The sequence below is a fragment of the Staurois parvus genome, unplaced genomic scaffold (assembly GCF_062004578.1).
Source record: "Staurois parvus isolate SC_StPar_1 unplaced genomic scaffold, SC_StPar_1.0 ptg000014l, whole genome shotgun sequence".
Taxonomy (NCBI): domain Eukaryota; kingdom Metazoa; phylum Chordata; class Amphibia; order Anura; family Ranidae; genus Staurois; species Staurois parvus.
Genome location: NW_028317810.1, coordinates 6,258,727 through 6,835,442, shown reverse-complemented (window position 1 = coordinate 6,835,442; position 576,716 = coordinate 6,258,727). Strand labels below are relative to the sequence as shown.

At 40.4% G+C, this 576,716-nt stretch overlaps 1 protein-coding gene and 1 pseudogene across 3 annotated transcripts; one reads left to right on the top strand and one right to left on the bottom strand.

Annotated features, from left to right (window-relative positions):
• Positions 1–114,737: 114,737 nt before the first annotated feature.
• On the bottom strand, positions 114,738–520,242 carry WSCD2 (WSC domain sialate O sulfotransferase 2). 3 transcript variants are annotated; one of them, XM_089677027.1, is made up of 10 exons: positions 519,678–520,242; positions 439,892–439,945; positions 326,825–327,798; positions 250,785–250,899; positions 228,473–228,657; positions 209,630–209,751; positions 194,486–194,660; positions 190,890–191,054; positions 184,092–184,292; positions 114,738–118,256 (listed from the first exon to the last, which is right to left on the bottom strand). In XM_089677027.1, the coding sequence occupies exons 3-10, from the start codon at positions 327,204–327,206 to the stop codon at positions 117,904–117,906; spliced, it is 1,698 nt and encodes a 565-aa protein (XP_089533153.1). In that variant the 5' UTR covers positions 327,207–327,798; positions 439,892–439,945; positions 519,678–520,242; the 3' UTR covers positions 114,738–117,903. The 3 variants fall into 3 exon arrangements, with proteins under 3 accessions (XP_089533153.1, XP_089533161.1, XP_089533170.1); XM_089677035.1 differs by lacking the exon at positions 519,678–520,242 and adding an exon at positions 519,076–519,123; XM_089677044.1 differs by lacking the exon at positions 439,892–439,945.
• Positions 251,802–251,980, top strand: LOC149473508 (U2 spliceosomal RNA; annotated as a pseudogene).
• Positions 520,243–576,716: the final 56,474 nt, after the last annotated feature.

Genomic DNA, 576,716 nt, shown 5'->3' with positions numbered 1-576,716 from the left:
CAGCAGCTATGGGAGGCCCGTAATCTGCCAGCACCCTATGTCAAAAAATTCAACACACCAGCAGTGTGTGAGGAGACCTGAAAGTGGCACATGGCAGAGTGTGGCGATGGAGACAGCAGCAATGGGAGGCCGTACAGGGACCCATGACAGACTCTGGACCTGGCAGCAGCATGAGGAGGCGGTACAGGGGCCCATGGCAGATTAAGGCCTGGCAGCAGCAATGGGATGCCTGTAATCTGCCAGCACCCTATGACAAAATGGAACCCTGGGCTGGGGCAGGCAGAACCGCCGTATCTTTATCACGGTTTTCCCAGGCCACCGAATGGCGACGCTGCATATGCTGACGCAACGCTGTAGTCCCAACATGGGCCCCCTGGCCACGCTTGACTTTCTGGCCACATAGTCGACATACGGCTACGTTTACTTCCTCGGGCGGATTGACGAAAAATTGCCACACCGCCGAGTAGGAAACTTTGCCCCCGCTACTCCTCACTGGCTGACTGCTACTTCCTCCGTGCACACCGGCACCACTACTGGCCGTGGTGGTAGGCTGCAGTGGAGCTGGTGCTCTACTCCGTGGCCGTTTGCCTCCACTGACACTGCTGCGACCCTGCTGCCTCCTGGCAGCAGCAATGGGAGACCGTACAGAGACCCATGACACACTCTGGACCTGGCAGCAGCATGAAGAGGCGGTACAGGGGCCCATGGCAGATTACGGGCCTGGCAGCAGCAATGGGAGGCCCGTAATCTGCCAGCACCCTAGGACAAAAAATGGAACACACCAGCAGTGTGAGGAGACCTGAAAGTGGCACATAGCAGAGTGTGGCGATGGAGACAGCAGCAATGGGAGGCCGTACAGGGACCCATGACAGACTCTGGACCTGGCAGCAGCATGAGGAGGCGGTATATAGGGGCCCATGGCAGATTAGGGGCCTGGCAGCAGCTATGGGAGGCCCGTAATCTGCCAGCACCCTATGTCAAAAAATTCAACACACCAGCAGTGTGTGAGGAGACCTGAAAGTGGCACATGGCAGAGTGTGGCGATGGAGACAGCAGCAATGGGAGGCCGTACAGGGACCCATGACAGACTCTGGACCTGGCAGCAGCATGAGGAGGTGGTATATAGGGGCCCATGGCAGATTAGGGGCCTGGCAGCAGCTATGGGAGGCCCGTAATCTGCCAGCACCCTATGTCAAAAAATTCAACACACCAGCAGTGTGTGAGGAGACCTGAAACTGGCACATGGCAGAGTGTGGCGATGGAGACAGCAGCAATGGGAGGCCGTACAGGGACCCATGACAGACTCTTTACCTGGCAGCAGCATGAGGAGGCGGTATATAGGGGCCCATGGCAGATTAGGGGCCTGGCAGCAGCTATGGGAGGCCCGTAATCTGCCAGCACCCTATGTCAAAAAATTCAACACACCAGCAGTGTGTGAGGAGACCTGAAAGTGGCACATGGCAGAGTGTGGCGATGGAGACAGCAGCAATGGGAGGCCGTACAGGGACCCATGACAGACTCTGGACCTGGCAGCAGCATGAGGAGGCGGTATATAGGGGCCCATGGCAGATTAGGGGCCTGGCAGCAGCTATGGGAGGCCTGTAATCTGCCAGCACCCTATGTCAAAAAATTCAACACACCAGCAGTGTGTGAGGAGACCTGAAAGTGGCACATGGCAGAGTGTGGCGATGGAGACAGCAGCAATGGGAGGCCGTACAGGGACCCATGACAGACTCTGGACCTGGCAGCAGCATGAGGAGGCGGTATATAGGGGCCCATGGCAGATTAGGGGCCTGGCAGCAGCTATGGGAGGCCCGTAATCTGCCAGCACCTATGTCAAAAAATTCAACACACCAGCAGTGTGAGGAGACCTGAAAGTGGCACATGGCAGAGTGTGGCGATGGAGACAGCAGCAATGGGAGGCCGTACAGGGACCCATGAGAGACTCTGGACTTGGCAGCAGCATGAGGAGGCGGTATAGGGGCCCATGGCAGATTAGGGGCCTGGCAGCAGCAATGGGAGGCCCGTAATCTGCCAGCACCCTATGACAAAAAATGGAACACACCAGCAGTGTGAGGAGACCTGAAAGTGGCACATGTTTGGGGCATGATTCATGGCGGATTTAGTCAGTTGTGTCAGGAACTGGTGGTTTGAAATCCAGACTAATCCACGCCTGATTCATTTTCACAAACGTGAGTCTCTCCACACTTTGGGTGGACAGTCGTGTCCTCCGCGGAGTTGCAATACCTCCTGCCGCACTAAACACGCGCTCTGATGCCACGCTACTGGCCGGGCATGACAGCCTTTCAAGGGCAAATTCAGCTAGTTGGGGCCAAAGGTCAAGTTTCGTTGCCCAGTAGTCAAGGGGATTGTCTACCTCGGTTGGCAGGGTGCTGTCCAAGTAGGCCTAAGCCTGTTGTTTGAGGTCCTGCTCCAGGTCCACCTGATGCTGCTGCTGCTGCGGCTGGTTATTAGTTTCTTCACTGCGCTGGTGAAGAAAGCTACTCATCATCGACTGCAGACTGAGGCAGCTGCTGCTGGTGGAGCTGCCACTGCTCCTACCACCCCACCCCTCCCCTGCTGCCATGGCAGCGGAACGCGAGCGCACAGGGCCCACAGTGTCTGAGGATGGACGTTGGCGCACAAAGGCAGAGACCAGCTGACTACATAGGTGGTTTTTATAGTACGTTATTTTGGCCTCCCTCTCAGCAGGTGTGAAAAAGGCCACCATTTTGGAACGGTAGCGAGGGTCCAACAAGGTGGACAGCCAAAAGTCATCCCTCTGTCTGATGGTTATTATTCAGCTGTCGGTACGCAAGCAAGCGAGCATGCTATGGGCCATTTGTGCCAAGGAATGCGAGGGACTCCTGCCTCCATCTCCACAGCATACTGCCACGGTGCGTCTGGGTCCTCTGTCTCCTCTTCCTCCTCCTCTACCAGATGCTCCTGCTCCTCCACTCCTGTCCGCTGAGTGGAAAAACCACCCATTTCACTCAATAATTCCTGAGCACCAATGTCCTCCTCTACCTCCTCCTCTTCTTCCTGTCCTGCCCCCACAGGGGTCATGTGGCGTTGAGATCTGTGCGCCACGTCTACCGCACCCTGACCAGCCATTATTAACAGCATTTGTTCCAGGACGTGCAACAGAGGAATGACGTCGTTCATCCCATAGTCCTGCCGACTCACGAATAGCGTGGCCTCCTCAAAGGGCCTGAGCAAGCGCAGGTGTCACGCATGAGCTGCCAATGGCTGACATCTAAGTTACACAGGGGAGTACCTTTATCCGCTTTTAACATCAGGAAATCTGTGATGGCCTTTTGCTGTTCGTAAAGGCGGTCTAACATATGTAGGGTTGAATTCCACCTTGTTGCAACGTCACAGCATGAGGATTCGGTACGGGGGCCCATGGCAGATTACGGGCCTGGCAGCAGCAATGGGAGGCCCGTAATCTGCCAGCACCCTATGTCAAAAAATTCAACACACCAGCAGTGTGTGAGGAGACCTGAAAGTGGCACATGGCAGAGTGTGGCGATGGAGACAGCAGCAATGGGAGGCCGTACAGGGACCCATGACAGACTCTGGACTTTACAGCAGCATGAGGAGGCGGTACAGGGGCCCATGGCAGATTAGGGGCCTGGCAGCAGCTATGGGAGGCCCGTAATCTGCCAGCACACTATGTCAAAAAATTCAACACACTAGCAGTGTGAGGAGACCTGAAAGTGGCACATGGCATGAGAGACTGTGGACCTGGCAGCAGCATGAGGAGGCGGTATAGGGGCCCATGGCAGATTAGGGGCCTGGCAGCAGCTATGGGAGGCCCGTAATCTGCCAGCACCCTATGTCAAAAAATTTAACACACCAGCAGTGTGTGAGGAGACCTGAAAGTGGCACATGGCAGAGTGTGGCGATGGAGACAGCAGCAATGGGAGGCCGTACAGGGACCCATGACAGACTCTGGACCTGGCAGCAGCATGAGGAGGCGGTACAGGGGCCCATGGCAGATTAAGGCCTGGCAGCAGCAATGGGATGCCCGTAATCTGCCAGCACCCTATGACAAAATGGAACCCTGGGCTGGGGCAGGCAGAACCGCCGTATCTTTATCACGGTTTTCCCAGGCCACCGAATGGCGACGCTGCATATGCTGACGCAACGCTGTAGTCCCAACATGGGCCCCCTGGCCACGCTTGACTTTCTGGCCACATAGTCGACATACGGCTACGTTTACTTCCTCGGGCGGATTGACGAAAAATTGCCACACCGCCGAGTAGGAAACTTTGCCCCCGCTACTCCTCACTGGCTGACTGCTACTTCCTCCGTGCACACCGGCACCACTACTGGCCGTGGTGGTAGGCTGCAGTGGAGCTGGTGCTCTACTCCGTGGCCGTTTGCCTCCACTGACATTGCTGCGACCCTGCTGCCTCCTGGCAGCAGCAATGGGAGGCCGTACAGAGACCCATGACACACTCTGGACCTGGCAGCAGCATGAAGAGGCGGTACAGGGGCCCATGGCAGATTACGGGCCTGGCAGCAGCAATAAGAGGCCCGTAATCTGCCAGCACCCTATGACAAAAAATGGAACACACCAGCAGTGTGAGGAGACCTGAAAGTGGCACATAGCAGAGTGTGGCGATGGAGACAGCAGCAATGGGAGGCCGTACAGGGACCCATGACAGACTCTGGACCTGGCAGCAGCATGAGGAGGCGGTACGGGGGCCCATGGCAGATTAAGGGCCTGGCAGCAGCAATGGGAGGCCCGTAATCTGCCAGCACCCTATGACAAAATGGAACACACCAGCAGTGTGAGGAGACCTGAAAGTGGCACATGGCAGAGTGTGGCGATGGAGACAGCAGCAATGGGAGGCCGTACAGGGACCCATGACAGACTCTGGACTTGGCAGCAGCATGAGGAGGCGGTATAGGGGCCCATGGCAGATTAGGGGCCTGGCAGCAGCTATGGGAGGCCCGTAATCTGCCAGCACCCTATGTCAAAAAATTCAACACACCAGCAGTGTGAGGAGACCTTAAAGTGGCACATGGCATGAGAGACTGTGGACCTGGCAGCAGCATGAGGAGGCGGTACAGGGGCCCATGGCAGATTAGGGGCCTGGCAGCAGCTATGGGAGGCCCGTAATCTGCCAGCACCCTATGACAAAATGGAACACACCAGCAGTGTGAGGAGACCTGAAAGTGGCACATGGCAGAGTGTGGCGATGGAGACAGCAGCAATGGGAGGCCGTACAGGGACCCATGAGAGACTCTGGACCTGGCAGCAGCATGATGAGGCGGTACTGGGGCCCATGGCAGATTAGGGGCCTGGCAGCAGCAATGGGAGGCCCGTAATCTGCCAGCACCCTATGACAAAAAATGGAACACACCAGCAGTGTGTGAGGAGACCTGAAAGTGGCACATGTTTGGGGCATGATTCATGGCGGATTTAGTCAGTTGTGTCAGGAACTGGTGGTTTGAAATCCAGACTAATCCACGCCTGATTCATTTTCACAAACGTGAGTCTCTCCACACTTTGGGTGGACAGTCGTGTCCTCCGCGGAGTTACAATACCTCCTGCCGCACTAAACACGCGCTCCGATGCCACGCTACTGGCCGGGCATGACAGCCTTTCAAGGGCAAATTCAGTTAGTTGGGGCCAAAGGTCAAGTTTCGTTGCCCAGTAGTCAAGGGGATTGTCTACCTCGGTTGGCAGGGTGCTGTCCAAGTAGGCCTAAGCCTGTTGTTTGAGGTCCTGCTCCAGGTCCACCTGATGCTGCTGCTGCTGCGGCTGGTTATTAGTTTCTTCACTGCGCTGGTGAAGAAAGCTACTCATCATCGACTGCAGACTGAGGCAGCCGCTGCTGGTGGAGCTGCCACTGCTCCTACCACCCCACCCCTCCTTTGCTGCCATGGCAGCGGAACGCGAGCGCACAGGGCCCACAGTGTCTGAGGATGGACGTTGGCGCACAAAAGCAGAGACCAACTGACTACATAGGTGGTTTTTATAGTACGTTATTTTGGCCTCCCTCTCAGCAGGTGTGAAAAAGGCCACCATTTTTGAACAGTAGCGAGGGTCCAACAAGGTGGACAGCCAAAAGTCATCCCTCTGTCTGATGGTTATTATTCGGCTGTCGCTACGCAAGCAACCGAGCATGCTATGGGCCATTTGTGCCAAGGAATGCGAGGGACTCCCTGCCTCCATCTCCACAGCATACTGCCACGGTGCATCTGGGTCCTCTGTCTCCTCCTCCTCCTCCTCTACCAGATGCTCCTGCTCCTCCACTCCTGTCCGCTGAGTGGAAAAACCACCCATTTCACTCAATAATTCCTGAGCACAAATGTCCTCCTCTACCTCCTCCTCTTCTTCCTGTCCTGCCCCCACAGGGGTCATGTGGCGTTGAGATCTGTGCGCCACGTCTACCGCACCCTGACCAGCCATTGTTAACAGCATTTGTTCCAGGACGTGCAACAGAGGAATGACGTCGTTCATCCCATAGTCCTGCCGACTCACGAATAGCGTAGCCTCCTCAAAGGGCCTGAGCAAGCGGCAGGTGTCACGCATGAGCTGCCAATGGCTGACATCGAAGTTACACAGGGGAGTACCTTTATCCGCTTGTAACATCAGGAAATCGGTGATGGGCTTTCGCTGTTCGTAAAGGCGGTCTACCATGTGTAGGGTTGAATTCCACCTTGTTGCAACGTCGCAGATCAGGCGATGCTGTGGAATTCCGTTCTGCCGCTGCAGCTCAAGGAGGGTGTGCTTTGCGGTGTAGGAATGGCTGAAATGCATGCAAAGTTTACGTGACATTTTAAGGATGTCTTGCAGTGGGATGGTGGAATTTAGGAACCGCTTGACAACGAGATTGAACACGTGAGCCATGCATGGCGCATGGCACAACCTTACTTGACGCAGAGCAGACACCATGTTCTTTCCGCTGTCGGTCAACATGGTTCCGATTTTCAGTTTGCGCGGAGACAGCCATCTGTCGATTTCTCTGTTCATTACACTGAGAAGTTCCTCCCCTGTGTGACTACGTTCGCCTGGACCTGGCAGCAGCATGAGGAGGCGGTATAGGGGCCCATGGCAGATTAGGGGCCTGGCAGCAGCTATAGGAGGCCCGTAATCTGCCAGCACCCTATGTCAAAAAATTCAACACACCAGCAGTGTGTGAGGAGACCTGAAAGTGGCACATGGCAGAGTGTGGCGATGGAGACAGCAGCAATGGGAGGCCGTACAGGGACCCATGACAGACTCTGGACTTGGCAGCAGCATGAGGAGGTGGTATAGATGCCCATGGCAGATTAGGGGCCTGACAGCAGCTATGGGAGGCCCGTAATCTGCCAGCACACTATGTCAAAAAATTCAACACACCAGCAGTGTGTGAGGAGACCTGAAAGTGGCACATGGCAGAGTGTGGCGATGGAGACAGCAGCAATGGGAGGCCGTACAGGGACCCATGAGAGACTCTGGACTTGGCAGCAGCATGAGGAGGTGGTATATAGGGGCCCATGGCAGATTAGGGGCCTGGCAGCAGCTATGGGAGGCCCGTAATCTGCCAGCACCCTATGTCAAAAAATTCAACACACCAGCAGTGTGAGGAGACCTGAAAGTGGCACATGGCATGAGAGACTGTGGACCTGGCAGCAGCATGAGGAGGCGGTACAGGGGCCCATGGCAGATTAGGGGCCTGGCAGCAGCTATGGGAGGCCCGTAATCTGCCAGCACCCTATGTCAAAAAATTCAACACACCAGCAGTGTGTGAGGAGACCTGAAAGTGGCACATGGCAGAGTGTGGCGATGGAGACAGCAGCAATGGGAGGCCGTACAGGGACCCATGAGAGACTCTGGACCTGGCAGCAGCATGATGAGGCGGTACTGGGGCCCATGGCAGATTAGGGGCCTGGCAGCAGCAATGGGAGGCCCGTAATCTGCCAGCACCCTATGACAAAAAATGGAACACACCAGCAGTGTGTGAGGAGACCTGAAAGTGGCACATGTTTGGGGCATGATTCATGGCGGATTTAGTCAGTTGTGTCAGGAACTGGTGGTTTGAAATCCAGACTAATCCACGCCTGATTCATTTTCACAAACGTGAGTCTCTCCACACTTTGGGTGGACAGTCGTGTCCTCCGCGGAGTTACAATACCTCCTGCCGCACTAAACACGCGCTCCGATGCCACGCTACTGGCCGGGCATGACAGCCTTTCAAGGGCAAATTCAGCTAGTTGGGGCCAAAGGTCAAGTTTCGTTGCCCAGTAGTCAAGGGGATTGTCTACCTCGGTTGGCAGGGTGCTGTCCAAGTAGGCCCAAACCTGTTGTTTGAGGTCCTGCTCCAGGTCCACCTGATGCTGCTGTTGCTGCTGCGGCTGGTTAGTAGTTTCCTCACTGCGCTGGTGAAGAAAGCTACTCATCATCGACTGCAGACTGAGGCAGCCGCTGCTGGTGGAGCTGCCACTGCTCCTACCACTCCACCCCTCCTTTGCTGCCATGGCAGCGGAACGCGAGCGCACAGGGCCCACAGTGTCTGAGGATGGACGTTGGCGCACAAAGGCAGAGACCAACTGACTACATAGGTGGTTTTTATAGTATGTTATTTTGGCCTCCCTCTCAGCAGGTGTGAAAAAGGCCACCATTTTTGAACGGTAGCGAGGGTCCAACAAGGTGGACAGCCAAAAGTCATCCCTCTGTCTGATGGTTATTATTCGGCTGTCGCTACGCAAGCAACCGAGCATGCTATGGGCCATTTGTGCCAAGGAATGCGAGGGACTCCCTGCCTCCATCTCCACAGCATACTGCCACGGTGCATCTGGGTCCTCTGTCTCCTCCTCCTCCTCCTCTACCAGAAGCTCCTGCTCCTCCACTCCTGTCCGCTGAGTGGAAAAACCACCCATTTCACTCAATAATTCCTGAGCACAAATGTCCTCCTCTACCTCCTCCTCTTCTTCCTGTCCTGCCCCCACAGGGGTCATGTGGCGTTGAGATCTGTGCGCCACGTCTACCGCACCCTGACCAGCCATTGTTAACAGCATTTGTTCCAGGACGTGCAACAGAGGAATGACGTCGTTCATCCCATAGTCCTGCCGACTCACGAATAGCGTGGCCTCCTCAAAGGGCCTGAGCAAGCGGCAGGTGTCACGCATGAGCTGCCAATGGCTGACATCGAAGTTACACAGGGGAGTACCTTTATCCGCTTGTAACATCAGGAAATCGGTGATGGGCTTTCGCTGTTCGTAAAGGCGGTCTACCATGTGTAGGGTTGAATTCCACCTTGTTGCAATGTCGCAGATCAGGCGATGCTGTGGAATTCCGTTCTGCCGCTGCAGCTCAAGGAGGGTGTGCTTTGCGGTGTAGGAATGGCTGAAATGCATGCAAAGTTTACGTGACATTTTAAGGATGTCTTGCAGTGGGATGGTGGATTTTAGGAACCGCTTGACAACCAGATTGAACACGTGAGCCATGCATGGCGCATGGCACAACCTTACTTGACGCAGAGCAGACACCATGTTCTTTCCGTTGTCGGTCAACATGGTTCCGATTTTCAGTTTGCGCGGAGACAGCCATCTGTCGATTTCTCTGTTCATTACACTGAGAAGTTCCTCCCCTGTGTGACTACGTTCGCCTGGACCTGGCAGCAGCATGAGGAGGCGGTATAGGGGCCCATGGCAGATTAGGGGCCTGGCAGCAGCTATGGGAGGCCCGTAATCTGCCAGCACCCTATGTCAAAAAATTCAACACACCAGCAGTGTGTGAGGAGACCTGAAAGTGGCACATGGCAGAGTGTGGCGATGGAGACAGCAGCAATGGGAGGCCGTACAGGGACCCATGACAGACTCTGGACTTGGCAGCAGCATGAGGAGGTGGTATAGGGGCCCATGGCAGATTAGGGGCCTGACAGCAGCTATGGGAGGCCCGTAATCTGCCAGCACCCTATGTCAAAAAATTCAACACACCAGCAGTGTGTGAGGAGACCTGAAAGTGGCACATGGCAGAGTGTGGCGATGGAGACAGCAGCAATGGGAGGCCGTACAGGGACCCATGACAGACTCTGGACTTGGCAGCAGCATGAGGAGGTGGTATAGGGGCCCATGGCAGATTAGGGGCCTGACAGCAGCTATGGGAGGCCCGTAATCTGCCAGCACCCTATGTCAAAAAATTCAACACACCAGCAGTGTGTGAGGAGACCTGAAAGTGGCACATGGCAGAGTGTGGCGATGGAGACAGCAGCAATGGGAGGCCGTACAGGGACCCATGACAGACTCTGGACTTGGCAGCAGCATGAGGAGGCGGTATAGGGGCCCATGGCAGATTAGGGGCCTGGCAGCAGCTATGGGAGGCCCGTAATCTGCCAGCACCCTATGTCAAAAAATTCAACACACCAGCAGTGTGTGAGGAGACCTGAAAGTGGCACATGGCAGAGTGTGGCGATGGAGACAGCAGCAATGGGAGGCCGTACAGGGACCCATGAGAGACTCTGGACTTGGCAGCAGCATGAGGAGGTGGTATATAGGGGCCCATGGCAGATTAGGGGCCTGGCAGCAGCTATGGGAGGCCCGTAATCTGCCAGCACCCTATGTCAAAAAATTCAACACACCAGCAGTGTGAGGAGACCTGAAAGTGGCACATGGCATGAGAGACTGTGGACCTGGCAGCAGCATGAGGAGGCGGTACAGGGGCCCATGGCAGATTAGGGGCCTGGCAGCAGCTATGGGAGGCCCGTAATCTGCCAGCACCCTATGTCAAAAAATTCAACACACCAGCAGTGTGAGGAGACCTGAAAGTGGCACATGGCATGAGAGACTGTGGACCTGGCAGCAGCATGAGGAGGCGGTACAGGGGCCCATGGCAGATTAGGGGCCTGGCAGCAGCTATGGGAGGCCCGTAATCTGCCAGCACCCTATGTCAAAAAATTCAACACACCAGCAGTGTGAAGAGACCTGAATGTGGCACATGGCAGAGTGTGGCGATGGAGACAGCAGCAATGGGAGGCCGTACAGGGACCCATGACAGACTCTGGACTTGGCAGCAGCATGAGGAGGCGGTATAGGGGCCCATGGCAGATTAGGGGCCTGGCAGCAGCTATGGGAGGCCCGTAATCTGCCAGCACCCTATGTCAAAAAATTCAACACACCAGCAGTGTGTGAGGAGACCTGAAAGTGGCACATGGCAGAGTGTGGCGATGGAGACAGCAGCAATGGGAGGCCGTACAGGGACCCATGAGAGACTCTGGACCTGGCAGCAGCATGATGAGGCGGTACTGGGGCCCATGGCAGATTAGGGGCCTGGCAGCAGCAATGGGAGGCCCGTAATCTGCCAGCACCCTATGACAAAAAATGGAACACACCAGCAGTGTGTGAGGAGACCTGAAAGTGGCACATGTTTGGGGCATGATTCATGGCGGATTTAGTCAGTTGTGTCAGGAACTGGTGGTTTGAAATCCAGACTAATCCACGCCTGATTCATTTTCACAAACGTGAGTCTCTCCACACTTTGGGTGGACAGTCGTGTCCTCCGCGGAGTTACAATACCTCCTGCCGCACTAAACACGCGCTCCGATGCCACGCTACTGGCCGGGCATGACAGCCTTTCAAGGGCAAATTCAGCTAGTTGGGGCCAAAGGTCAAGTTTCGTTGCCCAGTAGTCAAGGGGATTGTCTACCTCGGTTGGCAGGGTGCTGTCCAAGTAGGCCCAAACCTGTTGTTTGAGGTCCTGCTCCAGGTCCACCTGATGCTGCTGTTGCTGCTGCGGCTGGTTAGTAGTTTCCTCACTGCGCTGGTGAAGAAAGCTACTCATCATCGACTGCAGACTGAGGCAGCCGCTGCTGGTGGAGCTGCCACTGCTCCTACCACTCCACCCCTCCCCTGCTGCCATGGCAGCGGAACGCGAGCGCACAGGGCCCACAGTGTCTGAGGATGGACGTTGGCGCACAAAGGCAGAGACCAACTGACTACATAGGTGGTTTTTATAGTATGTTATTTTGGCCTCCCTCTCAGCAGGTGTGAAAAAGGCCACCATTTTTGAACGGTAGCGAGGGTCCAACAAGGTGGACAGCCAAAAGTCATCCCTCTGTCTGATGGTTATTATTCGGCTGTCGCTACGCAAGCAACCGAGCATGCTATGGGCCATTTGTGCCAAGGAATGCGAGGGACTCCCTGCCTCCATCTCCACAGCATACTGCCACGGTGCATCTGGGTCCTCTGTCTCCTCCTCCTCCTCCTCTACCAGAAGCTCCTGCTCCTCCACTCCTGTCCGCTGAGTGGAAAAACCACCCATTTCACTCAATAATTCCTGAGCACAAATGTCCTCCTCTACCTCCTCCTCTTCTTCCTGTCCTGCCCCCACAGGGGTCATGTGGCGTTGAGATCTGTGCGCCACGTCTACCGCACCCTGACCAGCCATTGTTAACAGCATTTGTTCCAGGACGTGCAACAGAGGAATGACGTCGTTCATCCCATAGTCCTGCCGACTCACGAATAGCGTGGCCTCCTCAAAGGGCCTGAGCAAGCGGCAGGTGTCACGCATGAGCTGCCAATGGCTGACATCGAAGTTACACAGGGGAGTACCTTTATCCGCTTGTAACATCAGGAAATCGGTGATGGGCTTTCGCTGTTCGTAAAGGCGGTCTACCATGTGTAGGGTTGAATTCCACCTTGTTGCAACGTCGCAGATCAGGCGATGCTGTGGAATTCCGTTCTGCCGCTGCAGCTCAAGGAGGGTGTGCTTTGCGGTGTAGGAATGGCTGAAATGCATGCAAAGTTTACGTGACATTTTAAGGATGTCTTGCAGTGGGATGGTGGATTTTAGGAACCGCTTGACAACCAGATTGAACACGTGAGCCATGCATGGCGCATGGCACAACCTTACTTGACGCAGAGCAGACACCATGTTCTTTCCGTTGTCGGTCAACATGGTTCCGATTTTCAGTTTGCGCGGAGACAGCCATCTGTCGATTTCTCTGTTCATTACACTGAGAAGTTCCTCCCCTGTGTGACTACGTTCGCCTGGACCTGGCAGCAGCATGAGGAGGCGGTATAGGGGCCCATGGCAGATTAGGGGCCTGGCAGCAGCTATGGGAGGCCCGTAATCTGCCAGCACCCTATGTCAAAAAATTCAACACACCAGCAGTGTGTGAGGAGACCTGAAAGTGGCACATGGCAGAGTGTGGCGATGGAGACAGCAGCAATGGGAGGCCGTACAGGGACCCATGACAGACTCTGGACCTGGCAACAGCATGAGGAGGCGGTATATAGGGGCCCATGGCAGATTAGGGGCCTGGCAGCAGCTATGGGAGGCCCGTAATCTGCCAGCACCCTATGACAAAAAATGGAACACACCAGCAGTGTGTGAGGAGACCTGAAAGTGGCACATGGCAGAGTGTGGCGATGGAGACAACCCACCGACTGTTTTGCTCGCTGCCAAGCTGCCACCCTCTTCTCCTGATGATGCGGAAGCAATAGCCTGATGACGACGAGGCTGCCAAGTGCGATCAGCCTCATCATCATCAATTAGGGTCTCCGCCTCACTACTAGCCCCCTCGGCTGCGTGTGGGTCAGGAGACAGACCTGTCTCTAGACCGGCTACCGAGCCACTCTCCTCGCCACTACTTCTTCGCCTGGCTGCTGAAGAGGCGGATGTCTCCCCCCGTTCCTGACCGCCCTCTGTTAGCTCTTCCTCACTGTACTGGATGACACCGGGAGCACTAGCCTCTGGCTGCGAATAGTGCTGCCTCGACCCCTTCCTCTGCTGCCACGTCTGCTCGCTCCTAAAACATTGCCTCCTCTGCCACTCCTCTGCATGTTGTCTGACATACTCTTTAATTAAACGATTCTGTGTCCCTGAGTAACAATTCTGTGTCCCTGAGTAACGTTTCTGTGGCCCTAAGTAACATTTCTGTGGCCCTAAGTAACATTTCTGTGGCCCTCAGTAACAATTCTGTGTCCCTCAGTAACAATTCTGTGTCCCTCAGTAACAATTCTGTGTCTGTCCCTGAGTAACAATTCTGTGTCCCTGAGTAACGTTTCTGTGGCCCTAAGTAACATTTATGTGGCCCTCAGTAACAATTCTGTCTGTCCCTGAGTAACAATTCTGTGTCTGTCCCTGAGTAACAATTCTGTGTCCCTCAGTAACAATTCTGTGTCCCTCAGTAAAAATTCTGTGTCCCTCAGTAACAATTCTTTGTCCCTCAGTAACAATTCTGTGTCCCTCAGTAACAATTCTGTGTCCCTCAGTAACAATTCTGTGTCCCTCAGTAACAATTTTGTGTCCCTTGAGTAACAATTCTGTGTCTGTCCCTGAGTAAGAATTCTGTGTCTGTCCCTGAGTAACGTTTCTGTGGCCCTAAGTAACGGTTCTGTGGCCCTCAGTAACAATTCTGTGTCCCTGAGTAACAATTCTGTGTCTGTCCCTGAGTAACAATTCTGTGGCCCTAAGTAACGGTTCTGTGGCCCTCAGTAACAATTCTGTGTCCCTCAGTAACAATTCTGTGTCTGTCCCTGAGTAACAATTCTGTGGCCCTAAGTAACGGTTCTGTGGCCCTCAGTAACAATTCTGTGTCCCTGAGTAACGTTTCTGTGGCACTAAGTAACGGTTCTGTGGCCCTCAGTAACAATTCTGTGTCCCTGAGTAACAATTCTGTGGCCCTAAGTAACAGTTCTGTGGCCCTCAGTAACAATTATGTGTCCCTCAGTAACAATTCTGTGTCTGTCCCTGAGTAACAATTCTGTGTCTGTCCCTGAGTAACAATTCTGTGTCCCCGAGTAACGTTTCTGTGGCCCTAAGTAACATTTCTGTGGCCCTCAGTAACAATTCTGTCTGTCCCTGAGTAACAATTCTGTGTCTGTCCCTGAGTAACAATTCTGTGTCCCTCAGTAACAATTCTGTGTCCCTCAGTAAAAATTCTGTGTCCCTCAGTAACAATTCTGTGTCCCTCAGTAACAATTCTGTGTCCCTCAGTAACAATTCTGTGTCCCTCAGTAACAATTCTGTGTCTGTCCCTGAGTAACAATTCTGTGGCCCTAAGTAACGGTTCTGTGGCCCTCAGTAACAATTCTGTGTCCCTGAGTAACGTTTCTGTGGCCCTAAGTAACGGTTCTGTGGCCCTCAGTAACAATTCTGTGTCCCTCAGTAACAATTCTGTGTCCCTCAGTAACAATTCTGTGTCCCTCAGTAACAATTCTGTGTCTGTCCCTGAGTAACAATTCTGTGTCTGTCCCTGAGTAACAATTCTGTGTCCCTGAGTAATGTTTCTGTGGCCCTAAGTAACATTTCTGTGGCCCTCAGTAACAATTCTGTCTGTCCCTGAGTAACAATTCTGTGTCAGTCCCTGAGTAACAATTCTGTGTCCCTCAATAACAATTCTGTGTCCCTCAGTAAAAATTCTGTGTCCCTCAGTAACAATTCTGTGTCCCTGAGTAACAATTCTGTGTCCCTCAGTAACAATTCTGTGTCCCTCAGTAACAATTCTGTGTCCCTGAGTAAGAATTCTGTGTCTGTCCCTGAGTAAGAATTCTGTGTCTGTCCCTGAGTAACGTTTCTGTGGCCCTAGGTAACGGTTCTGTGGCCCTCAGTAACAATTCTGTGTCCCTGAGTAACAATTCTGTGTCTGTCCCTGAGTAACAATTCTGTGGCCCTAAGTAACGGTTCTGTGGTCCTCAGTAACAATTCTGTGTCCCTGAGTAACAATTCTGTGGCCCTAAGTAACGGTTCTGTGGCCCTCAGTAACAATTCTGTGTCCCTGAGTAACAATTCTGTGTCTGTCCCTGATTAACAATTCTGTGGCCCTAAGTAACGGTTCTGTGGCCCTCAGTAACAATTCTGTGTCCCTGAGTAACGTTTTTGTGGCCCTAAGTAACGGTTCTGTGGCCCTCAGTAACAATTCTGTGTCCCTGAGTAACAATTCTGTGTCTGTCCCTGAGTAACAATTCTGTGGCCCTAAGTAACGGTTCTGTGGCCCTCAGTAACAATTCTGTGTCCCTCAGTAACAATTCTGTGTCTGTCCCTGAGTAACAATTCTGTGGCCCTAAGTAACGGTTCTGTGGCCCTCAGTAACAATTCTGTGTCCCTGAGTAACGTTTCTGTGGCCCTAAGTAACGGTTCTGTGGCCCTCAGTAACAATTCTGTGTCCCTGAGTAACAATTCTGTGGCCCTAAGTAACAGTTCTGTGGCCCTCAGTAACAATTCTGTGTCCCTCAGTAACAATTCTGTGTCTGTCCCTGAGTAACAATTCTGTGGCCCTAACTAACGTTTCTGTGGCCCTAAGTAACAGTTCTGTGGCCCTCAGTAACAATTCTGTGTCCCTGAGTAACGTTTCTGTGGCCCTAAGTAACAATTCTGTGGCCCTCAGTAACAATTCTGTGTCTGTCCCTGAGTAACAATTCTGTGGCCCTAAGTAACGGTTCTGTGGCCCTCAGTAACAATTCTGTGTCCCTGAGTAACAATTCTGTGGCCCTAAGTAACAGTTCTGTGGCCCTCAGTAACAATTCTGTGTCCCTCAGTAACAATTCTGTGTCTGTCCCTGAGTAACAATTCTGTGGCCCTAACTAACGTTTCTGTGGCCCTAAGTAACAGTTCTGTGGCCCTCAGTAACAATTCTGTGTCCCTGAGTAACGTTTCTGTGGCCCTAAGTAACAATTCTGTGGCCCTCAGTAACAATTCTGTGTCTGTCCCTGAGTAACAATTCTGTGGCCCTAACTAACGTTTCTGTGGCCCTAAGTAACAGTTCTGTGGCCCTCAGTAACAATTCTGTGGCCCTGAGTAACGTTTCTGTGGCCCTAAGTAACAATTCTGTGGCCCTCAGTAACAATTCTGTCTGTCCCTGAGTAACAATTCTGTGGCCCTAACTAGCGTTTCTGTGGCCCTAAGTAACGATTCTGTGTCCCTGAGTAATGTTTCTCTGTCCCTAAGTAACGTTTCTCTGTCCCTAAGTAACGTTTCTCTGTCCCCAAGTAACGTTTCTGTGGCCCTAACTCTGTCCCTAATACAGAGCGGTCTGCCTCTCTTGAATGACTGGAGGCAAATGAAGAATTCTAAAATGGCCGCCATTTATAGCTCGACCATTACACAGTGCTGGCTGGCTGGCTGCTGATTGGCTAATGCGATCACATGTCATTAAGGAATGCATTATGGGTCAGCGCGCCTTGTCTGCGCGCCTTCCCAGACATCCTCGCTCCGTCGCCGCACATGTCCGCCGCCATTTTAGGAAAAATTTCGATTAATTTTCCAATATTCGAAATGAATTCCACTTCGCCTACTTCGATTCGCTCATCTCTAGTGGTGGCTACTGCAGGCATTCTTAGAGTCTGCAGGGATCGGCCAGGAATATGAATACTTACATTGGTCCCAGTTAAACCAATGTAACTATACAAAAAAAATGCTTGGAATTCCAGAGAGGTCTATGAGAAAGGGACAACAGAGCTGATATTTATAGTAGTCATGCAACAGAGCTGCTATTCATGGTAAATAGTCATATTCTGTAGCTTCAGTCCAGTCACAAATCAAGACAGCCTCCAATATTTAATTCCCTTGAAGAGAATCTAAACTATAAGAGCCGTACTGAAAAAAGGAAAACAGAGGACAAAAAGTAGTCATCAGTAATGCCTGTGGGCTCCCTAAAGCTGATATTTTCCCCAATGTTGAATTACCATGGCTTTTTCTACACTGTCCCTGTGTGAAGGCTGCCATCCTGGTAAAGGACAAAGACTTTGCTTCTTCATATCATAACTCTCCCCAGATGACTATTTAAGAAGCGTCAGGAGAGAAGGAGGAAACACAGATACACTGAATGAAGCAGTGGAAGGAATGATAAGGGACCATATCCAAGAATTTCCTGATGAAAATGTCATTAGTAATAACCAATACATATTTATGAAGGTCCATGCTTGCTAGACCAACCTTTTAACATTCTATGAGGTGGTAAGCTGTAATTTGATTAGAGTAAGGCCTGTGGACAGGCCCAAACTGGCCATAGGATACACCAGGCATTTGCCCAGTGGGCTGGGGCTGTCAGGACACATATACATGAATATTATGAGGGGGTGGGACCATGGGTGCAACGCAAAACAGATGTGGCAGCTCAGCTGCCTTTCGTCTTGAGCCTGCGCTGCTCCTCAGGGGGGCCGGAGCTAGTGGTCAGCTTACCTGTGGCCTTTCCATGACTGTGAAGAGGGAGGAGCTGGAGGAGACCCCCATCGCCTGATGCTGGATAGGTGTCAATGTGTGCTTCCACCAGAGACACCCCAGGGAGCTTGCCCGGATCGAAAAAAAAGTGAGTGCCAGCTTGCCACTGCCAGTGAGTGAACGTTTACTGTTTGAACAAACTAAGACAATTTGTGTAGACTCAGTTTAACTCTGATAATTTTTTCTAACAGTAAATGTTCATCATGAGATATGAGATGTTTGGCATGAGATATGAGAAGATGTTTGGGTGTCTACCTCCGTGTCTGTCATTTTACTTTCTGATATGTTGTCCTCTGTCTGTTCAGTATCACTCACTTTGTGAGAGAGAGAGACAGTTCTTGCCAAGATGCCTCTATCCCTCTCACAATGTGAGTGAACTTAATGGACCCAACATGGTGTCCTGCATTTAGGCTCGGTTCACACTGCCATGATGTGGCACATAGCATGTGATTCGCACAGGAATCCCACCGCATTCCTGTGCAAATCAGATGTGATTTTTACAGCAGTGGGATTTGAGCCTATTCATTTTATATGGCTCAAATTGCACAGCATCTGTACCAAAATGGTGCAGGAAACATGTTCATATCTATGCAATCCGATTCTGCAAATCACACTGTGTTTGTGAACCAATCTCTAACGTAACATACGCACCCATAGTGGTTCACATGAATGGAGTGCGATTTTGATGTGGTGCCGGAAATGCACAGAAATTCCGCACCACATCAATGGGAAGCGGGCCTCTGTTGTGGGGGTGGACTGGGCTGTCTCTTTGCTGGATTGGTATGTCTCTTTGCTGGATTGGGCTGTCTCTTTGCTGGATTGGGCTGTCTCTTTGCTAAACTGGAATGTCTCTTTGCTGGATTGGGCTGTCCCTTTTGCTGGATTTGGCTGTCTCTTTGCAAGACTGGGCTGTCTCTCAATATATAGGAGGCACTGGGATTAGAGAGAAGGGGGGGGGGGCATGTAGCACTGCGATAGAGGGCTGCGATTGCTAGGTTCAGTGTAATGTAAGAGGGCACTGTGATATAAAGGGAAGTGCACTGTAAAGGGGTACTGAAATCAATACAGCATGCCATGACAGGCTGCATCAAGCAAGGCCAACAGACTATTAGCATGCATTAAAAAGAGTATCTACTCAAGAGATAAAACTATATTTCTACCACTTTACAAAACTCTGGTTCGGTCACATCTTGAATATGCCACACAGTTCTGGTCATCAGTCCTTAGAAAGGATGTCCTTGAACTGGAAAAAAGTCCAAAGAAGGGCAACAAAGCTAATGGGGGCTGGTAGCCCTCAGCTATTAGTAACAACTACAAACAATAACGTATTCTCTCTGGAGAAGACACTTAAAGTGTTACTAAACCCAGAACCCTGTATTCACTATATCTGGTCTCCAACAGTACACAGAACATGGAAATGCAATTATTTTAGTAAATTTAAACTGCTCAATACCTTTTCTTATGAGCAGTTAGAACAGTCTTGTGACTTCTACCAGTATTCAGCAGAACACTGGTTAAAGCTTGTAGGAGGCTTTATCTCTAGGAGGATGCAGAACCCCTGATCTCTCTGAACCCCTGTCTGGGCAGTGCTGATTGGCCCTGTGCTGATCACATGCACCCTCCAAAGAAAAAAAAATAAACCTCTCTAGCAATACACACCAAATTGAGCATGTGCAGTGTCTCCACACGATATGTCTTATCAGGAGATACGAGGGAGACACTGGAAGAAGGGGAGGATCAGACCAATCAAGTATAACAGTATGGTATAACAAGCATGCTTTACTGCATATACAGACTGATTTTACTGTTGTGGGTTTAGTAACATTTTAAGATGAGATATATTTGCAATATACAAATTTCCAAAAGGTGACCCTAGCATTAGGAGGAAACTTTTTAACCTTAGGTCTCCTAAAAAGATACTTGGCCACACAATGAGATTGGATGAGAAATGGTTAATTCTCAAATGTAAGTGTAAGGGGTTCTTTACTGTTAGGATGATAAGAATGTGAATCTCCCCTTCAAGGTTGGTGGTGGTAGCAAGGAGTGTAGGTAAGTTCAAAAAACTTTTATATGTGTTTCTTAGCAAATACAAAGTGCAGGGATATGGAACTTGGTTGTGACACACACGCACACACACGCACACACACATTCTCAGGTTGAACTGGATGGACGGTGTCTTTATTTAACCTTTCTCTTATTACATAACTATGTAAGCAGATCCAGGAGGATCCTTGCACTGAAGGCCCCCAAGTAAAGGCTCCCCATCAAGAAAAACAATGATAAGTAGCACAGTACTGACATCACTAAATTTCATTCTAAATCAGGTGGCACCAGGAGTCAGAGGTAAATGTTTCAGGTAAATTTAAAGGCAAAAGGTAAAATTTTCTCTTTAGGCACAATTTACATTTGTATATTTTACCTATAAGATAGCAAATATTCTTATGCAGAGTTTCTTTCCTGCCAGTAATTTTTCCTTTGAACACTAATATTCTACTTTAAGTACTATATGGGGACTATTAAGTGTAGATTGGATTATTTCATTTTAAATACTTTGAAATGTGGTTCATTTTCCTTTCTTTGTGAATTTAGTTACTTGTGTACTGATGCTTTCAGTTTAATTTTACTGGAAAAAGCTTAGAATAATGAAGCTAATCAGGGGCCATTTGTTTGCCAAAAGAACGGGTCAAGCTTTCTTCACCTTCAGGAGCCATTGAATACCATTGCAACCTTTAAAATCACCAACATTCCAATCACTCCAAAAGACATGCTGGTAGGTTAATGTCTAAATTGGCCGTAGTATGTGTATGTATGAATGTGAGTTAGGGACCTTAGACTGTACGTCCCTTGAGGGTTAGGGACTGATGTGAATGCACAATATATATGTAAAAGTGCTGCATAAATTGACGGCGCTATATAAATATCTGAAATAAATAAATAATAAATTACATTGACCATCGCTTTGCCTTTCCCATTGATTCTAATGCATTTCACTAAAATGTCCCAATTTTTCGCTGAAATTTTGGTGATGTGGAAGCTCTCAATTTCCCTCAGATTTACTGATAGCAAAGAGCTGTCCAATGTAAAAAAGGTGCTGAGAAAACCTACAGTAATATAAAACATTCCCCTTAGCCTGATTGACTAAGGCCTTGTGTACACAGGCATTAGTACACAGAAGTTTTTATGTCAGAATTGGTTTTAGTCAATGAGAAAGAAAAAAGAAGCTCAAAAATGGTCAAAATCAGGTAAAATTAATCCCAAATGCAAACTAATTGCACACGAAAGCATGCTACTTATGCCCATCTGCAAAATTGTTAAGGTGTAAGTATATTCATAGGAACAAAAATAATATTAAAAAGCATACCTTTTCTTACCCATGATTGCATGTTTCAGTTTTAAAGTTCACGTTACAGGATTTGACTTTATGTGATAAATTTGTAAATCAGGAACCATATTTCGCAAATGCAAATACAAAAATGCAGCTTATCAGTAAACATCATTTTATATGGTGCCTTGGCAATGCAGTGGTTAAAATCAGAGCCTCCATGATAATTTAGCAGGGGATAGATGTACCATGCTCATTCATGACAAATTTATTATTTGGATGTGTGTTCACATCTGACAGCTTTTTGTCAGGTATTAAAAGCAACCAAATTTAATTTGCAATTTTGCTTCATGAATCATAAGTACGAATAATAGATGAGCTGCTTCATACTATATTTCATGCGGTGACCTGTCATGTTACCTGATGAGCCCATGGAAGTCCCAGCTATATCTGATAATACTGCTCTAGTCAGAAGAGACTGAATGCAGAATCCTTTAGACAAGACACCTGCATTTACTCTGGAATGAATTTATTAGTGTTATCATCTTTGTGACGACCATATAAATTAATAATGAATAGGACACTTCAAATGCAAAACCACTGCTGTCCATTTTCTTGTTTAAATGGAGCACAAAGAAACCACACACATTAATTCTTAATGGTTGTGAACAGTGATTATGGAGGTTATAAAGTTTTCATAAGTAAATTAGATTTAGGAAATGATTGGCATAATATAAAGATGCAGAAAAGGAACTGTGGGAATGCAAGAGCACAGTTAATAAGTTAATTTGTGAAAAAGAACTAGACAGCGCTATATAATGTTGTCAATCTCTCTGAATGCATGATGTCAGGTGCATAAGCATTTTCTAATCAATCTGTTCCTCACAAAGGAAACACTAATTTTTATACTGCTACCTGCCATACTTCACCATACCCGGTGTTGAAGTGCTATGAACCTAAAATGCCAGGTGCATTGGCATTTTCTGTGCAAATAATTATGTACTAACATAAAATAAAGTGCCACTACATATATGATCAATAGTGCATACATGACATACTCATAAAGTGACAATTGCAAAAATATGTACCTCAAACATAAAATGTAAGTGCATATATAATGTCAATCTTTTCAATTGTGCGTATCATAAAGAAATAATTACAATATAATAAAACCCAACTATCTTAAATAAATTAAATCAATGTGCAAAGCCCAAAATTCATGAACCTTCTTTCTTTTAGTGCACAACCCCCATGTATCATAAAAGTTTCCAAAAATAACGTAAATCAATTTTATTCATCTGTGGTGAATCCTTTCTGACGCACCTTAAGTCATCACCAAAATATGTATTTGTCACCAAAAAGTAATCTCCCCAATAGGACACAGAGGGCAAAAAACTGACTCTTCCATTACTCTGTGCAAAATGAAAAAAATAAAAAGGTTTTGACTTTAGTTACTTTCATATTTATGTTTACCTCCGCACATACACTAATATCCCGAAAACATATAAGTATATGTCGTACAAAATTTAAAAGAGGTGGTCACAATGAAGCTTTCTCTTCTACATAAAAGGTCTGTATAAAAAAGCTCACAAACTGAAAAAATTGACAGCGCTTCATTTAGTAGACAAAACACTGCAGAGAACACAAGGGAGTGGATCATAAGGACTTCAAGTAGTAAGTAACTCACACAGTCTTTCCGTACAGATAGGAGCATATCCTGACGGATCAATCAAAGTCTTCATTATATTGTACATAGTTTATTAAACACCTATTATGAGGAATATCATTATGAAGCGATTACTATGCAAAAGTGCAAACAAAGCAGAAGTGGAGGGGCATACCACAGTGGACCTCAGGCATTGTTAGTACTTCTGATGATGAGGCAACATATACTGTATCCATAGGTGTGCGCAGCCTATTGCATTAGGGTCTGCACCCCAAAACCCAAACACACATGCGTGTGTGTGTGTGTATATATGCATCGGCACATTGATCTCCCCTCCAGAAGCACTTCTCTTATGGCAGGGCTGGTCAAAAGGAGATCTTTCCCATCTTCCTGCTGGCACACAGAGTTGCAATAATGTAAATATGCATTTTTGATTAGGGTGTTCACAGGCACATCCGGCACACCCTGTGCGCATGACTGTGACAGTATCTGTTGCACACAGGTTAGAAGACATGATTTCATCACATACCGCCAACGTTAGAGCTCCTCTCACTCATCTTTAGGCTAGGGATACACAAACAGTTACATCATTTTACTACTGAGAGGTTTAACCACTTGAGCTCCTGAGGATTTACCCCCCTTAATGACCAGGCCTTTTTTTGCTGTTTGGCGCTGCACTAATTCAAATGATAATTGCGCGGCCATGCAATGCTGTACCCAAACGAAATTTACGTCCCTTTTTTCACACAAATAGAGCTTTCTTTTGATGGTATTTTATCATCTGTGCGCTTTTTATTTTTTGCGCTATAAACTTAAAAAACAACGAAAATTTTGAAAAAAAATTATATTTTCTACTTTCAGCTTTTTAAAATATATAGTAAACTCAAAGTTAGTCATAAATTTATGCCAAAATGTATTCTGCTACATGTTTTTGGTAAAAAAAATCCCAATAAGTGTATATTGATTGCTTTGTGTGAAAGTTATAGCGTCTACAAACTATGGTATAGATACTGTAATTTATGCCTTTTTTTGCTATACAGCACTGCACTAACTCAAATGATAATTGCGCGGTCATGCAATGCTGTACCCAAACAAAATTTATGTCCTTTTTTTCACACAAATAGAGATTTCTTTTGGTGGTATTTTATCACCTGTGCGCTTTTTTTTTTTGCGCTATAAACAAAAAAAACACAAAAATTTTGAAAAAAAACAATATTTTCTACTTTCAGCTATAAAAAATATATCGTAAACTCAAAGTTAGTCATAAATTTAAGCCAAAATGTATTCTGCTACATGTTTTTGGTAAAAAAAATCCCGTGCATTAGCGGGCAAAGTGGCGCTATATGGGAGGAGCGCTAACACTATCGGAAGTCACCAGTGACACTAATACAGTGATCAGTAAAAATCTGTTCACTGTAATCAATGACACTGGTGGCAGGGCAGTAAAGGGGTTAACTGGGGGTGGGTGGGGGGCGATCCAGGGGTTAAATGGAATTACTGGTGTACTGGCGGGCAAACTGTCACTATCTGGGAGGGGCGCTAACACTATTGGAAGTCGCCAGCGACACTGATACAGTGATCAGTAAAAATCTGTTCACTGATCAATGACACTGGTGACAGGGCAGTGAAGGGCTTAACTCGGGGGGGGGGGGCGATCAAGGGGTTAGACGGGATTACTGGTGTATTAGCGGGAAATCTGGCGCTATCTGGGAGGGGCGCTAACACTATCGGAAGTCGCCAGCGACACTGATACAGTGATCAGTAAAAATCTGTTCACTGATCAATGACACTGGTGACAGGGCAGTGGAGGGGTTAAACTGGGGGGGGGGGGCGATCAAGGGGTTAGACGGGATTACTGGTGTATTAGCGGGAAATCTGGCGCTATCTGGGAGGGGCGCTAACACTATCGGAAGTTGCCAGTGACACTGATACAGTGATCAGTAAAAATCGGTTCACTGATCAGTGACACTGGTGACAAGGCAGTGAAGGGGTTAACTGGGGTGGGGCGATCAAGGGGTTAAACGGGATTACTGGTGTACTGGCGGGCAATCTGGCGCTATCTGGGAGGGGCGCTAACACTATCGGAAGTCGCCAGCGACACTGATACAGTGATCAGTAAAAATCGGTTCACTGATCAGTGACACTGGTGACAGGGCAGTGAAGGGGTTAACTGGGGTGGGGCGATCAAGGGGTTAAACGGGATTACTGGTGTACTGGCGGGCAATCTGGCGCTATCTGGGAGGGGCGCTAACACTATCGGAAGTCGCCAGCGACACTGATACAGTGATCAGTAAAAATCGGTTCACTGATCAGTGACACTGGTGACAGGGCAGTGAAGGGGTTAACTGGGGGGGGGATTTGGGGTTAAACGGGATTACTGGTGTACTGGCGGGCAAACTGGTGCTATCTTGGAGGGGCGCTAACACTATCGGAAGTCGCCAGCGACACTGATACAGTGATCAGTAAAAGTCGATTCACTGATCAGTGACACTGGTGACAGGGCAGTGAAGGGGTTAACTGGGGGGGGGGGCGATCAAGGGGTTAAACGGGATTACTGGTGTACTGGCGGGCAATCTGGCGCTATCTGGGAGGGGCGCTAACACTATCGGAAGTTGCCAGCGACACTGATACAGTGATCAGTAAAAATTGATTCACTGATCAGTGACACTGGTGACAGGGCAGTGAAGGGGTTAACTGGGGGGGGCGATCAGGGGGTTAAATGTGTCCTAGGTGTGTTCTAACTGTGGGTATGTGCTGTTTTACTCACTGTTTGGATGTCTTCTTCTCTGTCTGGAACGGAATGTGTCCAGGCAGAGAAGAATGACATCATATCCTGTCCTGTGTAAATGTCAACACAGGACAGGATAGGACAGGGACCGATCATCTGATTTTAGTCAGACATCACTGGCTGAAATCGAATGATTGATCCCTCCGGGATCGAATGGTGTCACCCGCGGGTCGGCGGGAGCATGCGCACTCGCCCCCTGCCAGCGAGAACGTCGGGAGCGCGGAACCCGTTTTAAAACGTGGTTTTGCGCCCCAGTGCCGCCCTGCACACGTATATATACAGTGGCAGGGCGGCAAGTGGTTAACTACTTGCTGACAATCATTTCAGCAACATCACATTGATTTTGAACCTGTTCACATCTGTGCAGTGTGTTTTAGATGTAATGCATTTTAGGCATTTTGGGATTTAAAAAAAGTACATATTGCCCGCATACAGATGATCTTCAAATAATGTCCAATTGTTTTATTCAAGATGATCACATCACAGCAGAAGAATGCAACATTTCAGGGCTGCTCAGGCCCCATTCAACAGGCAGTGCTGCCTAGTATCCCTACTTTCCATAGCACGTGCAGCCTTTGTATGCAGGCTTTTTCTTTGGATAATGGTCCAGTGGCCTGGCAATGGCGACCCTGTGCATTGCAGCTAATCGGGCTCATCTGGCAGATGTGACCGATCAGGTGATGTGCTTTTTCAGGGAGATACAGTATGTTACAGGGCACCCACCCCAAAGGATCACTTTATGCTTAGCACCCTTTTTACTACAGACAATATTGGTGAATATAACCTTAGAAGGCAGGGGTATATTATGCCTACTGTTTATGCTTTAAAGTGGTTCTAAAGGTTGAAGGTTTGAAGGTTCTTGGCTCCTATTGCTGTCAATTACAGCCAGTGAGGAGGGAGATGGGGATGGGGCGGAGCCGAGGTCTGGGTGTCCTATAGACACAGCAAACACAAATGCTCCTGTGCTTGGGGATGGACTCGATGCTACAACCACATTAAGAATGTCCTGGAACATGCACACCTTGCTGCCCTCAAATGGACCGGGGGAATCCAAATATACTGAATGGGGAAAGAACAAAAAGAGGGTGCACAGGCCTAGTGCATTACCATAAAAAATGTTTAATAAAAAATAATAAAGTAGGTGTTGTACTCACAAACGACAATATAGTCAAGGCACATCATAAAAGAACAGCTGGATCAACACCGCGCTGAGTAACAGTCCGCAATAGGGAGTTTAGACATCCAAAAGGCTGACGCGTTTCGAGGACTTGCCTCTTCCTCAGAGCCACAATAGACACACAGAGGGAACTTGGGAGCAAGTGTGATGGATTTGGTAAAATGCCTATTTCGTTTCCTATTGAATATATATGTATATATATATATATATATATATATATATATATATACACTTTTCTTTATACACATCTTTATACATATTTACTTTTATACTTTAATACTATCTCTTTCTTCATATTTATAAATGTTTAGCATGAATATATATGTTGTGTGAATATTTTCCGCCTGCTGGGCTTTGTGGTACTTCAAGAAATCCTTGCTTAAGAAATGTTTGCTCACACGCACCGACCCCTCCCACCGTGTGATTTGGAAGACAAAAGGAATGTTTTTCTTTCTATAGATAAGACCTGGAAGAAGATCACACCTATACCATGACGGAGATTGTTTTCCTGTAAAGTGACCAATCAAAGACTAATATAATGTTTATGCTGTTGTCACATGACTCTCGCATCATTCTGCATATATAAGCTCACTTTCTCATTATAATAAACTAGAAGTGTTCATAGACTGAACTTGTGTGTCAGCGTGAGTCTCTTCCAGTGTGCGCACATTCCAAACCAGCATCATAAATTAGGACAGGAACAGATAAGCACTGGACAATTTAGTCCTCAACTAAATCACAAGCACTGGGGAGGGGTCTGGAGCGCTGGCGGGGGACCTGAGAAGAGGAGGATCAGGATTGCTGTGTGCAAAACCATTGCACAGAGAAGGTAAGTATGACATGTTTATTATTTTTAAAACAAAATATTAGAATCACTTTAATTACTCTTAGCGGAATTTATATTGTTGTAGGACATCAGAGGTTAGAGGGTGACCTTTTTCACTGCTTATCTAATTGGTGGATGTTACTTTAAATATACTTGCACTACTGTTTTCACTTTTCACATGCCTGATAAGGGGGTCCTGCTATTCCCTGAAACATTACATTCTTCCTTTGCAATGTGATCAACTTGAATAAAACATTTAGATGTTATTTGAAGATCCCTGGTGCATAGGCAATATGTACTTTTTTCCACAATTTTACTAGTTTCCATCTTGTAGTTGCTGCAGCACCCACTTACCTCCTAGCTCACCACAGGAACATGTGTGATAGGAATATTACTTGTGTTTTAGGTGTGTTACCATTTAACCCTATATAACACGCATTTTGATAAAAGCACATCAATGAAGTGGCAAGTGGGACTTAAACACGCTACACCTGAAATGCTCATAAAATGCACAGGTGTGAACGGGACCTTTAATATGCTGTAAATTAGCTAACAATTGGTCCCCAGTGACATCCTAGTTTAGATGTCAAATTCTACCCAGAACATACATTACTCAACCTCAAATTGCAGCATGCCATATTCAGCCTCTCCACACCAATTCTTGGCTTACTTATTGGCTGTACTTACTGTCAGATGTTATCAACTCAACCTGCATGGGTTAACAGGACCAGTAGTCTCCTTCATAAAACCTTGATAAAAACTGTTGTGTGGCCCTTAAGATTCTTCTCTCAGCTGTAGCACAGTAAGGTTTTCTGATGTAATTTGAGGTGCACCAAAGGCAACACTACTATAGATTGTTAGTATTTCAATGTCTGTGTTCTGCTCCACTTTTATGTAATTGTTATTTGATTTTCTATGTCATATTGAACGGCATGAGATTTTTATTGTTCTGTAGTATGCTGACATCTACTGGAGATTTTGGACCACCATACCTTTTTTACTTATGCAGATTGGTATTTCCCTCTGTCCCCCCCTCTTGTTTGATCTTAGCTAGTTTAGTCCTAGCTAGACCCTCCCTGTGTCCTCCATGTTCCCTCGGTCAGTAATGGCACTTTGCGAAGTCAACAGCTTATGGAAAGGCATTGTCTTCTAACACTTCAAAAAGTGGAGCAACATTGACTGTACTGTAACTAGCTGAACTATGCTAGATTCATCCTTTGAATCTTATTGAAGAGTTAGGCTTCCTGTGGGAAAAAGTGAATATACTATCTGGACAGGCTGGGATAAAGAGGGATGTCAATACATAAGGCACTGCTTGAAACAGAACAATTTGTGAACAAGTTTATGAATAGTAATGATAAGGACACCTGCCTTTTCTTTAGTCACATTATTTGTCATATTGTTCTATAAGAATTAACCAAAGTGGATAAAAATGGATTTAGGGGGCTATTTATCAATTTTTCAACCAAGAGTCACACAAATTTAATTGGCTTTTTATGTTTAATTCATTTTGAAACATTGTGTATTAAAAAATGGACTTTATATTCATTTTCAAATGTTTGTGAATTTGGGCAAAACATTGGTGAATAGACCCCTACTGTTAGTCAGATCTTTATTTTATCAAAGGATCAGCCCATCTCAAAACTTACACATTCTTACATTTCTATTTGCAAAATCTTTGTGCTTCAGGTCTTTACAAAGCTGCTGTGACTAATTTTAATTTTTTTTTACAATAAAGAGAATACATCAGGTTCTGGATCAAGCAAAGGTGGATGGAAATCCCCAAACTCCCAGGTGGATCGAATCAAAATTAAAGAGTTACGTCAAAGAGTTTTCCTTTTTGGTGTATTCAAGAGAAAACTCCAGAAACAAAAATTTGCAATTAGTAGGTTAAGTGAACAATGTGTATATTTTTGTTTTTAAATGCACTGTTTTGGGGAAAAAAATATTGTCCTATTGTTGTCAAGCTAATGTTTTCAAATGACAGCTTATGAAATTACCCTAAATCAGAACCCAAGACATACTATTGTGGTTCAGTTATTTCTTCATTTTGCTGTCATCTGCAAAAAAGATCGGTTCTTTTAAACTCATATTGCTCACTACTTTTCCTTGGTTCGAAGAATAAATATAACTTCTTACTAATTTATTTTACAGTGCAAGTGCCTTAAGTGTCATGTCCACTGCTACCTTCAATAAGGTTGAAAAATGGATTTGGACTGAAAATCAAAGTTACAATTGTGTTATACTGTATATGTGAATAGGCCAGATAAAGTGCTGGTCACTTAAATGGTGAAACCTAGCAATAACTATGAAAATAGCATGAAGACTAAAATTAATATAGCAATAAGAAAATAAATACTTTTTTTTTTTTTGTAAAAGCAAATATATGAATAACAAGCATACAAATGTGTTGGTCTCAACTGCTGGCTGGACCATTTTCAGACAATTAAACTACTTATAATTGTATTTCTATTGTATAAGCAAGCAAACCTATGACATCAGACTGCCACCCACATAATCAGTAAGAATCATGAAACAATCACACTGAGTGGTATTTTGCCTTGACCCATTCTATAGCTCTAAAAACTGGTTGAGAGTAGTTGACATTGAGTAAATCCTTGCTTTACTCAGTGGAAGTCTATTTCTAATGGTTTAACAATGTATTAATAAGTGTTTAATAATGTTTTAATATGTGTCCAAGTATATAATATGTTCTGGTGTTAAGAAACAAATATTCATAACTCCCAATCCTATATTGTGTAGGGCTGTCCTGCATTTTCACCTTAGTCCCACTGTGTCATGTTAAGAGCTTTTCTCCCACATCACCCTACATGTTGTCTAATGACAACCCCTTCATCTATCAAATTTTTCCTGCATTACACTCCTTTAAGAATTCTCCCTCTTTGACAAGTTCAAACGTTGGAAGGTATAAATATTTGATTAGTTGTAAGTAATACTGTTAATTTATTTTTTGGTTTATTTAATGTGAAAAGTTTGTTCAAGTTAGAACAAACTGCTACTTTACAGAAATCACAAGAGGGAAGACAATAGCTCAGTGTCACCATTATAAAAATATATATATAAAAAAATGGGGCAGACTCGATAGACCACTTGGGCTTTATTCTGCTGTCACTCTTCTATGTCTTTATGGAGGAAAGAAAGCAAAGGGTATACATGATTGAAGCTTTCAAATACATCCAGGGCAGGGGTGGACTGACCATTTGGAAACTCGGGAGCTGCCCGAGGGCCCGGGGTCAGTAGGGGGCCCCATGAGATGCCCCTGGTACCTTTTTCATAGGATTTTTTGAGTTTGGGCAAGGACACAGGAGCCCCATGATCTCCTATTGCCCGGGGTCCCCATGAGTTGTCAGTCCGCCCCTGATCCAGGGGGTGGATAAGGTTCAGGAGGGCAATATGTTCAATATGAAGCAAAGATCAGAAAGTTCAAAATTAATCTTAGAAAGTATTATTTTAAAAAAAGAGTAGTTGATGCTTGGAATAGACTTCCAGCAGTGGTAGTGAGTAAGACAACAGTAAGTGGTTTCAAACATGCTTGGGACAAACATAGATTCATACTCAGACAAAAAAGTAAAAACAAAACCAAAAACAAAATAAAACAAAAATATATAGATAAATGTAAAATAAAATGGAGCAGACTCGATGGACCACTTAGTCTTTTATCTGCAGTCATTTTCTTTGTTTCTATTTTTCTATGGTGACACTCTACCAGCTGTAGAATCATAGGCACAGCTTACAAAGAAAGCTGTTTCCTTGCTTGCCGAAACTTCAAAAACATGATTACCAGTGATATTATAGGAGAAGGGGAGTGGACTCAGCAATTCTGATGCTGGCGATTTGAATGACCAGTGTGACATGTGCCTCAAAATTAAAGGAAATTTCCCAGAAGGAATGCCTTATTGATCAAGTTTCATGAAAGCTAGTATGTCTGTTGCTCCTATTAATGAATACAAATAAAAAAGCATGTCTCAGTGCAAAACTGAAGTGATAAGCAATTAAAGGGTGATCAATTTTTTGTGCACAGAATACTTTTGCTGTCTTTATGTGTCGTAGCTTCCTCATAGAGCCAAACTGCCCTCATCTACTCGTTGGTTTATATAAGGCTGCACTAGGAGAAGTTAACCCCCAGTGTGCCAAATGCAAAACAAGGGTGTATCACTCCAATCTAAGATGTTTCAACTCCAGTATAGTAAATTAATTAATTAAAGATCAACATTTATCCAAATTGCAACTTCTTATATCCAAACTCCAATATAAAATTAATACAGATTGAGCTCAAAATCAGTTCTTAATTTACAATAGATGTAGAATGTAACTTGATTGGAATATTCTTACAAATTGATGGCTATAGTTGCACAAACTCAGAAAGTTTCATGTGGTATCAGTTGGTATCACACACTCGTGCGCCCCACCTGATATTTGGCAAACATCGAAGCGATAATCTAAATCGGACACATGAAGATTCCTGATGTTTCATTGTCTTGCATGTGTAACTTATGGACCAACTGCAGCCTGTAAGGGTGAAACCGCAAGTGTTTGTGTAAGATCTTGCTTACCATGCTTTGAAGGATGTGAAACTTGACTTCTTGGGGCAGAACAAAAAGGCTTCTCTGGCGCGATCAACTAATTGCTTGTAGACCTATGGGCAGCATGAATGTCCCTTTCTCTGATCACAGATGCAGCCTTTTCCAATTAAATTGTTGTACCACTTCAAAATGGATTTGTTAGTAGGCAGATCCACATTAAATTTGCATTTGAAAGCATGCTGCACAGTCACAACACTGTTTGTTTTAGTAAATTCCAACACGCACCAGCTGTGTTGCTGTGGGGTGAGCACCATGTTGGATTTCATGTGGAGGACTTTCTTTGGGACTGCTTTTCTTTTTATTCTACATGTATTTTTTCTGTGTCGTGGTTGTCAATTTAGGTTATTTACAATGTATTACATATTTATTTAATTTGAATCACTACAGGTATGGAGATGGGCAGCACTACCTAATGTCTATGTATTTTGGTTAGAATTTCCAACACTGGTTTGGTATGTTTGATTGTTAAAGGGGCAGCAGCACTATGTTTGTAATACTCATATTTTCAATTCCTTTTTTTCTTCACAATTTTTTTTTTAGATACTTTTAGCTTTGTGGCACGGCGGTAGCGTGGTTTCCACTGATAAAAATAGAGGTGCAAGAGTGAATTATACTTCTAGGAACATTCCATTCTCACGCTGCCTTTTTTGGGCACCCACAAAAAAACATTTTCTACCCCCACATTTGAATCTTTTTATGGAGTTAGTTTTGTCTTTAAAAAAAGATATAGATAGATAGATAGATAGATAGATAGATAGATAGACTATTTATTAGTTGTATAAAAGATAGGTATCTACTTTAAAAAAAACTAGGTTCCAGGGTAATTTATGTTTTTAAAAGAGCCTTGGATCCAATGTATTCACAAAGATATTGTAGCATACAGAAGGAACAATAACATTTTCCAAACAGTGAGATATTGCTCTGTGTTTGTCAATGGATCAGTTAAACTGGACTTTATTTTATTAAGGTTTATTGGTGACTGGCAGAAAAGAATGTAATAACGGTATGAGTACATGTGCAGCTTCCTGGTATTAAATATTATTTCTTTCCACTTCAGTAATTCATATATCATACAGTATAGATAACATAGTGCAGGGAGAGTATAGTTTTTGCCTTTATAACATAAAACTGATCTCTATGTCATTATTAGATGACACATTTAGCTGACACAACACACTATATACAGTTGTGACCAAAATTATTCAACCCCCACTGAAATTGAGTGTTTTGGCCAGTTTGACATTGCTTTTGATCATTCAGTCATCTTGCTTACATTTACATTAAAGAGGCACTTGTAGGTCAGACAAATATAACATAACAGTTATAATGAAATAACCACAAATGTCTTTTCTGTGCTCACAGCATTATCAGTTTTATTCAACCCCCAAGTGACATTCAATCTTAGTACTTAGTACAGCATCCTTTTACAGTTATAACAGCTTTTAAACGTGAAGCATAGCTTGACACAAGTGTCTTGCAGCGATCTACGGGTATCTTCGCCCATTCTTCATGGGCAAAGGCCTCCAGTTCAGTCACATTCTTAGGCTTGCGCACTGCAACTGCTTTCTTTAAGTCCCACCAGAGGTTCTCAATCGGATTTAAGTCTGGTGACTGCGATGGCCACTCCAAAATGTTCCAGCCTTTCCTCTGCAACCATGCTCTAGTGGACTTGGAGGTATGCTTGGGATCATTGTCCTGTTGAAAGGTCCAACGTCTCCCAAGCCTCAGGTGTGTGACGGACTGCATCACGTTTCCATCCAATATCTCCTGGTACTGAAGAGAATTCATGGTACCTTGCACACGCTGAAGCTTCCCTGTACCTGCAGAAGCAAAACAGCCCCAAAGCATGATTGACCCTCCACCATGCTTCACAGTAGGCAAGGTGTTCTTTTCATCATAGGCCTTGTTCTTCCTCCTCCAAACATAGCGTTGATCCATGGGCCCAAACAGTTCTAATTTTGTTTCATCAGTCCACAGAACACTATCCCACAACTTTTGTGGTTTGTCCACATGGCTTTTGGCATACTGCAGTCGACTCTTCTTATTCTTTGGAGACAGCAAGGGGGTACGCCTGGGAGTTCTGGCACGGAGGCCTTCATTACGCAGTGTGCGTCTTATTGTCTGGGCTGAAACTTCTGTACCCACATCTGACAAATCTTTTCTCAGTTCCTCAGCAGTCACACGGGGACTTCTCTCCACTCTACGCTTCAGGTAGCGCACAGCAGTCGAAGTCAGCATCTTCTTTCTGCCACGACCAGGTAGCGTTTCAACAGTGCCCTTTGCCTTGAATTTGCGAATGATGCTTCCTAAGGTGTCTCTTGGTATGTTTAACATCTTTGCAATCTTCTTATAGCCATTGCCCTTCCTGTGAAGAGAAATCACCTCTTCTCTTGTCTTCCTGGACCATTCTCTTGCCTTCACCATGTTTGTAACCACACCAGTAAATGTCTAGAAGGATCTGAGTATCACAGTCATTTTAAAGCTGCCTAATTGGTGCTTATTATGCTTGATTGCTGCTCGGTGACATCCACAGGTGTTTTCAATACCTGATGGAAAGCACCTGTATGAACCTCTGTTCTTCAGAGTGGTAGTCTTTAAGGGGTTGAATAATTGTGGCAATGAAGAAACCACATAAGAACCATTTACTACTGTATTACATAAACAATTGATGTCATTTTAGTTGCATTTGGGTAGTTACAACGTCCTTGTAGGATTTGATTCTGAATACAATTCCAAATGTACACTATAGTCCCTAAACCCCTTTACAGCATTGGGGGTTGAATAATTTTGGTCACAACTGTAGTTAGGTTTTTTGATCCCACAGGTCAAATTGATTTAGACTCCATCTAAAAATTGTAAAATACGTACCGTGGGATGAGAATAATTCCCGGTGACAGCAAATACAGCTGCCACAATAACCTCTAACAAAGGTTGATGTTAAGGCATAATGCTTTGCAGTAAATACCTTTGAAATGAAAACCAAAGCCAAAAAAAGAACAATAGCATCACAATCAATCATAAACTATCAATTACCACTTTTCACCAATATAATAAAAATGTGCCCAGCATACGATATGTATAAAATTAAATATTCCACACAATTGTCATTTTAAGCATTGTGGGCGAGTTAAAAAGCACTCTCAAGTTAGTTACAAATTCAACACCTATCCCTCTGCAAATGTTATATGCGAGCTCCATAACAATATGGGGGGCATTTCCTGTTGGCAGTCATCCTGCCACTTTTTGACAGTATGGCTCCTTTAAAATAGCCTGTGATTAATTCAGATTAATTCAGAAAAGCTTTGGGGCAGTTTTATAAAACTTTTTGGCACATGCTCCAGATTCAAGTACTTTTTTCATTACAGGCAATTTCAAAATCTGTCAGCTACGACAGTGTCAAAAATTATCACCAGTTCGCAGATAAGCAAAGTGGCGGTAAATACGACCAACTTTGAGTTGGCCTACAGAGAGATGCCAGTGCTCAGAGTGGGCTATTTTGTGCTGGGAAGCAGTCATGAATATGACTGCTTCCAGCACTGGGTTCTTTGGTTGCTATGAAGTCAGCAGAAGACAGCACCATAGCAACCAATGATTTATTCCCTGCCCCATTCAACTGCTGGCCGGGAAATCTTCAATCTGTTGCATTGGCAAAAGCCCTATTTGGACAATGATGTCTGCAGGTTTCCCTACCCCTTTGCTTAGTTTAAACTGTCAACATGAGAACCTCTCAAACAGAAACTGAATGGGGTTGAGGATGAGTCACAATTTGCTATTATGTGTCAGCTGTAGAGCTGACAGTATGCTAACTAGCAAAGGACTGTCCATGCACTGGGGGCTAAGTGCAGCTGCTTGTGAAAGTGAACAGTCTTTATTGGCTTCTCAAAAAAATCAAACAAAAGCATTATTCCTCAGCAAAAGCAAAGGCAAACAGTCCATAAACCTGGCATAGTTACAACAACATAATGGTTCACTGTCAGAATATCTGTCCAACAATTGTGTTTAGGGTTACCTTCCTGCTTCTTTCCAAGCCTCCCCTGCAGACGGGTTAACCTTTTTTGATATCAAGGCCCTTGTGATCAGGGTTTGAGACTCTTTCCTATCCAAAGTCCTTCCTAGCCTCTGCATTCTGGGTCCCAAATGGGGACTTACCAATCCAAAGAGCACTGTAAATCAATCCTCTCCTCTCTGACTGGACTACCCTGAAACCTGAAGTACTTAAAAATGTGTTCCCATTGTCATTTCCCAAATAGTGGGGACACACATGTCCAAGATCAATCCCTGCATCCTGTACATAACTGATATTGAATTACCATAATAATAAAAACTGGGAGGTGTTTGGTTATCATTTCTAAAGCTAGATAAGTGTACATCAACTGCAGCTCCTTGCTATAAAACTGTAGAGAAGGTAGAGACTACTCTCCAGACACATATTGGTTATTTTAAGGCTCATCTATCTCCTGTATCTGACTTTCAGGCAGTCAAGTGTAGTTAGATAGTCTGGGGTGTGCAATAAAAAAAATGTCCCCACGTCTCCAAGTTTTGTGATATAGACAGATCCCCTCCTCACTCTGCACTTATTTTATATGACCATCCTAGAGAGCTACTGTGCCGGGGATTACAGGAGGCTTATAGCAAGACCAATGCGGTTCCTGATGTGGTATTAGTATGGGTATCTAAAGTAGAATTGTAATATTTCAAACCCCTCTATGTCCACAATGTATATTCACCATATATATACCCTTATCTAAAAGTTTTCTGTTTTTGAGCCCAATGATGTCCTGGGCCCTTCCTTTTGTCCTCTGGAGGTGGTGGTTCTTATTGCTTTACTGAGTGGTGCTCACATAATGATGTGTGAGTGCCGTATTTCCTTGAACTCAGGCTACATGATGATGCCGCACCAGATGGTTGGTCCATGGCCGCCTGGGCTCAGAAAGAGTGGGTTGAATGGTGCTGGCTTCCATTCAATGTGGAGGACTATGGCATGGCCTTTTGTATCTTCATAAACTGTTTTGTAGATGTATATTGCATTATTTTTGTAATTGGCCTTGGGAAATAACATAAAATGAAGGTTTCTCTGTTGTAAACAGAAGTGTTGGCAGAAATAAAACAAAACATAATACACAAACTGTTCAGCAGTGGAGGAAAGAAGGGCCTGAAGCCTTGGTAAATATGCTGGAACTTGAACTTTGCAAAGATAAGCTAGTCAAACAATTGTGTTTCATAAACCTCACTGTGTCTGCTTTGTTTGCGTCAAATACAAATAGCATCTGGACGTTCACAGAAAAGCAATAGTATAGAAAACATTTTATCATGTGGAATAATGTAACTGTATGGAAAGCAACAGTGGGCAGATTTTCAACTTGTCTATATATCGTATATCATTGTAGGCAGATGGAAATAATATATTGTTTTATTAGACATTTAATCTATCTTTCAGCAGATGAAAATAAATCAGAAGAAAAAAAAAATCTACAGGCAACTCATTCCCACATGTCATCTTATTAGAGGGAAGGAACTCAGCACCCCAATGTCTCAAAAACTGACATTTCAAGACAAGAAAAAAAGACATCTATGTAGCTGTTTATTTTATTTCCATGGCAATCTAGAACTGACAAAAAAGATTTGACAATAGGACAGTTTATAATGACCATATATTTAAAACTGAACTCTCACAGATATGCAAGATGCAGATTAATGCAGATTTGAAATCTTTAATTCTTTATTAAATGTATTTCTAAATCCAAGCAGTGTAAGTAAATTAACTTTACCTGATAAAGACCTTTTGCTGTCTCTGTAAAGCAGGGCTGGAGAGTGAAAGAAAGAAGCTGTACAAGGAACCAATCAGTTTATGGCAGGGCTTGACAAATTTGCTTTGAATCTAGGAGCCAGCTAAATAAACTATGAGCATACAATCACAGCAAAACTGCACTACGTTTTAGGGGCCATTGACAATATTGGCACTTGAACCTGCGTTTTGCGATCATAGCAATTCTGCTGTGATCACAAAACGCCCAGATGTGAATGGAGCTGCTCTGGTTCACACATATGCGATTCTGGAAGTGACCTAACATGCATTGTGTTTTGAGTGCCATTATGAAAAGGATCCTGTGCAAGTTTGTAGCTGTGCGCTCCAGACTCGCACGTGATAGAGTAGAGTGGCATGTGGCAAGTGTTCACATAGGATTGCTATTGACAGGCGTTTTTGCATTGAAGCCAATAAGAGGCATTTTTCCATTGAAGTGCATGGGAGGTATTTTCGCATTGAAGTGTATGGGAGGCATTTTCCCATTGAAGTCTATGGAGGCACGATTTGCCATTGAAGTCTATGGGGTGCAATTTGCCATTGATGTTTATGGGTGTGATTTCCTATTGAAGTCAACGAGAGCGAGTGTAGAACCCAGGCTCCTGGATGCAATTTCTAGTCACCATGATGACCTGGTGCTTGGAATTTGTCAAACCCTGCTTTATGTGCTGATAAGGAACATGATGTTAGGAAGAGAAAGAGTGATAGGCTAATCAATGAGCTTCTTCTCTTTTCTCTGTTCATTCACAGGCTGATGCAGGTCCAGGACAACCTGGAATGAGAGTAAGTGGGTTGAATGATGCTGACTATGAAACTGAGGGCATCTAGTGGCAAAAAAGTACTGGGTGGGGGAAGCTCTGAATTTAAGGTGAATATTGCCGTAAAGCTGGCTTTGTTTTTTTAGTTTAAAAGACCATTCATTACATTATTTTTAACCAGAATTATGATGTAAAGAAAAAAAATCGGACAAAAGCATAGAAGTGCATGACATCTAATTGAACACAAATTGTGTTTTCTTTCATTTTTCATTTCCTTGCCACCTTTGAACACTTAAAGCTGAACTCTGGGAAAGTGAGAAGTTCTCCACCATTGCAGTGGAGCTGCATCTGCACTGCAAGGGTTAACTGTTTGTTTATATCTAGGGGGACAGTGCTTTTACTTAAGCATGGTATACAGGTTCAGTTTTTTATTTCCTTCAACCAGATCCCCGCATCAACACAAACAATGTGTGATGCATGGATCTCTCTTGCTAAGCTGTTGCATTCAGATAGGGGGGGACTCCCCGCTCCCCATCAGAATACACAGATCAGCACTGCAGTCGTTGGCTGAAAGTGCTGACTGAATGCTTGTATTCCTACATGACTGTTTGACAGAAGCTGATCATTAGACTGGCTTCTGTTGAACAGTTAGCAGTACACACAAATTGAAAGTCGGCTGTTTCCTGCTGAACCAGCTGATTTTCAGTCTGTGTATACCCAGATTTACCTGAACCTCCATGCTAGCACTGCTAAACTGGTCCCTGGAACTTTTTCTCCCTTGTGCTCTGGTGATCTAAAGTCCTCTGGCATCATCAAGACTGATAGCGTTGCATTGACTGTCAGGATGCAGAGGAAGAGTCCACAGCCAGAAAGTATATATGTTTATAAAATGCAAACATTAGTCTGCTTATGTTCATACGGAGATTTTAAATTACAGAACATTAACATTGATATATCTCAAAACAGCCTTTGCAGTAGGGAGAGACACTTCTGTGTTTGGGTATGAGCTGAACGTACATGGGTTATATTTATATATATATATATATATATATATATATATATATATATATATATATATACAGTGGAGCAAAAAAGTATTTAGTCAGCCATCAATTGTGCAAGTTCTCCCACTTAAAAAGATGAGAGAGGCATGTAATTGACATCATAGATAGACCTCAACTATGAGAGACGAAATGAGAAAAAAAATCCAGACAATCACATTGGCTGATTTGGAAAGAATTTATTTGCAAATTATGGTGGAAAATAAGTATTTGGTCAATATCAAAAGTTCATCTCAATACTTTGTTAAATATCCTTTGTTGGCAATGACAGAGGTCAAACATTAAACGTTTCCTGTAAGTCTTCACAAGGTTGGCTCACACTGTTGCTGGTATGTTGGCCCATTCCTCCATGCCGATCTCCTCTAGAGCAGTGATGTTTTGGGGCTGTCGCTGGGCAACACGGACTTTCAACTCCCTCCAAAGGTTTTCTATGGGGTTGAGATCTGGAGACTGGCTAGGCCACTCCAGGACCTTGAAATGCTTCTTACGAAGCCACTCCTTCGTTGCCCGGGCGGTATGTTTGGGATCATTGTCATGTTGGAAGACCCAGCCATGTTTCATCTTCAATGCCCTTGCTGATGGAAGGAGGTTTGCACTCAAAATCTCACGATACATGGCCCCATTCATTCTGTCCTGTACATGGATCAGTCATCCTGGTCCCTTTGTGGAGAAACAGCCCCAAAGCATGATGTTGCCACCCCCATGCTTCACAGTAGGTATGGTGTTCTTTGGATGCAACTCAGCATTCTCTCTCCTCCAAACACGACGAGTTGTGTTTCTACCAAACAGTTCTATTTTGGTTTCATCTGACCATATGACATTCTCCCAATCCTCTTCTGGATCATCCAAATGCTCTTATTTTCTGTAGCAACATGAGGAGAAATTGAAGGTTTGGTTGGTTGAATTTCGAAATCAATGGTGGCACGATCGGAATTCAAAATGCAAAAAATTTTCAATTTTTTAAAGAAAATTTGTTCGGAATTCGACCCATGTATGGCCTGCATTAGTCCAATGCAAACTGATAAAGTTATGGATGTGAGCTGGACTCTTGTTCAATCACTTCTGGGCCTTTCGCCTCACCTTACAGATGATTATGCATGCATGTTATAATGCTGTCCATCTTTAAATAATGTGCATATATCAGTTGATTCTCATTAAATGTAAAAAAAAACTTTTCACAATATAGCAAAATACAATTATCACGAAAAACACATGGCAAATGTTGTTCAAAACAACTGTACTGAAACACATGCCATCAGGGGAGGACTGACCATTTGGAAACTTGGGCACTGCCCGAGGGCCCGGGGTCAGTAGGGGGCCCCATGAGATGCCCCTGGTACCTTTTTCATAGGATTTTTTGAGTTTGGGCAAGGACACAGGGGCCCCATGATCCCCTATTGCCCGGGGTCCCCATGAGTTGTCAGTCCGCCCCTGCATGCCATGTACATAAACCCCTGGAACTCATGTATGTATGTATGTACTGTATTCATAATAGGGGAGAGAAGCTTGCAAATAGCCCTTTACATGTTTGAATTATTTCCTGACATTACATACAAATATAAAAAAATGTATCAGATTGATTTACAGCATACCTCAAGATCAAACATTAAAATTTAGGATAAAGTGACTTTGAGAGCAGAAAATGCTCACTCTGGCCTAGCCAAACACCCATTCAAGGTAGCTTGCAAAGTTATGAGCTGTGAAGCAGAGAAGCCATAAAAGTTTAATTACTTATCAATATGGATCTATGCTGTGCAGAATCAGCACAGAGAAATGTGGTTTATGGCAAAATATATATAGTATGACTTTTTATATTTCCCTAAAATTAAAAATAATATTTGAGCATTTATATGTGTTACACTGAAATGATTGCTTAGAGCAAGAACATTTCTGTGCGGTCCTTGTATGACATCGTGTTTTAAATTATATAACTAGAAATAATATGAAAAAGCAGGTTCTTGTCTTCAAAGCAAGTGCTGTTTAATCAGATGCTTAATTTTAAAGGAGAACTACGATAAGGGTTCAAATTAACAGTAAATTTACATAATCTTTGATAATGTGAACTTACGGTTTCTTTTAGTTTGATTGTAAGCTTTTAGCCTGTACAAATGCTGACTTTAATGCTTTTTTTTTTGCTGCTGTCCTACCAGTTGCTTATGTAATCTAGTGGGCTGAGTTATAAATAGAAAAAATGTTTGAATGTCTTAACATTTGTTCAAATGTAACTAATAATTCTTGTAATGTTTGTGTAGCCAGGTGCTGGCACAAGAATTCCTCTGATAAAAGTAAAATAAAAACAAACTTTTTATAGTTGTCATTATGGGACAACAAGTTCCAGCATGTTCGGAAGCTATGCACCAGTGACTTTCCATGCCAACTCTGGATTGGCTAAACTGAGATCGGAAGGATAAGAAGTTGATAAGAAAAGGATTGTGTGATATGTAGCTTCACTGAGGACAAGCAGCACTGCATCCTATCAATAAGGAAACTACAATCCCCAGGGAGCCAGGTGGACAAGGAGGAAAAGTGGAGGAAAGTTCAGAGGGCTGCTTGGAGAGATTTGGGGCACTTGGTTCCAGACCAGGGAAGGAAGCATACATCGAGGGAGAGTTTTAAGTGCTCAGGCACCTACCCACCAGTGCTGCCTACTTATCTACATCCACAGTCATACAGAGTGGGTTCTCTGTGAGAGTGATTTTATTTTTAATATCTTTTAAGATATCTGGGGTCTAAACAGATCTGTAACGTCTCTTTTTTGAGACACAGAAAGGAACTGAAGACATATTCTTTCTCTGCAACCTCAGCTGCACTGTAGATGACTGAACAGAGGTCTTTGTACAAAGACTCTTATTCATTCACAAACTGAAGCATAGTAAACATTGTGACTATGCTTCAGTGATGAATGAACACAGGAGCTGTGTTCATTCAGTAAAAAAGGGGGCTGGTAAACATATGTTTACCAGCACGCCCCATTCTCCATCCTGACAGCCCAACAGAAACTGCAGCCATCTGGAGGGGGAGGATCAGTGAGGTGGATTCCAGAATGTGGGGTGGGGGATTTAGAGCAGTGGGGGGATCTATCTGAACAGTTAAATTCCCCTTGGCTCCCCTGCAGCAACCAAAGTTGCTGGGAGGGCAGAGGAGGGAAGCCAGCAGCTGCAGTAGCACAGGTCTGGTGCAATGCTTTGCCCAATCACAGCACATGATGACATCACAAGGGGGTGGGGCCCTTCAAGTCTGGCATGAATTTAAAAGCAGCATTAAACCCAAGTCCAAAAATATAATATGTTGCATCTTACCAATCATTAAATGTGGTAGCTGTATTAGTTGTCCTTTTTTTAGTCCTTTCCCTTCTGCTTTCATCTGGCCAATAACACACCTTCTGTGTTAGAGTGCCCCCACTCTGGATGAAGGAGAACAGGGGCACCTTTGGACAACAGCATTGTTAATCTGGGGGAAGGGGAGTGTTAAGATGCACTAATAGACATAGATACACTAGCAAATTAAGGCTGAATGCTAGCTATCACTTTACAAGCAGTTATAAACAGCTTGTTCTGTTGAAAAATAATAGACTTACTGGCTGGATCACAAGATGAAAATAAAGGGAAGAAAGCCTAAAAATGAAAACTAATGCAGCCACCACATCTAAGAATTGGTAAGCTGCAACATAATAAATGGTTGATTTTGGATTTATTAATACTGCGGGGAGAACCTTATGCAAAAGGTGAGGTTTCCCCCAAAATTCATACCAGACTCTTATCGGAGCATGCAGCCTGGGTGGCCAGGAAAGGGGGTGGATAAGTGTGTGCCCCCCACCAAGCCATACCAAGCACATGACCTAAATATGGGGGAGCTACTTTGCCAGTCCCATGATGTACACTCTTCGTATATCACATCCAGCAATGCAGGTTTAAGTGAATCATGAAGAAAGATGCCAGCCAACTCACTGAAAGAAAAATAATGAACAATAAAATTCATATATCACCATTTTATTCTCCAGGGTCTCTGTTTTTGGAAAATAAATATAGGGGGGGGTCATTAAAGCAGTAATTTCACTTTTCTGGAATTAAGGCCCCTTTAATATGGCCTGTACCTAATTCATTAAAGCCTTGCACCAATTTCAGTACAGGTACCTACACATATGCTAGATTCAAGCAGTTTTTACTACAGCCACTTTAAAAGTCTGTTACTTAAGCTGTGAGAGATTTATTGCCAGTTCCCAGATAAGAAAACTGGCTGGAATTAAGACCAAATCAGAGCTGGCGTAGAGAGGAAGAAGGGTGTTGTGTGTTCATTACTTTACTAACGTTTTATATTTACTACATTGAGGCAACCAATAATGCAAGTCACTCTGAAGTGACAGTGAGAGGAGCTTGATAGTGAACTGTGAAAAACTAATTTCCTATCAGGTCTGCTTTGCCTGTGATTAATAGCAGATAGCAGTGGGTGGATCCATAGCCACTATTCAGTTCAATAGTGGCTTTGGATTTCATCCACTACCATTTACTGTCAATTAAAGGCAAAGCCAAAATGATGGTGAACTGGTCTCTAGGTTTACCATTAGGCTCCCCTGACCGGACAACTCAAATTCATGGCCGCTGCGCCTGTTGGGTAGGTGGATCCTGATGGGACCTCTGAGACTAGTGCCCCATGAGGTCCACCTTGCCTGTGACAGAAACGGCAGTGGGTGGATTTCAAAGCCACTCTCAGACTGAATAACAGATATAGATCTGCCCACTTCAATCTGCTGTCAATAAAAAACTAAAGCAAACCTGATGGAGAACTAGTCTGTCAGTTCCCCATCAGGCTATGCCCACCTCTAGTTTAAAGCTCCTCGGTCATGTGCCTGTCAGTGTTACAGCGCAGAGGAAGAAGCAGGAGGGAGAACTGTCCAGATTCATGTACTTGTCTCTGTCACTTTCGATTCTGTACCATGACTAAATTCTAAAGGCTGATAACTGAATTCCCCAGATAATGTTTTGGGAGTTGTAACAGAACTGACCCCAGACTGCACTTGGGTACTTCGGTTAGAATACCGCTTCCCCGTCTGAACACCGACAACAGACACCACAGCTGACCAAACAAGACTAGTCGACACCAGTCTTGAAGTAAACCAGAGTAGACTACTTCAACACAGATACAAGATATATACACTCAAGGGACAGTCCCCCCTCTCTGCATAATGACACAGGGCAGGGGGACATTTAGTAACAAGAGACACACAGGTATTCAAACGTCACACCAGCAGACAGACCCATCAGGAGGGAGGGCTGCTGGAGACACCCCCACTAAGGTAATACACATAAACACATGCATCCCATAATAGTTTGCTCCCAAGCAAGACAAACAATAGAACAATGGGATGCACCAAACAATCCACAACCACCACCCCACCTATCTCATACACATGTCTGCATAATATTAGGACAGATCACCTTGTACCCCTAAGAGGCACAGGGTGACTTACACATAAGAGGGATATGGGGAGCTGAGACAGGGGTCTCCCCACCTTTCCAAAGTGAGCTGGGTTCCATGGGCCCCCCACCCAAAGTGACTCCTGTCACAGGTGTGTTAACTATTCTGATCTAAAATGTGCAAATTAACATGTGTACAAAAAAAAAAACACAAAAAAATGCAAAAACAGCTCTGGCAGCTAAAGGGTTAATGGTTCCCTGTGCTAAAGAATCTAAAATTGATAAAAGTTTTGATGGGAACCTGTTTCCCTGCATATTGTAAACACGCATCAGGACTCCATGAGCTGAAGGTTCTTCACCGCTGTTCCGAATGTTAACATTTGTTTTTTTAGGAGGACATAAGAGAATGATTTTCCTAGTGGTCAATCAAATGAGATTGTCATCAAAGGCTACGGGATGCATCCATGACAACACAAGAGTAGCAGCTCACTGTCACTGACTGGTTTCATTTCCACACAATGCATCCAAAACTGAAACACTTTGTTTTGAAATTTGTGCCCGGTATCTGACCATTATAAACATACCTCCATTGCGTATCGGGCTGGTGTACACCCAAGAACAGCATGCTGGAATGGCAGGTGGATAGTGCCACGATAATTAAATAAAAGAGTTTGTTGCCTGCAAAATGAACAGCATTTACTGACATTCATTCAGTTTGTCATACAATAATGGTGGCTCCTTTTGTAAAAGATTAAGTTGTGCTGGCAACATATTGTTTACTTTAATGACTAGTCACTAAATACTGAATAACAGTACAAGAATAACATGCAGATCCATTAGATACCTAGGCAGCCTAAAAGCCAATACAAAGCAACATCAGCAAGCAAGAACTCTGTTCATTGTGAGAAAGGAAAGCTTTGTGCAGTACTAATTAACCTGTAGTGAAATCCTCTGTCTATATTTTTGCATTTCTGGAAATAGTCTAATGATACCAATAAGATGTATTTTAGTTGCTTAACCCCTTCACGTCTAAGAGTAAAACAAATCTTAATGCCTAAGCACAATTTTGCGACTTTGACATGTGTTAGTAAAACCGTACATATCATCACACATTGTACATCCAGATGAATTATACCTTGTTTTTTTCAGGATAAATTGGACTTTCATTTGGTGGTAAATGGTAATGGATATCTCCGGATTTTTTTTTATTATAAAAAAAACTGGCCCAAAATAGTAAAAAAAAAATATTTTTTTTTTTTATTTAGCTGTGTGTTTCTTGTTACTACCATAACCTACCACCAAAGAACAAGACGATCGCAGAAATACCATATATGTGTATGTTATTTGTTGTTTGTACCCGCAGTACAGTCCAGAAACAATAATGCGCATTTTGTTTTTTGGGGGTTTTTTTTACCTAAAACACACTGACACCAATTAGAAAAAAAAAAAAAAATAAATAAAAAATAAATGTGTATATATATATATATATATATATATATATATATATATATATATCCTGATCTTTGACCATGGCCTTTGACCTTGAACTAGATCAAACCTTGATCTAGGTATTTTTTCTTTTCTTTTTTTATATTTATTTATCTTTTTTAAAGTTTTTTTTCTCTATGCAAGGAGAGAGAGATACAATGTATCTCTGTTCTCCATTCAGAGAGAAAAAAAGCCAAGGGGGTGGGCTGTACAGTGACTGATCACTGTGATAGCCAATCAGAGGCTACCACAGCAATCATGTGACCTGGAATCGATCATGTGACCTGGAATCGGGATCGTTAGAGCGGGTCCCGGGGCTCTCAGTGACACCCAAGTCTTTGTGCTAGGAGTGAGCTGTGTGGCGAGCTCCCAGCACAAAGACAGGTACGCAAATATGCGGCCCCATGGAAAAGAGCCCAGTTCTGTGAGGCCGCATATTTGTGTTACGTCGGCATGAAGGGTTTAAAGTGGAACTGCACTGCATCTGAGCACCACAAACCAAAAACGCTATTTAATTCATTTTTAACATTCAAAGCATACTCCCCAACCATCCATCCATGTCTCCATGCTTTATTTTGCTGAGAAATAATTTTGAACCCCCCGGCATTTCAGGCTGTGGCCATTTTGAGTAAGGGCAGATGATTCATGTATCGTTTACTTCCTGGAATCCATTTACCCATAGCTCAGGCATTGGCTGAGCTGAGAACCATCCCTCCCTACTGAAGTCCTGAAGACTGCTGGGATGTATGAGATCATTTGCCTAGGCACTGAAACTAGGAAGTAACTGAAAAAATGCATAAAAAACAAGTAAATATGATATACTTTCATATCTATTTACTAATGCTAGCAGCATAAGGTCTGAAAATAGTCAGTGTTGAGTGAAGTTCTGCTTTAAGGTTTATGTGAAACCCATACCTTATTTACAAGTTTTTGGATAGAGTAGGGAATTGTCAAACACCCGCTGGAGTTTTTTGCCTTCTGCATCCCCTCTGGGAGAATTACCTTCATTTTCTCACAACAGAAATAGGAGGAGATCTCTCCAAAATAAGGGAAATCCCTCTTAGACAGGTTTCACAACACATTTTCTCTCTCTATGATTGTTCGGAGGACAACTCAATTTTTTGGACTTTCCCTCCCTTTAAGACCCAATGACACTGGAGAACATAGAGAGGAAGAATCCTCCCAGGAGTGTAGATAAGGTGGGGGGAGGGCGAATAGGTGGGTCCATCCACTGCCCCTAGAACATCCACAGCGCAGCTAGCAGTTAGTGCTGTCAACTGACCTGAAGCAGGGTAAAGGACTATACTGAGAAAACAAAAATATGTATTGAGAGGGCACAGCAGTACCTGGGAAGAAAGTTGAACTGGGAAGGAGGAGCTGTACTGGGGGGGGGGGGGAAATCTGTTCTCAGGGGAGCTGTTCTAGGGGGAGAGCTATACTGGGGGAGTGTATTGAAGAGGAGAGGGGAGGAGGAATCTGTTCTCAGGGGAGCTGTCCTAGGGGGAGAGCTATACTGGGGGAGTGTACTGAAGAGGAGCTATTGGGAAGAGCTGTACTGGAAAACTGGAGAGGGGAAAGCTATAATGGGGGGGGTGTACTGGGGGAGAGATGTACTGAATCTGTACTAGTAGGAAGAGAGCTCTGTACTGGGGATGGGTTGGCTTTGGGATAGAGTTAACTTTTGTTGTACTCTGTCTCCCCTTAGGGGGCAGGGTCACATGACGTCATCATGCCCAGAAGTCTGTGTTCGACCATCTTTAACATCAATACAGAGACATTAAACCTTAATAGGGTAATGTAATTTTAAAGAGGCTATTTTTAAACAGGCACATTTATCTAGTGCACTTTATGTTTATAATGCACCCTGCTTGTAAGTAGATTTTATTCTTTCTGGCTAATAAATCACAGAGTGTTTCATACTGTACCATGAGAGTCTCTCCTTTTTATTTTCCCTGCTGAATGTGCTTGGAAGATTTCTGGGAGTTATTACGCAGGTTGCTGGGAAAGTGTTCTTTGACCTTACCTTTGTGTGGGTCAATACTTGAGCTAAGCGGTAACAGGGAGAAATGGTGGCAATAATTATAATTTTGGACTTACTTAGTAATGCACATTTTTTGCACTATTAAGGGGAGATTTAATAAAAGCCTTCAGACACTTTTTAGACACACCTCGTACAGTATATATGTGAGACAAATGTATCTGGAGAGTGAGCCTGGAATCTGGTGTGTGTGGGAATTGCACTTTGGTGAAGAGTGAAGATTGAAGTCACAGGATTTATTACATTTACTTGTATACAGGGTGTTGTAAGAAAGTGACTTTTCTTTAGAAGGACTATCAAAATTATATTTGTCATGTATTTTTTTTTCACTATTTGTTGAATAATGTGAAATTAATATTGTGCAGCCTTGCACATGCTTGTGTATCTGCTATAAGAACTTGTTTATTGAAAAGGTGACAGCATTGGAGATTCACTCACATCATCCTATGTGAGTAGAATCTGGTCTTTATTTTTAATTTTTAGGTTGGTTTATTATTTTAGTATTTGGGGTAGCACTTTGTGGCATGGGAAGGGTTGCCAATTATTTTTGCAATGTACTTGAACTGCCTACATTTCAATAAGAACTGGAAAAATAGTGATGTTCTACTTTTGACCAATAGCATATATGGAAATCAGTAAATTAAGAAAAGGCCTACCCTGAGGCAGTTTCATCCTTCTTAAAGATACAGCGACACACCAGGAGCCAGCACTCTCTCAAGGCAGCTAAAAGGCCCCCACACCAGTCTGTACCAAATCTAAATGTTAAAACAGTTAAATGAGGTGGTTTTTTTTGTTTTGTTCTACCCATGTGCACCTCCTATTTGCTAGTTATACATTAAAATGATTGTAAACCCTCACCTTGTAAACAACCCATACAGTTTAAAATAGAAATTAAAGGCAAAATATTTGCAGATAGATACAGTATAAAAAAAATAATAAATGCTTTTTCCCCCTTTTTTATAAATGATCACATTCCCTTTGTTCTCAGCTGCATAAGAGTTGGAGGAAAAGAAACAGCAGCACACAGATGAAAGGCTGTCCGGGATGGGGGAGGTATGTCAGGACAAGTCTAATCATTGGAAGACATCAGGCTGAGTTCCCAGCACAGCTAGAAAACTGACCACAGTGTGATCTCATGCCTAGTTTTCTGTATTCACATCATTGTGTTCAATAGGGAGCCATCGACAGGGCATTCACTGCGATTGCACCCTTTCTGTATTTTTATCAATAAACAAGTGTCTCATGTTTGTTAAAAGTAAAGATTTTCCATCTACCACTGCACTTTCACTTTGGGTTCCAGAAGAACACACCAGTGAAGGCCTCCTTTCTCTCTTTGATACACATATGCCTGTAAGTTTATTTATTGTGTTTGTTAAAGTCACGTATATATCTAGATTGCATTTAAATGTATTTAATGTGATTTGTAGATAACTGTTTGCAAGAAATGTGTACATTGAATGCATTTGTGAGAGACATATAAACAAGCATATTGTAACTTCAGTTTTTGTAACTTCAGTTTTTGTAATTGTATTGCAGTTTTTCAGAACTATTCACAGAAGTAAATTCAGTTTTGGAATGAAACACAACACTGCTTCTGTCAGTTTTGTTAGCTAGCTGTCGGCTAACCGTTAGTAGGACAGCATACCTAGTGTGATTAGTTTTTAATAGGAAAGCAGAGGTACTGAAGGGAACACCAGGGACTTCAAAGAAAGCAATACAAAGAGAACATGATACTTTTTCATAGAAGTACATGGTACAGTAGGCACATATCAGGAATATGAAATGCTGGGTTTACATACACCTTAATCAGGTTGTCTTAAAATGTGTAGTCAGGGGTTACTTTATCCTCTTTAAAGTGTTGCCTCTTTAAAATCCCTCATGGAAAGAGAATGAGCTAATTTCCTCCTGGCAGGATCATATACTGTATATACCCTGGTTTGAGCTTAGTTCTGGGCAGTCCAGCCTGCATAGTGGGAAGAGAGAAATGCATTTATAGACTTTCCTTTCTTCACTACCCCAGAGATGGGCAAACCTTTCATTGGGCAAACTAAGGTACACCACTATCTGAGGGAAAACTGTAACTGACTGGCTGAGAACTGATCAATAAAATGAAGGAGATGCGATTAATGGACCTATTTTAAGAACTGTGGCAATAAACTTGAGTTGGATCGAGCCTATGGCTGCTTCTTGTGTCTGAAGTGGAACCTTAGTAATCTTACTTTTGGAAAGTGAGATGGCACACTTCTAAATCATTCTAGACTTTGCATTTCATGAAGTACCCACTTGGTGAAGAGGGAACCTGGGGTACCTAACTGTATGCAAATCTGGTTGGATGAGGGGATTATGGTGGAATTGGAAGCCTGTCCACCTTAAGTCATTGAGCCCAGTAAAGTAAGTGCCCCCAGTCAGAGTGGCATGTTTACCAAGGAAGACCAGTGGTATAGTGAGAGTGTGAATGTGGTGAATAATATATTGCACCTTGTCTGAGGCTCACCATACATACAGAGTAAAGATGCAAAGATGGAGAAGAACACTGAGGGGGCCATGGTTTGACAATGTGGCCTGAGAAGGCATTGAATGTACAAGCCCCATTTCTGTTGGACGGGTTCCCAACGGAGAGGGAGGCAGGGACTCTGTCCCATGGCTGGGAATTGCCCACAAGTGGCTTTGAACAAACAAGGAAAGTTTGCTTATCTTTTGAGGCTGTTATCCCTCAATCCAAAATACTTCAGTAAAGTGTAAAAAAGTGAACAGATATTCTTACGTTACACCCAGCTTCAGCACACAGAGCTAGGTAAACGTAATGTCACCATCCTTGCAGTGACATCCCAAGAAATGCTGAGTAACCCAAATCTCACAAAACAATGCTTCAACATGACACTGAAGCATCATCTTAATTAGATTTGGTAAGAGATAGCTTGGGGTAATCCCCTGTAGTGTTGAAGCAGAGGCAAGATAAGTATGTTTACCATTTTTTTCTGCAGTGTTTGGACATGGGGAAAGCCTTGAGAAAATAATCAGATCTTGCTTTGGAGTGAAACACCTGCTTTAATTTTATGATCAATGTGTTATAAAAGAACTGAGTGAATGGAGTTCAGGACCCAGTTTGGCTGAAAAAGGGGATGCTGACTCTAAATAATAACTAACCACTTCAAGAGGTCCTGATACTGTGGCCTGTGATCTTCATTCCTTTATCAATGAACTTTGGGTCAATGAGAGCCTGTGAGTGGAAGAGGGCCCAAATGGATAGAGCAGGAGGGAGCAGAGAAAAGCTTTATCAAGCAGCTGTGGAGTGAATTTCTGTGGCTTTCTAAGTGCTCCTCTGAAGTGGCTTCTACTGGTAACAGTTTATCTGTGTTTATGTATTCATCTCTCCTTACAATCAAGTCTATAAAACAGCTACATATAACAAGTAAGAATAATTCTGCAAAAGGAAAAGCTTTCAGAATTAATGTCCAGATTATGTGTGTTTAGCATATTATGAGCATAAGATTTGGGCTTTGTTGCAGCTTCGGTGGCAGTCATATTCTGCACCAACGGGCTGTTTTTAAGAAATCTAAAAGCAGAATGATGCCAGATGGATGCCTAGTGGTAAGGTACAATTTTCTTTTTATTATTCCTTCTTGATTCATGCCTTTTTCTTAACTATCTTTTTTTTGTATTTGCATTCTTTTCTTTTTCCTATATTGCTGTTTTTATATTTGTAGCAAGTAACTGTGTGCCTGTTTTTTTTTTTTAGAAATTATAGATATGGTGTATACTTGGTTAGTCTCTGAACTGGAACAAGCATTTGTGTACTGAGTGTCAGGACCAACTCAATAAGCACCCAGATCAGTGATGCAGTAAACAACAGAACAAAGATAAATATAAGAGTATAGACCTTCAAAACAAGTCATTCATAGCAGATCTCATATGGGATTTTGAGTACTTTGTTTATTATTCATTTCTTCTTTGTCTGCTTGCTTAAGGAGTGATTAAAGTTACCCATCTCCACAACTACTAATTATAACAGCTTTAAGGTTTTACATAGTAATATAATGTGACTACAAAGTGTAAAGAAGTCTGAAATGCTGAAATCGTACTAGCTATTTATCACTAAATATCTGCTTACATGTGGAGAGAACTTATTTATTAGCAGCAATTTGGCAGACAGAACCTTCTGTAGCATAATTCGCCAAACTGTCTTAGAAAACCTTTCACCAAGCGTACTTCCAATTCACCGCAAAACAACTCTAAACTACAGCTAAGGGATCAGTAAGTAAATTGTTGGCAGGTGTTAGTGCCCCTTTATTTGCTAGCTGTGGGTTTGGTCTAGTGAGTTGGAGTGTGGAAGCAGAGCACCCCTGATCTGCAAGATGTAGTGCTGGTGGTGGAACAGAGAGAGGGCTCTTTGAAGAGTTGAAATGCCAAGAAGGTGAGTGGGGAACACATTGGAGACAGATGTAGAAACCTTGCTACCCCTGACCTTCATCTATGAGGTCCTGTGCCTTGGTTTGGGGCCAAATGAGGAGCACCCCATGTGCGTGGAAGGAAAATCCAAGTGCGAACCAAGTGTGAAAGAGACTGTAGCATCTGGGAAGATAGCTGCAAAGGTATTGTGACTGTAATCAAGTTTTCTTCAGACTACTTTCAGGAAGTGATGTAATGGAGGTATAGTGATCTGTGCTGGAGATTTCTGTTAGGATGTCATGTTATTGACTCTTGTCATGCAAGGAATATGTACTAGTAAATGTGCCTTAGTAGTGCAGTAAAGAGATAAAATGCAACTGGACTCGACATTCCTTTATTGGCCAGTAGACGTATGACACAATATAGCAGAATATCTCCTAAAACAACAGGTAGGTGACTATCCCATCCAAGCAGAAGAAGGGCTGGTCTGGATGTGGCAGGAACTGCCATCCAATGAAAGAACCTTACAAACCTACTGCACTGGACTATGCTAGTAGATAAAATAGCAACCTTGCCATGGGCTGGCTAGATTTAGTGTATGTGTTGCTGTAATCAGCTGAACTGCAATTTATTTGTTGGGTCTGATCAAGTTCATTCCAAAAGCTGGTGGCTGGTTTCTCCTGCCTGCCTCTAGAATAACGTTTGAGAAACAAAACAGGAAAGTAAAGAAAAGAGAGACTGGACTATGAATATTTGTCTGACCTCAGCCAATCCCTGGGAGGGAGGCCCAGAAGGTATGGTGGGGAGAAGATAAATGTTTGGTAGCATCTGATCAGAGCTCTCTCCTGGGCCTCTCCCCCCTTCCACAGGGGTAGCCTGCATGTGATACAGAAGAGGTACTGCTGAGAGGCCTCAGCATGTGTTATGGCTGAAGGCTTGAAGGCAGTTGGACTTAAAGAAACTTGCTGGAAGACACTAGCTTTGGAAGCTGGACTGGAGAGGGAACCCTTTCACTGAAAAGTGTTTCAGGAGCTGGTTAGGAGCTGTCTCTGGACATTATGAGTAGAACCTTTTGCTTAAAGCTCCAGGTGTGCAAGTACTTTGAGGGATGGGAGGCGGTTGTTGCACGGCCTGTAATTGCTCATATAAAGTCTACTCCCAGCATTAATTATTAAAACAGGACGTTAAGAATCTGCAAGACTTGCATTATGAGTATCCTTCACCCTCATTCACCCCTTCTCCCCTTTATTAATCCTTGATAGAAATCAAGTAAAAGTAAATAAATAAATGCAAAAAAGTAAACAAAAAAATTAAATTATAATAAAATATATATTTTTTTCATTTCCGTAACCCCCTTGTCCCACACACATGCTCAAACACATGCCCAGCACACATGTATGTAAACCACAGTCACACAACAGGTATGACATATCGCTGCGAACATTGGAGTGAGAATAATAATTCTAGCACAGGAGCTCCTGGATAACTCTAAACTGATGGAGAAATCTGGGTACCATAATTTTTTGTGATATCACTGGCACACGCAATTTTAAGACCTGGCATGTTTGGTATCTACTTATTCAACACAACAATTATCTTTTATATTTGACCAAAATGGGTATTATATTGTGTGGGTTTGCACTATAATTAATTTTATTATATTTTTTTCTGAAATTTGAGTTTAATAAACAGTTGCACACATATCACGTGACATAAAATTTAGCAAATATCATCTTTTTATTCTACAGGGCCTCTGCTTTCAGAAAATATATTGTGTTTTGGGGTTTAAGTAATGTTATTGGCAAAAATGATAATTTTTACATTTGTGCAAAAAAATTTAAAAAGATTTCTCTAGAGTTGAACAGGTTAAAGACGAATTCCAGGTATATAACAGTGGTAGAAAAAAAAAACACTACTATATATGATGCTTGGCTCCCTGCAAATGGGCTAAAGGTTTGGTAGTTGGATGAATGCCTAACATTTTCTGGTTCCTACTTTATATTTTCTTCTATCTTCATTGTCATTGCTTATGGTACATCTCAAAGCATGATTTTTTTACCCTTCAACATTCTATTGTAAACATTGGCAATCGGGATTACTCCTGATCACCTAAAACACCCCATTGTTGTTGCTAGGTATTATCACATGGTGTGCATCTCCCCTGACTTTGCTATCTAACATGTCCTATTTTACATGCCAGAGTCTTTTTGCATGCATTTCACTCAGAATGTACTCTGGACAAATACATTGAACTGAACTTTTTTGCTTTAGAGATTGCCCTCTAATGATATCCATGCTCTAAGCTTGTAAACTGTACTTCTGTATCATATTCAGAGATGTAATAAAAATGTTGAGAAAGGAAATATTGCCCCTAATAATATAACAAAAAAGGCAGCAAGGAGTTTGATTCTCTATAAAGTTGGGATTCAGAATTAGTTTCCTAACGGATTCCTCTCTATGACAGTTTTCCCTATTCTCTCCCTGCAACAGCTTCTGTTACGCTGACACTATGGCCACGCCATGCCCACATTTTTTATTGAGGGGAGTGGCATATAATAAAGCTCCCATTATTGCCCCTTCTGTGCCCGCTGAATCAAACTTTGGAGGCCATTGCAATGTCCTAACATTACAATGAACTGTTGCATTTGTTGCAATTGTTAGTGGGTCTGTGAACTCTAATTTCCTCAAAACCAGTATTGTTCTCAAAATTTATCCCTAGTTGACACTCCCACAAGTAGCACCTGTGGGGGACATAGGCGGCAGATTTAGGTGAGTATAAAATACGCTTCAGAAAGTATTTATTGTAATGTACAGCGCTGAGCGAACTATTGGCGCTTTATAAATACTGTATAATAATAAATAATAACTGGTGATTGAGTGGGAGGAGAGTAGGAGGGAATGACATCAATCTAATGCTACTGTATGAACACCTTCTTGACTTACTTCATTTGCTGCAAAATTCTTTAAATGTATTTAAAAGCCGCTGCCTGTTTACCATTCACTGAAAAATGGAATACATACTGTAACTATGAGCTATATGTTCCAAAACCAATGTCTTACTACCGAAATCCCTATAAATATTTTTTATGCCACCAGATCTGAGCCCAAAAAGATGCAACTAAGTAATACTTCCTCGGCCCCTGCAACCCCTAACTCACACACATTGGAGTATAATAGTGAGGTGGCCAAGCACAGAATCATATAATATTAGGCTGTATTAATGCTCATAAACATGGTTAGGGTCTGTGTCATTTAGCTTTTTTATATGTCAAATGGGTTTTGCACTCCCATACCAGTCTATTGGAAAGCAAAACTAACTTAAAGCAGGTCAGGTGCAGGTCAGAAGGAGGTCAACTGCAAGTAAAATGCACCTGTCAATGAATTCTGAATGATGTCAGAGGCAATCTAATGCCATTGACACTAGGCTAAAGCCTGTCAACACTGACCCTTAACATCCTCATCGTTTTAAATGCAAGGAATGACAGAAAGCTGATGTTAATGTAAACCTGCATTTTGCCCATGTAGTAACAACAGGTTTGCTTTAATGCCCTCTCCTACCTGCCTTAGCATGACATACCAACCTTTCCTTCACTACCCCGATGCTCCAATCAACCACTGGGAGTGAAGAAAATACGCAAATCTTTCAGGTATTGAGGTAAATGTGACTTGATGTGACAAGATTTGTGCTTGGTGATTGGCCCAGTGCTGTTATATGGGGGCTGGGAGAGAGTGGACAAGGGAGCAAAAGGAAAGGTGTTTATGAGCTGCTAGGGAGGGGGAAATTCAAGTAATTTTTGACCTCTTTGACCTACATAGGCAAAACACAGATTCACATTAAATAGTAAATTGAGTGGATTTTCTAACTTGAAATCAATGGTAATGGTATTTGAATAGGATGAGCAGCTTACTGTTTTGACTTGCTGTCTGGCATTGTTCTTTATCTACTTTTCTACCACAGTATGTTTTTGAATGGTGCAGTGATGGCCATTTATTTCTCCAGTACTGGTTATGAAAAGCATTGGTGAAAACACACATGGGTATCTATAGTGTGTGTTAATGACTGTGAACCGATATAATAATAAGAATAATTAGACAAATTGGATCACAGACACAATGTACTGAGCCAAATTGAGTGGCTCTGTACTGTGTGACACACTTTGTATTGAAGATCCCTCCCCTTCCACTTACGGAGAGAAGGTAGTGATTGTCAATGATGTTTTAAGAATGAATGGATGAGCAGAAACAGTGGATTAATGGTGAGGAATTTTCATTTTCAATCCTCTTATTCCCTTCTCTCTGATCTCCATCCTGTCTTTGTATGTGACCTGTAGGTTAACCTTTCAAATCCCTTATCCTGCACTTTAACCCCCTCATCTATATCCTCCCACTGTTTGTGACCAGTACATTTACTGCTTCACCTTCTTTATCCGTCTGTGGATGACCTATACAATAAAGCAGGACTTTTTTTTCTCAGGGAATAGGTGCAAACACTCAGACATGTTTTATACAGTAAGTAAAGGAACCAGGAGTGTGTTTAAAAAAATATTTGTTTTTTTGTAAAAAAATATTAAAAAAAAAAAAACTCTGTGCTTATTAAATATCACCAAAAGAAAGCCCAACCAGCTTTAAAAATGAATACGTACTTAAATATTAAAATTACATTGGGTACAGTGTGCATGACCAAGTAATTGTTAGTCAAACTATCACAAGACTGAAAACAAAATGGCCTGATGATTAAGGGGTGTTACATACTGGTACTCAGGTCATTAAAAATAATGACACATTCTCAAATAGGTGAAAATGACTTAAAGAATATGTTTACTTTTTTACAAAAAATAATAAATGCAAATTTTTCTGTGGGTAAAAAAAATGTCATTTATTATTTTTTCTTTCTGGAGCCTCTAAAGCATTGCACCAGCAATCAGTAGGTCGCTGGTGCCGTGCAGGTCTCCTGCAGACCTGTCAGTATATCTGCTTGTTTGAACGGGACGTACGGGCAAACATATGACAGAAAGAATCAATTAACTACCACAGCGCTTCACAGTGCTGCGGTAGTTCATTGAGAAGTACAAGCTGACAGCTGCAAAGGCTGTTGGAACTTGTAGTTCATTCATTCACAGAACTCTGTGAATGAATGCCACGGCCAGGCGGGGGGTGGAGTCCCACATTGCTGCGTTTCTTTAAAATTTTAACAGCTAGTGGTGAGAAGTTCCCCCACCAGCTGTCGCAACGGGGATCAGGGATGAGCGGGGGCCAGTCCATTTGTAACATGTTACATGTTACATGGGTGCAACATGCAACATGTTACGAAAGGTGAACTTATCCTTTAAATATTGTTCAGAGTCCCTGTTATTTTTTTGTTCCTTCTAACACCTGCTATAGAAAAGTGAGTTGTTAATCAGTGATCTAGGCCAGTATATACAGCATTAAAACTGAGCAGCACTATACAACTAGCACAGAAACGAGAACAAAAATGTTGTACATGATTTTAAAGCATATGAATTGTAATCCAAACTGCTGTCCAGGGATTAAACCACTGATGTAAAAAAAGTAATTGACCTTAATTTGATGGTGCACTTTTTCAGTATGCAATCAATTAGAACATGCATACATAAATTGCACTGCTAAAGTCTCTGTCTGCACTAAAGGTTTCAGCAGGTAGTAGAAATTACCAGTCTGCAAAACACATAATCAGAGGGGATCTCTTCTGTGCCGAAAAAATGTGACAGATGCATCCAGCATTTAAGCATATGGTCCATTCCCTTGAGAGCTACAAGTAAATTGAAAGAAGTGTACTGTGGTGAACATACACATTATCCTCCTGGGGTGTAGAGTGGCACATATTTACTAAGCAGTCTTCTTATTTTATTCTAATAGTATGCAAAACTCATACCCTTACTAAACGGACTAAAAACATACAGATTTTTTTTTTAAAAATGGGCTGTAATCTAAGGATTAGCAATGAAAGATTGATATGATTTTCTCAGGAAAATTATAAAGGAAAACATAAAGTTGTGATGATGCTCAAAAAATAATGCTTCATGTGATGTATGTGGATAATTAGGTGGTGTGGTTTTGCTTTCTGTATCTCAAAGTAAAAAGCAAATTTTAAATTTTTTCTAATTTTCTGATTGACTGTTCACATCGGGGAGCTGTCAGCTGGGCCTCTCAACCTGATTTTGAATAATAGAGCTAGGTAAGCAAGTACAATGGATTAATCAGCAGTACTTTAAAGGGAACAGGATTTATATTATGCTAGCTTAACTGCTTGTGCACTGCCCTATAGCAGAAATTCTGCCACAGGGTGATATGGGTGTGATAAATCACGTATATATGTGTGATTTTGCAGTTCGGGGTAGGGGGCCCTACTCTCCCCACCATTCGCGGTCTCAGCTGTCAATCACCGGGTCCCGGCAGGAGATTACCCGCTGGCACCCGGCAATCTCCAAGTATTACTGACGGGGCAGAGACCTGTGTTTAAACAATACAGATCTCTCCCCTATCAGCTAATGCACACTGCTTTGTATGGCTCTGCATAGCAGAGCCATACAAAGCAGCGTGCTTACAGTGAAACACACACACAGCCCACATAGTAAAACAGCACATAGAACACAGTTAACCCTTTGATCACCCTACATGTTAACCCCTTACAGCCCAGTGTCATTAGTACAGTGTTAGTGCATTTTATTAGTCAGTGACACCAAGTCCGTTCTCCCCCAGTGTCAGAATGCCTGCCGCAGTCCCGCTATAAGTCGCTGATTGCCACCATTACTAGTAAAAAAAAAATTCCAGTAAGTATATATACTGCCATTTGTAGACACTATAACTTTCACATAAACCAAATAATTTATACATATTGGTATTTTTTTTAGCAAAGTCATGTAGCAGAATACATTTTGGCCTACATTTACGACGAAATTAGATTTTTTTTATTTTTTCACTCGATATGTTTAAGAGCAAAAAGTCAAAATTATAGTTTGTTTTTCTTTTAATTGTCAGAATATTTTTGTTTATAGCACAAAAGATAGAAAACCACACAGGTGATAAAATACCACTGTAAACAATCTCTATTTGTGGGAAAAAAGGATGTAAATTTCATTTGGGTGCAGTGTTGCATGACCATGCAGTTCTCAGTTAAAGTAATGTACCACGGTGCATATTCTATAGAGTACCCCAAGGTCTCCTGTGATGTGTGATGTGGTATCTCAGAATGCTGTGGGCTACTAGGTGCATCAGTCTCACCTAGACAAGAATCCTGAAGTGTGTGAGAGAGGAAGGGGTTAAAAGTGGCATGATGAAAGTTGGATGGAAATGGTGAAGGTTCACTTTAAAGTAGAAGTATGGAAAAAAGTAAAAATGACATCAATTATGCAGTCTGTTGCTAGCATTAAAGTCCCACTTCTGCATAATCTTCTAGTTTTAATGCCTGTTTATCCTGCCAGTGGATTGCTTGATTTTCTACTTCATCTAACAATATGACACTGGGCATTTGTTGTGCCTGTTTGTGCACCAAGCAGTCATTGGACAATTTTACAGCCACAGTTTACTAAGCCAATCCAAGTGGCTCTGTAGCATGTGACACATTTTGTTTGCATTGGAGATTCATCCCCTTTCCCTTACAACTGAGGAAGGAGAGAAGGTAGTAATTATCAATGATGTTTTAGGAATGAATGGATGAGCAGAAGCAGCTGATTAATGGTGAGGAATTTTCACCTTTAGCCCTGTCACTCCCTCCTCTCCTGTACATCTAATCTCAGCCTGTCTCTGTATGCGAACTGTATGTTAACCCTTCAACTACCTTATCCTGCACATTTGCACATTACCCCCCTCATCTTCATTTTCCCACTGTTTGTGACCAGTACATTAACCAAGTCACCTTCTTCCTCCCTCTGTGTATGACCATGCAATGTAGCATCCTCCAGTTTAGGTAAATTTAGCTTCTTTTCTCTGTAATCATTGGAGCAGTTGATGATTTCTTTTGGCTGTTCTGGATTTCACAGGCTGCAGGTTGGATTTCTTTCCCCTGCCTTCTATAAAGTTATGGAACATAGGAGTGGAGCAAAGCAAATAGGCAGCATGAATATATATTGTGCTGCAGCCAATCCCTGGGGAGGTGTGCCCAGAGGGTTGCTGAGGAGCACATAAATAGTTTGGGCTTTGAAGGGATTCCACCTGTTTAGGTGGGGTTGGCTAAACCCTATCCCAGCTGTTCTGCTGTTGGGTGGGGAGGGTGAAAGTTCACTTTAAAGTATGAACTATGGGCAAAAGCAAAAATGGCATAAATAATGCAGTCTGTTGCTAAGATTAAATCCCCTCTTTGGGACAATCTTTTAATACCGGTATATTCTGCCAGTGGATTTCTTGATTTCCTACTTCCTGTAACACTATGACAACACTGCTTGTTCTACAGTGAAGTCACTGCAGCATTTCCACCCTTTAGACAGGCTAGTTTTAGATGGACATTTAATTTTAGATGGATTTCAATTAAGCTGCAAACAAGGTAAAGCTCTAGTGAACCCTTTTTTACAGTTAAATCACCATTTGTTTTTTGTAACACAGCTTTATACCAAATATTGTAAGCACCTCCATCACCATAATAATTTGCCCTTATTGTCACTTTTTCAGGACAGTTTGACCTGCATTCACTGTAATTAGTATAACCAATGTCAAGAGACTACCATCCCTTTCCCTGTGGCTTGGCACACAAATCATCATTGCAAATGTCAAAATAATATGTCTTCTCAGCAAGCCACTTAACTAGTCTACAGCTCTACTCATCCTCCTGTTAGCTAAGGATGAGCTAAGGCTCATCTCTACTTTTAAGCTCTCTACCATGAAACGACATGTGGTTTAGATCTGGATAGCATGAGGCATGCCGGCTCTGGCAGAGCAAGTGCTGGTGCATGGGCATCTGGTCTGTGATCTACGGAGCTATTTGTGATAATGCCTGCATGCTGGCACCTGGAGTGCATTTATTGTTATTCATGCAATCCTTTTATATGGAATAAACATACTACACTATGAAAGCTCTTTTGCTTATGGCTTTTAACTTATGATGCTGAGGAGTTGATACATACAGGTATTTAAGAAGGTGTTTAAGAATATGGGATCCATCGCTCCAGGATTTTGGGTTTTGTCCAGAATGCGTTTAAGCTGCTTGGTAGTTTTAAGTGTTTGGTGAGTGAGCAGTTCACTTACACATGGTGGATCACTACTGAGTTGCTTCTTAACATGGTGATTGGGATATTTTTGACTAATGGATATTTGAATGATTTTTTTTATATTGTGGTATATTGACATATGTGATAAGTGGCCTTTGTTTGAGTAGTTTATTCATCATGGAGTACATTTACTAAAGGCAAATATACTGATCACTTTGTAAGGAAATGTTCCCTCAGCTTGCTAAATAAAGTGACAATATGCTGATTTTCATTATCCAATCACGGAAGCAAAATTTTTTTTTCCTTGCTTGTGGTTGGGTATTCACACCTGGGAGAGCACCTACTGGTCAAAAAAATGAATTTTATGTTTCTTCTTTTTTTTAGTTAGCAACAATACTCAAATGCTTGAAGCTGGAAAGCATTTGGAAGTTGTCATCAATAGGAATATGTATATCTGACATATCTGGACCTTTTACAGTGAACATGTAGACTGTGTTCTCCTGATTGATCATTAATCCCATTCTTGCAGCAGATTTTTCATAGCACCTTTCAAGCCAACATTAGTGCAGGAAATTGGTTCTACATCATTAGCATAGACATGGGAGCTGCACTGTTTAATAATATTATTCTTGATGCCTGGATCTCTGAATCTCATACAACTTATCCAGCAAGTATGACCTTTGTGTTATCCATTTCTGCAAACTTAAAGGAGGAGGAAATATTCACAGTTTTAGAGCCCAGAATTTGTCAATATCCTCATATTCAGTGGAACATTAAACACAATTGCCCATGTTTTGCATTTTATGTAAATCTTTATTCTGATTTCAATCCTTTGCAGCATCAATAGGATTTTTCAGCCAGTCTGCTATATATACATAGCAAAGCACAACATTTTTACTGTGTATTGGCTTCTCAAAGACAAACTGCGCTGCTCACAAATTGTTCTTACCTTTTGGTAACTTATTTAGAGTGTACTATGAAGAAATGTTATACATGTGGACAGATTTGGCTTGATAAAAAGGATAGCCTTGGAACATGGGTAGATCTCATCTTCCTGATGCCATATGTTCCCCCATGCTATTACATGTTAAACATGTTATGATTGATCATTTTTATCAACACACGTATAAGTATTTCTCTGTACAGTATATTTTTGCCTTCTTCCTTCAAGAACTGATGCTGCTTACCTTAGTTATATGTCATTGAGTTGATTGACTAAAGGAATGTTCCCTTAGCTTAGTGAATGAGATGAAGCTCCACTGACTTCAATCATCCAATCAGTTGCAAAAAAAGATCCTTTTTTAAATAAACAAAAAAACAGAAGGTGCCACTATCTAAGTGGATCTGTTTATTAAAAATGGTTTAAAAATGATTAAAAATTCACTCACAAGAGTAGAAGAAAAACAGGCTCCTCATCAGTCTTAAGTCACTAGCAGTACTTGATGGAAAGCTGCCAAATGCTGGCAGATGGAACCAGGAAGCAATTGTGTTATGCAGGAAACATCCAGCTGAGCAAGGATCCAAGGCTTAGACAGTGTCCACCAGCAAGAGCCGTAATTACGCTGGAGCGCAAGTCAGTGGCGGGACCGGAATCAGAAGTGATGTCAGACGTGATGACGTCAGTATGATGTGGGTTGTAATATGTTTCGGAGCTCTACAACACTCCTTTGTCCAACCAAAAGCTTATGGTTTGACAAAGCATTTGGCCACTTTCCATCGAGTCTTGCTAGTGACTAAAGACTGATGATGAGTCTGTCTTTCTTTTACGCTTGTGAGTGAATTTTTTACATTTTTTTAAACTATTTTTAATAAACTGATACACTTAGATGGTGCTGCCTTCTATTTTTTTTTGTTTATTGTAGTACAGAGAGATCATCCAATACTCTGCTGGTAGAGCTGCAGCCATCATACAAGTGAGTCTCCCTAATTGGACTAATTTACCTTGGGACTTTATTATTCTTCCTTTTTTTTCACCATTTAGTTTGTTTTTTCAATTTTTTATTATATACCCCTTGCCCCTTACCTGTACTTCATTGAATATTCTTTGAATTTTGGATTTTCATCGCATTCACTAAGCTAATTGAAAATTGCCATGCAAAGTGAAAATTCACTTTCCAAAGTTGACTTGCTTTACTCTTTTTAGTAAATCATCCCCCACATATCTAGTAAGTTTTTTTTGTGTTTTTTTTTTCCAAGAGGCATACTGCACAAACCTTTTTTCGTTCTGTTAAATGTGTATCTCTGATTCCTTGTATAACATGTATAAATTGTATGTTGTGCAATGTTTATAAATAGGTGGCACTTTCAACTTTCTGAGGGAGGGCAGCTTACAAATTTTACTATCATGTTGTTATTGGAGACCACATGAATTGGAGGCATTGCACAAGGGGAAGTGAAGGAGACTGGAAGCGTTATTGCATTAATTTTAGGAGAAGCAGGAGAAAGAGGTAATGTTGAAAATATACCATGGGGATAAGGCAGATTCTTTGTCCCTGGTCACAAACAATCTCACCCATGGCTACATAAATGAATAAAGTATAGCTGCAAATCTCTTTCTTCTATTTTAATAGAACCAGCTGAGCTGTGTCTCATTAGTGAGACTTCCCTTCACGTCCTGTCCTACAGTTTCAACGGGAAATAAGAGAATATTGCAAGAGAGAAGATATCTTCAATATGAGTGATTTCCCCTCTTACAAAGTTGTCACAGAAACAGGAGTGTTTCCAGAATGTGAGTTCTTCCATACTTCACTCATAATATATTTCCTTAGTAAGTCTTTAGTATAGGAGATTTCCATTAAACTGTTAAAATGGAAATCCCCTTTAAACTTATAAATGCTCTATAATTGATCAATTTAAATAAATCGTGGTTTTCAAAATCTCCAACACTGTAGGCTAGATTGTTTTAGTAAACACTTAAAGCACAAAATATCCTTAGGACATTGCTTGTGCAGATAGCATTATGCTGAAAGGTTTATCATTTCAAAAACCACAAAATTATGTTTTTTTTTCAAAATAACCATTTAATTTAAAAGACAGAGGTGCTGTCCTCATTTTGTTCTTACTTTTTCTCTCTGCAGCACAGTAGGTAGAAAGCTGAAAGACTGCTGTGGTTTATTTATAGGAATTCTTCCCACACCTTATGTAACCTCCAGTTTTACTGAAGGTTAAAATGTCTCAACAAAAGAATAATAAAAATTGGAGTGTTTGAAGTAGTTTAAAGTCTGTGGTATCACTAATAACAAAGAGGTTAATCCAACCAGAGCCCTGGGACCTGCAGCATGATGCTCTGCAGTGTATTCCAGATCCCTTATGGCCAGGATAGTTTAATAAAATGGTCTGAGATTTTCTCAGCAGATAGAAAAAGTAAAAAGGAAGCAAGGCAAAATGTGGTATATGGAACAGAATGATTAAAATCCCAATGACCTTTTGGAGACCAACGTGAGTAAAATGACATTGCCATGAGTCACTACAGAGGAAGGAAAAGACAATGTTAGAAGCCCTGGTTGAATAAAAAATAAATACCAATACATTTACATGGATAACATAAAACATATTGAAGCACATGATAGAAATAGTGTGATGGTGCCACATACTTAAAAGGCATGTGCTGTTTAGGCTGTTGGCTTGTCATGCATAAATGAACTTAAATACAGTTACAAAAAGCGTTTCATATTATATGAAGAAGAAGTTGGTAACATCTACAGTTGTACTGGATGTTAAAGTCACACTTTGTCCATTCAAGGCAAAGTAACGGTGTCTGTGCAAACCCAAGCCACTTTATTCTCATCTCTCCAGCCAGCCTCACAGCTCCAGCTCTTTGTTTTGTTGCATCTGCTGTCACAATACTCAGCATCCACTGGTGTCAGATCTCAGAGGGAACAATGATGTCACACTCTCTGTCATGCACATCTAAACCTAAATGAAGCCATAGAAATGTTGTTTCATGTCCAAAAATGTCCGACATTACTATGATGCAGTGATATGATGCCGAAGATATTGGAATACCTTTTTTAGTAATATGACATCTCTTATGGCTATAAACAAATGTGAGAAGATCTGATGAGATATAGTTGTAAGGGCAATACCCCAATACCTCTCTGGATTATGAAGCTTATCTTTGTCATGGACTAAATCACAAGTGACTACACAGATAGGAACAACTTTATACTACTTGGGATACATTTAATGTATTAATGATTTTACTAAAATTGTAGATGGTTGGCCATTTTGTGTCCCTGCATGTGGTCTCTCCCTGTTGGGTTCCCTGATGCCTCCCCATTGTTCGGAATGTCATAGTCAGTTCACCGTCCATGTGTTGTTTTAGGAAATATATGTGAATGGAATCCACTATGTAATGTACATTTGTCCTAAAATACAGTCCTGAAGAAGAATACCATCCGTGAAACGCATAGACTTACTAGGACATGATTGGCAATTATGTATTTTAAGATGTGTTTGACGATTTTATGAAAATCTTTTGTAATAAACATTAGTTTTTATACTATATTTTATTTGTTGTACATCCCTTGCTGTCATCCCTGAACTCCTTTTTTTGTTTCCTTTTGACTATGATGGTCTCACATACTTAAAGGGCATGTGCTGTACACACAAGTATCAGCTGGTATCGGCCGGTTCAACAAAAACCGGCTGACATTTGGCTTGTGTGCACGCCAGCATGTTCGACAGAAGCTGGACAAACGACCACCTTCTGTTGAACGAGCATGCTAGAAAACCAGCATCTGATCGGCATTTGATCAGTGTTGGCAGCCAATGGCTGCGAGCGCTGACCTGTGTCTTCTGGCAGGGGGGTAGTAAGAATCCTATAGCTCAGCGAGGAGATTGCTGTACTAACATCAGATAGTTAGTACAGCAAACTCTTCCTAAGTGCTTCAGTTTTTTTGTTCATTCAGCCCGCTGGGATGAATGAAAAAAAAACTGATAGTGTGTAGTAGGCATTAGGCTGTTGGCTTCTCATGCACAACTAAACATAATTACAGTTACAAAAATGATGTGTTATGGTATATGAAGGATAAGCTGGTAACATCCACAATTATATGTTAAAGACGCACTACCATCTTGCCCACTTAAGGCAAAGTGATAGTGACTGTGCAAACTCAAGCCACTTTATCCTCATCTCGCCAGCATCCACTGGTGTCGGATCTCTCTTAAACCTAAATGAAGTATAAAAATGATGTTCCATGTCACATGATACATGGTCACATGGTACCTCATACTGACCATACCTAGTTATTCTGCAGTGGGCATTTTAGCTCTGGGTTCGGGTACTAAGTATTTTAGCTCTGGGTTTGGGCCAATGGGTTCAACCCTAACTCTAACTGTTTGAGGTTTGCCCAATGGGTGAAATAAATGGCCCATCTTGGCCTGTTTACCCACTTGGATAACCATCTGGCGCAGGAGAGGTGGTTGTGGGTATAATAGTCACAAAAGTCATAGGAAGATGGAGGAAGTTCAGCTGTAAGGATGTATAGGGACTTCTCCACAAAGACAAGGGTTTTTTTTTTTGTGGAGGGGGTATGGGACTTTCGGTGGGGGTGGGAGATAATGCAGCTTAGGTAGTTCCGGGTTAGAGGGGAGGGGGGGGGTTGCTTTAAAAAGCTGCAAGGTATGGCACCATCATGAGGCAGCACCCTCTACAGTTAAAACGGGACTCTGTAATAAGAAAATAGAAGAGAGAGGTGTGCCAGACTAAGTGTAGTATTAAAGTCACAGTTTATTGCACACAAATATAAAAAAACTCACAAGAGGTAGAGATGTATCAGGCATCAATAATGTATCGGAAGGACGTCATCCGAGCAAGATCTCATGAGCAGGATGGCTGGGGTTCAAGGGGCCACGGCTACCACCAGTAGCCGTGGCCCCTGGAACCCCAGCCATCCTGCTCATGAGATCTCGCCAGATGACGTCCTTCCGATATATATTATTGATGCCTGATATATCTCTACCTCTTGTGAGTTTATTATATATTTGTGTGCAATAAACTGTGACTTTAATACTTTACTTAGTCTGGCGCACCTCTCTCTCCTCTAAAAAATGGAACAAAAATCCAGATAATAGGAATTTTGTTATATTCCATAATGTCATTTTATGTCTTTATGGCCCTACATTCTCAATATATAACAATATGACATTTTATTACAAAATCAATAAAAATATCAAGTTGTTGACATCAGCTCAAATGTTATGCACACACAATCACAAAGTTATTACCTTGCAACCTTTACGCACTATTCCCCCCTTTCCATTAATTTCTACTGATGTGAATGTGAGGGCAGGGTAAAGGCTCTATCTAAGTGTTTCTTGGATCAAAGTCTATTTCATCAGGAGGTGTATCTACAAATTACACAATAACATAAATTGTTAGATATCCAATAGACCTGTTGGTACCATAATGGCATGCTCATCAACAATGCAAAACGTTCATATACATATTCATATGGAATTATTTACAATTCTGAATTTAAAATACATATTTTTTATTGTGGGAAGAGAATTTGACCGGTAGGGCCACAGAGGATCAACTAGGTAGCGCCTAGTACGATCGGCTACATCTGAGACAAAGAAAACCATTGCCTGTAGAAGATAAAAATAATTTAGTTCCTGTAGCACTACCTGTTAGGAGTTGCTGAGGTTTTCTATTGGAGAGCTAGCCAGCATCTCCCAGTGTACCTCTTCAGACCCCAAATATTCCTTATTCTGCCTGAAGGAAATCACTGGACAAGGGACCCAGTCCTGCCACTTTAAAAGAAAGATAATTCCGGCAGGTTTGCTAATCTGGTTTCCCACCAGAGTGCTCCTTCCCCTATCTGGCCCAGTGGGTGTAGGTCTACTCATGTGTCCCTTTCCTGTGTTGCTATTGATTCAGTGGCTGCTACCAGGCCTTCTAGCTGGACCACTTCTCTGCTGCTCAGGTGATCCTCTCTCACTCTGTAGGTGAGACCCTCTCCCATCTGGGCCCCCTCCCAAGCTCCTGCACTCCAGCCTACTTCTGCATCTTCCACATGAACTCTCCTGCTGCTGAGCAGGCTCAGCTACTCTAAAAGGTTATCCTGGCCCCTTGCCAAGCCTCCTGCTGGGGATTGACCAGGATCCCCTAAGAGTGCAAACCAGCCACTCCTTAGATCCACCCACTACATCTAGACCATTCTCCAAAGCTCTAGAGCAAGCAGAGATTCCAAAGGGGATGGCCTGCAGAGCCTCTCAGCTCTGACCCAAATTTAACCTCCCTCTGACTGTTGCACCTGCGCTGCTGCTCAGCCCATTTAACAACTGAAGCTAGAGCTCCCCCTAGTTAACAAGGAGGGTGTTACACTCATAATGCATCTTTTTTTATAATACATCAATATACTATATATGTTAGGAAATATTAGGATATAACCATGCACCTTACTCACTTGAGAGCTGTTTTTAAGAGTTGTTACTGCCAGATGTCCCTTATTTTGATCACCCCTCAGTGGGTAGGTGAAGGCACTGAGTGTGTGAATGCCTAATGTTATAATAAAACTGCATGTTATTGATATTACTGTAAATTGCCTGTATATTTACATTGCTGAGACTATGGACACACATATCTAGTGACAGTTACAGATATTGCACTTATCTGGTAACAAATATATATACAGTATATATATTGGGAGATTATGTCTTGAAGATACAGTTGTGTTCAAAATAATAGCAGTCAGACTTCACTAACCTGATCAATCACTGTTTTTGGTAGAAATGATATTTCTACATGGCAAATAATTTACTAGCAGGTGTAGTAGAGAAATAGAAATCCAACAGACCCAACAGTCATGACATGCATGCTGCTGGTTCTGTATAATTGAATTACTAATTAAACTGGGCATGTTCAAAATTTTAGCAGTGTGGAGTTCTATTAGTGAGGTCATTCATTCTTTGAAAAACAGGTGGCAATTATTGCCCTTATTTAAGGAAGGAAGGCAGCAAATGTTGTACATCCTGGTCACAGTGCATTTCTCTGTAAAATTCTGAGAAAAATGGGTCGTTCCAGACATTGTTCAGAAGAACAGCGTACCTTGATTAAAAAGTTGATTGGAGAGGGGAAAACATAAAAAGAAGTACAGAATATGATAGGCTGCTCAGCTAAAATGATCGCAAATGCTTTAAAATGGCAACCAAAACCTGAAAGATGTGGAAGAAACCGAAAAACTACCATTAGAATGGATAGAAGAATAGCCAAAATGGCAAGGACTCAGCCAACAATCAGCTCCAGGAAAATCAAAGAAGGTCTAAAGTTAGTCTAAACAGTGAGTGCTGTTACAATTAGAAGACACCTATGTGAAGCTAAGCTATCCGCAAGAAGCCCCCGCAAAGTTCCACTGTTGAAAACGTGCTGAAGAGGTTACAATTTGCCAAAGAGCACATTGACTGGCCTAAAGAGAAATGGCACAACATTGGTGGACTGATGAAAGTAAGATTGTTCTTTTTGGTTCTAGTGGCCGGAGACAGTTTGTCAGACGACCCCCAAACACTGAATTCAAGCCACAGTACACTGTGAAGACAGTGAAGCATGGTTGCGCAAGCATCATGATATGGGGATGTTTCTCATACTACGGTGTTGGGCCTATTTATCACATGCCAGGGATCATGGATCAGTTTGAATACATCAGAATACTTGAAGAGGTCATGCTGCCTTATGCTGAAGAGGAAATGCTCTTGAAATGGGTGTTCCAAAAAGACAACGACCCCAAACACACCAGTAAACGTGCAACATCTTGGTTCCAGACCAACAAGATTGACGTTATGGAGTGGCCAGCCCAATCCCCGGATCTTAATCCAATAGAAAACTTGTGGGGTGACATAAAAAAATGCAGTTTCTGAGGCAAAACAAAGAAATAGAGAAGAACTGTGGAATGTAGTCCAATCATCCTGGGCTGGAATACCTGTTCACAGGTGCCAGAAGTTGGTTGACTCCATGCAACACAGATGTACAGCAGTTCTCAGAAACAGTGCTTATACAACAAAATATTCAATAAGTGATTCAAAGGAAAGCATGATCTTCAAACATTTTTCAGTTTATATAGTGAATGTTTGAGTTTGTAAAGAAGAATACAAACATTGCTATTTTTTTTAACAGTCTAATATTCGCTTTTCTTCAATTTTTTTAGAGGTCCAACACACATTTGATATATTTTTCCTCATGTTTTGATTTGGAATAGAATGTGTAGTGTTCCCAATGCATTTGTGTGTATGGAAATAAAAGCTATTAGAAGGATTTTGAGCTTTATTCACTTTTTTCAACACACTTCTATTGTTTTGAACACAACTGTAGCTTGGACAATGGTCTTAATATATATATATATATATTATATATATATATATATATATATATATATATATATATATATATATATATATATATATATATATATATATATAGTGGGGTTAGCTCAGGTGGGGGATCTCCTTCCCTGGGAAAAAGGTAGACCGCACAGCAGGCTTTCGTCAAAATCTGACTGGTTGTCAGTTTTTATTTAAAAGGTTTGCAAAAGTATCAAAACAAAACATCAAAATAAACCCTTGCCATCCAGGCACTAACTAAACAGAAGACGTTTCCTCTCTCAGAGGTGAAGGGCTTCTCCCTGTCACCCAAAACAAAACAAAAGCAAACCTTTTCTTGTAGGTATAGTACACACACAGCTCTCTCAGAATACCTCTCTGAGTCCCAGGCCACGAGCAACTCCTTGCTCCAGCCCTGCCCATTTTATATCACCTGTTGGTGGTCATCAGTGGAGCCCAAACTCTGGTCCGGACCCGCCTGCTTAACTGTGGCCCCAAAAACCCGGAGTGGACTCAAACTAAACTGTCAGGTATGAGCTAATGCGAGGTGACACATAGCGTCCCTCTATCACCTCGCCGTTCATCCTGTTACATATCCCCCCCCTCTGCTCAAGCCCCTGCGGCTGAGCAACTGTCCCAACCAGGCAATGGACCCGGGAAAGGGCATCTACATTACTTTGCAGTTTCCCCGCTCTGTGTTCCACTGTGAATTTGAACACTTGTAGCGCGAGAAACCACCTTGTCACTCGACTGGTTTTCTCCTTATTATCACACATCCATTTGAGCGGGGCATGATCAGTAACCAACTTGAACGGTCTTCCTAACAGGTAATATTTCACGGCCTCCAAGGCCCATTTGATGGCCAAACATTCCTTCTCCACAATGGCATAGTTTCTCTCATGTTTGTTGAGCTTTCTACTTAAGACCACAGGGTGCTCCTCCCCTTCTCTGATTTGGGACAGGACAGCACCTAGTCCCACATCAGAGGCATCAGTCTGTACCACAAACTCTGTTGTGAAATCTGGGGTCACAAGCACAGGTTGAGCACAGAGAGCTTGTTTCAGCCTTTGAAATGCGGTCTCCGCCTCAGGATTTCACTTAATCATGACCGACCCCCTACCTTTTGTCAGATCTGTCAGTGGGGCTGCAATGGTGGCAAAATTGGGGATAAACCGTCTGTAGTATCCCGTGATTCCAAGAAATACCCGGACTTGCTTTTTATTTACAGGTTGGGGCCACTTTTGAATTGCCTCAATTTTATTGATCTGAGGCCTAATGAGACCTCGACCAATGATGTAGCCAAGATATTTGGCCTCCTCTAAGCCTATGGCACACTTTCTGGGGTTGGCGGTAAGACCTGCTTCCCGCATCGAATCTACGACCGCTTGAGATTCCCAGTCTGGACTGTGGATGACGACATCGTCCAAATAGGCAGCTGCATATTGGGGATGTGGTCTCAACGTCTTGTCCATCATCCTGTGGAATGATGCAGGAGCCCCATGCAAACCAAACGGCATCCGCTTATACTGAAAGGACCCCACGGGGGTGGAGAATGCCGTCTTTTCTTTTGCAGCTTCCGTTAAAGGAATCTGCCAATAGCCTTTGGTCAGATCTAAGGTGGTTATGTACCGAGCCGTTCCCAACCTGTCAATGAGCTCATCCACCCGAGGCATCAGGTACGCATCAAACTTAGACACACTGTTCAGTTTCCTGAAATCATTACAGAAACGAATTGTTCCATCTGGTTTTGGGACCAACACTATGGGACTCGACCACTCACTGTGAGATTCCTCAATCACTCCCAACTCTAACATGTCCTTTATTTCCTTTGCCACCGCTTCCCGCCTGGCATCAGGTATTCTATAGGGCTTGACATTTACGCGGACCCCGGGCTGGGTAACTATGTCATGCTGTATGACCGTCGTCAGTCCAGGTAGGTGAGAGAAGAAATCTCCATTTTTCCTCACAAACTCCTTAACATCATTTTGTTGGGCTACTGACAAGGTTTCCATTATAGGTACCTGAGGGACCACGGGAACCACGTCCTTTTGGGGGCTTGATACTGCCAACAAACTTTCCCTGTCTTTCCAAGGTTTTAAGAGATTAACATGATAGATTTGTTCGGGTTTCCTTTTCCCTGGCTGGTAAACTTTATAATTTACTTCCCCCACTTTCTCTCTAATTTCAAAGGGACCTTGCCACTTTGCGAGGAATTTACTTTCCACGGTGGGGACTAGCACCAGCACTCTATCCCCAGGGTTGAAGGTACGGATCCTGGCACCCCGGTTATAAACCCTTCTCTGGACCTCCTGGGCTTGCTCCATGTGTTCCCGAACAAGTGGCATGACAGCTGCGATTCTATCCTGCATCTGTGAGATATGCTCGATGACACTTCTATAGGGCGTGGACTCTGTCTCCCAGGTTTCTTTTGCAACATCTAGCAATCCCTTGGGATGTCTACCATACAGTAATTGAAAAGGTGAATATCCGGTAGATGCCTGAGGTACTTCCCGTATAGCAAACATGAGATATGGTAGCAAAAAATCCCAATTTCTCCCATCTTTGTCCACCACCTTTTTTAACATATTCTTAAGGGTCTTGTTAAACCTTTCCACAAGCCCATCGGTTTGGGGGTGGTAGACCGAGGTACGGAGATGGGAGATTTTGAACAATTTGCATAACTCTTTCACAACTCTAGACATAAATGGCGTGCCCTGATCCGTTAATATCTCCTTTGGAATACCTACACGACTAAACACCCGGACAAGCTCTTTGGCGATATTTTTAGCTGAGGTATTACGCAAGGGGATGGCTTCAGGATACCGGGTGGCATAGTCAAGTACCACCAGTATGTGCTGATGGCCCCGGGCAGACTTTACTACTGGACCCACGAGGTCCATTCCCACTCTTTCAAACGGTACTTCAATTATGGGTAGAGGTACTAGCGGACTGCGAAAATGGGGTGAGGGCGCAGAATATTGACATTCCGGGCATGACTCACAATGCGCTTTGACATCTCCATGTAAGCCTGGCCAAAAGAATCTCTGGGTTATTCTCTCCTTTGTTTTCTCTACACCCAGGTGTCCACCCATTAGATGCCCATGGGCTAAATCCAGTACCATCCAGTGAAAGGGTTTGGGGACCACTAACTGTTCTACCACCTCCTCCCCTTGCTTTACCACTTGGTATAGCAAGTTATTGTTGAGAGCCATGTAGGGAAAAGACACCCCTACATCATTTTCAACTGGTTCCCCATCAACCATTTTAATATTTTCTCTGGCTCTATTAAGAGTGGAATCTTTCAGCTGTTCTGTACAGAAATCCTCCTTTCTGACCTCCAGGTCAGGCACCACATTCTGTCCACTCCCACTAGAACCCGAGATTATTTCTTGTTCCGTATCCTCAATGTCTGGGGTTGGATCCAACTCCTCCTGCTCCCCAGCCATTACAGAGAAAGGGAAAAGGTCTAAACCTTCCTTGGACACACCAACAGTTTCCCCTTCCACCTTGCCGTCAAAGGGGTCAGGAGTGAGTTCAGAAGTTTCCAGTGTTTCCCCAGCAGGGGGAGGGCGGTCCTCCTGACTCCCCTCCTTATCCCATAACTTCCAGAAATGGGGAAAATCTCTCCCCAATATGGCTTCATGAAGCAGGGAGGGCACCACTCCCACTGACTGTGTCACAGGGCCCCAGGGAGTATCAATCTTCACTATATCAGTCTGGTAATTACGTGTATCACCATGAATACAAATAACCCCGATCGTGCTAGGGTGTAACCTTGCAGGGTTTACCAAATCACTCTTAACTAAGGTCACAACACTACCCGAGTCTAGCAGAGCAGTTACTGGCTTTTCATCAATTGCAATCACACACATTTGTTTTTCCATGCGTTTCTGACATGCTGCAGTACATACCACCTGTGCAAAAAGAGACATGCGTTTTCCTACATAAGCATTTTCACATTGCATAGGTTCATAATTTAAAGGACAGTTTGCAGCAATATGACCTAACGCATGACACCGATAACATTTGATATGTTCAGTACCTAAACCTCTAAACGGCTTTGGGGACCTTCCTGACCTATTTGGCCAGTCTCTAGGTCCTAAGCCTACAGTCTCATTATCTGACACAATAGTCTTATCATTTTTTTTCTGAGCCTTTGGCCCATGGAACAGTCTTACCGGATCTTCCGGATAGTTTTCCACCCCTAGTGACATTGGGGTATGGCCCAGGTGAATGAAAAAAGTCCTCAGCGGCTGCATATCTCTCCACCAGGTCCACCAGCTCGTTTGCAGATTTAGGGTCTCCACGGCCGACCCACTTCCTCAAAGTGGCAGGGAGTGCATGTAAATATTGGTCCATGACCACACGCTCCACAATCTGAGGGCCTGACAATACCTCTGGCTGGAGCCACTTTTTGGAGAGATGTATCAAATCGAACATCTGAGATCTGGGTGGTTTGTCAGCCCTGTAATGCCACTGATGCACCCGCTGAGCCCGGACTGCAATGGTGACGCCCAGGCGTGCAAGGACCTCAGCCTTCAGTTTCTCATAGTCCTGGGCATCCCCTGGTTCCAGGTCATAATAGGCTTTTTGGGATTCACCTGTCAAAAATGGTGCAAGCAGTCCTGCCCATTGCTCCTTTTTCCATCCTTCCTGAACAGCAACCCTTTCAAAGGTTGTGAGGTAGGCCTCCACATCATCCGCAGGTGTCATTTTCTGCAAAACATAACTGGCCCGCGCCATTTTCTGCTCCCCTGGCAGCGGATCTGCAGATTCCTTCTTTAATTCTAACAGGTGTTGGGCCACCTGCTTAAGGAGCTCTCGGTCTGCTTGTTGGGCTTCATGTTGTGCCTGTTGGGCTTCATGTTGTGCCTGTTGGGCTTCATGTTGTGCCTGTTGGGCCTCCGCAAACTGGCGATTTGTCTCCCGTTGTACTGCATTGGCCTGCAGTAAGGCTCTTGTTATTTCCTCCATCTTCCCACTTGCTCAGGAAGTTGCCCGCCAAATCCACTATATGTGGGGTTAGCTCAGGTGGGGGATCTCCTTCCCTGGGAAAAAGGTAGACCGCACAGCAGGCTTTCGTCAAAATCTGACTGGTTGTCAGTTTTCATTTAAAAGGTTTGCAAAAGTATCAAAATAAACAAAACATCAAAATAAACCCTTGCCATCCAGGCACTAACTAAACAGAAGACGTTTCCTCTCTCAGAGGTGAAGGGCTTCTCCCTGTCACCCAAAACAAAACAAAAGCAAACCTTTTCTTGTAGGTATAGTACACACACAGCTCTCTCAGAATACCTCTCTGAGTCCCAGGCCACAAGCGACTCCTTGCTCCAGCCCTGCCCTTTTTATATCACCTGTTGGTGGTCATCAGTGGAGCCCAAACTCTGGTCTGGACCCACCTGCTTAACTGTGGCCCCGAAAACCCGGCGTGGACTCCACCTAAACTGTCAGGTATGAGCATATGTGAGGTGACACATAGCATCCCTCTATCACCTCGCCGTTCATCCTATCACAATATATATATATGTATTTGTCTTCTGTGATTTACTAGAACTGTGGGCATTTGCATGGTCTTTCACAGAAATACTGGTTTGCTCCGAATGTCCAGCAGTAACAATGCCTGACAACAACTGAGTAAGATACATGACTGTATCCTTGTATCTCCTAATATATATAATGTATATTATTGTATTATACATAGATACATTAGGGTGTAAATTATTTAATATTTTGCACTTTATTGGTCAGTACTGAATCAGGCATACCCTGTTGCACCTACAGTGGGGATCGAAAGTTTGGGCACCCCAGCTAAAAATTTGTATTAATGTGCATAAAGAAGCCAAGGAAAGATGGAAAAATCTCCAAAAGGCATCAATTTACAGATTAGACATTCTTATAATATGTCAACAAAAGTTAGATTTGATTTCCATCATTTACACTTTCAAAATAACAGAAAACAAAAAAATGGCGTCTGCAAAAGTTTGGGCACCCTGCAGAATTTATAGCATGCACTGCCCCCTTTGCCAAGCTGAGACCTGCCAGTGTCATGGATTGTTCTCAATCATCGTCTGGGAAGACCAGGTGATAACAATCTCAAAGGTTTTAAATGCCCAGACTCATCTGACCTTGCCCCAACAATCAGCACCATGGGTTCTTCTAAGCAGTTGTCTAGAAAACTGAAACTGAAAATAGTTGACGCTCACAAAGCTGGAGAAGGCTATAAGAAGATAGCAAAGCGTTTTCAGATGTCAATATCCTCTGTCCGGAATTTAATTAAGAAATGGCAGTCATCAGGAACAGTGGAAGTTAAAGCAAGATCTGGAAGACCAAGAAAAATATCAGACAGAACAGCTCACAGGATTGTGAGAAAAACAATTCAAAACCCACGTTTGACGGCACGATCCCTCCAGAAAGATCTGGCAGACACTGGAGTTGTGGTACACTATTCCACTATAAAGAGATACTTGTACAAATATGGTCTTCATGGAAGAGTCATCAGAAGAAAACCTCTTCTACGTCCTCACCACAAAAATCATCGTTTGAACTTTGCAAATGAACATATAGACAAGCCTGATGCATTTTGGAAACAAGTTCTGTGGACCGATGAGGTTAAAATGGAACTTTTTGGCCTGAATGAGCAAAGGTACGTTTGGAGAAGAAGGGGCACAGAATTTAATGAAAAGAACCTCTTTCCAACTGTTAAGCATGGGGTTGGATCAATCATGCTTTGGGGTTGTGTTGCAGCCAGTGGCACAGGGAACATCTCACGAGTAGAAAGGAAAAATGGATTCAATAAAATTTCAGCAAATTTTGGATGGTAATTTGATGCCATCTGTGAAAAAGCTGAAGTTAAAGAGAGGATGGCTTCTACAAATGGATAATGATCCTAAACACACCTCGAAATCCACGGGGGATTACATCAAGAGGCGTAAACTGAAAGTTTTGCCATGGCTTTCACAATCTCCTGACCTCAACATAATTGAAAATCTATGGATAGACCTTAAAAGAGCCGTGCGTGACAGACAGCCCAGAAATCTCAAAGAACTGGAAGACTTTTGTAAGGAAGAATGGGCAAAGATACCTCAAACAAGAATTGAAAGACTCTTGGCTGGCTACAAAAAGCGTTTACAAGCTGTGATACTTGCCAAAGGGGGCAGTACAAGATATTAACTCTGCAGGGTGCCCAAACTTTTGCAGACGCCATTTTTTTGTTTTTTGTTATTTTGAAAGTGTAAATGATGGAAATAAAATCTAACTTTTGTTGACATATTATAAGAATGTCTAATCTGTAATTTGATGCCTTTTGGAGATTTTTCCATCTTTCCTTGGCTTCTTTATGCACAATAATACATATTTTTAGCTGGGGTGCCCAAACTTTCGATCCCCACTGTATATTGTATATACAATCCATCATAAGCCCATGTCAATATCTTGGTGAGTATAAGAATATAGGAACAGACTCACATCTAGCAGTTGAATTTGTATTACAGGCAACGCTTTTTTTACTGTCATTTTGCAATAGTGTAGGTGGCAGGGGCGGACTGACAACTCATGGGACCCCCGGGCAATAGGGGATCATGGGGCCCCTGTGTCCTTGCCCAAACTTAAAAAAGCCTATGAAAGAGGTACCAGGGGCATCTCATGGGGCCCCCTACTGACCCCGGGCCCTCGGGCAGTGCCCGAGTTTCCAAATGGTCAGTCCACCCCTGGTAGGTGGTGATTTTAAGTGATCCCACTCCCCTCCTACGATTGGACACTGATGAACTTCGTTATGGCATAACGGACTCTCCCCATCCTGACTGAAACCTCCCTCCTCCCCGACCCAACCAGCACTCTGCTTACCCTAGTGCCACCTGCACTCCTCCTCCACGTTTGCCTCTCCTCCATTCCCAAACTTGCCACCCTCTACCCCCCTACTCCCCCAAAACAGCTCTACATTGCACCTTCACTTCTTCCTTCTCCCCTTTATGGCTCTCACCACCTCCTCCTGATACTCCACTCCCCCGCCGACCCACACGCTACCACCAACAGACCCACACGCACCTGCGCATCCCGTTCCCATGGCACCTTCCTCACCCTTCTCCTAACCGCCGGAGACATCTCCCCGAACCCTGGCCCCCAACCTCCCCACTCCGACTCTCGGCAGCCCCCTGCTCCTGCCAGCCTCCGCAACCCCTTCAACCTCATATCTGTACCCCTCCTCCCCGCATCCACCCCTCCTCTCTCGGTTGCATGCACTCCTTAACGCCGCTCGGTTTGCAACAAGCTCTCCGCCATCCACGACCTCTTTGTCTCCCACTCCCTCAACCTCCTAGCTGTCACTGAAACCTGGATCCAAGCCACTGACTCCACCTCCCCTGCAGCACTCTCCTATGGAGGCCTCGTCTGGACCCACTCACCCAGACCGAGCGGACGCAGAGGCGGTGGGGTCGGTATGCTCCTGCCTCCACTGAGCACCTTCCAGGTCCTCCCTAACCCCCCCTCCCTATCCTTCTCCTCCTTCGAGGCCCACTGCATCCGGCTCTTCTCTACCACCCCCCTGAGGATTGCGGTAATCTATCACACTCCTGGTTCCGCATCCCTCTTCCTAGACGACTTTGCCGCCTGGCTCCCCTTCTTCCTCTTCTCTGAGCTGCCGACCATCATCCTCGGAGATTTCAACATCCCCATCAACGCCAACAGCCTGGCTACTTCCCAACTCCTCCTCCTAACCTCCTCCTTCGCGCTCACACAGCACACACAGTCCTCCACCCACACCAATGGAAACACCCTGGACCTCGTTTTCTCCCACCTCTGCACCCCCCACGACTTCACTAACACCCCCTTCCCCCTCTCTGACCACCACCTTCTCACATTCTCCATCTCCTCCTCCCTTAACTCCCCCCCCCAAAGCATCTAACCATCACCCACAACCTCCGCAATCTGAACCCGACCCATCTCCACCCGGCAGCTGACCGTCTGTATGACAGTATCCTCCCTCTGTCATGCCCTGACCTGGCCACTACTGTGTACAACGACTCACTGTTGGCTGCCCTCGACTCCCTGGCACCCCTAAACATGCGTCACACCAGATCCCGACCTCTTCAACCCTGGCAAAATGACCATACGAAATGTCTCAAACGACGCAGTTGCGCGCTGGAGCGCTTATGGCGCAAAACCAGATCCCCTCGCACATTCTCCCTCTACAAAGCTGCCTTCCTCACCTACACCACCTCCCCCCACACCGCCAAGCAAGCCTATTTCGTAACCCTTATCAACACCCTCTCCACCTGTCCTCGCCGGCTCTTCTCCACTTTCAAATCTCTGCTCTCTCCCCACTCCAGTACCTCACTCACCGCCCACGAGATTGCCAATCATTTCCAAAACAAGATTGATGCAATCCGTAAGGACATTGTCAACTCACATTCTACCTTTCCACCCAGCTCTCTGCCCTCCATCAACCCCTCAACCCCTCAACCCTCCCCTCCTCCGACCTCATAGCCGCACTACCCCCCATTATGCCTAACGCCCCTTGCACTATCACCTCCCCAACGCTCCGCTCCTTCAGCCCAGCTACCCCTGAGAAGGTCTCTAAGGTCTTCACTGAAGCCTGCCTCACCACCTGCCCCCTGGACCCTATCCCCTCACAGCTCCTCCAGTCACCCCCCTCCTCATCATTCGCTCCCTCACCCACATCTTCAATCTCTCCCTCTCCACTTGCACTTTCTTCTCCCCTCTAAAGCACGCGCACATCACCCCCATACTCAAAAAACCCTCCCTTGACCCCACTGACCCGAACAACCTTAGACCTATCTCCCTGCTACCATTCACTTCCAAGCTCCTTGAGCGCCTGGCCTACAATCGCATAAGCGCACACCTCACTGATAACCTCCTTGATCCTCTACAGACTGGCTTCCATCCCCTACACTCCACCGAAGCCGCCCTACTTAAAATCACCAACAACCTGCTAACCGCCAAAGCGAATGGCCATTACTCTGTCCTCCTGCTCCTTGACCTCTCCGCAGCCTTCGACACTGTCGACCACCCTCTCCTCCTTACTAAACTGCACTCCCTTGGCATCAGGGACGCTGCTCTCTCCTGGTTCTCCTCCTACCTATCCCAACGCTCCTTCAGCGTTACCTATAACACTGCCACCTCCCCCTCTCTCCTTCTCTCTGTAGGGGTCCCCCAAGGCTCTGTCCTCGGACCCCTCCTCTTCTCCATCTACATCTCCTCCCTTGGCAAACTAATACACCCCCACGGCTTCAATTACCACCTCTATGCCGACGACACACAAATTTACCTCTCCACCCCCCACCTCACCCCCTAACTCTCCGCCCGCATCGCCCACCTCCTGAACGACATATCAGACTGGATTCGCTCCATTTCCTCAAATTAAACCTGTCCAAAACCGAGCTCCTGGTCTTCCCCCCCCATCCTCTCCATCACTACTAACAACGCCACCATCACTCCCACCCCACATGCCAAAGTCCTGGGTGTTACCCTGGATTCGAACCTTTCCTTCCTACCTCACGTCCCTTCACTGGCTCCCGATTGCCCAGCGTATCAAATTCAAACTGCTAACTCTGACCTACAAAGCCATTCACAACGCCGCCCCAAACTACCTAACCGACCTGATACCCAAATACCACCCTACCCGTGCCCTTCGCTCCTCACAGGACCTCCTACTCTCTAGCTCTCTGGTCTCGTCCCACGCCCGATTGCAGGATTTCTCCAGGACTTCCCCCATCCTCAGGAACTCCCTACCCCAATTCATCCGACTTTCACCTACCCTCCTCACCTTCAGGCGCACCCTGAAAACCCACCTCTTCAGGGAAGCCTACCCCACCCTCACCTAACAACTGACCTCCTCCACTTCTCCCCCCACTCCATCCCCCACAGCCATTTCCTCCTGTACCACTTTCCCCTCCCTCCTAGATTGTAAGCTCGAAAGAGCAGGGCCCTCGAACCTCTCGTATATTGTTTTATTACTGTATTGTCTCATGTTTTGTCCCCCTTGCTATTTTACAACGCTGAGCAAACCCTTTGGCGCTATATAAATACTGTATAATAATAATAAAAAAATAATAATAATAAAAAAAAAATCCCTGTTTGATCCACTGTGGGCCTGCCTGCCTCTTCCCCTTGGAAGCTGCACAGCAGATCATACATATGGTTTAAATTTGGAATTGTAAATAATAACAAATCATGTGCATTAACCGCTTCAGCCTTTCCTGACCAGGCCATTTTTCTTCTATTTGGCACTGCGCTATTTCAAATGGTAATTGTGCGGTCATGCAACTCTGTACCCAAACAAAATTTATGTTCTTTTTTTTCACATAAACACAGCTTTCTTTTGGTGGTATGTGATCACCACTGGGTTTTTTTTTGTGAAACAAAAGAAAAAAGACCAATAATTAAAAAAGGCCAAAATGTATCCTGCTACATGCCGTTGGTAAAAACAAAATCCCAATATGTGTAATTAAATGGTTTGTGTGAAAGTTATAACGTCTACGAACTATGGTGTGTATATTGGAATTTACACAGCTATTACTTTCTGACTACCTATCACATTTCTAAGGTGCTAAAATTCCAGGACAGTTCAAAAAAACCCCAAATGACTCCTTTTTGGAAAGTAAACACACCAAGGAATTTTCTGAGAGGCATGTTGAGTCTATGGAAGATTTTATTTTTTTCCACAAATTTTGGGAAAATGACAAATATATATATAATTTTTTTACAAACAGTTGCCATTTAAATGATATATTGCTCACACATGCCATGAGTATATATGGAATAACACCCCAAAACACATTCTGGTACTTTTCCTGAGTATGGTTATACAACATGTGAGAGACTTTTTGGCAGCCAAGTCACATACAGGCCCCGAAATCCAATGACCACTTTCAGGCTTTCAAAGGACATACTTCCTTATGTCACTTCCTCACTACTTATCATGTTCAGAGGCTCTAAAATACCCCCACCCCAAGTAATTTGATAAGAGGCATGGTGAGTATTTTGCATATATACTTTTTTGTCACAAGGTTTTGAAAAAGAAAAGAAAAAATACATTTTAATTTTCTTTCTCCATTTTCCAAAAACGTATGGCAACAAACGAGATCTGCAAAATAATCACAATGCCCCTTAGCAAATACCTTGGAGTGTCTATTTTACAAAAAGGGGTCATTTGGGGGGGGGGGGGGGTGCTTCCACTATCCTGGCATTTCAGGGCCAAAATTGTAAGCTTATGCCACACATCACCCACTCTTCTAACCACTTGCAGACCAAGCCTTTTCTGACACTTTTTGTTTACATGAAAGAAACTGTTTTTATTTTTTTGCTAGAAAATTACTTTCCCAAACATTATTATATATATATATATTTTTAAAGCAGAAGCCCTAGAGAATAAAACAGTGGGTACTGCAATTTTTCATGTCACACAGTATTTATGCAGTGATTTTTCAAATGCTAATTGTTTGGTGTCATATTTCACATGAATGTCATATTGACTGTCATATGCCTTTAAGTGTTTTCTATATTTTGTCTCTGCTCCTCCTTTTCCTTTGATTTAGTTAATGCTGTATAGATAGCCCACCCTTTTTCCCAGAAATGCAGTGCAGCTCTAGCCTCATGTTATGAAGCAGGACACATGATCTTTTGACCTATCAGATGTTCATTATTGTAAGATTCTCTCAGTTTATGGAATAAACTTCACAAGATCTACAAGATATCATCTCAATTGAGGCACTGACTGTGGTATCCAACTGAGATTGGAGTTATCGTTATCTCATCACAACTATAAGTTACAGAGATCACACTTTCAATGCTTAGATTGGACAGACAGAACATTTGGAAAAAATACACTTTTTTTAAATTTTACTGCACAAAAGCACAATATATTGCCCTATTGTTTGATAGAAGCATTGTAAGGCAGTGGGAGGGTGTCCCTTCCCAATGCTTGTAAAAGCAATCCAGCAGCTAATTAGCTGCTAGGATTGCTTTTACATGAAAGCCGACCACCAGTTGACAAAAACGATACCAGGATGATCCCGGTAGCTGAAAGCATCATCCTGGTATCACTCAAAGTCCAGTGATGTACCAGTACGTCGCTAGTCCTTCTTGGGCATATATGTAACAGCAGAGAACATGGGCATATCAGGTCTATGTCCCAATATGACCGCAATTCATTCATTCATGTTTTTTGTAATGCCCATGTTGAGGGTTAGGCCCCAAAAAGTTTTAAATTCAGAAACTGTTATTAGTTTCCTACAGATCTTGTGGAGGGGCTAAACACTAGTGCTGGCAGGGAACGGGGATGATCCTGCATTTTTGGGGACACTGCATTTTTGGGAACACTATACTAAGAGGGCACTAGTATAGTTCTGTTCGTGATCAATATATTGCTCTGTACAAACACTATAATAATGGCGGTGATCGACTGCTTATAGCATGAGTATGATAGTTTGCAGGCAATCTAATGCTAGCTGACCCTGGCTGGGAGGGGCACTAACTTACCCTGACACTATCTGATGTCACTGGTGGCAATAATACACTAATCAGTGAGAAATTTTATATACTGACACTGTAATAATGGTACTGGCTAGGTGACAGGGGTGATCAAAGGGTTAATAGGGACAATCAAAGGGTTAAATGTGGTAATCTAACGTGTGTATGTAAAATGCAGTGCTTTTACTCACAGTGTGGCGTTCTCTCTTCTGTCCTTGGATTAACAGCAGCAGGGGGCACAAACATGCACGCTCACACCCTGGAAATAGAAAGCTATGTAAGGGTATGTTGCTTTGCCCAGAGATGCTGCTCACCCGCACATTGTGGGTGGTCGGCAAGTAGTTACAATTTATATTGTTTTTTTAAATACTCAAATTTTTTATTTTATTTTTAACATTATTTTTAACTAATTTTAACTATTAAAAAAAAAATACTTCCATCAGAGTAGTTCAGTGTTACCATGGTAACATTGTACTACTCTGGGGGTCATCAGGAATTTTTTTTTCTTTACATATTGCAATTCAGGTGCAATACAGATCACTGCATCTGCAATGCGATGCTTGCTTTGAACTGTCATGAATGGGTTAAGTTCATGACAGTTCACAATACTCGTTATCTGTGATTGTCTACAGCTAATAACATGGTACAGGGTGCTGTGATTGGCCCATGTACCACGTGAGAGCTATGGGTCAATCACAGCTCACCAGGAATGGAAGCAAAGCTGTTATGAATCAGATTGATTCATAACAGCTTTGCTAACATTATGATAATAGCTATCACATGATCACCGGGTCCTGATTACCAGGATCTGTGTTCTGTTGGAGGGCGGAGAGCACTGCACACTCAAACGGGCGTGCAGTGCCCCTGTGTTAGTACAGCCAGAGCAATGTACCAATACGTCACACTGTCTGTCCATGCTGCCTGCCTACAGTAAACATACTGTGGGCAGTTGGCAAGTGGTTAAGTACTTAAATTGTTGATGAGCATGGCATTAAGATACCAGCATGTCCATTGGATATTTAATCATTTTTGTTGATATATAGTTTGCAGATACACCTCTGCAGCCACTGATAAAATGGATTTGACATATGTGAACATAAAATGTATTCTACAATTGAAAATCAGTTGAATTACTGCAAAGGGAGGGAGGATAGTTGATGAAGGCTGTGATGTGGTTGTGTGTACATAGCATATGAGCTGATGTCAACAGTTTATAGAAGATGTTTCATTGACATTGTAATAAGAAGTCCATTGGATACGCATACCTTTATGTCGTGTCACACAAACATACAATTACAGTATGGAATACCACTACCGTATATGGAGTCACTGTATGAGCCTGAACCTGACCTAGTTTAAGACTTTGAGTGAGATTCAGACTGGAAAAGCAGCATGATGATAGAAGGGGAAAGCAGAGTGATAGAGAGATCTGTCTGCTATTTTTGCTTCATTGTTTCGTCACAGGCTGAAGCAAAAGGATCCATGACAACCTAAGCTCATAGGAAGTGAATTGAATAATGCTGTCTCTCCTTTGACCTGGAAGACTGAGGCTATATACAGTAGTGGTAGAAAAGAAGTGCTGCGGGGGACAGCTCCTAATTGTAGGTGAGTATTACAGCAAAGGCTTCTTTTAACTGGTTGCCTGTCACCCTATAGTAGAAGTATTTATATTGGCCATTAGCAGAGACTGCTGAAGGGGAGATACCATGATGAGAGGATGGTCTCCTATATGACCAAAAGCGCATCTGACCACCTTAATTGGGGTCAAAAGATCTGGTGAGTGAGCAATCTGTATTTATTACTCCTGTTGGCACGCGGTGAAGATTTCAGTCACAATCTTTTTTCCTTGTCTGGTTTGGGTCATAATTGACCTGACATTTGTATGAAAACATAAGTTTTGCACATTGTGATGTTTATGTACAGTTGGAAGTGTATACACAGGGACTTTTAGAATAATAGCTTCTTACCAATTTTTTTTTTTTTTTATTTAAATATTTATTAAATTTTTCATGTTAATACAAAAACCCAAAAAGGTAAATAATTCTCATACAAATAGACATTTATAACATTTCTACCTTTCCCTTGCTAAAAACTCTTTTCTTTCCCATCCCACTACCCCCCCTTCCCGCCCCTCATCCTTCCTCCTCCCCCTCTGCAGACTCTAGCCCATTCTAATCTCTTGACGCTTATTAATTTTTTGCTAACATCCTAGTTCATATTTTCCTATATTTCTCTTTCAATCCTGCTCTTTCCCACTTTTCCCATCTCCTAAAATAAACTCTCATCCTATCTTCCTGCATATGGTATGATCTTTCCATTCTACCTATCTGGTTTACTCTATTAATCCAGTCTTCCTCCTTCGGTACCTCAGCTTTCCGCCAAAACTTGGGTATCAACCCTTTCGCCGCATTCAAGTAGTACCAAATACCTGAATCTTTATATTTATTTACAGATGTCTCCACATTGTGTAGGAGGCACGTCGTTGGGTCTAACCCTATGTCAATTTCAGTTATTTCTTCAATCAGTTTGACTATTATCTTCCAAAAAGCCTGGATTTTCGGACATTCCCACCATATGTGAAACACCGTGCCTATCTCTCCACATCCTCTCCAACACATATTTGAGTTTTCCCCATTCATCTTGTGCTCTACACTCGGTGTAATGTGCCATCGTGTCACACACTTATAATTGACCTCAACCTCTCTCATACTAACATTATCGTGTATCAATCTAAACATCTTTCTCTGTCTATCTTCATCAAACCCAACTCCCATATCTCTTTCCCATTTTGTAATAAAAATTAACTTTGTGTTTGTGTCTAATTCTGTGAGTATTCTATACACTTTTGAAATACTGTGCTTCCCATCCCTTCGTGTCTCTAACAACCTTTCAAACATATTCCACTCCTGTTTTATTCTCAGGGGTTTCGGTAGATTTCCAATAAAACATTTCAATTGATGATATTTCCACTCATCTATTCTAATAAAAATATCTCCCTTCTTCTCTATTAAATCTTTTAGTGGTCTCAATTCCCCCTCCACCAAAACATCTCTCAGTTGGGTATCCTCCTTTCTAAACCATCTCCCTGATATCTTATTCTTTCCCGGGGGAAAGTACTCAGTATTTGTGAGAGGCATTAATATAGAATTAAATTCCCATTTCATGTTTTTGTGTAAATTGTCCCATACCCTAAAGACATTTAAAGTGTAGACACTTGTGCTTTCTTTAATTCCCCTGAACTGTGGTGGAACCCATATCATCTGACTCAATCTAATACCACTAAGATCATTTTCAATTGTTACCCAACTTTTCCCCTTATGGTTAAATGTCCAGTCATATATTCTTGCTAAAACCACTGCTTTATAGTATCTCTTGACATCTGGTAGACCCAATCCCCCTTTCTCTTTAGTCCTACTCAATGTTTCATATGCTATTCTAGGTTTTTTATTCTTCCATATGTATCTTGTTAACATTTTTTTCATTATCTTAAAGAAGGCTTCTGGAATTTTAATTGGTACCATTTGAAATCTATACAGTATTTTAGGCATAATTACCATTTTGACTAGGTTTATACATCCTATCCAGGATGGATTTCCTCCTTCTAGTCTTTTTAAATCTTCCCTGATCTCATTTATCAAAGAGATGTAGTTTAATCTACACAAATACTTAGATGAGGCAGTGAGTTTTATTCCTAGGTATTTTATCTCTTTTTCTCTCCATGTAAAGGGGAATTCTTTTTGTAGTTTTTCTTTTTCATTCTTTGATATATTAATATTCAGGATCTCTGTTTTCGTTGGATTTATTTTTAAATTTGATAGTTCACCGTACTCCTTCAGAATATTCATTATATTTGGGAGAGTTATTCGGGGATTCCCCACATAGAACAATAAGTCGTCCGCAAAGGCCGCTACTCTATGTTCTATGGATTCTATCTGAATTCCCTTTACCGATCCACTATTTCTTATTATTGACAACAGAGGTTCGAGTGACAATACATATAGCAGAGGGGACAGTGGACAGCCCTGTCTTGTACCATTAGACATTCCAATGGGTTCTGATCTCTCCCCATTTACCGTGATGATTGCAGTAGGCTCCCTATATAATTTACTTATCCACTCTCGCATTTTATCACCTATTCCCAGCACTTTTAAGTTGTCCATCATAAAGCCCCAGTCCACTCTATCAAATGCCTTCTCCGCATCAATTGACAAGAGCACCACCGGGGCTTTCCCTTTTCTACTTTTCTGAATAAGCATCAGGGTTCTCAAGCCGTTATCTCTACCTTCTCTCCCCGGTACAAAGCCCACCTGGTCTCCATGGATCCATTCAGGCATCAGATCCCTCAACCTGTTTGCTAACACCTTTGCATACAGTTTAGTGTCAGTGTTCAATAATGAGATAGGTCTATAGCTGGAGCACTGAGATGGATCTTTTCCCTCCTTGTGAATAAGTACTACATGGGCCTGCAGGGATTCTTTCCTCATTTCCATCCCACCTCCCAGAGCATTCATATATTTCTCCAGCTTGGGTAACAGTACTTCACTAAATTTCTTATAGTACTTAACTGTATAGCCATCCGGGCCTGGGCTTCCCCCCCCCCCTGTGCTTTTTAATGCTATTTTAATTTCTTTCTGGGAAATTTCTGCGTCTAGGGAGTTCAACTGTGCTTCACTTAGTTTTGGTAATCCCGCATTTTTTAAGTATGTCATCTTTTTTCCATTAATTCCCTCTTGAGCTTCTTTTAGGGGGCCTTGGGGACTAATATTATATAACTTTTTGTAATACTCCGTAAACACTTTAATAATCTCTTTATTTGAGTGGACCAACTCCTCCTTTGAACTTTTTATCTTTTCTATATAGTTCCTATTTTTCTTTTTATTCAAAGCTCTCATTAGATATCTTCCTGGTCTGTCTCCGCATCTATATCTCTCGTTCAAAACCCTATTGTATACTCTTCTCTTCTCCTCATCCATCAACCTCTCTAGCTCATCTTTTTTATCCAGCAACTTCTGTCTCGTATCTTTTGTTATTTTCTTCTTATGGATCTGCTCCAAGTCCAATATTTCTTTTAAGAGCCCACTGACCCTCTCTCTTCTTTCCTTTTTCTTCCTTGCTCCTGCCTCAATCAAGATTCCTCTTATGAATACCTTGTGGCTTTCCGGGACTGTAGCTATCGATACTTCCTCTGTTTCGTTCTCTTTAAAGTATACCTTAATCTCTTTCTCGATTTTCTGAACTACATCCTTATCCAGAAGAAGAACCTCATTTAACCTCCACCCTAATCCTCCAGTCCACCTTCTTCCCCATCCCATTTTCATTACGACCGGAGCATGATCCGAGAACGTCCTTGTCTCTATGTCAATTTTAACCAGATGATCTATAAATTGATGGTCTATTAAGATGTAATCTAATCTCGAGTATATCTCATGTGCATTAGAGAAGAAGGTATAGTCTCTGTCTTTCATATGCGTTATTCTCCAAGTGTCCACTAGTTGATATTCATGCATCACTTTTTTCAAAGCTCTCAGAGACCTACTCCCCTCTCTTTGCACAGAAGAGGTATTATCCTTTTGTGGGTCCATACAGAAATTTAGGTCTCCTGCTACTATCAAGCGCCCCTTTTTAAATTCCATTAATTTTCCCAACAGACCCTTCATATACATCTCCGGGTTTTTATTAGGGCAGTATATATTGGCTAAAGTACACTCAATCCCCTGAAGTCTACCTTTTAGGAATAAAAACCTCCCCTCCAGGTCGGTTCTTCTATCCTCTAGCTCAAATCTCATATTCTTTGCAAAACCTATTGCAACCCCTTTTGCTCTTTTAATTGGAGAATCTGCATAATACCATGTTGGGTAGTGTTTGGATTTCAATTTCACGTTTGCCTCTATCTTAAAGTGCGTCTCCTGTAAAAATACCACTGACGTAGCCCTATGATGTAACTCATTAAACAACCTAAATCTCTTCCCTGGACAACTCAGCCGTTTACATTATAGGTTATAAACTGTATTTCTTCCATTTTTCCCAGTTAACTCCATCTCTCTTCCAAATTGCCTCTTCCTCTTTATCCCTTCTGTCATGCAGAGTGTTGACCCAATACCTCCTCCCCTCCCTCACTCCAACCCGACTCCCATCCCCCCTCCCCTCCACCCCACCCCCCTCCATCCTCTCCCCCACCCCTCCCTCCCATCCCCCCATTAGGCCTACTAGTTGCCTTCTAATCATTTGTGGACCTAGTGCCACGTTTGATTTTTAACCCTGGGGTTGAACTCTGACCCTGTACGGTTCACCTTCCCCCCAAAGTTCCCTTATCTATCCATTCTCTATTTCTCTTTTTACCTTGCTGCCATTCCTCTTTTCCCCCAGTATATATCCCTCCTTCTTCCTCCCCCCAACCTGGAATCTCTATTCTCTGGATGTTAAGTTTATCAAAAAAGTTTCTCAGTTCCTCAGGAAATCTTAAGTATGCGGTAACTCCATTCTTCCATCCGATTAAACACATCGAGCTACTCCATCTATATTGTATATTCTGTTTTTTCATCTGTTCTAATAGTGGTTTCAATGATCTCTTTCTCCTCAATGTCTCAGCTGTCAGGTCTGCAAAAACTTGTATATTTTTCCCTTCATATTTAATGCTGGTTCTTCCTTTTATCTTCTTCCATATTTCTTCTCTCTCTCCATTTTTATGGAATTGTACAACTACATCTCTCGGTCTCTCTTCCACCTGCTCTCGTTGGAGCCTTCCTATTCTGTATACATTATCCAGTTCACATGTCTCTGTACTAGATTTATCCATAATGGAGTTTAAAATTTTATGTACTGTCCCTTTTAAATCTTCTCCTTGTACAGGTTCCGGGACTCCTTTTATTCTGAGGTTATTTTTTCTATGCATGTTACCTTGAGTCTCCAGCTTATGCCACAGCTTATTTTGTGCTTTCCTTATCTCCATTAACTGATTTCTCAATTCAGGGATAGCTTGTTCGTATTTTTAAATTTTTGCTTCTGTTTCTTCTACTCTTGATAGTAAATGTCCTAAATCATTCCGGATGATTCCCATCTCTTGTTTAATAGATTTTTTCCAAATTTCTAAACATTTCTGCCATCTCCTTTTTATTTGGGATTTGTAGTTCTCCTTCATTTTCTCTCAGCTCTGTTCCCTCTAGTGTTAATTGACTATTATTATGCATTTCCACAGATGACCTGACGCTCCTATCCATACTATTTTCCAATATACTTCCTTCACATATCCCCTGAGATCTTTCTGGGGTCACATTACCCTGGGATATAAATTTTCTTATCGTTCCAGATTTGGGGTGCTTGGGACCGCTCCCTTTACTATTTTTACTCTTCATATTTTTTGTAGGTCCTGTCTCTCTCCTTTCAGCCTTTAGGGCATATGCTGTAATACGTCCTTTTGAAGAAGGTCCATTTCTTCTGCCCCTTTGGGAATCCCCCCTATTTATTCCTCTCCTGCTTCCATACTTTACAGTCCATATACAAATTTAATATGTAATTCAGCCACTCTCACTCACCCTTCTCCGACTGCTTTTCCAGGAAGGCTGCCTTTCAAGCTCATTGTCCTCTATTCAGGGGTCCCTTCAGGCATTATTTCCTCTTTTGGGGGATTCCTCCGGGTTCCTCTCTTTATCCTTTGCGCCCCTCCTCCACAGGTGGCCAGCAGAACAGGACTCCCCTTCGTTGGGACGGTGTTTCCCCAGTTCTTTAAAACGCCGTCCACCTTACAGCGCTGCTGCTCTCCCAAAGCTGGGTCCTCGTGGCCTGTCAGTGAGAGAGCCGGCGTCTCCCTCTGACTAGGAGAGACAACCGGCTTCTCTTCCTCCCAGTACTCCCTTGCGGGAGGTCACGTGACCGCCTCGCGTCCCCTGGTCTCCCAGCAGCCCGCTGCATCCGACGAGGGGTTTAGTTCGTCCCACTGCCACGGTCCCCGAAAGCTCCGTCCTCTCCACTCTTCAGGTGGGACCCCCTCTCAAAGGTAGGGTTAAGCTGGGCTCCTCTGCAGCATGTTTCTCAGGAACGATGGGGTGAGGGTGGCTATCCCACGGAGAGCGTTCACATCGCTCTCTCCCCTGCCGCCATGGTCTGGTTTGGGTCATAATTGACCTGACATTTGTAAGAAAACATAAGTTTTGCACATTGTGATGTTTATGTACAGTTGGAAGTGTATACACAGGGACTTTTAGAATAATAGCTTCTTACCAATTGCACAATTATTTCACTCAACTATATGATTGTTTATAGTGCCTACCTACTCTAACATAAATTTACTGGGGATGTCAGTGGCAGCTAGTCAGTTGCCGTAGAGTGTCAGAATGCCCGCCGCAGTCCTGCTATAGGTCTCTGATTGCAGCCATTACTAGTATAGAACAAAAACAAAAAAAATTCCAGTATATATACCACCATTTGTAAATGCTATAACTTTCATGTAAACCAATGAATTTACATGTGGTGGGATTTTTTTTAGCAAAGAAATGTAGCAGAATACATTTTGGGCTAAATTTATCAAGAAATTAGATTTTTCACATTTTTTTATTAAATATGTTTTATAGCAAAAAGTCAAAAATATTGTGTTTTTTCTTTTCAAAATTGTTTTTTTTGTTTATAGCGCACAAAATAAAAAACACAGAGGTGATCAAATACCACCGAAAGAAAGCTCTATTTGCAGGAAAAAAGGACATAAATTTAATTTATGTATAGTGTTGCATGACCGCGCAATTGTCAGTTAAAGTAATGCAGCACCATATCGCAAAAAATGGCCTGGTCAGGAAGGGGGGTAAATCCTCTGGAGGGCATATTATTCTTTTTTTGTTTTTATTCAAGCTGTGCTTTACCATAATTATCTGAATAACATGTACATTATATCCCTATAAATATCATATTAGGTAATCAGCTATGATTCTGCAAATTAAAATACCTTTTTATGTGAATGCTTTTGAAAGCAAACTTTATTTTAATTTTTTAACAATATATTTGGAAAGAAAGCAAAATATTCAACAAGCATTGCCAGTGTTCCTTTAAAAAAAATCAATAAATCCTTGCTCCATAAACAGCTTTACTTTAGTGCATTAGTCAATGTATAGAACATATGGATATAAAAATTTGTAAAGCAGTCATCATGAAGCTTCTGCTTCTTTCCCAATCCTAGTTCGTGGGATCACAGTATTTATCAGACCTTACAAAAAAATACCACTTTATTTTTGCTAATTGTGTTAAATTTTCTTTGCTTTATGATATATATATATATATATATATATGTATATATATATATATTACATCTGTGTACTCATTCCTTCAAAAATTAAAAGCTTACAAGAAATCATTCACTATATAAAACAGGTTGTTTACAATTTATGGCTTTAGCTTTTACGTCTGGCGAATCTGCAGCTTTCTGTTGATTGCACTGACTGTATCCAAGGACTGATCAAGTGGAAATGAATCAATACCATAATTCAAGCTGTGGAAAGTGCTCTGAAGATCTCTACAACTTCTCAGAAAATCATGTTTAAGAAATAAAGTAAACATTGCAGAATATGTAATCAAAATAAATTAATAATGCAAAGCATACTTGTTAAACGATTATCAGATGGTTTCTTTTTTTTAAGATTCAACATTTTTAAGCAAGAAAGTGTTTTAAATTGTATTTTCATGTACATATCTGAACCATTAGCAAAAAAAAAAAAAAAATATATATATATATATATATATATATATATATAAATATACACACACAATTGTGCTCAAAAGTTTGCATACCCTGGCAGAAAGTGTGACATTTTGGCATTGATATTGAAAATATGACTGATCATGACAAAAAATGCTCTTTTATTGAAGGATTATGATCATATGAAGCCATTTATTATCAAATAGTTGTTTGGCTCCTTTTTAAATCATAATGATAACAGAAATCATCCAAATGGCCATGATCAAAAGTTTACATACCCTGGAATGTTTGGCCTTGGTACAGACACACAAGGCGACACACGGGTTGAAATGCCAATTAGAGGTTAATGTCGCACATCTGTGGCTTTTTAAATTGCATTTAGTGTCAGTGTATAAATAGTCAATGAGTTTGTTAGCTCTTACGTGGAAGCACTGAATAGGCTAGATACTGAGCCATGGGGATCAGAAAAGAACTGTCAAAAGTCCTGCGTAACAAGGTAATTGAGCTTTATAAAGATGGAAAAGGACAAAAAAAATGTCTAAAGTCCTGAATATGCCAATCAGTACTGTTAAATCACCTATTAAGAAGTGGAAAGTTTAGGGATCTCTTGATACCAAGCCAAGATCAGGTAGACCAAGAAAAATTGCAGCCATGACTGCCAGAAGAATTGTTCGGGATACAAAGGGAAACCCATAGGTAACCGCAAGAAAAATACAGGCTGCTCTAGAAAAAGACAACATGGTTGTTTTGAAGGAGCACAATATGATGACACTTGAACAAAAATGAGCTGCATGGTCGAGGTGCCAGAAAGAAGCCTTTACTGCATCAATGACACAAAAAGGCCTGGTTAGGCATGTCAAGGTGTTGTCAGGCATATTATAACTGAGATTTTTTTGTGACATTGGTGCGGTAAAAGCTTATTCTGGCACCTCGACCAAACAGCTCATTTTTGTTCAAGTATCACCGTATTGTACTCCATAAAAACAACCACACCATCTTTTTCCAGAGCAGCCTGTTTTTCTTTTGAGGTTGTCTGTGGGTTTTTCTTTGAATCCCGGACAATTCTTCTGTCAGTTATGGCTGCAATCTTTCTTGGTCTACCTTGGCTTGGTATCATGAGATCCCTGAACTTTCCACTTCCTAATAGGTGATTTAACAGTACTGATTGGCATATTCAAGGCTTTGGACATCTTTATATGTCCTTTTCCATCTTTATAAAGTTCCATTACCTTGTTACACAGGACTTTTGACAGCTCTTTTCTGATTCCCATGGCTCAGTATCTAGCCTAGTCAGTGCTTCCACGTAAGAGCTAACAAACTAATTGACTATTTATACACTGACACTAATTGCATTTAAAAAGCCACATATGTGGAATATTAACCTCTAATTGGCATTTTAACCCATGTATGTCACCTTGTGTGTCTGTACGAAGGCCAAACATTCCAGGGTATGTAAACTTTTGATCATGGCCATTTGGGTGATTTCTGTTATCATTATGATTTAAAAAGGAGCCAAACAACTAATTGATAATAAATGGCTTCATATGATCATCATCTTTCAATAAAAGAGCATTTTTTGTCATGATCAGTCATATTTTCAATATCAATGCCAAAATTTCACAATTTCTGCCAGGGTATGTAAACTTTTGAGCACAACTATATATATATATATATATATATATATATATATATATATACACACACACACAATGAGCAAATAGAAGCATATCAAGAAAACCTTCTTTAAAAGTTTCTTTTGAAAAATGTAGTTAGTATATTAGTAAAGTGCATAACTGTAAGGTGTTGCTACATGCCAACAGGGGTCAATTTCAATGACTTGTATTGTAAATAATCAGAAAATTGCAATGGTGAAGAGAACATCTATTCAGTGTTGTGGTACATTAAAAAAACAAATGTTTTGCTGGTTTCATCCTCTTTAATCAGGCAGAAATTAACAACACACCAGTAAGGATAACAAACAACAGGATAACAAAGAAGTAAATCACAAAAGATAAGTTAGTCATAAGATACAAGTAAAGTAAATGTAATTGTAAGTTTTAAGTTGATATCTAAGTGTTAATATGTGCAAAAAGTTGATTTACTAAAGGGAATCCATATTTAGTTTTCAAGTTTAATTACACTTATCTCAATGAATAAGGTGAAGCACGGTACAACATTCCCAATTATGGAAAATATGAAAAAAATAAGATGTTTGCTCAGATATGTTTGGATGGATAAAGTCAGCACAGCATCACCTCATTCCTTAAACTAAGTAAAAATTAATTTGCTATACTTCTTTAGTAAATCAACCCTAATGTATTAGTTTAAGTCCAAGTACAACATCTTAACCCTTTCCTGATGCATATACTGTATGTGGCCAAATGGAAGTGGGTCTTTATCCATGAGACCACATAAATGCACTACTTTGTTTTTGCTAAGAGAAAGCTGCACAGTGCGTTCTCAGCACAAAGACCAAGCTCTCACCAAGAGTTCCAGGTCCCATACTAAAGACTGGGAACTGGGAGGCCTAGTTCCCGATCACCTGATTGCTATGATAGCCTCTGATTGGCTATCATAGTGATCAGTCACTGTATAGCCTGCCCCTGTGTTGTTTTCTCCTCTTGAATGAAGAAAATGATACATTGTATCTTTTTCTCCATGCTAGAGAGGAAAAGTGTAAACAAAGAACAGTGTGTATAAACCCCCCTTCCCCCCAAAAAAAAAAACAAAGAATGAAAAAAATAGCTGAATTATGGTTTGATCTAGGTCAGTGTCAGGATTGGAGTGAGGGTCAAGGATAGAATCAAAGGTCAAAATCAGAGACAGGGTATTTTAGGTAGGATTGAACTTTTTTTTTTAAATTCAGTATTATTGTCAATGTGTTTTCAATAAAAAAGCAAAATGCACACAATTGCTTCTGGGCCCTACTATGGGTGTAAACAACAAAAGGAAACGTAAAATTTATTTTGAGTTATTCTTTGGTGGTAGGTTATGGTAATAGCAAGAAGTACATAGCTACAGTATATTACATTTTTTTTTTTTACTGTTTTGCGCCGGTTACTTTGATAAGAAATAAAAGAAGAAATCAGGAGATATCCATTACCATTTACTACCTCAGTTTGTCCTAAAATTCACCTGGATGCACTAAGCAGTTGCTATGATATGTACATTGTCACTAACACATGTCAAAGTTGCAAAATTGTGTTCAGGAGTTAGGATTTGTTTAACCCTCATGAAGGGTTTAAAATAAATAAAAGACACTTAAATACAAAAACATGATGCATAAGAATAGCTTATGCCCAGTGACTAGAGACTGAATATTTAAGGTCAATCTGTTTAGGCGATATAGTCATTGCTGGGCCTCATGATTCATGAAGGACTTTGGTTTTGAAAAGATTGTCCCTTTTTCTTACAAGACTGTGGGGATTAAAAGAGGTTTAAGGGCACAGTGTTGTGGTGTGAGCAGGGCATATAGAGAACAATTGATTCTGTTATGACCTTGCAGAACACGTGCAGAAAAACTGACAGCTCTGCACCATGATGTGACCGAGCCCTTACTCTTCCGAACCCAAAGCCTGTGCTCCCCCACAATTTATCTTGTTTGAAAAATAAATCACATAAAAAATATTTTTAACAAACCAAAACCCCTTAACTCCACCCATCAATTCCGCGAAGATATCTGCGATCTAGGAGGAAGAGTGGACCATGTGGAAACTAAAATGGAAGAATTCACATCATCATTCAATGCTTTACTGGATTCACTTAACGACAAAGGAGACAATAAAGCCTGGATAAAAGCAAAACTAGCAGACCTGGAGGACACAACACGCCATAAATACCTAAAAATCCAGGGAATTCCTGAATCCTTCCTTCCAGACCAACTGTCCACCTATATTAAAGATCTCCTGTTTTCTCTCTTCCCTTCCTCCTACTGAATTACTTGTGGATAGGATTCACCACCTTCCTAAACCAAAACCCCTTAGAAAACTAAAACTTATTCCAAAGCTGTAGCTAATTTCCCTTTATCTAAGAAAAAGCTATTCAGCCTATTAGCATCTATCCAGAATGATAAAATCAGTTTTTGGTTGCCTTAATTTTTTCATAAAACAGAGCAAAGGTTAACGTGTAAAGTACACTAACTAATGGTAAGCAATAAGATTTTACTTACTCGTTTGCAAGGAGATTGTACAGTCAGATCATGATGTGTGGTGAGCTTACTACATGAATTTAGATTGATTGATTAATTGATTGAGTGATTTATAGATTGATATGATCTACTTTTGCATATTGTTTCTTTCTTAATTACATTTATCTATATGTCTAGGTTATACTTTTCCATTGTTATCTTCTGCTTCCTTTTTCTCAAGTAGTCATCTATTTAGTTTTTTTGTTTTTATGCAAAGTTTTTTTTTATTGCTATTCTTACTGCAAGTATACACTTCATGTTTTAGGCCTCATGCACTCCGGAGTATTAAAATATTCTTAGCTGGGGGGAGGGGCCTAAATATGGCACCATGAGCTAGTGAGGCAGAGGAGCTCCAGATGCCGGCAGTGGAGATGCTGCCAGAACGATACGTGGATACTGTACTGACATCCCTCTGACATCCCACGATCATCCCATCTGGGTTTTCCTCTTACCTGGCGCTGGGTGGATGGGTGCGGAGAGGAGAGGACTGGCTCTCTTTCCACGGCAAAGCAGCAGTTGGAAGGAGGAAGGGTGGACGATGACAGGTACCCACGTGGTGATGGATGCCGGGGACACCTGCCGGCAGTGGAGGGAACAGGATGCTGGGGCTTTCTGCATTGGAGAGAAGCTGTAGAGCTCTCCAGGTTAAGAATATACAGAGTGCCTGTGTGGATGACATTCCTGGAGGAGTAGCTCTGCACAGCACAGCCCAGTACCTTGATCTCTAGAGGAGTAGCCCTGCACAGTTGTGCACAGAACAGCCCAGCACCTTGATCCTGGAGGAGTAGCTCTGCACAGTACTGCACTGCACAGCCCAGCACTTTGATCCTGGAGGAGTAGCTCTGCGCAGCACTGCACGGCACAGCCCAGCACCTTGATCCTGGAGGAGTAGCTCTGCGCAGCATTGCACGGCACAGCCCAGCACTTTGATCCTGGAGGAGTAGCTCTGCGCAGCACTGCACGGCACAGCCCAGCACTTTGATCCTGGAGGAGTAGCTCTGCGCAGCATTGCACGGCACAGCCCAGCACCTTGATCCTGGAGGAGTAGCTCTGCGCAGCACTGCAAGGCACAGCCCAGCACCTTGATCCTGGAGGAGTAGCTCTGCACAGTACTGCATGACACAGCCCAGCACCTTGATCCTGGAGGAGTAGCTCTGCGCAGTACTGCACGGCACAGCCCAGCACCTTGATCCTGGAGTAGCTCTGCACAGTACTGCACGGCAAAGCCCAGCACCTTGATCCTGGAGTAGCTCTGCACAGTACTGCATGGCACAGCCCAGCACCTTGATCCTGGAGGAGTAGCTCTGCACAGTACTGCATGACACAGCCCAGCACCTTGATCCCTGGAGCTCCTGGAGGGATCAGCGATAGAACCCTAATAGAAGATAAATCCTGGAGGGACTCTGAAGGGACTACAGGTGGACTTTTATCCTATGAGTTGTGACCCAGAGATACCTGCCAATACAGGATTTCGGGACTTGTTGAATTGAATGACCTCCCGCCCAGGCCACCTCACAGGGAACCAGAGAGCTGTGATTGGAGGGACATCGTGAGTTGCCGTGGACAACAGCTAAATATATATATATATATATATATATATATATATATATATATGTTGTTTTATCACTTTTACAGGAGATTTAACATCTGTGAAAGGGGTCTGAGCGGGTGGAGGAAGAAGGCACTGGGTGGTCTCAGAAGGGCAAGGAAAGTGCACCTAAAGGAAGGTGATAATACCACATGTCTGCACAAATGTATCCAGAACTGTATATATGATAATGACCAACTAGGAGGAGGGTTCTTATACAGGAGTGATATTTCCTTTTTTTCTTCGTGTTTGATTGGTGAATCCAGCACACGCGGAAAGTTAAATTAACATGAGTAGCAGAACTAACAAGGGAGGAGGAGTAAAGACCCCGCCGTCAAAGGCAAATATGAGTACAATTAAGAAATATATGCCAATACAAGAAAAAAGTCCTGAGATACAAGGACCTGAGGATCAAAAGGAAAGAAATAAAAAGTTGGATGAGGAGTAATCTAGATTGTCATTTGGAATTCGGGAGGGAAATATGCAGAATGAATCCATAAACAATGAAAGTATGTTAGAACAAAATGTGGCAGACCAACAGGAAACATTATCTCAAATGCCTACTAAAAACGAGATGGCAGGAATGTTCACAAAACCGGAATGCTACATAAAAAATGAAATGGCAGTGATTCATAAAGACCTAGGTTGAACAAGAATTGAAGAAATAGAAGGGAAAATGGAGGCCCAGTCTGAGCAGATTGTTAAATTGGAAATGCACATAGATGAGATGAAAAAGGAACAGAGGAGAGTGTCATATAAATTAGAGGACCAAGAAAATAGAGAAATGAGAAATAACCTGAGGATCCAGGGCCTACCAGAGGATACATTAGAAGAAGACTTGCAGGAAAAAATGAAGAATGTATTTAACCTCCTGTTAGGTAGATCAGACACAGATCCTCTAAAAATTGAGAGATTGCACAGAATTAGAAGTCAACCAGGAATCATGTCAGAATTTCCAAGATAAGAGATTGTCCATTTGCATAACTATGAGGAAAGAGAAAGAATATGGAAAAAATTGTGTGAGACTCCTGAAATAAAATTTGGACAAATGAACTTTGCGGATAAAGATTTTTGCGGATATTGCTTCTGAGACTCTATCTAGAAGTAAGAGTACTGAAATCGTTATTAGATCAGATGAGAGAAAAAGGAGTCAGATATAACAGGGGTTCCCGGCATGTCTGATCGGATGGAAAGATGGGAAGTCAGCAAGACTGAGGTTCCCAGAGACTTTAAGAGACTTCAGTGAAAAATTACAGCTGCAGAGTGTTGATACAGTGGAGTGGTCAGAGGGATCCAAGGAGAGGATGGAGTTAAAGAAGTGAGAAATGGCAGCAGGTTAATAGGAGATGAAGGTAGTTGGAGGTGGGTGAGGGGGATGGGTGAAGAGAGGAGAGGGAGAACGGAGAGGGAGCTTAATTAGTGGTTTTCTACTTCTCTTCCCCCCTTTTTTTCTCCTTTCTCTCTCTTGCCCCATTCCCATTTACTTTCTCATTCGCCCCTTGTTTGTTTTAGAAGAAGTGTGAGTAAGATATCATAGTAATGGCGGGGCGTACGGAGCCCTCTTAGGTCTTTATATAGAGGAAGATAAAGGGAAGCCCTCATGTTGAGAACAGGGGACCAAGAACGGTGTGCATGTTCACAGTCATACCCCAAAATAGGAATCGCTAGTGGGGGGGTTCCACATCAGATTCTAGAACTATATATATGCCAGGAGGTTTTTATGGATGGGGTGGGGAGGGAGGGGGAGGGTAATATAGCGTAAGGTTGTTGTCCATGAGTCGAATAGTCTTTGTTTCCCTACCTGTAAATGGAATTGTAAATAGGAAGAGAAATAGTTATCAGATATGAATTTGATTAATATTATGACTTATAATGTGAAAGGTTTAAACTCTCTGACTAAAAGGCACAAGATACTTAGGGAAGTACATCGACATTCTATAGAGGTGGTTTTCGTCCAAGAGACATATCTTTCTTATGATAAAAAACGTGAAGCTATATTCGAGGTACCATCCAACCTGGTATTACACAGATTCACCAATAAAGAAGGCCAAAGGAGTTGCAATAGGATTCGCTAAAAATCTAAATTTTGAGGTTGAGTGAAAATTGGTGGACCCAGAGGGTCAGTATTTAGGTTCAAGAGGGAAAATGCAGGGACAAAAATATACATTGGTAAACATTTATTGCCCAAATAAAAATCCAGAGGATTGCCTCCGAAAATTGTTGGAAAAAACGAAGGAATTTAAGGTAGGCAGTCTGATCATGACAGGAGACTTTAATTGCTGTTTGGATCCTTGGATCGATGCATCTTTGGGTGCGCAGAGGGAGGGAGGAAAAAACTAAGAAGGTTGAAAAGGGGGTTCCATCAAAATCAACTAATAGACACTTGGAAAGTAAAACATGCCAGAGAAAGTGATTATACCTTCTTCTCCTCTACGCACAGATCATATTCATGATTGGACTATGTATTAATAGAGCACAGACAGCTGGAATCCTTTGTTAAATTTAATATTGAGGTTATGACTATATCGGATCATGCCTCTGTCACGGTGAGACTGCGAATGGGAAAGGAAGGAAATAAGAGGGCTATGTGGAGATTAAATGAGAGACTTATACAAGATCCGGATATAGAGGAAACGTTAAAGGAAGAATTAGAGCAATTTTTTTCTCTGAATGAAACAGAGGAATTATTGGTGTTGACTATATGGGAAGCACATAAGGCCTATATGAGGGGAATTTTGATTGCGGCAGGATCAAAAAGAAAGAGAGATCGAGAGAGGAAATTAAAAGAGGTTACTGAAGAATTACATAAATTAGAACAGGTACATAAAAAAAGCAGGATGCAGATTTGTGTAGGAAGATTACCCTTAAAAGAGAACGATTAGAATAGGAAACAAGGAACATTTTCAACAGAGTATCAAAAGAGATAACAGTGGGGGAACAGACCAGGGAAATTTATGATGAAGAGACTGGAGGAAAAGAAATCAAAAAATTATATAGAAAAAATGTAATTAAAATTGGTAAAAATACCACCACTGGTATTACTGATAAGTTTAAAAGGTTTTATAGTAGGCTGTACGAGGTTAACCCTACAAATTCAAAAGTAGCAGAGGAAGAGAAGAGGAGGAGAAGGCAAGAATTTTTAATGGAAGCAGATTTACCAAAAATTGCAGAAAATAAATTAATATGTTTAGAACTAGTTTTTTCCCAGGACGAAATCAGGTTGGCACTGAAGAGTACGGTGGGAGGAAAGAGCCCTGGCCCTGATGGTTTTACGGTGAGGTATTATAAAAAATTCAAAGAGTTATTGGTCCCTAAACTTTGTAGATAAATGAACATGCCAGGAGAGGGTACGGAAATGAGAGAAGAGTCATTGCATGCACATATAACAATTATTCTTAAAGAAGGGAAAGATAGTTCAATGTGCTAGTTATAGACCCATATCATTACTAAACACTGATACTAAACTGTTCTCAAAAGTATTAGCTACCAGACTGAAATAATTTATGCCGGAATGGATACATTTAGATCAGATAGGATTTATCCCAGGAAGAGAAGGAAAAAATAACGGTTTAAGAACCCTGCTCCTTCTGCAAAGTGCAAAAAGAGGCAGGCAGCCGATAACTATTCTGTCGATAGACGCAGAAAAAGCCTTCGATAGGTAGATTGGGGATTTCATGATAAATACATCGGAGGCAGTGAGAATAGGGGAAAAAATGTTGAAGTGGATAAAAGAGCTCTATAATGGCCCGTCAGCAGCTGTGAAGATTAATGGGTCCCTGCCTTGGACCTTTAGATTGTATAGGGGAACCAGGCAGGGTTGTCCACTATCCCCATTACTATTTGTGCTATCCCTGGAACCGCTTCTGGCGTTGGTTAGAAAGAATATAGATATTACAGGAATTAAGATAGGAGGGGTGAAACATAAGGTAGCAGAGTACGAGAATGATATGCTGTTTTACATCATGAATCCTAGACTAACACTGCCTAATTTAATGGGGCTATTAAAACATTATAGAGAGTTATCAAATCAAAATCAAAATCTGAGATCTTAAATATTAGTGTGTTCAAGGCAGAGAGGATGAATTTACAAGAAGACTCTCCATTTACTTGGAGGGAAAGGGAATTAGGTTATTTGGGAATAAAGTTAACTCCCAAAATAAAGGACCTATACCAAGTCAACTATATCCCATTGATAAATTAAATGAAAGATGAGTTGAGAAGACTCTCAGGGGAGTGGGCCTCATGGATTGGATGTATTAATCTGGTGAAGATGGTAATAGTCCCAAAAATTATGTATAAGTTTCAAATGTTTCCAATAAATCTACCCGGATCCTTCTTTAGGATAATAAGAAAATTGATATTGGAGGTTTATATAGGCTAATAAGAAGCCAAGAATTGGGTATGAAACCTTATGCCGTAACAAAGAGAAAGGAGGATTAAATGTGCCAAATATGAGGAAGTATTATATGTCGGTGTTATTATCACGGGTGGTTGACATGACACATAACTCACGAGAGAAAAGTTGGGTTAAAATGGAAGGTAAATTAAGTAATACACAATTAGAGAGGATCATTTGGATCCCATGTAAGTTTCGGGGTTTTGATGCAAATGGTAATACACTGACACGGGAGGTGTTGAGAATTTGAGATGGTTTGCCCAAGTCTATGGGGTGGAAGTATAACTCACTACTGTTGCCATTGGTGAACACAGATTTCTTTCCCCCAGGGAGAGGTAATGTTTCGGGAAATGGTTTAAAGATAGAAATGCACATTTGGGAGATATAGTGGATAGAGAGAAGTTATGCACTTTTTTATGAATTAAGGAGTAAAAAGGATTTATTTTTAGCGTTAGATGAATTGAGATATTGTCAATTAGGACATTTTTTCTCAATGCTCCCCAACCATTGAGGATGGCGAAGGATATGCTTCCTTTTGAAAAAATGTTGAGCTTTAAGATAGCATGTATACATATAAACTTTAGGATTTATAAGATCCTAAGTGACTTGACGGGAGCTGAACCTCCATTGTTCATGGATAAATGGGAAAGAGAATTGGGTACAAAAATAGATGTGTGGTGAATGTGAACACAGTTGAAATGTTTGTCTAGATGGCACTGTACACCGAGTGTGGCACACAGACAATGAGGAGAAATATCACCATTGTGTTGGAGGGGATGTGGGGAAGTAGGGACAATGGCTCACATATGGTGGGATTGCCCAAAAATACAGGTGTTTTGGCAAGAAATAATCCAATATATAAAGGAGATCTGGGAGATATTTATTCAGAAAGACCAGTGGGTGTGTCTTTTTTTATAAGACTGAGATGTCAGTGAAGCAATATAAAAATAGTATATTATACCATCTGATTATTGCGGCAAAGGGCTTGATTCCTAAGTTTTGGCAGGCCCAGGACCCTCCAACAATGAAGGATTGGATAGATAAAATTTACTATATTAATAGGATGGAGGAAATACGCCATATAGGAGGAAGATAACATCAAAGAATTTAGAAAAGAATGGAGTAGATGGTATGAATGTAAAACATTTGAAAAATATCTAAAAACTGAGGGGGGCCCTGGTAGTAGAGGTAGAGAATTAAGAAAATAAGTTCATAGATATGATAGATAAACAGGAAGGGAAAAGTGATGGTAAGATTCAATTGGACAGGGATATGGGTAGGAGAGGGTTTAGGGGGGATGGGAACTGGGGTTTAATGTGGATATGCATAATGTGATAAAAGATATATGGTTGTTTTATGTATTATATAAAATAAAATTCAAAAAAAGATATAATAAAAAAAATTATTAGCTATGCTGGATCTTGCTACCAGCTTTCAGAAAACACAAGCTTAAAAATGCTTGTTTTGACATGTAATTAAAGGCATTATGTGCATTTACAGGCATATGGCAAGTGTATGAGCATGAACTCATTCTACCAATAATTTATTCTAGCCACTGGAAATAACTGATGTGCATTTGCGTGTGTGTAAATTTTCCCACTAAGCTCCTCTCTGAGCACAGGTTTTGGACATTTTTTTTGTCCCTAAATACTTCTCCAAAATACATATCTAAACTTTACAATGCGCATGGACACTTTGGCTGAAATGGAGCTGCATTCAGAGGCATAAAAATGCCTTTGAAATCAGCGCTTTTACTCTCATCTGCATGAGGCCATAGCGTAAAAATGCCAGCTGAAAAGTCTCATGTAAAAGCTGCATGAAGATAACAATCAATATTACTTTTTTGTATTAAAAAATCTATGTCTGACAATGTATCCTGTGTAAGACGATCTCACATATTGGGGTAGATTTACTTGAAGTGGAGCTAAACCCATCGATTTAACAGTTTAAAAAAACTGTTACATTCCCAACACGTGCCAGAAATTCTAACTGTTACATTTGCTTGCACTCAACCAAACTGTCAAACCTTCAAAGCTGGTGTCATAACTGATCACATATGCAGCATCATGGCAGTTGAAGATCAAACAGAGGCTAAGATGGCAGCTTCCTTAGCTGAAAATGATAGGAGGGTTTAGATCCACCTTATGTTAAATAGGCGGTTCAATTTCCAAGGAAATCTTTCCTTGGCATAGTGAATGGGATGAAGCTCTGCAGTTTTCCATCATCCAATTGTGCTTTTAGTAAATCCCACTGCACAATGTACAAAAAAACTTGGAAAGTGCAGCTGTCTTCTTTTTTTCATTTGTTTTTCCTTCCTTTTTTTTAAGTTTGTTTTACCAATTTTACAGAACATGTCCAGTTGAATGTGGCTAACTTTTAAAAATTGGCACATGTTGGTTATCTCTATGAAACCGTTTTCATGAAAATGCTTTTAGATTTGATCTGCATCTTTGTGACTTTATACACTCATTAACAAGCTTACACAACTAGACACAAAACCTTAAAGCTGACCTGTAGCCATCATAATACAGCTAGATTTCTATATATGAAGGCCAGCTACATTGTAAAATGCATTTATTATCTTTAAATTCCAAAGCTTTATATTTAAAATCATGTTCAGTTTTGAACTATTGACAGCAAATGCAAATCAGCAGGGAAAAAGTTATGGCCACTGTGTGCAAAGGTACCTGAAGTTAGGAAAGTGCAGGATTGGCAAGGTCCCACCTCTTATCCACAGCAGCAGATCATGTAGAGGATAACATTCAAAGGGTGGAGAATGTTTCCAAAATCCCTCCCCCAGGTAGTTCCTGTATTACTACAGTGCAGCCAGACAGATTGGCAAGAGAATTCTTTAACATAAATTAAAGCCAATAAAAGCTAAACCAAAAAGCAAGTGGATAGTTTTTTCCTTGACAAGCTTCTTCACTTCCTTTTATTTTCAGGACAAGCTTTCGGGCCTACTTCCTTTTTCTAAGGTTCAAGTAATACTGTTATGTAAAAGTTTTAGCAAAATGTTAAGGCACTAAATACCACTGCATATGCTCTGACAAAGAAAACAGAAATAAACATCTAAGCGTTTAGAATCCTTCCATAGGAAAGCTTACAGCAACAAAACCATCAGTACAAGAATAAATGCTGCCTTATAAACCAAAAGAGAAAATCTCTTATATTACCAAGAAGAAAAACCACATAGCTGTGTACCTCTAGTAACCACATACAATCCAGTACTAGACTAAATAATAAAGATTTAAAGATTTTAAAAGAGTTGAAACTACAGAGGATGAAACACTGAAAAGTATTCCAACAATCCACAATGTTGGCCTCTGAGCAACCACCCATCCTAAGATCAGGGGAGGACTGACCATTTGGAGACTCGGGCACTGCCCGAGGGCCCGGGGTCAGTAGGGGGCCCCATGAGATGCCCCTGGTACCTTTTTCATAGGCTTTTTTGAGTTTGGGCAAGGACACAGGGGCCCCATGATCCCCTATTGCCCAGGGGCCCCATGACTTGACAGTCCGCCCCTGCCTAAGAAATAAATTAATCAGCAGGGAACTTCATTTTTATTACAGGGATGCAAATATTGGAACTAAACCTTGCAAGATCAACTGCTGCAGACTGTGCCACATCAACCCAGTATAAAGTGTCACACGCTTAAAATGGACATTCAGTATTACAGGATCATACAGCTGTACCTCCAATAATGTTGTGCACCTTATTCAATGAAAAAAATACAAAAATGGTTGTTACATTGGAGACACAGGACAGAAATGACAGAAAAGAAAGAATCTTCATAAACACACCATAAAAGAACATAAGGAAACAAATCACTGCACACCTGTGGGACATCATTTCTTAACCAGACCACTGCATAGAAAACATGAATGTTTTGGTTTTTAAAGAGAATTTTCAAAATACTCAGGGAAGTAAAACATTTGAACAATAAATTATAATACTATGTGACACAAAAAATATAGCTTAGTTTTCTAGATCACAATTCAACAATTGTATCACCATTCTTACCTCTCTCTCTTTCCTCTCCCCCTTAAAGTAGAACCTTAGGCAAAACTTTTTTTTTTCATTTTGGATAGAGTAAGGGAGGGTTAAAATCTCGACAGATTTTTTTTCGCCATCTGTGTCCGATTGTGGAGATTTCAATTTACTTCCTGTCCCATAGCCGGAGGAATTCCCTGCAAATAAAGGAATCTCTTGGGGACCCCAGGTCACCAGAACTAGTGTCCCCATTGGAAGATTTCCCCTCTATTGCATTTTTGAGGACAACCCAAAATTTGGGCTTCCCTTTTACTTTCACTTTAATTGTAAACAGAACAAATAGAGAGGACTCTCCAGTCCTAAAGTTTTCCTTTAGTTATACTTTAATTCCCCGGCCCCCTCTTTACTCAATATTTGACCAACTCTCTTCATTTTATCAGCTTTGTCTGATTGTGTCACTTTTTTTCTCTCAGAGATTGTTGTCTTGCAGATTTGACTTCCTAACATTTTTCTGAAACTCTTATATATGTACTGCTTGCACCTTAGAAGAAGAGGGTAGGACCCGAAAGCTTGTCTTGAAAATGTAACTGCTAGTGCAATTAAAACAAGTATGGTGCAGATTTCACTTATTCATTTTCTATGACTATTTCATCTTGTCCGTACAAAAGGTTTATGCTGACTAGGCCTACATTATTGCTATGTTCATGTCTCTGACCTCCATTACGTTTGCCCCTGTGTAGGCTGTTGGCTCAACCTCATATGCACTGAGGTTTTTTTCCTTTTGGTATGTCTGATCCTTGTTTGTTTCTCAATACAAAAATTGAACAAGAAAAGTATGCACAGTTCTCGACTGTGTTTTGGCAAATGCATTATTAGTGCTACAATCACCTTTGTCACTGCCTTTTCTGAAATCAGTAAAAGAAGAGAGAGAGTAGCCCTGAAAATTCTCTCATTTGCTGTATTGTAATATTCACTTGACACAGTTATGCAATCATAATAATACGTTCTCAATAGAGTTATACTCCATTTAAGTTGTTACTCTGTATTAGTTATGTCCTCTTCCCTCTATGTTCTTAAAAATAAGAAACCAAAGCAAAAATGTGCCATTTCTCAAACAGAAACACATGGCAGAAAATGACACACTATACGCTGAACACTATATTGTAGGTTCGGAAGAGTGGAGTATTGATCTGTTGATCATGTCCCTTTATATTATGATGTGCTAAGCTTCCTCAAACATTCTATATCTGCTTCCTAAATGGTACACAGAAACAGAAACAGCAAAAGAAGAAAGGTTTGAGTTCATGATCATTACTGTCTTTCATTGTGTATATCCAAACAATATTTTTCCTAAAGTGAAGGTATAGCAGTTTAATAGAAGTTTTCTTAATTTACTATGGATCAGGAGTAGGGAAAAATGAACCAATACTTTTTCTTGTTTTTTAGGCAAATGTAATTGCATATGGACGTTATTTATTGTTCAATCCAGTCACCAAAGGCAGCAGAAGGTCTTTTTTGACCTTATTCAGTATCTCCTTTGCTCTTTGTTGTAAAAGAAAAAACCCACACACCAATGAATGAGTCAGAGCAGTGACACCTTTATCCAAGATTGCAAAACAGATTCCGTGCCAGAAAAGAGGTCTTTATTTGTTCTAAACTCTCTTTTGCCCATGTAAAAGAAATACATTATTACCTACACCACCGCTTGTTCCTCAAATCTTTCCATTCCTGTGAATGCATGGTTCCATGCGATATGCTGTGGTTCCTCTGCTGGCCATTACATCACTGCAGGACACAATAGTGACATAGGAGCAAGCAGACTGAATCACAGCATGAGGTGGAGAACCAGGCATCTGACGCACCCAAAAGTTTTGGGTCTAAAGATTTTGCCAGGGGGCATAGCTCTGCAAGAGAACAGAGATCTAAGGAATGGATGGCAAGATATTACTAGTGCTCTTTTTTACAATCAGGTTTTTGTTCAAATTTTCTAAAGCATTAAAGAGTTACTTTAATATGTTGTAAAGGTCCAAAATAACATATAATCTCCCTATAAACGGGAAATGATATATATATGCACTATATACATACTATATTGCCAAAAGCAATGGGAAACTCCTCCAAATCATTGGCTTCAGGTGTTTCAATCACCTCCATCGCCACAGGTGTATAAAATCAAGCACCTAGGCATACAAACTGCGTCTACAAACATTTGTGAAAGAATGGGTTGCTCTCATGAACTCAGTGAATTCAAACATGGTACTGTGATAGTCTGCCACCTGTGCAATAAGTCAATCGATTACCAAAAAGGACGAGTGTCTGGCTGTTCTAATTGACTGCACACCAGTGCACAAAGCAAGGTCAATAAAGACATGTATGAGCAAGTTTGGGGTGGAGGAACTTGACTGGCCTGCACATTGCCCTGACCTCAACCCGATTAGAGCGACTTTGGGATGAATTAGAGAGGAGACTGCGAGCCAGGCCTTCTCGTTTGACATCAGTGCGTGACCTCACAAATGCGCTTCTGGAAGAATGGTCAAACAGTCCTATAGACACACTCCTAAACCTTGTGGACAGCCTTCCCAGAAGAGTTGAAGCTGTTATATCTGCAAAGGGTGGGCAAACTCAATATTGAACCCAATGGACTTAAACTGGGAAGCCATTAAAGTTCATATTTGTGTAAAGGTAGGTGTCCCAATACTTATGGAAATATAGTGTGTATGTATATATATATATATATATATATATATATAAGGTCCAATTTGTACAGTTTGTATTAAAAATATTCACAATTTCATATATACAGCTTCTGCTTCCTTCTGTATTGAGTCTGAGATATCATGTGCTTACTATTAAATGCTATTTGCCTTTTAGATGAAAAGGCTTGAAAATGCACCTGGTAATGCTCTTTTGGAAGCACATAACATTCCACTTACAGTATCACTTCCCCTTAAATATTTTTCTTTCTGATAAACGGTCTTGCAATTCTTTTAGGAGTTTATAACTTTGTAATTTTGTTTGATAAATGTGCTAAATAATTAAATTACATTTTTATTTGTATTGACATGTTACTTCAGCTCAGCAATAGGTCTGAAGCAATGTGAAAATACAAAACCCAAATGCAACTGTCCCATATTATGTAGATGAATCTCAAGGCAGTGGTTTAAAAGAGTTATTATGTCAATAGAAAGAGCATTGACTTATGTATTCAATAGTGAGTCTAAATTGTAAGTCGTAAGTTACTGGTTAATAAGCTGAAAGCAATTCTATAAGGTAGTCTTTTAAAAGTTTTATGCCTATAGTATCTGAATGTGTAGATCCTTAGAGGGAAATGTGCAACATATTTTGGCAATTACGTACTTTATCTTCATGGAACCAGAATCGATTTTTTTAGCTTTTGAACGTGTAATATTTTCAACCCTCAAGTCTACTCAATGAGAAATACAAACATGAGGCTGTCAAGGCTTGTTTTTTTGGCTCATGGAATAATTTTAATCAGCCCCATGCACTGTAAGGCGTGCTTAGCTGATAAAGCCCCTCCGCCCCTTCTCTCCTCCTGAAGACTCCTGGGATGCATGACATCATTTTAGCCTAGGCTAAAAACCAGGAAGCAATTGAAGAAATGTTAACAAAAAAAGTTTAAACTGAGTAAATAAAATATACTAAGGCAAGTGGCAAAAGAATTAAAAATAGTTATGTTGATTGAGAGAGTTTATTTCTGCATGAAGTGGTGGACTGGTCAAGTTTAATGATCCATGTTTTATTAAATCAATGTGCCTGCCCTGAGACTGAGGTAAGCCTTTAAAAGATATGCCTTCTGAGCTGTACTTCAAACATAAACAACAAGCATCCACTCTGGCTGTGTCTTTAAAAAACTGAATTTATCAGTATACAAGATAATAGTTTACAATGAAAGATGTGTTTAAAATTTTGTAGCTGGAAACTTGTCCCATAACTACTATAACAGAGCATTTATGCAGAGAGTTGTTCAAGGTGGAACATGATGATCATCATCTAAATAACTGAGTCAACAATTAATAAGTGCAATATGTAGCCAAAATAATCCTTGGTACAAAGTGTAGAAGACCAAGGATGTTTTTCTTTGGACCATTCATAACCCTTCTAAAAGAAGGAAAAAATGCAGCATAATTCAGGTTTAATCATCATTATAATTAACGCAGAACTACAATCTCTGAATCAACATGATATTTTATTATATTTACTTGTTTTAAACATTTTTTTAATTTCTTCAGTTGCTTCCTGGTTTCTGGCCTAGGCCAAAATGATGCCATAGATCCCAGGAGTCTCCATTTTTTCTTTCATCTGGAGAAGGGACTTTCTCAGCTAAGCACATCCTCCTGCCTGCATGCCTGAGCTAAGGGCAGATGGATTCCATGAAGTAAATGCTACATAAATCATTTACTCTTACTTAAGATGGTTGTAGCTAGAAATGCTAGAGGGTGTTTTTCAAAGTTATTTTTCAACAAAATAAAGCATGGTGACAAGAATGGATGAGTTTACATTGAAAATTAAACACAAATTAAATAGTGTTTTCAGTTTGTGGTGCTCAGATACAGTTTAGTTCCACTAATTTTACTATTATTACAATTTTATTATGCCTGTTTGTTCCCAGGAATAAGAGTGTTATATTATCTTTCCTTCTTCCATGTTATCTGCTTTAAAAATACAAAATACTACAATTCTGTAGTAAAATAGAAAATAAACAATACTAACAATAATAGGAAGACTGAATGGAATTGCAAGAATAGTTTAAAGCTGAATTTTATACATATATAAAACATGCAATTTAATTCAGTTTTGAATAATTTTATGATAACTACATATGTTTACATGCAAGTAGCGTAGGGGTTGATTTACTAAAACTGGAGAGTGCAAAAGCTGGTGCATCTCTGCATAGAAACCAATCAACGTCTAGGTTTTTTTTTGTCAAAGCTTAATTGAACAAGTTAGAATTTGATTGCCTACCATGCACAGTCACTCCAGATTTTGCACTCTCCAGTTTTAGAAAATCAATCCAGAGTGTCTGGATTTTAATGCACTCTTCTACAACGAAACCCACACTGGAAAACAGAGAGTCAGTAGTCTCAGACAAATAGAACTCCTTTTCTTTTCACTGTGCTGTCAATCTAACACTATCATCATGCTTACAAGAGGGGTGAGCATGGAGATGCTGATTGTTGGCCATTTATCAAGCTGGGATGGTACCTTGCATAACTACTGTGTAGTCTGCTGGCATTGTCATGACCTAGCTGTGCTGTCTTGCACAACTCTCTGGATCTCAAGATTAGCAGAATTTTTTTTAAAATATTTGACAAGAAAACAGTTCATAAATATGTATTTCATCTCTGTATTTCAATGTTTGGAGTTCATTCTTAAAATGAGGGTTAAAAAGGATAAACAAAGTATTTAGTAAAAAACATATTTTCTTTCACTCAGTAATTCTGCTTTTTATTACTGAATAAAAACATCCATGAGTACATACCAAAAAAGCAAACAGTAGGTTGTTTTGAGTGGAAAGACCCTTGATTAGTTGGGCAGTAGTACTGAATATAAAATAATTCTACAATCCCCCAGTATCTACAGTATGGTGTGAGAAAAGCATGATTCATAGACACTGTAAAAGTAAAATGAATAAAATGCTGGTTCTATATTTTAATAGTAAAGATATTTAAGCTCTTGTACTAATGCTTTGCAAAATTTAAAGTGCTCTTGGTTCTTAAAAAATAGTTATAACTAACTTTTCTTTTTCAAAATGCAAAAAAAAAAAAGAATAGTTTTCACAAAACAAAAGAATGCAAAAAAGACAATTGCAAACCAATTATCCACAAGATGGCTGTTGAATAGGTGTTTTACTGGGTAAGGTTAGAGAAATGGCTTCAGAGCAGCCAATACGACTTAACTTTTTGTGGGATAAAGATATTGAATTGTATTGCAGATCTAAACAATTCAGTGTGTGAATTTGACATTCACATAAATAAAAACTGTTTGAAGCATTTCCAATCGCATGTATATTACAATTTTTTAACCTTTATAGACTATTACCTTATTTCTAGATGTGTTCTTTTTTACTTTACACACAGTACAAAATATTTTTCCTTAGTTTATTACTACATAGATATGTATTTGTAATCATATATTTATCTGTTTTATAAATTTCACCGGTCGAAAACAATCTTAATCATTTAGTGCTTTTTTCAGTGGCATTAAGTATAGTGCAAATATCTGTAATACAACTTTGTAAAGTGTACATTAGCTGTGCATATCCGTTTCTCAATGCGTTGATGCTCTAAAAACATTTGAAGTCATATTGTTTCTTCTTTATCATTCTTCATCATATGCAGTAAGATCTGTTTTTGACTGTATGGTATTGTATAGGTTCATAAATTAACCACACAAAGATTAGCAGTGCAATCGGATTATAACCAAAAAGGATTATATCTTAAAGCTGAACTCCGGGATAGGCAAATATTGTGCAAATATAAGAGACATGTGTATTCTTACTTGAATCTTGGTGTGTTTTGTGTATCTTCTCCAGATCTGTTCAGTAATTTGGTGTGAAACTTTACATCAGTGCATGAGCTTTCTATAATTAAAAAAGAATTCCAGGCATGGTATGGTTTTGCATAGTTACATAGGTCCAGCTTGGACCAATATAACTATAAATTATATACATAGGGACCCTGGAAGCGTCACTACTCCAGTAACCTTCACTTGTTTCCAGATCCCACGCAGAGAAGCTGGTCTGATGTATTGTGAATACAGGTGATTGGGAGCTTGCCATTCAATGCTTTGCAATTTCTGAATGAATTCCACTTTCTCTGATTGGTTGAGGTGAAGAGTGTGACGTCACCACCTTGCCTCTCCGCCTTGACCAATCAGAGAAAGCCAATTGTTTACTAGTTGTAATAGAGAGTATTTTGTACAACTGTACAATCATGGCATGAGCTACAACCTAAATAAATAATTTTTCAACACATTCCGTTTTTTTGGTATTTTAAAGTAATATATTGCAGTTGTAATGTAATTGTATTGCACGAGATTCACACAACTTTTACTCAGGATTCACATATTTTACCAATTAAAGCTAATAAGAAAAATGTGTGAATCTTTGATGAATCTTTGGTGTGTGAGTCTTTATATTAAATTTATAAATAGACCCCTGAGGGCCTGTTGACACCACTGCCTGGTAGTATGTGTGTTGCTGCAGTGTGGTGCCATTCATTACGAATAGCACTTCAATTCCCCTTGTCAATGGATGTGTGCTACAGCCCACAACTATGCATTGTAGAATGTTGCATTACAGAAAATAGTATACACATTGTTTTTGGTGTATTAAAGTGTCCATTCCAATGAACTGGCAGCTTTAAACACAACACAGGTTATGCGGGTGCTAACACAGTGCAGCAATGTGAACGGGCCCTAAGTGTTCCTGCAAAATAGACCATGAGCCCTGCGGAAAAAGTGTTATAAGGCTCGTGTTTCCCCATACAGACTTGTATATTATGTTGCGTGATACTGCCTATTAAAAAGCAATTTAACTAGACAAGGGAATATTTTACCTGCATAGGGTAAATATATGCACAGGAGGGCATTCTAGCACAGCTGGACCCATTCTTTGATCCAATCCAAGTAAATTTAAGGATTAGCTATAATCAGCTGTAATACTATATAAAAGGCTAACTTTATATTGTAACAGGTTGGGGAAACCACATTAAAAAAATAATGATTTTACTTTCAATATTACCCTATACAAATATTATTCAACCATAAAAAAAAAACAAAACCATGATATCTTCTCTTTCCATGCTCTTTCTGTTGGATATCCAAGGTGTGTGTGTGTGTATATATATATATATATATATATATATATTTTTTTTTTTTTTCAGCATCACAAACAGAAAACCTGCAAATAAATCTAAATCTTGCTGTATATAACCTTGGTAAATGTAAAGTCTGCACTGACATATATTGTGTTGTGTCTGCAAAATATTTGATCTTGGTTGCCATGTAAACGGCTGCTGACTCTAGTCCCGGAAGAGACCCTTTAAAGAGCTTGTTAAAGATGATGTTCAGGCTTCAGCACACATTGGTCATACACACAGACCAAGCTGCTGACTGTCTCAGTCCTGCTCATGCATATTGTATGCTTTAAAATCTCTTGCGCATGGGCTTTGATTTATAGGCACTAATAAATCATGACTTTTTTTTATTCCACTGTAAGATCATTTTTCTCTGTGACAATGTGTAAAGCTCAAGCTGCTTCCAATGACAGCAGAAATTGCCAGTTGATAAGCAAAATCTGTGCTTACATTATAATTTACCTGCTGGAATTTCAAATTGCAGCAATGAACACAACTGCTGAAACCATAGGGAAATCTGCATTGAAATGAGTTTATCCATGTTAATCTAATTGGACATAAATATAACTTTCATCTGGCCAAATCTGTGAAGCGCTGTAATCATTGTTTCATGCACATAAATTCATTAAGTTAGTAGCAGCAGGAAGTCTTCAAAGCCACCCACTGGGTGGAAGTAGCTATCAACCCGGAACTGAGGTCCCAGAGACATTCACAGCTGATCAGTGTCATCATCTTGGATAGTAGTCTTCTGGAACACCAGTGAGATTTCGGAGTTTCAGGGTGGCATCCACTGTCCTAATATAGTTGCTGATCATTTTTCTCATGTCTTCAGTGTATGGGTCATATTCCAACTTTCTCAGACCAGAGCGCTTGAAGTTTCCATCCTTCTGGCCTTCCACACACAAAAGTCTGTCAGCTAATACAGGGAGGCCAAGCAAGTTAATCATCCTCTTTAGCTGAAAGAAGAGATCTTGTTTGAGGTCTTCAAAATGTACAACCAGTACATTTTTTCCATACTTAAGCCAGTCTAAGGTATGTGTTGCCCACCATGGTGCATAGTTGTTTACAAATTCTGGCCATTCTGAAAAAGCAACAAATATTCATGTCAATAAAATACAGTATATTTCAATAATATATTTAAGAAATACTACAAAAATTAGGAAAACATCAAATACTGCAATCCTGTTGACCCCTTTTTATTTCATTTCGATGCTGTTAGCGTTTTCCAGCAAACTTTCACTAGAAACAGTATTGCTTGATACAGTTTCACAAATGTGAATATATATGCCTGTAGTAATAGCAAAAAATAATATATTTTTTCATTCACATTGTTACATTCTGCTTGACAACATCAGTACTCATCCAGCAAATCCAGTACAAAACTCCTCCCCATTGCATCAGAGGCTCTCTGGTATCATGTCTTACCATTAGTGCTGTCCCAAATGATCTTATGCAAATACTAACTTTTTATTGATGTCAGTGACACTAATTTACTAAAAGGAAAATATGTTCACTTTACAAGGGAACAGTTCATCCTTCTGATCCCTCTCCTCTCTCTTCCTTTCACATATTTTCATCATTACTTACACTGCAGCACATCTGATTGGTCTCTCTAGTGCTGCCCACCTTTTTACAATCATGCTGTCCAGGAGTTACAAGAGATCCATGACATTTGAAATACTTACCTTTGTTGCATTTAAAAATGCATTTAATTGTTCTTTAATGAATATTTAACTCATTTACTTGGTATAAATCTGCCTTGAGTTCAGCATGAAGCTGGATCATTAAACAGGTATAAGAACTTGCATCATTATTATTATTATACAGGATTTATATAGCACCAACAGTTTCATCAGCGCTGTACAATATAATGGGAGACAATACAGCAACAATACAGTTCAATACAAGAGGGATAGAAAGGCCCTGCTCCTTGGAGCCTACAGTCTAAGAGGGAGGGGCTAGTGGTACAAAAAGTAATAGCTGTGGGGGATGAACTGCTATGAGGAATAGAAGATTCCGTTATTAGCTGAAGGCGGATAGGCTTCCCTGAATAGATTTTCAGAGATCACCTAAAAGTGGGCAGAGTAGGCTATAGTCTGATAGATTGGGGTAGAGTGTTCCAGAGGATGGGGGAGGCTCTGGAGAAGTCCTGGAGATGAGCATGGGAGGAGGAGAAAAGAGAGCTAGAGAGCAGGAGGTCGTGCGGGCAGCAGAGAGGACGATTTGGATGAGACAAGATTGATGATTTAATTTGGGGCAGAGTTACAAATGGCTTTATATATTATTGTTAATGTTTTTAATTTTATTCGTTGGCCAATGGGAAGTCAGTGGAGGGATTGGCAGGGAGGGATGGCAAATATGGAATGGTTAGTAAGGTGGATGAGTCTGGCAACAGCATTCATGATAGACTGAAGAGGGGATAGCCTGCGATTAGGTAGGCTAATGACGAGGGAGTTACAATAGTCAAGGCGAGAGATAACAAGGGAGTGAATAAGTTGCTTAGTAGTTTCAGAGGTTAAGAACAGGCGTATCTTGGAGATGTTGCGGAGGTGAAGTCTACAAGATTAGGACAGCAATTGGATTTCGGGCTGAAAGGACAGATGGGAGTCTAGGATTACACATAATACTCTGGCATGAGGGGAGGGACTGATGGTTGTATTATTGATCTTGATGCAGAAGTCAGAGGAGGGGGCACGGGCTGAAGGGAATAGTATGAGCTTCGTTTTGGAAAGATTTAGTTTGAAGATGTGGAGTGACATCCATGCTGATATGTCACTTAGTAGGCTAGTAATGCGAGAGGAGACTGAAGGGGTGAGGAGTAGAAAGATAGATTTGTGTGTCATCAGCATAGAGATGGTACTTAAAGCCATGGGAGTTTAGCAAGTGACCAAGGGAAGAGGTGTAGATGGAGAAGAGAAGGGGTCCAAAGACAGAACCTTGAGGGACCCCTACAGAAAGAGGAAGTGGAGAGGTGGATATAGAGTTATAGGTAATGCTGAAGGAGCACTGCGATAGGTAGGAGGAGGAGAACCAGGAGAGAGCAGAGTCTCGGAGGCTGAGAGAGCTGAGTTTTTTTGAGGAGGAAGGGATGGTCAACAATATCAAAAATCACAGAGAGGTCAAGTAGTAAGATTACGGAGTAGTGGCCATTAGATTTAGCAGTTAGTAAATCATTAGTTTAGTAGGGCAATTTCAGTGGAGTGTAGTGAGCGAATGCCAGACTGTAAAGGGTCAAGAAGGTTGTTGGCAGTGAAGTAGGAGCTCAAGCGATTGTAGACTAAGCGTCTAAGAGTTTAGAGGTAAACTGGAGCAGGGAGATGGGTCTTAATTTGTTCAGGTTGGTGGGGTCCAGCGAGGACTTTTTATGTATGGGAGTGATTTGTGCATGCTTTAGAGGGGTGGGAAAGGCACCATTAGAGAGGGAGAGACTGAAGATGTGAGTGAGGGAGCATAGGACAGAAGAAGAGGGTGACCATAGTAGTTGAAAGGGGACAGGATCCAGGGGGCAGGTGGTGAGACGGGCTTCTGAGAAAACTTTAGTGACCTCTTCAGTAGTAGCAAAGTCAAAAGAGGAAAGTATTGAGGGAGGTTTAGTACAAGGTATGCTAAGTGGGATAGATGTCCGTGTAGCAGAGATACCCCTACGAATTGCATTAATCTTGTTTTTGAAATGATTCTCTTAAGCAGTGAGTGAGTTACTGGGTGGAGGTGGAGAAAGTAGAGAGTTAAAAGTAGAGAAGAGACGATGAGGACTGGATGACAAGGTATTAATAACAGTGACAAAGTAGGCTTGTTTGGCAGCATGGAGGGAGGAATTGCATGTTAAGAAAGCAGATTTATATAGGGTGAATGCTTGCGAAGATTTGGTTTTGCGCCACAATCGCTCCAGTGCACGACTATGTCACCTAAGATTTCTGGTGTCATCAGTCTGCCACGGTTGTAATGGTCGGGGCCTGATACTTTGTGTAGTTAGAGGAGCAAGTAAGTCTAGTGTGGATTAAAGTGAACTGTTGTAGACAGCAGTGGCCAGGTCAGGGCAGGACAGGGGAGAGATTCTGTCATAGAGGCAGTCAGTTGCAGAGTGGAAAAGAGAAGGGTTAAAGTTGTGAAGGTTTCTGCGGGTAATTGTTTGCTGCTTGGAGGGATAAGTGTTTCAAGACGAGGACACTGTGAAGGTGATGAGAGTGTGATCAGAGAGAGGAAATGGTGTGTTTATGAGGTTGTAGGGCGTGCAAAGATGGGAGAAAACAAGATCTAATGTATTCTCATCAGAGTGAGTGGAGGACTGTATCCATTGTGTTAAGGCAAAAGATGAGGTTTTGTTGAAAAGTTGGGATGTAGCTGGGTTGTTCACATTAACGGGGATTTTAAAATCTCCAAGAATGATAGTGGGTATTGCAGAGGCGAGAAAGTAAGGTAGCCAAGCAGAGAAGTCATCAAGAAAGAACGACACCGGTCCAGGAGGCCGATAGATCACTGCAATCCTCAGAAATGGGAGAAAACAGCCGAATGCAGTGATTGTCGAAAGAAGAGAAGGATAGAGAGCATTCTGTTACTGGCAGTGACGCCACCTAATCTGGTAACATAGGGATGCTCAGACTTCCAGTTTTAATTAATATATTATAGTCAGACTAAATCCCATGCCCTCACCCACTTTGAATAATTTGAAAACATTCCTGTAATGGCTTCATTAATTATAAAGATGATGTCAGACCAGAAAATTACAAAAGACATAATGGTTTAGCGTTGAAAAGTGTCACAAAAGTTTCCCATTATGTTCTTAGCTCCTGCATGAGTTTGACTATTTTATTAAGTAAGGAAACTGATCCATTGGGTTCAGACACTTCCAGCACTACATTGCTCAATGCTAGAAATGCAGCCTTTGTAGTTCAAGAGAAAAAAAGTTAGAGGACATTAGCAGCAGACAATGTGAGTCAGCGTCTGTAATTTGTGAAATGCCTGATTAATGTTTCTGTTCTCTGCAGAGAATAAGTCAATTGGGAGATTTAGCCAAATGGAAGTTTGTAGCATGCTCATTTATTAGGGTCATTAGGTGGGACAGGGTAAAGCTGCTTCTCTGTGCTAGAAAATATTTAACTCCAAATACAAAAGCATTGCTAGGCACAGCACATACTTAGTTAATGTCAGCATTTAAAGGGAAAGTTCATAAAAAACTGATAGTATAGTTTTTGTCACATTCTAAGAAGGCTATATCAGTGATATATCTATTTTTTTGTTACAAGATATGCACACTTGCTAACAGGAGGAAGTATCATGAGTATAAAATGTTACCATCACGTGACAACATATTCTATAGTTCATTAAAGACGTATTAAAAGGACTTCATGAAGGTTTGTATGAAGTATTTGGATTCTGGTTACCCAGGCCAAAGATACAGTGTTTTTCAGATACCTCCCTACATGAGACTGCATACACATGAACACAAGATTGAATTCAACTGCTAGACTACAGTTTTAAAGAACAAAAATAGAATGTGACCTGATGCACCAAGTGATGTATTTTTAGCTGATTTGTAAGTATTAGGGTCCCTCTGGTGATCATTGTTATTTATATATTACAAGATTTTATACATTACAAGATACCACTAGATTGTTATATACTTGATGTTTTACCTTGCAGATATTATATATGCATCTACTCCTGAAGAAGTGAACTAAGAGTCAAAAAACAAGTCGAGTTTTTGGATGTAATTTTAATGTAATTATATATCGACATCTGGACTGCAGTGCTGGAGCGAGGAACAGGTAAGGTCCTGCAGGAGAGAACAGCTGAGCGGCCGGCCCAATATTCTGACATGGTGGAGGCAGAAATACCGGACCGGCCGCTTTACATCCGCTCCATAAGACGCATTGACATTTTCCCCCCTTTTTTTGGGGGAAAAAAGTGCGTCTTATGGAGCGAAAAATACGGTAGTTATTCGTTGGTCGAGTGTGTTGTGCCTCATTTAAAGTCCCAGGACAAATAAATTGGTTGTATGGATACAGTTTTAGAAGACTTAAATCAATGCAACAGTTTTATAAAATGTAGATTTTACTAAACTGTGTGCTAGTCACTCAAAAAGCATTAATTTCAGCTTTCATTAACTGCCACTGCTGAACAAAAATATCAGTTGTTTCAGCCTAGTCAAAGATATGTTATGTAAAGATGCCTGAATACAAAGCCCATTCACACTTTTGTGTTTTGATGTAATGAAAAGCATGCCTTTCAAATAAAAATCCAATGTGGTGCTATATCAGTTGGTGCTTGTTAAGGAGGCCCCTTGAAATAAATGTTTGTTTAAAGTACATGTGAAAATGAATGCACTAAAGTGCACTGTAATCATGTAATCCTGAAGGCATGACTGTGAAAAATCCCTTTCCAATGGCAGCTCAACATAGCACACACTCACCTAATCCTTTTTTTATAAATGTTATACTATGTGAAAGGACATAGTGGTAACACCCCAAGGATGTGCGCAAAGAGATCTTAATTCTGGAGACCTTAACAAATATTAGAAGTCAACAGATACTTAACCCACCACTCTCCACCTATTACTGTAATACCTCTCTTTGCATGGATCATCTCTAAAACGTTATAGTTGTACAACTTGTAATGTAACGTTAGACAGTATTCATCATGTCCCCAACATTTTTTAAATTACAATTATTGATCTTACCCATGATCAATCTGTGTCCACTTTTTTTAGTTGATTTCTATTTGCTGTAAGCCTATTCTTTTTTTGGCAGAGATGTGTTACTGTGCTAATGTATTAAGGGAATTTTCCAAACCAATTTTACTCACATAGGATTTGAACTTTGGTTGTATTGCTTCAGTTCACTTTTTCATGATCATCTTGATATTTGTAATGGTAAAAACATTAGAGTCAAGTGGCATGCCAATAACAAGCGAGTAAATCAGTTGAAGAATATGCTATTGGTACAGGTATGGTATTAAGATTGTCAGAATCATGTGAAAGGTAAAGAGCTAAGCTTTTCAAGAGATGGCATTCCTTTAAAAGCATGTTACAATGGACAGCTGTAAAGGACCTTTGCTTTTTCAGCTGGTCCTTTTCAAGTGAAGGTTCCTTCTACATACCTGCTCATGCCATCTGCTGATTTAAATCAACTACTGCACATGTCACTTATTACCAGTTTTACATTTCCCACAGCATGCTGTGCCAGTGCCTGTACAAAGGTTGCTCCCGTGAGGCCTCCAGTATGCTAAACTATATGCCTGTTTTTTTTACTATAATTCTATATTGGGTTTACAAAGGAAGAAAAGCAATGGTAGAAGAAATAAAACAGTGACTATTGGGTAGGGAGTTCAAAATAGTTCAAAAATAGTTCACAAAAGTGTATCCGTAGCACTACCCATATCTGGAGATTGCAGATACATTACCATCTTGTTTAACACTTTACTGTTACTGTACTAATTGGTACACTTGAGAATAACAGATGAATGCTCGTCCATTTTTTTTGCATTTTATTCTCATAGCGAAAATTAAGAGGTTACTAAAGTTATGAAAATTCTCATACGAAAGGATACAACTTCAGAAGTGATATAATGTATTGTATTGTATTGTAATGTATTCTTTTGTTTCTGAGCACGCACGGTCTTGGTCTGATTTTTTTTGGATGAATACTGTACTGATTAAATGAAAATTATTTGTTCTGTCATCATACAGATAATTTTGCATGAACTGTCGTAATGGGCTCTTGAAAGCTGTGTACTAACACTCAGATTGTCAGACGATGGCTCCAAATATTTTTAGGGGGGCAGTGCCACCCTCTGGAAAAAGGGACCTGGTGAGCAGGGGCGGACTGACCCATGAAAGGCCCCAGACTTGAGAGGAGAGAGAAATTGGCAGAGACCGAGAGAGCACGGAGAGGAGGAGGACACTTCTAGGACCAGTGTGAGAACTAATGGCAGGGGTAGGCATCGGTTCATCAGATGGAGACCAAAAGCTCTAAAGCTCAATTTGTGTGAAAAAAATGGTAAAAATGTTATATGGGTACAGTGTTGCATGACCGTGCAATTGTCATTCAAAGTGCGACATCACTGAAAGCTGAAAATTGGCCTGGGCAGGAAGGGGGTAAAAGTGCCCAGTAGGCAAGTGGTTAAAGTAAATTGTTGTGCTAAAATTTACATTATTTATATACAGTATTTTCTCATTTGCATGCGTTGGCAGTTACTAGTTTGCTGATGCAGGTATACAGGAACCTCAAGCTGCCTGTACTTCATATCTACAGCAGTTTGACTCCCCCCCCCCTTACCTACTAGTACCAGAGACTATTTATGTATGACTCCTCCCAGAGACTATTTATCTATGATCAAAGTTTAAAATCATATATTGATTTCCACACTGTAGTTCAATTATTTCTAGCTTACGCCTATTAATCTGAAGAATCTTGAAGTTTGTAAATTTACTTTTTGAAGCTCCCCATATATTTACTTTCTGTGACATGTATTCACTCTGCCCTGTGAGTAGGCACTGCTGTGTCACACATTTCACAGAGCCTGCCTTCTGACCTACAGAGGTGCTGAGAGGAGGAGTTTCAGAAGGCAGAGTCAGTACAGGAATCACTGCTTGCAGGCCAGGAAGCAAGGTACCATGGGATATGTAGTCCTTAGAAATAGAAAGTAAACAGCAAACGAGAAGCAGTAAAGCATGCAGGGAATCCAGAAAGTTGTGGAAATAGATTCCCAGCCAACAGCAGCAGACAGGCAGCACTCACAACATAAAAAGGATTTTTTCAAGTAAGCTTATATTGGATTGTCAAAAATAACTCATGGTTGTATTGGTATTACATTGCCGATGTTATAAAATAAAAGTGTATGTGGTCACACTATGACTTCTATTACCATCATTTCTTTTAAGGGTAAAGCAGAACTGTAGACAGACAAAAAAAAATCAAATAACTGCTGAAATTCTTCATACTGTATTAAAGTAGAAGGAAAGGCAAAACAACCTTTTTGTTTTAAATGTTGCCTCTCCATTGCTCCTAAGTTTTCTGCATATAATTTGTATGAAATCTTAATGAAAATACCTTTTTTTAATCTGTTTCCCAGCAGTCAAGTGACCTCAAAGCTTTAGTGTGTCTGTCTTTGCTGAATCCTCACAGCAGCAACCTCATCTCACCACCATCCATTGCTTTAAGGCATTGTTGGAACAGAAAGAGTTCATGCCTACCAGCCGTGCAGACACATACACATGATGGAGCTTCATTGTCATGTGAATATTTGGAAGAAGATTAGACATTTACATTAAGATTTCTCACAAACTGTATGCATAAGAGCAGTATAAGAGTAGTGGGGAGGCAACATTGAAAACGTGGGTTATTTTACCCTTCTACTTTAAAGTAAACCAAATGCACTTACTAATAATGATGGACTGCATGTTCGAGTCGAACATAAGTTCGACTCGAACATGGACCGTTCATGTGTTTGGTGAACACACGAACGGGACGGGCATTCAGAGGAATGTTTGCCCGCTGCACCCCAGAATTCACTACTCCCTGACAGTTCATTGTGATTGGCTAAAGCATTGCACCTCAGGTCAGGTGCAATGCTTTGGCCAATCACAGGGCATGATGATGTCACAAGGGGGCAGGGGTGATCCTGCCCCCTTGTGATGTCATCACCCTATTTAAGAACTTTCATTGTGGCGCAGCAGTCAGATGGTGGGAGCCAGTGTCGAGGGCAGAGTGGATTTTTTTTTCTTTTTTGGGTCGGCGGTGGTGGAGGACATCATGATTGACGTTGGATCTACTTCAGGGAGCATTTTTTTAATTTTTATTTATAACAAAGGACTTGTCAAAGACTGTCTCCTGTCTTTTTTTACACTACACTTTTTTTTGTGAATGGGTAGTGGTACCATCTTCCGCATACTCATTCACATGGGGGTGTGGGATCTGGGGGCCCCCTTGTTAAAGGGGGTTTCCAGATTCCGATAAACCCCAGAGCACAGACCCATGACCCCCTGCCCAAAAAGCACCCCCCCCATGTTGAGGGCATGTGGACTGGTATGGTTCGGGGGGGGGGGCGCTCGCTCATCCCCCTCTTTCCTGACCTGCTGGGCTGCATGCTCAAATAAGGGTCTAGTGTGGATATTGGGGGGATCCCCACACCATTTTTTTTATATTTTGGAGTGGGGGGTTCCCCTCAAAATCAATATCAGACCCAAAGAGATTGGTGTGGATGGGAGGGGGGACCCCATGCCATTTAAAAAAAAATGTTTTAATTGTCGGGCAATGCCGAACAATTCTTTTGACATTCAGCTTTCCCCACTGACAGCTGAAACATAAATGAATGTTTCACTACTAAAATACCGCATGACTTAATAATATAACTCATGCAGTATTTTAGCAATGGAATGGTATCTTACCGCATACTCAGATAAGGTAAGATACCACTCAGTAAATTGTCCCTGTGTCAGATGTCTTGCAAATTCACACCTGAAATCAGCATGTCCCCCAACTTTGAAATCGTGCAACTTCACTGTAAGTCGCACGATTTCAAAGTCAAGCTTGATGTGGCCGGGGTGTTAGAGGCAAGAAAACCCTTCTGGTTTGTGTTTTTGATTGGAGCTTTCTGGCAGAAAAAAATGTTAAACTCTCCTAAACTTGCCTAAACTGTGTACAAAACAGTTCTATATAAGCTTTTTTTTTCTGCTAAGGGAACTGATGGTTTTTATAAGCCCAGTGTGCAGGGAGCCTTATTGTTTTATTTACTTTATCTTTAATAAATTATCTTTAATAAATCACATTATTTACACTATACTTGTACCTGGTGTTCTCTGTACAAGGCCACACATTTCTGGTCACGCCTGTTTCATAGGATAGCAGCATCCTTGACAAGATCCCCTGACACAAAGAGATTTATTTACTAAAGCTGGAGAGTGCAAAATATTTAGGTAAACTTTTTGTTGTATAACTGTGTGAAATACAATGTAGGAGACCTTTTAGTTTATTTTTTCTCAAAGTCGAAAACTGAAGAGCAATTGGCTATTTTAAAGCAGGAACTAGATCACCTTGCTGAAAGAAAACTACACTGTCTTTTGGATGATAAATTATTTTTTATCATAGATGTCATGTGTATTTTACATTTTGCCACTTAAAGAGTTAAGACATTTGAAGGCATTTTCTCAACACATTTAATGCAATGGGAGATAAAAAGGAGCTCATTTGTATCCTGTTTGACAAACATGTTGAAAGGCAATGGTTTTGTACAAATCTTTTTGGCTTTCAGCTGCTATTAATCTCTGCCTGTTCCATTCCATGCAGGTATTCATCAATCAATATTGTGGGTGTCCTCTGCTTTCCATAGCTCTCATATACATAATCCCTTTGCTTTCTTTAGCAGCTTGTTAAAAGAATCAATTTCCCTCAAGGGCACATATGGTGCTGCCGTTTCAACATCACAAACCATTTTCGCTGTTGACACATTGCAGCCTGTAAATGTTTTTCTTTTAGACGCAGCCTTGAATTGGTAACATTGTTTTTAAGAATACCTACATGTTTTAAAATGGGTTCCTATAATGAGACTTAGTTATGACTTTGCATTTGAATTGGTTATTACCTATGCAAAAACAATGTTGTTTAGGCAGTGCCTTGCTCTCGTTTTAAGCCATACATAAAAGTTGTAGGAATACTTTATTTTTTAAACAATGTTAAGCTATGTAAAATCGTGAGTTCAAGGCAAGTTCATGCATATTTAATTAAATAGTGCTGCATCTTAATTGCTTGTGTCCCAAATGACTTGCAATAGATATGAATTCTTTAGTGACAATAATAGGTCCTGCAAAATAAATAATGCAACATTGTTAGGGACTTCTCATCTTGGCTTCATCTTGGCTTCATCAAGAAGACAACACAACTATTCAACCAAAACCTTTTAAATATAAAATATTAAACAATATTGATCAATAAAACCCATCATGGTACCTAGAAGTTAAGAAACTGGATAAGTCATGACAAAAAACAGGTCCAGATGGCCAACTATGCCATCTTTTACTCATTTCATTCACATTTATGCAACAGGGAGTTGATGTCTGTCTGCAGATGGCCGCCATTTTGTTGAAGCCTACTAGAGCCTGACAAGCCAATCCTTTCTGTCTTGCATTAGTCTATTCACATGGTGACCCAATTGACACAGGTATTTGAGCAGTACTATTATAATTGTTTTGGGCTTAAAATAATAATATATTGCCAATTATGAGTCCTTATATGTGGTGGTTCATTTGTTTTCTTTTTTCCAACCTTTTGTTCCCTTATGGGATGTACGAGCAAGCAGATACACTGACAGTCGGAACAATTCACAAACTACAAGGTGTTCTGAAACTGTACAAGGAGAGAAGAGTGGCAATTAAATTTATCTTTGCTTCCTCGTAAGAGAGTCACAGTTCTCAAAGTTGCAGCGCCAAAAGTATAAGGAAAGCTGTATTATCTGCATGAATGAATTTGGGCAGTGGTCATGCAAGTGTGAAACACCTCATGTAAGTAAAATGTCTGACACAAAAATACAAAAAATATTTTGTTGTAAGAATACACCTTAGATTTGTCCAAATTATTGAAACTCTGAAATGCTGAGAAAAATAAACCTTCATAGACCACCACCAATGAAGTTTTAAATCTGAGCAACATTGTCTCAGACAAGCATGGGTTCACAAGTCATGCATACAGTATATGCCGTAACTAACTGCTAAGGAATTTCTAAAGCCAATATGGGAAATGTTAATGCTGAGCGTTATCAAAAAATGTTATAATGGTCCTCACTAACCCGTTAGTGTCATTGCCCAATTTATGCACAATTATTGAATGACTTTGCTACAGTATCAGGTAAATTTTACCATATCAGTAGTTATGCCTATTAATGTTACTGATGCCCTGAGTGCATCTCTCCACAATTCTTTTCCATTTTGTTGTGCCACTGACCAGATCCCATACTTGGGTATCTACCTCACTCCCAACTTTTCAAAACTATTTGCCGTTAATTACCCACCATGCGTGTCTCGCCTCGCTACTCTTTTGAAAGTTTGGCATGGATATCCCATCTCATTCTTGGGCACAGTCACTGCAGTAAAAATGAACATCTTGCCTAAATTACTTTACTTATTTAGGGCACTACCTATCCTAGTCTCGAAGGCAATGTTAGATCTCGTTGAACGAATGATTAATAATTTTATTTGGTGTAATAAACTCCCTCGTTTTACCTCATCGGCCCTATACCGATCGCAACAGGCGGGAGGCTTTGGACTCCCCAATTTCTGGTTTTACTACCTGTTGGCCCGTTTTGCACAGATATCTCAATGGTCAACTATTAATTCCCAGGGGCCTTGGATCAGATTTGAATCCCAGTCTATTCGTCCATACTATCTTCCAGGCATATTATGGTCAAAAACGCCCCCCCCCCCCGTTTATTATTGATCTATAATTCCATTGTTGCCCAATTGCTAATGCTTTGGTCCAGATTTAAATTTAAATTAAATCTTGTCTCCTCTATCTCCCCAGGTTCATCATTTTTTGGTGACCCAAACTTTATTACAGCATTCTCATTCCCACAGGCATTTCGTTGGTGGTATGATAGATCCCTCATCAGGTTATCTGTCTTTCAAAGAAAAGGATCTTATATCACTTTTGAGATGCTTCGTATACTTTTTGACACCCCGCTTCGAGAATATTATCATTATCGACAGATATTTTTTCTTCTCACATTTTGGTCTGATACCTTCATCCCCGATCTCACTTTTCAAACGTATTACCCGTGACTCTGCCAGGGGTAGGCTTCTCATTTTGGATTTGTATCACCAATTTCTGGTTGCTGCCTTCCCATCTTCCCCCTTTATAGACAGAAGTGGGAGTAGGACGGTGGTGTCACCTTTTCTGATGAGGATTGGGAGTCCATGGTGGATAACATATGTAAGAGCTCTAGATCTCTTTCTGTCTGGGAAACTGCCCTCAAAATATTAACCAGATTGTATTATACCACATCTAGATTACATATCATGTTTCCAGGGATGTTCCATCTTTGCCTCCGGGGCTGCTGCCTTAGTGCATATATTTTGGGACTGCCCAGGCCTCTCACTGGTATGGCGCAAGTTCTCGGATGCGGCCTCCGCTGTGGCAGAGGCCCCAGTGCATCTGTCTATGCAGTCTTGCCTACTAGGAGCCCATATCCCAGGAGTTCGGACTGAGATTATGAGGCTTATCCATATCATCTGTATATCCACCCTATGGGCTATAGCCCTACATTGGAAATCCCTCTCAGTACCATTGGCCACAGTTCTACATAGAGTTGATGCAGTGATGCTCATGGAGAGAATTCATTACACATTATTGGATAAGATGCACTTATTTGACAGAAAATGGGAAGTCTGGGGAACTCACAGGCATTTACTATCTGACTAATGTCCACTCATATTTTGGTTGATTGAGTCATTTTCTTGGTAGCTATATAGCTTTACATACCCTTCTACCTACACTGCTCATGTACTTAATTTATTTTCTCTTTCTTTAATTTTTACTTTGCATGGTTGTACCATTTGAAATATGCATTACAGACGTGCCTTGTTCCTGTTGTGTGTCTTACTTGATGTTGTACTGCCATTTTATAGTATATTTCTTGAAAAAAAACAAAATAAAAACGTTTGTAAACAAAATAAAATGTTATCATGGGCACTAATAAGATTGTGAAAGGTATGACTTTGATCAAAGCTGGATTGTTACTTGCTGCCTTCTTAGACCAACTTTCATGTTCTAAACTCCTCATACCCACATCATCTAGCTAACCTTAGTATCACATTCACAAGATCTAATACCACTTTGCCCACTACATGTCACTAAACCTAGACCTGAAGATTTGAAAAAAAAAGGGCAAACTGTACATATAAATTACACTGTGCCTCTGGTAACCCAGACAACTTGGGCAGAGATCTATGTTGGCTATACAGAAATCCAAATCTAACTGTAAATAGACTACTTTGGAGTTCAACACAGAAGATACAGTACTGTCCAGTAACAAAATAATTTATTGAATCAGAAATATACGAGAAATAATTTAGCATGAGAAAGTCTAGGGCACTCAAGTTGCATTAAAGTTGTGTAGTAAACTTTTTGAAAGTCACTGTGACTGGAGTCACACTGATTGGAATGGCTACAATTAAAATAAATGAGTTTTCAATTGTCCTGGGACTTTATGCGTTGCAAGTCTCATGCAAAGTCACAGGAGTGTGATTTGGGGCTTAAAGGACAGCTGATATGTTTAATATGAAATGTGTCATCTATTCCTATTCTTTACATGTGCTCTTCTGTACCGCCTCCCTTTCTCTTTACTGTATATACCTTGTAATTAAATGTTTATTTTATTTATTTATTTCAGGTACTTATATAGCGCTGTCAATTTATGTAGCGCTTTGCATATACATTATACATTCACATCGCTCCCTAGCCCTCAAGGGGCATAAAATCTAAGGTCCCTAACTTACATTCATACACACATACTAGGGCCAATTTAGACAGGAGCCAATTCACCTACCAGCATGTCTTTGGAGTGTGGGAGGAAACCGGAGCACCCGGAGGAAACCCACACAGGCACAGGGAGAACATGCAAACTCCAGGCAGGTGGTGCCGTGGTTGGGATTTGAACCAACGACCCTAGCACTGCCAGGCGAAAGCGCTAACCATTTAGCCACTGTGCTGCCCTATGTTTAACTTTTAAGTTTCTGATCTGTGTGCTGTCCTTTGCTTTCGTCTTCTATATGTTGATTGTTACTAAGTAGTAATAGTTTTTCTTCTGAAGGCCTTTTAAAAAAATCCAGTAGTTTCCTGTAGATCACTGTATCAATGAATACAATAGTTTTTTGATTTATAAGCCCAGCAAGGGTATTATTTGAACAAATTTTATGGCTGAAAAGTAAAAACAAAAAATCTAATGGTTAAAATTTGTTCTACTGCTGTAATGTGTCAACAGGTTTTCAGTTCAAGATATTCATGTTCTGCAACACAAGAGACATTTCAAAATATGTTTCCAAGTGATCCTTCACAACTCTCAATCACCTAAGCAACTCATCTTGGCTACAGCCTAGCACTGAAGAAATCCAACAATTCCAGTTACATCCGAGGACAGCAAAACAACTATTTCCCTGTAGCAGCCATTTCAAAATGATCCTCTGCCAAGGCTAGGAACACATCCTATATGACTGATAGTCTCGTCGACAGCAAAAGCACATTTTATTCATCTAATGCAGGATGAAAGTCAAGACCAAACTCATGCAGCAAATATATTAGTATTAGTTGGCAAGGCTAATGTCTGATGGGCTGTTTAATAAATCTCTACTCAAAAAGTTCACCCTGCTATTGATAAAACACAGTCTGGACAGCCCAAAACTTTTAAAGCAGAAATCCATGTTGAATTAAAAAGATCAATTGCTTAACACTTAGTACAACAGAAAAATGCAGATTTAACTGCAATATTCATCTTAAATGCCCCTTGGAAAAGTCTTCATGGCCAGCATCACTCAACCCACTTCCTGTCAGTCCGGGCTGTCATTAGCACCACCCCCAGGGGGTGTTTTATCATGTCAGCTTTTGCCAACAGTACAGTTATGCAAAAAGCAGTATTGATAGCATAACATCAATCTCTTGTCAATCTCTTCATTCAGGACCACTAATGGTGGAAGAATACCCCAGAATGTCTCATGACAAACCAGGAGTCACCTCAAAAAAACATGTGTAGCGCAGATTCAGTGATTGGTCCCTCTGTTAAACCAAGAGTATTTTCGATTAGGTGCGTTAAATCACACTCATTCCTCAGACAGTGATCTAGCAAATTATGTTCTCTTTTTGTAGGTTTATATGTTTTGTAGACCTGGGATGGGGATTGGGAAAAAAGGCTTTGGGATGCCCAGAACTAAAGAACTTGAATGAGGACACTCTTGAATTAGTTGACCGAAGTAAAGCAGAGTATCCTCTATAAAAGGGCAGCTGGGTCTGGAACAGTCCCTCTATCCAGAAGGGGTACACAAGCAACAGTCTTTCTCTTTTAGGATTCTCTGAGGTCCACTGTGATCCAGGCAGACTGAAGGGCTTCTTCAATTCAGCTGACTCTGACACAAGGTATCCCAGGAAGATCCTCTCTAGGTGTTGCCTTGGTGTTCCTGCAACTTTGGGGGTCACTCTTGTGCTAATTGGTGAGCTAGAATCATCCAGAACGTCTTAAGGTATTTTCTAAGCCTTGGAACATTTAACAGCACTTCCAGGCTGTGTCAATCTGCAGAGGTGAAGGACCCTGCTACTCTCTGCTCTAGCTCTTATATACCTCTCTCCACCCCCTGCTGGTCACTTTTCCCAACCAGGGATTGGCTGAGGCTATATGCAGAGCCAGCTCAGACTGTACCCTCTCCATTCACTATGTTCCAGAGAAGAGATTTCTTGAAAGACAGGGGGAGACAGGTGCGCCTGCAGCTGCAGAACCCAGAGTAGGCAAAACACAATCACAGCTCCACTACTACAGCACAGCAACTACTAAATTTGCATCACTTCTAGCACTTAACTAGGAGGATGCAACAAATGTTTTCTGGGAATTTTAAGGTAGAGGTGCAGGAGGTTGTGGGAGGAGTTTGAGCTAGAGATGGGCTTTAAAGTTGAATTCAATGTAAACTATATATATATATATATATATATATATATATATATATATATATATGCAATACACATATCATTTCTTCTAAATGTTTTATCTACCAAATTATTTGTATTTTTGTTCTCCTTCACTTGTGATCCACACATCTCTGCCACAATACAAAACCAGGAAATTGACTCTGCTACTTCCTAGTTCAGCTTTACAACGTCCTGTGTCATCTGCCTGCTTGCTCTACAAAGAATCAGCAGTAGAGTGATACTAATTAATTGTCTAATAAGTAGGATGGGAGTGAAGAGAATACACAGGCAAGCAGGAAAGAGGGTTGTCAACTGCCTTGCGTGCAGTGATGCAAATGTGTGTAAATCAGAACACTGGGATGTGGAATGCTAGTATTGGGTATACTTTAAAATACTATAATGGTACACATTTTTGGTACAATTATCAATATACAGATATGGAAGCTTACAGGGTATGTATAACAGTCACAGAATGGGAAGGGAGGAGTGGGAAGGAGAAGATGATCAGATAACAAGCATGAGGTTGATAGACTGGATGGGGAGGGAATAGCTGTCGTGTATGGCCCACCAGTACCAGAACCATCTTGTATGCCTGGAAGCCACAAGTGTGAGTGGTTAAAACACAGAAAGAGAAAGTGTGAGAAGCCCACCAGGTAACAAATATGAGGATGTGGAACTAGATGTGGAGGGCAGAACCATCCCATATGTCTCAACAATAGCAGGTCCACATTACTAATGGGTAAAGAGGTTAAAATGATATGTACAAGACTTTATGGTTTCTCATTAGACAGTTGTCCAGTCTTCATAGAACATTTTCTTTAGTAAAAAATCTACATTACCCATTGACAGAATTTGAAATTTGTATATAGTCCACCACCATCCCATACGGTTTCCTTAGTGTATACTCTTTGTGGTTTTCCCCTTTTTCTTTCCAGACTCAGTTGGAATCAGATTGTAATACACATTTCTCTAATGAAGACTGGCTCAAGGTATTCTATCTTACTCATTCACTCTCTATGACTTGTAAAGCACAGGATCACTACAAAATAGGATCACTCAGGTGAACTACAAAATACTAACAAGATGGTACTACTGTCCCTGGACACTTACTCTGATTTTTCCCACTCAATCTAATGAATGCTGGAGATATCACAGACATGAAGGTAGATACGGTTTATACATGTTTGGTGGAGTTGTCCATTTATTAAATAACTATGAGACATGATTTCCAAATTGAATAATGATTGTTATCTTACAAAATACTGAAAAACACAATAAATAGCTATCCCTGTTCCAAGGTATTGTGAAATCAGTGAAACATTCTGTTCTAAGACTTTTTTTTTAATTGCTGCCAGGCAGATCATATCTCAGCATTGGAAGTCACAAGTAGTTCCAACCTTGGTGGAGTGGTTTGAGACCTTGAATGAACTCATATGTATGGAATGAATGATTGCACAAAACAATGATACGTCTGAGCAATTCCAAAGTATACTGATGGCATGGTGGATCCTTGTTGGCACACCTAAATTCAAACAATATTTTACTTAAGTTTTAATTTCTTTTTTTATGAGACCAGAATATACTTGGACAGGAACCTGGGACAAGACTCTGTGTCTTAGATAAGTCCCCCTTTATTGCCTTAACCTTACCTCCCCCTTTATTTTTATCTCTCTTTAATTTTAAATAGAAGTATAATTGCACAACATGTACAGTATTTACCTTTTGTGTTGTTGATGACCTACTATCCATGCATGTCAAGTTTAATGATGGTTTTGTCAACACTCCAGCTCCATTTGTTTGACCTGTTGTTCAGTACTTTCAAAAGGTCAACTGACATGATTTGTAACTGTATTTACAATCTGCCTCTTTAATACATACTGATTTGAATAAAGCTATGTACAAGACTATTTAATTGGTGATGAGGATAGATTAAGCTTTTCAACAACAAAAATAAGGTAGAAGAAATTGTCTAATGAATTAAAGTCACACCAAATGATATCCATTGTTTTAAAAAATAATCAATAATCATCACTACTTAAAGCCCCATGTAACTCAACATTTCTTACTGTGTTTTTCTTCCATCTTGTAGTGTTCCATGTGAGCTCCTGAACCTCCCCTTTCCCACTTAACTTCCATTTGTTTGGAATGAGCGCACACTACACATCACATAGTCCATAGTCCCTAGTCCATCTTGGGAGCAAGAAAAAGAGGGCTACATTCCTATGTAGAGTGGAAACATGGAGAATAAATGTAGCCACCTTCTAACAGTCAGATCACAACAACAATAAAACAAATTGGGGGATTTGGAAGAGGCTGAGAGCAAGAATATATATGCTGAATAGAAATGTTTCTGTCTAAGCCAAAATTTAGTGTCACCTTAATATAGCATCTGTAGAATACAGAATGTATGTCTTTTTAGGAAATGAGGTTATTCTTAAAGCAGTTCAGGATGAGTGGAATCTCAGACATTATATTATATATTGTGTAATTGATTAAGTCTTTAATGTTAATATTTAGTAAGTGGTTTTACATTTTATTTTTGTTTATATTTTAAGGTGAACTCACTTTGCTGTTACATATCACCCACAATACTGGCTGCATATAGCTTAGGATGGACTTGCACCTCACAGAAATGTAAATGACAATTACAATAAACCAGATTATGCTTACATAAATATACATACATATACAATATATAATATATACTGTGTATGGTGTGTATGTATATGGTGAGTATATTTATACACACACGCACACAGGTCCTAAAGCTCTTTGGATTTAATAGATATGTTATTAGGTGTTTATACAGCCAAAAAACTGTGGTATTCATATTTGTCAGAAATTGATTTCATGAACTGGTAACCCTGTCCACAAAGTGTACCCTTCCCAACTCACATGAAGTAGCTAAATGCAACAGAGAATTACTTTCTAAAATATTGAAAATATAGAAATACCCTTTAAAGTACTTAATAGATTGGTTGGTGTTAAATATTCACATTTGTCTTTTGAGTGCTGATGAGTAGTGAAAGTGTATAGCCATTGTCTAATCTCCATTCTGAAAATAAATTAACAATGACTTTGCTACAAGGGACTGTAGTAATGAATTTTAAAGCACTTCTGATGGGGCCTTCAAACAAATGAGATTTTAGATCAGAGAAGTTCATAACTCAACAGTTTCACACAGCCGTTTCTGATGTGTGGGTAATTTTGGAAATTTAATGGTAGACTACGATACGATGGATTGATACAACAGTCCACAGTGTCTGGGTTATGCCCTTCTAGGCTGCATTAAAAGAAGTCTGCCTCTTTTTAAACAGGGTAACAGTTAATTATACCCATGGCTTTCAGCTAATTGTTCCCTATAATAAAAATCAAGCAATAAGAATTACAGTGGGAAATAGATAATTAGTAATGATCTGGGGGAAAGTACTACATCCACGCAGCCCATTATGAATTGAGGATGCTTCTGGATCGTTCACTTATGATACTTAAAGGTGCAATGCCTAATTAATACTCTAAATCCATTGAAATCCCCAAAGAATCATTAAGCACGGTATCTGTTTCATTTAACAGATACGGAACTACTCACCTTGTATAATCATATCACATAAAGCTTTGCTTTGGAACCACTCCAGGCAAATCATAAAAATTAATGCCATGGAACAAAATACTGATTTTAAATAGCTTTCAGTAAAGATGTGTGAGGAGCAAATTTGTCAGACTGGTATTCATCTATATATGAGTGAATACATTACACAGTAGTGGCTGATAGCGGTGCAGGAAACTTTCTTTCATCTAGTTTAACTGTACCAAACATTTCTCTAAAAACATAAAAGCACCTTAGTACTGGCAGATGCCGGTAGGTGGCAGCATGAGGTCACTGACACCATCAGTGTTGTTTTCCCTCCAGGAGAGGAGGCAAAACATGGAAACAGCTAGTCAGAAACGTCAGGTCCTCTTTACATTTGATAAGTTTGCTTGCTCAAGATATTGCCTTAGCTTTATGAATACATGAATACTGGGCAGGATCAACTATGGATACTGCAGGTGGAGACAGAACGTCTTTCAAGGAATGATACCAAGCTACAAGAACTATTGTCACTATAATATAAAGATCTGCAGATTCTGAATATAAATGTCATGTTTGAAGATATTTCTGCTGTTTCTAGGTATTTGCAAGGGACTTCAGAAACCTCCCTTTGTAAAAGAGCAAAACATCCAGGCTATCAGTGTACTTCAGTATGACAATGACAAAATCTCCTGCATGACACAGCTCTCCTATATTTATCTACAGCATGTGTATGCAGGTTTTATGAATGGACCAACAGATAGGCCAAGCCTTGCCGCTCTCACAAATGACTGGGGTAGTCCAGATACCAACTGTAAAGAGACAAAAAGAGAATGCACCAGCCTAGTGTATTATCCCAAGGTAAAATTATTAAAATCATGGTAAAATCATACACACAAACAATATTTGAAAAATTGCATATCAGGTACAGCCACGTGGTACAATAATCGATAAGACCCAATGGACCCTAAGTCACCTGAAATTTGCCGTTCAAGGACTAGTCCTTGCTGCTAGACTTACGTCCACAGCCTCTTCTCCCCTATGCTTCAGCAATTTCAGGTCTTCCAAAATAATCGAGTACATTGCAGACCAGGTCAGACTGAATTGGGGAAAGCTGGACTGCACATTTGTGGACAAAACTGTAAATGACTGTGATAATAATTAAGGAGAATGAGGAGTTTTTTTGAACACAGTGACCACCTCATTTGCCAAAAAATTTGCAATTCATTGACAAAACAATCAGACTGGACAGGCAGTTCCATCATAAGCTACATTAAACGGAGAACAGTGGTTTATCTAAATTTTGTTTAGAAAAAGTCTGAAAAGCCTCAAAAGATTTCTAATTAGGCTATGCCATTAAACTCTACTATGACAAAGCCTGCTAATGGCCATAGGTGTGCGCCCGAGGGGTGCCAGATGTGCCTGGACACACCCTAATCACCCTGCTTCAGTTTGCGAATGTCCAGTACAGCTTAGGCTGCAGAGAAAGGGACTGAGGAATGTCTGTCTTCAGTCCCTTTTTTGTCTCAAAAGTGAGACATCATGGGTATTTTTAGACCCTGATATCTTACCAAAGCCCTAGTGGGGCTCCTAAAAAAATTATAAAAAAAACCCCATAAAATTGTAAAAATAAAAAAAATATGATTGCAAAAAACCACCCAAAAATAACAAAAAGAAAGAACTACTGACACTGTCCATTGTCCTACTGACACCAATTTCTGGTCTAGTGACATCATCATCCACTGTCCTACTGACACCAATCTCTGGTCTAGTGACATCATCATTCATTGTCCTACTGACACCAACCTCTGCCTTACTGATATGTCCACTGCTCTACTGACACCATCCATGTTTTAATACATTCTAAAAGGATAAGTTCACCTTTGGGGTTACATGTTCTACACATTTTCAGGGTGGAACATGTAACATGTCCCCACCATTGCAGCCGCTGCCCGATCCCCCCCCCCCCCCATGACAGCAGTAGAAGTTCCCCATACTAGCTGCCACTTTTTGAAAACAGCGCAGCTGTGCGTGGCTCCGTCCAGAGTTCTGTGAATGAATGAACTACAAGTCCCGACAGCCTTTGCGGCTGTTGGCTTGAAGTTCTCAATGTACTACCATGGTGCTGTTGAGTGACGTGGTAGTTCATTCCTGTCAGACTGTATCTGCTTGCCTGTACGGAATGTACGGGCACACAGATACACTGACAGCCTGCAGGAATCCTGCATGGCACCAGAAATCTGCTGCAATGCTTTCAGAAAAATAGTAAATGTAAATTTTTTTTTACATGCAAAAAAATGGACAATTATTATTTGTTTTTAAAAAGTGAACTTTTCCTTTAAAATGTTTGTGTACATGTATATATAGGTGTGTATAAATATATATATACTGTATATATATATATATATATATATATATATATATATATATACATACACACACACTGTATACACACAGCACACCTATGCTAAGGGCTATCATAAACAGCACTTAGTGGAGGCTGGAGAAACAAAGACTGATATATCACCTTATTGTAAATCATTTAGAGCAATACACATCTGTCAGACTGGGGGTTAGTGACCCATACTGACAAACAGATGAGCTCTCCAGATTTAAAGCTGAAATCCTCCCTTGCTATTTTACTTATGTGATCCTTAGCTCACACAGACTCCCTCCACACTGCTAGACTTATGCCCACAGCTTCTTCTCCCCTATGCTCCAGCAATTTCAGGTCCTCTAAAGCAATCTAGTACAATGCAGAGCCCATAGCACTGCACTGCATAGAAGGACACAGTTCACTGTGGAGAACAGGGAAAGTAGAGGGGAATGGCAGAGACTTTTCCTGATCCTCTAGATCTAAACAAGCATTTAATTACTTGCCAGCAGTGCTGTAGTCAAAATGACAGCTACAGCATGGTTGGCTGGTTCTGGGAGGGAGTCTATTGACATCCTGCCAGAACCCCTTCATTTCTGTGCACACCTGGAGTGAGCATCAGGAGCGCTCTGTGATGGCTGTGTCTGCAGGTCACAGCTGATCACAGAGAGAGGTAAAGGGCCAATCACAGCGGTCCTTTATCTTGTGATCAGCTGTGTCCAATCACAGCTGATCACAGTGTAAATAGAGGTGCCGGTTATCGTCAGTCTTCTTCTCGCGCTCTGTGACAGTGTGAGAAGAGAGCCGGTAACCGGCGATTCTCACAGGGACATCTACACTGATTATAAGTGCCAATCAGTGCCCATATGTGCCGTCTATCAGTGCCTCCTCATCAGTTCCGCCTATCCGTGCCTTCTATCAGGCCCTATCAGTACCCACCAGTGGCACAAATCAGTGCAGTCTTATTAGTGCCTCCTCAACAGTGTCCATCATTGCTGCCCCATCAGTGCAGGCTATCAGTGCCCATCAGTGCAGGCTATCAGTGCCCATCAGTGCATCCTCATCAGCACACATCAATGCAGGAGAAAAATTACTTATTTGCAAACTTGTATAACAAAAACAAACAAAAACATTGGTTTTCAAAATTTTTGGTCTTTTTTCGTTTAACAAAAAATAAAAAAAATAGTAGTGATCAAATACCACCTAAAGAAAGCTCTATCTGCCTAAAAAAAATGTAAATATTTCATATTGCTACAGCATGCCTATGCAATCGTCATTCAAGATGCAACAGAACTGAAAACTGAAAATTGGCCTGGGCAGGAAGGGGGTGAAGGTGCCCAGAAGGCAAGTGGTTAAAGTTATGTTACTCCAACAGTTCATATTTCAAATGTGTCCGTTGTACCATGCACGTGTATAAAAAAGTATCCTGCTCTCTTTGTATTGCTTCTTCTGTGTGAAATACCTGGTGATCGTGCCAGTCCCCCTGCTTTCTTATTTAAAACGGACCACGCCAGACATCCCTGCATGCCAGTACTCCAGGGGTCAGACTTCTGCTGACATGCCTCTCTGCACAGCTCTTCACTGGGAAGATCAGTGTCCTGCTATCTTTCCGCCTCCTGCTGACACACACCCTGCTCAGCTAAACACAATGTATTTCTGACTCTGCATTTTACACTGGATTGTGTCTGTGGTCTGTTAAAGCTATTCCTACCATGTCCCCCCTCCCCCATCATCACAAAGAGTCTCCATTCCCACTTCTCTAAGCCCCTTATGAAGTTGAGAACAGAAGTAAGGTGATCACATAAAAAGGGAAAAAGTATTTAGAAGCTTTTTTTTATATACAGTTTATACCTTGCTTCCACTTGCAAGGGAGTTTTAAAGTAGAACTAAAGACCTTTTTAAGAATTTTAGGGTAAGAAAGTGCTATAACCCCTGTTAGTTTGTTTGTCGTATGCGCCCCATTGGAGAGATATACCCTCACTTTCTGTTCCATAGCCAGACAGGAAGTGAAAGTAAATCCCTCTAAAGTGAGGGAATGTCTGGTTATTACAGGGCTTCCAGAACTGGTGTCCCCTTTGGAAGATTGTCACTTTATTCCTGTTCTGATGACAGCCTCCAATTTAGGATTTTCTTTTACTTTTGGTGTTAATGGCAAACAGGACAAATATTGAATCTCCCTAACAAAGAGACAGACAGCAATAAATAATACACCTGGCAGGTGTTGTAATCCCTCTCCATTTAATCCAAAACTAAAAAAAAGTTTGGATAAATGCATAAAAAGTGGGTACACTAATGTATGAGAAGCTGACAATCAATTCAGTATCAAAAATGCAAATGTCACAATATCATGTTTGATGTCTAATTGTGATTTCATTCTATTCAATATGTTGGTTGTCAGATTGTAACACAGAGGTGTATGGAAGGATTGATGCAGTTTGAAAATGTGGCGTTAAAGGAAGGTCCCATAAAAATACCGAACACACTTCAACATGCCTACTTCTCACTCCTTAGCTCTCTTGATTGGGTGAGGGGTCTCAGTGACACCCGCTAGAACAGGAATATTAAACAGGAGTCCCTCAAGCTGTTGCAAAACTACAAGTTCCATGAGGTATTGCAAGGTTGACAGTTACAAGCATGACTTTCACAAGCAGAGGGATAATGGGATGTGTAGTTCTGCAACAGCTGGAGGGCCGCCAGTTTGACAACCCTACTCTAGAGAGTCCACATAAACCTGTAGCATTTTGTAGCTGACAGCTCCAAATTTTCCATTGAACTACTATTGCTAAGGGTAATTCATGAGAGCCAGTGACTGTATTACATTAGACTGGACAGTGGACATTTGAACAAACACCGAGTGCAGGCATCCAGCAACAGAAGGGGTGACCAGTTCATTGTAGCTGTACTTAAGAAATTGAAACCAGACTGTGCATGGTTTAAGTATGATTTATTAATGAAACAAAAACCCATCCAACACCAGCCAACAGAATACTTAGCAAAAGTGAAGATACACATGAGCCATAAACCAGGTGACAAAATACCTAACTAGCAACCTAACTGTAATACACTATATACAAAAGGTGAAAACAGATAAACAAGGTAAAACAGGAGAAGCAAGGAGATGGATCAAGAAGGAGGCCAGGGCTGGGATCAGGAGCAAGGGCAGAATATATGAAGTCGCAGGGTACAGAATGCAGATACTGGAACAGAATCATAGGTAAGAATCAAGGTCAGGAGCAGCACATCAATAAACAGGTAGAATGCACACCGGCAAAACACCAAGGAAGTTAGGGGAAGAGTTACAGCCTCAGGGGAGACTGATTACTGGAATTAGCTATCTACTGGGAGATACCCACTAGTGCCACGGCACTACACCCTTCCACTGTGGGAACCACATAGCCACCAGCAGATGATCCAGGTCCTGACATGGACTCTTTGCCAGAAACAAAAACCAGGAAAACTTTGATGAGTACTTTCTCACTTTTAATGCTGTTAATTTTTCTGTGGCTTATAGACTGTATTTTGCAATATCTCTGTCTGCATGGCAGTGACTGTTACATATCCTAAAAAGTTAAAACTAGCGGTGGCATCTATTGTTTGAGTGTGAAAGGTTAACGGCAGAATTAACCGACCCCAGTGACAATCAATCTCAGTATGTTGGCACTTGTGCGAACATCACAATGATGCCTTGTTAGAAATGTTAAAATATGGCATTAAAAAGGCATTTCACTTTTGTTGATCTGATAAAACAATGGTGCATTATACATTTTAAGTTTGTAGAAACAGTGCTACTGCCACCATTCCTTACTGCAGTATGATCAATGCCAAGCAACTGGTAACATGATTTCTGCCAGAAGGGCTTGGGTGAGTGACATTTAACCACTTCCCATAGGACGTACCCAAACGTTTTTGGATAGGAAGGGTGATATTGCAGCTGCAGCGATGACCGAGATATAATTTTTTAGTGCTTGCAATTGTGTCCTGTAAAAATGCTCAGAGCAACTAAAGAGCCCCTGCATTGCTTTTACAGGCAACGGAAGGGGTACTCCCTTCCCACCGCCTTTACCGAGCTATCCCGTGGGATCAAGGAGCCCAGTAAGGATGCAACCAGCGGCATCCTGTTCCTAAGATATAGTGGAAGGAACAGCTGCCGTTTCTTCCAATGTGGGGTGTCAGAAACTGGAAAGCGACAAGGATTTAATCACTTCCAGTTTCGGGGTCACATAAACAAGCCATTACCAGTTTCAACAAGCATCAGATCACACAGATCTTAGCGTGTTCTTATGCCAGAGGAGAGCTATGGGTTCTAATAGACCCCAGACCTCTTCAAAAAGAGGACCTGTCATGGCCCATGCTATCAGCAATAAAAGTGATACAAAAGTAAAAATACAGTGTAAAAAAATCAAATAATAAAATTAAACTTTTTTTTTAATGTGCCCCATCCAAACATGCTTGTGCGCAAAGGCAAATACAAGCGTCGGTCCTGTGCATATGTAAATGGAGATCGCACCACACATGTGAGGTATCGTCACAAACGTCAGAGGGAGAGCAATAATTCTAGCACCAGATCTTTTGTGTAACTTGTAACCTGTAAAGGTTTTTATATTCAATTAATTTTTTATTGAAATTTTTCAAACAACATGACAAACAAAACATTGTATAGAAATAGTCGAGCACAAGGTTCACATTAGGAGATTAAGAGTATTTGCAATGCAAAAAGATGTAACCGACCTCCTGCTACTGGCTGGAAGCCCGATTTTCCGTAATCATGTTTACATGAGAGGTATGCTCATTGGTTTGTGAACCGTACTAAGAGAAAAACCGTGAAACTTAAGGGACTAGGTAGTAATAGAGAGAGGGAAAAGGGGAAAAGGAGAGGGGGAAAGGAGGGCACCGATGAACTACAAATATAGGATCCTATAAGAGTTATGATTAGTAATCAGGTAACTGAGCAATTGCGGTGTTGCAACCATCGAGACCAGTGTAGTATAAATTTATGGTAGGAAGAGTTTCTGAGGGCTGTTCTGCGTTCCATCTCACATTGTAAGTTGAGATCAGCAACTAGACGGGATAGTAGGGGAGGTGACGTAGATCGCCATAATTTTGTAATGTTGGTCTTTGCTGCTACTAGGATGTGTATTATTATGATGCGTGAACGTACGGGAAATTTTTCTATTGTTAAATGAAGGAGTGCTATAGCTGGATTTGGGGGTGTTGGTAAATTTGAGACTGACCAGATTATTTGGAACACCTTATTCCAATACGACTTGAGGGATTTGCATGACCAGAGCAAATGAAAGAGCGAGCCACTTTCGCCACAATGTCTCCAGCAGGTTTATGATTGATGTGGATAGTTTAAAGATAATTTGGTAGGGGTTAAATAGCATTGGTGAAGAATTTTCAAATATGATTCCCAGTGGGAACTACATTTCGAGGCTTTGTACGTGATGGTAAAGGTTGTTTGCCAAGATTGCAGAGTTGTTGGGAGGATCAGAGTCTTCTCCCAGTTAGTCAAGGATGATGTATGGGTTATGAAAAGTGCTTCGGTTAGTAATGTATAGAAGGTAGAAATTCGTTTCTTTGGGTAAATAGTCTTGTGAAAGAAATGGTGCGCAGTAGCAGGGAGGTCAATTTCAAGTGGTATGTTTATTCTATGGAGTAGATGGGATAGTCTCATAAAAGTAAATAGTTCCGTATCAGGAAGATGAAATTTCTTCTGCAGAGTTTGGAAAGAATCTGGTGTATGAATGTTGTAGATATCTTGGATATACTGTATGCCAAACGCTCTCCAAGAGGTGAGGTTCAAATGGGGGGATAGGAGCTGCAGAGAAGATATTGGCGTAGGCATTCGTATGTTAGACTTGTGTGAATGAGTATGTGTTAGGAAATCATGCCAAGCTATCAGAGAGGCCAAGATACAAGGGTGTGTGTGTAGAGGTCCAGTTTGCATCGTACGTGGTGTAAATAATAGATCTGACAGGGCACCTGACGGGTACATGGAAGCTTCCATGATTGTCCACGTTTTGTCATGGGTAGGGTGCCACCAGTAGAAGAGCTGGTCCAATAAGACCACTTGGTAATAAGATTTTAAATGTGGTAGGCCTGCTCCACCTCTGGAAGGAGGACGGATCAGGAGGTTTGTGGCGCATCTAGCTCCTTTGGAGTTCCATAGGAATTTATTTAGAATTTTTTGCAGTGTAGAGAAGAAAGAGGAGGGTATAGGAATAGGTAGTGTACGGAAGATATATAATATTTTAGGTAATATACACATTTTGATAGTGGCTATTCTGCCTAACATTGATAGAGTGGTTGTACGTAAGTTCTTAATCTCCCGCGGAATTGTGTCAAGTAACGGTTTAAAATTGGCTGCGTAGAGCTGGTTGGTTTTAGGAGTTAGTTTAATTCCCAGATAGGGTATATTATGTGGTTCCCATTTAAAAGGGAATCGTTTTGTAAGCAGGGTTTGGGTCGGGGCAGGGGTGTAAAGGTTTAAGATAGAGGACTTGGGTTCGTTAAGTTTATAATATGAAACATCTGCATAAGCATGTATGTGTGAGCGTATTGAAATAAGCGATTTATAGGGGTTTGTGATCATTAATTTAATGTCGTCTGCAAAAAGAATGATTTTGTATTCATGCTTGAGAAATTTAATTCCCGAGAAATTGGGGTCATTCCTAAGGTTGGATGCTAGTGGTTCGATGAGTAAAGCAAAGATTATGGGGGAGAGAGGGCAACCCTGTCTAGTACCGTTAGAGATTTGGAATGGTTGTGAGAGCGTGCCATTGGTGAGGACTCTAGCTGAGGGTTTGGAGTATAAGGATAGAATTGCTGACAGCATCCAGTCCGTGATTCCGAATTTTTGGAGAGTAAGAGTCATAAATTGCCAGTGAATGCGGTCAAATGCTTTTTCTGCGTCAAGGGAAAGGAGGAGTGAGGGTTGGTTGTTTGATTCAAGATGGTGTAATAGTGATATAATTCGTCGAGTCGCGTCAGGAGCTTGTCTACCTGGTATGAATCCTACTTGGTCAGAATGGATTAGTGTGGGAAGGTATGGGAGCAGTCGTTGAGCTATTATCTTGGCATAAATTTTTAGGTCTGTGTTTAGTAATGAAATAGGTCTGTAATTCTGAACTAATTGAGGGTCTTTGCCCGGTTTAGGGATAGTGGAGATGATTGATTGTAGCATGTCAGGGGGAAATTGCCCTTTAGAAGCGACATAGTTATAGAGATCAGATAGGTGGGTTTTGAGATTGGACGTGAACGTTTTATAAAATTCATTGGTAAAGCCGTCGTTACCCGGTGATTTATTCATGGGAAGTTTCTTAATGGCGTTCTTGATCTCTGTGGGAGAAAATGGCACAGAGATAGAGGCTAATTGGGAAGGTGTAAGATGGGGGAGATCGGTATGACGTAGGAAATGTTCGATCGACGTGTTTGTAGGCTGGGTCGTGGTTGCGTCATCCTTAATATTGTATAGAGATTGGTAGTAGCACGCAAATGCGTTAGAGGTATCTTGTGGGTTGGACAATGAAACACTAGAAATTGGGTGTTGAACCTTCGCAATTTTGTTTTTAAGCCGTTTTTGTTTAATGGTTTTGGCAAGGAGAGAGTTTGCTTTGTTACCCAGCGCATAGAATTGGGATTTCGTTTTTTGGAGGTTCATATCATAAGTGTGTAATAGGATGGAGCGTAGTGTATTCCTATCTCGGTTTAAAGCCGCGGTTGTAGCGGAGTTCGGATTTTGTTTATTAGAATCTGCGTTTCGGCGTATGGAAGTTAGGAGTTGGTCAATTTGCTGGGATCGTTGTTTTTTAAGGCGAGAATTTAATTGAATAAGGATACCTCTCATATAAGCTTTATATGTTAACCAAAGTGTAGTAATAGAAATGTCCGGGGTGGTGTTGGTTTCAAAAAAGAGGTGATGGGCATCCAGAATAAATTTCTGGTTTTCCGGATGATTCAAAAGAGTAGAATTTAGTCTCCAAATAGGTGGGATCGCTGATCGTCGGTAATCGTCCAAGGATATGGTGATCGGTGCATGGTCAGACCATGTTATAATTCCAATGTTGGATGATAAAACGTGTTGCAACGTCCATTTGTCGGTTAGAAACATGTCAATTCTAGAGTACGAGAGATGTGGAGGTGAAAAGTAGGTGTAGTCTCTTTCTGTGCCATGTTGGCATCTCCAGATGTCATATAGATCATGGTCATGTAGGAAGCGGTTGAGGTCAAGATTAATGGATTTCTTTTTAGAAGAGGAATCTAGGAGTAAATCGCTAAGAACATTGAAGTCTCCGCCAATGATGAGTCTGCCTTGTTTGTGTTGGGAGATAAGGGTGTAGAGTTTATGATAAAATCTCATTTGCTTGTTGTTCGGACCGTAAACGTTCACCAAAGTGTAAGTGATCTCATTGATTTGGCATATCAGGATAATATATCGACCTTGTGGGTCGATTACAGTGGAAGTAGGTTGGAAAGAGAGAGCGTCATTAACGGCAATAATTACCCCGTTTTTCTTTTTCGTGTTCGTTGCCAAGAATAGCTGTGAGAATCGGTGCAGATAAAGTTTAGGGGTCTTTTCTGTGGCAAAGTGGGATTCTTGTATGAAGATTAGGTCTGTTTGAGTCTTTCTAATTTCTTTTGAAAGCATTGATCTCTTGAAAGGGGAATTGAGGCCTCGCACATTAAGAGATGTGATGGTAATCATTTGTAGGCAGGTTTTCTGAGTAGAAACAAATGTGGGAAATTTTTTTGGTGGTAGTCAGGATCACAAGGTTGAGGTCTTGTGCCAAGGATATATATTTGATGGTGCCAGGGGAAGGAACAGGTGTAACGGAAAGCAAAAACATTAAAAAAAACACTTGCTCATAATGCAAGTACGCAATGTAGCCAAGAATGCTACTTCAAAAAAGGGGGAGTCAAACCGGTTGTGACCTCTGGGAGGGTCACACCTACACAAAACTGTAAAAGTGATAATCCTTGGGTGTAGGCCGATCGCCAGAGATAGGGGTGGTCAGAGAACGCCACCAGGGAAAACAATTAAGTAGTATAAACGCAGCATGTGCCGCACAGTCCTTCAAGTTGCTTCCATGTTTTGGACAGATCCAGGGTTGTTCTTCTGTGGGTCTGCAGGCAAAATGCTCCAGGCCTTAAGGAAGTCCATACCAGCCTCCAGGTTTTTAATAGTATAGACCCTGCCTTGGTGTCGTACTATTAATTTCGTGGGGAATCCCCATTGATAGGCCATGTTGTGATTTCTGAGCGCTTTCGTGATTGGTATCATTTTTTTCCGATTGGAAAGTGTTGCCTTAGATAAATCGGCGTAGAGACGCAGATTCGCGTGAGAGGATGGAAGTGGAGGTGGATTTCTAGCCGCCAACATAATTTTCTCTTTAATATGGTAGAAGTGTATTCGAACGAGCACATTTCTAGGGACGGATGCTGCTAGGAATGAAGGCTTAGGGAGTCGGTGGGATCGATCGATTATGGCCTCTCCTTCAGAGAGTGTTGGGATTAGAAGTTTGAGGAAATGATGCAAATACGGCACTAATGCGTCATTGGAGACCGTTTCTGGGATCCCCCTAAATTTAATATTATTGCGGCGCGAACGATCCTCCATGTCGGCCAATTTTAGGTTGAGTTGTTCGATATCTGATGCGTGGTCTGTATGAGCATCAATCAAATCATTGTGCGCTTCTACTATGTCTGCTATATTGTTTTCAATATGGCGGATCCTGCGCTCTTGTCTTTGCACCAGTGTGGTAATTTGGGTAAGCGGCGCCAATATATCATTATGCAGAGTTTGGCGCAGTGACGTTAGCATGTTCTTCATGCAGATTTCCGTCAATGGTTGGTCAGAGGCTGGGAATGCGTCAATACCAGTCAAGGTGGCATGTGGTGGCTGAGGTGAAAAGTTTAGGGCCTGGCAGGTGTCATCAGGGTCACTATCTAAGCGTGGCCTCGATTTAACTGGGCTGCAGGTCGTGGGTGAGAGTGGGGGTGAAAACTCACCAAGGTCCCCTGGATAGAGATGATGCTGCAGCCTGGGATTGACAGGCTGGGACCTGTAGTCCTCCTCCTGGCCTCTGCCTTCTCCCTGTGTGCCTGCATGGCGGCCGCCATCTTGGATTCCCGGCACAACGGCCGGGAAGAAGTTAGTGAGTTTCCCTGGTTGCCCCGGGCTTTTTTTCCTGTGGGGCATGTCTAGTGGACCGCAGGCACCTTCCGGTAAGTGGATGTGAGTGTTTGTTTTCCCTGGGGCCGTAGTGTGCCGCTTCTCTGCTGGCGGGTGGACGGAGCTGTCACTAAAGCGCGTCCATCCCGAGCCGGCCGCGCATGCGCCCCCCTGTAAAGGTTTTTAAAGCATCGCCTATAGATATTCGTAGGTACTGTAGTTTGGCACCGTTCCAGGGGCATACCCATTTTAAAGCGTGACATGTTTGGCATCCATTTACTCAGTGTAACTTCATTGTTTATATTTTACCAAAAATTGCATATTGTATTGTGTTTTTGTGCATTAAAATTCAAAAATGTGTATTTGCTGTGGAAATACTGTGTGACGTTTAAGTATGCAGCACCCACTTTTTTATTCTCTACTGTAAGGCCTCTGCATAAAAATACATAATGTTTGGGGGTTCTAAGTAATTTTCTAGCAAAAAAAAAATGTTTTGTACATCTAGGAGAAGAATGTCAGAATCTGCCTGGCCTGGAAGTGGTTAAGCAGGTCCAGGCAATTAGCTGCTTTGTAAGACGTCAAATCCTACCCAACAGCAGATACCATATAAGCAATGTTTCAGCATATATAACATGGCCAGGTAGCAGAGGGCTGTGGAAGTCACATTCATTACACTGTTCATTATATCTGTAGCAATACATGGTCTCTTTATGTGTTGTGAACAAGAGTACTGAAACACAAAATTTATTTTCTCCATACTGTGTAAGATGTATTGCCAAAGAACAGGACAAGTGGACAAATCAGAGAAAACTATTTCTACTGTATTTATCATAGTATGTAATGCTATGGAAATATAAAAGTGAAACAGCTATTGTAACAAGAGCTGTACGCTGCCTTTAGAAGTTTGATTTACTTTTCACCAAGATTTCCACATTATAATGGTCCTATGTTTCCTTTAACACAGCGGTTCTCAACCTGTGGGTCGTGACCCCTTTGGGGGTCGAACGACCCTTTCACAGGGATCGCCTAAGACCATCGGAAAACACATATTTTCGATGGTCTTAGGAACCGAGACACCACTCCTCTATCCGTCTCCAGGCGGGTCCGCCCACATGCAGATACGCCCACATACGAGTATATATAGATCTTTATATATCCCGCTCACCTACAGCCCCCTCCTCCACCCAGACCTGGACACACATGGACATGCCCCCTCTGTACCAGAAACCAGCTGGTCACATGACAGGGCACCGGGAGGAAGGCGGAGGCATGTGCGGAGGGCAGGGCCTGTCTCCTAGGAGACATCTCGGAGCCTCTGAGCTGTCCTGCTGCTCTGGCGGCTCTGTGCTCACTGACGCTCAGGAGCTGATGGCTGGCGGGCTGTGTGCGGCTGTCACTCCGGAGATCTAGTGCAGGAGGATCGGGGATTGTCGGACGGACAAGGTGGGGGGATTTGTGCGGAGGATGAGTGTGTGGAGACCGGTCCTCCGGTGCGAGTACCTGTAGAATGGAGAGCACCAGTCAGTGTGTGTCTATTGTACGGTGTATGCAATGGAATCGTCCGATCACACCTGGTACAATCTGATTGTGCGATCTCCTGTATGGTGGTGATACACGTAATGATCCCAGTGGGAGTGATCTCAAACCACACTCTAGTCATCACCTAAAATATAGAACTGCATATCACATATTTACATTACGATTCATAATAGTAGCAAACAGCGGCGGACTGACAACTCATGGGGCCCCCGGGCAATAGGGGATCATGGGGCCCCTGTGTCCTTGCCCAAACTCAAAAAAGCCTATGAAAAAGGTACCAGGGGCATCTCATGGGGCCCCCTACTGACCCTGGGCCCTCGAGCAGTGCCCACGTTTCCAAATGGTCAGTCCACCCCCGGTAGCAAAATTACAGTTATGAAGTAGCAATGAAATTATTTTGTGGTTGGGGGTCACCACAACATGAGGAACTGTATTAAAGGGTCAAAGCATTAGGAAGGTTGAGAACCTTTCAGAACCTATCATTCAAGTAATGGATGTGTTCAACTAAAAACTTGCTTGGCTCATCAATATGGCTAGTACTATCTAATATCAATATATAAATGCAACAGTAAACTATACAAAGTAGGGAGAGATCTTCAAATCTGTTTTGGTGGTAATGGATGTCATTATCATCACAAAACATCACTGTGTACTAGGAAAGCACACAGCTACAGAGATGCATTGATAAGTAATACTATGGAAAACTGGAGCGAGATGTTAGAAGGATATTCTGAACAGGGAAAGCAATTTTCTCAGAGCACATGTACAGTTATCTCTATTGTTTGAGGATGTGACAATACAGCCAAATGTCTTTTACTAGTGATATATGCTCTCCTATCCTTGCTATGAAATTAGTCATCAGGTTTCAGTGATATTTATCACGGCATAAATAATTATAATAATAATAATAATAATAATAATAATAATCACTGTTCAAGTCACATGTGGAATATATGCTGATTTGAATATTTTTCTGTGTTGCAGATCTTGATTTTTATTACATTTGCAGACATTTATTCACAGACTGTCACTGGGCTGAGGGCTCAGCCAGGCATTTATTATTCAACATTTTCTTTTTATTTTGTGTGCTTTGTTTTTTTATATATATATATATATTTATATTATTATTTATGCCTTGATATATATTACTCAGATTGTCTATTTGCACATATGTTTACGTTTCACTTATTGATTTGTTCATATTTGTTATTGCCTAGCAGGGCATATAGTCTGTTTGGATATTTTCATTCACTTGTGTTTGGTTATTCTCTAGGTATGCACTTATATCACCTTAGTTAGGGTCTCTGTTAGGTGTTTACTTTTTGCTTTATGATTAAGTTTGGTGAGTAGTGCAGCACTATTTATCTATTCATTTGTTTTTTAGTGTTGTGGGAGTGCAATTTGGCATTTGCAGCCACTCTTAGTTGATTATATTAGGTTTGGTACCACAAGAGGATTTTTTTCTTTATTTAATTATCAGCTTTATTCAGGGTTTTTAGCACTCCTAAAAATACTATGGGGGTTATTTACTAAAGCTGGCAAGTGCAAAATCAGTCTCACTTCTGCGTAGAAACCAATCCGCTTCTGTTCTCAGCTTGTTCAATGAAGATTTGGCAATAAAACCTCTAAGCTGATTAGTTTCAATGCAGAAGTGAGCCTGATGTTGCACTCTTCAGCTTTAGTAAATAAACCTGTGTCATTTTGATTTGTTGGGGATTCATTTTTAGAACAAATAATAAGGGTGTATGAAGTTGTCTATAGTTTCCTTTATTCTCACCCTAGTTAAGTACACTTAGCTCTTTCTTTGCTTGTCATCTATTGCCCTAAAGTGTACCTAAACTCAAGAAAAAGAAAGCTAATAATATGCAGCTTACCAGTCCTTAGAAGTGGCGGCTGCATTTGTTTTCATTTTCAGGCTAATTAGATTTTCTGCAAGTACAGAAAAATGATTGATAATCCTGTCAGAAATATTGGGAAGAATTTAATAAAACTGCTGAGGCACTTTTCTGGTGTTATTGTGTTGCACCTACGTAAAAAAACATCGGCATCAGTTTTGGTTCTGACAGCAACTCATGCACCAAATTCAGGTAGTATTAATTAGTCCACTTCTACATTGTGGTGCAACCTGCACCAAACTCAACATAAAATACAGACAGTTCGTATCTTATGAAAGTGGAGCTAATTAAGGTGTCTGTTTATGAAACTGAGATCAGCGGCGATCCGAAGGATTGTTACTGATCTCTGTACATTAGTGATTTATGAAACAGAGATTATCAGCAGAGGACATGTCTCTCATTGATACGGACAGTTTATGATGGTGCGATGTCAGCCCTTCACTGGCGATCTGTGTGAAAATTCTCCCTCCAAGATTCTCCAGCCCAGAGGTGGAGAATCAGATAGAGAAGAGTAAATCCTGGGAGAACTGAGGAGGAAGGAGGAAGAGTATTGACTTCATTCCTCCTCAGTCAGAGCCCCCAAGACAGTGGAAAAGCCACCCTACCTTTCACAACCCCCAATGGGGTATAGCAAGTTGGAAACACTATATATATATATATATATATATATATATATATATATATATATACATATATGTGTTTGTTACTGATCGATCTGAGCCGCCAACAAAGCAGCGGTAGTTTACCGCTGCTTAGCCTCTTCATTCTGATGCTCACAGAGCTTTTTTCTGTGAGGCCACATATTTGCATACCTGTCTTTGGGGGCTGTACAGCATGCTCCCAGCACAAAGACCGGGGTGTCACTGAGAGCCCAGGGTCCCATAATAACGATCGGGACCCGGGACTCCTGATTCTGGGTCACATGATCGCTGTGATAGCCTCTGATTGGCTAACACAGTGATAAGTCATGGTGAAGCCCGCCCCCCTTTATTTTTTTTTCTCTCTGAATGGAAGAGAGAGATATATTGCATCTCTCTCTCTCTCCTTGCAGAGAAAAAAAAACTGTTTGTTTTTTTTTGTTTTTTTTTAAAAAGAGAAGATAATAAATGTTACGAAATAAAATAAAGAAAATATACCTATATCAAGGTCTGATCTAGTTCAGTGGCAGGGTTAGTGTTTGGGTCAAAGTCAGGGGCAAAGGTTAGGGTCAAAGGTCAGGATTTTTTTTTTTTATTGGTATCAGTTGCAGTCAGTGTCAGTGTGTTTTAGGTCAAAAAACTAAATGCACACTATTGTTTCTGTGCTTGTAAGGGAATTCCCATGAGACGGCTGGTGAATAGACATGCGCATGTGCACAGAAATGCACAATCAAGCACACGCACTGTGAAGATTGGCACGGACTATTTAAGAGGTGCCTCTGCCTGTGCTGAGTGCTGACTGGTCTTCAGCTGTTCCCTGTTTCCTGCTTGTTCCTGTGTGATTTGCTTGTTGCTGACCCGGCTTGTTCCTGACCTGACTCTGATTACTCTCCTGCTTGATACTGGTTCTTGACTTCGGCTCTGCTCCTGACTTTGGCTTGTTTATGATTTGGTACCTCGCTGCCCACCCGTTGATGACCCCAGCTATTCCTATGACATTGCTCCTGTCTCCCATCCCAGTTTCCTGCCTTGCTCTGGTGCACACCTGGCGACCCACCATACCAGCTCTGCATATTACTACTGTGCCTGAATCGGAGGTTCGCCAGTCTTCCAAATTCTCCAACTGCAAGAGCTGCAAACAACATCTGCTGGCGCTCTTGTCCCCCTGGTCCCTAGACACCCTCTGTTCCACTTCCAGAGAGGTCAGGGCTAGTGACACAAGTGAGGCCGACCTTGTCATTTCAGTCTCCAATCAGGTATGTGACAGTGCTGTAGTACAGGTACAAACAACAAATAACATATATGGTATCACTGTGATCGTCAACAGCTGGAAAATTTAGTTTGGGTTGTTCTTTGGTGGTAGGTTATAGTAATAACAAGAAACACACAGCTAAATAAAAAATGATTTTTTTTTACTATTTTGAACTGAGCAGGGGTCATTTACCACTGCATGATAAACGGTCACCAAAGACCAACTTTCTTTTGACTTACAGAGACAGATTTTGCTAAAGTGTCTTGCATGCATTCTAAAAGTGGAACAGCATATGCCAGATTCAAGTACGCACCCTAGACAGGTACATGAATTTGGCTCTTGCTGCACCACTTTTAGAACCCATGTGAGACACTTTCATAAAATGCATCTGCACCAGTTTTTATGAATTATAGGAATGATGTCCATGCAACTTCATGTGCACTGAACTGAAATATCAAACAATGTTATCAGCTTCCCCAGCTGTCTTATGTGGACTGAAAAACAACTCCCCTCTAAGTAATGAAGATGAAAAGAGGGGAACATGTTTGTAGTTCAAATCAAGGGAGCAGCCTAAAATGACAACACTGCTTCACCATAGATACAGTACAGGTAAGAATTGTCACCGTAAGACAGGGCTAAACAAAGATCATAAGATAGCAAATTTAAAAAGTCTCTGGGCATTGGTCATTGCCATGCATCACTTGGGCATATACTGATAGGAGAACTGCTGTGACCAACCTGACTCATTCGGTGGGACATGCATTATCAGCCGCCTTAGGATTTTTTTTTTAAGTACCAAGCATGGATACTGATTTTTAAGGAAAAGCGGAGCTCCACCCAAAAGGGGAAGTTCTGCTTTAAGCCTTTGTCCCAAGCTCCCCGTTAAGGATTGGCACCTTTGGGGAGCGGGTACCCAAATTGGACAGGTACCCGCTCCCACTTCTGCTGCGATCGCCTAGGCAATCAGAAGTGGAAGTTGTCCTCCTACCCTCCCTCCTCGTAATCTTCTGGGACACGTGACAGGTCCCAGAAGACTACGGGGCCATTCACAAAGTGCCACACTTCTCAGGCATACACAGTGGGCACCCGGCTGTGAAGCCGCAAGCTGTCACAGCCGGGTACCCACACTTAAGATGCCCACGCCAGGGAAAGAAGATGGCCAGTGAAACCAGTGGTGGTGAGGACATTGCTGGACCGAGGGACAACAGCTACAGTTTTTGTAGCTGCTGACTTTTATTTTTTTTCTTTCAGGTGGAACTCTGCTTTAACTATTGTAAAATACTATATTCCACTAGATTGAATTCTGTGTAATTGGAAGAGGGTTAGCAAGTGATATGATGACAAGAAGGGCCATAACACTTCATCCAGACACTACTTTAAAAAATGTTTCTGGGCAAACAAAGCCAAGTAAAATTTTCCTGAAAAATATTTTTTCCAGAATTAAAAACCAATCCCATGTGATTGAGCATAATCAAAGTTTGTGAAGGCCATCACTAAGATGTATGCACTTGTCCCAAAGGAAGATAATTAGATTATAGATCAGCAAGGATAAAATATGCAAGATAAAAAAACTACTATTTCAATAACTAAGAATGGTTTGAAAGAATTTATGATGACCCATTAATGGTTCCTCATGTAGCAGCACTAGTAAGTACCTGATTTACTGCACCTGTATGTGATTAAAAAGTCACTAGACCATCTGTAACTCAGATGTACAGTACATTACATGGAAAATTATACTACACACACTTACATGTTTCTAATCTATGGATACAGAAACAGCAACTTTCCCACTGTTTCCATAGACACAATGCAGTATTTTACATTTTGCCAGTTTTTAAAAATGAAAGCTGTCTACAATTTGAAATGGAAAAGGAATGATTGCATAATTCCCTTACAAAATGGCTCACGTAATAGTTGTATTTACCAAATTCTGGGACAGATCTAATAATTCATATGTTTCCAAAACATACAGCTGAGTGTCATTTCAACCTTCTTAAAGGATTTACTTAGTGCACATTCTGAAACCATATCACTCTACACAGCATTTTGTTTGTGTAAACACATACTTCCGGTGTTCCCAAGCATCATTTTTACGCAGCGCTTCTGTAATGGCAACTTTGGGAATTCCGGGAAAACTCTGAGCAGTTCAGGATATAGCCTTTGCGGTTTCACATTTAGATAAAATATCACCAACTGAAAGTTAGGGTGTCAGCTGCTAGACTGGAACACATTGTTCCACAGGAAATGAGGGGGAGAAAGTGAGCTGATGACCTGGTTCTGCAAACAAATGCATCTAGAAATGTTAAAGCTTAAAGGGGAACTCTGCAATATTTGGGTGCTGCCACACTACCAGTTGAAGGCTGAAACTGTTGTATCATTAAGTTAACATTGCTCTAATATTGCTCTCAATAGAGAATACATTCTCCAGGGTAAGGATGAATACTGCAGTGTTTCTTGAAAGTATTTCCCAGATGTAAGTTCTGAGGACAAGAACAATGTATCGCTATGGCCAGGCTAGGCTGAGTAAAACTGCTATCTGGTGCCATCAGCAATATGTAGGGAGAAGAGTCAGCCTGGGGCCGGTTTAGGAGGGGGATAATTGTAGGGGACAGGTACTTCCCCTTCAGGCCTGTTTATAAAGCAGCTGGCCAGAAAGGCTGGTTGATGACAGTTTTTCTGTCTGCAGTGAGGAGACCTGGATGCAGCCTGGAAGTCTCCATAGTCTGACTCTGACCAGAGGGCGAGCTTGCCTCTAATGGAGACTTTGAAATACCGTGTGTGCTGTGGCTGGAACGCTAAAAGTTAGTCATAAAAGACTGATGGGTAGATTTACCTGTCCTGCTTGAGTTGAATCTGAAGACAAAGCCTGTCACTTTTCTGTTTGTTAATAAATAAAGCATATTTTAACCACTTCAATACTGGGCACTTTCATACCCTTCCTGCCCAGGCCAACTTTCAGTTTTCAGCTCTGTTGCATGCAACACTTTACCCAAAATACATTTTTATCATTTATTTTCACACAACTAGAGCTTTCTTTTGGTGGTATTTAATCACCATCGGGGTTTTTATTTTTTGCTAAATAAATGAAAAAAAAAATTTAAAAAACAAAATCCAGGTTTTTCTTCGTTTCTGTTATAAAATTTTGCAAATTAATCATTGTTCTTCTTAAATTTAGGGTAAAGTGTATTCTGCTATATTTCTTTGATGAAAATAACCCAAATCAGTGTATACGATTTAGTCTGCAGGAAAGTTATAGAGTCCACAAGCTATGGTAATTATATCTGAAAATCAATCAGTCCTGATGTACTGATGGCCTATCACGTTTCTTGAGGCCCAAAAATGCCAGGACAGTAGAAATATCCCTAAAATTTCCCCTTTTTGGAAAGTAGACAGTCAAAGGCATAGAAACTTTTTTGAAATTGTGAGTTTTTATCATAAACTTTTGGAAAATGAAGAAATGAGAAAAAAATGTTTTCACAATTTTTTTTCTTTTCACATACTGTCACCAGTGCAGTACAGCATTATCAAATAACTGGTGTGGCGGGGATCAGGGACACTGATTTTTTTCCTTTTTTAAAATTTTTTTTGTTACTTTTTTTTACGATTTATTTTACACATTGTAACCAGAGCAATATAATGTTACAACAGTAACATTGTAGTACCCTGGGGAAGAGATCAGTATTTATTTATTTTTTGTTACAAATTATGATTGCTTGTAGCATCAAATTTCATTGCTGTAAGCCAACATTTTACTGAATGAAATTGATTCATTCAGTATTTTTGTTATGGTTAGCTGTGATTAGCCACAGCTAATCACCTGTCACAGATGGGCTGTGATTGGCCCAGTCTGTACCATGTAATCACTGTTACCAATCACAGCTAGCAACACAATTATACACTGCGGATGGTATGAAAGGAAGCCATCTATTGTTTACAATTGTCATGTAACCCGCTGTGATTGGTCACAGCAGTCCCATGCTACCAGCAGTGGGCCAGTACACTGATCAGTTATTGGATATGTCCAATGGACACAACTGGTTACAGATCGTGCCACATCACAGTCCTGCGGATGTAAGTGAAACATAATGTAGGAGGATGTCATATGATCAACAAAAGTCCTATAGCCCAGGCGGGAACTGGTTAAGTTGACTGAACTGTCTGTCAAGTGTCTGTTTACCCCTTGGATCCTAACAGTAGTTATATTAAAGTAGTATTAAACCCTTTTCAATTTAACATGTTGAGCACAGTAATATAAACTTCCCCCAGCAAACTGTTTAAAAAATACAATTCTTACCCCAGCACTTGCGGTTTAAGACGTTCAATACTGCAGGTTTCTGCTGTCTTAGTGCTGCTTCCCTGAACTTCCAGTCATCAGAAGAAACAGTTATCAGTGAACAGTCATTAAGCAGTCTGTTATCTTGGATAAAGGAGGAGTACCAGGGGGCAGGGCAGTGCCATGCCATCCTAAGCTATAGGTCTGTGTGTTTCTATTGGTACACAAAGTCTAGGGAGACACAATTCACTCCCTGCATTCAAGGGTGACTCCATAGGATGCTGCAAGAGAAAGGAGCCACTCTGAAAAAAGGAATATGAGTCACGGTTCATGGCACCAACTTAAACTGGAGCATAAGCATAGCTTGAACAATAAAGAAGCTGCATACTGAGTATAAGATTATATCAGCTCCTGAAGTGCTTACAAAAAATGAGGATTTAAATCATTTCAAGTTGCTGTTAAGGAGGAAGGAAGTCTGAATTCACAAAATGCACTTAAATGCATGTGTCCTTTAAAGTTCCATGTGCACAGGTTAGCTTGCTTTATGGTTAAACTAAATAGTTTTTACATAACTGCAGTCACTTGGCAGTAGTCTGTAACATCAACTTTTTGGCCATCTTACTCAGTCACCTGTAAATTCAAAGTGTTTAATAGTCCTATAGCTTAGAAAAACAGTCTCTAGTAAGACAGCAACAGCCTCTAAAAGTCTCTTGTAACAATAATCCATATTCTCCAACATGACATTATCTTGTATGGTGTCATTTTTCCTTTGCAATGTGGCAGCTCATGACGTGAAAGCTCTCTTTTTAACACAACACAGCAGCAGTAAAAGTATGTTTCAAGTGGAGTTGTGTGAACAGTCCCGATGTTTTGGATCATATTATGAGTACTATTAGATGTAAATGAAGGCTGCAGGTAGCCTTGTAGATTGTAGATTGCAAGTATGTTTTTATTTGCAGGAAAGCTCAACATTTGTTCTGCAAAATTATAATTACACTTTAAGTAGACACCCTTTAAGGACACCTTTGGTACATACACTTTGAGCCGGAGTCTTAGAAAAATGAGTTTTGTAACTTGTATTTAGAACGAACTAGTAAGTACTTTATTTCTCCTCCTTCTCTCATTTTATTCATCTTCAGTACTGCAGCAATCATGAAAAAAAGATTAATAGACCACACCTGAATACCAATCGCAGTGAAAGCACTCTTTCTTCACGGCAGTTTCATGGCTATTGACAGAGCTATAACTCTGTAATATTAGGTTCTGTATATCTCTGCCTTGTGGGGCTATAAAGTACATTTACCAGTTTTGCAGCTACTTTACTGTAGTGCTGTGTTCGAGCAAATGTTGCTTTTTCTGGTATTATTTTAGTAGGGGTCCACCAATCCATTTAATGTTTTAAAATTAGTCACGCAGTGATCATTGGAACCTATCTATTACTTTACCCCCTACCTTGCTGGAACCCCCTAACATTTTTTGCCCTCTTAAATTCCCTTTAGTAGAACTCACAAAGCAAAGCATACTGGCCAGGTATGCACTAAAAGAAGACCCTTCATTTATTTATTATTAATTACAGGTACTTATATAGTGCCATCAATTTATGCAGCACTTTACACATATATATTGTTGAAAAAATATGGGGGGTGGTTTTGGATTCCCCCTACTTATATTAATATTATGTACTTTCTTATCAGTCCCTTTAATTAGCCAGTATATCTAAGCTCTGACAATATTGATGGTAGTAATATATTACAATATTAGCTATAATAATAAACACAATTCTTAAAGAATCAAGGTCTTATTTATTTATTTACAAATAAATAAGAAAGTAAAACACTAACAGAGAAATCTAAACAAATATTATAGAGCCTATAGTAATAAAAGAGCAAAGTTGATATGATACTTAGGTTCGTCCTCAAGGTTGAGTATCCTTTGGCTGGGCCCTGGGTAGAAAGAGGAAAAGGGGACGCAAGCATGGCAAGGTTTGCATTTAAAGCACTCACAGACACCACAAACACCCTTGACCCACCTGGTGTAGTCTTCCGTCCAATCCATAACTCATAAAGGGGCCGTCCTCCCTACCAGGGGTGGACTAACCATTTGGAAACTCGGGCGCTGCCCAAGGGCCCGGGGTCAGTAGGGGGCCCCATGAGATGCCCCTGGTACCTTTTTCATAGGCTTTTTTGAGTTTGGGCAAGGACACAGGGGCCCCATGATCCCCTATTGCCCGGGGGCCTCATGAGTTGTCAGTCTGCCCCTGTTCCCTACTCATTAGGAAGTATAGTATTACCCCAACCATATTCCCAGAAATATGTTGTTGTCTCCACCAGGGGGCACTGCTATATTGCCAAAAATGCTATGACCCAGGTCAACATTCCAATCCACATCCGGGTTCTTCCTCCTGGCTAGAAGCCATGTAATCTGTCCCTTTATTCTTCATGCCAACAGGGAATCTGGGCTGAGGCTCTCTTATCTCCATGCCCCACTGCTAGGGGGTATGTGTGAATTCTCAGGACCAGGATTTTGGTATGCAGCCTTTTGTTACACACGCCCTGTTGTAAATTCTTGTTTTACTGATACTCCAAGATGACATTCAACAGGCCAAATGGTTCTTTGATAACCAGGCAGTAAGAATACATAAATGTCTGAAACAAAAACATGCCTTCCAACAATTGTACATTTACATTAGTGCCTTCGTCAAGGAGCTCACAATCAAAGGTCCTTAACTCACATACATATACTAGGGCCAATTTAGGCAGGAGACAATTAATCTACCAACATGTCTATGGAGTGTGGGAAGAAACCAGATTACCCGCAGGAAACCCATGCAAGCACAGGGGGAACATGCAAACTCCAGGCAGGTAGTGTCATGGTTGGGATCCGAACAGATGACCCTAGTGCGGCTAAGTGGAAGTGCTAACCACTTAGTCACTGTGCTGCGCTCACGGCAGAACTATATAGGAAGGGCACTGATGATCTGTGCAAAGATAATTCCCTTTGTGTGTCCTGCCATTTGCAAAGTTGGTAATTGGGCTTACATTACAAATAATGACAGGTATGTTGTTGTTATTGTGAAAAACTGAAGCAGGGCGTAGTGTAGGTGACCTCTAGGGTAACCATAGAGGTACATTCTCTGCATTGTTTGAGGACAGCTACTGTCAAAGCAATATGGAAATCAATAATCCCCCTGGTTGTTCCAATGTTTTGGTCCAGAGATCCTTAACAGGAAAAGCTAAAAAGCTTATATATATATATATATATATATATATATATATATATATAAAATTTTAAACCTAATGTTTCAACATGAACAAAATCACCAGGTACAAGTGTCAACCTAGGCAGTGTCAGCTAGTCCCTGGGCCATGCCTACACAGGTGGTAATGTGTGGATCCGCCTTACGCTGACTCAAGCATGGCAGTAACCTATACACCATCTCTGCTACACTACCTAAGACTACCGCTCTGAGCCTTTACAACCAGAGGGTAATCTACTCTAACCCGGGGGGGGGGGTTTGGAGGCTGTCACAGTCTGCTTACTCAGATGAGATTTAAGCCGTCATCTTATCTGTCAACCATGTGAAGATCGCTACATCGTCATTAGATGCCCATATTGTTTGGAGTGGTGAGAGCCTGCGGGCACGTTTTATGCGGCACCTGCCGTTTCAATGCAACTAGCTCTACCTCTTGTACGGTTTAAAGCTTCACTTCAACTCTAATGACTTTTACAACTATTACACCGGCTCTGGACGCCATTGCTCCTTATGCATCTATAACTAAGCTGGGCTGGTCTCATTTGGCTGTATTGGCTAATCAGCTTTCAATTCTCATCATCATTAAGCTGTGAGCTTTTCATTCAAATTGAACATTAATGACCCTGACAACCATTGAACTGGCTTCGGATGCCATTATTCTCCATGTATCTGTGATTAAGCTGGGCCGGTCTTTTTTGGCTGTATTGGCTAATCAGCCTCCAATCATCATTAGTAAGCTGTGTGCTTTTCTAAACCGCCTATATTGAAGCATCTTTACTGTGAACAACAGGGATATATTCCCATAGTGGCACCAATAGGGACTTGTATGGCCATGTATTCACACTGGGTTCTCATTCAAATCCCCTGTCATGTACATGCAACTTAATCTGTAGTTAATTTTTTTGAAGGCCTTGGTTTGTTTGGTGAGTCCATCTCCCAGAGCTCAGTTACCTGCCTATGTGGCTGAATAACGGTGTTCCCGATGTATGAGATTCTGGATAGAATTGACTCATCAAAATTTGCTCATTTAAGACAGGGTAGTTGTATAGCACTCTATTTGTTATTGTGTGTGGCCCCGGTCATTTTAAGGTGATAACGTTATCATACCTCATTTTAATGTGAATGGAGGAATTGTTGGCCTAATAGGTCTATTGTGTATAAATAAAGAGTGCACTAATTATTCACCAAAATTGCAAGGATAAATAGAAATAACAAATAAAATCCATAAATATAATCAAAAGTCCAGCCTCCATAAACAGTGATAATCCAATATCAACTTAATGTCAATCTTGAATATTGAAATTGACATTAAGTTGATATCGGATTATCACTGTTTATGGTGGCTGGATTTATGTTTATATTTATGGATTTTATTTGTTATTTCTATTAGTTATCCTTGCATTTTTTGTGAATAATTAGTGCATGCTTTATTTATACACAATTTCACCTTTTTTGGTTAGAGGTGCTGCTTATTATTTTATTTATCTTGTTATTTTCTGTGGCGCTTCTTATATTTGTTACATTACTAATAGGTCTATTACCTTTTTTTGAATTTAGTAAAGCTGTTGGTTTTATTTATACCGCTGTTGGTTCTCTTTTAAAACTTCTTTCTTGAGGGGGTCTTCTTGATTCCCCAATGTTATTTTCTCTTTGCTTTGGTTTTCGAGGACCCCACCATGTTACAGTAAAGTCGATGATTACAATAGCAACCACTTTTTGGCTCCCTAGTTAGGGGGGTAATATATAATTTTTTTACTTTATTATTAGATTATTCAAGGGTCAACCTTTACCTGGAGCTTATTTTTTAGTTTAAAAAAAATGAATGAATTATTCCTTTCATATTCATCCATGTTAGAATTGCTCATAATGTACTTATATTTTGGACAAGATTGAGAAAGGTATTAAAGAAATTAATAAATAAGTTGAATAAAATAACTTGCATCTTTCATTTACATTTTCTTAAGCTTCTGACAAAGTTATAGTTGAATCTGAAATCCATTGTTGAATCCCACTGCAGAATCAGCACTAAATTATTCAAGAAACCAACTGCATCAAATAACATCCTACATGCAGCAAGTCAGCACCCTGAACATTTCTCACAGGGATTCTGAGACAGCAATGCTTAAAAAGAAATTGCAGAAGACTAGAGGATTTTAAAAATGAAGCACAGAAGCTAAAAACAGATTGGATGGGATAAAAAAAAATTACAAACACCTAGAGGAAAGTAAATCTGATTGATGGAAGTCGTTTTGGACATTGTGAGAATAAGAGGAGGGAGGGGGGTCAGATGACAAAACAAAGAATTTTGTCACCATATTCCTATCTTAGATTAAAGAAATATGCCATGTGCTGACCAAACATTTGTCCTTCTCATGCCTTGACAAAACAGTTTATAGCCGAAGTAAACTTTCAGCTTAATTAGCTAAATACATTTTAGGTGCATTGAAACAAAATGTATGCATGCCTTACAGTTCATTTTTTAAGGAAGCATGTTGCAGAGAAGAACCCCTGCTCTCTGTATGGAAGCAGTTGTCTCTCTGCAGAGGTGCCTGCTGGCTCAGACCTATAGCTCTGCAATCAGCACAGCTAATTCTCCTTGCTGATTGGATAGTTCTACCTCTAGGCAGGGGCCATGTTAGACCTCTGAAGAAAGACCACTGCTTCTAAATGAGAACATGCTGAAAGGTGATTAGCTGAGGTTGTGGCTGTGGATGCTAAGGGGAAAACTGCACGCCTTTTGTATCAATGCAATTGGAATGTATTTAGCTGGTTTAAGCCAGAAGTTCAGTAGAGTTTAAGAAATTCATTCATGATAACCACATTCCCAATCACATTTAAAACAAACAACAACAATATTCTCTCTTGAGAAGAGGAGATATGATCAACATGTATAAATACATCGGTGTATAATTATTCACCCTGAGATCATCACAGAGGACAACTCTTTACGTCTGGAGTAAAAGAAATTTAATCTCCAAACACAGAAAGGTTTCTTCACAGTGAGAGCTGTGACAATGTGGAATAGACTCCCTCAAGAGTTGGTTCTGGTCAGCTCAGTGGATTGCTTTAAAAAAGGCCTGGATTCTTTCTTAGATACACAGAATATAACTGGATACTAACATTTATAAGTAAAGTTGATCCAGGGAATATCCGATTGCCTCTCGGGGGATCAGAAAGGTATTTTTTCCCCCTGCAGGAGCGAATTGGATCATTTTGCGGAGTTTTTTTTTTTGCCTTCCTCTGGATCAGTTGTGGGTATAGGATTATAACTTTTTTTTTAATGGTTTAACTGGATGAACTTTTGTCTTTTTTCAGCCAGACTATGTAACAAAAAAAACTATAGGAGGTCTCACAGCACAGACCTGCTTGTACCTGCTTCATTCTGCCAGTATCCAACTGAGCGTTGGACAGAGGATGCAAGACCAAGTTTTGGTTCCTGGAACTCAGAGAGGTACAAAATAGGCCTGTAAAAGTATAACTATAATGTTGTACTTTATTTTGTGACATTGTTTTTTTTGTCATTCAGGTACTTAGAAATAATTTAGAAACAGTTTTTGTGGTTTTTTTTTTTTTATTTGCTGTTTTTTTGTTATAATACAATTCGCATATAACATACCCAAAGCCAGATGATGTGAAATCAGAAAGTTTCCAATGTGCCAACTGAATCTCTAATGACACTTCTATGTCCAATCATTCCAGCTAAGATGTCTGACAGCATTTTTTCGGAATTGCCCTTAATAGCATAATGCATAATTAATGTAATAAAGTTTGATAAACTATGCCACCCAGATGAAAGCTGTTAATGTAGTATTGTCAAAAAAACAAAAGAAAAAATGTGACTAGTTGCTATAATGCTATAAAGAATGCCATAAACAAAAGCAACATGTTTTAAAAATTAAATGGCCTGCGATTAATGTCAATTAGTAAAATATGCATGGTGAATCTATAAAACATTGCAGCAATATTTTAATAAACCCAACAGCAATACAAATAGCAGTGATGATGTTCAAGTTACAGCAACCTAAAGAAAACAGTAGATATGCTTTACTCATCTGACTGTCACCCAAGATTTCAATTTATTTAAACTAAACTAAGTTGATTTCTGGCTGCTGTGGATGCTTTTCTTTGAACTTAGATGCTTGCAATATTTAAAGCAGAACTAAACCTCCTATCCTTGTCAGCCAAGGAAGCTGCCATTTTAAAGTGGCCATACACGTGTAGATTTTCAGACGAGAATATTCATAACAAAAGTCGTACGAAAATTCTTTGAATATGCGATGAATGAAAGAATGTCGTTCAAAAATTGTCTTTTGCTTTTAACATTTGATTTGAAACTGAATGGAATTTCTGATCAATAACTACATATATTGGCCAAAAATTGATTGAGAAAAGTTTTCCTTCCTGCCCCTTCAATTTTTCCAGCTACTGCTATTGACATTGAACATCGATTTTACCCCACTAATGACTGGAAAATCAAACAAATATTCTTGAAACAAAATTTTTTGAACAAAAATCTTTATGTGTATGGCCAGCTTCTGCGCCACCCTACAGCAGAAATACTGCTACAGGGCAGCACATGTGCGCAAAATCACGTATATATACGTGATTTTGCATTCACAGCCTCAGCTGTCAATCATCAGGTCCCGGCTGGTGATTTCTCGCAGCCACCCGGTGATCACGGGTATCTCTGACAGGGGAGAGACCTGTGTATAAACAACACAGATCTCTCCACTGTCAGCTCATGCACACTGCTTTGTATGGCTCTACATAGCATCTTACAGTGAAACACAGCACACAGCCTCATAGTAAAACAGCACACAGCACACAGTTAACCCTTTGATTACCCCACATGTTACGCCCTTCCTGCCCAGTGCTATTAGTACAGTGTCAGTGCTTTTTATTAGCACTGATCACTGTATTGGTGTCACTGGGGATGTCAGTGACACCAAGTCAGTTCCCCCCCAGTGTCAGAATGACCACCACAGTCCTGCTATAAGTCGCTGATCAGCGACATTACTAGAAAAAAAAAAAAAATTCCATTATACTGTATATACCGCCATTTGTAAATGTTATAACTTTCCCGTAAACCAATTAATTTACACATATTGGGATTGTTTTCAACAAAGACATGTAGCAGAATACATTTTGGCCTAAATTTATGACTAAGTTAGATTTTTTTAAATTTTTTACTGAACATATTTAATAGCAAAATGTCAAAAATATTTTTTTCTCAAAATTGCTGTTTTTTTTTGTTTATAGCGCACAAAAATAAAAATGCACAGGCGATCAAATACCACCAAAAGAAAGCTCAATTCATGAGAAAAAAAGGACGTAAATTTCATTTGGGTGCAGCGTTGCATGACTGCTCAATTATCAGTTAAAGTAACGCAGCGCCGTATCTCAAAAAATGGCCTGGTCAGGAAGGGGGGGGTAAATCTTCAAGAGGGCAAGTGGTTAAGCAATAAACAAACAGAAGGCGCCACTATCAAAGTGTATTAATTTTATTAACCACTAGCCTACAGGGCACTTATACCCCCTTCCTGCCCATGCCAATTTCCAGCTTTCAGCGCTGTTGCACTTTGAATGACAATTGCGCGGTCGCGCAACACTGTACCCATATGAAATTATCTTTTTTTGTGACAGATAGAGCTTTATTTTGGTGGTATTTAATCACCTCTGGGTTTTTTATTTTTTCTTAAACAAACCCAAAACAATTGAAAATTTTGGGAAAAAAAAGTTTTTTCTTATTTACAAAATTTTATAACAAAAACTAAGTGATTTTTCTCCTTCACTGATGTGCGCTAATGAGGCCGCAGTGATGGGCACTGATAGGCTGCACTGATGGACACTGATAGGTGGCACTGACGAGGAGGCACTGGTAGGTGGCACTGATGGGCATTGACAGGCATCACTGATGGGCACTGAAAGGCAGCACTCATATATGGCACTGATAGGCGGCACTGACTGCCGGCACTGACTGCCACTGATAGGCGGCACTGATTGGCACTGTTAGGCGGCACTGATGCACACTGATAGGCAGCACTGATGGGCACTGATAGGCGGCACTGATGCACACTGATAGGCGGCATTGACTGGCACTGATGGGTGACATTGAAAGGCAGCTCAGATGGGCACTGATATGTGGCATTGATGTAAAGGAAAGGGTTAAAATGCACTTACAAGGATGAAAGTAAATGGGCATATCATCAGTCCTTATTCGCTGGCAAGTCTCAGTGAACAGTAGGTGGATGGATGGATGGATGGATGGATGGATGAGATGTGATGTTTCCTTAAAACCGCTCTGCAGGATAGGTGGAATAGAGCTGGACTCTGTCACAATGCAGATTAAGAACATATACAGACTGTGTCTTCCACCAGCAGAAAACATAACCACGCTGGAACGCAGGCCAGCGATAGGACCGGAATTGGAAGTGACGTCGGGACGTATTGACAGAAGTATAGTGAGCAAATTTCACCTGGCCTTCTAAAGCCGCACTCAGCTGAAGATGTTCCAGCTCACTATATTAGACACTGTCTAATATAAACCTGTACTTTTCTCATTAAAGGGCAAATCAACAGGTATGCTTTAACTCCACCACCCCTAGCAGTATCTCACCTTTCCTTTGCTTACCCATCAATCCATTGTACATCATGAGGCTAGGAAAATATCTGGTACTTCTGAGTGCAAAGGAGCATATGACTCATTCCATATGACAGCACTGCTATGACATGTGAAGTCCTTAGCCCTGAGTAATCTATAGCTTTTGGAACTTGTAGCTTACGCTGGGATTTCCTGAAAGTATATACCTCTATGGAACTAAATGAATATGAAGCTGCTTTAATTGTACTCTATATAACGTCATTTGTTAGATGTTAATCTTGTTCATTGGCTTTTACTTTCAAGAAATACCATATTTGAAAGACATATTTTATATAATTCAATTAAAATTATGCAAAATTGGAACCTTTTCTTGCATATTTACAAGCAAGGTTAGCAAAAATAGTTCTAAAAAACATTAACAGTCATGTATTTTGTTGTCCTGTGTTGCACAGCGTGGTATAAACTAGGTTTATACTGAATACAGTTTAAGTTTGAATATGTCATATAAAAATATAAGTATTTTATGTTCATATTTTAAATCAAATGTTCATTTAAAATGTGTGGGTAGTTTTAAGGTAGGAGTTTATGCTCAGGTAGATCACCAGCTAGTTACAATCTGCTGTCAAAACAAAAATGCACTAATTGCACTGGATATAAAAGATAACAGCTGTGCAATCAGCTCCCATATTTGACATCTTTAAATGGAGTTCATTTCACAACATTAAGTTACAAATAGCTGTAATTAACAGCACCCACCATCTGCATATATACCCAGCATAAATGATGTTCTATACCGCAAATAAGCAACTGGAAACATAAGACACTGCAACAGCTTTGAAGTTTGAGAAAACTGGGAAAAAAATAACATTGCAAGAAAAGAAGACACTTATAAAAATGTTAATAAATTAATAAAAATAATAAAACTAGCCCAAAGTATTGATTAACTATCAAGTATAAACCTCAATTACTGATCCCCAAACCTAAACTTAAAGTGGTTCTAAAGGCTGAAGCTTTTTACCTTCATATATTATATGCATGAAGGTAAAAAACCTTTTGTGTGCAGCCTCCCCAATACTTACCTGAGCCCGATCTTGATCCAGTGATGTGCACGAGAGCAGTGGCTCTCCCAGCTCTCTTCCTCCTCATTGGCCCAGCTCACACTACTGTTATTTAGAGCTAGTGAGGAGGGAGCAGGGGTGGGACTGAGCCATTCTTTGTACATCTATGGACACACAGAGAGGGGCGTATGCACAAGCACACATGAGTGCCCCCAGAGCAAGTGGATTGCTACTGTATGGGGGCACTCAGCAGGGAGAAGGAGTCAGGAGTGCAAAAGAGGGACCAGAGAAGAAGTTTGGGGCTACTCTGTGTAAAACTATTGCACAGGAAAGGGAAGTATAACATGTTTGTTATTTAAAAAAATACCTTTAGTATCACTTTAAAAACCAATGCGGATAACCCCTCTAGAACAGTGTAGTTGGCATATACTGTACATGACTGCAATATTGCTAGCTCAGTTAGGTAGTGATACCTGGAATGCCAAGGTTATCATTACTGATCACCATTAAGTTTACCAATGGGAACAGATAATAATTTGATTTTCCATAATGTAAAAGCGCATTATATTTCCTTCCAAGAATGCCTTGATTTGTAATTATTTAATAGTATCCTGACCTTCTCAGGGCAGAAATATCAGGTTGTAAGGCATCTTACCATCTAACTGATCTCAGTGAGTGAAACAGTCCCTCACTCAATACATTGTCATTGAACAAAGACGGCACCGGGATTGCAGTAAAGAAAACTAAAATCTTTGTTAATTGTCGTCTTTATCCACCTACAGCTGCCTAGATAGTGTCCATTATCAGCCCAAAGCTCAGACAGGGAGCAGGTAATCTTCCATAAGGATCTTAAAGCCATGTACTTGGTTTCCATTTGTGATCCGAGAGGAAAAGGAAACGTATGACAACAACATGCACACAAAAATCCCCAAGATAAGGCTGCAGTATTATAACAATTTAAACCAACTTGCAGAAATAGAAATTCAGTCAGAAAGACTTTTCCCAAGCTGACCCATGCACGTCATCATGTAACAGAGCTGATCAGTCATGCCCGCGTTCTTCCTCAGCACTACAAGTGTACATGAGGATGGGTGCAATGAGGTGTGTGGCCATTACTCAGCACTAGAAGTGCATTAACACTAAGTGAAAAATGTTTTGAATTTATTTTCTAGTGAGAATCAGTTTTTAAAAAGCCTATTATTGTCTTTGCTCACTGGCAGACTAGACAGGGCTGAATAGAAAAGATTCCATATATAAGTGCTTGTGACTCAACAGAAAACAAAATAAGCAAAAGTCACATTTTAGCTCTTCTTAACCACTTGCCCTCCTGAGCCCCCTTAATGACCAGGCCTCTTTTTGCTACTCGGCGCTGCACTAATTCAACTGATAATTGCGCGGTCATGCAATGCTGCACTCAAACAAAATTTACATCCTTTTTTCACACAAATAGAGCTTTCTTTTGGTGGTATTTGATCACCTGTGCGCTTTTTATTTTTCACCCTATAAACAAAAAAAGACCAAAAATTTTGAAGAAAAACAATATTTTTTACTTTCAGCTATAAAAAAAAATATAGTAAACCCAAAGTTAGTTTCAAATTTAGGCCGAAATGTATTCTGCTACATGTTTTTGGTTAAACAATCCCAATAAGTGTATATTGATTGCTTTATGTGAAAGTTATAGCGTCTACAAACTATGGTATAAATACTGCAATTTACGCCATTTTTTTACTATACAGCACTGCGCTAGTTTAATGGACAATTGCACGGTCATGCAATACGGTACATAAATGAAATTTACATCCTTTTTTTCCCACCCTTTTGGTGGTATTTGATCGCCTGTGCGTTTTTTATGTTTTGTGCTATGAAAAAAAAGTCTGACAATTTTGAGAAAAAAAAACAATATTTTGGACTTTTTGCTATAAAACATGTCCAGTAAAAAAAATGTAAAAATCAAATTTAGTCATAAATTTCTGCCAAAATGTATTCTGCGACGTCTTTCCTTAAAAAAAATCCCAATATGTGTAAATTAATTGGTTTACGTGAAAGTTATAGCGTCTACAAATGGCGGGAAAGATACTGGGATTTTTTTTTTTATACTAATAATGGCAATCAGCGACTTATGGCGGTGATCAGCGATTTATGACAGTGATCAGCGACTTATGGCGGGACTGCGGGACTGCGGCGGACTTTTTGACACTGGGGGGGAACTGACTTGGGGTCACTGACATCCCCAGTGACACCAATACAGTGATCAGCGCAAAAAAAAACCACTGACACTGTACTAATGGCACTGGGGAGGAAGGGGTTAACTTTTAAGTAATGAAAGGGTTAACTGTGTGAGGGGAGTGTTTTACTAGGGGGCGGGGGTGTGTTCTTCACAGGAACATGCTGATCCCAAGAAATAAAGTCTTCTCTCAGGTTCAGTGTGCTCTGAACTGACAGATAGCAGAGCTGCAATGTAAACAATGCAGCCATGCTATCTGTCAGTGATTACTTGTAATCGCTGGCACCCTGTGGGAAATGACCCGCCGGGAGCAGGTGATGGACACCCACTGCCACGATCGGCGGGACGGGTAGGGGGGGCATGCGCCTCGCGCGCGCCCCCTACTTGTTTTGCACAGTGACGTTAAAAGACAGCGCTGTGCGTACAGGTGCTGCCCTGCTGCAGTAAAAACAGTGCAGCGGGTCGGCAAGCGGGTACAGCTGAACTCTAGGATTTTAGCTACTTTCTAAAATGATCTGGATTACTAGGGCTTGGGTCCAACGAGGCACATGCCACCTCATGTACTTTAAGTTACAATTTTTATTTTTATTGAGTGCTGGGACCATATATACTGTATACTTCTGGCACTCTGACACTGAACCTTCTGGTTTTCCCTGCTGCAGTGGCAGGGTCATATGCAGCCACTGTGCCCACCCCTCCACTCCTCCTGCCAAATCACTTGCTTTGTATTGTGTGAACCCATTCATGAAATTCAATGCCTTGTGTGAATGGGGAACTGCATGCTACTGGCTTCCCCATTAACAATGTACATCCCATATAATACTGAACCTCTTTTGCTGCTATTGGTATTCAGGACCAAACTTGCATTATTTAATGCTTTTTATTGGTATTTGTGTTCCTGTTGAAGATCTTTCTTGCTTGCTATTTGGATAAATCATTGTCACCATGACAGTATGGGTATGTCTCTTTAACTGAGCCCCAGATAGAATAAAAACAAAACATAGGTTCTAACCTTTACCCATTCTATCCAAAAATAAAAAATAAAAAGTTTTGGCTAGATATAAACTTTAATGATTCAGACCCAACATATCACATGATTTTGCAGTTGCTTTCTGGAGAACTGCAGCAATACCTCTGTTCTGAAGATTAAAGTGCGCAGATCAACTCCCCACAACTAATGAATGGGGTTTTACTGCTCGGCGCAAATACGTTGTGTGTAATGGCTAGATCCACAGTTGCAGAGTGTTGTTTAGAAAAGGTTTCATCACTTGCTGCTAGCTGAATGTTTTATTCAACTTTTCATTTTTAAATGATGCATTTGAACACATACAGAGATTAACAGGTATTAAAATTGCCTTTTATCACTAAAATTGATGTTTAAGTAGTTTCAAAGAAAAGGGTACTGCAAGAAAATCAAACTGACCATTTAAATGCAAAGCAAAATAAAAACCTCAAAAACCTGTCACACAAATGTTTTGTTATTGGTTTTAGAATTAAAGATTAGGAGTGAACAGACATACTTTGGGAATAAAATAGTTCTCTGCTTTTTTAAGGAACTTCTGTATGCAGTTTAGTGCTTTTAAGTGAACTCTTTCTTCCCCTTATAGTTGTAATTGATCTTTCCATGGGGGAATCTGCTGAGTACTTGTCTTGCAGATATATAGCCACTCACCACAATTTCTTAAATAAATGACAGCCAGAGAACAATTTTTTCCTCGTTCCTCAGCAGTTCATCAGTTATTATCCTAATCCATCTAGTCAGCTTCAGAATCAGTAGTCTTTAACTTGATTTTTGTCAGTGGAATATCATGACGGCAGAGGGTCACAGAGGAGAGATAATGAATTTTTCCCGTTCTTCATATTCTTACCATTTGTTATTTTATATAGGGGTCATTTAAATTCATCATATGCAGATGGCAGATGAGTGGTGAAAATAACCACCAAAAAGTGAGAACATTTTTTCCACCCCACATTCAACTACTACCCAAGCACAAACACCCTTTTCACAATAGATAGATTATAAACGAGCTCCTATATAAAGTCCGTGAAAATGAAAGGTCCACACCAGCTCTAAATCATTCAGGTTAGAATACTTACACCTTTATTCACCCAAGTACATCTATTATTTAGTTCATGCTGGGTAGAGGCATTCCTAGAGCTATAAAAGAAGTGAATTAAAGCAGGGCATATATGACAGTGTGAAAGGGGAACCAGACAGCAGGGGTTAATTAGTTTGAAATTGAGGAAACTAAGAACACTCACCAAATTGGTTGAATAAACAGGGTGATTGGAAGGAGCATGGGAGGATAGTTTGTGGGGAGGAGTGGAGTAGGTCAGAAATCAGAAGACATCAGATGAGCATCCCTCCATGCCATGACTGTTGGGTTTTAGAGTTTTGCAGAAGTTTAGTGGTTTGGGGTGCTCGACAGTGGTTTAAATCTAGTGTTCTTGAGAAAATGGTGGGGACCCATCTTAAGTATGGTGTCTTCAAGTTGGTCCAGTCAAGTCTTAGTGATCAGGTAATTAATTGTCTGAAGTCAGCTGGGATAGTCCCCGAGGTGGTGTTTTGTGGCTTGTGACATAACTTTACTGGTGCCACAAACACAAGATTTAGTTGTATGATAGCTTCAAGGACCTGCAACTAAATTTGATCTGTTATGTTATGGTTTTGCTATTTAAATTTATATGTAATAAAAAGCCACTTCAGCTATTTAACTCTATTTCAGAGTAATGTAGTTCTTTTAAGGACTAAACGGGAGGAGGAGTTGGGGAGAGTTGGCAGAGATGTAGGTATATGAGTAAGTTCTGATTTACCCAGGTCATGTTCATTAGTATCAAGATATATCTATGCCATAAGGAGAAGAAAACAAAAAGCCACCAACCTTTTGATTGCTTATATCCAATGGCAGATTTTTAGTGCAAAGATATGGTATGGACCTCTTTTCAAAACATTCAGATCACCTTTGCTTCACTCAGAAGCATTTATAGTATTTACGTAAGTTTGTCTCATATTCTCAGGCCAAGGATTTGAATGTCAAAATGCCCTCTAGTTTCCCTTCACCATTTTATTGCATTGTAGACATAGTATATAATTCAAAGGTCAGTTAGATATTTCAACCTTGAGAGCTAATAAACTTAAGATGGCAATGCATAGATAGAAAAACAAATGAAAATTTGTAGAAATATTGAAACGTTCTTTCAATAGATTCAATGGCCCTCTAGTTTCCCTTCACCTTTTTTATTGTATTGTAGACATAGTATATAATTCAAAGGTCAGCTAGATATTTTACCTTGAGAGGTAATAAACTTAAGTTGGCCATGCATAGATAGATGAACAAATGAAAATTTGCAGAAATATTAAAACACTCTTTCAATCATTTGATGGCCCTATCATTGTATCAGAAATTTTCCTTCAAATATCAGCATTTTTCCAATCATTTTCAACATTAAAGATAATTTTTTTTCTGATCAATTACTACTACTACCCCTACTGCTCATGTGTATTTCACTTAATTTTTTTTTTCTTTGAACATTCAATCTGCAAATGATTACAAAATCTTTTGATAAAAAAAATTCCAACACACTTGTTTGTTTTTATTCTTGAAACAAAAATCAACTGTTGTAGTAAGCACACTAACAATGCAAAATTCAATGAATGGCCAACTAACTCGATTTTTCCGTTGTGGAGAAAAATTTTAACTATACCTACGCCTCCTTTGCTGTTCTGTAGATTAAATTATTTTTCTATCTGCATTCATATAGGCACAGCAATACGAATATAATGTTATATAATAATTAGATTCCTTTCAGGCACAACAAGCCTGGGTTCAAACGCATTTGTTGGCATTTGTCAAATGCTTACTTAAGAGGTGGAGGTTGATTTACTAAAGGCAAATAGGCTGTTCATTTTGCAAGGAAGTTTGCCCCAGAGCCCAATGAATGAGGAGAAGCTCTACTGACTTCCAGTATTCAATCAGTTGCAAGTAAAAATGCTGTTTTTTTTTCCCTTACACATGATTGGGTATTTTTTGTAAAGTGAAATGTAGCCACATTCATTAAGCTCTGGGGCAAAGTGCAACTTCCATGGAAAAGTAAACAACATGTTTGTTTGTAGTAAATAATGGTGGCTGTGTGCCCCCTTGAAACAGCAAGCAAATAAAATTAAACATGGAGTGCATTCTTTAGAAATTAATAATCGCTGTTTAAATCAATAAATCAATATATGGATACTCTAAAGGTTTAAAACAGATTGGAGCTGGCAGCTGTAACATTTAGTATATTATAAACACAGTTACTTACCCCATTGAAGAATGGTATATTTCAGAGGGACATACTAGCAAACGGAAGTAAAAGACACTGAAACCAGTGAACACAAGCGTGAATCCAGTTTATGAATTACTCTTTTAACTGTATAGAAAGGTCAGTGCCAAATAAACAGGGAATGATGAATGAACTGATTTTCTTCCTTTTGCATAAGTGTTGGCTATCTGCCTTATCGAGACCCATAGCATTGTGCATGGAGGTGTAGGTCTTGATATCCTTGTCCAGAAGCCCTCTCTATGTTGGCAATTACAATTTTTCTTTGTACATTTTATTTATTTAAAGTTCCAACACTGTCCTATTCAAAATAATTATTATACACTGTTCAAAAAAATTAAAGGAACACTTTTTAATCAGAGTATAGAGTTAATGACACTCCTGGGATATTGATCTGGTCAGTTAAGTAGCAGAGGGGGTTGTTAATCAGTTTCAGCTGCTTTGGTGTTAATAAAAGTAACAACAGGTGCACTAGATGGGCAATAAAGACAATCCTCAAAACAGGAATGGTTTTACAGGTGGAGGCCATTGACATTTTTTTCCCTTTCATCTTTTCTGACTGTTTTCACTAGTTTTGCATTTGGCTATGGTCAGTGTCACTACTGGTAGCATGAGGCGACACCTGGACCCTACAGAGGTTGCTGGACAGGTCCAAAGAAGGTCCTTAACCCATCAGCAGGACCGGTATCTGCTCCTTTGTGCAAGGAGGAACAGGATGAGCACTGCCGGAGCCCTATAAAATGACCTCCAGCAGGCCACTGGTGTGAATGTCTCTAACCAAACAATCAGAAACAAACGTCATGAGGGTGGCCTGAGGACCTGACATCCTCTAATTGGCTCTGTGCTCACTGCCTGGCACCATAGAGCTCGATTGGCATTTGCCATTGAACACAAGAATTGGTAGGTTTGCCACTGGCGCCCTGTGCTTTTCACAGATGAGAGCAGGTTCACCCTGAGCACATGAGACAGATGTGAAAGGGTCTGGAGAAGCCGTGGAGAACGTAGGTTGATAATTTTCATTTCCATCAAACGATGGGGCATCCCTACATTCCAAACACATTACCCAGTCCATATCAGTATAGATATCTAGCATGATATTTTTCCCCATTGAGATCTGAGTTGTTTTCAAAGTGTTCCTTTAATTTTTTTGAGCAGTGTATATATGGGGTTCATTACTGCAATAGTCATCTCCTGCAAAAAAAAAAAAAATCACATTTGCCCTTTGTGTACATTTTCTTTTTCTATGAAAATAAGTTAGTCTCTGTGATTTATTTGAAGAGCAGAAGCCAGCAGTTGCAATAAAAGATGTAATCTCATCTTCTGCCCCTGACTGGCCATGAGCCCTCAGAACTGACCTTTGTGTGATCAACATGTGATTGGACCTGAATTCATGGTGACTCAAAAATCACATTCTCAGCAAGATGCTGCTGTCAAAGTTTTTTTTCAAAAGGAAGAAGTGTTTACAGATACATATAACCATCTATCAAAAGCTATACTGCAGCTTGCATATTGTTCAGCAGTGACTGACAACAAAAATATATTAGAAACTGTGTACTTTGTTGCCCAAGGCATTTTAATGGTAGCTAGCTTTGTCTTTGAACAAGAAGTTGTAAGTAAATAAATACTGAGGTTTCAGTCTCTGACATAAAGCTCAATAATAAATGCATACTGTGTTCCTGTGAGTCAGATTCATTTTTGTATGTTGCTGGTATTAAAAAGGATTGTGCGTAGGATACAATCATGCCGATCAGGTTAAAGCAGATTCCTAAATATTATATGAGAATGACTTTATTTGGTACACAAATGTGCACTTTCTTTATTAACCTTGTGTCTTAGCAGCTGAGGCTCAGCTGTTTAATGCAAAATGTCATCACCACTTGTAAAGCAGCAGTGCCTGTGCAACAATCATACAATAATCTTATATCAATTGTGCTCAAAATATAACCCTTATTTTTTCTTCTGTGCATACAACAGATGTGTATTTATTCAAAGTTTTGCGTACGTAATTAAAATAATTCAGAAGGCATCTGCTAAACCTTTCTGCATCTCAGCATTTTTTTTTTTCATGAGGCTCTGGATACTTTGCAGTTTAGTTAAAATTCCAGGAAACCGCATCTAAAACATAACTGCAAACGTCCCACCCTGGTTGTTTGACCACATGCCATTAGTTCCATGCCCTCATAAATGTGATCAGGAGTAAGTAGCCATGCTACAGAGTAGAGCAGATGTACAGTTACACATACATTAATTTAATGAAAGACTATTAAAGGTAGCTGACCACTTAGCCCTTACTTATATTTAAATATAGTAATAGACAATCTTTTTCACAGCACAGAACTACCATAAAGTTACTTAAAGGATAAGTAGGACCAAAGCTCTTTTGGCTGTATTTATCCTGGGGACCACAGGAGTAAACTTAATTTTGCCCTCCTGTGACCTGTATTCAGCCAACAGTTAGCTAAAGTCGGCTGTTGGATTACATCACTCAGCCAGTCCAGACTCTGGAGGGATCCTGACTTTACAGTCAGCATCATGCAGCTAAGAGCCTGAGCCAGCTGCTCCTGCCCCCTACACAGCCCAGTGATCTGGTGAGTTCTGGAGGGGTAGAACAGAAAACAGGTGACTGACAGCTATCACTCTCTGTTCACTGAAGACTGAGAACTGATTGATCAGCAAGCTTTGATTGCTCCTTTCTTGGTCTTAGAGGTGGTTGGGGACAGATACAGCATCAAATTGATGCTGCATCCATCTAGGTAAGTACATAGGTTTATTTTTTAAAAACCCATACTTCTATTTTAAAGTGTAACTAAAGGCATTCATTTTCTCCCTTTGTAGGTATGGATTGAGTGGAAAGGGATTGGAACCCCTATCAGTTTTTATTGCTGTCTATGTCTCCATTAGGGAGATTTACCCTTTTTATTTATTCTGTTTACTGTCATCACCAAACGTGAAAGCAAAAGAAAATTCCAAATTCTGAGTTGACAACAGAACAGTAATAGCAGTAATAGAGGGGAAATCTTCCCATGGGGACAGTAGTTCTGGTGACCCTAGTGACATCCTGGGATTCCCTGACTTTGGAGGGATTTTCTCGTTGTATTTCTGGTTTTGGCTATGGAGCAGGAAATGAAGGGAAATCTCCCCTATGGAACACAGATGGCAAAAAAACTGACAGCAGTTATACCCCTCTCTTCACTCTATCCAAAATGAAAAAGAAAAATGCCTTCACACTTTAAGTAAATGATATAAGAGTTGAATGATGTATATAAAACCAACAGACCAAGCGTAATGGGACTTTAGTGGTGCACAATATATGCAACTGTAGACTCAAAAATATAAAATACATTGTTTATTTAGACACATTAAACATGTTAATTTTAAAATCAAATACACTAATGGCACGATCATATGTATTGTAGATGGTTTAGCGGTATAAAGATGTATATTCCCAACATGTTTCGTCCAATTCAGGCTTCCAGTGTTCTGGAGTCATATAAAAAAAGTTGTCAACAAACAACATTTTGTCAAATATATACATATCATACACTTATTATTGAGGTCTGTATCCAAAATGTTGGCCCAACCAAACTCACCCTGCAGTTTGACATAAATGTAAGTTGGTAAAAGAATTTTAATTTCAGAATGGTGTCAAGACTTAGGCTTCCATGTCATCACAGAGGGTGGAAAGGGACCAGACTGAAAGGGAACATATATAGGAGAACATTATGTAAACTTGAAATTAATTGGGCTCAAGATGTACAAAATTCAATATCCAGAGCTGAGCAGAGATGTTGCACATCTTGAGCCCAATCTGTGAGCCATTCTACTTTATTTCATCTGGTGGCGTCTTTCAATAGTTCTCAGTATGTGAGTCACCCAAGTCCGTCGGAGGATAGCGCTGTATCCATCGTCGCCGCAGTATATTTTTACACTGGAACTCATTGAGCCTGAGCGGTAGGATTTTCCCTTTGGGTCCCTGCACATGGGTATAAAAGGCCGACATCTCCAGTGACCATCTTGCCAGAGCCATGAGGCCGGCTTGTCTTTAGAACAGACACAGTTTAAGGGTAAGGATCTGCTTCAATTTCTACTAATGGATATGCCACTGTTAATATTTATGTAATGATGCTACACTTAGTAATAATGTATTGTTTGCTGGCGAAGGTTAATATAATTTATACAATATTGCTCCTTTCCTATTACCTGTACGATGGTAATTAAAGTGATATTAAAGGCTTAAGTTAAAAAAAAATAACAAACACATCATACTTACCTGCTCTCTGCAGTGGTTTTGCACAGGGGAGCCCAGATTCTCCTCTTCTCGTGTCCCTAAAGGCACTCCTGGGTGCTCCCTCCTGTCGAGTGCCCTTACAGCAAGCAGCTTGCTATGGGGGCACCCACTGCTCTTTGTGTCCATTCATGCATGGAGCCACGGCTTTCCCCCCCTTTCTTTTCTCATTGGCTCACTGGCTGCGATTGACTGCAGCAGGAGCCAACCTTGAGCCTTTACAACCACTTTAATTTTCGGAAACAGTAATATGCTCAATATCAGCTTGATTTGTATTAATGCTGCTGATACATATATCTCTACTAGATAGCTACTTCTTTAACTTAATTCTTCCTTTTAGTTTTTACAAAGTTGGCCCTGACACCTATTGTATTTAGGTGCATCTGTGTTGCTTTGTAGAATATTAGACCTTGTAAGCAATCACCATATAGAACTTAATATATTAGCTAGGAGTACTTTTTTATTAATTTAAAGTTTACATAACGTTCTCCTATATACAGTATGTTCCATTTCAGTCTGGTCCCCTTAAACCCTCTGTGATCACATGAAAGCCTGAATCTTGACAACATTCTGAAATTAACTCTTTGCCAACTTAATGGGTGATGGGTGAGCATGATTGGGCTGACATTTTGGATATAGACCTCATTAATAAGTGTGGGATATGTATTTATTTGACAAATGTTGTTTTGTTGACAACTTGTGTTTTTGATATGATTCCAGAACCCAAGCTGCTATAATTTTCTTTCTCCTGTAGAAGACATGATAAAACATGTCGGGAATATACATCTTTATACCACTAGACTATCTACATTACATGTGATCATGCCATGAGTGTATTTGGCTTTAAAACCAAATATTTTTTAATGTGTCTAAATAAACAATGTATTTTATATTTTGCTTTGAGTCTACAATTGCATATATTGTGCACAACTAAATTCCCATTACACTAGGTTGTTTCTATGTTTAAATGGATGTGATGCAATAATGGCATAGTCAATCACTCACTGTACTCTTTTTTTCCATTGGATGATGTGTAGTTGAACATTAATATAAGGTAAAATAAATTAACTAATTAGTGCTGTAAATAAAATAGAATGAAAGTACATTTTCTAGGTAATGATAAAATATAAGTCAATTTCTGAACAACTGGTAGTTCAAGGTGGATTAAATTCCCCACAAATGTTTTATGTTTCTTTGGGTATCCAGAAGTGAGACTTATACATTTGAAACCTGAAGATCCTATCTTTGAATATTTATTTTCTTTACAATTACATGTGCACAAGAGCAGGCACTGCCGTATTGAACCAGATAGTCCATAATGAGGGGTAGACAAAGTAATTGTGGCATTAAAAGAAGCTACTTTGTACAGCTTTTCAAAATACTCTATCAGAGTAGAAACGGCGGAGGATGGGATGCTAATGCAGGTATGAAGTGCAGGCACACTGAGCTGCCTGGACATGTTACAGCAGTCTCCCAAACTGACGTATCATGGATGTTGAATGTATCCCCCAGTAGAGTTTCTATAATGAGAGAGCAAACCTTCTACAACTTGCTAATACAAATCTTTCATGTGAAGTCTTTTCATAATCCACACTATTTGCTAATATAACACTAAAAACAGAAGTATTATTCAATTTTCAGCAAACCGTATTTCATGAGAGCAAAAGTGAGTTATGTATGTTTCAAAAATGCTTCTTATGTATGGCACATAATACCTGCGAAGGTTATAATTTAAAAATTAAATAGGCATATATATAATACTTAAAATTATACTATATACCATTAAAGTATATTCAGAAACAATGAATTACCTTTTCCCTTCCAATGAGCTTGTGATGCAAACCCAATGTGCCCACCATATTTCCTATTAAATTCTGCCATTAGTGCCTTGTATGGATTACGGATGAGAAGGACTGCAGCATCAAAGGCTTCAATTTCTTTCCGTCCACTTTCATGAGTCTTAATGCAGACAGTACGGCCATTACGCCAGTGGTCTCTTTCTCCTTTAAAGCCTGTAAAGTACATAAAACAAAAGCAACTAATGTCAAAATTTAGATATTTACTCTTCTAATCAGCGGCGGAATGACCATTTGGAAACTCGGGCCCCATGAGATGCCCCTGGTACCTTTTTCATAGGTTATTTTGAGTTTGGGCAAGGACACAGGGGCTCCATGATCCCCTATTGCCCGGGGCCCCATGAGTTGTCAGTCCACCCCTGCTTCTAATAAATATTTGTATACAGATCTCACAAACAATTTAGTTCTTCATTATTAACCAGTCATAGTTAACACAATAAGCAATAAGGGAAAACTGCTGGTTGCTGTAGTTGGACCTTTCTCAGCTGCAGAATAATCTCATGACCTAAACAAAGTACAGCAGGTTAAATAATAATGACTAATTAGTGGATTGTGCATTGTACAAGAATATTCATGTGCCACTGCACATATACCAGATTAGTTTCTATGTACTTGTTCAAAATAGTGAGTTTTAAGGTTTGACAATATATATATAGTAAATTAATTCTAGGACTTCATCACAGATTTACCTACTGCTTTTCATAGCTTTCTCCTCCAGATATGGGGTTTCTGGAAGGTTGAAGCTTTTTCACCTGGGCCATTGGATGGATTTACTAATAAGTGCCCTTTGAAGCAATTTGTAGAAAATGATGATTTTATAACAAACTCACTAATATGGATCATATTGCACATATGAATAATAATACTTCTCTACTGGCGATCATTAAAATATTGGTTCATTAAATGGTGACCATTAAATAATGAGGTTAATTATCCCTGGACAAGTGGGATTTAAAGCCGACATCAATCGCTTTAATTATCTCTCTCCCTCTCTCTCTCTCTCTCTCTGTATTTACTGTATGTATGTATATATATATATATATATGTATATAAATAAAATGAGGCACTAGCTGGCAAGATTACAGATGGTGTATTGGTGTATTGTCACTAGGGTTTCCCACCTACAAAAGGTGATGGGCTCCAGGATTTGTATTTGTTAATGAGAAAAGAGATTTCTTTTCTCAGATCTTAAAAGGCTCTGGTCTGGGCCCTGGAGCTTGGAGTCTTTGTAGCATTTTGGGTGTAAAGCCTCCATTCCTAGGTCTGCATTGCACTTGTTAGCCAGACCTTATTAATTAGTTGTAGCTGTCCATAGGCCTTTTTGTATGTGAACTGATAGTTCCATATGAGCCTGTTGCTGTGTGAAAAAGCTGACTACTGACAGAACACTACAAAAAAGATACTGCCAGTTTTTGATGGAGGTGCCATTGGGGGCACCATGTTAGTTATGAACTGATCTTTTGCATTGTTTTATTCTGTGGACATGCTGTGCAAAGCCCTCCTGAACTGAAACTGTGCAAAGCCCTCCTGAACTGAAACTGTGTTTGCTGCCTTACTGACAAATGTGCAGGATAATCCTGCTTTAGTTGTTCTTGGATATCCTTGTCTCATGAATGGTCCGCCACTGCCAATACCAGTTGAGTCTGTTCACCTTACAATATATCTTGTTTTATGACTACTGTTTTATATCCTTTTCCCATGTGCCTAATATTTTTAAACTCATTTTCTATATATTAATTTAAGCTACAAATGAAATTATCTAAGGTTACAGATTCCAATTCCATATCAATGGCCCAAAGTCCTTACTGAGACAGAGAGGAGTGCTATATGCCAATGCTACCCCTGCTGCTATTACTGGCAATATACTGGATGTCAGAATTTAAATGGGTAATTGCTTTATATTTCACAACAGAAAAGGCTGTCAAAATGCAGCTGCTCCAATGTAAAATGACATTTGCAGATAACCTGCAAGTGCAATCAAAGTGGTATTAAACCCAAAAGCAAAGATTTATTATATTGCATCTTGATTTTTGCATTAGTTTTCTTTTTAAGGCTTTCTTTCATTTTCACCTGATGATCCAGACAGTAAGTCTACTGAATGTGACCAATGCCACTTATGCCAGTTTCTTGCGTCATTACTATAGAAAATAAGATGTTTATCATTTGCATTGTGTAAAACAGATGATTGATCCTGTCTTCTCTGATCCTCCCTTTCTTCCACAGTACCAAATGCATCTGCTGATAGTACAGAGCCCTGGGAGGCACTCTGCACATGCCAGTTTCTTGCAGCAATACAATGATGCAGAAAACTATGTTAATTCCCCCTTATGAATCAAAGCATTGTTTCATTGTTTTTGCCATTTTCATCTTTTTAAAATAAAATGTATTTCTATTTTATCCCCTATTAACCCTTGGTTAACCCTTATCAGCCCTAATTAACCCCTTCCTCCTCTTCTCCCCTTGGCTTTTAATTATCTGCTGATATTTTTTATTTCAGTTTTTTACCATTAAAGTGTTACAAAACCCACAACAGTAAAATCAGACTGTATATGCAGTGCAGCATGCTTGCTATATTCACTATAGAACCTAAGATGTTTATCCTTTGCATTGTGTAAAACAAATGATTGATCCTGTCTTCTCTGATCCTACCCTTCTTCCACAGTCCCAAATCCACCTGCTGACAGTACAGAGCCCTAGGAGGCACTCTGCACATGCTCAGTTTGGTGTGTATTGCTAAAGAGTTTTTTTGTATGGGAGCATGCATGTAATCAATACAGGACCAATCAGCACTGTCCAGACAGAGGGTCAGGGATCATGCAGCTTCACAGGACAGTCAGAGGAGAATGAAAACTCTTCCTACAAGCTTTAACCAGTGCTAAGCCAGACACTGAAGGAAATCACAAGACGTCTATATACTGCTGATGAGAAAAGGTATTTAGCAGTTTATATTTACTACAATAATTGCATTTCCATGTTCTATGTACTGTGGGAGAGCAGGTATAGTGAATGCAGGGTTCTGGGTTTAGTAACACTTCAATATTGTTTTCATTTGCTTTGTTCATGTCAGATAACAAGAGAATTAGCAAAATTGAAATACAAACTTTACCATACTTTATACTAGAAACATCATTTTAGTTTAACTTTAAATGGAACATATCATAATAAAATGTATGCTATCTATTTAAAGTAAAACTACATTTTTTCAGAATTCGCACACATCAAAACAGAAATAAAATACATTTGTCATGTTTCCATTTTTTTACATCCTTTTGTTTTTAGATTTTATGGAACATAAATCATTTTCGAAAACAATATTGGCAAAAGAAGGCCTAGATCCCCCCCCAAAAAAACAAACAAACAAAAAAATGCATTACATTGTTGTCTTAAGTGATGTTCTCACCTGGTTATCACTAAATAATCAAGCCCATAGTGGAAAAGTAAAAATTGATCTGGTCAATAGAGGGTACACAGGAGCTGAAGTGGTTAAGCAAACGAGTCTAGCCAGGGGAAACATAAGATGTAAGTAGCTGTATTACATCAATTATGGATGTGTAATTTGTTTTTCTGAGTTATGCCAGGCAGCAGACGAGTGTAGTGGCTAATCTAATAGTTGCCTGGATACATTGTTGCCTAGTCAAATGAGTAAAAAAAAAAGCAGGAACACACATCGAATGCCGCCTGATGTTTGAAAAGTACATGAAAATCTTTCAAATCATAAACTGCTAGTGGGATGGAGAATGAAGGAAAGAACTCTAAATGAATAGAGATAATCAAGGCTATAGATTCTAGGGAAGATTGCAGGTAAATATCGTTGAGTACGACTTGTTCTGCGTACTCTTCTGATTGCAGAGGAATCACATCAGAACATCTCTTCCTGACCTGAGTTGTCTTTCTTTAAAGTGTGCTTAAAGTACTATGTACTATATTCCTCAAACAAATTCAGCCAAAGAGTTCACAGTGTTAGCAGGTAATTTGGCAGATGCCATTTGCAAAAGTAAAATTACACCTGATATTGGCAACTAGGAACAACAAAAGAAGAAAGAGGGCGCACCAGGCTAGTGCGTTATCCCCAAAGGTTTATTATGAATAAATCAAGCTAAAAACATACTCACAAACATATGTGATATCAGGCATATAAAACCGCCACCACGTGGTACAGTGAAAGTAATGACCCAACAGGAACCAACGCCAGGAAAGCTCCGCCCAGGATCAAGAAGCGGCTTATACGATTCGAGGGAACTCCCTCCCGAAACACGTAAGCCGCTTCTGGATCCTGGGTGGAGCTTTCCTGGCGTTGGTTCCTGTTGGGTCATTATTTCACTGTGCCACATTGTGGTGGCTTTACATGCCTGATATCACATATGTTATGAGTATGTTTTTAGCTTGACTTATTAATAATAAACCCTTGGAGATAATGCACTAGGCTGGTGCAACCTCTTTCTTCTTTTGTTGTTTTTTTGCTGTTTGCTGGACTCCCCCGGTCGTAAGAGGGCAGCAAGGCCTCACTTTTCCCAGGATGTGGTTATTGGGGGCATCCGCCATTTCACCATAGTCTATCTCACCTACGCACAGGAGGATTTGTTCTATTTTTTCCATTGGCAAATGGGAACCAGGGAGACGCTTAATGATTACATGGGACCTAACAAAAAAATTTCAGAAGTGCTTAGGGAAAAAATCAGTAAGGAAGTTCAATTTCAATGGTTTACACAGACCTTCCACAAAGAGCGTCGCAAAAATCTAAATAAATAGTAATGCTACAGGGGTGAAGCACGGTGTTAAGATACAAGCCTGAACCCATGGTAAAGACACTCAAAGGCTTGCTAGTATGTGAAGAAATCTCTGATGAAAAAAAATGAGGTTCAGAGAATTATGTGCAATTTTCTTTTGCTTGCACTTTTTAAAAATCATAGTGTACTGCATGTCCTTAGAATAATGAGGGCCAATAATGGGGGGAATTGGTTAAGTCAGCCCCCTCACTATAAAAAGATAGCCATTTTGTCAGTGTGCTTAAACTGTTAGGAGAGCTGACAATCTGTACAGTGTATAAGGAGGGATTAAGGGGATCTGTGCTATTCTGTACTGTGAATGGCAGTGGTGGGCTATATTGTGTGTCACTTGCCCCCTGCCCCATGTTCACAGACATATTCACATTAACCTTAAGAATTCTTTTGAGGACTACTTTTCTGCATGAGCAACAAGTGGCTTGCTACCTGCTGAGGTTTTCGGGTTGCTTTATTTTTTACTTTTATGATTTATTATTTCATTTTTATTTGTGCTTGAAAACAGTCATTTCTTGCAGTTGTCGATTAAAATAAAAACTGCCTTTTTCTATTTTTTTTTTTATTCTATTTTCAAGCTTTCATTCACTTGCTGAACTTTTCTTGGAGCTGCCCTACTCAGCACTACTGCTGCATTGTTATGCAAAACCAAAAAGCACCTCACATCATTCATAATCACCTTATCCACTTATTATTAAAATAAAACTTAGACATACACCTCCTAAAGAAACCCTGACAATGAAAAGCAAGCCAGACTCAGAGGTGCTGCAAGTGGGCTTTATTTGCTTGCAAGGTGATATAAAGAAAGGCCATCCAGAAACTAGCATCTACAGTAGCATATGGTTTGACACTATGGAGTTGATTTGGTGCAGCTCTGTATGAAAACCAATCAGCATCCAGGTATCTTTGTCAAAGCTGAATTGAACAAGTTAGAAGCTGACTGGCTACCATGTACATGCACGAAATTTTGAGTGCTCCGGTTTGAGTAAATTTGCCCACATGGATCATGTATCAATCTATGTGCATTCCTTTATGTGTCCCTGGCTATAACAGCCCTGTGTGGATGTGTATTTTATACACAAGACTTTGAATATAAGATACTACAAATTCAAGGTTTTCTAAGATTTAGAAGAAGGTACAGAAAACCATGGCTATTAACTATAAACCTTTCAGGTCTTTCCAGACAAATTTCATCATAGATTGCTTCTGTGGACACACAGACGTGAATTGTGTCACTAAATTTATCTCTTCACAGATTCCATACTGGAGTATTATATAGTCCACTCTATGGATGTCCAGAGATGAGTGATGTTGTACAAATGGTGCCCCAACTCTTCCTACAGGATTCCTTTTTTGTTTTTTCATTCAAGCTGCAAGAAGTACTCCTGACATGCATACAGCAAAGGCAAATGTAGAAACTGCAAATCCATTCAAACATACTTAAATGCATATTTAATCAGTATGTCAAAGTTTGTTTGTACTAGCCTTTTGTAACTCCTTTTATATATTCTGCTTTCTGGACAAATGAACATGTGTAAATCAGTCATGACAGGATGATAGAATCTAACTAATAAAGACTGATGAGTGGAGGAGAGAGCATTGGGATGACCTCATCGGTGAGTTGTTGGTTCTTCACTATCCAATTACAGTCTTAACCAACCTGTATTGCTTTGACTGCAGGGGAGAAAAGAACATGGTCAGACATTGAACCTGATTATGGTGCCTGGCAAAGGCATGTACATTAGAAAATAGACTAAAGGGAAACTCTTTTGGTAGCTTCACACACATGACAAAAAGGTTTACTGTACATGAAAACTATTACACTTTAAATTTGCATTTGCAATGACTAATTAGTTTATTATGTCATTAGTTTAGGCAATACAGATTTTGATCTCATCTAAACCATCGGGCAAGGTCAAAGTGATTCAAAGTGAGGCGAGCTGAAGAACATCCATACGTTTACACACCAACCCACCTTTATTATACAAGGATCCATCAAAGTAATAACTACCAGTATAGAAGCCAGTAGCTAGTTCAATGAGATGCCGGGCCCAAGTATTCCCTGCACCAGGAAAACTTGCCAAGGCTATAAGCTGTTTAGCACGAGTGGGCAAAAATCTTCTGTCCATACATCGATTATCTGGAAAACAAGGTGAAAAAAAATACTACCTTTCAGTCTTATTTATTGCAACTATAGCAGACTGTCCATGCAAGTGAAATATGTAACAGTTACACAATCAAAAATAAATGTTGCATAAGATGAATTGATTTTTTTCACTTAAGTGCCGGTTCACATATATGCGGATTGGATGCAGTTTGAACAGCATCCAATCCATATGACATGTGAAATAACATTGTTTCCTATGGTGCCTGTTCACATATGTCTGGTGCACTGGCAGTGTAGATTCAGTGCGGATTGAAAAAGAGTCCTGTGCGATTTCTGATCAGTGCGGTCCAGTTCAGGTGTGGATTACAGGCTTTTAACTTCTATGGGAGCCGTTTCTAAATCGCACATGTGTGAAAAGGATAAAATCCTGACCTGAACCTGATGTAAACCTGGCCTGAACTCCTGAAAAACTATTGTATCAATTAGCTGTGAAACCTGAGCTTCATGTGTGAATCCGCAGTAAAAAATACAGCTTGTTTTTTTTATTATTAAGATTGGATTTCATATATGTCATTTCTCAGTTGTGCAGGATCAGGCTAAACTTTAATAAAAGAAAGTCAATAACTGTAAACAAGAAATACTAGGTTTCAAATAAGTAAAACTTTTCCCCCGACCACTGGGATAACATCTGTGCTGTAGCCAAGAGCACCAACATTGTTGTTTTCTTCTGGATTAAACATACCTCTCTTCAAAACTGAAAAATCTACAATTGGCAACACAGGCACAAAATCTGAACTGTGATCAGTGTTTTTTTTTCTTTTTCAGAAGCTTCAGCTGTATTGTTTAACATTCCCTACATAAGTATGAAATGCTATTGTCAACTGTACTATATTCTATTATTCTCTACGTGACTCGATGGTCCCAGTCAGAAGCTTTCTACACTTGCATGAAAATGTCTGCAGTGGCATGCTGTCATTAGCATTCCACTATGTACTATGTTTCAGCAAATGGTCTGCTCACAGAATCATTAACATTTTTTGTTTTTTAAATATTCACAGTTGTATATAGTAAATACTGCATATGCAGACACTTGAAGGTATAGGTACATGCAGGGGCGTACTGACCATTTGGAAACTCGGGCGCTGCCCAAGGGCCCGGGGTCAGTAGGGGGCCCCATGAGATGCCCCTGGTACCTTTTTCATAGGCTTTTTTGAGTTTGGGCAAGGACACAGAGGCCCCATGATCCCCTATTGCCCGGGGGCCCCATGAGTTGTCAGTCTGCCCCTGGTTACATGCTGACATTTTATAATTTTTTTTGCTAAAAGGCCTCTAAACAAAAATTGACTTTCATTTTAGGAGAGAGATTTTAAGGGTTTTCATTTCTTTTGGACCTTTTTTAAAATTTTGGGTAGTGCAAGCAGTGTAACTACTAATGTGATATGGCTAATAGTATTTAAATTGTACATGACCTCCTGCTCTCTAGCTCCCATCTCTTCAGGGAAGCCTATCCTGCCATCAACTAATAACTGAATCTTCTATTCCTCCTACCAGTCCATCCCCCACAGTTATTACCTTTTGTACCACCAGCAGGGCCCTCCTAACCAGTGGCGTCCCGAGGCAGGTGCGGGACTCCGATCCACTACGCTCAATCCGCAGATCCGAACCATCCTGCGGGGATTGTGGGCATGCAGCCTATACGGGGGTGACACTGGACCCGCTCCACGAAAAGGTAAGTTGTAAAGAAAGCGGACGTTCCCCGCAGGATGGATCAGATCGGATCTACAAATTGAGCATAATGGATCAGAGTCCGATCCATTATGCTCAATCCGCAGATCCGATCCATTCTGCGGAGATCATTTGAGGGAGTGTCACCAAGTGTTATAGCATTGGGTGACACCAACCCTAGGGACGCCCCTGCTCCTAACCCTCTTGTATTGAACTGTATTGTCTTTCTTTATATTGTAAAACACTGAGCAAACTTGGTGCTATATAAATCCTGTATTATAATAATAATAATAATAACAATAATTGTACAAAGGAATCCATAAATGGTGATTGTAAAAACATTTCCTGCAATGGTCTCATCTGATTGGATATCTAAGGAGTCTAATGTTAGTCTGTGTTAGCCATAAATGTCATACTTGGTCAGTAATAGCTGGTGCTCATAATACTGGTCATAAATTTGCCCAGGTGCTTCCTGTGTTATAGCCCTCTTTTATGGGTGCTACACCAAATGGCCATTGTCAGCGAAAGTCTTCACAAAATTAGAGTTGTGATGTTCATTCCTAACTATGTGCATATAGGTTGAAATAATGGAACGTATGGGGATGCAGAGCATCTCTTAATATGTGGATATGTATATTTATCAGGTTGGTGATCTACATGACGTGATTCACCACTCATATGAATTCTGGGAGCTCGTATTCTCTCTCTTAAGAGCCCCAAACCTTCTTAACCCCTTGGTGTCGGCGCCTCCCGGCCCTTTAAGGGTTCCAGAAGCTGTGAGACGGAATGGGGTTTTAGGCCCATGTGATTCGCTGTCACGGTGGTCACATGATCGGGAAAGGTCCTGATCGAAAGAGGAGATCGGGACCTTTCCATGAGTAACGAACCTGTGTGCTGAGAGGCCGCACATTTGCATTTAGCTGGCGACAAGAGGTTAAAGTATTTGTCTCTTTGTTTCATTCTACAACATTACCACCCTTCATCTAAAATTTACACTTCAAATTACAATGTATACATAGCCATATTTTTTCTGTTTTGGATGGAATGGGGAGGATTTTTATTGTTGTCTGTTTTACCACTGAGTAGATTTTCTCTCTATTTTTCCTAGTATTCATGCTCATTTGTTCTGATGAAAACTGTCGAAGAAAGGGGAAGCCCCTCTCGCTTTAGAAAGATTTCTTCTACTTTCCTGCTGGACAGGATGTGAAATCAACCCAACAGGACACAGACTGCAAAAAATATATCGATAGGGGTTTTAATCCTTCTCTACTCTATCTAAAAAAAAACAACAAATGCTGGATATGCATACACTGTGAAAAATAAGTGTACGTGTTGGAAGTCACTGACCAAATGCTGTCCTGTCATCCTCAATAAATTGCCATAGCTCTGATACACATGTAATCCTTTAGATGCAGAGGCTGTCTAGCTGCTTAGCCAGTCCATGTGTCAGAATGATTACAGAGAATTGCCATACAGAATAATGGTGACCCCTCCTCCGCATCTCGGTACAGGCTCCAGATGTACACCGACTGTGGACAAGCCATGTAGTTCAATGATTATACATAAAAGATGAAAATGGACATTTTTGTAGAACTATTTTATTACTATTATCATTACAGGATATGCCTTACAAAGGTGTGCTGCTGTAATGTGCCATAGCCAATTCAGTTATCATGTATAATCATGACATTATATCGTTACATTTGAGATGATTTACTGGAGTGTGTCTGCAGTCCTACCTTGTACTTGAGTTTGATATACTATGAAGTAATCCGGTGTGCCACAGCTCTCAAATTCCTCTCCAGTACATTTCTGAGCACACAGTTGCTCGTCTTCCCGCTCGTGAAGTGTGAAATAAGTTGTGGGGAAAGCACAGTGACAGACTGTTCCTGCAAGCACTGCCAATGGATATTCCTGTGGGAAGTCAGTGAGAACAGTGAGTTAGTGTAATAGAGGAGGAATGCAGAATGTCATATGGTACCATTGATGTGATTCAAGCTCTGACATTTTCTGTTAAAACAGATTGGCATTTAATCACAGGCTAACTTATTCATTTTACATAAATTAGATATACTCTGTGCTTCATATGTGGCTCAACAGCTGTATTGGTGTTACGTATAATGGAATTTGTTTTACTGCAAACAGACGAGATGTTTGCTGAATGCAGAAAGTGTCTAGACCAGGATTTCATCAAATATGCTTTTATTTCTTAAATGTCTTTTAGATTTTAAAAAGAGAAAAATACCTTTAGACCTTTTAAATGTTGTTTAGGTACTAGGCCAATCCCTGGATAGCAATGAGAGCATTATAATGATTTTTGTTAATTTTGTCTTTACTTTTCTTCTCACCTATGATATTTGTTCATAAATGCAATGGCAAAATAAAAGGGAATGAGAAAAGGTCTGTTGAGAAGAGTCAAACAATTTTCTTGACTTGTATTAACAGCAACTGTTACAGCACACATTACAAATGGCATTGTCACCTGCTATAGTACATGATAATACCACTTGCTAATACTTGAAAATAACTACTTGATAATAGCAATGTTAATACATTATGATATATAATGATAATACAACATGTTAGGTCCTAAATACAAGTAGACATTTTCACCTGTCTCAAATCAATACCAGATTGTCCCTCCTGAATGGGTAACTTACAGCAATGAATCACTGAGCAAATAATCACAAAGGCTGGATTAATGTTTGTGCACTGGGGTAAAGCACAGTATAGGGGTTGATTTACTAAAACTGAAGAGCGCAAAATCTGGTGCAGCTGTGCATGGTAGCCAATTGGCTTCCAAAATCAACTTGTTCAATTAAGCTTTGGCAAAAAAAAAAAAACTGGAAGCTGATTGGTTTCTATGCAGAGCTGCAACAGATTTTGCACTCTCCAGTTTTAGTACATCAACCCCATAATGTACAGTACATCTTATTACTCATTGCTGAAATGCTTAGTGAAGTGAAAAAGCATAATGAAGGCTATTTATTTTGAATGGTACCCCCTAAGCCACCGTTACAGTAGCTGGCAATACATGCTGTGGTGTGCTGCATTTAAATAAGGGTTATATCCAATTTTCTATTCTTTAAAGTGGTTCTAAAGTCTAATTGGTTTTACCTTAAAGTGTTACTAAACCCAGGGCCCTGCATTCACTATATCTGGTTTCCCACAGTACACATACACCATGAAAATGCAATTATTTTAGTAAATATAAACTGCTAAATACCTTTTCCCATCAGCAGTACACAGCAGTCTTGTAACTTGGCTGAGCACGGATTAAAGCTAAACCAGTTAAAGAGGTTAAAGAGGAGTTTTCTTTCTGCTGTAGGAGGATGCAAACCCCCTAACCCTCTGTCTGGACAATGCTGATTGGTCCTATGCTGATCACATGAACTCTCCCAAGAAAAAAAAACCTCTCTAGCAATTTACACTAAACTGAGCATGTGCATGTGACTACAGGTTCAGTCTGTCTTATCAGGTGGACATTTTAACAAGAGGAGGGGCAGAGAAAACAGGACCAAACAGCCTTTTACACAATACAGATGATTAACCCCCTAGGCTCCACAGTGAGTATAACAAGCATGCTTTACTGCATATACAGACTGATTTTACTGTTGTGGGTTTAGTAACACTTTAATGCGTTCCCTGGGCTCTGTGAAAAAGTGCTTTGCAAAGTACAACTTCTCTTGCAAAGGGAACAACCTATTTGCCTTTAGTAAATCAACCCCTCTGTGTGCACCACCTTGAACAAAGCAAGGGATAGAGCTGTACGAGATCAGAAAGAAAATTATAGACCAGCATGTTAAAGGTAAAAAAGACCATCTCAACTTGATGTTCCTGTGACATCAGTTGCAAATAGTATTAAGAAGATTGCTGTTGCCATGCAGATCTCCTGTAGACCTATTAGTGTATCTGTGTGCCGGCACATCCCGTACTGCAAGCAGATACTTACTGACAGAAAGACTCAATGAACTACCACGGCACTCCACAGCACTGTGGTAGTTCATTCAGAACTACAAGCCAACAACCACTATACTGTCGGAACTTGTAGTGTTCTCATTCACAGTCACATTTTTTAAAAATTGTGACAGCTAGCGGGAGGGAGAAGATCCCGCGCTGGCTGTTGCAATTGGGATCGGGGGGGGGGGGGTGAATGCGGGGGCCGGTTCATTCATAACATGTTACACCCTGAATATGGGTGTAACATGTAACCTGTTACAGAAAGTGAATGTATCCCTTACACCCCGGACTCCCCGATGCCGACTTTGAAATCGTGCGACTTCCAGTGAAGTCCCCGACCCTCTCCAAAAACCGCACTGGGTGAAAATGCAGAGATGTGAACCTGTCCCATAGAAAATCATGTTAAATGGACTGCTTTGCGTTTCTGCAAAGAGGAAAACGCATAGGTGTGAACCTAGACTTAGGCAAGGTGCAGGCTCAATCCACAGGTTAGCTTTATAAAATTTCTCCAAGTACAGGTACCAGTTTAAACTACTGATATATAGGCCATATTGCCAAGAACGGACAACAATCTTATTGCCATGGTCACATTATTGTTGAAATATTTTAAACATTATAACCATATATTAGGGCAAACATACAGACTGAGACATATAAACAGAGAACTTGAAAACTGTGCCCCATTAAATTAATATAGTAAAAGCAGACCATTTTAAAATCAGTCCAGCAAACTACAAACTCAAATATGATAAAACCTGTTAGACACCAAAGTTTATAAGGCTGGAAATATTTAACGTTTAGTCAGTAAAAGTATCAGGGTAGAGGATTAGCTTTATCTCTCATATCTCTGTCATATTTTACAAGAGTTATAAAAATGCATATTCAGTTTTATCTTCCCAATTTGGAAAACTCGATAGAATTTGAGTATGAAATTTGTAATCATGATTAAACTCTAAAGCTGAAATAAAAGAATTCAAAGCGTTATATGCTATATGTATATAGTCAGACCTCTCGAAATCTTTATATACTTTTTCTGTCTAATATGCTGTCAGTCTGGGTAGCTAGAATAATTGCTGTTCAACAGCCAGCCAGATTTAGTGTCATCAGTGAACCAATATAAATATACAGTATATTTTATTTTATCAGGAGGAGAGATTAAATCCTCCTCCACACAGCAAAGTGGCATCAAAGCAGTACTACTGAGTGCTCACAAGTGCATTACATGTAGATATTTACAATCCTGTCTAACCAGAAAATAGACCAGAATTTATTTGTAGTGGGCAGGCTTTGCAATGGGTCTCCTTTTATGTTGAAGGACAAATAACACACAGTGTCAATATTATCCACAATATTTTGTGAAGATCTAATGTATCTACTTTGAAAACTGATGGGAAAGCAACCCCTTTTAATATTAAAGATTTATAGAGGAGCTGGCTATAGAACCAGACACTAATTGATAATTGATTAGATGAATGATAATTAATATAGTTCTTCTACCCAACAACCTTTTCATGCTACTCTATTACAGTAGTCCAAAGACTCAGAATTTACTAGTAACACATTTTTTGTAACCCTAAAGGCCTGTGTGCTTTTGACATGCTAAAACGCACCTCCCTATTGTGCAAAAAAGTACATGTGAAACAGTCCCCTTTAAATGCTCTGTAACGGTTTACATCAGTGCACTGCGCTTTTGATATATCCTGCTTGCTGCATCGTCAGTACATTTTGTGAAAAACGCACCAGAAATGCACCTTCTATTATAGTTAATTGTAGCACACCAAAAATGCAGGACACATTTTTTTAAGTGCATTTCTTGAGTCACATGTACATTTTCCCCAGGTGACCAGGGAGTTAAAGCAAAATGCATGAAAAAAAAAACCACATTAAATTTTGTGCTTCATTTTAACACAACATATTTAAAAAGTGCAAAAAGGTGATATGCATTTCTTTTAAAATGCATATTGTGTTTTGTAATGCACTGATTTGTTAGACAGCTGAAACAATATTGAAAGATCCATAGTAGTGGTTAGCATCTGGTATGTAAGGTTCATGCTTTTTTAAAAGATTTCACCATTGAAAGTTATCTTATTGGGTGATAAGGTGGTATGTTAGAATATCTATTCGTAATTATGAATTAAAAGAGGTCTTGCCTTTTTTCCCCCCCAAACTATACTTACCTAGGTGAATGCAGCATCGCTGCGATGCTACATCTGTCCCCTTCCTTCTATAAGTGTGAGAACTCAGCGATCACATGACCCTTGATCGCTGAGTTCTCACTGCCACTGTGAGCAGAGAGCGGTGGCTGTCAGTCACCGCTCTCTGTTCTGCCCCCCAGCACTCACTGGCGTTCTGGGCTATGGAGAAGAGAGCGGCTGGCTCAGGCTCTCAGCGGCTAGCTGAAAGGCTGAGCCAGGTGCTGCTCCAGACTCTGGGGTGGATCCCGACTTTAGAGTCAGGATCTTTCCCCAGCCTGGACAGGCTTAGTGATGTCCGCCGACAAAGGGCTTCAGAACAAACTGCACTCCTGTGATCCACAGAAGTACAGTCAGAATAGCTTTGGCTGTATGTCTCCTTTAAGGCAGTTTTATAAGAAGAAAAAGAGCACTGCTATGCTGTATAGGGGTGGGTTAAGTATATATTATAGAGGAGGTGTACCTAAGAGTATTTTTCATCTCGGGGGACTACTGTAATTTAAAGGTATATTAAAATGGCTATGTGTCATTTCTTAACGTTATGTTTTAAACTATATGTACAAAACTTTTCGCACCGCTACTAGAAAAGATGGGACTATTGGGACAGCAGCACACACCTGGCTATACCACTAGCAAAAAACAACAAACAGAAAATTGATGTTGCGATAATCATAATAATGCCACAGACATTCCAAAACAAATAATGAGATAAGAAGACAATAGATAATACAGCATAACATAATCAGTAAATGGAAGGAATATAGGAGTGAAGGGAAAGGTGAAATAATAAAGGTCCAAAATGAGGACCAAAAGGAGTAACAGACAATAAACCGTGACCGCTGGCAAAATGCACGGAAATGATCAGGAAAAAATAAAATATTAACTAAATCACAGTAATAGTGGGATATATGAGTCCGTCACAACATAAATGAAATAACGTGAATACAACTGATGAGAAAGTGGAGCAAAATGTGAAAAATACAAAAAGAAATGCTTAAATATTAAAAGTGGACAAACCACTTATCACAGAAGAATGACAATAACAACGCACAGTGAGGCCAAAAAATGTGACCATGCGACTAAAGGGTCATAACAGAATGTGCAGCAAAAGGCCATGTGACATAAAACGACTAATAAGTGACCATATAAATACCATAAATAAATGTGGCAAACATATATAGAGTGCAACTAGTATAAAACAGAAAATGGTGATACAAACGCACAGTGAAACCAAATGAATGCATTACTGTGCACCGTAAAATACAATAACACAATGAAGAAATAAATAACGTGACTAAAAAAAAAATCATAGATGCGACATAAAGTCCATGTGCAAAAACGTACAACAAAAAAGCATAAAAAAAAAACCCACCGTAGATGGGTAAATGATTAGTGAATCCCACACCGGATAAAATGCCTCCTCACCTCCGTGCCCAGACCCCAAGGGGCCAAAAGGTTTTCAGGACACTCACTGCAGGGGCCCTTTAAGTGGAATCCCAAACAGCGATGTAGGGATGATATCCCCCTCACTGGTGGACCATACTGTTCAGCGGTGGTAATATAACTTTCACCTTTGGACACGGAAATCAGCCAGAGCACAGAACTCCTGCCACGGGTTCGTTGGATCAGAAAAAACTGCCAGCTCACAGCACTCCCAGGGAGACAAGAAAAAGTGCTTCCATTGTGTAATATTGTAAATGAATCAAATTTATTGTAAAGACAAATGCGCACTTACATGGGAACAGATCAAACAAGGCATCAATCACATGTGCTGATATGGGTGTACCAATATGGCTGCGGCTGTTCGTGTCGGAAATGACGTCACCACATTCCGCTCTCCGACCTACGCGTTTCATCACTGTCACGTGACTTCATCATCCCTGATATCATCCCTACATCGCCGTTTGGGATTCCACTTAAAGGGCCCCTGCAGTGAGTGTCCTGAAAGCCTTTTGGCCCCTTGGAGTCTGGGCGCAGAGGTGAGGAGGCATTTTAACCACTTGAGCTCCAGAGGATTCACCTCGCTTAATGACCAGGCCTCTTTTTGCAATGCTGCACCTAAACGAAATTTACGTCCTTTTTTTCACACAAATAGAGCTTTCTTTCGGTGGTATTTGACCACCTGTGCGCTTTTTATTTTTTACGCTATAAACAAAAAAAGACCAAATATTTTGAAGAAAAACAATATTTTTTACTTTCAGCTATAAAAAATATATAGTAAACTCAAAGTTGGTTATAAATTTAGGCCAAAATGTATTCTGCTACATGTTTTTGGTAAAAAAAAATCCCAATAAGTGTATATTGATTGCTTTGTGTGAAAGTTATAGCGTCTACAAACTATGGTATAGATACTGCAATTTACGAAATTTTTTTGCTATACAGCGCTGCGCTAGTTTAACGGACAATTGCGCGGTCATGCAATATTGTACATAAATGAAGTTTATGTCATTTTTTTAACACAAATAGAGCATTCTTTTGGTGGTATTTGATCACCTGTGCACTTTTTATTTTTGGCGCTATAACCAGAAAATTTTTGAAGAAAAAAATTTTTTTTGAAAAAAACTATATTTTCTCATTTTGATCATAAAAAATATCTAAAAAAACTAAAATTTCGTCATATATTTAGGCCAAAATGTATTCTGCTGAATGTTTTTGGTTAAAAAATTCCAATAAGTGTATATTGATTGCTTTTTGTGAAAGTTATAGCGTCTACAAACTATGGTATAGATAATGGAATTTACACAGCTTTTACTTTCTGACTGCCCATCACATTTCTTGAGGTGCTAAAATACCAGAATAGTACAAACACCCTCAAATGACCCCTTTTCGGAAATTAGACACCCTAAGCTATCTGCTGAGAGGCATATTGAGTCCATGGAAGATTTATTTTTTTCCACAAGTTTCTGGAAAATGACAAAAACTTTTTTTTTCTTTTTTTTTTTACACAAAGTTGTCATTTAAATGATTTCTTTCTCGCACAAGCCATGGGTATATGTGGAATTACACCCCAAAATACATTCTGCTACTTCTACTGAGTATGGGGATACCACATGTGTGAGACTTTTTGGGAGCCTAGCCACATACAGGAGCCTGAAATCCAATGACCACTTTGAAAGCCTGAAGGTGCGTAACTTCCTCATTACACTTCCTCACTACCTATCACAGTTTCGAAGGCCCTGACATGCCAGGATAGCCCCAAACCCCCCCAAATGACCCCTTTCTAGAAAGTAGACACTCCAAGGAATTTAAAAAGAGGCATGGTGAGTATTTTGCAGATCTCATTTTTTCTCACAAGGTTTTGAAATATAAAAAAAGAACAGAAAAAATATGTTTATGTTTTTTTTCTTCATTTTCCAAAAACTTGTGGCAACAAATGAGATCTGCAAAATACTTACTTAATACTTGGCCATGATATGCTTTAAAACTGCGCATGCCACGTTCAATGGCGACAAACTGCAAACATTTTTAATATCCATAGGCAGCGCTTTAATAGCCTTTAAAAGCCACCATTTTAGATTTACAGAGGAGGTCTAGTGTTAGAATTACTGCCCTTGATCTGACGTTCACGGCAATACCTCACATGCATGGTTCAACCGCTGTTTACATAACAGCACAGAGTCAAGGCTTGTGCACACAGGTGTGCGCACATGGGAGGGGCAATTTTTTTTTTTTTTATTTATAGTTATTTTGATTTTTTTTATTATTTTTAAATTGTACCTTTCATTTTTTTTTTTTAATCAATTTTAATGCTATAACAGGGAATGTAAATAACCCCTATAACTTCAATGGGCATTGTCATATATTCTTTTTTGAGAAATCTGGGGTCTATCAGACTCTGGATATCTTCTCTGCTCTTACATTATCTAATCAAACCAAAATCGGTGTGATCAGATGCTTTCCCAATTTACAAATGGCACTGTTTATATCCTGCGAAACTGAAGTGATGAAATGCTTGTAGCTTCCGAATTCTTAGACTATAGAGATGATTGGCATCATTCTGGTGTCCAATCAGCTCTATGGTCAGCTGGCAGAAACACCGGCTGCATTCTCAGGTTCCCCCGATGGCACGAAACTGCCCGAGAAGGCCGTGGAAGGCAGCGGGGGAGGGGGAACATAATCTTTCACTGCTTGTAAAAGCAATCTTGCAGCTAATTAGCCACTAGGATTGCTTTTACATGAAAGCCGATCACCGGCTGAAAAAAACGATACCAGGACGATGCCTGCAGCTGTAGGCATCATCCTGGTATAACCATTCAAATCCAGTGATGTACCAGTACGTCGCTGGTCCTCGTTGGGTATATATGCTATGTTCTTTTTTTTTTTGTATGCAGCCTGTGGACTGAATGAAAAAATGAGAAGAAATATCTGCCAGAAAAAGTGTGTGGTATGCCCACCATTAGAATATACTGCCCTGCATCCACCCACTTCTAATGGTGGGCACACATTAGGTCACACTTTGCCACAAGTGCCAGTTCCAAGATTGAATAAATGTCTAAATAGTGGCACGCTTGAATAAAAATTGACCACGTATAAGTGGTACCCCGTATGGAGAAATGATGACACCAAGTCCCAAACTGCTCCCCATGTAGCCTGGGCATCCGGGGGGGCTCCACGTGACTATCTTTTCCCTCGTAAATCCAAAACTTATAAGTATAGCCTGTTGTCCTCTCACAGGTCTTCTACATCTTGACCCCATATCTGGCACGCTTGCAGGGGAGAAATTGTTTGAATGCAAGGCGTCCAGAAAAAATAATAAGGGACTCATCAACGTAGATGTTTTGCTGGGGAGTATAGACATCTGCAAACTTTAGGGTAAGGTGATTTGCGAGGGGCTGAATTTTGTGGAGCCGTCAAATTCAGGGTTACCCCGAGGATGACAGAGTGTATTGTCGCTGAAATGCATAAAACACATTATACTCTCATATCTATGCCTGCCCATGGCAGCAGAGAACACGGCATATGATGAATCAGGTCTGCGGACCAATACAACCGCAATTCATTTCTTTTAGTAATGCCCATGTTGAGGGTTAGGCCCAAAAAAAATTTAAATTTGAAAACCGTAATGAGTTTCCATGCGACTGGTCTGGCAAGGTTTGAATTTGGGTTGGTGGCGATAAATTGTTGTGCATATAGACTGCTTTCATCCACAATCAACGCATACAGATATTCCGTGAAAAACAGCTCCAAAAATCAAGGAGGTATGTGAAAGACCAAGATGTACTAGACCGCTGGTACTCGCCAGTTCACCAAAAGGTAGCGGGGCACTAGTATTGGCACTCTGCTGCATATGAGAGTCATCATAATTTACCGACAAGTGCTAACAGAGATCAGGCCTGATTCTGCCAACACTGCGGTTTTGTGTGCAATGTATCAAGTGACAGTGACCTACTGACTCTGCACTTGCTGGGGGAGAAGGGGGGGTAAGTGTAGGGGCTTAACGCAGGTGTTGGCAGGTGCAGGGGCTGATCCTGCTAACGCTGCGTTTTTGCGGACGCTATACTAATGTGAACGCTGGAATAGTGCTGATCTGATCAAAGATATTGACCCGTTCAGACACTATACTAGCAATGGAGGTTTATTGTACATGGGCATGCTCCTGGCAATCAAGGGGTTAAATGTGATGACTGGTGCACTGTCGGGCAATCTGACGCTATCTGGGAGGGATGTGAAAACCACGGGAGCGCGAATTACGTATATATATATGTGATTTTGCGTACCCATGCCGCCCTGTAGCAGTATTTCTGCTGTAGGGTGGTAAGGAAGCGGTTACAGAAGAGGTTTGTGTTATGGCGCTGCGTTACTTTAACTGACAATTGCGCGGTCATGCAACACTGCACCCAAATTAAATTTAGATCCTTTTTTTTCCACAAATTGAGCTTTCTTTCGGTGGTATTTGATCGCCTGTGTGTTTTTAATTTTTTGCGCTATAAAAAAAAAGGCTGACAATTTTGAGACAAAAAAACAATATTTTGGACTTTTTGCTATAAAACATGTCCAGTAAAAAAAATTAAAAAATCTAATTTTGTCACAAATTTCATCCAAAATGCATTCTGCGACATGTCTCTGCTAAAAAAAATCCAAATACGTGTAAATTAATTGGTTTACGTGAAAGTTATAGCGTTTACAAATGGCGGGAAAGATACTGTGATTTTTTATTTTATTTATACTAATAATGGTTGCGATCAGCGACATATTGCGGTGATCAGCGACATATGACGGTGACCAGCGACTTATGGCAGGACTGCGGGACTGTGGCGGACATTTTGACACTGGGGGGGAACTGACTTGGGGTCACTGACATCCCCAGTGACACCAATACAGTGATCAGTGAAATAAAAACCACTGAAACTGTACTAATGGCAATGGGGAGGAAGGGGTTAACATTTTTAGTGTTCACTGTGTGAGGGGAGTGTTTTACTAGGGGGAGGGGGTGTGTGCTGGAGGGGGGGGAGGGAGGGGGGAGCTGATCGAGGCAGAGAAACCCTCTGCAGCTTGTCAGGAGCTGAGCAACTGACAGATAACAAGGCTGTGTGTAAACAATGCAGCCGTGTTATCTGTCAGTGATCACAGCTCATCGCGGCCAAAAAGCCAGTAATCACTGGCCGTGAACCGGCGGCTGGGACCCGCTGATGACACCCGCGGGACAGGTAGGGCGTGCACGCGCCTCGCGTGCGCCCCCTACCTGTTTTGCAGAACCACGTTTTAAAACGTGGTTTTGCCTGTGAGTGCCGCCCTGCCACCGTATATCTACAGTGGCTGGGCGGCAAGTGGTTAAGTGGTGTGGGATTAAGTAATCATTTACCTATCCATGATGTTTTTTTTGGATACATTTTTGTTGGACGTTTTTGCACATGGACTTTATGTCGCAGTTATGATATATTTTATTTTTTTTTTAGTCACGTTATTTATTTCTTCATTGTGTTATTGTATTTTACGGTGCACAGTAATACATTCATTTGGTTTCACTGTGTGTTTATATCACCATTTTCTGTTTTATACTTGTTGCACTCTATATATGTTTGCCACATTTATTTATGGTATTTATATGGTCACTTATTAGTCGTTTTATGTCACATGGCCTTTTGATGCACATTCTGTTATGACCCTTTAATCGTATGGTCACATTTTTTAGCCTCACTGTGCATTGTTATTGTCATTATTCTGTGATAAGTGGTTTGTCCTCTTTTAATTTTTAAGCACTTAATTTTGTATTTTTCACATTTTGCTCCACCTACTCATCAGTTGTATTCACGTTATTTCATTTATGTTGTGACGGACTCATGTGTCTCACTATTACTGTGATTTAGTTAATATTTTATTTTTCCCTGATCATTTCCGTGCGTTTTGCCCACGGTCACGGTTTATTGTCTGTTACTCCTTTTGGTCCTCATTTTGGACCTTTATTATTTCACCTTTCCCTTCACTCCTATATTTCTTCCATTTACTGATTATGTTATGCTGTATGATCTATTGTCTTCTCATCTCATTATTTGTTTTGGAATGTCTGTGGCATTATTGTGATTAGCGCAATATGTTTTTAAACTGATGTCTTACATATTTAATGATACATAGGAAATGTTTTTTTTTATTTAACAAAAAACATTTAATATAGGGCTCACTCAATGTACCATTGTCAATTTTTTCTGCAAATTCAAAACCTATACAAACTTCTACTTTATGCCCTTTACATAATTCAGATATTGGATGACTATAGCTATACTGATTGCCAGTCTTGTAAGCCATTAATTTGTATCTAGCTTAATAATATTTCTCTACAACATTCTGCACATGATTGAAATAAGCCCAGCAGCTAAAGTAGACAAATGAAGATTCGTGAAGAGTTTCCATGTGTTCTTTAAGTGCTAAGTTCCATCATGTTTATCGAATGAGAAATCCATAATGATACATCTCTTCTATTATCTATAGCAAGTTTATCAACAGTGAATATAATGCATGAGAACAGTCCCTGGCAGCAAATTGATGGACTGAATACATAATATCACTGACTATGAAAATCATCACTTTACGTCTTGAGATTGAAAGATCAGTTTAGTAGGCAATAACAAATAAAAATTCAAAATGTTATCCAAGTGTAAGGTGTGGAAAAAGTATTGAACTATTGTCTGAAGACATTTGAAAAGAATCCTATTTGTTTTTCTGTACTTGGCCTTACCAGTTTAATGCTAACTTTAAATCCATGTACCTGTCTTAACAACTTTTAAAAAATAGTCCCTTCAATGATATAGTAGTTATCAAATTTCCATTTTTAATACAGATATCATTTCTACCTCACTCCTGATTTTTCCACTCAAATTTTGCCTAATAAAAATCCAGTTCTGCCTTGTCCACCTTCTTTTCATGTACATTGGCACATCCTTTAATATGAACATAAAGGGAGATAAAAATATGTCATGCAAGTATAGTATTGCCCCTGTATGATTCACTTTTAAAATTCCATCTTAAACATTGTATACAGTTTTGGGTACCCTACTCTAAGATGAAAGTGTACAATCCAAATGCACTCGTTCCTACTTTAAAAATGGCTGCATGTATATGTGAGTGCTGCAGAGACCGTTGGCTGGAACCCAACAAAATCAGCAAGGGAGAATGGCACCAGCACACCAAGGATCACCAATATGGGTACAAACGTTTTAATGAACCATCACATAGTTACAGCAAGGCAACGTTTCGCAGTCTCGCAGGACCCCTTTATCAGGCATGTGATCATCACATGACTGATGAAGGGGTCCTGCAGGACTCTAAAAAACTTTGCCTTGCTGAAACTATGTGATTGTTCATTAAAACGTTTGGGCCCATATTGGTGATCCTCATTGCGCTGGTAGCATTCTACCCTACTGTAGGATGGACACATGAAAACTTGTGCCTTGCTAATTACTATCTTTTAATATTTTTCAGAAAAATATATAAGTTTCAGTAGATACATTTTGTATTCCTGTGTACAGGACAAAGAGACATCAGATGTAAAGATAGGTATGAAGAATTTTGCATTGTTATAGGAAAAAGTTACTTGTGCTAAGAGTTGTTAAATTGTACAATTACCTACTTCAGAAGAAGCAATAGTTAAATTAAAAAAATGTTTAATTTATCGTAGCACTCTGTCCTATGTCAGCTAAATTTAGTTTTTGACTCTGTTGTACCCAGATGAGCAGCAATTTGTTTTTTAGGACTGGTGAGGTCTCCTTAAGCCTGGTAGTTAATTGCTCCTGCCTGCCTTTGGAAGAAGCTTCCAGAAACAGAGTATCAATCTTTAGGCTGCAAATATTTATCTGACCTCTGCCAATCCCTGGGAGGGGACACCTAGAAGGTTTTGCTGGTGGAAAGATAAATGTCTGGGAGGGCCTCTTCATAGCTTCTCTCTCCTGGGACCTCTGCCTCCTTGCAAGCATCCTTTGTTACTGAAGCACTGTTGCTGTCAAGCCTCAGCCTGGTGGAACCTGGACTTAAAGAAATTTGAAGGAGGACACTACCTTAGGAAGCTGGCCTGGAGAAGAACCCCTTTCACTGAAGAGCATCACAAGTAGCTTTCTATTGTGAGTAGAACATTTTGCCTAGAGCTCCAGGTGGAGCTTGTGCTTTGAGGGTAAGATCCCAAAGATTGCTACAAGGACTGTGACTTCTCTTAGAAAGTCTCAGGCTAACTGACTGTTCTCTTTTCCTCCAGCAATTCTTCCTATACTGCACTAGCAATGCTTAAAATACTGAGAATCTGTTCTCTAATGCTCGTATGGGTTTATCTTGAACCCTCATTCTTTGTTCAAGTACTGCAATAAATCTTCAATAATACACCCCTACACTGAATTTTGTCAGTATGCTGTGGAATTGGTGCCTTGACTGGCAGCCTCTGTAATTCCAATGGCTCCTCTGGGGGTAAATGCCGTTTTATTTTCTTCAAACTTGCAGTATTCAAGTTATATTTTTGTAAAGGCTGTTTGCAGTCAAAGGACCTCTGTAAGTAAAAAAAACTGTACAGCTTTGTAAATAGTTAATTTTATTATCATAACTATAGGTCATTTGGCAGCCCCCTAAATCTTGGCTAAAAAACTGCCCATTAGCAATCCCAACAACCTACCTCATCACTAGAATGCAAAAACCATTGGCTTTCACTTACAGTATGTAATGCTGGAAGTGAGCATCCAATGATTTTCCTGTCCTAGCCAGAAACAAGTGGTTGTGGGGATTTCTAACTGGAAGTTTTTCGACCAGGTTTCTGGGGACCCCAATGAGCTTTAAGAATAAAATATTTTTTTTAGAGTAGAACTCAATGAAATTTCATATTTTTTCTCAACCTAAATAAATAAATATGTAATTTATAATTAATCTATAAACCACTAACACTGCAAGCATTGCAGCTGTGCCAAATACACTCAGTTTACCACTCCTTAATAATCTCCTGCAACTAGATTTCACAAAGTCCAGCACAAGTTTACTGGGAATCTACTTTCTCAAACTTATGTTCTCTTTCTATCCTTCCAATATCACCAGTCACATTCAAATATTATTAAATCAGGCTTTCTGTATGTGTAAGATAGAAAGTAGCCAACAATTGCGTGTTTGGGAAAGCCTCTCCTGCATTAATACCTACATCTTTATGTCAGCTTACCACCAAATATTTTACATTCTTAGTTCTGTAAAACTTTGACATGACACCATGTATACTAAGTTCATGTACTTAGTAAACAATAGTTGAAACTAAACTACATACGTACATACCTTTTCTGTGCATCGATCCACACATTTATCCACAGACATATTCAACATAACGGTGCTAACTGGGAGTGCTAAAGATATATTGTCTGGTCGGCGGAAACACCCACGAAAAATTGCGCTGCCATCTGCATGCAGATATAACAAAAGAGTTGAAAGTTTAGCAGAAATAGTTAATTATGACAATTTGCCAAAGAATTACAAATCACAGATGTCAACACTTAATGCAGTCCAAGCGCAGAAAACTCACTTTGATCCAAAGCCAGATTGGAGTTGTCTGCAAATGTTTGCAAGTAGCCCAATTTGTGCATTTGCTTTCGTTCATGCATGCATCACAAAATATTATAGCACTGTATAATATTGACAATACAGATAAATGCACTGATTTTTCCATAATGAGCAAATATGTTTCCACAGTTCACTGAATCTTTTTGAATACACGTATCAAGCTGTGCAATCCACAGAAAACCACACATTTTATGAAACTGTCTTCCCAGCATGAATTGCATGATCCTCCATAAATCAGGGAAATAGTTACACACAGGGATTTTTTTCTGCTGGAATGTGGCAGAACGCCGTTCCGCCATCTTTGGCAGCCCTCTCCACTCTAGCCTGTCACATAACACAGAAGCCAGTAGCGGAAGTATTCTATAACACTCACTTCCTCCACTGTCTTCTGTACGTTAACACCAGCATCCAGGCATGTGCCCCACGTATGTTGGATGGGTGCCCTGGGACTGGGTTCAGACACCGCACCATTGGCATTTAATGGGAGATTCCAGAGATAGCTTCTATCCCCGCCTGTCAGATCAGGGTAGCACTGAGCCGGGTGAAGCGCTCTGATAGTCCTCCTAGGCTCTGTGCTACACTGATCTGACAGGAGGAGCCAAAGGGAAAAAATTGCAATAGGCTGAGGATAGAAAAAAAAATAGCCCACTCTGCCTAATAGGATGTAGTTGGCGCTGCTCTAATGCAACTACAGGTGAGAGAACTGCAAGAACTGCAGAGGGAAAGGGGGAGGAGGGGGGGGGGCTGGTTGTTCAGAGAGACTGTGAAGAAGTTGTGGATGTTCTGCAGAGGTGGGGGGGGGGGGTGTTGTAGATTGTGAAAAGTGAGAGCTGTGGGCAGGGAGATTTTTACAGGGTTAAGACAGCTGTGAGGGGAGCGGGAGGTGTAGAGGTGAAAGATGGGGGGTTTCAGAGGTTGAGAGCTGTGGATTGGGGTGCAGAAGTGCAATGTGGAGTGGGGAAGAGATAAATGTGGATTGGGGGGCAGAGGTGGTTGTGGAATATGGGTGTAAGCTGTGAATGGGAGGGTGACATGTTGACAGAGGGTAAAAAGGGGAGTTGTGGATGGGGGGGGCATATGCTAAGGTGAATTGTGGAATGTGGGGTGGGGGGGGGGAGGTGAGCTGTAGATGGGGGGGGTGGTGAGCTGTGGACAGGGAGGGAGAAGTGACTTGTGGAGGGGGGGAGAGGGTGAGCTGTGGAACAGGGGTGAGGGTGAGCTGTGGATTGGGGGGTGGGGATGAACTGTGGATGGGGGGAGGTGAGCTGTAGATGGGGAGAGGGTGAGTTGTGGATCCAGGCGGAGAGGGAGAACTGTGGATGCGGGGGGGGGAGGGTCAACTGCGGATTAGAGAAAAGAAGGCAACCTGTGAATGGGGGGATGAGCTGTGGACAGAGGGAAGAGGGTGACCTGGGGATGGGAGAAGAGAAAGTAACCTGTGGATGGGGGAAGTGAGCCATTGGTGACACTTTACTTTTCATTCCTAAGGAATGGCGGGATTGGGCACAGGAATGGGGGTGGGGAGTTGACTGGGGAGGGTGGGTTCCTGCACATATTCTCTAGGAAAAAATAGCCCTGGCTACACACAAATTCAGGACAATTGGATAATTATGATTTGTCTGGAAAATTTGATAGATCTAAAGGAGATTCTGCATAGACTTTACAATCAGATTGTGACATGGTTGGTCATCTTTACATCAACTGTGAGCAGATTTGTTAGTCTCTAGTTAAAGTGTATGTAAAACCTAAAATCTCATAAAGGCTTTAAAGTGGTTGCAAACCTCTGAATGAAACATGAACAAACCATATCCCGCTATAGTGTGTACTTTTCTCAATCCAGAGCACTGTGTCATTTCTGTCTGCTACCTTGTTCCTCTGCTGTCTACTTGGGTCATTTTTGGCAAGTATCCTGACACAATAATAAAAAAAAAAAAACGGGGAGGGAGTTTCAACACAGAGCCTATAATTGACAGACCAACAGGGGGTGTTCATTTCCTCCAATCAGCTCTCAGACAAGCTAAATTCTGGACTTTGAATAGATGTAGAGAATAGAAGGCTAGAGTTAAACAGGTACAAGCTAAGTAGAAGGATTTGTTTTAACTCTGTTCATCACCTGAGACCAAAGAATTCACTAGGTATATGTAAGATTTTATAACTAATTTAACATGTTTGATTTTTAAAAGTCAGTTTTACTATTTTTACATTTGTAGCCTTCTAAAATAACACCTGCTGACTCTATCATGATGGTCCTTATTCAACTACTACTTGGCCATGTATTATCCCTGTCTCCAAACTGTGCTAGTGAATCGTTGCCCTGTCACATTATCTTCTGATGGAGAAGCACACATTACAAAAGGCATGGCCCATTGCTGTGACCATTAGAAAACCTGCCCTGTGAAATACCATACATCCATCATTTGGAAGGTATGCATTTCAACAGCTCTAAGATATAACAAGCAACTGAAAAAGAGATGAAAACAAGTATTTTATTACAAAAATATTGGTAATTGTTATTGACACTTGGGGGGTTATTTACTAAACCTGCAAAAGTGCAAAATCTGGTGCAGCTCTGCATAGAAACCAATCAGCTTCCGTGTTTTATTGCCAAAGCTTAATTGAACAAGCTGAAGTTAGAAGCTGATTGGTTACCATGCACAGCTGCAGGTCCGGATCTAGGGGGGTGCTGGGGTGGGCTATGCCCCCCCAGATTTTAGTTATGCCCCCTCTAGACCTCTGAGAGTGCATCCACAAATCCATGAGATCTAATGGGGACAGTTGATGTATGAGGGCACTCTGATGGGGACAACTGATGTAAAGGGGCACTCTGATGCAGATAGTTGATGTAAGGGAGCACTCTGATGGGGACAGTTGATGTAAGCAGGGCACTCTGATGGGGACAATTGATGTAAGGGGGGCTCCCTGATAGGGACAGCTGGTGTAAGAGGGAACTCTGATGGGGACAGCTTATGTAAGGGGGCACTTTGATGGGGACAGCTGATGTAAGCGGCAGTCAGGTGAGAACAGCTGATGTAAGGAGGAACTCTTTTAGGGACACCTGATATAAGGGGGGACAGGATCTGTTCAATCTCCCTAAACTAATGACAGCCTAATTCATACTAGCATTCCCAGTTCACACCTGCACCTCCTGTGTACTAACTGTCAGATGGTACTTCCGGGTTATTACTCCGTAGTACATAAATGTGCAGAGAGAACAGGGAATATTGGTTCCATGCATTCCTGTCACACTATTGACATTATGCCCCCTGACTTTTTTTTACTGCACCCCCAGATCAGATGGGCTCGATCTAGCCCTGCACAGCTGCTCCAGATTCTGAGTGCTCCAGTTTTAGTAAATCTCCCCCTTGGTGCGTTAGCAAACTAAGTGTCATCCATTAAGGGTTTTACTTCTTATTAAAATAAGAAGAAAAAAAAAGAAAAAGAAACCACTTTACCACTTCTGAACTTCAATTTTCTTTTTAACAAGTGAAGCATAAAGTAAATTACAATTAAAGTCTGTAGTGCTCACATATGTTTCTTTGAAACTGGTTGTTTACTTATAATACTTCTAGAAAATCAAGAATATACTAAAATATAATTTTAAAAATTCTATGTTGCTGAGAAAAAAAATTAACAACGTTCTATAAACCATGTTTTTCAAAGTGTGTAAATACTTCAGTATATCTGATGATTATTTATGAGCTCAAAAATGATTGCCTCTCTTTGTGATTTCCTCTCAGAAGACCTTTTTGACTTCTGAATGAAAAGTTGTTCAAAGAAAAACTCTTGCTAAAAGCTGAACAGATCCACATAAGCTGTTTGACTAATATTATTGCTTCATATAGCTGCATTTAATACTAAACTCATACTTACTATCCTATAATGCTGGAGTCAGATCTCAGCTCTAAAGTCAATACGGACTATGTCTATAGACACAGGTTTATCACTTTGAACCCACTGGTAAGTAAGAAGGTAAAAAGAAGGACTTCATATCCCAATGTCTCATAAGAATATGAAATTTATACATATAAACAAAACCAAAAATAGCAAACAGTAGCCTTTATAAAATGTTTATAACTAAGTAATCAACTGTTCACTGTTTAATGTTCCAATTTTGGAAGTTTTTTCTTCCAAATTCTAATGTAGCACCCTCATAGATAGGTGTTAGGATTAAGTAGATTTAGTTGTGCTCCCTGTGATCAGCACAGCTGCATGTAATTAACTGGTCATTTAGTGTTCTCAGCTGCTGCCAGTCTGATTGCTCCCTCTGTCTTCCAGAAAGTTGTAGTATTCTCTGGATCATAGGTGTGGAGCTATGCAGATGGCTGTAAGAATATTTATACAGCCCTGGCCTATCCCAGGGAGCAGAGCCCTGTAGGCTGCTGGGAGTCTGTATATATATATATATATATATATATATATATATATATATATATAAAATCTCTGAGTCGCTGAGCTTCTGGGTCATTTCCTGCAGAGGATCAGTCCAGCCTGGAGGGCTGCTGCCCTCCAGGGCAACACTGCCATGTGCTTGCTGTTCGTGAGGCCTCAAGTGGGTGACCTGAGGGCCTGGATGATGAAGCTACAGAGAGCTGACTGAGGGGCTGTCTGCTGAAGATCTAGTCTGGTATCACTGGAGAAAGGTGTTGCTTGAAAGTTGGCAACCAACTGTCCCTGGATATTCTGTCACTAATCTGTATAATTTCTCATATGACTAGGTTGTCAGATTTTAAAGCATTACAACAGAATATATTATGATGTGACTTTGTAGCCAAGGAAAGGTCCTACATTTTTTAAGGTTAAGGTGTGAACAAGAAAGGGAGTTAATCAAGCCTTAAAGTGGAACTATACTGCACCCGAGCACCACATAATGCTATCTAATTAATTGTTAATATTCAAAGCACAAATCACCCATCCATCCCTGTCTCCATGCTTTATTTTGCTTAAGATCACTATATAAAAACATCCCTTAGTGGGTACTCTTGGAATTACCCAACTGTGCTCCGCTTTCCTTAACTACAATGCTTTGGCTCCCGCCTAAGTTGTGTCCTCAGGACCTGAGCCCTATCATGCTTCACAGTCTATGAACCTGGGATTCTGTTAAATATTCGGGTAATTTGATATCATCTGTTCTACCTCTTTTGCCAATTACGCATAATCCTTTATTTCCACCAGGCTTAGAACATCCCCCTTCTTTTTCTTGGTGGACCCCCTATGGCTTTGTTATGGTACATGATTTTCTTAGCACTTGTTTGTTTCCATCATGGTAGTCTCTTCGAGAATCATGGGGGGTCCAGCCGCAGGAATATTATCGTTATTTGCAATTGCACACCTCCGTCGTACCTCTACATATCCTTACCGTGAAATGTCCTTTGAACATGTCTATCAACATTCCTCAGGGTCCCCTGGTCTCATTTCTGTGATTTATGCCTCTCTTAACAGTAGGTCCTCCTCACCACCCATCTTATGTCTCTCAACGGGAGCGAGATCTAGCTTTTTCGATTGCAGCTGAGGATTTGCATAAGGCCTGGGGGATGGTGGTGAAATGTTCCTTCAATACTGTCACTCTTGAGACAGCCTACAAAGTTCTCCTGTAGTGGTACTGGGTCCCGACTCAGTTGTTCACTTTAATTTGACTGGCGAAGATAGGTGTTTCTGGAACTGTGGTCTACGTAAGGACGTCTTGCACATCTGGTGGTCGTGCCCGCGATTGATCGGCTTCTGGTCTCAGGTTCTCGGTTTGCTTCAATTGCTATTTCATATTACGGTCTGTAGGGATGCAAGAGTGGCCCTCCTACATTGCCCAATTTTGGGTCTGTCTAGGTCTCAACAGAAATTTGCATCCTACCTATTCATTTCGGCTAAACATACTATAGCTCAAGCTTGGACAACCCCTTCGGTAGTCTTTCAAGGGGTGAGCACTCGGATGAATGCTATGTTGTTCAATGAGCAGATGTCTAGCATTCTTCATGATTCTCATCTGAGATTCCTTAAGGTTTGTGAACCTTGGATACGCTATTCCTTACCATCCCTGCCTCCTACTAGTTATGGCCTCCTATAGTCGCTGCTAGCACTAGCCCCGGATCCGTGATCCCTTTAGTTTCCCTTCTTTCATGTTTTCTTTCTGATTCCCTTTTGTTTTATTTTCTGTCTCTTTTCTTCTAACTTCTTTTCTTTTCTCTTTTTTCCAATATTATGTTGGATTACTGCTGCTATTTGGCTCGGCTGTTTGCTGTCCCTTCTTGATGTCATCGGACTTTTTGTTATTTGACTAATACAAGTCAGCAGGATGTCCTTGTTTATATGTTATTGTTCTGCTCTGCCCCTGCGAGGGCATATTTTGAGTTTACTATATTCTTAAAAATCAAAACTTTCCTAATAAAAATATTGAAACAGAAATAGAAAAAACATCCCCTAGCATTTTTGGCCATGGCCATCTTGAGTAAGGACAGATGGTTTATTTCCTAGAATTCACCTGGCCTTAGTTCAGGAATGCAGACAGGTGGGTGTGCTTAGCTAAGAAAATCCCTCCTCCCCTCATGAAGACTCCTGAGATGTATGACATAATTTGGCTAGGCATAGAAACCAAGAAGTAACTAAAGAAATGTAAAAAGAAAAGTTTAAAACAAGTAGATATGAAATACTTTCGTATCTATTTACTAATGATAGTGGCATAACCATTATGTATGCTGACTGAGAGAGTGAAGTTCTGCATAGAGGAATACCATAAAATATAACTCTATGCATGTACTTTCCAGTGTTATACATATCTAAGCTATTAAAAACTGTTCTTAAAACAACCCTGATGCTATAGTAAAGTTCGTAAGGCAAAGCATACCTGTAAAAGAAGACTGTAAATACTCACCTCTCCTGCTGTCCTTCCCACTAAATAGAGCTCCATTCAAAAGACATGGTCTCCCAAAGTTCACTGGAAAATTCCAGGAGTGTTGATCTCCTGGTTCTCCAGCAGCTCCCTCTGGTTCTGCTTGCTGACCTCTCCATCACTACTGTCTCCTGTAGCTCACAATTTGCAGATTTGTTTTGTGTCAGTAAACCAAAACCTACTGTAACCACTGAATCAGCATCAGAGCCAGGCAGCTAGTATTTTAAGATTGAGAGGTCAACAATGGAGGGGTACCTGCTCCCTCCAAAAGGTTTCCTATAAATTAATAGATTGAAGGTTGCTTAATTAGTATAGTTTAGTATTATTTGGGGGGATATTTATTTTATTTATTACAGGTACTTACTTTAGATTGTATGCTCCTTGAGGGTTAGGGACTGATGTGAATGTACAATATGTATGTAAAGCACTGCGTAAATTGATGGCGCTATATAAGTACCTGAAATAGATAGATCTTAACCACTTCAAGTCCGGACACTTGCGGTCATGCAACACTGTACCCATATGAATTTTTTAGCATTTTTTTGAGACAGATAAAGCTTTATTTTGGTGGTATTTATTCACCACTGGGATTTTTATTTTTTTTGCTATGTAAATGAAAAAGTCCAAACATTTTGAAAAAAAATGTTTTTCTTATAAAATTTTGCAAATAAATAATATTTCATCATAAATCTTGGCCAAAATGTATTCTGTTATCTTTTTAGTAAAAAAAAAAAACAAATTAGTTTATAACCAAAAAATATAATTTTTAAACTTTTTTTTACATTTTTATAATATTATTATTTTTTTTTTTTACATACTGTCACCCTAGCAGTGTTGGTGACACTGTACTACTTGTGGGGGGTGATGAGGATTTTGTTTTTTTCTTTTTACACTGATTGCTTTTACACTCAAACGCTGTAAAAGCAATCATTTCTCCTTCTCTCTGGCTGCATTCTTGCAGCCATTGAGAACTACTGTGTAAGCTGTGATTGGTCATAGCTTGTCACATGGTACAAGGCTGTTGTGAATAGCTTTGTACCATGTGACCTCTGTGATCATTCACAGATTTCACACGTAATAAGTAATGATGTCAGAAATGACACCTTGCTTACTACTCTGCATGTGATCACTGATTGGCCAATCAGTGATCACATGATCAGGACCTTGCACAGAGGTCCTGTCCGACGATCGGTGATCCACTGTGTCCGCAGGACACAGCGGGCACCGGATCGCGGTGCTGCACGCTCCCAGGGAGCGTGCACAAGCAGGGGGCGGGGAGGCCATTTATAAACAGCAACCCAACCCTGCACTGCCACCGTCTGGCCGTTTATATAAAATGGCCAGACAAGAGGAGGTTAATATAGCGCCATCAATTTACATACTGTATATATTGTACATTCAGTCCATAACCCTCAAGAAGCATGCAATCTAAGGTCCCTAACTCCCATTCATACATATACATACTAGGGCCAATTTAGACAGGAGACAACCTCCCAGCATATCTTTGGAGTGTGGGAGGAAACAGGAGTACCCAGAGAAAACCCACCCAGGCACAGGGAGAACATGCAAAAGCCACTCAGGTAGTGTCATGATTGGGATTCAAACACAACAACCCCAGTGCTGGTAGGCGGGAGTGCTAACCACTTAGCCACTGTGATATAGCAATAAGCACATTAGGTATGTGTAATGTTGTGTATCCAATTTCCTGCTACTTCTGTTAAAACTCATTCATAAAGTGTCTCCTACACAGCCGCTGGATCTTGCCATTTTTTGGTGCTGTGAAAGTTAACATCAGTGGTTGCTAAAAAAAGAAAGCTGCTTGCCTGCTCCCTTCTTCCGGGTCCACTGCTGCTGTTGACCTTCACAGCACAAGAAGAGAGCAACTCAAGTCAATAACCTCTGGCTTTGAAGGAGACACTGCAAGGATGATGTTTAGCAGAAACAGCCACCTGCAAGTAATGCGATACACACCATTACACATATGTAATGTGTTTTGGTGCTTTATCCCAAAAATAATATACTAAACTTCAGCTTTAAGCAACAATGCCTTATAATCCATTGCAGCTTTTCAATTTGGAAACTTCAAAACTGAACATAAAGCTGTTACTTGCTATAACTTTGATATTTGCTCTAATCAAATAGAGCTCTGTGCCTTCTATCCTCAGCGTACCTTATTTTCTTTGGCTTTATGCCTTACAATCTGAAAAGTAAAAGTAAAATATCTACCTAACTAATCCACTTCATTTGTATCTATCAAGTAGACTGTCATAATACATAACTGTTGGTAAACCCAAAGAAAGTGTAAGGTGTATGGGCAGCTTGACCTTGAGGATTTTGTCCCTAATACCAGCAATGTTAATTGCTCATTATGGCACCTTGATATTGAGTTCATTGTTGCCTAGGACTGTATCAAATAATTCAAACATTTTCTACTGATAAAAATGAAATAACTTGCAGTAAGCGTGAATCATTGAGACACTGTAATGATTGACATTTTAATTATTCAAATTCACTGATCCACTCTATTTAATCTTAAGAAAGTAGATCAAACCCTCTTCTGTGTTATCTAACTAAAGTATGCACTGTCTGATAATTAACTATACACATGTTTAACATGCACATGGAAGCCATCATTTTGCACAGGGTAAATTATTTAGCAAACTAAACGTGTTCATTTGCTAATTGATTATCTCTTTGTATAAACATATATTAGAATAACTTTATTAAATATATAAATAAATATATTTACAATATAATATCAGCAATAAATGAAAGAAAAACATAAAAAGGTATTCCTGGCAGGCTATATAAATTTAGCAATTTGTTCATTAAAAAAAATTTAAATTCTTGGGATCAATACAATGTCATTAATGTCATAGAAAGGTTAAAGAAAAACAATACAGATAAATCAAGAGAGTTTAATGGCATGACAAATAAATACATTCCAATTATCATACCCCAGGGTCTATTATATTCATGTATAGTCATATAAAGGTCAATTTCACAGAAAAGTCAAATAACACCAATTTCAGTTGTCAAATGAACAGAGGCGTTATCATGATCCAGAAACAAAATAAATTGTTTTGTAATGCTAAACTATTTCTTTGCAAGGTGTGGATTAGTTTAAAGCCCAAGCTCCAGGCAAGAAACGTAATCTTTCACTAATTTCACTCCATCACCTGTCATTACAACAAAAAATGAATAAATACAACTTGTGCTCAGTTTGCTCCCTCTTGTTGATAAAGCAGTTTGCACATCCAGCGATATCATCATTAGATCTGCTTTCTTACTCTCATGTCTGGGGTGGGAGTTGACTAGTTACATGAATGGCTGAATACAGTAGATGGTGATAAGGGAGCCAAGACTCCCTTATAATTGCTGCTGGCACATCATCTATTTTTTTTTTAGCTCATTAGCAACATTTGTGCCATGAAAAGGGTGAATGTCTCTGATGCCCAGAGTGCCCAGAAAGTGGATGTATGATGCTAGACATCACCTCTGTTTTGAAGTTATGAGGTGCCTATCAACTGAAAGTTTTTAGTGCAGCAGAGGAGCTGTCACCTAGAGAAAAAAACTTTAAAGTGCATTTCCACTTTTGCAATCAAATTTGAGAAAACAAAACAATACATTTATACGTTTTCATTCACACGAAACCAAATTTGTTATTTTTTGTTTCTTTTTTCAATATTTTTTAAATGAAGGTCTTATTGCTGACCTCTGAACAATGTAAGAGGGAGTTTGTCCTAAGGATAGGCTGCACGTCCTCTCAGTAACATACAATGCTAGAAGCTTCTAAACCTTTAAGCAGTTGTTAGGATAGAAAGTGTTTAAATCTAGTTTACAACAAATAATGAAGATCTGTCTGCACAGGACAGACAGGGTTAATTATGGCAAACAATCAAAAATCCATAAGATGTCAGTGAAAATAATTATAAATTGCAGATATAAACTAAAGTGTGAAAATAAACAGCCATCACAAACATATTAATGTACAACATGTGTTAATGTACAGTAACTACACTGCTCAAACAAAAAGGAACACTTTTTTAATCAGAGTATAGCATCAAGTCAATTAAACTCCTGGGATATTGATCTAGTCAGTTAAGTAGCAGAGAGGGTTGTTAATCAGTTTCAGCTGTTGTGGTGTGAATTAAATTAACAATAGGTGCACTAGATGGGCAACAAGGAGACAACCCTCAAAACAGGAATGGTTTTACAGGTGGAGGCCACTGACATTTTTTCCCTACTCATCTTTTCTGACTGTTTTTCACTAGTTTTGCATTTGGCTAGGGTCAGTGTCACTACTGGTAGCATGAGGTGATACCTGGACCCTACAGAGGTTGCACAGGCAGTTCAACTCCTCCAGGGTGGCACATCAATATGTGCCATTGCCAGGTTTGCTGTGTCTCCCAGCACAGTCTCAAGAGCAAGGAGGAGATTCCAGGAGACAGGCAGTTACTCTAGGAGAGCTGGATAGGGTCAAAGAAGGTCCGTAACCCATCAGCAGGACTGGTATCTGCTCCTTTGTGCAAGGAGGAAAAGGATGAGCACTGTCAGAGCCCTACAAAATGACCTCCAGCAGGCCACTGGTGTGAATATCACTGACCAAACAATCAGAAATAGACTTCATGAGGGTGGCCTGAGGGCCCTCCATCTCTAGTGGGCCCTGTGCTCACTGCCTGGCACCATAGAGCTCGATTGGCATTTGCCATTGAACACCAGAATTGGGAGGTCTACCACTAGGGCCCTGTGCTTTTTACAGATGAGAGCAGGTTCAACCTGAGCACATGCGACAGACGTGAAAGGGTCTGGAAAAGCCGTGGAGAACATTATGCTGCCTGTAACATCATTCAGTATGACCATTTTGGTGGTGGATCAGTGATGGTCTGGGGAGGCATATCCATGGAGGGATGCACAGACCTCTACAGGCACCTTGACTGTCATTAGGTATTGGAGTGAAATTCGTGGACCCCTTGTCAGACCCTACGCTGGTGCAGTGGGTCCTGAGTTCCTCCTGGGGCGCGACAATGCCCGGCCTCATGTAGCGAGCAAGCAGTTCCTGAAGAATGAAGGGATTGATATCATTGAATGGCCCCCACAGTTGACTGACCTAAATTCAATAGAACACCTCTGGGATATCATGTTTTGCTCCATCTGACTCCGCCAGGTTGCACCTCAGACTGTCCAGGAGCTCAGTGATGCCCTGAGATCTGGGAGGAAATACCATCTGTTGTCTCATTAGGAGCATGACCCAACGTTATCAGGCATGCATACAAGCATGTGGGGGCCATAAAAACTACTGAGTACCATTCTGAGTTGCTGCAATGACATTTCAGCAAAATGGACTAGCCTGCTGCATCGTTTTTTCACTTTAATTTTTGGGGTGTCTTTGTATTCAGTCCTCTGTAGGTTGATAACTTTCATCAAACGGTAGGGCATCCTTATATTCTTAACACATTACCCAGCACATATCAGTATAGATATCCAGCATGATGTCTTTCCCCATTTATTTTATTTAGTTCAGGTACTTCTATAGCGTCATCAATTTACGCAGCGCTTTGCATACATATATTGTACATTCACATCAGTCCCTAACCCTCAAGGGGTGTACCATCTAAAGTCACTAACTCGCATCCATAAATACACATACTAGGGTCAAATTAGACAGGAGCCAATTGATCTAACAGCATGTCTTTGGAGTGTGGAAGGAAACCGGAGTACCCGGAGGAAACCCACATAGGCACAGGGAGAAGCGCAATGCAAACTCCAGGCAGGTGGTGCCATGGTTGGGATTTGAACCAGTAACCCTAGTGCTGCCAGACGGAAGTGCTAACCATTTAACCATTGCGCTGCCCATTGAGATCTGATGTGTTTTCTAAGTGTTCCTTTAATTTTTTGGAGCAGTGTACAAAAGGAGTCCATGAAGAAAATTTCCAACCACACTGAAAAAATTATAGAAAGCGAGCAGTCCCTTATTCATTGCTGGTAACAAAGCTGTTATCCACTTCCCAAGCCTCCAATGTGACACCCTTCACTCCACATCCAAAGCAGGCTTAACAGACAAACTGCAAAATGTCAGACAGAAAGCTACCTGTCTGGTGGCAGCCAAATCCTGTGCGGTGTTGGTTGCCAAATAGCCTCAAAGCTTTTTATTGAAGTTCATCTTTAAGATACATTGCCGATCTCATTGAGCTGATTCCTGGGTGAGCTGGTGGTCCCTGGGAGGTGTAGAGCAGTATTGTGGCAGCCTACTGTAACCCCCTCTTGGTAGTGATGAGTTGGAGTTTTTGAGAAATCACACTTACTTGGGAAACATATTTACAAGTACTTGTGACCACTCTTTCATTGCCTTGCAGGTGGAGTGAAGAGTGTCACACTGGAGCCTTGGGAAGTGCATAACTTTGTTACCAGCTCTCTTTCTATAATTTTCTCACTGGGGTTAGAACTTTTCTGCATGGATTCCTTTGTAGTTTACATACATTGATGCCAGTTGTATGTTAATATTTTTTTGATGACCATTTATTTTCACTGTTTGCACTTTAATTCAGATATTTGCACTTTATAAATATTTTCACTGACACCTTATGGATTTTTGATTAATGTTTACATTTTTAGAATATTTATGGAAGGGGGGGGTGTATTCATTTGGACATGCTTTGATACATAAGGATTTATTTTGAGCACTTTATGTTTATGTAGGTTTTGTACTGAGTATTGTGTCAGCCAGGGGCGGACTGACTATTTGGAAACTCGGGCACTGCCCGAGGGCCCGGGGTCAGTAGGGGCCCCATGAGATGCCCCTGGTACCTTTTTCATAGGCTTGAGTTTGGGCAAGGACAGAGGGGCCCCATGATTCCCTGTAGCCCGAGGGCCCCATGAGTTGTCAATCCGCCCCTGGTGTCAGCTGATACTTAATATTTAACACTTAACCTAAACACAGAGTTTTTATTATATAACCTTAATTATGGCAAGCCCCGTTGCCCCCCCCCCATAAAGAAAAAATAATTGAGAGTTTCCAGAAAAGAGTATCTAAAATAATGTTTTACTTTTTTTTAAGTTATGCTCTGTGAATGAGAACATGTAATAATTATAACGTACTATAGGTGTTATCCTAATTTGGCTGCAACAGGTAGAAATACACTTTATGGTAAATTGAGGAAACCAGGTACTGTAGATGGATGAGTGTCTTTATTCAACCTTCCCAACTATGTAACTATTTCACAAAAATTTCTTAATCTAAAACATATTTCAGACTGCTCAGCTCACATGCTGAATTTTCTGAAGCTGAGGTTATATATGCTAAGCTGCCATTTAAAGGTTATCCTGTTTATATTTTGCCTTCCCTGGTTACTCCTTCAGCCCCCCCCCCCCCCATTCCCAATTACCATGCTAATGACATCTTTAGAAAAAAACGTTTCTTAGTTAGGGCCAGTGATGTCATTAATGGGTCTCTGTGCTTTTCTATACAAGGCAAGCAGATCAGTGCTGGTGTCAATGTGCTGTACTTTTTGAAATCATCACATTATCCTGCCTTGTTACTTTCCTCATAAACCCTCAGACCTGATGCAAGAAGAGAAAATAAGCTCATAGGAGATGACTGTATTTTTATTGATGACGTGAAAAAATATGTGTTCGATGACTATACGTGAAAAGCTGCTTCTTTCTCTGCCACATATAGTCATAGCATTGAGTTATGTGGTCGCACAACAACTCTATAATAGTGATGAGTTAGTGCTGTCCTTAGAAAAACAGCATTGGCGTACCAGAATACAAAGTACAAAAATCTTGCTGTAATTGGACTATTATATTTTCAGCTTTTCTACTATTATTGCAGCTTCCAGATAAAGTTACATAATAATATATCAAGAGAAAATTGCCTTTGTTCAAGATGTTTCATTGTGTCAAACTATGCTGACACAGACCAAAATAGAAAGACTAATCTTTCAAATAGACAGTTGCTACTCTGCTGCACTCGGGGAAAAAAAAATCCAACTTGTGATGACAGCAAGTTTTGATGAACAATTGTTCCATAAATATGATTAGCCAGCATCTCATAGATCTGTTAATCTGCTGAGCAATTTTATCTATGGAAGTCAAGGTAGTTGAGTTATCAGCAGAAAGTCACTGAGTTAGAAGCTGCAGAGATATGATATCTGACCGAGAACTGTAAGTGCATATTACTTTTTGCTATGGACTTCCTTGTGTACTTGAATAAAACATCATCCACACAAAGACAGCTCATAAGTCATATAACTGACAGGTCTTGTAGAAGGCTTGAACCAATTTCACAGTAATCCCACGACCATGAAGATAACAAGAAATTGTGTTAATAAATGTCATTTTTCCATAACTACATTTCATGCCAGAACAGAATACTGCATCGTGTTTTTCCTCTCTTTTAAACCTGACATGGGAGCAATGAATGGCAAGTTCATTATGGGCATGTTGGAACATATTTTAATGCTGAATTTTGTAACTCTCTAGTGTCTATATATGATTCAAAGCTCTTTAGGAGCAGGATCTATCTGCAATATTTCTCATAATACTATATAGTGTAGCTATCAACATCTATCTATCTATCTATCTATCTATCTATCTATCTATCTATTCTTGGCTCACACTCCCTTCAGCTTAACATCATCCATCACTGAAAAGTCAGTTTTGGGTGGACTGATTTTTCAAGGGAATATTGCCAAATTGTTGTGTAAGACTAGTTCCTATGTGCCTGGAACCATCTTTGGAAGCAAACTGTCTTCACTGTGGGCCAGGAGGTCCTAAACTTGAGCATTCTGAGCAGGCAGGCATTATCTTATCTGTCTACTGGCTACACAGGTGGCCCATTGCATTGTGGGGTGGTAGGATTTAAATCATTGCTTAGCACACCACATTTAGAGGCCACATCTTTTTGCTCATAAAGTATATAAAAGCACTTTGGGATGCCTCCACTTAGGGATTAATCTAAGGTGGGAAAGTTGGTTTTATTTACATGTTAACATTATATAGTATATAAGTATATCTAGCAAAAATGTTAAACCAAATAAATGAATACAGTATGGAATACATTTTTTGCTAACTTTACTTTTTGTCCTGCAGACACAACAGAAAGTAAGAGGAAATATCTTCAAAGCAAGGAACATCACTTATTAGTTTCCACCAATGTCCCCTTTGGAAGATTCACCCTTTATTCCCTATTATTTCTTTGAGACAGCTAAAAAAGTTGAATCCTCCTTCACTCTATGTCTCGGATACCTGAAGAAAATGATCACCTACCATAGTGGGGATAAAGACAGTAATTCAAACCCGAAAAAGGATTTGAACCACTCTTGCTAATTAAAGAAAAAAAAGTTTTGGCTTTTGAAATGCTACAGAAACGACCTTTTACATGTATGCTAGAAGAACATTAAGTGATGATATTTTTAATAAAAAAACAAAACAAAAAAAAAAACAAAAAAACAATCATACAGGATTATTGAAAATGAATGAAACTCCAGGGTTTAAGCTGACTGAAATTCTCATGCAAGGAATTACCTAAATTGGTATTGCAATGGACATTTCTTGAAGAAGGAATTTTTGTTTTGGAGCCTGTCAGGTCATTCAAGCCTTGAAGGACATGTATTAAGATTCCTCAGTTGCCCAATACAGAACTACATCTTTTATGTCACTGCTCTTGTGGCTAACTGGACTTCACTTATTTTTCTAAAGTCAATAATGTACTCCAAGAAATATATCTAATAAATCGTATCATACTGAGCAAGCTGAATATAGAAATGAATTCAATCCCTGCTCACCTTAGTCCTGTCTTTACAGGTCAAGCTAAATAATTGACCAATCATGAAGACAAATGCATTATGTTTCAGTGAGTTTTATTTTGTACTTGACAAAATACATTGTGTACTTTTCTCTTGAGTGGATATGATTCATCTCAAGTGAATTAATGGGACAGAACAGTTTCACAAAACATAGTTCTCCATTTTCAAACTACATGGGGTGAAACATTACCAAGAGTAACTTTGATATCAGAATGAAGCATTAGCCTTGTAATTCATTTTGCATTGACTCTTTTATTATTCACACACATCAGATATCAATCCTGTGCCATCATGAATCGGAACATTTGATAGGACAACATGAATAATGTGCTGCTTACTTGACCTGAACTATTCTCTGATTATCAAGGAACATAATGTACACTAATAGCATGGTTTTAAAGCACAATACAATTTTGTGTGGGAGGAAAATTCTTCCGTTTGGAGGTGAAGTAGAGGAGATTTCTAAAAACTTGTAGGAAAATACATTTAGTGTTAAAATGCCTAAATTGTACATGCTGTTATTTTGATGGGTAATTGAGCTGTGTTACAGCTAACTTAACTGCCTGCAGATTTTATGAACTGCAAGCTAAAAATGGCTTGTGACCCAATATCTGTCTGAATTCATCGACTGGTTTAGCTAGAATCGTGCAGGCTCAACTGAAAAACCTTCTAACCCCTGGAATCTTGTCAAGTAGCTGTGATTTTATAGAACGGTGTAGCCTCATGCAGAACTATGTCTGCCTGAGGCATGTATTGAATCAGTACATGATTCACTTGTGCATAGATGGGAAATATCATCTTTCTCAATAAAAGCCACACAGACTGCTGCGAAGGTAGCACCACCACTGGGCTGATTAAAATACCCAGTGGCTCAACCTGAGAAGCGTCTTTTTAATAACAGAGTTAATTATGTCTCAGCATATTTCCATTTTCCAACATGTTTTCAGAACTTTTTATACTGAAGGTATCTACCAACTTTAAATAAACATATCATATGGCAGAACATCTTAGTTGGGAATATGGGCTTGCCATCATCTTATAAATGATAATACAAAAGTTGATCATGATTTAAGTCACTAAAATATATAAAATAATAATTCTATAATAACTCCATACCGCCATTCCTACTGACCATATGATGGACTACCTCACTGGAAAATAAGAATGTGCTGGAGGCAAGAAGAGGTAATGAAGCTTCAAATCTACTAAATGTGCCAGAGTTCTGCCCATCAGAATACAACAACAGGGGCAAGGAGTATGGTGGTTTGCAAATTTAAACTGTGCACATAATGAAAAATGCATAAACAGAGATTATCTTCAGTAAAACAGCATATCAAAACAACTGGTAGATCTAGGGCTATAAACTGCTAAAGTTATATTTCAGTCTCATCTTTTGTTGTAAAACCTGAGTATGATACTGCCATCTTCTGTCCGCCTACTCATCTTTTAATATGATGGGAAGCTTCATTGACCATTAGAAGAGGTTGGGGTCAGGCTCAGTTTTTTCAGTAAAAGCTGATATTTCCATTTAGATATAAAAGTTACCTTTATCGCTGAATCTACATATTATTTTTATGTGGTTTAAGAGAACGTAACATTTGCATGTGTATTTTTTTCCAACATATGCCTAGGTTTATGACAGGTTTACTTGAACTGAAATTCTGGCAATGCTAGAGTTATAATTTGTAAGTCACAAACTACCTTAGTACTGTATATGAAATAAGAATTGGATCTGAACATTAGCTGAAAATAATAATCTACAAATAGAAGCCTGCCTATATTCAACACAAGCCCTATTTTTGGCTTCTGGTTGTTTTTTCTGCTGTAAATGTAAACAGTTTCATGCTATGGGCTTTAGAGATCAGTACTCACACCTCCTTGCAGACTCTTGGGTGAGCTCCAGTCGATAAATTGACAGACGATTGACTCCACCACAGATGTTGCTCTTCTCCCCCTTGCACTCCATATTACATTCTGTCTCACTGACATTTAAGGCTTTAATTTTGTGCCCGCAGTAGCACTCTGCTCCAAATTCAAGTCCAGCAAACATGTATCCCCTGTAAACAGAGGACAGCAACATTTTAAGAATGTCAGAATTGTACAGACCTCTTAAAATGTGGATGCTTGAATTTAAATGAACCGTAGAGATAAATCTGGTCATGTACAGCGGACATTCATTGCTTTCCAAATACATTGCAAAATGCATAAATAAAACACACACACACACACACCTATTTACTTTTCAATATATTTTAAAGTGACAATGTAGCAACAAAACAAGAAAAAGAAAACTCTAAAAAAAGTATCTCTATAGAGTTCACGCTAAAGTTATGAAATTATGCTTCTAAGACAAACTGATATACAAATTTGATTAAGGCATTTTTTTCATTTACACACTATTTTGAAAATTACAAAAATAAAGCCATACAGCAATAAAAACAATTAAAAACAAATACAAATGGCCTGAAAAATCATCTTAGCAAAACAGAGCAAAAAGATAAAATCCATATAGTAGAGTATCTGAGATACAAGAATAATATCCAACAGAAAGTTAGATTAGTTAAAATAAACCTCTTTCATGCCATGTAGCTAACAAACAAAATATGTATATATTACAGCGTAGTTTAAAAAAAAATTGGTTACGCATGGATGTTCAATTTTCCCACTTTGCATGAAATTGTCTCATAGAATCATGTATTGTGTTACATATATGCTCCATTATCATAGTAGAATCAATTGTAGAGAGAATTTGTGAAAATGGGACAGTTGGCGATCTCTAATTTAAAGCTATTGATCATAAACATACAACAAAAAAGGTATGTAAAGACTTTGGGTATAGTAGGAGATGCCTTGATTAACCACTTAAACTCCGGAAGAGTTTACCCCCTTCATGACCAGAGCATTTTTTGCTATTTGGCACTGTGTTACTTTAACTGGCAATTGCACAGTCATGCAACACTGTACCCAAATGAAATGCATATCATGTTTTCACACAAATAGAGCTTTTTTTGGTGGTATCTGATTACCACTGGGTTTAATTTTTGTTATATAAATGAAAAAACATTGAAAAAAAAAATATTTATTTTCTGCTATAAATCATAAGCAATAAAAAAAATGTAAAAAAAACCCTGAATTTCTTTATAAATTGAGCCTAAAATGTATTCTGATGTCTTTGGTTAAAAAAAAGTGTGTATATTGATTGGTTTGTGTGAAAATTATAGCATCTACAAACAATGGTATATATGATGGAATTTTTATTTATTTTTTATACTAGTAATAGGGGTGATCAGCGGCTTATAGTGGGACTGTGATAGTGCTGCAGGCAATCTGACAGTAACTGACACTGGGTGGGAACTGACTGACACTGACATCTTTAGTGACACTAATACAGTGGTCAGTGATAAAACTATACACTGTCACTGTACTCAAAGAATTAACTGTGTGCCTAATAAGTGTAATGTGTGTTGCTTTTACTAAGAGATATGACTGTTTTATCTCCCTGCAGGGAGGAAAAAACAGCCACATCTCTGCTCCATGCACAGAGCCCTGTGTTGTTAGTAAACACAAGTCTCTGTACTGTCATTCGGTAAGCGGATCTGCAGGTCCCACTCATAAACCATTGACCAGGACCTGTTGATCGACTTGTGCTGTGGCGAATGACAGCATAGAAGGGATGGAGGGTGAGAGCCCACTACCTGGAAATGCTGGATCATGTACGTGTATATGATCCAGTGCAGAATGGCTACCACACTATATCTACATGGGGCGGTTAAGGCATTTTTAAGGCATGTGGAGCATTTTTCCTAAATGACCATGCTACAAAATTGAATAACTGAAACGAATGAGAAAAAAAAAAATTACAAAATGGAAATATTTTTTAACCACTTATTGTCAGGAGTGTGTAGTGCTCCTGCTCCATCATAGCTGCTAGTCTCATTCCAGCATCTTAATTTTGTCTGTCCACTTGCAAGGTGATTGATGTTGACCAAACCTGATTTAAGCCAGCCAAGCCTGCAGTCTCATGCTTGTGATATTGTGTTTGTAACATGTGCTCCAAGTTCCCTGTTTGTCCGACCTTGTACCTGTGCCAGATAGTTTGGATTCTATCGTTGATAACCTCGGACTGGATATCGACTACTCTCTAAACTCTGCCTGCCTTTTAACTAGCAATTTGACCCTAACTATTCCGAACCTTGCTTGCCTTGTACCTGGACTATCTGGCTTCTGCCTGTCTGCCAACCACAAGTACCTGTTTACTCTGCTCAGTTCGTGTCTGCCCCTGCATGGTGGCCAGGCACTATAGCATTGTATATAAGTCCTGGGAGCAACCGAGTTCTGGGAGACCTGCTTGCCTTATAGGAAGGGGGGCTGCTAAAGGTGAAGAACACAGTCGCTAGCTATAGTGTCTGACCACCTGCGTTAGGGGTAAGCATAACACTTATCTATCAGGGCAGTTTTTGTATTTTTCACACACATGTTAAAATCTGTAAATTTTTTGTAAGAAATTACTTTAAACTCCAACAACTCAAACAATTATATATTTTCTGAAAGCAAAGACCATGTATAAAATGATGGTAGCTGAAATTTTTCATGTCACACAATATTTGTGCAACTGTTTATCAAATGCATGTGTTCAGGAAAAAATACACTAAAATTAATTTTAGTGCATGCACACACAGTGTGATTTGTAGCAATTGTACGTACTAATATGGACGCAAACATCCATTTTGCTAAAGAACCTCCATCTTGTGTCATTCTCACTCCAAAATCAGCCCCCCTCCCTTTCTGTTGAGTGGCTGGGGGTCTGTGTGTGTGTGCTGAGTTCAGAAGTGCACAGGGCACAGCTGGATACGCTTCATGGTTATAAACCCAATTAGCTGGTTCCATGAAGTCTGTTTGAGCTGATCGTAAAGCTATAAACCCGTCAGTCACTGGACTTGAAAAGCATTCTGAAATAGCAGTAAAAACATACATCTCATTTGGAACCCACTTTTCATATAATTTCATAACTTCTCATAGGAAATACATACAATAACACAAAACATATATTCAGATTGGTCAGTTTACTGCGAGTTACCTCATACCTTACACCCCTAGATTACGTCTACCCGAGAGCAGAAAGCGATATCTCCTTAACCGTCCCAAGCAGATATGTCATATCTGGTATCTGGACGTTCAGAATATCATTCTGCATATGCTCCTACCAGTGGATAGGATGCTACATTTACCTATGGAAAGTTATTGACCATGATATAAGCTGAGAGGGATTTGGTCATAGCCTGAGTTCCCTGCCTAAACACCCCTCCCCAAATGTGGCGATTGGTTCTCTGCTTTAAGAGACACCCTGCTGGGTTCCTAGAAAAAGGCTGTTATGGCTGTGTTATTGCTCTCTGTATATATATATATATATATATATATATATATATATATATATAGGCTACATCTTTTTCTGTAAATATTTTTATTGCACCATTTTGACCTTTTTAGTAATAAATCCTATTTTCTGAAAAGTGTTGAACTGTTTCTAAAGCTCTTTAATGCAAACTAAGAATCCCTGTCTCTGAAGAGCGCTACTGTGTGTTTTAAACTTCTGCATACATCTGCCTGCGGTGACAGTGTGTATACAGACATTATTCAAACACCATAGTGTTACTGCTAAGATTGGCGAGTTTCCTCCTTCTCCGTACAAAAAGGCGGTGGTGGCAGTGTGAAGGGTTAATTGCGTAATTAACCTGACCCAGTAAAAATCCTTCTCAGGCTGCGGCACATAGATTGTGGTCCAGTGAGCTGGAAAATCTTTGTGCAGGGTGCAGCTGAGCGTGGCATTGTTACGCACGTGCCAGCGCAGTTTTAGATTGGCTAGTCCTTCGGTCACAAGTTGGTGAGAAGGGCTGAGGTCTGACGCCGCTCCCGTCACATGGTTGATTTACTAAAGGCACATAGGCTGTGCACTTTGCAAGTACAGTTTAGTAAATGAGGTGAAGCTTCACTTTGCCAACAATACTGAATCACAAGCAAGAAAAATAAAAAAGCAGCACTGTGCTTGCACTTGATTGGCTGATGCAAGTAAGCAGAGCTTCCCCTCATTTTCTAAGCTCTGGAGCAACTGCAGTTGCAGAGTAGACAGCCTACTTGTCCTTAGTATATCAAGCCCAATATAAAACCCATTTATTGCATACATTAAAAAAGATGGGGTTGCATTAGGTAAATATATAGCCAACATATTAAGCGTATAAAATGTGTGCCTGTAAAATCCAAAAAAATATGGGACCCAAAAATTTCTATAGGTGCCTCTTTGTCAGTTTACAGTTAACCATGAGTTATGATAAATATTTTTAAATAGTGCGCTAGAACCCCCTTTTTTTCTTTATACAAACAAAATATAGTAAACAATGATCCTTCCCTTAGCAGCTGGAGTCAATCTGTTCCCGTCATAATGATAGAAGTGACCAGCGCTCTCAAAATAATAAGTTCTATATTGTCTCTGTATAACCGAAGATCAGAGGTCATACATCCATCAACTTCTTCCTGTGAATCCAAACTTCCTATACAGTGATCTCCAAAAAAAGAAATATAATATAGTGTATATAATATAATATAGTGTACCTTTACCCTTCATATACTTGGTGTATATCCAATCAACTATTTTCAGATTTAATTCAGCTCTGTGTCTTTCTGTGCCTGGTGCTTCAGTGGCCGTCACACATCAAGATCCACATGATTTCACCAAAAATATCAATATACTGCAATACTGTTTTCTAAAAATCTCTTCCGGATAGACAGCCTTGGAAGAAGTCTTGATGACGAAACTGGTCGGATGTGCCACAGCAGCCATTTTGGAAGTAGTTACAGGCGTTTTTTTACACTGAATGTTTGTAAGTGCATAGATTTTAATAAATATATGGTTTTATAAGGATTAACTGCACTATGGCCTCTGTATGATATCTCTCAAGTGGGAACCCTGGAGAGAAGCTGGAGTTAAGAAGGGGATTGTTGAAAGTGGAGGAATTTGGTGGAAAGTAATTTGAAAGGCACCAATCTGGTAAGGTGCATGGAATGACACTATTAAACATGTGCGTGCGGTGGATCTGTATCATTTAAAGGGATATGCACTATTTTAAGGGTATGAAAATGTGAGTGGTTTTAAGTATTATTTTCATGCGTTGTTTATAACCAATATCTTTGTTTTTTTGGGGACTTTTCGCACAGGTCACACTGGTAAAGAACAGGAAGCAAGAAGGTGGAATGGTTTATTAAAAGCACAGTTTAAGGGAAGTTCGGTAAGGAGCTTGGAGTGTCTTTGGCGAGGTGATACACTTGGTGGATCCTTCTATGGGTATTAATGGGAATGCACAGTTAATGTATTATAATGTGAGTTACTTTTTATCTGGGGGAGATTTTTTAGAAAACAGTATTGCAGACAGTATATTGGTATTTTGTATTTTGGGTGAAATAGTGTGGATCTTGATGTGAGACAAATACTGAAGTACCAGACCCAAGAAGACAAAGAGCTGAAGTGAATCTGAGAATAATTGTTTGGATATACACCAAGTATATGAAGGGTAAGGGTAGATAAAGAAGAACACTGGTGAACAAATACACATATGGTTACGTACTATAAATGTGAGCACATTGGACAGCATTTGAAGCATGGTGTATTGAGCATACTACACTATATTATATATTTTTTTTGGAGATCACTGTACAGGAAGATTGGAAAAAGTTGATGGATGTATGAAGTCTGATCAGTTATACAGAGACAATATTGAACTTATTATTTTGAGAGCAATGGTCACTTCTATCATAACCATGAATTATGACCTAAGAATTATTGCTTTCATTCTGACATTCACGACAAAACCTCACATGTGTAGCACAATTTATGCTTGCATATACAGTATGTGCATACCTTATGTTGCATGTTTGTATTGGAGTATGTACGGGTGTGAGGTGGTATTTAAAAAAAATACCATTTTTATTTGTTTAATTACAATACATTTTTTACACCTTTTACAATGTTTTAAATTTAACATTATTGCTATCACAAGGGGGTTAACAACCACCCAGGTGATAGCATTGGCAGGTTACAGGTACTCTCTATAGAGACATCAGGAGTCTAAGATCACCAATTTCTTATCTGCCCTCCACTGCAGCTATTCAAGCACACATCATGCTTACTTAGATGAATCCTTGGAAGTAGCTGACATGTGACAGCTCTGAACCCAGAAGTGACATAACACGTGCTACTTCCAGACTCATTAGTCATAGGGGGGGAATGGGAAACATCCTCCTGCTCTCAAAGTCTGCTCAGTTTACCACAGTCCCCGGGGGGACCCTCCCTGACAAAGCACCTTGTTCTTGTATTGACGAGACAAGGGCCTTTTCCCCACAACACTGACCAGTGGTTGCTTTGGTCTACAGGCAGGGGGCTTATTGGAATTTGGAAGCACCCTTTCACAATAAGTGGGCTCCAAGATATACTCCATGTGAATAAGTAAGGGGTACATAATACCCCTACTCATTTACAAAAAAAGTACATAGTAAATAAACACATTTTTTACAAGTCCTGACACTTTCTGGACAACAGGATTCATGATGCATTTACATCATTTGACTTTCTTGTTTTGTGTTTTATTTTTTGTTTTTTGTATTTTTTAAATTGTCAAAAAACTGTTCTTTTTCAGCTTATTGGGCAGAAAATAGCAGTGATGTCAGTACGCTCGCTCAAAGCACTGACGGTGTGATTTTTTAATGCTCTTTTTTTTTTATGTTTCTGAGTATCTTTCCATTTGGTTTTTAATAATTTGATCAGTAGTACTTCACTTGGGGATGTCTTTAACCTTTTTCGGTATGTTCCTGTGGTGATGAGACTTGTGGCTTAATATCAGTGTGAGGAGAATCCGAGGTATTGATAGCTGAAGAGGTCAAGTGGTGTAGGGTTATCCACCCATCGCTGTGAGGTTTTGTCCCATCCAGATGCGGTTTTAGACCTCTTATTATATGAGGTCTTAACTTCTGGTAAGCAGCCTCATTTTTCACATGGTGGCTGGTGCACTTTGGATGTATCAAGATTTTTATTCACGGTCTACTTTTTCACAGTTTACACTCTGGGACTTTTATTGATTTATTTTTGTGTTGTAATTTGTTTAATGTTTATAACAGAGCAACATTTTATCTCTTTAAGAAAAACAAGGGGTACCCAGTTACCATTCCATGTAAGTGAATAGGGGATACATGGTACTATGTACCCCTTAATTATTCATATGTGGGAGGTGGTATCTAGGGGTTCCCTTATTGTTAAAAGAAGCTTCCACATTCTGATAAGTCCCCTGCTCGCAGACCCCCACAGCCACTGGGCCATGGTTGTGGAGAAGAGGGCTATACCCTTCTCAACATGGGGACAAGGTGCTTTTCCAGGGGTCCCCCCCTGGAAAGGTATTCCTCATGTTGAGGGAATATTGTCTGGCATGGTTCAAAAGGGTGACATGCTCGTGTCCCCCTTCCTGGCTTTCCAAGTTGCATGTTTGGATAAGAGTCTGGTGAAGATCTTTGAAGTGGAATACACATTTTGTTTTCTTTGACATTTGCATAGGGCTCTTCTCAAAATCCATACTTGACCCAAAGATATAGAATTGGGAGAGACCCACACTGTTTTTTGTAGAGTTCTCCTTGACATTAATACCAGACCCTCATCAAGGAGAAGGGTCTAGTATAGATGAAGGCAATCCCCAACCACTTTTGCATTTCATCTCCTGGTTTTTTTTCATTGCAAATGTTGGTTTTGCTGCAGTAAGTTGTATAGATTTTACAGATATGCTACTTCACTTGCAGGTTAAGAGTAACACCCAGGCATGTTATGTAAAGGAATTTTTCATTTTTAATGATGCCCTTAATTGCTGCTCCCAGCCAAACCGGATTATTAAAGAAAAAATTGTTTTTGCTTTCTGCATTTTCTCCAGGATTGACTATTAGACTAAAAAATGTATAAAAGAGCTCCAGGGAGCCTAGAATAGATCAGTTACTAAGTTTTAACATTCAGATCCCATTGAGTTCAACAGGGTTCAGATTCTGCACCCGAAATTCAGTAATGTTTGCAGAACCTGCCTTGAATCAAACCCATTTACGTTTGGCTCATCCATATTCCTGTGCCAATTGTTCTGTTGAGTGGCACCAGAAGTCTGTAAAGCAGCATTGTGTAGGAGTTTAATAAATGTGAATGGTCTGCAGGTTCCCCCTCTTATCCTGCCCCTGAGGTAGACTGCTCCAACAATTCCTTGATACATAACTGGGTATAATATGTGTTGAGTTTAAAAGTTATTAATCCTTAGTGGAGATATTTTAAATGCCTTTTCTTAACGTTATCTGTGTTGCTTCATGAAGACTAGACATTACTGTTAAATTGTGATGTTTATGAACATATTGGTAATTACGACATATGCTACAGTGACTATCCATCATCATAATGCAGCCTGATGGGAATGGCAATTTTCACATGTTTCTATTTCAGTATACTTATTACATTCAGGGTCAAATTAGCAGATCAAGATGCTGGTAGCAAATATATATTTATAGCTCAAGAATAAACTACTGAAGCATGGATTAACCTCTGTCAATTCCCTGAACTATTACTTAAAATTTTAATATTTACAGAGTTTATATTCATGTGGTTGGTTAGCTGGAAACTACAGCTGTAGACACTGCATATCAATATTATAAGTCTTTGACCTATGAGTTTGAATGTAGCATACAAGAGTTATTCAGTATGTCATATATACTGTATAATCCCAGTCCAGTTTAGCTGGAAATAATACTTCCAAAGGTTATTCACCAGATTTGTTTCCATGATGTATTCCTAACTGCACCAAAACTACATGGTACTAGAAGTATCTGTTCATATCAGTGGGGCCTGTATAATACATTTCAGTAACTCTGGAAAATATGCAGCAGTGTGGAGTTCATTAACCTCTAGTCTAATGTTCATGTCAATTGAGATATTCAAAACTAAATTGCAAGGCACATACAATACAATTTAAATTACAAGGAATATTGAATATACTTTAATCACATCTGATGTCATTGATTATTCCACAACATATCTGATCTTAAAAATGTACCCCAGGAATGATGTTCATTTAACTTTAAATCCTATATTCTGACTAGGGTCTTTGGTGAAACATACTCTAGGAAATAACCACTGCCCATCAGGTAAAAGCCAAACAGTTTTCTAAGTGATCCACTACTCGGGAAGGGTGAACTGGGCAAAGTTCAGTTAGCAGGAGGTTCAGTGAACCAAGTGAAGAATCCACTAAATTCAAAGTGTCAAACCTAAATTATGTCTATAGGAGCTAACAATTGAGTACTGTCTGTGATACTTTTTTTATTTGCACTAACAAACAATTTTGAGGATAAGCTTTCGGGGAGTGTCCCCTTCTTCAGGTCCAAGCAGTACTGATCACAAAGATATAGCAGAATGTTAGAAGAGATGTAGGGGATGGGAAAAAAAAAGGAAGAGAACAGAGTTAAACACAGCAAAAGCAAAGTCTGCCGCAAATGCACTAATACGGCTACAATCACCTCAAGTCTATAGGAGCTAAATGTCAACGTGCTACATTTTTCAAAAAGTAACATTTAGGTGTTTATTAAAGGTAAATAGGCTGTTCACTTTGCAAGGGAATTTTCCATTAACTTGAATGTGACTTACATCATCCAATCATGTGCAAGCAAAAAATTCTGTTTTTTTTTCCCTTGCAAGTGATTGGGTATTCTTAGCAAAGTAACATTTCAACATACTAACTAAGCTCTGGGGCAAAGTCCCTTGCAAAGTGCTACATAAATTAAAACGTGAACAGCCTATTTGCCTTTACTAAATAATGTATCTATGAGCATCTATGCAGCAAAAAGCAAATAACATCAAACATGAAGGGTATTTTCTGGGAAATAATAATGAATCATTGTTAAAATCATTGACTCGATAACTGAATGCTCTGAAGGTTTACAACTGATTAAAACTAGCAGCTGTAACCTTTACTGTATCATAAATACAGTGAATGTTACTTAAACATGATCTTCCTTTTGAGGAACTGGATATTTCGGTTATCTGTATGTGGCAAATGATAGTAAAGCTCAAACTAGTGAGCAGGAATCCAGTTTGTAAATTAACTTTTTTAATTAGCTTTGTAGAAATATTTAACAGGGTTCTGTGCCAAATAAACAGTGAATAATCAATGAACTGGTTATTTTCTGCCTTATATAAGTGTTGACCATTTACTTTACCACCAAGACGTACTGCAATGTGCATGGGGCAGCAAGGCTTGGTATCCTTGTCTGGAAGCCCTCTGCATGCTGGTAATTCCATTTTACCTTTGTACAGCTTAGGTGGTTTATCAAAAGTTGTAGCACCTTCTGTTTCAAAACTATATTATACTGTATAAGTCCCCTGTATAATATTAATAATAAAATATACAGTTAGATCCATATATATTTGGACACAGGTACAATTTTAGTTTTTTTTTTTAAGGTTTTTACCAAAATAAATTCAAGCTATAGTTATATAATGGATATGGGCTGAAAGTCATCAGTACATAATTTGTTAGACATGCTTTTCTTTAGAATTTTTTGTTGCTATTCTGTCTTAGTGTTACAATATACCTACCATTCGATTTTTAGACTGATCATTTCTTTGTGAGTGGCAAACATTCAAAATCAGCAGGTGATCAAATACTTATTTCCTTCACTGTATATATTATTACATAGCATTTATGATTATTTTTATTTACTTGTGTATTTAACATGTATTTATTCATTTATTATTATTATCACCCTAACAAAGAATAATAAACAATACATTAATAAAATAATGAATAATTTATTATTAATAATAATAATAATAAGAAGAAGAAGCAGAAGAAGAAGAAAAAGAAAAAGAAATAAAAGCTGATGAAAAAGCTGAAGCAGAAAAACTTGGCAACAAATTATATTTTTCTCTATTGAGTAATAAAAAAAAAAACAAATCTCAAAAAACGCTGTATGAAAGCGTGCAAAAACTTGCAACAAAAAATTGCAGTAAAATATGCCCGAAAAGCGCTAAAATAATGCTACACTCAGATGTGAATGGAGCCTTAGTTGGGTTCAATACTGTTTTTTTTAAATTTTCCTTGTATTTGGTTGGGTATTCCTTGAGAGGTGAATTTCCTTGTAAAGTGAACGCCCTATTTCCCTTTAGTAACTGAAACCCCTTTTTGCTTACAAACAGTGGCCAAGGATGTCTTGTTTAGCAGCAGATTCTGTTTGTGAACAAAAAGGCGGTTCTGTCACTCAGTGGCAGCCTCTAAATGACAGATTGCACCCTGCTTCTGTTTGTAAACAAAGAGGCTAGGAATCCTGGGTGATGTCATTGCACAAATGTGGTCATGACCATATTTGGTCAATGACGTTACCAGGAATTCGACCACTGCATTTACATTCTAGGATCGCCAGGAATCTGTCATTTGCAATGGGAGAAGCAGAGGTTGAAGATCATCGGATATAGTGGGTCATAGTGTTAGCAGATCCATGTCGACATGCATCACTCATCATGATTGAGGTCGATCTACAATGCTGGATAAAGTGACTGATGTTGGATTAATATTTGGGATTTTTCAATGGTGTGCATGTTTTTATTTGGCAATTCCTTTTTTTAAGTGGAATTGCCAAAGGCGTGGATATGATCATGACTATATTTGGACAATTACATCGCCAGGGAATTCCACCACTGTGTTTACATTTCAGCAGCTCTGGTGATCTGTCATTTGTGATGGTACCAGAGGTGGGTGAAGATTGTTGGGCATGGCAGGTTGTCATGTCAGTGGGTCAGTATATTGTTGGGCATCACTCATAGTGATTGGCATGGAACTACATTGCTTGATGATGTGGTTGACATTGGATTTACATCAAAGGATATTTTTTGATTGGTTGTTTTTAACATGTGGGGCGATAAAAAGGGTTAACTGTGCTGTTTTACATAGTGGGCTGTGTGTGTGTTTCACTTTAAGCTCACTGCAAAGCAGTGTGCAGGAGCTGACAGGGGAGAGAACTGTATTGTTTACAAACAGTTCTCTCCCTGTCGGAGATGCTTGGCAATCACTGGGTGCCAGCAAGTAATCACTTGCCAGAACCCAGTGATTGACAGCCAAGGCCGCGAATACTGTGTGGGTAGGCCACGCGTGCGCTTCGCGTGTGCCCCCTACCCGGAAATGCAAAATTACATATAAATATCCATGATTTTGCGCACCTGTGCCACCCTGTAGCAGTACTTCTGCTATATGGCGGACAGGAAGCGGTTAACCCCTTCCTGCCCAGTGCCATTAGTACAGCGTCAGTGCTTTTTATTAGCACTGATCACTGTATTGGTGTCACTGGGGATGTCAGTGACACCAAGTCAGTTCCCCCCAGTGTCAGAATGCCCGCCGCAGTCCTGCTACAAGTCGCTGATCGCCGCCATTACTAGTAAGAATTAAAAACAGTATATATACCTATATACCGACATTTGTAAGCGCTATAACTTTCAACCCAACCCAACTTATAACCCAAGTCACTTACACATATAGGGATTTTTTTTAGCAGAATACATTTTGGCCTAAATTTATGATGAAATTTGTTTTACATTTTTTTACTGGACATGTTTAATAGCGAAAAGTCAAAAATATTGTTTTTTTCTCAAGATTGTCGGTCTTTTTTTTTATAGTGCAAAAATAATAAAACTCACAGGTGATCAAATACCAACGAAAGAAAGCATTATTCATGGGGAAAAAAGGACATAAATGTCATTCGAGTGCAGCGTTGCATGACTGCGCAGTTGTCAGTTAAAGTAAAGCAGCGCTGCAACGCAAAAAATGACCTGGTCAGGAAGGGGGTAAATCCTCTTAAGGGCTAGTGGTTAATAAAGGGCTCCAGCCCCCCTCTTAACTCCTATACTAACTACCCTATAAAAGGAAGATGCTTATACTTACCTATTTTCAGGGCACTCTGGTCCAGTCACTTGATCTCCTCAGCAGCTGGCTTCAGGGGAGAGAAGAGAACAGTGACAATGGATAAAATGCCTGGAAAGTGATGCAACCCATAGGCTTAGTATGAGGCACAGTATCGAAATATTTGGAGCAGATCACATAACCGGACATGAACACCCTCAGAATTGGTAAATCTTAGCATCATCCTTCTATAGAGTAGTTATTATAGGATTTAGAAGGGGGTGGAGGCAGATTTAAGCTTGGTTAAATTGATCCTGCAATTCCACTTTAAGGGGGAAAAAAATAACCACATGGGGTCCCCCTAAACATTCCTAAAAGACCCTTATCCAGGCAGCCTTGGGACCAGGCAGAAGGAACGAGGCATGTGGTTTCTCTGTCCTGCACCATACCAGACCACCTGCCCTCAACACTGGTTGGGTACTTTGCAAGAGAGAGTGGCAAAGACCTCTGTAGAAAAAGGCTCTCCAAGATATCTACCCCACCCACATAAATGATAACAGACTACATAGTACCCCTTGCTACACATTCACCAAAATATTTGAATACGTTATTAAAATACCCACACTGAAAAAAAATAAAAATAATAATAAAATGTCCCCTGATGTAAACTCAATGGCAGTCATGTCCTTCAGTTGTATACCCTTAGCCTATGCAATTGTACATCAAGTATTACTTCACAATCTAATTAAATTCTTTGTGAAACAATCATGTCCTTCAGCAATGTAGATCCCCACTTCCAAGATGACCTGCTGCCATGACAGTGTTTTCCCATCAATATTCCCATTGGAAATGACAGCTCCCTATCACTGCTCAAATTTAAAGGAAGCAGGTCCTTGTTGTCATATTACAGATGTAAGTAGTCTGAATGTTAACAGTGCAAAGTTTGCACTTACCAAGTGATAACCTATACTGAGACTTTTGTATCTTTCATGAAACTTTAACATATTTACAATTTTCCTCTTCCATTATGAATAGTGTCACAGTACAACCTGTGTAACAAACTGTGCTCGACCCCAGGGAAATATCACCTGTAGTTTAAATAGCGGTGATGAGCCCAATAAGGCTCTCTACTAGCTAAGTGATTGTCAGATCCTGAATAGGATTGTATGAGTGTGATGAAAAATACAATGAGATCCTAAAAATGAGGCTGAGAATAAAGAAAATCAATCCAAGAGTACAATATAAATCTAATAAATGATAAAAATATACAAACAGTGAAAAAGCAATAGGTATATAATAATATCTATAAGCAGACTAAATAACCTATTTGCAGTCCTGAAAAAACCTATTATACCTATTTACAGTCCATTCCGGTCTGGCCATGTGATTTCCTGCAACAGCTGAGACCTCGACGATAGCGGAGAATGCTAGGAGCAGTAATGTCACCATAGGCTCTCATAGCCCCTGTTGTCGGTAGTCCCTCTTCTTCCTTGCAGCCACTGCTGGCTGACAAAAGGGAAGCCAGATCATATACCTGGACCAGGGTTGGGCTGAAAATAGGTAAGTATATACATCTTTCTCACCCAGGTTAATCAGCATAGGTGTTAGGAGCAGGGTGGAGCATTTCAAGACTAGTTAGGTTAAGTCTGAAGCTCTACTTTAAACACTTATACTGCACTTTTGTATATAGGTAATTATGAAATATTCCAAATTAACATAAGAGAAAACAGGAGAAATCAGTTTACACAGTCTAATGAATCCAAGGATGTAGTCCTCTCCCCTCTTCTTACAGAGATGGTGGTAACTCAGTTAAAATTTGTTTTCAGAGAATGCCAGACACCATTCATGCATCACTGGTCTAGCATGCTTTGCAAACTGCAGGTCAAAGAAGCACTTTGAATTTATACTTTTTTATCAAGATAAGGATGATATTAACATAATTAAAACAATGATCGAAAAAGTGACTAAAGCTTTTATACATTCCATGTAAATGAAGACAACTAGAGCTGCCTTCACATAAGGCTTTTTTTGCGTGCCCTGTAATTGGGGGTGTGTATAAAGCCGAGTTTGGTCTGTACTGTAATGCCTCCAACTGCACACTATTGGTCTCTTACTATAGTGGACAGCATCAAAGACCAATAGAGAAGTGTGGGAGACAAGAGAGGGTGGGTCAAAGCTGTCACGGTCAGGGGTCAGGTTCGGAGACCAGTTGCTATAGCACTGTAAGGCTTACCTGAAACCAGCAGGATAGATACACCAGCAGGTCACCCTGGGAAATGATGCAGGCTCACCTGAAGTGCGGGGTCTAAGCACTAGTCAGTTTTTTACCAGAGCTCCTAATGGTGGAGATGGATTTGGCTGCGTGTTAGTACCAGGTCGCAGATCTCAGGATCACCCCACCAGGGAATGAGCAAGCTGGAAACCAATAGCAGTTCGAACAGGTTAGGGATCAAGCAGAAGCGGAGTCAGTCAACAAGCCAAGGGACGGTCACAAAAACGGTAGTAGATGTGGATGAGGCAGAATCATAGTCCAGGAACAAGCCAAAGGTCGGTAGCGAAGGTATAGACGGCAGCAGAAGAGACAAGCAGGATATTGGCTGGAGAAGGCACAATAATCTGGCAAACTGGAAATGCAGAGACATGGCTTTTATCAGGAAGTTCATGGGAGGAGCAAGGGGTTCAAGGTTCAAGATAAACAAGGTCAAGGTAGGATCATACAAATAATTGTCAAGGGAGCTGTCCAGCATTCCAGATGGCTCAGCAAGAAGACACATTGCCTCTCACCGCAGAAGACCCAGGTTCTGACAGTACTCCCCTCCTCACAGGATGTCCTCTGGATGTCTTAGGACCAGGCTTGTGGGGAAACCTCTGGTGGAATTCTCTTGTTAATCTAGGAGCATGAACATTTTCCTCAAGCTTCCAAGAATTCTCCTCTTGCCCATATCCTTCCCATTGGACAAGATATTGCAATTTTCCTCTAAACATCCTACAATCAAGAATCTTCTCCACCACATATTCTTCTTCACCCTGTACCTCAACATGTGGAGGAGGTGGAAGAATTCTTCCAGAGAAAGGATTTTCATGAAATGGTTTGAAAAGTGATACATGAAAAACAGGGTGCATCTTCATACTGTCAGGAAGTTTTAAGCGAACGGTGACTGGGTTGATCTGAGCAGAAATCTGGAAAGGTCCCACAAACTTTTGGCCCAACTTTGCAGATGGGACATGAACCTTCAGATTTTTGGTAGATAGCCAAACCTTGTCGCCCACATGAAAGGTAGGAAGTGATCTGCGATGACTGTCGGCAGCCCTTTTATAACATTCCTGAGCCTCCCCCAAGGTCTCGATCAACTTCGCCTGAATCTCCTGCAATGTAGTTTATCTGTTGGCAACAGCATGAATTTGAGTAGCGATAGGGAGATCAGGAATAAAAACTGGATGATACCCCGTATTGAGGAAAAAGGGGCTTTGGAAGGTGGAGCTATGTTTAGCATTGTTATAGGCAAACTCTACCATAGGTAGATAGTCCACCCAATCATCCTGAAGATAACTGACAAAACACAGAAGGTACTGTTCCAAAGTTTGATTGGTCCTCTCGGTCTGACCATTAGACTGTGGATGAAAAGCAGAGGACAGGTTAACTGTTACCCCTAAAGCTGAACAAAAGCTTTTCCAAAACTTTGATGTAAACTGTACTCCTCTGTCAGATACCACATCATCAGGAATTCCATGTAATTTAAAAACATCTTGAACCATCAACTCCACAGTTTGTTCAGCAGAAGGTACCCCCTTAACAGCTTGAAATTAGCCATTTTAGTAAGGCGGTCGACGACTATCAAGATAGTAGTCATTTCTTTTGAGGGAGGTAATTCGACTACAAAGTCCATAGAAATTGACCCCCAAGGTCTTGATGGAACAGGGAGTGGCTGGAGCAATCCCAAAAGGAGAAGCTCGGGGTGTCTTATGACGTGCGCATGACAGACAAGAGGCCACGTAGCATTTGATATCCTTCTTATAACTAGGCCACCAGAAGGAACGTGACAGAAGGTCATCTGTTTTTGAAATCCCAAAATGTCCCGCCAGTTTGGAGTCATGAACTAATTTGAGGACTTCCACCCGAGCAGACTCAGGTACATAGAGACGATGTGCCAGAGTCCAAAAGCTGTTCTTGTACTCAAGGTTAATGTCCCTAGGAGGATCACTGAGATGTGGGTCATTCTCATACCCCTCTTTGAGAAGACTCAAGAATGTCTTTGCACTTGTGGCCCCTAGGAAGTTCTTTTGAGTTAGGATTGAACATTCGGAGTTGCCCTCCTGGGGAGGCTCAGACAGCATCCTTGATAAGGCATCGGCCTTACCATTCCTCGATCCAGGTCGATAGGATATAATAAAATTTAATCTGGAAAAGAATACAGACCAACATGCTTGTCTAGAAGACAATCTCTTTGCCGAGCGATTTAATTCCAGATTTTTATGGTCAGTGAGAACAGTTACAGGATGATTAGCCCCTTCTAGCAGATGCCTCCATTCAGAAAAGGCTTCCTTAATTGCCAGTAGCTCTTTATTCCCAATGTCATAATTCCTTTCGGCTGAGGACATCAAACGAGAAAAGTAGGCACAAGGATGAAGCTGCATTTTTTTCATCACTTCGCTGAGACAGAATAGCTCCCACGGCAGAATTGGAAGCATCCACTTTCATTATAAAGGGTAGTTCAGGATCAGGATGTACCAAAATTGGTGCAGAAGTGAAAAGAGTTTTCAGCTTTTCAAACACAGCCTGTGCCTCAAGGATCCACACGAAGGGTACCCCTTTCTTTGTCAGCTGTGTGATTGGAGCTATCACTTTAGAAAAGTTTCTTATAAATTTTCTGTAGAAGTTGGCAAACCCGACGAGAATTTCCATCACATTTCCAGGGGCCGACCAATTTACCACTGCTTTGATCTTCTTGGGATCCATGCTCAATCCCTCTGGAGAAATGATATAGCCTAAGAACTGGATTTGGGTTTGTTCAAACTCACATTTCTCCAATTTAACGTAAAGTCTATTCTTCCTTAATCTTTCAAAAGACAGTGCAAACACGTTTGCATTGCTCCTCCCAATTATCGGAAAAGATAAGGATATCATCCAAATAAGCAATTACAAATTGGTCAAACAGATCACAAAAAACATTGTTGATGAAATGCTGAAATGTTGCAGGGGCGTTGCAAAGTCCAAACGGTATCACCAAGGATTCTAAATGCCCATACCTGGTTCTAAAGGCAGTTTTCCATTTGTCTCCTTGACGAATGCGGACAAGGGTATATGCCCCTTGTAAATCAAGTTTTGTAAACATCTTGGCAGAACGAAGTCTTTACAACATTTCAGAGATCAAGGGTAATGGATAGTGGTTTTTAACAGTGATTTTATTCATGTCTCTGTAGTCAATGCATGGACGCAAGGTGGGGTCTCTCTTTTCAACGAAGAACAGGGCTGCTCCTGCAGGAGATGGTGAGTGTCTAATAAAGCCCTTCTCTAAATTCTCATCAATCCACACCCTGAGTACTTTTAATTCGGTTCCAACAGATTGAAAAGGCGGCCAAACAGTATTTGTGCCCCTGGGAGCAGCTCCATGGGGCAATCATATGGGCGATGAGGGGGGTAATTGATCACACACATCCCAGAACTTTTTCTTGTCACACACATCCCAGAACTCGTGTTATTGTGGGGGCAAATTGTCATATGACTGGATAGCCACTATATCACTTTGCGATTCCTTGGCCGGTGACGAACTTGGTCGGCAAAGTTTCTTACAATATTTTTCACAGTGGGGGGGACGTAAAATCTATAGTCCGTGCTCCCCAGTTAATGGAAGGATTGTGAGTGGAGAACCAAGGAATGCCCAGGATGATGGGAAACTTGGGTGGCGTAATCAGCTGAAAGCTGATGGTCTCACAATGGTCAGCCTCAAACAACAATACCAGGGGAACCGTTTTATGGGTAACAGGTCCTGAAGATAAGGGTGACCCATCAACTGTTTCCATATCAATAGGGGTAAATGTATTTCTTGCTTGAATATTATTGTTGTGGGCAAACTCTATATCCATAAAGTTCCCCCCAGCCCCGGAGTCCAGCATAGCTGAGCAGGAGATTTCACAGCCCTCAGATACAAGTTTAATGGGGATGACAAAATGAGAGAGTAGTGAGTTCACTTTATTCTCTTCAGGAATCAGTGGGGAGACAGACTAGCTTATAGAGTTTATTTGTTCAGGCACAATCACATCAGTCACAGCAACTGTTCTTCTAACTTTGTTAGGACAATTAATTGCATAATGACCAGAGTCCCCACAATATAGACATAAGTTCTCTGAATGTGTCAGGGCTCCCGGGTATGACCAGAGGTGTGTGACTGACGCAGGGAAACGCAGACTTCAGATATGTTATAAACAATACGATTTATTAACACTAACAATACAAACATAAACGCAGTGCAATACTAAACATAATACAGTGCAAACAAACCCAACCAACCACCCACAGATAACAGTACAAACAATGCGAGCGTCGTCAGGCAGGCCGGGTCAATATCAATCGGGCAGGTAGGTACAGGGGGAGCAAGCGGAGAATGGTCGGGGTCACAAGCCAGGGTCAGCAGGTAGCGGGCAGCGTGGTACAGAGGGTCAGGCAGAGGGATGGTCAGGAACGAGCCGGGGTCAGAGCAGGAGAAGTCAGCAGAGGTATAGATCAGGCCAGGACAGCAACAAGACAGGAACAGGAACAGAAACAGGAAGCAGGAACAGGGCCCAGGAAAAACAACACCAAGGCAGAGTCTGCAGGTCTGACCATCCCTTAAATACACCAGTATAATCAGTTCCAGGTGTTAGCTGGCTGCAAGGTTGAGTCTCTGATTGCTGGGAGCACCCGCTGGCCAGCCCTGGTACTGCAGATCATAAGGCAGGTGACTCCCACCATTGCTGGCCAGTCCATTCCTGACAGAATGTCTTCTCCCTCTTTTCTGAATGGAAATGGACCTCTTGATAGCATCAACCTGCATAGGCTCAGGAGTGTTAGAACCCAGAGAGACTTTTGAATCCTGCTGAACAAATGGACTAGCAGAGAGATGCATGCCCCTATTACTTCCAAACACTCCCAGCCTCTCCTTCCTCCTTTCTGTAAGTCTTTGATCGATTCGGATACACAATTGGATGAATTCCTCAAGATCATTAGGAATATATACTCTGGCAAGCTCATCCTTTACCCGTTCAGAAAGCCCTTGGCGGAATTGACTTTTTTGTGCTGCAGGGTTCCAAGTGGTATCTGCGATCCAACATCTGAATTCAGCTGTGTATTCAGCGACCGAGCGTCTACCCTGCCGCAGACTATGCAACTTTGCTTCGGCAGTAGGACAACGGTTGGGATCATCAAAAACCTGATTCATCGTGGTCAGAAAGGTATCAAGATTATTCAAAGTGCCATTGTCTTGTTCTATATAAGGGGAGGCCCAAGCTAGAGCTTCCCCAGTCAGAATCCCAATAATAAACATTACCTTCTTTTTCTCTGAAGGAAAAGGAGCAGGGTACATTTGGAAATATATTCAACATTGATTAAGGAAACGACTGTAGTGGCGGTGGTCTCAATTAAACATAGATGGTTGGGGCTGGGGCATATGTGAATTGGTATCATCTCGGTTCAGCAGTTGTCTCTGCAGAGTCTGAATCTGTCCCTGTTGCCTATCCACTATGCTTTCTAGTTTGGCAACTTTTTCTTGATGGGTAACCCCGAATTCCTGCAGCTCAGCAATTTGCTGCCTAAGAGGAGCCACAATGTTTGCTATAGCGGCCTCCATGTTTGGACCACATTATTCTGTCATGGTCAGGGGTCAGGTTCAGAGACCAGTTGCTATAGCAGTGTAAGGCTTAACTGAAACCAGCAGGATAGGTACACCAGCAGGTCACCCTGGGAAATGACAAAGGCTCACCTGAGGTGCTGGGTCTAAGCACTAACCGGTTTTCACCAGAGCTCCTAATGGTGGAGAAGGATTTGGCTGCGTGTTAGTACCAGGTCGCAGATCTCAGGATCACCCCACCAGGGAATGAGCAAGCCGGAATCCAATAGCATATTGAACAGGTTAGGGATCAAGCAGAAGCAGAATCAGTCAACAAGCCAAGGGTCAGTCACAAATGGTAGTAGATGAGGGTGAGGCAGAATCGTAGTCCAGGAACAAGCCAAAGGTCGGTAGCGAAGGTATAGACGGCAGAAGGAGAGACAAGCGGGATACTGGCTGGAGAAGACACAATAATCTGGCAAACTGGAAATGCAGAGACATGGCTTTAATCAGGAAATTCATGGAGGAGCAAGGGGTTAAAAGTTCAAGATAAACAAGGTCAAGGTAGGATCATCCAAATAATTGTCAAAGGAGCTGTCCAGCATTCCAGGTGGCTCAGCAAGAAGACACATTGTCTCTTACCACAGAAAGCCCAGGTTTGAACCCAGGCTCTGACAAAAGCTTAGACTTGAAGGACATTTTCAGATTAAGTCCCCCAGGGTTCAGGTCTTCCAGAGTGCTCTGAATTAATTTTTCATAACCTATATCAAGCAATTTCAGTTGTAATTGAGTAATAAAACTATGCTGGATTTGCTAGGTGTAATGCATTGCTGAATGCACTGTAATGCATATAAAACCAATAAAGCTACTGTGTTACCTAACAAGCCAGTATGGACCTGAGGGAATTTAAGCATAAAACCCCTGAGGCTCTTAGATTTCAATGATTAACATCCATGAATATCTCATTAAATTTGTGACTGCTGTGAAACCATGTGGCAATTAGTGTGGTCAGTTTCCATGTGTCTTTAAACAGCAAAACACCCCAAGAATTCCCCCAAGACATTGTGAAATTGTTGAGCTATCGAAGCCTTGTTAGATTGACTGAGATTTTCCAATTCTGGCTGAATATGCTATAAAACAAACAAAAAAAATATTTACAATGCCAAGTACCATAGCAGTCATCCAAAATCCTGCCACAACATTACCTTTTATTTGTTTATAACATTGTATTGCCTTTAGTATTTTAAAATGCATAGCTTATAATAAAATGATTGATTAAGTGTTCAGAAATATACTGCTTAGTATACATGCTAAATAAATCTTACAATTCAACACAAGGAATTAAATCATAAAAAGGATGGGGATTTGGCAGAGAAAAGAGTCTGTTGATGCGCACAAACTAATAAAGCTCTATTCATTCAGCAATCACCATCCTACCGTTCCGCACAGTTGTCCTGGCAACGGAACACTGTCATCTTCTTGTAGTCGAAAAAGGACACTCCACGGAGCGCTCTCTGTCGCGTGTCATCCATGTAGCAGCCAATATACTTCGCTGCAAAACAACACATATGCAACCAGTTAAAGGCATCCTAGTAAAGGGCACCATGTATTACACGTCTGACGAAGAATAACATAAACATATACTCCTGCGCTGGAGAATGGACTCCACAGAGGTTAGGAACCACAAGTTGGATGCCTGGAAAATGCAGGCCTTGTTGCCCTCAATGGACCGGGGGGATCCAGAATACTGCATGCAAAGAAACAAACAGAGGGTGCACGGGCCTAGAGCATTACCTTTTAAAAGATTCTTTATTGAATAAATAAGTGGCAATATACTCACAAAGGAACAAAAGTCAAGGGCACATCATATATAGTACAGCAATTTCCAGTCACACTGGATGATATCCGTAATGGCTCTGAGGAAGAGGCAAGCCCTCGAAACGCTTCAGCCATTTGGAGGTCTAGGAGCCCCATTACAAATATCATCCAGTGAAATTGGACCTTGCTGTGCTATATATGATGTGCAATTGCCTTTTGTTCCTTTGTGCGTATATCACCACTTATTTATTCAATAAATGATCTTTTAAAAGGTAATGCACTAGGCCCGTGCGCCCTCTGTTTGTTTCTTTGCATGCACCATGTATTATACATCACATTGAGTTCAAAATTGTTTTATTTTATGCCTTTCAAGTTATTGCATTGCTATGGGCTATCTGTACAGTTAAAGAATTTCTGTTAAAGTGGTTCAAAAGCCTAAACATGTTTTACCTTAATGCATTCCTTTAGGAATTGTTTAGGTTAAGGTATTTCCCCCTCACCCTCCCCCCCAATATTTCCCCCACCTCTCTTCTTTTCTCCCTGCTCTCACAGGCTTTACTGACAGAAGCAGGAGCCATTGGTTCCTGCTGCTGTCAGTAAAATCTTGTGATGAGGGAGTGGGGGGCAGGGCCGAGCCTAGCTGTCTGTGTCAATGGACACAGACAGCAGGGCTCAGAATCGAGCACGCAGGTGTGTCATGATAGGGACCATATATTAAAAGGATTTTTGTAACAGGGAGATGACAGAAGAGCTGGCTCTGTCCACTCCACACATCAACCTTGTATTGCAGTACCTCTGGGGCTGGTGCACCAAAAAAAAGTTAAAATGTGGATTCTAAATTCCACTGAAGTTGATGGATGCTGAATCTATCAAATCAAAAGACTAGCAGTCATTTAGAGACATTTAGTTAGTTATTTGTGCCTCAGCAACCTGAAAAATTTACCTTTTTTCATGAATCCCTCCTGAGATATATCAGAGCAGTTCCTTGTTTGTGTGGTTACCTAGGCAGTCCTGTGCCTACAGACCCATAGCTGTCTATGTGCAGTGTGAGATCTATGTCACTGCGAGTCTCAGGAGAGCTACAGTGGAATTTAGTTTTGTCATTAGTGTTCTCCTCACTGAAGGCTCTGACCTGAGGAAGCAAAGTCTTGCTTCAACAAAAATGGCTGCTGCTAGACAGGGTCTCAGAGCAGGCAAGGCATGTTAAGTCAATAATGGAGAAATACCAGTTGCTGGGAGACTACAGGCAATAATGGTGACATTTTTGGGGGCACAACTTATTTATTCATATATGTATTACAGGTATTTATGTAGCGCTGACAAATTATGCTTTTACATATTATACATTTACATCAGTACCTGCCCTCTAGGAGCTTACAATCTAAGGTCCCTATTTTACATGTATACATATTATACACACACTAGGGTCAATTTAGACAGAAGACAATTAACCCACTGGCATGTCTTGAGTGTGGGATGAAACCAGAATACTCAGCAGAAACCCACACAAGCTAAAGAAAACCACAAAAGTGGTCTTATGGTTGGGATGCAAACCAAGGACCTAGCTTTCAGAAATAAGGTATTCTTTAAGCAAGGAATTCATATTCACACCACACATTAATTCCCTATAAAATCATCAGCCATTAACCACTTGCTCTCCAGAGGATTTACCCCCCTTCCTGACCAGGCCATCTTTTGCGCTACAGTACTGCGTTATTTTAACTGACAATTGCGCTGTCATGCAATGCTGTACATAAATTAAATGTATGTCATTTTTTCCCTCACAAATAGAGCTGTCTTTCTGTGGTATTTGATTGCCTCTTTGTTTTTTATTTTTTTGTGCTATAAACAAAAAAGTCCGATAATTTTGAAAAAAAAACAAAACAATATTTTTTACTTTTTGCTATAAAACATCCTATAAAAATGGAAAAAAATGCAGAGCTAAGTGTATGTCTAAAATAACTTAACACAGGAAATTCAGCATATAAAATACACAGAGTCCGGTGTTGGAGTAACAATATAAGTCCAATATGTGTCCAGAGGAAACATCGATGCAGAAAAGGTCCTTCACCAACACCTAACACACTGCCCCTTACCGGATAATTTTGACCCCCAAAGGAAGGTCAATAAGCACCATATGTTTCCTAGAAACAATCACTGGATTAATTGTACTCCATGAAAATCCGTCCTTAAGAACAATACTTCTGATGAAAAACACCTAAACTCCTTGTGGCTTCAGCATATGTGTCCATAACAGAGAGTCACTAAAGAGCCCAGCTAGCAACAGAGGTTTCTAGCCTGTGTCTCCAAACTAATACAGGTGCCATCAGCAGAAGTCTTTGCCATAAAACATATCCAATAAAAAATGTAAAAGATCAAATTTCTTCATAAATGTAGGCCAAAATGTATTCTGCTACATGTCTTTGCTAAAAAAAAAAAATCCCAATAATTGTATATTAATTGGTTTACGTGAAAGTTATAGCATCTACAAATGGCAGTATATATACTGGAATTTTTATTTTTATTTTTTTATACTAGTAATGGCAGCGATCAGCAACATATAGCGGGACTGCAGGGGGCATTCTGATACTGGGTGGGAACTGACAAACTGCAACGGACTTCCCCAGTGACACTAATACAGTGATCAGTGCTAAAAAAAAGCACTGACACTGTACTAATGACACTGGGCAGGAAAGGGTTACCATCTGGGGCCATCAATGGGTAACGGTGTGCTGTGTGTGATTTACATTGTGTGCTGTGTGCTGTTCTACTTGAGAGACATGCTGGGCAGAGAGATACAAAGCAGCATGGCCATGCTGACAGGTATCTCCCCTGTCAGCTTTGACAGTTCATGGGAATTGCTGGCCGGGACCCGGTGACTGACATCCCCAGCCGCCAATAGAGGGACGGGTAGGGTGGCATGTACGTGCCCCCCCAACCAGATATGCAAATCATTTATATATACATGATTTTGCACAGCCGTGCTGCCCTGTAGCAGTACTTCTGCTATAGGGCGGATGGCAAGTATCGGCAAAAAATGCCTTCCATCTTCTTTGTGCTTTTCATCTAAGTGTTCAAAACAGAGAGTGGCATGATGTCATCATATATGCCCAAAGGCAGCAAAAGACAAAACTGAGAAAATCTAGTTATGTGCTCTGGATATATTTAGCACTGCAGGAGGTATGCAAGGAACCACACAGTACAGTTATCAAAGAAATATAAACTGACCCTCAGTTGTGTAAACTAAGCTTGATTTAAACATAGATGCCTTGAGCAAGTCTAACCTAGCTCTAGTAGCTACAATCATCAAAGCAACACCTGAATTTCTATAGACAAACCTCAAAGACAGGCATGACTCACCACAGGTTTTACAAACGGAATAAAAACACACTTAAGACAGACTGATGAACAGCTTTATTTTGGAAAGCAATTAAAAAAAGCAAATATTCTACATAAACATGAAGGAAACCAATCAGATTTCAACAGTGTTGGTTTTGTGCAATGAGGAAAATTAAATATTAGTTGATTACTTGCAAATGCATGCTGTTCTTGTCTTTTCAAAGAAGCCTGTTATTCCAAGTATCCCAACATCCAAAGCCTCCTGATTTTTCTTCCTATGACTTATGTTAGAGACAAGAAGACACAGAACGGCAGAATTACAATATACCTAAACCATATAGACGGTTCAGTTTATGCTTCACAGAACCTGCTAACCTTCTCTGTGGGTTGAGATGGAGAAAACAGTGCAGCCGTTCTGTAGTTTCCAGGTAATTAAACCTAGCAGGGGACAAGGTGACATCACAGACAGAAACCTGTGCTGTGTCGGAAGTACTCTAAATCTGATATCATTGATCTGGAAGGTGAGCAGATTGACATACAAACAGCAGACAAGCAGCTTTCAGCTAGTGAGAAAAGACTTCTCTGTATGGGCAGTCTATTTACCAAATCCAAATACTGTACATGTTAATGCAAATATCTACTCACATTGCATTTAGGGATAATAGAATAAAATATAATAAGCTAGGTGCTTTTTATTAACATTGCGTTTTAAATTAAACAAATTACACATCAGCCAAACAATATACAGTAAAAGGAGGCATGCAGTGAGGAAGTATAAAGCTTTCCTTAAAATACAAGTATTACTTAATCCCTTCATTGGCTTCCACTATCCCAACATATAAAACTCAAAATACTAACCACAACATACAAAGTAATCTACAACACTGCCCCTAGCTACATCACCAACCTCATCCGCAGATATTGTCCAAATTGCCCACTCCGCTCCTCCCAAGACGTCCTGCTCCCTAGCTCCCTCGTCACCTCGCTCACCTCCAGGACTTCTCCAGAGCCTCTCCAATCCTCTGGAACTCCCTACTGCGGTATGTCTGGTTAGCCCCCACCCTGTCTGCCTTTAGGCGATCTTTGAAAACTCACTTATTCAGGGACGCCTACCCCACCTCCACCTGAGAACCGTACTTGAGCCACCTCTATCAAATCATTCCCTGCAGCTATCACGTTATGTACCACCTCCCCCTACCTTTAGATCAGTGGTCTCCAAACTGCGGCCCGGGGGCTGGATGTGGCCCTTTGCATGCCTTTATCTGGCCCTTGGGCAATATTCCAACAACTGATGGAGCTCCATTCCCCCTACTGAACCATCAATCGGTTATTGTGAATAGATGTGGTGCCACGCTCTATCAATCATGCAACATAAAAACATAACCTAATCTATAAAAACAGTTGTGCACCATAAGTGTGTATATGTTTACCCCTTGTGTCAATCATTATAATACATTGAATCTGGACGTTAGTACACAATATATTCTTTAGGTAATATTCCGGTGGCGATCTTACACTCTATAGGAGAAATCCTTTATGCAATGTAATGTCAATTTCCCAATAAATGCAATGAGCAATATAGTTCAGTATACTCTCCTCTGTGACAGTTTGAGTAGTATGATTGGTGTGGTGTGCAATAGAAGCTGCACCGTAGGTCAGTATAATGAACGGAGTCTTTTCCTTCCTCAGCAGACTGCTTGATCACATTCTCCTCGAATGGGACATATGTAAAAGAAAAAAAGATGCATAGTGTCTTATCTGGGGTGTAAGACTTTAATGTGCGTTGGTAATGCACTCACATGTAAAAAGAGAAAGATACGCTCCCTCACCCACATCTTTAATCTCTCCCTCTCCTCCGGCACTTCCCCTCCCCACTGAAGCATGCACACATCACCCCCATACTTAAAAAGCCCTCCCTGGACCCCAATGACCCGAACAACCTCAGACCCATCTCCCTGCTCCCACTTACATCTAAACTCCTCGAGCGTCTCGTCTACACCCGCCTATGCTCTCACCTCAACGACAACAACCTCCTCGATCCCCTACAGTCTGGCTTCCGCCCCCTACACTCCACCGAAACCGCCTTACTCAAACTCTCCAACGACCTTCTAACCGCCAAAGCTAATGGCCACTATTCAGTGCTCCTACTCCTTGACCTCTCTGCGGCCTTCGACACAGTTGACCACCCCCTCCTCCTCAAAATACTACACTCCCTCGGCCTCAGAGATTCTGCTCTCTCCTGGCTCTCATCCTACCTGTCACAACGCTCTTTCAGCGTTACCTATAATGCTACCACCTCCCCCTCACTCCCCCTCTCTGTTGGGGTCCCTCAAGGCTCTGTCCTTGGGCCCCTTCTCTTCTCCATCTACACCTCCTCCCTTGGCCAACTCATACACTCTCACGGCTTCAACTACCACCTCTATGCCGACGACACACAAATCTATCTCTCAACCCCCCACCTCACCCCCTCGGTCTCTGCCCAAATCACACACCTACTGAGCGACATATCAGATTGGATGTCGCTCCACTTCCTTAAACTGAATCTCTCCAAAACCGAGCTCCTTGTCTTCCCCCCAGCCCGAACCCCACCCCCCATTGACTTCTACATCACATCCAACAACGCCAATATCAAACCCGCTCTGCAGGCCAGAGTACTTGGTGTCATTCTGGACTCCAACCTATCCTTCCAGCTCCAAGTCCAATCTTTAACAAACTCGTGCAGACTCCACCTCCGCAACATCGCCAAAATCCGCACGTTCCTAACCCCAGAAACCACTAAACAGCTCATCCACTCCCTCATCATATCACGACTCGACTACTGCAACTCCCTCCTCACTGGCCTGCCTCGCCGCTGGCTATCCCCGCTTCAGTCGATCCTGAATACGGCTGCCAGACTCATTCACCTTTCCAACCGCTCCGTTTCCGCCACCCCCCTCTGCCAATCCCTCCACTGGCTTCCGATTGCACAACGGATCAAATTTAAAATCCTAACACTGACGTACAAAGCTGTCCACCATACTGCCCCGAACTACATCACTGACCTAATATCCAAGTACCGCCCAGCACGCACACTCCGCTCCTCACAAGACCTCCTTCTCTCTAGTTCCCTGGTCTCCTCCTCCCATGCCCGCCTCCAGGACTTCTCCAGGGTGTCACCCTTCCTCTGGAACTCCCTGCCCCAACCCATCAGATTATCACCTACTCTCCTCTCCTTTAGGCGCACCCTGAAAACCCATCTCTTCAGGGAAGCCTACCTCATCCCCTGCTAACTTGCTGACCTCCTCCACTCTTCCTACCACTCCATCCCCCACAGCTATCTCCTCCTGTACCACTGCCCCATCCCTTCTAGATTGTAAGCTCGAAAGAGCAGGGCCCTCGATCCCCTCATGTTTTGCATTGTATTGGTATTGTTCTGTCACATGTTCTGTCCCCCTTTGTAATGTACAGCGCTGAGTGAACTATTGGCGCTTTATAAATACTGTATAATAATAATAATAATAATAATATATGTAAAACCGCAGAGAGCGGTGAGGTCAGCCTTGTTGGTGTGCCTGCTCACACTGTCAATACTCGCTGTGTCTCAGTGCGGATGCGTGGTGACGTCACTTCCCCTCCCCTCAATCAGTTATTATTCTTCTCATTCATATCAACAATGGAACACTATTCCTCCCCTTAAAACCAATGATGGGGCAATAATGCCGGGGCATTTTCTACTCCCACTGGGCACAGTATGGTACCCATAAAGCCAGAAGGACAGTAAACTGGCCCTTTGCTTAGAAAGTTTGCAGACCCCTGCTTTAGATTGTAAGCTCCAAGAGCAGGCCCCTCCTATCCCTTCTGTACTGAAATGTATTGTATTTGTACTGTCTCCCTTTATATTGTAAAGCGCTGCGCAAACTGTTGACGCTATATAAATCCTGTATAATAATAATAGTCTGCTTTCAATAACAACTGTACAGGAAATATCGATCAGTGAAATGTTAATGCTATATGAAGCTATGTAGAGGTTGCAGCAATGGTGGTACTATCAGGCCCCTCCAAGTGATATTAAACTCTGTTTTAAGGGGAAAATGTTCTATTTGAGAAAATTACTTGTAAAGGCAGAGTTCTTATTTTTTTTTAGACAAACATGATATGGTTTTACACAGACCAGCCCTGATCCTCCTCTTCCGGGGTGCCACGCCAGCACTCCTGTTCTTTCCCCTTTACCGAGTGCCCCCATAGCAAGCCACTTGTTATGGGGGCACTCGTTCGTGCTCGCTCCTGAGACACACTCAGTCCCGTTCTCTCCTCACGGCTTGTTATTGACAGCAACAGGAGCCAATGGCTCCCACTGCTGTGTCTAAGCCAATGAGGAGAGGGAGAGCCGAGAGAGCCTCTGCTCTCGTGCACACCACTGGATCGAGATTGGGCTCAGGTCAGTATAAGGGTGGGTTGGGGGGGGACTGCTTACTGAGGTTTTTTTACCTTAATGCCGAGAATGCATTAAAGCAAAAAAAGACCTTCTGCCTTTAGAAAAACTTTAATTCAAAAGAGTAGTAGTGATTTCAGCCTCCTCCAAATTCCTTTATTTTTCCTGCCTAGAGTCATCTTCCAGTTAGAGGGTGACTACTCCATGGTCCCACTTTATGTAGGAAAGCAGGTACCCTCTCTTGCTCACTCCTGAGATGGACTAGGCCTGGGACTATGGGAATTGTAGTGTGCATAGAGCGGTACACATGGCCGCCCACAACTAACATGCACAGCTTGTTCCGGAAGTGAAAGTAGTGGAAAGGAGAGGTTCAAGAGCTTTTGAACAATGTTACAAGGAGGCAGAAAAACACAGTAAGAAATGATTTCATAAAAAATAGACTACAAGGCCATTAAGTAATGGATGTGTACAGATTATTTTTGAAGAATAAGGATATTGTTTAGTGTCACTTTAATTTTTAATTCTGAGCCTATATAATCAATGACAGTCAGATTTAGCAAATATTCTACAGGGTTTCTGAAAGGAATGCAACCTGCTGTCACTTGACTATATGTCCCTGCTACCCAGCTTGTGGCATTTCAGTAGTTATTGTGTAGCCCTCAGGGTCTCTGCAGACAGAAGTCTGTATTTTCTTTACCTAGGCACTCACTGAAGCCAGTGAAGGAAAAATGTCTTTTATCCTCTAGTTGTGAATTGGTTTTGTCTATTACTTTCACACTTCTTTCGCCTCTTTTTTTATCTCTGCTGTCCTTCCCTTTTCACTTATGTTTTTACCCCTTTTATATTTTATAATGGATCTTGCTGAGAGAAATATCAAAATTTGGCACAAATAATTTTAAAATGAGGAAGAGCAAATGTTTGACGCTTTGGTTTGTACAGAGGGTTGTAAGAGCAGTGATCATTTGTAGTCTCATTTGATGTGTCTCCTGTCTTTGATTGTTTCCCAAAGCATGTTCATAGCCTATGTCTCTGACATCTCTTGTAGCATACCTGGAGTACTTGACACATGCTTATCTCTAGTGCTATAGTCTCTGGCAGCTTTTTGAGCATTACTTTCCCTGAATAATATGTGTGGCCAACTGGTAATGTCAAAGGCCCCCCTCCTTATATCAAGTTCACCACCACTGCTCTATGCTATCATGCCCTACTAAAATTTACAGATGGAATTACTTACAACAAGGGAACACATGGAATGCATTGTCAAAGGCTAATACCGGGCTCAGAGTGAATTTTATTTGTACGTATCAAATAATTTTTTTATTTTCTCTTTATATCTAAATTTTAAAAATCGAAGTAATCACGTAATCAAAAAACACATCCAAATGCCTCAACATGTTTGTAAATATCAAAACGATCAGATTATAACAGATTGAGCCAGGTGTAGACAACTTTAGACACAGGTCCATTCCCAAACTGTGGACTTTGGCGGCTGAAGGGATTTAGTAAGCAAAGCAGCCGGCTGTACAAGATTAATTCCAGAACGAAAACTAGAGTCACACAGCAGGTAGGCTGTACCGTCTGACTGAGTTTAAATCAAAATGTTCATGTTAACTGAAGCTTCTTTTAAATCCATATAACGATGCTGCATTTTATAAATGTTTACCTAATGGCTTAACAGCATTGCTTTTTTAACCTAATATTTTTCCTGTATTGATTTTATTCTGAGATACTACTCCACCATGCTGACAAGTGTAGAAGTATTAGGAGTGTAGGGGCAATGGTAGCAGAGGATGACACCTCCACCAAGGCTAAGATTCCACACGTTTAGTGACCATACACTACTTTTTTAATCTCTCCACCCATAGCTGTCCATTCCAGTCTTTTACTCACTCATTTCTGCTGTGTGGCCTCCTTGGTGGCATACAACCTCTTACCAAAATCTCCTCAATAGTCCAATAACAAATAAGTAGAACTACACTAAAAGAGCAGTTACATTAGTTTAAGGACTCCTTCACAACTTTTAATTGTGGTAATATGCAATAAAGTATGCGATTTACTATGTGTTACTACAATGCACAGTAATGTATGTAACTTTGTAAGGTGCACTACGGTGCTATTCCTTGTAGCCCCAATACACAAAGTAGACACCGATAAACCCCCATTGCAGTACACCATAACACACATGTAAAAGCAATTCTGTAGGCCCAGTTTTTCATCTTTTGCCATGAATTGGTACCCCATTAAAAATGAATAGGCTGTCATAGTACAGTACATGTTAACATCTGAAATATCACATGATAACACCAATGCTGTTTAAGTAAATTATCTACTTTTAGTCTCTCAGGACATGCTGTAACTGGTGATGTTCTAAGTGCACCACAAAAATACTCTGAATGTATGTTTATATTAAAGTGTTACTTAACCCAGGACCCTGCATTCATATCTGGTCTCCAACAGTACATGGTTGCTGCTCATGTGGATTGCATTATATATCTTTTCATCTTTATATTTGGATAATTATATATACCATAGCGCAGAATGGTAAAGACATTTTTTTATTCACTATATCTGGCCTCCCACAGTACACAGAACATGGAAATTTAATTATTTTAGTAAATATAAACTGCTAAATACCTTTCTCATCAGCAGTATATAGCAGTCTTGTGACTACTATCAGTGTCCAGCAGAGCACTGGTTACAGCTTGCAGGAGTTTTCATTCTGCTTTAGGAGGATGCAGAACCCCTGACCTCTGTCTGGACAGTGCTGATTGGCCCTGTGCTGATCACATGCACTCTCCCAAGAAAAAAAAAAACCTCTCTAGCAATACACACCAAACTGAGCATGTGCAGGTGACTCCACACCATATGTCTTATCAGGAGTTAAGGGGAACACTGAAAGAAGGGGAGGATCAGAGAAGTCAGGATCACACAGCATTTTACACAATGCAGAGGAATAACCCCTTAGATTCCACAGTGAGTATAACAAGCATGCTTTATTGCATATACAGACTGATTTTACTGTTGTGGGTTTAGTAACACTTTAAAATCTTCCATACTGTGGTCTGGTTGTGAGAAATTATGTGCCATGGGTGTGCAGAAATATTCTTCCTTATGTTCCTTGATGATGTATCTGTGCAAATTCATCCTTGTTTGTAACTTCTGTCCTGTTTCAACAACATAAGTGAGTATAACAAGCATGCTTTACTGCATATACAGACTGATTTTACTGTTGTGGGTTTAGTAACGCTTATAAAAATAGACATACATTTTTGTTTTAGTTTTTAACATATTTTGCATAACTTATACTATTTCGGATATTTCTTCATTTTTATCCTAATTAATTATAGTGACCCAAAATATGCATAGGCATTTATTCATACACAAATACTGTATTGTAATTTTTTTTTTATATTTTTACTACTGTGCTTTGTTAATTTAAAATTTAGCTTTTTATTTTTTTTTTCTCACACATAACATGACTCTGGCTGTTGCACAGATTTTCTCCCCTGAAAGCTGAAGCTGAAGAAAGCAGCAGGCATGAGGGAAAGTATGTTGATCACCATGATTGGGTAGTCACAGGGATCATGTGATTAGCAACCATTTAGATTGGTTAACAATCAACACATTACGTTCTTCGGAGACACTGTGTAATCTCCAAAGTGTGTACCAGCATGGAAAGAAAAGCCTTTAATTACCCTTCTCCCATCACGGGGACCTTCCCAAGGGCATTCATTTACAGATGGGTCATTGCAAACAAGGTAAGTCACACATATTAATCCATTTGTCTAAACTCACCACTGCTAAGCTGCAACCAGTCTATAACAAGAAATGCTTAATGTGATGATTATTATTCTATAAACTACTCTTCCAAATTGATGCCTCTTAAAAATTTCAAGCCATATACCTGTTTATAAAAAAACAGGCCATTTTGGAATGCTATCTTTTCAATAGAGGCATAAAACAATGATTAAAAAGCTATTTCCCTGGAAAGATGAGAGTGGTTAGAGACACTAACGACGCACTTGTCTGTGGGTTCCTCTTTCAGAGATGTGATGGGGAAGCTGAAAATCTCTATAGTAGTCAGGGCAACTACAATAAAATCCATAATTCTCTGGGTCCTCTTCAGGTTCTGTGCAAGCGGCTTCCCCTCTGCATACTGACTACAGGGGGTGGCTTTCACTCCATTCATATACTGCCTTGTATTTTTTACAATGAATACAAGGCATTCTCTGATTGGACGAAGTGGAGTTTGTGACATCATTTCCCCACCTCTCCACCTTGCCCAATCAAAGGATGCCTTGTATATTAATTGAAAATAAATTAAAGTTCTATAAATGGTGAGGGTGCTGAGCGAGTGACATTTTGTGGTCAGTGTGCATACCTTCACCATACCAAGCTGGACCAATGTAAGTATACATTACAGATAATTCCTGGAGTTCAGCTTCAAATTGATTTACATTTTATATTTATATTTGGTTTCTTACCAAGAGCCAACATTTAATAAATTACTACCACTAGGGCAATTTCTTATGAAAGAAAGGTTCTTGCTGGCAGAGCTAAAAGATCCTTAGTAAAATACTATGTGCCTAAAGTACCCGTGTTTTTGCACATTTATACACATTGTGACCGTAGTGCAAGGCCCTGCCACATTGTGAGATTAAGAAAGGGGATTCCTAAAGTTAGGGTTTGAGAAACTCCAGTGTGTGATTTGTGAGCTGAGAAAGCCATGTTCCAAATTCTCCGGCTTTTATAGTCTCAGATCGGGACCTGGAGTTTGAAGGTTGCATAGTGTCTTGGGAAGGACTGAACCTTCAATCCTGCATTCAGGTTTCCTAGAGGCCTGCAGATTGTGTGTGTCCAGGTGCACACACCTAATATAATCCAGATCTGAAGAGAGCTCAGGGCAGTTGCTCCCATTTGGAGACACAGCCTTTGTGTGATGATAGTGGTGAGCTCAAACCAGGATGGGAGACCTACTTGAAAGATGAGACCCTATGTTGGAGTGGACTGGGAACATCAGGACAGCCACGTGGGTCTGGTGAGACTGGGAAAGCTGAGGTAACTAGCAAGCCCATGGAGGCTGGAGGGAGTCTGAGTTCCCAAGAGGAGTGTGAGAACCCTGTCTGAAGTGGGCCCACATGCTGTGTCAAGAAGGCTGTATGAGCCAGGATAACCTATGGTTTGGGAAACCAGTGATAACAGCAGTGGTGCTGCTGAAGTGTAGGCAGTTGGGCTAGCATTTTCTCAGTATATGGTTACTGGAGAAGAACCTCTTCATTGGCAACCAGTCTTAATTGAATTTTGTGTTGGACTTTATGTTTTAACAAAAGTGGGCCAATGAGCCCTTAATTAAAGTTCCTGTCTGATGTGGAATCACATAAAAGTGCTCACCATCTCTGAGTATAATCACCCTATAGCACAGCATTTTTGCGTGTACAAGTTTGCAATCTGCAGATCTATGCACATAAAATCTGCAGCTGTGCCCTACTTCTTTTGAGCATGCTAAACATAATCAAATTTTTATATGTAGATGCATACTGTGTGCATGGGCTCATTCATTACTAAAGTGCTGCATTTGAATGCTTACAAAACTACCTGCTTTATGCTTTTAAAGAAAACCACTGTCTTCCCCGACATTGTCACCTGTGACGAAACACGTAGGGTGGGGTCTACGAGAGTGACGTCATCATGCACTCCAGGTTGATTGATGGCCGGGTCTGCTCTGTCTACCTAGAGGAACACTATGAACTGTGAAATGCTTTTAAACTTGATTCTGTGAGTGTGCACTATATATCTGAGAACAAACAGCATATACAGTATTACACTATGGGTGTGCCCTCTATTCTTTGCCTTTGTGCACTGCTTGATCATTTGCAAATAGCAATGATCAATAGGATCTGGTAAGATGCTGGAGTGTGGTTTCTGGTTTGAGAGCACTGTTGTGCTTTACTGTCCATAGAAATATTGTGAAGACACACTTTCCATGTAGTGTATGGGAAAGATGAGCCCTTTATGTGCCTTTTGGACCATTTATATGTAGTAATGGTCAACATGATGTGGCAAGAAGCTGGTGTATTTTTTTTTATCTGGGTGCACTATTATGTTTTACCACACATTGGTGAATGTGGCTTTCAAGATTGGATTAACACACTATTTTGGTCATATGGAATTTATATGGACTGAACTAGGGATGTAATATGAATGATTAAGAGATAACAATATCATTTATTTTGAAGCGTGTGTTTTATTTACACTTTTTTTTCTTTGGTATTATTTTTCATCATTTTTGCATTGTTTTTATGTCTGTGTGAATGAGTCGTAAAGCAGATCTCTCATTTTACTGGCTGATAGCTAAAAAGAGTGGGAAATTTGAGTGGAGAGTGAAAAACAGTTTTACTTTTGACTGCTGGTGATTGCTGGCACTTGTAGTTGTTTTATTTTCTTCTTTGGGGTCTTGCTAGAAGCTTTTTTTTTTTTTAAATCACTTTTTCTGTCACTTTTTAAATAGCATTTTTTTTCTTCTTTTCCTTGCCTTCCTTCAGTCTGCTAATTAAGGGGAGTGATTAATTGGTCACAGGTGCTACAGGTACTATATAACTTTCTGTAGAACTCACTCTGAGCTTGCCTGCATTTTGCTTGCTGGACCTTTGTCAAAGTAGACCATTGATTAAGTGGAGTTAACAAAAACAGTATGGAAAACAGGCGACTATAACAGGAGTCTACTAACCTGTAAGTGAAAATTGATATTTCCTATTAGTGATAATAATATTGTAACTGGGATATGAGTGCTAGCGGGGTTGAAGGTTTTGTGCAGTGCACAGTGTACTGCATGTATGCAACAATGAAGCAACAGCTCCAGGATGGATACTGCTGCGACAGATGTGAGCGGGTTGCCCTTCTGGAAGCTCAAGTTAGAGATCTGGAGGAGCAAGTTGAAACACTGGGCAGAACAAACAACCTTAAAAGGGGTCTTCTGATCATTGAGCAGGTAGCTAATGGGATTGATGTGGAGGGTGAAGGGGCTAATCAGGATTATCAGGTAGGAAGATGGGTTACTATAGCGAGAGGGAGTGGTAGGGGCTCACAGAAAATGAAGGCTGGCCCTGGGTTTGTGCACCCAAACAGATTTGTCAAGTTGGGTGAAGATGTGGGGGTGGCAAGCCCAGGGTGGCAGCCCTGGATGTCACTGCTACCCCTAACAGCAGGGAGGGCAGACCATCTGGGAGGGCTGGTGAGGGTAGTGCAGGAAGGCCTAGACAGCTGGTGGTAGTAGGGGATTCTATAATCAGAAGGACTGATAGAATAATTTGTCACCAGAATCGCCTCAACCAAATGGTTTGCTGTCTCCCTGGTGCCAGGGTTAAAGAACTAGGCTTCAAGTTGAAGGGAAAGACCTCCCAGGTGATATTCTCTGCAACTCAGGAAAGACAGGGGGAGATTAGAGAACTAAATGCATGGCTAAAGACCTGGTGTAAGAGGGAAGGATTTGGGTTTCTAAAGCACTGGGCTGCCTTTTCATTGAGATGCAACCTATATGCTAGAGAAGGTTTGCACCTAAATTGAAGGATGTCTGCTGGGAAAGATGTTTATGGGGAGGTTGGAGGAGTATTTAAACTAGAATAGAGGTGGGAGGGAGAATTAGATTATAATGGGGTAAACTAATTAGACAGGGGTTGGTTCTTATTAGTGGGTGGAATAGGCAAAGATGGGGGGAGGGCTATGGCAGATGATAGGAAGGTTCCAATGTTACAAACAACCATTGGAATTGGTACCATTTGTATGAAAATAAAAAATATGCAAAATACATGTGAACAAGGTGTCAGTGAATTAAAGTGTTTACTGATGCCAGAAGTCTGCCAAGCAAAATAGGTGAGTTGGAAGCTTTGGTGCATGAAGAGAACTATGATTTAATTGGTATTGCTGAATCTTGGCTTCATTCTTCACATAACTGGGCCATTCATATTCCTGGCTATGTTCTCTTTCGGAGATATGGCAAAACGTAAAGGTGGTGGTGTCTGTCTCTATGTGAGAAGTGATCTCAGAGCGAGTTTGAAAGAAGACCTAGAGAGTGTGATGAGGCTGATGCATTATGGGTGTAACTGCACATGGGGGTGCGTACTACAAAGGTAATCATTTGAGTTTGTTATAGGCCTCCCAGTGTTAATGAGGAGGTGGAGACTCAGCTCCTTGCACAGATCGAAAGGGCTGCAAGGGTTGGGACAGTGATAACAATGGGGGATTTTAACTACCCATAAACTGACTGCAGGAACAGTTAAAGGGCAAAAATTTATAAACCTACTACAGGACAATTTTATGGTACAGTTTATAGAGGCCCCAACTAGGAATGATGCTCTGCTGGACTTGGTAAACTCAAATCATGCAAAGCTTTAGTACGAATGTACATATAAAAGAACATCTGGGTAGCAGTGACCATAACATTATTTCATTTATTGTTAGCTGTAAACATCAAGAACATACGGGAAAAATAAAAACGCTCAACTTTCAGAGAGCTAATTTTCCAAGGCTGAGAGCTGCTCTCTAAGACTTAGACTGGGAGGAAATATTGGCATCGATGAGCACAAAACAGAAATGGGAGTTCTTCAAAAAATGTATGTGAACACACTGCAAAATACAGTATATTCCCATGGGCAACAAGTTTAAAAGGCCAATATTTAAAAAGGGGTCAAAATCTTTACCAAGTAATTATAGACCTGTTAGTCTAACTTCTGTAGTTGGGAAGATACTGGAGAGTTTAAAAAAAGACCACATAGATGAGTTCTTGCTGGAAAAAAATATTTGAAGCAACAGACAGCATAGATTCATGAAAGACAGAAGTTGTCAAACAAATCTGATTTCTTTTTATGAGGAGGGGAGCAAAACTTTGGACAGAGAGATGGCGGTGGACGTGGTATACTTTGATTTTGCAAAAGCATTTGACACAGTTCCCCACACATGGCTCATGTGTAAGGTAAAGTCTACGGGCTTGGACAAATCCATATGTAAATGGATGGGAAACTGGCTAAAAGATCGTATTCAGAGAGTAGTGAATAATGATTCATACTGTGAATGGTCTAGGGTTGTTAGTGGTGTACCACAGGGTTCAGTGTTGGGACCCTTACTTTTTAATAAATTTATAAACAATATAGGGTCTGGGATTACAAATAAAATTTCAGTCTTTGCAGATGACACCAAGCTGTGCAGTGGAATAACATCCTTTCAGGGTGTCTTCAACTTACAAGTCAACCTCAATGCCCTGTTTAATTGGGCAACTATGTGGCAAATGAGGTTTAATGTTGATAAACATAAGGTTACGCACTTGGGGGCTAAGAATATGCATGCATCATACATACTAGGGGAGTACAACTGGGGGAATCAATGGTGGAGAAGGATCTGGGAGTTCTGGTAGATCACAAGCTTAATAATGGCAATGCCAAGCTGCGGTTTCTACAGCGAGCAAAATCCTCTCTTGTATTAATCTTCTCTTGTATTAAAAGAGGTATAGACTCCAGAGAGAGATATCATTTTACCCCGGTACAAATCATTAGCAACACCTCATCTGGAATATGCAGTTCAGTTTTGGGCACCAATTCACAAAAAGAACATTGGGGAACTTGAGAAAGTACAGAAAAGGGCAACCAAACTGATAAGAGGCCTGGAGGAGCTCAGCTATGAGGAAAGATTAGAGGAGCTGAATTTATTCTCTCTTCAGAAGAGGCGATTAAGGGGGGATATGATCAACATGTATAAATACATCAGTAGTCATATAGTGAACTCGGTGTGGAGCTATTCACCCTGAGGTCACAGAGGACAAGGGGGCACTCTTTACATCTGGCGGAAAAGAAATTTCATCTCCAAACACGGAAAGGTTCTTCCCAGTAAGAGCTGTGAAATGTGGCATAGACTCCCTCAAGAGTTGGTTCTGGCCAGCTCAGTGGATTGCTTTAAAACTGGTTATTAACACTTACAGGTAAAGTTGATCCAGGGAATATCCGATTGCCTCTTGGGGGATCAGGAAGGATTTTTTTGCCCTGCAGGAGCAAATTAGATCATACTTTACTGGGCATTTTGCCTTCCTCTGGATCAACTGTGGGTATAGGATTATAACTTTTTTTATGGTTAAACTGGATGGACTTTTGTGTTTTTTTCAGCCAGACTAACTATGAAACTGGACAAGGTGTAACCAGCTAGCTAGCACTTTGGCTGTTTTAATGATTTTTTACCTAGCCAATAAAATGTCCACTTTCAGTTTGGTAGAAAACAAAATGCAATATTTAAAGTCTGACTAAAGCTAAAACCTTTTTTTGTTTTTGGATAGAGTGCGATCAGGATCATACAGATTCTCACTGATACCTGTGAACTTCTTGGGGATACTTCTCCTCACTTCCAGACATCCTTGTCACTATGACAGGAAGCAAGTGGAACCATACAGAGCAATAAAAATCTTTTTTATATGAACCAGTGCCCCAAAATTAATTGTTTATTCAAGATAAAGTCTTACCAAAGCTTTGTGCAAAGGATACAATTATGTATCTCTCTACTGAGTTTATCTCTCTTCAAATAGAAAAAAAAGCATATTTCCAGCTCTAGGTGCTGCAGATCAGCACTGAATGCTGTTAGTAAGCCTAAAATCTACCAGGTCATGCTTTTTCAAGCAGCTTTCAGATGATATCTACTTTTTTTCAGTTTGTATACATGGATGTTTTTGTGTATCCATGACAGTTCAATTCTGCAGCAAATTGAGATGACCTGCCCCACAAATAAGGTTCACTGAAGCCTGACAGGAGGGCAACTATGATTACCATGGGCCGCTTGTGTCAGCACTGGGTCAAAATTACCTTGTTTTATTGAATCTCATCTCTTCTTTCAGCTTGTAAAAGTGAACTATGATCCCTTGGAGCCAAATAAGCTCCAGTGACTGGTACTATTAATGGGCAATGAGGGGGCTTCTTTAATAACTTTACTGTTGACCATTTAAAAAAAAGCAAACTAATTAGATTTATCTTGAAAATGTTCAACACACTAAAACATTGATTTAACCAGTACTAGAGTTTTAAATCTTTAATGGTTTCACCTTTAATGTGGACCTCCAGTGTTGTGTCTCCCTACACTGTGTGCATAAAAAGAAACACATAGCCCCAAAGTTTAGGATGGCAAGGCACTCCTCCCTTCCTTTTCCAACTAACAAACTGGAGAATGCACCATCCACTGTCAGAGAAGCAGCACAGAATGAAGGTGCCAGCAGCATTAAAGCTTGTAAACTGCAAGTGCTGGGGTAAGAATTTTAACAGACAATTTACTGGGGAATGTTTATTATGTGTTGAACTTAAAAACTCTCTTTGAGAGTTCAATACTACTTTAGCCACTTAAGCTCCAGAGGAGTCTACCCATTTCATGAACAGGCCATTTTTTGCTATTTGGCACGGCGCTACTATCACTGGTAATTGCGAGGGCATGCAATGCTGTACCCAAATGAAATTTACATCATTTTTTTCCCACAAATAGAGCTTTCTTTTGGTGTGACTTGATTACCACTAGGTTTTTTATTTTTTATTATATAAACAAAAAAAAACATTTTGGAAAATAAACAATACTTTTTACTTTCTGCTTGAAACATATCCAATAAAAAAATTTAAAAAATCGAATTTCTTCATAAATTGAGGCCAAAATGTATTCTGCTACATGTCTTTAGTAAAACAAAATCCCAAAAGGTGTATATTAATTAATTTGTGTGAAAGTTATAGCATCTACAAACTATGGGATACAGTATATATTAAATTTGTTTTTCAATACTAGTGATGACAGCAATCAGTGACTTATAGCAGGACTGTGATAGTGCAGTGAGCAATCTGAAATTATCTGACACTTTGTGGGAACTAGCTGACACTGACATTACTAGTGACACCAATACAATGATCATTGCTAATATTATACACTGTCACTGTCATTCAGGGGCAATCAAAGTTTTAAATGTGTGCCTAACGATGTGTAATGTGTTTACTCTGTGGTGTTTTCACTAACCAATGGGCCAGTTTTTACTCCCTTTGAAAAAAAAAACAGCATATGGCTGCTGTCAATAGAGAGCTCTGTGTTGTTTACTAACACAGAGCTCTCTCCTGTCATTCACTCCACCGATCAGCAGGTCCTGGCCATAAATCATTACCAGGACCAGCTGACCGGTATGTGCTGAAGCGAATAGCAGCACAGCAGGGACGGTGGGGGCATGCGTGCTTGCCCCCTACCTGGAAGAGCCGGATCACGTACATGTATGTGATCTGGCGCAGAGAGACAGACTTGTTGCAGTATATTGTTTAACCAGTTGCTTAACACAGCATGTATATAATCACCTATAAGTGTTATACTTCATTACTTTGCATGCATGTACATGTCATGCAAAATATATCTGACGCTTACAATGGCAATGGTAGAATGTGTATATTACTAATGTAGGGCCTCAGCAGATAGTAATGTATCTATAGTACTATGTCATGATTCTACCCAAACAAAGTCACAAATCCAGATATTCATTTAGATAGACATTGTACTAATAGCTTTAACTTCCATAGTCTTACGGCTAGGCAGACCAGCAGGCACCAGGGTATGACCTCATCCAGTAATTTAACAAACCTGATGGAAAAAGTCCATTCTCTAGTCACACATTTTCCTTTCTCATCATCTGCACTACTTATCTGCACTGTAGTGTGATGGCAGGAAGTGAATTTCCAGTGCAGAAGGTATTTTTAGGCACTTCCAATTAAAACATCTTAAACTTCGGCAGAAGCTCCTATTGCAGAGAATTTCATTTGTTTCCTGCCAGGGCAGTCAGGACAGGAGATGATGGGAAATCTCTTCAACAGGGGTACATGCAGAAAAAAAAAAATAGAGTGATGAATGGTCAGAACCTCTCACAATTTTTTTTTAACAGGCTGTGTCTTCCTGTCCCAATGATGACTGCACACTCCACTTATTAGAGTCACAAGAACAAGAAGTGACGAAAAATCTCCCCAATGGGGGCTCACGGACATAAATAAAAATCTGACAGATATTTTAACTTTCCCACTCTATCCAAAGCTTTAAAACAAACTGAGTTAGGCTTTAATATATGCCAGCACTATAAAGAGACAAAAAGTTGTGAGGCTTAATTTAACCGTTAAGGTGTCCTTTTATCATGCAGCGGTAAATGACTGCTGCTCAGTTCTCCGGCATTCTTAGAGGAAACAGTTCTCCTCTGAATGCCTTTTTATGAAGTGGTGTAGATCGCTTCTCCTAATGAGAAGAGAAGCAATCTACAAAAGCTTTGAACGCTAGAAAATGGCTGCTGTTACTGTAATCTCACGAGATTACAGTAAGAGACCAGTCAAACACTGTTTACTAAACAGAAGTGAATTGTTTGCTGCTCCCCTGATTCTGCACCTCTGGGCTGGAGAATCTGGAGGGAGAACACAGATCACCAGTGAAGGGCTGACACTGCTCCTTCATATACTGGCCATCTGTGTGCTGAGATGGTCAGAGGAGAACATGTTCTTAGCTGATCATCTTCCTAAACCACTAATGATCTGAGATCAGCAACGATCCTTAGGATCACCGCTGATCTCAGTTTCATAAAAGGACACCTAAGTCTCCCTGGTTTATATGGATCCTTTTTCTTAGTTGGGCTTCCCACTTCCAGTAATCACAGAGCATTATGTTACACCTCTGTTGTGCCTTCTATCCTTGCCAGTGTTATCTACCATTGCATAGATGGTGCTGCATAATGTTCCTTTTTCTGGTTCCTCTTTTTGATCCAAATGTGATCAAAGGACTATATGCAATACTTCATTTAATATAGGTTTTGAATTACTGAGAGATCAAAGAATCAGCCATAATATTTGATACAGTGAACATGGTGGCCTGGAGCTTCTATACACGGTAGCACTGCTTTTTGCTTTAGAGGGAAGGAGAAAAAATATTCATACATAACATAAGGGTCATGTCGGAGAATGTAAAGGGGAATGCACCAAGCATGTGGATGATTCTAATAAAAAATAAAACTCCTTAGAGTCATAATTAAACTGGTTCCTGGTACTACAAAGTATTTAAGCAGCTATAACAAAATGGCTAATAATTTAATGCCACTACATATAAATATTATTTTCTACAAATGCGTGTTTATTTGTTATTCGTAAAACGTTAGCGTATATTAAACTTGGTTTAAAATGTGTAAAAAAAGTGCACATTCAAAATTAGCTGGAAAAATGATTTGACCCCTCTAATGAACACACCTACAAGTGTAAGGAAACCAACGTGTCTTATTTGAAAAGATCCAAAAATAACTTATTATTGTTTGACATAAAAATCTTACCTGGTTTTCATGGGGAAAAATGGTAGAAAAAAATTTGACATGGCAAGTTGCAGTCTAAATAAAAAATAGTACGCTCACATTTTCGAAACAGAAAGTGATGGCAGAAAAAGACCAAATGGTCCATCGAGTCTTACCCTTTATTTATTTATTTATATGTACAGTATGTTTAAATCTATGTTTGTCCCAAGCATGTTTAAATTCACTCACTGTTAACTGACTCATTACCTCTGCTGGAAGTCTGCTCAAAGTATAAATTTTTATAGCAATATAATATTTTCTAGTTAGTTATGAACTTTCCTCCTGTTAGTTTGAGGTCATGTTCCTTTGTTTTTGATCTTAGCTTTACCCTAAAAATACTTCCTTACTGGACCTTGTTCATACCATTAATGTATTTAACCTCTTCCCACCAGCCATACGCATATTTGTGGCCTCTAGGCGGGTGGACCTTAACGCGAGATGCCGCTTATCTATTTGCAATCGGGAGCTTTCCAATCATGTGACCATTGTGACAGCCAATCACGGCAGTTACATGACCGAAATGCCCGCCTCCTCCTCTGAAACCACTTACAGGAATGGGAGGCACCGGCAGGAAGGGGTTAAAGGTTCAACCATGCCCAACTTTTCCCTTCTTTCCTCAAGTTTGCACATATTAAGTTCCCCTAGTCTCTCCTGATAGATTGTATCCCTCAGACCTTTCACCATTTTTGTTTATTAAATGTGCAAATTAGCTTTTGTATGAAGATGTACTGTCACTTTTATGCAACTTACAGAATTGCATTGAAAAGTGTCAACGCTCATTAGATAATGCCAAAAATATTATTACCTTGCAGAGTCTGTACAGTTCCTTCCAATTTCAAATACAGTGATTTGCAAAAGCTGTGCTGTTCCATAATTTATACAGGATTAATATATTATACACCGAAAATGTCACAGTGAAAGAAGACAAAAAGCAACTTATTTTTATTTTATAAATAGATTCAGGACACTAAAACAGAAATTGCTACATATTCCCATATAAAAATGTAGCCTTCGAGTGCTTTTCCCGTACCATATGCAACCTCTATGATATAAGGGACAAAGACAAAGCTCGGAGAGTAGAAACTGAATGTAAAAAATGATCCAATCTTATCCAGCAAATATAACAGCTTGCATTCAGCATAGGGAAAATTAACATAGAAACCACAGGAGGCTGTCAATTCACAATGTGCTGACAGTAAGGCACAGATCCCCACCAAAGAGATGTGCATGAATGCCAATGGAGAAACAATAGAGTGCAAGAATGACATAATAATAGATTAAGTGTGAGAGGTGGGCTGACTGGTTGCAAAGTATTTTCAGACTCAACAAAGAAAATGGTTTTCCTTACTGCTATATTCTGGTTCAGCCTAATGAGATTTAAATTTAAAATATCACTATGGCACAGCTCTGCCAAAAACCTATCCCCTGCAGTCAGTCTGTAGCCTTTTATACAATCATGTCTGCGATTAAAAGGCCAAAAAGAATTCAACAGACACTGAGTGGGTGATGTAGCATTTTCTTTTGATACCGTCTGAATGATATTATTTCTCCCCTAAGCCAACCTTCTAGAGTCAACAGCTTTTTGTGCCTCACTTTCCATATAATAGAACAGGTACAGTGAAACAATAAACACTTAATTGAGTAAACCTTCATATATACGCCAACATTTTGAAATCTCCAGCCCTCTTGTACCCCATAACTCCCACGGGGCTGGGCTCCACTGACACAACCATTTTTTTTTATTTATTTTTTTTTCCCCACTGGTCACTGATGTCAGGGCATTCATCCACTCATGGCATTTTTTTCTACACACTAACAAACATGTTCTTCTTTCCACTGGCCACCAACATTGGGTATTTTTTCTTCCCAAAGGCCACTGACACTGAGCACATTTTACTCCTACTCACCACGGACACTGGGCATTTTTTGCTCCTACTCACCACAGACACTGGGCATTTTTTCCTCCCATCAACCACCAACACTGGGGATTTTTTCCTCCCATTGCCCATTGACACTGGGAATTTTTTCCTCCCATTACAGCCATTTTTTCTTCTTCAACCACCAACACTGGACCACTTATTCCAGGGTATTCTTGATCCCCTCCCCCAACACACACATCCTTACCATGACTAATTGACTCTGGGGCTTTTTTTCATCCACTAATCCGCAATGTAAGGGTCCTATAATACATAACTTTCACTGTTAAACTCATACACTGTGTTGTATTTTGCATTTTCTTGACTGCTATACTCTGTGTATGCAATGAATTGACCCCTACACTTTATACACTTTTGTATTACACAGTCCTGACTTGAGTATTATTTCTCAACAGTTGCTCTTGCTGTGTATTTTGCAACTTTTTAAATGAATTTAATTAAGTTTATTTATTTCAGGTACTTATATATCGCCGTCAATTTACGCAGCGCTTTACACATATATATTGTACATTCACATCAGTCCCTAACCCTCAAGGGGAGTACAATCTAAGGTCCCTAACTTACATTTATACATACACACATTAGGGCAATTTAGACAGGATCCAATTAACCTACCAGCATGTCTTTGGAGTGTGGGAGGAAACCGGAGTATCCGGAGGAAACCCACGCAGTCACAGGGAGAACATGCAAACTCCAGGCAGGTGGTGGTGGTTTTAGCGCTGCATACCATTTGTATATTTTGTTTTTTTGGTGTTGAGGATTGCCTTGTGTGCTAGCTGCTGTCTTGTGATTTGCGCTCACTCACCCTGTTTTAGTTTTCCAGGCAGGTGGTGCCGTGGCTGGGATTTGAACCAACGACCCTAGTACTGCCAGGCGGAAGTGCTAACCATTTAGCCATTGTGCTGCCCACTTAAGTTGAATTAAGTTCTTATTTAGCCCTCTATCTGTATTTGATTTTTTTTATTGATCCCTTTGTATTTTCAAAGCACAATGATTTTGAGTACTTTATGTGTACAAAGACTGCAGACTGAGTACAGTATATTCAATATGTAGGTTCATATACCATTTAACCATGCTCCTTTAAGTCACAAGCAACATTCAGTGCAATTTGGCTATGGCCAGTTTGTGCTATTATTTATTATCATTATTATTATTATACAGGATTTATATAGCGCTCCACAGTTTGCTCAGCGCTTTACAATATAACGGGAGACAATACAGCAACCATACAGTTCAATACAAGAGGGTTAGGAGGTCCTTGGAGCTTACAATCTAAGAGGGAGGGGCTAGTGGTACCAAAGGTAGTAACTGTGGGGGACGGACTGGTAGGAGTAGAAGATTCCCTTATCAGCTGAGGGTAGGGTAGACTTCCTTGAAGAGATAGGTTTTCAGAAATCGGCTAAAAGTGAGCAGAGTAGGCGATAGTCTGATAAATTGGGGTAGAGAGTTCCAGAGGATGGGGGAAGCTCTGGAGAAGTCCTGGAGACGAGCATGGGAGGAGGAGACGAGGGAGCTAAAGAGCAGGAGATTGTGCGAGGAGCAGAGAGTACGGTTTGGGTGATATTTGGAGACAAGATTGGTGATGTAATTTGGGGCAGAGTTATAAATGGCTTGTATATGTTATTGTTAATGTTTTGAACTTTATCCGTTGGGCAACGGGAAGCCAGTGGAGGGATTGGCAGAGAGGGGTGGCAGCTACAGAATGGCTAGTAAGGTTGATGAGTCTGGCAGCAGCATTCATTCTAGACTGAAGAGGGGATAGCCTGCGATGAGGTAGGCCAATGAGGAGGGAGTTGCAATAGTCAAGGCGAGAGATAACAAGGGAGTGAATAAGTTGCTTAGTAGTGTCCGCGGTTAAGAATGGGCATTTCTTGGAGATGTTGCGGAGGTGAAGTCTACAAGATTTGGAAAGTGATTGGATTTGGGACTGGAAAAACAGATGGGAGTCTAGGATTACACCGAATACCCTGGCATGAGCGGAGGAACTGATGGTTGTGTTTTTGATCTTGATGGAGAAGTCAGGGGAGGGGGCACGGACTGGAGGGAATACTAAGAGCTCAGTTTTGGAAAGATAGAGTTTAAGGAAGTGGAGTGACATCCATGCCGATATGTCGCTTAGTAGGTTAGTAATGAGCACAACATGTCTTCTCCATCCCTAGGTGTTTCTTTTTCTCAAGTTCAACAGTTGGGAAGTACGTTCAGCAGCCATGTATACACCACCACCACCACCACCATTCATAAACATATACACCACCACTTCAACATCTCATCCAGCTATTTAAACACTATCTCTACAGTTTTCCCCCTGCAGTTATACATACTCTAAAGTCTTCTCAATCAGAATCATATACTGTAAAGAAGATTTAAAGTACCCTAGTAAGCATACATAAATTACCTTCTTCCTAACTAATTTTCTTAAGGAAGTAGTGGACCAGTAGGATACCTGAGGCAGCATCACTCCATCAGGTCCTCCAAGTTCGAATAAGAACTGGGTAAGTCGAGATTACATGCCAGAAACCATGTATACAGCAATTTAGGGGTGCACCTTAATAATTACACCCTCGGTGGTAATCTACAGTATCGAGGGGAGAAATTTTAATAGGCAAATACTTTAATCACTGGTCCAACACTTGGAGATGCCTTTGGGGCATTATTTAGGATCCACAAGTGAGACGTATGCAGGCTACCCAAAAGTTTTATTCTGGTTTTTAAGTGTAGTTACATTTATGAACCATGGTGTCTAAAATACACAACACAATTTGTGTAAGTGCTACTAATTTTGCTTTGTATTGTATAAGGTAATTACAAAATGCAAACAGCAGTGGTGTGCTGCAACCTAAGCCAGCTGTTCAGATATCACCTTTCATTAGTCTGTGCAATAAAGCTAATTAAAACTACATTCTGGTTGCTTCCAATAACCTACTCTCCTATGCAAGGTGTAATTTCTTATCTATATGGCATCTGTACTTTCAAATAACACACAAAGTAGTAATTGAAGAACAGATTATTGGCCATAGGAAACTGATAAAGCTTGGATAGTCTAATCATCTGTATGAAAAACAGAAAATCCGAGCATGTAAATTGTTACCCTCATGTGACTGTGATGGCTTCACTTTCATTCTAATAGTATTTTTAAATATTGCAGAGTTTAAGCCCCCTTCGCCTAAATGTAAAGCTTATTATGGGCAAACTAGAGTAGAATCAAATTCTACTAATTATTGTAGGAAGGAAAGGAAGTAGCAAGGAAAGTAGTAGGAAGGAAAACCCAAAGTACAGAGAATATTCTTTAGTAAAACTGACATTAAGACAGAAAAAAGATGTCAATATGACAAACCACGCAAACAGGCATCACTTATCAAAAGTTTCTATAAAGTCTTCACAGCATACTGTGAGCAGCTCGGAACATATATTAACTAGATATATAGGATATAAAATTCCAACACCCACACGTTAGTGAATATACTCAAAAGCAAGTGCTATTGCACAGGGTATGTGTGAGGTTGCATTAAATTTGGCATATATAAGAAATATCTCTAATTCCTAGCATACGTCATGACTCACTTGACAGCAGACATGAGTGGGCCTTTATCTCATTTTTAGCATTAACAAAGACCAATTATCAATGCATTTTATAAAAGCTATTCTGTCACAATAGCAATTTTCTTTATAATAGAAAAGGCATTCATTGATATATATGAGGTATTTCAAAATAAAGTTTAAATTTGACAAATGTTTGGCTTATTAAAATGTTATATTTTTTTAAAAAAACTTTAAAGTACATTTCTGGGTAAGAGGTTCATTAGTCACTGTCAGAGAAAACTTTTAACTTTTTAAAGCAAATCAAACTATTGAAGCTACCAGATGAGAACAAACTCGAGCTCTATGGTGCTGGGCAGTGAGCACAGGGCCCATTAGAGGACATCGGGCCCTCAGGCCACCCTCATGAAGTCTGGGTCTGATTGTTTGGTCACAGACAATTACACTAGTGGCCTGCTGGAGGTCATTTTGAAGGGCTCTGAAGGGCTTCTTGCACAAAGGAGCAGATACCAGTCCTGCTGATGGGTTAAGGACCTTCTACGGCCATGTTCAGCTCTCCTAGAGTAACTGCCTGTCTCCTGGAATCTCCTACATGCTTTTGAAACACAGCAAACAGCTCTAGCTCTGAGGAAGGGGGTTCAGCTCCTGAAACGCGTCAGTTATCCGCATAATTAGACACAGATGTATTGTGACTGTCTTTGTGGACCACTTATACTGCTTTTAATCACGTTGGTTTGTGAGTATATATCCTCTTTTTATTCAATAAACACGTGTTCTACCACGGTAATGCATGATGAGAGTGCGCCCTTGTCTGTTCTTTTCCACTAGTGGTCAGATTTCCTGATCTTAGAAGGGCAGCACCTCTTCGGTTGGCATTTTGGCATCTCCTTGGTTGTATGAAGACTGGAGCGCTGGTTTCGTTCGTTTATCTTTTGGAGATAGAATGATATCACCTGACATGTATAAACTTTATAGCTTATGTCGGTGATCTCATTCAGCATGGACCGTTCAAGATTCAAACCATCTATGGGCAGGCTGATTGTGTATATATATATATATATATATATATATATATATATATATATATATAAAGGTGCAGCGCTAAAATAACAAAAGTGAATAAATGAAATAGATGAATAATGTGAATTGTGAACAAATAATCAATGTAAGGAAATCTATTCAGTCCCACTGCCAAACAAACACTATACATATAATGTCCGTCAATCAAATAGTGTATCTCCAGTGATAAAGGAATATCAAATGTGTCCAAATGCACGTGTCACTACATTCAGTGCTCACCGGAGGCTTACCGAATAATATTGACCATAATGTTATAGAATGATCAATTAGAGCGCAAATGTAAGCAAAAGGCAACCACTCCAAAACACTCCTTCTTAGCCTCCAACCGTATGTTAAACAACATCTGGATGGGATGGTTTTTGATATGCACATAGAAAGCAGATGCATTGAAAAAAAATCACCCATAGTGTAAAATCCTTATGCAATGTTTATTGAGCCAAAGTCATGTACTTACATCACAAGCAAATAAATGCAGCGTTGTATATGGACAAAAAAACCGCATGGACCACATCCAAAATGGGAGTGGGTGTGTGCACACGCGTGGTGACGTACACCCTAGCTCCACCCGACGCGTTCCATCAGATATGACATCATCAGGGATTAAGGGCACACGTCCATTACCATGCTTAAATAAGAGAATCACAAAGAGAGGACCGGCTGTGATTGGTCATCTCCACTACAACATCAAGGTTGTTATGACAACACCTAAAACACCGCGGGCCACTGCAGTCTGCGATGTAAGGATACTAAAAATAAAATGATGCAACGGGGAACATGCAAACAGCGTCAATTACACTGCCCCTACAGATGAACTAATGCATCTGAAAATTATAAATGTCTCAACCCCCCAGAAGTAAGCAATATAACTGCTAAACAATAAAAGTAAAAATTGTAAAATACCTCCTAGAGGTGAGCGGTTTAGATACACCTATAAAAAATTAATATTGAAAAATATAATAAAAGATACAGGTAAATTATTGATAATGTCCTAAAAAAAGTGGGGTACAGCTGTCCGTCTCCAAAATACTACAATAATTAAAAATAAAAACCAGAACAATATGAATAATAGAGACAATCCCTTAATTATCGTTAATGAAACAGTTAGGGGTTTATTTACTAAAGCTGGAGAGTCCAAAATCAGACTCCCTTCTGCATAGAAACCAATCAGCTTCCAGGTTTCATTGCCAAAGCTTCATTGAACAAGCTGAGGTTAGAAGCTGATTGGTTTCTATGCAGAAGGGAGTCTGATTTTGGACTCTCCAGCTTTAGTAAATAAACCCCTTAATGTCCCAATCAACATTCAAGCCATATGGTATATAGGTCTTAATGTCATATATTCATCTGACCTCACAGCGAGATATATCTCTTTTAGCATTACCTCCCCACCAATGAGGGATGTGTTTGTCTATCACAAGAAAGGTAGTTCCATCAGGGTTCTTACTATGAAAAAGGGCATAGTGCCGTGAGACACTGTGCCATTTAAAGCCCTTTCTAATGTTCATAGTATGTTCATTAAAGTGAATGTGTGCTTCCCTAGTGTTGCGCCCTATATATTGTTTCTTATAAGGGCAGGTGAGCATGTACATAAATTTTTTTTAATGACAAGTAATGAAAGAAGAAACGTCATAAGTCATTAAGGTTTGAGTCGAATGAAAGCTCAAAATATTTCTATTCTTTAGTGTGTTAATTTTACACATATTATACTTCCTCCAGGGAAAAAAATCTTTATAGTCATGAAAGAATGCCGGGCGAGTGGAAGGATCATAGATGTTAGGGGCCACCCTGTTTCTCAATGGTAGGACTCCCCTATAGGTGACAATGGGCTTTTCAGGTAGAATGGGGCATAGTAATTGATCATTCTTTAACACAGACCAATGTTTTCTGATAATTTTCTTGACCTTATAATACTGTGCAGAAAAGGAAGTAATGAATGAGAGACCCAAAGAGCTAGGCTCAACATATGAGTTAGGTTTCTCTATTAATAATGAATTCCTATCCCTCAACGTCACTTCAGATATAGTTCTATCCAAATCAGTCTCATTATATCCCTTTTCTATAAATCTAGATTTAAGAAATTTGGCCTGTTCCAAAAAAACATCTGTATAAGTACAATTACGCCTCAAGTGCAAAAATTGGCTTGGCACTGAAGAGAGCCACGAGGAATGATGACAACTTTCTTTAGGTATAAGACTATTTCTGTCTGTGGATTTGAAAAAAATTAAAGTAACAATGGTGTCCTTCTGTATGGTAATCTTGAGGTCAAGAAATGTCAATTCACTCACAGTCCTCACGAGTAAGAGATATGCCCCTATCATTTACATTAAGGTGGTTTATATAGGAGTTAAGAGAATTTAATTTACCCTCCCAAATCAAGATGACATCATCCATGTAACGTTTACACAATATGAGCTCTGATCGTTGCTCCTTAAACACTACATTGTACCCAAATTGATTGTTGCACAACTTAAATACAACCAGGCTGCCAAATTTTTCATGCGATTATTGCCAGCAGCTATGGTTGCAAGCAATAATCACTGTGTTCTCCTGTCTTCTCCTGTGTTGATAGGGGAATCAAGCAATTTTTGCAGGAAAGAAAATCACATAATCTATGGCCAGCTTTAGGCACTGAATGGAGAGCAATGTAATATCAGTTTTTACAATTATTAAAATATTCCTGAGTCATAGTTGGAATAATAATGAATGCATACATTTTTTCTGTTTCCATAGCAAGCCTTTTCCAATATTTGTTTATGTATTATAACACCTTTTCAAAGGTCTACATGATAGGTTAAGAAACTTTATTTCACTGGTAGAACTATATGTTCATAGAAATTAAGCAATAACCAAAATAAATAAAATCCAATGCAAACAGCATAGTACATATCATTGAATATTACTGTGTAATAAAAACCGTCTTATAAATTCTATTTAACAGTTTCTAATACAGATATATTAACTAAACCTAAATAGGTTTATTTAACGGTACTATGCAATCTAATGTTGCATTTAACCCAAATCCACTAAGGGCCTGTTCACAACACATGCCTTGAGTTCTATTGGCCAATATAATCCCAACACATGGACAAGGCCTAAAGGCTTGTGTTGTATTAATGCACACCATGCAGCGCATTGAGGCAGGTGGCATTTTATGTTGCTATGCACAATAGGTTAAAATAATGCAATGTGTCAAAAAGCAAAAAACTGAACCACACCACAATGTGCATAAAAAACACATTGCAGGTCTAGCAAAAAAATGCACTGCAGTGCACATCGCTAGTGCTTGCCAAGGTATATGCACTGTAGTATGAACCTATACTGTTTCTAGTAGGCTTGCTTCATGATGGCTTCCTTACACAGCCAGTGTTTTTGGACACATAACTAATTCATCTACTGTATAGGAGCTGGTTGGACATCCCAAACTATGGGCATTAATATGAAGTTGTCCACCTCCGATTTCAACAATATTTTGTACAATGGAGTGCCAGTAGGAATTTGTGCCCATTCAGCTAAAAGAGTCTTTTTATAGTTAGGTACTGATGTTGAACAGGAAGACCTGGCTTGCAATTCATCAAAATTCCAAAGGTGTCCAGTAGGGTTTGCTGTCTGGGTTTGGGCATGCCACTTCCGTTTCTCAACACCAAACTCATCAAGCTATGAGTGTATTCACCTGGCTTTATGTACATGGGCACAATAATGCTGGAAATAAAACAGGCATTTCCTGTGCACAATTGTCTCAGATATCTTTGTATGCTCTAGCATTAATAATACCCTTTACTGGAAACACCTGAATTCAATTGTTTGGTTAGGTGTCAACATACTTTTGGTCACATGTTGGCATACAAGCCAAGAGACACTGTGATACTTCGTATCACTCTTCAACTTTCTCAGAAGCTTGTGTAAGAAAATCATGTGAAATGACATTGCCCCTGACCGGAAGCACCGTAAGAAATTTTTTGTTCAAAAATTTTATTGACGGTAAAGATTAATGTACAAACAATAAAAAGGCTTGCACAGAAGCACTCCATTGGCATAGAAACATGAGTTTAACAATTTTAGCTATGCATTTAGAGAATGAACAATACAAAGTATCGCAAAAGAGCTAACCACTACAATGAATTATCATACGGAGTAACCCCATAATGCGGGGGGGGGGATGCACCTAAATGCTCCAAATTAAAGTGCAGAGAGTAAATTATTAAACTGTTTGCACAGAAGAAAATAAAATTAAATTAAAGAAAATGTAAAACAAAAAGGTGAAAGTAAAAGCCAGAGGTAGAGCAAAGAGAAAGCGAATACAGGGAGATGGGTAAGGAAGAAAAGGGGGAAAGGATAGGGGAGGGTGGGGCTCAGGGTCTCCCATAAACCAGGTAGCATTTAAGAGCCCAGCAAAGTAATAGGACTATATCCTCAAAAGGGTTGATTAGGGCTCCAACAAAGCAGTGTAGAAAATTTTAATAAGCAGGCATCAAGTGAAAAAAATACAACTCAGATGAAGTTTATCTGGGAGCAGTTTATAATTTTAGCACAGTTGCAATACTAGTGTCTATAAACAATTCAGAAGAACAAGGGTCACTGAAGACCATACAACAGCCACAGGGCCCAGAAGCACAACATTGTCTGGCTACACAATGGTTTATGCAACTACAATTTCAGCTAATATTTTTAAATAGAATGAATGTATACATAGTTTGGAAATTTCTGTATGACTGATATGACATTAACTAATTAATTCTAGATGAATAAAGGACTTGCCTTAAAAGTGAAGATTAAAAAAGCATTGACAATTGTTTTGTTATGGTGTTTTACTATACATATTTACAGCCCAGTTGAACAGCAAATCTTCTAGCTTTGTAGCCAAAGGTTGCATTTATATTTGTGCCTGTATTACCACATAATATATTTAAACACTAAATTCATATTACAGTAAATATGTGTTATGGAGCTTGGCGTGTATAAATCCTCTAATGTTTTTAATTAATATTCCTATACAGTAAATACAGAAGCTACATGTATATAAACAATTAGTCATGGCCAAATGCTTTCAATTATTTTAGATTACAATATGCTGGAATAAATATTTTATTAGACTATTTTATTTATGGTAAATTAAAGTATTAATATGTACAATGCACATTCATTTCATTACTATCAGCTTCATTTTTTTTTCTTACTGTTTAAGGAAAACTATAATTAAGAGAATTGCAGAAACTGCCATTGTGGGCCTCCTAAGAAAATGTCTGGCTGCTTAGGATGTTAACATTTTGAAGCACTAAGGCAATGAATCCTAATGTGCACACTTGTTCCAAGTCAGTGATTTAGAAAATACAGAAGCCATAGGATCAACATGGCAATCAACAATCAAAGTACTGGTATTTCTGTAAGCAGAGGTAAGCATAGGAAAGCTCCATACCTCCTTCATACAGAGTTCAAATGCTTATTCATTATTGCAATGACCCACAGCAACCTAAATCCACTTAGACTGGACCATTATGGATTCTGGATGCACTACGTTACTGCACTGAAGAATTAATAAACCCTCCATTGCTTGCATGTACCTCCTAGAGTCTTCTTGGGTGCCTCAAGACCACAGGAGGTGCACCAAGCTGGAGCAGGAAAACTAATGACTGGCCCTTGTCTTGTCTCTCCCTATTGGTTACTGACCTTTCCCATCATATACAAAACATTTTTTTTAAAGCAAGCAAAACTTAAAACCTCTGCTAACATTTACTGCTGTCTGTGTCCCTTTTGGAGGCTTCCCCTCACTACCTGTCTGGGAAACCATTTTCACCGTGTCAGTAAGTGAAATTTCTCTAAAGAAGCCCTAGATAGCAGTTAGAGGGGTTCTAATCCTTCCCTATGCTATCTAAAACTAAAAAAGTGTTTTGGATGGACAAAAGTACACTTTTAAGGATAGGGTCACCTTTAAAAATAAATAAATAAATAAAAATATTAATAAATGCATATTTTTTTGCAAGCCAGAAATGTACATTTACTATTTTTTGTTTTGGGAGCCTATAAAGCATTGTAGCAATGATCAGCAGATCACTGGTGCCATGCAGGACTCCTTGCAAGCCTGTCAGTGTATAGGTTTGCTATGGATGGGACAGCGGCTAAAGGTTACCGCTTCCTTTAATCAAGCATAAACTACAACATAAAATGAAAGAACAAAAAAAGACAGCAAAGGCGTAACTGCCCAAATTGCTAGCAATCAGAAGTAAAGCACACTTTCCTATTTGACCCCAATCTCTTACACAGTATGTCAGCTTTCCTTATTCTCTCCTTACAGCAGCTTTTAAAATGACACATAAACAAACAAAACAATATTCACAGTGAATCAGAGCCTCCTTCATACTATTACACATACACCTCCATGAGAATAACCCAACAGCTTTTTTTCTATGCAGACTATTAATTTTGTGCTACCGCAGATACTATGATATCACTTCTACTTCTCACCTTTGGCCTTTTGAATACTTTCTACTTGCCATGTCCCTAACTTAAGTACAGTCTGTGTTGTAAGAAGCCTGAGAAACCTTGATGACTGCAACCTTTATCTGAATATTTAATGGCTGGGGACCATTAGGGGCATTACTGGGTTATGGTGGTCTATTTTCCTCATTTCAATATAAGTCTGCAGTAACAAACTGATGCCTCCAAAACTTCAACCTTGACCACCATTACCTGCATCCTCATTCCATCTATATTCCATGTAAGCTCTCCATCAAGATTGTACAAGATTCTCTTTCATGACTGTCTCACCCACTCCACATCCCAATTGGAGAGGTCAGAAGATTCTGATTATTGTCAAGTATCTACCCCAGCAAAGACACTACCTATGGAAATGGAGTTTTTCACTATTTTGCATTGCATAGAAGAGGCAATACATTCTGAAATATCCCCTTCAAAAGTGAACTTACCTCTGTTTTGAGGTAGAATGACCATGTGACAGCTTTTCTCAAACTTAGAAACATACAGCCATGACCATGACTCCTCTTACTTTTTACAGAGCTAAGATCATGAAAACATGAAACGGCAATCTGCTGATCTGAGGTTTACCAGAGACCATGAAGGAGGGCAAACTTCTGATTGCATTGCAATGATATAACATGGATTCAATACCGAATGCATTTCAATATCTGTTATGTTATCAATAGTCAATGAAAATGTTTTTCATTGACTATTGATATGCAATACATAACATGATTATTATATCTCGTCTTATCAGAGATCACAAGTCTATGTACATTCTCCCAAACTGGAAGTGATTCATTCTTACAAAGAACATTTCAAGTTACATGAGGTTTGATTCAATACCTTGTACCCTTGGTTAGCAGGAGATACAGTATGTCGCCAGCACAGCAGGGATCTCCAAAGGACTGTTAAAAAGTTCTATTGAACAATCACATCACAGAGTAAAAACAATGTTTTGGGGCCACACAGGACACCTTCAGATTTGTCACAAGTGCAGTGTAAAACAGAATGCTATTTAAAGAACCATCCACCAGTCAAAAAGCATGAAATTGGCAGCTCCCTGCCCCCTGATATTATAAACTCACCAAAAGTACAATTAGAAATGGCATAGTCCAAAATGAATAAGATATATTAACTGTAATAATGGCAAAAACATCATATGGCCCAGTACTACTTATACTTGTGTGTTGAGTGCCTCAAGAAAATAAAACAATCTTTGAAGAAAAAAAAAGACATCATAATCATGCATATTAAAAACAAGAATAAAAAAAAATAGCATGTCCAAAACATAAATAAAGAAACAAGAAAAAAAAAGAGTGAAAGAGGGAAAATAATAGTTATTTTTCTTTTCCCTTCCTTCCTCGTTTCTTGCTTTTTAATTTTTAAAAATTTTGTATTTTCTTACTTTTTTGATCCTTTATTCTAGTTGGTAGTTTTTTAATGTAATTTTTATTTATTTTTTATTTGTTATTTTTTTGTATTATTTTTTCCTTTCCTTTTTTTCCCTCCTCTTTTCTTTTCCCCTTTTCTTCCTTTATTGTATTTTATTCTCTCTATTTTTTTTCTTTTTGTCTCTTCATTTTACTTTGCTCTTCTTCCTCCTTTTTTTTTTTTCTTTTCTTTTCATTTTTTTTTTCTCTTTTCCAATTTTACCCTCCTTTCTCTTTCTTTTTTTTTCTCTTTTCCATTTTCTTTTCTTTTTCCCCTTTTGTTTTTCTTCCCTTTTCTCTCTTTTTTCCCCACCATTTTTATTTTCCTTTTTGATTACCTTGGAGTTTATTTCTTACACTATTGGCATCTTTGATATTCTTTGGATTTAGTTGGAGATGCACAGCAGTCATGATCACTGCACAGTGCTCTCTGTATTGACTGCACACTCAATGTGCATCGATTGCAGAGCTACTCCTCATGCGATGGTGGCATCACCAGCTGCAGCCATTGTAAATATATTCTAAATGGAGCAAGTTCAGATACCTACAGATATTTACAGTACCTACTGGTAAGTCTTTTTATAAGCTTCCCTGCAGGTACAAGTAAAAAAGAAGACATTGCTACTGCTTTAGGATTGCTTTATCTAGGCGACCCACATTTATTCCACTTGTTTTATTTTAGGAATCACCTGCAATGGTACTATAGTAGCTCTCTGAAAAGTAAATTAAAGGGAGTTCAGTCTGAGCAAGGATCTCCACTTCTCTTTTACGACACAAATGGCTGATCCTCAAGGGTACACTGAAAGCGGTGCCATTATTTTGCATGGAAATTTGGTGTAATTCTTAGGAATAACTCAGTGAAATCTGTCCGAACAAGAGTCTAGTAAACATCCCGGGTAGGATAAAACTTGAAACACGAAATCATAAATTATAATTTAAAAAAAAATCATAAAAAAGAATAATATAATAATAAATTTAATTCAATAATATAATCAAAACCAAAAACACTGAAATTTGAAATATAGCGCCAAGTTCGCACATCACTGAGCAAAGTCGCAAAACCGTATTCAGTGTCTGATGATGAATTTCCCCACGAATCATTATCATTCAATTCTGCAAGTGATTCTTATTTACTATCGCTGTTCTCTAGCTGGTCTAAAACCGCTTTTGACCTAAAGGGACGCTTTTTGGACGCCATGGACATTTCTCAGTTTCCAGGTAGAAAGAATGGTAAAAATGCAGGCAGGGCACAGGACAAAGCACTCGGGACAAAATGTATGTGAAATGGTTTGGTACAGTAATGTTTTACTATGTGATTTTAGTGATTTTAGTGAATGTCACTTTTTGTCATTTTCAAATTTCCCGCCGTTCCGTCCCCCGTATGTCCCGATGCTCGCAGAGGACGGAACCCAGATGACAGATGCCGGCATCCGCTGGATTACATTGTCGGGGACCCTGCAGGAGGGACATCGCGGGAGCGCAGGACAAGGTAAGTGATCGAGAGATCGCGGAGCAGCGCCGCATGGTAAGCCCGAGTGTAGCTCGGGGTTACCGCTTGTGGTACTGAAACTTTACCCCGGGCTAGACTTGGGAATACTGCCAGGGAGGTTACAGGACCTTTGCTGCATTTTGAATGTACATTAGTAAACAGTATATACAGTTGGAACCATCACCAGACCACATTCCTCAAACACTCCTTCCCATGACCATTCTGGACCATGCCCCCATTGTTGCTGTTTTATCTTTCCAAAATTACCGTATTTTATCGCTCCATAAGACGCACTTTTTCCCCCCAAAAAAGGGAATGAATGATTTTCTGCTTCATGACCCTTTAACACAATCAGACCTAACAAATTATATTATAAATTACTTTACGGTAAACACCAACTCAGACTCATCATCATCAGCCATCTGGTAAGCCCATAAAGTAGTGATTAGATTAAAGTTCATAGCACTAGGGTCCCAACATAAAAAAGAATGGTACACGACAATACAAAAAGTAATTTAAAAAAAGCTGGAATTCCTACGTAACTGCCATACACATACAGTATGTCAATAGGCTATGTAAGATGCTGGCAAAAGCTCTTCATTCAAAAAAGTCCATCACAAAGGTTAAAAACCCCAAATGGCATGTTTTACACACTTCTACAGAAATAGCACAAGCATTCTGTGAATTCTATCAAACTCTTTATAGGGTAAGATATTCCCCTAGTTTCTGTGACAAAGGATCCCATTTCAACACCATACTCTCATCAAAGCTAAACTATCTTCCTGGAATCTGACATCACATAAAATATTTCTTGCATTCAAGTCTACAGCCACTGGTGAATGCCTAGGCCCTGAGACTTTTAATTAAATTACTTCAAATGCTTTTAGGGACCATTTATCCCACATTTGCAGGCTTACCTCAACCCCTTAAGTAAGGGTCAAGAAATGAGAGTGAAGCAGCATCTGGGTCATATCACTGTTCTCCATGAGGAAGGAAAAGATTCAACATTTACAAGCTACTGTCCAATTCCTGTATTAAACATTGATACTAAGGTCAGCCTTTTCTGGACTTATCTGGATTCCGCATAGCATGCAGCTATCACCTCGACTTACAGTTTTACTTTGTGCGAAGACCATTGGGAGATTTTTCAAATGATAATGCACAAGTAGTATCTTACACAATACAAGCCATTCAAAAATGCCATTCTCTAATTGTGGCCAATGTTTTGTCCTGTTTACAGTTATCATCGTAAGCAAAAGTGAACTAAATCCTAAATTTGGGGTTGACATCAGAATAGGAATAGAGGGGAAAATGTATGATGAGGACAAAGTTCTGATGACCTTGGTGACAAGAAAAAAAAAAGCTGGCAACCCTTACCCAAAATGAAAAAAAAAAAATTAAATTTAGTTCCACTTTAATAAAGTATATGCTTTCCACTCGACAACAACTGAGCTATACTACTCACTATATTGTGCTATACTCCCTCCTACCTGCATGAGTTAGAATCAATTGCATCCGATCAAACTTATATTTTTAACTCCACAACAGTATGAGATGAGGATGCCATTATCTTCTCTATAAATTATAATTTCACTGGAACCCCTATTGTTGACAATTGGTGACAACACAGAAATAGCAGCTTATTCTAAAAAATATGTTATTCTATTTGTAAGACCTAAGACTATATTTACTAGTTTAATTTTTATTTTAAAATCTAAAATTGTAAATTTCACTGTTCCAATCACTGAAGCACATAATCTTAGATTACTATTCTCCCTACAAAAGCAAAAAATTAAATACCTAGATATATTCTTAACCCCTTTCAGACATGTTTCACACCAACTACATTTCTCTCGTAAATGACATCAAAGTCGACCTCACTAATTGGTACCACCTGATCCTAACATAAATTCTAAAGTTTAACAAACTTACAATGACAATTCATCCTAGAGCACTATTCATTTTTCAGATAGGTGTGTACCCCTTAATACTTCAGAACCTTTCAGACTCTAACTAATACTTTATTTGGCACTGGAAAAAGACAATAATCTCCCATTATGTATTAATTAGGTAAAAAATCGATGAGGTTGTGGCTTTGCCTGACTTTCGTAAGTACTTAATTGACTCCGCCCTTGTGAAATTAGTTGACTAGACATTTAATCCCAAAACAAAAATGTTGGGTACTGCTGGATTAAGGCCTATGTGACATTTCCCTATCAATTGTTATAATGCAACCATATTAGGCTTGGAACTTATCTCCAATTTACAATCTTTAATATATGGCAATCTATTCACAAACACAATATGTAGAAATAGAATTTCCTTTTCTTACCCTTTTTTTAACCAGGTCTTCAAGACCTTTCATATCTCAAATGGATGGAGGGTCCCATCCAGGGGCGGACTGACCATTTGGAAACTCGGCACTGCCCGAGGGCCCGGGTCAGTAGGGGGCCCCATGAGATGCCCCTGGTACCTTTTTCATAGGCTTTTTTGAGTTTGGGCAAGGACACAGGGGCCTCATGATCCCCTATTACCTGGGGGCCCCATGAGTTGTCAGTCCGCCCCTGGTCCCATCCTACATCTTTGTGATGCTCATAATGGTACATAACTAAGTTCACATTTTAAGTAGGGCTCATTCCCCATGCACATTTGGAAACAGACAATTGTCTCATTTTATTTTATCTTTGCTGAAGCCAATTAGATCTACCTTGAATATTGTTACAGCTGAATCAGTATGTGTGGAATATAAAAAACCCAAATAAATTCTGCAGTGCTCTATATCAAACCCCTTAAAAAATCATACAATCTTAAATGCTACAAAGACCCATAATCTTTATTTTGTTTAAAGTGGTTGTAAAGGCTCAAGGTAAAAAAAACTTCTGTGTGCAGTAGTGCCCCCAGCTCCCTCAATACTTACCTGAGCCTCACTGCGATCCAGCGATGCGAATGACAGCCTTGGCTGTCCCGAGTCTCTGCCTCTTCATTGGCTGAGACAGCAAACGGGAGCCAATCACAGCCAGTCAGCCAATAAGGAAAGAAAGGGGGCAGGGCCAAGTCACAGCTCCATGTGTGATTGGACACATGGAGCAACAGGTGCCCCCATAGCAAGCTGCTTGCTGTGGGGTCACCCCACAGCAGGGAGGGGCCAGGAAAGCCTGCGGGGGACCCGAGAAGAGGAGGATCCAGGCTGCTCTGTGCAAAACCACTGCACACAGTAGGTAAGTATAGACATGTTTGTTATTTTCCAAATAAAAAAAAAATAACCTTTAGAATCACTTTAAGGTTGTATTTGATTTTTGATTTTGTTTTAAGGGGTTTGATGGGGAGGTCTGCACAATTTATATGGGTCTTTTTATATATGTTTGAAGCATTAATCACATTTTGTGCTGGCAAGCTCCGAATAAAGGGGTAGGATTGTTCTATATAAAACTGCATAGGGATATTCATATTTCAAGGTATGTGTGGAATAATTTGACAATAACTATATGACTAATACCTACTTAAATAGCTCTTAAATGTTTTGTTAGGTCACATAAGGCTTTTAATTAGAATATTTGAATGGTAGAATGTTTTTTTATAATATTGAAGATTTTATTATAGGCAAATGGATAAAATGTAAAAATATGTTTTGTATTAAACACTATATACTGTAGTCTCCTTTAAAAAAAGTATTTGTTTTTCTGAGCACAGCAAGTGCACACAAGAGAAAAACACTGACGGATGTAGCCTGCAAGGTTTGTTTGGTATCCAACCTCATTTGATCTCCATGTCATTGCTGACATGGTAATAACATGATTGGGAACCATGCTGTCAATGAGACTGAGCTGTCGGTGACAGTACAGTCTCACAAGAAGCATACACAGCTCTGCCCTCCTAGCTGCAACTGGGATTGAATGTGTATGTAAAGGCAACTTTTTTTCTTATATTGAAAGTAGAGAAATTTTCACTGCTGTTTGTGTCCCCTCCTGGGAGAATTACCCCCCATTAGTCCTATTAATCCTGGTGATCATTATCATAATTACTGTCACTACAAATAGTTAGAGGAAACCGAAATGTTTAGAGTTGTCACCAGAGCATGAGGTAAGGGAAAATCCTCCAATAGTAAGACCAATTCCTGTGATAACATGGGAACTCACTTTCAGATGTTCTCTAATTTTTTGTTGCATCGTCAGGACAAGAAGTGAAATATAATTTCCCAGCAACACAGACAGCAAGAAGTTTACCATTCCTTACTACATTTAAAGCTAGGGAAAAAGTGTTGAGTTTACAAAAACTTTGACATTGTAAGCATGGAATGTTAATCTATAAACTGCACTCTTGAACTGGTTTTTGTATATCTAGGCAAAACCTTTTTTTTTTTTATTAGAGTGGTGAAGGGTGAAACCCTCTGTCATTTTACATCGTTTTACATATTACATTGTTGTCTGTGCCCACACTAGGGAGATTGCACCCCCCCCCCCATATTTGTACTAGTGACAAGGTAAGTATTGCTTAAGCCAGCCCCCTAACTTATAGAGGGGGGGGGGGGCTCTAAGCAGCCAGTGTATTGGAAGTCATTGTATGGAAAATATGACAAACTGCATAGGGAAAGGTTAGGATCGGCTATTTTAATTCTGGTTGCTAGCTCTTTGGGTAATCAACCCCTTTCCTGCCTTTTTTTTTATTATTGGGGACAATTTTATTCTTCATTTTACCTTGTGGATGATTTGAAGGATGCAGTCATTTTTTCTGATCTATCCAGAACTAAAAAGAAAAAGGTTTTGGTAATATATAAAATTTAAAGTTTTCTTTAATTCCTAATGGCTCCAGATAGTGTTTACTCATTCATTCAATCAATCATTAATTCATTCATTTGATTGTATGTATATCTGACAAGTTGACTTCCAATCCCCCCCCCCCCCCCCCAGGCATGTGCATGATGCACACAATGTTAAATGCAAACAATCACTATTCAGTGCATCTGTGTGCACCAAGGCCTTTGCTTACAACTCAGCCAGAAAAGGAGCACTTGATTATGTGTACAATATATGAGCATTCATGCCATGTGTTGAAATATATAATAATCTCTTTTGTTGACACTTCTGAGAACTCTATGTATCAAATAATCCTTTATGAAGAAGCATACTATGATTCAGGGCAGCAGTTCAAAAATACAAGTTTAAAACTCATCCAACAAGGGGTACGTTAATTACAGATGATTACCAAAATAATCCACACCAGTTGTGGCTTAGCACTATATATATTTTTGAATTGCCTGTCAAAGTACACACCCTGTTCTGAATGGTTTATGGGTGGGTATTAACATAAGGGAGAACATATGCCCTCATGGCCCTATTATTATGGGGATACTGGTCCATATGCCTGACATGCCAAGCTCAAATACCACAATAAGGAAAACCCCAACAGTTTTTTTTAAAAACCCTGATGTGGATTTACTGTCTTTTGATGCATTGAGATGCGAGGAGTTTCTTTTTCTTTAATGAATGCATGGTTGGGCTGCTTTTTGATTTGCTTCATATAATCCACATAGGATTTAAATAGAACAGAATGCCAAAGTAAATAACATTACATTGAACGACCTTTGCTACTTTGAGAAGAAGATCTCCCTACCAAGGCAATTAGCATCTCTATCTTTAGGAATTAGAAAGCATTTTTTATCAGAGGTTAATTGCCATGGACACATCAGATATGTCACAGTGCTGACATGCTGCATGTTTTATTACTGACTGACAGGGTATTCTCACTAACCAACTGGTAACAAATCTTTACCTGTCAGTTCAAATCAATCTAATGGATTAGATTGGTTAAGCTTTACAATCAGTTCTTATTGCTCCTACTCTACAATGTGACTTCAGCCAGTGATATTCATTGCATTGTCCTAGTATAAAACTAATAAAATGGTTGCTAAAGAATTCTAGGTAGAAGTAAAAACATTAATTTAGCTAGATCAAACAAAAGAAAGGTCATAATTATTTAATACATTTCATTATGAAACAAGTCATTTTTAATTTAATGTTATTAAAAATCATTTTTTAAATTCCAGCCTGTAGCCAGCGGTCATGTTCTGTAACTCTAAAAGAAAATAAAAAATTCACACAATGTAATGAGTCAGAGCAGTGATTCATCTTCCTCTCTTTTCCTACTTCTGTTTTTAGATGGCTCATTCTGACATTTCAGTTAGAGAGAGAAAGGCAAACAGCATCTATTGTGCTTTCTCTTTAGAAAACCCATGATGATCTGCTAGTCCTGTGCCCTGGGTGCACATTGTGTTAAATGTTTATTTGTAAAATAAAGGTTATATATAAAGCAAAAAAAAACATACATGAAAAGCACCAGTTTAAAAACAGACAAAGTTTAAAGAAAGCTAAACTAAATTAAATCTACTATACTAAACTATTACAGTCTTTCTTTGAAGCAACTGAATATAAAAACCATTAACTACCTCAATACTGGTCATTTACACCCCCTTATTGCCCAGGCCAATTTTCAGCTTTCAGTGCTGTCACACTTTGAATGCCAATTACTCAGTCATGCAACTCTGTACCCAAATTAAATTTTCATAATTTTTTAAGACAAATAGAGCTTTATTTTTACTCACCACTAGGGTTTTTATTTTTTGCTAAATAAACCAGTAAAGTTCAAATATTTTGAATTTTAAAAAAATAAGATTTTCTTAGTTTTTGTTATACAATTTTGCAAATAAGTGATTTGTTTGAAAAAATAACATACATTTTTGACCAAAATGTATACTGCTACATTTCTTTGGTAAAAATAACCCAAATCAGTGTATATTATTTGGTCTGTGTGAAAGTTAGTCTGCAGGCTATAGTACCTATCATTCAAAATTGATCATACCTGATGTATTGACAGCCTTATTTCTTGAGGTCCTAAAATACCAGTAGAGTACAAATACCCCCCAAATTACCCCTTTTGGAAAGTAGAAAGACCCAGGTATTTAGTAAGAGGCATGATAAGTTTAAGTTATAGTTTTTTCCCACAATTCTTAAGAAAATTAAGAAATTAAATCAAATAAATATTTAAGCAAAATAAAACAAAAATGTCATATTAATTTATTTCTCGCACAGGGCTTAAGCATATTTGCAACTACACCACAAAACACATTCTGCTACTCCTCTTGAGTATAGCGATACCACATAAGTGAGACATTTTCACAGCCTAGCCACATAGGGAGGCCCAACATCCAAGAAGTACCTTCAGGCATTAAGCACGTTAAGACCAGGTCTTCTGACACTTTTTGTTTACAAGTAAAAAAATCAGTGTTTTTGCTAGAAAATTACTTAGAGCACCAAAAATTATATATATTTTTTATCAGAGGCCCTAGATAATATAATGGCGGGTTTTGCTAATTTTTATGTCACACAGTATTTCCGCAGCCATTTTTCAAACATAATTTTACACACTAACGCAGAGATACTCTTTAATTAATTTTAATGCACACAAACACAATATAATACCCACTGTTTTGGTAATGTGGTGAATAAATAGATACCAAACATGTCATGCTTTAAAATTGTGCACAATGGCGCCAAACTTTGGTCTTTAAAAATCTTCAGCAGAGATTTAAAGGCAGCACTTCATAAGCCTTTACAGGTCACCAGTTACACAGGAGGTGTGGTGCTAGAATTATTGTTCTCACTCTGATATTAGTGCAAATACCTCACATGTATGATGCATATATGTAAACAGATGTTTTTGTGCAGATGTTCACTGTGTCAGATGGTGATCATCCACTGGTGGACACCGACAGATGTTGATGTTGCAATGGGACACTATTGTGGATGTTTTTGTGCACTGGTACACTGTAACAGATGTTGATGTGACACTGGTACAATGTGACAGATGTTGATGGGATAATAGTACACTGTGACAGATGTTTTGCACACTGGTACATTGGTATAGATGTTGATGGGACACTGGTACAGATGTTGATGAAACTCTTCGACTGGGTCAGATGGTGCTTGGTGTACTTGTGGGATGGCTGCAATCTGTGTGACCTGTGTGTAGCTGAACACTAAAATCATCAGCTACACACAGATCGTGACAGGTTGCAGCCACCCCCCCCCCGACTCAGAGGCCTGTGTCTTTGTTTATGTTGTGTGATGGCTGTGATTGGACAAAGCCACATGATCAGGAGGGCCAATTACAGTGCCCATGTCTTGATCTGTGATGTGTCTGATGGACATAGCCATCACGGGATTTCACCGCTTCACGGCTTCAAGGTCACGTGAGGCTCACATTCTGATGGGATGTACAGGTAGGTCCCATCAAAATGGCGAAACTCCCACCCTGGAAGTTTAAGTGCAGTGGCTGGGTGGGAAGTGGTTAAAAAGAAATTGCTATTACCTATAGCATTACTAGCAGCCATGCCGAGGGACATAGCCATCACAGGATTGCACCACTGCACGACCCCAAGGCCACACCAGGCACACATTCTGATGGGATGTACAGGTACCTCCCCCATCAGAATGGTGAAGCTCCCACTCTGGTCGTATATGTGCAGTGGCTATGTTGGAAGCAGTTAAAAAGAAATTGCTAGTATCTATAACGGCCATGCCCAAGTGCTTATTTCTGTTTCATCAAATTTACTGACAAGCTCTGATACATCAAAGGGATACTTTGAGGAAAGTATGGGGGCTTCCAATTATGGCCTCTGAAGAAAAAGCTGGTTGCATGGCAGTGTCAGACTTTGGAGTTACAGACCCAAAACAAGCATGCTGTAAATACTTTGTGTTAGATTTTCACATCTCTATACATCTTTCAGGTCAGAGATTCAGAAACCTCTAAAGCCAAAACTTCAGTGTGACAGCCAGAGAAATAGTTCAGCAATGGCACCCGCCTTCATTCTCAAATAAGAGTCTCTTTAATGCGCCCTGCGGCAAACTCTTGGAAAGCAGCACAGAGCTCACACTCATACTGTATTGAGGGTACTGATGCAAATGGGTCTAGCTTATCCCTGGTTCTCCAAGCAAGTAGGTGAATCCTCATATTTTTCTATGTCCATTGCACAGTCACCCCACCCTTTTTTCCTCAGGAAAGGTAATTTACTTCAGTCCTATTTCTGGGCTGTCTGGGTTTCTAACATTTTGGAGATTTTGTCTTCCTGTGAGTTTTCTAACTTTTTTCTGATTTTTCTAATTCTCTCTCTGTTTTTTTGGAGATTCTAGTTTAGGGGGGATTTTGTCTCCCTGCTTTAGGTGCAGAGTAGGCTGGTGCTGCCTTCCCCCTCTCTATAATGTGCAGAGCAGCAGTGGGGGTTTCTCTCTGGCAGTAATCAAGCCAAGCAAGGAGCTTTCATTTTCCAGGGTCTCCACTAAGAAGAACTTCATCTCATTAGGATGCAGTCTCTTATGGGATGTCCACAGGTGTTAGTAATTGTGGGCATTGTTCTGTGTACTAGCCAAGCAGTCGTTAGTTAAACCAGAGAAGAGGAAAATGTCCATGATAATTGTCCCATGGCTAAGTAATGATTTAAAGTGTAACTAAAGGCAAAACTGTATTTTTCAATTTTGATATAGTGGAAAGGGATTAGAACACCTTTTAGGTTTTTATTACCCTGTCTGTTACCCCTTGTTGCCCAGCTATGGACCCACCTACCTGCTTACAGATGTGATCAATAATGAACGTCATAGGAAATCCCAAATTTAGTAAAGGAAGATCCTCCTGCGCTAAAAATGGGTCCCTAACACTCAAGCTGCCGACACTAACCTCTTACCTTATGAGTGAAGTGACTAAATAAAACAAAACAGTGTGTGTAGCACTAAATAAATAATATAATATATTATATTGTGAAAAAATATTGAAAAATATATATAAGGCCCCCTAGTGCTTATAAGGGGTATAATATAAGTGCAACACTTGAATTCCCTATGGGAATAAATAATTACAAATGTGACCAGTGTCCTATCTAACAATCGTGACTAACATACTGTGCAAACAACACATTAAAACATGAATAACACCAATATAATGATATATGAATCCACACAAATGAATAAAATGTCCAATAATAGTGCTCAAAATTAGATGCTCATGCAGGTGATGGTAAGTGTTCACTCCGTGCGAATCCTTAGTGGCCAAAATGCCCCCTCACCTCCTTACATCGACCCTACAGGGTCAGCTCGCTCAGAGTATTGCACCACTCTGAATAGTACCAGGATACCTTCCAGGTCCACTTCACAGTAATAAGCGCTTCAATCCTTCCTTATATTGCACAGCCAACAATATTCTCTCTGGATCATTAATAAACAAGAAAAACCTCCGTAGTGTAATCAATTTAATGGAGTATAAAACATTATAAAAATGCCCACTCACATGCTCCTTCGCCTCTAACACTGCTCATTCACCTCATGCTAGACGTGTACTACATGGGTATTCAATACAGGAGTTTCAATATGGCCCCCATGCCGGAAATGACGTCACCGCACACCCGGAAATGCCGTCACTGCACACCCGGAAATGCCTCCTCGCATACCAACGTGTTGCGTCACGCTGGACACGTGACTTCCTCAGGGTAAACGCCCACGGAGGCAGGGAATCCTTATATAGATCAATGGCAACCAATTAACCACGGGAGGCGGAACTCCGGCGGCCATTTTACCGAAGTCCGCTCCCACGGTTTCCAGATCTTAACTTCCTACTGCAGTGACAACTGAAAATATAGAAACGGACAGGTGAACAATGGGTCTGCAACACCGGAAAGGACCCATCAGGGATCGCATAACTCCCATATCCACAGCATCCTATTAGTATTGACAATCCTTGCCATATTAATGTTAATCTCCAGACAACAGTATGGCCATATATCTGTGAAACATATACAATCAGGGGCAGTATATTAGCTGACCTATATACAATGTGCCAAAAACAATATAGGTCCACAATTGATAATAATAATTATAATACCTCTACCTCCCCCCCTTTAGACCCTAATCTCCCTCCCAAACACAATAATAATTTAGTGTTGTCACTGAACAGAACTACAGGGAAAATTTTTCAATGGAGACACTAGTTCCATTATCTACCAGGGATTCCCTCACTTAGGAGTGGATGCCTCCCATTTCCTGTTTTGGCTATGAGAAAGGCAGTGAAGGGAAAGCTCCCCAATGGGACAAATAAGTTAAAAAAAAGAACACCGTCAAGAATTGTAATGCTCCCTTCCATTATTGTTTCTAAAATAATCTGAAAACTGTTTACAATAACATAAATAATTTTTATTTTATATAACACATAGATTTATATAGGCAGCCCTCAACTATACATTCTGTACAGATGAGCCAACAATTGTTTTTCCATTTACCTCTACCACACATTCTCTCCAGAGGAGTCAACAATGTTTCTTCCATTCCTAACAGCACTAATCAGCTTTGAGGAATATCTGATCACAGACTGTAATAAAATCAAACTCCTTTTTATCATTAGGAGATAGGAACCCATCAAGATTTTACTAGTGTCAGGAGGGGTTGCACTTTTTTATTAACACACACTTTCCACCAATCATTAAACCAGTGACCCCCATAAATTATATATTTATGACAAATAATCTTTTTGTTAAAGAGCAGTGGTGTTAAATAACAAAATTGGTTCAGATCAGTAATTTATGAATAGGATTTGCGTTGATGGAAGAGGGGTGAGGATTCAAGTGTGTCAGTCTAAGCCTCTCCAGCCATTAAAATTTGAGGGTTAAGGAGCAAATCTTTCAGAGCTTTCAAAAGTAATTTTGTCTGGAAATCTATGAAGGTTACAGTAGTTTGGATGTACAGTAGTCCAAATCCAGATCTATGCAGACTTGTTTAACGTTTCATATAAAATATTATTATTATACAGTATTTATATAGCGCCAAAAAGTTTGCCCAGCGCTGTACATTATAGTGGGAGACAGAACATGAGACAATACAGTAACAAAACAATATACGAGAGATTCGAGGGCCCTGCTCTTTTGAGCTTACAATCTAGGAGGGAGGGGATAGTGGTACAGGAGGAAGTGGCTGTGGGGGATGGAGTGGTAGGAGTGGTGGAGATTGGCTGTTAGGTGAGTGTGGGGTAGGCTTCCCTGAAGAGATGGGTTTTCAGGGTGCGCCTAAAGGTGAGGAGGGTAGGTGACAGTCTGATGGATTGGGGTAGGGAGTTCAAGAGGATGGGGGAAGTCCTGGAGAAGTCCTGCAGTCGGGCATTTGAGGAGGAGACCAGGGAGCTAGAAAGTAGGAGGTCTTGTGAGGAGCGAAGAGCATGGGTTGGGTGGTATTTGGGTATCAGGTCGGTGAGGTAGTTTGGGGCAGCATTATGAATGGCTTTGTACGTCAATGTTAGTAGTTTGAATTTAAGGCGTTGGGCAATCGGGAGCCAGCGAAGGAAATGACAGAGGGGGGTGGCAGATGCGGAGGGGTTGGTAAGGTGGATGAGTCTGGCCACTGAGTTCAGGATAGACTGAAACCGGGAGAGTCTGTGATGAGGTAGGCCGGAGAGGAGTTGCAGTAGTCGAATCGTGAGATAATAAGGGAGTGAATGAGTTGTTTGGTAGTGTCTGGGGATAGGAACGTACATATTTTGGAGATGTTGCGGAGGTGGAGCCTGCATGAGTTTGCCAATGATTGGACATGGGGTTGGAAGGACAGATTTGAGTCTATATGACAAATTCTTTAAATATCTATTTGGATAAGTTGTAATTCAGCAAATATTCCTCTAGAAATCATAGCTCTTTTTGTCTGGGGTCACATTATTTCTTTGCTACTCTTCTACCATCAACACTACATTGATTTCAGTGGGATACAAATTAGAAGACCCGGTCTCACTTCCGCTCCGACCAACTAGGCAGTCAGAAGCGAAAGTTCACCCCCCCACGGCTCCTCTGGGACACGTGAAAGGTTCCAGAAGACTGCGGGACCATTCACAACGCGCACTGCTCGCACATAAGCAGTGGGCCCGCAGCTGTGAAGCTACAAGCTGTCACAGCTGGGTGCCCACAGTTAAAATGCCAGCCCCAGGGACAGAGGACGGCTGGTGAATCCGCCTGCGGTAAGCACAACACTGGATCAAGGGACAGGGAGTGGCTGTTTTTTAAAAGTCAGTTTTTGTAGCTGCTGACTTTCATTTTTTTTTCACAGGAGACTGGACCTATGCTTTAACCGCAACAACAAGAAATCAGGTCTCCTGCTTTGTCAGGCAGGACTGTCTGATGTAGCAGAGCTGTGTTAAGCTGGGCAAAGTTTGGCACTTCTCTGAAAAGCAACCCACAGTAGATCAATTTTAAGAATCATTTGATGTCTTTTAGTGAGGATGTATTATGTCACCTCCGTAGCACTTATTTTAACCCTAAAAAATTACAGGCCATCATGATTACAGGCGTGGTTGCAAGAAGGTCGTGACACGCTACTATTTACTTGAATGTAGGATACTTTTTGAGTGTAACCCTTAATGTTAGGAATTGTTAGACAGAAATACAAATAATTTGGCAAGTGCAGCTCCTCCTGTTAGGTAAAACTGGTGTACTCAGAATCTGGTGCAGCTGTGTATGAGAGCCAAGCAGCTACCATGATTGTTTAATTAAGCGTTGGCAATAAAACCTAGAAGCTGATTGGTTTCTCTGCAGAGCTGCACCAGATCTTACACTTTCAGTTTTAGTAAATAAACCTCATCTGTGTATTTAGTTATTTGCCTGGAGTTCAGCCTTTAAATTTCTCACTGGCAAGAGATACAAATGACATATAATGTAATGTAATCTAATTGTAGTATAACGGGAGATTTACTTAAATTGGAGAGTGCAAAATGTGGTACGACTCTTTATGGAAACCAATCAGCTTCCAGGTTTCAGTGCCAAATCTTAATCCCTTCACGCCGGCGCCTCCTGACCCTTTAAGAGTTTCAGAAGCTGGGATGCAGGGCGGGGTTTAGGGTCATGTGACCACTGTGATGCGCCATCGCGGCAGTCACGTGATCGGGAAAGGTCCCGATCGAAAGAGGAGATCGGGACCTTTCCGGGAGTACCGGACATGTGTGCTGGGAGAGCGCTGGGTGAGCGCTCTTGGCACATATGTCCTTTTTTAATAGAATGCAAATGTGCGGCCGCTCGGTGTCTAGGCCCAGATGCCGGGAGGCCGCACATTTGCGTTTGGCCGGCGTGAAGAGGTTAATTGAACAAGCTGAAGTTAAAAGCTGATTGGCTACCATGCACAGCTGCACCAGATTGTGAGTGCTACAGTTTTAGTAAGTCAACCGCATAGTGTCTTACTAAGGAAAAGCGAAACATACAAAGTGCATTGTCCCATTGTAACCATTCAGAAATGTTTCATTGAAATGGCTATACCAAACCACTCATAATTCAACACTTATAGGGTGTTTTAAGTTATTGTAAATCCCTTCATTTTGCACCATAAAAACAGGTGAAGGTTCAACCTGTTCTTTTGTAACATCAATGTCTATGTCCCTGTGCCAAAAAGAATATATACTAAAATATAAAATGATATAGGGCTGTAAAGATTATGAACAACCGAAAGTACTTCACATTACTTCCCGTGACCACTGAAGCACATCATCTTTAAGTTTTTGCCAAACACATATAATTTTCTAGGTGGATGAAACATAAATGATATTTCTGTACAGGTTCTGAAATACTTAAATATAAACCTGCAAAAGACCTTTCACATTCCAGGAAACTGACATTTTAAAAAAAAAATATGATGAGTGTTTCAAAATTACACATTTTGTTACTGCTGGTGAAGTGAACAAACACTACTTCGTCAGTAGCCATTGTATTTTTTCTCAAAAAGCTTCTTTCTGTACCAAAACCCAGAAAAACTGAGTTTGTTTGGAAGAGTGGGAAGATTCTAGAAGTAATTCACTAGTGAAGTGATTTTACCCTTGCTCAGACTACCTGTATTCACTTCAAATATCCAAAAGTCCCACGACTAATTCATAAAATGTCTTGCAACAGTTTTGGTAAGAGTTCAGGTATGTGAGACAGATATAGGTAGTTCTTATTCCTAGTGTTCATCAATTCTTATAAAAGTTTTCAGTCCATGATAAATTATCTAAATATATAGTTACAACCAGGGGCGGACTGACCATTCGAGCACTCGGGCACTGCCCAAGGGCCCAGGGTCAGTAGGGGGCCCCATGAAATGCCCTTGGTACCTTTTTTATTGGCTTTTTTGAGTGTGGGCAAGGACACAGGGGCCCCATGATCCCCTATTGCCCAGGTGTCCCATGAGTTGTCAGTCCGCCCCTGGCTACAACCCATAAATAAGATGACCATGGTCCATTTAGACCATGAAAAAATTACACAATCTATAAAATAGAGTATAATAAAATGAAATAAAAAACAGTATCTGAAGACAAACCTCTCACCATCCGGTCTGTCCTTTCATTAATTAGGGACTTTTAGATAAAAACCATAATTGGCAAAGTGTTCTGTTTCTGTTCTTTAGTAGTTTGAACCACACACATAGGTTTTAGTGTTTTGTAGTAAGTGCCTTGCTAGCACCTAGTGCCAAATTTCTATGGATGAACACCCCTACATGGGTATACCACTTGTCTTTTTGGTTTTGTATTCTTAATGTCTTAAACCTTAAAAAAAGATTTAAAAAATAAGACAAAACCATAAAATTTATTTTATTAATTGGTGACATGATCCTAAATGAACTGATTACATTATATTGTATTGTATAATACGATATAATATAATTAGCTTTTTTTTAATTTTTAATAATCATTGTATGGTTTCTTCTTATTTTTATTTAATTTTATTCCGCTCCATTTTTTGTATTTTTGTAAAGTTCTCATGATTGCTTTATGACTCTAAATAAATTTATGAACACTAAGAATTTTTACTATGTTTTGCCTTTTAATATACATTGATGTATGCTAATTTTAACTTTATTAGAAATTGTTTTATAGCCCTGATGAAACACATTGGCTAGTTTATGTGTGATTATATGATGAATCATTGATCACTTGAGGTCCGGCAGGTTTTACCCCCTTCATGACCAGTCTTTTTTGCTATTTAGCACTGTGCTACTTTAACTGGCAATTGTGTGGTCATGCAACATTGTACCCAAATGAAATTTATATCTTTTTTCACACAAATAGATCTTTATTTTGGTGGCATTTGATCACCGCTGTATTTTTTTTATTTTATTTTTTGCAATATAAATGAAAAAAAAACCAATATTTTCTACTTTCTAAGATAGAACATAACAAAAAAAATCTAATTTCTATATAAATTTAGACCAAAATGTATTCTGCTACATGTCTTTGGTAAAAAAAAAATCCCAATAAGTGTATACTAATTGGTTTGTGTGAAAGTTATAGCATCTATAAACTATGGTATATTTACTGGAATTTACACAGCTATGACACTATACTAGTAATGGCGGTGATCAGTGACTTATAGTAGGACTGTGATAGTGTGGAGGACAATCTGGCACTGGCTGGGAGGTATACTAACCGACACTGACATCAATAGTGACACTAATACAGTGATCAGTGCTAATACTGCACACTATCATTGTACTAAAGACACTGGCTGGGAAGGAGTTAGCATCTAGGGCAATCAAAGGGTTAACTGTGTAGCTAACAATGTGTAATGTGTGTTGCTTTTACTTAACTACCTGTTTGGTTTTTCTCCCTGCTTTGCAGGAAGGAGAAAGAGCCAGATTGCTGTTCACAATATACAGAGTTCTGTTTTTTTTAAACACAGACGTCTGTGTGTGATTGGCCACAGCCAATCAGCTGACTTCAGCCAAAATCATGCTGTGTCCAATCACAGCATGGACTGGCAGGGGGCACACACAGGCAAGACCCAAACACGGAAAAGAGGTCCAACATACCAGTACGTCACCCTGCCTGCAGTTGCTGCACACTCGTACAACTACTGTAGGCAGGTGGCAAGCAGTTAAAGAATATGTAAACCCAACATTTTATATTCCTGATATGTCCCTGCTGTACCATGTACTTGTGTGAATAAGTATCCTGATGCTCCCAGGTTCAGTTTCAGACAATGTGGTCAATGCTGTTATAGAAACACATCTCTTAAGTGTTCACACCTATTTAAAGAATCTGTATACTTGTCCAGTGCTGAGCAATGCTTCTGCCAGCATCTCAGCCCCTTTTCCTGTTCAACTGCTTTCAGCTTATTTCTTCCTTGAATTGACTTTGGGTGTACCAAGCTTGGTTGCCTGTTTGGATTTACTTGTCTGCTCCCACCTCTACCCTATATCCTGGTTTTCCTTCATCTCTGCCATGTTGCAGCTTGCTCCGGTGGGGTCTTCAGTTCTGCTGCCTGGCCCAGGCTGCTGTTTATCCAGTAAGCTCCTGCTGCTTGGTGTGGTTTACAGTTCATCTTGTATGCTCCTGTGCAGTAAACAGTCCTTTGGATCAGTTCAGTTCACAGTCCATGCACCATCCTCCTCTGCTGGGGTCTGCAGGCCTTGATGCATGGTCTGGTCTGTGATTTTTTTTTCCGTATGCTCCCATTCCTTGTTCCAGTTTGCTACAGTGTGTGATGCAGTCCTAAGTCACTCTTTGTACCATGAATCCTGTCTTTGCTACTGGAACTAGAATGCCCCTGCCTTAATCTGCTTCTGTAAGTACAGGTTAGTCTCCACAGGCCAGAGCAGGTTGAACCTAAGGGTTGCACGCAACAAAGTGCACGTGAGATCACTTTATTTGCCTTCATCACAGGTTTCTGCCTGCTTCATGTTGTGTTTACAGAACAGAAAATCTACACAAAAGGGACACATATGGCATAAAAAACATTCGCTACCCAATCCACAATAAAAAAAAAAAAGCTTTAAATTAGATATGCTTTACACAGCAACCAATGCTAGGGTTAAATAGTTTTGCCAGCATTCCAGACAATCTCTTGTGATTAATTTTTGTCTTCTAAAAAAAGGAATAATCAATTGCTATCATCACTGCATTATCCATGATTTGCCAATTATTTTAAAGGTAGGCAGTTTTCTTTTATCTGTTATCATTCCCCTTATATTATTTAGTAGAGTAATAATTCCTACTTTCATCTAAATGCATTCTTAAGTGGCAGGATTAGTAGGCTTAAACTGTATACTTTATTAGATATGGAATATGTGGATTCTGAATCAATGACTTGTAAGTTTGTTTTATGTTTGCCATTTGTCTATCTATACTTTTGTTCCTCTAGGTATAGTCGATGTGTTAGCTTGCTTTAAATTATTCTGTTAGTTCTGTTTGATAGTGATAGATTTGTTATTTTCTTTTACTATTGATTTTCTCTTTTATGTTCTTGAATTAATTATGATTTATGTTTGATTCTCTGGTACTTCTCACAAGGGATAGAATGTCTATGATCCTTCAGGTACCGTGTCAATAAGTCTGGTCTGCAAGAGGTCTGGTCAATTCAGAGGGCATGCATAACTGATTGCCTGCTGGTATAACTTTGGAAGCAGATTCAGTTCTTAGTGTGCACATCTTTAGTCAAGTGATTAAAGAGAAATTAGAGATTCAAACTTAATATTTATTGCAGCTAATCATGGTCAGTAATTATTTAAGAAGAACTCTCATCAGAAGATGAAAATCATTGTTAACTCCTCAGGGTTCTCCATGCGCATCGACCTATGCAGAGATTTTCAAATAAAATCACATTTTAATTACTGCCAATGTTGGCTGTAGCTCCATCCCAGGCTGAAGCCCAAATTATGGTGATCCTTTGGGCAAGTTACATCCAGCACTTAACCCCCACCCTGCACAGAGCCCACACAACCCCACTCCTCCTCTAAAAGCAACCAGATGAGAAAAGACATGAAAATCTGCACCTCTATCATCTACAGTAATAATAAAGCACTGTGCCTTCTCTGTACCGACCAAAACACCCACCCACCTGTCCACACCCTGCTAGTTTGTATTGGAAAAGAAAGTACAGTTGTAACTGTTGGTAGCATTGTTGTGTATGATTGTGCATGAAAGCAGTGTGGTCATTCACAAAAATTCAAGCCCACAACAATAACACACCAGCTACTACAATAGTCTAGTGCCATGGTCACTCATAACAGTGCAGTTATTTACAAAAATACAAGTTAATAGTTACAACAGTGCTCTCTTTCCTGCGGACTGATGAAAGCGTATTTTCATTTGTAATCAGTAGCCTTCTTTGTAGTAATAAAGAAGATTGAAGGAGGTACAGGGCGTTATTATTATACAGCAGAGCTGCTGATTTTCCCATCTCATTTGTCATCTTTCAGAGGAGGATGGAGTCGGGGTTGTACGAGCTCCATATGCACTGTCTGTCATGCCCTCTCTCCTCTATGCTGTCATTTAGAGATCTGTCTCCTTCATCCAGGGTTCTCTGATAGCGTTGCCAGGAGGGAGGATGAGGAGCTATTTGACTACAATGCTCAGCAACTCCTGCACAGATTTGAATGGGACCAAAGGGGATATGTATAGTCTCTTATGGTGAGGCTTCTTCTTTAACATTTTACAGTAATGACAACATGTGCTTGCCCTGCATTTTAATAAAAAAAAACTCAGATCATGAAGAATCTGCATGCAAGAACACATAATATACCTTTTAGTAGCTGATTTGAAGCCTGGGTATGTACATATGTAAATGATGTACAGTGGTTCAATGGCTACAATACCAGGTCTTATGGCAGCTAAGGGGACCCTGATGCAAAGAGGGAATTATTTTCTATTCCTTGCTAGTACGTTTGCCTGGTTAAATTATGCTGACTTTACAAAGCAGGGGTGTAGCAAAACTCTTCAATGCCAAATTCAAAATGTCCCTATTGAACCAACTGAATTTCAATCAATGTATGGGCTAGCTGGTTACACACAAGTCGATCTATTGATTAACTTGTGAATATCCAGCCTTCTATTTTTTCCCCGAATGGACAGTGCGCTGGCTATAGCAGGCAACAATTGTATTCTGCCAGTAAGAAAGGCTCCCTGCTGGCAGAATACAATAGCACAGCGGGAGGATTCCCCCATCCACACCAAATGTGTGGATAGGGGAATTGGCTTTTTTTTTTTTTTCAACCAGCTGGTTGAACCAAAAAAAAAAAAATGAATTATATATGGCTTCCTAAGACTCATGGCATATAAGATCAGGCCTGTCGCATCCTCTGCAACATACAGAAGGAGATCAGAGGCAGGCACAAATATTGAAATGTTTCCGCCTGGATCTATTACATTATGTCGCCACTCTTATTCTCATTTGAATATTTAACCGTTCTGACCTTTAAATTTGTTTAAAGGATGATATACTCTGTCATTTCTGACTATTAGAGCCCTTTGTTTCCCTCTTCATCTCTGTTTTCTTATACTTTTCCAGCCACTTGCAGAAGGCAGCTTGTGTTATTATTCCCCCCAGGATAAAAAAAAAACCTGGACAACTCATAATCATGCACTAATTGCTGTCATTAGCTTCATTTTGTAGGTGATTATATTAGACATGCTAATTCACTCTAGTGAAAGAGCAGGCTTCCAGAAACCTCTATCTCTGCAGGTATCACGCATTATTAATGTGTTCAGTGCTCTGTTAATTCTGGCTGAATGCATGCAGTTGGATAAAAAAGTACAGCACTGTATTCTTAAAACAAAACAGATTTTTATGTCCTCATTTCCATCTAAAATCCACAAAAATACAATCATCTTTATTTAAAGTGGAATTCCAGACAACCATTTTTAAAGTGAAAATAAATATATGCTAGGTACTTGTTTTGGGCAACCTTTTCATTCCTGTGCACTGAAGTGCAGGTGTGTTGTTAACACTGCATATGTGGGTAGAGGTACCATCCAAAATGAATGGCACCCCCGCATTGTACATACACAGCACATTGAGGTCTGTGCACTGCGATCTGAGGCCAAATTTTTTTTTGTGTGAGTGTAGAGTTAGAAAATTGTAATCCCTGAAGTTTAATATGCTTATAGTTTGCCTTCCCTAGTTCCTGCCTACTCCTCCACTCTTGGTCCATGTGCTAGTGACATTTTTAATTAAAGCCCCCAGTGATATCATCCTGGGTTTCTGTGCTTCTCTATGCAATGTATTGAGATCACAACTAGTAGGAGGGGTCAGCAGCATAACAGCACCCTGCCTCAGTATTCCTCTCAAGAGCCCTCAGTCGTGATGCAATCAGGGGGCTGTCACTTGGAAGGAGTTATGCAAATATTACAATGCCTTAATGTCGATCTGAAGGAGTAGGTGTCCCTAAGCAGACTGTATTTGCATACAGACCACTCCAAAGGTAATGCTCACAAGTGATGTTAAACCTCCATGATGGCAAGAACTTAAATCAAATTAATGAAAGGGACAGACAGTAAAGCTGGGGAGGACTAGATGTTGCTGGATGTCCTCCAGCCAGGAAATGAGGGAGGGTTCTATTTGACTTCCTGCAGCTTCCAGTGCATACTGTGAGAAACAGTGCAAGTGAAATCATAAGCAGTTTCAGTAAAGGACAGGAACCTCTATGACTGCAAGAATGTAAGTAAGGCTGGAGTTCAGCTCTGGTTTTATTGAACCATATCCTTTAAGTCCCTTCCACTTTGGCCACACTAACCATTTGCCTTGGCACACTACACATTGCCAGCTTTCCTGAAACATATTCATTTTTGGTGATTTAGAGGGATGGCTAAAATGTGGGCATTTGGATTTTAATTTGAAAACCTGGTAACCTTAATCTAATGTGTAGAGAAAAAGAAGGCTAAATTAAATAAAAAATAAATAAATAAAAACTAACGACAACAAAGGGATGACTGGAGGAAGCAGTTACGAAACAAAGGGGGTTCTTTGCTCACATTTTCCAGCCTATCAGTACTAAAGCTTAGGTTAAGGGGTTCCAACGAAGAAGATTCTGAGCAGTGCTCTGCACTGAGAAACTAATACTTTTTCACTTCACTTGCTCTGACCCATTTATGATTCCCAGGGTAGTACAATTTGTGCCAGCTTTATGACAGTTCATCTGTAATCAGCATGTATTGTACTAATAATTTTTTTTAGAAATGTATATAAGAAATCTTTATGCACAACAATAGAAAGATGTTGTTTGTTCTTATTCTTCAAACACCACCAAGAAAACAGTTAAAGCGGACCTTGCTTGAAAATGCTTACATTCATTGAATATGCATGCCAACTGCCATGGATTTTCTGGGACAGCCCCATATCTATGTGCTCTGCCCCCCCCCCCTTTTTATACCAGTCTCCCTTGTTATTTTATTATTTTCCTTTTCCTATTTGTCTTTATGCCTTTCTCCTATGTCCATTCTTCTCTACCCTGATCCCTATTTCCTAACACATGAATACCATCATTGCCCTCATTGCTAGAGGGAAAAGAAGGAGCTTACTGTTATAACAGAAAGTTTGCACACGGTTTCATGTAGACATTCCTTTTTTGATTATTTCACTAGCTGTCTCCATGCATATTTTAAAGAAGATTTCCAAGCATGGTATAATTTTACATAGTTACATTGGTCCAGCGTAACTATGTATGTACCACACTTGACCGATCCTCCTGGAAGCTGGAAATCACAAAAGTAGACAATGCTACTTCCTTGATCCCCTCTTGCTTTCAGGTCCTGTGCTGAGTGGCTGGTCTGATGCATTGTGAATGCAGGAGGTCGGCTACTCTTGCATTCATTCCAAAAAAATGCAAAGCATTCTCTGAATGTCACCCAGGCTGGGCTGCCAACCTCCTGTATTCACAATGCATCAGGCTGGCCGCTCAGTACAGGACCCAGAGGCAAATGAAGATCACTGGGGCACTGGAACACTATAATGACACCAACAACTTACATGCCAAAAACTTCCCTAATGTCTCTAAAAATTTTAGGGAGGAACATAGTGGAAATCTTGACTCTTTTTCTTTTTTCGGTCTTGAACAGATAAGAAAGCCCATAAGAGGGTGTTATATATACATCACATCCTGCTCCAGAGCAAGGTGTGGTGGATCCACGTGCTTAAAACCAAGATTCCCTCTGGCTTGAATGATAGAATGGATGTCAACCTTTTTTTGAAATAATAAATGAATGATGCTTCTCATATGTTTTGTCTCTTTAAGGCTGCCCATCCTATGTTTTCGTGATATATACATCTTTATTGAGAATAATGATATTACTGTGCAGCTTTATAAGGTCATCAAATTATGTTTAAGATTAGTATATTTATTGCTCTTATGCAAGATGTATACTGTTCCCTTTCAGGGAATGGAATCATTTCTCTGGAGTCTCACTGATTCATCTCCACTTGTCATTAATTGATGGTTTTAATTAAGGTTATACTGCCCCCTGGATCAAGGGGGGCTGTTATGTTATATATCTTCAAATTTTAGTCACTTTATGTGTGCTATGAGGAAGGCTTTGGTCGAAACACGTTAGTGTTATGGATCATATATTTTCCATTGTGTGCCAATAAAGATTTTTTGAAGAAGTGACTGAGTTGCCAGCTATATTACTACATAAACGACTAAATACTGGCTTAAAGCAGAGTTCGAGCTGAAAAAAAAAAATAAAAGTCAGCAGCTACAAAAACTGTAGCTTCTGACTTTTAAAATACAGACACTTCCCTGTCCCTCACCACAGCTGATTTCACCTGCCGTCTTCTCTCCCCGGTGCCAGCATCTTCAGTGTGGGCAACCGGCTGTGACAGCTTTCGGCTTCACAGCCGGGTGCTCATGACGCATTTGCCCCGTAGTCTTCTGGGACCTGTCACATTTCCCAGAAGACTACGGGGAGAGGGGGGAGACAACTTCCGCTTCTGATCACCTAGGTGAATACAGCGGAAGTGGGAATGGGTACCTGTGAAATTTGAGTATCCGCTCCCCAAAGGTGCCAATCCTTAATAGGGAGTGGGGGACAAAGGCTTAAAGTAGAACTTACCCTATTGGGTGGAGCTCCGCTTTAAGTACAAAATGATTTACTGACCTGGAATCATTTTGGAAAACTAGAGTTTCAACTTTAAAGGCTTGTTATAGATCAGTGATATGCTAGGCAGTGAAGCATAAATGAAGAGAACAGTTGCAGGTTCACTTTGACCACTTGTCCTCCAAAGGATTAACCCCCCTTCCTGATCAGGTCATTTTTTGCTTTATGGCACTGTGTTACTTTAACAATTGCGCAGTCATGCAACGCTGCACCCAAATGAAATTTATGTCCTTTTATTCCCACAAATGGAGATTTCTTTCGGTGGTATTTGATTGCCTCTGCATTTTTAATTTTTTGCTCTATAAACAAAAAATAGACAATTTTGAAAAAAAAAACTATATTTTTTACTTTTTGCTATAACACATATCCAGTAAAAAATTTTAAAAATTAAGTTTCATCATAAATTTAGGGCAAAATGTATTTTGCTACATGTCTTTGCTAAAAACAAAATCCCAATATATGTAAATTAATTGGTTTACATGAAAGATACAGTGTCTACAAATGGCAGTATATATACTGGAATTTTTTTTTTTAATTTATACTAGTAATGGCAGCGATCAGAGACTTATAGCGGGACTGCAGGACTGCGACGGGCATTCTGATACTAGGGGGGAACTGACTAACTGTCACTGACATCCCCTGTGATACTAATACAGTGATCAGTGCTATTAAAAAGCGCTGACAATGTACTAATGACACTGGGCAGGAAGGGGTTAACATCTGGGGTGTTGTTTTACTATGTGTGTTGTGTTTTACTGTTTAAGCACGCTATGCAGAGCAATACAAAGCAGCGTACTGGAGCTGACGGGGAGAGATCTGTATTGTTTACATACAGACCTCTCCCCCGTCAGTGTTCCTCGGTGAGCCAGTGGGGAATCACTGGTTGGGACCTGGTGGTCGACAGCTGTAGCTGCCCCCTTCCCAGAAATACAAAATCACGTATATATACGTGATTTTGCGCAGCCCTGCTGCTCTGTAGCAGTGACTCTGCTATAGGGTGGTCGGGAAGCAGTTAACAAAATACTAATTTTGTACACTGCAGGTGTATCAACACAGCACTGCTACCCCACCACAGGTGTCTATTGCAGTTACAAAGTCTTCTGATACAATAACAAAATTAACTAAGCTTTGTGAAAATACGTCCTCAGAGAAGTCATGTTTGCCAAGTAGACTTGGGAATCAGTAATGACATGCAATGACTCACATACTCAAGTTTCCCAACACCTGTTTGCCATTTTCTTGGACGTTGAATTCCTGCCTTTTGGTTCCAGCTTAAAAACGTGTAACATCTCAAATATTTGTATTCTTTTTTTGCTTACGCTAAATGTTATGCTAAAAGATCCATTTTAAGATTTGCAAATTAGGACCTGATTGAATAATGGGGCAATAGTGCCATTTGTTTGGCTTACTGTTCATCTTTGCTACAATGGGAAAATAAAGTCTTTCATATTCAAGTGAAAGTGTTCCTGTGCTGACTCCACGACATCTAAAATTGGCACCAGTTTATGTGTTAACATCATAGTGTGCTTTGGGTTTGAAGGGTTCCCAGAACAGTCTATAGGACTGGTAAAGAAATGTGCAACAATCCCGAAGAAGACCCTCCAGAGGCACCTGAACATTTCTTTAGTAAATATATTTGTTTTTTTATCCCTTTTGTGAACGCAAAATGCCTTTTTGAGGTTCACATGTAAAATGCCTCAGTGCCTTGAATTACTTATTAACTTTGCACTCATTTTGAATGAGCTGCCAACACACCTAACTGCACTTCAATCCTGCTTTTTCATACATACAATACAGTGAGTGAACATTGTCACCCTACGGTGGAAATTCATTACTGGCAAAATCACCAGGTGAATATAAAAGAAAGACTGCAATAAATTACTGCAATATGATTGTTGTAGGGTTTAGGTAAACTTTACAGACACCCCTTGATAGGTTGAAGGCCACGTTTTAGGCTCTAAAAATTTTTCAGGTTGTCCAAAACAATTTTACAAACTGCCATAACTAATAAATGTCAGCTCTGACTAATATGCATATTAATGGCAGAATTATAAAACACCAAAATTTTTAGTTTCTCCCAAATATTACTTCTTAGCGATGCATGTGCTTTATTTCAGTAACATATGAATATTTTACTGCATAATGAAATAGTTATTAATGGTAATGTACAATCTACTATGCACATTTTATTAGTCTTTCTACTTAAAAAAATAATTAGATCCTAAAATGCATTTGATCATTTTCTTTTACTGCCACAAATAATCATGTAACTGTGCCTAGACTTTCACTAGTACATTTTTTATCATTGTCATTGTTAAAATTGCAGAAAATGGCATTATAAACCTTACATGCTTTATTCAGCAGAAGAAATGTTATTTCTGTATCAAAACATAAGCTTTTCCATTCTTGGATTATGTTTTTGATTAAAATGATCCAGAAATTATAATTGTTGACGACACAGCTCGTGCCTTCCTTCTTATTCTAGTTGTCTCTCATTTTTGACAAAAGCTTAATTAAGGATCTGAAGAGGAGTTGAATTACTGCTGAATCAAAGTAGAGCTCAGACATTCAGCATACAAAAAATGGAGCACAATCAGTCTGATAGGCAAAGACCAGTCTTTACTGAGAGCAATCTTCTGTTCCTACATATGGTGTTCCACACTCCCAATCACCTTCTATCTCAGTGCTTGATTACATCCAGGGACGATGACAACACCTTGGCAGTTTCTGAACTGGTCATACCAAACAGAACAGAATTTTTGGCAGCTGCTGTGTACGTTGTTAATTATGTTCTACAACAGAAACAATCATCCTGTGCTTGATGACAACTTTCTTGCATCAATAAATAAATTATACCACAGAATATACTAAACGCAGCACATTGACAAATTTCATTTATAGCATGTAGTGGGCAGGCATAACATAAAAGTTGTACCTGCTTTAAGGAATCATCCATCTATTTCCTTTTTAGAATGGCTACACCACCCTCTTTGCAGCCAGCGAAGTTTCTGTCATCTTCTTACTCAGAACAAGTGTTTTGCTGCTAAAATATATATAAACCCTACATTTTTTCGGGATTTTTTGCATTATTTTTCGCTGTATATAATTTTCTTAAGAAAACCATATTTTGTGACTCTGTTAAAAAATGTTTTGTTTGTCTCAGCTCCTGTGAGTCCTGAAGGGGCTGCAGTCTGAAACCACCGGCTGTCTTTGACAGCTGACATCCTGCACTAAGCCTTGAGGTTGAAATGATCAGCTCTGGGCTTCTGATGCTTTTACAGAGCACATGCTTAGAAGTAAAATGCTGCTGAATAATTGCCTGGGCGGGTCTGTCTATGCATATGTATATACTAAAAATAAATACAAATTTTCCTTCCCCATATTAAGTCCTAGATCCCAACAATGGCGTTAGATGATTCGGATCTGCACATTAGGCCTAAAGAATCCCTTAAGCAGTAAAAGATAACCCTAGCTGCTGGATTACATCTGCTCCCTAGCAGGAAGATATATACATGTACTGGCAACTTTATTAGGTACACCTATTCAATTGCTTGGTAACACAAATTGCTAATCAGCCAATCACATGGCAGCAGCTCAATGTATTTACGCATCTAGACGTGGTGAAGATGAATTTCAAACTAAGCATCAGGATGGGGAAGAAAGGGTATTTAAGTGACTTTGAACATGACGTTTGTTGGTGCCAGACGGGCTGGTCTGAATATTTAAAAAACTGCTGATCTACTGGGATTTTCATGCACAACCATCTCTAGGGTTGACAGAGAATTGTCTGAAAAAGAGAAAATATCCAGTAAACAGCAGTTGTGTGTATTATGTGGACAAAAATGCTTTGTTGAAGTCAGAGGTCAGAAGAGAATGGGCAGACTGGTTTGAAATGATAGAAAGGCAACAGTAACTCAAATAACCACTCATTACAACCAAGGTATATGCAGAATACCATCTCTGAACGCACAACGCATCGAACCTTGAAGCAGATGGGCTGCAGCAGCAGAAGACCACACAGGTGCCACTCCTGGCAGCTAAGAACAGGAAATGGAGGCTACAATTTGCACAGGCTCACCAAAATTGGACAGTAGAGAACTGGAAAAACATTGCTGTGGTCTGATGAGTCTCAATTTCAACTGTGACATTCAGATGGCAAGGTCAGAATTTGGCGTAAACAACATGAAATCATGGATCCATTCTGCCTTGCATCAATGGTTCAGGCTAGTGATGGTGGTGTAATGGCATGGGGGATATTTTCTTGGCACACTTTGGGCCTCTTAGTACCAATTGAGCATCATTTAAACGCCACAGCCTCCCTGAGTATTGTTGCTGACCATGTCCATCCCTTTATGACAACAGTGTACCCATCTTCTGATGGCTACTTCCAGCAGGATAATGCGCCATGTCACAAAGCTCAAATCATCTCAAACTGATTTCTTGATTATGACAATGAGTTCACTGTACTCCAATGGCCTCCACAGTCACAAGATCTCAATCCAATAGAGCACCTTTGGGATGTGGTGGAACAGGAGATTTGTATCATGGATGTGCAGCTGACAAATCTGCAGCAACTGCGTGATGCTATCATGTCAATATGGACCAAGGTTTCCGACACCTTGTTGAATCTATGCCATGAAGAATTAAGGCAGTTCTGAAGGCAAAAGAGGGTCCAACCCGGTACTAGCAAGGTGTACTTAATAAAGTGGCCTGTAAGTCACATTTTCATTCACTGCGAAGGCATCAAATGCTCACATAAGAAAATGTGATTTTAATTTTTGGAGATCGCATACAGTGAAAAAAGTTGCCATTATGCTAATCAACCTGACCATATTTATACTAACAATTTGGGAAAACCCTTTCTCCGCTTGTGCGCATCACAATATAGCATCAAAAGGTGAATAAAGCTTTCCTAAAGTAAAACATGTTCACTTTGAGCATTATGTTTTACTACATTACATAAAAGTCACATCAATGTGATATTTTAATTAGCAGACTTTGTTGATTGTTTTTTGTGGGTAAATATATGGAGGTGTGCAAATTATGTAAATATACAGGAATTTTTCATTTATTTACTATTTATTTGCAACAAAAAACAAGGGAAAAAAAAAAATATATATATATATATGCTACTAAATTAAAGCCCTATCTGTCTAAAAACACACACACACAATTTATATAATGTATTAAGTTACACTACAAAGAGGTAGCCAAGTGATGAAATGTGTAGGGCGGGGCCAGGACTCCTTTCGCTCCCAGAGGACATCAAGGGGTTTATTTACTAAACCTGGTTGACTCAGAATCTTGTCCACTTCTGCATAAAAACCAATCAGCTTCCAGGTTTTATTGCTGAAGCTTAACTGAACATGCTGAGGTTAGAAGCTGATTGGCTACCATGCACAGGTGCCCAAGATTCTGAGTCAACCAGGTTTAGTAAATAAACCCCCAAGTGACAAAATGTGTAAGGCAGAGATAGAAGATGGAGATAGAACTACAAGCTGCAGATCATTACTCCTATCACAACATGTGGTTTTACAGTTTTATAATCTGACTAGCATATCGCTCTGGTAAATTCATTTAAGCTAAGGTGGCGGAAGAGCACTTTATTGGTGGCATCAGAAAGGTGGAATAAAAACAGAAGAACAGCACTTGGATTGGTGGATTGTATTACATATGGACACAATAATATATTGCCAGACTTTGTAGTACACCCAAGGTTATTTTCACTTTATGCATATGTTTGCACTCTGATGTTTCACAAATAAGTTACCGTACAAATATATATATATATATATATATATATATATATATATATATATATATATATATATGTGTGTGTATATATATATATATATATATATGTATATGCGATTTTATTTGCAGTACGCTGGATGTTGTATAACTAGTTGCACTTTATTTTATGTTACCGTATATGGTTGCACAGGACACTTTAATATTGAAGCACACGTATGTGATTAATAGCACATAATGAAACTACACATATGACTGTTATTTTGCACTTTAGGTAGGATTGTTATATACACTATGAGATAACAGTCTATTTTTTTCACATCATTTCACAGAGGTATTTATGGGTAGCGCTGTTCATTTTCTTTGACAATTTAAAACTAAGACAAAAATGAAATAAAAAAAAAACTAAACCTCAACGGGGTTTAAAGAGAAAAATCATTACAAGTTTTGTTTATTAAATGATTGTGCAAAATGTTGTTTTTCATCTTAAAGTATGAATAATGAGGTTCACCCACTAGTTTTTCTGAGCGTAATAACTGTAATTTTGAGGTAGCAGATTTTCCATTTTCTGCATCTTCCATATAAGGATGACACTTTTTCTGAGAAAATGCTGGCCTTATGATCTCTATCTATTAATAATGCTGGCAAGGCACCAAAGAACAATTTTTACAGGCAATCCCGTAAAATACCAGTCATAAAGAAGCCATTCTATCTTTGCAGCATTAACAACACAGTTTTCCTAGAACCAAGAGGTGATAAGTTTTTATTATCTATTGAACAGGCCATATTGGGTCTTCTGTAGACATGTGACCCTAACTTGGGTTCCTTGGAGATGCAAGATTTTACTCATACCCTGGCTGAATCATGGGTCTTTAGAAAGATAGTTACTGTACATCTGAGTAGCCCAGAAGAAGAGTGGAAGAAATGTCAGACATGATGAATGTTCATATTGTTCACATTAAATCCAATCAGCTGACAAATAAACTATTCTGGGTCCAACAATAACCACAGGTGTAGGGCTAGCAGGGTACAGATTTTCCTATACAGTAAAGTATTGCGTAATACATTATATACAGTATAATCTATTGATCTAGCTTTGTGACCACATGTACATTTGCAGGTATTCTTTTATCTTTTTCCAAGCACATATTAAAATAGGATTTTTGACTTATCCATTTCTTGGAGCACATTACGGGACACAGGATGAGTATTAAGGTACATTGGGTTATGCTGCTGCCTACAGGAGATTGAACGTTTGCCAAACAATGTTTGGCAGGGCAGCCCAGTATAACTCCTTTCATCCTTAGCAGGCCTCTGTTTTGTTAGCAAGCAAAAGTAGGAGTAGATCATAAGAAAAAAGGGGTGGGACCTGTGTTCCACAATGCAATCCAAGAAAAAATTATTGCGGTAAGTAAAAAACCTCTTATCTTAACCCCTTCCCACTGACACCTCCCGGTCCTTGAAAGAGAAGTACTTTTCCTGTGCATCACAGGAGTGCAGTTTATTCTACACTCCTGTGACCCATTTTCAGCTGACAGCGGGCAGAAACCCACTATTGGCTGATGTCAGTCAGCCAGTCCATGCGAGGGAAATATCCCAGCTTCAAAGTTGGAATTCACCCCAGAGCGATCTGCTGAGAAGCTGAGACAGGCTCTCCCTCCCTCTCCACAGCCCAGCGCTCCAATGAGAGTGGGAGGGGGGCAGAGCAGAGAGTGTTGACTGGCTTCTCTTTTCTCTTTTAGGAGGATCTAAATTCCAGGAGGCGGAGGCAGGCCTTCGATCATGTGACTGCTGTGATTGGCAGTCACAGTGGTCACATGATTGGAAAGCTCCCAATCGCAAGTAGGCAGCAGGAGCTTTCTGATACATGTTGGTAACTGTGCTGGGAGTGCGCAGGGTTTGTGCTCTCAGCACAGAAAATGTATACATAGGGATGCATATATGTGGCCTCTCGGGCCACCAGCAGAGAAGACCGCAAATGTGTGTATGGCAGGTTAATGCAGGTAATGCTATGCAGAACAATATAAAGCAGCATGCTGGTGCTGACAGGAGAGAGATCTGTATTGTTTACATACAGACCTCTCCTCTGTCACTGTTCCTCGGCGATCGGCGGGTGCTGGTAGGGCCGTAGCTGCCAATAGTGGTGTGGATAGGGCGGTTCCTATCTGGAAATACAAAATCACACATATATATATATATACAGTGGGGATCGAAAGTTTGGGCACCCCAGCTAAAAATTTGTATTAATGTGCATAAAGAAGCCAAGGAAAGATGGAAAAATCTCCAAAAGGCATCAAATTACAGATTAGACATTCTTATAATATGTCAACAAAAGTTAGATTTTATTTCCATCATTTACACTTTCAAAATAACAGAAAACAAAAAAATTGCGTCTGCAAAAGTTTGAGCACCCTGCAGAATTTATAGCATGCACTGCCCCCTTTGCCAAGCTGAGACCTGCCAGTGTCATGGATTGTTCTCAATCATCGTCTGGGAAGACCAGGTGATGTCAATCTCAAAGGTTTTAAATGCCCAGACTCATCTGACCTTGCCCCAACAATCAGCACCATGGGTTCTTCTAAGCAGTTGTCTAGAAAACTGAAACTGAAAATAGTTGACGCTCACAAAGCTGAAGAAGGCTATAAGAAGATAGCAAAGCGTTTTCAGATGTCAATATCCTCTGTTCGGAATGTAATTAAGAAATGGCAGTCATCAGGAACAGTGGAAGTTAAAGCAAGATCTAGAAGACCAAGAAAAATATCAGACAGAACAGCTCGCAGGATTGTGAGAAAAACAATTCAAAACACACGTTTGACTGCACGATCCCTCCAGAAAGATCTGGCAGACACTGGAGTTGTGGTACACTATTCCACTATAAAGAGATACTTGTACAAATATGGTCTTCATGGAAGAGTCATCAGAAGAAAACCTCTTCTACGTCCTCACCACAAAAATCATCGTTTGAACTTTGCAAATGAACATATAGACAAGCCTGATGCATTTTGGAAACAATTTCTGTGGACCGATGAGGTTAAAATTGAACTTTTTGGCCGGAATGAGCAAAGGTACGTTTGGAGAAGAAGGGGCACAGAATTTAATGAAAAGAACCTCTGTCCAACTGTTAAGCATGGGGTTGGATCAATCGCGCTTTGGGGTTGTGTTGCAGCCAGTGGCACAGGGAACATATCACGAGTAGAAGGAAAAATTGATTCAATAAAATTTCAGCAAATTTTGGATGGTAACTTGATGCCATCTGTGAAAAAGCTGAAGTTAAAGAGAGGATGGCTTCTACAAATGGATAATGATCCTAAACACTCCTCGAAATCCACGGGGGATTACATCAAGAGGCATAAACTAAAGGTTTTGCCATGGCCTTCACAATCTCCTGACCTCAACATAATTGAAAATCTATGGATAGACCTTAAAAGAGCAGTGCGTGACAGACAGCCCAGAAATCTCAAAGAACTGGAAGACTTTTGTAAGGAAGAATGGGCAAAGATACCTCAAACAAGAATTGAAAGACTCTTGGCTGGCTACAAAAAGCGTTTACAAGCTGTGATACTTGCCAAAGGGGGCAGTACAAGATATTAACTCTGCAGGGTGCCCAAACTTTTGCAGACGCCATTTTTTTGTTTTCTGTTATTTTGAAAGTGTAAATGATGTAAATAAAATCTAACTTTTGTTGACATATTATAAGAATGTCTAATCTGTAATTTGATGCCTTTTGGAGATTTTTCCATCTTTCCTTGGCTTCTTTATGCACATTAATACAAATTTTTAGCTGGGGTGCCCAAACTTTCGATCCCCACTGTGTATATATATATATATATATATATATATATATATATATATATATATATATATATGATTTTGTGCAGCCATGCCACTCTGTAGCAGTACTTCAGCTATAGGACGGTTGGGAAGTGGTTAAAGTAAAAAACCTTTTTGCCTTTACAATCACTTTAAGCCACTGCTGCCTGTTGCTAGAAATGGTAAAATATTTGGAGTGATATTTATGATGCCAGTACTGTGTTCTTCAGTGGTTTTTTTTTTTTTTTTTCAGAAATGAGGAAGCAAAATCCCTGCCTCTACCAAAAGGGTTAGCTTCACACAGTGGGGGTTATTTACTGAAACTATAAAGTGCTAAATCTGGTGCATCTCTGCATAGAAACCAATCAGCTTCCAGGTTTTATTGAACAAGCTGAAGCTAGAAGCTGATTGACTACTACACACAGCTGCTACAGATTTTGAGTGCACCCATATTAGTAAATCTCCTACAGTACATAACAAGGCTTTGTAAAACAGAAATGGAAAAAATATGAGCTGCAGGGACCTTAAAGGCCAGTAGTGGTGACTAGTCCTCGACCCGCCTCTTGGCTTCTTTTTTTTCCTTCAGCACAGTTTCCAGAGTTTAATTTCTGTTAAACAGCTATTGGAATAACATGTCAGCAAAAAGGGAGTGCATTGTTTTCAATGAGTTGACCAACTCAGGTTTGGTGAGATGGATCGTAAAAAACACCGCAAAGCAAGAGGCAGAATCTATAGCTCTAATAAGCAAATATAACTGGCTTCATATACACATAAAAAAATTGAGAAGATTATACTCTCCATAAGAAATCTCTTTATGTAGATGTTTTGGTATTTTTTGCAGGACAAAAATGATTGCATGGATATTATGGAACCGCACCCATCTCACCATGATTCACCAAGCACCAATAAAGTGCTGGATGTTTTCCTGTAAGCACAGACACTGTGAAAAAAGAGAGAAGCATTTGCTTACTGTGGCTGTCCTTTGCTGTATACGCACTGTCTCTGAATGTTGCTTTGAACTTTGAAAGCAAGACTAAATTAAATACTGTAAAACCACAATATTTTCATCTAGATTCAGTCAAGGTGCACCTTCAGTGGTCACTGCGGTTTCTTGTTTCAGTTTTGTGTTCATTTTATGGGTAATGCAGCCACTATTTCCCTAAATACCAGAGTAATTCATTATTCAGCTGTCACCCAAGCAGTGTTGTGTAGCAATATGTTATACTGCATCTTCCCACCAGGCTACTTCATCACTGCCATCACCTCTCCAGCTCTACGCGATTTAAGTTCCTGTTTTATAGCGATGAAATTCCCAGCTGGTTTTCTTAATATTTTTTTTTTACTTCAAGTGGAATGCTCGCATAACAAGTTTTCATTGTTGCTTTGAACTTGTTTTATACACACAAACAATCCAATGTGTAAATGCATGTAAAAAACATGACTGCACAATCAAAGTTTAAAGTGTTACTAAACCCACAACAGTAAAATCAGTCTGTATATGCAGTAAAGCATGCTTGTTATACTCATTGTGGAACCTAAGGGGTTAATCTTCCACTTTGTGTAAAAAGGAAGTTTAATCCTGTCCTCTCTGATCCTCCCCTTCTTCCAGTGTTCCCCTCTTATCTCCTGATAAGACATATCACGTGGAGACACTCTGCACATGGTAAGTTTGATGTGTATTGCTAGAGAGGTATTTATTTCTTGGGAAAGTGTATGGAATCATCACAGGGCCAATCAGCACTGTCTAGACAGAGGTCAGGGGTTCTGCATCCTCCTAAAGCAGAATGAAAACTCCTCCTACAAGCTTTAACCAGTGCTCTGCTGGACACTGATAGAAGTCACAAGACCGCTATAAACTGCTGATGAGAAAAGGTATTTAGTAGTTTATATTTACTAAAATAATTGCATTTCCATGTTCTGTGCACTATGGGAGACCAGATATAGTGAATTAAAAAATGTCTTTACAATTCCACACTATGGTATATATAATTATCCAAATAAAAAGATGAAAAGATATATAATTCAATCCACTTGAGCTGCCACCACAATATTGCAGGCAACAATATACATAAAATAATATACAAAAGTGAGGCGCTTCAAAATAATAAAAAAAGTGAACTTAAAAGTCCAATCCACAGGAGTACAAATATGGGGAATGAGCCCCTCTTCACTGGAGCACCAGTGTTACTATAGATGTCTCAAAACGGCCAGGTGAAGATAGAGAAAGTCCACCATCACCATCACCAAACACTCTGCCTCTTACCGGATCAAGTTGACCCCCAGTTACGGATGGGTCAATATGTGCTGTATAAGTTCCAAAAGGCAAGCCGTAGACCTGGGCACTCTTTGGTTCCAAACTTTTGTATCAAGAGATGGACTGGAAGGTGAACCTACAAAAGAATTATCCTCATAGAGGACAACCCCATTCAAAATGCAAAAAGAATCCTCATAGTGTAATAAGATGCACTACATTTGTTGCCTCAAAGCGTAGTAAAAAACGTACATCAAAAAAGAAAGTAAAACAGCATGTCACCATATAAATTAATGGTAAGTTTCCATCCCACAAGATGGCCACCACATTCCGGTGCATGCTGACATCACACATTCTGGCTCCTCCCATGTAACCTTTGGGCAATACCCTTTCTTATATATAGTTTTGAATGGAGCTGGGAATGGTTAAAAACATTTTTGTCTCTTGTTGGGGAGTTTTTCCACACTCTCTACACCAGTGGCACAACAGTTAAGGGAAATCCCTTTTGGACAGTCATCACCAAAAAGGTGACCTTACTTAAAGGTTTCCCTTCAACACCTGTGCCAGAGACAGCCATAAATGTTTTCATCACTTTCTGTCCAAATGGCAATGTTGACCAGGATGAATCTTCCAACCAAGAGCACAGACAGAGATAAATATCTGATAGTCATTCTAACCTTTCCATTTTCTACCCAAAACAAAGGAAAAAAGCTTTGACTAGAGATTTGCATTAAACGTAAGCCATGTGACTTTCTTAACTTTACTACTGGATGTCGCTCCACTTCCTCAAACTGAACCTTTCCAAAACCGAGCTCCTAATTTTCCCCCCTGCCCGTACCCCCCTCCCCACCCTCTCCATCACGACCAACAACGCTACCATCAGTCCCACCATGCAAGCCAAGGTCCTAGGTGTCATCCTAGACTCTAACCTGTCCTTCCAACCCAATGCCCAATCGCTGACTACCGCATGCAGGTTCCACCTCCGCAACATCTCCAAAATACACTCGTTCCTAACCCCAGACACTACTAAACAACTCGTTCACTCCCTTATTATCTCACGCCTGGACTACTGCAACTCCCTTCTCACTGGCCTACCCCAAAACAAGCTATCCCCGCTCCAGTCTATCCTGAACTCAGCGGCCAGACTCATCCACCTTACCAACCGATCCCCTTCTCCCACCCCCCTCTGTCATTCCCTCCACTGGCTCCCGATTGCCCAACGCATCAAATTCAAACTACTAACACTGACATACAAAACCATTCATAACACTGCCCCAAACTACCTCACCGACCTGATACCCAAATACCACCCTACCCGTAATCTTCGCTCCTCGCAAGGCCTCCTACTCTCTAGCTCCCTGGTCTCCACCTCCCACGCCCGACTGCAGGACTTCTCCAGAGCTTCCCCCATCCTCTGGAACTCACTTCCCCAACCCATCAGATTGTCCCCTACCCTCCTCACCTTTAGGCGCACCCTGAAAACCCATCTCTTCAGGGAAGCCTACCCCACCCTCACCTAACAGCCGATCCCCTCCACTCCTCACTCCATTCCATCCACCACAGCCATCTCCTCCTGTATCACCATCCCCTCCCTCCTAGACTGTAAGCTCGAAAGGGCAGGGCCCTCTAACCCTCGTGTATCATGTATTGTTTGCTACTGTATTGTCTCATGTCTTGTCCCCCAATCTAATGTACATCACTGAGCAAACCCTTTGGCGCTATATAAATACTCTATAATAATAATAATACTTACACCAAAAACATGCCTGTTAACTGCTCTTGTGATGGATTTCCACTTAAAACCTGGATTTAGAGACCTTTGCAATGCCTGAGGCAATGTGTGCGTAACATTCAAATTTTTGTAAATATGAAAAACATGTTTTTTTCACAGCTCACCTCTCCCTTCCTCCTGCTCTCTCATAGTTCTTCCTTTCAGAGCCCTGTTCCAAGTACCTCCAAAGTCTGCTTGCTTATTCTTCTCTTGTAATTCTTTTCCAGATGTTTTGAACCATGGTCCATATCTTCGTGGTGTGCTTGGTGACTCTGGAGCTTCTTTAAATACCCTACTCAGTTGGGCCATCCCAGATTCTTGCAGCTCTGCTCCATCATTTTTCCCATCTAGGGAGGTCTTATCATTATCTGGTACAACATGTTCCCCTTCAAACGTTGCGTGCAAAAATACAACACTTCCAGCTGTCAAGTATAAGATGATAAATGTGAAAAAGCGTACAGGCTTCCTTCGGAAATATCGCTGAAATTTCACAATTATCTTGGCCATATCTTGCACATTATATGGGCTTATTTTTAAATCCTTCCAAGCAATTTAATTTATCTTGAGACAATATTGTGGAATTGTAATTCCACATCTGTAGGATATCATTAACTGGATTCTCCATACAGGGAACAAATAGAAGATTTAACTGAAATATGCTGTGTATTAAAATATATTGCAATTTTTAAATTATCTTGAGGAAGAGACATTTTTTTTCCACTAAAAATCTACGTGCTGTAAAAGATAAAAACAGATTTCTTTTTGAGTGGCTGTGTTTTTGTGTACTGCATCTCTGCTCGGTCTATTCTTTGCCAATAAAAGTTGCAAAGGGAATCCCTAGAGACACCATTGATGGACAGATCATTTTAAGAAAATTGAGAGTTTGAAGGTGGTTTGAAAGCTGATCAGCTGACACAGCTCACTTTCATTCGCTTTGCTTTTAGCTCCTGAGCGTAGATTCTTGGAAGCATAGCTTTAATTGAAATGACACGGCTTCTTTTCCAGCAAAGAAAATAAGGTCCCTGGGTAGAAAACACTCAGAGGAACCCCTTGTTACCTAAACTGTCATTCACGATGGTCCAAGATGAAAACACTGCACCTACAAGTCAAATAGAAAACAGAATCATTAGCTTTTATGATCTGGCATTTTAAAAAAATTCTGTTTAAAATATCAATAATAAAAAAGTAGTAACTAGCTATAATGAGATTACATTTTAAAAAAATGTGCTGCTAATGAAAATACAAAAATACATATATTAGAAAATCGCTCACTAACATGCAAAATCAATGCTTTATGGATAAATATGAAGCTTTTGTTTTTCTCCAGTTATGTCATTTGTACATAATGCTTGAAAATACAACCTTATACAATACATTTAAACATAGTAGTGAATAAAAATTGAACTTCCTAATATACTAAATACATTTACTTTGTTAGGTAACCAGGCCAGTTCATTTACTCCGCTGTGCAAAAAATAGAAAATATTCACATCCTGGTTACCTGATAATTACACTTTGATAGAGAAATAAGCAAGAAATTGAGTAAGAGTTTGAATCCATTCTTAAGTTGATGGTGTGTTGCCACTTTATCCCTGAGGATAGGCATGTGTACCTCTTTATATGTATTCTCTCCGTCAGTAAAAAATATCAGTCCAGAGTCAGAATATAAGGCCACCTTGGAGGCAAACTTTTTTGTGCCTAATCTGAGCACAGACAACTCACTGGGGTTGATTTACTAAAACTGAAATGTGAAACATCTGATGCAGCTCTGCATACAGGGCTTAGACAAGGAGTGGGCAGGGGGGGGCAGCTGCCCTAGGCACTGTGGTATCATGTGGGGGGGGGGGGGGGGTGCTCAGTGGAGGGTTCCTATCTACAACCTGTCAGTAGTAGTGATAGCAGCTTCAGAGCAGGGGCGGACTGACCATTTGGAAACTCGGGCACTGCCCGATGGCCCGGGGTCAGTAGGGGGCCCCATGAGATGCCCCTGGTACCTTTTTCATAGGCTTTTTTGAGCTTGGGCAAGGACAAAGGGGCCTCATGATCCCCTATTGCCCGGGGGCCCCATGAGTTGTCAGTCCGCCCCTGCTTCAAAGTAGCAAACATGCTGGAGATGAGAGTATTTGTGCTAGGAAGGTGAGGGAGAAAATGATTAGTGCTAGGAGGAAAGTTGCAGTGGGGATTTGTGCTTGGAGGAGGAAATTTGTGGGCTGCAGTGGTGTACGATTTATTTTAGGAGCCAGAATTGGGGGGGGGGATTTGTGCTGGGGGTGATTGGGGGGGTGTTAGGAGGAGTAATTTTGGGGGATTTGTACTTGGAGGGAGGATGGGGGAAGAGGATTTGTGATGGGTGGGTTTGGGAGGGGGGATTTGTACTAGGAGGGAGGATTTGGGGGGGAGAACTTGTGCTAGGAGGGGGGGTTGGAAGAGGATTTAAGCTCAGAGAGAATTTTGAGGGGTAGAGTATTTGTGCTAGGAGTGGGGATTTGGAGGATTTGAGCTGGGAGTGATGATAAGGGTGAAGATTTGTGCTGGGTTGGGAACTTTAGCAGGATGGGGGGGGATTTGTACTGGAAGAGGGGAAATGTATGTTTGGGAAGCATTTTGACTTGCAAAGGGAATTTATGCTTGGGGTACAGATTAACACGTGAGTTTTATGGGGAGGAGGGAGGGGATTTTTACTGACACATAATGTTCATACATTTGGAGAGGGGGGGTGCGGGGCTCTGTTTAGCATCTTTGCCCTGGCCCTGGATAACCTTGTCCTGGCACTGTCTGCATAGAAACCAATTAGCTTCCAGGTCTTTTGTCAAAGCTTAATTGAAGTTAGAAGCTGATTGGCTACCATACACAGCTGCACCAGATTGTGCACTCTCCAGCTTTTATCATCACTAAACTGAAAAAGGATATAAATGGTAAAAAAAGACACTATCACTTTGCTCATGCAGGGAAAAGTGACAGTACCTCTGCAAAGGTCCCCCACACATACTGACACCCCTCCCCATACCCCAGTAGTACTTGCTACACTTCCCCCTCCTGACATTAATGGCACTCTTAGGTGTGCAGGCGCATGTGACTGCCACAGTGTGAGATAACTCAAGTCTAGCAGCCAATTGCTATACCCGAGCACTGTCAAATAGCTGAGGGGGGGGGGAGTGATATCACAACACCCCCCACCCAGGTTATCAACACCTAGAGCAGGGGTGTCAAACTGGTGGCCCTCCAGCTGTTGCGAAACTACAAGTCCCATCATGTCCCTGCCTTTGGGAGTCATGCTTGTTACTGTAAATCCTGCAATGCCTCATGGGACTTGTAGTTTGGCAACAGCTGCAGGTCCACCAGTTTGACACCCGTGAGCTAGAGGAACCGGTAACAACAAATCAACACTGACATCGCAATGCGATCACATGGTCACAATGATAACAAAGCTTTTATGACTCAATCAGATTCATAAATGCTTTGCTTCTGTATCTGGAGAGCTGTGATTGGTCCACAGCTCTCACATGACACACGGGGCCAATCACAGCACCCTGTACCATGTAAACTGTCATGAACTTAACACATCCATGACAGTTCAATGCAAGCAATGATCTTCATTGCTCCTGCACTGCAAAGTGGAAATAAAAAATCCCTGATCACCCCCCTAGAGTAGTACAATGTTACTATGGTAATACTGCAGAACTCTGATGAAAGTATTTTTTTAAAAATAGTAAAAAAATTTAAAAAAGTCAAAAATGTTTCAAGTTATTGAGAGACATGTTTTGTAATTTTATTTTTTTTTAACTACTTGCCGCCCACCCGCCAACAATGTGTGGGCAAGCTGCTGCTCTGGGCAAAGCGACGTAATCTTATGTTGCTTTCTATTTCCAGGTATGCGTGCGTTCTTCGTTGCCCTCTATGCCATCCAGGGAGAGCAGAATGAACAAGCAGAATGAACATGGCAGGAAAATCACTACATTTTACACGCACACATTAGTTTATCACATTTAACGCTTTGATCGCCCCTATTAACCCTTTGATCACCCCGTCACCCAGCCAGTGCCATTAGTACAGTGTCAGTATATAGAATTTTTCACTGATTACTGTATTACTACCATTAGTGACATCAGATAGCGTCAGGGTCAGTTAGCACCCCTCCCAGCCAGGGTCATCTAGTGTTACACACTATCGCACTCACACTAGAGGTCACTGATCACCACCATTACTAGTATAGTGTTTGTACGGATCGATATATTGATCACGAACATAACTATACTAGTGTCTCCTTTGTATAGTGTTCCCAAAAATACAGTGTTAGCAGGATCAGCCCCGCTCGCTGTCAGCACTAGCATTTATCCCCTCCACTGTTTTTCATGGAAGATTTGTATGAATTTATTGTGGGCCAAAGCAATTTATACGCACAACAATACATTGCCACCCACCTGAATTCAGCTAATGTGAGACAATTCCCATGGAAACCTATCATGGCTTCTGAATTTAAAATTTTTTTGGGCCTAACCCTCAACATAGACATTACAAAAAAGAATGAATTGCGGTCATATTGGTCCACAGAGCCAATTCCCGTGTACCCGTGTTCTCTGCTGTTACATATATGCCCAACGTGGACCAGAAACGTACTGGTACATCACTGGACTTTGAGTGGTTATACTGGGATGATGCCTTTAGCTACAGGCATCATCCTAGTATCGTTTTCCTCAGCTGGTGGTCAGCTTTCATTTAAAAACAATCCTAGCCGCTACTTAGCCACTGGACTTCTTTTACAAGCATCTGGAAGTGACTCCCCCACCGCCTTCCTAGGTTTCCCCCACCGGGGAACCCAAAAATGCAGCTGGCAGTTCCGCTGGCTGACAATAGAACTGATAGGAGACTTGAATGCCTCCAATCATCACTATGGTTTAAGAGACTAGAAGCTACGAGTATTTCATCATTTCAGTTTTGCCAGATATAAACAGCGCCATTTTAAAATTGGGAAAGCATGTGATCACACCGGTTTTGGTGTGACCAGATTCTTTAAGGACAGAGGAGAGATCTAGAGTATAATAGATCCCAGATTTCTCAGAAAAGAGTACCTGTCATTGCCTATTGTTATCACAGGGGATATTTACATTCCCTGTGATAACAATAAAAGTGATTGAAAAAAAAACTTAAAAGTACAGTGTAAAAATTTATTTAAAAAAGCAAAATAAATAATTTAACCACTTCCAGACCAGACACTTTTACCCCCTTCCTGACCAGGGCAATTTTCAGCTTTTAGCGCTATCACACTTTGAATGACAATTGCGCGGTCATGCAACACTGTACCCAAATGAATTTTTTACCATTTTTTTTAGATAGATAAAGCTTTATTTTGGTGGTATTTATTCACCACTGGGATTTGTATTTTTTTTGCTATGTAAATGAAATGTCCAAAAAAATTTTAAAAAAGTGTTTTTTTTATAAAATTTTGCAAATAAATAATATTTCATCGTAAATCTTAGCCAAAATTTATTCCGTTATCTTTTTAGTAAAAAAAAAAAAAATCCAAATTAGTTTATAAGCAAAAATTATAATTTTTAAACATTTTTTTTTACATTTTTATTTTATTTTTTTATATTATTTTTTATTTATTTATTTTTTTTTACATACTGTCACCCTAGCAGTACAGTGTCACCATGGTGACACTGTACTACTTGTGAGGGGTGATAAAGATTTTTTTTTTTTTTTTTTACACTGATTGCTTTTACACCCATATAGGATGTAAAAGCAATCATTTCTCTTTCTCTCTGTGTGCATTCCTGCACTCATTGAGAAATACAGAGTGAGCTGTGATTGGTCACAGCTTGTCACATGGTACAAGGCTTTTGTGAATAGCCTTGTACCATGTGACCTCTGTGATCATTCACAGATTTCACACATAGTAAGCAATGATGTCACAAGTGACATCTTGCTTACTACTTTGCATGTGATCACTGATTGGCCAATCAGTGATCACATGATCGGGACCTCGTACAGAGGTCCCGTCCGACGATCGGTGTTTCACTGTGTCCGGAGGACACAGCGGGCACCGGATCGCGGTGCTGCGTGCTCCCAGGGAGCGCGCACAAGCAGGGTGCGGGGAGGCCGTTTATAGACGGCCACCCGACCCTGCAGTGCCACCGTCCGGCCGTTTATATACAACGGCCGGTCGGGAAGTGGTTAAAAAAATAAAAATTCACCCCCATCTCTGTGTTCGCGCACGAAGGCAAATGCATGTACAAGCAGCAGTCCCATGGCAGTATATAAACAGAGATTGCACCATTCATGTGAGGTATCACCGTGAACGTCAGATTGAGTGCAGTAACTCTAGCACTAGAACTTCTGTGTAACTCTAAAGTGGTGACCTGTAAAGGCTTTTAACCTCCCTGGCGGTATTCCCGAGTGTAGCTCGGGGTAACATTTCAGTACCAAAAGCGGTAACCCCGAGCTACACTCGGGAATACCATGCAGCACTGCTCCGGCATGTGTTCTTCACTTACCTTACCCTGCGCTCCCACGATGTGTCCCCTGCAGCGTCCCCGGCTATCTCCTCCGGCCGATGCCGGCATCCGGCTTCTGTGTCCTGTCCCTGTGACGTCGGGACGTACGGGCGCCGCCGCCGCCGGCGGCGGGAAATTTAAAAATTTTAAAAAATGTCATTTTTTTTTTTTTCATTTTACACAGTAAAACATTGCTGTTTCCACCTATTTCACATACATATTGTCCCTAGTGCTTTGTCCTGCGCCCTGCCTGCATTTTGTCTGTTCTTTCTGCCTGGAAACTGAGAAATGTCCATGGCGTCCAAAAAGTGTCCCTTTAGGTCAAAAGCGGTTTAGATCAGCTAGAGAACAGCGATAGTAAATCAGAACCACTTACAGAATTGAGTGATAATGATTCGTGGGGGAAATTCATCATCAGAAACTGAAAACGATTTTGCGACTGAGCTCAGCAATGTGCGAACTTGGCGCTATATTTCACATTTCAGTGTTTTTGGTTTGATTATATTATTGAATTAAATTTTTTATTATTTTTATATTATTTTTATGATTATTTATTAAATTATAATTTATGATTTTGTGTTTCAAATTTTATCATACCCGGGATGTTTACTAGACTCTTGTTCGGACAGATTTCAGTGAGTTTTTCCTAAAAATTACAGCCTACAATAAAAAAAATACATATTTCCATGCAAAAAAATGGTACCGCTTTCAGCACCAAAAATCTGAAATAATCATACCGCCAGGGAGGTTAAAATGTTGACTATGGATATTACACATTTATATAATTTGTCGCCATTACGCAACTTAAAAGCATGTCAAGTTTGGTATCCATTTACTCTTTGAAACATCATCTTTTATATTTATTCCAACAATTGGGCAATATACTGTGTTTTTGTGCATCAAAATTCTAAAAACTGTATTTTTTTCCAAAAAAGTTTGCGTTTGAAAAATTGCTGCGCAAATGTTTGACATAAAAAATTTGAACACCCACCATTTTATTCTTTAGGGCCTCTGCTTTAAAAATGTTATATATATATATATATATATATATATATATACAGTATATATATATATATATATATATATATATATATATAATTAGAGATGAGCGAATTTCTCAAAAATTCGATTCGGCTGATTCGGCGAATTCCAGTATGAAATTCGATTCGATGCAAATTATTTCGCTACGAAGTTAACTTATTAAAAGGGTTTCTAGGCTTCAGAGAGCCTTTAAATTAGTGCAGAACACTGTACCTTTAATTTAAATGCCCTTGGAGATGAGGAAGGAGAAGGAGAAGGAGAAGGATGAGAAGAAGGAGAAGGATGAGAAGAAGGAGAAGGAGAAGGATGAGAAGAAGGAGAAGGAGAAGGATGAGAAGAAGGAGAAGGATGAGAAGAAGGAGAAGGAGAAGGAGAAGGATGAGAAGAAGGAGAAGGATGAGAAGAAGGATGAGAAGATGGAGAAGGAGAAGGATGAGAAGAAGGAGAAGGATGAGGAGAAGGAGAAGGATGAGAAGAAGGAGAAGGAGAAGGATGAGAAGAAGGAGAAGGATGAGAAGAAGGATGAGAAGAAGGAGAAGGATGAGAAGAAGGAAAAGGATGAGAAGGAGGAGAAGAAGGAGAAGGATGAGAAGAAGGATGAGAAGAAGGAGAAGGATGAGAAGAAGGAGAAGGATGAGAAGAAGGAGAAGGATGAGAAGAAGGAGAAGGATGAGAAGAAGGAGAAGGAGAAGGATGAGAAGAAGGAGAAGGATGAGAAGAAGGATGAGGAGAAGGAGAAGGATGAGAAGAAGGAGAAGGATGAGAAGAAGGAGAAGTATGAGAAGAAAGAGAAGGAGAAGGAGAAGGAGAAGGAGAAGGAGAAGGATGAGAAGAAGGAGAAGGAGAAGGATGAGAAGATGGAGAAGGAGAAGGATGAGAAGAAGGAGAAGGATGAGAAGAAGGAGAAGGATGAGAAGAAGGAGAAGGATGAGAAGAAGGATGAGAAGAAGGAGAAGGATGAGAAGAAGGACAGTTCTGTGACAGTTTCTGTCTATTTCTGACAGTTCTGGGACATTCACTCCATACAGCGGTTTCAACCGCTGTATGGAGGGAATGTCATAGAACTGTCAGAAATAGACTATTTCTGACAGTTCTGGGACATTCACTCCATACAGCGGTTGAAACATTGTATCTATTTGTTTCCATAAATGGATCCATTTATGGAAACAAATAGATACAATGTTTCAACCGCTGTATGGAGTGAGTGTCCCAGAACTGTCATAAATAGTCTATTTCTGACAGTTCTATGACATTCCCTCCATACAGCGGTTTCAACCGCTGTATGGAGTGAATGTCCCAGAACTGTCATAAATAGTCTATTTCTGACAGTTATGGGACATTCACTCCATACAGCGGTTGAAACATTGTATCTATTTTTTTCCATAAATGACATTCTGCAGATACACTTAGAGGAGCGCTGCAGATACACTTTTTGCCGGCTTGGAATTATTCTTATTTTCATCCTACTTCTTCTTCTTCTTCTTCTTCATCCTCATCCTCTTCTTCTTCTTATGAGGATGAGGATGAAGAAGAAGAAGTAGGATGAAAATAAGATTAATTCCAAGCTGGCAAAAAGTGTATCTGCAGCGCTCCTCTAAGTGTATTTGCAGAATGTCATTTATGGAAAAAAATAGATACAATGTTTCAACCGCTGTATGGAGTGAATGTCCCAGAACTGTCATAAATAGACTATTTCTGACAGTTCTGGGACATTCACTCCATACAGCGGTTTCAACCGCTGTATGGAGGGAATGTCATAGAACTGTCAGAAATAGACTATTTCTAACAGTTCTGGGACATTCCTTCCATACAGCGGTTGAAACATTGTATCTATTTGTTTCCATAAATGGATCCATTTATGGAAACAAATAGATACAATGTTTCAACCGCTGTATGGAAGGAATGTCCCAGAACTGTCAGAAATAGTCTATTTCTGACAGTTCTGGGACATTCCCTTCATACAGCGGTTTCCGGCAAAAAGTGTATGTGCAGAGTTCCTCTATTCTGCAGATACACTTAGAGGAGCTCTGCAGATACACTTAGAGGAGCTCTGCACATACACTTTTTGCCAGCTTGGAATTATTCTTATTTTCATCCTACTTCTTCTTCTTCTTCTTCATCCTCATCCTCTTCTTCTTCTGAGGATGAGAATGAGGATGAAGAAGAAGAAGAAGAAGTAGGATGAAAATAAGATTAATTCCAAGCCGGCAAAAAGTGTATGTGCAGAGCTCCTCTAAGTGTATGTGCAGAGCTCCTCTAAGTGTATCTGCAGAATAGAGGAACTCTGCACATACACTTTTTGCCGGCTTGGAATTATTCTTATTTTCATCCTACTTCTTCTTCTTCTTCTTCTTCTTCTTCTTCTTCTTCTTCCTCATCCTCATCCTCAGAAGAAGAAGAAGAGGATGAGGATGAAGAAGAAGTAGGATGAAAATAAGAATAATTCCAAGCCGGCAAAAAGTGTATGTGCAGAGTTCCTCTATTCTGCAGATACACTTAGAGGAGCTCTGCACATACACTTAGAGGAGCTCTGCACATACACTTTTTGCCGGCTTGGAATTAATCTTATTTTCATCCTACTTCTTCTTCTTCTTCAACCTCATCCTCAGAAGAAGAAGAAGAAGAGGATGAGGATGAAGAAGAAGAAGAAGTACGATGAAAATAAGATTAATTCCAAGCCGGCAAAAAGTGTATGTGCAGAGCTCCTCTAAGTGTATCTGCAGAATAGAGGAACTCTGCACATACACTTTTTGCCGGCTTGGAATTATTCTTATTTTCATCCTACTTCTTCTTCTTCTTCTTCTTCATCCTCATCCTCTTCTTCTTCTGAGGATGAGGATGAGGATGAAGAAGAAGAAGAAGAAGAAGTAGGATGAAAATAAGATTAATTCCAAGCCGGCAAAAAGTGTATGTGCAGAGCTCCTCTAAGTGTATCTGCAGAGCTCCTCTAAGTGTATCTGCAGAATAGAGGAACTCTGCACATACACTTTTTGCCGGCTTGGAATTAATCTTATTTTCATCCTACTTCTTCTTCTTCTTCATCCTCATCCTCAGAAGAAGAAGAGGATGAGGATGAAGAAGAAGAAGAAGTACGATGAAAATAAGATTAATTCCAAGCCGGCAAAAAGTGTATGTGCAGAGCTCCTCTAAGTGTATCTGCAGAGCTCCTCTAAGTGTATCTGCAGAATAGAGGAACTCTGCACATACACTTTTTGCCGGCTTGGAATTATTCTTATTTTCATCCTACTTCTTCTTCATCATCCTCATCCTCAGAAGAAGAGGATGAGGATGAGGATGAAGAAGAAGAAGAAGTAGGATGAAAATAAGAATAATTCCAAGCCGGCAAAAAGTGTATGTGCAGAGTTCCTCTATTTCTGACAGTTCTCTGACAGCTTCTTCACATGTACAGCGGTTGAAACATCTGTATCCTAAATGTAAACTAATAGATACAATGTTTCAACTGCTAAACATGTGTTCCTTCTGTCAGAGAACTGTCAGAAATAGCGGAGCTCACTGCAGGGACACTTTTGCCGGCTGATCGGGAAATATTCGATTCGCGCACCCGAAGTAGGCAAAATTTCGGATTCGACGCGAATCGAATATTTCCTGAAATTCGACTCGAATTCCGGTTCGCCTGGTTCGATTCGCTCATCTCTATATATAATGTTTTGGGGTTCACATAATTTTCTAACAAAAAAAATGTTTATTCAAGTAAAGAAAAATTGTCAGAAAAGGCTTGGTCTTCAAGTGGTTAAAAGTGAAAAGTGTGGGTGATGTGTGGCATAAGCTTTTAATGTTGGCCCTGAAATGCCAGGATAGTAGAAGAACCCCCCCCCCCCGTTCCCCAAATGACCCCTTTTTGATAAGTAGACACTCCAAGGTATATGCTAAGAGGCATGGTGAGTATTTTGCAGATCTCATTTGTTGCCACACTTTTGGAAAACGAAAATGTATTTTTTCTTTTCTTTTATTCTTTTTCAACACCTTAACAAAAATTATATCTGCAAAATACTTACCGTGCCTCTTATCAAATTCCTTGGGGTGTCTACTTTCCAAAAAGGAGTAATTTGGGGGGGTGTTTGTAGTATCTTCACATTTTAGGGCCTCCACAACTGTAATAGGCAGTGAGGAAGTGATATGAGGAAATATGCCCTTTGAAAGCCTAGAAGTAGTCATTGGCTTTTGGGGGCCTATATGTGGCTAGGCTGCCAAAAATTCTCTCACATGTGGTATCCTCATACTTGGGAGAAGTAGCAGAATGTGTTTTGGGTTGTTATTCCACATATACCCATGGCATGTGTGAGCAATATATCATTTAACTGACAACTTTGTGTAAAAAAAATAAAATTTTCCAAAAATTTGTGGCAAAAAATAAAATGTTCCATAGGCTCAAAATGCCTCTCAGCAAATTCCTTAGTGTCTACTTTCCAAAAAAGGGTTATTTGGTGGTTTTTGTACTGCCCTGGCATTTTATCACCTCAAGAAATGTGATAATATATACCGTATTTTCCGGCGTATAAGACGACTGGGCGTATAAGACGACCCCCCTACTTTTCCTGTTAAAATGTAGTGTTTGGGCTATACTCGCCGTATAAGACTACCCCTCTTCCAATGCACACCAGTGGGAAGAATCGTGCCCCATCATTATTATCAGTGGGAGGAATAGTGCCCAGTCATTGGTGTCAGTGGCAGGAATAGCACCCCATCATTGGTGTCAGTGGGAGGAATAGCACCCCATCATTGGTGTCAGTGGGAGGAATAGCGTCCCATCATTGGTGTCAGTGGGAGGAATAGCACCCCATCATTGGTGTCAGTGGGAGGAATAGCACCCCATCATTGGTGTCAGTGGGAGGAATAGCACCCCATCATTGGTGTCAGTGGGAGGAATAGCACCCCATCATTGGTGTCAGTGGGAGGAATAGTGTCCCATCATTGGTGTCAGTGGGAGGAATAGCACCCCATCATTGGTGTCAGTGGGAGGAATAGCACCCCATCATTGGCGTCAGTAGGAGGAATAGTGCCCCATCATTGGTGTCAGTGTGAGGAATCGTGCCCCATCATTGGTGTCAGTGGGAGGAATAGTGTCCCATCAGTGGTGTCAGTGGGGGGTGGAATAGTGCCCCATCATTGGTGTCAGTGGGGGGGGGGAATAGTGACCCATCGTTGGTGTCAGTGGGGGGGAGGAAAAGTGCCCCATCGTCGGTGTCAGTGGGAAGAATAATGCCCCATCATTGGTATCAGTGACACCAATGATGGGGCACTATTCCTCCCACTGACACTTGCTGACCCCTGTTCAGTATGGTGCTGCTGCAGCAAGCATATATGGTTGCAGCAGCACCTGTGCACGGCACACTTACCTTCACTTGATTTTCGCGGGGCCGCTCGGCTCCGCCTCCTCCCCGGTGATTGGCCGCCTGTGTGCCTTTCCTGAGCTACAGTTCTGGCGGCCAATCACCGGTGAGGAGGCGGAGCCGAGCAGCCACACGAATATCCAGTGGCCGAACTGAAGGAAGGAGCAGCTGCGCTTCCTGGACCAGATCGTCATGGGACTGGAGCCAGGTAAGAAACAGAAGCCCCTGCCCACCCCTGTACTTAGTTTCACTTCTGTGGAAGGGGGGGGGCGGCGACGGCACCGCACTGCCCCCCTAAAAAGTGTCAGCATGCCGTATACCGGCGTATAAGACGACCCCCGACTTTTGAGAAGATTTTCAAGGGTCAAAAAGTCGTCTTATACGCCGGAAAATACGGTATGTATTGCGATTTTTTTCTACCAAAGACATGCAGCAGAATACATTTTGGCCTAAATGCGAAATCCACAGGATGGATCAGATTTACGGAATGAGCATAATGGATCAGAGTCCGATCCATTATGCTCCCCAACCCGCAGATCCGATCCATCTTGTGGGGATCGTCGGCTTGCTTTACAACTTACCTTTGTCACCCCATATAGGTTGCATGCCGACGATCCCCGCAGGATGGATCAGATCTGCAGATTGCGGAGGATAATGGATCGGACTCTGATCCATTATGCTCAATCCGCAGATCCGATCCATTCTGTGGGGATCGTCGGAGGGGGTGTCACCAAGTGTTATCGCACCGGGTGACACCAACCCTAGGGGCGCCCCTGCTTACATGTATATATCTATACATTTGAATCACTGGAAATGACAAGCAACATTTAATCAGGAGGACTACAAGCTCCAGCATGACTTCCTATGCCCCACCAATAGTGTGAAAGACTCTTATTTCACCATAAGAGTCCATTAACCTCCCTAGCGGTATGATTATTTCAGATTTTTGGTGCTGAAAGCGGTACTATTATTTTGCATGGAAATATGTCGTTTTTTTATTGTAGGTTGTAATATTTAGGAATAACTCACTGAAATCTGTCCGAACAAGAGTCTATTTAACATCCCGGGTATGATAAAATTTGAAACACGAAATCATAAATTATAATTTAATAAATAATCATAAAAAATAATAATATAATAATAATACATTTAATTCAATAATATAATCAAACCAAAAACATTGAAATTTGAAATAGAGCGCCAAGTTCGCACATCACTGAGCAAAGTCACAAAATCGTTTTCAGTGTCTGATGACGAATTTCCCCACAAATCATTATCACTCAATTCTGCAAGTCGTTCTGATTTACTATCGCTGTTCTCTAGCTGATCTAAACCCGCTTTTGACCTAAAGGGACGCTTTTTGGACTCCATGGACTTTTCTAATTTTCCAGGCAGAAAGAACAGACAAAATGCAGGCAGGGCACAGGACAAAGCACTAGGGACAAATTGTATGTGAAATAGTTTGAAACAGCAATGTTTTACTATGTAAAATTTGTTTAGAAAAAAATGAAATTTTTTAAAGTTTTCAAATTTCCCACCGGTTCCGGCGCCCGTACGTCCCGACGTCACAGGGACCGGAACACAGAAGCCGGATGCCGTCATCGGCCGGAGGAGATGGTCGGGGACGTTGCAGGGGACACATCGCGGGAGGGAAGGACAAGGTAAGCTCTGCAGGGAATCCCTATGCAGTGCCGCATGGTATTCCCGAGTGTAGCTCGGGGTTACCGCTTTTGGTACTGAAATTTTACCCCGAGCTACACTCGGGAATACCGCCAGGGAGGTTAAAGTTGGTGAGTGACGGGACACACAGGTGGGGAGTACAGAGCACTTATCACCTTCTGGATGTGAAAGGGATTTTTGTTCACTTGATTTCACATTTGGGACTTTATTTCACGATTTATTGTTGTGTGTTCATTATTTAAGCATGTTTTTCATGTTATATAACATACATTGAGGCAGCACTCCTGCTATTTTTTGTATTATATTTCAGGGTATGTAGTAGGCAAACTTACTATTTTGGATGTCCTCTATATTATATACTGTATGTCTTAAAAAAACGTAATACCTTTTTCCACAACTCAATTCCCCTTTAAAGCATAATTAAAATCAAAACTTTTTTTTTATAGAGTGGAGAGGGATTAGAAACACTGCTAGTTTTTATTGCTGTCTGTGTCCCCGCTATGAGATTCACCCTCCCTATTTGTCCTGTTTACCAGTGTTATTGAAAGTGAGAGTAAAAGAAAATTTTGGGCTTTCCCCAGAAAAGTAATAGAGGGGAAATGTTCCAATGGAGACACTAGTTCTACTGACCTGGAGGGGGTCCCCGAGGAATTCCCTTCATTTGCAGGGATTTCCGCTCACTTCCTGTTTGGCCAGGGGACAAAAAATGAAGGGAAATCTTCACAATGGGGCACAAATGGTGAAAAGAAAAAATTGCCAGGGGTTATGACCCTCCCTTACTCTAATTAGAAGTAAAAAAAATAAGTTTTGCCTGTAGTTCTACTTTAATTGTGATTCAAGGTGTACGGGGCTAACAGGCCTATTTAGACTGCCCTGCGTTAAATAATTTTCCACCCAAAATACCTATCTTGCACTTTTGTCCAAAACATACATATGCACACATATATACAGTACATACTCTATTTGACTCTCATTATTTATATTGTGCAATAAATAACTGCAAGTTTATATCAAGATATGTATTTTTACAGTAAGTAACAAATGGTTTTGTAAATATTTATTATTATCACCCAAGCAGAAAGTGCTCCTATTTAAAATAGGCAGTTACCACATAAAGCATTCATCTTTCTGAAAATAAGAAACAGTTAATGACAAAAAGAAAAAACAGTTAATCTGAAACAGGGTGAATAATACGGTTCTCTATTCTAATGAAGAAGGGAAGGTGATAATTCAGCATTGTTTTATGAATATACATTGTATTTATCTATAATTGATTTTCACTGAGCCATTAACATTGATAATTGCATGCTCAGCAGTAATTCTGCAGATTCCCTTTGATTTTCAATTACATTTTATAGGACAGTCACACATCTTGGCTCATCTCTAATTAGTGACTTTTCTCTTCCCAGACTCTTCTTCTATTAGAGATGTAAGTGGTTTTGGATAACAGAGTCTTAATCAAAGCTGGCGGTAAGCCAGGGCATAAGCTGAAGCCTTCAATTGGACATTCAAATTCAAGGGCGCTGATACAGTATGCTATATGAGAAAAAATTTTGTCTACTTTTTTCTTCATTTTAAAGTAGGACTATAGGCAAAAAATGTTTTTTTCATTTTGGAAAAAGCAAGGGAAGGTTATAGTCCCTGTCATATTTTTTTTAGCTATCTGTGTCCCATTGTTGAGATTTCCCTTCACTTGCTGTCCCATAGCCAAACAGGAAATGGGAGGAAATCCCTAAAAATTAAAGGAATTTCAGGGGGACCCCCAGGTCACTAGAACTAGTGTCTCCATTGGAAGAGTCCCCCTCTATTACTTTCTGGGGACAAATTTGGGATTTCATTTACTTTCACTTTGATAATGGTAAACAGGGTAAATAGAAAGGATAAATCTCCTTAACAGGGTCACAGACAGCAATAAAAAGTGACCGGTGTTCTAATCCATCTGCACTCTAGCCAAAACCGCGGAAAAAAATGTTTTGCCTTTAGGTATATATTAAATATAAAGCTTTATTAGAAACACATCACAAATCCCAACAATGCAAATTATGTTACAAATGTATATCACAACATTACAAATAATATCTAAAGTAACATCTAAAGTTATGACCTAAAATGTTCTAGCAGACCTTTCCCTGAGATACCCTATGTAATTCCACATATAGTCATACTGTGATGTGGTGTCTGACCGGGTGGAGAATTGATGTCAACAGGTCTGAAAGTTGTATTTAGGTTCAAAAACTTGGTGTATGGAGATTGGAAACTTTAGTTTAGTAAGTAATTGTATGGAAGGAGGGTTGTAATGGCAGTGGTAATGGAGTAAAAAAAAGAGTGGGGGTGGGGGTAGTTAGTACAAAAAAGAATAGCAAAAAGAAAGGGATGGGTGATAGGGCTTAAGTAGTGCATGAATATGATGACTTGAAGACAAGCTATGGGGTTCATATGAGTCAGAATAATTATTTTTGATTTTTGAGGTGGTGGTTAGGTCTTTAAGTTTATTAATCTAAATATTGTTGTCATTCAGAGAAGTATATTAGGGGAGTGTTTGCTTCCAGCTAGCCTGAATACATGACCTGGCGGCAAAGTTTTAATGAGGTGGACATTCCAGTGTACAATACATGCAGCTGGATTGGTACCTAGGCCCAAATTGGTAAATTCCTGGATTACCACCTAAACAATATTCCAGAAGAGAGCTATCTACACAACCAAAATATTTGTCAAAAAGGAAATGGAATCAATGCAATATTTTCAAATAAATAAAGAAGAAAAGTTGGTTTAGCTCATAATTCAATTACTCAGTTGAGCCTGTTGTGAGCCAATCACCTTGAGTAGGGTAAATATGTTTGTGTAGGACTAATATACATATGTAGCATGGTACTGTGTTCTGATTTGTAAAGCCAACATGCATCCGAAATCTGTTTTTATAGTTTATAAAGTGCAGTTAGGACCCAGTGATACAGTGGTCAGAATCTTATATCAATATTCAGTGTACTTGCTGTAGAAGATGCATGGTCTAGGCAGATTAGATAGACATAACTTTTGTTCAAGAAGCTGGGTGCCCAGGTCAGTTTGCTTTTGTTTGATTTCTGAAAAAAGGTGAAAAGCGGTGAAAGGGGTGTTCTTGGTTGTAAATTGTTTAATTCATCTACATCTTCATCTTTATTTTTATCTTCAACTTTATCTAAATTTGTTTACTTTACAGTTAACATTCATTAACTACAAATAAAATTGAGCAAAAAGGCACATACTTGCTTCTTTGTACAATTCAGGTAAAGATGTACACATTAAGGCTGCTACAGGGATGATTATAAGTAGCTCAATCACACTACAAAAAGTAGAGAAGCATTTTACAAATTAGTAGTTCTCACAACTGTTACTGTGTACCCTCAGGAACTGTCCCACATCTTATTTCTCCATATTACTGTTTAGTTTTTCTGTTTAATAATTCTCAACAGTTCATCTAGGCCTATAAAAAGTCTTTTTACTTTATTTATCATTCTCACTGCCATATTTACTTTGTTTGCATCCAGCTTAGCGTGACTGGGATATTTATGAAATTATATTTTGTAATGCATTCTCTCATTTGTTATTTTTGTCACCTGAGTGACACATATGTAGAGATTAAAATTATTGAGTTGTGTGAACTCAGATTTTACCCAGTAGAGAATGCCCTATTCTGGAAAGAATGGTAATACTAAATGAACTACCATTTGTTACCAGAAGAGATATAAAGCTAACCATATACTGTACAATGGGACTGAACAATCTCCTTTAGACATACCAAAAATATGCGGCGCAAAGGCTTAATAGAATAGTTTTGGGTGTGTCTTTTCTATTACATTGTTTTGGAACACAACTTTTTTTTGCATTTTGGGGCTGAATTACTAAAGGTCAATAGGCTGTTTACATTACAAGGTTATTTTCCCTTAACTTAGAGAATAAGGTGGAGCTCGGACCTCCACCATCCAATCAAGTACAAGCAAAATTTTTTATGTCCATGCACATGAGTGATAATCTTTGCAAAGCAGAGCAGCCCATATACCTTTACTAAATCAACTTATTTGAGTCTGTTTTATGACTGTAATCAACTTTGAGGTCTACACCCTGAGTGGTGCACAGTTGAATTGCATAGCTTAATCTCCTATGTGAGTTTAATCACCATTACATACCACTTGTGTAGCCTATGCATTGGGGGCTATTTATTTTGTTTTGAGTTTGATCACTACCCCTTAGGAAGAAATCATTAGCAATGTTAGCAGTACCTGTGTAACTACAGCCTAAAGCAGCTACTTGCTCCATGAGCGAATGAGACAAAAAAATTAATTAGACAATGCCTCTACCTACATATGGTTAATATCAGAAATTTAACATGGGCATTTTTTATTTTTTAAATGCATTTTAAGATTAAAACACTTATTGGCTGCAAGTAACGTTTGGGGACAGAGAAACTATTCCCATCAGATCTTTTCCCTGCTCTTGCATCTTATCCTAATCGGGTTTATGATGGGCAACGTAGTTAAATTCCTTTCTTGGATCATTCATAGTAAGAAGTATAAAATCCATCAGCAACTGTTTGAAAATGCCATTTAGCTGAGCGAGAGGTGTTACAGGGTTTGGGGGCAAAAGTTAGGCTTCTTGAAAGTGAATATATCCCCATGGGGTTCTAGAAAATTGCAAGACAACAGTGACCTTGTAGTCTATAACAATCTGTTCCTACTTACCACTCCCCTCCACTTTACCTTTCACCCCCTTCTTTTCTTTTTTCTTTTTGCTTTTACATAGTTAGTCTGGCTCCAAAAAGACAAAAGTCCATCCAGTTCATCCCAAAAAAAAAATTATAATCCTATACCCACAATTGATCCAGAGGAAGGCAAAAAAACCCAGCACAGCATGATCCCCGAGAGGCAATCAGATATTCCCTGGATCAAATATACCTATAAATGTTAGTATCCAGTTATATTCTGTGCATCTAGGAAAGAATCCAGGCCTTTTTTAAAGCAATCCACTGAGCTGACCAGAATCAACTCTTGAGGGAGTCTATTCCACATTTTCACAGCTCTTACTGTGAAGAAACCTTTCTTTATTTGGAGATGAAATCTCTTTTCCTCCAGACTTAAAGATTGCCCCCTTGTCCACTGTGATGACCTCAGGGTGAACAACTCTACACCGAGTTCACTATATGAACGACTGATGTATTTATACATGTTGATCATATCCCCCCCCCCTTAATCTCCTCGTCTCAGGAGAGAATACATTCAGTTCCTCTAATCTTTCCTCATAGCTGAGCTCCTCCATACCTCTTTTTAGTTTGGTTGCCCTTCTCTGTACTTTCTCCAGTTCCCCAATGTTCTTTTTGGGAATTGGTGCCCAAAACTGAACTGCATATTCCAGATGAGGTGTTACTAATGATTTGTACAGGGGTAATATGATATCTCTCTCTCTGGAGTCTATACCTCTTTTAATACAAGATAGGATTTTGCTCGCTTTAGAAGCCACAGCTTGGTATTGCATGCCATTATTAAGCTTGTGATCTACCAGAACTCCCAGATCCTTCTCCACCATTGATTCCCCCAGTTGTACCCCCCCTAGTATGTATGATGCATGCATATTCTTAGCCCCCAAGTGTATAACTTTACATTTATCAACATTAAATCTCATTTGCCACATAGTTTCCCAATTAAACAGTGCATTGAGGTCGGCTTGTAAGTTGAAGCCATCCTGTAAGGATGTTATTCCACTGCACAGCTTGGTGTCTTCTGCAAAGACTGAAATGGGATTTTTAATCCCAGACGTTATATTGTTTATAAATATATTAAAAAGTAAGGGTCCCAACACTGAACCTTGGGGTACACCACTAACAACCCTAGACCATTCACAGTATGAATCAGTAACCACTACTCTTTGAATACGATCTTTAGCCACTTTTTTATCCAATTACATACAGATTTTTCCAATCCCGTAGACTTTACCTTACACATTATCCGTGTGTGGGGAACTGTGTCAAACGCTTTTGCAAAATTCAAGTATACGACAAGCACAGCCACCCCTCTGTCCAAGGTTTTCCTCACCTCCTCATAAACGTAATTAGATTTGTTTGACAACTTCTGTCTTTCATAAATCCATGCTGTCTGTTGCGTAAATTTTTTTTTTCCAGCAAGAACTCAATTATGTGGCCTTTCATTAAACTCTCCAGTATCTTCCCAACTATAGAAGTTAAACTAACAGGTCTATAATTACTTGGTAAAGATTTTGACCCCTTTTCAAATATTGGCACCACATTGGCTTTATGCCAATCCAGTGGTACTATACCAGTCATTAAAGAGTCCCTAAAAATTAGAAACAATGGCTTTGAAATGACAGAGCTCAATTCTTTAAGGACCCATATGTATATGCCATCCGATCCAGGTGCTTTATTCACCTTTATTCTGTCTAAATATTTCTGAATCATATCAGTTGTAAGCCAATGTGGATCATCTGGAGCTGTGTCAATACCATGCCCATTTTCTTTTTAACTTTTTTTCTTTTCTTTTGTCTCTTTTCTTTTCTCCTTTCTGTTCTTTTTTCCTCCTCTTTCCATATAATTTTAAAATGGCAGGTTCTCAGGACCAGAGATGTTACCAGCTTCGAGTCATAGGGTTTGATGTTCTCACTTAACCTAGTTAATGTGCGCTAAGATATTCACATGCTGTAATTTGCACTTGAAATTTAGTTTGCTACTATATTGGATGTTGTATTAATTGTGAATTCCTGTATTTTTAGAACATTTGTACCTGATTATTACATCTGTGGATCTTGCCTTGTGTACCTCTTTATATAGAGATAAAACCTTTAACAAAAAAAGAGAAAAAAGGCAGGTGACTAGAATCCCCTATGCTAGATACAAAAGGTATGATTTTTAAGATTTACTGTGTACTACAAATTAAAACAGACCACCTGACAAACCAACTGCCAGACAGAAAAATATGTCAGTGAATTGCTGATTTGATGCTTACTGTCCGTATGATCAACAATTTGTCTAATATGGTCTGACACAAAAAAGTCTGACAACTACCATAATTTAGACTTCAGAATGCATGGATTTTTATGAACTCTTCAACTTCAAATGAGATAAGCATAGGTTTTCCTATGTGATTTTGTGTGTGTATGCATGTGTTTGTATGTATAGCAAAATGTTTTTTAGTATCCAAAATCACCAGACCTTATCTTAGATTACATCTTCTTTAATTAATTTGGTTCTTACTAGGCCACTGACCTAAGGACTCGGATCTCTGGTGCATTCTCCATTTTTAAACAGCTAAGGGTATCAAGTAATCCAGGTTTGTCTACCTGCTGCCTCAGACAAGCTACAGACTTATACCCCACAGGGACACATAATTGGGGGGGGGGGGGGAATCAGAGTGATTGTGTTATTCTACTTTTGTTCACTAAGCTGACTAAATTGTGTAGCTTGAATGTATACCAGAGTATGTAGTTATTAAATATTTTACATCTGTCCCATCCTCTAAAATGTATGTTTGCTCAAAAAGCATCTCTGGCATGCATATTGCTGGCTGAAAAATAGAAAAATTGAATTTTCTTACTCATCATAAAATAATTTTCTGTGAGTTTTTTGAGGGACACAGTTGGTGATCCATATATCATGATTAATGGGTTAAGGTCGCCTGCACCACTGGTCACGATCTATGGATAACCAGCTGCGAGTCCCTAAAAGAATGACAGAGAAAAAGACTACAAATGGTTTATACTACTTGAAAAATAAATGCTTTGGTTGTTGATTGTTGGTTACCAGAACCAACAGAAAATAAACAATTGTGGTGGCTGTTAGAAGATAATCCACCCTCTGAAAGATCGTTTTCATTTTAGCAAACATGGGGTATTTGCCATATCACCCTGCTTATCTTTTTCCTTAAATGATCAATAAAAATAATGTGGGAGCTGAGGGGATTCTAAAGTGGAACATACTGTAAGAAGCAGACACGTCCCTGAGTTTGTACACCACATTCCAATACTCCCCAATAAGAAGCAAAAGAATAATCAGGTATGTTGGTTGCAATTGCTGGACCTATTCCCTCTCTTGATCTATGTAGTTTTCTATTGATCCATAATTGTGATGAACAGCCTTCCTAACCAATTGTAAAGCATATAGGATGGAAAAGTGGAAGCCAACAAATAGAAAGCTTGGTGGGTAACTGAAATATGGGTGTAAGAACATGGGAGTAGCTTGGAGGTACCAGCTATTTACAGTAAATGTTAATGTAGAAATGTTTCCCATCACAGGTTCACTTTAAGAAAATGTCAGTGCTAAAAAAGCATTTACTTTTTGTAATGCTTGTAATGCTATTATGATCTATTATCCAAGTTGTTTTTCAGTTACGTAGTGCTTCATATTTTTTTAAATTAATATGCAATATGTTATGCTTCAGATAACATACAGTATATGTTTCAACTTCAAAGTAATTTGCTGCAGAAAATCCAATTAGGAAAACAAACTTTTCATTTGCTTCAAAAGGTGTGATGTCTGTATTCATTGTCTCTTTCCCAATTTGTGGCACTGACATAGTAACACAAGGTCACATTTCCCATCTGATTTTAATAGAGATAGCTCCACTGCCTGAGACACGAGTTCAGAAATACCTAGCTGGATACAGATTTAACATATCTTATTTGGACTGCAGCCTATATTGCACATACACACATACATACACATACATGTACAGTCTTAAAGTGCACCTAACATCAGATTCATTTTTCATGTTATATGTATGCATGGTGAGTAATGTGTAACACTTAGGCTGGACATACATTACACAATTTTCTTGTACAATTTTCCTTTAGATTTATCAAAACCGTATAATATGAGGTCAAACCTAAACACTTTCAATGTGTGTGCAATCAGGCAGGCCCTTGCACTACATAGTTGAAGGTAAAGTGAAAGGAAATTAAAGAAGACAGTTGTATAATGTATGGCCAGCTTTACAGGAATTTATTATCTCTCAAAGAAATGATAGTACTTATCCTGACAATGACCCCGATATGCTAAAAGAGTACAACATGTTTAATTTGCAAAGTAAAATTAGCCTTAGTTAAGTAATTGAGGTGAAGCTGTGCTGACTATAAATATCCAATCGTGGGCAAGGAAAAACCCTATTCTCTTAACTTTCCTTGACCATAATTAAGTTTTCTCTGCAAAGTACATTTTTACATACACTATATCACCAAAAGTATTGGGACGCCTGCCTTTACGCTCACTTTTAGACTTTAATGGCATCCCAGTCTTAGTCCGTAGGGTTCAGTATTGAGTTGGCTCACCCTTTGCAGCTATAACAGCTTCAACTCTTCTGGGAAGGCTGTCCACAAGGTTTAGGAATGTGTCTATGGGAATGTTTGACCCTTCTTCCAGAAGAGCATTTGTGAGGTCTGGCACTGATGTTGGACAAGAAGGCCTGGCTTGAAGTCTCTGCTGCAATTCATCCCAAAGTTGTTCTATCGGGTTGAAGTCAGGACTCTGCAGGCCAGTCAAGTTTCTCCACCCCAAACTTGCTCATCCAAGTCTTTATGGACCTTGTCTGTGCACTGATGCTCAGTCATGTTGGAACAGGAAGGAGACATCACCAAACTGTTCCCACAAAGCTGGGAGCATGAAATTGTCCAAAATGTCTTGGTATGCTGACACCTTAAGAGTTACCTTCACTGGAACTAAGGAGCCAAGCCCAACCCCTGAAAAACAACCCCACAGCATAATCCCCCCTTCACCAAACTTTACAAATGGCACAATACAGTCAGGAAGGTACCGTTGTCCTGGCAACTACCAAACCCATACACGCCCATCAGATTGCCAGACAGAGAAGAGTGATTTGTCACTCAAGAGAACACATCTCCACTGCTCTAGAGTCCAGTGACTTGGTGATGTAAGGCTTGAATGAAACTGCTCGGCCATGGAAACCCATTCCATGAAGCTCTCTATGCTCTGTTGTGCTAATCTGAAGGCCACATGAAGTTTGGAGGTCTACAACTATTGACTCTGCAGACTGTTGGCAACATCTGTGCACTGCACGCTTCAGCATGCGCTGACCCGGCTCTGTCATTTTACGTAGACTACCACTTTATGACTGAATTGCTGTTGTTCCCAGTTGCTTCTGCTTTGCTATAATAGCACTAACAGTTGACCGTGGAGTATTTAGTAGCAAGGAAATTTCATGGATGAACTTAATGGATGAATTTATTGCACAGGTGGCAATCTATCACAGTACCACGCTTGAATCCCCTGAGCTCCTGAGAGTGACCCAGTCTTTCACAAATGTTTGTAGAAGCAGTCTGCATGCCTAGGTGCTTGATTTTATATACAGTCAGGTCCATAAATATTGGGACATCGACACAATTCTAACATTTTTGGCTCTATACACCACCACAATGGATTTGAAATGAAATGAACAAGATGTGCTTTAACTGCAGACTGTCGGCTTTAATTTGAGGGTATTTACATCCAAATCAGGTGAACGGTGTAGGAATTACAACAGTTTGCATATGTGCCTCCCACTTGTTAGGGGGCAAAAAGTAATGGGACAATTGGCTTCTCAGCTGTTCCATGGCCAGGTGTGTGTTATTCCCTCATTATCCCAATTACAATGAGCAGATAAAAGGTCCAGAGTTCATTTCAAGTGTGCTATTTGCATTTGGAATCTGTTGCTGTCAACTCTCAAGATGAGATCCAAAGAGCTGTCACTATCAGTGAAGCAAGCCATCATTAGGCTGAAAAAACAAAACAAACCCATCAGAGAGATAGAAAAAACATTAGGCGTGGCCAAAACAACTGTTTGGAACATTCTTAAAAAGGAGTGCACCAGTGAGCTCAGAAACACCAAAAGAATCGGAGACCACGGAAAACAACTGTGGTGGATGACTGAAGAATTCTTTCCCTGGTGAAGAAAACACCCTTCACAACAGTTGGCCAGATCAAGAACACTCTCCAGGAGGTAGGTGTATGTGTGTCAAAGTCAACAATCAAGAGAAGACTTCACCAGAGTGAATACAGAGGGTTCACCACAAGATATAAACCATTGGTGAGCATCAAAAACAGGAAGGCCAGATTAGAGTTTGCCTAACAACATCTAAAAAGTCTTCACAGTTCTGGAACAACATCCTATGGACAGATGTGACCAAGATCAACTTGTACCAGAGTGATGGGAAGAGAAGAGTATGGAGAAGGAAAGGAACTGCTCATGATCCTAAGCATATCACCTCATCAGTGAAGCATGGTGGTGGTAATGTCATGGTGTGGGTATGTATGGCTGCCAATGGAGCCGGTTCTCTTGTATTTATTGATGATGTGACTGCTGACAAAAGCAGCAGGATGAATTCTGATGTGTTTCGGGCAATATTATCTGCTCATATTCAGCCAAATGCTTCAGAACTCATTGGACGCCTCTTCACAGTGCAGATGGACAATGACCCAAAGCATACTGCAAAAGCAACCAAAGAGTTTTTTAAGGGAAAGAAGTGGAATGTTATGCAATGGCCAAGTCAATCACCTGACCTGAATCCGATTGAGCATGCATTTCACTTGCTGAAGACAAAACTGAAGGGAAAATGCCCCAAGAACAAGCAGGAACTGAAGACAGTTGCAGTAGAGGCCTGGCAGAGCATCACCAGGGATGAAACCCAGCGTCTGGTGATGGCTATGCGTTCCAGACTTCAGGCTGTAATTGACTGCAATGGATTTGCAACCAAGTATTAAAAAGTGAAAGTTTGATTTATGATTATTATTTTGTCCCATTACTTTTGGTTCCTTAACAAGTGGGAGGCACATATGCAAACTGTTGAAATTCCTACGCTGTTCACCTGATTTGGAGGTAAATACCCTGAAATTAAAGCTGACAGTCTGCAGTTAAAGCACATCTTGTTCATTTTATTTCAAATCCATTGTGGTGGTGTATAGAGCCAAAAATGTTAGAATTGTGTCGATGTCCCAATATTTATGGACCTGACTGTACCTGTGGCCATGGAGGTGATTGGAACATCTGAATCCAATGATTTGAAGGGGTGTCCCAATACTTTTGGCAATATAGTGTATATAGTGCTCTACCCCTTTATTCAACATCTACATCTGGGTCCAAGATTCTGAACCAGTGATAATGCATTCATGAGACCTCTAAAGACTGTGAGCTTTAGGATCATGTTTTTAGCTATTGTATCCATGTCTCACACAGCTCAGCCATGTTGCTGTTGCCATAAAACTATGGTTAGCCAATATAGGAGACCATCACACCTATGCAAATGTTACTCTGTGACTAATCAATGTAAATATCTATCACAGTCTAGCATAGATTGGCCTCCATGCAGCCTCTTAAGCTGGTCATAGACATTTGTTTGCTTTCAGCCAGCAGACAGATTCCTTCATCCACACAAACAATGTGGGTGTCCTTGCTTGGACATTGTAATCTGACAGCAGGACTTTGTGCTGTCAAAATTCACTGGTCAATGTCTGCAGATCGATCTGTTGAACAGATAGGGTTACACACATATCAAAATTTGGTTAGTCTGTACTAAACCAGCTTGATTTTGATCCATCCAAGGCCAGCTTAACACTTAAAATGGAACTTTAGTCAGATAATTAAGTCCTGCTGGATCACTTTAGGCTGGCCCCTCTTGCAGGTATAGCTATATAAAATGTTAAAAATAAGTGACTATACTGTTTAAAATCTAGTAATACTCTATCTTGCCCTGTTCTGCACATGCTCAGTTGCTCTCTATTTTCAGGCACTGTGCCAAATTTGTAGAGACCGATCTGCTGACAGTGTAAAGATTTACTGCTGCTCAGGGGCTCTGGGCTTCAGCAAAATAGCAGACTCCAGCAAGAAGAAACAGGAACAATGTTGGAGGCAATTTACAGCACACATTCATTTTGGTAGCATAATTATTCATGTTATTATTCTTTTTTTATCAAGTTGTTATGGGCAAAGTTCTACTTTAACATGAACAAAGTGATTGTTGGGGTAGGGACGACTGCAAAAGCCCTTCCTCTTTTTTGGGGCAGACTAATAATATCTTTCTACCAGTGTGCTCCTATTGAGCCTAGGCATAGTCACTAGACTGCAGCTTTCAGTGATCCGTTTAAAAAAAAAATTTGATTTTAAAGTGTTACTAAACCCAGGACCCTGCATCTACTATATCTGGTCTCCCACAGTGCACAGATCATGGAAGTGCAATTTATTTTAGTAAATATAAACTGCTAAATACCTTTTTTTCATCAGAAATTAGAGCAGTCCTGTGACTTCTATCAGTGTCCAGCCCAGCACTAGCTAAAGCTTGTAGAAGGAGTTTTCTTTCTGCTCTACGAGGATGGAAATCCCCTGGCCTCTGTCTGGATAGTGCTGATTGGCCCTGTGCTGACCACATGCACTCTCCTAAGGAAAAAAAAAAAAAAACCCTCTCTAGCAATATACACCAAACTGAGCATGTGCATGCCTACGGTTAAGTCTGGAGATAAGTGGCGGAAGCTTGAAAAAGGGGAGGAACAGGGATGAAAGGATCAAACAGCCCTTTTACACAATGCAGAAGATTAACCCCTTATATTCCACAGTGAGTATAACAAGCATGCTTTACTGCATATACAGACTGATTTTACTGTTGTGGGTTTAGTAACACTTTAGGTATTGTGATCTGTCAGAAATGTATTCTTGCAGATTTGTAAACTTACTGATAGAATTGCTTTGAATCGCTACTGTAATCTTCATCTAAATCATAAATTTCACAAATAATATACATTTCTGCTTGCAGTTTTAATAAACATCTTAGGCAGTGTGAAAAATTGCAGCATAGCACAGATGTAATTAAATAGCAATACTAGCAATCAAACCTTGCAAGATTCAATTCACTATTCCTACACAGGCAACTGTAGCTCCAAAGGAATTTCTGTATTTGGTGCATGCACATAAAAAGTCTTGATTTGCAATTTGCCAAGTCTGGCTTTTGTCATGTATACACCCCACATGGAGGTTTGAGATTACTTCCAGCAAAGTATGTTTTTGTAACTTGTCCCATTGTTGGTGCTCTCAGCAATTAGAGTAGAACTATATAATATGTAGTATGTGGCCACCATATACAGTGTATGTTCAAATGTACACACTTGAAACCTCTGTATTTCAATTAGACAGGTATCCTTTTGTGAAATTTAGAGCAGATCACTGGCAGCCTCTTCTGTGTGTGGGCTGGCTGCCTTTTGCAACTAAATAAATACATAAAAACAATTTCTGACAAATAAACTCACAAGTTACAAGAGAAATGATCAAAGCTTAGGCCTCCTCAAGCCCTACATCAATATAATATATTTACAGCTGAACAAATAACATGAGTTTAGTCCCAGAAGAGAAGGATATGTATGGCCGTGTGGAGCAACCAGTGATTAATTCTTAAACCAAACCTTTCAGTCATTCTAGTTTTAACAAGTCATGCTACTGGATTTTAGGATTAGAAAACCCTCTTCTGTGTGTTCTCTGATCTTCATCTCATGTTTTTAAGGGTCTAACATGTCAGACTTCTGAGAATTAGCTCAAATTCTCACCATTCTTATGTATAAAGAGAGCATCTCTATAATGAACAAAGGTTTTCTTAATAAAGTTGGCGTTAACCCTACATGAATGCTATTTAGTTTGCTAAAATGCTGCATATCACAAACTGCCATTTTTACAAAAAAAATACCTGTTCTCATCCTTTTTAATCCTCTGATATGCAGTCTCTTTGCATCCACTACATTCATGCTCTACAGCAACGGCTGTAAGCCATGTTTGGGTAATGTATGTTAAAAAGTCACTTTCACTTTGGTTTCTGGTATGGCTACCTTTCACCGGTTGGAGTGCCTGGTTGGTGGGGTTTGTTTTCCTTAGTATGGCCTCTGTTAGTTATTTGCTTCAGGATTTTCTTTTTTTTTGCATTCTATTTTGTACTGTTATAACTGTGTGTGTTGTTACATACTTGTAATTGATAAAACTTAATAAAAATAATTGTATTTTAAAAAAAAGTCACTTTCAGTCTCCATTGGAAGAGTATGAAAGAGTGACAAGGTAGAAGCACAACTGGGAGAGAAATTTAAAATGAATTAAAAATGACTTAAAAGTTTCAGGGAAGGAATATGTAAGCCCTTTACAAAGTTTTAACTTTTCTAGCTAACAAAGGTAATAGCTGAAATTGGGGGACAATGCTATTAAGGCATTTAATTTTTCAAACTTTTAATAAGGCTAATAGGTTTTAATAGTACTAGAAAACAAGAATCCACCAGCTGCGTCTGTAGTGACTAATGCATTTGTACCAGTCCCTCAAAAATCTGGAGCATGATTGCAGCTAGCATAACCATACATTAGAATGCCGGCTCATTCCTAGTCAATTAGTATGGTGGCAGTGGCTAGGATTTTGGTTGGTTTGGAAGAGAGGCCAAATTACCATTTTAACTGCAGTAATGAGTTCAGGTGCTGACATGATATTTGTATTCCACTGTCATCCCTTAATGAATACTTGCACACAATATATCCAGTAAACATCTTGTCTTATTGTTACCTATTTTTATTTTGGTCAGTATAGCTCAGCGGCAGCCCCTTTCAGAACAAATAGGTGGTAGAAGCAGCATGGGGAGGAAATATTCAGAAGAATTTAACGATTGTGGTGCTGTGAGGGCTAATAACATTTTATACACTGCCGTCCATCATGAACAGATAGCAGACACCAGCAGAAGAGTAGAAGTATGTACTCATTGGGCATAATGAGTTAATAGGAAATGGGATTCATGCATGCATAGTCAACAAGAAGGTTTTCACAACAATTCCCTCTGTTTCTAGAGTGCAGCTAGAAGTGTTGTTGTGCAGGAAAATGGCATTTCCCTTGAGTGTCTTTTCAAATATTATCTTGGTAAGACCATGTTATTTTTCACCATGTTTATAAGCACTTTCAATGATATGCTCATCTCCATCATATCTTGTCCTCAGAGGTACCTATGAAAATAGTACTGCTCTTCCACGAAACTAGGGTAGGAGTATAAAGACTGTCTGATGCTTTAAAAAGGGTGCTAAGAACCATTGTCCTAATGGATAGTTGGCTATACTCTAAAATATTAATTCAGAACATAAAATGGCTACATTCACTGCATGTGGACGATGGATATACTTTAAAAGTAATCAGTGAAATACAAGCTTTCCCTACATCCTTAGAGTATGAAGAGAGCTCATTATTTAAGCAGAGAGTTTTGTTTAGACATTTTCATGAGTCATACCCATATAATAACATCAGCCATTTGATTTACAGGCCCTCCTGTGGCATATCATTCTTTCCTACCACGTAACTTTCTTAGCTGTTTGTGGCCTTCTGCTTCTATTCTGCATGTCAAGATGAAGTTCTCCCCAAAGAACAGCACTATGTTACAATATCACTTTACTGGTGATAAAGAATAATAAAGACTTGCAGAGCTTGCAGGACAGAATTTCAAGCATCAAATTTTTTTTACTTTGATGAACAAAGGCCCTCTGGACGCACATTTTCATCTTGCATCAAACTGCTTTATTAGAAAATTGTGAAGGAGCAGCCCAGGGGCTTTGGTAGAGGAATGCATTAAAACTGCTTTCATGTACTGTTTAGTTATTATGCTACACAGTTTCAGGCAGAGGCAGGTTGCTGCTTACATGCAAGATATATTAATATATTTCATGAATAATTTTCTTCACCGCCTAATGGTACTGTCTTACATTTTAAAACACAATTGTAATCATCAGTCAATTAAATTTTACATGTTGGACGTTAAAGCCTGACTCCACCTTTCTGGCAAATTTCATCTTAAAAGGAAGGTTAGTAAAAAATATAAACTTTGGAAATATTATTTAATTCTTATAAATGTGTATATAGACTGCACTGCCAAAAATGTAAACCAAAATTACTTAAAAATTTGCCACATGTGAAAATGCAAAAAATTGCACAAAAAATGTAAATGTGCAACACAAGAAAATACAAATAATGTCCAATGTATCAGTAAGTCCCATTCAAACATTAGTTGCTTGAAAGCTAAAAGATAGGTGAACAGGTGTTGGTACCATTAGAAACAGAAAAAAACAGGTGACCACTTCCAGGTGCTCCAGGTGACCCCACATGGATTTACGCTCACCACAATGGATGAACCTTCTATTGTCAGATAGGTCTCACTGCGCTTTTTTGGATGGACCACTGTGCGTCCTATCACCAACTTGACTATTCACATGTACCAGGAATGCGATTTATTTCCATGCAATACAACACCACTCAAAAAACAGTATCAGGGAAAAGGTTCATTGCACAAAGCAGCTAACCTTATTAAATCATATAAACCTAACAATTACACCGCACTCACGTGTATATGTGCCTAGGGACCGGCACCGAGTACATACAGTGCTTGTTGTTAAGATGGCTGCCACCACCCTGAAATCAGAAGCTGGCTTGCACTCATGGGATGGGATGAGATGTGATGTATCGGCTGGGAAACACTGATTCAACTAGTTTTGTCTGTAATTGGACGTCTTCAGGAGCTTCCTGAAGGTGAAGAGGTGAAGAGAAAAATGGTTGAAGACATTTTCAGGAGTGATGTATTCTCTGTGAGAGGTACTAAATACCTGAAAGTGTATTTCCTGCACTTAATATGAAAAGAATATATAAGGTAATAACCACTAAGGGTTGTTTTTTGAGTTCAGATAAGTTCAGTCTGTACAATGTAAGGATAAGTGTAAAAGATAAATTCAGTCTGTATATTATATGGGTGATGGTAAAAGGTAAGTTCAATATGTACAGTGTATGGACCACTACACTAGCAGCACAGGGTGTCATGGCAGCAACGTACAGCGGGGTCTGGAGCGGTGGCTCAGATACTTGGATACCTTCACATGAAAAGGTGATTTTACCCTTTAAGGTTTGGGTAAGGAAGGATTAGAGTTGTGATCAAGTTAATGTTGCATTGAGATCCAAAGTCATGTGACATTTGACCTTTGTTTTTCCTTGTTATTTCTTTTCAGCGCTGAAACCCTCTCCCAAGAGCTACCAGTGATCGGAGCCAAAACAGTTAAGTAAACTCCAATCTTCCCTGGTTTCTTCCATAATTATTTAATGAGATTTAGGTATATTCTCCATTTATAACCCATTCTGCACTGCACTCCCACAATCAAAATAGTCACCCAATCTCAGGGCTTATAATATGGTTCAAAGGATTACTCTATAGTTGGAAACTTCACTTTCTTGTCTGATCTGATATAACAAATGGACGAAGTGGTCTGTTTCAGTAGCTTTGCAAAGGTTATGTTGATGGAATTATAGTTTTTATTGTTGAATAAAAAAGCATTAGAATTTAAATATTTATTTATAACTTGCGCCATATGCTCCCGCAGTCTTCTCTACTTAATCAAAGACAGATGGTTTAAGATTAAAGGCCATTAAACTAATGGTGGTTATGCATCCCATTTTTTTCTGCTTTCATTGAAATAAATGGAAGGAAGTTAATTTTGCATTCATTACTGTCCTGATGGCAGTTCTGAAGTGCTAGGCATTTGCACATGAGAACAAGCGAAGCAGAGTGAGTGATTTTCAGGAAGCTTAGCCTCGTGCTACTGGTATTAACAAGCATTTTCCTACTTCATTCTGATAAGTGTTCATGAAATGTTTGAGTACTGTTTGCATATACTGACTTCTTATGTATGTTCTAGTCACACTGGGAATGGTATGTGATCTAGGCACATTTCCAATATACCTTGCATTGCTTACATTAAAATAGTGCACAGTAAAATAAATATTCCCCAGTAAACTATTTGTTCAAATTCTTTGCCTAGCACTTGCATATTGCAACTTTCAGTGCTGCTGGCAGTCCTGCTTCCCTGGTCTTCACCGGAAAGAGTTAAAGTGGAACTAAGCCTGGGTTCACACTGATGCGGTCCAGAATCTGCAGCGTTTTCTGTGCTAATTCTGCATCGCATCAGAATCGCACCCTGTTCATGTGAACCACTGCGGGTCTGTATGTTAAGTTAACAAAAGCCTGAAATCGTTTTGAAAAACGCAGTGCGATGTGCAGAATTGGATTGCATAGGTGTGAATATCCATGTGATCCGATTCTAGTGAAGACCAAAAAAAGGGTCCTGCATCTTTTTAGTGCCAGTGCAGTGTGATTTGAGCCATACAAAATGTATGGCTCAAATTGCACCGCACACAAATCGCATGTGATTTGCACAGGAATGCGGTGCAGTTCCTGTGCAAATCAAATGCGATATACCGCACCGCATACAGTATATGTGAACCCAGCCTAAACCCTCCTATCAATTTGAACAAAGGAAGGTGCCATCTTAGTCTCTGTTTGATCTTCAACTGCCATGTTGCTGAACATGTGATCAGTCATGACACCAGTCATTGATGGTTTGACAGTTTGGTTGAGAGCACAAGCCAATTTGACAGTTACATTCCTGGAACATGCTTGTTTTTTGGCACTGTTTAATTAATGGGTTGAATTCTGCTTTAATGGGGGACAACATACTTTCCAGCAAGTCTGTTTGTCAACAGAAAGGAGGAGGAAGTAGGTGGGAGTAGTAGGGGAGTGCTTTGCTATACTAGGCTGCAGGGCTGTGTGTTTCTATTGATGTACACACTGTAGGGAGACATAACTCTATTTCCTGCATGAAGGGGGATTCCATTGGACACTTTAAGAGAAAGGAGCCACACTAAAAAAGGAACATAGGCACAAGGATTAAAAGATAAGGAAGCTGCATACTCCATAAATAATTGAATCAGCTGCTGAAAGTGCTTAAAAATTGAGGAGTTAATATCACATTACAATTATTATGTATCTCCAGCTACATGACAATGTTGCCACAACTTCACACAAGCTGCCTGCTTATTTTCATTAACCATATTCCATGATTGTTATCCTGAAGATTACATTTAAAATGGTATTTAAGGCACTATGCGTTCTGTATGAGCTACCACCAGAATGCACAATTTATACCAATCAAGAACCTACAGAGAACAAGAGATGACTGTGAGGAACTTGATTTATGGAGTCTTTTGATTGCTTTCATCAACCTCTGAGTCCCACCTATCTCAGGTTCTGCTACTTGAGTTGGCCATAAGTGTTTAGATGTGTCCAGGGGTGAGGAAAAAAATAAATGAAAGAAAGTGTCAAATTTGTACATGAAGTACTTTCATGTGGAACCCTCTTACACTGCTTAATCCACTTATGACTGCCCAGTAACTATGGACCTGTGTAACCTTTATAGCACTAAATCACTTCCATTTCTCCTTCCCTTTGTATCATTTTACCAGGTAGCATGTCAATCACTGTAATGCAAGCAAAAATAATATTTCATGACCAATCGGGAGCTTATTATGTCACTAGGACATATTTGTATCCTGAACAGATGTCAAAGCACAAAAAAATCATGCAAAAACAGTGAAAAAATTAAACAGGTAGTAGTCTGATGATACTAATCCTAGAGTCTCATGCTAACCAGCAACAAAAAAACCCTAATAACGCACCACTGAAAATTCCGCTTTGATGTACGTTATCAATCATCTTAGTGGCTCCCAAGGAAAGATCAACAACTGATGAAGGTCCAGTGCTTTATTCCCTGCTTCTTTTAAGGTCATTTTATAAATTAAATGCCATCCTGCCCCTTCATTTCTTCACCAGAATGGAGTTGGAAATCTGGAAGAACTAGATGCTGAATAGAAGCTGCCAATTTCCATTGACCAAAATGATTACTTCATCAGAAGAGAGTTTCACTCTTTTGCATGTATAGCCAAAACTATTTTTGTTTAGTTCTGGATAGAGTACTGGTGAGTTAGAATGGCTGTAAAGTTTTTATTGTTGTCTGTTTCTGTCCTGCGTAGACTGACCCTTTCTCTATGTCCCGGTAACTACTATAACCAAGGCAAAAAGTGTTGGGAATTCCAAAATGTTCAAATTTTGGTTATCAATAAAATTAGAGATGAAGTGAAAATCTCCACTGGTGACACCTGCTTTCTCACAAGTTCTTTTGGATCTCTAGGACAAGAAGTAAAGGGAAATTTAACCCATCCCTACTCTATCCAAACAAGGTCACCTGAAAAAAGTTTTAATGTACTTACTTTTCTGGTGGACTGTGTACTGAAAAGCTGCTACATCTGCTCCCCAGCCACTGCAAGTATTCAACTATTCGATGAGTCAAATACTTGTCACCCATGTCAGTGTATAGGACATATGAGCCAGTTGGATGAACCACAGTGGCAGGGGCAGAAGCAATTATTCTACACACCTGGAATTGCTGAATACCTGCAATAGCTGCGCTTTGCTTATGTATAGCATATTGCACTCACTGTGCACACAGCACTGATAATGTTTTGATTACCAGTTTGCATTCTTTCGAGTCCTGAAAAGAAATTAGCCTGGCTATGTTAAGCCCCTTGTTACCATAAAAGTACAATAGTAATACTAATGAGCTAAGGCCTAGTACATATGATAAAAAAAAATTGGACAAGAAAAACCCACATTTGCAGCGATCGTTTGATAATCTATTCATAGTACACAGCTTTCAAGAGCCGATCACAACAGTTCATGAGAAATTATCTGAAGGGACAAGCACAAAAATGAACATTTCATCAGTTTAATCAATACTGTATCAGTACTGTATTTGTCCATAAAAAAAAGTGACCAAAAGTGTGCATGATCGGAAACATGAACACAACAAAACAATCTTCCTATACAGCAAGAATGCTTCTAAATATGAAAAAAAAAAACATTGTTTACAGTACGTGAGGAGAACGAATCTATGTGCACAGGCCATGAATACACTGCCCAAATGGGTATAGCTGAAGGTGTGACAAACAAAGGGGTCACATGTACGTGACATCACTTCCAATTATACGTTGTACATTGCTACGCACAAGGGAAGTTGTACTGGGTCGTACAAGAATTTTTGTATGCTTAGAAGCATTCTTGTATTTGATATGAGAGCAGCATGCAAAAAAAACCATAAATTATCATTCGTCCAATGGTCTCATCATGTGTACTAGGCAAAAGTATGTGTATATAAAACTTCAATAGCACCAAATAAACAGAACAGTTATTTGGAAAAATGTTGAGTACCGTATTTTCCAGCGTATAAGATGACTTTTTATACTTAAAAGCATATCCCAAAAATCGGGGGTTGTCTTATATGCGGGGTATACAATGTGAACCTTTAGTTTGTTTGGGCCAAGCTGTCTCAAAACGAACGTCCCTAATACATACAGTATTACCGCACATCCAGCGGGCTGACAGATTAGTGGGTGTATATTTAATCAAGTCTGATGTTCAAATCTGATGTTTTTAAATGGTGTTGCCTCGGAAGGGGGGGTAGCCTTATATGACGAGTATAGCCCAAAACCTATGTTTTAACTGGAAAATTAGGGGGTCATCTTATACACCCAGTCACCTTATACGCCGGCAAATGTGATATATCTCATTGTGTATCCAATTTTAAGATAGAAAGACAAACCCCCAAAAATTGTTCAAATATATTAATAGTAAAAATGTTTAGTTCCGAGCACGTAGGCCCTTTACAAAATAATCTAGTGGGTGATTGGGGACAAAGAAGAACATGGGAGAGCTCTTGTCCACAATGGGTATGGTATTGACACAGCTCCAGATGATCCACATTGGCTCACAATTGATATGATCTAAAAATATTTAGACAGAATAAAGGTGAATAAAGCACCTGGACCGGATGGCATACACCCACAGGTTCTTAAAGAATTGAGCTCTGTTATTTCAAAGCTATTGTTTCTAATTTTTAGGGACTCTTTAACCGCTTCCCTACAGGGCAATTTCCAGCTCTCAGCACTGTCACACTTTGAATGACAATTGCGCGGTCATGCAACACTGTACCCATATGAAATTTTTATCATTTTTTGAGACAGATAGAGCTTTATTTTGGTGGTATTTAATCACCTCAGGGTTTTTTATTTTTTCTTAAACAAACCAAAAACTGCTGAAAATTTTGAAAAAAAATGTTTTTTCTTAGTTTTTGTTATAAAATATTGGAAAAATAAGTGATTTTTCTCCTTCACTGATGTGCGCTAATGAGGCTGCAGTGATGGGCACTGATAGGTGGCACTGATGGGCACTGATGAGGAGGCACTCGTAGGTGGCAAGGATGGGCATTGACAGGCATCACTGATGGGCACTGAAAGGCAGCAATGATATATGGCACTGATAGGCGGCACTGATATATGGCACTGTTAGGTGGCACTGACTGGCACTGTTAGGCGGCACTGACGGGCACTGATAGGCGGCACTGATGCACACTGATAGGTGGCACTGACTAGCACTAATAGGCAGCACTGACTGGCACTGATAGGTGGCACTGATTGGCAGCACTGATATGTGGCACTGATTGGCATTGATAGGTGGCACTGACTAGCACTGATGGGTGACACTGAAAGGCAGCTCAGATGGGCACTAATATGTGGCATTGATGTGCACTGGTAGGCACTGATATGTGGCACTGATGGGCACTGGCACGTGGCACTGTTCAGCACTGACATCTGGCACTGATGGACACTGACAGGTGGCGCTTATGGGGCCACACTGATCATCAGGGCACACTGATCATCAGTGCCCTGATGATCAGTGTACATGTCCCCTCCAAGGAATGCCAATTACCGGCTCTCCTCTCCTCTCGAGCTGTCAGCGTGACAGCTCGTGAGGAGAGAAATGCCGATAACCGGAATTTACCTGTTTACATGTGATCAACTGTGATTGGACACAGCCGATCACATGACCGAGCCGACATCTTCGGCTCTTTCCGTAGATCGGTGATCCGCTGTGTCCAAGGGACACAGCGCACCACCAATTGCTGTGCTCCGCGCTCCCTGAGCCGCGAGAATGGGAGGATGTCATATGACGTCCTCCTAGAACGAGAGAACCACCTTGGGCCCGTCAAATATTTTAAGCAACAGACAGCATGGATTCATGAAAGACAGAAGTTGTCAAACAAATCTGATTTCTTTTTATGAGGAGGTGAGCAAAACCTTGGATAGAGGGGTGGCGGTGGACGTGGTGTACTTGGATTTTGCAAAAGTGTTTGACACAGTTCCCCACACACAGCTAATGTGTAAGGTAAAGCCTACGGGCTTTTAAAAATCCATATGTAAATGGATAGAAAACTGGCTAAAAGATCGTATTCAGAGAGTAGTGAATAATGATTCATACTCTGAAATGTCTAGGGGTGTCAGTGGTGTACCCCAAGGTTCAGTGTTAGGACCCTTACTTTTTAATATATTTATAAACGATATAGGGTCTGGGATTAAAAATACCTTTTCAGCCTTTGCAGATAGGCACCAAGCTGTGCAGTGGAATAACGTCCTTACAGGATGTCTCCAACTTACAAGCCGACCTCAATGCACTGTTTAATTGGGCAACTATGTGGCAAATGAGGTTTAATGTTGATAAATGTAAGGTTATGCACTTGAGGGCTAAGAATATGCATGCATCATACATACTAGGGGGGGGTACAACTGGGGGAATCAATGGTGGAGAAGGACCTGGGAGTTCTGGTAGACCACAAGCTTAATAATAGCATGCAATGCCAAGCTGCGGCTTCTAAAGAGAGCAAAATCCTCTGTTGTATTAAAAGAGGTATAGACTCCAGAGAGAGAGATATCATTTTACCCCTGTACAAATCATTAGGAATATGCAGTTCAGTTTTGGGCACCATTCACAAAAAGAACATTGGGGAACTGGAGAAAGTACAGAGAAGGGCAACTAAACTGATAAGAGGCATTGAAGGAGCTCAGCTATGAGGAAAAATTAGAGGAACTAAATATATTCTTTCTTGAGAAGAGGAGATTAAGGGGGGATATGATCAACATGTATAAATACATCAGTGGGTCATATAGTGAACTCGGTGTAGAGTTATTCACCCTAAAGGTCATCACAGAGGACAAGGGGGCACTCTTTACGTCTGGAGGAAAAGAAATGTAATCTCCAAACATGGATAGGTTTCTTCACAGTGAAAGCTCTGAAAATGTGGAATAGACCCCCTCAAGAGTTGGTTCTGGCCAGCTTAGTGGATTGTTTTAAAAAAAGGCCTGGATTCTTTCTTGGATACACAGAATATAACTGGATACTAACATTTAAAAGTAAAGTTCATCCAGGGAATATCCAATTGCCTCTTGGGGGATCAGGAAGGAATTTTTCCCCTGCAGGAGCAAATTGGATCGTGCTTTGGTGGGTTTTTTTGCCTTCCTCTGGGTCAACTGTGGGTATAGGATTATAACTTTTTTTTTTTTTTTTAAATGGTTGAACTGGATGGACTTTTGTTTTTTTTTTTCAGCCAGACTAACCATGTAACTATGTGTCTATTCCTTACTGCAGTAGTTATTAATTTGGAAACGCTGATCAACATGAAAATAGAAGTTGCCTAAAATTTCCAGAACACTAGAAAAACTTTTTCAATAGAATGGTCCTGGAAAAGTAAGTATAAATACGTTTATTTTAGAGGTGACCTATTTTGTAAGTGATCCTGTGGTGACAGGGTCACTTTAGGAACATGAATGATTCCTGTGCATGACTACTGCAGTAGATGGACTTGAGATATCTCTGCCAGATGTTAAAAGTTAGTGAGTGAAAATCCTAATCACAAAACACTCTAAAACATCACAGTAGAGACTTGGATGGCCCTTCATTTTTTGTAGTAGTTGTTTAAACCTGAGAACAAGCAACATAAAAAATGAATATACACGTAAATAAAATATGTGAAAACTATATTCAATATTCGAAGTATGAATTATCCTAATTTCATATTTGTCATCTCCTAGGAGGGTCACGTTTGAATGCAATTTTCTTTCACTGGCCATTATTGTGTGCTATTTCAGCAATAACTTATCTATGTGATAGAATAAAAAAACTACAAAGCTTATGCTCAGGATATTTCCATCCCATCATCTCTGCTTGCCTATGAAGAGCATAATTCTGCTTTTTCCTCTTTGAAGGGAGCAGGATTATGTTATATTTCATATTCCACATTATAAAACAAGGTGAGTAACAGAGAAAGGAAGCAAATGCTTTGATATAACTGTAGGTAAATTTGTAGAATTGCTCCAGGACATAAGTAGGCTGAAAATGCAGAAGCAATACTTAAAATGCGCAATGCAAAATCGGAATAGTTAAGACTAGGCCAGTTGAGACATTGACTCATACAATATGCTGTGATAAAGAAGTCTGAAGTCTCTAACAAGCTAAATGTTCCTCTTTTCCATTGTCAGACATATGAAAGCTCACTGTAATAGCAATCATTGCAGGAATGCATCTGTAAGGAAAGTGAATGTTAAGAGGTTAATAGGAAGAATTACGCATGCTGTGATGCTACTTATATTACAGGAACATCAAGCATTAGTAGAAGAAGCTAGCCGAAATCACAGCACTCTTCAGAAGAGCTCTTTAAAGTACTGTTGCCATTCACCTTGATCAAGGCACTACCAGCAAGAGTTCTCAGGACAGATATCAATGTTGGGGGTAGGAACAAATATGACGGACTCCAGATCTACTTTTTTTTTTAAGTGTTTTCAGCAGCTGATTTAACCACTTACTGAGTATGCAACTTCTTTATCTTTCAAAAATGCCTATGTTCCTTTTTTAGGCTGATGCTATAACCACTACTCCAGGTTTCCTGTTTCAGGGTGGCTCCTTTCAGATGCATTGTCCTGTGGAGCCACCCTTGTATGCAGGAACTAGAGTTGAGTCTCCCTACTACATTGTGTGGATCAATAGGAAACACAAAGCCCCGTAGCCTAGGATGACACTCCCCTGATCTTCGCATCCCACCCCCCTCACTTTTCCATTCTAACAGACTGATTGGAGACTGCACTGTCCACTGCTATCTTTTTCCTCAAAAAATCGGAAGTTCAGGTAAGTTGCACGGAGAGAGCAGAAGCCAGTAGCATTGAAAGCTGTCAACTGCAAGCTCTGGGGTAAAAATTGTAACACATATTTTACTGAGGAATGTTTATTTTATTGTAATGAATGTGTTAAACTAACATACTAAGAGTTTGGTGAAGCTAAGAAGAATTCCACTCCCTGGATAGGAAGTGAGGAAAATGTCCCATCTTCCAATTTCTCTCCCTAGCTAACTGTATACTGGCATGCTTTCAGCAAGCAATGATATATGCCAGCTTATATATTCTGTGATTTATGTTTTTTTCATGTAATAGTAACGCAAATTGCACCAAACACAAAACACAAGATAAACAATATGCTAGTAATAGTCCTTGTTATTCTTGATTCTAAAGGCCAATTTTTTTTGTAAACAACAAACATGTCTATACTTACCAGCTGTGTGTAGTGGTTTTGCACTGAGCAGCCCGGATCCTCCTCTTCTTGGGTCCCCTGCTGGTGCTCCTGGCCCATCCTCCTGTCGGGTGCCCCCACAGCAAGCAGCTTGCTATGGTGGTAATCGCTCTTCCGCGTGTCCATCCACACATGAAGCTGCGGCTCGGCCCCCTCTCTCTCCTTATTGGCTGTGATTGACAGCAGTGGGAGCCAATGATTCCTGCTTCTGTCTCAGCCAATGAGGAGATGGAGTCCAGGTGTAGCCGAGACTCCAGTGCACATCTCTGGATCGAGAGGGGGCTTAGGTGAGTATTAGGGGGGCTGGGAGAGATGCTGCACAGAGAACATTTTTTATCTTCATGCATGTAGGTAAGAAACCTTGAGCCTTTAGAATCACTTTAATTATGGAAACCTATGTTTGGTATCTCTACAAGCGAAGATATACTGCACTTGACTTAACCAAGTCTGATCCAACAGCTTTCTCAGATACATAATAAGCCCTAAAGTCAGTCTAGATTATGATGCCCCTAGCACAATTTACTGATTGGTGATCAGAAATTCAAAGATATTGCACATATTGTTAATTCAAACAGAAGAAAATAAATCACCAATTTAAGAATAACTAACCTCAAAAATATATGTAATGTATTGCAGCTTACCAGTTCTTAGAGGGGGTGGCTGCATTAGTTCTCTTTTTTTTCCATTTATTTTCACCTGGTGATCCTATCAGTAACTCAACACCTGTACAAGGGTGAAAACACTCGCTAACCGTACTGTATACACAGAGAAGCAACATTGTCACCCTAGGACAAAACTAAAGAACTATCTCCCTCCTTTTCTCTTCTTCATAACACATGAGGATGTTTTGTAGTCCACATACACAGTATAATCAACAGGCTTTTTTTGCACTTATCAAACAGATGTAACAAAATAATTTCAATGGTATATTTAACAGACTGAAAGGGAGAAAATAAGAGAAGTTTATTGGTAAGGCTTGCATACACTTTAAACTAATAGTGTGTTGCACTAAGGTAAGATTAAACTGCAGTTGACTAGACCATAGGCCGAGAACAAACTGTATTCCAGTTGGTTTAATAGTCTGAATTGCAATAATTTAGAACCCAAAATAATTTGATTTGTAGATTGGATAGATAACACTATTCTGCTGCAAGGTGGATAATAGAGCACAACAACTGGTAATGGGGATTGTGGGCCCTATGGGAGAATGGTGATTGTCACAGCTGCATCTTCTGTAGCTACATCGGTGATAGTCATTACGTTTAATACCATGTAATCACACTACACTTAAAATGCTTTGAGAACTGCCAGCCTCAACGAATTTCAATGGTATCAGTGCACTTTCCTGTGTTGGTATATGGTTATATTTTCATATCTGAAGCTTTCTGCTTAGAGCATTGTAATAGCTAAGAAATAACATTTCGGCTATCTTGCTTCCAGTTCCTACACTGTAATGTAAATACTGGCATGGCTACCAATAATATAGACTACTGTACGATACCAGTGTTGTTTAGTGGGGGCGAGCAACTGCCCTATAACCACTTGCCCTCCAGAGGATTTACCCCCCTTCCTGACCAGGCCATTTTTTGCGGTACAGCGCTGCATTATTCTAACTGACAATTGCGCAGTCATGCAATGCTATACATAAATTAAGTCCTTTCTTTCCCCACAAATAGAGCTTTCTTTTGGTGGTATTTGATCACCTGTGCGTTTTATATTTTTTGCGCTATAAACATAAAAACACTGATAATTTTGAAAAAAAAAACAATATTCCTGACTTTTTGCTATAAAACATATCCAATAAAAAATTTTTAAAAATCTAATTTCTTCATAAATTTAAGCCAAAATGTATTCTGCTACATGTCTTTGCTAAAGAAAATCCCAATACATGTAAATTAATTGCTTTATGTGAACGTTATAGCATCTACAAATGACAGTATATATACTGTAATTTTTTAATAATATTATTTATACTAGTAATGGCAGCGATCAGTGACTTATAGCGGGACTGCAGCGGGCATTCTGACACTGGGGGGAGAACTGACTAACTGCCACTGACAATCCAATGACACTAATACAGTGATCAGTGCTAATATAAAGCACTGACACTGTACTAATGGCACTGGGCAGGAAGGGGTTACCATCTGGGGCGATCCAAGGGTTAACTGTGTGCTGTGTCCTGTTTTACTGTGTGTGCTGTGTGTGTTTTACTTAGGAAACATACTGCTGTGTATTTCCCTGCTGTGCAGAGAAATACACAGCAGCATGTTACTGCTGTGTGTTGTTTACACACAGGTTTCTCCCCTGTCAGTGTTACTCAGCAATCACCGGGTGCCGGCGGGGAATGTCTGGCCGGGACTTGGTGATCGACATCTGTAGCCACCAATGGTGGTGCAGGTAGGGCAGCGCACGCACTCCCCCTACCTGGAAATGCAAAATTACACATATATATATAAACATGATTTTGCGTGGCCCTGCCACCCTGTAGCAGTAGTTCTGAACCCACCGAGGGAACTATCCTATTCTCCCATACATGTGTGGACACCTGTGGGGGGTGATCCATCCTGGCTTAACTGGTACCTGTGCTGTGTCCGTACAAGTTTCATTTATAGGAGATGTCCCCATACAGAGGTTAGGAGAATGCCACACCAGGAATGCTTTTTAACAGTTTACTGAATCCATAAGAGCAGAGGTATTTGCATACTTCATCTATCCCTTGAAGGTGGTGACAATCAGCTTAGCTCCAAGAGATGTTGCATGAGAGGAGAGATGAGAGACCCATTACTCATGGGAGGGGTGACCTAGAGTCCAGCACCCGAAAGTAGAGGATAAGAGTAGTCCCAAAAATGCATACAGTCCTTCCACTACTTCAGGCTAAAAGAATAAGGCTCAACTGCCTACATATTGATCTGTTCCAGTTCACCCTCAGCCTGGGTTCATGTAAGTGTGGGGCCAGTTTACAGTGTGATTTCAAGCGCCATTCATTGCGACTTCGTCCAGTGGTTCAGGTGCGAATTGTTAAAGTGTTTGACTTTGGAAATCGCACCTGAACCAGGCTGAAAATCATCCCGGACTCTTTTTGAAATCGCACTATAAGTGAATCATCTCCATGGAAAAGTCTTTTTATCTACATGTTGGATGCGTTTCAAAATGCATTCAATTTGCTTATATGTGAACCGGGGCTCAGAGACAATCAGTAATCATGCTTCTTATTCTCCGTCTTCCTAATATATAGTTACCTAGGGTGCCCCTATCCTAGCTAGGACAGGGCTAGCACTCACTCTACTAACACCCGAATCTTTCCTGACTTATCACTATGGGGGCATGTAGTGGTTTAATAGTGAATTATAACAGTCCACATCTGTAACCTGCTTTACACTAGTGCCAAATCTCTAGCTAGTCACTTTCAATGCAAAAATTTTTTCACAGCAAAAACCTTATGTCAGTACTTTTGTTTATCATTGAACTAAGGTCAAAACATTGTTATTTCTTCCTTTTTAGAAAAGGAAGTGTTATTCCCCGTTAGTTTTTTTTTTTGTCATTTGTGTCCCATTGGGAGATTTCCCTTCACTTTCTGTCCCATGGCCAAAACAGAAAATGAAATGAAATCCTTCTGAAGCAAAGGAATTCCTGGTTGTCAACAAGGTCACCAGATCTAGTGCCCCAGTTGGAAGATTTTCTCTTCAATCCTCTTTTGGGACCAACGCAATATTTGAGATTCCACTTTGTTTCTCTGTGATAACAGCCACCAAGAAAAAAAGTGAGGGTGAATCTCCCTAACAAGAGCACAGGCAACAATAAAAAATCTGACAGGTGCTGATCCCTTTCTACTCTATCCAAAACTAAAAGAAAGTCTTTCCTTTAGTTTTTTAGCTTTTTTTTTACTTGGAAAATAGAAATGTAATATGTAGTATTTGCCATATTCTGTGGTGGGTTTCCCTAAAGTCTACACAAATTAATTGACATGTCACAATTCACAGCAATAGTATACGTTTTTTAAAAATCTGCACATTTATTATTAAAAAAAATAGCTGTTGAGATCAGGGAAAATAACTGTGTCAAGGTTTCAAGGTGCAGCCTGGAAAAATGGTGTCATCACTATGCTTCAGACAAGAGTAAGCTTATCCATTCATTAGACTGTAGAATACATTTGGGAGGCAGCAGCAGGCAGCGGGAACATGTATGCACACAGCCAATAATAAAAAACTTTGTGCAAAGGCACCAGGATTTACAAGACTGAGTGATCTAGAAGAAGGATGCTAGTCCAGAAAGTACATTCTGATGTTACGAGATGCCTGAACAAACATTGTGCCGGCATTCCAGGGAGAAAAGAAGATGAAGGCATTGTCAGGTGGATTCTATGTCTGAGACATCATAGACACCTGCAAGTGATTTGCTTACATGTTACTAAGCCTGCATATACACTGCTCAAAAAAAGGAAAGGAATACTTTTTAATCAGAGCATAGCATCACTTCAATTAAACTCCTGGGATATTAATCTGGTCAGTTAAGTAGCAGAGGGGATTGTTAATCAGTTTCAGCTGCTTTGCACTAGATGGGCAACAATGAGGCAATCCCCAAAACAGGAATGGTTTTACAGGTGGAGGTCAATGACATTTTTTTCCCTACTCATCTTTTCTGACTGTTTTTCACTAGTTTTGCATTTGGCTAGGGTTAGTGTCACCACTGGTAGCATGAGGTGATACCTGGACCCTACGGAGGTTGCACAGGCAGTCCAACTCCTCCAAGATGGCACATCAATACGTGCCATTGCCAGAAGGTTTGATGTGTCTCCCAGCACAGTCTCAAGAGCAGCATGAAGGAGATTCCAGAAGACAGGCAGTTACTCTAGGAGAGCTGGACAGGGCTGTAGAAGGTCCTTAACCCATCAGCAGGACTGGTATCTGCTCATTTGTACAAGGAGGAACAGGATGAGCACTGCCAGAGCCCTACAAATTGACCTCCAGCAGGCCACTGGTGTGAATGTCTCTGACCAAACAATCAGAAACAGACTTGATGAGGGTGGCCTGAGGGTCCGACGTCCTCTAATGGGCCCTGTGCTCATTCTCCGGCACCATAGAGTTTGTTTGGCATTTGCCATTGAACACCAGAATTGGCAGGTCCACCACTGGCACCCTGTGCTTTCACAGATGAGAACAGGTTCACCCTGAGCACATATCACAGATGTGAAAGGGTCTGGAGAAGCCGTGAAAAACATTATGCTGCCTGTCACATCATTCAGCATGACCATTTTGGTGGTGGGTCAGTGACGGTCTTGAGAGGCATATCCATGGAGGGACACATAGACCTCTACAGGCTAGACAATGGCACCCTGACTGCCATTAGGTATTGAGGACATCATCTGTCATCTCATTAGGAGCTTGCCCCGAAGTCAGGCATGCACACAAGCACGTGGAGGCCATACAAACTACTGAGTACCATTCTGAGTTGCTGCAATGAAATTTCAAGAAAATGGACTAGCCTGCTGCATCATTTTTTCACTTTGATTTTCGAGGTGTCTTTGAATTCAGTCCTCTGTAGGTTGATAATTTTAATTTCCATCAAATGATGGGGCATCCTTACGTTCATAACACATTACCCAGTCCATATCAGTATAGATATCCAGCATGATATTTTCCCCATTGAAATCTGATGTGTTTTCAAAGTGTTCCTTTTATTTATTTTTTGAGCTGTGTATGTTCCATAATAAAGTATATGTATTGTAAAGGGGTGTATTCAATACGACTGTGGAAAACACAGCACTATAGCCACTAGATGTCGCTGAGGTGCATGATTATTTCCTAGTGGCCATAATGTGGTATTTTCCGTTTTCACACACTAGAATTGCAGAGAATATAGCCTGAAATCACTTGAGTCTGCCCCATTCACACAGAATAAATCTACATGCAGCTTTGAAGGATGAACAGCTATGCATTTTTTTCATAAATAAACACTGTGGTGTCATTCCAGGCAAATATAGTCAACTATGTATTAAAATTAAATTGTGTTTAAAACAAACTGTCATAAGAGGAACATGAAAAAAAAAAACATTTCATTTTTAAAATGTGTCTCAGGTGCAGGAAGTGAATAAATATCTGTTCAATGGGGTCACAGACAGAAAATAGCAATATTTAGCTGTCTGGTTTGCATTTCACCTCTCCTATATAAAATCTATGACAACCAAACTTTAGTTTTAATTTTTATGTATTTAGAGTGGAACACAGGCAATATAGTATATTCAAAATGCAAAGTACAAAGTTATAAAGGGGAAAAGAAGGGGTAAGTCTGCACAAATTTTATTAGTAAAAATCTGAATATTAAGAATCTTGAATAAGTTCAGTCTTGATTGTGGTTCTTTTAAAGGCCGGAGGTAAAAGCAATGGTTGAGCTGCAATCAAAAAGTCATTCTTTAGTACAGTTTACACAGTGAAGGCCTGTACTTCTCTGGTATTTTCCAGGTGCGTGTGAAGATATTTGTTGTGGTGTGTGAAATCCTGTATCAGGCTACAAGCTAAATTGTACCTTAGTGGGTCAGCTTTTCAAAAAGATTTACTATTTTTTATCCTTGCTGTTCCTGTGTTTTGCTCTTCATTTAACTGTTTACCATAGCATGTACAATTTTTCCCCTGATACAGACATTAATTAAAATATTAGTTGCATAGTGATTGCAAGTTTTAAATATATACGTAAATGTAAACTATAATTATTATTATTATTATACAGTATTTATAAAGCAATAGTTCGCTTAGCGCTGTACATTACAGAGGGGGACAGAACATGTGTTAATAAAAGTTACCTTTTTATTCTTTAAAAGTGGAACTTTACCCATAACAACTTGATAAAAATAATGTTGCTTACTAAGGCACATTCCACATTAATAAATATGCTACAAAAATGAGTGTGTGCTGTAAATTGCCTCCAGCATTGCTCCTGATTCTTCTTGCTGGAGGCTGCCATTTTGCTGAAGCCAGAGCCCCTGAGCAGTAGTAAATCTTTAGGCTGTCAGCAGATCAGTTACTAGTGTCTCTGATTTTTGCACAGTGCCAAAAAATTTAGAGCAACTGAAGCAGGTAGCTGGTTGAGACTGTGTATTATTGCATTTTAAATAGTAAAGGTATTGTTTTTTAATGTTTTACATAGCTATATCTGCAAAAGGGGCTAGCCTAAAGTGATCTAGCAGGACTTAATTTTCTGACTAAAAGGACTAAAGTCTTCAGTTTCCTTATTATTGTTGTACTCCAAATAAATAGTGGATTGCCAGCACTATATGGGATTTTAAAAAAGACAGCCCAGCAGTAGCTGTCTGCCTTTTACCCTTTGCCTGATTATAATTCCTCTGATTCATTCACTGGGTGTGTAAATTGTAGCTTGACCTATTGAACTCTGTAATCAATAAGATTTTTACAACAACAAAAAAAGGAAAAGTTGCCTAATGCTCCACCTGCTGGCTGAATAGAAGACCACATAATATACATGTAATAGTTTTCATTAACCGGACTATAAAAAATAAATTAATTTTACAAATTTTATTTTCTTAGTCCTGACTATAATAAATAAGTACAGAAAGATAATTTAACTAAACCACTTTAAGTTCCACTCAAAATGTAAGTCCAACTACAAATTGGTTTTAGTTTTAGATAGAATGAGGAATAATTAGAACCCCTGTTGAATTTTAACCTTAATTAGGGAGCCTTCCCCTCACTTCCTGTCCCAGTGGAAATTACTTTTAAAGGTAGGAAGTGAGGGAAAATCTCCAACAGCAATACAGAGAGAAATATAAATGCTATTTGGCTGGAGATACACTTTAAGTAAGTTGTCCAAGTTGGTGCATGGACATCTTGTAAATCTGTGTAGTTGCTTGTTTGTCCCTAAGGCCTTGTATACACCATATGAGCATAAAAACTAATGGGAAAACCATGCAGATTTCACTAATGGGAAAACCATGCAGAGACGAATTTACATCAGTTTTCATGTGCATTGCAATGAGTTTTATACACGTTGCAGATTCCCACGCAGAACAAATCCTCATGTGATACTAGTGTTGTGGCGTGAACAGGGCACATAGAGAACAATTGTTTTCATTTGTGCCCTTGCAGAATGCGTGCAGAAAAATTTACATCTCTGCACACTGGTGTGAACAAGGCCTTAATACTGTGTTGTGCACAGCAATTATAATATGGCATAAGCATTACCAATCAATGTAGAGCGAAAAGTTAGGTCAAGTACCTAAACAGGTCATACATCACCTTGGTCACTCTAAGGGCACTGTTGTAATGTAGGACTTCTGGTATAGTTACCCCTCAACACATATTTTCAAATGAAAAAAAGCTAACCTTTATTTGGTATTGTATTTTCTAAGTCAGGAAATACGTGTTTTTGGAAAGAAGTATAAACCCAGATGACATGCTGATAATGCATCCCTTGGGAAAAGAGAACTGGAAATCTGCTCACTATCAACTACTTTTATTTCCTTTCCTTTCGGCTGAACACTGTATGCAACTTTGTATATAGGTCACTGGTAAATTAGTCGACAACAACTATTATCTGAAACAGAATGCTATTTTAAAAGTTTTTCTCCCACCTTTAGTCTGTTACCAGCTGTGTCTTAAAATAGGTAAAAGCCTTCCTTGATAACTGTTCCCCTGGTATACCAGACACATTTCTCCTCTAAGTACTGGAAATGGGTGTCTTAGTTTACTTGTCAACTGGGAAAGACATTCTCAATAAGTACAGTTGATGTTCACTTAAATGGCACTATAGAGATAGATGTCAAGGGATGACTTGAACCTAATTTGAGGTCCAAATTAAAAGCCACAGAAATCTGAAAAAAGGAAGCAAAATCATACATATAAGGTAACCCTTACTGAAAGAAATATGGAAACCTCATCGTGGACTTCCTTCTGGGAAAGCTGGTTCAGTGGAAGTCAATAGCTTAAAATCACTGATCCAAAACAACTATGCAGATCAGAAAAATCAGAATGAAGTCAGAAAACAAATCTCCATGTTTCTATAGGTCAGTGACAATGAAAGTTTTGAAGCCATTGGATTGGCATGAAAGTTAGGGAGTTACTATCTTCATAAGGAGAGGCTAGCAATGCCGGGAGTTATACTTACTTAGTACAGTATTCCTTTATCTGAATTCCAAATATCTAAATGCACAGCTAAAATACATATACAGGGCCTAGTTTATTTTTCAAAGGATTGCTATGAATCTGTGCAGGCACCCCTGCCATAAAGCTCAAACAGTATTGTGATCTTTACTGCAGCAGTTGCGCAGCTTGGTCAAGAGAACTGCTCAAAACACCCCCAAGCCTTCTGATTGGCCAATAAAGGAAAAGCTGCACAGTTATAAGGTCATCTTTTTATTTTTGACTTATCAAGGCAAAATCAGATTTGTATACAACTTGCATTTAGATATACAGTAAATGCCATGTTTTAATTAATATACAACTGTATTAATTGATATTTATTTATATCTGTGTGAAGCTAATTTTGAAAATATATCCTTTGGGAGAACTGCTCTGTTTCGTGCATATGCCTAAAATTTGCTATATGGCTGCTTCTCACACTGTGTCTTAGTACCAGAAAGATTATCACTGAAGCCTGTAGAACATCACTTCTTATTTGAGAGTAATGATGTGTAAACATGCAAAGTGCTAAGGTTTTCTTCCCTTCTGATTCCCGTCTGCTAGGCTGATCATGGTATGTGTTTGTAATAGATGCAAAAATGAAGTATACAGACCAAGTATGACTTCAGTATGAATTCCTTATCAGTATACCTTTTCTAGATCAGAGACTCAAGTACTGAAACCACAGACAGCCAGATGACTAGTTTTCCTAAAAAAAAAGAGGTCAGCAATGTCTCTCAGTACAGATATTCTTTAAAGCCAAAGTCTGGGGATGTAGCAAAAATTAATTGTGACAGTCACCCCCCAACCCTACATATGCACATTAAAATGCTCCAATTTGGTCCAAAGGCAGCTAGTGCTTTGGTCTTCTCTCATGGTCCAGAATGAGAGCTGGCCGTTGACATCATCACATCAGTAAGGAGCTGCTGATCCTACTTCTTAAGTTATGACATTGGCAAAGGGAAAGTTCATACAACTATAGAAGAGGATCAGTTTCAGGGGATCTGACAAAAAGGAAGCCATTGGGATCCTGGAATAAGGTGATAGCTTCTGTTAGGGCCTACCTAGACTAAACCAGCATCCTGTATCCTGCATATTCCTATAAATGCATAATTATATATTTCTGCTACCAGCTCAGAGTTCCACTTGAAAACAGACATGTCCCACAAAGCATTTCCTTACTACCAAGCAAAGGTTTAAACTTAGCAGCTCTCTAACATCAACCATAGGTTGAACTTGGACTTAGCAGTTCTCTAACACCAACTAAAGGTTTAAACTTGGATGTAGCAGTTCTCTAATATCAAATAAAGGTTTAAACTTGGATGTAGCAGTTCTCTAACACCAACCAAAGGTTTAAACTTGGACTTAGAGAACTGCTATGTCCAAGTTTAAACCTTTGGTTGGTGTTAGAGAACTGTTACATCCAAGTTTAAACCTTTATTTGGTATTAGAGAACTGCTACATCCAAGTTTAAACCTTTAGTTGGTGTTAGAGAACTGCTATGTCCAAGTTTAAACCTTTGGTTGGTGTTAAAGGACTGCTAACACCAACTAAAGGTTTAAACTTAGATGCAGCAGTTCTCTAACACCAACCAAAGGTTTAAACTTGGACGTAGCAGTTCTTTAACACCAACCAAAGGTTTAAACTTGGATAAACAGTTCTCTAACAACAACTAAAGGTTTAAACATGAACTTAGTGGTTCTATAACATCAATCAAAGGTTTTGGGTTGGACTTAGCAGCTCTCTAACACCAAACAAAGGTTTAAACTTAGACTTAACAGTTCTCTAACACCATTCAAATGTTTCAACTTGGACTTAGCAGTTATCTAATACCAACCAAAGGTTTAAACTTGGACTTAGCAATTCTCTAACACCAACCAAAGATTTAGACTTGGACTTAGCAGTTCTCTAACACCAGTCAAAGATTTGAATTAGGTCTTAGCAGTTCTCTAATGCCAGCCAATAGTTTTAACTTGAACTTGTGCAGTACTGTACCTTTAGAACTGAAATGTTTGTTATATTATTCTTGCACGTCAATTTTTTACTAATAGGTATGGAAAGCACACTATTATCTTGCCTTATACTGAATGATACTCACTGTGGGCCAGAAGTAGTTCTTGAGTAGTACACAGCGTTTTTTCAATTTAAAGTTTAATTTGTTCTTTTATACTGGACAGTAAAATTTCCTTAAGGGAAATAGCAACCGAATGCAACTGCTTCTCTCTCCTGTCTCATAATGTAACAGGGTTCACATCTTTGCATATAGGTCACAGACTTAATTTCTGGTATAAACACACGTGGAAGATAATTAATATTACATCTGCCTGTTACACTTTAGTTCATTTGTTTGCCAGTAGCAGTCCAAATATTGTATTGAAAGCAAGACCGTTGCTCATCTATTTTATATATATATATATAATCTTTCTGCACTGCTGTTAAAAGTAAACGGACACTGGTGCATTATCTTATCAAGAATAACTTTCCTTTTAACAATAGTAGAAAATGCTTACAGTAAAAAGAGCAGCAAAGTTCACTCATCACCCCAAGAAAATTGAGGCCAAAGTGGAAGCTTGAGAAGCTTTCAAAGCCTGAGATTTTAACTGCTATCAATGGTTATTTAAATGTATACTAATTAAAACACTGAAAAATACATCAGACTACACAATGGTAGTTCAGAAAAACTAAGATCACTTTGTGCCCAGAACACCTACAGGGTCAGGCTAGTCCTTTCAAAAGCACTGCTAAAAGCCATGTACCCAGTATAATGATAATTTGCATAATTACACACTGTAAGCACCAAAGAGCACACCATGGACAACTTTCTATTATAAAAAACATTATTTTAAAAGGGTATTAAAAGCAACATTTATTATATTGCAACCAATTCTTAGATGTTATGGCTGCATACATTTTCCTTTTTTGGGCTTTTCATTATTTTCATCTGGTAATACTGCCAATAAGTCTGTCATTTTTCAACAGGACAAGCTATCTTGTAAATGCAGAAGAATCGCATTCAGGAATGGAACGTTTTGCCCAAAAACTGCTAAATGCGGCAAAACGCATGTAAACACGCATAAACATGTAAAAATTTACCTAAGCACTAACCACATTTAGCCCCTGGGCATTCATTCATTTCTATGGCAAGTACTCTGGCCAATGAAATTAATAAATGTCTTAGTGCTAAACGCAGGTAAACGTGGCTAAACACGGTACCACGTTCACTTGTGTTTTTGCCATGTTTAGCGTTTTTCTGCTGCCAGGAGAAATACATTCCAGTGTGCATAAGGCCCATTTACCACTGATAGGGGGTACAATGATCAGCTTTTTTTTAATGTAAAACCTTTATCCCAATAGGAAAAAAAAATTGCAGTAACTGCTTGTGTAACTGCAGTGTGAGTCAAAGTTTACTTCAATTTGTTAGTGTATCTATATCTGCTAGTATAGCTAACACTCGGCCTCCCCCAGACTGACAATGCTGCTGTATAAATGTGCTCCTTCATCCAGAGTGGGTGCACTCTAATATAAGAGTTGTGTTACTGGCTAGATTACCAGGTGAAAACAGAGTAAAAAAAAAACCTAAAAAAATGAAAGCTAATGCAGCTACCATATCTAATGATTGGTAAACTGCAATATATTACATTTTTGCTTTTGGGTTTATCGCCACTTTAATTTTAGGATGATTTGACTGCTCCTCAATGCAAAACTGTATCGTGAAGTATGTAAGTAAAGGCAGATCCCCATAAAAGACAAATAAAGGCACATTTCACCTTTTGTCAAAACAAACAAGTAAAAAAACAATTAATGCACTGAATTAATTTTTTTCATTGGAGCCTTGAAAGCACTGCAACTCTAGTAAGTGCATTGTGGGTGCAATGTATAGGTTCTTACAGAATATCCCTCTAGGCCCAGGTTTATACAGAGGTATGGACCTACCATTACAGGGATGGATCTAGAAATCAATGGACTATGGTTGCAATGACATCACCATACTTGCTCTGTTGATATCAAGAAGTACCTCTGTTATGGTGGTCTTGTCTTCCATTCACAGAAGCATGTGAATGGATGCTGTGACTGTATGGGTAGAGCCTTGCACAGCCACTCAAAATAAAAAAAAAACGTGAGTCGATGATGCGACTGTGTGGGTGGAGCCTTGCACAACCACTCCAATTAAAAAAAAATAGAGAGAGCTGTGAGAACCCAATCATTCAGGTTTACATACAAGCAAGCACCTGAATTTAATTACATATCAAATGCATTGTATAGCAGAGCTCAGTCTTGGAGAAGGAGAAGAAGTACGAGAGGGCTGCACAGAGAGCATGTTAATTGGATGAGAGAGCAGAGAAACAGGGATATGACTATTGCCTACTCTGCCCACTTTTAGGTGATCTCTGAAAACCTCTCTCTTCAGGGAAGCCTATCCCACCTTCAGCTAATAATGGAATCTACTATTCCTCCTATCAGTTCATCCCCCACAGTTATCACCTTTTGTCCCACCAGCCCCTCCCTCTTAGATTGTAAGCTCCAAGGAGCAGGGCCCTCCTAACCCTCTTGTATTGCACAGTATCGTGGCTGTATTGTCTCCCTTTATGTTGTAAAGGGCTGAGCAAACAGTTGGCGCTACATAAATCCTGTATAATAATAATAATATAATAATATGAGCTCATCAGTTTGCTTATTCTTTCACTGTCCAGTCAAAAGGAGAGGGAGGAACAAGACATGTAAGTGTTCTATATCTGCAGGAGAGATAAATTGGGTCTCATTTCCTGACAGATAGGGCTGTCTAAATCTCAGAACTGGATGGACAGAAATTCAAATCCTTTGTCAGATAAAAATGCTTCTTATATGTATTTCATCTGTGTATTTCACTGTTTGCCTGAAATTCAGAAGTCTGGAAAACAAGGCACACACTGATTCTTCAGTTGTGATATTTCCTTTGGAAAATATAAGAAGGTTTGGAACTGAACTGGTAAACTTGTACTTTAAAGATGCATGCTCTCAAGAACACGTAAACTCAAAAAATAATATATAGCTGGTCTTGTGCCGTTAAACCTCCACAGTTTATCCTTTTCTGTCACATGGCACATAGATGTTGATCTTACCAGTTTTTACAATGTCAAGGTCACTGCCTTCCAGTAGGTATGGCGACAACGCTTCTTCCCTCCTTGAAATACTGCAGGAGTGTTGTCACAATTGTGTATGCATTCTACTATTAGGACTAAAGGCTGACATAGCAAAACATAGCCCTCCCACATCTTGGAACCCTGCTTAGCCAGTCTATGTGTGCAAGTGTATTATTTCCATCAGTTGAAGTCGATTGATAAATTAGGATTCATACCAAGTAGGATTCATACCAGGCCACCAAGCACCTGACGCTACCAGAAGACTTATATCCCTCATTCACCACTTACAACACACCAAACAACCCTCGTTACTATTATCACTAGACTCTGAAAAGGCATTTGACCGAATACACTGGCTATTTATGCAAATTACCCTACAGAAATTTGGCATTACAGGTTGGATGTTAACGGCCATCTTATCACTACAGATCCCTTTGATATTACCAATGGTACTAGACAAAGCTGCCCTCTATCCCCCGTCATATTTGCATTACTCATTGAACCGTTAGCCTCTAAACTTCGAGACAATCCAATGTTCAGTGGCATAAGAGACCTTAATACTGAACACAAAATTAGCCTATTTGCAGACGACATCATATTTATGATTACCAATCCAACCAAATCCCTTCAAACAATACGCATCCATCTTCAACAATATACGACGGTCTCTTACTATAAACTAAATGAGCCCAAATCCTCAATCTTAAATCTCCACACACCATATCACACTCAGATATCCCTTACTAAACAATTCCCTTTCACCTGGGAAAAAAACAACATCCCATACTTAGGAATCAAACTCACTGCTACAACAGACCAACTATTTACTTTGAATCACAAAAAATTATACTAAACTATACCCCAAGAAATTGCCAACCTTCGTACCTCAGAACTTTCTAAAATAGTCAGAGTGGCGACATTAAAAATGCTCATCCTACCAAAAATTCTTTACATTTTCCGCACACTTCCCATACCGGTTCCTAGTATCTTCTTCTCCAAACTCCAATCGATTCTTACCAGATTTTTATGGAATTCCAAAAAATCTAGATGTACCACCAATCTCTTAATAAGACCACCCTCCAAAGGAGGCGCAGGCCTCCCGCATCGTAAATCCTACTATAATGCCACTCTCCTGGACCAAATATATTTTTGGTGGAACCCAACCAGAGAAAAAACCTGGTCCACAATGGAAACCTTACCCTTCCTTCCACTTAAACCCCACCATTTACTCTTAACTCCAACAATCTCACAAACAATTTATAACTTAAAACACCCATGTATCCAAGCCACTTTTCAAGCTTGGAAAGATCTCTTGTCCACAGATTACACAAACTCCGAACAACTCCGTACCACAGTCGATATATTACATTCCATTACACCCTCCCTAGATTTATCTCAATGGGAAAAACGAAACATACATAACATAGCAGACCTCTATTAAGACCACACCCTACACTCATTTCAATATCTCCAAACCACATTTAATCTCCCTACCACTGAATACGTCACCTACTTATGAATCACCCACTGCATCCAAACAAAAAACATACTCCATTCCATAAAAATTCCAGCTACGGCTTATCTCTTTTTCTCCAGACCACAAAACCCAGGTAAAGGCATCTCTACCTTCTACAAATATTTAATGGACCTACAATTCTTTCTAAAATCTACCTCCCTATCCAATTGGGAAAAAACCCTAGCAGAAACAATTACAACAAATACATGGATTACTATATTTAACTCCACCTACAAATCCTCCCGATGCAGTTCACATTGGGAATCCTACTTGAAAATACTTCATCAATGTTACCTAACCCCTACCAAACTAGCCATTTTCTACCCAAACCACTCCCCCTCTTGCTGGCGACAATGCAGGGACACAGGCTCCACTCTACACATATTATGGTCCTGCAAATCCATTAAATCCTTCTGGAATAGTGTGTTCCAACTAATAGCTGAAGTATCCAAAATAATGATAACCCCAAATCTGTCACTCACGCTCTTACACATCGGGATTGACAAATTCCCATATACTTCCCATACCACCATTATCCACATACTTTTCGCAGCAAAAATAAATATAACCCGATTATGGAATACCACCACCGCTCCCTCCCACAAATCTCTAATTTCAGATCTTAACTTCCAATGCGAAATGGAAAAAAGATTGGCTCTTAATAATTCCACTCAAAACAAGTTTAATTCCTTATGGTCTAACTGGTTACAAAATCCTAACTGCTCTGTAAAATCCTGATACCTTACAAATAATCAATCTACACATCCACTTTAGACTGGTACTCCTTCCCCACCCCATCATAATTACCCCTCCCCACTACCCTCCCTATTATCCTCCCCTTGTTCAATACCCCCATACTACTTCTTACTCTACCCCACGGTTCAGTTTAACCCCAAGTTTACCTCTGATGTTTATGCAGCAACTCTAACTCTAACCCCAGCCAAAAAGTGGGGTGACTTCTTATCAAAGTTATATTGTATGAATACAATCTCTACTGAACCAAATGTCTTCTTTCTGTTACATTTTTGAAAAATTTTTAATAAAAATTATTAAAAATTAAATCACCAATGTGAAGTACTGCACAGACCTAAATTGTTTTTTCTCTGTTGTTCATGCATTTAATTTGTTTTTTTTTTTGGATAAATTCAATATATGAAGTTTCATATCAGGCTGACTGGATACTCTATGCAACTTACTATTGATGCCTAAACTATATACTGTACTGAATTAGCTGTACTATTAACTATATCATCTAAACACTGTAACCAGCATATACTGTATGTATATCATCACTCTGCCTGCGATGCATACTGTTCCTCTGTAATATTCAATTTGTTGAAAACCAAATAAAAACTATTGAAAAGAAAACGTATTACTTTAACTCCAGGTTTGCAGCATATATTGATGGTTAGCACAATAAAACACTTTACTGCTACCAAATGTGAACAGCTTACCATGCTACTAACTAATGTGTTATACAATTTAAATTCGGTAAAGCAAGAAAAAAAATACTTACCTTTGTGTCCAAATTCTTTTCTTCAACTAAGCAACTAAGTGCCTAGTCTGTATATTTTTGTGAAATTCATTACGTAGCTTCCAGTAACTTTGCTTGAGGTGGAGCCCAGTCAATGAACAGAATGGGATCTGTGAAATAAGTGTTATTTGTGCATCACCCGCACCTCGCCCTGTTCCAGTGATTGGTATTAAGTGAAGTTCTCCATTAGCTCACAAATTCTAGTCGTATGCTGAGAAATTAATGCTTGGTTGATTTGTTATGCTTTTGGAAACGCTTGTTTTAATCCTGGCAAGACTTAATTAAACTCAAACTCTAATTAAAAGAAAATCACTTTCTCTTTACTTTTGCAAGTTAACATTACATACAGTAGTATATTTTCTTCCAAATAAATGCTATCTTTTTTACATGCTAAATTGTTCTAAATTTTTTCTCTAAATCTGTAATCTATTTTTGAGTCAATGGAATTTATTTACTAAAGGTAACTAGGCTGTTCACTTTACATGGGAAGTTACACATTACAAGTGAATTTTCGCCTTGAGCTAAGTGAACAAGGTAAAATGTTATTTTGCAATCACGTACAAATAAAATAAAAAAAAAACAGTATTGTTGCTTGGACAATGGAAGTGAGCAGAGCTTCACTTCATTCTCTAAACTCTGGGAAAATTCCCTTGTGCAGTGCAACTTCCTTGCAAAATGAGTCTTTTTGCCATTAGTCAATCAACCCCCAGTGTTAGACTAGAGCATCAAAATACTTTCTAAAGCTCTATAGCCAAAATGGACAAACAGGGGTTTATTTACTAAAGCTGGAGAGTCCAAAATCAGACTCACTTCTGCATAGAAACCAATCAGCTTCCAGGTTTCATTGCCAAAGCTTCATTGAACAAGCTGAGGTTAGAAGCTGATTGGTTTCTATGCAGAAGGGAGTCTGATTTTGGACTCTCCAGCTTTAGTAAATAAACCCCACAGTGTCCTATGTAAAAACTGAGCTACTGTGCAGGTTATTTGTGGTGCCTGTGGTAGGCTGCTCTAGTGGAATCTTGAGCTCCCCGTTCACAGGGTAGTCTTAGATCAGGAGTGTCAAACTCGCGGCCCACCAGCTGTTGCAAAATTACAAGTCCCATCATGCCTCTGTCTTTGGGAGTCATGCTTGTAACTGTCAATCTTGCAATGCCTCATGGGACTTGTAATTTGGCAACAGCTGGAGGACCACCAGTTTGACACCTGTGTCTTAGATGGATATATAATTTTAAATAGACTTTAAGAAAAAGACAAAAAATATAAACTTCGACTCCATCTAACATTTGTTAAGCAGCTATAAGAAAAGCTCTTTTTTTTAAAAAAAGGGTTTAGACTGTATAAATAAAAACTGACCATTAACGCTGTAATATCTCTAAAATTAGCTCCTTTTTAACTAATGAAACCACCAAGCTACTCATTCACTCCCTTGTTATTTCTCTCCTTGGCTATTGCAACTCCCTTCTCAAAGGCCTACCTCTCCATAACCTATCCCCTCTTCAGTCTATCATGAATGCTGCTGTCAGTCTCATCTACCGTACCAACAGCTCAGTGTCTGACACCTCTCTCTGCGAATCTCTCCACTGGCTTCTGATGCCAGGCAAATTAAATGAAAAATTCCAACAACATACAAAGCCATTCACAACTCCAATCTACACCAATCTTGTCTCCAAATATCACTAAAACCGTCTCGTCTCCTCCTGCCATGCTCATCTCCAGGGCTTCTCCAGAGCCTCTTTCATCCTCTGGAACTCTGCACCTCAGTCTGCCTGCCTATCTCCTATTTTGGTTGCCTTTACGAGATCCCTGGAAACCCATCTCTTTAAGGAAGCCCATCACAACTCCAACTAACTGAACTTTGATCACTTCCATCAACTCATACCCCACAGTTATAACCATTGTACCTTTTGTCTCACCCTATTAGATTAGTAAGCTCTTGTGAGCAGGGCCCTCTTTACCCTCTTATACTTTATTGTATTGTAATTGTACTGTATTCCTTTATATTGTAAAGCACTGCAGAAACTGTTGGCGCTATATAACTCCTGTATAATAATGATTATAAGCACTCCCGGCAATGTATTATAGTTTGTCCCAACACCTCCAATTTTTGCTGGACAACTTGGCCAGTGACCAGTGCATTTGTGCACATGAACAGTAATGTGGGTTTGGGTTGACCACAGGCATGACACCCTGAGACCCTGTATGTAAAGGTGAAGCCCAACTGTATGTGACAGGCACATGGAAAGAACCTAGTCTCCCACATTACAAATCTACCCAGCACCAACAATCATTTATTGTTTTTTAAACTGTTGGTGGTAAGTTGCATTGATGGACGTTTGTGATTAGAAGTTTGTTTTAAACCGACTGAAAATCACCAGAAAAAGGTACTTAGACTAAGTGGGGAGTCTGACTGCTACATACACAAAGGCTGTGATTTGTATGTCACCATGGGTTTTTATCCAGGGAATTTTCAATTGCCTTAGGGGGTTAGGAAGGTATTTGCTATCCCCTGGTGGAGCAAATTGGATCGTTTTTTGCCTGCTTGTGAATCAACTTTGGGTTTAGGGTTCTGTATACACAGTTTTATTACATTCACTTTTTAACTTGATTTTTTTCAGAAAGACTTTTTTCAGAATTACTTTTTCTTAGAAGGAGAAAGAAAATAAGGAGTATGTGGGCATGCACATCTCTTTCCTAATTGACAATATGTGAGGGATTTGAAAGAAAAGACTGGTGTTTATTAAAGAACCCATGTTTACTGGAGATTCTCCACATAGCTATGTTTTGTTTTACTCTACCTACCTAACATCTAATAAAAGGCAAATATCCTAATGGTATGTACCTGCCAGCTGGACTTTTTACTTTGCTTGCAGTTCATGTAAGCAGGATTTTAACCCGTAAAGCTTATATATACTGCTGCACTATGGTTTTTCCATTTTAATTACAGGTACTGGGAGTTGGTGGATTGGTGGAGCATAAGGAGGAATTTGCACTACAGACCCAGCAGAGATTTTGAGAGGTGAATCTGCAATTGATATATGGTAAAGTGCATGAACTGGAGGGGAGGTGCGAAGCACAATTTGGTGATTGGAGCACATAGGGTGGATCATTTACTATCAGGGAGAGGAGATTGTGATGAAGGATTGTGGAGAAGACACAGATGGATATACAGATGGATGCATGAAATTTCAGATTGAGGTTAAGAGTTGACATTAAAGAAGGTGGTTGATGGCGTGATCACATGATGATATAATTGAAGCATGTTGAAGCACGTTATAGCATTATTAAGAACATTAATGTATTATAAGTTAATATAAATTGTGGAACTAACTACACTATATGTATTTTTTTAATTTTTGGTATTTTGGAGCATGGTGCAGTAGATGTGATGTGAATGAAGAGGAAGTAAAGAGGATTTGTTTACATTTTTTTATGTGGACTTTTGGAAAAGGCTGGGAAAAGTTTATAGTGTGCTGGTTCAGTGAAAGTACGTTTTGTTCTACTCTACCTAGTCAACATCTAATAAAAGGCAAATATCCTAGTGGCATGTACTTGCCAGCTGGACTTTTTACCTTGCTTTATGATTCTGTTAGCTCTGGATTCTTCTTTTCTAAATATAAATACCTCTAGGCAAAGATTTAGACCTGTGCTCCCTGTCTGTAGTTACATGTTCAGTATGCATTTCTTGAAAGCTAGTTGCAGAAGTTGGCAAGACATACACATAGAGCACAAAATATGGAGGGAAAGGTATGTTGTATTTTTAGTAACATTAAGAATACATTTTGCTAGCTAAGGTAATGTAAAAAAACCTATCAACTACAGACATATATATCATTCTATATAGAAAGAATTTTTTTATTTATCTATGTAATAACTGGATCCAGCTCATACCAACTAAAAACTCTACACAATACAAACTCCTTATGTAGATGCAGATAAAATATGCATTCTCATTGGCCCTTAAAGACCACTTACATAAAAACTCAAAATGAACAGGTTGCATGTAAACTGAAACTAAAGAAGCTAGCTGCGTTCCTCTCTATGATTGACTTTACCCCCTCCCCTTCTATGGTGTGTACTGATGTCTACCCCTTTTCTCTTTCATATTCTACTGTAAAATGTATAATGTTCAGGGTAAAGCTTCCAAAAGTGAGATCCATGATTGGCAGGCATGGAAACTATGTAGAATACAGAAATGAATGAAACATACTTTTTTGGCTGCAATAACAACCATTCGTGATCTACTGATTATGTTTTTGTATGTTGCCTAGGCAAATCCTTTAAAACAACTGCATCAAGGGAAAACTGACTTTATTTTTTAATCAATGTGACATACTTTCTATAGAAGTGACTTGAATTACTATCATTCAGCCATCTGGAGATCGTTCCTCTTTACTATGAACTTAATGCATGTTAGGTCCATTACGGCACATTTGCATACATCTAGCATTAATATGCTTCCTCATCGTCTCAAACAGATCATTTGTTTCCCTTATTGCTCCCAGCTAGCAAATGTTTGCAAAGAAAATTTCACTGCAGCTTAGTTGTAGAGCACTTTTCGACTCCTAATAAAACATTAGAGCAGAATGTCCAGGCTCCATGTTGAATTAAATGATATCTTTTAGCTCGATCAGATGTGCTATTTGCAGTTGTAAACATATCAATGGGACCTTTCAACTTTGTCTCCTGCTGCTAAACAGTCTCCAACATATAACATGCTGTAACAATGAGGAACTGTGATGAATCAGACTTAAGCATTAGCTCTTAAAGCAATTAAGTACATTTCCCAGCTGGAAATGTATTATGTGAGTTCTTGATTTGCAAATCCGCTTTATCAGCTGTCAAAAAGTAACACATACATTGGCTACATCACCGAAAGAACTATATCAACATCCTCCAATGCTATGCAGAAAGCACATGGAAATTGTATACTACTAATGATAATGTCAATTCATGGTAGAAAATGTAAGTATGTTTTATATATAATATACTTTATATACTGTATAGGTATATTTATATAACAAAAGCTCTGTGCCACAACCCCTTTTGTCTGTTTTCATCCTGGTGATCTTCGGGGATTTGCCAGGTTGTGCACATTGATCTAGATGGTGCTGTCTCCATTCACATACACTTTCTTTACACACACACACACACACACACATACATATATATATATATATATAAATATATATATATATATATATATATATATACACACACACACATACATACATACACACATATACACACACAAACACACATCGATCAGCCATAACATTATGGCCATCCACCATAACCCATTGAGGCATGGACTCCATTAGACCTCTGAAGGTATGCTGAGGTATCTGGCACCAAGCCGTTAGCAGCAGATCCTTCAGGTTCTGCAAGTTGCAAGGTGGAGCTTTGGGGTTTTCCTTCCTTGGGCTATTTTTGATAAGTCCTGACCACTGCAGGTGGGGAACATCCAGCAAGAGCTGCAGTTTTGGACTTGTCCTGACCCTGTCATCTAGCCAAAGCCCTTTTCAAAGTCACCGAAATCTTTATGCTTGCCCATTATTTCTGTTTTCAACACATTCATTTCAGTGACAAAATGTTCACGTTACCTGTCAGTGGTCATAATGTTATGACTGATCGGTGATATATATACAGGTGAAACTCGAAAAATTAGAATATCATGCAAAAGTTCATTTATTTCAGTAATGCAATGTAAAAGGTGAAACAAATTTATGAGATAGACTTAATACATGCAAAGCAAGATAGTTCAAGCCGTGATTTGTCATAATTGTGATGATTATGGCTTACAGCTCATGAAAACCCCAAATCCACAATCTCAGAAAATTAGAATATTACATGCAAGAAATAAAACAAGGATTGTACATAGAACAATATCGGACCTCTGAACAGTATAAGCATGCATATGTACTCAGTACTTGGTTTGGGCCCCTTTTGCAGCAATTACTGCCTCAATGCGGCGTGGCATGGAAGATATCAGCCTGTGGCACTGTTGAGGTGTTATGGAAGACCAGGATGCTTCAATAGCGGCCTTCAGCTCTTCTGCATTGTTCGGTCTCATGTCTCTCATCTTTCTCTTGGCAATGCCCCATAGATTCTCTACGGGGTTCAGGTCAGAAGAGTTTGCTGGCCAATCAAGCACAGTAATCCCACGGTCATTGAACCAGGTTTTGGTGCTTTTGGCAGTGTGGGCAGGTGCCAAGTCCTGCTGGAAAATGAAGTCAGCATCCCCATAAAGCTCGTCTGCGGAAGGAAGCATGAAGTGCTCCAAAATCTCCTGGTAGACGGCTGCATTGACCCTGGACTTAATGAAGCACAGTGGACCAACACCAGCAGATGACATGGCTCCCCAAATCAACACAGACTGTGGAAACTTCACACTGGACTTCAAGCATCTTGCAGTGTGTGCCTCTCCATTCTTCCTCCATACTCTGGGTCCTTGGTTTCCAAATGAGATGCAAAAGTTGCTCTCATCAGAAAAGAGGACTTTGGACCACTGAGCAACAGACCAGGTCTATTTTTCTTTAGCCCAGGTAAGACGCTTCTGATGTTGTTTGTTGTTCAGGAGCGGCTTGACAAAAGGAATACGACATTTGAAGCCCATGTCCAGGATCCGTTTGTGTGTGTTGGCTCTTGATGCACTGACTCCAGCCTCAGTCCACTCCTTGTGAAAGTCCATAACACTTTTGAATGGCCTTTTACTGACAATCATTTCCAGGCTGCGGTCATCCCTGCTGCTTGTGCACCTTTTTCTTCCACGCTTTTCCCTTCCACATAACTTTCTAATAATGTGATTTGATACAACACTTTGGGAACATCCAACTTCTTTTGCAATTACCTTTTGAGACTTTCCCTCCTTATGGAGGGTGTCAATGATGGTTTTCTGCACAACTGTCAGGTCAGCAGTCTTTCCTATGAACCAGACCGAGAGACCATTTAAAGGCTCAGGAACCCTGTGCAGGAGTTATGGCTTAATTAGCTGATTAGAGTGGGACACTTTGAGCCTAGAATATTGCACCTTTTCACAATATTCTAATTTTCTGAGATTGTGGATTTGGGGTTTTCATGAGCTGTAAGCCATAATCATCACAATTATGACAAATCACGGCTTGAACTATCTTGCTTTGCATGTAATGAGTCTATCTCATATACTGGTTTCAACTTTTAAGTTGCATTACTGAAATAAATGAACTTTTGCACGATATTCCAATTTTTCAAGTTTCACCTGTATATATATATATATATATATATATATATATATATATATGCGCATTTATAAAAAGAGAGGGAGAGATGTGCTAGAATTTGAAACTAAATTTCAAATTCCATGGATGAATTTAAATGTGTGTATGGTATTTCCAAAGCTTTTAGGCTTGAATAGAGAAGGGAAAGGTTAAATCCCCTGTCAGGTTATGTTTTTTTTTTTTGTTGCCTATGTCCCTTTGCTCTGAAGATGCAACAGGAAGTGAGAGGAAATCTCTACAAACCGCAGAGAATTACCCGTTTAGGCAGCTATCACATAAACAGGAAAGGGCTTAATGTTCAAGTCGAACATCGGCTGTTCGTGTGTTTGCCGACCACTCAAACGTTAAGGATGTTTGGCTGACTATTCTCCCGCCATGCCCCACAATGCACTGCGGTCTCACAGAGCAATGCTTTGGCCAATCATAGCACAATTGGGCAGAGCTAGCGGTGATAAGCCATGGTGAGCCACAGGGTGGTAAGCTGCAGGGGGGGGGGGGGGGTGCTCGGAATCAAGGGTCTGGTAGGAATTTAGGGAAACTTTCCCCCCCATATATTGGGGGTAGAGTTCCTTCTTAAATGTCCTACCAGGCCTAAAGGGCCTGGTATGGCTTTTAGGGGGAACCCCACGCACTTTCCCCCCTATTTTTGGGACGTGGGATTCCACTTAAAAAACTTACCATGTTTAAAGGGCCTGGTATGGTTTTTAGGGGTAACCCCACGCACTTTAAAAAAAAACATTTTTTTAATGTGGAGTCCCTCTTAACCTTCCCACCAGACCTAAAGGGTCTGGTAAGGATTAGGGGGAACCCACGCTGTTTTTTTTTGTTTTGTTTTTTATAATACAACTGTAATCTTTTTAATAAAATGTCAGTCCTGCTGCAGCAGGTTCTATACATTGTACAGATGGGTAACTTTGCAGGTAGTTTAAGGGAACCCCCAGGCATGGTATTTAAATTATTTATTTTTTACTTTAAACAATGAAAAATGACTGCTCCTTTAAAAATGGTACTTTCTGAAAAAACATTTTCACTGAGTCATGTCCCTCATAGCAGTACCCGAGTCCCCATACTCCTTTTATGGCCAATAACTTGCATATAAGCCTTCAAAATGGGCACTTTTGAATTTACAAGTTTGAGTCCCATAGGCTTGCATTAGATCGAAGTTCACAGTCGAACATTCATTAGGTTTGTATGTTTGACCGCGAACCAAACACTGGGGTGTTTGACCCATCACTGATCTTTATTGGGAGATTTAGTCTTACTTTTTGTTCTGATGACAACTATAACATTTTGGATTGCCCATTTCTTTCAGTCTTAATGGCAATCACAACCAATACAAAAGTATGGGGAAGTCCACCCACAAGGAACACTAACAGCAATACAAAGCTTTGGCTATATATGCACTTTAACCATAAACATATAAGTAAAAACTTTCCAGCCCAGCAGCCTGAATCTCTATCACATAACAATTGTTCTTAAAATATTACAATCTTTTCATAATTTCCTGAATTTGTATATTCGAATAGAAACTTTCACATAAACCACCTTCTGTCTATATCAGCCCAGCTGATGCGAAATAAATATATGGGGTTTTCATATATAGAATATGTGATGTGTTCAGTCCAATTCACATCTAATGAGTGTGTTTGTTGGCACGCATTGCGCTAATGTGTATTTGTTGGCATGTTTAATGCACAACAGCATGGAGCAGCCCATTCACTTAAATTGGCTGCCCTACAGTATATGCGGCAAAAGTGTTAAAAGTAGTCCTTACACCTTTTCAGGCCGTGAGCTTTGTATGTTTTTTACCGCTCATTTTGGTGTTTGTTGTGCAACAAAATGTGTGTTTCTTAGCCACGTTTGGGGTGCCAATAACAATGAATGGGCTTCCCTCAGATATGAGATAGTGGTCAAAAGATCTGACCATCATATAATCATGTAGTTGACTGATCCTGATACAGACATGCATACTGCATAAAGTCTATAAAATACTAAACCTTGTAATTCAAATCAAACTTCCAGCTTGCCAAGGACAAAAAGAGACTGATTGCTTTAGGCTAGGTTCACATCTGTAATATATACCACAATGTGCCGTGCTTCACTTGAAATTATACATCCAGTTGCTATTACTTAAATTGCATACCACAATAAATAAACAATTATATGAAATACGAAAAGATGAATAAAAATGAATAAACATAATAAACCAATGTCAATTTCCAATAACAGTGTTCATATAATTATCAAAAGTCCATATATAAGAGATTTCTTCAGACTTGCATAGTTCACTTTAAAATATAATAACCCGTGCTTCTACAAAATATTTTAATGCGAAAAACTTGCATGGACGTGTTCCCCCACCGGTTGTGCTCTCACCTCAAGTATATCACTAAGGCCCCTGATGAAGCCACATGACTGGTGGCGTAACACGTAGGGGAGGGACTCTGACGTCAAACGCTTAGTGGTTCCATACTGACACTAGCTGGCAATTTTAGTTTTATTACCATAAGAAAAGATCTGGAGGACACATTTTGTAAACACACCGGTTTTATATATAGAGCATATGTGAGTGCATTACTTTTATTAATAAAATGGTTTTTAAAGGATAATACACTATGATTTGATTAATTGCTCTATATTAACCACCGTGGAAGGGAAGATTACCATTTGAGTGGAGAAGGACCACAAACAGCAAGATATTATCTTATCCATACTTTGGCCCATTTAAAGGGACATAAGTGTTATACAGTATGACCTTACTTAACGGTTTGGTCATATACTTGAGGTGAGAGCACAACCAGTGGGGGAGCACGTCCTTGCAAGTTTTTCGCACAAAATATTTTAACTTAGAAGCACAGGTTATTATATTTTAAAGGGAACTATGCAAGTCTGAAGAAATCTCTCATATATGGACTTTTTTTATAATTATATGGACACTGTTAATGGAAATTGACACTGGTTTATTATTTTTATTCATCTTTTCATATTTCATATAATTGTTGTATGCAATATAAGTAATAGCAACTGGATGTATAATTTCAAGTGAAGCGCGGCACATTGTGGTATATATTATTGATTTAGCACACTAGTATGAGTATGTGTTAGGTGCAGGCGATTCACAATTATCACTTAAGTAGATTTTATTACTTGCATAGCAGCTCACAAGCTTTCACTTGTTAGGTTCACATCTGTGTTGGTCCATAAACACTATTGTTTGTGACCCAGAGGCAAACTGCAATGCTCTTTTGCAGATGATTGGGGATGCCAATAATTGGCACCCCCATGCATCTAAAAATGTGTTGGGATTTTGAGTGTGCTGAATCTGCATCATGTGGTTTCATGCAGCTTTGATTTCAAAAAAGGGTCATGGACTTTTTTTGCTTTTCCTGCAGCTACAGCTGCTCATTTAATTTAATTTGATATTATGCAGGCATAATATCACATTTAATATTACTTCATTATACCATGTTTACTATACAATATATACAAGCTATATCAGCAATTTAAAACAACTCGGTCGAGTGTCCCCTGCACTGTGGTTCCAACTATCAAGCCACGTGTGTTACACACCAATGTAGTTTCAAAAGTCAGTTTAAATATTTTTAAATCTACAGCTTTCATTAAAAAAATACTTGGTGATACTGTCATGGAATGCTGTCCTGGTCTCCCGATTGCTCTTTGCCTTGTACCTGTGCTTTTGTAGAGGCTATGGGATCCCATGCCAGTGCTGAATGCATAGGCTTGTTTCACTATTGTCACAATGAGGAAGCCAACCCTGAGCAATACTATACAGCCACTGCTGAAGAACATGCACAGTCTGATACCTGTGAGGTTCCAGTGTATGCACCCAGAGTGTATTACCTGTACACATTACACTATTTCAGCAACAACAACAAAAAAACACAAACTATACAGGGACAGTAACAAGGAGATCACAGCCAGATTTCTTCCTCAGGCAAAGTATGAGCTTAAAACATTTTATTATACACATGTAGCCAGGTACTTCACTAAGAATGGAGAGTGAGAGAAACACTGGATGCAGCTGCTCTCTGTAACTACTGCGCTGCAGTGCTGAACTGGTTAATAGCTATTTCAGCAAGAGGAGGTATCTGCTGAGCAGGAAGAATTCAATAGACTGAGTAAGGCAGCACTGCACCATGGGAACTGTAGTCCAGAGGAGACAGACTCTACTGTAATCAATAGCTTTAAATTGCATTTGCCAGAGAAAGATTGTCAGGAAAAGGGAAAGGGCTGCATTTTCTTAGGCTGTAAAGGACACAGCTTGCTCTCGCCAAGAGAGAGACTGGAGAATACACATCACTGTCCAATGTGCTACACCACTGCTGCATAATGACGGCCTGAGCAGGATCCACAGTGATGAGTCAAAGTGTGCTGACAGCCAGAGTAACCTGGGTGCAGAGAGAGTGAACTGATCACTCTGTGTGACCGGATGGTGAGCTAAAATATCACTGGTGTTCATGAGCTGCTGCTGTGGGGATTTACTATCCACTGCTACAGATACTGACCATTTAGGAACTGACCATACAGACATCTAGTAGCCCTATTGTGCCTTAAAAGCTTTACTATAGACTATACTCATGTGCACCAACAGTACAACTGGGCCCTGACACTAGCCGGCTGACAAATTAGGACTAAAAACTGTCCGTTTACAGCTGCACTGTACACAGAAACCTTCACCTATTGCTTATGCTAAGGGGTACCTTTCAGGGGACATTGCACCATATCCTAGCCATTCTCATAGAATACACTCTAGACTAGTTATAGTGTTATTTGTCACATTACAGTTAATGCTTTAAGGAACTTTGTTTTACTGAGTTTGCTGATTCATGAGATAACCCCAGGCTAGAGGTACAGAACTCTAATCTAAGTTACCTTGGCATAGTGATTATACTATCTAGCAGACTGTATCTGAACCGTTCTTCTGTGTATGTATTTATGCTCAAACCATTTATTCTATCCCATACCAATACATTAAGTTCATTTACCAGTAAACGGTCTTGTGTTTTTTCTGGTGCTAATTCATAACTGAGTTAAAAGATATCTATGTTTGCGCTCTTATAAGTACTTGAAGTAACTTCTTTCAACCCGCTGTGTCAGCGGGACTGAGGGTGTTCTTGGAGTCAAAATGCCGAACAGAGAACCCAAATTACTAAACGACTCCTGCGAGGGTAGCACTACACACATGATTGTGTTACTGACAGTCAGAAGCTTGTGTGGGAGCCTGGCAGCCATGGCCTATGTTGGATCTATAAGAATACATCCCTGGTTGTAAGTGTTCAATTGCAGTGGCCAGCAAGGAGCCATATTACAATATAGGTCAGTGTCCAAAAGTAAAAGAGCTATAAGAAAGGACTACTTTTAGACCACTAACAAGTGATAATGGCCCAATTTTGCTTTTGGGCCTTGAGATTTCTAATTATACCTGTAGGCCGCACTGTAAACCAATTGGGTCTTACTGCATTGCACAGTGCTTTCATTCTAACTAATGAGGGGACAGCATGGATGTAACCTTCACAATGCTCAGCTGTTCTGTCTCAGCTTTGGCCGAACATTATTGCTTTATTGAGACAAAAAAAAAAAAGAAAATGGTCTGGGCTTTGTGTAGTGTCTGTTGGCAGTGTTTAAATGAGAAACCTAGCTGAATGGAATCACACATTTTTAGGCAGATAGGACTACTTACATATTTGTATTTCAATTGTATATTTCACTGTTTGCCTACACTTACACTAGGACATCCTTTCTTTAAAATCATATCCACTACATCACTAACACCTTGTAACCATGGTGATTTAGCTACTCTACATGAATCCAGAGCAAGCTTTTTTTAGATGTTCTTTTCGAAGAATGAAGCATCGCAATGTTTTGCGCAACCTTTATATAATGTCCCTGGCATCAGTACCAGTAAGTGAAAAATACTTAGGCCAGCCATCTGCTCTGAGTACCTTTATAGTTTAACAGAAGTGTTACCTGACAGCCATTGCAGAGGTCAATATTTAATTAACAAAACTACTGTTCAGGGCAATAACTGTGATTAGTTTTAGGGAAGGATTGGTATTTCTAAGATTAGTTTTGCCTAGTCTGGAACAAAACACACAATATATTTATTCTGGAATTGAATTTCTGCTTTGTTGTTAAAATGATGCAAATGTTACATTCTCACTGTGTCTTGCAGTCTGGGTTTGAACTACAGAACAAAAGTTACAGTATTTTACTGGATACATGACTTTGTTACAGTCAGCAAACCATGCCAGTCTTTGAATATTTCCCAGTTTACATTTAATTTGACAGAATAAAACATGCTTTAACACATATGCAAGGATGTTTTCTGTTCTGAATGTTCTAATAGCATCAAGCGAAAAATCAATAAGCCTGCATATACACAAGCACTGCCCAATTCACAATATATAACACAGATCATAAGTAGGTGTTACTCAGTAAGGGCCCTTAAAGCTCACCTGTGTCCAGACTGTGGACATACATTTTTACATATTCTTTACAGGCAGTAAAATAGATTGTTTTATAAACCATCATTGATCTCTCTAGCCGCATGCACCATGAATGAATACATTATCACAACAGATGCCCTAAAGTTGGGTTTCAGTTGGTTTTCTAAGAGTTTACAAGCACCAGCAGCTTGTTTTTATTATAATACTGACAGGCTGCCAAAATGTTGCTGCCATAAAAATGAAAGGGGAGGAGTTATGATTTCAGATATATTGATGAGAATTTTGAAGATTATTTTTTCATAATGCCTACAGCTACAGAGTTGAGTGTGACGATAATAAAGTCTGACCCCTACCCAACCTGTAGAGAGAATGAGGAAGTTGTACTGAACTCAGTAGCACCCTCGTTCTCCAAAATTCACAAATTGGTGACAAAATAGGTCAAATATAATTCTCATGCCTGTGGTGGGCAGGCAAAGTAGGAGCCTGAAACATTTTATTGTAGGTCAGAAATTCAACAGCAGATGCTGTGTACAGTGTGTGTTTTTACATATGGTGGCAGCTACTTTATCTGTGTGTGTGTGCATGTGTGTGTAAAGAGTTACCTGTTCCATTCACCTGCTCCAGTGATGATCACTTTCAAAGTATTACTTGGATTTTTGTTCAGGAGGTGGAAAATCTCTGCACAGGGTGGGATCCAAGAGTGTAATCATCACAGAACTTATTGAGAAATTATCTTGAGTGCGTTTACTTCTTGTACAAAATATATTAACACTACCCAATTGAATACTAGCCTGTATAAATCCCTTAATTACTAAGCCATTTTCCAGTGCTGTGACAGTTTGAAGGACAATAACTTGGTCATGCAAAATTGTATGTTATGTCATTTTTTTAGTCAGATGGAGCTATTTTGCTGGTATTTATTAATCCTTTTTTTCTACTATTTAAAGGGAGAAAACAAAATAATTGAAAAAGAAACCGATTTCCCTTACTTTCTGTTAAAAAAAAAAAGTCAAATAAAATATCAGGACAGTACAAACACTTTGAAAATGACGCCTTTTTAGAAAGTAAGTAGTGCAATGTGATTTCATGTTTTGTTGCAATGGAAATGAGGGGGTTAATGTGTTCAATAAAAGAGGGGAAGATGTTAATATATAAGTAGTACAGAGACAGGATGGAAATGAGCTGTATCGGAGGGGGTGTGGCTGGGTATATAAAAGGGTAAAAACATATTTTACAATAAAATATTAAAACCCACCACCTTCAACTTGCTGCTGCCTACACACCCATGTCCCTTGTCTACATCCACGTTATATCTGGTTTATCAGACTACTCCTGAGCACTGTAGTTTGTCTAGGCTTGACAAGCCGATTTATTCACATATTTATCCCTAGAATGCCTTCTTTCATGAAATCCACCTCTATTTATACTGCAGATGCCACTTTCTTGGAGAAAATCAGTGTTCCCTATTTTTTTTTTCTAATATAGTTTTGGTTTTGTTAGTTAAAATTACAAACTGGAAAAAAACATGTGGGATGAGTAGGGAAAGGGAGTTGTGGTTACTTGTAATTGTTTTCTTTTTGTTACATATTACTTGTTTATTATTCATTAAACTTGATGGGCGTGTGTTTTATTTTACCTACCTATGCAGCTATGATAAATTTGTATAACATTTTCATTAAAATAAAAGTAGGTGGCAATCTTCCAGAGCCTGAGGAAAGACACTGTACACTTTGGATGTATAAATCACACTAGCCACATAGCTCTCCACTTCCTACAGAATGTCCTAATCCCCACCAGAGATGAAAGATGCAACATTTTAGTCACCATATTATAGAATAAGGTTTGTATAGACTCAGGATAGGATTGCTTTGCATAAGATACGAGTGGGGTAAACTATCACCTCCCATTGCTGGACTTCCTCCTACCTCACTTCATAAAGACATTCATAAACCATTTAGAGCAGTCAATGACTTAAAAAAAAATAAAATATGAGAATTTAAAGGTATGCGTATCTTTCTTTTATAAATTAAGTTCAGTGACCGAACAATAACTTGTCATTCCTTAGGTTTTGTGCACAATTTTACAAAACTGGCTGGTAGGAACGAAGAAATACACAGTCCAGGGTACATCAAGGTAGTATTAAGCTCATATTTTATTTAAAAGAATTATATACAACAGTTTTCTTTATGTTGTAGATATATTTTCCTATGGAATTATTCTGTGTGGCCTCAAGGACTGAAACCCACATAAATCATTTAGGAGCCTTATGTTCAAATTACTCTGCACTTATTAAGTAGTACAGTTGGGAAGCATTCAATCACCATTTGTCAGATCGGTAATGTAAAGTAAATGGAACTGGATGCAGCTTATCTTACAATATATATCATTACGTAGTCACAATTTCCATGTATGTCTCTCATTCCAAGAAAAATATTTATGCATACTGGAAATGTATAAGTTATATTATTACCAGTTAAATAGTATAGGTGCCATACATATACAAAAATGTACAATTTTCTAAAACAGAATAAATTATGCAATTTGCTGTAATATAAATGATGACAAAGTATTACATTTGTTCTAAAGTGTAAATTGATGTAGTGGAGCTGAATCTACCATGATTCCTTAATATGACATATTTGTTTCTAACAAGGAAAATGATTTGCTGTGCCTGATCATATCAATACAAGCACACAGGATTTAGATAAAGTACCCAGAGCACCTCTATAACTGAACCTGGAGAAGAGCATCAAATTTAGGTTAGGTTCACATCGGTGTACTGTGCACAACTAATTACAAACAGCAACAGCATATTTCAGTGCTCAGACCTTCACAAAGTATTATGAGCTTCCATTTACTGTATTCACGGGGAAAATCCATTTCTTTTACACAGCATGATAAAATAATGGTTGCAAATATGGGAGGGAGGGTACATTCAGCTAACTGTGGCTGCAACTTTCTTTAGAGCAAGAAGAGGCTTTGATATTGGAGTTGCTATTATTAACATGGAGCTCTCGTTCACTTTCTGCACTTTTAAAGTGTACCAGGGCAGCATTTTCCTTTTGACATTTGACAAAGTAGGGTTGTGCCTATGGTGCCTATGGTGAAAAGGTAGCTTTTCCCTTTATAGTCATTGGTAACACCTATTTTCCCTATCATATGTAATAACACAGAGATTTCATAAAATAAAAAAAACTTTCTAGCACCAGTAAAGTAATAATACACGATTGTAAAGGAGATGATATTATTGGGGGTATTAATTTGGATGCCATACAGTGCTCCAGTGGTGGGAATTCAGTACAGCCTGTGAAATATTCTACGTGAAATCTGTCCCAAGACTGTAGCCTCACTGGCACATCCATAATAGTAGGCTGCCCAAGTTTTGGATTTCCATGATCATTTTGGAAATCAACTGGAAATGCATGTAGGCAGTTGTAGCTTCCTCCTAGACAGTGTGGGAGGACTTAAAGTTGAACTCTAGCTTACATAAAAATAGAAAAATACATTGTTTAAATTACCCACATTGTTTAAATATGTTAAAAAAAATACTTCCCACTGCAATACTCACATCTTCCCTGGCACTGTCCCCCACAGAAACTCCTCTCTGAGGTTCAGGTAGAGCTATACCTGGTATCAAACCCACAACCTGTGAGCCCAAATTGTTATCCACCCACTGGGGATATGCCATCACACTGTTCTGCGATCACTGGAGAATCCTGTAGATAGCCTCATTATTGTTACAGGTCTTTGCAGCATTTTAGACTCCTCCATTGCCCAAGAAAAAAACAACTAGAACACACAACTAGAACAAAGGTCGCTGTAAAAGGGTATTTATATACTTTTTTATATAAAAAGTATATACAGTGGGGCAAAAAAGTATTTAGTCAGCCACTAATTGTGGAGGGTCTCCCACTTAAAAAGATGAGAGAGGCCTGTAATTGGCATCATAGGTAGACCTCAACTATGAGAGACAAAATGAGAAAACAAATCCAGACAATCACATTGACTGATTTGGAAAGAATTTATTTGCAAATTATGGTGGAAAATAAGTATTTGGTCAATATCAAAAGTTCATCTCAATACTTTGTTATATATCCTTTGTTGGCAATGACAGAGGTCAAACGTTTCCTGTAAGTCTTCACAAGGTTGGCTCACACTGTTGCTGGTATGTTGGCCCATTCCTCCATGCAGATCTCCTCTAGAGCAGGGATGGTTTGGGGCTGTCGCTGGGCAACACGGACTTTCAACTCCCTCCAAAGGTTTTCTATGGGGTTGAGATCTGGAGACTGGCTAGGCCACTCCAGGACCTTGAAATGCTTCTTACGAAGCCACTCCTTCATTGCCCAGGCGGTATGTTTCGGATCATTGTCATGTTGGAAGACCCAGCCACGTTTCATCTTCAATGCCCTTGCTGATGGAAGGGGGTTTGCACTCAAAATCTCACGATGCATGGCCCCATTCATTCTGTCCTGTACATGGATCAGTCGTCCTGGTCCCTTTGCAGAGAAACAGCCCCAAAGCATGATGTTGCCACCCCCATGCTTCACAGTAGGTATGGTGTTCTTTGGATGTAACTCAGCATTCTCTCTCCTCCAAACACGAGTTGTGTTTCTACCAAACAGTTTTATTTTAGTTTCATCTGACCATATGACATTCTCCCAGTCCTCTTCTGGATCATCCAAATGCTCTCTAGCAAACTTCAGAGGGGCCCAGACATGTACTGGCTTAAGCAGGGGGACACATCTGGCACTGCAGGATCTGAGTCCCTGGCGGCGTAGTGTGTTACTGATGGTAGCCTTTGTTACGTTGGTCCCAGCTCTCTGCAGGTCATTCACTAGGTCCCCCCGTGTGGTGCTGGGATTTTGGCTCACCATTCTTGTGATCATTTTGACCCCACGGGGTGAGATCTTGTGTGGAGCCCCAGATCGAGGGAGATTATCAGTGGTCTTGTATGTCTTCCATTTTCTAATTATTGCTCCCACAGTTGATTTGTTCACACCAAGCTGCTTGCCTATTGCAGATTCAGTCTTCCCAGCCTGGTGCAGGTCAACAATTTTGTTTCTGGTGTCCTTCGACAGCTCATTGGTCTTCACCATAGTGGAGTTTGGAGTGTGACTGTTTGAGGTTGTGAACAGGTGTCTTTTATACTGATAACAAGTTCAAACAGGTGCCATTGATACAGGTAATGAGTGCAGGACAGAGGAGCCTCTTAAAGAAGAAGGTACAGGTCTGTGAGAGCCAGACATCTTGCTTGTTTGTAGGTAACCAAATACTTATTTTCCACCATAATTTGCAAATAAATTCTTTCTAAATCAGCCAATGTGATTGTCTGGATTTTTTTCTCATTTTGTCTCTAATAGTTGAGGTCTACCTATGATGCCAATTACAGGCCTTTCTCATCTTTTTAAGTGGGAGAACTTGCACACTTGGTGGCTGACTAAATACTTTTTTGCCCCACTGTAGGTGCTCCAAGGAGTATGGAGCACAAGCTGAGTTTCACTATAACAATATTCTATGATAGCAACAATAAACTTTTTAATGTTTGCTTTTGGTAGACCATCGTGTGCTTAAAGTATGAAACAAAGATAGACTGTCTCCCCCTTTTCCCCTTGACCAGGCCTACATGGCCTTCCATAAATTCAATGGGCTTCATCAAGCAGTAGAAAGAATAATTATTGTTTGGAACAGTAGTCAGCCTTGTGCTGTTAATACACCTAGTACAGAATAGGCAAACAAAATGATTACCCTGAAAAGCAGCTTAGTCATTGCATAATAGATTATTTACCACCAAAACTTTGCTAGGGATTTTAAATGAACATCTGTTCATGCATAATGCATTGCAATATATTTGACCCACAAATAACAGACAGCACATAATGCTCCCCACCTATTCAGCCTGCTAACAATGTATATATTATAAAAAGGAAATTCTCCAAGTCTTAATTCAGCTTTTAAACGTTTAAGATTCAGAGGCTAAGCCTATGTCACAGCAATCAGCAGCTAAACTTAGTGTCAGTTTCTCTTCTCATACTCACCGTCAAAAGCCCAAGCTTTGACAAAAGGTATCACATATTCTCTTTGGCTTCAGTGTAATAGTAGACTAACTGAAATTTGTTCTACAGAGCATCACAATGAACAAGAGTATAAAGGTATGAACTGGTATTTTAAAGAAGGAATCGAAGAAAGAACAGCACCAACAATACATGTAATCCCATGGGTAAAAAGGAACAGAAATTGGCTTCCTTTAAAATGACTATGTAACTGTTGTGCAGTCTTCTTGTATAGACAATACAAAAATATCATGATTGCTTCTCAGCAAAACATCACGGGAATATAAAAAAAAAAAGAAGTTAAAAAGCAAAAGCAGAGAGCTGGTATTCTGTCAGGCAAAAAGTGCTCCACTCTTCAGCATGCATACTTTTAGATTTTATACCATAATGGCCCATGTTATCAGTCTGCCTTGCAATCGCCATGTATCCATTCAGAAGCTTTATCGAGACATTCAATATCAGGTTAAATAGCAAAGTATGAATTCTGAGAGATGGATTAAGACAGAATGGGGCCTTAGGCAAGGTTGTGACTTTGCCACCCCATCCTTTTGACTGACATTGATAAGGATTGCATTAAGCAATGAGAAGCATCCCCATCTCCATTGTCTGTACTGGCATGGCCCACCGCTTCAGACACCAACTGTGCACCAAGTGTAATCTACAAGTAGGTGCATAGATTTAACCAAATGCACTTTTCCCCTGTTTCCTGCAGAAACTTGAAGGTGAAGGGCCCCTTGAACAGACATCAGGCTTTAGTCCTGCCTAAATTGTGGAGGTTTCCTTGTTTACTTTGTTTATTGATTTTTCACAAAAAATACAGAATAAGTTTGTGGATGTTTCAGTTTTGGGTGAAGTAGTGATGCATTTCAGGACACTCAGACATCTAACTTCAGTCACTTTCAGTGAGATTTCTGGCAAGCTAAGGTCAACCCAAGATTTGCTTTGCCAAACACAGTCAATAATAAAAATAACTCAAGGCATAACATAACATAATAAATAGCCAATGTCTAAATAGGCAGAGAAGTATCCATGCTAGGTTTTGTTTTTTTTATGTTACAGTAATTTAATAAAGGGTCCACTACAGTTTGGAGTGAACAGAAAAACATTTCCTTACAACAATTGAAGACTCTTTACAGGCTGTCTCAGAAAAAGAAAAGAAGTGTATAGGACTGACTCTCAAACAAATCAGGCTAATACGTGGATATGTCTAAACCACTATTCCTTTCCTTTTGGGTGAGATATGAATATAGGTTGTCATAATTGGTAAGGCTATGTAAGTGGGATGTCCTGAACTATGGATCCACTACAACTCAGTGGTGCAAAATGGGACAAACCACCATTTGAAAACCACGGGAGTGCGAATCACACATGTGATTTAGCACACCTGTGCTGCCCTGTAGCAGTATGTCTGCTATAGGGTGGTCAGGCAGCAGTTAAAGAAGTGGTTTGAGTTACAGCGCTGCATTACTTTAACTGACAATTGCGCAATCAGGCAACACTGCACCCAAATGAAATGTACGTCCTTCTTTTCCCACGAATTGAGCTTTCTTTGGTATTTGATTGCCTGTGCGGTTTTTGTTTTTTGCGCTATAGAAAAAAAAAGTCTAACAATTTTGAGAAAAAACAATATTTTTGACTTTTGCTATTAAACATGTCCAGTAAAAAATTTTAAAAATCAAATATCATAATTTTAGGCCAAAATGTATTCTGCTACATGTCTTTGCTAAAAAAAAATCCCAGTACGTGTAAATTCATTGGTTTACGTGAAAGTTATAGCATTTACAAATGGTGATATATATACTGGGATTTGTTTGTTTTTTTACTAGTAATGGCGGGACTGTGGCAGGCATTCTGACACTGGGGGGAACTGACTTGGTGTCACTGACACCCCCAGTGACACCAATACAGTGATCAGTGCTAATAAATAGCACTGACACTGTACTAATGGCACTGGGTAGGAAGGTGTTAACATGTGGGGCGATCAAAGGGTTAACTGTGTGCTGTTTCATTAGGATCAGTGTCTCTGTGCTTCACTGTAAGCACACTGCTTTGCATGGCTGTGCTGTGCACAGCCATTCAAAGCAGCATTCACGAGCTGAAAGGAAGGAGAACTGTTTTGTTTACAAACAGTTCTCCCCCCCCCCCGTAGGAGATGCTCGGCAATCACCAGGCGCCGGCCAGTAATCACCGGGAAATACAACATCACGTATATATACACATTTACTGTACATGTCAAGCAACCCCAAAAAAGTTTTTTCTAGATTGCTTCAGGGTGAGTGGGAGTCTCTGCACACCTACTGTGGCTCTGAAAGAAATCTGCTCTCCGTATTTTATTTTTGAATTTAGGGAGGAACATTAACAACATAGTCTAGACTCAAGATATGAAAACAGAAGCCATGTGGTGACAATATACTTCACCTATAGCTGAAATTATTTTTGGGTAAACTGTCCCTTTACTGACTTTGGTAGCAGACGAATGTCCACACTTTCTAATAATTTCAAAAGCCACAAGCTGTTTTCATCACAAGCACAGACTGTTTTCATCTAGCACCAGGCATTCCTGCACAGGACTGTTCTGTCAGTGTTCAGAGTGACTCTGAACAACACATAATTTCTTATTTCTTGATTGTACTGAGAATGCTGAATTGTGTGGGTAAGAGATGGCAGGGTAATAAGCAGCTAAAGTGTTTTGTTTTTGACACGCAGCCAACCCATTATTTGGAATCTGATAACTAAAATACAACACTAAATTAATACCCTTATACCTCCACACTATTATGTGAGACGATAATGTCTTTCAACTGTCAGTAACACCAGCTTTTATTATTCTTTTTTTAGGCAACAAAAGTATTATTAATGAATATAAATGAGCAAATCTGTCTAGGAGGTTTGAGGTCTAAGACAGATCAGGCAACCAAATTCGTAGGTTGTAAATATCTGCAAATATTTACCAGCTAATCTACCTACCCTGAAACTTTGTGTCATTTTTTTATATTTTTTTTAATCAAATTGAACACAAATGTACTGTCCCTCCTTCCCAAAACTACAATCCCAGCACAGCAGGCATGTGTGGGCTTTAAATGTTATATTAGTAGCAGCTGTTATTCTAATAAACTATAGACTGGTGGTTTTATATATTTGGTAAAGATACATTCTGAGATCTTCAGAAGTCTCAAACAATTCTGGAGTTCCTGTGTTTTGTTGGGTGGGGTGTGCTCTGGGTATGCTGCTCTAAATGCACCCATTTCTACATACCGTATATGTCCTACATGGGATGCTTACATACAGTACATCAGACAAGGATGCTTCACAGAGGAGCCTTGTTAACCACTTGCCCACCGGAGGATTTACATCCCTTCTTGAGCAGGCCATTTTTTTGCGTTACGATTCTGCATTAATTTGACTGACAATTGCACTGCACCCAAATGAAATTTACATCCTTTTTTTTCCCACGAATTGAGCTTTCTTTCGGTGGTATTCAATCCCCTGTGCGGTTGTTATTTTTTGTGCTATAAACAAAAAAGACAGACTTTTTGCTATCAATGCGAAAATGTATTCTGTGACATGTCTTTGCTAAAAAAAATCCCAATACGTGTAAATTAATTGGTCTACGTGAACGTTATAGCATCTACAAATGGCGGTACAGATAATGAGATTTTTTTTTCTTACTAGTAATGGCGGCAATCCGCGACTTTTAGTGGGACTGCAGCAGACATTCTGACACTGGGGGGGGACTAACTTGGTGTCACTGACACTCCAGTGACACCAATACAGTGATCGTGGTAAAAAAAAGCACTGATACTATACTAATGGCACTGGGCAGGAAGGGGTTAATGTGAGGGGTGGTCAAAGGGTTAACTGTGTGCTGGGAGTGTTTTACTAGGGGGCGGGGGGGGAGTGTTCTTCACTGTAAGCACATTGATCGGGATGGCTGTACTGTGCAGTGTGCCCGTGTGTAAACAAAACAATCTTCCTCCCCGTCTGAGATGCTCTGTAATCATCGGGCTCCGGCAGATAATTACCGGCTGGGATCCGGTGACTGACATCCGCGGCCCTGAATGGCGGCACAGGTAGGGCGCACGCGGTTCGCTCACGCCCCCTACCAGGAAATGCAAAATCATGTATATATACACATGATTCTGTGCACAGGTGCCACCCTGTAGCAGTATATCTGCTATAGGGCGGTCCTTAAGCAGTTAAGGTGGCTTTGCTCTGCATGCATTGAGTCTTCTGTCTTTAAGTAGAATCCAGCCTACTCCTAACTACTGTACCTCTAATAACCACATAGAATTCAACACTAGAAGGGATGAGCTGTAGCCAGGGGCGGACTGACCATTCAGGCACTCGAGCACTGCCCAAGGACCCAGGGTCAGTAGGGGGCCCCATGAGATGCCCTTGGTACCTTTCATAGGCTTTTTTGGGTATGGTTTGAGTTTGGGCAAGGGTACAGGGGCCCCATGATCCCCTATTGTCCGGGGGCCCCATGAGTTGTTAGTCCGCCCCTGGCTGCAGCCCATCATAACAGAGGATGACACTCTGAAATAAATATTCCAATGACCCCCAATACTGGCTTTCAGAAAACCACCCAACCTCAGATATAAACTTATGAGCAGGAAACTCCATTCTTATTATGAAGTCACAAATAACACAGGTCTGCGACTAAAAAACTGTTTCATTATTTTCAACTAATTTCCATGTATTTTGGTGTGCTGAAAACAAATAAAATATTGAAAAAACTCCTAGACGTCATGATTTGCCACAAGATGCAAAATTGTCTTAAAATTTATCAAATTTTTTAAATTTTTGGTATTTTTTTTATATTATGGGTTTTTAACCAAATTTAAAGTCCAAATTACTAATTAATTAATTCACATACGTGCATTTAAGATATAAAATGCCGAAAAAACCTTAAAGGGGTTGTCCAAGTTATGTAAAAAAATATATAGCACTGTAAATCTGATGGTCAGCAATATATACATAAGCTAAGCAAGTTTTAGGGAAAAAAAAATTCTATTTCCTTATTTCCCTAGTTCTCTTCTGGCCCTTTGTTGTTATTTGCAGGTAAACAATCTCTGCCCCTCGCCCCCTGCAAAGGGGGTGAATACAAGTGCTGCTCTGAGTGACATGTCTGACTACTGGGATACTCAGCAGCATGCTGTATATGTAAGCCTCAGCCCTGAGTCTGTGCTTCTAATGGTAGAAGGTGTTAATCTTTCCTGAAGAATCCAGTGGGTGGGATACCAAATACCCTTGTTTTCTGTGTCTATGGGACAGTCGAGACCGACAAAATCACTGGACCAAGAAGAGTTGGCAGCCGAGGGTGCTAACAGTCGGTGAAAAAAATGTCCTTCAAGAAACTTTGGTACCTTTCCATAAAGTTCTTCTACTACCTCTCCACATAAAATTGGGATTGATGAAGCAATTCGTAAAATCACTTCCAAGAGATGGAGAATGCTTCAAATACTTGGTCACCAAGTTTCCAGGCCTGTCGGAGGCAAAATTGAAGGAAGGTGTGTTCGTCAGACCAGACATTAGAAGGCTTATAGTTGATCAGGAGTTTGTCAATACCATGACGGATCCTCAAAAAGAAGGGTGGATTGCATTTAAAGAAGTCATACAGAAATTTTAGGCAATAACAAAGATCCTCACTACAAAAAGATTGTTGGACGAATGCTGAAAGCATTTCAAGCTTTAGGTTGCCTGATGAGTTTGAAAGTGCATTTCCTCCAGTCCCACCTTGACTACTTTCCTGAAAATTTGGGAACTGTGAGTGAGGAACAAGGTGAACAATTCCACCAAGACATTAAAGAGATGGAAAGGAGATACCAGGGAAAATGGAGCATTACAATGATGGCAGACTACTGTTGGATGCTTCAGAGAGACATTCCAGATGCTACTCACAAGTGTAAATGCACCAAGAGGAGCCTCACAGGGAAGAAGAATCGAGTTTAGTGCGTGTAGGTGAGCTCATTTCAGTTCAAAAAATGATTTTCAGGAAAAAATTGTAATAAAACTTTAATTTTATAGGTCTGTTTCCATTTATTTTGAGGTATTGCCTTATTTAACATAGTTAGCTAAATTGACAGGAAAACGTGATGTCCTATGACAAAATGGAGGTCATTTTCAGATTCAGCGCATCCAAGAAAAATAAAGATTATGTGGAATAACCAAAACAGCTCTTGAAAAAAATTTTTTTGCAGACCTGTGTAATGGAACCAAACCCTGCAATACAAAACTCTTCAAAACTGTGCAACCAAGTCATCAATATCACCTTCAATATCACAGGGTCATAAAACTGCGCCTCCAGTACTGTTGTGTACCTCATCCAGTGCACAATATGTAGCAAAGGATCTTATGTTGTTGCAACAGGACAGAAGTTACAATCAAGGATAAATTTGCACAGATACATCATCAAGAAACATAAGGAAGAATATTTCTGCACACCCATGGTACATCATTTCTCACAACCAGACCACACTATGGAAGACTTTAAAGTGTTACTGAACCCACAACAGTAAAATCAGTCTGCATATGCAATAAAGCATGCTTGGTATACTCACTGTGATACTTAAGGGGTTAATCCTCTGCATTGTGTAAAAACGCTGTTTGATTCTGACTTCTCTGATCCTCCCCTTCAGTGCCCCCTCTTATCTCCTGATAAGATATATCATGTGGATTCACTCTGCACATGCTCAGTTTGGTGTGTATTGCTAGAGAGTTTTTTTTTCTTGGGAGAGTGCATGTGATCAGCCCACTGTCCTGACAGAGGTCAAGGGTTCTGCATCCTCCTACAGCAAAATTAAAACTCCTCCTACAAGCTTTAACCAGTGCTCGGCTGGACACTGATAGAAGTCACAAGACTGCTCTAACTGCTGATAAGAAAAGGTATTTACTGTAGCAATTTATATTTACTAAAATAATTGTATTTACATGTTCTGTGTACTATGGGAGACCAGATATAGTGAATTCAGGATGAGGAAAGACAAAACAGAGGGCGCACAGGCCTAATACATTACCATAAAAAATGTTTAATATGAAATAAAGTAGGTGTTGTACTCACAAACGACAATATAGTCAAGGCACATCATAAAGAACAGCTGGGTCAACACCGCGCTGAGTAACAGTCCGTAATGGTAAAAATACCATTTTTTATGGTAATGCACTAGGCCTGTGCGCCCTCTGTTTTGTCTTTCCTCATTCAGTATATTTGGATTTCCCCGGTCCATTTGAGGGCAGCAAGGTGTGCATGTTCCAGGACATTCTTAATGTGGTTGTAGCCTGCATCGAGTCCATCCCCAAGCGCTGGAGCGTTTGTGTTTGCTGGTTCATAGTGAATTCAGGATCTTGGGTTTAGTAACACTTTAATGTTTTAATTCTTAAAGGGAATTTCAAAACTACTCACGAAAGGAAAACTTTTGAACTAAGAATGATAGTTCTATTTTAATACAAAAGATAATGGTCTGAATTTAGACCAGGGTTTTTGTAATCATTATCCAACAGTTTTACTTCCCTCCCAGTCTATACCTCTTTCTCTCTCTTATCTCACTAACTATCCAAATTGCCATTGCTGTAAATGTATGTTTGTGTTTTTTCCCCTTTTATTGTCTTACTTCAACATTCTTTGGGCATTAGTTTGCTTGGACCTTGAAAGGGGGACGTACCATAAAAGCTTGTCCTGAAAACATTTTATGTTAGTGCAAATAAAAAAGTAGCCTGCACAGTACTCAATTGTAAAAGTGCATTAATATGGCTACAATCACCTCAAGCTAAATAAACATTAAAACTTTTTAATAAAAATGGATAAAAAATATCATAGCGAAGCTTCTAACTGTCCTTCATTTGGAACCAAATCAGTTTGTACCTTTTGTCCCAATTGTATTGCTCTCTTGCACTATATAACTAAAGGGTCTATGTTTCAATGTATTTGGCCAAGATCTTTACAATTTTCATCCATAAGTCATCCATCTGTTATCCAAAATTTTATTTACACTATTAACCACTTCAATACCAGGCACTTTTACCCCCTTCCTGCTCAGGCCAATTTTCAGCTTTCAGCGTTGTTGCACTTTGAATGACAATTGCGTGGTCATGCAACATTGTACCGATAAAATGTTTTTAGCATTTTTTTCACGCAAATAGAGCTTTATTTTGGTGGTATTTAATCACCACTGAGTTTTTAATGTTTTGCTAAATAAATAAAAAAACCCTAAACTTTACAAAAAAAAAAACAAAACACGTTTTTCTTCACTTCGTTATAAAAGTTTGTAAATAAATTACCTTGATTCATAAATTAAGCTCAAAATGTATTCTGCTACATTTCCTTGGTGAAAATACCCCACATTAGTGTATATTATTTAGTCTGTAGGAAAGTTATAGAGTCCACAAACCATGGTATACATATCTGACAAACGATCAATCCTGATGAATTTGACGGCTAATTTCTTGAGGCCCAGAAACGCCAGGATAGTACAAATACCCCCAAAATGACACATTTTTGGAAAATGGACAGTCCAAGGTATTTATTTGGAGGCATGGGGAAATTTTTAAAGTTATAATTTTTTGTCACAATTTTTTGGAAAATGAAGAAATTAAAAAAAAAATTCACAATTTTTTTTGTATTGTCACCAGTCCAGTCCAGTGTTCTATAACTGATTGGTGACAGAATGTAAAAAAAAAAAACAAGAATAAGAATTTAAATGTAATTTTTTCAGTTTTTTTCTATTATTTTTTTCTTTTTTACTACATTTTTTCTTTTTTTCCTATTTCGTTTTCAACACACTGTGACCAGAGAAATACAATGTTGCCATAGTGATCAGGATTTTTTTTTTTACAAATTATGATTGCTAATACCAATGTATTTCATTGATATTAGAAACCATTTTTACTGAATGAAACTGATTCGTTCAGTCTTTTGTTGTGATTAACTGTGATTGGGCAAAGCTCATCACATGGTACATATGGGCTGTGATTAGCCCTGTCTGTACCATGTGACTGCTGTGACCAATCACAGCTAACAACACAAGTGTATACAAGGATGGCATGAAAGCAAGCCATCCATCGTATACAATTGTCATGTGATCAGCTATGATTGATCATCAGCTGTGTCCCATGGCACTTTTTGACAGGACATCACGTGATGCCCACTCAGAAGGAGGAGTGTTTCACCCGGCTGTCAATCTACTATAGGCTGGGTGGGAAGGTATTAATCACAGTGGTCTGGCCTATTTCCAAACAATTCGTCCATGCAGAATTTCATCAAACAAAATTCACAAATGTTTGCCCACATCTGTTCTTCAATGGCAAAAGTACTTTATTGTTCATCTGATTCATTCTGATTCATTATTCATCTTAAGGAATGTAGATTAATTCTGTATTCCCCCAACATTTTCCCATTTTTCACCTTGTACAACATTGAGACTATTCCCTGGGTGAATGTGTATTTTAAAGTGTTTTTTTTCAACCATTGGAGAGTGCTAAACCTGTGTTTTTAATTAAAAAAAAAAAATGTCCCTCTGTCCCAGAAACGAAACACAACTGGTATCCACATAACAATAAAGCAGATAGTGTGAAGCCCTCTGCTATTTGGATATCAGTCCACATGCCCTTCAGCATCAGTGGATGCTTTGAGGAATGCTTTCCCTAAAAATGAGGGATCCCTTCCTAAAACATAGGTGCCCAATGCTGACAGGAACTCGGCTGTGCAGCACCCTGGTGCCTTGGAAAGGATGCTGGTAAAGGGTGGGGCTTATGTATCACATGTCTGCCCCCCACTGGAGGCAAGTAAGTTACCCCCCCCTTGGTGAACTGGTTTTAGAGGTCTCTTAAACATCTAACCAGTTCATTGTTTGTGTAAGAAAAGCATTATAAAAGCACACAAGAAAAATGTATGTTTTATTTGTAACAAATATATGCTTTTTCAGGGTCCAGCAAAGTTTGAGGGTGTCCTACTGCATCCCTAAAGTGTCAAAAGGTTTGCAGAAGGGGAGAACAGGAGGAGCAATGAGTAATTTACCATGGGCACAGTTTTAGCAGTTCAGAGAATTCTGGGGAAGGAATTTCCTATGGCACTACTGCCCATATTTGGTATTACCCTACCTTCAGATTATTCACTAAACTCTGTGAACATTCACTATTTTAGGAATGCAATCTATGGGCCCATTCACAATTAACAATAATGCAGTTCATGCATTTACTCAACATTAAAGGCTCTTCAAAACATGTAGGGCCTGCTGCATTTTTTACAGCGCACAATTCAGATCATTCATTGGGGGGTGCTGCAATGCAGGTGTGTTTTGTATGTGCATTACGGGGCATTGAACCACTTCCCATCTGGCCATGTATATAAACGGCCAGACGGGGTGCAGTGCAGGGGTGGGTGGCAATTTATAAACGTCCTCCCTTCTTCCCTGCTTGTGCGCGCTTCCTGGGAGCACGCTGCAACACGATCTGGTGCCCGCTGTGTCCTCCAGACACAGAGAAACACTGATCGCTGTACGGGACCTCTGTGTGAGGTCTCGATCATGTGATCACTGATTGGCCAATCAGTGATCACATGAATAGTAGTAAGCAAGATGTCACTTCTGACATCATTGCTTACTCTGTGTGAAATCTGTGAATGATCACAGAGGTCACATGGTACAAGGCTATACACAACAGACTTGTACCATGTGACAAGCTGTGACCAATCACAGCTCGCACAGTATTTCTCAATGGCTGCAAGAATGCAACCAGAGAGAAGGAAAAATTATTGCTTTTACAACCTTTATGAGTGTAAAAGTAATCAGTGTAAAAAAAAAATCTTCATCACCCCTCCCACTATGGTGACACTGTATTACTAGGGTGACAGTATGTTTTAAAAAAAAAAACATAAATAATAATATAAAAAAATAAAATAGAAATGTAAAAAAAAAATTTAAATTATCATTTTTGGTTATAAACTAATTTGGGTTATTTTTTTTCACTAAAAAGATAACTGAATACATTTTGGCCAAGATTTATGAAGAAAGAATATTTATGTGCAAAAGTTTATAAGAAAAACACTTTTTTTCAAAATTTTTGGACTTTTCATTTATATAGCAGAAAAAAAAAATCCCAGTGGTGAATAAATACCACCAAAATAAAGTTTTATCCGTCTCAAAAAATGCTAAAAATATTATATGGGTACAGTGTTGCATGACCACGCAATTGTAATTCAAAGTGTGATAGCACTAAAAGCTGAAAATTGGCCTGGATAGGAAGGGGGGTAAAAGTGTTAATATTGATGGCACAGCAATGCAATATTGCATGCGTGGCACACTACCACAACTTGGGTAGTATGAATGAGGACAATATTCCTATAGTAAATTAACCCCAGTGTGTTCATGTTTACAGACGTAATGTACACATAAACAGAATTTTGGCAAGTGTTTTACTATGGCTAGTGAAAAGGACACTTTCCTAATCCATAATCCAATAAATCTATTTAAAATGCTACTAAAATACCAGTTCAGAGAAAGGGATCACACAGAACAACTGTGCTAATGAACACCCACAAAGCATTTTCTCAAGAAAAGAAAGATCTTAACATTTAAACTTAATGATTAGTGAACTTGGGCTACGGAGAGGAGTATTAGCTGCATAGTTTTAATAGGCAATCATAAAATAAGAACAGAGACATCTTAGACACAATTATTTTCAATTTAAGAAGTTGAAGAAATTAACATGAAGAACAAATTAGAATCTGCGGTTTTCCACACCCATCCTCAGAGGCCCAAAGAGATGAGGATATAGCAGCAATATCCTCTCCATTAAGGTAAAATCACTATAATTATATTTAATAGGATATCCCAAATATGTAACTGTATTAGATCTCTGATGTAGATGGTAATTGCTCATAGTCACAAGCACAGGAGTGATGTTCTGATTGAAATGTACTAGCTCAAACTTTTATAGTTACATATATAGTTACATAGTTAGTCCAGTTGAAAAAAAGACACACGTCCATCTAGTTCAACCATTTAAAAAGAAAAAAAAATGATACAATCCTACATACACAACCCTATACCCACAGTTGATCCAGAGGCAAAAAAAACAAGAAACAATAAAGCATGTTCCAGCAGGCGAGAAAATTCCTTTCTGATCCCACGAGAGACAATTGGATATTCCCTGGATTACCTTTACCTATAAATATTAGTATCAAGTTATAGTATGTAAATTTAGGAGAGAATACAAACCTTTTTTTAAACAATCTACTAAGCTGGCCAGAACCAGCTCTTGAGGGAGTCTATTGCACATTTTCACTGCTCTTATTGTGAAGAAGCCTTTCATCTTATGGTTCAGTGGTGTACCTGGCAGAATAATTATAAACACTCCCACCCCTGTCCCCTTTATGTGTTTATTTCAGTAATAATTATGAAATTAAATGAATTCTGATAAGAGGCAGAAAAAACTATGAAGGTTTTCTATACCCGAATATTATATATACTGTGTAATCATTAAAAAATAAATAAATACAATTTAGCTGGATAGGCATAATAGCGGAAGCTGTGATAGTGATAGGCCTGCTGGGGAATAAATTATAATAATATAGTCCTGTAAACAGCAGTGACTTGACATAGACAAAAAATAGCAAGCCTGCCAACACATGGTCCACTAATGCGCAATCATATACACAACATGCAGGCAACACACAGGCAATAGTTAGAATGTCTGGACAGTTGGCATTTATAACAAAACACAGGCAGAGATTGTCCAATTGTGACAATTTGTGGGCATAACCTTTACAACTTGACAAGCTGGTGTTTCATAGTTAAAGTAGAATTCCAAAATATATCTCCTCCTAACTCCTGAAACTACAAAGCAACTCATTCACTCCCTTATCATATCACGACTTGACTACTGTAACTCCCTCCTTGATGGCTTACCTCACCACAGGCTATCCCCGCTTCAGTCTATCCTGAATTCTGCGGCCAGACTGATCCACCTTACCAACCGCTCTGTATCCGCCACCCCCCTCTGCCAATCCCTCCACTGGCTTCCGATTGTCCAACGCATAAAATTCAAAATATTAACATTGACGTACAAAGCTGTTCATAACACTGCCCCAAACTATATCACCGACCTGATATCCATCTACCACCCAAAACGCACTCTCCGCTCCTCACAAGACCTCCTACTCTCCAGTTCCCGGGTCTCCTCCTCCCATGCCCATCTCCAGGACTTCTCCATGGCTTCCCCCATCCTCTGGAACTCACTAACCCAATCCATCAGACTGTCACCTTCCCTCCTCACCTTTTAGGCGCACCCTGAAAACCCATCTCTTCAGAGAAGCCTACCCTGCCCTCACCTAATTGCTGATCTCCTCCGCTCTTCCCACCACTCCATCCCCCACAGGTATTTCCTCCTGTACCACTATCCCCTCCCTCCTAGATTGTAAGCTCCAAGGAGCAGGGCCCTCGAACCCCTCATGTATTGTATTATATTGTTACTGTACTGTCTTGTGTACTGTCTCCCATTATAATGTACAGCGCTGAGCAAACCGTTGGCGTTATATAAATACTGTATAATAATAATAATATGTAACTAAACTCTTTTCCCTCTCCTAACTTTTATACTAACAAACCTGTGTAAGAAATATCTGTATACCTACCTATTATCAGGTTGATCCAGTGCAGTCATGTGATCTCTGATGTGTCAGCCAGAGGAGGCTGCAGGGGAGAGGAGAAAGCGCTCAACAATGGCTTGAATGTCTGAGTGGTGATGTCACCCACAGACTTACTATGGCCCATCTTAATATTTCCTCCTCTCCCCCTAAAGCCGCCACAAGCTGACATGGGGGAGTGGATCATGTGACCAGACCGCAAAGAGCTGAAAATAGGTAAGTATACAGATATTTCTTTAACAGATTAGTTAATATAGGTGTTAGGAGGGGGGAGGGAGCAGTTTTACAATTAGGGATATCCTGGAATACTACCTTAACTGGTAAGACTGCAGAACACATCAGCTTTCAAGAATTCTGGCAGGATCAATAGTTAATTTTTGTGCTTATCAAGCAGCTGTAACAAAACACATTTAATGGTATATTGAACAGACCAGAATGGAATATATTGAAATAAGATGTTCATCCTTAGGATTTACATATATTTAAAGCACCTCACTCACTGTAAACCCATTTAGAAATGATTTCTTAGCTGATGTTCAGATTTCTTTGGAGCTCCTAATAAAACCAGAATCAAGAGTAGATAACATAACAGTATATTGATTTACTGCCTGACATATCCTAACAGGCACCCTCTTTTAATCCTACTCACTTGTTAATGCCCTAGCAGTTATTATGCATACTGAATATAAATACAGAATACTTTTATGTTAAGCTTGGTTTACGTTTTCTCTAAATGCTTATAAGTTATTAAAAGTAAAACTCTTTGCTCCAGCCAGATAGGTCTGTTTGCCGTTGCACCATCCATCTTGCTCATCTATTAAGCAAACATTCCTTGCCTGAAATGTCATCAATCTTATTATATCAATGAACAGAGAAATGAGCTTATGAACAAATGTCAATAGGTTCTTGGATGAGCATTCTGCACAGTCTAGGAAACCACAAATGCCATGCCAATCAGCTACTGACATGCTAAGTAAGGTGACCAGTTTTTTCCAAGGTGACAAATCTTGACCTGAGGAAAAAAAAACACAAGAAAGGGTACAGGACATCCTTTAGAAACATAGCATTAATTAAAATGCGCAGGGTTCAGGTTTTATTTCTGTCCTGCTGCCAGGGAAAGGTCAAATGCTTGTCCTATTTTTTCAGAGTAACTGATTGGGATAATTGCTTCATAAAATACCACAACAAAGAGATGTAGTATATTTTAATCTCTTTCCAGTGCTGTATGAAAATTAACATTTCATTTCAAGGTCCCATACCCATTCTATATAGTGCATAAATTAGATTGAAAATCATTAAAATAGTGCATAAATCTTTGAGCAGAAGCCAAATGGACCAATGTATTTTGACAGTTGTGAGCTTGATGGTAATAGTGGAATATAAAGAGTTCAATAGAAATCGCCAATATAGTAAATAGCTGTCTAAACATAACTTTATGACTGTTGTGTTGTCCTTGTTCTCCTTTACAGCACTGAATGAAATTATGAGACCAGTTACGGAAAATAATAAATCAAAAATGTTGAGGAGAGGAATTTTACTGACCTCTCCTAGTTGGCCCACATGTTGACATTTTGGCTTTGTGACTCAAAGCACTGGAGCCCAGTGGTGTATTTGGGTTTTGTGCTACCCTAGGCAACACAAAAATCGGCTTCCCCCAGGGACACTGACAAACACCTCCCCCTTCCCCCTCCCGTGGAAAGAGCTTGTCATTGACCAACAACACCCCTGCTCCCCACCTGGGAGAGCCCTCCACTACCCCCCCCCCCCCAGTGGTAGAGAGAGGCACTCATCTTCAAAGTTCTGGACATCCCCAGGAACGGGAGTAAGGCTCTACATACACCATCAAGCAGCCCGCAGCCTCTCTCGGATCCCACCTTGTTCCCATGGTGCACGTATCCCTTCTTTCATCCCTTCTTCTGGGGGGAGGTGCTGCCCTCTCAAAAATGCCGCCCTAGGCAAGTGCCTTGTTTGCCTTGTGGTAAATACTCCCCTGCTGGAGCCAGTGAATTAGAATAACAACCAGGCAACAAATATTTTCCAAAGGTGGCCAGCAAAATTAGCCCACATATTTATCTTAGGTAAGCAGTAAGTATATATTTTTTTATTTTAACTGTTAGATTGTGAAGCATGCCACCCCCTGAAAAAAAAATATTGTGACCTTCATATTGAGAGGCATGCATGTTATATGCAAATCATAGAATCTCACTCTTTTCCTATTGAAAAGATTTTTTTTGTCCCCCATGTACATAAGAAAGAAGTCTATCAGCATGAAAACCATTTTTTGCTATACTTGTGCTTGACTCTTGCACTCATTTTTTTTAACAATAAGATATTACCTCCCAAACCCAACAGCAAGTAGCTGCTGCTAGTCTTAGGTTACCAGATACTCAAAATAAAATCTAGGGACACCCTACTGGCCATGCCTACTTTTACCTACATTCCCAAAAAATATCACTCCCATTTGTAGCCACACCCACAAAATACAATTCCCACTTTTACCATGCCCTCAAACAACTGATTACAGCCTTTTAGGACAGGATATACCAAAAATGGGCATGCACTTTAAAGAGAGGCCCCCTAAAGATACCAAGAAGAACAATGTGATACACTGGGTGCACTGCCTGGATAATACCTGAATGTGAGTCCAATAGTGTAAAGCTGGCGACACAGCAGATCACAATTAATCTACTAATAATCTCACTTGGATCAAAATTCAACCAGTTCATCAGGGATCTGAGGTTGATGGTAATAGTGGAATATAAAGAGTTCAATAGAAATCACCAATATAGTGAATAGCTGTCTAAACATAACGTTATGACTGTTGTGTTGTCCTTGTTGTCCTTTACAGCACTGAATGAAATTATGAGACCAGTTACGGAAAATAATAAATCAAAAATGTTGAGGGGAGGAATTTTAGAGGTTAAGAATGTGTCAAGGAAATCTAGTTACATACAGTTGCAAGAAAAAGTATGTGAACCCCTTGGGATTACGTGGAGTTTTGCATGAATTGGGCATAAAATGTGCTCTGAACGTCATCTAAGTCACAACAATAGAAGAACACAGTCTGCTGAACATAATACTACACAAACATTAGATGTTGCCATGGTTTAATTGAACATAACATGTAAACATTCACTGTGCAGGGAGGAAAAAGTATGTGAGGCCCTAGCTTAATGACTTTTCCCAGAGCTAATTGGAGCCAGGAGTGAGCCAACCTTGACTCCAATCAGTGTGATGATATTGGATGTGTTGCTGACAGCTGTCCTGCCCTTAAAAAACACACACCTGTTTTGTGTTTACTGGTTTCAAGAAGCACTGTCTGATGTGAACCATGCCTCGCAGAAAAGAGCTCTCAGAAGACCTACGATCAAGAATTGTTGGCTTGCATGAAGCTGGAAAGGGTTACAAAAGTATCTCCAAAAGCCTTGATGTTCATGTGTCCATGGTAATACAGACTGTCTACAAATGGAGAAAGTTTATCACTGTTGCTACTCTCCCTAGGCGTGGTCGTCGTGTAAAAATGACTGCAAGAGCACAGCGCAGAATGCTTCATGAGGTAAAGAAGAATCCCAGAGTGTCAGCTAAAGACCTACAGAAATCTCTGGCACATGCTAACATTTTTGTTGACACATCTACAATAAGGAAAACATTAAACAAGAATGGAGTACATAGGAGGACACCACGGAGGAAGCCATTGCTGTCCAAAAAGAATATTGCAGCACGTTTGAAGTTTGCAAAAGAGCACCTGGATGTTCCACAGCACTACTGGCAAAATATACTGTGGACAGATGAAACCAAGATTGAGTTGTTTGGGAAGAACACACAACACTATGTGTGGAGAAAAAAAGGCACAGCACACCAACATCAAAACCTCATCCCCACTGTAAAACATGGCGGAGGGAGCATCATGGTTTGGGGCTGCTTTGCTGCCTCAGGGCCTGGACAGATTGTTGTCATTGATGGGAAAATGAATTCCAGAGTTTATCAAGACATTTTGCAGGAAAACGTACGACCATCTGTCTGCCAACTGAAGCTCCGCAGAGGATGGGTGATGCAACAGGACAATGACCCAAAGCATACAAGTAATTCAACAAAACAATGGCTGCAACAGCACAGAATACGCCTTCTGGAGTGGCCCAGTCAGAGTCCTGACCTCAACCCGATTGAAATGCTGTGGCATGACCTTAAGAGAGCGATTCACACCAGACATCCCAAGAATATTGCTACACTGAAACAGTTTTGTGAAGAGGAGTGGTCCAAAATTACTCCAGATTGTTGTGCAGGTCTGATCTGCAACTACAGGAAACGTTTGGTTGAGGTTATTGCTGCCAAAGGAGGGTCAACCAGTTATTAAGTCCAAAGGTTCATATACTTTTTCCTCCCTGCACTGTGAATGTTTACATGTTATGTGCAATTAAACCATGGCAACATCTAATGTTTGTGTAGTATTATGTTCAGCAGACTGTGTTCTTCGATTGTTGTGACTTAGATGACGTTCAGAGCACATTTTATGCCCAATTCATGCAAAACTCCACGTAATCCCAAGGGGTTCACATACTTTTTCTTGCAACTGTAGATGCATGAGGACCTTACTGACCTCTCCTAGTTGGCCCACATGTTGACATTTTGGCTTTGTGACTCAAAGTACTGGAGCCCAGTGGTGTATTTCCCCCAGGGACACTGACCACAATTCCCACTTTTAACATGCCCTCAAGCAACTGATTACAGCCTTTTAGAACAAGATATACCAAAAATGGGCATGTACTTTAAAGAGAGGCCCCCTAAAGATACCAAGAAGAACAATGTGATACACTGGGTGCACTGCCTGGATAATACCTGAATGTGAGCCCAATAGTGTAAAGCTGGCAACACAGCAGATCACAATTAATCTACTAATAATCTCACTTGGATCAAAATTCAACCAGTTCATCAGGAATCTGCCGAATTTCAATCCATGTATAGACAGGCTGATTGTATCCAGTGGATATTTTTACATGCGATTACTGTCAGTGGCTATAGCTGTTAGCAGTAAACACCCTGTGGGAGGCATTCCCCCATCAACAATGACTGTTCCACCCCCATGGTGGAAGGAAAGATAATCAAACCATCTATGGGCTGCCTTACTCTATCTGCGTTGCAGCGGTTCATATAAATATCCCATTCAAAATAATTAGTCTAGTCTCAATAAAACAAAATGCAAGTGCTTGGTGCCCTACCATACCAGTTGTATAAAAGTACATACAATTTTTTCACCAGCCCACAAGTGTCAACAAAATCTTTTAAATATCCTCTCTGGCTTCCTCATACAGTACTGATCCTGTTCCTATTATAATTCTACTTCCGCACTTCAGGCCTTGGTGCCAGTCACCAGATGGTGGTTGGTTGGTCGAATGCAATTTACCCATCAAATGGCAGTGATCGATTGGTGGATTGCAACTCTAAATGATGGTTCTCAAGGGTTGCCACTGCCTGCTACCTGAAAGTGGGTCTGTCCCCAGCAAAGAGCGAAGGATGGCTATTATATCCTAGTCATCCTCTCTATCATTTATGTTGGATGTAAGTTTTTCTGTGCCATTTTATGCCTGAGCAACATAAGCTGCCTACTGGGCCTGTTGCTGGCATGGAAATACCAGCTATTTTTCTCACTTACAAAGGAACATTTTTCTGACATGAGATAAATGTGAAGCAATATTAATACTTTTTTATTTACTCTGTTCCATTCATCTGTAGTTCAGAGGGAAAGCCTTGATCTTCATACTGTATGTCAATTAAAGTTATTGTTTTTTTTTTTAAAAAAAACTTTGTTCCTATTTAACACTTTATTAACCTTAGTATACTCTAATCAGTCATAGATTTACACCATCTTCCCTTTCTCCCCTAAGCTATTATATTCCTGCTGATTTTTAATTTTTTTTTTATTTTTCTAGCCATTATTATTTCAACTTTTTTTATTGTTTACAAGAATTTTGTTTCTATTTTGTATATTTTTTTAGTGGTATGTTAACAATATAACATTAAAAATAAGGCCTTTATTTTATTTGTAAATAATGTTGCTATGCTTTTTACCAGAATCATAATTGTATCAAAGTAAAAAAAAGTATGTTAATGTTTTGTTACATTTTTTGTCTATGTATTGCAAAAAAATAGCATCTTCTTAGCAAGACAATATCACCATAAAAATCCTTTTATGTCCTAAAAAAGATATCTTACGCAATGACAAAGTTTTGCCAATATCATAAATGTATACATTTCTTTGGTCCATGGGGGCATATGGGTGTAAGAGCTCAAGTGGTTAAATATCAATATTTTCATGCTCCAAACCTTGTGAATTCCCAGCAGCTACACTACAAATGGAAAATACTATATGCGAAATGTAATAAATTATTATGCAACACTATTAAATGTCCTAGATTACATAAAACCTCTCTTCGCTCTTTAAAATGTGTCAAAATATCAAAACCGGATCCTTTTTAAACTATAACATTATAAAGCCTTAAATAAAATGCATACATAGTAATAAACAGTGTAAAATAATCCTTCTATATGAAAACAACTATCAATTCAAATAATGTCCAAATCATGTCAATCTATTTTATGTGGAAGAAAACAATCAGTCCCAATGACAGCTCTTCCAGCTCTGTCCCAACAGATGATTATTCAACATGCTTCCAAAGAGAGCTATTGGTAAGGAGATTTTATTGTGCTTATTTTCTCTACATTGTAATTGAGTACATTTATACAGGCTCACTGCTCGGCTAACGTATTAAATTGGTAGCGAAATGCTGAATATGTTTTGGGCATGGCCAGCACAGTTTATGCAATTCTCTAGAAATACATTCTCAACTCAAGACCGGTGCTTGTAAGAAACCCTTCTTAGAAGCTTATCTGCAACAGTTCCTTACAAAAGAGTTTCACCCTAATTGATTGATACTGTGAGTAATAAAAGCAGTCAATTTCTATATCATGTACCAGCAACAGTAAATCAAGGTGTATAGACTTCCTTGAGTCCAGCTTGTGACAGCTGATCAAGTGCTACCTGCTAAGACCCTTCAAAGAAGTGATTAATTTCATCAACAAAAAGGGTCTGGTATAGATTAGGGGAATTCTCAGTTTGTTTGTTTACAACTGAAGCAGCCAGGAGCTGTCATTTACCAGCAATCTAAACAATGTTTCTATTTTCTGTTAATGTCAGTTTTACTGTAGTATGTTATATACATTTACAGATGCACCACTTCACATACAGGATAAAGGAACCCCAAGCATGTTTTAAAATGATTTTTGGCATTTTAATGTTTCACTTTAAGCATTGTTGAAATCAATGCTCCCCACAAAACTGAATTTTTTTCTTTTTTTTTCTTTGGTATATGTTCCCCAGGGCAGTGTCCAGCACCCCAATGCCATTTGTGTAACAAGCCCTTTCATATTAGTCTAACTGTTTTCAAACATTCAGCTCCCATTGACTTCAATGAGGCTTGAATTCAGCACCCAAACTTCAACACAGCTTGCAGAACCTGCCCCAAACGGAAACAAGGTACTGTTGGCTCACCCGTACTGGTAACCTTCACAGGTTAGACAGCCACTGAGAGCAGTATTTGGCAGCTGTGATTACTATTTTTACCAGAAGTAGGTGCCTGTAGGTAATGGGATGCGCACTATTACACATACTTAATATGTGTGGTGCTGTATTCCACCAACACCCCCCCCCCCGCAAAAAAAAAAAGCAACTAAAAAACACTAACACAAGTGTAATAAAAACGCCACACCCTTAATACTTTAAAGCAGCAATTCCACCTCAAAGAAACCAAATAAATTTCTTAGTGCTATAACTTAAATAAAGGAATGCGCTAAAACCACAAACTATTCCTAATTTAGTGTAGAAACATTAGTCCAAAAGATATATATATCTATTCTCAATTAATATAAAAAAATATCAAAATTATGTGCAAAACTATTTTTTAGTGCATAAGTAATTTAAATATTTAAATTTGTGAATATAAAAATTGTCCAATTTTGAATTTCTTCAAATGTCCAAACAAATCCTTTTCAAATTCAAGTGCTCTCAAAGAAATTGTGTCAAAATCCACCACCAAAGTAAAGTTGGGTAACTCACCAGAGCTCCATGCTGATCAATCTCTAGATCAGCAAAAAACGCTTTTTGCTCTGGGAGCAGATGCAATAAATCAACTTCTCAGGTGTGATGATCAATAGCTACACAATCATCCATAAGGTAGGTATCCACCACTCAATATAACGGTTCCAGGAGCATTATATCACTCTCTCTTTTTATATCTCTCCACCGAGGTCATGTTTAGGAATGAAAGAAAAAATCATGGTGCAACCAGTTTTTTTTATAAAAGTATCCAACAATTTAATAAAGATTTACACTCACAAAAAGGGTGTCTTCACCGACACCAGTATAACAGCATAAAACAGCAAATGGTATAACAGTCTCCTGCTCCCCGCACACTCACTACAGCGCTCGTGACTCAATCCTCTCCACAGACGTCAGCATCCAGCAAGCCAAGCCCTACTAGTTTCGTCATGAATGACGTCTTCAAGGGGCGGAAAAAGGAAATTGATAAAACTAATTATATTTATGCCCACAGCAAAACATACTATACTAACTTACATCAATCATCCATAACATTATGGTCACTGACAGGTAAAGTGAAAATCATTGATTATCTCATTAAAATGGGTGGGGCAGATTAGGCAGCAAGTGAACATGTTGAACTGGGCCAGAGAAACTCCAAAACTGCAGCTCCTGTGGGATGCTCCCAGTCTGCAGTAGTCAGGACCTATCAAAATGATCCAGGGAAGGAAAACTGGCAAATTGAAACAAACAGAAAAAACATCTACAGTGAGCATGTTAGCATCAGAACTGGACCATGGAGCAATGGAAGAAGGTGGCCTGGTCTGATGAATTTGAGAATGGTTTGAGGAAAGCAACAAGTTCAAGTTTTATTGACTTGGCCTACAAATTCTCCGGATCTCAATCCAATCAAGCATCTGTGAGATGTGCTGAAAAACAAGTAAGATTCATGGAGGCCCTACCTTGCAACTTACAGGACTTAACCTCTTCCCATCTGCCCATTCTACATAGACGATGGACGGTGTGTCACCTGGACACAGTGGATCACATTACTGCTGTGTTCACTTGGTGTTTTACCATGTGACTGCTGTGACCAATCACAGCACTCACAAAGTAAACACTAGAAACTGAAAGTAAAGATCGGTTCTCTCTGCTCTCAGTGTGAGAGCAGAGAGAAGCGGTCCTGCAGTGTGTGAGTGTACAGAGGCCTGTCAGGCTGCTTGTACACTCACACACTGCAGTGCCAGCCACCCCAGTGCTCCAGTTTAGTGCCCCAGTGTCCCTGATCTCTGCTGCACAATACCGATAATAAATAATGCAAGGAGGCCCTGTCACCTGTCCCTCTGCACACAAAACACACACATACACCATACCAATGTTCTGATCACCACCATACCCCAAACCAACACCCTGATCACTGCCATATGCCATACCAGCACCTTGGTCACCTCCGTACACCATACCAGCGCCCTGATCACCGCCATACACCATACTAGTGTCCTGATCACCTCCATACACCATACTAGTGTCCTGGTCACTGCCACACACTATACCAATGCCTTGATCTCCGCCACACACCATACCAGTGCCCCGATCACTATCATACCCCATTCCAGAATCCTGATCACGCCATGCCCCATACCAGCATCCTGATCTCCCCATATGCCATACCAATGTCCTGATCACCGCCATACCTCATACCAGGGTCCTGATCACCGCCATACCCCATACCATCACCTTGATTGCCACCATACCCCGTACCAGCATTCTGATCACTGCCATACCCCATGCCAGCATTTTGATCACCACCATACATTATACCAGAATCCTGATCACCCCCATACCCCATAACAGCATCCTGGCTACTGCCATACCAGTGTCCTGATCACCACCATACATCATGCTAATGTCCTGATCACCGCCATACCCCATACCAGCATCCTAATCACTGCCATATGCCATACCAGCGTCCGGCATTTTAGGATCTCAACTGATTAATTTTTAAAATATATATCCTCTAGCTTGTAGACTCTAACTTTCACACAAACTAAATAATATAAACTGTTTTGGGTTATTTTTACCCCCAAAATCAGAATACATTTTGGTCTACATTTATGAAAAAAATGATCTATTTGCAAAATGTTAAAACAAAAACTAAGCAAAAAATTATTGTTTTTTTCAACATATTTGGTATTTATATGGAAAGAAAATTAAAAACCAAGTGGTGATCAAATACCACCAAAAGAAAGCTCTATCTGTCTCAAAAAAAGGATATAAATTTCACCTAGGTACAGTGTTGCATGACTGAGTAATTGTCACTCAAAGTGCGATAGTGCTGAAAGCTGAAAATTTACCACAGCATACTGTACCTACAGAGGTCTATTGGAGTCCATGCCTTGAGTGGTTATGGTGAGTGGTAATAATGTTATGGCTGATCGATGCACATTTGGATGAGTTTGCTAGCTATGAAGCTGTGTGAGATGTTAGTTTTTTTTGTTTTTTTTAAAGAATCAATAGGAACTGTTATATTGTGACTTACCATTAAAAATAACTAAATGATTAACTAAGCTTGACCAAAATATTTCCTTTATGTTTCATTTTGGATAGAGTGGGGAAGAGTCAACATGTCTGACTTTAATCCTCTTGTTCCCTATTTCCTGTCCTTGTGATACTGATGCAAGCATTTGTTTTTTATTATTGTATCCCATTAGGAAGACTGTTTCCCACTTCCATTCATTGTGATGCCAGCACCAGAAATAGGTGGTGTAGTTGTTACTGTAAAAGGATAGTGCAGGCAGCCATAAAACTATTGCCAGAAGTTCCACTTCTCCTCACTGTGCTAAAAATTGTTGTTTTTGTTTGTGTCCCCTTCAGATTGAGATTTTCTAGCTTTTTGACAGAAAATGTAGATAAATCTTCCCAAAAGGGACAGAGACAGAACAAAAACTGACAGAAGCTCTAACTCTTCCCTGCTTTATGCAAAACACAATAAAAGTTATTTTGAAAGTGTAAATGATGGAAATAAAATCTAACTTTTGTTGACATATTATAAGAATGTCTAATCTGTAATTTGATGCCTTTTGGAGATTTTTCCATCTTTCCTTGGCTTCTTTATGCACATTAATACAAATTTTTAGCTGGGGTGCCCAAACATTCGATCCCCACTGTATGTGAAAAAGTCCAAATTGATGCTTAAACACCATGCAGTCCGATGAATAAAAACTCGCGCAAGTGGATAGTGGATGTGCGGAACCACAGAAGGATATCCACAGATAGCTTAAATACCAGCTCACCTCCTTGCTTTGACCCACAAGAGTCAAAACACCTTTAGGATCACCAAACTGGATCCTCCATGTACATGATTCCTCTGTCACTGCGCACCTCTCCCTGCAGCGATCTCCCCCTCAGGAATATACGTAATGGTGGGGAAATCCTCTCCAGGTATACAGGTGTGGTATAAGCCAATATCTCAGTAGAAAACATCAGCAGAACCTGCCATAGTGTATTACCTTTTATTATATACAGAATAGAGCAAAGCCTTCCAATTTTGCACTCACATTATAATCATGGATAAACAAGCATTTAGAACCTCATGTTCTGGGTGTACTTGCATGGGTGTAGTAAAATGGCGCCCACGCCGGAAGTGCGTCACCGCGTGCCTACGTGCCGTGTGCAGCACACAGTGACGCACTTCCAGCACGGATGCCATTTTACTACACCCATGCAAGTTTGCTATTTGTATTATCACTCTTTTAGTTAGGAGTACAGGAGGCTTACACCAATATTTTGAACTGATGTTTCCACTAAAATGTAAACCACGATAAGAATACTACAATTTTTTTATATACCATGAACACACAGGGTTTTAAATAATTTTAGCCATGTTTATGTAATAATACTGATATAGTATATTTTATATATGTAATGCACTTTATGCTCTCTGGAAATTTTGCAGATGGGCATATTAGCCTTGTTTTGAAACCTACACGATTGTCTTCTTTGACTTATAAGTCCCATGAGGATCTTGTATGATATTTTGTAGGAAATAGTAAACAGGTAGGTTTAGAGGGCTCTTTAACCATTTTATAGAACCAGTGGCAAGGTGCGGGCTTTATCTGTTTTTAATGCATCAAGTCTTTTCAGACAAGTACAAAAAATCCAATTTACTTTATATATACAATATTGTATTGTTATAGATGCCCTTTTATTGTATAACCTAACAGCACTGGCCTGCCACCCCTGTGGTTTCTAATAGGAGTCTCCTAGTCTGGTATGGCTAAATATGATTATATGGTTGCTTGAGAGGTAACTTTGGAGAAAGCAAAACTCAACAATATGTGTGTTTATAATTTGCAAGATTGGCTACTTTTAAAATCTGCACAAACACTTTTGCTGAATGCCCCAAGATATTTCTGTAAATTAAATATTAATCCGATAAAAGAACAATGAATCTTTTAACTTTTTTATACAATCTGATTACATTATCTTGGCTACAGGATGTGATCACTCATTTAAAAATGAAATGCAATCTGTTGTACTTGTGTTTTTCTAACCATGTCAAAACAATTAACATTAGAAATAAAGAACAAATTGAGTAAGCCAAATTACCATGCAAAAACGTAGTCCAAAAGGATGCCTTGATGTTCCATCCTTATAAGAGTGTATTAATTGCTGATTATGAACAAAAGCTTAACATTACAGCTGTGTTTTAATAAAGAGTTAGCATTATTATATGAAATTCAGGGTTCCAGCTACCAGTTGATAGAAATATAATTTTCAATCTTTTATTAGCTAACATTATTTCTCTCTGTATTGGTATATACTGTATATTCATCCTTATAATTTTACATATATGAAATATATAACCCCCCTTGCAGATAATGTAGCTGATTTATTAGAGGCAAACAGGCTGTTCACATTGCAAGGGAGCTTTTCTTTGGCTTAGTGGATGAGGTAAAGCTCTGCTGATTTCCATCATCCGATCATGAGTAAGAAAGGATACTATTGTTTTTTTTTCTCTGCATATGATTGGGTATTCTTTACAAAGTGAATTTTCACCTCATTTACTAAGCTGAGAGAAATCTCGCTTGCAAAGTGAATAGACTATTTGCCTTTAATAAATCAATCCCAATGCCTCTACATTGACTATTAACATTGTTGAGTGACTTACATTTGCCTGCATGTATTTCAAGTGCATAAGGCTTCCACTCCAAAGTCAGAGCTCTGATCCACCCCCTACTACTGTCCAACCCTCACCATAGGCCAGCAAGGCTGCTCTTCATAACGGTGAACCAATAGCCAGGCTTGGAATGGGTTCAAGGAAGAAGCAAAGCACATACTTTAAAGCTGAAGTTACTACTTTCATAACAACTGTGACAGACCGCCTGGCATTCTGAATGGCTGCCTCCGCCAAATGGTGCCTAATGCCCTCTAAATCCTTCCAGCAGACCAATAGCTAATACCAGCCCTTTATCCTAAGCATCATACGCAGACAAGATGTTGAGGTAAAACCAAAGGAATTACTGTTTATTTTACACAGACATACTTTATAACTCCCAGGAGGTCATTCCCCTCTTGGAGATATTACCATAGATAAGATAAGATGTACAACCAGTAAAAACTTGACAATGCAACCTTTAAACATTACTCTAATTCTAATCTAATCTAACAGCTAAGCACCTAGACATGTCTTATCAGTATGGCTGGTAGCCACAGGAATTCCCCACTCTGAGATATCATTTTATCCCAGTAGAAATCATTAGTAAGACCTCATCTGGAATATGCAGTTCAGTTTTGGGAACCAATTCACAAAAAGAACATTGGGGAACTGGAAAAAGTACAGAGAAGGGCAACCAAACTGATAAGAAGCAAGGAGGAGATCAGCTATGAGGAAAGATTAGAGGAACTGAATTTATTCTCTTTTGGGAAGAGGAGATTAAGGGGGGGGTATGATGAACATGTATAAATACATCAGTGGTTCATATAGTGAACTCGATGTAGAGCTAGTCACCCTGAGGTCATCACAGAGGACAAGGGGGCACTCTATATGTCTGGAGGAAAAGAAATGTAATCTCCAAACAAGGAAAGGTTTCTTCACAGTGAGAGCTGTTGAAATGTGGAATAGACTACCTCAAGCGTTGGTTCTGGCCAGCTCAGTAGTTTGCTTTAAAAAAGGTCTGGATTCTTTCTTAGATACACAGAATATAACAGGTTACTAACATTTATAGGTAAAGTTGATCCAGGGAATATCCGATTGCCTCTCGGGGGATCAGGAAGACTTTTTTTTCCCTGCACGAGCAAATTGGATCATGCTTTTCTGGGTTTTTTTGCCTTCCTCTGGATCAACTGTGGGTATAGGATTACCCATTTTTTTTTTTAATAGTTGAACTGTCTTTTTTCAGCCAGACTAACTATGTAACCCTGCTTTCCTTGTCTATGTGCTGGAAAACAAATCCACAATAAGTCTTGATTAGCCAGGGCTTGCCCAACAGTATGCCTAGAAACAGTTCCATATTCCCAGATACATAAAGTACATAACACCACTTATTTCTAAATGTCCAACCCCAGATACAGCTCGTATCTAGGTTACCAAGTGGCACATCTTCGGCTGAAATAGTATAAAAAGTGAATAATATCAAGTTGCTAGTAGCTGAGGCAAATGGGCAAATGCTGTATTATGCAGCTCTCGAGGACCAGCTGGGGCAAGATGAGAAATATGTCCAAGAACAGTTCCATATCTCCGGCTGGAGAAGGTGCGTCTGCATGATCTGTCCAACACAATGTTCTCACAGATGCACCATTGTTTTGGGGACTTCCTGGCTACGCAATACCGGTAGATACTCCTGGAGAGCCAAAGGGTTTTAGGACCTGGCTCTCCTCCATGCTCTGACCAGGAGAAGCAGACAAAAACCCCAGTCTCTTCCATGGGTCATAATAAGGCTAGCCCATAGTTCCCTCCAAAAGCCCCTGTCCTGGTTGGGTCTGTCACAATAGCGTCCAAGGTTTCTTCTGGAAAGTAAATCAAGATACCACTAGAGACCTGAAGTCTACTTCTTTCAGTTTATAAAGCTTTTATATAGGTTTACTACTTTAACAGTTAAGCATGCCTCACTTCACTAAGCTGAAATGGATAAGTAACAAAGCAGATTAATATAAAGGGAGCAATCACAGCTGTATTCAGAATGGGTTATGTACTAGATGCTATGGAAATAATTGCACCATTTTATACAGACCTTACTTTATTGTCACCAGCCATTATTAGCATGGGGAAAATTCAAATAAGTTGTAATTTTGTCTGATTTATATTCAGATACACATGAACATTACAGTTTAGAAATGAAGAGTTTTTAGAGAGGAGTAACATGTTTAGAAAAATGTATGCTTTGTGCATTGGTGTGCAGTGCTAAGTGAGTTTGGAGGAGATGGACCTCAGGCTGAGAGTGAATTTAATGTTCAATGTATACTTACTTTCTGGCCATGGTATGTGGACTGAGAACCACTCTGTCAGATGAATAATTTCAGAAAGGTACTATTGGGTTTAGCTGCTTTCTCCTCTAAGGAGTTTATTATTTTACTATGTATTAGAGCTTTCCTGAGCTTTTTACCAGAGTACTGCTCCTGGATTACTGCATTAGCAGGTTACACTGGGCCCATCACTGTCTACTTGGTATCACTGATACAATAAACTAATTTTTAAGCTATTTATTATTTGGACTATACAGTGTGATATTTAAAAAATATATTTAACATGAATCTTAATGAAACAACCGTTTTCTATAGTCATAGATAAGTTAAATTAATAGACTTATCCATAGTTCAGCTAAGAAATTTGTTTTACTAAGATTTCTTACCACCTTGATTTATTTTGATCTCATTATTTAGGAAATTGATTGAAATGCCCAGTGTCTAATGAAATACTGATTTTTTTCTTTGTTGCACTTTTTAGGTTGGAAAAACACAGACAATCACTTTGGCACTTTCATTACTCTGTGATTTACATAGGACATTTCATTTTTCATTTAGGGTAATCATTTGGTACTTTTTTTCAGCATGTTTACTAGTTGATGTTTAAGATTAGATCACTTGACCTATTTGGAAGTCATTTCTTTGTAATTTTTTTAAAATTATTTCATACTAGAATAGATGTAAATATTTGGATTTCAGTAATGGAGTTGAAGGTACATATACCATATAGGTGATCTTTAATTAGGTTTGTGTTATTTTGCTTTTTGCTGAGTTTAAGCCACAACTCTAAAATTATTATTTTCATTTAGATATGATCTGGCAGGCAGATGTTTTTTTTCTTTTGAGAAGCCCACTATGGTAGGCCCCTCAGACACATTTAACACTGGAATTTGGATGTTTGTAAGGGGCAACTAAACCAATGGTACCTAAGGAGACCATGGAACAATGGGGATTTCTAAGGTGCACTCAAACACAACAAAAAATAATATACATACAAAAACTATTTTTATTATACAAATTAAAAGCTTTTTTAGTAAAAATATTTGGTACCAGCTACAGTGCAATCAAAAGGTATATGTGCTTCAGATCAAGAAAAATGAAGAGCAGACTGATCAACGCATTTTGCCCAGAGAGACGAAAAGCAGATGGATCGACAAGTTTCATCCAGAGAGAGCTTCCTCAGGATGCACTTCATTTTGCAATCTTTATAATATAATTTCATGGTGATCTAATACATGGTAAATTATTGCTGTTATGATATAGGATTGTTTACATTATATTATGTATTTTGTGTATATATTAATGTATTGATTGTATCAGCTACAATATTATAAAGCGTGCAAAATGAAGTGGATCCTGAGGAAGCTCACTCCGGGCAAAACACCTTGATTCATCTGCTCTTCATTTTTCTTGATTTGAAGCACATATACCTTTTCATTGTGCTGTAGCTGGTATTGAACATTTTTACAAAAAAAGTTTCATTTTTATCATTCAAAAAGTTTTTATATTTATATTATTCTTTGTTGTGTCTGAGTACGCTTTAAAAATCCCCATTGCTCCATGGTCTCCTCCCTTTCTTCTAGAGGGGGGTGGGGGGTTATTATGGAAATTATTTTCTCATTTAGTTCTTCTGGGGATGGTGCTATTGTGTTATAAATTACATGATCTCCCACCCAACTTCTGCAATGGTACCTAAGGAATTAGAATGAAAGCTTCAAGTTAAGGTCTATCTTTATGGCTAATTTTAAAGGTAAACAGTATATATACAGTACATCATAACCATAATTATAAACCTTTTCTTGCAATTAATTTGCCTCACACTCTTAAGGGCTATTTTAACTCAAAATCTTGTGAATATGTATTCATTAAAAATTATTTTAAAATATTTTTTAATGAAATGCTGTTCTTTCTTCCCTAATTATATTATGAAATATCATTCAACCTGTAGTTTAGAAAAAGTATCACCACAAGATCACTTTAATTTGTATTTATTTAATTTCTTACTCATTCTGTTTGCCAGGATTTCTGTGTACTAGTTACAACAGCCTGCTTGTCGCAGCCATTCTAGGTCTGCATTTTGGTTACAAGACTTGAAGAAAAAACATGAGAAGAGAAGTAGGCAGTCAATCAATGAAAATCCCGCTAGTATAGAAGGGTCAGAGTGATGGTGAGACAGAGAAGTGAAAATGCTCACGTACTCCGTTACAAACCAGCTGACACAGGTCGGCTGGATGCTAGTTAAAAAGTTAGTGAGATATTGGGAGACAAAATAGGGCAGATATTAAGAGCCGATACATTGGGGTTTATTTACAACAGGCAAATAGGTTATTCAATTTGCAAGGGAAAATGCACATTGCAAGGCAATTTGCCCTAGAGCTTTGTGAATGAGATGAAGCTCTGCTGACTTCCATCACCCAATCAAGCGCAAGCAAAAATGCTGTTTTTCCTTGTATATCATTCATTTGCAAAGTGAAATTTCACCAAATTTACTAAGCTCCGAGACACATTTACTTGCAAAATGCAACTTCGCTTGAAAGTCTATTTGCCTCTAATAAGTCAACCCTATTATAATTTGTCCGATGATAAATTCAATGGCAGACTAAAGTTGGCCATACACAATATAATTTAAAAAAATTACTTGATCCCCCTGTCTACACTAAACAGTGTAAATGGCCACATTGACAAAAGTTAAAAAAAAATTGTCTTTTAATGAGCCTGGTGGTGCTGAATTTTCCAAAATTTGATCTATATATGGCCAGCTTTAGCATCTGTTCCTTGTCTCTCATCTGCAGCACAAATAACAGGTGTCAGCAATTGCGGAAAGTTCTTAAAGCTGGACACAGAGATCATATATCTGTCAGCTCTTACCTAGCTGAATCAACAATTAAGTTGCATTAACATTTATTGGTGAAGGTGGCCATTGGGCACCATATCCCTGTATGAATTGCATACTACAAAACATCTTTTGACTGGATGAGGGATTTTTTAGGTGTAAAAAACATGCCACACAAAATAAGCTGCTTACCTTACTGTCATGTGGCTTCATTTTAGCCATCAACTATGTATAAAATGATTACATGGGAAAGATATAGTAATGATATGGAAGTCCAACTAGACAATAGACCAAATACATTTGGACTCTGCTAAAGTGTTCAAATGCTGTTTTTCATAAACTAAAGATGCCAGGATTAGGAGAGAATGTTTTTACATGGGAATCATACTGGTTAAATGGCAAGAAGCAATTTATCTCAATCTAACACAGCTAAAAGGATGTGATTTCTGCTTGACCAATGACTAATAGCCAGTCTTAGTCCAACCTAGTAAACACCCCTTGATCACGTGTACCTACAGGTAAGCTTATAATAAAGCTTACCTGTAAATACAAGGAATATCTCCTAAACATGCACCGTTTGGGAGATATTTACTACTTCTATAGCTGGTGACATCACCAGTGCATGCTCACTGAGCTCTGAAGGGGTGGCATGCCATTGTGGCTCCCGTGCACGTGCTCAGCCATTCAAACAGCCACAGCCCACAAACCTAGAACAAGCCTTGTCAGCTGAGAGGCTTTGTTGTAAGGTAGGTCTTTGATAATGTGCTAGTTTGCAATGCATACTAGCAAATTATGCTCTTAACTTTCAGAAGGAAGATTTTTTTTTATTGGCCTTTACTACCACTTTAACATTTACAACTGGAAATATCAAGCACAATAGCATTAAAATGCTACACACAGTCACACAACTTACTCTGGTATGATTACATCATGATAATTGTGCTATTTGCCACGTAATAGTTATTCACAGTTAAAGAGCAAAAATGCAAGGGTTTTCTCTACACAAACTGCTATGTTTTTTATTGTATATCATGCCATAATGTCTAATGACAGAAAATGATAGAAATATTATAAATGAGATGCAGTTCCATTTTTGTAGTTACACAGAATTGCTCATGCAAAATCAAGACATATTTCTTCACAAAGAGCATATGAAATAGGAAAGGACACACGGGCACTGTATACTTGACTACTTAATGTACTATACCAGGGTTTCTATACTGGGGTTTCACAAGAAATTGCTAGGGGTTCCTTGAGCAATGAGAAATTTCTGACTCTTAGATACATTTCTACTGATACCAATGATCTTTTTAGCTATCTGTAAGGGGGTAATTCTTCCCAATGACACAAGTTTATCATGAATTTTAGACATAGTATTTATTTGCAGGGGTTTCCTGAGACCAGAACGTTATTTCAAAGGTTTCTCTATGTTAAAAAGGTTGAGAAAGGCTGCACTATACTGTGCTTCACAAGAGCAACCTTGTCTGACTGAAGAAAGCTCCTCAAGGTAAACTATATGAATGGCAAGGAACTTTAGTGAAGAGGGTTTCCCTGTTCTGAAGAAATTGATGCTTGCCTTACCATGTATTTTCTCCAGCTAACTGTTAAATGGAAGGGTCTGCCTCCTTTATCACAACCCAAGCAACCTCCATGGTATAATAATAATAAAGAAAACAAGCATCGTCTGCATTCCTGAAATGTTTCAGAAAGTATTCCAGCAAATATACTATAATTGAAACCTTTACTTGTACTTCCAGCTGTTTATTCACAGTGCCATCAGGTAGCATTAGGCCACATGGTGTGTAGTTGCAGCGTTGTTATAATAATGGAGTCTGCTGAAGGATCTCCATATTGTATGCTGTTCATCTTTGTCATGTTCAAAGCCTTCCATAAAGAAACCATCTTCCCCTTCATGTCTAACCTACATACTCTGGAAATCCTGTACTATAGTGAGATGTTACTAACAATCCTTACAGAATGACCCAAGCACATAAGTTCCCCACATCAACTTATTTTCTAATTTTCTTTTGTATATGACATACCATGGATATTCTAATAAACATATTGCTTCGGTATCTAAACTTCTGTGACTTTAGCTTTGCTGTTATTTTTCTGAAACTGTTATGTCCTTATGCATTCCTTATTACACATTCACCAATGTGCATGTGTGTTGTTTGACAGATAGCTTACCTTTCTCATACAGAAGTCTGGATAATTTGTAGAAAGTATCAGGATGGTGTGAAACTGGAGATAAAGAATAAAGACTGCAGTCAAAACAAATAGCTAATTTAAAAAAACAAACAAACAAACATGTATATTGGGTTTGTATATATTTTCTTCACATTAACATATTTTTCTTTACTTGTTATGCTCAGGACTTAAAGTGTTACTAAACCCAGGACCCTGCATTCACTATATCTGGTCTCCCACAGTACACACAACATGGACATGCAATTATTTTATTAAATATATACTTCTAAATACCTTTTCTCATCATCAGTATATAGCAGTTTTGTGACTATTATCAGTGTCCGGTCTAGCACTGCTTAATTTTGTAGGAGGAGTTTTCATTCTCCTCTGACTGTCCTATGAGGCTGCATAACCTTGACCCTCTGTCCGAACAGCGCTGATTAGCCCTCTGCTGATCACATGCACCCTGCCAAAGAAAAAAAACCTCTCTAGCAATACACACTAAACTGCAGCTGTGTTTCAGATCTGTAAATAAAAAAAGGCTAATGTGCTTTTCACGGCCATGTGAATGAAGCCAATTTGTTGTAAGAATCTGTACTCACCGCTGTATTACTGATCTTTACGCAGCTGTGTGCATTGTTCCATTGAAAACAATGCATCTATATTCAGATTAGTAAAAAGGTATTTTTGTACTCCCTTGTGCAAGAGGCCTTAGTCTCATTTTCACATATTTAGCTAGTTAAACATTCAGCTATGCTGAATGATGTTTAGAGAACTCAGTTGGGTATCACGGCATTGAGGCACCGTTTACACCAGTATGTCTGCAATCTCTGACCATCTCCTGCAGTATGCCTGCAGTCTCTAATCATCTCCTGTAGTATGCCTGCAGTCTCTGACCATATCATCTAGTATGCCAGCAGTCTCTGACCATCTCCTGTAATATGCCAGCAGTCTCTGACCATCTCCTGTAGTATGACTGCAGTCTCTGACCATCTCCTGTAGTATATCTGCAGTCTCTGACCATCTCCTGTAGTATGCTTGCAGTCTCTGACCATCTCCTCTAGTATGTCTGCAGTCTCTGACCACGTCCTGTAGCATGTCTGCAGTCTCTCAAAATCTTAGCAGTTGACCATCACTGGTATGCAGTAATGGCTTACTCCCAATAAGAAAAAAACAAACCGAAAAAAAAAACCCCCCATCATAACTGGCATCTTCTCCCCAGACACCAAAAAACACCATCACAGCCATATATATAAAATATAAAATATATACAGTATATGCAAAAAATAAGTTAAAATGTTAATGATATGCTTTTTGTAGAGAAAACACAGGTTGCGCTCATATTATAAAAATATAAAATGATAAATGTATCAACAACATATAATCAGTGTCCAAAATAAATGCTGAATAATATAAAGTCCAAACACTAATATAACTGTGTCATGATATTGTTCTAAGAAACTCTCAGTGTCCAACAAAATTCACCATGCAGAAAATCCACCAGATACATTAAATGAACTCACCAGAGCAATTTGTTGATCAAATTATAAATCAGCATAAGCGCTTTCTGCTCTGGGAGCAATACTCTGCAGGAGAATGAACAGCACTGTAGACTCTATCCTTAGAATCAGGGAGCAATACTCTGCAGGGAATACTTGGCAATATGGATAAAACTCTTTAGTAGTCACCGCCTCCTCAGATGTTCAGAACAGTACTCGGGATATAAGAGAATAGAAACTCATGCTGCAGTACCATTAAAGCCTTCTTTTATTTAAAAAATCATTGCACTTACAATTATCAGTGTCCTAGCCGACACCAGCAAACAAAGCATTCTCAGTACTCAATGAACGAACCCAGCCTTGCCCAGCATACACAGACGCTGACAGCTTGGGAACGTCGTGACGTCACATCCACAGGCTCTGCCCTACGCGTTTTGTCATTCAACGTCCTCACGGAGCGGATGGATGTGAGACACCCTACTCTTACTATATATGCTCTACATTGGCGGTATTCCGGCATTACTTCAAATCAATCAGAAACCATATAGCACATGTTGCCCATAATTACAAGCAATAATTACAAGCAACTACCGACATGAAAATATCCATAAACAGTTGAATACAATAAAAATACCATATAAAAAATCAATACAACTCTACAAAATCATCGGAAAGAGGGAGAAGATAATAGATTCCCCATATTGTCAAAACATTTCATCTTCCAGCTCTTACTAATTAATCATGAATCATATCACCAGAAAAAATATATGTAAGTATATAGTTGTTTCTGCAACAAAATACATTTAAAGGACCAGTACATTCATTAAAGAAGAAATCTATCCGTGAGTTCCTCAACTAAAAAAACATAATAAAACATTAAAAATTTGTGAGAAAGCAGTTCAAATAATGTCTATATTTAAACCAATAGGTTTTAAAGAATTAATTTCATATATCCAATATGTTTCTTTCTTTTGATATTTCATTGATCATATCAGTTCCTCTCCAATGTTGTTTAACTTTATCTATACCATAAAACGTGAGTAGACTACGATCACAATTATGTTTTAATTTGAAATGTCTTGACACGCTATGTTTGTCAAAACCTCTTTTAATATTACCAATATGTTCACCTATTCTAGTTTTCAAACACCTCCCTGTTCTACCTACATATTGAAGGTGACACGGGCATTCTAAAACACACACCACATGTGCAGAATTGCAAGAGATCAAAGAGTTAATCTTATATTCTTTATTCATGGATGTTGAGTGGAAGGTTTTCCTTTTCTTTTTGAATTCTTTATTAACACTCTACAAGCTTTACACATATTACAGTGGAAGAAACCTTTTAAATCAGGGAATATATCTACCCTTTTAGGTCCTCAGAGACTTATTCTTTCTGTATACAAATCTAGGTCTTATAGGGATAATATTTTTTAATATTTCATATATCCAATATGTTTCTTTCTTTGATATTTTATTGATCATATCAGTTCCTCTCCAATGTTGTTTAACCTTATCTATACCATAAAACGTGAGTAAACTAGGATCACAATTATGTTTTAATTTGAAATGTCTTGACATGCTATGTTTGTCAAAACCTCTTCAGGTTAGGTTTTGCAGCTTATATAATTTTATATATTTCATATACTTTTTTTCACTAGAGTAATATATATTTTTCTGTGGCACTATCCATCATTTTTCTGAATTTTGTGGGTTTCTCTAATTGAGTTATCTGGACTCAGCTGCCATGGATATTTTTGGTTATATGGAGAAAAGAAAATTGGATTTAGAAGTGTTTAATTCCACAGGTGTTAGGAATGGGGTTAATCTTGAAGAAAATTTTAAATGTTTAAAACATCTTTTGGAGAAACAGATAAAAATTTGGTGGGATGGCAGTACCTTAGAACTTTATTTGAAAGAAAAAATTACACCAAGGAGATTAAGATGGGATATACCAGCTAATGATGGATTAGAGGACAAAGAACTGATGGAAGATTGTTTTTTGTTATTTAATCGGTGTGAAAGCAAACTGTTGGAATTAATCATAAAAAGAAGACAGGTGAAGTTGAAGAAAATAGATATAAGGATTAAAGAGTTAAAATATATTATGTTGTCATTTGTGGTAACTAGTGAATATAAAGAGAAATCAAAAATAGTACAAGAATACATTGTGAAAATTGATAAGGATACAAAAAATAAAAAAGTTAAGAAATATAAAAGAGATACAGATGATTATAAAAATAATGAAGTATATAAATGGCAAGATAATATAAACATTGAAGAATGTGACTCAAAACAATCAACACCTGAAAAAGAGCAAGTGAACTGTTTAAAATCCCCATTGAGCAAAAACATATTAATACACCTCCCTTCAAACAAAAAGTGCAATTCCAAAGGAATTTAGAGAGTGTTGGAAATACACCTGATAGAGGGATACAACAGCAAGGGTATTATAATGAAGGGCGTGGTAGATCTATGAGAAGTTTTTTTGGTCATAGAAGACCAGGAGGTTATAGAGAGAATTGGTATAGAAGTGGGGGGGGGGGGGTTTCAAGAACATTTCCCTGGAAAGGGGGGTTTTCAGAATCACAACAGGGGATGGAATTTGGCACCGAGAGGTTACAGACCCCAAGGAAGGGGTTGGAGAGAACAGGAAACTTATGGCAGAGGAGATGTAATAGAAGGTACAGAGGAAAGAGAGGAGGTAGGAGAAAAGAAAAGGAAAAGAGAACATTAGGGACTGGTATTTTTAATTTAAGCAATGTTGTCTTGATGGAGAGAGAATTGAAGGTATTAGATCTAGGTTTGAAATATGTACCAAAAACGTTTGTGAGAAAATTAAATATAAAAATTTTCAACATAGTGGGCTGAAAAATGCTTCCACGTTCAATCCAAAGAATTCTGGGAACAAATGTTTAGAGGTATTTAAAAGCATGGTAGAAAATTATGTTAAAAACATGGATGTGAGTGGATCTGGTTATATTCCTAAAGATATTATTCAAAGTATTGAGGATCTAGAAAAAAAGAAAAACATAGTGATCAGAGGAGCAGATAAAGGAGGAAATATTGTGATTTTGAATAAAATTGATTATGAAGTAGAAATGGAAAGATTATTGAGTATTAAGGACACATATAAAAGTTTAACATCAAATCCCACTAAAAAACTTAAAGTTCAAATAAAACATCTTATAAGAAAAAAGGGAAAGAAATAGGAGTCCTGAATGATAAAGAAGCAAAATATCTCTTGATAAAAAACCCTAGGATATCCACCGTTTATTACTTACCCAAATTACACAAAAATAAGGATAAACCTCCTGGAAGGCCTATAGTTAGCGGGATTAATTCCCTTTTTGCACGGGTAGGAGAATATATTGATTTGTTTCTACAAGATATAGTTATGAATAATAGATCCTTTCTTAAATATAGTTGGGAACTTATTAATATCCTTAAATCAATGAATAATACTACTGACTGTTTTCTGGTTACTATAGATGTAGAATCATTATATACAAATATTAATCAAAGGGATAGTATAAGAGCAGTGAGATGGGCTTTAAAACATAAGACGAATTTAGAAAGAGCTCAAAGATGCTGAGGCAGCACAGTGGCTAAATGGTTAGCACTTCCACCTGGCAGTACTAGGGTCGTTGGTTCGAATCCCAGCCATGGCACCACCTGCCTGGAGTTTGCATGTTCTCCCTGTGCCTGCGTGGGTTTCCTCGAGGTACTCCGGTTTCCTCCCACACTCCAAAGACATGCTGGTAGGTTAATTGGCTCCTGTCTAAATTGGCCCTAATATGTGAATGTAAGTTAGGGACCTTAGATTGTACGTCCTTTGAGGGTTAGGGACAGATGTGAATGTACAATATATATGTGTAAAGCACTGCATAAATTGATAGCGCTATATAAGTACCTGAAATAATTAAATTATTGAGCTATTGGAATTTGCTATGAATAATAATTTTTTTGAGTATAACACCTTTTTAAAGCAGTGCAAGGGCGTTGCAATGGGAGCTAAGTATGCTCCTAGTGTGGCAAATTTAGTAATGGATAAATGGGAAGAGGAATGTATTTATGACAAATGGCCAGAATGGCGCTATATAAGAGGTACATTGATGACATTGTCATAGTATGGAGAGGGACTTTAGAAGATCTAGATAAATTCAAACATATCAATATTAACAAATATGGTTTGAAATTTACTGTTATGAGCGATTTCAAACAAATTAACTTTTTGGTTTTAATATTGTTTAAAAATAAAGAGCAAATTCTAACAAAAACATTTTTCAAAGATATAGATAAAAACAGCTATATACCCGTTTCAAGTGGCCATCATCCCAGATGGCTATATAGTACCCCTAGAAGTCAATTCACTAGAATAAAAAGAAATTGTAGTGACAGAAAGGATTTCATAGATCAGACTAATATATTAATTGAAAGATTCATTGAGAAAGGATATGATACGTGTTTTCTTAAAAAGGAGAGAGAACTCATCAATGAAGAGATAGAGAGACACTTCTAATAATAAAAAGAATAATAATAGATTTGATTATATATTTTTTGTTACTAACTATAATATGCAAAACAAAAAAGTTGAACGTATTTATAAAAAATACTGGCCAATCTTATTAAAAGATGAAGTATTAAAAAATATTATCCCAATAAGACCTAGATTTGTATACAGAAAGAATAAGTCTCTGAGGACCTAAAAAGGTAGATATGTTCCCTGATTTAAAAGGTTTCTTCCACTGTAATAAGTGCAAAGCTTGTAAGAGTGTTAATAAAGAATTCAAAAAGAAAAGGAAAACCTTCCACTCAACATCCATGAATAAAGAATATAAGATTAACTCTTTGATCTCTTGCAATTCTTCACATGTGGTGTATGTTTTAGAATGCCCGTGTCACCTTCAATATGTAGGTAGAACAGGGAGGTGTTTAACCTCCTTGGCGGTATTCCCGAGTGTAGCTCGGGGTAACATTTCAGTACCAAAAGCGGTAACCCCGAGCTACACTCGGGAATACCATGCGGCACTGCTCCGGCATGTGTTCTTCACTTACCTTACCCTGCGCTCCCACGATGTGTCCCCTGCAGCGTCCCCGGCCATCTCCTCCGGCATCCGGCTTCTGTGTCCTGTCCCTGTGACGTCGGGACGTACGGGCGCCGCCGCCGCCGGCGGTGGGAAATTTAAAAATTTTAAAAAATGTCATTTTTTTTTTTTTCATTTTACACAGTAAAACATTGCTGTTTCAACCTATTTCACATACATATTGTCCCTAGTGTTTTGTCCTGCGCCCTGCCTGCATTTTGTCTGTTCTTTCTGCCTGGAAACTGAGAAATGTCCATGGCGTCCAAAAAGTGTCCCTTTAGGTCAAAAGCGGTTTAGACCAGCTAGAGAACAGCGATAGTAAATCAGAACCACTTGCAGAATTGAGTGATAATGATTCGTGGGGGAAATTCGTCATCAGAAACTGAAAACGATTTTGCGACTGAGCTCAGCAATGTGCGAACTTGGCGCTCTATTTCACATTTCAGTGTTTTTGGTTTGATTATATTATTGAATTAAATTTTTTATTATTTTTATATTATTTTTATGATTATTTATTAAATTATAATTTATGATTTTGTGTTTCAAATTTTATCATACCCGGGATGTTTACTAGACTCTTGTTCGGACAGATTTCAGTGAGTTTTTCCTAAAAATTACAGCCTACAATAAAAAAAATACATATTTCCATGCAAAAAAATGGTACCGCTTTCAGCACCAAAAATCTGAAATAATCATACCGCCAGGGAGGTTAAAACTAGAATAGGTGAACATATTGGTAATATTAAAAGAGGTTTTGACAAACATAGCGTGTCAAGACATTTCAAATTAAAACATAATTGTGATCGTAGTCTACTCACGTTTTATGGTATAGATAAGGTTAAACAACATTGGAGAGGAACTGATATGATCAATGAAATATCAAAAGAAAGAAACATATTGGATATATGAAATGAATTCTTTAAAACCTAATGGTTTAAATATAGACATTGATTTGAACTGCTTTCTCACAAATTTTTAATGTTTTATTATGTTTTTTTAGTTGAGGAACTCACGGATAGATTTCTTCTTTAAGGAATGTACTGGCCCTTTAAATGTATTTTGCTGCAGAAACAGCTATATATTATATATATTTTTTCAGGTGATATGATTCACGATTAATTAGTAAGAGCTGGAAGATTAAATGATTCTATTTTGCCAGTTTTGACAATATGGGGAATCTATTAACGTCTCCCTCTTTCCGATGTTTTTGTAGAGTTGTATTGATTTTGTATATGGTATTTTTATTATATTCAACTGTTTATGGATATTTTCATGTTGGTAGTTGCTTGTAATTATGGGAAACATGTGGTATACGGTTTCTGATTGATTTGAAGTAATGCCGGAATACCGCCAATGTAGAGCATATATAGTGAGAGCAGGGTGTCTCACATCCATCCGCTCCGTGAGGACGTCGAATGACGAAACGCGTAGGGCAGAGCCTGTGAATGTGACGTCAACACGTTCCCGAGCTGTCAGCATCTGTGTATGCTGGACGAGACTGGGTTAGTTCATTGAGTACTGAGAATGCTTTGTTTGCTGGTGTCGGCTAGGACACCGATAATTGTAAGTGCAATGATTTTTTAAATAAAAGAAGGTTTTAATGGTAATGCAGCATGAGTTTCTATTCTCTTATATCCCGGGTACTGTTCTGAACATCTGCGGAGGCGGGGACTACTAAAGAGTTTTTACCATATTGCCGAGTATTCCCTGCAGAGTATTGCTCCCTGATTCTAAGGATAGAGTCTACAGTGCTGTTCATTCTCCTGCAGAGTATTGCTCCCAGAGCAGAAAGCGCTTACACTGATTTATAATTTGATCAACATATTGCTCTGGTGAGTTCATTTAATGTATCTGGTGGTGGATTTTGTGCACAGTGAATTTTGTTGGACACTGGAGTTTCTTTGAACAATATCGTGACACAAAGTTATATTAGTGTTTGGACTTTATATTATTCAGCATTTATTTTGGACACTGATTATATGTTGTTGATACATTCATAATTTTATATTTTTATAATATGAGCGCAACCTGTGTTTTCACTATTATATGCACCTTTTCAGGTTAGGCTTTGCAGCTTATATAATTTTATATACATTTTTTTTCACTAGAGTAATATATATTTTTCTGTGGCGCTATCCAATATTTTTCCGAATTGTATGCTTTTTGTAGAACCACGCCCATATTAAATTAATGCTCTGCCCCTAAGTACATGCTTCGCCTCCAGTGGCTTTCTAGACACACAGAAAAAAAGGTGTCCCTAAAAACGTTTTTGAAATGTTGGCAATCATGGAATAGTAGGGTGTATACAATATCTCAAAATATCTTAACGTATTTTGCCACATCAAACACTTCATAAAAATTCTGAATATGCACTGTACTTCAAAGTGCAACAGCCAATGCAAGACAGATATTGGAGTGGTGTAAATCTTCAGACAGATGGTGAGCCCTGATTCATGCATATGAAAATTTGGATGCGTTTTGAACTGCACTGAATTGCATGACAGCCAAAAAAAATAGTTTTCTGTGGAGCCCGCTCAGATACCTACGGGCCAGCCACAATGCGATTTTGAAAAGGGTCCTGTGCGATTTTTAGTGCAGTGCGGGTGCGATTTCCAGCCTGATACACTTTATTAATTGGCATTGGAATCGCACCTACACCATCTGAAGAAAATTGCAACGCATGGGTCATTAAAACTGCATTGCATCCCGCACTACAAATATGTGAACCCAGGCTCAGAGAAAATGCTGTGAATATAATTATAGCTAATAGGCCTATGATCAATATAACTATGGGCAAGCTGAGTACAAACACAGTCCACACAAGTTACAGGAAAAAATCTAAACATTTAGGGTTCTTTCACATGGGGCGGACTCGTTTAGCGGATCCACTTGCTCAGCGGGGGATCTCTCTGCTGATCCCCACTGAGCAAGCGGATGACAGCTCTGTGTCTCCTCCACTGCTGCAGAGCAGACACAGAGCTGCTCGCTGTCCTTAATGGGTGGTCAGATAAAAATGAACCACCTGTCCATTTTCATCAGACCCAATCCAATGGACGGAAGGGGAATTGGATCCCCATTCATTATTTTTTGGTGTATCAGATCGGATCAGATGCCTGTGGGTGTAAACGCTTACACCTGCTGCTCCATAGAGGAGAATGGAGGTTCCGATTGGGTCCGCCTGAAAAACGGGCAGGCGGACCTGATCGGAACGTTCTTGTGAAAGAGCCCTTAAAGTCAGACATCATTCAGAGATAGATAAACCACTATCAGGCACAAGCAAGCAGATAAACCTGTTGATCAGGCATATGCTTAAGTTCTGGCCTTGCTTTCAAGCCTTCTAATGAAGTCAGGTGTGCTCAAGGGAGACCTGAGCTGCAGTGCTAAACAACAACCAGCAGATAGATTCAAAGTTGATTTTCAACACATACAGAATAGGTGGTGTCATGGATCTCTGGTGCCACATGTATGCACACCTGTGTTTATGATGGAAGTGTGCTCCATAGTGCACCCCCTTCATGGAGACTGAGCTGTGAATGACAGCTCCTGGTGTCCTACTAATGATCAGGAGCTGAGAAGACTGGATTGGCTATGATAGTGCTCATGAGCTGTAAAACCCACCCCTGTACTCTTTCACCTTTAAATTGAGGAAAAGATACATTGTATCATTTTTTCCACACTGGAGGAGAAGAATATAAACAAAAAGTATGTGCAAATAAAATAAACAAAATAAAAAAATCTAAAAAAGGTAGATCATGGCTTGTGTCAGTGCCAGTGTGTTATACGTATGATTAAAAAATGTATAAATCCTCATGCACACTGAACATTTTGATAACGCTGGTAACGTTAGCTGTGTAAAGTCACATACAAACGTGAGTTTTTAAGCTTTCTTTAGAGTTTTTGCATTAGTGTTTAACAGCGTTTTGCCACGTTTAGCAGAATTTTCCAGTGTTTTTCATCGGTTGTGTTTTTAGCGTTATTTAGCATTTTCTTGACCAAAAAACAGTGTTTTGGTTAAGAAAATGATAAAAAACACTAACAATGCAAATTGTCCAAAAACGCCGGTTTGTGGCGTTTTACCACGTTTTTCAGCATTTTTCAGTGTTAGAGTATTTTTACAGATAAAAACTCCTCTAGAAACCCACTAGTCCTGGGTTTTTTTTTAGAGCCAAAAAACATCCCAGACAAAAAACGTTGATTACAGTCCATGTGTGCATGGGCACATAGGATAACATGCTGGAAAGTTTACTAGCTGTAGAAAAAAAAAGTCAAAAGCCAAAAAGAGCAGCTGTAAAAATGTCCAGTGTGCATGAGGACTAAGTGTACATGTCAGTGTGTTTTAAATAAGATGAAAAGCACAATGTGCAGACCATTTTTTATTCTAGGATTACTATTTATCCTGAAAAAAACAGGTCTCATCAATCTGGATACACTAAGTAAATTAAATGATATGTATAGTTTTACCAACACATATCAAAGTTGCAAAATTGGGTTCAGGCGCTAAGGTTTGATTTACCTTCCATCATAAAGAGATTACAACATGCATGTTTTTCTCTGTTTGTTTTAGATGTTGGTTGAAGTTTGAGTTAAATATTTCAGTGAAATATAAGTAGTATTACCCAGGTATTTTTCATTAGGCATTAATCTATTATTTCCAAAAAAGTGCCGCTAACTGGAGACCTTCTATAATAAGTACAACGTTAGAAGATAATTCAGTTGTGCCATCTATTTCTTTATAAATGAAAGTGGTTTAAACAATTTTCTAGTAATGTATACTGCAGGCTGAAATGCCTGCATCAGTCTTACGGTGCTTATCCTAAAAATGTTGACCTATCAGATCAGAGCACAGTATACTCCTGACTTTGTTTAAATTATGCATAGTTACAAGGAATTTTGTAAGTCACTAAAGCGTTGTGGACCTTGATCTCGACATTGAAGGAGCCTGTCCAAATGATATCCACGGTAAATGTATATTAAATTCCAATGTCCTCCATTATCTGTACTATCCGTCTGCTGTAAATCTCATAAAACAGTGTCATATAATCCCAGAGAAGTAGACTTCAACACAGCTAGGAAAATATACTTGTGACATGAGTATGCATTACAAATTGAATCAGAACTGCAAGATGAAGAATTCCCCTGGGGTGCTTGTGTTTTAGAAGATGCTGAGGAAATCCAAGAGGCTATTTCACACATTTCTGGCTTACTTCCTCATATTTAGCTCTTAAAAATAGAAATGTGAGCCTGCAAGATTGAACTCTTTCAGAAAGTGATATGAGGTCTGCATAATCTAAATGACATTCTGAAGACTGTCCGGCGGTGATCTTTGTTCACCAGTGGCTGACCATGATTTAAAGAAGGTGAATCTCTGTATTTAACATGTAACAGACCGTCTGCCGAGCTTACTAAGTAACAAAACACATTGAAAGCTGACTTGACACGTATCTGCCATGTTTCTATTTTTAGAGAATGTAGATAAAAAAAAAATCAAAAGATTGATCAGATATGTGGCATATTCCAAATTAGGAATAAGGGTTATAGCTTCATACATATCAATATATTCAAGGTCATTCTTTCCTTAAGACAGTGTAAATTCTTGTATTGAGCAGATGCATCAACAGCCAGGATATTGGAGAATAATGCAAGGAATGAGGCATTGAAAAGAGATCGTGCTGCCTCCAGAATATTCTGCATCCAACTATTCTGGGAGTGTTACAGTAGATGTCTGGTGCCCATCTGTGCTCTGTGCTTCCATCTACCAGATACCTATGTCATTACAGCAAATACAGTATTAGTGATGAAGGAGCCAGCAAATAAAAGCACAGTATGCAATGGGGAACCAGACATCTGACATATCTGAAAGTATGTCTGATGGAGAAGATTCTCCAGCAGAGGTATGTCTTTAACACAGAGCATTGAGTACTTTAGATCGTAAAATTTGAAATTCCACTTATCCTTGCAAGAAAAGTTATAACTGTTTTAAAACCAAAAATACTTTAAAAGGGTATTTGGAAATTTTTAAAATGCGTTCTCTGCATCTGGTAAGCTCCTGAGTCTTGGGGTACCAGGGGCGGACTGACCATTTGGAAACTCGGGCACTGCCCGAGGGCCCGGGGTCAGTAGGGGGCCCCATGATATGCCCCTAGTACCTTTTTCATAGGTTTTTATGAGTTTGGGCAAGGACACAGGGGCCCCATGATCCCATATTGCCCGGGGCCCCATGAGTTGTCAGTCCGCCCCTGTGGGGTACACTATACAAAGGATCTTACGTTCTGCCCAGACTTAGAGGCAAGCCCCCAGAGCTAATCTCCTTCATCTAACTGTCCAAAGCAGGAGGCCTCAATGGCTAAAATAGGCTTTTATCTTGCAATTATGATTGCTGGTAGGAGGAGGTGTTGGGTTTTATGCCTCATTTCCAAGGCTTAGTCAGTCTATCATCATTATTTATAGTGATTACTGCCCTTCATAGAGCCATTTTTCTTAACCTCCCTGGCGGTATTCCCGAGTGTAGCTCGGGGTAAAGTTTCAGTACCACAAGCGGTAACCCCGAGCTACACTCGGGCTTACCATGCAGCGCTGCTCCGTGATCATTCGATCACTTACCTTCTCCTGTGCTCCCGCGATGTCCCTCCTGCAGTGTCCCCGACAATGTAATCCAGCGGATGCCGGCATCTGTCATCTGGGTTCTGTCCCCTGCGAGCGTCGGGATGTATGGGGGACGGAACAGCGGGAAGTTTGAAAATGACAAAAAGTGACATTCACTAAAATCACATAGTAAAACATTACTGTATCAAACCATTTCACATACATTTTGTCCCTACTGCTTTGTCCTGTGCCCTGCCTGCATTTTTACTGTTTTTTCTGCCTGGAAACTGAGAAACGTCCATGGCGTCCAAAAAACGTCCCTTTATGTCAAAAGCGATTTTAGACCAGCATGAGAACAGCAATAGTAAATTAGAACCACTTGCAGAATTGAGTGATAATGATTCATGGGGAAATTCGTCATCAGACTCTGAAAACGATTTTGTGACTTTGCTCAGTGATGTGCGAACTTGGCGCTATATTTCAAATTTCAGTGTTTTTGGTTTGATTATATTATTGAATTAAATGTATTATTATATTATTATTTTTTATGATTATTTATTAAATTATAATTTATGATTTTGTGTTTCAAATTTTATCATACCCGGGATGTTTACTAGATTCTTGTTCGGACAGATTTCAGTGAGTTATTCCTAAAAATTACAGCCTACAATAAAAAAACTACATATTTCCATGCAAAAAAATGTACCGCTTTGAGCACAGAAATATGGACATAATCAGACCGTTAGGGAGGTTAATTCACAAAAGCACATGTTCTGATGCCATGAACCAAACAGATGTCATTTAATCGGTCTTGATTTTTTGGTATGTGTCAGTTGTGTTTTTTTAAAGGAAAAAATATATTAAAAAAATTAAGGACATTTTGATTTTGATGCAGTTTATCAATTGTTAATATTTAGGCTACACAATGGACCATATCTAATACATCTTCTTTCTTCTTCTCTATCTTGAAACAGAATAATATGTTTTTAATACATATTCAGATCAGAGTGGATGCCATAGTTGCCCCGCTGATATCTGGCAAACACTACAAATGTGAAAGAGTGAAAGAGTGCCAATGAATAATCCTTTCTTGTTTGCCTCACTTCTTCCCATGAATATAGAGCAGAGTCTTGGTTATGGGTATTTGGCATTTTGAGCCTTTTTTCTGTTGACGAAATGTTCAGAACTCTTAACCACTTGCCTACCAGGTACTTTCACCCCCTTCCTGCCCAGACCAATTTTCAGATTTCAGACTATTGTGCAGAAATATCACTGCACCCATTTTTTTACACAAATGGAGCTTTCTTTTGGTGGTATTTAATCACCACTGGGTTTCTTATTTTTTTGTTAAACAAAAAAAAGACCAACATTTTGGGAAAAAAAAGTTTTTCTTAGTTTTCTAAAATTTTTTAAACAAGTAATTTATCTCCTTCACTGATGTGAGCTGATGAGGCTGCACCAATAGGCGGCACTGATGGGAACTGATAGACAGCACTGATAGGTGACACTGATGAGGAGGCACTGATGGGCACTGACAGACATCACTGATGAGCACCGTCAGGCATCGCTGATGAGCACTGATAGGTGTCACTGATGAGTACTAATAGACTGCACTGATGAGGAGGCACTGATAGATGACAGTGATGGGCACTGACAGTAATCACTGATGGCCACTGATAGACAGTACTGAAGGGCAGAACTTATGGGCACTGATGGGGCTGCACTGATAATCAGGGCACTAATGATCAGTGCCCTGATTATTAGTGTAGATGTCTTCTCTAAAAATTGCCACTTATCCGCTCTCCTCTCCTCACACGCTGTCAGGAGTGCCGATAACTGGCATTTCCTGTTTACATGTAATCAGCTGTGATTGGACACAGCTGATCACATGGTAAAGAGCTTACATCATCTGCTCTTTAACGCAATTGGTGATCTCCCAGAACAAGAGAGCTCCCGCCCATCCATCATTTGTCAAAACAGTGGGTGGGGGGTGGTTAAAGGTAATAATAAATGGTGTGATGCCTGATGAAATACCTAGTCTTCACTGTTTTTCACAGCCAAATGAATAGATCTACCTTCACCTCAGTATGGCTGTGGCAGACAGGGGTTTATTTACTAAAGCTGGTTCGCTCAGAATCTGGTGCAGCTGTGCATGGTAGCCAATCAGCTTGTAACCTCAGCTTGTTCAATTAAGCTTTAGCAATAATACCTGGAAGCTGATTGGTTTCTATGCAGAAGTGCACGAGATTCTGAATGAACCAGCTTTAGTAAATAAACCCCTCAGTGACCCCAGCTTGTCTATGAAATCAACTTTTTGGAAATATTGCTACACAGGATACACTAGCACTTGCAGTCACCAGTGTACTCTGCTTAGTGATGATAGGCAGGTAAACAGCCCAACCTCTTAGTCTACCTCAGTGCCTTTTGTGGACATGTTGGGTTTCCTCTAGAGCAGCGATGGCAAACCTTTTAGAGTCCGAGTGCCCAAACTGCAACCCAAACCCATTTATTTATCACAAAGTGCCAACACTGCAATTAAACCTGAATACTGAGGTTTTAGTTTAGAACAAAACAACCCACTGACCACCAGCAAAGTTCCACTGACCACCAGCACAAGGGGGCAAAGTTCCACTGACCACCAGCACAAGGGGGCAAAGATCCACTGACCACCAGCACAAGGGGTCAAAGTTCCACTGACCACCAGCACAAGGGGTCAAAGTTCCACTGAGCACCAGCACAAGGGGGCAAAGATCCACTGACCACCAACACAAGGGGGCAAAGATCCTCCAACCACCAGCACAAGGGGTCAAAGTTCCACTGAGCATCAGCACAAGGGGGCAAAGTTCCACTGACCACCAGCACAAGCTATAATCTTGTGTTAATAAAAACGAATATGTTAAAACTCACATCCCAGTCCAATATATATATCTTTGGCCGCGCACTCACTGGCCAAACGAAAGCTTGAACGAGTCGCGGCTAATGTGTAGTGGCTCATGACATCATCACTGCTACTCCTTTCTGAGCATGAGCATGGCCCCTGTGCACTGTTATCCGATGCTCGGCTGCTGGGGCGATGCTGGGGTGACTTGGCTTGTGTACCAACAGAGAGGGCTTTGCGTGCCCACCGCGGCACACATGCCATAGGTTTGCCACCACTGCTCTAGAGAAAGAAGTACTCAGAATCCTTGGTTCAACGCAGAGGAACCCTTGACGTAACTTTCCGGTCTTGGAACCCCTGCTAAAAATGGCTTTATCTACAATTCATGATACATTATTCTGACAGTCAGAGGTAAGAATGCTCCTGACGCTTGTGGTCATTGGGAAGAATTACCCCCTTACAGATTGCTAAAAAGATCAATGGTGTCAGTGGGAGCTTACCTGAGAGGCAAAAATTGCTCACTGCTCAAGGAACCCCTGGCCACCTCTGGAGGAACCCTGGTTGAGAAACCCTGCACTAGACCCACATGCTATCACTGGTTGTTATATAAACAGTATATATTAGTAGGAGGCTTTTGGTGAAGTGTGTTTTATTATATAAAAATATACAAAGCACACAGTCAGTCACATAGAATAATGGACTAAATTAGTATTCAAAAAATGTTCTGCAAGCTAATAAGTAAGATATTGTTCCACATTACAAGAACGCAATTTCAATGCATACTTGATTCTAATAATAGAACTGTGTGTACAGTACTGGAAACAGAGACTTGTATTGTCATGTGCTTTTAAATCTCCATTTCGGAGTCACAGAAAACCATTCAGAATGCAAAGCCATTACAATGACAACAGCAATGTATATGTGTCAGCTGTATGTAAAATGTTAATGGCATATTTTCCCTCTCACTGTACACAAACATCTGCGTTATGTATGTATGTATACATATACAAGCAGTTGCAGAAAACTAAGAATATAAATAATTCAATTAGAGATGCACAGTCTAATTTGCAGAACAGATACAAAGAGCTGTGACAAATCAGGAACAGCTGCCCGTAGACGGATACCACTGTGACAGGAATATATACAGACACTGATTTGGATATGGAGAAGGCTGTTGTGATTAAGGCTGTAAATCAAGTAGAGGATAGTAGTTGCGCTAAGGGGCAGTACCTCCCTGGCATACCAAACTAACTCATTTGCATGTCGTAAAAGACAAAGAAATATCACTGTATATCTCAAGGTAAGAGGACTGGCAGGATGTATCTATTCATTTCAAGTTTACATGAGCCATTAAAAGTCAGACATAATCATGCTGTCAATGTCAAGTTCTTCTGAAAAATTCTAGCTACCTACCTGTCATATTGATCTAATGGTTTCAATACTTTTTAAAACAATCACCTGATGAAGAATTGATGTTTCTATGACATTCAGTTGCTGGCTGCTAGGTCAAAGGCTAGAGAGAGAGCCAAAAAATCAGCATTTTCCATAAACAGTTCAGTAATGATAGACTGCATATTTCTTTTAAGACTGGTATATGTCACAGCAGTTAAACTATTACAAGTAGTAAACTACATTTTCTTTGCAAACTCTCAGATGTTGGAGCTGTCTCATAATCATATGAACTAGGTTTTTTGTAAAATTAACTATTCTGTTAATTTCTATAAAGGAAATTATTCAAAAATCTGAAATTTTCTGTACCTACAGTATACAGTATGCATCTGATCATACATTCTTCATACAAAATTGTTTTTTATGGTACTTTACCTTTATTCTATAGCCATCAATAATCTTCATAAGAAGATAAACATATTTTTTAACATATTTTTTAAACATATTTTTTAAGGTCACCCTTAAAATTATATCAGTAAGAAAGGATTATAAAGCAAATATAATATAAACTAGCACAGTGGCTAAATGGTTAGCACATCTGCCTGGCAGTACTAGGGTTGTTGGTTCAAATCCCAACCACGGCACCACCTGCCTGGAGTTTGCATGTTCTCCCTGTGCCTGCGTGGGTTTCCTCCCACACTCCAAAGACATGCTGGTAGGTTAATTGGATCCTGTCTAAATTGTCCCTAGTATGTGTATGTATGAATGTGAGTTAGGGACCTTAGATTGTACGCCCCTTGAGGGTTAGGGACTGATGTGAATGTATAATATATATATACAGTATGTAAAGCGCTACGTAAATTGACGGCGCTATATAAGTACCTGAAATAAATAGCATCATAATAGACATTACATTTCAACCGTATGGTGTACAGGACAGCTCCTCTGGCTCAGATTTCCTTCCTTGTGAATACAATACATAAACAATCTGATACCTTTCAGAGTAGATACTTTTTACTAACTTTTTGGTTGTTACTAACTTGTTCACAACAATGTAAAAAGGTCCACAGTGGTTGCAGAGGTGACAAATTTGCAAACACACCATCTGCTTTTTCAGAAGATGTAAGGAGCTAGTTACAGTATATAAAATCTACGACAGATCACAATAACCAGTAGTTTATCATATCTTATCGATTTCTCTTCCGCAAAACCAATATAAATCATCACAATCTACTTACTGCATTGTCAGTTGCTGTCAGATATCTCATTGTAACCAGTGGCACCTCAAAAACACTTTCTGGTGTCACAGAAAACAAGGGAAAGCTGCCACAAACTGCACCATTGCTATACAATGTGTAGACATATAGGTTTATCATCTACCCTACGTTACAGACAATTTCAAATGGATGAGTTTTTTTTATGAGGTTATTTTGTCAACATTTCTTGAGTAGTTGTTGACATTTCTGCAGTAAAAGGGAAAATAATGCACAACATGTAAGGTGCATGAGCCAACATTTATACAATTACGAAAACACCAATATAGGTGGAACATTTTTTCTGCTGTTCTTCTGTTCTTGGCATGACAGTCACCTCAGATCCACCATGAGGCTTCAACTGGAAATATTCTTCAGGCGATTACCAAAACTACCAAATTACTATTTGAAGCCTGGCCTTAGGCAGTCCTGTCCTTCTTAGTCTTTGAAGGCCAATGGACAGTGCAGTAGAATCACAGCCTAAGGTTTACGCTTCTGCTATACCAAGATTAAAATGCTGGGGCAGCACAGTGGCTTAATGGTTAGCACTTCTGCCTGGCAGCACTAGGGTCACTGGTTCAAATACCAGCCACAGTACCACCTGCCTGAAATTTGCATGTTCTCCCTGTGCTTGCGTTGGTTTCCTCCGGGTACTCTGGTTTCCTGCCACACTCCAAAGACATGCTGGTAGGTAAATTGGCCCTAGTAAGTGTATGCATGAATGTGAGTTAGGGACTTTAGATTGTACACCCCTTGAGGGTTAGGGACTTATGAAAATGTACAATTTATGTATGTAAAGTGCTGTATAAATTGATGGTACTGTATAAGTACCTAAAATAAAAAATAAACAGTGCACTGCATGAAATGGTGGCAATGTGTTAATTGTTATATGGGGTGATTTGCAAATACTATATGTTGTGCCTTCTTTAGAGTAAACCTGACCTGTCCTGAAATGTTTCTAAGGTAAACAGTATTGAAGTGCAAGCATCCTGCTTTATTATTTCAAATGATCCCTGTGTCCCTTTGGAACACCTTGTATCCTCATCTCAGGCTGTACATAGGGCAAGTACAGTCATAGCACCATAGTGCTAAAGTGTTGTGGGTACCAGAATAGCATCAATACAGGGACATCTCTATATCCATTTTCATCCTCAGATGCAGCCCTCTTCAGATAGGGGAATCTTGATAAACACAAACAAGAGTGTGCAAAAGCCTGGTGCTTTACCTCACATAAATGTATTGATTATAAATCAATGCAAAATTCATAATCACAATGCATCAAGCAAAGAAAGGTGATGTACCAGGCACCACACTGCCCCCTATTGCAGTTGGAAATGGACAGCTGCCAGAGAGGTGAAGAGATCCAGCAGCTGTCTGTTCTAGTGTGAATTCAGCCTTACTTTCAGCTCTGGTTACAGTAGTCACTTGGACAAATTGAGAAAGTAAATCTATCTAGTGGGAAAACTTGATGGGGGTTCTAATTCCATACCACTCTATTATAAAACAACATAACGTTAAATACATTTAAAGACTTACCCTCTCTTGGAGCTAAGCCCCACTCATATCATTCAACTGTCAAGTGGTAGACCTCGTACAGTTCACTGGCTTCTGGTTTTTAATCAGGAAATAAAAAGATTAGAATATTGGAGTGGTGGTGAGAGGGCTTAATCATGATTTGCCCAACATACAAACACAAACAAGAGGGCACAAAGGCCTATCCATTCTCATCCTCAGCTGATATGCTGCACCAATGCAGCCCTCTTCACATATTGATAAAAAATTTAAAACATAAACAAGAACAAAAATAAATATTTATTGAAATCGCATATACAAACATGATGCAAATGCATATACAAAAATCAAAATATGTCTCCACCCATCACCATTAACAACAAGATAATGTTGTCACTTTAAAAAAACATTGTCTTGTTTTTAATGGTGATGGCTGGAGACATATTTTGATTTTTGTATATGCATTAGCATCATGTTTGTATATGCGATTTCAATAAAGTTATTTTGTTAGTTAAACTACTTGGGTCTACTAGTAGTATCTTCTGTTGTTATGGGGTCTTTCTCCATAATTTTTTTCCAAGAGGGCACAAAGGCCTGGTGCATTACCTCACATAAATGTATAGATAATAAAACAATGCCAAATGCATAATCACATTGCAACAAGCAAAGAAAGGTGATGTACAAGGACCAAGTGACAGTGGTCAGGCTGTAGATTTGTATAATCAAAAACCAGTAACAAGGTGACAAGTGTACAAGGACCAAGTGACAGTGGTCAGGCTGCAGATTTGTATCATCAAAAGATTTGTATCACCAAAAACCAGGGCATCACTCAAACAAGCAAGCTAATACATTTCGGGCGAGGGGCCCTCTTCATCAGTGCTCTGATGAGAAGGGTCCATCCCTTTAAACTTGTTAGCTTGCCAGTTTGAGTGATGCCCTGGTTTTTGATGATACAAATCTTTTGATGATACAAATATGCAACCTGACCACTGTCACTTGGTCCTTGTACACTTGTCACCTTGTCACTGGTTTTTGATTATACAAATCTGCAGCCTGACCACTGTTACTTGGTCCTTGTACACTTATCACCTTGTCACTGGTTTTTGATGATACAAATCTGCAGCTTGACCACTGTCACTTGGTCCTTGTCCATCGCCTTTCTTTGCTTATTGCATTGTGATTATGCATTTGGCATTGTTTTATTATCAATACATTTATGTGAGGTAATGCAACAGGCCTTTGTGCCGTCTTGTTTGTGTTTGTACGTAGGGCAAGTCAAGATTAAGCCTTCCCACCACCACTCCAATATTCCACCATTTTCATTTAACTATTAAAAACTAGAACCCAGTGAATAGTACAAGCGCTATCATTTGACAGTTGAATGACAGGAGTGGGGCTTAGGTCCAAGAAGGGATAGTTTTTTCAATGTATCTAACTTTTTTGTTTTTTTATGGAGTGTTGTAGGGTTAAGAACCCCCATCAACCTTTTCTGCCAAAGAGATTTACTCTTTCAATTTGTGACTCCCGTAAGCAGAGCTGAAAGTAAGGCTGAACTCACACTAGAGCAGACAGCTGACAGACTGCTTCTCCTCTGTGGTAGCTGTCCATTTTTGACTGTAGTAGGAGGCAGTGTGGTGCATGATTCAGCGCATCACACACAGCTGAACTGTTTTCTGTTTGTCCTTGCAATGACAGGCATTTTACAATGCAGTAAAATGCCTGTCACTGCACTATATGTGAATTCACCCTGAAGGAAAATCCTAATTTTTGAGTTGTCACCAAAACAGCAATGGAGAAGGCAAAATCTTTTAATATGGACACTTGTTCTGATGACAAATGACTAAGAGAGGACTTTTCTAACTTCCACTATGTGGCTAGGAAGTAAAGGAAAACCCCCCTCAATGAAACACAGATGGCAAAAAAACCACATGGGTTTTAACCCTTCCCTACTATTTCCAAAATAAAAAAAAAATAAAAAAACACAAGTTTTGGCTTTAAAGATGCTTTAATTTCAATTTTGAATAGCCTTTGTCCAGCCTAGGATTTAAAGACAGTTTGGGATCATTTTAAAGCCTAACACAGGTATCACAGAATGTCTGCACTTCATCTTTGTTGTTCCTTTAAAAAGGTTTTATGGAAGGTCAGGTTTACTTAAAAAACAAAACATCTAAGAAATCCAAAAACCTATAGTGCATGCTCATATATTTACGAGAATATAACATGTAGATCAATATGGTAATATTCGTTAATTATCTACAATGAGCAACAATAGTGAATACAGCTCAGTCAATACTCCTTTTCTCTGTATCGAACAAAGTTATTACTAAATCCACTTAAAAGTCTTGCCTTCAATATCTCTGGTAGCATATGGATTTTTCCCCTTGTAATACATATTCTCTCTGTACTGATCATCTCTCCCCTTCCTTTTATGTTCGACATTTTGTCATTTCCAATGTAGTAATGTCTGAATGATGCATCATCTTCCTTACATTCTGCTTCATTGATGAACATCCCTTCTCTCACAATCTGATCAGCTGCACATATAAAGAATCTAAATTTTGATTTTTACTGCAGACGGTCCCTTCAATCCTACTGCATAAATATTACTTTGTGGGTAAGTTCTTTAATGTTTGCTTCCATGAAGTACTTTCATCAATCCTTGAAATTAGCTGATGATTCATAACTGCAAAAGCTGGCACTGGCATTAGAGATAACATAATGTCGCAAATGGTGCCATACTACTTCATATACTAGAGATTCCTGCCAGGCATCTGGATTATTTAAGTGATACTCCTATCATTATTCATTAACATTTTGATTGTACATCACAGACAGTTTGTATCTTTATGCACTAAAATAGTTTTAAAGCCTGAACATTTTTTACCTTAAAGTGTTACTGAACCCAGGACCCTGCATTCACTATATCTGGTCTCCCACAGTACACAGACCATTGAAGTACAATTATTTTAGTAAATATAAACTGCTAAATATCTTTTCTCATCAGAAGTTAGAGCAGTCTTGTGACTTCTACCAGAGTCTAGCCCAGCACTAGCTAAAGCTTGTTGGAGGAGTTTTCTTTCTGTTCTAGGAGGATGCAAAACCCCGGATCTCTGTCTGGACAGTGCTGATTGGCCCTGTGCTGATCACATGTGCTCTCACACCAAGCTGAGCATGTGCAAATGGCTACGGTTCAGTCTGTCTTATCAGAAGATAAGAGGTGGTCACTCAATAAAGGGAAGAACAGAAAAGAAAGGATCAAGCGGCCTTTTTACACAATGCAGAGGATTAACCCCTTAGGTCCCACAGTGGGTATAACAAGTATGCTTTACTGCATTTACAGACTGATTTTACTGTTGTGGGTTTAGTAACACTTTAAGGCATTCCCTCTATTAAGGTAAAAAATCTTTAGGCAGCAGTATTGCTCCCTCACCCACCCTTATACTTACTTGAGTCCTCATTCAGGCCAGTGCTGTGTCTATCTGTAGCAGCTCTGTCTTCTATCCCCACTCTCACAGACTTTGCTGAGGCAGCAGGAGCCATTGGCTCCCACTGCTGTCAGTCAAATTTTGTGATGAGGGATTAGGGGGGTCATGCCTACGGATGCAAGAAGTGCAGCTCAGTATTGAGCCCTCATGAGTGCCCCATAGCAAGTGGCTTGCTATGGGGGCACTCAGAAGGAAGGAGGTGCAAGGAGAACAAGTGGAGGAACCCAGAAGAGGAGGTTTGGGGCCTCCCTGTGCAATCCCATTGCACAGAGCAGGCAAGTATAACATGTCTGTTATTTAAATGGAAAAAATAAGACTTTACAATCACTTAAGCTTCATTTGGAAAATTCTCTTTCTTTTCTCTGTGTTTGTGAGAGAATAATAGATACTCCCAATGGTTCCAACATAGGCGCACAGCATGGAAAGGTTGAAGATTGGAAATATTATCACAAGACATCAGATTATGTAAGTAAGCTATGACTTCTTTTCCGCTGGAAATAATTGTATTCTACTATCTATCCTGTGGCTGCCTTCCCTGTATCTGGATCCAAAAGCTCACCAGCAATCCTCTGACAATAATCTTCAATTACTAGGGACTATTTACCATTTATTGGTGTTCTCGAACTAAAGAGAGGGTTTAGGGGTACATGATACCCCAATAAAACTGTAAAATATTACATATTTATTGAATCAGCAGTAGGTTCTATGAGAGCGATCTTTAAATGATGCTGATAGAGGACAGCCAAATAAGGGGGCCGGGGCCAAGCCATGCAATGTGTCTCTATGAACGCACACAGCCTGGCTTAGGATCAAGCCCGCAGGTGTGACAACATAGCAAGCGGCTGGCTATGGGGGCACACACAGAAAAAAAAGGAGCCAAGAGCACTGGCGGGAGACCCCAGAAGAGGAGGTTTGGGGCCACTCTGTGTAATACCATTGCACAGAGCAGGTGCTTATAACATATTTGTTATTTTAGAAAAAAAATATATGTTAGCCTTAACAACTGCTTTAAATATTTTAAAAAATATTTAAGGTATTTTAGTGTTATACTCATTTCTTGTTACAATAACTCTGCAGTAAAATAACATCTACTGTTCTGCCTATCTATCTATTATTCCTGAGAGATAGGGAAATGAATGTTTCATCCAAGTTAGCAGGGTCTGAGCTTTGACCAGCTCCCTAAGTAAACCAGTTATTATAAAAGGCAGCCTCTTCAGGGACTCGCAGCTAACATTCAGAACAGAAATGTCACCCACTGAGGGAGAGAATACAGTTAAATAATGGAACAAATAGCAACCATATGTCAAAAGAGTTTTGTGGAGAAGACTTTGCTCTGTTCTTTATGAGAACAAGCATAGACACAGGATTATCTGTTTAAAAGAGAGATAGATAGTGGATAAGACATCAGCACTTAAAGGTTTAAGCTACAGACTTTGTGATCTTGGACATTTTTTACATGGCCACAAGGCCATGCACTGTGCAAGTACAATACTAAAAGAACTCTAGTGTAAAGCAAATTGGCACCTATCATTAAACTGTTACTAAACCCACAACAGTAAAATCAGTCTGTATATCCAGTAAAGCATGTTTGTTATACTCACTGTGGAACCTAAAGGGTTAATCCTCTGCAGGCTGTTTGATCCTTTCTTCTCTGCTCCTCCCCTTTTTCAAGCAACCACTTCTAATCTCCTGATAAGACAGACTGCACCGTAGGCATTTTGCACATGCTCAGTTTGGTGTGTATTGCTAGAGAGGTTTTTTTTTTTTCTTGGGAGAATGCATGTGATCAGCACAGGGCCAATCAGCACTAGTAAGAAAGAGGTCAGGGGTACTGCATCATCCTAGAGCAGAATGAAAACTCCCTCTGCAAGCTTTAGGTAGTGCTGGGCTGGACACCTATAGAAGTCACAAGACTGCTCTAACTGCTGAATAGAAAAGGTATTTAGCAGTTTATATTTACTAAAATAATTGCATTCCCATGTTCTGTGTACTGTGGGAGACCAGATATAGTGAAGGCAGGGTCCGGGGTTTAGTGACACTTTAAATACTAAGGATTGCTGACACCAAGAAACATCTGCATGAGCCCTACAATTATAGTAGGTAGTATGAAGAAACAGTATTTTTATCTTCAGCAGATACCTAATAATAACAAAGAATGTATAATATTACTCTTAGATTGTAAGCTCCCAGGATCAGGCCCTCCTAACCCTCTTGTATTGAACTGTATTGTTGCTGTATTGTCTCCCTTTTATATTGTAAAGCGCTGAACAAACTGTTGGCGATATATAAATCCTGTACAATAATAGATTAGGATGATCAAGCATAGGGTGTGCAGTGGTGGGGGATTCATTAAAATCCTGTCTTTAAGAGTGTTAATGAAAATATACAATGAACATCAACACAGTTCTCTTGTTTTCTTTGTATACACAATAGTCAATTTGTCAAATATTAAGTACACCTAGGCTCAGGGCTTTCCAATTCTGCTGTGACTGTAAATTGGGTTTACTGTTAGCTGTACTTAAAGGAACAAAACATCTCTTAACAAGAAACAGTCTGTAAAATGTACAATAAAGATCCTGCGAGTACTTTTTTCACACTTTTTCAAGACATAAGCTGACCGCATAATAGTTCCATAAACTCCAATATGAAAATATATATATAAAAAAAAAAAAAAAGGATTCATATACCTTCAACATTTATATACCTATGAAGGAATAAAAAAATAAAATAGGGCCTATTGTACTGTATCATCAACCAATTTGTTATATCCAATACAATTTATTTTTATTTGTAACCGTGTTTGTCTGTTTCATTTTTGTTTATTATGTTGCGTACTAAGGAGACCAAATTATTCTTTGTCAGTTCTCCAGGAACAGTGGTAACAACTCACCTGCCTCCATTGGGGTGCACAAACAACTGAAAATAAACTCCCACAATATGCACCCTGCTAGTAGTGTTACAGAGATGTGAAAGACATCACAACCAGGTCCCCCTTTTGAATCAATCCAAGTGCTAAAAGGCATAGAGATTGGTATCTGACTGGTATTGGAATGGTGGAGTTTCCATGCCCAAATCTCTTCAGTCATGGGATGCTAGCCACACATTCACAAGCAAAAGTCCTTTACATAATATATATATTTTTTAAAAAACCACCCCAGGTCTACCAAAAACTTCCCAGCCACAGTAGCAGCCTTGCTACTATAGTGGGACAGTAAGTGCGGTGTGTGTACCCATGGGGGGGGGGGGGCAGGGGTGTCATGATCCACTCAATGACTCTGAAAACTATGGTTCCTATGCCTTTGGTTTACACTGTGTTTCTACATAAACTCTTGAAATAATTGTAAAATACTGAAATATTCTCCCCCCTAGCTGTCCTTGTAACCAGGAATAGGTATAACAAGGAATAGGTATAACCAGGAATAGGTATAACCAGGAATAGGTATAATAAGGAATAGGTATAACCAGCAATAGGTATAACCAGGAATAGGTATAACCAGGAATAGGTATAACCAGGAATAGGTATAACCAGGAATAGGTATAACCAGGAATAGGTATAACAAGGAATAGGTATAACCAGGAATAGGTATAACAAGGAATAGGTATAATAAGAATAGGTATAACCAGGAATAGGTATAACCAGGAATAGGTATAATAAGGAATAGGTATAACCAGGAATAGGTATAACAAGGAATAGGTATAACAAGGAATAGGTATAACCAGGAATAGGTATAACCAGGAATAGGTATAACCAGGAATAGGTACAACCAGGAATAGGTACAACCAGGAATAGGTACAACCAGGAATAGGTACAACCAGGAATAGGTATAACAAGGAATAGGTATAATAAGGAATAGGTATAACCAGGAATAGGTATAACCAGGAATAGGTATAACAAGGAATAGGTATAACCAGGAATAGGTATAACCAGGAATAGGTATAACAAGGAATAGGTATAACCAGGAATAGGTATAACAAGGAATAGGTATAATAAGGAATAGGTATAACCAGGAATAGGTATAACCAGGAATAGGTATAACAAGGAATAGGTATAATAAGGAATAGGTATAACCAGGAATAGGTATAACCAGGAATAGGTACAACCAGGAATAGGTATAACCAGGAATAGGTATAACAAGGAATAGGTATAACAAGGAATAGGTATAACAAGGAATAGGTATAACCAGGAATAGGTATAATAAGGAAATTGAATGGAAGCTGCAGAGGTATGTACCAAAGTTATTACATTTTGGTACATACCTCTGCGGCTTCATTTCAAAACAGGTAAAGAGACACATTTTATGACAAACTTTTACTATAAGAGTATAGTTTAATTAATATATTCTCTTCTCTACTGCTCAAAAGCAGGACTACTACAATATAAAGTATACCACTGACCGCTTCTAAGGCGTCTGCTTCAAATGAATACCTGTCTCAAATATAATGATACACTTCACAGAAGTTTGCAAAGCTGACACAATTGGCTTCACATGATTGCACGTGCACGGGCTGCAAATGGACACAAAAGTATTTTAAAACCATAGCTAGGTAAAAGCAGCTGGATTTGCTTTAGCCAGCTGCTTAGTTTGGCTGCTATTCAACCCAATACACCCTCAACTATTTTCTGTGAATACTCAATGCTTGTTATCCCAACTGCAGGTATTAAGGGGTTGATATAGTTTAATGGCATACAAATGTCTGCTAGTGCCCAGGGGGTAAAACGTCTTTCATTGAGAGATTATTTCTCACTACTTAAGTAAATCATTCAAAAGGTGCTTTACCTTTTTATAAAGGGTTTTTGCACAATTGGGAGTACATTAGCCCTGCTATCATGTGTACAAGAAAGTGAACCTAGAAAACTTAGGAGCAGATCACAGTGTTCTTAGCTATCCTATTAATGTTCCTTACAGAGCCTCCTTTAAATTGTTAACCATCAAGGTAAAATACAGGCCCATGAAAATGAATGCAGCCTTTCAGCAGTCTATTAAATATTACAGACAGTTATTTTCTTACATAATTGTATTATTATGGTAGATAAAAATATGACGGAAGCTTTTTATTATATAAAAAGAAAAAAGCATAGCGGACAAGAAGCCGTGCTTGTTTCAGAGCCTGAGAAATACTAATGTTCATTAAAATGGTTTTCTGAAGTGTCTCAGTGGTGGCCTCAGAAGCAGGTTAAATACATTAAGATTCTACTACTTGCTGTCTTTTGTCTTTGGTCTGTGTGGATATAGTCCAGTTGTATCCCAGGCATTACAGGCTGAGGAACATTACTTTTCTATGGACTTATAATCATCACATTGATTAATTCAAATTGGTAAGTCTAAATTGTGTCCTTAATGTAACTCAATTATTATTACCATTTCCATAAATATTAAGGTAGAGCAGTAAAAGGTTGAAAACAATGCACTGGCTGTGCTGCACTTTTTTTGACAGTTGATTTCATTCTGATTACATTATGTTCATAATATAGGCTTATTTCATAAAATAGTACAAAGGCAGTAATAAAAAGCAAGGTACAGTAATCCATTGCAACAGGATGTCAATTAGGTGTTGCCATAAGTAGGGATGAGGTTAGGGTTCACCTCTACTATGGGTTTGAGGAAAAACCTATGTGTTTGAGGTTCATACATTAATGTGGGAATTCACCAGATTGAATTCTTTGTGACCATAAGGCATTGCCTGGCCCTTGAGTCTAGATCAGCTTTAGAAGGGCTGAAAAGGGGGCTTCTGGATAAACCAGCCCCCTCACAATAAAAGGGGAATAGGCGACAAATAGGTTCTGCAGGATAAAACAGTGATTAGGTTGCATCATTTACAGTAGAGGCAGAGCAATTCTGCCTTTCTATCTTAGAGGGGCCATGCTAAACAGGAGAAAAATGGAGGGCATTGGCTTCTCTATATGCTGCCCCACCACCCCTCCTATCCAGTTTTCTCTTCTTTTTGTTCAGGCCTCCGTGCTTTCTCCTGCCCCCCCCCCCATTCCCCCTCCCCTCCCCCCCAGCTGCTGTGTGAGATGTGTCAGGAAGAAGAACGGGGAAGGGGCCGGTAAATAGGTAATTTACTGGCTCCTTCCTTTTTTAAATAAACAGAGTCAGTGATCAGTACTGTGTTTACTATGTTTCAGTTTCTGCATTAATGGGAAGCTCTGTACAGAGCTATTCCTGTCATTCAGTGCAACTGAAGCTTCAGAGATGGATATTGAGGACTGTGTCTTCAGTCTCCTTTCTCTATCTTAAAGGTGAAACATCAGAGGTCTGTTTAGCCTGTTCAGGCTCCTAAAAATAATAGTAAAAAATTATACAAAAAAACAATATTGTAAAAAAATTAATTAAATAAATAGCAAAAATAAAAAAATAGGAACAATAACAAACTACTGACACCTGTGAAGGGACTACCAGGGTTTGCAAAGGTTGCACTTGCGACCAAGTCGTGACGTTCTGCCACTGGGCTCAGAGGGAGGCGCCCCGGCTCAGTGACTGACAAAATCTTCCTTTTCCTCTCACATTAGGTCTGAATTAATTTTAAGGGGATTGGCTAAATTTAATGGCAGCTATAGCAATGGGAAGTAAATGTGTGGTGCTTTCGTGCATACTACTTTACTGCAAAGTATATGGTGAATGATAATACCTCAATATGCTCACCCTATAGCCAAAGCAAACAAGTGCTAAACTAAATAAACTGTGCATAAAAGGTATAAATCAATTGAATCAAGTACATGTAATAATATAAACGCAGTATAAAAAAAAATAATAATATAAACGCAGTGTCCAAAAATAAATATTATAAACGCAGTGTCCAGAATACAAAGGTATAAATCAATTGAATCAAGTACATATAATAGTATAAATGCAGTGTTCAAAATTAATATAAATGACTGAATACCCTTACCAGACGGCATAAGAAACAGCACTTTAACCTCCTCGGCAGTATGATTCTTTCCGATTTTTTGTGCTGAAAGCGGTACATTTTTTTGCATGGAAATATGTAGTTTTTTATTGTAGGCTGTAATTTTTAGGAATAACTCACTGAAATCTGTACGAACAAGAGTCTAGTAAACATTCCGGATATGATAAAACTTGAAACACGAAATCATAAATTCAAATTTAATACATAATCATAAAAAATAATAATATAATAATAAAATTTAATTCAATAATATAATCAAACCAAAAACACTGAAATTTGAAACACAGAGGCAAATTCGCACATCGCTGAGCAAAATCGCAAAATCGTTTTCAGTGTCTGATGACGAATTTCCCCACATATCATTATCACTCAATTCTGCAAGTGGTTCTGATTTACTATCACTGTTCTAAAACTGTTTTTGACGTAAAGGGACGCTTTTTGGACGCCATGGACTTTTCTAAGTTTCCAGGCAGAAAGAACAGTCAAAATGCAGGCAGGGCACAGGACAAAGCAGTAGGGACAAAATATATGTGAAATGCATTGAAACAGCAATGACAGCAAAAATGAAATTTTTTAAAAATTTCAAATTTCCCGCCGGTTCCAGCGCCCGTACGTCCCGACGTCACAGGGACCAGAACATGGAACCCGGATGCCGGCATCGGCCAGGGGAGATGGCCGGGGACGCTGCAGGGGACACATCGTGGGAGTGAAGGACAAGGTAAGTGCTGCAGGGACCCCCTGAGCAACGCCGCATGGTAAGCCCGAGTGTAGCTCGGGGTTACTGCTCTTGGTACTCAAATTTTACCCCGAGCTACACTCTGGAAAACCGCTAAGGAGGTTAATACCACTAAGGGTATACACCATCCAAGGAAAGTTAATCCAGCCTGGATATGTTCATTGTCCTCTGTAGTATTAAAAGTGGTAATAAAGTGCTGTTTCTTTTGCCATCTGGTAAGGGTATTCAGTCATTACACTATAGAAGTGTGCACTACTACTAGCACTTTGATTTGTTGGATCACAAGAGTGTTTCACTAGCACGTTTTTTCACGTCGAGCACTTGATTCACATATATGGTCACGTTTGATGTGGAGTGACTGTACATTATTGTTTTAAGGATTATACACTATTTTAGTTTCTTTCTTTTGAGGATCACTTTGGAGTTTGGAGTCTTTTTTGGAGTGTCTGCAGAAAGGACTTGGATTTGCATCTTTAGTGTGTAACTTTAATATTTTTGGACACTTGGTATTTTGGAGACTGCGTTTATAATATTTATTTTTGGACACTGCATTTATATTATTAATTTTGAACACTGCATTTATATTATTATATGTACTTGATTCAATTGATTTATACCTTCATATTTTGGACACTGCGTTTATAATATTTATTTTTGGACACTGCGTTTATATTTTTTTGACACTGCGTTTATATTATTATATGTACTTGATTCAATTGATTTATACCTTTTATGCATAGTTTATATAGTTTAGCACTTGTTTGCTTTGGCTATAGGTTGAGCATATTGAGGTAATATCATTCATTACACTTTCACGGGGGGAAAGTAAGACTTATATGCTTTCAGGGGATAGGTTTATATGTTTATTTGAGATACTGTCTTGATTCAGATTCAAAGTATATGGTGACACCCCCGAAAAAACCCTAGAAAAATCGTATAAAATATTCACCCCGCACAAATAAACTATAAAAACATTTTTTTGAACCTAGCAGATGAAAAATAGAGAAAGGTGACATAAAAAAAAATATAAAAACCCCACTAAAATGACAACAAAAAATAATGCAAGGGGTCAAACAGCTAAACAGTAACTACAGTTACAGTTAACACACACACAAGATGGTAGTACTAAAAAAGACTGCTGGGTCTCTGAACTTTTGTACCGCTGGGCAACATATACAAAGTCAAAGTTTCAGCTTTATTTTTAAGAGTAAACTCTTCTATACCTTTTAGCTCTGTTGTGACTGGCCCAAACTATGTCCATCACTAACATCTGAGACCGTTGCATGTGCTGTATAAACTGCATACAGCTCTGTGTTCCAGTCTGAGCCGAGACCTTCCTGTCTCAGAACCCTGGAACACAATAGAGTCTGCCAGAGCAGCACTCAGCCATTCAGAGAAAGTAATGTACAATTACCTATCAGTGACTCCAAAGCTTCCTATGATTGGCTAAGTTAGGTTGTGACATTTACAGCTCTCTTCTCTGACTCTGCCAATCAGAGGAAGCTTTGTATTCATTGATGGAATACACCACTTTCTCTGAATGGCTGAGCGCCACTCTGACAGACTCTATTGTGTTCCTTGTCCGTGACAAAAAGGTCTTGGCTCCGTACACAGTGTTGTATGCTGTATGTAGCTTCTGCTACATGCAGTTTATACAGCACATGCAGCAGCTTCAGATGTTATTGAGAGGCATATTTCGTTTGGGCAAGCTTGGCCAAAATGAACTATTAAAGTGGAACAAAAGATGGCGTTCAGCTTTAAGTTGAAAAGATTCAGATTGGGGTGCTGCTGCCGTTTCTAAACCAAGGTAAATGTTAAAGTTATAAAATCAATTATACATACAAAATATGTGATGCCAGAATATGGTAGTGTATGGCTCATTCCATCCTGGGATATCATATGTTGTACTGCACCAGAAGCTGCTTAGCAGACTTCAGCTGTAACTTGCAGCACAGTAACATTTTAGATAATTTGACCAAGATCTACCTGTAAGAGAGTGTTTTTAGTGTTCTTCACATTGATCCACCCCACGGATGCAACAGTATCTGCATATAGCTTCAGCTTTCATCATGAGTCTTCACGGGACTGAGATTGAGTCTTGCAGTTTCTTTTGCAGCAGTTCTTTTCTTCCAGGTCACAATCCTGCGCACTGTCCTTTTGTCTCTTTTGGTCAGTTAACCATGCTGACCATGCTTATTCTTATCAGACGACGTTTTCCAATAAACTGTATAAGTTATCATAACTTTTGATATTGTACCTCGCAACATGACAAATAAATTGGCAACTTCAGTCACAGAGGCACCAGCTAAGCGACACCAACAATTTGGCCTTTTTGAAGCTCAGTAAGCTCTGACACGACTCCGTATTACTAGAAGCACATGCAGTGAATGATGAAAGTGAGGCTTCCCACCTTTTAGCTAGGTGTCTCATAACACAGCGAAAGCAAAAGAATGTTACATCACTTCCATTTTCAATGCAAACATGTCACTTTCACGCCCTCAATTCATGTTGTATTTTACATTTTTTTGTCTAACTCATGTAAGTCAGTTATGGAGACTAGCCATCACAGTGGTGGGACAATACTGAGATGCTGGAGGAGACATTAAAGTGTTGACTAGTTAATATATGCCTAGTAAAGCATCTCCCAGGGTTTTCAGGGTCCCATGGCTCTCAAATAAGCTGAAGCTACATGCAGTAAATTGAACCTGGCTGCTTTTCCATTCAAAAGGCATATTACTGACCTGCAAATCATCAGGATTGCTGTAGCAAGAACCAGTTACAAAATAGATATAGTTCATAAGGAAATCAGATCAGGCAAGAATTATTCACTAAAACACAACTTTAAAGCAAGGTCCATAAACTAACACAAAGTAGAGCCATACAGATAATTGTTTTTTTTGCAGGGGTGCTTCAATTGTACATCAAAAAACAGACAGACTTGGACACACAAAATGTCTTTCCTTTAATTTCCCACCTCAGTTTTGATGTCACCAGTTTGGTTCCCCATGGTATGGGTTTATACAATCATTCATTTCTATGTAGTATGTTTTTTAGCTACCCAAACAGCTTGGCAAAAAGCAGCATGGCCTCCTATTAACCTGAAATAATTGTTTCTGCTAGAAAACAAGGACACTTTTCTAAAAGCTTGCTATGCTGTGAACACTTGCTCTTACATATCTGCTGCTACTGTTTGTAGAAGGGTAAGTATATTACAGTTTCTTATTTATGTTTCATACCAGTTACTGTTTTTTTTAATTAATATAATGTCAGTTACATTCTTTTGGAAGCAAAATGCAGAAGGTTCTCTGTGTAATGGAGCTGTCTGCTGCCAAAATGATCTATACAAGTAAAGCACTGACTACACAAAATACTTTTAATCTATAAAATTGTATTCTCTAGTGGACCTCTTACTTAGGCACTGTTACAATGCATAGAATAGTATTTAAAGGGCAATTTTAGGCAACAAGGAAACCAATTAGTGACCTATAAACTATCCTGCAAACAATCCTGCAATTATCACAAAGTCAGAAAGTTTACTCAGAGCAACTCTACTTTTGTTGTGGAAAAAAATATCCCATTAGAATGATCAATGTGCATTGCAGGGATTTTTAACAAACTTTATTGAAGATTCCTACATGTTTCTGCTCTAAGGTAAAATCTGTTAGTTCTATGTATTTTGGATACCAATTTTGAATGGTGACTTTTCACTAATGGTGACTGTTCACTAATGGTGACTGTTCACTAATGATCAGCTTATGAATGTACAGTGCTCTGACAGCTGCAAGGTCTGCATACCAGGGGCGGACTGACAACTCATGGGGCCCCCGGGCAATAGGGGATCATGGGGCCCCTGTGTCCTCGCCCACACTCAAACCACATCCAAAAAAGCCTATGAAAGGTACCAGGGGCATCTCATGTGGCCCCCTACTGACCCCGGGCCCGGGGTCAGTAGGGGGCCCCATGGAATGCCCCTGGTACCTTATATAGGCTTTTTTTGAGTGTGGACAAGGACACAGGGGCCCCATGATCCCCTATTGCCTGCGGGCCCCATGAGTTGTCAGTCCGCCCCTGTTGGTTAAATAATGTTTTATAAATATTTGATTCCAAATTTGTTTTCAGTGTAATGAGTGTTTATCACTGGATTCTCTGCAAGAGCTGTTGGGTTACCACACTCTATAGAGACTGTACAGACTAAAAGTCTGTAAGCAAAAACATAAATCATTTTACTAATACACAATGACTTCTTGGGTGTTTTTCTGTCCTTATGATACTAATATATATTAATATATATGTCCCCTACACTCCACCGAAACCGCCCTACTCAAACTCACCAACGACCTGCTAATCGCCAAAGCTAATGGCCACTACTCAGTCCTCCTACTCCTCGACCTCTCCGCGGCCTTCGACACAGTTGACCACCCCCTCCTCCTTAAAAAACTATACTCCTTTGGCATCAGAGACTCTGCTCTCTCCTGGCTCTCCTCCTATCTATCCCAGCGCTCCTTCAGTGTTACCTATAATGCTGCCACCTCCCCCTCTCTGTTGGGGTCCCCCAAGGCTCTCTCCTCGGGCCCCTTCTCTTCTCCATCTACACCTCCTCCCTTGGCCAACTGATACACTCGCCCGGCTTCAACTATCACCTCTACGCCGATGACACGCAAATCTACCTCTCCACCCCTTGCCTCACCCCTTCAATCTCTGCCCGAATCACCTGCCTACTGAACGACATATCAGACTGGATGTCACTCCACTTCCTCAAGTTAAACCTTTCCAAAACAGAGCTCCTAATTTTCCCCCCAGCCTGTGCCCCCCCCCCACCCTCTCCATCACGACCAACAACAGCACCATCAGACCCACCCCGCAAGCCAAAGTCCTAGGTGTCACTCTAGACTCAAATCTGTCCTTCCAACCCCATGTCCAATCGCTGGCAAACTCATGCAGGCTCCAACATCTCCAAAATACATACGTTCCTAACCCCAGACACTACTAAACAACTCATTCACTCCCTTATTATCTCACGACTCAACTACTGCAACTCCCTCCTCACCGGCCTACCTCATCACAGACTATCCCCGCTTCAGTCTATCCTGAACTCAGCATCCACCTTACCAACCGCTCCGCATCTGCCACCCTTCTCTGTCATTCACTCCACTGGTGTCCGATTCAAACTACTAACATTGACGTACAAAGCCATTCATAACACTGCCCCAAACTACCTCACCGACCTGATACCCAAATACCACCCAACCCGTACTCTTCGCTCCTCACAAGACCTCCTACTTTCTAGCTCCCTGGTCTCCTCCTCCCAAGCCCGACTTCGGGACTTCTCCAGGACTTCCCCCATCCTCTGGAACTCACTACCCCAATCCATCAGACTGTCACCTACCCTCCTCACCTTTAGGCGCACCCTGAAAACCCATCTCTTCAGAGAAGCCTACCCCACCCTCACCTTACAGCTGATCTCCTCCACTCCTCCTACCACTCCATCCCCCACAGCCACTTCCTCCTGTACCAATATGCCCTCCCTCCTAGATTGTAAGCTCAAAAGAGCAGGGCCCTAGAACTTCTCGTATATTGTTTTATTACTGTATTGTCTCATGTACTGTCCCCCACTATATTGTACAGCGCTGAGCAAACTTTTTGGCGCTATATAAATACTGTATAATAATAACAATAATAGTAATAATAATTTCATGATAATGATCATCTGTCCACTCACGTCATCTTTTTTGCTAGGTTTGTGAATAACTGATGTCTGTAACAAGCAATATTTCTGCAACGTATTGTATTCACCTATAGGATTCACCTATTTGTGACATTGCACTAACTCTTAAAATGTCCATAAAGAAATATTGTACATAAAATTGTCACAAGACTATTAATATGCCTCTTTAAGAAGCCACTTCCATTTTGAATGAACACCCCATCTCTAAATAAAATTAGCTTGCTTGACACATCCAACAAGGGTTTGCCCCTGGATAGGTTTTTAAAATGTTGGCAACAATGTGACAAGCCAAATTAAATTAAATATTACAGGCTAAAACAGACCTCCACTGTGTGCTACAGATGGAGATCAAAGATGGGATATGGGTGTCTGTTGCTGTTTGGGGTTCTGATGCTAAGACAATGAGCAAAGACCCAAAAGTCCTCAGTATTGCAGGAGTGATTGGTAAATAGAAGTTTCTTTTTACCTGAAAGCTGAATGATCTTTTTTTAACCCTTTGCCATTGATCTGAACTGACCCATTAAAGGATAAATTTACCTTTTAATAAAAAATAATAAATGCACTTTTTTGCAGGTAAAACAATGTGCATTTACTAATTTTTTGGTTTGGGAGCCTGTAGAGCATTCCACCAGCGATCAGCAGATTGCTGGTGCCATGCAGGACTCCTGCAGACCTGTCAGTATATCTGTGTGCTTGTACCTTGTATGAGCAAACAGTTACACTCTCACAGGAGTCAATGAACTACCACAACACTCAACAGCACCTTGGCAGTTCATTGAGAACTACAAGCCAATGGACGCAAAGGCTGTTGGAACTTGTAGTTTTCCCATACGCAGAATACTGTGAATGAGTGGCATGGCTAGGCAGGCGGAGCCCTGCATGGCCACGTTTTTCTTAAAACTGTGACAGCTAGCGGGGGGGGGAGAAGACCCCGTGCTAGTTGATAAAATTGGGGATCAGGGAGGAACGTGGGCCAATCCTTTTGTAACATGTTACACCCTGAATATGGATGTCACATATACCATGTTATAAAAGGTGAACTTCTCTTTTAAGTGGGTTATGATACAGGAGGCTGATAGAAAGGGCTCCTGTTTATTTGTTCACTGTGGCTGCACAGTAGTTATGTATTTGAGAGCCCTTCATACCAGCCCCCAATCATGGGTTGTTAACATTTTAGTTCTTATCTATCTTAGCTGTGAGCTATTAGTGACTGCTCAGTCACAGTTCTGGAGGTGCCAATGACGTTTGTCCCAAAACACCTCATCAATGCATATACATGTGGTAGGTGGGCATTAAGGCCCACTCACCATGCTGCCACATATGCATTATACTGTTGTAAATGTATTTCTATGATTTTCATATACAGGGAAAGTCTTGTTGTAGGTATTTCTTCAATCATTTTGGTTTTAATTTTTACAGTTCGTTATATAGTAAAAATATTTTCTTACCTAATCTAAATAGAGTAGAATGAGAACTGATTAATTGCATGACTTCTGCACTATGCATATCATTTTTGCTCTTGGTATTGTCTTACCCAATAAACCTTATAATTTTTACCTTCACTATACTTTCATTAACTTAATTACCATGCAAGGTGCTTGTTGCTCTGAACATTCTGTATTTTTAGGAAGTCAATGAACAAATATAAATTTTAAACTAAGTCCTTTCACAATGGCAGCATACACTTAAAAATGGCATACAATCAACATTCACCTCAAAATAAGAGTTATCTCTTATATGAATACCCTAGATTAATAAATGCAGATTCTGCTTAGGATTTTTATTCTTGTAGCTGGACGGCTGGACAAGCTTTCCATTTTCTAGCAATGGCACAATTACCTTCAATCAAATAGAAAAACAGACGATTTCATCATTTTAGAGTGCATTTCTGTCACTTGTGATCCCGTAAGAATAGGTCTATGATGGAAAAGAACATCAATTAAGAGAACTGTCAATCAAGAAAGCATTATATACTGTGGGTGATTATATCTGTAATGTTCGATTTAGCTTCCTCCCTAGCTAGTGGTTGTAGCTAACGTTTTACTCATGCTTAGAGTTCAGTATTCAAAAATACGGTTCTTTTAAACATATATTGATCGAGCTCTTATCAGACAAACGGATTTTCAGAGAAGTGGGTCTTTTATATCCTTTGATATGTTACGTATGCTTTTTGATATCCCGCTTTGTGAACATTATCGTTATCTGCAAATACACCATTTTTTTAGCTCTCATTTTGGATTGACGCCCTCGTCCCCGATTACTTATTTAAATGTGTCTGCCATGACTCGCCTAGGGGTAGGGGTCTTATTTCAGATTTATATCGCTCTTTCTCAAGTGCCATTATTCCTCACCTCCCTCATATAGACTGAAATGGGAGGTTGATTGTAATATTATATTCTCGATGAGGACTGGGACTCCATGGTGGATAATATACATAAGGGCTCTAGATCTCTTTCGATCCGTGAGATGGCTCTTAAGGTTGTAACCCATTGGTATTACACCCCCTCTACACCCCCTCTAGACTGTCATGTTTCCGGGAATGTCGCACCTCTGTTTTAGGGGTTGTGGCCTTGCTGGAACCCTTGTGCATATGTTTTGGGCTTGCCCTGGTCTTTTCTTGATCTGGCGTAGGATTTCGGAGATGGCCTCTGACTTGGCGGGTTGGGTGGATTTGTCTCTGCAAATTTGCTTGCTGGGTGCATCCATTTTGGGGATTCCAGCCAACCTAAATGAGGCTAATTCACACTATTTGCGTTTCCACCCTATGAGCCATTGCCCTTCACTGGAAGTCACCAATAGTCCCTTTGGCCCCTGTTTTGTGGAGAGTCGATATGGTCATGCTCATGGAACGTATTCAGTATACACTATTGGATAGGAAGCATTTATTCAACATCATGTACTTGATCTTTATTTTTTTATGATTGTTTTTATATTACTGTAAATTACCTATGTGCCTTTTTCTTACTGTGCATTCTACATCATAATGATGTGCGGTTTTTGTAGTCTGTCTCTCAATAAAAATGTTTGTAAACAAAAAACATATATTGACGCTGTTTAACATGTTGTATCAGTTTTACAGGTTGTCCTATATTTTCTTCATATCATCTATGCATGAGTAGTCATGTGTAGGCATATGTTCCCTGAGGCCTGCTTAAGAAATATCACTGCAAGGTAAAAAAACCTGTGTAGATCTCGGTCCCATTCAGGTTTGTCCCCTGGTTGCTGATCATGCTGTTCTACATAATTAGGTCTGACTTTGGCTACATTCATACCTAAGCGTCACTTTTTCAAGTGTTTTTTCAAGCATTTCTTTTCAAGAAATTTGAGCGTTTTTTGGAGCATTTATGCAGCTGTTGTCAGGCGTTTTTTTAACTAGGCATTAGGAGCACTTCTAAAAAAAGGGGCGGAGAGCTGCTGTTTGAGCAGCAAATGTCTGACGAAACGCTTGAAAAAAAAAATGCTGAAAAACGCTCTTGTTGCACTTTTTAGGCAATTCCATTGAAGTTTACGGGGACAAAAATGCTCAATTTTGCCTTAAAAATGGCTCATGTGCTTTTATGAGCAACAGGCGTTTTGCTACAAGTGACAGAATGCTCAGATGTAAACCAGGGCTATTGAAAACAATAGGTTTTTGCTTCTTGAATGCTCAAGTGTGAATGGGGCCTGACACTGCTCATCTCTGGCACTCTGGAAATCAGTACTGTTATTCGGCTCAACAGGGGTTGGGGTTAGCTCCATTCTAAACACAAGAACTCAAAATTGTAGAGGACCCATCAGCACCACCAGAGCTGGGTGATCTATCAGCTAGCAGAATAATAATACAGCCCCATCAGCCCATCAGTGCTGATAGATCCACCACTATTGCGACTGCACTGTGGATTTGGCTGCTGCCACTGCTAACATCACCCATGTCCTTTGGTTATCCAGCTACTAAATGCACAAAAGGCTATCCTCAACTTGGCTAGTGGTGTGGAGTGAAGATCAAACAATAATAGCAAACAATCTGCCAACTGTGGTCAAAACGGTTTCACTTGCCATACCAGAAATATGGGTGCATATAGATCTTTTTTACCTCACCACTCTGTTACCCTGGCTATATCTGCTACTCTATCTCTCCCCTAAGTTTCCAGTGCCATATACAGCATTAGCTACAAAGGTGCCACCAAGCAAATGCACCAAAATACACTATGTTGCCAACAGTATTGAGACGCCTGCCTTTACACACACATGAACTTTGACTGGCATTCCAGTCTTAGTTCATAGTGTTAAATATTGGGTTGGCCCACCCTTTGCAGCTATAACAGCTTCAACTCTTCTGGGCAGGCTGTCAACAAGGTTTAGGAGTGTGTCTATGGAAATGTTTGACCATTCTTCCAGAAGCACATTTGTGAGGGCAGATGCTGATGTCAGACAAGAAGGCCTGGCTCACAGTCTCCGCTCTAATTCATCCCAAAGGTGTTCTGTCGGGTTGAGGTCAGGACTCTGTGCAGGCCAGCCAAGTTCCTCCACCCCAACCTCGCTCATATATGTCTTTATGAACCTTGCTTTGTGCACTGGCACAGTCATGTCGAAACAGGAAGGGGCCATCCCCAAACTGTTCCCACAAAGTTGGGAGCATAAAATTGTCCAAAATGTCATAGTATGCTGATGCCTTAAGAGTTCCTTTCACTGGAACTAAAGGGACCAAGCCCAGCCCCTGAAAAGCAAGCCCACACCATAATCCCCCCTCCACCAAACTTTACACTTGGCACAATGCAATCAGGCAAGTACTATTTTCCTGGCAACCACCAAACCCGGACACATCCATCGGATTGCCAGACAGAGAAGCATGATTCATTGCTCCAGAGAACCCGGCTCCACTGCTCTAGAGTCCAGTGGCGGCATGTTTTACACCACTGCATCCAACACTTTGCATTGCACTTGGTGATGTAAGACTTGGATGTAGCTGCTCAGCCATGGAAACCCATTCCATGAATCTCTCTATGCACTGGTGCTGTGCTAATCTGAAGGCCGCATGAAGTTTGGAGTTCTTTAGCTGCTGACTCTTTAGTAGCAAGGAAATTTAATGGATGGACTGATTGTACAGGTGGCAACTGATCACGGTAGCTCCTGAGAGTGACCCATTCTTTCACAAATGTTTGTAGAAGCAGTCTGCATGCCTAGGTGCTTGATTTTATACACCTGTGGCCATGGAGGTGATTGGAACACCTGAATCCAATTATTTGGAGGGCGTGCCCAATACTTTTGGCAATATAGTGTAAATCGCTCTGTGAAAAACCCCACCAGAGTGCTCTCCTCACACCTGTCAACTTTAGCCCTTAACGAGATATTCAGGTCAAATACAACATTTTTCAGTAGGACTTCCCTTGTGTCTCTGTTATCTCTTCACTGTTTTTTTTTTTATATCTCAAGCAATGCATTCAAACATAAAAAATATCCACATAGATGTCCTTTTATCATGCAGCGGTAAATGACCGCTGCTCAGTTCTCCGGCATTCTCAGAGGAGAGAGTTCTCCTCTGAATGCCTTTTTATGAAGCAGTGTAGATCGCTTCTCCGAATGAGGAGAGAAGCGATCTACAAATGTTTTGAATGCTAGAAAATGGCTGCTGTTACTGTAATCTCACGAAATTACAGTAAGAGATCAGTCAAACACCATTTACTAAGTAGCGGTAAATTACCACTGCTTCGTTTACGGTTACCCCGATTCTCCACCTATGGGCTGGAGAATCTGGAGGGAGAACACAGATCGCCAGCGAAGGGCTGACATCGCTCCTTCACATACTGGCCATCTGTGTGCTGAGATGATCAGTGGAGAACATGTTCTCTGCTGATCATATTTGTTTCCTAAACCATGAATGATCTGAGATCAGCAACAATCCTTAAAATCAACGATAATCTCTTTTTCATAAAAGGACACCATAGTGTAAAAGTTTTACAACTCCTGCATTTATTAAAAATATAAAAATATGCACTCACATATACTGGTGCTACAATCTTCACCAGATACAACTGAATATATATATGTATATATATACACACACACACACAAAGTATCTCATTTGAGAAGTCCACAGACAAAAGGAGGGGCCTAGGCACATTTGGACCATAGTCTGATTAAACAATCCAATCATCAGTAGTAGTGACATCTACAGTAATGACATAATCAAATATCACTCCCAATCTCCTTAGACTAGCGGTCAGAGGTACAGTGCCTTAGTTTATACACTGCGGATATACAGCTATGAAGGATACTCACTTACCAGAAAATGTACTGCTATTTTTCTGAGTAAGTTCAGGATAAAAAGTGATTTTTCAGAGCACTATTTAGGCACAATTAATACTTCTAAATGTTCCCTTTAATATAGCAAATTTTCCATCTACAGAAACAGATCACACCACCACTACTTACTTATCCATCAAGCAATCTATATTTACTTCTACAACTAAGCCCTAGGTTAGACCAAAATGTGTGGAAAAGCCAGTGTTCAGCAAGATGTTACTGCTCGAGTTTATAGCAAATATAGCTTGTCGAACAAGTAGAGATGGTGCCGCCCATTTCTTTGTAATAAAGATGCTACTGGGGAGACAGACAAATCTTGGTGGGCCTTCTGGTACGCATGGTTGATTTCATGGAAGACTTTCTCAACTTGAAGGGGAGCCGAAAAACTGATTGTTTATAGCAATTTTTCACTTTTTTGAGTTCAGGCCCACTTTAAACTGACACAATTACAAACTGATTGTATAGTTTCTGTATAATTTACCTTACATTTACCATCTACAGTAAACTATGAAGGTCGAACTGAAAATACATTGGATTCTTAATTATTATGATAGAGCATTCACCTAATTCCCCCCCCATCCTGTATCATACTAGGCTTTTCAACATTGGAGGGTACCTCGCAAGGGATGACAGCAACTCCCTCTGCCCCTTTGCAGAGTACTCTTTTTCCAATGTTGAGGGACAAGAGCCTCTTTCCCATCTCTGTGTGCCTTCAAAGGTCATGGTAAAATACGGGGACTTATGGTGGAATCTGGAAGACCCCTTTATAATATAGGGGTGACCAAGTATCAGTCCCCTCCCAGTGAGTTAAAATTAAAAAAAAAAAAAGACACTTATCAAATTAAAAAAAAAAGTGCTTGCCATCCTTAAAAAAAATAATATTAATGTCCCCAGAAGGAAATCCAGTGTCCATCATGACATCCAGAAGGGGAATTAAAATAAATAGAGGTCATTCACAAGAATCATGGCAACCCACAACCCATCAATCTGTACATGCTGAACTCCCATTGTTGAGTGACATATTTGCGACATTGCCAAAACCACCAGGAATTGCAGGTGACAGCATTGATTAAATTTGGTTAAAGATATCACCGAGACTCTTGGTGGTTTTATTACAACAGGAAATCTGTCTTCTAGTGGAACGTGTGATGCGTAGAGTATACCTGAATTTTCACACCATTGATTTAAATGGTGTTTGGATTTGGGTTGTGTTGCCCCTTTGCAGTCTCTTTAGCTGAAATGCGGGTACCAGGGTCGGACTGACCATTCGGGCACTGCCCGAGGTCCAGGGGTCAGTAGGGAGCCCCATGAAATGCCCCTGGTACCTTTTATAGGCTTTTTTTGGTGTGCTTTGAGTGTGGACAAGGACACAGGGGCCCCATGATCCCCTATTGCCCGGGGGCCCCATAAGTTGTCAGTCCACCCCTGGCGGGTACATTAAACACAGACTTGTTTGATCAACAGAAAGGCCTTGTTCACACAAGCTGCCACTCACTGCCTGATATAACCCTATGTCAGTGTTCAGGTGGACGGTTGAGGGTCAGTAAAACTGCAGTTGAACTGCCTGGTTTTACAGCTTCCCCCCAACCACCTGAATACTGTCATCTAGACACTAGTAGCTATATGCACGCTGTGGGTATGATGCTGTACTTTAAATTTTGCTTCATGGGAAAAAACAAACAGCATGTTGAGTAATGCAAGTCTATGGGGCTGAAATGCAATTGCCCCGTAACTGTGAATAATGCATGTAATTGTGGTGTGGCAGTGCAGCATTTACAGGGTAATATCAGGATGTGAGGAGGAGACATATTATGAATTGCTCTTAACTGTAACATACTGTATGTGACTCGCTTTATAATCTGCTTAACTCAAATAAAAATGTTTCATTCCAACAATATCACATGCAACTTTCTTATTTTTTCTCTACATGCAGTAGATGTACAATTACATGCAACATGTGGTGTTGCCAATTATTTTTACCACAGCTGCTAAGCTCCAACCTTGAAAATTCAAATCTACATCCAAATCCAAACCAATTTAATGCCACCATTCCAAATTATCCTTTTAAGCAGTGGGTACACATTTACCAGAAATATGATACAAATAAATAAGCAGAAGTTTCAGAAACAGTATTTCCCATTGAAAAGTTGGAGAACTAATAATTTGGACCGTAAAACTAGGACATCGTATTTTTTTTAAAAAAGCACTTCTTATATAAGTGGCAACATTTATCACACACATTCTTAGGATTTGCATGACAGGATGCAGTGTGTATGTATATATATTTATAGACAAAAAAGGCAGTATCCTGCTACCTCCACTCTTAACCAGACAAACGCATTGACTCCTGCTGTTCTTCTCTGGGTAACTGCATTTATCTGCTACCTCCACTCTTAACCAGACATACGCATTGACTCCTGTTAAATTCTCAACAAATGTTGTAATTATATCTGTGTGTCTGTTGACTTGTCCTCACCTCTAGGCGCACTCAGGTTTATGACTGTGGCCTGGTTCCTAAGAAACATCCCCCCCTATTCATGTGAGCCTTATCAGCTTCTAATTGGGGCGGAGTTGAATGCTCATTTGAGCATCTCCCTATAAATTTAGTTCAGCTCATGGGGGAGATCTCTGATGGGGGGCACAGTCTCTGATGGGGGTGCTGCTTATGATGGAGTGCGGCTTTGAATGAGTGCAGAGCAGTTAAACACAGCAGTTGAACTTAAGCAGCAGGAAGACACAACAACAGCAAGAAACTCTACTGCATGCTGGACAGACTGCAAGGAAACACCCTGGGAAACATCTCTTACATACCTGAGTCCCACTCCGTGTACCTTTTATATAATACACCCCTCTTCTCCTCTTCATATTACTATCCTCTGTTCCCAAATCTCATTTCTTTACCCCTCTGCTTCACCCCAAAACTTCCTCTTCCACTCCTCCTTCTCATTTTCCTCTCCTCTGTTCCCAAAATCCATTCACTATATCCCTCTGCTCCTCCCAAACATTTGTATATTGTGCCCTCACTGCTTCCCTCACCCCTCTATGGCACCCACCACCTCCTCCTATTACTCCACTCTCCCACTGACCCGAACACCTCCACTAGTAGTTTCTCACGCTCCTGCACATCCCGCTCCCATGCCACCTTTCTCACCCTTCTCCTCCTCATAACCGCGGGGGACATCTCCCCGAATCCTGGCCCTCCACCACCTCCCTCACCCGCACAAAACCCTCCCGCCTCCACGTCCTGCCGCAACCCCCGCAACTTAGTATCTGTCCCCCTGCTCCCTAAAATCTCCCCCCCCGTTTTCATGTGCACTCCTGAACGCCCGATCGGTGTGCAACAAGCTTACCGCCATCCACGACCTCTTTGTTTCCCGCTCCCTCAACCTCCTGGCGATTACGGAAACCTGGATCCAGCCCACTGACTCTACCTCCCCTGCTGCACTCTCCTACGGCGGTCTCACCTGGACCCACTCACCCAGGCCCAACGGTCGTAAAGGTGGTGGGGTTGGCCTGCTCCTGTCACCGCTGAGCACCTTCCGAGTCCTCCCAAACCCCCCCTCCCTATCCTTCTCCTCCTTCGAGGCCCACTGCGTCCGACTATTCTCCGCAACCCCCCTGAAGATTGCTGTGATATACCGGCCTCCTGGATCCATACCCCGCTTCCTGGAAGACTTCTCCTCCTGGCTACCCTTCTTCCTCTCCTCTGAGCTACCCACTATCATCCTTGGGGATTTCAACATCCCTGTCAACCTCGACAACCCGGACACAGCCCGTCTCCTCCACTTAACCTCCTCCTTTGCACTTGCACAGTGCATACAATCCACCACCCACTCCGACGGTAATATCCTTGATCTTGTCTTCTCCAACCGCTGCGCTCCCCACAACCTCACTAACACCCCCTTCCCTCTCTCTGACCACAACCTGATTACTTTGTCTATCTCCTCATCCTCCAACGCCTACCCCTCCAAATGTCACACTACTACCAGCCGTAACCTCCGCAACCTTAACCCTGCCTCCCTCCACTCCGCAGTTGATCAACTCCATGACCGCATCCTCCCCCTGTCCTGCCCCGACTTGGCTATGACTGCCTACAACAATGCGCTGTCAACAGCCCTTGACTCATTAGCGCCTTTAACCACACGCAACATCAGACCCCGACCGCTCCAGCCCTGGCAGACTGATCACACCAAAACCCTCAAACGACACAGTCGTGCCCTGGAGCGACTATGGCACAAAACCAAATCCCAACAAGCCTTCACCCGATACAAATCTGCCTTCCACACCTACACCTCCTCCCTCCATACTGCCAAACAGGCCTACTTCCTGACCCTCATCAAGGCCCTCTCCTCCAATCCTCGCCGACTCTTCTCCACCTTCAACTCTCTACTCTCGCCACCTCCACCCAGCACCTCACTCACTGCCCTTGAGATTGCCAATCACTTCAAAAACAAGATTGACACAATTCGCAAGGACATTGCCGCAACTCACACACTGCTCAAACTCCCTCCAACCCCCTTCCCCCTCACTCAGCTACCCCCTCTACACCCCTCTCCCACGGCCCCACCACTGCTCTGACCTCCTCTCCCACCCCACCCTTCATTCCTCATACTGAAGCTCCCCCAACACTCCACACCTTTGACCTTACTACCATCGAAGAAGTCTCCAAGATCCTCTCTGATGCCCGCCTCACCACCTGCCCCCTTGACCCTATCCCCACACAACTCCTACAACCTCCCTCCCCCTCCATCCTACGCTCCCTCACCCACATCTTCAATCTCTCCCTCTCCTCCGGCACTTTCCCTTCCCCTCTGAAACATGCACACATCACCCCCATACTTAAAAAGCCCTCCCTGGACCCCAATGACCCGAACAACCTCAGACCCATCTCCCTGCTCCCATTTACATCTAAACTCCTCGAGCGCCTAGTCTACGCCCGCCTATGCTCTCACCTCAACGACAACAACCTCCTCGATCCCCTACAGTCTGGCTTCCGTCCCCTACACTCCACCGAAACTTCCTTACTCAAACTCTCCAACGACCTGCTAACCGCCAAAGCTAATGGCCACTATTCAGTGCTCCTACTCCTTGACCTCTCTGCGGCCTTTGACACAGTCGACCACCCCCTCCTCCTCAAAAAACTACACTCCCTCGGCCTCAGAGATTCTGCTCTCTCCTGGCTCTCATCCTACCTGTCACAACGCTCTTTCAGCGTTACCTATAATGCCACCACCTCCCTCTCACTCCCCCTCTCTGTTGGGGTCCCTCAAGGCTCTGTCCTCGGGCCCCTTCTCTTCTCCATCTACACCTCCTCCCTTGGCTAACTCATACACTCTCACGGCTTCAACTACCACCTCTATGCCGACGACACACAAATCTATCTCTCAACCCCCCACCTCACCCCCTCGGTCTCCGCCCGAATCACACACCTGTTGAGCGACATATCAGACTGGATGTCGCTCCACTTCCTTAAACTGAACCTCTCCAAAACCGAGTTTCTTGTCTTCCCTCCAGCCCGGACACCACCCCCCATTGACTTCTCCATCATGTCCAACAACACCACCATCAAACCCGCCCCGCAGGCCAGAGTACTTGGTGTCATTTTGGACTCCAACCTATCCTTCCAGCCCCAAGTCCACTCTTTAACAAACTCGTGCAGACTCCACCTCCGCAACATCGCCAAAATCCGCACGTTCCTAACTCCAGAAACCACTAAACAGCTCATCCACTCCCTCATCATATCGCGACTCGACTACTGCAACTCCCTCCTCACTGGCCTGCCTCGCTGCTGGCTATCCCCGCTTCAGTCCATCCTGAATACGGCTGCCAGACTCCTTCACCTTTCCAACCGCTCCGTTTCTGCCACCCCCCTCTGCCAATCCCTCCACTGGCTTCCGATTGCGCAATGGATCAAATTCAAAATCCTAACGCTGACGTACAAAGCTGTCCACCATACTGCCCCGAACTACATCACTGACCTAATATCCAGGTACCGCCCAGCACGCACACTCCGCTCCTCACAAGACCTCCTTCTCTCTAGTTCCCTGGTCTCCTCCTCCCATGCCCGCCTCCAGGACTTCTCCAGGGTGTCACCCATCCTCTGGAACTCCCTGCCCGACCCATCAGATTATCACCTACTCTCCTCTCCTTTAGGCGCACCCTGAAAACCCATCTCTTCAGGGAAGCCTACCCCGCCCCCTGTTAACTTGCCGACCTCCTCCACTCTTCCTACCACTCCATCCCCCACAGCTACCTCCTCCTGTGCCACCATCCCCTCCCTCCTAGATTGTAAGCTTAAAAGAGCAGGGCCCTCGATCCCCTCATGTTTTGCATTGTATTGGTATTGTTCTGTCACATGTTCTGTCCCCCTTTGTAATGTACAGCGCTGAGCGAACTATTGGCGCTTTATAAATACTGTATAATAATAATAATAATAAAGTGTCACTGGCAAAAGTCACTAAGAAATATAAAAAACGACAGCAGCATTCACTGTATCTACACATAATAATACAAAAATAATCAAAATAAATGTTTTGTGCTGCCAAATACTAAATGATGTGAATCTCCCATAAATTCAATTACATACATTAAAACATAATACAGCTCCCACCATAAGCATAAAATACCAATAAAATACAAAATTCATATACAGTGAAGTGTAATAAATCAATAAATAAGTGATCCAAAAAGTTCAGAAAAGTTTGTAAATAATAAGAGAACAACCAAGTGTAGTGCTATATAGAAGAAACATGTTCTATTTGTGCGCCTACAACAGTCACAGTGATTCTGTGCCTCCAATCATCACCACCATGCACACAGCCAAAGGGGGGTAACAAAGCCTCTTACCAGAAGCATAGACTTCTGTAATGGAAGGTCTAACAGAACTTTAGGGAGAAATCCCTCTAGGGATGGATGAATGGGTCACCGCTCAACTCCAGTTGTAGTCAGCCAGCAAGAACAGTCAAAAGCATAACCACTCCTTAATCTTTATATCGCCATCCCACTCCAAACACAATTTTGGAATTCCATTATTTAAAACTTGACATATACTCACATCTAGAAAGAAACAACAAGGTATTTCATGTACAGCATATCCACCACTCCAGCAGGCATGATGATGTCACTGCTATAACTCTGCCCTATGGCCAAATATATATATATATAGAATACAATATATAGAACTGCAACAAACTTAACAGAAAGTCAAGTTATAGCGGAAGTAAACTATAAGAACCTAAAAAACAACTAACATCTTTAAATCTATTTTTAAATATTAAAAATGAATAAACATGCTTTACATTACCTACCTACTCTGGGGGTACTCAATGGTTTTCCACAGAGCAGCCCTGATCCTCCTCTGCTGGGGTCCCCTGCGGGACATAGTTTACATAGCAAGCCACTTGGTATGGGGCCACTTGTGCATGCACACTCCCAAGCCACACTCTATGTGTCTATTGGCACAGAGACCGTGGCCCAGCTCCATACCCCGATCCCTTCTTACTTGCTCTGATTGACAGCAGCAGGAGCCAATTGTTCCCATTGTTGCCTCTCTGTCCAGTGAAGAGAGAGAAAGCCAAGAGAGCCTCTGCTCTCTTGGACAGTGCTAGATCAAGATTGCGCTAAGGTAGGTATAAGGGGTGGCTGGGGGGAGGGGAGCTGCATGCAGAAGGTTTTTTTACTAAGTGCATAGAGTGCATTAAGGTAAAAAAAACCCTCTCAGAATAAGCAGCAGCGTTGTTAGTTAGCTGAGCACCTTCAGTTGGCTGTTGGGCTACATATATGATAGGCTCATTATACAGCTCAACAGACAACTCAAAGAGTACACATTGCAAGGGTTAATAGCTTACTTTGCCTGGGCGAGAGATCTGATCCTCCACTCCCATGGCAGGTGGCACTCCCCCAGGATCCAGCAGGGCTATGCTCTGGTCTTGATGACGTTAAGACCCCAGACCAGTGGAGCATGCAGGTACAGACGTTGCGAGTACCACTCTAGCTGTGGGGACCTGATCCACCACTCCCCTGGCAGTTGGCACTCCCCCAGGATCCAGTGATGGACTGTCCCCCACAGGGGCGGACTGAAAACTCATGGGGCCCCCGGGCAATAGGGGATCATGGGGCCCCTGTGTCCTTGCCCAAACTCAAAAAAGCCTATGAAAAAAAGGTACAAGGGGGCATCTCATGGGGCCCCCTACTGACTCCGGGCCCTCAGGCAGTGCCCGAGTTTCCAAATGGTCAGTCCGTTCCTGGTCCCCCAGCATCCTCGTGTCCAGAGCAGGGCTATCAACCGGGCTCTGGTCTTGATGATGTAAGGACCCTAGACCGGTGAAGCATGGGGGTACATAAGCTGCCAGAACTGGTCTAGCTGTGAGGATATGATCCCCCACTCCCCTGGCAGGCAGCACTCCTCCATGATGCAGTGGTGGACTGTTCCTCAGCATCATCATTCATTCATATCCAGAGCAGGGCTATGGACCCTGCTTTGGTCTTGGTGACATCAGGACCTTAGACCAATGGAGCATGAGGGTACAGATACTGCGGTGATCAGTCTATCTGTGGGGAGGAAGATCGGGATTATATATTTTTTTTGTTGGCTCTCTTATATCAAAACTAGCAACTAACCCTGGCAGTGCAGCAACAGCCCCAATGCAAGGGATTTTTTTTAAAATTTTCCCATAGTTGAGTTTTAACAGATGTTATACTTACACTTTAAAGAAAGTTCAACTGAGCCACATTACAGCAGGGATAGTTACATGGTCCAAAACAAGGGCATAGTGATGCCATGCATACATACCGTGGTTCCATTTCCTAAAAATACAGGGATAAATGTGTAGGAATGAAGACATCCTCTGTTCTGGGTGAAAGACACATTTGACTTGTTGAAAATCAATTGTATTCTTTTATGTGCAGAGTAGCAGCATTATTCATGAAAGGTTTATATCTCTCTTCAAACCTAAAATACTGATTATTCTTTTATTTTGTCAGCGCCATTCTAGAATGGATTCTTCCTTCACATACAAAGTATTATTGAACTTTAAGATTATTCTCTCTAAACTTACTCTGCCATATGCTTTCTGTCTGTTGCCTTCCAGCTGTATTTTTACTTGCAGAATATATTCTCTGTCTGGACAGCTTAAATTATCTGTATGTATTCTGTCTTTCTATTTCCAGTGTGCAGATTTTCATTTATTTCTAGAATTGATTTTTTTTCCTTCTGCGTGTGATATATCTGTTCTGCCACAAATTGTCGGCGGACAGATTTTTTTCCTAGGATACATTTGTTCATTTCTGTTGATGCAGAATAGGCATTTTTGTATTTTAATGGCTTTAAAGAAAATGAGATGTTGCTAATGGTATATTGTCTTCTGAACATATATCTCATGTATTGTTATCCATAGGATTTGTAAGAGGTAGTGTAAAATGCAGCCAGTGTGCTAGGCATCAGTATGTATTCCAGTTTAGCCACAATATATAAATACTGGTTGCATTCCACTGTAATCTTACCTCGTGTTGAACTAAACAATAAAATCAGAAAATTAACAGCAACCTGTAACCTCTCACAGTTAGCATAAAGTGACTATTGCTTTAACAAAACCCATTTACAGGTATATAAAGTGCAGGTAGAAGCCCCCACGCTCTATCTAAATCCCAGGCTGTTCTGATAAGACAAAGCTTCAGCAATTGCTGGTAGTGCCAACACTTATCCATTCCCTCCCATCTCCCCACACTTTTATGTTGGGCAGTTAGGCAGCTTATTGTAGCTATGGTCCAACAGGAAATTAAGGGTAGCAGGAGGCAGCAGGCAAGCTCCAACACTCTTATGCTGGCCATAGACAGTTCGAAATCGGCCTATTTTGCATCCGAAAGATAAATCGGCCGATTTTCGCACTGTTAGTGGGTTAATTAGTAGGCCGGTTTTTGGGTTTTTTACACTTTTGGACTATCGGTCATGTTGGAAAATTTGTAGAAAACTAACAATTTTCACGGCAATAATGGCCAAATCGTACCATTGTTTTAATGAAAAAAAATATGTGCATGAGCCATGACCTGGAAGGAACAGAAGTTTTGGTGTGGGGTGAACTTTATGACTTGGTCGGCCGATTTTTGTAATCGTTGGTTGTAAGGTCGGTTTAACGAACGACCGATTTTTCATTAATTGTTCGAAAAAACGCACGGTTTTCGAACCATCTATGTCCTGCATTAGGGAAGCTTTGTCCTATCAGAATCTTCTATCTCAACAATTGAGACAGGTAATAAACTCATAGACAAAAATAAGAACAATAGTTCTGCAATAGCTGAATTTCCAGGCACACTATGAGGTGATTACAATAATCTCAAATCAATACGGATATGGGCGGCAGATACTAGAAGCAGATCCCAGGCAGGAGGGACACTGTGTCTGCGAATATACACTCACCGGTCACTTTATTAGGTACATCTTTCTAGTACTGGGTTGGAACTTCAGAACTGCCTTACTTCTTCATGGCATGGATTCATCAAGGCGGTGAAAACATTCCTCAGAGATTTTGGTCCATATTGACATGATAGCATCACACAGTTGCTGCAGATTTGTTGGCTGCACATCCATGATGCGAGTATCCCGTTCCACCACATCCCAAAGGTGTTCTATTGGATTAAGATCTGGTGACTGTGGAGACCACTGGAGTACAGTGAACTCATTGTCATGTTCAAGAAACCAGTTTGAGATGATTTGAGCTTTGTGACATGGTGCATTATCCTGGTGGAAGTAGCCATCAGAAGATGGGTACACTGTTGCCATAAAGGGATGGACATGGTGCGCAACAATACTCAGGTAGACCGTGTTGTTTAAACAATTCTCATTTGGTACTAAGGGACCCAAAGAAAATTGTCATTATTTCTAACGTTCCTCCATAGCTGGTTAATCAGTTAGTAATCATAAGCAATATTTCAGCTGTTTGCATATTATAAGACTTTGTACAGGAATCCTTATTCTGTAACTCTTCAAACGCCCAACTCCTGCAGACCCTCATTCTTCACATTTCTGGCTTCACTACCTAGTCAGTCTCTGCCGCATGTTCATATCAGATATCCCTTAAAATCTATTTTAAAACACAAAAGTACACACATTGGATCCAGCCATTGTTAGTGAAATTTGCTGGAAAACCCCCACAAAACTGTGTGAGCAAAATGACCTATGACAGGATGATCTATGGCTTTGTCGATAGGCTAACCATAATGCTAGCTCTAATGCTAACTCTACCTGCAAAAGTAATCCTAATCATTTCTTGATAAAATAAAGCTGGCCATGTTCAGCTTATCTTAACTCCTGTATTATACTGTACATGGAAACATGTTACTGATATTAAGCAGCATTACACAGGACCTGTGGGGCCAGTAGAGCCTCCCCCACTTTTGTCTCTCAGGCTGCAAATCACTTACCCCAATCAATTTTTGCCTGACTGTTAGGAAAGCATTTATTCTAATGATCCTCATTGCCAGCAGCTTACTTCTTTCTGACCACAAATGTAAGGGGACCCTTTTGCTACTGACCACCTGTGGAAGGGGGCATTTCTGCACTTACTATTAATGTATAAGAGCATTTCCCCACTGGCTAACAAAGTAATGGGGCATTTCTCTATTGACCACCAATGTAATCGGGCATTTCTCCACTGAACGCCTGTGCAGTGTGCACTTACTAAAAATGTAGATAACCACTGATAACCAATGTAAGGGCTATTTCTCCATTGCCCACCGATGTAAAGAAGCATTTCCCCATTGACTAACAAAGTAATGGGGCACTTCTCCACTTACCACCAATGTAACTTGGCACATCTTCCCTGACCGCAAATGTAATTGGGCATTTTTACACCGATGATCAATATAATGGATCACGTCTCTACTGGCCTCATGTAATAGGGCATTTCTTCTCTGACCACTAATGTAAGGGGGCATTTCTCCCCTTACCACCAATGTAAGAGGGAATCTGAGCACTGACCACCAGTGAAAGAGGGTATTTTTCCACTGAGAAGGCATTTCTTTACAATATCCTCTAGATATCCACAGTTCCTGCAGATTGCATACTCCAATAGACACATTAACTGTCCAGATGCGTGTCCCATTTACACCTTTTGTACAATGCAATTTAATTCGAAACAACAAAATTCTGATGTAGAATCTAAGCCTACCCACTTAAAAAAAAGTTTCACTGGGATAACAGCTTAGCCAGTACTTTGGGACTGGTGTCCATTAAATATGACTGGTTTAGGATATACCACAAATATATTGTTTTATAGCTTATAAACTCTCAGAAATACGTGTTTCAGTCCAGAAAATGTGGATCCCTATGTCCAGGTGTCAGGTGATGTTTATGACATTACATTAATGATCCAGTATGGCGTGCACAACAATGACTCATGATTCTTTCACCAGCTGCAGTGTACACATTTAGACTTTATGACTACATCTGTTGCAATGGGTTTGAAATTAAGTTGTCAGAGAATATTGCAAATGATTCTAGAAAAGTCACTGACAATACCTGACACAGGAACCAGAGCAGCTGTTTCGTAAGTGCTACATCTGGAGTTTGAACGAGTAACCAGTTTATGGCCTGACCAAATATTGATAGGTTGATTTTAAAGTAAAACTACTCTGGTCTAAATTATTAGTGCATCCATAGACAATTGCACACCAAGCAGTTCTTAGTCAAATGGAAACTGGGAAGCATATGTGCAATTTCAGCAACAAGATATGTTTCACGTAAAGGTTTCCCCTTTACCACACTCTATCAGTTACTATAGTTCATATGCTTTCTTGCATAATTTTTAAAAGGTATAACTGCATATATACACACACACACTATATTGCCAAAAGTATTAGGACTCCTGCCTTTACACGCACATGAACTTTAATGGCATCCCAGTCTTAGTCCGTAGGGTTCAATATTGAGTTGGCCCACCCTCTGCAGCTATAACAGCTTCAACTCTTCTAGGAAGGCTGTCCACAAGGTTTAGTACTGTGTCTTTGGGAATGTTTGACCATTCTTCCAGAAGCGCATTTGTGAGGTTAGGTACTGATGTCAGATGAGACGGCCTGGCTCGCAGTCTCCACTCTAATTCATCCCAAAGGTGTTCTATCGCATTGAAGTCTGAACTCGTATACTATGTCCACTGGTGCACAGTCATGTTGGAACAGGAAGAGGCCATCCCCAAACTCTTCCCACAAAGTTGGAGCATGCAATTATTCAAAATGTGTTGGTATGCTGATGCCTTAAGAGTTCCCTTCACTGGAACTAGGGGGCCAAGCCCAACAACCGAAAAACAACCCCACACCATAATCCCCCCTCCACCAAACTTTACACTTGGCGCAATGCAATCAGGCAAGTACCAATCTCATGGCAAGCGCCAAACCCAGACACATCCATTGGATTGCCAGACAGAGAAGTGTGATTTGTCACTCCAGAGAACACGTCCCCACTGCTCTAGTGTCCAGTGGCGGTGTGCTTTACACCACTGCATCCAATGCTTTGCATTGCACTTGGTGATGTAAGGCTTGAATGCAGCTACTCGGCCATGGAAACCCATTCCTTGAAGCTCTCTATGCACTGTTGTTGTGCTAATCTGAAGGCCACATGAAGTTTGGAGGTCTTTTGCTATTGACTCTGCAGACAGTTGGCGACTCCTGCGCACTGTGCTCTTTTGCATGCATTGACCTCGCTCTGTCATTTTACGTGACCTACCACTTCGTGGCTGAGTTGCTGTTGTTCCCAGTTGCTTCCACTTTGTTATAATACCACTAACAGCTGAAGGGGAATATTTAGTAGCAAGGAAATTTCACGGATGGACTTATTGCACAGGTGGCAACCTATCAAGGTACCATGCCTATAGTCACTCCTGACAGCGACCCATTCTTTCACAGATGTTTGTAGATTTTATACATCTGTGGCCATGGCGGTGATTGGAACACCTGAATCCAATGAATTGGAGGCAATATAGTGTATATATACATACACACACCATATAATTTTGTGTTTGTGTATATAATTTGTAATCCCCTGCTACATTTATACACTTATCCCAGCGTTTAGCTAATGTCTGGAAAGCTTCAGCAAAAATTTGTCAGTACGTCTGAACCATCCTAGGAAAGCCTGCTTCTTTTCGTCATCAGTGCTTAACCACTTCCTGTCCAGCCAATGTATATAAACGGCTGGATGGGACACCTCCAGGAGCGGGTTGCCATTTCTAAACGGTGTTCTGCATCTGAGGCTTGTGCGCAGCTCCTAGAGCATGCACCCGCGAGCCCGGTGATCGCCGTGTCCCACAGTGGCTGTGTTTGCCCCACAAGTGGCCCAACAGTTCCTTGATCACCACACAGTTGCCCTGTTCACCCCACAAGTGGCCCAGCAGCTCCCTGATCACCACACAGTGGCCCTGTTCGCCCCACAAGTGGCCCAGCAGTGTCCCTGATTGCCACAGTGTCCCTGATTGCCACACAGTGGCACAGCAGTGTTCCTGATAGCCACACAAGTGGACCAGCAATGTCCCTGATCACTGCAGTGTCCCTAATCGCTGCAGTGGCCCAGCAGTGTCCCTGATCGCCACACAAGTGCCCCAGTAGTGTCCCTGATCGCCATACAAGTGGTCCAGCAGTGTACCTGATCGCCTCAGTGTCCATTATTGCCACAGTGGCCCAGCAGTGGCCCTGATCGTCACACAAGTGGCCCAGCAGTGGCCCTGATCACCGCAGTGGCCCAGCAGTGGCCCTGTTTGCTACACGGTGTCCCTGATCGCCACAGTGGCCCAGTCAGTGTCCCTGATCACCATACAGTGGACCAATCAGTGTCCCTGATCACCTTACAGTGTCCCTGTTCATACAGTGTCCCTGATCACTGCCACACCAGTGGATCCTGTTCACTGCCATCGTTTGTGAGGAGAGAGATCCAGTACAGCTAACTGAATAATTTTCAGCATTTGCACACAGTTTACACACACTCACAAAACATTGCTTGCCAGCTCACGGTATCTCTGATTTTCCCCAACAGTGACTAGTGTGAACCAACCACAGCAAGATATCTTTCCCTCACTGCAACACCATCATCCTGATCACCGCCATTCCAGTAGGTCCTGATCACAGTGTCAAAAATATGGCCAAAAGATTATACACAAGCGAGGAGGCATTTCAAATTCTGAGTATGACAGGTGAGAGTAATGGTGAACTCTCACTGTCAGACTCCCCATGCCTCTTAAAACATACCTTAGGGTGTTTGCTTTCCAAAATGGGGTCATTTTGTGGGAAATTCAATTGTCCTGATGCTCCAGGACCTCCAAAACGGCAATAGGTAGTCAAGAAATTAGATGTGTAATTTTTGCCCCTAGAACTCAAAAAGGTGCTTATTGGATGTGGAGTCCCCCTATGTGGCCAGACTGTGAAAAAGTCTCACACATTGGGTATCACCATATTCAGGAAGAGTTGAAGAATGTGTTTTGGGGTGTAATTCCAAGTATGCCCATCTAGTGTTTTCAAAATATCTCATAGATTGACAACTTTGCATAAAAAAAATACATTTTCATTTTCTTTTCACATTTTCCAAAAACTTGTGGCAAAAAATGAAGTCTTCAGAAGACTCCCCATGCCTATTAAAACATACCTTGGGGTGTTTGCTTTCCAAAATAGGGTCATTTTGTGGGTAATTCCATTGTCCTGATGCTCCAAGACCTCCAAAACGTTAATAGGCAGTCAAGAACTTAGATGTGTAATTTTTGCCCTTAGAATACTAACAGGTGCTTATTGGGTGTGGAGCCCCCCTATGTGGCCAGACTGTGAAAAAGTCTCAAAAATTTGGTATCGCCGTATTCAGCAGGAGTTAAAGAATGCGTTTTGAGGTGTAATTTTAAGTATGCCTATGCTGTGTAATAGAAATATTTCATAGATTGACAACTTTGCGTAAAAAAAAATACATTTTCATTTTCTTTTCACATTTTCCAAAAACGTGTGGCAAAAAATGAAGTCTTCAGAAGACTTCCCATGCCTCTTAATCCCAATCTTCCAAAATACAAATGATTCAGAAAAATTAATATACGAAACAAATATGAATACACAAAATGAATTCTGAAAATGAAACATTTTAACATAATGAATATGACATATTCAGCTTGGATTAAGGGTCTGGTGTAGAATTTAAGGAGGCGCTTTTTTTATGCAAGGAGATCCCCTTAAAATCCATACAAGAACTTAAGGGTTTGTGTGAGAGGTGGTTTGTACAGTACACATGTGCAGTAGAAGATGAATAAAATGAAGAAAGCAGAAAAAAAAACTGAAATATGGTACATACTCATTACTATACAATGATTTGTTATTAAAACTGGTTAGAACAAGACCTCCGCATTGCATCTTCATGAACCATCTATGTAGCTTAGTGGTCTGTAAAATTCTTCTATCATAAATAATGCTTACACTTGTCCAGAATCAGAAAGAAAAGTACACATCTAAAATAAGGGCACTATAAAGTACATAAGCTATATCTTCCTTCTTAGTGAGCTGACACCAATTACACCTTAGAAGTGCTATAAAGAAATTGCAGAAACTGTGATATATGCAGTTTCAACTGCCTATGTACAAGTCCACCCTGATTTCTCCTGTGCCCCAGCAAACACACTTGCCCTATCCATTAACGCCACTACTCTAAATTACCGGGTCAAGGATCTAGCACCCGTTTACTGGTACAAATGAAAAAAAAAATGTTAGTTTTTAATTTCAATAAAAAATCCTTTAAAAACTTTTAAAGTCAAGATTTTGTTTAAAATAAAAACACAGTTGAGAATGTAACTTTCAAAATTGAATCACATTTTATTTCAGATTTTCCTTATATAATGATCATAAGTCTTGCTGGGACTCTTGCCTAACACAAGCACGGTCATACAGCTGAATGAAATACTATTATTATTATACAGTATTTATATAGCGCCAAAGGGTGTGCTCAGCGCTGTACAATAGCGAGGGGGACAGAACATGAGACAAGACAGTACCAATACAATACACGAGGGGTTCGAGGGCCCTGCTCTTTCGAGCTTACAATCTAGGAGGGAGGGGAAAGTGGTACAGGAGGAAATGGCTGTGGGGGATGGAGTGGTGGGAGGAGTGGAGGAGGTTAGTTGTTAGGTGAGGTCAGGTGTTAGGTAAGGTTGGGGTAGGCTTCCCTGAAGAGGAGGGTTTTCAGGGTGCGCCTGAAGGTGTGGAGGGTAGGTGACAGTCTGATGGATTGGGGTAGGAAGTTCCAGAGGATGGGGGAAGTCCTAGAGAAGTCCTGCAATTGGGCGTGGGAGGAGGAGACCAGGGAGGTAGAGAGTAGGAGGTCCTGTGAGGAGCGGAGGGCATGGGTAGGGTAGTATTTGGGTCGGTTATGTAGTTTGGGGCGGCGTTTTGAATGGCTTTGTAGGTCAGAGTTAGCAGTTTGAATTTGATGCGTTGGGCAATCGGGAGCCAATGAAGGGATTGGCAGAGGGAGGAGGTAGATGTGGAGTGGTTGGTGAGGTGGATGAGTCTAGCCGCTGAGTTTAGGATCGACTGGAGTGGGGATAGCGTTCGTTTGGGTAGGCCAGTGAGAAGGGAATTGCGATAGTCCAGGAGTGAGATGATGAGGGAGTGTACGAGTTGTTTGGTGGTGTCCGGGGTGAGGAATGTGCGTATCTTGGAGATGTTGCGGAGGTGGAGCCTGCAAGATCTAGATAGCAGTTGGAAGTGGGGTAGGAAGGAGAGGTGACACCCAGGACTTTGGCGTGTGGGGTGGGAGAGATGGTGGCGTTGTTAGTAGTGATGGAGAGGATGGGGGGGCGCGGGGAGGGGGGGAAGACCAGGAGCTCATACTAATGTGCTAGTATAACTTCTAAGCGAATCATCATCCAAGTTGCATTAACAAAATAATTGAATATGGTTGTATGTATATAGGAGATTTATCGCCACTAAATCCAACCAGAAATCTCTCTGAAACATCTCCTTAACGCAGCCAATTCAGACACTCCCTTTTAATGGAGATACACATTCCTTCCTACCAAGAAATCAGACAAATGGAAGCTCTCGCTCTGTCTCTGAAAAACAATTTAGATGTTTAAAGGAATACTTGGTTATCTTGGATCAACTTTATGCACGCTGACATCGGGAATTGACTTGAGATCCTTGAGGGAGGGAGCTTTTTTCCCCTTTTCTTTTCTCTCTGACAGAGGCTGCTCCCTCCATGTTTTAATTTCTCCTCCTTTTTTTTATTCCTCCACATCTATCCTTCTGCCTTCCGCCAACCCTCCCCTTATAATAAATCTCCCCCCCTCCCCTCCCATTTGATCCCCTTTCCCCACTGTACCTGTCTTGACTACTCCTTAGTCTTGTTTCCTCATGTCACTCCCCACTATTAATACTAATACTCCCAATCTCTCCCCTTCCCCATCTTTCCCATTACAAAATGGAAAAATGAAGGACTTGGAGAGTAGACTACCAAAAACTCTATAGATGGGGTACTGCTCTTTACTCACACACATTGTGCAGAAGAGACAATCTGAATACTTTAATTTTCTTTGCAATAGAGCTTACTGTAAACCTTACTTTATGATGCTGTCATGTAAAACATTTGACCTGTACTATGTATCCTCTCAGAAACTTTAATAAAACAAAGAATAAAAAATATAGGACATTGGCTAGTAGTAGTTGGTCACATTTACCTGGACTTGTTCTGTAACACTGGAGATGTTTACCTCAACGTGAAGCTTACCAATCCACTTCTTCAGGGGACTTAGCAAACTACGAAATATCTTTACAGAATAAGTCCAGTTGAATGTAACTACATACTACTAGCTATACCATAACCTGGACAAATGAGAACCATCACAGACATATAGGAGACTGTTCTTTGGAAAGTTTTTTTTAACCATTGGGACTTTCAATTCACATATACAACTTTGTGAGATTTTTGGAAATTTTGATGGCTGATAGTGTTGGGCTTGATGTTCGAGTCGAACATAAGTTCCACTCGAACATCGGCCATTCATGTTTTCGGCGAACACACAAACGGTAAGGGTGTTAAGCAGGATGTTCACCTGCCATGCCCCACAATGCACTGGCCAATCACAATGCATGATGATGTCATAGGGTGACCCTGCGCCTTTGTGACGTCATCACACTGGCATGGCTGTCAGATGGCGGGGGCCAGCGTCAAGAGTGGAGTGTTTTTTTTTTTCTTCTTTCAGGTCAGCAGTGGTGGCATGCATCATGATTGATGTTGGATCTACTTTGCGGGACATTTTTTTATTTTTGTTTTTAAAAAAGGACTTGTCAAAGGCTGTCTACTGTCATTTTTTACACTACACATTTCTTTTTTGTTAAGGAGTAGCGGTACCATGTACCCCATACTCAATCACATGGGGGTCTGGGACCTGGAGGCCCCCTTGTTAAAGGGGGCTTCCAGATTTTGAAAAGCCCCCTGCCACTAACCCCCATGGCCATGGTTGTGGGGAGCCAAAGCACCCCCCCATGTTGAGAGTATGTAGCTTGGTATGGTTCAGGAGGGGGAGGGGTGCTCGCTTGTTGTCCCCCCTTTTCTGCCGGGCTGCATGCTCGGATAAGGGTCTAGTATAGCTTTTGGAGACCTACATGCCATTTTTTTTTAATTTTTGGCGTGGGGGTTCCCCTCAAAATTTATACCAGACCTGATGGGCTTGTATGGATGGGGAGGGGGGGGGTTACCCCCCAACTTTTTAAAATAAAAAATTTTAATTGCCGGGCAACGCCATCATTTCTTTTTGCATTTAGCTGTCAGTGGAGAACTGCCATAAAGTTACACTGTACAGCATGAGTGATGACTTGAGGAAATAAAGCTACGGAAATGCTTCCTCCTGGTGGTAGCAGACTGAGGACATCCTTCCTGTCAGGCAGACATTGAGAGTTGTTGGACTTGAGCTCAAGTTTTTTTTTCCTGGTGCTTTTCTTTTTTTTTTTTTTTTGGTTAAATTAATTGAGTTTGTATTTTGTTACGTCAGGAATTTATGTAATGTAATGTTATGTGTAAAACAGTCATACAAAATTACATACATAATTATAACAAATAAATTATACAAAACAAGCTGTATACTGTATGTGATGTAAAAATATCAAGAATTCAACAAATATAATGTGCATGCATTCTTATCTGTAATCTTCATCAATTAAAGTGCATTAAATAGTGCAGAAAGGATTCCATGCAGCCACAGTCACCCCCAAGGGGACACACTCTCACCTTGAACGATGGCCCTTCAAATATTTTTTTTTTTAGTTTTGTATAGAGTGGAGAGGAATTAGAACCCGTTATGTTTTTTTTTGCTGTCCGTGCCCCCACTTAGAAGATTCACCCTGTTTTCCATTACTATTCAAAGTAAAATAAATCACAAATTTTGGGTTGTCCCCAGAAAAGTAATAGCGGGGAAATCTTCCAATTAGGACATTAGTTCTGGTGACCTGGGAGTCCCTAAGTGATTCCCTTAATTTGCAGGGATTTCCTCTTACTTTCTGTTTGGCTATAGGACAGGAAGCGAAGGGAAATCTCTGCAATGGAACACAGATTGAGAAAAAAGATCTGACAGCAGTTATATCCTTCCTTTGTTCTATCCAAAATAAAAAAAATGGTTTTGCCTGTAGTTCTACTTTAATATAACATACACAGAGGTTGTAACATTTAATTTCCTCTAACAATCTTTTCCAGGAGTGCACAGTGGATTAAAAATAAAAGAGACTGCACAGCACTCTCAGTTATATAAAGATCCCGTTCATTAAAACTGAAAAAAACTCCCACTATACAGTGCACCGATATTGTGCACAAGATGTCACAAGGCTTCCAGCAGAGACAAATACTGGTCCAGGAGAGTGACTTCATACTAGTCCCCTGGCATAAAGAAAAAAGGTCTATATAAGACCCTTCATAATATTAAAGCCTAACTCCAGCTTTGTTTGCACTTTAAATTGTTCATTGGGGCCAAGCTGGCTCCGATGAACTATTTCCTTTACTAGTACATATGGCCTCTGGCAGCACTGTATAAACTGTATATAGGATCAGATACAGATGGTATACAGAACTGTGTTCCAACAGTGGCACAGGGACTTCCCATCCTTTCCTGGAACAAAATCGAATCACATGAGACATGTATTTTTATCAAGGGTTATAAGGCTTCCTCTGAATGGTGGAGGTGAGGTGCAGATCATGACGTCATCCACCCGCCACTCCACCTAAGGCATTCAGAAGAAGCATGTGGATGCACAATATATTTGATGAACTTTTGCTATATTCATATCACATAAATGGATTTTATAATTTATTTGTTATAATTTTTTATGTAGTTTTGTATGAATTGTTGACACTATGTTTTAGGTATTTGTACATATGACATATTGACATTACCTACTGCTATACACTTTATATTAGTCTATATATAAAAGTGGGTAATTTACAATGGTTTGTTAATTTTTATTATAGCACAGTATTTTTTTCAGGTATTTATTATAATTTAAAATGTTTTATTGTGGTGCTAGCAGCCTGTTGTTTAGGGGATTTGCATTGGAGCAATTTTATATGCTAAAAAAATCAGAAGAATATATTTAAAAAAATATATTTCAAAAATATATATTTTAAAAATATATTCTTCAGATTCTTTTTAACATATAAAAAAGTAATTTTAACATATATTTGTGAATGCATTCCAAAAATGTAGATTTGTATTTATAAAGACATACAGTATATTTGAAATGTATTCTTAAAGAATATTTTTCATATATTTTGTAACAAGAACGCATTTCAACATGCAGTATATATATATATATATATATTTATTTAAATATATTGAATATGGCCAAATATATGGCAATATATTTGTGAAGAATATTTTAAAAATATATTTCAAATATATTTTTCTTCCATATGGGAATAGCGTACATTTATACAAAATGTTGGTCATATGCAGGGATTTTTTTCAGCAGGAACGTGGGGGAGCGCAGTTCCCCCACCTCCAGCACTTAAAGTATGTTATTGCAAGGGTTGCTGGGTTGTGCTGGAAGGTCTATTGATGCTGGTTGCTGGGAAATCTATTGTCACTGGAGGGGATCTATGTTGGCATGGTGATCTATTGTTGCTGGGGACGTCTAATGTTGCTGGGGGGGTCTATTGTTGCTGGAATGGATCTACTGCTGAGGGAGGGGTCTATTGTTACTGGCTGCTAGAGAGTCTATTGATGCTGGCTGCTAGGGAATCTGTTGTTGCTGGTGGGGGTCTATTGTTGCTGGGGTGGTATTTGTAGCCGGGGTCCATTGTTGCCAGAGCAATCTATTGTTGCTGGGGAGGGAGTCTATTGCTGCTGGTTGTGGTGGATCTATTTTACTGCTTTTCTTGTTATCATGAACAAATTCCATACAAATTACTTGGCACTACAAAATGATACTTTGGCGTGTATTCTCTATAAGGAACGGTACTGGGAGGCGAGAAGGAGTGTAGGGAGCAGAGACAAGAAGTGATTCAGAAGGGGGGAGTTCCTGCACCTATTATCTGAGTACTCACAGTACATGCATACAGTGTTAAATATGGCCCATTTGCAAGACTGGGGGCACAGGGGCACAGAGTTTGTTTGAGCAGCTGAACGCAGCTCCAGATTACAGAGCTATACTCAGCTATGTACATGGGACCATTGCATAACATACAGCTGCATTCAGATCTGTAAAAATGCATTATGAATTTAAACGCAGCATATTTTGAGCCTGCATGCATGACCCCCAAAACTGATCCAGCCATCACCAGAACAGATATTCCCTTAGGAAGACTTCCCCTTGATTCCTGTTCTGGAAACAACCCTTGGTTTTGGATGCACCTTCACTTTCATGTGACACTGGTCACCAGGACCAATAGAGAGAATACATTAAATAATCATAATGAAATGACAGCTGGGCTCAGGTATGAAAACTTTCTATCAGAAATTAACATTTTTTAAATTCTCTCATTTCAGTGTATAAAATAAAAAAAAAACGCCTCACATTTATTTACTGAAAGCCATTGTAAGTAGTACTTGAGCTCCTGTTTCTGGCATCCTTTTGAAAATACTAAATGCCTGGATGGGTATGGCTGTAATCAGGGGCGGACTGACCATTTGGAAACTCGAGCACTGCCCGAGGGCTCGGGATCAGTAGGGGGCCCCATGAGATGCCCCTGGTACCTTTTTCATAGGCTTTTTTGAGTTTGGGCAAGGATACAGGGGCCCCATAATCCCTTATTGCCCGGGGGCCCCATGACTTGTCAGTCCGCCCCTGGCTGTAATAGTTCTGAGTAAAAGACTTGGAACAAGGGTGCTGGGAATTCATGTCAGGATTCTTTATCCCTATACTTGTCCTGGGTCAGTAACACAAAGCAAAGCAGTCAAGCCATCATTCTGACAGCCAGGGAACTAACATTCTCAAGGAGAGGTCAGCAATGGCAGCCTACATAATTCTTTCATGACAGGTGTACTTTAGGGGCTCATACAGTCACACCAAAGGTACACACTGGGGTTGATTTACTAAGGGCCCTTTCACACGGGCGTTCCGTTTTCTTCATCAGTCCAGTCACGTTTTTTCCAAGAAAAAATAGATCAGTTCACATCAGTTTTTCATCAGTTTACGTCAGTTTTTCATCAGTTCACATCAGGTTTTCATCAGTTTACGTCAGTTTTTCATCAGTTTATGTCAGATTTTCATCAGTTCACATCAGGTTTTCATCAGTTTTTCATCAGTTTACATCCGTTTTTAGTCTGGTTTTCTTCCGTTTTTCTTCTGTTTACATCCGTTTTAGTCCATTTACATCCATTTTTTGTCCGCTTTTGTTTGTTTACATCCGTTTTTTGTCCGATTACATCTATTTTCATCCATTTACATCCACTTTTCATCCGTTCTGTTTTTTTTTTTTTAACGGAACAAAAATAGAGTTTTCTTCCATTCATGTTAACGGATGAGATATTAACGGATGTAAACAGATGATCATCCATTTACATCCGCTAGTCTATAGAAATACATGGGTGTCCGTAAACGGACAGATGAAAAACGGACATACGGAACGCCAGTGTGAAAGGGACCTAAAACTGGAGAGTTCAAAATTTGTTGCAGCTCGGCAGAGAAACCAATCAGCTTCTAGTTTTTTTTTTTTCGTCAAAGCTTAATTGAACAAGATGAGGTTAGAAGCTGATTGGCTACCATGTACAGCTGGCACCACATTTTGCACTCTCTAGTTTTAGTAAATCAGACCCATAGTGTGTTGTGTTAGTGACTGTGTACTTTGTCACAAAAAAGGTTCATCTTTCTATATGTTCTGTTTTGCATGTGATGAATGATATATGGTAATTATGGGTGGTCAAGAAACAGCGTGTTTGAAAATATACTGTATAGCCTAGCACGTTGTATATTGTGGTTACTAAATCTTAAAATATTGCTGTTCACCAGAATACAAATATTGTAAAACAATCTGTCTTTTTTAGGCATATTAAGGGCCTATTTTACACTAAATCTAATGGCTGTTTTTCATTAGTAATTTATTGCCAACAGACATCTGTGCAGTTGCATACGCTCACTAAAATTATGTATAGGTCTTTCCTTCCCTGTGGGTTTTAAAACTAACAGGAAATATATCCAGCATCCAAAACATGAAAACAAGTTATGGGCCAGGGTGACATTCTGACATGTCTGGTATTTGCCATATGATTTGGGGTACATTAAAGGATAAGTTCACCTTTGGGAACATGTTACATTTTCCACTCGTTCCCTCCCTCTGATAGATAATATGGGGATAAGTCTCCCCATACTATCTGTCAAAGTTGAAAACAGCGCGGCCATGTGGGGCTCCGCCAACATGGCTGCGTCACTCATTCAATGCTTTCTAGGCTCCTGTAGATAAAAATAATAAATGCATATTTTTTTACCTGCAAAAAAATGTGCATTTATTATTTTGTCTAAAAGATGAATGTATCCTTTAATATGTATTAGCTCAGTAGAGCTGTAATGAGCTGTTCTATAATATCTTTAATCAAACTGTTAAGTAAATCAGGTATTTTGTTACAGCCAGAAACCAGAAGAATGCAGGCATGGTGCTTCCCAAACTCGGTCAGTGATGTACCACCATCACAATGCATGCAGAGCTGAAATGCCACCTGTTGTATATACGTACCTGAGAGTCATGCATGGTAACATACAATACTGCTTTAGCTTCAAAATGACACTACATAGCAGCCTTCACTATAATTTAAACTAAAAAATAAAACTGTGCCTAGTACTCCAAATAAAATATCACTATCAATTTTCACAGCTGTACTCAAAAACACATAACAAGTGCACAAAATGATGTCCTAATATTGTTGCGCTGTGTCTTTGAATAAATGAAAAGTGTTAAAGATAAATAAATATTATTATTATACAGTATTTATATAGCGCCAAAGGGTTTGCTCAGCGTTGTACAATAGCAAGGGGGACAGAACATGAGACAAGACAGTAACAATACAATACACAAGGGGTTTCGAGGGCCCTGCTCTTTCGAGCTTACAATCTAGGAGGGGGGGAAGTGGTACAGGAGGAAATGGCTGTGGGGAATGGAGTGGTGGGAGAAGAGGAGGAGATCAGTTGTTAGGTGAGGGTGGGGTGGGGTGGGGTAGGCTTCCCTGAAGAGATGGGTTTTCAGGGTGCGTCTGAAGGTGAGGAGGGTAGGTGACAGTCTGATGGATTGGGGTAGGGAGTTCCAGAGGATGGGGGAAGTCCTGGAGAAGTCCTGCAATCGAGTGTGGGAGGAGGAGACCAGGGAGCTAGAGAGTAGGAGGTCCTGTGAGGAGCGAAGGGCACGGGTAGGGTGGTATTTGGGTATCAGGTCGGTTAGGTACCGTATTTTTCGCTGTATAAGACGCACTTTTTCTTCCCCAAAACTGGGGGGGATATGTCAGTGCGTCTTATGGGGCGAATATGGAGCGGCCGGTCCGGTATTTCCACCGCGGCTGTGTCAGAATACCGGGCCGGCCGCTCAGCTCTGCAGCGGGACCTTACCTGTTCCTCTATCCAGCGGCGTGCTGTCTTCCCGGCTTCTGTAGTGTGGGCACTGGGCATGACAGCCGGGTGCCAAGTGCGCATGCGCAAGAAGCGGTGCTTTTTGTGAATGGTAAGGCGGTACCTGGGACACATGACAGATCCCAGAAGCCGCCGGACCAATCACAAAGCGCAAGTGCTTCTCACTCATGAGCACTGGGCACCCGGCTGTCATGCCGAGCGCCATTACAGAAGCCGGGAAGACAGCGCGCGGCTGGATCGAGGAACAGGTAAGATCAAACAAAAACTCTGCGGAAGTAAGAGCGGGTACCTGTCAAATTCAGGTACCCGCTCCCCACCTCCCCAAAGGTCAGCAGTCATCTGTACTGTCCGCAGTCTCTGGTCATCCCTGTGCTGTCCGCAGTCTCTGGTCATCCCTGTGCTGTCCGCAGTCTCTGGTCATCCCTGTGCTGTCCGCAGTCTCTGGTCATCCCTGTGCTGTCCGCAGTCTCTGGTCATCCCTGTGCTGTCCGCAGTCTCTGGTCATCCCTGTGCTGTCCGCAGTCTCTGGTCATCCCTGTGCTGTCCGCAGTCTCTGGTCATCTCCTGTACTGTCCGCAGTCTCTGGTCATCTCCTGTACTGTGTCTGCAGTCCATTAGTTCAGAATTTTTTTTTTCCTGTTTTCTGCCTCTAAAACCTAGGTGCATCTTATGGTCAGGTGCGTCTTATACGGCAAAAAATACGGTAGTTTGAGGCGGCATTGTGAATGGCTTTGTAGGTCAGAGTTAGCAATTTGAATTTGATGCGCTGGGCAATCGGGAGCCAGTGAAGGGACCCCACAAAAGTAAAAAAAAATAAACCAAATGCCAAAACCTCAACTGACATATATACTCTGTATAATGTAATAAAATAAAAATCAATAACAAATTAAGGAAAACTCCAGTTCTAATTCTCCAGGTGAGTTCCACCACCACTGCCACATACAGCCTCTTACTGATTACAAAGACCCCAAATTATAGGTGGTCTACTTGTACTGTGTATATAAGATCTGTCACCTCAAGAAGTCTCCTAAAGCTTGGGAACCACAAGGCACTTCAGCAAGGACCATAGCAGCAAGATACCTCTTAGGACATGGGAACCCTGTGTAATCACCTCTCCTGCACCACTCACATCGGTCCAGCAAGAGAAATAAACAGAATCCCATAGGGCAAACCTGATGACTTTAAGGAGTTTGTATACAGTGGAGCTGATTTACTAAACCTGGAGACTGCAAAATCTATACGTGGTAGCCAATCAGCTTCTAACTTCAGCTTGTTCTAATATGCTTTGACAAAAAAAGAAAAACAAAGAAGCTGGTTTTTAAGCAGCGCTATACAAGATTTTGCACTCTCCAGTTTTAGTAAATCAACCTATGTCTTCTCACATTTAACAGCATGTAACAAGCATATCACAATTAGAGATGAGCGAATTTCTCAAAAATTCGATTCGGCTGATTCGGCGAATTCCAGTGTGAAATACGATTCGATGCGAATTTCTTCGCTACGAAGATGACTTATAAAAAGGGTTTCTAGGCTTCAGAGAGCCTTTAAATTAGTGCAGAACACTGTACCTTTAATTTAAATGCCCTTGGAGATGAGGAAAGAGAAGGAGAAGGAGAAGGATGAGAAGAAGGAGAAGGATGAGAAGAAGGAGAAGGAGAAGGATGAGAAGAAGGAGAAGGATGAGAAGATGGAGAAGGAGAAGGATGAGAAGAAGGAGAAGGAGAAGGATGAGAAGAAGGAGAAGGATGAGAAGAAGGAGAAGGATGAGAAGAAGGAGAAGGATGAGAAGAAGGAGAAGGATGAGAAGAAGGATGAGAAGAAGGATGAGAAGAAGGATGAGAAGAAGGAGAAGGATGAGAAGAAGGATGAGAAGAAGGAGAAGGATGAGAAGAAGGATGAGAAGAAGGAGAAGGATGAGAAGAAGGAGAAGGAGAAGGATGAGAAGAAGGAGAAGGATGAGAAGAAGGAGAAGGAGAAGGATGAGAAGAAGGAGAAGGATGAGAAGAAGGAGAAGGATGAGAAGAAGGAGAAGGAGAAGGATGAGAAGATGGAGAAGGAGAAGGATGAGAAGAAGGAGAAGGAGAAGGATGAGAAGAAGGAGAAGGAGAAGGATGAGAAGAAGGAGAAGGAGAAGGATGAGAAGAAGGAGAAGGATGAGAAGAAGGAGAAGGATGAGAAGAAGGAGAAGGATGAGAAGAAGGAGAAGGATGAGAAGAAGGATGAGAAGAAGGATGAGAAGAAGGAGAAGGATGAGAAGAAGGATGAGAAGAAGGATGAGAAGAAGGAGAAGGATGAGAAGAAGGAGAAGGAGAAGGATGAGAAGAAGGAGAAGGATGAGAAGAAGGAGAAGGATGAGAAGAAGGAGAAGGAGAAGCAGAAGGAGAAGGATGAGAAGAAGGAAAAGGAGAAGGATGAGAAGAAGGAGAAGGAGAAGGATGAGAAGAAGGAGAAGGATGAGAAGAAGGAGAAGGATGAGAAGAAGGAGAAGGATGAGAAGAAGGAGAAGGATGAGAAGAAGGAGAAGCAGAAGGATGAGAAGAAGCAGAAGGAGAAGGATGAGAAGAAGGAAAAGGAGAAGGATGAGAAGAAGGAGAAGGAGAAGGATGAGAAGAAGGAGAAGGAGAAGGATGAGAAGAAGGAGAAGGAGAAGGATGAGAAGAAGGAGAAGGAGAAGGATGAGAAGAAGGAGAAGGATGAGAAGAAGGAGAAGGAGAAGGATGAGAAGAAGGAGAAGGAGAAGGATGAGAAGAAGGAGAAGGATGAGAAGAAGGAGAAGGATGAGAAGAAGGATGAGAAGAAGGATGAGAAGAAGGAGAAGGATGAGAAGAAGGACAGTTCTGTGACAGTTTCTGTCTATTTCTGACAGTTCTGGGACATTCACTCCATACAGCTGTTTCAACCGCTGTATGGAGGGAATGTCATGGAACTGTCAGAAATAGACTATTAATGACAGTTCTGGGACTGTCCTTCCATGCAGCGGTTGAAACATTGTATGTATTTGTTTCCATAAATGGATCCATTTATGGAAACAAATACATACAATGTTTCAACCGCTGTATGGAAGGACAGTCCCAGAACTGTCATTAATAGTCTATTTCTGACAGTTCTATGACATTCCCTCCATACAGCGGTTGAAACAGCTGTATGGAGTGAATGTCCCAGAACTGTCAGAAATAGACTATTTCTGACAGTTCTGGGACATTCCCTCCATACAGCGGTTTCCGGCAAAAAGTGTATGTGCAGAGTTCCTCTATTCTGCAGATACACTTAGAGGAGCTCTGCAGATACACTTAGAGGAGCTCTGCAGATACACTTTTTGCCGGCTTGGAATTATTCTTATTTTCATCCTACTTCTTCTTCTTCTTCTTCATCCTCATCCTCATCCTCTTCTTCTTCTTCTGAGGATGAGGATGAGGATGAAGAAGAAGAAGAAGAAGAAGTAGGATGAAAATAAGATTAATTCCAAGCCGGCAAAAAGTGTATGTGCAGAGCTCCTCTAAGTGTATCTGCAGAATAGAGGAACTCTGCACATACACTTTTTGCCGGCTTGCAATTATTCTTATTTTCATCCTACTTCTTCTTCTTCTTCTTCTTCTTCATCCTCTTCTTCTTCTTCTGAGGATGAGGATAAAGAAGAAGAAGAAGAAGAAGAAGTAGGATGAAAATAAGATTAATTCCAAACAGGCAAAAAGTGTATGTGCAGAGCTCCTCTAAGTGTATCTGCAGAATAGAGGAACTCTGCACATACACTTTTTGCCGGCTTGGAATTATTCTTATTTTCATCCTACTGCTTCTTCTTCTTCTTCATCCTCATCCTCAGAAGAAGAGGATGAGGATGAGGATGAAGAAGAAGAAGAAGAAGAAGAAGTAGGATGAAAAGAAGAATAATTCCAAGCCGGCAAAAAGTGTATGTGCAGAGTTCCTCTATTTCTGACAGTTCTCTCACAGCTTCTTCACATGTACAGCGGTTGAAACATCTGTATCCTAAATGGAAACTAATAGATACAAATTGTGTCTATTAGTTTCCATTTAGGATACAGATGTTTCAACCGCTGTACATGTGAAGAAGCTGTGAGAGAACTGTCAGAAATAGAGGAACTCTGCACATACACTTTTTGCCGGCTTGGAATTATTCTTCTTTTCATCCTACTTCTTCTTCTTCTTCTTCATCCTCATCCTCATCCTCTTCTTCTGAGGATGAAGATGAAGAAGAAGAAGAAGTAGGATGAAAAGAAGAATAATTCTAAGCCGGCAAAAAGTGTATGTGCAGAGTTCCTCTATTTCTGACAGTTCTCTCACAGCTTCTTCACATGAACAGTGGTTGAAACATCTGTATCCTAAATGTAAACTAATAGATACAATGTTTCAACCGCTAAACATGTGTTCCTTCTGTCAGAGAACTGTCAGAAATAGCGGAGCTCACTGCAGGGACACTTTTGCCGGCTGATCGGGAAATGTTCGATTCGCGCACCCGAAGTAGGCAAAATTTCGGTTTCGCCGCGAATCGAATATTTCCTGAAATTCGACTCGAATTCCGGTTCGCCTGGTTCGATTCGCTCATCTCTAATCACAATCTTCACACTGCTGCTAACTCAGTTGGGCATAATGACGTCAGCACATGCCCCACCCTATGGTATGCTGTTTATTTCTCTTGCTGGACTGATGTGAGTGGCGTGGGAGAAGTGTGTCCCACCCTGTTGGTGTATCCCGTGGTTCCCATGTCCTCAGAGACTCCTTGCTGTTACGGTCCTTGCTGGTGTGCCCTGCAGTTTCCCAAGCTTTAGAAGACATCTTGAATAAACAGATCTTATATACACAACAAAATCAGACCACTTATAATTTGGTGTCTTTGTAAGAGACTGTATGTGGCAATGGTGGTGGAACTCACCGGGAGAATTTAAACTTCACTTGTAAGGACTTTTTTAAATTATTTTTTATTTTTATTTTATTATATTACACAGTGAATAAAGTCACGACCAAAAAATATTGGCATCCCTGCATTTCTATCAGATAATGCACCACTTCTTCCAGAAAGTTGTTGCAATTACAAATGTTTAGGCATTCTCATGTTTATTTATTTTGATTTTATTGGCATGACACAAAAAAGCAGAGAAACAAAAAGCCAAATCTGACCCATTCCACGCAAAACCCCAAAAATGGACTGGACAAAGCTATCGGCACCTTCCAAAAATTGTAAGAAACACAGAAATTGCATTCCAAGTTTGTGATGCTCCTGTAATTTGTAATTAAACTAGCCTGTATCAATTAACAGATCTTAAAGCGGAGCTCCACTCAAAAGGGGAAGTTCCGCTTTAAAGACTGGTCCCCCGCTCCCCATTAAGGATTGGCACCTTTGGGGGGCGGGGGGGGGAGCGGATACCCGAATTTGACAGGTACCCACTCCCACTTCCACTCCAATCGCCTAGGCGATCGGAAGTGGAAGGTGTCCTCCCTTCCTCCCTCCCCGTAGTCTTTTGAGACACATGATAGGTCCCAGAAGACTACAGGACCATTCAGGAACTGCAATGCTACTCTCGCATGCGCAGTGGGTACCCGGCAGTGAAGCCGCAGGCTGTCACAGCCGTGTGCCCACACTGAAGATGCCGGCTCCCAGGGAGAGAAGACAGCCAGTAAAACGGGCTGCATGGGACACACCATGGGACCGAGGAACAGGTGAGTGGGTGTTTTTTAAAAGTCGGCAGCTACAGTTTTTGTAGCTGCTGACTTTTATTTTTTGACAGCGTGAGTGGAACTCTTCTTTAAAGGGATTCTAAAGGCTTATTTATTTATTTAAATAACAAACCTGCCTATACTTACCTGCTGTGTGCAGTGGTTTTGCACATAGCAGCCCGGATTCTCCTCTTCTCAGGTCTCCTGCCGATGCTCCTGGCCCTCCCTCCTGTTGGGTTCCCCCAAAGCAAGCAGCTTGAATGGACACACGGAGCAGCAGCTCGGCCCCGCCCGCTCTCTTTTCTCATTGGCTCACTTGCTGTAATTGACAGCAGTGAGAGCCAATGGCTCCCGATTCTGTGTCAACCAATGATAAGTGAGAGTCCTGGGATAGCCAAGACTCCAGTGCACATCACTGAGAGGGGGCTTAGGTGAGTATTAGGGGGGGGCTGGGGGGATGGTGCACAGAGAAGGTTTTTTACCTTCTTGTATAAAATGCATTAAGGTAAAAAACCGTGAGCCTTTAGAACCACTTTAATGTTCCTGTATCCACTGTGCACAACATTGTCAAGAAGGTTAGTTGTCAAGAAGAACCTAAGAGACAAACATAATCAAAGCTTGCAATGAAAGATTGTTTGAATGGTGGATAAAAACCTTGAACAATTTCCAGACAAATTTAGGCTGACCTTCAGGCATAGGGTACAACTGTGTCAGCTTGCACTATATGTCGCAATCTGAATGAAAAGGGACGCTATGGTAGGAGACCCAGGAGGACCCAACTGCTGACACAGAAACATAAAAAAGCCAGATTGCAGTTTGCCAAAACTAACCTGTGTTAATTTAACTGTGAATGGCAGTTTAGGGTGTTCTGGTAGATCCTGAATGCAATCATTGCCATCCTAAATACTGGCAAGCTAAAGCCAACATCAAGGAATGGTTAACCTGACCTTTTGTACAAACTAAGTATGTGCAGAAATGACAAAAACAATCCATCCTTAAAATTCATTTTGAAGAGATAACGCTTTCATATTCAGTGTTAACACTGGTTTACTTAGTTACTTAGCGGATGAGGAACTGTAGACTGGATAAAGACAAAAAATATGTAATTAGAAAAACCACAAAGAGAATTTGAAGCAACTTTTGGACACTGCCATCCCTGACCTGACCAGACATGGTCCTCAGTGCTTTCTTAGCCACTGACTTGGTCCTCAGTCCTTTCTTAGCCACTGACTTGGTCTTCATTCCTTTCTTAGCCACTGATTTGGTCTTCAGTCCTTTCTTAGCCACTGACTCGGTCCTCAGTGCTTTATTAGCCACTAACGTGGTCCTCAGTGCTTTATTAGCCACTGATTTGTTCCTCAATCCTTTCTTAGCCACTGACTTGGTCCTCAGTCCTGTCTTAGCCACTGACTTGGTTTTCATTCCTTTCTTAGCCACTGATTTGGTCGTCAGTCCTTTCTTAGCCACTGACTTGGTCCTCAGTGCTTTATTAGCCACTGATTTGGTCCTCAGTGCTTTCTTAGTCACTGATCCAGAACAAACATGTGGCTAACAAAGTCAAAGGAAAGTCACAACCCATAAATTCAGATAAGAAGCCTTGGCGTTATCATAATAGCAAAGAAACTAGCATTTTCAAAATCGAAGATCAGCCATGGCCGTCCTAACTATCTGTCAGTACAGGTTCCTTTTGCACTGCACCTAAAGCCATTTTTTTTTAAATAAAAGTGATAAGGAAATAGAACACTCATTATGTTTGTATTGCAGTCTGTGACTCTGCTAAGGCATTAACTCTCTATTAGTCCTAGTGACTACTGTCTTCATGACTGAACGAGATGGAAAACTGTCACCAGAACAGAAATTGAGGGGAACTCTCCCAATAAGGACTTGTATTAAGGTGACAACTGTATAAAAAAGGACATCCCCTCATTTTAGAGAGATTTCTTATTTCCTGATGTTTTTATTGAGATAGGAAGCAAAAAGGGATCTCCCAAATGGGACACTGGTGGTGACGGGGTTTTTTTTTATTACCTTTTCCTAATCTCACAGAAAAAAAGGCTTTAGACATACTCCAAGTATTGTCAAGTGAGGGAAATGAATCGCTTTACAGAGGATGAGGTAAATTACTGTTCCTTTACCCAACTCCAAGCCATCATTAAGCAAACACTATCCATGACACTGAGCATTTCCTGGGTTCCATCAATACTGTCTGACAGTGTGATTTTTGCATATAAATGAGCAGGTATTAAGGGCAGTATGAGGATTATCCTTCAGTTGAAGTTTGTGTAGTATACTGTAAATGGTTGCAGGTGAAAACAACTAAGGAGATACTGAACTAGAATCTGTATATTACAGCCAACAGAAGTGAAAGCAGGAATCTTTAGTACTGTATTCAAATCCCTTAGCCCCTAATCATAAATTGAAAGAATCCCTAAAACTCCAGAGCCACCTAATTCTATGATAAAGGCCAATAACATTCAAGAAGATGTTGTACAGTTTGCATTGCGTATTTCCAACCATTAAAATATAAAGTAACGACCATCGTATCTTTAAATAGATCCAATCATACCTGATTTCAGTGAGAATTGGGTGATGATTAGTAAATTCAGATCTGAAGTGATCATTATATTCAACCCTGTCATCACCTTTCCCTACACTCATCCATGCTCTAAAATGCTAAAAACCAAGCAACCTTCATAAAGTTCCAGTAATCTCATGTACTGTACTGTGTATCCCAATCTATGGGATTGTCATGAGATAACGTAATGAGGGATGGTAATGAATGCCAAGTAAAGCTCTACAAATATGACATTGTGACAGCTGTCAGTTACAAGTGTCTTTTAATGATTTCAGTTTGATCTGTGATGATAATGTTCCTGCTCAGACAGTATAGTGTCTAATCAAAAACAGTAATGCTGTTACCAGCACAGGAACATGCAGTAGAATTTTGACGCTAATTAGAAATAGTATGACTTTTATTATTGTTCCTTTAACCATTATATAGACAAAAGTACATGTATTAAAATTATGCAATGCTTACATCAAAATGGGCATATATCTGTCATTAGGAATAAAGGACTATAAATAATTCAATTTACTGATGTACAGCGTTACTCTGTGCAATGAAAAGGTTTTATAAGGCATATACAGATTAAAAGTGCCAGGATAGATTTACTTCCATATATAATGAGAGAGACTAACTCCACAAATGCAGTCCTTATTGATGAGCATGCACCAATAACTAAATCCGATCATATTATGGCATATCACCAGTAATCCATGGTATAATATACCAATAATCCACTTAGTGCCAGGATACAACTATAGCTAAAATTCATGAAATCTGGCACGGTAAGCCGTTCATTCCCAGAGGAGCCACCCAGGGAACCAGTTAACTCTTGCAGGCGTGCTGTGGTTTACTGTAGAGACAGTGATGCCCTATTTGACCGATTAGTAAGTCTGCAGAGAAGTTTGGCTACACAGCAGAGGCTGTCACAATGCCTGCTTTTCACATTTCATTAGGAATAGCATGAGACACACAAAATCCTAGTACAGATTTCTTGTTTGAATAAGCTCCCAGTCTTCAGTATAAAATTGCCTTTACCTAAGCTAAGGTGAAACAAGCACTCAAAAACTCCATCTTAATATTGTATCATGGCAGATGCCACCACAGTCCTTCCTAGCAGATAATCCTTAGGAATAGTACTTTGTGCTAAATAATGAATTGTGTTAGAAACAAACTGGTATTTGTATTTTATTACTGTGAATAGAAATCAAAGCAGGAAATGCCATGTTGATTAAAAATACTAGAAGCCAGTATATGGATAGGGCAAATAACATTGACAGGGCATGCATATGAGTTCAGTTCAATATGCACAACTGCTGAAATGACTAAAACGAAGAAAAACAGAGAAAAAAATGTCAGTGAGAATGAAATGTTCAGCATGCAGGAATACATAAAACTGTTCTTGCTCAAAGAACAGTTTCTAGCAAAGATCAGCTAGAATCTGGAAGCACAGATTTATGGAAAGCATTGGTGCATTAGGCAGCAATCTGCACATTGATGTGTGCTGGAGTGTACAAGACAAACTTGCTTGTAAGGATTTAACTGGTCTCACTGGCTGCCCTGCTCACCTGTCGTCCAGACATCTGCCTCTCTCTGTGACACTGCATCACTTGCCATGGAGCTAACTAGCCTGAAACTTGCCACTCCAAACCCCTTCCACTCATCCTACAAACAGCACAACACCTCCTATTGCAGAATGGCCAAGGATCTCCTGTTCTCAGGGAATGACCCCCCTCCCTTGCATTTGCTTTCATAGAGACCAGTTGTAATCCACTGGCTGCTATTTCTAGATTGCCTTGAAGTTGTAAAGAGGCTTTCACAGCACAGCATCCTTTGACAGGTACATTGTCATTCTGTAGATTCACTAGATATTAATATAGCACAGCCTTATGGGCTATGAATGGAAACCACACATCATCCTTCCCCCCCCCCCCCCCCATATTAATCAATAAAAGCTTCAACACTGGCATCCAGCTTTACCTTTCATCATCAGGGTGATAAAGTTTATCCAGCAAGCCTAACTAGTAAAGTTACTGGTCCTGTAATATGCGGTTCGGGCTTTAGCTGTTAGCACTGGCAGGTAACATCCCTGATTGGCTACAATATGTTGATAAATCATTAACAGCTTTAATTAGCAAGGCTTGAAAAGTAATATTATCTGTGCCCTTACCTGTCTGCTGATATGATGCCCAACTTCCAGGTTGTCAGCTGCCCAGCTAGCGGTTGGCAGCCTCCAGAGGCATCTTGCGACCTTTAGCCCGGCTATTGCTGCATTAGACCGGAGGTGAATGGCAGTTGCTGTCCAGAGCCTGTGCCATCTGCCTCTTGGTGTCTGCGATGTATACAGCAGCTTCAGCACTTTGTGTCTCAGAGTAAGTGCAATCTCACAGGAGGATGTGAAAGCAGAAAGCCCTCCTAGAAATCACCAGCTTTGGGTTTCAGGGAATAGCTGTCCATTCTATCCAGTCCTGCAGTGCTGAAAAACAGGAGTCCCCCTAAACTGACAGCCTCCATAAATCAGGTAGAGAGAGGTCTCCCTCCGTCTGTGGAATAGTAGGCAGTGATGTGCTCTAGCAGTGCTGGAAGGCTCTGTGATCTCCTTTAGTTAACATCTCTATCCAGATCTCTCTCCTTGCTGCAGCTCCACTCAGCTGCACTATTATTCAAAGGCCCACAGCACTGCCTACTGCTTAACTCATTAACTGCCATTTGATCTGGAGACTATGCTGTCACAGCCTGTGTCTCTCCTTAAATATACATCACATTCCCAGGAAGAAATATTCATTTTCTCACACAGCTGAAATCTGTGTTCATTATAATAATAATAGCATAATATGCAAGCATGTGCAGAGGAAAAATGTGATTGTATTCACACCTGAGCAGAGCGTATTCTTGGTGAAAAGCAGTTTTATTTTTTCAGGTGTTTTACAAGCCTTGTGCAAGTGTTTTTGCACATGTTGCACAAGTGACACTAAAGCTTCATTGCTTTTTTTTTTTTTTTTTTAAATAACACACGTCTATATTTACCTGCTATGTGCAGTGATTTTGCACAGAGCATCCTCGATTCTCTCCCTTTGGGTCCCCAATGGTGCTCCTGGCTCCTCCCCCTCAAGCAGCACCCCCCAAGGAAAGCTGCCTGCCCTAGGGGCACCACTGCCTGCTCGTTCCCAAGTCACTGCTCTATGCGTCCATAAGACACAGGCCAGCCCCCCCGTGCTCTCTTTTCATTGGCTCACTGGCTGTGATTGACAGCCCGCTTTTTGTCTCAGCCAATGAGAAGGAGGAAGAGTCCCCATCAGCAAAGACTGTAAGGAACATCGCTGGATCGGAGGGGGCTCAGGAAAGAATTGGGGGGGGGGTGCTGCACACAATGTTTTTTCATAGAATACAGGAAGGTAAAAAACCTTCAGCCCAGGGGCGGACTGACCATTTGGCACTGCCCGAGGTCAGTAGGGGGCCCCATGAGATGCCCCTGGTACCTTTTTCATAGGCTTTTTTGTGTTTTGGCAAGGACACAGAGGCCCCATGATCCCCTATTGCCCGGGGGCCCCAAGAGTTGTCAGTCCACCTCTGCTTCAGCCTTTGCAACCACTTTAAGCTTCCAGCGTTTGTTTCCTGGGCGAAGGGAAAAGGTAGTTTAGATATGCGGCAGGCTTCCTGCAGAGGACTGCTTTTCGGGGGCTTTTGGCAGGCAGTGAGGATACGCTTCCTGGTTGCGGCCAGTGTTGTATTTATGTTTCGTGCTGCCCCAGGCAACACAAAAATCACCCCCCCATGGAGAGACCCTGACACCAATCAACACCCCTACGGAGTGAGCCTGACATTGACCAACAACATCCCATCCGAGAGAGCCTTCCACTATCACCGCCCCCCATACACTGCACACCCCCACCCCAGCGAGAGAGAGAAGACACTCACCTTCACAGCTCTGGACATCCCTGGGAACAAGAGTCAGGCTCTTCATACACCATCAAGTAGCCCACAGCCTCTCTCGGATCATACCTGTTCCCCGTGCTGCATTCCTTCTTTCGGGGGGCGGCACTGCCCTCCTGAAAAATGCTGCTGCCCCCCTGAAAAATGCCACCTTAGGCAAATGCCTTGTTTGCTTTGTGGTAAATACACCTAGTTGCGGCAGAGTCTCATTCACAGGGGTATAATTTTGAGTACACATATATACACCCCAGACCAACGTAAAGCTGAATTCCAGGCACAAAAACTATCATTGAAATATATTCTTCAACAGTCAATTATATAAATTCTGTTTGTGAACCCAAAATGCCTTTGAAAACCCAGATATTACCTTGTAAAAGTAGTAGCATCATGATCACCATCGATGTGCTCTTCAAAGCCTCTGCAGAGAGCAGAGCAATGCGAGGGACCCAGCAGGCTCCACCCACTACAGGCTGCCTGCAGAAAACTACAGGAGGGGGTAGAGGCAAGACCTAGCACCCTGCACAAGGACACAGAGCAGCAGTGACTATTATTACAGTCTATATTACAGGAAGCTCCTGCCCAGAGGCAAAATGTAACGCTGGATTACTGCACAGATCTGGAGGAAATACACAAAGCTCATCGAGATTCACACACCCAAGGGCTTATTTACCACAAGGCAAACAAGGCAGTTGCCCAGGGCGGCATTTTGCAGGGGGACAGCACTAGCCCCTGAAAGAAGGGACACTTGTGGCATGGGGACCAGGTGGGAGCCGAGAAAGGCTGCAGACTGCTTGATGGTGTATGCAGAGCCCGACTCTCCGGGTTGGGGGAGGCAGGGGTGTTGTTGGTCAATGTTAGGCAGGGGGGTCTGATTTTTGTGTTGCTTAGGGCAGCACAAAACCTAAATACACCACTGCACACACCAGCAGTGGAAGGTGTTCCCTTGGCAGCAAGTTGATCAGCACCTGTGTAATGCCTAAGGCCAGCATTAGAATGGTAAATAAACTCACTTAGGTCTTTATCTGCTATATCTCCTTTTTGAGCGTATTCAGGGTTCTTCATACTCATAGACTTCAGTGAGCATACCTGTAACACATGACACAGGCATTTCCACACCTTAGCCCTAGTTCACACTGATGCGGTGTGGAATTTGCAGCGTTTTCAGGGCGAATTCTGCACAGCATCAGAAGAAGTTAACAACACCCCGAAAGCTGTCCGCAAAACGTAGTGCGATGTGCAGAATTGGATTGCATAGGTGTGAATACCTATGCGATCCGATTCTAATGCTGACCCAAAAAAGGGTCCTGCACGTTTTTGGTGCGGGTGCAGTGCGAATATAGCCATACAAAATGTACGGCTCCAATCGCACCGCACACAAATTGCATGTGATTTGAACAGGAATGCGGTGCAGTTCCTGTGCGAATCACATGTGATATACCGCACCGCACATATGTGCACCATGGCTTATGGGCTAGTTCACACCACACCAGGTGCAGTCCAGTGCATTTTTTCTGCATCAAAAATCCATTGATAGTAGATTACATGGTTTCCAATGTCATAGTACACACCAGTGCGATTAGTTCCAGTGTGTTCCAGTTCCAGAAAAAAAAGTGAAACATGCTGCATTTTTTCTGCACTGAACTGTACTGGTACGCAGTAAAATGCATCAGAAATGCACCAAAACGCACCTAAATGCACCACAAATGCACCAGAACGCACATGTCCTTATTAAATTTAAGAAAAAGAAAGAAGAAAAACTGACCTGGAGCGCATCAAAAATGCACATACAGAAATGCATCCGGATCGCATCCAGACTGTGTTTCGATGGTGTGAATTGGCCCTTTAAGGATGAAAAACTCCTTTCTTCCTCTAGAACTGCTCTCCTCCCCTTGCCTAAGGCTCCGTTCACACCTATGCAGTTTGCTTTTTGTCCATTTTGCAGTGCTTTTCGCAATTCATTTTGCATTTTTCTACATGCGTTTTTACCGTGTTTTACGTTTTGTTCAGCTCTTTTTTTTTTGTTACAGTGGAATTTTTTTTGTTGCTGGGCAGAATAAAAATGCAAAATGCAAAACGCTGCAAAAATGAACTACCATGCATGTTAGCAGTTTCTCTATTGAACTCTACTGTAGTAAAAATGCTGCTTTTTTGCTATTAGGGCCATTTCACACTACAAAAATGAACTACGGATGCATTCCAGATACAGTTTTGCTTACAGTTCACACCACACGCAGTTCCAATGCAGTTTTGATGCAGTTTGCCATGTTCCAGTATGGTTCTGTGGAGAAATGTTTTACTCTTTTTTTCTACACTGGAAACTGACTGGAACTGACTGCACTGGTGTGAACTAGGGCCATTGGAATACATGGAAAACACTGTGAATGCATTTTTGATGCAGAAAAAAGCGCACTGAACTGCATCTAGTGTGAACTAGCCCTTAAAAAAGCCCCTGACCCTTTCCAAAAACACAGCAGCTCAAAAAAGCATAGATTTGTGAACATGTTCCATAGGAAACCATGTTAAATGGACTGTAGTGCATTTCTGCAAAAGCAAAAAGCACAAAAAAAACGCATTGGTGTGAACGGAGCCTAATCCAAGAACAAAGGCCTGCAGAAAGTCTATAGAATGCCTAAAATAAATGCCCCAAAATCACTAGTAATAGGCTCTGCTTAGATGTGATTTCTGGCTTTTGGGGGAAAACTCCCTGGATACACCATGCTTTTTTGACTGTAGGACATATAGAGTGTGGAGTTGAATAATTAAAAAATAGCAATTTTTCATTATTTTATATCTAGGCTTCTGCACATCTCTGCAAAATTATTACATGATAGCATTTTGTTCTTTTATTTTTTGTGTTCTCTGACACGTTCGGATTTCTCTATATAATGCAATAGTTTTGGCACACATGCAGCAGTTACAGATACATTAAACTGTTGGCAGATCTGGGTTCTGTACTGCCTCCAATGAGTTCTGCTGCTGCTGCTAAAATTGTTGCTGGGCTCCAGATTCTATTACTACTTAGTTCTGCATCTCTGTGCCACACAGAATTAAAGATGGTTCTCTTTGTCTAAGGATGTGTTTTTACCTAGATGAAAAGAAACTTGTGCTGCTTATTTGTTTCTATAACTTACAGTAAGTTTGATGACATTGAATATTTCCCTCTCCCTTTTCCCATTTTGCTACAGTGATTTGTCGCTAAGAAAATCCTTATTTTCTATGGGGTGACTAACAGTGAAATTTTAAAAGCGATTTGTCGCTCTGCGTTTCGGTAGCAAAATGGCTGTGATAATTGCTGTTAATGCTTTTCTATGAAATGTTGCAGCAATTGCTATGCTAAACTACAAAACGCTGTAGGAGAGCACAACCCAATGCTGGAGCAAATCACAAGTGATTCTAGACATTGTCCCCATGCTATTTGTTTTGGTATTTTTGCATGGGGTCCCCCTTAAAAATTTATACCAGACCAGGATAAGAGACTGGTGTAGATCTTGGGGGATCTTCTGCAGGATATGTGGTCTTGAATGATTCTGGAAGGGGGTGCATGCCAGCTGCCTTCTGTTTTCCTGGCCACCCACAATGCTCTCTTGGATAGGGGTTGAGGGCAAGCCCATGCAATTGAATGGGATTCGGTCCCCCTATAATCCATATCAGACCTGAATTTTTAAGAGGGGCCTTATGCAAAAAACAGTGTGGGGTCCCCCCCAAAAGAAATAGACTCTTTATATTAGAAACAACATGCTTTTTGTGAGGATGCCAAAACCTTGTAATGTTTCTCCAATGTTTACCAAGTTTTGGGGGGAATACTACAACTTTGTTAGCACAAATACAAATGTTATCAATGAAGTGGGTCGCATTGGCACAATAAGGGTCCATGATAATTTATATAGATTTTTTAAACTTTTTAAAAGTTTAAAGCAGCCATTCTGTATCACAGTTCCGTGGAATCCTAAGGGTTCCTTGAGCTGTGGCTGATTGACCTCTTATTTGATGGTGCCTGCATGGTCCCAAGGCCAATGCTTTTGACTAAGAGTGATATTCCAACCACCACTGTAGGGGGGCATTATTGCCTCTGGCCACCAAAGTAAGGAGCATTTTGCCTGCCAATGAATTGATGTTAGCTTGGGTTTCCCAGGACATTTAATGGTTCCTCCAAGGCAAAAACAAAATGTTGAGAAAGGCTGGTTTAAAAGCCTCCAAGATGCATATTTCAGTTTTGGGTGGGAACTAGTGAGCAAAATCGTTCACTAGTTCCTCATATTTTTCAGACACTACAGTATGTGTCTCTGCCCTCTCCTATAAGTGAAAAGCGAATATGCCTTATACAATTTCTTCTACATTTTCATATTATAAGTAACTAAACCTACTATTCTGCAGAGCACACTGCATAGAGGGATGCCACTGTGAATGGATGACACTTTCACCTGTATCCCCCTTTGTCTTTTGATGTCACATGATGAAGCACAGGTGATGCTTGAGAAAGTATCATTGTGCCTGCTGCATTCTGCAGAATAGTAAGCATAATTACTTTGGCCATTATGGGGAACTAGTGCGCCTGTAAAGTGTTGGGTAGGGTGGAAACTGGACCAGGCCCCCTCTCCCCTTTATCAGGGGTCCCATAATACCTGTCATGGCTTCCATCATTGTCTCTAAGCCACCCAAACTGGCACATTTAAAACAGAACTAGAGGCAGATGACAGGTATACATAAACAGAGTGGACACAAACACAGCCTTTTTCCTTTCTAAGGATGGTTGGATGTAAATGGACTGACTGCAAATTTACATCCGCCGCTCAATAGGGGCAATGGTTGGTCCCTTTGGGTCCACCTGAAAAAGGGACAGGAGGACCTAGTCAGAAAATTAAAAGCCCTGTCAGGTTTATTTTAATTACCATCTGTGTCTCCCTGGGGAGATTATTTCTTTTTGCTTCCTGTCCTATAGCCAAACTGGGAAGTGAGAGGAAATCCTTCTAAAGTGAGGAAATCCCTGGTTGTCACCAGGGTCACCTGAACTAGTGTTCACATTGGACGATTTCCCCCTGGTCCACCTGAAAAAGGGACGGGGGGACCTAGTCAGAGGGTTAAAAACCCTGTCAGGTTTTTTTAATTGCCATCTGTGTCCCCCTGGGGCAGGGGCGGACTGACAACTCATGGGGCCCCCGGGCAATAGGGCATCAGGGGCCCCCTGTGTCCTTGCCCAAACTCAAAAAAGCCTATGAAAAAGGTACCAGAGGCATCTCATGGGGCCCCCTGCTGACCCCGGGCCTTCGGGCAGTGCCCGAGTTTCCAAATGGTCAGTCCGCCCCTGCCCTGGGGAGATTTCTCTTTGCTTCCTGTTCTATAGCCAAATTGGGAAGTGAGAGGAATCCTTCCAAAGTGAGGAAATCCCTGGTTGTCACCTGGGTCACCTGAACTAGTGTTCACATTGGACGATTTCCCCCTGGTCCACCTGAAAAAGGGACAAGGGGACCTAGTCAGAGGGTTAAAAGCGCTTTCAGGTTTTTTTAATTGCCATCTGTGTCTCCCTGGGAAGTGAGAGGAAATCCTTCCAAAGTGAGGAAATCCTTGGTTGTCACCTGGACTAGTGTTCTCATTGGAAGATTTTCCCCTGGTCCACCTGAAAAAGGGACAGGGGGACCTAGTCAGAGGGTTAAAAGCCTTTTCAGGTTTTTTTAATTGCCACCTGCGTCCCCCTGGGGAGAATTCTCATTGCTTCATGTCCTATAGCCAGACTGGGAAGTGAAAGGAAATCCCTCCAAAGTGAGCAACTCTCTGGTTATCACCAGGGTCACCTGAACTTGTGTTCTCATTGGAAGACCCCCCCCCCCCCCTTATTTCTATTCTGTTGACAACCCAAAATGTGCAATTTTCTGTCACATCCAGGGTGGATCTCTCTAATGGGACACATACAGTAATAAAAACCTGACAGGGGTTCTAATACCTCTTGTTTTATCCAAAACTAAAAAAAAAAGCTTTACATTATACTTTAATGGTTGATCGCTGCATGAACGCAACACTTGCCAATGGTAGCATACTAATTAATAATTATTTGTTTTAGAACACAGAAATATGAACATCAATAGAACATAATGATGGGCTAAAAACATTAAACACATTTTATTTTTTTAATGCTTGTGTGACCATCGAAACTCTTCATAATGATTCACCTATGTATGACCCCATTTATCAAACTGAAGCATATCACATGCTCATAAGTCAATATCAGCAACAGAAAGACGGGCTCTGAGGATTTCCTGACAGTTTGCAGCAGTTAAATTTGTGCACTAAAAAAACACATTGTTTTTGACCTTTATATAACGATAGAGTAAATACAAAAATATTTGGTCTGTTTATAAAGGCAAGAGTGGAACATTAATAAACCACAGCAGTCATGATACATTGTTCTGAGTGCTCGAACCAGAGGAAAGGTAAAATCAGATTTTTCGCTTACGATTACTGCATATCATTGCTGTTCACATTGCCACATTCTGTGTATGTAAAGAGCTTTTAATACACTTCAAGGATAAAGAGGCCAGAGTTTCAAATATTGAAAGGAAGAACTGAATACTTATATAAAATAAAAACAGTGTATTATGGATCGGTACAGTATAACCCCTGTGTGACATCACATCACAGGAAAATATCTGCCATCTGCTGCACAGGAAACTACTTAAATGGTATTTATTACAGTTGTAGCTGGATGCATTTTCTGTATACTTGTTATTTAATTAAATAGAAGTCTTATCACAAAAATACAATGCTAAAACATAAATATTCATGTAGCACAATGTGCATATTAAAAAGTTATACTATTACTTACCCTTTAACCACTTCAAGTCCGGACACTTTTACCCCCTTCCTGTCCAGGCCAATTTTCAGCTTTCAGCGCTGTCACACTTTGAATGACAATTGCGCGGTCATGCAACACTGTACCCATATGAATTTTTTTAGCATTTTTTTGAGAGAGATAAAACTTTATTTTAATGGTATTTATTCACCACTGGGATTTTTATTTTTTTTTTGCTATATAAATGAAAAAGTCCAAAAATTTTGAAAAAAAATGTTTTTATAAAATTTTGCAAATAAATAATCTTTCTTCATAAATCTTGCCCGAAATGTATCCAGATATCTTTTTAGTAAAAATATAACCCAAATTAGTTTATAACCAAAAGTTATATATTTTCAAATAGTTTTTTTACATTTTTATTTTTTTTTTTATATTATTAAGTGTTCCTGCACTTACTGTTATCTCGCATATATATTCTTATTATTATAGCCAAATTTACCACCCTAACTCCTCCCACAGTTTTTACACTACATAGAGAGTAATATGCCGAAATGTACGGATTGTTCCCGATTGGTGTGCTATTACTTTGTGGAACGTTTCGCCGAATGGTTCACAAAATATCGGCGTTTTTGTGGTGAAATTGGTCCCATAGGAATGAATGGCAGAATGTTCAAAACTAGAGTAGGAGCTGACAAAAGCTAGAGTGTGAGCTGAAAAATCAGGACATGATTTCTAAACTGCCATCACTCCCTCATTTGCAAGCCCACCTACACAAATCTTATATCAAAACGTTCAGCTATCGCTGCTGCCACTAAAAATGTCCACGGCTAAGCCATAGTCCTGATAGTTTTCACAATATGATCATTTGTTTGCAACTCACATTGACATTCATTGAAACTCCACTCTAGCCACCTCAAATTTGAAGGGCAATTTCTAAACTGCGACTGTGACTTCATTTTTAATATCTCAGAGACATACTATACATCAAAATGTAGGGCTGGGTCTTGTGATTCTCACAATATAAAGCTCTTAGGTATATGATTTACAATTTTTAAACTACAACCGTTTGAAGATGGCAACCGCCAGTGAAGTGAGCAAGTTGGAGCAGTTTGTTTTTAACCGCTCTTCTCTGCCCTTGCTGTAGAGTGAGTTGCCATAGGAACCCAGGTGTGTGAGCAGGCAGCAGAGTGACAAGCCACTCCACCCAGTTACTCCGCCCACTCCAGTTGTAGACTACTGGTGGAGGCAAGAACACTTCACACAATTTCCCCAGAAATTGTAGCTTTTCTAGTTATTTATGTTTTTTTAAACATACTGTCACCCTAGCAGTATAGTGTCACCATAGTGACACTGTACTACTTGTGGGGGGTGATGAAGATTTTTTTTTTTATATACTGATTGCTTTAACACCCATAAAGGCTGTAAAAGCAATCATTTCTCCTTCTCTCTGACTGCATTCTTGCAGCCATTGATAAATACTGTGACAGCTGTGATTGGTCACAGCTTGTCACATGGTACAAGGCTGTTGTGAATAACCATGTACCATGTGACTTCTTATCATTCACAGATTTCACACGTAGTAAGCAATGATGTCAGGAAGTGACATATTGCTTACTACTGTTCATGTGATCACTGATTGGCCAATCAGTGATCACATGATCGGGACCTCACACAGAGGTCCCATACAGCGATCGATGTTCCTCCGGATACAGCGGGCACCAGATCGTGGTGGTATGCACTTCCAGGGAGCACACATTGGCTGAAAATGTGGGTGCCATTTATGAATGGCAACCCGCTCCTGCACTGTGTCCGTCAGGCTGTTTATGTACATGGGTCAGACGGGAAGTGGTTAAACAAGTAACAGTCATTCCTAAAGCTCAGTTATGGGCTGCATTTCATTTCCAAATTACTTACCCTATACTCATCTTCAAGGTAGAATTGCCTCCATTGTACCTCTTCTCTCCACAAGATGTCTTTATTCTTCAACCTGGAAGACTAATCATAGAGGGGGTCTATTTATGAAGACAAAAAAATGGCATGGCTATTTGTCTAGTAAATCTGTGTATACATTTGTTGTGTGCTAATTGGTCAAAAATGAACATTATTTAGGCTATTTTCTCTCTGAACAAATGTTCTTTGAGTATTTGGAGCAAAATAAGCTTAGAAAGTATATACATTTTTGTAAGAAGAGATACAATGTAACAGTTCAAGAGAATGCTAGAGGGAATTGGCAAATACATTGGTATTCATATCCATATGTATTTCCTATGCTTCTCAACTCCATCTTGTGGTCATACTGCAAATAATGAATGAACATTTGTTCAGAAGAGAAAATAACCTAATCAGTTTTCCATTTTGCAGCATCACTTGACAAATGGCTACGCATTTTTTATAAACAGTATGTGTTAGCTGTCAGTGAAGAATGCAAATAACCATGCATTGTTTTTATGTGGACTGTTCAATAAATTTGTTATACTTTTTAATCTTGTGTTGAGTATTTGACACCATAAAAGTCTTGTTGTCTTGATTTGTGTAGTCTAATAATTGGGATGTTATGCCGGTGACATCTTCCTCCAACCCCATAATGCATTGTTTGATATACCCCATAGTGTACGTCAGTGGTGTATTTAGGGTTTGTGCTGGCCTAGGCAACACAAAAATCAAACGCCCTCCGTGGCAGAGAGAGACCCCAACTCCCCAACCCCCCTGGTGGAGAGAGCCTGACAGTGACCAACAACACCCCTGCCACATCCCCCCCCCACCCAAGAGAGCCTTCCACTAACACCCCCCCCCATGGCAACAGAGAGAAAGACACTCACCTTCACAGCTCTGGACATCCGCGGGAACGACAGTTGGGCTCTGCATGCACCATCAAGCAGTCCACAGCCTCTCTCGGATCCCACATGGTCCCCATGCTACGTATGGCCTTTCTTCAAGGGGGCAGTGCTGCCCCCCTAGGCAAATGCCTTGTTTGCCTTGTGGTAAATACACCCCTGGTGTATGTGCAAGAGTGATGTTTGAACCTCCTGAGGAGCATAGTCATGTCACTATTTCCATTAGTGAGGACAACCCAATGCAAAGAGGAGGTGAATAGGACCCAGCAGCATCATTTGGCCAGACTTTGGAAAAAATATTTATTGAAATGAAAAAAAAGAATATGACAGCAGAAAATACTGCCCGTGGAGGTCTACTTCTGAAAATGCTTATTTCTTGGCTGTGACTCGAACATTAAAGCTGTAAATAGTCAGAATTCCTTATTTCTATACAGGTTCTATGTCACTGACTCAAATCATGTGCAGCATGTAACTAACATTTTCCAAAAATAAAGGTCGGCAATAGCAGCCAACACAATTGTCTCAGGACAGGTGTACGTTAAATTAGTCTTTTCAGGTACAGACTTAAAGTGATTGTTAACTTTAAATATGAAATATGAACAAGCATATATTTTTATAGTGTGCATTTTTCTCTATCCAGAGCACTAAATGTCATTTCTGTCTGCTGCTCTTGTCATATCTGACAAGTTTTCCTGACACCAAGAGAAAAAATGTGACAGGAGAGGGACCTTCAGCAATAGCCTGTGATTGACAGCCTCAGCTCTGTTCCTGTGTGCTGTGTGAAAGGGAGGGAGTGCCCCTTCATTCCAATCAGATCTTAGAGCTCTCCCCACTGGCTCTGCACTGTGTAATTTCTGCTCTTGCCCTCTGCTTTTTGAAATCTCAGACAAGCTGGATAAATACTTTCCTTTGAATGGCTGTAGAGAAGAGTTGCTGCAGATAAACAGGTACAACTTATGTAGGAGCATGTGTTTCATTTCTGTGTATTACCTGAGGCCAGTCACTTCACTGGGTATATGTAAAGGTTTACAACCACATTGACTGTTCTTTTATCTATGGTGCTTAGAAGAGTGGAAAAAGTTTTTAAGTTGCTAAATTTGTACTTTTTGGGAAATGGGTTCCTAGTGTCTATTTTAAATGGCACATTAAACTTTAACTCCAGGTATACTGCTAAATATTATGATGAAATACATACAGTGCTATGCAAAAGCTTTAGACAGGTGTAAAGAAATGTAACATAAGAATGCTTTCAAAAAATGTATATTTTATTTTAATTGTTTATTTTTATCAATTACAAAATGCAAAGTGAGTAAACAGAAGAACATCTAAATCAAATCAATAATTCTTGTGACCACCCTTTGGCTTCAAACCAGCATCAATTCTTACACTTGCACACTTTGTACACTTGCACAAAGTGAAGCATTTGGTAGGAATGGAGTGAGGTGTATGAATAAACAATTATACCAAGCAGATGCTAATGATCATCAATTTCATGTATAGGTTGAAACACAGTCATTAACTGAAACAGATACAGCTCTGTTGGAGGCCTGCAACTGGGAGAGGTACAGCCAAACTCTGCTACTAAGGTGAGGTTGTAGAAGACAGTTTCATGTCACTGGTCATACACCGCGGCAAGACTGAGTACAGTAACAAGATACAAGGTAGTTACACTGCATCAGCAAGGTCTCTCACAGGCAGAGATTTCAAAACAAACTGGGATTTCAAGATGTGTTGTTCAAGCTCTTTTGAAGAAGCGTAAAGAAATGGGAAATGTTGAGGATGGTAGACGCAGTGATTGGCCAAGAAAACTTCATGCAGCAGATGAAAGACACATCATGATTACTACCCTTTGACATCAAAATATGTCCAGAAGTGCCAAAACAGAACTAGTGAAAACCAGTAAGACCCAGGTACACCCATCTACTCTCCAGAAGTGGTCTTCATGGAAGAATAGCAGCAAAAAGTCATACATCCGATGTGGAAACAAGACTACACAACTCAACTATGCACAAAGACATTGGAACTGGGGTGCAGAAAAATAGTAGCAGGTGCTCTCAAATGATAAGTCCAAATCTGAAAAATTTGGCTATTGCAAGAGAGAGTTGTTTTTCAAGAAGAGCTGGAGCGCTGTAAAATAATAAGTGTCTGCAGGGAACATTGAAGCATGGTTGAGGTTCCTTGCAAGTTTGGGGCTGCATTTCTGCAAATGGAGTTGGAGATATGGTCAGGATCAATGGTGTCCTCATTGCTGAGAAATACAGGCAGATACGTATCCACCATGCCATACCATCAGGGAGGCATGTGATTGGCCCCAAATTTATACTGCAGCAGGACAATGACCCCAAACATTCATTTAATGTCAATACGAACTACTGTATCTTCAGCATAAAGAAGAACAAGGAGTCCTGGAAGTGATGGTTTGGCCCCCACAGAGCCCTGGATTATGTAAAGAGACAGAAGGATTTGAGGCAGCCTACCTTCACAGAAAATCTGTGGTTAGTTCTCCAAGATAAGGATAAAATCCTCCTGTGCTCCACAAGTGTCTTATACACGTACACGCTGCTATCACCTTTACCTATACCAAAGGTTATACAAATTTTAAATAATAGTGGTGAAGCGCTATGTATAAATAACAATTAATATATGTATAAATTCAAATATCTGTGCATCAATAAAAATATTAAAACGTGATACTTCAAGTGTACAAAGTGCAAATGCAAATGGACTCCAAAAAATTTAAATAAAGTGACAAACAAATAAGTGTTTATAATGAATCAAAGTGACTAGTCCTAATAATTCACACTCATGATGATGATAATAAAAAAATATATAAAGTGATAATGTGCAAACAACTGGTCAATAGGTGACCTAAATCAATGTGCAAAAATACCCCCAATCTCAAATAATGGGATATGATGAAAGTGTACCACACAATACACTCTCTATAAAAGAGACTAGTGCTCAAACCTTACACAATATATCAAACTAAGTAAATATATATAGAGAGATACATAGCAATAAATAAAGTACAAAATACATGCAAAACAATATGTGCAAACAAGCGTGCAAAAAATGCAAATGATGTGCTTCAAGCTTGAAGCACATCATTTGCATTTTTTGCACGCTTGTTTGCACATATTGTTTTGCATGTATTTTGTACTTTATTTATTGCTATGTATCTCTCTATATATATTTACTTAGTTTGATATATTGTGTAAGGTTTGAGAACTAGTCTCTTTTATGGAGAGTGTATTGTGTGGTACACTTTCATCATATCCCATTATTTGAGATTGGGGGTATTTTTGCACATTGATTTAGGTCACCTATTGACCAGTTGTTTGCACATTATCACTTTATATATTTTTTTATTATCATCATCATGAGTGTAAGTTATTAGCACTAGTCACTTTGATTCATTATAAACACTTATTTGTTTGTCACTTTATTTAAATTTTTTGGAGTCCATTTGCATTTGCACTTTGTACACTTGAAATATCACATTTTAATATTTTTATTGATGCACAGATATTTGAATTTATACATATTTTAATTGTTATTTATACATAGCGCTTCACCACTATTATTTAAAATTAATTCTCCAAGATGTTTTGAACAACCTACCTGCCGAGTTCCTTCAAAAACTGTGTGCAAATGTACCTTTAAGATTTGAAGAATTGATGCCGTTTTGAAAGCAAAGGGTGGTCACACCAAATATTGATAGATTTGGATTTCTCTTCTGTTCATTTCCATTTTTCACTCATTTTGTTACTCATTTTTCTTTGTTAAACAATCCATACCATTTAAAAATATAAAAAACATTATAAATACCTTTTCCCTTATGCAGCTGAGAACAGAGAGCTGGGGAAGAAGAAGAAGTAGCACACTGTTCTTCCCAGTGAATGGCTGTGTAGGGGGAATGGGGTGTCATCAGAAGTCTGATCATTGGAGGAGAGCAGCTTAGCTAGAGAACTGACCACACTGTGCTCCCATGCCTAGTATGTTCAGTTTTTAATAGGAAAGCAGAGGGACTGGCAAGAATACTAGGATTTCACACATAGTAAGCAATACAAACAGGATACTTTTTCATAGAAGTACATGGTACAGCAGGCATATATCAGGAATATGAAATTTTGGGTTTACAGTTGCAAGAAAAAGTATGTGAACCCCTTGGGATTACGTGGAGTTTTGCTTGAATTGGGCATAAAATGTGCTCTGCACGTCATCTAAGTCACAACAATAGAAGAACACAGTCTGCTGAACATAATACTACACAAACATTAGATGTTGCCATGGTTTAATTGCACATAACATGTAAACATTCACAGTGCAGGGAGGAAAAAGTATGTGAGGCCCTAGCTTAATGACTTCTCCCAGAGCTAATTGGAGCCAGGAGTGAGCCAACCTTGACTCCAATCAGTGTGATGATATTGGATGTGTTGCTGACAGCTGTCCTGCCCTTAAAAAACACACACCTGTTTTGGGTTTACTGGTTTCAAGAAGCACTGTCTGATGTGAACCATGCCTCACAGAAAAGAGCTCTCAGAAGACCTACGATCAAGAATTGTTGACTTGCATGAAGCTGGAAAGGGTTACAAAAGTATCTCCAAAAGCCTTGATGTTCATGTGTCCACGGTAAGACAGACTGTCTACAAATTGAGAAAGTTTAGCACTGTTGCTACTCTCCCTAGGAGTGGTCGTCCTGTAAAAATGACTGCAAGAGCACAGCGCAGAATGCTGCATGAGGTAAAGAGGAATCCCAGTGTGTCAGCTAAAGACCTACAGAAATCTCTGGCACATGCTAACATTTTTGTTGACACATCTACAATAAGGAAAACATTAAACAAGAATGGAGTACATGGGAGGACACCACGGAGGAAGCCATTGCTGTCCAAAACGAATATTGCAGCACGTTTGAAGTTTGCAAAAGAGCACCTGGATGTTCCACAGCACTACTGGCAAAATATACTGTGGACAGATGAAACCAAGATTGAGTTGTTTGGGAAGAACACACAACACTATGTGTGGAGAAAAAAAGGCACAGCACACCAGCATCAAAACCTCATCCCCACTGTAAAACCTGGTGGAGGGAGCATCATGGTTTGGGGCTGCTTTGCTGCCTCAGGGCCTGGACGGATTGTTGTCATTGATGGGAAAATGAATTCCAGAGTTTATCAAGACATTTTACAAGAAAATGTACGACCATCTGTCCGCCAACTGAAGCTCTGCAGAGGATGGGTGATGCAACAGGACAATGACCCAAATCATACAAGTAATTCAACAAAACAATGGCTGCAACAGCACAGAATATGCCTTCTGGAGTGGCCCAGTCAGAGTCCTGACCTCAACCCGATTGAAATGCTGTGGCATGACCTTAAGAGAGCGATTCACACCAGACATCCCAAGAATATTGCTACACTGAAACAGTTTTGTGAAGAGGAGTGGTCCAAAATTACTCCAGATCGTTGTGCATGGCTGATCTGCAACTACAGGAAACGTTTGGTTGAGGTTATTGCTGCCAAAGGAGGGTCAACCAGTTATTAAGTCCAAAGGTTCACATACTTTTTCCTCCCTGCACTGTGAATGTTTTCATGTTATGTGCAATTAAACCATGGCAACATCTAATGTTTGTGTAGTATTATGTTCAGCAGACTGTGTTCTTCTATTGTTGTGACTTAAATGACGTTCAGAGCACATTTTATGCCCAATTCATGCAAAACTCCTCGTAATCCCAAGGGGTTCACATACTTTTTCTTGCAACTGTACATACTCTCCACTTACTTACACTCCACCTGAGGATTTACCCCCCTTCCTGACCAGGCCATTTCTTGCGGTATGGCGCTGCGTTACTTTACCTGACAATTGCGTGGTCATGCAATGCTGCACCCATATGAAATTTACATCCTTTTTTCCCACAAACTGAGCTGTCTTTCGGTGGTATTTGATTGCCTGTGCATTTTTTATTTTTGCACTACAAAAAAAACCCCCACAATTGAGAAAAAAATTATATTTTTTACTTTTTGCTATAAAACATGTCCAGTAAAAAAAATTTAAAAATCAAATTGTGTCATTAATTTAGGCTAATGTGTATTCTGCTACATGTCTTTGCTAAAAAAAATCCCAATACCTGTAAATTAAATGGTTTACGTGAAAGTTATAGCATTTACAAATGGATAGATATTGGAATGTATGTTATTTCTATTTTTACTAGTAATGCCGGCGATCGACTTATAATGGGACTGTGGCGGGCATTCTGACACTGGGGGGGGGGACCTGACTGTCACTGACATCCCCAGTGACTCCAATACAGTGATCATTGCTAAAATAAAGCATTGACACTGTACTAATGGCACTGGGCAGGAATGGGTTAACATGAGTGGCGATCAAAGGGTTAACAGTATGCTGTGTGCTGTTTCAGTAAAAGCTGTGTCCGTGGGCTTCACTATAATCACACTGCTTTGCATGGCTGTGATAGTGGTATTATAACAAAATAGAAGTAACTGGGAACAACAGCAATTCAGCCACAAAGTGGTAAGCCAAGTAAAATGACAGAGTGGGGTCAGCGTATGCTGAAGCGCACAGTGCGCAGAAGTCGCCAACTGTCTGCTGAGTCAATAGTTAAAGACCTCCAAACTTCATATGGCCTTCAGATTAGCACAACAACAGTGCATAGAGAGCTCCATGAAATGGGTTTCCAAGGCCGAGCAGCTGCATCCAAGCCTTACATCACCAAGTGCAATGCAAATCGTTGGATGCAGTGGTGTAAAGCACTCTGCCACTGGACTCTAGAGCAGTGGAGATGGGTTCTCTGGAATGATGAATCACGCTTCTCTGTCTGGCAATCCAATGGATGTGTCTGGGTACTTGCCTGACTGCATTGTGCCAAGTGTAAAGTTTGGTGGAGGGGTTATTATGGTGTGGGGTTGTTTTTCAGGGGTTGGGCTTGACCCCTTAGTTCCAGTGAAGGGAACTCTTAAGGTATCAGCATACCAAGACATTTTGGACAATTTCATGCTCCCAACTTTGTGTGAACAGTTTGGGGATGTCCCCTTCCTGTTCCAGCATGACTGTGCGCCAGTGCACAAAGCAAGGTCCATAAAGACATAGATGAGCGAGTTTGGGGTGGAGGAACTAGACTTGCCTGCACAGAGTCCTGACCTCAACCCGACAGAACACCCTTCAGATGAATTAGAGCAGAGACTGCGAGCCAGGCCTTCTTGTCCAACATCAGTGCCTGACCTCACAAATGTGATTCTTGAAGAATGGTCAAACATTCCCATAGACACACTCCTAAACCTTGTGGACAGCCTTCCCAGGAGAGTTGAAGCTGTTATAGCTGCAAATGGTGGACCAACTCAATATTGAACCCTAAGGATGAAGACTGGGATGCCATTAAAGTTCATGTGTGTGTAAAGGCAGGAGTCCCAATACTTTTGGCAATATAGTGTATTTGTCTACAGAATCATTTTTGGGATGACAACTACTGCAAAGGAGACCCAGGACATTAGGTAGAAGGTCCAAGCATGTGCACAGGATGTCAGGGCATTTTCAATACAAAAAAATGTGTCTGATGTATTGATGCCACATAGTGCACATTTCATTACAGTACTGTTGTAATAAAATCCCAGTATGTATCAGAACAAGAAAACTTTGACATGATCATATGAATGCTCATAATTCCAAGCAAAGGCTCACTGTAAGACATGTATTAGCATGCCCGCACAAATGTATTAAAGTGTATGCTCAGCACTGGCATTGGTACAAAATGTTTATTTAAGCTGGATTTTGACATGAACACATTGCTAAGTGGTCTTTAGATAATTCATGTTTTACTTGTGCCCTGACCTGCTATATGTGCCTTCTTGTGCACGATCCACCTTGCCTCTGGCATGTCTTTTGATTCCTGACTTCTTATTACGACCTCAGCTCGTACCCTGACTTTGCTTCTGTCCTACCTTCCTGTACCTCACTGGCTGACTGTAAACTGACCCCAGCTTGTATCCTGACTCTGCCTCTGCCTGAAGTTCCTGTACCTTACTGTCTGGCTGTTGATGACTCTTTGGCTTGTGTCTCAGCTTTCCCCATGTCTGCTAATCAAGTGTCACCGAGTTCCTTTATCTGGTCTCTGTCTGGTAATCCAGTCATCTGCGTCCTGCAGCCAACAGCTGGCACTGTCCAGTAAATCAGCCCTCATGCCACTTTGTGTCCTCACACGAACAGTCACCATCACCAGGGGTGTTGGACAAGAGGTGCAAGAGAAGCCTTCTCTTCAGCTTGATTTCCACCAGATATGCGATAACTGGAGGCAAAATGCACAATGTGTAGTTTTGTGTAGGCAGAACCTAGGAAAAGTGTACCCAACTCAGGAGCAACTACCACAAAGTCATGCAGATAGTGAATGTATCTTGTATTAGTTTTAACAGGATTACAGACATTAACAATAATGCACTGATGAGAGAGGCACAATATTGTAGAACAGCTGTAACCAGGGGCGGACTGACCATTTGGAAACTCGGGCACTGCCCGAGGGCCCGGGGTCAGTAGGGGGCCCCATGAGATGCCCCTGGTACCTTTTTCATAGGCTTATTTGAGTTTGGACAAGGACACAGGGGCCCCATGATCCCCTATTGCCCAGGGGCCCCATGAGTTGTAAGTCCGCCCCTGGCTGTAACACAATATTTAGTTCACATAGATTGTTTCACAATGTGCTGGAGATGTTTCCGCAGGAAAGAACTAGGCATATAATGTGTCTGGCAATACAATTCCCTGCTGTATGAGGCTATCCAATCTTCCTGATTTAGGTACCAGAGTGTAATATAAACAGCAGGATGACCCTACCCTGTCCCTTCTTCATACATGCTGGAGCAATATGTTGTCAATTATGGGTTTGAGCCCCATTCACACCGTGTGCAACTTGACAGATCAAAGTCACAAGTCGCATCCTATTTGCCTCTATGAAACCATTCAAATCAGTGTGACTTGAGTTGCAGCAACTTTGAAAAAGGTTTTTGTGCAATCACATGTGACTTGCATTGACATCTGTGCATGAAGTAACAGCTAATTAATTTAAGGCTTGTCATTTCTTAAATGTCTTACAGGACAACTTCATGTGCCCATTGGTGGATTCCCTGACTAAAAAGATTGAATTGCTAGATCTACTAATTACAAATAACACAGATCAGGTCGCAGATGTGGAAATACAGGACAACTTGGGAACCAGAGATCACAGAATAATTACATTCAGCATACATTAAGAAGAGGAGGTGCATGGATAGTACAAAACACCAAACTTCAAAAGAGCCAACTTTTCTAAACTGTGCTCAGTACTACAAGATATTAGATGGAACCAAATCCTTAAAACACTGAACACTGAGGAAAAATGAGAATACTTTAGCAACAAATTAAATAAAGGTATTATCCAGCATATTCCAATGGGCAATAAATATAAAAGTGCAAAGGTTCAGCCTGGGTGGTTAAACTTTAAAGTAAAAGGACCCTTTAAAGAGAACAAAATGTCATTCAAGGAATATAAGCAGTTATTGTCAGCATTCTAAAGCTACAAGGAATGCAATAACAAGTGTAAGAATGCAATCAGAGCAACTAAAATAGACTATGAGAGACACATAGTAGGAGGAGAGTAAAAACAAAAATGTTTTAAATACATTGAAAGTAAAAAAGCAAGGTCAGAACATATTGGCCTCTTAAAGGATGATGAAGGGAAGTTGTTTACAAATGACAAGGAGAAGGCAATAGTACTAAATGCATTCTTCTCTTCAGTTTTTACAAAGGAAAATCAGTAATCAAGACTGTATCATTAGCTGCTTCCTGACTGCCCCATAGCAAAAGTACTGCTACAGGGCAGCATGGGTGTGCAAAATCACGTATTTATACGTGATTTGCAGTTTCAAGTAGGCTGCCATTAGCATCTGTGACTGTCAATCACCGGGTCCCGGCCTGTGATTACTTGCCAGCGCCCGGTGATTGCCGAGCATCTCCGATGGGGAGGAGAACTGTTTTTAAGCAAAACAGTTTTCCTCCCTGTCAGCTCGTGCACACTGTGCACAGCCATGCAAAGCAGTGTGCTTACAGTGAAGCACAGGGACACAGACACAACTGAAACAACATACAGTTAACCCTTTAATCGCCCCTCATGATAACCCCTTCTTGCCCAGTGCCATTAGTACAGTGTCAGTGCTTTTTTTTTAGCACTGATTACTGTATTGGTATCACTGTGGATGTCAGTGACACCAAGTCAGTTCCCCCCGAGTGTCAGAATGCCCACTGCAGTCCCTCAGTCCTGCTATAAGTTGCTGATCACCGCCATTACTAGTAAAAGTAAAAAAAAAAATCCCAGTATACCGCCATTTGTAAACACTATAACTTTCAGGTAAACCAATTAATTTACATGTATTGGAATTTTATTTTTACCAAACACATGTAGCAGAATACATTTTAGCCTAAATGTATGATGAAATTTTACTTTTTACGTTTTTTTACATGACATGTTTAATAGCAAAAAGTCAAAAATATATTTGTTTTCTCAGAATTGTCGGTCTTTTTCTTTATAGAGCAAAAAATAAAAAATGCACAGGCAATCAAATAGCACTGAAAGAAAGCTCTATATGTGGGAAAAAAGGGAATTAAAAAATTTAATTTGGGTGCAGAGTTGCATCACCGAGCAATGGTCAGTAAAAGTAACACAGCGCCGTAACGCAACAAATGGGCTGGTCAGGAAGGGGGGTAAATCCTCTAGAGGGCAAGTGGTTAAAAAAGAAAACATTTTTTTTGTTTACTTGTCAGGTTGCTTTAACTGATATCATCTGCAGATGAAGGTCATCTCTTTGATCTGCAGATAAATGCACAGAATGATACAAAACTATTGAAGTATATATAATACATTGTATCTTCTGATGAATGTTGATTATAAACACTGTCCGACTGCTTTTCTTTTGACAGCCTAAGCTACCGACCTTCTTTGTGTACACAACCATGTCAGCTTTGAGAAATCCAACATAGTTGTTTCCTTGGAAATGGGGGGGTTATGGCCCTAGGAAACAGACAGAGAGACTGGACATGTGACACACGACCTGGGTACAATGATGAGCTTTTTTGGGCATGTGGAGCACGCCCAAAGTGTGCGGTTAGTTAAATGCATTCCTGAACTGTGTATTTTCTTGTTCAAAATTTTTTTTTTTAGTATGAAGTGTACCCATACAGAAGTACAGTCAACAATGATGAACAAGTACACACACTCTTATCACAGTGTGAGTATAAAATTTTCTGATTTGTAGAAAATGATCATCGCACATTTTCATCACACCAATAATAGGAAAAAGTATAAACAGCGCCTTCAAGAAGGAAAATTGTCCCCAGACCATCTGGGATAAATCAACTTACTTGCTCCAAATTATATATAGTATAAGATTCTACTAAAGGTAACTGTAAAGAAAGAAGGTGAGAGTAGAGAAAGAGAAATAATGGAAAAAGAGGATAGCGGTAAACGGAGGAAGGATGGGGTCATACCTCTCCAGGCCAATCTTCTCAGACCAGGCTTAAGGGATCTAGGCTCAGAATAACAGGGTCTACTCAGGGTTCGAGCAAGTAGTGGTCAAAGTTCAGGGGGAGGTAACCAAAGGTTGCCAGATTTTTAGGTGTTTAGGGACACAATCCATTATTGCAGCGTTTTTCCTGCTGTCGATCATGGCTTGCATCACCTATTGTTGGGCCTTGAGAGTGAAAAGGTTAGCTTTCTTCCAGGTTTTCACAATGGTTTGTTTAATGGATGTGGTGACATAAAGAAGAAGTATGAATTGAGCTTTGGATAGGTCTGGAGGACAGAGCTATCATGGGATTGGGGAAAGCTGATGCCCCATAGGCTTAGAAAAAATCTGAAAAATGTCAACCCAAAACTGTATAGTGAAAGGATCTAGATAACCTCCATATTGTTGATGTATGCCATTTTAAGTATTAAGTTAGGTTTTTGCAGATATATTAGAAGTTTTATGAAACTGTTTCAGCTTGCACCAGAAAGTAGAAACAAATGATAAGATGACCCTGACATTTTCTTTGTACGGCTAATTTTCAGAAAGCTAGCAAAAACAGTTTATACCAAGAAATGTATATGTCATGTTTCATGTAGTTAGCCCATGATGGAAACTTACACGTTACAGTTTTGAAACTCGCCCCCCCCCCCTTATTTTTTCTGTATCCTATATAATCTTAGTAATGTCTAATAAACTTTGAACATCTTTGAAAATTAGCTGCCTGCTGTTATTCTGTGTTTATAGGGTGTTCCCAGAATTCTGCTGATAAACCAGGAATCTCTCCACAGACCGGGGGTCTCTGAGGGGATAAAGAAAATCGATCCATTCATATAGTTGTGGGACAGGGCCACCAGATATGGTGGTGAATACCTATCAGGGGCGGACTGACCATTTGGAAACTCGGGCACTGCCCGAGGGCCCGGGGTCAGTAGGGGGCCCCATGAGATGCCCCTGGTACCTTTTTCATAGGCTTTTTTGAGTTTGGGCAAGGACACAGGGGCCCCATGATCCCCTATTGCCCGGGGGCCCCATGAGTTGTCAGTCCGCCCCTGGTACCTATGTCTTGCCAGCCTATAAAACGATAGGTGGAGTAGGAGGGGTACATTTTTCTGATCCTTGCTGGGACCAGGTACTACAATTAGGACTTAATTGTACTCCCATGGATAGTATATTTATAGTAGATGATTTAGTTGATTGCCATATATCAGTCCAATCTTCAGGGTTGAATGAAAGGTTTAGATCTGTGACCAACTGATTAGCATATGCAGGGAGGGAGGAATTGGGTGGGGAATTTAGATGACCGTACACATACAGCTTAACGATTAGGCTTGGCACCTGGGGATTCAACTGGCAACAGGATAATTTTTCTTTTTCTATCTTTGCTTATGTTCCCAGACCTACTTTCCAGTAGAAGGCTGGGTCTATTTTTTAGTATCCTCCTACATTTTGATGGGGTGACCCAGGTGTACATTTCACGCTATACCACTGTGACTGGGACTCATCTTTTCGCATTTCGGTAGGTTACCTTAACTTATGTTATTATACAATGGGTGTCAGGGCTCCCAGGTATGACCAGAGGTGTGTGACTGAAGCAGGGAAACGCAGACTTCAGATATGTGATTAACAATGTAATTTATTAACACTAACAATACAAACATAAACGCAGTGCAATACTAAACATAATACAGTGCAAACAAACCCAACCAACCACCCACAGATAACAGTACATACAAGCAAGCGTCGTCAGGCAGGCCGAGTCAATATCAATTGGGCAGGTAGGTACAGGGGGAGCAAGCGGAGAATGGTCGGGGTCACAGGCCAGGTTCAGCAGGTAGCAAGCAGCGTAGTACAGAGGGTCAGGCAGAGGGATGGTCAGGGTCACAAGCCAGGGATCAGAACAGGTAGCAAGCAGCGTAGTACAGAGGGTCAGGCAGAGGGATGGTCAGGGTCACAAGCCAGGGATCAGAACAGGTAGCAAAGGAACAGAAACAGGATGCAGGACAGATACAGGGCCCAGGACAAACACAACACCAAGGCAGAGTCTGCAAGTCTGGCCATCCCTTAAATACACCAGTATCATCAGTTCCAGGTGTTAGCTGGCTGAAAGGTTGAGTCTCTGATTGCTGGGAGCACCCGCTGGCCAGCCCTGGTACTGCAGATCAAAAGGTAGGTGAGTCCCACCATTGCTGGCCAGTCCATTCCTGACAATGGGTTATCTTGGGGAAGTCCCTTTGAACAAGCATCATGTACTAACGATATATATTATAATATTTTAGGGAGCACCTCTGCCTGTCCCATTGTGATATTTCTCAGTTTTTTCCACTCTTGGACATTAGGGGATATGCCCCCTTTCCCTTTTTACATCTCCTGCTTAGGCTTTGAAAAAAGGCTTTTTTCCTGCAATAAATCCTGATTTTTGTCACAACAACACCTATTCAAGGTAATACTCAGTTAATCAGCATTACTATCACTGGTATGGCCTGATCTAAGGAAACATCTGTAGCCTATATACCTTTGTACACCTTAGTTTGAGTTTGAGTATTTACTTTTGTTTTTCTTCCTTATTGGCTGGTCTAGACCTTTGGGGCTCTGGATTGCCGGCCATTACTTCACCCCCCATATCTGGCCCCCTGGATGGCCCCTCACCTTGTGGGAATGCAGAGGAGGCCTGCCCTCTATGATTGGAGGGTTTACTGCTGTATGGTGTATATTAATGACTCTCACCCCCATAGGACTTTCCTGGTGGTTACAGTATGCTTTATCACTAGCTTTGTTCCATATAATATGGTGGGCTGTGGGACATTGTGTGCGGGGACATTATACAATGACTTTTTAAACTGAAAGATGTTTGTTCATGACTTATTGTCAAAATAAAGAACAAGTGATTTTACTAATATGTGTTTATAGTTTCTGTGCCTCTAAAGTCCATCTGCATTTCCTCCCTCTTTTTTTTTCACCTTTTTTTTTCTGACTGCCAGATATGGTCAAATTGTGTAAGTGAGGTCAAGGATGTGTGATAAATAGAAGTGAGAGATTTGGAGGTTATCTGAATATCTCTGAGCTGGGAAGCTCCTAATTCCCATGCAAAGTTGTGAAAGTACAATGTGGTGTTTGTAACCAGGTGATACAGGGGGTTAAATTTTAGTGTTTACCACAAGTGGAAAGAGGAGGGGGTTACCCTGGTCAGATAGAGTTCCAGGTGTTTAAAAAAATTACAACAAAAACATTTGGGATTGCAGCTTGAGTTGGTGCCTTAATTTATCTCAAAACATCATAGAGTGCTAGGTGATGAACTTGGAGACCATTCTTCTTTCTTTTGGGCATAGCCAAAGCAGATTGTCAGATTTGTGTATTTTCAATGGAGCCTTCAAACCCAAAGAAAAGGCCCTCTTTTATTTTGCATTGGTGCATGTTCCCCATGGCAGTGCCCAGCTTCCCATGTTTTTTTTGTGACAGTAGTTCACTTATTAACAGGGGCGGACTGCCCCATGAGATGCCCCTGGTACCTTTTTCATAGGCTTTTTTGAGTTTGGGCAAGGACACAGGGGCCCCATGATCCCCTATTGCCTGGGGGCCCCATGAGTTGTCAGTCCGCCCCTGCTTATTAACCCTAATAATTGCCAGAATTTAACAAGATTAACCCCCTCATACACTTCAATGAGATTTGTCTCTAAGTCTAGGTATGTTGAATTTCAAAGCAATTTCACCAAACCCTCATAAATCAAACAGAGGCACATTTGACAGTCACTAATTGTGTACAGGTTGCAGTGAATTTTTCTCTTTTAATAAAATATGATTTATTCAGTCTGAGATGGCTACAAGAGTGCATCCCATCACACTAATATTGACCTAGTAGCCCTTGCTTAAATGTCAGAACTCCCAGATCCTATGTGAGGGGCAGATAGAGAGGCTCACAGAAAAATAGATCATGTAATGGGAAATGACACAAGCATAACAGCTCACTGAACTGAGATAAAATAATTATCTTTGAGAAAATGCTTATTTCAAATTAAAAAAAACACCAAAGTGCTAATTATATTTGGGAATTTAACAGTTTAAGAAAACTATCATGAGATAAAATTGTGAATAGAACTGAAAAAACAAATTTATGCTAGTGAATGAGTCCAATTAGTCATTGTAGTGTCACATTGCACTGCAACTGCATACAATACTGTGTCATCATGCCAATAATGCAAATTATATACTGTAAATGGTCACAAGAAAATATATTGTCCTGAAATAGCATCAAACAATGATTACTTGTAATGGTCCCCAAGACCCTAAATGCCCCTTTGCACTTGCACAGGCTGTCAAGCTGACATGTCTACCATTGGATAGATAGATAGATAGATAGATAGATAGATAGATAGATAGATAGATAGATAGATAGATAGATAGATAGATAGATAGATAGATATAGCTTTTTTTCTAAAGGTTTGCCATGTAACTTTATTCATAACTGAATTTGGAACATGTTCATATATAGCAATTATCTTATGGATAAAGTGTGTGTCTTGCAAGAACATGACACAATCCATCTTATTATTTAATTTCACCACTAAGACTCTGTATTGTTCTCATGCCAGCATCTATAAACATGCCCCTGTGTCTGATCTGTGAGCTCTAAAATTGCACACTTCTCTGCCATATTACCTCTAAAAGTTAGTTGCAGTTCTCAATGCATGTTTCTCTTGAGTGTCGTTATCTAAAAATCCAACATGAAACCAATTTGTGTTTATTGTAAAATCTGGAATGGGGATTTAACAGTAGCATTTTATTTTTGTCCTTACAAAAAAAGAACAGATTGTTTCGACAAATATCCATGAGGAATGTAATCTAGAGAAGATACACAGGAACAATGGTTTAAATCAGTGTGTACAACATAAATCAGCCTACGAGCTGTGTGAAGGCTGTTGCTGTTCCAGGAAAGCAGAGGCTTAGCATTCTTAGATTAAATCATTCTCAATAGTTTGAATCACTTCTGAAGTGGGCTTTGAGTCAGTCTTGGATTGATCGTGTTCTTGCCACAAGCATATACAGTGTTTTTAAAACTTTATGATTGCTTCAGTATATTTTAAATACTATCCTCTAGATGAATAAAACAATGGGGGTTCACAGCTCAAAACTACTGTATATATGGAGAAATAACTCAACCCAAATATTGATTTTGTGTGTTTTTTTCCTTGAAAATGGTCCTATACCGTAGAAACTCCACTAATACCTGGCAAACTCAAACTTCAATAGGTTGTATCACATTGCCATATGAAAATCAGGGATTCTGGCAAGAGATCGCCAACTATTCTGTTATTCATGGATGAAGGAGGTTTCTTTTAAAACACACTTTTACATTTCACCTACTAAATGTGAGCATATAGAGCAGGGGTGTCAAACTGGCGGCCCTCCAGCTGGTGCGAAACTACAAATCCCATCATGCCTCTGCCTTTGGGAGTCATGCTTGTAACTGTCAATCTTGCAATGCCTCATGGGACTTGTAGTTTGGCAACAGCTGGAAGGCCGCCAGTTTGACACCTTTGATATAGAGTTTGAGAGATGGTGTATAGGGCAACCAGTTAAAATCCCAAAATCTAACTTATGTTTGCACTCAAAAAGAGAGAATTCCCCTCATTTTTGTCCATGTGGCTTCCAGATAGGAAGCGAGGGTATCTTGATAGGAAAATACAGGCAGCAATACAAACCTCACAGTAGTTCTAGCTTCTCCTACATAAGAAGTATTAATGTTGCTGCCCCTGTCTTTGTTGGAGAGATTGCTATCACTTAATTTTTTCCTGACCCTCCCACTAGAACAGGAAAAAGGGGATATCTCATCAGACAAAAATTGATTTGAACCCTTCCCCACTTTATTCAACCCTAAAAGAAAAACATTGGTGGTTGAGATTCAGGCATGATGTAAATTTGTTCAAAGATAATGTACAGTAGTACAATGTTTGGTGCTGAGATCTGAATAAGTCCTCAGTATGCAAATGACCCCTCAATAAACCCAATAAAACAACAAAACAATGGTGGTTGGTATATTAGCGCTACAGATCATTTTATTAAAATATGCAAGGAACCGTCTACTGGCTGAACTAGACATAGATCTTTAGGGAGGCAAGTGACATCAAAGTAGATGTCCAGTCAAAACCTAACTAAGCTTAACCACATGTCTACTGAGTACTTTTACCCCCTTCCTGCCCAGGCCAATTTTCAGCTTTCACTGCTGTTGCATTTTGAATGACAATTTCGTGGCCATGCAACACTGTGTCCTTATGGCATTTTTATAATTATTTTCACACAAATAGAGCTTTCGTTTGGTGGTATTTAATCACCACTGGGATTTTTATTTTTTGCACTATAAACAAAAAAAGAGTAAAAAATTTTAAACTAAAATGTTGTATTAGTTTCTATTATAAAATTTTGTAACAGGTAATTTTTCTTCTTTACTGATATACCTTGATAAGGGTGCACTTATAGGCAGCACTGATGGGCACTGATAGACCAGCACTGATGGGCACTGATGAGGTGGCACTGATGGAGTGGCACTGATGAAGCAGCACTGGTGGGCATTGATTAGGAGGCATTGATGATGCTGCACTGATATGCAGTACTGATGGGCACTGATAGGTGGCAATGATGGGCACTGATAGGAGGCACTGATGGGCACTAATAGGTAGCACTGAAGGGCACTGACTGGAAGCACTGACTGATGGCACTGATAGGTGGCACTGACTGGCGGCACTGACAGGCACAGATTGGCAGCACTGCTGGGAACTGATGGGCAGCATTATTGAACAACACTACTGGGCAGCACTGTTGGACACTGATGGGCAGCACTGTTAGGCACTGCTGGGTAGTACTGCTGGGCACTGGTGGGCAGCACTGTTGGACTCTGATGGGCATTTTTGCGGCTGCACTAATAATGAAATGTATTTACATGGTGGTCAGCTGTGATTGGACATTTTTTTTTCTTAATTCCAGCTCCTCTATGCTTGTACTGTACAAGAGGTGTTCAAGTAAAACATGGATTTTTGAATTTATATAATAAAATAAAAAATATAATAATAAAACGAACAACCGTGTACCTCTAGTAACCACATACAACCCAGCACTAGAAGGGATAAGAAAAATAATCAAAGATTTACAACCCATTATAACAGAGGATGGAACTGTGAAAGAAATATTCCAGCAACCCCCAATACTAGCCTTCAGACAACCCCCCAACCTCAGAAATAAACTAATCAATAGGAAACTTCCTTCTGATCAAGATGTCACAAATAATGGAAGCAAACCCTGCAATAGAAAACGCTGCAAACTGTGCAACCAAATCAATCCATCAAAAAGTGTAAGACACTGAAAAGGGATCTTCAGTATCTCCGGATCATACAGCTGCACCTCCAGTAATGTTGTGTACCTTATCCAGTGCAGAAAATGCAGCAAAGGATCTTATGTTGGTGAAACAGGACAGAAGTTACAAACAAGGATGATTTTGCACAGACATACCAGCAAGGAACATAAAGAAGATGACCTCTGCACACCTGTAGGACACAATTTCGCACAACCAGACCACACAATGGGAGACCTCAATATTTTAGTTCTTAAAGGAAATTTCAAATTCATTCAGGAAAGAAAACCTTTTGAAATAAGAATGATAATTCTATTTGACACAAGAGATAACGGCCTGAATTGGGACATGGGATTCCTCAATCATTATCCAACACTTTTATCACCTTAAGCATGACTGCCTCTGTGTGATTGTAGTATTCCCCCCCTCCCCCCTCGCTTTTGCTGTTTCTTATCTCTAGCCTCTTTTTTTTTTTTCATCCCTTCTAATATTCTGCTGAAACTTTGTGATTTGTATTTGTATAGTACTGCTTGGACCTTGAAGAAGGGGGCATACCCCGAAAGCTTGTCCTCAAAATTGTATGTTAGTGCAAATAAATAAAGTATTACGGACAGTACTCAATTGTTTCTATAATAAAAGAAAGAATTTCAAGGAGTGAAAACTGCATTTATTTTTTTACATACTCCCCTGCTACATTTATACACTTATCCCAGTGTTTAACTAATGCCTGGAAAGGTTCAGCATAGAAAGATTTATCAGTATGCCTGAGCCATCCTAGGACAGCCTGCTTCACTTTGTGAAGGATTGTGTTCACTGTTCCCACAGAAAGATTAGTCCCTTGTGCAATTTCATGACAGGTTTTGCATAGATTATCCAGGATCAGGCATCGCACATGGTGCATGTTCACAGCAATGACTACTGTGGGCTGGAAACCACCATGACTGGGATCATCACTGATGGACGTACAGCTATCATTGGAACATTTACAACATTCAAATGGTGAATGGCTGAGTGTCTTGTCACCGTACTGTGCTTGAATTTTTCTGTAGATATGTCTTGGACTCGGTCACTTACAGACCATTTACCGTGATCTACCAGTGAGCCAAATTAATATGAGAATACGTGCACGTGGAAGTAAGACACTGACACTTCGCAGTTTGCCAACTTCCTAAAATTCTGTTTTATTGAGGAACTAACAGTATCATTTATAGGGCTTATGATGCAGGCAAAGCATATACATTGATTGGGTGAAAAGTCCACTGGGTTTCTGCGTGTTCGTCCATCCGTGTTGATATCTTCCAATCATTGTCCCCAAAGAGACTCATTCCCTTTTATGGGGGTTGTTTACATTAAAAGATACTTTTCTCCTAATGAGTCACCAAGGGTGAGACTCCGGATGAAGGCGCCATCTTAATTATCATCATTGTTCCGTCACCCTATATCTGATTGTTTACTTAAGAGAGTAAGGAATTTAAAGAGCAAGATACAGACAGTAGCAAGACTATAAAATTGTCATTTTACTGATCATCTAATAAAACGTGGACTGTCTATCACAATCCACTACAATCCCCCCTTAAAATGGCTATTTTATTCCTGACTGTCCCTATGTCTTCTGATGTCCTAACTGCCTGGTGGCCCTCCCTCTGGAACTCTTTTAAGACGCATATAGAGCCCCTGAGTGGCTAATCCATCCCTAGAGTCTCGATACGTCCTGAGAAGGCCACAGTCAGGCACTGTCTTTCCCTGTTTATAGTTGTCTGTTAGGGGGGGGAAATTTGTAGCATTCCCCTTTTTTTTTTTTTTATAAGTCTGAAATATGATGATCAGGGGCCATGGTCTGTAAGGGAGTATAGGATTCCTTTTCTTCACGGGGGAGTTCAACATTGTTATAGTTCAGGAATGTAGGGGTGATCTCGTTCACAGCTTTCCCTATTAGCCTCTTAATGCAAGGGATCACACAGCAGGCGACTATTGCCATTAGAATGATAATACCCAGGATAACCACCCCTGCGTGGGCGAGGGCTTTCTGCCAGCCACTCAGCCATCCAAACCACTGATCCCAGGGATGTGTAATACCTGAGTTTTCCTTAAGCTCATTTGACAGGTCCTCCAACCTCTTGATGGCCAGTGTCACCTTCCCATTTGGGCCTGTGTTATCTGGGATATACGTACAGCAGGTCATGGTCTTTGGTATCATTTTACAGACCCCCCCCTTTTTCAGCTAATAACATATCAAGTGTCATACGATTTTGAAAGACCATGTTAGAAGTAGCCTCCAACTGCTCTGCTATCCCCTTTAAGGCATCTCGTGTGTAGTTTACAAATCGTTGTTGATTATAGTAGATGTAGTTTATCCAATCTACATTCTTGTTCTCAGTGATGAAGAGGAATAGGGATTCAAATCCCGCGGCCACCTGGTCTCTGGCCTTGAATTCATCGGGTACCCCCATTGGGACTCCTATCGCATCTATATAGACATGGGGGTCAAAACTCCCTTGTGGGGCACTTCGTTTGTGCTTGGTTGCATGGAGGGGGTTAGGCGGCCCCTTAAGTAATGGATCTGAGAGGATGTGCAATGGCATTATGGCATTGGCAAGGGTACATTCCCCTCTCCATTTCCCCATCAGTCGGGTCCTAATCTTCTGATCACCACAGATCCAGAATATATCCCCCAATGACATGACCTGGTTCTGGGTGAGATCTGACCGGGCTGTACTATAAGCAGCACAGAATCCCTTTGTGAAGTTCCCAAGAAACCTTCCTCCTCCCTCATAGTTGGCATAGCAGGTATAATTACCGGGATATATGGTTAAACCATTTGGGGCCTTTTCGTCTCCTTGGATTAAGGGGTAACGCTTCTTCCAGTCCTCACATAAAGACTGGTTCGTAGAGATGTTAGTATACAGGCTTAAGACACACTCCTCTATGGAATCTGGTAGGGTTAGTGGCACCGTCCCCAGATGTGGTCTGGCATGCCCACACACATAGCAGTTGGACTTATTATGCGAGTTTGCATTGTATCTCATCCATTCTAACCACAGATTAGTGTCTGAGAGGCCGGTTTCTACTGCTATAGTATCTTCGTATGTAGGGTTTGCTATGGCCACCATCTCTGCCAACGTTTTGATCTTTGGCATAAGTGGGTTATAGGTGGGAGCAGTATCTCTGGAAGATTTCCATCGGTTTGATCTATACATATCCCTTATCCAGAATTGTCCCATCACTCCCCCATGTCCCCAGTATCCCAACCAGTAAAGCCCCTCATCTCCTGGGCTGGGGTTCTCTATGGTGAGGGTGAGTGGCATAGTTCTCCCTGTTGGGTTTTCATATGAACATGTGCCTTTTTTAAATATAGTCAATCTATCAATTAGGCTCTTCCCATTTTTATCTTTGCGGTTTAAGGCACTTAGCGGTTTATACCCCCAGTCAGGCCCCGTATTCCATCCTACTGAGCCCCAGTATCTGCATTTGTCTCCCCAATAGTCATCCGTCACACATATATATATACTACTGGAGTGATCCTGATACGTAGTACACTGCCAAGGTTGTTTCGGACAAGGCGCTATGAAGCAGAAGTCAAAGGCAAAAGTGGCCACACGGGTGTTGGAAGAATTGTACCAAAATGTTATCAGGCCACTCTGTTCGGGTGTCCCACCTTCCCTTGTGATTGCCACTCTTTGTCCCCTACCCATTCCCGAAAGCACATACAAAAGGATATATGTGTATAGTCTCATGTTCTAGTTGTCTTCTGGGGGTGCAACTTTCTTGCAGTGAGAGGCGTGGATCCAGGTACTCTTTCCTTCTAGCTTCACTGAGGTGGCCGTCACCAGAAGCACCTGGAAGGGACCGTCATATCTGGGTTCCAATGTATGTTTCCGCAGAAACTTCTTGACCAAGACCCAGTCTCCAGGTTGCAAAGTGTGCGTTCCAGTGTCCGCCTCAGGATCTGGAATGGAGGAGAAAACTTGCGCATGGATATTAGTCAACACACGTGCCAAAGATATCACATACTTTGTCAATGAGTCAGACTGCAACTGTAATTGTTGAGGATAGTAGGTACCCAGTCTAGGGGCGGACCCAAACAAAATCTCATAGGGAGACAACCCATGACTTCCCCTTGGTGTGTATCTAACGCTGAAAAGAGCAATAGGCAAGCTGTCCGGCCATCCCATGCCTACCTCTTGGGCCATTTTTAACATTCTTGACTTCAGGACCCCATTTAGGCGCTCTACCTTCCCACTACTCTGGGGATGATAGGGTGTGTGAAACGCAAGTGTGACCCCCAGAGCCCCCCAGATCTCTTTCGTGACATTGGCAGTAAAAGCCGGTCCCTGATCGCTTTCAACCACCTCGGGCACTCCGTATCTGCAGACTATCTCCGTGAGCAGCTTCTTGGCAGTGGTTCTTGCCGTCTGGTTGGTTACTGCGAATGCCTCTGGCCATCCTGAGAACATATCCACCACCACTAGGGCATATTCAAATCGTCCACTTTTTGGCATCTGGATATGATCTATCTGGATCCTCTGAAATGGATATAGTGCCCTGGCCAGATGCTTGCTTGGAGGTTTCTCAGGTCTTCCAGGATTGCACTTGGCACATACAACACAAGACTTACAGAATCTGTCTGTGTAAGCCGTAATTCCGGGTGCCACATAGTATTTACTGATCAAAGAGTTCATTAGCATCTTGGACAGGTGTGACGCTCCATGTGCCCACTGCACTGTTGCCGGATATAAGGATCTGGGAAGCAAAACCTTCTTCCCCACCACCCACAATCCTTTGTCCTCAACTGCTCCTTTCTGCATCCATTCCTTCCTTTCTTCTTCTGAAGCATTATACTGGGCTTCCTGGAGTTGGTTGTCCTTGGGCTGATGAATTAGCACAGGCATCACCTCACTGCACATCTCTTCATCCTCTTCCTGCTCCCTGACCGCAGCTTGCTTAGCAGCCATGTCTGCCAGATGATTTCCTTTTGCTTCCATAGTGGTCAATTTACCGTGGGCCTTCACCTTCAGTATGGCCACTTGGGCTGGTAGTAAAAGTGCTTCCATAAGGTGGTTGATCGCCTTTCCATGCTTTACAGGAGTCCCAGCTGCCGTGAGAAAGCCCCTCATTTTCCAGATTAGGCCAAAATCAAGTGCAACCCCCAGTGCATATCTGGAGTCCGTGTAAATGTTAGCTGTCTTTCCTTTTGTTAATTCACAGGCTTTGGTGAGGGCCCTTAGTTCAGCCTCTTGTGCAGACATAAAAGGTGGAAGAGGTCTAGCTTGCAGTACCATTGTGTCGGTAGTCACAGCATATCCAGTGTGGTAGGTGCCAGCATTATCTGCAAAGCGGGATCCATCCACAAAAAGTATTAAGTCAGGATTTGATAGGGGCGTATCATGGACTGTTGGTAGGTGTGTAGTTTCTGCCTGCATAAGTTCCAAACAGTCATGTACCACATCCTCTGGTGCCACGTCTTTGGTGTCTTCTTCTGCTTCGTCTACCCCCCCCCCTGGAAGAGGGAGAAGAGTTGCAGGGTTTATCTGGGTGCATCTGACCAGGGTGACATGATCAGGTAAAAGAAGGGAGCCTTGCAGTCGCAGATGCCTGGCGGCAGATAGATGTTTTGGTTGGGTTTGGTTCAGTATTGCGGTAATGTCATGGGGGGCCAGAAGTGTGAGTGGATGTCCTAAGACCAAATCTGCCGTTTTATCCAGAAGAAGATGAGCAGCAAAAACAGCCCTCAGACAGGAGGGACCACCTCGTGCAACCGGGTCTAGCCTGCAGGAGTAAAAACCCAGAGGCCGGATGCGACCCCCATGGCGTTGTGCCAGAACTCCTGTTGCATGACCCTGTCTCTCAGCCACAAAAAGCTTGAAGGGCTCATCATAATCTGGTAGACCTAATGCAGGTGCAGTGGAGATGGCTTTTTTCAGGCGATGGAAATCAAGTACAGCTTCTTCTGTCAGGGAAAAGGGTTCAGATTTCAGGGCATCATAAAGGGACTGCATCAAGACGGAAGCTTCTGGGATCCAGGAACGACAATAGGAAACCAACCCTAGAAAAGCATGCAGGGTTTTTGGTCCCTGAGGTATTGGGACATTCTGGATAGCCCGTACTCTATCCGGTGTGAGGTGACGAGTGGCTTGGGAAATGCAATGTCCCAAGAAAATGACAGAAGTTTGGCACCACTGTAACTTGTCCTTAGAAACCTTGCAGCCCTGTTCAGCCAAGTGGTGGAGGAGGCTCAGAGAGGCGATTTTTCCTTCAGAATGGTTGGTGGCACATAGGAGCAAGTCATCCACATATTGGAGCACTATGACTTCCGGGTGTGACTGTTGCCAGGTGCTGAGGATAGATGTCATGGCCTTTGTAAATTGGCTTGGCGAATTTTGGGCCCCTTGGGGCATAACTCTCCAGGTATACTGTCGGCCAGCATGGGTAAAGGCGAAGAGATACATGCAAGAGGGGTCCAGCGGAACACTGAAGAAGGCATTGGCCAAGTCAATAACTGTGAACACTTGGGCTGTGGGAGGTACCCCTACAAGCAGGGTGTGGGGGTTTGGTACAATGGGGGTTTCCAAAATAGTTGCCTCATTGACTGCTCTCAGATCTTGAACCATGCGATATTTGGTGGGCTCACCTTTTGGAGTTTTTTTCTTCACTGGGAAAAGGGGTGTATTGCATGGGGACACACAGGGAATTAATGCCCCATTTTCCAGAAGTATATTGACTTGTTTGGAGATGGCGTCCATCTGGGCTTGCTTCAGAGGATATTGAGGCTTCCGTGGCAATGGTGCTCCAGGCTTAAGCTGGACTAACACTGGAGCAACTTTCAGATGGCCAATATCCTCAGGGCCGGTGGACCAAAGAGTGAGTGGCAGCTCCTGTAAGGCCTGTTCTACATGGTCTGGCAAGGGGTGGCCTGAAACTTCCTGTAGAGACATCATCAGTGGTAATGAACATAGAGCCGAGGTGTCTTCCTCTCCCAAGGGGGTGGAGAGCTGAATGGTGCCATCTGGTTGGTAGGATATAGTTGCTTGCAACCTGGACAAGACATCAGCTCCCAGCAGATTCAACGGGCAAGTATTTGACACCACAAAACGAGACAGAAGATTGGGTAAGGTGCCGATATGTAGAGGTTTTGTAAGCCAACTGCGTTGTGGGCAGCCGTCTACTCCAACGCAGGAAACATCAATGTTTGAGAGGTATGTTTCATTGGGTAAATCTTCTCTCCGCAAAACGCTTCTGGCTGCACCTGTGTCCACTAAGAATTGTGTAGGATGTCCCTCGATGGGGACAGTGACCTTTGCTAGGGGCCCACTAGCACAATATCCGTGAGAAGAAACTGTCATAAGGGGAGTGGACACAGGTTTGCCCCTGTCCTATTGGAGAAGGTTTAGATGTTCTTGGGTAGGACCTGTGCGTGGGGGTCCTGGAAGCGGTGGAGGTGGTGGCATTGCAGACTCTTCCCACCCTGAGTTGTAGTCATTGGGTCGTCGTGAACGTCTGGGAGCTCTGCATTCCCTTCTGAAATGTCCTGGTTTTCCACAGTTGAAGCAAATAAGTGGGTTTCTTCTGGAGACCTGCTCTCCAGCCGACAACATGAGTGGTGTCGGCTTCCGGGCCACCTGGGCGGTCTCTAGACCTTTTGCCACCAATAGCAGTATATCCAGGTGGAGGGTACGGTACTCTGGACGGGCAGTGATCAAACCCTTGCGAACAGACTCCTTTAGTCCTGATACAAATGCAGAGGCCAGCATTTGAGTATGTACCTTGTTATGGACACTGAATCCCAGGTCTGTAAACACCTGTGTTAGTCTGGTATGGAACTTTTCCACCAACTCAGTCTTGTCTTGGGTAATGTCCTGCAATGTGGTTGCCTGGTCCGCCAGTCTCTCTCTGGCCCACTGCTGCAACTGGTCACAGAAAGAAATTCCCGAGGCATAAGTGGTGTCCTCATTTGGCTTTACTCTGGTGAGATCCTTTTCCATTATAGGCCAATATGCATCCCCAGCCTTGATCTCACACAGACTGACCAAATCCCTCCAGGCTGTGGAATAGGTCTTGTGGATCTGGGCTATGCGCCGGTAAAAAGGCATCGGGTGTTTCTCCGGGTCCGGGAGAGTTGTGACTAGTGCGGAGGCTTGGGATGGAGTGAAGGCCACATACATGATAGGAGCATCAGGTAGGTTGGGCACCGGGCGGGGATGGTCTTCTTCAGATCCTTGGGGGCGATAGACAGGATTGTGGTAAGTGGAAGAAAAGGGATGAGGTGCTGAGTCTGCTCCCATTCCAGACTCATACATAGATAATTTTTGACGTTGGGGTTGTGTGGTTGGGGGAAGTTGAACGAGTGGTTTGCTTTCTGGACCATGGCCTTCTGAGAACGGATCATTCTGTTGGGAACGAATGGAAACAGCATCATCCTCTCGGGTACCCTGGCGGACTGCCGCAGCCACTGTCTTTTCTTGAGCCCATCCTCTTCTGTCTGGCAGAGAGGTAGGGGTTACCACATCTGTAAAATTCCAGCCCTGCCATTCTGTGGGTGTCTTCAGTTCAACTTGGTCTGAACCCTCTGTTTGTTTTGGTGGTGGTGCTACAGGCATCAGGGGTGTGTGGAGGGCCGAAGGTGGTTGGGAGCCAGAGACAGTAAGCACTGGGCACAAGGTGGTAGCTGGTATGAGGTGTGTATGGTGTATCGGTGTACTAAGCCCAGAGTCAACATGGCTTCCGGTGGCCTCACTGGGCGCCGCCATCTTTGAAGAGGGCGGAAGCGGAAGGGGCGGGGCCGGAGGCGGAAATGGAGGTGACTGAGTTGGAAGCATCGGATGTTGCATAGTCAGCGTCCGGTCACATCCCTTGCAAATCTCCTCCCACCCCGGATTCTTAACTGAACACCGCTTACATATCCGGAGGTTCTGACTACACGGTATGCAAAAATCTGGACTCTCGGGGTGGGGCCTTCCTTTATTTCCACATGCCTCGCACCTCCAGGACGGGCCATCATCATAGGGGGGCGGCGCCTTGCCGGGCGCATCTCCTTTCCTGATCTGATTCAGTTTTTGCTCCACCCACCCCTCCTGATGTAGGGCGCGGGCCACATTAAACCAAGTTTCTGCTGTCTTTAACATGTCATGCTTCATTAGAAGCCCTCTTTCTCTTCTCTTTACACAGCTTTCTCAACTTTTTTACATACTCTGGTCCCTCTCTCTCCTCCACCAGTTCACAAGCAAACGAACTGTTCTCTGGCTTTATAAGTTTCTGTCCCATTTTGTTTTACTTCCCTCCCGGGGACCCTAAGGTGGTCCCCAAAGCCGTCACTCTGTTCTGAAAGTGCTGTGCCGTGAGACAGTGTAAGCGAAACCCGCGCAGCACCTTGCCCCCTGCTTCTCCTCCAGTAACTTCCCTATTTGTCAGCTACACTGAGAATAATGTACATTAACCCTGTAAACCAATATATCAGGAGCTTTCACCAATCCCCACACTTTCGTGGTGTACACCAAACATTAATCCACATACACAGTGTGATCATGACATAGTATTTCAGACACGCCTGTCGGGAGTAAAATGTTTTTTTTTTTTTTTTTTAGTTTTCTTTTTCCCCCACAAGCCAATCCCTGGCTGTGGTTTTTTCCCCCGTGTCGCCATTACTGCGACTACGAGTTTCCCCTCGACAGTCACCATCACCACGACTGCGAGTGCCCGGCACCCTCTCTCAAATCAGAGTGTATCCTGTCCACTCCTGACGAGGAATATTTTGCCGTAATTCTCCCCTCCCTCACAGGCGCATCAACAACAACCCAACCAATCACACTGGTACACACAGACAACACAAAAGACAAGACATATCACACTGGTAGATGACGTTACACTGACAGGTGGGTTCAAAGGAGCCCCGGGCAAGTATACCTGTCACTTTGCTGATCAACGGACAGCCAGACGGGTGAGTAGTCCCGCTGAGCAATTCCAGACTACGCAGGTAAGGAATTATTAGACATAAAAATTCACTTACCGCTTTTGGAGGTGATCAGTCTCCGCGTCTGGAATGCTCCACGGTCCCCCTCATCCACTCTGGGTCGGGCTGAGCCGGTGTTCAGAACCCGGGCCCAACGTTGGGCGCCAAATGTCTTGGACTCGGTCACTTACAGACCATTTACCGTGATCTACCAGTGAGCCAAATTAATATGAGAATACGTGCACGTGGAAGTAAGACACTGACACTTCGCAGTTTGCCAACTTCCTAAAATTCTGTTTTATTGAGGAACTAACAGTATCATTTATAGGGCTTATGATGCAGGCAAAGCATATACATTGATTGGGTGAAAAGTCCACTGGGTTTCTGCGTGTTCGTCCATCCGTGTTGATATCTTCCAATCATTGTCCCCAAAGAGACTCATTCCCTTTTATGGGGGTTGTTTACATTAAAAGATACTTTTCTCCTAATGAGTCACCAAGGGTGAGACTCCGGATGAAGGCGCCATCTTAATTATCATCATTGTTCCGTCACCCTATATCTGATTGTTTACTTAAGAGAGTAAGGAATTTAAAGAGCAAGATACAGACAGTAGCAAGACTATAAAATTGTCATTTTACTGATCATCTAATAAAACGTGGACTGTCTATCACAATCCACTACAGATATATGTGGGTTTCACATCATCTTTCACAAGAAACTTCATCACCACACACTGTTAAATGCACACACTAACACTGTTGTCTGCTATCTTGATTAATGGTCTCTGGACTGGCCATCAACTTGTGCGCCGCCTATCACTAATAGAAAACACTCGCCTTTTAATACTGTGACTTAGTACTGTCACGCTAGCATCCTTTTTTTACCTGTAAAATTCAAAGTCCCAGTTTGACTTGAACACCCTTCGTAGATATATTAGTAAATTAGAATTGCGTGAGGAGACTGCAGGGATAAATAAATTGAAAGGTATTGATTTGTGTGTTGTTAGCATAAAGATGGTAATGTAAGCCGTGCTAGAGATATCAAATAATTAAGAGAAGAGGTGTGAATAGAGAATAGAACGGGTCTAAGTCCTGGGGGACCCTTACAGAAAGAGAAGAGGAGATGGAGTTGTAGGTGGCACTGAAGGAGCACTTACTTAGGGAGTTAAGTTTTATGACGTGGAGTGGGTGGTCAACTGCATGAGGGGCAGCCAAAAGGTCCAATATTAATTGTATGGTGTACCATCCCCCACATTTAATGTCTACAAAACGTCCCCTAAAAGTCTGGAGTTCTAATAGATACTATATATTGAAACCAAACACCACAAGTGAAAACTACTCTTTGGCTTCCATGGATGTGTATCAGAAATATAAAAATAGTGATTAAATACTCCATCAAAAACTTAAACAAAACTAAAAATAAAACAAAATATACATCAGCCATGTCCCCTTACTGCAGTTATAGATTGTGGTTGTTACCACTTATCCATACAGCTTGTTGGCTGGATTTGGTGTGGGGACACATTGGATGCCTTCAGCTGCCATTGGGCTCTTGCTGGGCATCCATTGTGTCCCTGTGCCTCCTCCTGTAAGGAGGAGTAAGCTCCCTCTAGGCAAATTTGCCCTTTATTTATCCACTGCTATATGTGTTCTGAATTGGAGACTCTCAAAACCATAGAGTTAGGACTACAGTATTTTAAGGAGCCTTGTTGAGGCACTGCGGCTTTCACATATATTTGCAAATGTGTACAACTAAACCCTATTTTAACATTGATTGTTAGACAGGGTCCATTTGGTTTTCTTGTAGGTTAGCTGGTAAGTAATATGTAAGTTAGAAGTTTGATTGTAAACATTTGCTGGAGGGCACCATTGTCCTAATGAAGTGACACTTAATTGTTTTGGTGGAAATAAGATGTTTATTTTTTGGCTTAGACTCATGATATTGTAATGGCTGCATGGATGTTTGGGGTGCCCTGGAGTTAAGAGTGGGGAACAAGCACCTATTTAGTGCCCCACCCTCCCATGGGACACCCCAATCCAAGGATGCCTATTCTGCCCATCCCTTATGGTGATATTTTGCTAAAGGGAAAAAGTAAATTGAAGACTTCCCTGAAATATATTTTAAATCCACTAGATGTTGCTTTCAACATTTATAACATCTAAGTTTATTTAAATCCACTAGATGGCGCTTTCAGTATTTATTGTCCATAAGTCTATTGGTATTGCCAATGTGTGCCTGTCATATGTCCCTTTTTTGGGGAAATGATTTGTTTATTTGTTGATGTGGAGCTTTGCTTATTTGTGGATAGCCTGGTGAAGGTGATGGGCAGAAATGACGTCCGATGGTACGTCTGTGCCACATCATGATGTCACCACATCGGGCGCGGCAGGAGGGGTACATATATAAAGGAGCTGGTGTTGGTCAATGTCTCGTTGGCTGATGGGGAGGTGGTGTTCGCGATGTTGGTGCTTTGTGGTGAGACATAGACAGTGATTGCCTGAAGCCTGTGGCTGATTTCTTGAGGTTTCACTTATTAATTTTGATCTCCCACTGGTATTAACCCAGTGTTTTTCTGCTTAAAAATGGTTTTATCTGCCCTTAGTTTGGCAGTTCTCCCTTTTTTCTTTGAGGGTCACTTGTTCTTACCAGATTTGAGTACTTCCTTTGGAATCATCCCCATATATGTGGGTTAACTTTTGTTGTGAGAGGTAGGTTAATATCTTATAGGAACTATGTTTTCATACTACATTATACTTGCAGCATTATAATTATTTATTAAATTTTGTGTACTTTATATTGTTTTAGAACCCATTTTGGGGAAACAATTTTGGCTCCTTTAAGGAGATGCAACTTATAGGGGAGGATACAGTTGTTTGCATGCTGCTTGGTTATGTCGTAGTGAGAGCCATATTTCTTAAAGGTACATACCCATTTTATTGTTTTTGTGAAATTGTGGGTTTTTTTCTTTTGGTCAATATGAGTTCTCCATATATATTTATTTTTCATCTTGCATTACAGTTCAACCCAGCTTATGTACCTCTCTGGTGGCTAGGGCATACATTATCCTGTCTGGACTATATAGGGGACTGTTTATCCAACTGTTTGCTTTGACCAAATCATATTATATGTCAGCCAAATAAACTCATCTTCAATTTTTCACGTGGTTTTCAGCCATTTGATATGCACAGATTTATTTGGTAAGAGGCCTTCTATCAGTCTTTGAAGTATTGTTTCAGATATTTGTTTTTGTACATATATGGCGTGTTATACAATTAATATGTTCAACGTTTGTAATAAATGTGACCTTATGTATGATATATATGGTACATATAAATTTTGTAATGAAAATTAATTTGTTTGTTTTAGGTGTTATAAAATATCTCCTGAAAAAGCCTGAATAGGTGAAACATGTTGATAATTATGACACCGCAATAACTACTGACTGGTTAACAACTATTGATGTTTTGATTCAGAAGTGTTTTTCACTTTTATTAAATTGTGTACATTTTCAATTGATTCATTATTAAAAAAAAAGAATTTAGTTTTTTTGTTGTGATTATCATTGATTGTACCTTGAAAATCCCATTATCTCCTCCAGAATTTGTAGAGGTTCCCCCTCTCCCCCCTCCTTTTTCTTCGTGTCTTGCATTAGCTGGTAAGTGTGCTGGGAAATTTTCTGTTGTTTATGGTGTGCAGCAAATAAAAGCCCTTAAAGTCTACCTAGTCAGGCATCTTCATGCTTAGAGAGCAGACCCAAGAAAAATTTGGCCAGTAGGAGTTACACAAACATTTTTGTTTTTCAAAAAACAAGGTTTATGAACAATACAAACCACTATGCATTTGTGTGATTATTTTCAACATGGCATAATTATGCAATTAATTTATATTTGTTATTTGTCTTGGGTTTGAAGACAGCCCTTAATGAGGTTTTATACTGGTTTTCATAATTAATGTCTGTTTAAAAACTGAGCATTCAAAAATGAACCAAAGAAAAATAATTGGATTAGTTTGTTTTTATATTTCTTACTATGTGTTAGAGACTTCTTTTTATTTAATATGTACTGTATGTTACAGTTTTCTTTGTGGGTGTACACAAATTGTAAAGGAGAAAAGGATCATGCAACTGCAGAAAAGACAAGCATATGGCCTGCTGTCATTAGTTTTTATGACTTTGAAACAAAAATGAGCACATTCGTTGGCTAATAACAGCTTGAAATAAGCTTGGAATTATAACAACTGCAATAATGACTATTATATACATGCACAGAATTAACATAAATATGCTACAGTAAACTGAACTCATGGGTATGAGTAAAAAGATACTTTGTACTGGAACCCCAAGCCTTATAAACATAGTCCAACTCAGGACAAGACTCAAATCAAAACATGTGTCCCAGTGGTCTGGTAACCAATTCCCAAATGATAGATTTAAAGCAAAACCCCATTTAAAAAAATATGTTTGGGTTTTCCCCTATCATCCTCCCCATGTCTTTTTAAAAACAAAAAAAGCTCTACACAACCTCCATATAACCCAGCAGCTGGTTCACTTTTGACAGAATGACAGTCATCATAATTATACCCAATACATGTTGACAAGCCCCTTGAGATCATACAGCCTGGGCTCACAGAACTCCAGATTTGGAGTCCAGGAGGCCTGCCTACTGCCAGCAAGAAGAGGAGAGAGGACCCTTGATGTCATCATACAAGCTAGAAGACTACAGGAAAAAAAGTATGTACAGAGAGAAAAGACCTGGGGGGGGGGGGGTCTTTAAGAGGGTGTTAACTGTTAGAGAAGCTCTGCTTTAAAGAGGGACTGAACACTGTATCCAGAAAAAAGGAGGCAGGGGACCAGTAAAAGGAGTAGTCATCAGTATTGGCTGTGGACTCCCTACAGTTGATCTTTCTCCATTACTGGCTTATTGCACCTTATTGCCACATACTTGGTTGAGGTCGGGTGGACTAGAGGGTTTCCCTTACACCTTCTGCCCAATACCCCCTGGAGTAGGAGTTTGTAGCAGGACGAAGAGTGGCACAGGTGCCTGCAATGGGTCCAGATGCAAAAGATCTGAGCTGTTGTGCTTCTGATGATGTTTGGACCAGGTCTGTGCAAGAAGCTGGTATGCAGATTGGACACAGGAACTAGCAGGTGCAAATAAAAAAGCCATAGCCAGGAAGAGTCAAGAAGAGTCAAGTACACAACAGCTGGGCAGCAGAAGTACCAAGACAGAAACAAAAGCAAGGTCAAAATCCAAGCCAGGGCCAATAACAGGCAGGCAGCAGAGATACAAAATTATCAGGCAAAAGGTATAGTCAGAATATGAGCCAAGGTATACAACAGGAGATCAGGATACAGCCAGGAGTCAGGAGGCAAGACGAGTCAAACATTCGATATCAGAATGCAGGTCAAGTCATAAATCACAGGAGCTCATGACCACTTTTAAAACCACTGTTCGGGGTACTTACACTAAAGCCTATCAGACATTCTTTTTCCTTTAGGAGAAGCCTAATATTTATATAAATTTCCCAGAGAGAACAGCTTCCCAGTATTTCCTTTCTACTTCAGTGAAGTCACAGATCTATTTACAAAAAATAGATTCAGAGCTGGTCCTATTTTAAGGCCAAAAAAGGGCTGACTGGAGTGACCAACAATTGTGTACTTATATCATAATTGTGCCCCTCTGTTAATATAGTAAATAAAACCAGTCCTGTACTATTCTCCAAAACTTACCGTTAAATGTTGTGTTTATTAAAATGTGTGTATAGCAAATCCTTTTTTATTTTCGTTTTTGGTTTTGAATAGAGTAGGGAAGCACTAGAAACCTTGTCAGTTATTTTTGGTTAGCTATATTGCTATCATTAGGTAGATTAACCCTCTCTATCTGTACTGGTAGCCACTGGACAAATATTAATGAGAAATTCTATATTTTAGAGTTTTCACCAGAACAGGAGCAAATCTTTCAATGAGATCAATTGCCCAGTGACAATAGTTTATAAGGGTAACTTACATTTTGTGGACATTTCTTCTCACTGCCTGCTGTGTCAAAGATAGCAAAAAATAAACAGACAGATGTTTTAATCCTTCCCTATTCTATCCACAACTAATAAAAAGTTTTTGCTATTCATATAATTTAATCAGCATATTCTTTTGCTTTTTTTTAATTTTAAAGTAAACAAGCTCCAAACTAATCTAAAAAAGTAGAAATAATCTGTTTTAATTACAATATAATAGCCTGCAAACAATCCGTGCAGCTATTCCCTATAGGGTTATATTAAATTATATAACTGTACCTTCTGGTCTCCCGGTCCTCAGTTGTCGTGGTGATTTTCTTGGGAGCGATGACCTTCTCTTGGGAACCACTGATATGTTACAAACTAACAACAGCAAGTGATTCCTGACGATAGGAGCTTTGCTTGAAAACATCATTCACAAAGCTGCTATATAAATGCTCAAAAATTAGAAATGTACTTTTATGCAAAATTAATCGCAAAGGTAAGTTTCTTTCAAGGGGCTAAGCTCCATACAGATAAAAGTTTTAGAAAAAAAAAACAAAAAACTTTAAAGTGATTAATTTCAATGGCTTGTATACTGAGTTAAATAAAGGACAGCATTCTAAGTACCTGCCACAGCTCTGACACTATTATTCCCTTTGTATTTTTATAGAAGAGGATTTGTATCTGAAAGATCCAATTTTATACACGCTCCCCTTGCTGTGTCTAAGTCTCTCAGGTGCATCCAATTGCCTAATGTAATTACCATCACCTGTGACTCATTGCGAACTATCCTACTTCTCATTCTGAAATGAATGAGAAGGGCAATAAGGAATTGCCATCTTGTATCCTCTGTAGTAATCACACGTTGAGAGGTGTAGGCAGCCGGCCATGGCTTTCTGTATTCTTGCTGTGTAACCTTTTATAAAATGTGCAATTTCAGAATAAGGAGGTTATAGCCTAGTTATGCTAAAAATCATATAGCTTTCCTTTTTTAAAGTGTTAGTATGGGTAAAATAAAAAATGAATGCAGTCTGTCAATAACATATGTGCGGGTGGTGCCGCTGAGGATCCACACAAAAATCTGTGCCAGCCGCATCACCCACACAGAAGAATGCGGACCCGCTGACGGGTCCCATTAGTTCTAACGGCACGCCGCCCGCACTGGAAATTGCAACCGCACTGGGAACCGAGGTTCCTGTGTGGGCTGCAGTTTCCAAAGAAGTGCAGGGACTTCTTCCCAGCGTGTCCCGGGGCACAGGAGTCTATTCAAATGAATGGGCTCTCGTGCCCGCGCAAAATATGGCCCGCATGAAAGCAGATATGTGAATCAGGGGTAACACAGTTGTTTTCATTCTTCTAATGTCCCCCTTTAGCATAGAGTACCTGTTGATTCCATCAGAGAATCTATTATTTTCTACTTCCTTTGATTATTAAAAAATAAAAAAATCATTTTATACCCCTCCCCAGAGGTAACTAGCCCAGATGGTATTCCTATAGCAAAGGTGCTGCTAATGTACAGATACCAATGTGTGGGTGGGTGCAGTGTGGTGTGGTGGCAGTAAACACACTGAGTCCAACTGCAATGAACAAAACTTGTATTAAAGGAACGGTCGTAAAATACAAACAACCCAGTGGGAGAGCACCCAGCTGGGAACACTCACAGTTCTGTGCAAACTTGTAGGTTGGAGCAGGTTCTGATGCACAGACAGCGTCTGTCTCATATTGCGGAATGCAACCAGGCCAGTCTGAGCCCAAGATTCCAGGAGAGAATAGCATGTTCCTAACCTGTCTGGAACCTTTTTCTAAAACTGTTTACTATCCTTGCCAGATGGATGCACTGTCTCTATCCTACTCACTTGTACATATGCATGCCAAATCCTGAAAGCAGGGGCTTAAAAAGGCTATGCTGACCCAAGATGGCTGCCAGGGTCATCTGAATGCAATGTAGCCAACAGGTACACTGCTTTGGGGCACAGGAAACTGGACAAAACCAAGTTTCTCTCGGCTTCCTTTCCAGCTGCATTACCACTTCAGCATTCCCCTGAACAACGGTACCACCACACACACACACACACACACACACACTGAAAAGCACTGGATCTTAATGCTAACAGGCATCAGGCTCTTTGGAGTAAATCAAAATATGGAGAATGGTGAAAAATATAGAGAATTTAAAATATCAGTTTATCTAGACCAGGGTTTCTCAACTAGGGTTCCTCCAGAGGTTGCTAAGTGTACCTCGAGCAATGAGAAAATTTGCCTACTCAGATAAGTTCCCACTGACACCATTGACCTTTTTAGCCATCTGTAAGGTAGGAATTCTTCCCAATGACCAGAAGTGTAAGGAGCATTCTCTTTACTGACTATCACACTAATATATCATGAGTTGTAGATACAGTATAGTCATTTTTAGTAGGGTTCCCTGCAACTGGACTGTTATTTCATTAGTTTCTCTGTGTTAAGAAAGGTTGAGAAAGGCTGATCTAGACCCTAAAACCAGTTCCTCAGGGAAGCTGTGACCACCTACTTGCCCCCCATTGTGGGTAAGTGGTAAATAAACCCCACCTTTGCCAGTATCCCATCCTGGGCACCCAGTGTGCTGAAGAGACCACTGTCTATCAGAATAGGGCACTGCTTTGGGAGTGGGACCCTTGTTTTTTGGGGGAAACACCATCAAAGCACTCTTCCAATTCTGAAGGGCATTTAGGCTGGTATCAGCATAGCAGGAGGGCTGCAAATTCACAGTTCCCTTGTCATGGGGCAGATTAACTTGCAGGCTATCAAAACCCTTAGTATACTGTACATGTGTGATTTCATAGATGTTAGCAGGTAGCTGTATTCACCCAGTGCACATCTATCCTATTGTAAAAAGAATGCATTAAGAGGGCTCAATCATTTGGGCTTGATAACATGGGCAGGTGGCCACCCCTCCCTTTTTAATTAAAAAAAAATAGATATATATATGTATACTGTTACTGTGCCTGTGCCTTTAAATTTTAAAGAGAGTTTGGGTCGGAGTACAAGTAGCACAAGACCTGGGAGAAAATTCCAGAAGGTCACATGACTAGTGGAAAGTTCTAGAACAGTGGGGTTTGTTATATAAAGGAGCTCCGTTGGTGGGAAATTGCCAGCTGGTTAGTGTCAGTGCAACGAGCTCCCCCCCCCCCTCCACTTTTTTTGTCGCAAGTTATGTCATGTGGTATTGTCATGCTTTAAATTTAAAGGGGTTACTGTTGTTATATTTATTCAGTTTGAGCTCGAGTCCTTAATGACTGAGCTATTTGATTGTTATTTGATAAGAGAAGAATAAACTTGATTATTAATTAATTATAGTGTAGGGAACTGTTATTTTATACACTAGTTGTGGTTTGTTTACATCCATATACAGCCACTACCATAGAGGTCCCATTACAGACAAGTCCCTAGGTGTGCTTCCTGCCCCTACAAGGAGGTCAAGAAACCCCAGGATGTTATATCATCGAGGAAGTCTCCAAGACCCTCTCTGATGCCCGCCTCACCACCTGCCCCCTCGACCCTATCCCCTCACAACTCCTACGACCTTCCTCCTCCTCCATCCTACGCTCCCTCACCCACATCTTCAATCTCTCCCTCTCCTCAGGCACTTTCCCCTCCCCTCTGAAACATGCACACATCACCCCCATACTTAAAAAGCCCTCCCTGGACCCCAATGACCCGAACAACCTCAGACCCATCTCCCTGCTCCCATTTACATCTAAACTCCTCGAGCGCCTAGTCTACACCCGCCTATGCTCTCACCTCAACGACAACAACCTCCTCGATCCCCTACAGTCCGGCTTCCGTCCCCTACACTCCACCAAAACTGCCTTACTCAAACTCTCCAACGACCTGCTAACCGCCAAAGCTAATGGACACTATTCAGTGCTCCTACTCCTTGACCTCTCTGCGGCCTTCGACACAGTCGACCACCCCCTCCTCCTCAAAAAACTACACTCCCTCGGCCTCAGAGATTCTGCTCTCTCCTGGATCTCATCCTACCTGTCACAACGCTCTTTCAGCGTTACCTATAATGCTACCACCTCCCCCTCACTCCCCCTCTCTGTTGGGGTCCCTCAAGGCTCTGTCCTCGGGCCCCTTCTCTTCTCCATCTATACCTCCTCCCTTGGCCAACTCATACACTCTCACGGCTTCAACTACCACCTCTATGCCGACGACACACAAATCTATCTCTCAACCCCCCACCTCACCCCCTTGGTCTCAGCCCGAATCACACACCTACTGAGCGACATATCAGACTGGATGTCGCTCCACTTCCTTAAATTGAACCTCTCCAAAACCGAGTTTCTTGTCTTCCCTCCAGCCCGGACACCACCCCCCATTGATTTCTCCGTCACATCCAACAACGCTACCATCAAACCCGCCCTGCAGGCCAGAGTACTGGGTGTCATTCTGGACTCCAACCTATCCTTCCAGCCCCAAGTCCAATCTTTAACAAACTCGTGCAGACTCCACCTCCGCAACATCGCCAAAATCCGCACGTTCCTAACCCCAGAAACCACTAAACAGCTCATCCACTCCCTCATCATATCACGACTCGACTACTGCAACTCCCTCCTCACTGGCCTGCCTCGCCGCTGGCTATCCCCTCTTCAGTCCATCCTGAACACGGCTGCCAGACTCATTCACCTTTCCAACCGCTCTGTCTCCGCCACCCCCCTCTGCCAATCCCTCCACTGGCTTCCGATTGCGCAACGGATCAAATTCAAAATCCTAACGCTGACGTACAAAGCTGTCCACCATACTGCCCCGAACTACATCACTGACCTAATATCCAAGTACCGCCCAGCACGCACACTCCGCTCCTCACAAGACCTCCTTCTCTCTAGTTCCCTGGTCTCCTCCTCCCATGCCCACCTCCAGGACTTCTCCAGGGTGTCACCCATCCTCTGGAACTCCCTGCCCCAACCCATCAGATTATCACCTACTCTCCTCTCCTTTAGGCGCACCCTGAAAACCCATCTCTTCAGGGAAGCCTACCCCACCCCCTGCTAACTTGCCTCCCTCCTCCACTCTTCCTACCACTCCATCCCCCACAGCTATCTCCTCCTGTGCCACCACCCCCTCCCTCCTAGATTGTAAGCTCGAAAGAGCAGGGCCCTTGATCCCCTCATGTTTTCCATTGTATTGGTATTGTTCTGTCACATGTTCTGTCTCCCTTTGTAATGTACAGCGCTGAGCGAACTATTGGCGCTTTATAAATACTGTATAATAATAATAATAATATAGTTGTTTTCCAGGAAGTATCAGGCAGAGGGTACCAGCCTGCCATGTGCTATGTATCTGGGGAGAATTGTATGGTGATTCTGTGAGTACTGATCCAGATTAACAAGGCTGCTATCTATCTAGTTGTTACTGAAGCAGATTAGGTCTGCCTCTGTTATATTTCAACTTCTGTATTGGAACCCTAATATCTCTGTAAGAGAGAGATTTGTGGTTCATTATCATTATTCTATTTACACACTGCAGAATCCTTATAGTTGTCTATATATATATAGATCAGTGTTTTCACCTGCATAAGACTGTCAGGTGAACTTTAATTGCAGTATATCTTTGCAGCCTCTTTGCTTAAAGCCATAACACCCTTATTGGTCTGGATCTCTCTTTAGCTAGGATTAGCATAGGGAGCGTTGGATAGATTAGGCTAGAGGTAGGTTAGGCATCCGACGGCCACTTAGACAGATAGAGGCCCGGTTGCAGTGACAGCCCAGTTTAGGGATAGGGACTAAGAGTGAGGATAGATAGGGCATTTTATCCTTTTAGGTGATGCATCGCTGATCTTCAGACAAGCAGTGCAATCATCCGCATGTTACTTGGACGCCATCACAGCATCTAAAGTGGAAGCGTGCATCTTATTGACTCTCACCTCTCCAGGGGCCCCTGCAACCGGACAGCGCTATAACCCATGGTTGGAGGTATTCTGTATACTACATGCACATATACCCGGGTATAATTGCAACCTCCCAATTTATGCTAAATTGTAATTCCTGAATGTTATTCTTATGCATCCTGTTTTATGTGGCTGCTTTATATAAACTTTGCATTAATCTCATACAGGTGTGGTGACATGTTTTCATGTTAGAAATATAAGCTGGGTGCATTAATACTGCTATGTATAGTTACTTTAAGTTGTCTACCTGTTACATTCCTAGAAAGGGGTGAGTCTCCTCAATTGCAGGATCCCTAGGTGGAGGCACTGCCATTTGTATTATCACAACCCCCTCTTTCATATAGCGAAGGCTCAGGATTGCCTACTCATATACAGGTTAGCGCCATAGCTTGTTTGGTGTGGGCCATTTCACATAACCCCCCCCCCAAAACAGGGCTACAATAGTATTTGTTTTTATTTATTTATTTAAACCAATAAAGTGTTGCGGCCAAAATTTTGCCATTAAAGATTGTGTGTGTGTATTTATTTAGATAGTTATATATTGGGTGTTCGAGAGACGGAGAAAATGTGCGGCCTGCATTCTCATGCACATGACTGTGGAACGCAGGGGGAATCCTGTCAAATCTCTAATAATTATTCACTGAATTGCCCCGTGAATCATTAATAATTATATTTATTTATGTTCTGCAGTCAAAACTATATTTGTATATGTGAAAGTGGTATTAAACCCAAAACCAAAAATGTAACGTATTGCAGCTTTCCAATCCTTAGATGTGGTGGCTGCATTATTTTTTCTTTGGCTTTTTTCCCTATGTTTTCATCTGGTGATCTGGCTAGCAACACACCTCCTATATTAGAGTGCACCCACTCTAGATGAAGAAGCAACAGAAACACCTTTGGGCAGCATTGTTAATTTGTGGGGAGGGAAGTGCTAGATGTACTAGCACATTTAGATACACTAACAAATTGAAGCCACACACCAGCTAATACTATAAGCAGTTACAGCAAACAGTTTTTTTTAGGATAAAGGTTTTACATAAATAAAAGCTGATCATTGTGAGCACCTCATCTTTGTTTAATGGTTTGTCTCAACCCTTTAACTGTTACATCTGCAGAAGAGCTTGTTCTTTTGAAAAACAACAGACTTACTGACTGGGTTTACCAAATGAAAATAATGGAAAGAAAGCCTAAAAAAGAAAAATAGTCCAGCCAACACATCCAGGAATTAGCAAGTTGCAGTATACTAAATGTTTCCTTTTGAGTTTAATACCGCTTTAAATTTCCTTTCAGTGTGAAACTTTGCCTCTCTGTAGGAGATTCTTGTAGAAAAGACCAGTCACTGCTGCTTACTCTCCTTGTGCAAAGTGACTGGTCTTGAATCCGCCCTTTTCCTGTAGACGGTGTGCCTGCTAGGTCCCTCCCATGACTCAGCTCTCTGCAAATGTTATGTGCAGCACAGTGATGATGTCACTGCTACTTTTTTATGGTAATATCTGGGTTTGCAAAGTCATTTTCTGTTGCATATAAAGTGGTTATTGAGAAATATATATTTACATGAAAGTTTGGGAGTTCAGATTTCACGTATAAGAAATACAACTCCTTTTTTTTTCGATTTTGGATAGAGTGGAAAGGGACTTCACTTATTGCTGTTGCTTCAGCTATTAGGTGAGATTGTCCTGAAATGTTTCATTTTTCCTGTTATCACAAATTTTGGTTTGCCACCAGAAAAGGAATACAGAGGAAATCTTCCAATTGGGGAAACTAGTTCTGGTGACATCCAGGGATTTCCTCACTTTTGAGATATTTCCTCTCAATTCCTGTTTTGGCTAAGGGACAGGAAGTGAAGAAAAATCTCCCCAATGGGGGGCAAGAAAAAATGACAGGAATTGTAACCCTCCCTTACTTTATCTAAAATGAAAAAATGGTTTGTCTTTAGTTCTACTTTTAGATGAGGGAGAAGCTGAAAATCTACTTTTTAACAGTGGCACGCTTTCTTTGTATTAATTTAATTCAGTTATAATTACAGTATGTAAAACGAATTAAAAAATAATCTTTATTACATGAATTCATATGTTCATTACACAAGTGTTTGTAACATTCTGCTACTTATGTCACAGCAGTCCCATTTATTAGGAAATACTTGGTGATCCTGTTAGTACCTCTATCATACTGTGTAATTCTGACCATGCCAAACACGGACTCCTATCCATGCTGGCATAGTCAGATAATAAGCCTGCTCTTGCTGTTTGGAGCTACAGGACACTGTGCTGACACATGACATGCCTGTACTTCTGTAGTCAGCTTTACTGCAGCTATACTACCACCTGCAACCCCCCCCCCCCCCCCCACACACACACACACACACACACACACAACCTAATCCAGCCCTGTTTTTGATTGACAGTGGAAAAACCTTTCTGAGAAGCAGCATACAAAGATTTGGAAGTACTCTCTGCTGTGTATGTCATCATTAGAAAGCCCACCCTCTGCCAATAAAGATGAGCACCCTGCACTCAAAAAAAAAAGAAATGGGAGACTGTGTGGTCATGTGAATAAAACAACCAAAAAATGGTTCTTTCAGATGATTTGCTGGGGGAAGGGGTGTAAACACAAGCAGATTTCCTGTGGTTTTATGGCCCCCTGGCCGGCCAACCAAATTTCAGCAATACAGACGGACAGCACTGTAACCCTGCTGCAGCTACTGCATTTTCAACTCATGGTGCAGAATTTGACAGCTGGCATTGCCTGCCAAACTGGCCTCTTCAAATTCAATGAGGCCACACTGCAAGCACAAGCCAAATGTTCAGCTTGCAATTGTGGAGCAGACCCAAAATGTAACATTTCTGTTCAAAAAATTAAAAAAACAAAAGAAACAAAGCAGGTGTTTAGGGTGCATGCCACAACCACCCCAGGGGTGACCAGGGCTGATGCAGATGTAAGCAGACCCTTAGGGAAATCATGTTATGGTCACTGCTACCCAGATGTTCTTTTATATGGACATTCGTAATAAGCTCTGTATGGTTTGAGATTACCAGGTCCAGCAGAGCATCATTCTTAGTAGGGGCTGCTCTGAAATGTACCATAAAATTGTCCTGTAGTAGGTTTAAAAATGTTTGCCCTTTAACTGTTCCTGCAGTACCATTACTCCATTCAATTTCTGGGTAGTTAACATCCCCCATTATTATCTCTGTCCCAACCCTTGCAGCCCTTTTGATCTGTGCAAGGAGCTGAGTTTCAACCTCATCAATAACCCTGGGAAGCCTAACAAACTCCAATGATTACCTTTGTAGTACGCACCCCCATTTGCAGTTCCACCCATAATACTTCAGCCTCATCACACTCTCCATCAACTAGGTCCTCTTTCACACTCGCTCTGAGATCACTTCTCACATAGAGACAGACACCATCACCTTTCCTATTTACTCTGTCTCTCCACAAGAGAACATAGCCAGGAATATTAATGGCCCAGTCATGTGAAGAATGAAGCCAAGATTCAGCAATAGCAATTATATTATAGTTCTCTTCATGCACCAAAGCTTCCAACTCACCTATTTTGCTTGACAGACTTCTGGCATTGGTGAGCAAACACTAATTTATTGACACCTTGTTCACACGTATTTTGCATATTTTTTATTTTCATACAAATGGTACCAATTCCACTGGTTGCTTGTAACATGAGAACCTTCTTATCATCTGCCATAGCCTTCCCTCCATCTTTCCCCACTCCACCCACCAATAAGTACTGACCCCTGACTGATCTGTCTACCCCATTATAATCTAATTCTCCCTCCCCCCTCGATCCTAGTTTAAATACTCCTCCAGCCTTCCCATAAACCTCTCCCCTAGCACAGCAGACCCCCTTCCATTTAGGTGCAGACCATCTCTAGCATATAGGTTGCACCCCAATGAAAAATCAGCCCAGTGCTCTAGAAACCCACATCCTTCCCTCTTACACCAGGTCTTCAGCCATACATTGAGTTATTGAATCTCTCCCTGTCTTTCCTGAGTTGCACATGGCACAGGTAATATTTTAGAGAACATCACCTTGGAGGTCCTTCCCTTTAACTTGCAGCCTAGTTCTTTAAATTGATTCTTAAGGAACCTCCACCTTCCATGTATTCTGTCATTGGTTCCAACATGAACCATGACAGCTGGGTCATGCCCAGACCCTCCCAGTAATTTAGCAACCCGGTCCACCACATGGCGAACCCTGGCATCAGGGAGACAGCAAACCATTCGGTTGAGGCGATCCTGGCAACAAATTATTCTATCAGTCCTTCTGATTATAGAATCCACTACTACCACCAGCTGTCTAGGCCTTCCTGCACTACCCTCACCACCCCTCCCAGATGGTCTGCCCTCCCGGCTGTTAGGGATAGCAGTGACATCCAGGGCTGCCACCCCTGTGTTTGCCACCCCCACTTCTTCACCCAACTTGGCAAATCTGTTTGGGTGCTCAAACCCAGGGCCAGCCTTCCTTTTCTGTAAGCCCCTACCACTCCCTCGCATTACAGTAACCCATCTTCCTATCTGATAATCCTGATTAGCCCCTCCGCCTTTCACATCAATCCCATTAGCTACCTGCTCAGAGAGCAGAAGACCCCTTTCAAGGTTGTCAGTTCTGCCCAGTGTTGCAACTTTCTCCTCCAGATCTCTAACGCGAGTTTCCAGAAGGGCAAGCTACTCACATCTGTCTCATCGGTATCCATCCTGGAGCTGTTGCTCCATTGCTGTATACATGTGGCACACTGTGCACTGCACAAAACCTTCAACCCTGCTAGCACTCATATCCCAGTTACAATATTAACAGGAAATATCAGTTGTCACTTACAGGTCAGTAGACTCCTGTTATAATCTCCTGTTTTCAACTATGGTTTTTTAACTCCACTTATCAAATGTCCACTTGGTCAAAAGTCCGG

What these genes read in the sequence shown, in the direction of transcription:
- WSCD2 (XM_089677027.1), bottom strand. Translation starts at nt 327,206, where the DNA reads ATGGCCAAGATAATTGTGAAATTTCAGCGATATTTCCGAAGGAAGCCT. An exon ending in CCAAGAGTCTGCAAGGAGGT is followed by an intron (nt 209,752 to 228,472) that starts GTGAGTACTGAT and finishes ATCTGCATGCAG; the next exon opens with ATGGCAGCGCAATTTTTCGT. An exon ending in TGGATCCTTGTATAATAAAG is followed by an intron (nt 184,293 to 190,889) that starts GTGGGTTGGTGT and finishes TGTACTTTACAG; the next exon opens with GCTTTAAAGGAGAAAGAGAC.